Genomic DNA, 576,716 nt, shown 5'->3' on the forward strand with positions numbered 1-576,716 from the left:
ACATCTCACACAGGGACATTCAAATGAAAGATCTTACACTTGTTCTCCCATTGTGAAGTGAGCTGTGACTCAAGAAAGCTCATACCCTACCACATTTTTTTTAATCTTATAAGTGCTACTGGACTCTTGCACTCTCCCATTGTGGATACACATGCACTGCTAGGGAAACAGAATGTTCTTGAATATAAGATCAAATAAAGTCAGTAGAGCATCCCCATGTAAGATGTCTTATGTAGAGACTCTGAGTAGAGTCTATTTTCTGTGAAAGTTCTATAGTAATCTAAGTATTTTTCATGATTTATTTGTAAGAGGATATAAAAGTTGGCTTTTGCCCTGTGTTGCATTCATTCTCTCAGATTCATCTGCAGTGAGTCAGTTTATTTGACTTTTTACTCCAGTAACCTTTTTCTTATTTGCCAGTAACTTTTTATTTGCCTTGGTCTGTTGGAGGGCCCAGAGTCTTGACTGGGGTCTCCTTATATTGGGACACTGGAGAGTTCCCCTCACAGATTACAGGAAAGAGATGGCAGAGGTTAAAATCCTAGCATGTGGTCTGTAATATCCAGCAGTTATAGCAACAGAGTACATATACAGTGAGTACATATACAGTGTGAGTGCAACAATTACTATGCCCCTTTCTAGGTTTTAAGCATGGTGTATTCATGTTAGTCAACAAGCACTTGTGAAAATAAACACACATTACAAATTTGAGAGGGTTGCTCGATGCTGCGTGTTTCTCATATACGAATAGTTCATGTCATGGAGTTCCCCACTGTCTCCTGGTAAACATTCCAGAAATGTGTAAAAAAATTCAATGTCAAACTTCTCTCGTTATAAACCAAACGAACTGTTAGTAACTACGATTTTCTCACGACTGAGTCGTCAGCACTTTACAATTCCACTGATTTCAGGCGGGAAATTAAGAATGCGCTGTTCGTATTTGAGTTCAATGAAAGCTAAACGTAAGTATTTAACAATGTTGCCGTCCTATTAATATATTACTATCCTGTCTTTTTTTCTTCTTTTTCAGTTGGAGATCAAGGTAGCATCCGTGAGGTCGCTCAAGCGGTCTCCTATCCCAATACTGGCCAGACTCTCTTAGCTTCGGGAGATTACAATACTTTATGTCTTGACATCATGTCGTAGCAGCAAGTCCAGCGCTTGCTTTCATAGCATCGTTAACAGCAACGTACCTTGAAAAGTCTACTAATCCGTGCGCCAAACAAACCGCAGCTCACGCAGAGATGAAAACGAACTCGGCGGCCTCTGCATGCAAACCCATGCCTTCTTTTTTCTCTCTTTGTGACGTAAGCGGCCAGAGTCGCTATTCCTTAACTCTTGCCTGACGGAGTATTCGATTCCTTTTCCTCCATCTGCGTTTCCGTCTCCCGTGATGCACTGCGACCACAGCCCCAGCTCGGCCATGCTCCCTTCCACCATCCCGTCAGCCTTTGCGGCGTCGCGCGCGGGAAGGGAAGATGGCGGCATCTATGGTCCTGGCCGATCGGGGTTACCTCGAACTCAGCGCAGCGGAGCGGGCAGCGCGGCGCAGGGTTCGGGAGCTCGTGTTCAGCCTTCCAGGTGTTAACGGAGTTTGGGTGGGTGGGCCTGAGCGGCGATTATGATCGTGGTGGTAGCGCTTTCCTTCCGCGCGTGAATTGACTGACCGGCCTCCCTGGTCCATCTCCTTGCAGGTGGCGGTGTATCCCCCTCAGCTGTTCGACACGCAGACAGCGCAGGCGGGTATTGGTACCAGGGGAGCGGGCAACTAGGCTCGGTGACCAGAAACCGTTTCATCCACTGGTGAGTACTGGAGGACGTGGTCTCGTTTCCCGTCGCGTCATAGCCAGATAAGTTGTAAATCGATATCAAACGTGCAGGCCCGTACACTTTGCCAGAGAGGGTGACCCAGGCTTCGCAGAGCGCAAAGAGGAACTGCAATGCGTTTGTGATTTTAGACTTCTGCTGTCTGATCCCCTTGAGTCGTGTTTCACAGTGTGTTCAGCCATCCCCAAGCAGAAAACAATAAAAGAGCCCGTAGGTAAGAAATCATGTTTAAAGAGTAGCAGGTAATTGAACAACTATCAATAAATGTTTGTGACAGTGGAATGACTGCTGAAAATAAAAGGTAAGTGAATGTCAGAGTTGCATAGGAAAATTGCTTTAGATAGGGTGCAAGAGATTAATGATAAATGTGCTAAAAGAAAAGCAGAGCTATGGTGTGGGAACTGAGTGTCAACAAGCTGGATATATTTGTTGAATGTCAGTTATAGCATAAAGGGAGAGACAAACAGGCTTTGAAGTCTCTTAGAAATCAAAAGGGAGTTCATTTGTGCAACAGTAGAACAAGTAGAATGACAGTTGACTGGCAGACTGCAGAACTTACTGACATTCTTATTAGCATAGAATAGGCTAATAAGATTCCTGAGAACTGGTATGGCAGAGGGCTTGTGCCAGTGAATGGTCTTACTCATTGTAGGGGAAACATAATATTATTGGAAGTATAGAAAGAATTAAAAGTTGCTGTGGTATGAGCAGTGAAGAAGAGAAGAATATGGAGAGCATATTGCCATGTCAGTTGTGCCTTCAGTGGAACTTTATTAATAAATGGGAGAAATGGTATGAATAGAAATAAAGGCATGGGGCCACTGTAATTATATGTACATTGTCATTCTTCACAGGATTTTTTTTTTTTTGTAGCTCTGGATATTTTAGCATCAGTGTTCCATTCTGTACTTATTTCTTTCAAACCTGTTGATATGCATGAGAATCTCCATGATACTCAGTTTGGTTCTTAGGTCATCAAAAAAATTATTTGGACTGTGTAGAATTCTGCTGGCATTCTAAAGGCTTGCTGCAACTAAATTGTTCACCTCCCCTCTATTCTGCTGAACAATCCTGATAAGCATTTTTAAGAGTTCATTTGTGCCTGTGCCCATTGTTCTTAGTTTTGTATGATTATTTAAATACTACATATTCTGTTATTAATTTTGTTGTCCTTCCTTTGTTGTCTCTTATCTACCACAGATTTTAACATATATTTGGGGCTGAATGTTATGATACAAAATCTTATAGTAACTATTTTTGTTTTGATTCTGGTTACTGCTTCTTGTGGATAATGGATTGTGATAAATAATTGTTTTAAAAGTCTGCCAAGAAAACATCATGATGCGACATCCCCCCATGGGTCAGTAATGACTTGGTGCTTGCACAGGAGACTACCTTTACCTTTAAATAATTATTTAGTATAATAATTATTATGATTATGATAACTGCACTTATATACCGCTCTTCGAGACAGATTAGTGCCTCACCCAGAGCGGTGAACAAGTTAGTGTTACTATTATCCCCACAATACTGCTGGGGAGCTGGGGCTGAGAGGAGTGGCTTACCCAAGGCCGCCTACTGAGCTCATGACACTAGTGGGATTTGAACCAGTAGAGAGCTGATTTGTATGCTATGAGGGTGGATAGAAGGAAGATGTGATTCTTATGAGGAGTTGCTTGTAAATGACCCCATAGTCAGTAATTCCAGAAATCCCTATTTGAGGGTTATTAATTTATATGCTGCTGTGGAGTTGAACCTGTTGGCAGTTTGGGACATTGTTTGGCTTTTAAGTATTTCAAAGAATGAATGCCTGTGTCAGTGGATTAATCATATTGAACCCATATATAAGGCTGCAGTGGTGATGGCTGGCTTGACTAATATGTGTTCTGGCTGCCCCAGATCCAGGGCAGAAAGCTGAAGTGTACACAGCTCCATTTGGCTCACTTCATCCTTTCCTGTGCCCAGTCCGGCAAGTATAGGGAGAATGGTTGGGGTTGCACGGAGTTCCCTGTCCCAGCACACATTTTCCCCCATGTAATGGGGGTGAGCAAGCTGTGTAGCTGGCAGTTTGAATGATAATTGCTAGATTATACAAAACTTCTCCCCCATGCATTTGATGCTTTGTGGCATGTTAGGCAGTGCGACTTTTATAGTGGTCGTACTCACCCTGTGGTTCGTGGAGAGCCATATTCACAATTACTATCAATAATCCTAAATATGTAGCTTTATAATTATTTTAATTACTTTAATTAGCCCTTTTGTATCTGGAGTAAGGGAAAAGGCTTCTCTCTGACAGTATAAAGCGCAGCAGCTCAGATTGAAAGAGTGAGATTCCCAAGTATCCAGAGGAGAGCAGGTTGGTAATGGAGAAACAGGTGTAAAGCCATCACCACCATACCACTGTAGCCAGCTTGCTCTTTTCCCAGCTGGCTGCCACAGTGGTGATGGTGGTTTACTGTCTCTTCTACACTGCCAGTTTGCTGTCCTCCTAGGTTCTGGGATGGGAGTGCAGAGGCTGCAGAGAAGGGTGGGAAGTTGTTGGAGAAGAAGGGTGTGACCTGTTACTAACTGCCTCCTGACATAAACCTCTGTTCCCAGTGTTAAGGAGTCACAAAATTTGCCATCTGCTTCATCTCTGTTTAAAAGGTAGAGACCTATTTACAAACACTGGTCCTCTCTATTCTTATCCCCAGTGATGTCACCAGACCAGGGCAGCTCAATTCCCTTTATCAGCCACCCCTCGCCCAGCTACTTTGCAGTGCTATTGGAGTCAGAGAACCCAATACTACTTCCCCTTATACACTGCCTCCATGTTGTGAATTAAATTAATTGGCTGTGTCCAGAAAGGTTGGATGTGGCCAGAAAGGTGTATGTTTGCGCATGTTATTTTCCCTGTGATGCTAGATCTCTGGTTAACAGAGTTTAAACAATTAAAATTTATTTACTATTTCAGTGAAATTTGGATAACTGAAACACACACACATTGTTTCTAATATTTGAATGTTTGGACACAGATTATTCCAGCAATTCATAATTTACAAAGTATCAGTTCTCAAAAGTCAGCTCTAACTTAGGCTGCTTTACAAGCTCAGAATCCATCTCCTCAGGCTGACTGTTCACTCCCTTCTTACTGCTGTTTACCTTGTCCCCACTTTCCAGTAACTCCCATTGCCTGTCTCTGGGAGAGCCAGAACTGGACCTGTTAATCACAAACGGACCCTTCTATCCCTAGCATATGGCCCAGAAGTTAGGAAGGCACACATTTTACCCCATCCTCCAGTCCCCTGGTAGCAGCTTTTAAGGTGGGAAATACCTGCCAACTACAAGCTCATTGGGCATCAGCACTGCCCACTTTCCTAGGAAATAGGGCAAGAGCTACATTGAGGAACAGTGCTTAGAAGAAGACAGTTGCCATGTGACAGGTGGCTCTTGAGCCACAGAATGAGTATCTCTGATCTTTGTCCTCCATATGTACAAATTCTGCATTGGACTGTGGCCCATATTTTGTAATCTGTAAATTTATAACTGCTAAATGATTTGACTTCCCTTTTTTTAGGGCTACTTCAGGTGGTACATTAGAACTGGTTGAGGAGTCCCTGGATATAAACCTTCTGAACAATGCTGTTCAGCTCAAATTTCAGAACAGTAGCCTTTTACCTGGAGGAGTGCATATCTTTGAAACACAGAATCATATTATCATCTTGATCTCAACCAATCAGACAGTGCACAGATTGATGTTACCACATCCTGCTCGGATGTATAGGAGTGTAAGTAATCTGTTTAAACTCTTGAAAACTGTAACTAAATATATTTAGGCAAAATAATTCCTATATGTTCATTGAACATGGTCAGTTCTGATGATTCTTCAAAGCGTGATTTAAATGGAAATAATTAAGTTACTGGAAATTATGTAAATTTTCCAGTTGTTTGAAGGCATGGGAAAATAGAATTTTTCTCACAGGTGTTGGGAAAAAATTGAATATCTGAAACCTAAGCATTTTCTTGCTTTAATGACCTAAAATGCATAATTCATAGCAAATATGATTGTTTTATTTAGATTTGCTATATTTATGACATACTAAAGTATAAGTGCCTTACAGTGCAATCCTGAGACTTCAGTGGATTTAGAAGGGCGTAACTCTGTTTAGGATTATCTTGTTCGTTTAGCTCAGACATAATAGTCAATGTAGTGAGAGAATGCGCTACACACTTTTAGAGTGAGAGAATGTGCTACACACTTTTGCACCCTGTGGTACCCAAGCATATATACTTGAATGTTTGCTATCTGAAAGGTAAGAAATATTAAATGTGGGAAGTGGGAGCAATTTTTGTAGTAAAAAAAAATGTTTCTTACTTGGATCTAGAAATAATCTGTATTCATGCTGAAGGGCATCTAATTGCCTGCAGAGCACTTTCCTCTCTAATATTGGCTGCCCCACATGAAGAGTGTGAAAGCAATGGTTTAGGGAAACTTCTGCAAGCTCCCATAAGTTTTCAGCACAGAGGTGCAGTGGGCAAAGCTTTCCTTCCCTCTCTATTTAACTTCTGCTGGATGCATAGCTCTGAAAAGTTTTTTTTTTTTTTTTGCGGGGGTCTCAGCCTGACTAGGGCTGGTGCAGCCAGTAGTTCTGCTTGCCAGAGATACTGACCAGGCTGCGGGGGGGAGGGCAGCAATGTCCTTTGCCCCCGCAAAAGTGAGACTGATCCCTCCCCACCTGGCAACCTGGTTCCAGTTCTTCTGTTCCCTCTTGTAACCCATCAAAGGATTGGAAGGAGGGAGGCAGCAAGGTGGGTGGCATGCTACTTCAGTCTATGGTGGGCAGGCTCAGCCCAAAGCTCCAACTCCCTCCCAATGCAGAGAGGCTCCAGCTAGCTCTTGCAGCTCCAGGACTGGAGCAGAGTAGGAAAGTGACACCTGCCACATGGAAGACAGGTAGTCAGTGAAGAGGTAGGCAAGGCAAGCCGTGACAATTGCCAGTTGCTTCTTCAGGCTTGCCGAAGCCCATTTGAAGAACAAGAGGGGAGGGAAGTGTGGTGAGGTTTGTGATGGGGCCTGCCTGGTGGTGTGGCAGGTAAGAGGAGGAACCTATCCTAGCTTTAAGGCTGAGGATGATGCTGTCCTAAGGCCCATCTGTCAAGTGCCCTTGCAGTAACTGCAGCAACTCAGGTCTGGATCCCATAGGTTGGGAACCACTGATTATGTCATATAATCCTTTTAATTACTAGAGTATTTCTGAGCATCTTGGGTTGACTTTCTCCACTATGGGGAATAAAACAGTTCTTTCTTGGGCCCATAGCAATAATAAACTTATTTTAATTTCTAAGGAGCCCTCAGAAAAGCCACATATGTCATGTCAAAAGAGCCACATGTGGCTCCCAAGCCACTTGCGTATTACTGCATTAAAGAATTTGCTGGGAACAAATTTAGTATGGATAAAAATTAATAGTTCATCACAACCAAGAGTATTAAAAGGCAGAGATAGGTTTTAAGAATTTGGGGTTTTTTTGTTTTCTCCCATCATATTCAAATATTGCAGAAGAAATTAATTTTAAAATCGTTTGGCTTTTTTCTGGGTAATTACTAAACTTATTTTCATTTTTCTTCAAGGAGCTGATAACAGAAAGCCAAATGCAATCTATATTTACGGATATTGGAAAAGTTCATTTGAGGGATCCTTCAAACTTCTTTGTAATTCCCACTGTACCTGGACTAGCAACTGGTTCCACGGCTTCTGCCGCTTGGCTTAGTAGTGATGGCGGAGCACTCTTTGCTCTGCCATCTGCCTCTGGTGGGATTTTTGTTCTTAACCTGCCACCTCACGATGCTCATGGTAAGAATATAAGATGATCTAGCTCACTTGTTTCAGACTGCTGTTAAAAACCTCAGAAATCCTATATTAGTTATTTAGTACATTTTTATCCTGCTCTTCCTCCAAGGAGCTCCGGGCAGCATACATTTTGGGCTTCTTCCTTTTATCTTCACAGCTACTTCCTAAATGAAAAATGTTCTTTCTCTCATTCTGTTCTGTTTACAACTTGTCATGGGTGTGGATTTTTATTCTTTCCATGTAAAGCATTGATGACTAATCACAACAGGATTATTTGTCTGTATTAAAGCATAGTATTCTATTGCATGTCATTCTACAGAACTTTTTTTGTTAATCTCAGTGTGCACCAGCAGTATAACCTCCTGATGCAGCTTGGGTACCCTTCATCAACTTTTAAACATCTCATAACTAATTTTGTCTTGCATACTTCCTTCTGGAGCTCCCAAAAGATTATTATTGCGGTTTAATCTCTTCTTTATTACATTGTTTGCCAGACATTGATGAGATGCCAAGTCATCAATTCTGATCTTCTTTATAGGAATAGTTGCAACTGTGGAGCTGAAACAGAGTTCAGTCATGCAGCGTTTGCTCACAGGTTGGATGCCAACAGCTATCAGGTTTGTGTTTTATTAGCAAACAAGGCTAGACTTACTAGAACTATCTGCAGTTGTTGGCAGGGCTAGAATTGAAAGACAGTGCTGAATGAACACTTGGTCTCCCATTAATCTTACTGTGATACCGCTTGCATTATGTGCACATTTCAGCAACCACATTAAATATATCAATGAATTTGTCCTTAGCCATTTAAGACTGTCATTAAGATCTGATAAACACTGCAGGTTTAATGGTCTGTTTTTCCAGTTAGTCTGTCTTAAACATCTTTAAAAGTGCCATTTCTATTTTATTTTGAAGGGGATATTTCATATATAAATGTGTGTTGCCAGTTCCATGCTGTTAGGAATATGGGTTAGTTTCAATCCAACAATTTAGAAAAAGCTCATTATCTCAAATTGTTAAACTTCATTTGTGAAGAAGTTTAGACTACAGCTAAAGCTTGCTTCATTTCACTGACAATTTCTGGTCTTTTTTAGCTGGCTTGTCTTAGAAAATGTGCTTCCCATATGCTTCCTATGGGTAGGTTTGTATGAGTAATAGAGGAATGCACTTGAGAATTTCGTAGTCATTGAAAATTGTATGAGTATCTGAAGTTGAGGAGCATTCCAGGTACATATTATACTGTCCTTCCAATTATAACAAGTTATTGGTATTATCTTGTAGGAGTTTTAAAAGTTTGTTGCTTTGACATCTTTAAAAAAACTCTATGCTTACTGTATTTAATCAAAACTATTGAATTTTCAGAGGGGATCAAAGTCCTTCAGACCTTCCTGTTAGCTTGTCGGTTCACTGCCGTGAGCATGATGCCTTCCTCTTTGCACTGTATCAGGATCATAAACTTAGGATGTGGTCTTACAAAGTGAGTATGAAATATTTGTTTCGGCTTTATCCGATCTGTGGTGTTAGTGCTGCAATGACTGGTTATTCATACGACTAATGATACTTCCTAATTTACAGAAGGTGGTAACTTGACACTTCGAATAAATACACTGTGCAAGTTACATAAATGAGGGGAGTCCTGTATGTCAGTTGCAGCTCATCAATATAATGAAGTGCATGCTAGGCCATGGTGTGTGCTTCAACAGTAAATTCGTGCTAACTCTTGAACAAAACTTGAGTTGGTCCAGAATACTTTAACAGAACTTCAGCATCTTTGGATAACTTGGCAAAACAAGACCTTTTGAAGAATTCATAGGAGGAACAGTAGCCTCTTTGATCCAATCTATGGGTGACAGAAGGATGGAGGGCAACATCAGACTATTAAAGGGAATAATGTTGTAATAATGAGGACCTTCACCTATCCTCACACTGACTGGACAAAAGTCTGCTCAAACTGTGATAAAGGAAATTTCTAGGTATGATAAATGATACTGGCATAGAAAAGCTAACTAAAGAGAAGATGACCCTGAATTTCATCCCAGGTGGTACTTGGGATCTGGCGTGGGAGGTGGAAGTGGTTGAGCCTCTAAGGAACAGTGACTACGGGTCTATCAAACTCAACAGTGCAAAGTCTGTGTGAGGAGGGGATCTTTCATAAATAATTGAAAGGAGCAGCTTTAAGCTCCTTGGAAGCAAATGCAAAAGGTCTGAAAAAGTGTTCGTACAGCTGTAGGGGAAGATTCTTTGGAAAAAGAAAATCAACTTTTTGGCACTTGGCATTTTTGGACATACTAGTAAATTATACTATGCTTTGGAAGGGGTATTAGGTTCAGGAAGCTGAAACGTAGGAAGCCATCTGGAAGACATCCTTTAAAATTGATTTCTACAATAAGACCACTCTTCAAAGGTACTGCAGAGATAGCATCTCACTCCAGTGAAACGTAAATATAGTAAAACATCCTTTTCACAATGCTTGAGATGTTATATTAATTAATATAGGTTCATGGTTCCACATATGGTAGAGTTGCAAAAAAAAACCCCTTCTAACATGAGGGTGTTAACATATTTTTAATTTTTTAAAAAGATCTAAAACTGTCTTTATTAAATTTATGTAGAAAAATGTAAATTATAATGCAAAGGACAGCCAATGATGTATAGTGGTTAGAGTGTTGGACCAGGATCTGGGAAGCTGAGCTTTGAATCCCCACCCTGCCATGGATGCTTGCTGGGTAACCTTGGGCCAGCCATACACTTTCAGCCTAACCTACTTCACAGGATTGTTGTGAGGATAAAATAGAGAAGAGAATGGTGTAAGCAGTGTTGCACCCCCATTGGGGATAAAGTAAGGCAGGATATAAATGAAGTAAATAAATACATAGATAAGAACTGAGCACACCAACTTTAATAAAATTTATTTTCTAGCACCATAAAGCCATCATTTTTTAGCGCTGGAAATCTATGATAAAAATTCAAAACAACATATGATTGTACATTTTTTGGCAAGTTAATTGTTGATTATTTTGGATTCAATTTATATCTTAACAATTCACATTCAACAACTTTTTCATTCTGCAATTAAGAACCTTTATAAAGATACCATAACCAATACTCCTATTTTGATTAGAACTGTAATAACATTTTGTTAAACTGTAAAATAAATTGTATGATGTCTTATCTTCTTTGCCCTTATCTTTGTCCTACTCTGTTTTATTTTATTTATTTAATGTACAATTGTAATAATTTTTTAAAAAACAAAATATTGTGAGCTGTTCATAAATGATAACTGGAATCTCTTTAGGGTTTCTGGCTGGGTTTTTTTTTGGCAGTTGTGTTTAAATATTTGCTGTATGGACAGCTGTGCGTTACTCATTTGGCATCTTTCTTTGGCAGGATCAAATGTGTCTGATGGTGGCTGATATGTTAGACTTTGTGCCTGTAAGTAAGGACCTGAGACTTTCTGCTGGAATTGGACACAAGTTACAACTGGCATATTCTGAGACACTGGGGCTTTATATTGGTGTGTACTTGCATGCGCCCAAGCAAGGACAGGTACTAGAATGTTTTACATTTTGATAATAAAAGTTTCCTATTTTTTCCCCAAGGCAGAGAACTTACATGTGTGACAAATGGGTTTCTGAGTTTGCAGAAGGGAGATTTGTTTAAAAAACTTTCTGACTTTCATTGTACATTCCAGGCAGTTTACAAAACTTTGTACTTTTGCTATATACTTGTAGCTTTTAGCTTGTGATAGTAGATTATAAAGAATTTGGGTCAGTTTCAAATATGTTTTTGTTTTTGAAAAAGCAGGAAACTGCAACTTACTGGTCCCTTAGGGCTAAGCAAATTTAGAAGAATTTACAAATTCATCACTGAACTTTTCACTTAGTTTTTCTCTGACAAATGGGAATCTGTAATGTATAAACTTTAGAGAATCTTGTTTCAGGATGGGCAAAGATTTTTATTTTCTATCTGATACACCAATTTTCCTTCGACCAATTTTTTTGGAATCCCAGTTATGATAATAAGACATTAAGAGTAGGAAGGATTCCAGGGAAAATTGAAAACGTTCTGTCCCATGCTAAGAAAAATGACATCTCATGTACCTTGAAGCAAGACTGTTTGGGTAGTAAAGGATAATGCGCCCCCTTTCTCTTGGTTGAAAGTATGTTTACTGCCTTTCAATAAGGAGGCTATGGGTGGACATTCTGGGCAGGAAATGTTTTACTTGCTGTCCTGTTTTGTTTAAGTGCTATAATATCCTATGTCTTAAATAATCATCATCAGACATTAACATCTGAGTAAAGAACAGGATAAAATTGTTTCTTATTTATTTTCACTAATGTTTTTTTTTTACAGTTCTGTGTCTTCCAGTTGGTGAGCACAGAGAGTCATCGCTATAGTCTTGATCATATATCATCATTGTTCACCTCTCAGGTAGGAGTCATGTGGTCTTCTGGGGCAGTGAAGCTGAAAGAACACTACTCAGATAAAAATGAGATACATTTGTTGAGCATGTAACTTGGATAAAGAGGGGGCCTACATAGGAATATATGAAACACAGTTTTCCCATCACCCCCAACATCATACTGAGCCACTTTTACATGTCTTTAAATGGAGAGGACTTAGAATTACAGGGTTATTTTGAACACTGTTGGGTAGGGGCGAGCACTCCCCACCCCCCAAAATTCAGGAAATCCAGAACTTGGGAGTCTCAAAAAATTCGGAATTCTTAAAATTTGGAGCTGATTCTCTTATTCAGTTTAAGTAGATAAGAGCAATTTGGATTAATTTGGCCTTTATTCCCTATGAGGAAAGCAATCTGGGGGCTGGGGCTGGTATTTTTCAAGAAAACTTCACCAAATTTGCAGGGAATATATTCATGACTGTCCTCTAAAGACAATGCCATCACTGGGAACAATGAACAGTGCCTGGGCAGCTTGCTCTGGGGGAATTGGGTTGGGGAGAGTGTCAGTTTCATTCTTTTCAGCTTTCCCAGGGATGAATTTGCAATTAGGAAGCATGCCTTGGCCATGGCAGCCTTGCCCCTTGTGTGTTTGTGCTACGAAAACCAGCAGGAAACTTTCTTACCATAAGGAAGAATGAAGAGTTGCTGGGCAGCTTGCCCAGGGGGCATTTGGATTGGGGTGGGGTGTGTGTGGAATCAGTTTGCTTCTACTGGGCTTTCTGTGTGTGGAGCTTGCAATTGGGAGTGTGTCTTTGCCATGGCAGTCTTTCCCCAGTGTGTTTCTGCAGTGGGAGTCAGCTTTGACTGTTTTCACATAATAGGAACAAATGGAGTAGTTGATGGCATCTTCTTTAGGGGACCATAGAATTGGACCCTGCAATCCAATTTTTCTGAAACTTGGGTGTTCTTTAGAGGACAGTCAGGAGTTAGGTCCCCTGCAAATTCAGTGAAATTTGGTTGAAAAATGACTCCCCTCCCCTGCAAAAAAAGGTGGGAACTGATGTTTCTTTGCAGGGATACAGTAAAGAAAACAGCCCAGCAGTGATTTGCGAATTTACCCACATTTATTCAGGGTCAAAAATTCAGGATCTCAAATTGGATTCAGGATTCTCTAATTTGAGACAGGAAAGCTGAACTTTGCTTTCTCTGCAAAAATTCAACCATTTCCCTTGAATCCTAGAACTGAATTGCACACTTCTGCTGCTGGGGTATACATGCTGTGTGAGCAGTCATGTCCTTAGTGTTTGCTAACTGTAAATAGAGTTTTAAAAAAACTGTTTATAGATTTAACAGAATTCTGAATTTTGTGCTCAATGTAATTCCATTCCCTTTTTCTGACTTACTAGATCAAGCTACATTAGGACTGACATTTAAATTAATGGCTAATTTTCATTATATGTTCTTTACCTAGGAGACACTTGTTGACTTTGCCTTGACGACAGCTGAGATCTGGGCACTCTGGCATGATGATGAAAATCAGACTACTGTAAAATACATCAATTTTGAGCAGTAAGGTTTTTTTCCTTCCCATCTCATGTAAGGTGTTAATTATTAGCCTTTTTTAAAAAAGTGTTTCATATTTTCTTTAATTTCGCTACAATTCAGAAGGAAAAGTTTTAAATCAGATAGTAGAAATTCTTGAAAGATAGAATTCCTCATACTCTGTTTTGATGTCAAAAGATCAGAGTGGCTAAATAAAACTCAGAAAACCAGCCTGCATGATTATAAATGTAGCAGTATGTAGAGGAGCACAATCATATCAGAGTGAGATCATACCTGCCCCCCAATTCTATTGGGACTATATTTTCACTGATGGATCCTGGGAACTCTTGGATAACAGAGTCTCACCATGTACATATCTATCCATGTCCTTGGATTTGGATTGGCTGCTTCTTTGGAAAATGGTTGCTAGGGGTGTGTGCTTTGGGTTTCCAATTTGGGTTTCCAACCCGATTTGGAAAGATTCGGGGTTCCCAAATTGGCCCCAGCATTGCTGAGACAATTTGAGAATCCCAAAGCAAAGCTAACCTGAAGCAATTTGTATCGCTTCGGGAAGTTTTGGGCAAGAAAAGTGTTGCTTTAACGCCTGCCACTTTACAACTGATGGGAAGGGGATTCCCCATCAGCTAAAAAAAGGTACTTTCCCAGCAGCTTTTTTCAGCTGACAGGCATTTGAAAGCAGCAACACTTGCTGCTTTCAAAGCTGCAGCTATTTTCAGCTGACAGGAGGATGATTCCCCCATCATCTGAAAAATGGTGCTTTCCCAGCAGCTTTTTTCAGTTGACAGGAGGGGGATTTCTCCCACCAGCTGAAAAAAAGCTGCTTTCAAACCTCCCTCCCTCCTCTCCTCAGCTGAAAAAGGGGGGCATTTGAAAGCAGCGACACTTTTCTTGCACAGCAAGAAAAGTGTTGCAGCTATTTTCAGCTGACAGAAGGGGGATTCCCTTCCCATCAGCCAAAAAAAACCGCTTTCAAATGGGCAGCGTTTTTCTGCTTACAGGAGGGGATTTCTCTCCCATCAGCTGTAAAGCAGCCAGCATTTGAAACCAACAGTTTTATTGCCATTTGCAAACAGCAAGAAAAGTGCTGCTTTGAGCTTTGGTGTGCTCTGTAAAAATTCCTGAATCTTTACGGAACATACTGAAGCATTTAAACGCCTGAAACTTGAAGCAGCTTGCCACTTCAGAATTTGGATTATCCCAAATTGTCTTCCCACTTTAGGGAAACCCGAATATTTTTCAGGTGCACATCTCTAAGGGTTGCTAAGAATTCCCTGGGCGGGTATGTTTGCTAGTATGCAGAATAGAAAAATGTGGTCTTGCTATTCTGAGGTTTGATGGAAGCATAGCTGCGAAGGAATCCTTTGCAAGTGGAAGAAGATTTGCATGAACTTTTAATATTATATGCGGAGCATTAAAATGCAAAACCCCACTGTCCTCCGCCTGCAGATTTAAAGTGGTTCAGTCCATTCTTCTACCACATTCTGCTACATATGTAGAACTAGGCGCCTCTGCACAGAGGAGCAGGGACAATGGTAGCTGAGAGTTTGTAAGCATGTGGAAAGAAATGTGCAGACTTTCTCAGGTCTTTTCGTAATTGATGACATTCTGTGATATCTTGGGTCAGCAATGTGGGGGAAGAAGGATGGAAGTTGATGGATACCAATGTTAAATATATTAGAGTTAATTATTCTACTTGAAAATAATAATTCGTGACCTGTGTAATCCTCTTTCAGTAATATAGCAGGTCAGTGGAATCAAGTGTCAGTGCAGCCCCTGCCAGCTGAAGAATTAGATATCAGAGATGACCAGGACCCTAGGGTGAGCAGACAATAAACTAGTTAAAGTAACTGCAGTTTTCTGTTTCATATTTTATACTGAGCAATGCAAAGCTTGGTGGGTTAAATAAAATAATATTTTGTATATGTGTTCCTAGAAATTGTATTCTTTGAAGCAATTATGTATTTGAATGTTGCCATGTAAGTGGTTATATATTGTAGCTTACAGATCCATGCAAACAAAAATATTTCACGTTATGTGGAAAAAGGTGCAATAAATTGAGAGACAAAGTAAATGAAGTTATGCAGCAGTCTTTGGAAGATAAGATTCTTTACTGGTTCTAGATCAGGAATGAAACATGCAACTTAGATGGATGTGCAAAGTTTCACCTTTGGCTAATGGGTGTATAAACTGTGTGTCTGTAATAATTTTTAGCTGTCCTTGGTGCAACTTTTGGTGTTCCTAGTACCCTAAACTGTTCAGATGGAAGGGCTCAGAAACAGCATGTCAAAAAGAACTGTAATTGACGGAGGTTTTTGTCATTTTCTATAAGTGTACTGTTTCCCATTTCTCCTCATGAGCCTGTCTTGGTGCACTTCAAGTTTTAGAATTCTAATGTTGCTATTTGAGCAATGCATCAATTTTTATAGTTCAGTTTACTCTTCTTCCAGTGCATCAATGTTTATAGTTCAGTTTAATCTTTTTTTCTTCCAGGTGTATTTTGTTGTATGTTTTATCTGTGGCCTCTATAGAAAATCAAAAGTTCAGCTTTGGATGTAGTTAGAACATAATGTCTCATGACTGGCCCCCAGCTGTATTGGAAGGAGCTAAAAAAAACTAAGCACGATCTGTCTTTTTAAAAAATCCTGTAAACATCTTAAATATTATTTCCAATCATGCTGTCTCTTACAGGAAACATATACAGAGGCTATCTTCATGCCTGGCCAGTTTGCAAATGCTGCTTTGCTTAAAGCTTTACAGGTGAGCAAGACTGTCAAAAATATTTTTTTTTGTTCTATTGCAGAGCTTATGAAATAAATGGGAATTGGCATTAACAAGCCAGCTGAAAGTTCTGTAGTATGAAATGGCAAGATTGGCATTCTAAACTGAAATACTTCTCTGCTGCACCAGTTCAGAGTATTCTCTTGGGTAGCAGTTGGAAAACAAATTTAAAATTGGAAAATCCATTGCACAGTGAAATTAAATTGATCACTTCTCTGAATGGCATGATTTAGATAACTGATCAACAGAGCACAGGTATTTGGAGAGTTGTTGTAATATTTTGCTAGGTAAATTAGGCTTTCTCTTCAGCTGAGATATTAGTGGTGATGGTTAAAGATGTTTTCAGAAGTAGAATATTTTATCAGCTACTCTTTTATCTGCAGAAGTTTTTAATGCTATAATATAATGTACTGTATAATGCAGCTACATTTAAAGGGAAAATCAATGCCAAGAGGAGAAATAAAATATACTAGCAACAGTTGAAGAGGGAATGTATACCAAATGTTTTAGATTTTTGGACAATACATGCAGAATGAAAAGTACTTATATGAGGAGTAGTTTGAAATAACTTCTGATACAATGCTTCATAGCTTGCACTTTGCATGTGAAAGTTAGATGGGTAAAGCAAAATTCATGACGGAGCTTTAGGGCTTTGTGGGAATTGCCAAAGGTTGGATATATTGGGGTGGAGGTAAGATATGAAAAGTCCACAGGGATGGAGTGGTACTGAGTTATATTGAATATGGTATTTGCACACAAAAGTAGATGGATGCCTGTGTAGAAGGTTGCAGCTAAGTAGCCAGAGGTCTGGAATACTATTTAGAAATGTGAAGAAGAATCACTTATTGGAGGTAATTTCCCTCAGACCCATGTATGAAATTGTGACTAGCTGGTCTTCCTTCAACAATGAGAAACTTTCTTTAATTTTTTTTAAAGATCTTTTCTCAAGGAGCTGAAAGATTTTCAGACCTGTCCTGGGAGGAGCTGAAAAGAGAAATTACTATAGCTGTAGAGAATGAGGTAAGATTTTTTCCTTCTTGTCTCTATTCTGTGTTACTTCAAGTAACTGTTCACCAGAACTGCTCAGCATATCTAGGATTCTTGCATATATCAAAGTGTCCAGCTTGATCGTTAGCTCTTGAAATTCATGGCTCGGAGTGTTCTGAATCTGGAGATTTTTCCATACTCCTGGCGTTTTAGTTACATAATAGCCAGTGACCTAGTGTTCTGCAAATATAATTAGAAAATAGTTAATTCTTTGTACCAGTCAAGCTGAAACAATAGGCTTTGGGCTTAATTTACTTTATTTATACTTGCCTTTCTCCCCAGTGGAGACCCAAAGCAGCATACATTGTATTGTTCTCCTTTCCTCCATTTTATCCTTACAACAAAACAACCCTGTGAGATAGGTTAGACTGGCCCAAGATCAATCAGCAAGCTTCTGTGGCAGAGTGGGGATTGGAATCTAGGCTTTCCAAGTCCCAATTTGACGTTCTAACCACTAAACTACACTGGCTTGCCTACTGTACCCTGGAATTACAATAAATGCCTGCTAAATATTCCTGTCCCTTTATTTAACAGGTGATTGTGGCAATAATCTGTACTTAAGCCTTCTGATCCCATGTTTTGTTTCACAACAATTTATATGAATGCAGGCCTATAATCTAGCTGTGAGGCAAACAGAACCACTGTAGTAGACTGCCAGGCTTCTGTTGGAAGTCACAGGTTCCAATTCCTGCTTGTTCATGGCCCTGAGACTCAGTATGCGACCTTGCATCGTTTTCTGTTTTTCCATTAAATGTACTTCACGGGATTGTTGGTGAGGATAAAATGTGTATGGACAGGGGGAGTGTACACTGATCTGAGTTCCTTGGCAGAAGGGAGATAACACAAGTGTAATAAAGGGTAGCGTTTGTGGGTATGGAAGGGGGATAGATCTAGGCTTGCTCTTAGCAGCAGTATGTTCTTGTTGCCTGTCCTGTGGTTTTAGCAATTTTATTCTCAAAGTTCATCTCTTTCTGTTTAGTGCAAACAATAGACTTCAAGGTGCTCTATCTGCCAACATTTTTTGTAACTGGTGTCAATAAGTGCTGTTAAACTAATTCTATTCTGTAGCTTGATACTAATGTACAAAAATTTAATTTATATTTTATCCAATGAGTGTTCTAGTGATATTTTTGGCAAAACACAAAACATTTGGTATTGCATTACCTGGAGAATATTTTTTTCTTTCATTCGTGTGGGATACTTTGGTCCCTCATAACTTTTAATTCTGAGTCTTCATTTTTATCCTCACGCAGCTCTTTGGAAAACCTGAGGTTTGCATGAATTGAAACAAACTTCTCTATTTTCTATTTTTTCTAGATGCAGAACTGCATCTTGGATTTAAGAACTGTATATACCTATAGCATACCCACCTTGTCTTTAAAAGCATTTCACTCATTCTAAAAGATTTTTTTTAAAAATTCAGTATCCCCCCTCCCCCCACCGTTCCCAATTTTCCCATTGGAAAAAATTGAAAAAAGACCTTGGAAAAGGAGAAGAAAAGTGTTTTTCCTCCTGAATTTCCCCAGTTTTTTTCCAGGCCTCCGCATCCTTAGTTAAAATGCTTATTCTCGGGTAAACAGCTAGTGTTGATTCTTGATCTTTGTTCCAGTTTCAGGGCAATGTTACTGAATATGAATTCTCACAGGATGAGTTTAGACAGTTACAGATAGAATTCTGGTCAAAATTCTATGCCTACTGCCTTCAGTATCAAGAAGAACTCTCACGTCCACTTGCACTGCTTTTGAATCAATGTACTAATATGGTGTGTCTCTTGAAAAAGGTAAGAAACTGGCTAGTAGGAAGCAATATGTAAATGTTCATCTTATGCAACTAGATAAGCTTATTGCTAGCTAAACTTACCTCAATGTGGTGTTATTGATTTGCACAACATTTTTATGGGCTGGCTTACAAATAGACACAGTGTACTTATTTTTATGTATTTTTTCTCTTGAGCAGACTTTGAACTTAAGACTGTTAGTTCTGAGGAGGGCTTCAAAAATTATGAAAATTGTGACCGATAACTCATTTGAGTGTTTACCTTTTTTGCTTTCATCGCTATTTGCAGTTAAATTTTCAAATATATTTCTAACTATACGTGTGGTTTGCCCTGGTTATAGGAATTGTCCTCATGAATTGATTTGGCTTTCCACAGTCAAGAATATATTAAAGGCAACATCCACGCTCATAAAAATGCATTTTGAAATGTTTAAAACATCTTCCTTGAATGTTAGCAGACTAAATGATGGATACATTTTTCTTTCTCAGGGTTACCTGTCCTTTCTTGTGCCTTGCTCCCTAATGGATCACCTATATCTCTTACCCGATGAGCCACTGATGAATGAAGTTGAGAGCACTGGCCTAGATGGTAATGGAGAGTTGGAGAAAACTCTCAGGGTTGGGTACTATGCCCTGCCACTGGCAGAAGCAGCAGCGCAAATGATTTTTGCTACTTCCCCCTTCTCACTGCAGCCACTTGTGCTGCATTACTTAATGGGCCCTCCAATCTCTGAGATCATCTTTTGGGGCTCATGAAAAGTGTTGTCTGCTGGCAGTGCATTGGATTCAGTGTACTGTTTTAAATTTGTACATTTGAGTAACAGTCTGTATTGTCAAGGTGGACAGAAGTCTAATTCAAAGTGCACTCTATATTTTTCAAAATTCATTTATTTTTCTAGAAAATTCAGTTTTAATAGTTTACCATGCAGAGCTTCTTTTCACAAAGAACAAGCATAAAGCCCCCTTGGACTCACAGATCTAGTTTTTTAATTATTTGAACTGTGGCTGAGATTTTTTGTTTAGTCCCTGTCTGTTTAAATCTCCAGTCACTCATGCTTTGTTTTGCAAAACTGAAATCGGACTTTACATTGGCGGATCTGGAGGAGCAGGGGGGAAAACCTTTACAGTCATCTAGTTCCTGTCTGAAATCACATTTATTGACAGTATGACAGCAGAAAATAAAATGGACTGCAAGGTGATAACAAAGGATAAAGCTCCTTGATTAGGGTTGTGCACTAAAAAAACCAGATCCAGGAATCTGGAATACCATAGATATATATATTCAGTATTCCAGATATTAGGGTCCAAAAAGCCTACGTAGTGTTCAGAGCTGAGTTTTATTTGGGAATTCAAATATATTTGGCTCCTTTATTTCCTCTGGGGGACCCTGTCTAGGGGGTTGGGAGATGTTTTCTAAGCAAACGCCACCAAAATTGCAGGGAGTCAAGTCCTGATTGTCCACTACAGACCCCTCTCAAGTTGCAAGAAGATTGGACCAAGGGGTCCAATTCTATGGGTCCCAGAACAAGGTGCCCCACAGCCACTCTTCATTATCTCCTTTAGAGGGGAATTCCAAGGCTTTCCAGGGCAAAGAAACCTTAGCCAAACACACAGGGGCAACCACTGGCCAAAAACTAGTCCTATTGCAACCTGCGCTGAACCAACAAATCCCAACCAGAGAACCAGTGCCAAACCAGAGAATCCCAGCAGTGCCAAAGTGAAGCAAGGGGCACTGTTGCAAGCCCAGCAAAACTAGTGTCACTCACAGAAGCTAGGCAAAACCCAGGGCTAATGTGGTAACACAACGGATCAGAACCAAGTACAAAGAAAAAACTAAATTCAAATATCACCCTTCCTAAAAGTCAAAGATAAAACAATCAGAACCAAGAAAGCAGAAGCAACTGAAAAGCAGTGCATGTCCTCAACCAGAACAACAACAACAACAAAGTCCAAAGGAGTTTAAAAAGGAAAAAAAGCTTGCTGTTTTCTTTTACCACACAACACCAGGCCAGCCCCCCCCCCCCAGGAAAAAACAATGGCTTCTCAAACCAGGCAGCAGTTCCTCAGGTGGTCCTCCAGGTGAACATCAGTTCCTCATGTGATCCAGGCAGGCAATGCAAAAGGCACAGAATCCAAAAGGCAGGGGTAATTTAAAAAACAGTCTCCCGATTGCACACCTGTATCCTTGATATAAATGTATTTGGAGTGGAGAAAGGACTGGGCAGACTCTGTCCCTGAAAAATTATCCATTTATCCATCTATTCACAAGTAATGATTATCTATGAGTAGCAGTGCTCCTCCCCCATCATTCTTCTAAGTGCACTATAGAGAAACTGCTTCTCTGATGCTTGTCCTCCAGTTGTTTGAAAAGAACCCCAGATTTAGGGAAAGTCTACTTCATGGAGATCTCTTTGTGAGCAGTAAACCAGAATTATGCTTCCTAAATTGTCATGCTGTTTCACTAATATATGGGTGTAACCAGAAAAGCAACTGTTCTCTTCAGCCTACACAAAAGGGGATAGGTGGCCGCAAAGGACACTCATGACCACTTTGTTATTTACCTCTCTCAGGCAATTGAGACCTAATTTTATTTTCTGGGGCTGGTGTCAGCCCTTTGGCATTCTCCCAGGATCTGCTGTTAGGATAGTTTTTGCAGTTTTGTCCAGGTGAGCGATAAATATACAGGTATGCTGTCAGACTTTACCAGCTAGTTGTAGTTTCTTTAGTGGACCTTCCTCCTCAGGGGTTCATGCTATTGGCTGAGCACTTGCATGAGGAAACTGACAATTGCTTGTAAAAACTATGTGAAGATCACAGGCTTGCCCATATGAACCTAATGTACCTAATTAGGGAGGGGTAACCCACTGCTATTTTTTAGGCTTCCTGCTGACTGTAGTAGGTGCCAGTACAGGAAATTTTGGTATGTCTTTAGAGGGAATGTGCAGTGAAAGCCTGGTATATTTTTGTTGTAGCTTTCTTTCTACCACAGTTGGCTATTTTATTGTTGATGATGTCATCATTTTGAAATAAGTTCTGTGTGTTTTCCCCCCGCAGAGTCTGAGTTTTCACATGATCTTGTAAGTCTCATTCAGTGCCTGCGGTTAATTGGTGAATCAATTTCTGTTGAGATGGCACTCACAATGGAAATGGATTGCTGTCGCCTCCAGCCTCCAGAAAGAGCAGCAGAACAGATCCTGAGGGACTTGATTGCTAATGACACGTAAGAGTAGGAGTTGAACTAGTAAGCTTTTTAAGACTGAATTGTTAATTTATTCTACAGAATTGATTGGATTGGATAAGTTTGCTTCAAGAGAGGGAGCTCTTTATCTATGTAGTTGGAGTAGATTGTAGTTCTCTGTCAGTGTTAGGGTTACCTACTACATCCCCTCAGAAGGCAGGCCAGCAAAGTTGATACCCCCTCCCCCCCATGAAGTAATGTCCTTCCAATTTAGGTTCTGCCTTCTACAGAAAAGCATTATTTCAGGTCTGAGTCAGTTTTCTGTGATAGAGGAGGCTAAAAACTTCAGTTTTTAAAAAATGTCTTTCCAGTTTTTCTGAAACTCATTATTCCCTTATCTAGCTGAAAACAATGAATCACTAAGTCTGTATCAGTTTTGGCTTAGGCTTAACTTCAGACCAAAGCGTTCCTGTTTTTTAAAAGCTGGAACATAATTGTATTATCTCTTTGATATATAATGAGTTCTCTGTCATTTATTTATATTTTGTATCCCCACCTTTCTCTCAGATAGCTATCATTCCACATGTTCCATAGCCAAGACCATGCAAAGTAAAAAGAGTGTTTGTCTCTTTCAGTGGGCATATGCAGTAGCTAGCCTCAGATTGATTTGTATGGCAGTTTCATAACTTTCAACTAGGCATTGTAGTTTATGAGGGTCTGAATGAAAAAACGGCGAGTAGCCATAGGATGCCTTGCCTCATGTTTTGTTAGGGTAATCTTTCTTGTATATCATCTCTCTCTTTCAGTAGTTCTCAATATATTTCATGCAGCCTAATGCAAGTTGCTTCCGCTCTCCTCCCACAGAGAAAATCTGATGGAAGATATTCACAGCAAGTTACAAGAGATCAAAAATCCAATCAATGCCATTGGGGTGCTTATTCGGGAAATGGATTATGAAACAGACATGGAAATGGAGAGGAGATTCAATACTGGTGAGAGAACAACGGTTCTAATTCCACCCCCCCCTTGATTAAGTGAGAATTGCTTAGTGAGTCTGAAGATAACGTTTTTGCCCTAACCCTTCTTTAACAGCTCAACCCCTGAATGTGCGTATGCATCTTTCACAGCTCTATGGTAGTAGCACAGCAGTAAATGTGGTATGTCGAGGTGTGTACAAGGTCTCCATGACCCGTTTTTTGATTTGTCGGGACTTGCTGATTTTACAGCAGCTGCTACTGCGACTTGGAGATGCTGTAAGTATACTATTTGTTTAAAATACTTGTATGCTGCCACTCTAGAGATCTCGTTGAGATGGCTCATAAATAAAATGATACGTTAAATACCAAAAAAGCCATTAAAAACATAAAAACAGTATAAAACACTGAGCAGCCTAAAATGTTATTAATAAAACAGTACTCTGGCTAAAATGCAGATCATAAATCAAATATGTTTTTTTATTCAAATCCAAAATATGTTTTTTATGCACATTTATGACTGGCGACCCGTAAGGACTTGCAGTAGGCATCTCATTTTTCCTTCCCCCACAATGTCCTCTTTCCCTTCCCTGCCCTCCATAGCATCTCTCCCTTTTCCTGCTTCTTTCTCTCCTTCCCATCCACCTTTGTCTGCCCCCCCACCCCGTCTTTACTTTTCCCCCCTCTGTGGCCCAGTTCCATTGTGCCGGCTGAGTTGCATGGTGGGGAACCTGCAAGGACTTTTGTGGGGTACTTCACTTTTCCCTGTATCCCCTTCCCCACACCATTTCCTCTTTCCTTCCTCCTGGCAACCTCCATATGCTCACCTTTCCTTACGCCCTTCTGTCATTCAAACCCACTAAACAACTTACCTTTTATCTTCCCCCCATCTTCACCTATATTTCTTCATTTACTTTATTTATATATTACCTTTCTCCACAATGGGGACCCAAAGCAGCTTACATCATTCTCCTTGCCTCTGTATTATTCTCACAACATTATCCAGTCTCCAGATTTAAATATCCAAAGATCTGGGGCTCTTGGCTATTAGTTTATAAGATAAACAAAATATTCTTTATGACAGTGTGGTGTTTCTTCGAGCCTTCACTTCAGTCTAAGCTAGGGCACAGACCAGTTTGGTGCAGATGCCTTGCTACCTTTGTAACTTTCTTGAAGACTCGGCAGAACTGACTTGGGTAACGCCCGGTAAGGCCAGAGACTTGTTTTACCCAGTCTCTGAGCTAGGACAAAGTTGGGGAAAATGGCAGCAGTACTATCACTACTGTGGTCAGGGATATTCTTTCAGGATTGGGACTTTAATCCCTAATTCTCTTGCCTCTCCTCAACCAGCAGGCTGCTTTCTTTACAAGAGAAACTTCTGACTATTTTGACTGTGTAACCTCAAACAGGAGCCTCCTTAGAAATCCTAATACATGGTTTGTGCATGATTAGGGAAACATTGGACATTTTTGAATTAAAAAAGTATTAAAACAATAATGGAAAAGTTACATCAGCTATGAATAAATGCTGTTCTGCCAAGATTCGTCTGTTGCTGCTGGCATCATGGCATTACAGGTGCAGTCTGGGGGTCCGATATGTTCTTGTTTTTGCCTTCTAATATTGCCCCATGCCATGCTGACTTTTGTTATGTCATGTATCAGACCACATACTTATGACTCCTGGTTTCTGCATGAACTCTGGGTAATTGAGGCAGAGCTTGCTTTCTTTACCCCTTTCCTGATTTACCTTTTAACCTATTTGAAAAAACACTGCTATCTTTGATTGTCTTCCTTCATAGACTTCCTTCATTTTAGCTTATAGTACTGAAACAGATTCTTATATGGCAAACAGATATGGGATGAATCCCATAATGATTTGTAATGATGTATCTTGATCATCACTTTGACTGAAATTTAATGGCTGCTAATGTGATTTTTTTTTTCCAAAGGCAATTTTGGGAGGAGGCCAGGTATTCCACACTCAGCAGAACTTACTACATCGTACTTCTGTTCTTATATTATCTTATTATATGATCAGGTGGGCAAGTCAGCGTTTGGCATCAGATGTTCCAGTTGATGAATTGTAAGTTATGTTTAGTGTCTTGTAAATATGAATGATATATTAGGCATTGTCACTTTCTTTACTCTTAGTGAAATACTTAGCATGTTTCTATAATAATAAGCAACTGATTGGGACAGGCATCATTTAGCTCTGGTCAGGTTTATTTCAGAGTCTTACTACCCTTTTCCATGTGCTGTTCCTAACGAGGAACTTTCTAAGTTCATGTCTGTTTGAGTATAGCTTATCTCACACATGATTTTATTCTGTTGGTGCTTCTGTACATTGCTTGAGAAGCTTAATAGCAAGGACTGAGGGTCGAGTACTCTATAAGTTTCATTTGCCCTTATTGTGCCATTTTACCATGGTGAGATCTTTATATGAAAATAGCTAGTAGGAAAGAGAGCTAAATTTATTATGTCTGCGGAAATCCTTGAAAGTTACTTGAAAGAAGCAGCTACTTCAGGTTTTTTTTAAATCTATGGTACTGCTTGAAATGCACATCTCACTATTACTCAAATTGATGTAAAATCATATGAAAATATTAGCAAGTCATTTGCCCTGAAAATTTGCAAATTGCCCTATCCTTGCTTTACACTGGAAAGTAGTGTGTAGTCTTATTTCTCTTCCACACATCTTTCTGTAGCTCTTATCTATCAATCAGATTTTTATCCCACCTTTCCTCCAGAGAGCTCAGGGTGATGTACATGGTTCTCTCCTCCTCCTCCCTTTTATCCTTTCAACAACCCCATGAGATAGATGTGTATAACTCAGTGTGGCTAAGTGGGAATTTTAACCTGGTCTTTTCAGTAATATTGACTCCAGATTTCGTTTGGACTTTTTGAATATAAAATTGAAGAATTGTTAAGATGTGGCATATTAGACTATAAGAGATACTTTTCTTAGTCTGATAGACTGTTCTTTGTTTAGGGAATCCAACCTTCAGCATCTTTCTGTATTAAAGCTAACAGATTCCTCAGCTCTAACACCACTCAAACTAGGTAAGACGTTGTTGAAATTTTCTTACACCCATTTCTTAGCGTACAATTTTAAAGACTTTGCCAGGTGGCTGGTACTGTTTCATAGGCCTCAGATTTCCGAGGCTCAGTTTAAAATGCTCTAAAGCAAGATTGTGAAATATTTTAATTCTAAGAATCACATCAGCCAAGTCAAAAATCTTAGGGGCGTTTTAAACATTACTCTAGCTGCATGGGAACTGCTTTTTCATGAATGGCTCCCACAGCTAATTGCCTCAGTTGCATGAGACTTCCACATGGAATCATCTCCTACCTCCTCTCTTAGCAGGGTGTCAATTGCATATGTGGGATCTTTGTGGTCTCCTGTAACTGAGTCACTTAAACACTATTCCAACTTCATGGGAGCTTCTAAAGGAATTGGCCTGTTTGGTTAAAAAGGTTAGGCCTGCCCTGGCCAGAACCTGTATGAACTGTGGTTAGATGATATCATGTTCATCATTTCCCAGAAGCCCGCTTTGCAACACAGGTGCTGCTAACGAGGCCTCTTTAGGGTTGCAGTTCCCTGGAGCAGAGGGTATGTGCTCATCACAGTGCTATGTTGCTTGACTTGTCTGCAGAATGTTAAACTTGCATGTCATTGTGGAACACTAGTTACTAAGATGTTCCTTTGGTTGCTAGGCCTTTGGGCATAAAAAAAAAAGCAGTTCTGGATTTCGCTTTTAGCCATGCCTTACTCTGTGGGTTCTCTTTGAGGCCCTTTTGGATTACAACTTGTTTCATTGCTTTGGACTTTTAAACTTGTTGCTGACTAAAAGTGCAGTGTTACACCAGCAAGGTATCATCATGGCTTAGATTAGCAAAGATTCTGTCAGGTATGTATAAGTGTTAGGTCTGGTTAAATCCTTATGTATTCTTTTTGCACACCTTCCAAATATTATCTTTTTATTCACGCATTTTAATAGACAAAATATTTTTTCATATTTATGTGGTGATTCTTGGATTCTTGACTCCAATCTAAATCAGTGCCCAAGCTATGTTTGGTCCAGCTGCCTTTGTAACCTTTTTGTGGAGATTCAGCAACACTGATTTTCAAGCAAAGCCCGGTAAAGACAAGAGCTTCTTCGTCCCTTTCCTCCATATTCTGGAATTTCCCAGTTCTCTTCCCTACAATTCCCTGGGGCATTCCCCTTAAGTCCTCACAGCATCTGAGCAAGGTTTCACATCCTCAAGATAGAGTAATAGACTTTCGTTAGACCTTCACAGACTGGTACTGGACATCATGATGCTCCTTCACATTTATGGATTGATGATCTCATCAACTGGTTTAATCTTTTGGATGAAGTCCCGTTCCTGGTGTCTCCAGTGGTCTCTCCTCCTTTATCAGGAGGATACTGCTCTCTGGCATGGTCAGAAAGTCTTTGTCAGTCTGGAAGTTGAGAACTTTCTTTTTTATCCTTCTGATATGTCCAGGATAATGCTGTTCATTTTCTCCTTAAAACAGATGAAAGCCTGAAGGGCTGAGCTATCTTTGCAGTACTGGTTGTTCAGGGTTAGTGGAGGCTTTGTGCAGTGTTAACTGGCTAGAGCTTAGAGCTGTCCATTTACCTATGTATGCTTCCCCCAGTCATATGTGCTCTACATGTGGCTGCACTTGAAGGCTGTCTGGAAGCTACACTTGGGACAGAAAGATGTAGTTAAAATGTTGACTGGAGTAGGTTGTAGGGACCATATCACTGCAGTTTTGTTCCATCTATGCTGATTCCCACTTTGTTTCCGGGCTCAATTCAAAGTGCTGGTATTGACCTTTACAGACTTATATGGCTTGGAATTGGCTTAACTGATGAAGAACTGCCTCCTCTCATTTGAACCTCCCCATCCACTTTGATCATCTTCTGAAGCCTTGCTTCAGGTACCCCTGCCATTAGAGGCTAGATGGGTGGCAACCTGAGAAAGGAACTTCTTGGTCATGGCACCAAAACCTTGGAACTCCCTCTGCAAGGAGATTGATCTGTCTCCCTCTAGTGTTTGCTTCCACCAGTGGGTACAGACTTCTTTGTTTTGGTGTACCTCCAGTAACTCTTATTGGCCCTCCTCCCTGGTTGTGGTGTTATGTGTACTTGTGAGTTTGCCTTTATTGAATTATTTACATATTTTATATATATTTTAAATGCTGTTTTAATATCTTTGATGTTTGGCAATTTGGAGGGACCCTGTTTGGGTGGAAAGATGACATAGAAATGTGTTCAGTAAATAAAATATATTGGGGGCTGTTACGACCCTTTACTTCTCTAGGGTTGATTTTGCCGTTAATCTTTCCTTTAATGCCCTCTGGGTAGTTTGCTGCCACCTGGAATATTATATTCCAAGATATTTTATTTAAGTTTTCCCTTTTGTAACGTGCCTAAGCGTCAGGCTCCTTCGTGGTTCTATGTGGCCCTGAGGATAAGAATGGGATCATCAACCAATCATATCGCTCACTCATCCTTCTCTTTCACCCCCACTCTTCACCTATCTCACACCAAGCATTTAAAGACACATGCACCCATTTACTTGAAATCATTACAGGTGCTCATATTCTGTTGCAATAACTACATGGTGTTGAGGTTTCAATCTCTGTTCAAGACCTCTGTGAGTTTCCTCAGTTGGCCAGAAGACATCTCTGAAGATTTGGCACATTTAGCAATCAAAGCAGACTGGCAAAATTTCTGCAAATGAGCAGAAAAGAACCTCAACCCTTGGATGTTCAAAACAGTACAGAGAAGATTCAACACCCCCTCCTTGGTTCTCTGTGTCTCCAGCAACAAAGTTCAGAGATCCTGCTCCTGTTTTCCATCAAGGATTCAAAGGGGCCAATAATTTCACCTGTGACTGATTTCCAAGCTGATTATATGCAATTTCTACCAGTGTTGTCCTTTCTTGACAATATTCTCAGGAAGATCAGGCTCTGAATTACCCAAGTCATCCTAGTGGCCCCCATTGGCCATTTAGGCTTCAGTTGTCAGATTTTGTCCAACTGGCCATTCTATTGATACGGATAGTTCTTCTCCAAGATGAGCCTTCTCATTCAAAGACAGTTCCTGAATCCAGGCCCTGCCTGACCCAACCTCTCCACTGGAAGACTGAGCAGAGGTCACTAAAACAATGTGAATATCTTATTGAGGTCATCAGTGCTTGAACCTGATCTGAGATCTCCATCTAAGCCCCTTAGAATGCTACGTTTCAGTTATATTGAGTGTTACTTGTTTCAAGGGCATGAAATTTCTCTTCCCATCCTCATATAAAGCCGCTCTTCAGAGGCTTCTTGTCAACAGCAGTCACCTATATAAGGCTTCATTTGAGCCACTGCACACTGCTATTATCCATAACCTGTCATTTTAAAGCTACCTAGTGCCCATTGCATTGGCTAGGTGGGTCTTGGATTTATGCCATGTTTGATGAAAATAGCTTTGTTCCTTTCTTCAGGATGGAGTGTTTCTAAGGAAAAACTCATCTATTCCCCCCAAACTCAACACCACTTCCCACAGGCTTCAATGATTGGTCCTTCTGACTCCATCTGAAACATTCTAATGAGGAGGAGGGGGCATAAACTTGTAGGACTTCATGACTGCATCAGACACCACAGAATCCTGTATGACTTACTGACTGTATCTTTTTGTCCAGCTTCATTGTGCAAAAAGATCTCAAACACCTTACTATCCAGGGACATAAAAGGTATGCGTCACCTTGTCCTATGAGGTCCACCACTGACCCATTCCTTCCAGCCTGATGGTGCCCTCTGCAATATTCAACACTCAAGCACAACTGGAAGAGAATTGGGAGACTGACTGCAGTGTTGGCTCCCCTCACCTCTTTACACTATTTTAAGTTGGACAAGTTTACCCAGCAAATGCAGCAGTTCAAACTACCTGGGATGTGGATGCTGCTTTCCAATATTCTGTTCGTTTGTGGCACCCTCCCTTTGGAATGCACTGTCGGAAGGCACTCCTGCTAAGCAGGACCTGTTGACGTTTCAGAAACTCTATAAGGCAGAACTATTCTGCCGTGCTTTTACTATCTGTGCATTTTATCTACCCGCAATTTTTATGTTATTCACAGGGTTTTATAGGCTGGGGTAGGGACTAGAGTGGTTTTTAATTATTTGTATTAGGTTGCTGTTTTATTATGATTTTATTGAATATTATATTTTTATATTAGTTTTAGCTGTTGTGAATGTTGTGAACCGCTTTGAGATCTTAATTGAATAAATAAATAAATAAATAAAATACTGGATTCTTTCCTCCACTGACAGAGAATGGAACATTGAGACTTACACTGCCCCATCCAGGATACTGTTAAGAGCTATAAGATTGAGGTCTAGTCAGTTTTCTGTACTCACTCAATTACTTCTTCTGTTCAAGGCTGTGTTTCTAGCAATTTTCATGTTGCGTAAAAGGTATTACATTTTCCTGTTTTCTCTCTACTACGATACGCTTTTTTCAAAGCAGTCTGTTCTGTCACTGTTGCTACACTACATCCCATAGCAAGGAGGTCCCTCCTGCCACTGGCTGTCAGATAGCGGCTTGCTAAAAGTTGCAATCCAGACTACCTCTTGCAATGAGACAAAGATCCATTGATTTCAAAAGATTTACTGAATATAAACAACCATTATAGTCCACTATCCAAGATACTAAGATCTTGGCTGATAGAGTATTGTTACGAATGACAGGCAAAAGTTGAGGTACAGAATAGCAAACTCCTGCAGGCCCCATCCTCCCCCACAGTTCTCAAAACAAACGGCCCGAGGCTGAGAAAATGAAAGTTTCCCAAGACTGGAAAGGCTGTAGTCATAACTTTCCTCTTCTTTAAGATATCTTCTACTGAGCTACTTGTTACCTGCAAAAGAAGCACTTAAAACACTGACAGGATTAAAATGGAGTCTCTTTGGTTAGACCACACATGAAACATAGTCAGAACATGACACTGGCTACTTTGTATAGTCCTACCTTTGGAAAAATAGGAAGGGCTAACACAACCTGGATTCCCTCTATCCAATGACAAGAAAAAACTTCCTCAATAAGTATAAAGGTTCTCTTTTTCAATGTTATCATGATTTTCCAATCTTGAATATTCTCAGTATGTTCTTGTTTCAATTTTACTCTTTGTTTTTTTCAGATGAGGCAATTTTTTAATGTTTTTATTTCTTTTACTTCATTTATACCCTGCCTTTCTTCCCTATGGGGCCCAAAGCAGCTTATATCATTCTCCTCTGCTCCATTTCTTCCTTATGACAACCCTGTGAGGTAGATTTGGCTGAGAGTGTGTGACTGCCCCAGAGTCATAAGCAAATGAAAATCTGGTCTTTAGCTGCAGGAATGGATTTATGTCCTAAAATGCAAATGCTGTGCCTAGGAATCCTGAAATTGGTACCTAAGATAGATTTATGAGAACTAAGATTGGGAAAATCATTAAGATGGAATGATCATGTAAGCAATATGTTCACTCTGTTCACATGTTCAATATGTTAGTTACTTTTCTAATGAGTATGTGCTAAAAGCTTAAGCAGCAATGCTATATAATAGTGACAATTTTTCTTTTAATCTGTTCTAGTGACTAGCCCTCAAACTGTTGTGGAGCTGTTCTTTCAGGAGGTAGCCCGGAAACACACAATATCTCAACTGTTCCCATCTAATGCAGCATGGGATGAAACGGGATTGAATTGGCCACAGATGTTTTCTGAAATTTCCAGTTGTCTCTTGCAGGTTTTGTATCCTTCAGAGTGGCAGCTTCTACCCAGACAGAGGAAAGATGTTATGTTTTCTTCAAGCCTTTGGTGTAACATTGTGAAATTTTCACTTCAGTTTTAGAGAGTCTTCAAAACACATTCAGAGGGGAACAGAAGCAGCCTGTTCCTCCTTACTTGTTACTATCCATTTATGCAGAAAATCGTTCTCTGTAGAGGTAGGAGTGAAGTGAAAATAAGAGCCAGACAGAAATGATTAGGAACAGCTCTCAGGGCAGTATTTAGGAGGAAGTGTAGGATGCAACTGATCTCAAAACACTTAAGTATTGACTAGTTGTTATTACAAGCTCTTTCCATGATCTTTTATGTCCCCTCCCTTTCTAGTATTCTCCTAGTGTGTTTAATTCATTAGGTTTTTTTTAGTATGCAGCCTATGAACAGATTGCAGGCCCACAGGGAACACTCCCAGTTTTATTTGCATTAAATTGAAAGCTGCTTTCTTGTCAAAACTGAAGAGCCTACATTCCTTATACAGCACTCAGATGGCCAAGTAATCCTGGTTTCCTCTTTCCAGAATGTCTGATGGGGGCTTGTCAATATACTCAGCTGCAGGTGAGCCCTGTGTGTAGAATATCTTCAAAACATTTGTTTCTATAGGTATAGGAATAGCATCCCTTATTTTTAAATAAATTTGGAGCCCTAGTTTCTCTTTAAGCAGTAAATTGGCACTAACAATCATGGCTGAAGCTAGCCAGATTTTCCCTTGTTCCAGGATCTGAAACTACACTTTGGCTCAATTCCAAAGTCATTAACAAACCAGAATTTTTGTAACAGATATGAACCTAGGTCACATGTTCCCTCTCACTTGTTTAGCACACTGAACTGGAAGTTAACTCCAGTGAATTGTGATACTCAAATTCTTAACAAAGTTAATTTCTTTTCCATGAATCAGAGTTCTTTACTGGGATTACACTGTAGTTAGGATTCTTAGTTATTGGTAAGGAAATGAACCACAATTTAAGATTCCTGCATGCAGATCCATGATAAATTGGAGTGTTTCCATGACAATCATGTTATGTGCCAGGGATCTCCAGCCTTTTTGAGCCTGTGGGCACCTTTGGAATTCTGACATGGGGTGGTGAGCACAGCCACAAACTGTTGGGATCATTCATAACTAATGCTACTTCTTCCACATGTCAGGCTTACGAATTTGATGTAATACCTTTTATAATGAATATATTATTTTAAAATATTTTCCACATACACACAGCTTACCTTGAGGCATGCAGTGAAGATCCTTGTTTTTGTAGTGGCAGCTGCTGCCGAAGCAACTTTTAAAAAACTAACACAGCCAATCAGATCTCCAGTAACCAACTGGAAACCTTGCTGGGCAAAAGCCCTATCTGACCCAGCCAACTTTCTAAAAACACTTGGCAGGTGCCATATTGAGAACCCCTATTATATACACAGTCCTAGACCCCAAGTGGCATCTGCAGTAACAGGGAAAACATTACTAATGTGTTAAGAAAACTGTGCTTCAAAATTATGTCAGGAAACAGCTTATTAGCTGGCTAATACATTCAAATATGTATGTCTTCAGTTTTTAGACACTTGGCTTGCAACTGTGCCTAGATGAGAATCATCTATTTAATTCAGTGCTACACAATTACTTTGGTGTTTTGCAAAATTAATACATCAGCAGTTGTGAGATTTGGAACATTATACATTATACGGAGCACTGAAGTGCTCCGTATAATGACTCAGTAGTCCATAGAACCGACACAGACTAGGTGTCTTGATCAGGACTTAAGCTGTCTACATTCTAACTTAATTTCATTGAGAAAAGAGGGAATTTTTTTCTTAACACCAGTGGGAAGGAAGAATGTAGGTAAGAAACAGCATTATTCTAATTGGTGAGTGCAATGTTTATTTTAGGAATATATTCGTTTACTTGAACCTTGGTGTCATGTGAACGTGGGATCATGCTGCTTTATGATGGGACGATGCTACCTTGTTATGGGAGAAGGACACAAGGTAACCCTTTCTTTCCAAGTATGACACGTCTGTTGACTTGAAACAAAAGAATTTATTTAGGCAGTGGCTGTTCAAATGTGAGTATTATATGCTGATCCTGAGATGTGTTTTCAGTAGTTTTTGATTTAGTCTTCTTTCTTAATTCCAAAAGGCATTGGGTAGAATACAAAAGAGCGATAAAGCAAGAATGGCACTGAAACAGGGTTGAGAGAACTTTCCTAGGGAATTATTGTATGAGACTTCTGGTGCGATAGTGAACATCTTCCTGAGCATTTGGGTAGAAGAAATAGTTTTGCTTTTGAGGTTAAGCTGTTTTATGAATGAGACCACTCTATAAATCTCCCACTTAACAAGGTGCTTTACATATATGCAAGTTACTTCAGATGTACATCTTGACCACTGTTCTAGGCCAAGGGCACTGTACAGTTTGGCAGGGCCCTGTGGCACAGTGGGAGCAGAAGCCTTGGTGTAATCATCTGGGTTGTTAAGCTAACCTAAAATGGTGCTTGAAGTTTCATAAGAGTTCACATGCTATTTTGATTCCCTTTGCAACCTTAACAGTCAGCAATCTAAATTAGTCTGCATCAATCTCATGTGGGGAGGTGAGGGCGGCTTGCCCCAGTTAGAAGGTTATGAGAGAAGTTATTTTCCCTCCTCAAAAGCTGGATATCCTAATGCTACCCCCCAGTGTCTGGCCTTGTTGGATGGATTTTACTATCTGCACAGAGGCCAAGGCTTCCAAATTAGAAATAGTGATATCTTGCAGTTTCACAGTAATGCATCTGCATTTACTAGAGCACCTTTTCCTGTCAATTCAGATCATCTGACACCTAATTTGATTAACTACCTTCTTAAGCATAACGGTCTTGCTCCTACTTGTGTGACACCGTGGCAATAAGCCCCACTTGAATTAAAATTTAAAAGCTTAAGAAGTGTAATTGGTTGGAAGTAAACTTAGATGGCTTTACTATGCTATGCTACTGGGACCGGCATATCTGCGGGACCGCCTCTCCCTATATGAGCCCCAGAGGACGCTTTGATCCAGCTACAAACAGCTGTTAATGGTTCCTGGCCCCAGGGAGGCCCACCTAGCGTCGGCCAGGGCCTTTTCGGTCCTGGCTCCAACCTGGTGGAACGCTCTGTCTAAAGAGACTAGGGCCCGGCCGGATTTGTTATCCTTCTGCCAGGCCTGCAAGACGGAGCTGTTCCACCAGGTGTATGATTGACGCTGGTTAGGCCTCCCCACTGGCCAACTAGAGGAAAACCTGCCCCCCTACCCACCCAACCTGTTAAATACTTTGTAGATGGTTGGGTGGTGGTTATTGGAGAAGTCTGCTGCTGTGTGTTTTAAATATTTATGTGGTTTTATTGATTTTAAAGTTACATGTATTTTAAATTACTATACCGATTGTAATCTGCCCTGAGCCTGCTGATGCAGGAAGGGCAGAATATAAATTGAATTAAATAAATAAATAAATAAAATATAAGCTAGGTAATTAACGAAAGCTTGAATCCAATGAAGCTCATGTGCTCATTCAAATATATTCTGGCTGCACTGGGTGCGCCTCTCGCAGTGGTAGCCCCTTGTACACTATTGAATGCTCTTTCATTGGCCGCCCCAGGCTTCAGAGATTGGTTGTGGGGAGAGAGCTGTAGTGACAAAGGAGAGCTGAAAAGCCTTTGTTTATATGTAACTTTTGGATCCCAGCCAATAAAATTTTTATTTTTGGAAGGTATAGTAGTATATTGGGCAATATTCTGATATTAATGCGGTAACAGGGTAGTCTGAATAGGTCTGGTTTATTTTATTTTCAGGGCTTAATTTGTGTTACATCAGACATGATATCTTGATTTCTTCTTTGTTTCCAGGCTCTGGACTGTTTCTGTGAAGCAGCCTCAGAAGTTGAAAAAGAAGAATTTTTAGACAGGCTTATTAGATCAGAAGATGTAGAAATGGTGTCAACTCCACGGCTGCAGTACTATGATAAGGTATATTAACAAGCAGATGAAATTCTGTGTCTGATGGCATGCATATGCTCCCTATTATTTATGGGAGGTAACATAATATGTCATTAGTTTCAGTCTTCACAATAGTGTAGGTATCATTTCATTGGTTGAATAATCTCTTCTCTAGGTTTTGCGTTTGTTAGACACAATGGGTCTGCCTGAGTTGATAATTCAGTTGGCAACCTTAGCAATTACAGAAGCAGCTGATGACTGGAGAAGTCAGGTAAGGAGTGAATTTTCTCATGTTGAGTTGTCCTTCCTGTTGATACCACACTTTTCTCTTGCATCAAATACATTTTCTTGCAGATTATGGTTTGGTGAAACAAATGCACTTGTGTTGCAGGCTACCTTGAGGACGTGCATTTTCAAACATCACTTGGATTTAGGGCATAACAATCAAGCATACGAAGCCTTGACCCATAATCCAGACTCTAGCAGGTAGTATTACCTATCAACTAGCAATGCAGCATGATTGAATTGTGTGCTACTCACAATTACTGGTTTCGGGCTTTTTGCTATAGTATTAAATAGTGACAATAAAATAGTGACAGTATTAAAATAGTGACAAAGAAAAGGTATGTGTACATGTGAGAGAACTATGCCTGTAGGTGGATTTTTACTTCTTGTACAGGGTTCCCACTGCCAGAAGCATTGTCTCTTTTCTTGCACAAGACAAAGTAACAGAGAAAATGTATGTGGAGTTCTTGTTTAGGAGAAAAGTGGATGTTTTTTCCTGTTTGCATTCAGTGCTAGCAAGTAATTTTGCTTTCCAGAGTGAAGGCAGACTAGCAGGCAACTCTAGCTGACAATACCAAATTTCTATTAGAGGGCAGAAATAAAAGTTTGTTGAAAGGGCTGTTATGATGGATTAATGTGACTGCTTTATCTTTCCATTTGGTGTATTTTGCAGTCCTGTAATATGGCTCTGTATCTCCCTCTTGGACATGGGCTAATGCATGTTTGGCTCCCTTGCCATACAATACAACCTTCACCCATACTTGAATGTTGTTTGAATAATGACTGTGAAGAAACAAATCTGGGTTGACTGTGTCTTTAGACAGAGGGCAAGTTCATAGTGTGCATTGCAATGTATTTATGTATTTTATCTGAATTTAGTTGCCAGCTATTTCTTTAGTCTCCACTTACTCCACCCATCAGAGAACTCTATAAATGCAGAAAACTTAGGGGAAAGCACAGCCTTATCTCATTTTGTGAGGCCACATCAGGAATTGAGTAAAGTTTGAAGCATTCACACTGCTTCTGACTTTCATCAAAGTCTGAGTCAAGTGAGAGGTGAGAACAGAGGTGCAGATGCGGGAGATCAGTCTGTTGCATCCAGCATTAAGTGTGGGGGGTGGGGCTGTCAAATTTTCTTCACTGTCACAGAAGAGGGAAGCATTTGTCATCTTAACTAAGTTTATGGTTGCCTCTGGTGGCCTAATACCTGTGTTCCTGTGTTCCTCACTCTCGCTGGAGCATCAAATATTAGCTTTATTGCAGATGAAACACTATAGAATGTACTTTCATATAATCTGTTTTTATCCAAAGCATTTTATACATTCAGCTGCAAATTGTGTTGTGTGAGTAATGAGCATTCATGTAAATCTGCTCTATGTGTCATTATGGGTGGGTGGAGATGATCGAGATTGCAACATGCAACAAAAAAAAATTCGGGTTTCCCGCTTTGGAATTTCCGAAGCGGGGAAAACAGTTGGAAATAAGTGAATTCCGAAACGGCTTCAATATGCTCCATAAAGATTTAGAACACACCGACAAACTTACTGCCCCGCTGCTTATCTCACCCAATGGGACGAGGTTCCCTTGTCCCCCTCCCATCTGGTGAGAGGGGAGGAGGAGATTCCCTCCTCCCCCTGCCACAGGGTAAAATAAGTGCTGGGGCGGTAGGTTTACCCCGCTACTTGCTTCAGCTGACGGGCAGAGGAGGATGCTCCTCCTCCAACAGTCTGCTGAAGCCAGCCACGAGGTATGAAAGTGCCCTTTTTGGCTTCAGCAGACCAGCAGGGGAGCCCTGTCCTCCACCAGTGTTCTGAAACCAGCCTTCTCTGCCGGTCTTCTGAAACTGGTCTGGAGCCCTCTCCTCCCCAAGTCGTCTGAAGCCTTTCAGGGCACTTTAAATTCAAACCCTGCAGCTGGCTTCAGCTAACCGGCAGGGGGAGCCTCCTACTCTGCCAGTCAGCAGAAACAAGTTGTGTCAGGGTTGAAAGCGCCCCTTTCCGACCCAAAGCGCTCAGAATCACTTTGGAAAGCTTTGAATCAGTATTTTGGAATCGGGCCAGCAATGCTGGGAAACCCGAATCTTTCTTTCTGACTCGGGGTTTTTTCTGAATTGGAATCCCGAATTGCACTTTCCTATTTGTGAATTTTCCCTCTTCTTTGATAATACTAACTTTTGTCCCATTTTCTCCAGCCTCTTTCTTAGATTCAACAGCAAATCAGAGGCTTATATCCTGTATGCCAAATGATTTTTTAATATTAACAAAACATGCTAGGGTCATATTGCTTACAAAGTTTTAATTTTTAATACTATTTAGTAAAGTCCAGTGTTTCAGAGAGACACTTTTTCCCCCCTAGGCAACTGGATTGTTTACGACAGTTGGTAGTGGTTCTCTGTGAGCGTTCCCAGCTTCAGGATCTTGTAGAGTTCCCTTACGTGAATCTTCATAATGAAGTAAGTAGTCTGTGCTTGTTAAAGAAAAGGTAGAGCTATATATTTCAGTTATGTGTTTGATAATTATCTGTGTTACAGGTTGTGGGAATAATTGAATATCGTGCTCGTGCTGTAGATCTGATGACTCACAATTACTATGAGCTGCTCTATGCCTTCCACATTTATCGCCATAACTACCGGAAAGGTATGTCTGACTGTATTAAAAAGGAAATAGCCTTAATTTTTCAAATAGCAGTTCATGTTGCATTTAAGATATATGATAAGCTTACAATGTGGCATCTTGCTTTCCATTAATGAGTACATGGCACATGACATGATATTAAAGGTTTTTGTCTTTAATAGCTGATCTTTTCCCTCTTCTGGAGGGAGGGATCTTTTCCCTCTTTTGGAGACAATTCCAAAAGTGAAATTCCTCATATTGTATTTCTTTCATACTTCTGATGTATAGACTGCAGAGGTATTTCCAGGGGAGTGTAGATGGGTGAGAGTTTTGTCTATCTGTTTTCCCTCTGTGTTCCCTACTCTATTCTGAAAGAGCTTTTTAACCCAACCAGGCTTCAAAACTGTAAAACTTGCATATCCTCGTGCTCCATGATGTTCGGGCAGCCACCTGTTGGCAATCCCACTGACTGGTATTGATCAGAGAGCCTGGGCCTTTTCCATTGTGGTCACTGCTCTGGGGAATGGGCTCCTTGAGGAGGTGAGGGGAGGCTCCTCCTTGGAGATATTGAGGAGGTACCACAAGGCTTGCTTGTTTGAGGAGATGTGAATAGTAGGTGTCTTTTAAGGGGGGAGGGAGATTTTATTTTGGTTTTAATTTGGAATTTTTAAAATCTTTTTGAAAGCTGTCTTGAACTATGTGGAAATGCAGGATATAAATGCTTACATAAATAAATATAACAAAACAATCCAGCTTGAGGAAAAATGTCTTGGAGAAACACTTGCAGGAAATTCTCATCTGGTAATCTGCTATGCTCTTTCTCCCACACATACATTGATTCAGCAAACAGACTTGGGATGAGAGATGGGATCCAAGCTCTTTTGAACAGAATATATATTGTTTCCCACCTTCTCCTAGAAACTTCTGTGGCCACCCCGTAGCCGCTGTTAGACTCTCCAATATTAATATTGATTAATATTAAGTGAGAAAACACAAAAGAAGGGTTACAGTTGGAACGTCAAGATGACAAAAATAATTATTACTAAGGAATTACAAAATTTTAAGGTTGGCAATGAAGAAATTGTTAAAGATTTTTTTCCCCTGGCTCAATCATCAACCAAAAGGCAGACTGCAACCAAGAAATGAGAAGGAGACTGAGTCTTGGAAGGATAGCCATGAACAAACTAGAAAAGATCCCTGAGGACAAGAATATGCCATTGGGGACTAAGATCAAGATAATTCATACTGTGGTATTCTCCATTATTATGTATGGATGTGAAAGTTGGACAGTTAAGAAAGCTGATAGGAAGAAAATTGATACTTTTAAAATGTGGTACTGGAGGAGAGTTTTGTGAATACCATGGATGACACATAAGTGGGTTCTAGATCAAATCAAGCCTGAATTCTCCCTAAAACTAAAATGGCAAAATTGAGGCTACTGAACTTTGGTCACATCATGATAATGCAATGGATTATTTTATCTGTGCCTCATTTTAGTTTGTAAACCGTCCAGTTCTGAGATTTATATCCTAACTCTGAACAGCTCTGAAGCTTTTAGATAATGAGACCTAAAAAAAGAAATCTGTCTTTGAAGAACCTATTACTTAGTACAGATAATTTTTATGGGTTCTCCTTGTTTTAACTCTTCCCTTCAAGGCACACAGAGATGTCTTTTAGAGTTTAAAATTTATTCTTTATTGAAATACTCTAATCTTTTTAATAATGCGAGATACTAAAATATAAAGGATTATTGAAATAAAACCTATATGTAATGAACAAATACATGCAACAAAAATTAACTTTCCTAACTTCTCTCAATTAAATTTAAGATTGATTTAAAATCAGATCTATGAAATAAATTGAATGTTCTTTAAACACACATACAAATATGTTTCTCACTTAGATCTTAATGAGATTTCTTTAGTCAAAACCCTAATCTCCTCTTTGGGTTACATCCTTTATACTAATTAGCATGTGCCGTAAATAGAAACATCTAAAATCTTTCACATGTGACACTATAAAAATATGATTGGTTTTAGATTAAGCAGATTCTTTCAGTTGTGACATTTTAGGATCTCTAGGAGTTGACACAAAAGTTTGCACAAAAGTTAAGTGAGCAGCAATTCTAGCAATTAAAGAGTCATTTATCCACTACATTTAATTGGTTGTCAAAGGTAAAAGAAACGTGTGATTATTCAACCTGTTGACAAACTTCATTAAGTTCATACACCATTCACTTGAATACATATGTATAACTAGTGTATATTGTGATCTAATTCATATTCCCATTACAAGAAGACAAGACTCACTGGAAAAGACAATGCCAGGAAAGGTGGAAGGCAGTAGGAAAAGAGGAAGACCCCAACTGAGATGGCTTGACTCAATAAAGGAAATCACAGCCTCCAGCTTGCAAGATCTGAGCAAAACTGTTAATGATAGGATGTTTTGGAGATTGTTAATTCATAGGATTGCCATAAATTGGAAGTGTCTTGACAGCACATAACACATGCTCACATATGCTGTGTGAAAGGCTGCAGTAGTATACTCCTGCAGCTCACTGTGCCATATGCCTTTCTGTTGTGGAAGTCCCCCAATCTCTACAGCAGCTGAGGGAAGTGAAAGATGGGGAAGATCTACTTCCATGGACTTGTTCTATTTGTAAAAGCTTGGGTCCAACTGTTTTGTGTTTGTCAAAATAGCATCTAGTTCTACTCTGAAACTCCCTTCAATTAAACAAATTACTATAAAATCCAAATCAAAGCATCAGAGGCACTGCACATCCAAGATGAAGCCTTGTACAGTATAAAACTTGACCATTTTTCTTGGTGTGAGCTTTTTCACAACTCAGTGAACTTTTTCATAGCATATTGCTTCTTCGTGTTTTATGAAGACAGTTCTATGTGAAGGAGCATTCAAAAGTGGAAGCCATCACTTGTAGTCAGAAGCCCATTCTACCACCCCATTCTCTCGCCTCAAACCAAACTTTAGTGTCCAGCTTTGAAACTATACACTTTTTTGTGGCTGGTTTTGTTGTGAGACTAGATCATTCTCAAATTAGTTCTTAGCCTAGTCTAATTGGAAGGTAGCAAATTCCAAAAGTGTGTGATGTTGCTACTGCTAAATGTTATGCATTTTCTTTTTCAGCTGGAACAGTGATGTTTGAATATGGAATGCGGCTGGGTAGAGAAGTTCGCACACTTCGTGGACTGCAGAAGCAAGCAAACTGTTACCTTGCAGCTATTAATTGTTTGCGGCTGATTCGCCCGGAATACGCTTGGATAGTACAGCCAGCTTCTGGTGCAGTGGTATGACCAGTTGCTTTTTAAGAATTTGATTAGTAGCAGTCTCTTTCTCATAAATACCTAGTTACTGTGTAACTAGCATATTCATTAGCATGCTTGAAACTTTTTTCAGCATTTCATCATAGGCAGTCTAGGTAATTTATAATATATGAAACTTTCACAATAATAATTCCTCTAGGCTGTCTGACAGTTTCCTTTGAGATGAGAGTACTGGTTCCAAAGGCTCTAGTACTCACATTAAAAGAATATATATACACATACATATTAAAACATACTAAAAGATTATTCTAATGTATTCTCTCACAGTAAGAGCTCCCTCACTCCAAAACATACAGATATACCTCCTCTCTCCCCTCCTATGCCTACACAAGCCTTCAGAAAACCTTCTCATGATTGATAATTTTGATCACTCCGTGGTCTTTTTGGTTCTGTATTTTTTCCAACTTCTTCAGTTGCAAAGCCTCCCGCCATTAGCGGGAAGCCTCCCGCCATTAGCATTCCACACCCTGGGAAACTCTTACAGAATGACTCAGCTCAACCCCACCCCTCCTGAGTAGATACAAATGACCTACATCTTTTCCACACTGTGACACTGAGAGATCTCTGTCTTTTGGTGCTACACCTCTGAAGATGCCAGCCACAGCTGCTGGCGAAACGTCAGGAACTACAATGCCAAGACCACGGCAATACAGCCCGGAAAACCCCCAACAACCATCGTTCTCCGGCCGTGAAAGCCTTCGACAATACATTCTTCAGTTGCCTTTTTAAAATACGGCACCAGGACTGAACACAGCATTACAAATGAGGCCATACTATAGACAGACCCAGGAACATTACAGAATTAACAGTTCTATTCTCAAAACCTTTGCTGACGATCCTTGGCACAGAATTTGCCTCTCCCTCCTCCCCGTTTCTCTCTCTTGTGTTAATCAGGTCTGCTGGTTATTGTGGGAGAAATTTCCCTTACATATGTGAAGGTGTCTCCTCAGTTGGCATAACAGGCTTTAAAAGTGAAGAAGGGCAATTGATAAAAACACATGTGGCTTTGGTTGACTTTGAAGAACAGATTTATTCTGCCACATTTCTTTCTTTCTCACCTGTTCTTATTCTTCCCCCCCTCCCTCTCTCCCTCCCTCTCACTCACTCACTCACTCACAAGAGGAATGGAAAAAAAGCAGAATGAACTCAAAGCAGCTAAGCCTCTTCTGCAGAGCCTGCGTTGGGCCCCAGCTTGCACGCTCTCTCCCTCTCTCCCTCCCTCTCTCTCTCCCCCTCCCTCTCTCTTACTCACTCACTCACTGAGGAATAGAAAAAAGCAGAATAAACTCAAAGCAGCTAAGCATCTTCTGCAGAGCCCGCATTGGGCCCCAGCTTGTGCTCTCTCTTTCTCTCTCTCTCTCACTCACTCACACACACGCACACATATATTTACGTTGGACTTTGGAACTGTTCCTTTTCTACCTCACCCCAGCAGCAACAGCTACAATCAGAGAGATTGATTCTTTATTGGCCAATGCCGCTACTCCTTCTAGCCCCAAATCTCTTCCTTAACTCCGATTCTTCCTAAAGCTCCATTCTACTTCCATACCCTGTCATCAGGATTCTACTGCCATTGAAGGCACCTGCTGTGCTGGGGTACTGCTCTGGCGAGTTCTTCCAAGTCGGGGAGGGTGGGCTGCATTGGCCCCCATCCAGCTGCCCATCTTTGGAGTTCCTTAGCCCACCAGAGACAATAATGCAAAAACAAAAAACTTTCCACACTTGTTGGATGAAATCCCACAAACTTGTCTCAGCAGGGTAATTGTCATATTTCAGCCCAACAGAGTATGCCTACCAAATAGTTAAACAACTGCAGCATGACATTTGGCCAACAAGATCCTTTTCAGAGAGAGTTGTGGGTAGACCCCTTACTCCAAAAAAAGGTCTGTGAGTAGCCCTTATTGCTGGACAGGGTTTATTTGAGAGGAAGAGAGAGAAACTGCACTTAGTACTGCAGTTCTCCTTGGCTAACAACCTGCTTTGTGTCTGCAGTGGCTGCAGCTGAGCAGGCCAGGAGAAGAGAAGCATGTCACATGACACACATGCTGCTGCCTTCCCACAAAACTGCAGCCTGGTGGTGTGTCTCTTGTGCATGAAGCTGCCTGGCTTTTGCACACTCACAGCCCCATGGGACTTGTAGAGCAAGCAGGGAGGTGGGCAGCCAAGACAGCACTGCAAATAAGTCAGAGACCAGCCTTCCCCAGCCGCTGCTGTAATCTCTGGAGGGCAGCAGGTCATCATGGACTTTAACTGCACAAGCCCCCTCCCCCCATTCCTTTCCTCCTGCTGCCCAGCAGCTGCTGTGCTTGGCCCTGAAACTGTTAAAAAACTAAAAGGTTGTTTAAAAAGGTAATGGTATACTGTACCAGTGTGTTATCATCAGAAAAAAAGCTCTGGATAAAAGCATATTAAGTTTTTAAGGAGAAAATGTGCATGTGAGATTCTATTCTTTGTCTCTACTCCCCATTTAAAATACAACGAAGAGAAGTCTGCCACTGACAGCAGGAAAAATAGAAATTGTGCTGAATTGGTTTGTGACACTGTAACTGTGTAGCTGTATAAGAGGTTATATGCCTGATCACTGCTGCACTGTTCATCTCCCTCCTGCACACCATATTGCTTTGGGCAGCTTCATTATTGTTGGAGGAGAGAAGCATAAGTATTTTGAGGAGAGGTGGGGTGTGTCTGCCTGGAAGTAGGGCTGTGAGAAAAATGACGAGGGGCTATTCAGTTTAGTTTAATCTTTCCCACGTAGTGCTGTCTGGACCTTTCTGTGACTTCTGAGATGTTTATCAGTCTGAGCTTTCCTTTGTCAATAAGGACTAGAATGTATGAACTGGGAGATTGACAGAGTAAAGGTGCCACATTCCACACAGTTCTGATTATGGCTTAAGTAATGGTAAGGATGCTGTAGATCTTGAGACAAATAATAAACTTGAGCTTATTCTGTTTCATACTAGTATGAACGTCCAGGCGCATCCCCCAAGAGAAGTCATGATGGAGAATGTGCTGCTGTCCCAAGTGAGTGGCTTATTGTTCTTAGACTTCTGAGCTGGCTGCCATAAGTTCCATAATGAAAGAAAAGCTGGTTATAAATAAAATCAATATCCTTCCAAAGGTCTGCTGTTAAATTGTGATTGATTTAAGTTATATCTAGTTTTCTGGATTAATATTAATTAATATTTATCCTGATGTTGGAAATATTGATGAGATCTGTAAGGAGCGATCCGGCAATTAAAGGAGCATCGATTAAAGGTCATAAATATAAAATAGAAGCATTTGCGGATGACTTATTATTTATATTACAGGAGCCTTTGGACTCAATAGAGCAATTAATGCACTACCTTAAGGAATATGGCTCGATGGCCGGAATGAAGATTAATTACCAGAAAACAAAAGTGATAACTAAAAATATGTCAACACCCCAAAAAACTGAGTTAATCAGACTGACAGGATTTCAGTTAGAGAAGAAAGTAAAATATTTAGGGGTTTACTTAACATCAAAATGTAGCTTGTTAATGAAAAACAATTGTATGAAATTGCTTCAAGAGATCAAGAAAGATTTAGAGAAATGGAAAGGATTCCGTCTTTTGTTGCTAGGAAGGATTGCAACTATCAAAATGAATATACTACCATGGATTATATTTCTATATCAAACCAGCCCAATCTGTATTAATAAATCTTTCTTTGAAGAGCTAAATAAATCAGTGTCCAAATTTATCTGGCAAGGGAAAAAAACAAGAATTAAACTGAAAACACTCCCAAGATTTGAAAGAAAATGCTGGCTTTGCTTTACCAGACTGGAAAGTTTATTACAAAGTGTGTTGTCTAGTTTGGATGAGAGAATGGATTCTTTTAGAAAATCAAAGACTCTTGCTAGAAGGACATGATTTGCAGTTAGGATGGGACGCATTTGTATGGTATGGAAAAACAAATGGACATAAGTATTTTAAGAACCATTTGATTAGAAAATCCCTTATAACAACATGGGAAAGAATTGTGCCGCTAATATATTCTAAAACTCCACAATGGGTGTCATCATCAGAAGCGTTGTCATAGCCAAATGTATTCTCTCTAGATAGGATTATTAAATACAAAGATTATTAGATATAAAGATGATAAAGGAACATTAAAAACAAAAGAAGAATTACAGAGACAAGGCATTAACCTAGACGGGTGGTTAAGGGCCCAGACTGAGTCTAGATATAATAAAGATAAAAAAGTGGGAGGTTTTTACTTAGAACAAAATGCTTTTGAAAAACTTACATGATTCTGATGAAAATGATAAAAAATGTATGTATTCTTTATGCAAATGAAGACGAAAAATGAGGGGATGGAAGAATATAAGGCTAAATGGACACAAAATTTAGGATATAGTATTGATTCAACACAATGGAATAAGATAAGGAAAGTGAATGTTAAAATAACTAAGTCAGTTGCTTTTAAAGAGAACTTATATAAGATGTTTTATAGATGGTATTTAATTCCAGATAGACTTGCTAAAATGTATAAAAATATGTCAAATAACTGCTGGAAATGTGGGAAACATACAGGAACATTTTATCATATGTGGTGGACTTGTAAAGAGATACATAAATTCTGGATAATGGTACATACATTACTACAAACAATTTTACAGATTTCAGTTCCCTTTAAACCAGAGATATTTTTGTTAAACTGCATACCAGAAGAGCTGAACAAAGACCAGAAATATTTCATAATACATGTAGTAACAGCAGCAAGAATTTTATTAGTGTACTATTGGAAATGACCAACAACACCTCAGCAAGCGGAACTAATAGCGGAGATAATGGAAAACGTGGAAATGGACAAATTGTTGCAAAATCTTTCAATGCCAACTACTCAGTAAACAAGAATAAAACTGTGCCAAGAAGAAAATAAGCATGACTGTATCCTTATTCCTCTCTTTTATATAACATGCAATTCTTTGGTTGTTGGGGGTTTTCCGGGCTGTATTGCCGTGGTCTTGGCATTGTAGTTCCTGTGGTCCCGATGTAAACTTGTCCACAGCTGCAGGGTATACGGTATACTCCTGCAGAGGTGAGGGGGTCTCTGCTGTCTTTTGCTGATCGTAGCATCTGTTGTATTTTTCGGGTGGGTCTGAATACTGCTTGAAGGTTATGCTTTTCCATAAGCTTTCCCATCTGATCAGTAATTCCTTTGATATATGGCAAAAACACTTTTCCTGTAGGTGACTGTTTTTCCTTGGTTGTTTGATTCATCCTGGGTTTGATTGCTCTTCGGATTTCATTTCTGGAGTAGCCATTTGCCTGAAGTGCGTGGTTTAGATGATTAATTTCCTCATTGAGAAAGCGCGGCTCACATATCCGTCTTGCACGATCCACTAATGTTTTCATTATGCCTCTTTTCTGTCGGGGGTGATGATTGGAGTTTTTGTGTAAGTAACGATCAGTGTGAGTTGGTTTCCTGTAGACCTTGTGACCTAACTGAAAGTTTGCTTTGCGGATGACCAAGGTATCCAGGAATGAGAGTTTTCCCTCACTTTCTTTCTCCATTGTGAATTGTATGTTCAGGTGGATGTTGTTGAGATGATTCAAAAACTCCCTCAATTCTTCCTCCCCATGGCTCCAAATGATGAATGTATCATCCACAAACCGGAACCATACACTGGGTTTGTGGGGTGCTGATTCTAGAGCTGTTTTTTCAAAATGTTCCATGTAGAAGTTTGCTATAACTGGGCTGAGTGGGCTCCCCATGGCCACCCCATCCATCTGTTCATAGAATTCGTTGTCCCATTGGAAGTAACTGGTTGTCAGACAATGATGGAATAAGGCTGTTACATCCTCTGGGAAAATCTGATTAATCAGTGCAATAGTGTCTTTTACTGGAACCTTGGTAAACAGGGATACAACATCAAAACTGACAAGTATGTCTTGTGGATTGAGTTTCAGAGAACTGATTTTGTTGATGAAATCTGCTGAATCTTTGATGTAAGACGAGGTTTTCCCGATGTGGTCCTGCAGGAGATCTGCCAGATGTCTAGCTAATTCATATGTCGGTGAACCAATGGCACTCACAATGGGTCGGAGTGGGACTGAATCTTTATGTATTTTGGGGAGTCCATATAGTCTAGGTGGCTGTGCTTCAGTCTTGCATAGTTTTCTGTGCGTGTCGGGATGTAGTGAGGAATTCTTGATCAGCGCATTTGTTAGCCTGGTGATTTTGCAGGTGGGATCTCGTTTTCTCGAGATCCCACCTGCAAAATCACCAGGCTAACAAATGCGCTGATCAAGAATTCCTCACTACATCCCGACACGCACAGAAAACTATGCAAGACTGAAGCACAGCCACCTAGACTATATGGACTCCCCAAAATACATAAAGATTCAGTCCCACTCCGACCCATTGTGAGTGCCATTGGTTCACCGACATATGAATTAGCTAGACATCTGGCAGATCTCCTGCAGGACCACATCGGGAAAACCTCGTCTTACATCAAAGATTCAGCAGATTTCATCAACAAAATCAGTTCTCTGAAACTCAATCCACAAGACATACTTGTCAGTTTTGATGTTGTATCCCTGTTTACCAAGGTTCCAGTAAAAGACACTATTGCACTGATTAATCAGATTTTCCCAGAGGATGTAACAGCCTTATTCCATCATTGTCTGACAACCAGTTACTTCCAATGGGAAAACGAATTCTATGAACAGATGGATGGGGTGGCCATGGGGAGCCCACTCAGCCCAGTTATAGCAAACTTCTACATGGAACATTTTGAAAAAACAGCTCTAGAATCAGCACCCCACAAACCCAGTGTATGGTTCCGGTTTGTGGATGATACATTCATCATTTGGAGCCATGGGGAGGAAGAATTGAGGGAGTTTTTGAATCATCTCAACAACATCCACCTGAACATACAATTCACAATGGAGAAAGAAAGTGAGGGAAAACTCTCATTCCTGGATACCTTGGTCATCCGCAAAGCAAACTTTCAGTTAGGTCACAAGGTCTACAGGAAACCAACTCACACTGATCGTTACTTACACAAAAACTCCAATCATCACCCCCGACAGAAAAGAGGCATAATGAAAACATTAGTGGATCGTGCAAGACGGATATGTGAGCCGCGCTTTCTCAATGAGGAAATTAATCATCTAAACCACGCACTTCAGGCAAATGGCTACTCCAGAAATGAAATCCGAAGAGCAATCAAACCCAGGATGAATCAAACAACCAAGGAAAAACAGTCACCTACAGGAAAAGTGTTTTTGCCATATATCAAAGGAATTACTGATCAGATGGGAAAGCTTATGGAAAAGCATAACCTTCAAGCAGTATTCAGACCCACCCGAAAAATACAACAGATGCTACGATCAGCAAAAGACAGCAGAGACCCCCTCACCTCTGCAGGAGTATACCGTATACCCTGCAGCTGTGGACAAGTTTACATCGGGACCACAGGAACTACAATGCCAAGACCACGGCAATACAGCCCGGAAAACCCCCAACAACCATCGTTCTCCGGCCGTGAAAGCCTTCGACAATACATGCAATTCTTTATTTATAGCCTGCCTTTCTCACTGAGATCAAAGGCAGATAACAACAGCAGGAGTGAAAATACAATATAATTGATAGCTAGGGACAGTCACTGAACAAATTACAGTACAGTGGTTTGGTGAAGTTCAAATCATTGTTTGAAATTCATCTTCTTGCTTCTTCAGGGTTTTTAAATCTGGCCTTTAAAAATATGTTGTTTAACAGCTGCATTAATAAGAGTGTGAGAGCTGTTGTCAGGAAAGAAAATCAAGAACTGTGGAAACTGAAAAATTGACAGGAAGCCAAATGGGTGAAGAGTTCCAAGTCCTTATGTTAAGAGGACTTCTGTGTCACAGTTAGTTGAGGGGAAAGGTGATAAGAATTAACCAGACAGAAGAATGAGATCCTTTATTCTACTGCTGAAGAAAAATCAAGGTCCTTGTTATATTGGGAAATATAACAGGGTAAATATTACTTTCATTTGGTTTTGAATTATATTAATACAACTGCCAGAGCAGGTGCGGGTTGACTGAAATCTTCCAGCATCAGGAATCTTCCATTATGAAACTCAGGTTAAATTAGTGCAGTTTTGTTTTCATGTTGGCTGTTTATATTCTAAAGTCTAAATTATAGACACTTGAACTTGCTAATATAAAGAAATTATATTTTGAAACAGCGGGAAGTCAGATTGAAATCTTGGAACTAAAAGATTTGGAAAGAGAATGCACCCTGGCTCGCATACGGCTAACTTTGGCTCAGCATGATTCATCAGCCGCTGCTGTGGCAGGTATAATTAGAATTGTATTTGCACCACCTAAGTGTAATGCAGACATAAGTAAATTAGTCTGTGTGTGGGAACGTCCTGCTGTACATGCCTTATTCCCTGTATGTTGCAGTTGTGCAGAGTGGAATTGAGGTCTTAATTTGTGGCAGAACGTCAGTCCACATTTGTTATGATGTCACCAAATGTGCAAAGCTACTGGATTCTATTACAGCTGTCATGTCTAGTGATTAAAGATGAAGTGGGTGGTTTGCATCTGTAAGAACAAATGCTGTGAGTGCTGCATATGTAGAATTATGACCAGTACTGACTTTGGGGTTATTTTTTATTTTGATAGTATACCATGTTGATTAACCAGAAAATCTGGGTATATTTTTAAGGTTAACTAATCCAGTTTTATTATTTTCCCAGGAAGCTCATCCCCTGAGGAGCTGGTTGTCCTGCTGGTACAGGCTGGTCTCTTTGACACTGCCATTTCTCTCTGCCAGACCTTCAACCTTTCCTTAACACCTATATTTGAGGGACTTACTTTCAAGTATGTAACAAAATATTGGGCTTATACAGGTACTTAACATGAGTGCTGTAATATCAAGAAACATCTGTTGATCTGTCAAAATACGTTCTTTAAATTGTTTGAGTGTGTATGCTTTTTTGATTGACACATAGTGTGCCACAAAAACAAGTTCTGTGCCTCTGGATGCAATCCAACATCTCTGTAACATGTAACTGGTTGGTAAAGAAAGAGAATGTGATATGCAGGACGGAATGGGGGGTATGGCTGAAATGAGGCGACCACTTCTCAGTTTAACTACCTTTGCTTATAACTTACCAAGCCGTCTCTTGATTAGATGGGTTTGGGGAACTGTGTAATATTTTGCTCTAGCAAGCAGTTGCTGTAAGTTTTGGAAGCAAGATGAGATTCACTGAATGACTGAAAATATTATCAATAGTGTTAATTTTCACTACTACTACTCAATTTACTGTGGAGATCAGTGTTGTTGTTATTGTTACGTTTTTCCTTTCCTGTTGATGTGATTGTCATGTTCATGGTCATCAAGTTGATTTCAACGATCCCTATAGCCAGCTAGTCCAGTAACTGGTCCTTTTATTCTGGGTTTTAAAGTTTCAAGATATGAGGAGGCATAATATAAACATAGTCAAGTAATGGAGTCCGGGGGTTTCTATAGGCAGCAAAACTGCTCCACTTGCTCAAAGAATGCCCATCTAGTGAGGTCCCTATATAGGGCTCTCCATTGCAGCAATTTTTAGCATGGTATAAGGGGTAGACTTTGAGGATGAATGAAACCTAGCTGCATATCTCTTGTCAGGTTTGCATTGCGCAAATCTCTGTTCTGCAGCACAGTCAACCACACATGATTGTTAGAGTAAAACTGGATAACCTTCATGTTTATATACCTTCATGTCCTGCTTTTTTCTTTTTTGAAAAAGGCTTATAATGATGTTTTATATACATGTACTTGTTATATATATTCCAGATGCATTCAGCTCCAGTTTGGAGGAGAAGCAGCTTTGACAGAAGCATGGGACTGGCTAGCTGCAAATCAGTTCTCATCAGTTATTGCAACCAAAGAGACCAGGTAATGTGATGCTTGTAGGAAATTAAGCTGGTAATGTGTACAGAACAACTGTGTTAAATTTGCACAGAAATAACTGTTTCTTGTTATTAAAACAGCACCATTTCTGACTGTACCTTTTTGGGAAGCTCACGTACCCTCTCCCCCATGTCCTCTCTCTTACTCTATCCCATTAACCCCCACCCTTTGAAAACCAATGTTCAGTTACGATTTCAAGTTGCTGCAGCAACCCAAAGTATTTATTTATTTAATACATTTGCTAACTGACTTTCTACCTTACAGCATTTGAGGTGGCTTACATCTGACATAAAAATACTTTTTAAAACTTCCATTTAAAATCTCTAAATCAAACTATCAATAAATAGGAAAATTAATTGAGTGGAGTTCTAAATAAAACTTCTTCAGCTGCCTCCTAAAGATTGAGAGTGAGGGGGGCAGGTGTTCTTCGCTAGGGAGGTTGTTTTACAATCATGGGGCTGCCACTGAAAAGGCCCCCACTCATGTTCCCACCAACTGATCTTCTTTGGCTGATGGGGCAGTCAGGAGTGCCTCCCCATGGATCTTAATTCCCAAGCAGGAACAAATGGGAGAAGATGTTCCTTCAGATACCCCGGTCCTATGCCATGTAGGGCTTAAAAGGTGAGAACCAACACCTTGAATTGGGCTTAGGACCAGATTGGTAGGCAGTGCAGTAGCTGTAATATCAGGGTTACATGCTCCCTGTAGTTGATTCTAGCCAACAGTTTAGCCATATCATTCTGCACTAGCTGCAGCTTCCAAACACTCTTCAAGAGTAGCCCCAAGTCGAGCACATTGCAATAATTCAGTCAAGATTGACGAGCAGTGCAGTTGCTGTGATATCAGAGGCCACATACTCCCGATAGTTGGCTCCAACCAGCAGTCCAATCATAGCATTCTGCACTTGCTGCAGCTTCCAAAAAGGATAGTCCCAAGCAGAGCACATTGCAGGCATGGATCATTGTGGCTAGATCTGATTGAACCAGGTACAGGCACAGCTGATGCACCAGCCATAGTAGAGCAAAAGCAAGCCACAGCAGCCACCTGGTTTTCCAAGATGTCTGCTGTGTCAAGTAGTACTTCAAGCTGTGAACCTGACTTTTCAAGGGGAGTTTAACCCCATCCAAGACATAAGAGATATTATGTTGCCGATCAGCCTTCCTACTAACTCAGAAAACTTGTTTAATCTGAATTAAGCTTTAGCTTGTTCACCCTTATCCAAGAAATATCGCCAGAATGTCTTTTTTCCTTCCCATGATGTCTGCGTACGTTATGTTTTACTTGAAGAGGATTAATATCCCCCATTTTACTTTTCAGATCTACCATCCTCTTTTGTTTTTTTTTTAAATCTGTATGGTGGGATCGTCAAGGGAACTAGATGTGTGATGACAGGTGCATGACTATCTAAATCAGGTTTCTTAGGCTGGTGAATCTGTGGGTTGGGACCATCAGCTAGGTCACAGAGCTCTACCTGGTAGATCATGAGCCACTACAATAAAAGCCAAGCCATAATTTGGGTGCAAGAGCTTTCCACCGGTAGCTCAGAACATATGTGTATATGTAGATCTGATAACATAGTAAAGTGTATTCTAATTGATTTGTAGTGCAACAGATGAAGCGTGGCGACTCTTATCATCCTACTTGGATAGATTCACGTCTCAGAACAATTTATATCATCGCTGTGTAATCAGCAAGTTACTGTCTCATGGGGTGCCTTTGCCTAACTGGCTTATCAACAGTTACAAAGTAAATATTTTCTTTTGTAGAATTAAATTGTAGTTTGGGGGAGCATGGGTGTTACAAAGCAGTGTGTGTTAAATCTATTTCAGTGACTACTTAACTTCAGTAGTATTTTCTTTGTAGCTTGATGCAAACTTATATTAATAATTCTCAAGGAACTCGAAACAGCGTTGTTGTATATAATGTGTGTTTTCAACAGGGAAACTTTTCCCCCCCTTCTAGGATACCATTAAAGAGCCCCGTGGCGCAGAGTGGTAAGCTGCAGTACTGCAGCCCAAGCTCTGCTAACGACCTGGGTTCGATCCTGGCGGAAGCCGGGTTCAGGTAGCTGGCTCAAGGTTGACTCAGCCTTCCATCCTTCCGAGGTCGGTAAAATGAGTACCCAGTTTTCTGGGGGTAAAGTGTAGTTGACTGGGGAAGGCAATGGCAAACCACCCCATAAAAAGTCTGTCAAGAAAACGTGACATGATGTCCCCCATGGGTCAGTAATGACTCGGTGCTTGCACCTTTACCTTTAGCTAGGATACCATTAGGTTTCTTAGGCTGGTGAATCTGTGGGTTGGGATCCTCAGCTAGGTCACAGAGCTCTGCCTGGTGGGTCATGAGCCCCTACAGAGCTACCTTTTCTCCCCTGATTTTCCAGTCCATGCTGCTACTGCACATGCGTAGAAAGCAAGAGTACCACATCATCCACCTGTTTGCACACATATACTGAGAAGCAGCAGGATGGTGAGGCTAGATTACTCAGTGGTAGAGATGATTCTTCCATGGCTCTGATCCTCTGCTTGTTCCTCACTATGGCATACTTCTTGATGTTCAGTTTTCTTACTCCTATTTTCTGGGCCCGCCACTCATGATTCTGGCCTTGATCCCAATGGTATTGTATTGACTTACTGACATGTGCTTGGAGCTCAGTGAGTCCTGAATAATAATAATAATAATAATAACAACATTCGATTTATATACCGCCCTTCAGGACAACTTAATGCCCACTCAGAGCAGTTTACAACGTATGCCATTATTATCCCCACAACAAAACACCCTGTGAGGTGGGTGGGACTGAGAGAGCTCCAGAGAGCTGTGACTAGCCCAAGATCACCCAGCTGGCTTCAAGTGGAGGAGTGGGGAATCAAACCCAGCTCTCCAGATTAGAGTCCCGCGCTCTTAACCACTACACCAAACTGGCTCTCTGGAATCTGGAAGAGTTTGTTCTTGCTCTGAGGGGAAGGACATTTTGTCATGGGTGATTCCCATCTGTCCATCAAGGAGGCAGTTTGAGTTTTGATCTGGCCCCCTTAATGGCCAGGTGGGAGTCACTCATGACAATATGTCCTCCCTTCTTAAGAGCAGAAGGAATCTTCAAGGAAAGTGTGAGTGTCCTGTTTATATACCACCTTTCTCACTGAGACTCAAGGTGGATTACAGAATTTATAAATTCTGTAATCTTATAGAAATTCTGTAATTCTTATTAAAAATATAAGACAGCAATTTCTGATTTTCTTATATATAATCATTACAGACCGTTGCTACTTCTATATCCTTTTTTGCTGTTATCCAATAAACAATGCAATTGGACTAGGATATTGAAAACCACTGACTTAAAAACGTAATTTGGAACAATGGTCAATCATAGCAATTCCAAAGAGTTGGCAAGGATAAAATAAAAGAGGGTGGACAGGGTATCTCATGTTCAGGATTATATTAAGAGTTTTTCTTAAGGCAAGTGATTCATAGAAGGCAGAAATAGACTGGGGAGTATGGTAAATTTTTATTTCTTAATGCTGTTGGATAGAAAAGCACTTAGAATAGTCTCTTGAGTCCTTGGTTTGTTACTTGTAAAATTTGCCAAATAGTGGAAAGAGCTTACAAATGCTTAACAGCGCAATCCTGTGGAGCGTTACTCCAGTCTGAGCCCATGGGCTTAGACTGGAGTAACTCTCCATAGGATTGCACTGTAAGATGGTGAAGGTTGGAAGTGACACAGGGATCTGAGAGAATGGCAAGGAAGTGAAACTTGCCGTAGACTGAGCACAAGGAAAGAAGTTAGTCTTTTTCCTTGACTGACTTAAATTGATGCAGGATTTTGCAAGAGTCTGGGTAGCTTTGCCTTGGATACTCGGAAGCCTCTCAAGCAATGAATGAGGGCTACTTTTTGGTCATTGATCATACTGCTCAAATATAAGATACATATATTGTGGCTTAAAACCAACAATGCTTGCTATCTTCTCTGAGTTTTGCTTCTTTACAGAAGGTAGATGCTGCTGAACTTCTTCGCCTCTACTTGAACTATGACCTGCTAGAAGAAGCTGTGGATTTGGTACTAGAGTATGTGGATGCTTTACTTGGGAAAGGACACAGTTATTTTGGAATTGAGGTAGAATGAGCATTTCTTTAGTTCATAATATATTGAAAGGATGTATTAAAGAATTATTAATATTGGGGTATAAGTATAGCTTTTAGGCTTCCAACAACACAAAAACTTAAATACTTGGTTTTGATGAAACCTTTTTAAAACAACCTTCCTACTGCCTTTTAAAAATGGTATATTCTGGTAACATGATTAAGTACATTTGGTAGTAAAATAGTTCATCAACATTTCTTTCTTTAATACAAAATACAAGCCTTTTTACAATTTTGGGTCAACACAGTTTTGACTCTGGGGAACCATGTGTTCAAATAATGCTCGTAATTCCAGTCTTACTTGTGATGTTTCTTTCGTGATTAAGTTAACATTTAGAAATATTTCATGTAGTTAAATCACATCGAAATATAGGCTATTTTGTTGTTGTTTAGGTCCCACTATCAGCTACATCTCCAAGGGTTTGGCTTCCATATTCTGCAATTGATCAACTTCTTCAGGCACTAGGGGAAAACACAGCCAATCACCACAATACAGTGGTAAGTACATGTAGTGAAAAATAGAATTTGCCAATTTCAATCAAATGTTTTTTTACTCCTCCTTACTTTATTACAAATAACATCAGCTGTTAGTCTAACAGTGCTATAGAACTTAAATGTAGGAGATTAACAGTGCAATCCTAAAAAGAGTTACTCCAGTCTAAGCCCATTTAAATCAATGAGCTTAGATGGGAGTAACTTTGCTTAGGATTGCATTGTAAATTAAACTTGGGGTGGGTGACGTTTACCTAATTCCCTGTTCTTGCTGCAGCTCTCTGTGCTACATTACTCATTGTTTTACACTGTTCCCTGATTCTCAGCCTCTGGGGAGAGTGGGGAGAGCACAGAAGCTTCTAGGTGAAGCTTGTGGATGAAGGATGTAATTCACTTTTGCAAGCACACTCCATTAGCAAAAGCCTGGATCCAACCAATAGGAAATTATTAATGGGTTCAGGAATGTGTAGGCAGGACCTAGCAAACATCCCATACATTCTGGCACAGATTCTTGATTGGGAAGAAGCAAAATGATTCCATAAAAGCAGTTCTGTAACAGATAACTCATTCAGTCATGGTGCAAGAGAGATTAAAAAAGGCAGTCATCCATTCTGAATCCCTGCTATTATTGTTAAATTATACTACTTTTTCTTTCAGCTGTACCAGAAGGTGCATGACAAATTAGAGGACTACCAACAACAAGTTGCTGTGACAACTCATGATCTCCTATATCTTCGAAACTAGGAAATGGCCTGGACTATGTGGCCTCAGTTAATCACCTTGTGCCTGGTGGCTCCTGAGTTAAAGCTACAAAAACTGAGCTTGAGGCTGATGTGCATAACTGGCATGAAATAATGCGAGGTGTTAGCTTTGCATATGTTGACTGGGGCCATGGGGAACCCTGTGCACTGCTGGTGGTGCAATAACACAAATTCTATTTTTTCATAATGATCCTACACGTTTCCTTTGAGGGAATTGAACATGTTTTATAACTTATTGGAGATGCTCAAATGAAAATAAAAATTGACAGTCATTTCCAGTAATGTAAGTTTGTATATTGCATGTTCCCACCATCTTCCTACTGAAATATTTTGTATTATCTGCTTCCTTTCTTGTACTGTACAATACATGGGCTCTAAATAAGTTCTTATTTATTGTGACACTCTTGAATTGCCTTTAATAAAATGAAAACTTTGTTTAAAATCTCTGATTTTTCAAAAACTAGAAGTGTCTTAAGATTATTTATCCTTTCTAAAGTTGGCTGTTGTGACCGAAACTAAATGTGATCTTCATTTTCATGAAAATAGAAAATAAGAATGGAGAAACCATCAGTTTAGTAGTGTTCCTAGAAGTTTCTCTTTGCTGCTTGTAATATAATTCTCTGCTGGAAGAAAACCAGTTTAATTTAGGATACTTGTATCACACCTTTCCACTAACAAACAATGCCCAAGGTGGCTCACAAAAATATATGTTGATAAAAGGAAATTATAAAAAGTCTTATGATTTTTAAAAGCTGCAACAGCCGTTTTAAAAGTTTGGTGCAGCAATAAAGCCATAAGGTAGGAAAATAGCATAAACCAGTAGCTCACTCACTTCTGAATGCCTTCTTGGACAAGAATGTCTTAAGCAGACATCTGAAAGTGAGGAGACTGAGCAGATACCCTTAGAGAGGACATTCCATAATCTGGGGGAAACTGCTGAAAAGGCCTTGTCCAGCATATCCACTCTCCTTGCTTCCAATTCAATGAGTATACAGGGCAAAGCCCCAGTGAAGAATCTAAGTTCAAAGATACAGGTGAAAGAAGTCGGTCAAAAATGCTGGTACTGAGTTGCTTAAGCTTTAAAATTAATCACTGACTCTTTGAATTGTACCCAGAAACAAACTGACAACCAGTGATGATGTTGGGGTTATATGTTCCCCATAGTGGATTCCTATTAGGACTCTGTACTGTATTTTAACCAGTTTCAGATAACTCTTCAAAGGCAGCTTCACAGAGGATGTTGCACTAGTTCGGATTGGTTGTTAAGGCATGTGTAACTATGGCCAGATCCTTTCACTTCAGGAATAGCTATAGCTAGAAAACCAGCTTTGACAAAAGGCATTTCCTGGCCAACCTCAGCAGTCTGTTTCTCAAGAAAACAGAACCGGATTCAGAAGCACACCCAACCTGTGAACCTGATTCTTTGAGAGTACTTACCAAACCATCCACAATTCCAGAGGAGATTGTCTTAGCAGATTGGGCAGTTCCCACCACAACTGGATCATTTCAGATGAGTATCTGCTGCAGATTTTTTGTCGGGTTTCCCAGAGATCGACCTCTTTGCCACCCAAGACAATGCAAAAGCTTCCCACTTCTGTTCGAGGAGTAGACAGGAATTCCTAGAGGGATGCGTTCCAAATTCGGTGGATGGGGACATAGTTTTATGTGTCTTCCCCCCCCCCCTCATTCCAATGCTCCATAGGGTGGTGTGTAAAATCCAAGCAGATCTGACGGAATGCATTCTCATAGCCCCGTTCTGGTCATGACAACCCTAGTTCCATGCTCTCAAGCACCTGGCCAGGGGAAATTATATTCACTTACTGTTAGTGCCAACAAGATTTTCAAGATACAAGCTTTTGAAACTAAAAGATCCCTTTGTCAGATACCTCAGATAACATATTTGTGTGCACCATCATACATATTCCACCTCTGTATATGTTTTTGTAGTTGGCTCCTATGTAAAGATCTATTAAAATAGGTTGAATCCGTTAAAATTTTTGAGTACCCTCTTTTCTTTCTGGATTCATAGTCCATATCAGCCAAATATTCCCCACCCCCCCCTTTAGCAGTGCTTCTGGACAATCTCTACCAAGAGCTTCACATGGAAATTTGGAAAAGTGTGGCTGATAAAAGAATCCCTGTGGAACTCTGTAGGACATGACTGACAACTGATTGCTTCCTATCAATAAATGTTTTAAACCAATCCAATTCTCATTGTTTAATATCAACTTCTAGTGCAAAGTGTTTAAACACCGTGACATGGTATGCTGTACCAAAGGCTGCTGATTAATTCAGAAGCAGCAAACAAGATGCACAGTCCTTATCAACAGATTGGAAAGGGCAAATGATTCATCCAAGCTTAAATAATTAAAATTTAAAAATTTAAAGTGTAGTTAAAAGGCAGCGGGCTGACTACAAATTAGAGGGTTTAGGCTGGAGTAATTCTACATATGATTGCACTATGAAAGTATCAATTTACTATCTTCTATACAATCATGGTTTCATGCCTGGGCAGGGAGAACGTGAGGCACAATGTTAAGTGCTAGTAGCATTTTGCCTCTCCACTCACCCAACCCCAGAAAACCTGCGCGCACAAAAAAGTAAATTTCATAAATATTGCTCAAATTCCATAGGGTCTAAGCTTGTACTTGTAATGCACTGATGTTCAAATTTTCATAGTTGTGCTCTTACCAAGGAGGGATAGAACTATGTAATGTGTATGGTGTATTCACCCCTGCAACATCAGTGGGATTTCTTCACATAACTGCTGCATCAGAAGCCCTACATCTTTTCCCTTGTATATTCACTATAGAAGTTGAGAAGGTGAATTGGCAAGGCAACAGTGGCAAGGCAATAGATTGAAATATTAATGCAATCAATTCCCTGTCTGAAGTTGATTCACAACTGAAGTCTGCTTCAGGTACCTGCATTAGCAGCATGCTCAAAGGACAACTATGTCTGCCCTTGCAAGAATCTTATCTTATTCTAGGAACTCAAAGGAAAAAGATGCATTTTTAATCTGTTGTAGACTTGCACAAGATCCCTGCAGCCCAAGGACCCTGCCTCCAATTTAAGTGACTCTGGAGACAAAGCCAATTTCAAAGGAAGGCTGAAGGAATGCTTCAAATGTGGCACAAGGGAGGGGCAGGATACACGATACTGTCCACAGGCTTGATATCAAGAGTACATTTTTGTAGTTCTCGAATTGCAGTATGTTGCACGGGGAAACAAATATTCCTCTAACCTACTGTGCAGAATATGGTTGCACCTGATATGATCCTTGTAGCTATTGTGGTTATTATTTGCGATACAATTAGTGACGTTACACTCACAACCCTTTTATGAACGTTCCAGCTTCATTTTGTCTTCAGAAGTTGTGTTTTTGGGAACCCTAACATTATCGTTTTGCCGCAACTGGAAGTCGGAATCATTTGATAACACAGTTGTCCGATTATTGTCTATGAGCCAAATTCTGGATTGTATTACTGTGACTCTTCCGCATAATTTTTCTTTTTAAAAAACCCCAACTTTTGTATTTTTACCCTGAAGTCTGACTATTAAATAACAATCGCACTTCACATCGCAGCATATGAACACCAAACGGAACGCGGGGGGGCAGGCGGGCAGGCGCTGAGCGCCCGCGTCCCTCTCTCCGGCCCTTCCTCTCCGTCGCGCCCGCCAGGCCCCGGTCCGTGATGAACGCAGGCCCCGCCCCAGCATCCCGGCTCTCCCCGCGGCCCGTCCCGCCCTCCGCTGGCAGGCCCGAGCGGTGCGTGCCTCCCTTCCCCCTTCTCCGGCTGGCCTTCGCTGCGGGAGAGGACGGCTCGGGCGGCCTTCATGGGGAAGAAGTCGCGGGCGGCGCCGGCGGGTCGGCGGCCTATTCTACAGCTCTCGCCGCCGGGGCCTCGCGGGGGCCGGGAGGAGGCGGCGCCAGGCGATGGGGATTCGGCCTCGGAAGCGGGTGAGGCTGCAGGCAGGCCGCGCGGCCTAAGGCTGCTCCGGGTTTCGGAGAGGGTGGATCTCTTTGGCTCTGCCCGGTTTGGGGTCGTATCTCGCGCCGTCGCGTCTCCCGCCTAAATGGATGTTCGGCCCGACCACCGCGCTGTCGCCCCTTTCCCGTCCTCACAGGCGTTCCGGGGAGGCTCTTTTCTCCCCGCTTGCCAGGCCCTGCACGGTAGCAGTGGAGCTGATGCGAACGGGGTTGCCCAAGTGCGTTTGACTGTTGCCCATTTCCTTCCGTTCCACGCATCCAAGTGTCGCCGTATTGATCACAGTTAATCCAGCTGTTGTTGTGAAGCTTTTTGTTTTCTGGCGAAGGGTCTTGTTCTTTTTTTGTTCATCTTCACTGCGAAGAATGCTCTTGTCACAGTTTTCACAGATGAGAAAACTGAGTCCGGGGAACTATGACTCACAAGTGTATTTGGATTCACGGAAGTTTATGATGGAATATATTTTGTTAATCTTTAAAGTGCCCTACCTTATTTTTCAGAAACTCCTAGTAAATCTCTTCTGTTGTGGTTTCCAGTTTGTCAATCCAAGCAATTTCACAACTTTAACCTGCATTCTTGTTTATAACTAAGCATTATATTTACTTAGTGGGGGTGGGGGAGGTCTCACTAGCCATGTCCTTATTCACTCCCGAGGTAATTTTGTCTATGTGCAAAGATGCAAGTATGTGGGTGACATTTTTATCTCTTTTGGGTCAGTAGTTGTGGACAAGTTTACTGGTCCAGAGGCACACAGTGTCTGGATCAATCTAAATTTGAGTCCAGTGACATCTTAAAGACCAACAAAAATTTTTAGGGCTTCTGCTTTTGTGAGTCAAAGCTTACTTTAGCACATCTGACTTACAGAGCGCTACTTTGCCCTGTAGCAAAATAGAGTGCTAGTCTCTCACTTTGTAGGAAGGATAGTTATATGTTGGTGTTGACCTCAGGTTATTTTCTATCAATCCTGTGCACAGTAGTTGGAAGTAGTACTATGTACCTGATTCTTGGATGTCATCCTTCAAATGGCTGATACTGTTGTGTGGAAAAACTTCCTGTGTATAACTGGATCTGTAATTTCATATCTAGGATATTTCTGGCAAAGTGTCCGTTATAGGGAAGATGCAGTTATTTTGCTTATGATCTCTTGTAAAGCCATATGTGTTTTGATGTGACAAATTATACAGTTCTCAGCGGCTGGCTGCTATGCAAAAGATGCTGGGGGGAACTGATGGATGTTGTCTCCGAAGTATTGAAGAAGCATCTATGAGTGTAGTTTTTAATTCTGATACTTCATTTGTTCTATTTGGCACGTTTTGTGTTGTTTCATGTTGTCGTGAAGTGGGGTTCAGGAGGAGAGAACAGCTGCTAGTTCCTAGTGGTCAAGCTTTTAAAAAAATGTATTGAGGTATGCTTTCCATCTTTCCACATTGGCAAGAACGCTGTAAAAATCAAGCACATATTCTGAAGCGGTGAGCAGTTCAAAAGTGAATGTACTGTTTTTTTAAAAAAATGTTAGTAATTAGAATCCGATGAGCAATATAACATTATAGTAGCACATTTGGGGCTGCATGCAGTTAATGAAGACAGTACAAATTTTTCACAGAAAGATATGGAGCGAAACATAATTTTCATTAGTGGCATTATGAGCAATACTAGTAGATCTGCTGAGTACAGTATTGCAACCACACTCTACCTAGTGCTCAAAACAACAGAGAACTTGCTAACTGGAGAAATACTATTTTCCCAGCAACAAAATATCAAAGTTCTGCCTGGGAAAAAAATTGTGATTGCACAATAAAAAGATTTTCTGGAAAGGTCCTTCAGAATTATCAGAACACTTTGTCCAAAAGTAATGTGGCACCTCTTAATGAGATAAAAGCAGGTTAATTGGTATGGTATTTTTTTCTATTGATAATGCTTGTTGTACAGTGAGTGCTATTCAGTTGATTTTACTTGTCAGAAAACTAATCTGAGTAAATCAGTGAGAAAAGTGCATGCTTTCTTTTTTGGGGCTATCTTGGTTCAAGAATGTTACTGGAAAGACAGTTCTAAAGAGGGCTTTAACATCTGAAAATGGCAAGAACTTTGTTATTAAATTATAAATTTCTTCCATCACATATCTTGTTGATAATTTACACTGGGTTGAAAGAGTGGCAGAGAGGGAATGGAGATCATCCTGTCCTTTTCCACCTCTCTGTCTTCCCCTCAGCTCCAGGAGTACTCTGTAGTTTTCACTTGGGGTAACCCAGACTGAAAACTTATTTCTAAAACAGCTGTTATGTCCCCAAATACAAAGTTTTCCTCAAGTATAAAAGAACCTGCTCTTGTATTTTAAAGGTCACTGCTCTAAAATATGTTACTTTTGTTCTTTTAAGTAGAAAATAGTTGCAAAACATAACTAGTTCTCTGTGCACTGAGGGAAGTTCTGTGGTTCCTCTAAAATATACCTGCTGTTTTGCTGTTCTTCAGTAAAGTAGATAAGTATATGTATGCTCCAATGGTACTAGTATGTTTTGTTGAATTCTTCTAAAGTGTTGTTTGTATGTAACCTTTTTCAGATGAATTTGAGGTGACTGAAGAGGCTCAAAGAATTGCTCCAAACCCAGCCCAATGTAGCATGCCCGTTGGGCCTGTGGCTGTCAAACCAACAGGTACAGCCTTGCTCTATTTCCTTATGCCCAGTTTTTGATTTTCTTGAACACCAGGGTAGATGAACTCTGCATTCTTACTGTTAAAAATATCAACAATTTTCCAGGGTTTTCATCTATTAACAATAAAAAATCTCAGCATTTTGTTTTGTCAGTAACAAGACGTTTTGTAATACAGTGTGAGGCTCTTTGTTGGCTCATCAGATAACTTCATCTCTGGAATGAGGTAGAGATTTGTGTCAGCAACAGTAGTGGCAGTCTCCAGAACTTGAGTCTACTAATTCACTTTTTAGCATAGTCTAACAGCAGCACAAATGGTTGTTTGCTGTTACAGCTTGTTTCATGCAACTTGCATCGTCACTCTTACGGTACAAGCCCTATGAAGCCCCCATCTTACGTGGAACAATTTTCTGAGTACTGCCACAATTTGTGCTGGTCTTTTATTTGTATTAATAGACCTCTATAGTTTTTCTTGATCTTTTATGAATAAGAGAACTGGAGAGGGACAGAGTCTTTTAGGGTGAATGGAAGGAATGCAAGACATTTTTAGAGTGAAAACCGCTTTAAAATAAAATCCTTTGTGATCCAGTGCTGTGGGTGCCTTTGAGGCATTTCTCATAGATGTGAATATTATATAATATATAACATATTCTGCATGCATGGGGGGATTACTAAACTATTCCAATTCCAGAATCTTCCTATATATAACATTAAACTGCCGTGCATTGGTGGGGTTAGATCAGCTTTTCCACTGATGAAAAATGGGGGAAGGAGGTCTATCTGGAGATCATGGGAACTGAATGGACAAAGGAGAAGTGGGCAGAAATTGTAGTGAGAAGGAGAATTGAGTAAGAGTGAGTGAAAAAGCTGGCTGGATCCAACTCATATCTTGCTGACTTTTTTGTTCTAGGTGGCTTATGTTTGCTCGGAGCTTATGCAGACAGTGATGAAGAAGACAATGAGTTGTCTGTGAAACCACAGTCTACAAATGCAAATAGCAATAATTCAACAGACATTGACAGCACCCTGGCAAACTTCCTAGCGGTTAGTAGAGATTCTGTTTTGTTTCAGTGATTGACTAATTTTGTTTTCTAGATAATTCAGGACGAAAATCTCACAAGTAAATTATCGCTTGTAAGACAGATATGAAATGGATAAAATAAAGTTATGACCAGTGTGTTAAACGTGTCAGGCTGGAAGTGTTTAAATCTTTCACGAAGTGGCTGTTTCTACCTTGTCCTCAGTGTGGATTATTTAACCAAGTACTGCCTTCCCATTTGTCTTCTCATTGATTTCATTTCATTTTTATTTTTAAAGGAAATTGATGCAATTACAGCTCCTTCCCAGCCTTCTGATACTGTTGTTACCTCCAGTGCTCCACCTCCAACGCCTCCACGCCCAGAGCCCAAGGAATCTGTCACCAGTCAAATTTTATCTACTACAAATGGAACAGATCAGGCAACAGAGTGGCAGTACGACACACAGTGCTCACTGGTAGGAGGTAAGCTCCATAGAGAACCATTGTGGTGTAGTGGTTAGAGTGTCAGACTGTAGGACTACCAGCAAAAGACCTCTGAGCAGCAGCCCCCAAACCTTGCTGCTGCTTAGGATGGAGGGTGAAAAAGTGAGTGAAAATTCACTGTTGCATCAATTGCATAGCATCATATCTGGACCAAACCTGGAAATAGCATCACATTAACAGAGTTACATCACTTTTTGGTTTGTCCTGGAAATGGTTTCATACTGTAAACGTAACGATGCTTCCCTGATGTCCTTATCCCCCAGTCTCCTGTGACGTGCTAGCTGTGATAACCCTGTTGGACCAGAATCTCAGAGACCCTGGTCTCCCTCTGGAGTGGAAGCTTGCTCAGTGACTTTGGGCCAGTCACACAGTCTAATCAACCTCATAGGGTGGTTGTTAGGATAAAATGGAGAAGAGAATGATGTGAGCTACTTTGGGTCCATATTGGGAAGACAGGTATTTTTCATATGAATAGCAAGGATAGATAGTTCCTTTAATTTTCCTGTCTTTTCCTTCTATTTGGAGTCTGTGATGTGTGAAGATGAAAGCTAAGATCCTGCAATAGCTAATCTGCCAGGTTTGTGCTATTCAGTGAGTGGGTATAGTATGAGAGTGGTGGAAGAATACATTCTAGTGACATGTGGACGAGGATGCTCATTACTCTAATTTGTATTTATTTGCTTGCAAAACCTAATGAGAGACTCTACTCATTGAAGTCTTGGATTCTTTTTGCAGTGGGAGTTGAGATGGGAGACTGGCAGGAAGTTTGGGATGAAAACACAGGCTGCTATTATTACTGGAATACTCAGACTAATGAGGTTACTTGGGAACTCCCCCAGGACCTGGCAACACAAGTGCAGGGTCTCCAACATTACCAACACAGGTAAGAAGGGCACCATCATGCAAGTTGAATTTGGAGGTCCTTGAGTTTTCATTACTAAGTATGCTGTTCTGTTAGTTCTGTAATAGAGGCTGATGACAACTATCAGATGGTGACAGACCTAAGCTCCCAGGGAAAAAGTGGTGGTGCGGTTGCTGGCAGTTCTGGACGCAAGACAGCTTCTTTAAAGCGTGAGCTGAAGAAGGTAAGTATTGCTCCGGCAGGTTTAGAGCTCATATTTGTGTCTACTCTTGTAACCACCAGCAAATGTTGTTGTCCTTTTTGTATGGTTACAGATAAGGTTTGTTTTAGATGACACTATACTGAGAGTACACTGCAGGCACGCCAAGGCAGAAACTTCCTTTTGAAGTATCTTAGCAGCATAGCATACAATTAAATGTTACAAATAAGTCATAGACAGTTTTTGTCCTGTTGCATCTGGAGAGTTTAAAACAACCATCTAAGTGAAGGAGGGGTTGCATTGCTGAGTAGTAGAGCAAATACTTTTCATGCAGAAGGTCCTAAAACCCTGATGTATTCAAACATCCTATCCCCATATCAGTTCAAGCTGTGAGCATGTTCCCTCCAGTTTCTGAGCCCACTTTGAAGGGTCATAATGCAAACTAGAAACTTGTTTTTCTTAAAATGCAAGGTGAGGTTGATAAAGGATATAAGACAACAAATTCCATCCTTCTTGTTGTGAAAACTGGAAATAGCACATGCACAAACTTCAATATAGCCTGCATCTTTAAAAGTTTATACTGCTTTTTGTCATACACTCGGAGTTTCCACATATACAGACAATACCATAAGGATTAAAACCAGCAACAACAAATTATAGACAGTCAGCACAACATGTCAGTTTCAACAGGCCCTTTTAAACAGTTCAGCTTACAATATTTTCCCTAAAAATAGCCAGAAATATCATTTCCCACTCTTCTTTAAGGAGCTTCTTACAAAGAGCACTGGAGCTGCCATTGAAAAATCTTACATGTGAGCTGAAATCATCCTAACTTCTCTTGCTATTGGGATTGTAAGGAGCCTTTATTATGATGACTATAATACTCCTGCATCTCATCTCCAAATCAATCGAGGTCTTATACCAGGAGAGGTGGCCAGCTACAGAAAAGTTGTATTGTAATACAAATAAAGAGCAGCATCAGTTTTGCTGACTGTATGCTTTGAAGTGTTAAACTGTTTCTGCAAGGAATTGATTGTGTGGGTTTATACTGTGTAATCCAGTATACTGTATGTGACAGGAATATCAGCTGCTGCTCCCTGACACAGTTTGTGGAGTAACGTGCTAGGAAGGTGAGTTGTTTTAGCAGATAGAAACAAGTGGATAACATCTATGAATTCTTAGCATTGTTGCATGCTTGTGTCTGTGTTGGTGGGGTTTTTTTGTATGTTCTCCCTGGTGATGCAGAGTTCTGCTTAACTATTTCAACCCTATCAGCAGATCTGTGCATACATTTTCCACTCAGATCACTTTCATCATGTGTGTTGTGCATCTTGCTGCAGTACCAGTCTTCTTCAGATAGTGGACGTCTGACACGACTTTTAGAGGAACATTTTGAATTTAATTGCAAATGACATCTTTGCAAGAATCATTGACTTGAATAACCCTCTTCAGAAGAAGTATTGTAGAGATGACAGCAGAAACGTTATGGTAAAGGGAATCTCTGAATAGGGATAGCAGCTGCAGCACCTCAGTGTAGGAACTTATTGGTGGCAAAACAAAATAGCATTCAGCAAAAGGCATATAAGAAGGAAGGGGGAAAGTCCCCTGATACATCAAGGCAAAGGTTGGACCTTCTGCAGCTGAAATAGACATTATTCTTGTAACTTTCTGGCTTGTAGGAGCTAGCACTTGTCTCCATACATGGCATGTGACTTAAGTGGGAAATGGATTAATGACTAAAATGATCTCTCCAGTTGTTAGCCTAACAATCCTTGTATCTCTAAGATGGCTTTGATTGTTATGTCATTGTCTTTAGAAAGTTAATATGTGGAACAAAATCTCTTCAACAGGAAGTGAATGAAGGTATCCAAGCCCTTTCAAGCAACGAGGAAGAGAAAAAGGGGGTGGCTGCATCACTGCTGGCTCCGTTACTCCCTGAGGTGGTAAAGGAGGAAGAAGAGCGATGGAGGAGGAAGGTTATCTGCAAGGAAGAACTGGAGCCCTTGGTTGAAGAGGATGTGACAGCAAAGCAAGCAGCATCTGTTACTGAGCAACTAGAAGGCAACAGAGATATTGGGGAAGATCCTTCCCAGGAGGACTTGTGTAGTGTGGTACAATCAGAGGAAAGTGCAGAGGAGGAGGAAGAGCAGGATACTCTTGAGCTGGAGATGGTCTTGGAAAGGAAGAAGGTGAGTTAATTGATTTGGAGATGAGATGCAGGGTTTCTTTCCTAATGGGACTAAAATAGGTTCATCAGTTGGGAAACAAGGAATACATTTACAATAGAGGAAAGATGGGAGGTGATATTTGTTATTCCACTGAGGCAGAAAGTCCCCATGAGAGACCCTCTTTTATCTCTGATCATTCCTTCTGTTATAATTTGCTGTCCTGGAAATGTGGATTTTAAGGGCCATAGACGTTTGCTGGGAAGGAAATTGTTAGCCCTGACTTAAGATACAAGTGTACCCTATAGGAGCAATTCTAAAATTGGCCAGAAGCTACCTGTAGTAGGCTTGAAAACAGAATAATATCTTTCATGTAATGCTATCTATAATTTTAAGTTTAATCTACTATAGCCTTGTAGTTAAGTGGTTGGGCTGTGGATCAGCACTCTGTTCGAATTCCACTACTGCCATGAGCTCAGCAGGTGGCCTTGGGTAAACCTCTCCTCCTAGCTTCAGCTCACCAGCTGTACTGTGGGGATAATAACTTGTCTTTGTTAACTGCTCTCTGAGTGGGGCACAAATCTGCCTAGAAGAGCAGTATATAAGCACACTGCTATTATTTAAGTTATATTGTCTTTTGTATGTCAATACTTGCATCAGCATAATGCTGGAATGTCTGTGGCCTCTCTATAAGATTTTCCAAAGGTGGACAAACACCTTTAACCTGTGCATTGTGTTTCCACAATCCTTCTTTCAGTGCTAATGTCTTCATGTAGCATATGTGCATTCGTGTAGCATTTATCTTTGGGGGGGAAATACATGATGCAGTTGGATAAGTGTGCAGCCTTCAAATCATAGGCTGCTGGGCTTAAAGAGTGGTAGAAGAGGGGCATACCTCTGGTAGGATTCTTTTTGCCTTCTTCTTGGCTAAGTGCTCCACCGCTGTTGTTGTTCAATGAGGGATGTATAGCCTCCAAATAGCTTGCTTTTTTAAAAAAATCCACAAAATGATGTATGCTTTTGAAGAGAGGGTGAAGCAGGAAAAGTTGTTGTGTTCAATTAGGCATCATTTAGGTGCATAGAAACAGCAGTGTGTGCACTAATATGCAGCAAAAGTGGAGCCTTGAAGGGAGAATGGATTTGTATCTAACAAGTAAGAAACAAGTGTGCATTTTTTTGTCCAAGCAACTGAATGTGCACTATGGTGATGTTTCAGCCTACTTGTGCCTTCCTAATATATGCTGAGACTATTTTATGTTACACCCCAAACAAAGTTAAAACTTTTGAGTGTACTTTTTACAGCAATCAGCTTCTTTCTGTCTTAGAGAAAAACATTATTTGGCCTGCCAGTGGCATTTAGTTTGTGACCAATTTGAAGTGTATGAGTTAGCAACCCCTTATCTCATTTGTAGATTCTTTTAGCTAAAATACTGTGCTAATATCAAGTGGTGGAAAAATACCAGTAGTTCTTCCTCTATGTGTGGGAGTGGGGGGGTGGGGAGAGAGGTGGTTTATGGTATTTTTCCAGTGATCCTATATGTATAATGTTGGTTTGTTTCCATTGACAGCAGTTGTTACAAATGCACAGTTTACCCATACAGAGTTTATACCTGCCATAGTATATGATTATCAGAATTATGTTTAAAATGCAGGGCTTATTTTAGGCGGGGGAGGGGGAGTTTCTCTACCACAGAGAACCAGACCATTATTCCTAACTTTGTTTTTGGCAGATAAGAGTACAAGAAATAGATGTGGTGGTCTGGATCCAAAGTATCACAAACCAAGCAAAGCTAGAAGAACAGAACTTCCCCATTCTACTGATACTTCCCCTCTCAAATTCTGCTCCCCAGCAGGGTCAGAGGACCCCCCCCCATGAATGATATGAGGGGAGGGGTTAAGTAGGGATCTGAGTGGAAGGAAAGAATTGGCAGAAATACTGTCTCTTTCTGTCAACTTAGGGGCTGTTCTTCTGGCGCACTGTAGGAAGAGCATGTTTAGATCCAACATCCTGTTTTTTCTGCAACATTCAAACCCACTTGCCGTCATGGAGCAGGAGGCTGCCCTCCCCCTACACCATAATGCCATAGAATAAAAAACTATATTAGGACTTGTTTACTATTACTAATATTCATTTATATAATGTCAGAAACATGTTGTCACTATGCAGGACAAAATTAACACAGACTCTGCTCAGATGGCATAGATGGATAATTCAGGGAAGCGGGGGGTGATGATGGCTTTAAAGTGAGTAGTGAGTATTACAAGTGGAAGCAGCAAGTGGGGGGCACAGTAATTCAAGAAAGACGATTAGAAGAAGTGGGTGTTGAAGAAAGATTTGAAAGGAGGAAGGGAAATGCTTCATGTATAGAGGGAAGCTGTTCTAGAGAAAGATCAGAGTGAGTAAAGAGAGTTGCAAAAGGTGAAATAGATAAACTTGTTTCTGTGGCACTAAATTAATATTCTTTTTATAGGCAGAACTACGAGCTTTGGAAGAAGGTGATGGGAGCATTTCAGACTCTAGTCCCCTTTCTGAGGGGAGTCAGTCAGATCTAGCACGGCGGCTGCTGCCAAAGCAAGGGAAATGGAAGCTATTTGGGGCTGCCAGCCCAGAATCCACCAGCCGAGGGTCAAGCAAGACAGGACAGGAGAGCCCTGAACCTGGGGAAACAGGCAAGTCTTCTGCCGAAGGGCCGTTTAAGATCTCCAAGTTCTTGTCCAAGGAGGGCAGTTTAAGTTTTGTATTCAGTATTGTTCATAAAATTATATGAAGTTACCAGCGATTGGTCACTCTTCTGAAACTTCTTAGTCTGTAACCTTAATGCATCATCTGACAGGAATCATACATACTTTAAAAAGCTAGGCTGAAAAATCAGGATTATCTTGCCTCTTGGCAAGTTTTCTGTATCTTCTTTTTAATCTACATTAATCCATTGTAAGGATGTTGAGGACTGGCCAATGGAGAATGAAGCTTGAACATACTTTTTGTTTTCTTGCTTTCTGTTCAGCAGAGAAGGAAGAGACAGAAGTTGCCGATGAGAACTTGGGCAATGAGCTGGACACAGAAGAATTACAAGACAAAGTGAAAACACAAGGGCCTGTCAAGGTAGAAGATGAGGAGCAGGACTTAAAGGTACGTGGGCTGAAGCAGGCATAAAGCTCTCCTTATTAGGACAGTACTACTTGGGCCTAATTCACAAGTGAGTGAGTCTTCAGACAGACTTATTTTTTTCTTTTTCTCTCAATGACCAATTGTGTACATTTCCTCCATGCTCATCAACAACAAAAATTCTGCAAGATAGTGATACCTTTGCTCTTTTGTTAGTACACTCAGACCCGGGAGACCCAGGTTTGAATTCCCACTCTGCCATGGAAGATCACTAGCTGACTTCGGGCCAGTTGCTCTTTCTCAGCCTAACCTGCCTCATAGGGTTGTTGTTAGGATAAAATGATCGAGTGGAGACAGTGTTGTAAACCACTTTGGATCCCCTTTGGGGAAAAAAGTAAGGTATAAATAAATTACCTGGTACCTTGCCTTGCAGTGAATATTTGCATGCAACTAGTTGCCATGTGGGCATTCAGACCAAGTTAGCAGGAAAAAGTCAATTCCTTTTTTTTAAAGAAGTGTCACTCTCCTGTGTTCTTTGGATTGAAGTGGTCCTTGGATCCCTGTTTTCCTTAACCTGTTGTGGGGGACTTCAGAGCTCTGCAGCTTACTGCACAAAATGCTTTTGAAACTGTTCTAGGTTATGATTATTCCTTAGGGTGATTTATGGCATCGTTTTTTTACCGGTACTTCAGAGCCATCATCAGATGGGAGTGTCTTTTTAATTTTTGACATCTTGGAAAAGTGGCACTGAAATGTGGTACCTTAAGATGTGTGTTACTGAGATGTAAAGTGAGCAATATTGTTTGGTTTCATGAGTTTTGATGTTCCTCAGACCAATTATTTGTTGCTTTTAAAAAAATAGTTATTGTTAGGAAACAGCTTTCCCTGTATGAAAATAAACTACAGTGGAATAAATTACATTTTATATATGAGAGCCAGTTTGGTTTAATGGTTAAGAGTGGTAGGACTCTAATCTGGAGAATCGAGTTTGATCCCCCACTCCTGCACTTGAAACCAGCTGGGTGGGTCAGTCACAGCTCTCTCCAGTCTCTCTCAGCCCCACCCACCTCACGGGGTGATTGTCATGAGGATAATAATGACACCTTGTAAACCACTCTGAGAGGGCATTAAGTTGTCCTGAAGGGCAGTATATTAAATCGGTTGTTATTGTTGTTGTTATTATGTGTAACTCCTGTAGCTAAAGACAAAAATATATAATTTTATACTGACTGGAATATCAACGGGTTCCATGGGGAATGTACTCTAGCGTTTTCTAGAATTAAACTTGCTACCACAAAACTTATCCATCAAATTTCACCAGTTGCCATGTCCTGCTTAGATCATGCATCATGTTAAAACAGATATCTGTATACTTCAGAGCCAGTAGTGCAATAGCCTTGTGACTGACAAATTCTTGACTTCTTGCTTACCTTATTTCTGGCAGTTTCAAATTGGAGAGCTGGCCAACATGTTGATAAGCAAGCTTGAGTTCTTGGGCATCAGTAGACAATCCATCTCTAACTTCCACATGCTACTGTTACAGACTGAGGTAACTGAAGTTTTAGCTTTTGTTGCAAATAAATTATATAGTATAGGGAGCCAAACAGTTGACAGCACTGCTGTGTGATAGGACTAAATCTAGCAAGAATGGATATTGTGGCTGGGACAGCAGGATCTTTGTCTTCCCTGCCCCCTTTCCCACTAGCCCCCTCCCCCCCTCAGTTGAGTGCTTTAATTCCACGTTGAATTTAAGGCCTTGTTGGTCTGTACATCATTTCCTTGCCCTTGTTGTACGTCATTTATTTTGCCACCTGTTGTGATAAGCTGGCATTGTTTGGGATTGCAGGGTCCTTTGGAATGTGTAACGGCCTATTGTCTTCAGATGTTTCATTCTTTCTTGTTTCTCTGCCATAGACCCGTATTGCAGACTGGCGGGAAGGAGCTCTCCAAGGAAACTACCTCAAACGCAAATTGCAAGATGCAGCTGAACAGCTAAAACAGTATGAAATAAACGCCGCCCCTAAAGGCTGGTCCTGCCACTGGGACAGGTACGCACTCTTCTCCCCCTTTCACCTTTCACATCTCAGACATGATTTGTGACCATCACCACCTGCCGACGTGCCGTCATCTATCTGGAGACTGAGAGCAGCTGCACTTAGCGGTGCTGAGCGGGCAGAGAGCCTCTGGCACAAACAGAGTTCTGGCCAGCCACAAAAATTGGAGAGATATAAAGTCTGTGTTAAGTGTGTTGAAAAGGATTTGATTCCACGATTGGACAGAGCTGGTGTTACTCTGGAGTGTAAATGCGCTAAGGAGGGCGGGCTTGGGGGGTCGCGCATGCGAGAGCTCTGTGCACATTGCAGGATCTCAGGAACTCCGCTCCCAAGTAACATCTGTGTCCTTATGGAAAGCTCACTGCCTGAGGATCTCAACGAAGAACAAGATTACTATCTCCTGCCAGCAGGTCAGACCAAACTATTTCTTCTTATATTTGGATTTCTTGATTATTTTTGTTTATTTGAAATCTTTGCTCTTTTGTTTTTCAGCTCCCAGATCCTCTTCCCTCTCAGTAACTATTCACTATGTCTGACACCAAGAGTATCATAAATGTGACTGCAGCAGTCCATGGGGGAGCAGCCATCTTTCATAAATTGGGCTGTTTCTCTTTTGCTATTCTGGAAGAAATTGAACCCTGAGTCTGCCTAAAAAGTCCATTTCCTAGTGCATCCTTCAGCCCTGATAATATACCAATCACAAGCAAGCATTTTCACTAGCCCTCTACTCTTGGAGTGGAGGGTCAGGGCTGTGATCACAGAGCCAAGCAGCACAAACAGTTTGGAGTAAGCCCATATTGTCTATTCTTCCTCAAAGCTGTTTGTTGCCTTTGTGAGCAGCAGTTCTACTGCAAGAGGTTCTTCCTGTGAGAGCACTGCGCTGTCGCGGGAGAGGACCATATTATTGTGTCAGTGCAGGGGGAAGAGAGTAAAGCCTTGTTTTCTTTCTTGTGATTTAGGGATCATAGGCGCTATTTCTATGTTAACGAGCAAACAGGCGAATCCCAGTGGGAGTTCCCAGATGGGGAAGAGGAAGAGGAGGGGCAAAACCTAGAAAATAAAGCAGATGCTGTTCCTAAACAAGGACTGAAGGAGAAAATGGAGTCTGGTATGGAATCTACTGATCACACAACAGGTACTAGAAGTGGTGGGTTTGCTAACCTGATGGAAGATCATTTTTATGAGGCAATGGGTATATTTGTCAAAACTGAAGTGAAACTGGAATTACGTTCCCTTGCACTGGTCCCCCTCCCCACACTGTCTGTGCTCTTCCTCTTCCCTTGGCAGCTCCCACAACCTCTTCCCATTCCCTGCTTCCTTCCCAACTAGCCACCACCCCCAGTCTTCATCTTTGCCTGCCATTCCCCCTTCCCTCTCACAAGCAGCCTCTGTGGCCATTCCCCTTCCTTAGCTTCCATCTTTCCTTTCCTTCTCTCACACATAGTTGACTCTTGGCTGACACTAAATGAGGCCTAGATGCCATAGCCATATTTGGAGGTGTCAAACAACCCCCCCCCAAATGGCCCCAAAGATGGCATAGTCTTTAAAAGATGGCAAAGATGGCATAGTCTTTAAAGATCCCTGATGTAATTTTTTTAAGTTTTTAATTTTTTTTTTAATATCTCTGCTTGCACGCATGTTGCTTCTAAGATTTTGAAGTTTTTAAAACCCTCAATATACTTTTTTAGGTCTTAGAATTTTCAACAGATTTCTTTTGTGGGGAAGGAGTCCATCAAGTTTACAAAAACATCTCCCTTATCTATACATAGGCCTGTTGTGAAGGGGTTTTTTACATGGACTGTGGATCCAAGTTTGGAATCAGATATATGAAATCAAAGGGACAAAGGTTTTTTTCCCCTAATGCAGGAGAACATTTGTTTAGAATACATTCATATATTTAAACATTCAGCTGGATAATGGGGTTGAACTGAAGGGAGTATATTATACTCGGAGCATTTTTTTCCTGTGCCTGTGCTAGAAACTAGCTGCCCTTGTAGTTCACACAATATACTGTCTGCATCATTTGGGGACTGAGAGTGCAGTTTTTTGCTTGCTTACACTTAGGTATTGTGTTCAGTTGCAGTTAGGGAGTTTGAGGATCTGGTTTAGTGGGGTGCTTAATGACACAAACCAAAAGGATAGCTTTACAGGGAGTGTCTCCCTCTGAGGAAGGAAGAATCCTAAAGCACAGAGGGGGAAATGATGCACTGGATGGTTTGCCTCTGTGAGGTAAGCAAACATTTTATGTGTGCTTCCTTTTAGGTTCTCTTGGCAAAGAGCCTGGTCAAGCTTCAGCTGCCTCTCTTGTGCCTCTTAGTCCATTTTGGACTGTACTTCAGCCCTCTGTCCCGGTACTTCAACCCCCTTTACCCTTGGAAATGCCCCCACCCCCGCCCCCACCACCAGAGTCACCACCTCCACCACCACCTCCACCACCGGGAGAAGATGGGGAAATACAAGAAGTAGAAATGGAGGATGATGGAGATGAGGAGCCGCCAGCACCAGGGACTGAGGAAGATGCTGTTTTGAAGCCTCTTCTCCGGCCAACAGTTGCTAACAGTCAGGTGAGGTAATATGCAGACCCTGAGAAGATGGTATCGGATGCCATGGAGTTGCAGACTTCCTATTTTGTACAGTTTCATGTTCTGCATTATGAAATTGTCTTCCCTCTTTGCTAAGAATAAAATGCCTGTAAAACAAACCAAATTATATCGAATGAGCTAATGCAGCACAATCATAATTATATACCAGTTGTTGTACATAAACACACTGGGCTTCTTGGAATTGACCCACTTCACCTGAATGTTCTCATTACCATATGAATATGCAGAAATACTCAACTACTTTAAACAAATTTTAACACCAAAACGTAAGAGAGAAGAAATTTGATATACAGCCAATACTTTCAATATTAAGTAAAGGAATTCAAAAAATCAAGTGTCAAAGAGGCCAAGCTACTACTTATGGTCTGCAGTTATTCACTGAAGTGAAACTGATACATGTAAAGTTTGAAAGTCAGCCCACTATTAAAAACTTCTGTAGGTGTAGATAAATTGTTTATATCAGTTGACTGCTTGACGAAGTTCTTACAAAAGTGCACTCCTTTTCAAGAAGTGTTGATCAGATTTTGATTTGGCCCATATGCAGCATGGAAATATGTAAGATGTTATGATGATGATGATGATGATGACGATGGTGCAAATGGGGAAACTAACAGAACTCTGAAATAGAGGAAGTAAGAGTTCCACATGCACAAAGAATTACCTGTCAGATATCCATAAATATGCATGTTGGTAAGATCTGAGTATTGGTAGCATTCAAACTTCTGAAAGATGACTCTTTCCAAGAATAGAGTCAGTTTCAAAAACAACAACCTCCTTTCTAAAAAAGTATCTTTAATCGTGCAAACAAGTTAACATAGATATATATGTAATCAAGATTTCATAGATCCCTCTGGAGTATTTATTTATTTGATTTGATTTATACTCCGCCCTCCCCACAGATGGGCTCAGGGTGGCTAACAACATTAAAAAATTCATTAAAAGTCATAAAAACATAAAATCAATAATAATTTTTTAAAAGTCATTAAAATAGTCCAGGAGCAGGCTAGTTAAACAAATATTGGGAGTCCGTATACGGACATAGCAGATGGCCGAGGGCAGCCCCAGAAGAAGTGGCGGTCTTAGATGGAAGGAGGACACCCACTGGCACTCAGCCAAAGGCCCGGCAGAACATCTCTGTTTTACAGGCCCTACAAAACTGTAACAGGTCCCAGATCGCCAGCAGGAGAGCGTTCCACCAGGCCGGGGCCAGGGCAGAAAAAGCCCTGGCCCTGGTTGAGGCCAGATGGATGTCCTTCCGGCTGGAGACCACCAGGAGTTGCTTGTCTGCAGAGCACAACACACTGCAGGGGACCCAATGGAAGATACTTCCATATTGAATATTGAAACCTTTCCTTGGTGGGTAGCTTACCTAGAGGAGCCCTAATGTCCTAGACTCCTGGTAATTATATTGGGAGGTGTGCATCTGTATGCTGAAGAAGGTTCTGTTGTTTAATGCTTTGTGGGGGAAGGTCCTTTTTTTGTTAAAAAGATGGTTCAATGCTTAAATATCTTGGTAGTGCAAACATTTGTGATACTGAAAGTGAAGTGTGCAATACCTCTTTTTTGCCAGGTAGGGAACAGTTGAGCTTATTAAGATTGGCAGATCAAGTTATGCAAGCAAATCACCACCTTGGACTATTAATGAGTTTGTGTGGTGTTCCAAAAGACCCTTACTTGACAACCAAACTAACTGGTTTCTCTCTCTTTCCAGAGCAACTCTGAGACTAGTATAGCCACACCTGTGTTGGAGAAGTCTCTAAAAAGGAAAGCCTCTGAAGTGAGTGCAGGGTTGGTGCAACGAGCAGCAACCATTGGAAGCTGTCCAGTGCTCTATGGCCAGTCGGTCCTTGGTGCGAGTGAGTGTTCTCCCTCTGATTCTGCTTTGCTGTTTTGTATCTCTGGCAGAAAATTCTAGTGATGTTCTCGTCTTTCTCTTAATATTTACAGGTCCTCAAACCTCAGGGATGACCTTGCAGCAGAGTTATCTTGGAGTAACGCAGCCAGCTCTCATGAGCTATTCGGAATGTAGTGTTTCCATTGGACTTCCTGCAGGCACCACACAGCCAGTTCCTTCTCGAGGGATCCCACCTGCAACCAGCACTACAGAACAGCTGCCGCCGCCACCACCTCCTCCTCCACTATCGCCACCACCGCATGCTCCCCAAACAATTCCCTCAGAGAAGTCAAAAAAACTCAAGAGAGGTGGCAAAGTGAGAATACTTAGATTTTTTTTCTTGAAGGCAATACCAAAATTATGTGCATTGCTTTACTGTGACAGGCCTGAGAACTGGTACATCTTGCAGTGAGGGATATACAGTGAATATATCAAGAGCTTCAAAGCAGAGAGAGCTATGGGATTTTCAAAGCCCGTAGGCAAAGTAAACCAAAAATGTTACAATGTGTCAGCCAGTTCTCATCACCTGAGAGGTCACTAGTTTCAAGCTGTTTGTTTTCCACTTCTTGTGCCAAGAGTGGTCACTTCTGTGCTTGGAGATGTGCTGTATTAGCAAGAATGTAGGGAAAGCCTTTTTTCCTGAAATCTTGTTTGCTGTATAGAAATATAGGAGTTGGAATAATCCTTTACCTCAGATAGCTGAATTTCTTTAGAATACAAGGTAATTACTACTTGAAAGCTGTTGTTTGACCATCCTCATTTTTTTTATCTTGATGTGAACTGCCCCAATGTGAGAGTGGAGCCATTCTAAGCAGAGTTATACCCTTTAAAGTCCACTGAAGTCAAACAACAAAATGCTATTTTCCCTCCTTCCCTGCTCTCTTGTAAGAAAGAGAGCCTCCCTAGCAGTACATTATCCTAGTCAGCATCCGTTTCAGGATTGGGAGCAAAAGGTTGTCTGATATTGTAACTCTGATCCTCATTTTATAATGCTAAATATTTTGATGCAGAGAAAAAAGACCAAGACAAAAATGCCATCTTTAGTAAAGAAGTGGCAGAGCATCCAACGAGAATTAGATGAGGAGGAGAACTCTAGTTCTAGTGATGAGGATCGGGACGTGATGTCACAAAAGCGGATTGAGGAATGGAAGCAGCAACAGTTAATCAGGTATGTCGGGGATTACAAGATATAACAGATCTGGGAGTTGCTGTAGTGAATTGACTGAAGGACTGCTATATGAATCAGATGTCCCAACTATGAATCTCACCTCTGACACAAACTCACCTTAGGCAAGCTATTTTGCTTCTGTTCACCATGTGCAGTATATAAATAATAATACCAACCATAGGGAGATATTGTAAGAATTATCTAATGTATGCCCTTTGAATACTTGAAAGCACTTACATAAATTCTGAGAATTAAGTATTACAAGTCAGGGACCATCAGGAATTGTAGAAGGGAGAAAACATTAGAAAAATACACCATATCCCATAAATAGCCTCGGCAGGATTGTATATGCTGCTAGAACTAATCTCCCTCCTTCCACCCTTTAACTTACTGTCAATGTTTTCCTCCTGGAACATATTCTGTTCTCATCAGATTGGGCTGTGTGTATATCTTTTTCCTTTGATTAAGTCTTTTTTTGTGTGTACCATGAGAGGCTCCAGATTATGGCACGGCCTTCTACCTTGTCACTGAGTGGCCTAAATAGATACATTGATTATTTAACACCTACATGCTGCCTTTCCCCTAATGAAAAACAACAAATGTTTCCAAAATATCTGACCTGCAAGTACCAATCAATTTAGCATTAGGACAGGAAAACCATGTGCCTCTTCTTTCCCCTGAACAGTCTGACTTGTCAATTAACAGCACACCTATAAAGGACAGCCTTGCATTTTTTATGGAAAAAGCTAGCATGGGAACCTTATATACCTTCTCAGGGAGGACATTCCACAGTGCTGGAGTTACACTGAGAGAGTGAGCCTCAGAAGAAAGCCATGTGAAGATATGAGGTGGCAAACAGGTTTATACTTGAACAAATGTCCTTTAAGTAAGCTAGGTCAAGGTTATAGGGCTTTAAATGTCATAACCAGCGCTTAGAATTAGACTTGGAACCACATTGGTAGCCATTGTAGATGTTCTAAGATGGGAGCAATATTTGCATGTCCTAAGCACTAAACAAGTTGCTTATTTTGCACCAGTTGAGGCTTCAGAATAAAGGCAGCCCCACAACTGTTAGGCTAGATTGTTAGTCTAGCCTAACCTCATTGTTGCAGAAGCATAGATCAACATAGCTGGATCCACAGAACTCAGGAAGGGACAGAGTTTTGTACCAAATGTAACTGGTAAAAGATATTCTTTTACCTGATTTTACATTTGCCTGATCTTCTAAACATATGGGATCCAACAGTACCTCTTTGCTCTTTATTGAAGTGGTGAATTTCAGTCCAACATGATCCTATTTGATGTGAGCCTGTGCTTTACCAACTAGCACGCTTCCAGCTTGTTGACATTCAGCTTTTGCCCCATCAGTTATTTGACCACAGTCTCCAGGCTCTGGTCTAGCACTTTAACCATTGCTTCTGGCTTATTCAAAAGAATGCTGAGCAAAGTGTCACTGACATATTGATGATGAAGTTTCAGATGATCTCATGCAAAGGTCTCGAATATACGTTTAACAGAATTTGCAAAAGGCTTGAACTCTAGAACCTGACAGGACCAATACTATACCCCTGATTCCTCATCATTCACAATTTTTTTAGACAACCAGATGAGAGACTGAAACCCATTTAAAACCATGTGTTCAGCTCAGCTTTAAACGTTCCAATAGGACTGAGTGGTCCATGATCCAATATGATCAAGAGGAAAGTATTTCCTTTGTGCAGTGGTGTTCTGAGATCCATTAGTCCAAGAAAAGTGAGCTCTGTCCCAAAACTAGGCTGGAAGCCAGAATCAGATTGGTCAAGGATTGACGGCTCGTTCAAGAAACCCTAGAGCTGCTTCAAGTTGCTTCCTTATCCTGCTCCCCAACACACCTTGTTTTAGGCAAAAATGTCTAGGCAATTTGAACTATTTGCAAATGTGGTGCTAAGTATTGCCAGTCAACTATTAGTTGCAAATTTCAGTGTTTTGTGTTATTGACAAGTTTTATGTCAGTGTAATTGCAGTTAAAAGGGAACTCAGTGAAGTTTGTCACTCTTCCTACTATAGAATTTTTTAAAAGGGAGTTGAAAGAATGTAGCACTTACAAAGTAACAAAGTAGATGAAAGGCCCCATTGATATTACGATGCAGTCCGTTTCCAGCAGTCACACCATACAGTACCAGAAACCTTATATGTGTGTATGGAGACGGGACTTGACAAGCTTCTTACTTGAGAAGTGCAGTAAGTATGGTGGAATTGCTTAACTCAGAAAGGAAAATTTGACAGACCCCCAAAAAGTTCATCCAGTATTCCTTTTTATGGTAAGTGATTCCACAAATTCTACCACGCTTATTGTATACTGAAATCTGACATTAAAAATGGCAACATCCAGAAACCAGTGGGAGAAGACTTCAATCTACCAGGACATTCAATCAAGGGCTTAAAGGTCACCATAGTTCAACAAAAACCTTTCAAAAACAAAATCCAATGGGAAGCTGCTGAATTGGAATTCATATGTAAATTTGACTCAGTCAGACTTGAATAGAAACTATGAATGGTTATCTCATTATCAGAAGTAACTGCCTTTCAGGCATTCTATTTAGATTTAGCTATGGAGGGGAGGGGTCACACCCAGCCTGGATTGTGCATGCCACCTCTTTCATGACTTTTGCAACTGATTTTCATCTACTCCCCCCTCCCCTCCCCACCTATATATATCTGGCCAGTTTCTTCATACCCTCTATGCATCTGATGAAGAGAACTGTGGTTCTCGAAAGCTTATGCTACAACAAAGTTGGTTAGTTTTAAAACTGCTACTGGACTCTTTACTATTTTGTATACTGAAAGGTTGCTTACAGAACGGAATATGTTAAATCTCCATGTTAAATCTCTACCTCTATAAAAACAAGAATATTGCCTAAAGAAGTATACATGTGTACCTTACAAAATGATTTTACTTGTATGCAAGATCTCCTTGATTCCATGATCATGCCACCAGCTTAAAAGGGGAGCAGGATCATGGGATGCTTGAGGTGTTCTTACAAATAATCATGCAACAGCCTAGTTTGCATTTATGTACTCTAGAAAAGTGGTACTTTAGTGTCAGAATATATTTTTTCTGTGCTTCTCTCTCTCTCTCTCTCTCTCTCTCACACACACACACACACACACACTCACTCTCTCCCCCTCTCTCTGTGTAATTGCATAATGTATCAAAGGTAGCAGGTTCCTTGGTTGTTGCAAACTGACATGACTTTGGAAAAGCTTTTGACACCTGTAGTTTCTGCTAGTCTAATGGTTTTCTTGTTGCTTTTGACAGTGGCATGGCGGAGAGAAATGCTAATTTTGAGGCACTGCCTGAGGACTGGCGAGCTCGGCTCAAAAGGAGGAAAGCCACTTCAAGCACATGAGTCATCTCTCTCCATTTTTTTTAAGCCACACATGTACAGTTCATATTCGAACGTTTTACTGTTGTAAAAAACTATACCAGACACGCATTTCGGTGAATGACTTGACAAAGAGATCACATGGACTTGGAAATACTTTTGGAGGTATTTATAGCAAGTAGTCCTCTGAAATAATGTGCAGACTTGACCACTCCTGTCTTAAGAGGCTCCTGCAAATCCCACCTCAAACAAAGCTTGAATACTATTCTATACAGTTCCCTGGAGGAACTGGTACAAAGAACTGATTCATGCACTCAGTGGAGTTGCAACTGGATTCAGCTATTTCCACTCCGCCTTGCTAAACTAAAAAGTGTTTCATCTAACTCATGTCTGCAAAATGTCCAGCTGTAATTGCAGTTTGCAATGTCTGCAGGTTGTTAGAAAACTGGCAAATGAAGGATGCATATTCTTTTCAGACAGCTGTAGTGTATGTCCAATTCTTGATTTTTGCCAGCGCCTTGGTTTTGGGCAGTGTTGTTCTTTGTTACAGATTGACTCAGAAAACGTACTTTTGTTTCTGTCATTGTCTGTGTCATTTTCATGTGTAACATTGTAACAGAATGATTTTCACTTTATACTTTTGGTGCTGTAACATGCTAATAGTTCCATTGATGTGGCTGCAGTTGGTGTCCCATCACATAGGTAGGAAATCAGTATGAATCCTATCACTCCTGTGTGCAGACTGAACAGGAGAATGTCCTCATACCTTTTCTGGTCAGCATGGTGAGGCAGTGGCATAGGTGACTGGCTGTACACTGTGTATGGTTGCTGATTTGCCCATTGTGCCAGAAGTTGCTGTAATAAACATGCAGCCTGTACTGGGTGCTGACCAGTCCAGAAGCCATGCCATCTTCACAGTGCTTGCCCCAGCTGTCTTGCCTTGCCCAGTCCACAAGTCAAGGTGGTACCCTCTTCTTTCTGGTCACTATTCTGACATTCTGTCCAATCTCACAAACCATTCTTTAGAAGCTGCTGCTGCTGCTGAGGAGCGGGAGAATAAAATTGTCTAACTCCTATTTTTCCCCTCCCTCCACTCCCTACCAAGTTCCAACAAAAGTAGGATCTTTGTTTAAAGCCAGGCTGAGTATCCAAACTTGTGAATGTCTTCAGTTTTTACCCTTGTTTGTTTTTTAAAAATCTGAATCAGGTGGTAATGATTTCCTGTGAACTCAAAGAAAAGGCAGTTTATTGCTGAATGCTGTTTGTATTTCTCCAGTTTCTGGCTTTGTAAATTTGTACATAGACATTAATAAAATTCCTTTTTATACTTCTGAATCTTCTTATTCTTATTTGAGCTGCAGATAGTTGGCAATATGAAGATAACTGATACAGAAATATTTATTACATAAATATCAATCAGCAGTTAATGCAAAAGCATATTTTAATTGTTTCATATCAAGTAGAGTAGGATTTAAATCCGAATTGACAAATGAAATCAGATCTCACAAATTTTCAATCTTCAGTGGTGGTGTTATTTGCTGCACTATTATGTATCCAGAACTTGAAACTAGACTTGGAGTGGGGTGAGTGAGGAGAGAAGAGAGAGGTTTGTGTGGCCTTTTTCATTATTGGTTCATCTCACACACTGGTTATCCACAGCAAGATAGCCAAGTCCTTGTCCTATGTTATCTCTTCCTACTGTTCTATAATTCGATGTACAGGTGTGGAAGAGAGGCTTCTTGGTTGTAGAGATAAAAGTCTTGATTACGTAATGAGAGGAATGTAGTCTTCAATAACTAGAAATGAAGATGAATAGTGTGGAGCTGATTTACAGTTTTAACTTAAATGGAAACATAGTTTTAAATTTTTTCCCAGTAGAGCACACGAAAGCTTTTATTTAGAAAGCGGTGGTGCAACTTACAGGAAAATGTTGGCGGTGGGAAAGAGGTTCTTATCCCAAGGGGAAAGGTCCGTACCTTGTACTTTTTCAATAAGGGGTTTAATGCAAACGTCTGCAGAAGCTACTTCTCCCATTGGGAGGCAGGTCATAGGTCAATGCATGTTTCAGAAATCTTGAAAAACTGCTCACGTGTTTGTGTTGTACGGGGAGGGCACAAAATCTGGGCAAGCCTCCACTGCCGTTTTCCGTCTGTGCACGCTTCGGGCGTTTGTTTCTACACGCCAAAAGCGAAGACCGGAATCGGGACCCCAGCTGAGGCTCCGCTACTCTTGCCCTTTCCGGCTTGAGTGACTCCTGCCACTCTTCTCTGAGGGCCAATGAAAGCCACCGCCAGCCGCTCCGGCGGTCTCTAGGCTCTGGCGTGGCTGGTTGCTAGGATACCGCGCTCCTTCTGGGCGCGTAAAAGGAGGCGAGGAGGGGAGGCTTCGTAGGGCCAAGCGGCTCACGGGCAGTTGAGGGGCAGCGAGAGCTTCGCAGAGGAAGCCGGGCCTGTCGCTGCTCCTCGCGGCGGTCAGCTGCCCCCCCTACGAGACTACGCGGAAATTGTTCGCTCAGACTTGTTGCTGCGGGAGGACTCCATGAGCCACTGGCGCAGGCGGTCGGTTGTGAAAATGAAGCAAGCGCGAATCGCTTGCGCGCAGGAGGGTGTTTTGTTGTGAGTGACAAAAGCTGTCGCCATAGAGAAGGCTTTCCTGTTGGAAACGCCCAGACCAGAAGAAGAGTTTGCTTTAGGTAGAATACTGTTTTTAACTTAGAAAGCATTGCCTGTAAAGGATGGCTCACAAGTTTCTGTAACGTCTTTAACTCCTTTCTTTCCTTCCTCTCCTCGCTCCTTTTGCTTAATTTTAAGCAACACCCATCCCTCCTTTTGTCTCAGCTCCCCCGCTCTGCCCCGAGTCCTGATATTGTTTTGGAGGTTCTATAAGAAACAATAAGATCTTGGCCTTCCTGCTTCCGAAGGCAAAGGATACTGTTTATTACTTTCCTCTTTCTATGACTTTCTTCCCATTCTGGTTCTCTTTAGGAGGCAGCAGAAAGAGCCATCGGACTCAGCAACATGTGCCCAGCAGACCCAGCGGTTGAAGGTCAGGTCAGTATAAAATTCAAGACTCGCTGGGGAATCATTTGCCATCACTGAGGGTTATCTGTAGTTTATTGCTGGATTGATTAATAAACTCTAACGGGGTGTTTGAAGGGGGGGGTAAGACTTTTGGAGGTGAGAGATGGAATGTGAGGTTTTCAGTACAGGTGATACCAACAAGGAAACTTTGACTCATTGGCTGTATTTTGAGATCAAGATATCGGGGTTTGTCTTTAGATGTTTTATTACTTCATTTTGTGCTAGTACCAAGAGAAGTCTTTATTAAATGAGACCCTAAGTAGAACATGCTGCCTTTCTCACCTTTCCTTTTTCCTGTATAGCTTCTTAAAGATCCCTATGAAAGATTCATGTATCAGCATCTCCAGTATTATGGCTATTTCAGAGGTAAGAACATAGATTCCAGCGTGATTAGTCTTTTCCACCTGTTGAATTTTATAACAAGTTGTTCTTCCTTGTCATGTGGTTTTTCTGACCAGCAACAAAGGGAGGTACCTACTCAAAATCAACAGCTAGAAAGTGAAAACACACGAGTAGGAAGCAATTGCCAATTAACAAATTCAAGAAGTCAAAGGCATATATTAAATACAAATTATCTTCATATGTAGTCAAAATTTCTCACATAGTCAACATAATATTGCAAGGTAAATTTCAAACAATTACAGTATCATGATGGTGCAACACAAATACAGTCAGGAAGAACATCCCACAGGTAAGCTTCCATGAAAGATTACAAGGTAAATTGTAAAAAAGTCCTTTTTATAATCAAGTGTAGTGCTTATTTTTCATGTGGAACCGGTGAAAGCCAAAGGCACGTCAGATCACCCTACACACCGCACCAGCTTGACTCCGGTGTTTCATCAGATGACCTCATCAGGGTTGAAAGAACATCCACCGTACAAAAAGTAAGGACACCGACAGTAATTCACTTGACTTCTGCATGGGATAATTGACTGGTTGGTGCTTGAAACTGACATTACTTATTGGCTTTTTGTATGGTGGAGCACTGCAATTGATTATAAAAAGGACTTTTTTACAACTTACTTTGTAATCTTTCATGGAAGCGTACCTGTGGGATGTTCTTCCTGACTGTATTTGTGTTGCACCATCATGATACTGTAATTGTTTGAAATTTACCTTGCAATATTATGTTGACTATATGAGAAATTTTGACTATATATGAAGATAATTTGTATTTAATATATGCCTTTGACTCTTTGAATTTGTTAATTGGCAATTGCTTCCTACTCGTGTGGTTTTTCTGGGCTTGCAATAACAGTTCATTCATTTTTTTTTCTCTTGAGCAGTTCGGAGGAGCACTGCAGCCTAATTCAAGTGTGTGAAAGAAACATTACCAACCTTGTAATAATTTTTTTAAAAAATCTCTGCATTTGTTCATCAGGAAAAATATCAAAACTGTACTTATAATGTAGTGTTGGAGAAAATAAAGCACCACCTTTTCCATTACACCTCAGCCCTAATAATTTTTACTTTGAAACAAATCTCATTCATTTTAATAGTTTTCTTCTAAGTATGTTTAGGCTCACAGCACTGATGTCTTTATCTAATCTCATGTTGCATTATATATATATATATATATATATATATATATATATATATATATATATATATATATATATATATATATATATATATATATAACATAGTCTTTCTTGTGCAGCTTACATTTATATGATACTGATGTATGAACATTTGTTCCTGCCAACACAATTTTAGTTGTTTTGTTTATTGAATATTTGTTGTGTCAGTGTAGTGGCTCACAGCCAGAATTATGGATGAAGTAATGGACGTTCACTGGTATTTGTTTAGGTTAGATTCAGATGGTTCAAGAGAAGATTTCCACAGCAGTAATAGCAACAGTAGTGGTAATTTTCTTCTTAGGTGATGAACAGCCTCTTCAGAACTCCACTTTGCCTTTTGAAAACTGGAAGAAGAGCTCTCAATACATGTTGAACCCAGGCAACTTCCAAAAGAGGATTGACTCGGAACTTCATGAGGACAAGAAGCTACTCTGTAAGTAAGCTGAAAGCCCCACAGAGGATTACCCTACAGAGAGAGAAATGTGTGTGCTTTATTCCTCGTAGCAGCATGCTTCCTGAAAACCTGCTAAAAAGTGAATATCACTATGCTATTTTTCTTTTTCTTTCTTCCTTTTCTTTTTTTGCAGGCTCATTTATGGTGGAGAAAGCACTTCTTAAAAGCAAACAAATTACACTTGACCATCCAGAGGATCCTGGCGTTCTGCGCTTACGAGAACCTCGGAACCTTTTTTCTCTTTCCAACTATAGGGATTCGCTTTTGGCTCCGCTCTGGCCAGTAGAGTGTGAAGTAATCCAGAATCGGATCCACCACATTGGTAATCTGAGTTATGGGTTGAAATGTAATGATTAGCATAGATGATATTTTGTTATAAAAACTACTGGCTGTGCTGGAGCTGTGGCTGGAGAGCTCTTACTTTTCATTAATATAGATCCACTCTGAAAAGAGACTGCACATTTAAGTGCCTCTTGGATTGATACTGAAGTATGGAATATAATCTGTTTTTCAAAGTTCTTTCATAATCAAACAAAACCTTTTTCTACTTTATAGAAAAAAGCAAAGCAGAGATTCTTGCTTAAATCTGTTCTAGCACAATTTGGATTTCAAGAAGGCCATTTTACACCTTGCTTTTTCTGATGAGGAAATCAATATGTATGTTTTTAAAAGCAGGCAAAACATAAAACATGGATAGTGTTATGTTTGAGAACGCAGTACATGGGTGTTTGCTCTCCCCACATGTAAACTTAGTTACATTAATGTTGTTCAATATTTAACTTTCTAGTTTATGAAGTCATCTGATTCATCTTGTGAAACTTCTGTGTATTAATATCATAACTCTATCGCTGCACATTTTATCATACCCTATTTCTGTCACCCTGATATCTAAATAAAATTCTTGTAAAAACAGTTCCCAAGAGAATTGATCCCTGAGGAAGTCCGTTTATTTTTTTCTCATGAAAATTTGTCTTTTAATAAATATGTTGTCTCCTCTATTTAACCAGGGCCAAGCTATTTTACGGTATATAAACTGTTGCATAGGTTTCCAGTTTTAGTAATTTCTTAACAAATTCTGTCACTTATATGCCTTGTCATACCAAAATAAATGTATGTTATTGTGTTTTTTGCTAGAGTGGGTTCCTGCTGAACCAGAACCTTTCTATGAGCCAACAGGAAAAGAAATAACACCAGAAGTAATGGGAGATGATTGTGGAACTGTTGTCTACTACATAGATCCAGGTACTGGCACCCACAGTCTGAGATTAAACAATTAACAAAATATGTAGTATGTAATATCAATTGGATGGGGGATGGGGGTAAGTAAGGACAAAGTAGGCCTCTAGAATGTGAAAATAGCCTGATTTTCAGTCCTGTCTCTTGGATTAATGTTAATTGCAAATGAATGATTTAACCTGCAAATATCTGTAACATTTCCAGGAGTAATTCTCTTGATTCTACTACATTGCTTGTTAGAGATCTTATCTGCCACTGTTGATAAGTTAGAACTGCTACAAGAAAAATCTTCAAAGAACTTTCTGCCCCCTTGTTTCCACCTGAGTGTAGCCTTTTCATACGTGTTTATATGTTATTGTTAGATTCTAAATTATGTGCTAAGGAATAGTATTTTTGAGGATGAAGATGTATAATGTTGTGATTTTCAGTTTAAATTTATTGTTGTTGTTTTAAACAGAAAATCTAGATTTAATTTTCTGTGTATTTTTGATGTACAAATCCAGAATCAGTTGCTCTTCACTGCTAAATAGTAAAGAGTCCAGTAGCACCTTTAAGACTAACCAACTTTATTGAGGTATAAGCTTTCGAGAGCAACAGCTCTCTTCATCAGATGCATAGAGGGTATGAAGAAAGTAGCCAGAGATATATAGGTGATGAGGGGAGGTGGGAGAGGGTGCAGGGAGTAAGGGTAAATAAGTTAGAAGAAGTCATGAAAGAGGTGGAATGCACAATCCAGGCTGGGTGTGACCCCTCTTCACTGCTAGAACGTTTGATTCATATCAGCTCAAAGAACTGATATCTTCCACAGAACAGTGGTCATATCAACACTTTAATCCTCAGAATTTCTTCCTTTTAAAAAAATATGTGTTCTGTATTACATTGATAGCCATCCCCAAACATCCTAACTTTGGGCACTGATCACAGCCACTCCAGCATACAGGCAGGTGAGATGGACTATCTTATAGTTTGAGACTGAAAGCTTTACCTTCCCAAGACCTCAGCTTTCCAGTCTCTGTGTTTGTGCCCACTTGTTCCCATGTTCAAGTCATGACCTCCAGACTCAGCTTAATTAAAATATATTTTATTAGCTTTAAGGAGTGTTGCAAAGCATAAAGCACTCCTATCTAAAAACTTAAAGAGCTTACTACCTTCAAGCATCTGTGGTGAATCCATTAGTTGTTCATCTTACCCATCTGGTGGAGTGTGTGCCCTCTCCGTGCCTAGTTGGTCAGGCATGCCAAGGTGGAAAGAATAGAGAAGGGTTGTTGTTGTATGTACTGTGAAGCCATCTTTTCTTAGAACTCAGTGCATCACCAGGCAACTAAGGAACCAATCAGGGCCAAGCTGCTAATTAGCATTACTGCTGTGAGAACATCTAGGGAGGACAGTAAGACACTCTCTGAGATGGGCCTTCAAGTTCAAATCACTTGGGAGCCCAGAGACCACTTGCAGGTGTTGTTGATCAGCTTAGCCAGCGCATTTTAGGTTAGGCCAGAGCCTGCAACCACTCACAACTGAACCAAAGTTCAGCCATTCTTACTAAGACCCTGGCCTTAACTGGCAACTTCCATACACTGTGGTGAAAGACAAATGTACTGTTTAAATAGTGGTCACAGTACCCTTCACCCAGTGTGGCCCTGTCTTCACTTGCACATCTACATACCAGAAAATGAAATGCTGTAAAGTAGCACATGCCCATTTATATATACTTTCACTTTTATTTAAACCCTGCAACTTTACAAAACAGCTCTGGGCTTTGGGGAGAAATACCTTAGTGACATCTTAACCTGGATGGCCCAGGCTTACCTGATCTCATCATATCATAGCAGTTATGCAGGGTTGGCCTTGGTTAGTACTTAGATGGGAAACCATCCTGCTGACTTTTGCTGTGAATTTACATAAGTAGGTAGGAAAAGTTTATAATGTGTTGAATGCAAACCAGATTTGCTGTTCTAAAAATACTGTCTTCCCCCTACAGTGAAGAGAAAAGCCCAAAATGTATGGCAATATTTCTATATTTTTTTTTACCTAATTTAAATTATTTGTCACCAAGTGGTATTCTTTGAATCTTCAGTTGCTTGCATTAAACTATCTCTGTAAGTCTGTAGTCTTAACTACACATTATGTTGTTTATATGTCCACTCTGTGTCCCATCAGATTTGTGCTGGCAGTTCTACGTTGAAACAATTCAAAGGGGTACAGTGGTTTAATTTGCCGTGGGAGCTTAAACCGTCCACCTTGTGCCATTTTCTCAACCTGAAATGATCCCAAGGAGCTACTATTTGCTCTGTTGGTGAAGTTTACATGTACTAATGTGCTGCACATACATTCTGATAAGGTATCCATAAATTTCCTCATTGAGGCAAATAGTGGATTCCTAGGTTCATTTCTGGTCAAGAGAATGGCATGGGGGGAGTCTTAAGCCCCTTGTCTCCACACATTACAGTCTCAATCCAAATCAATCTTCTGTATGTCTTGGAATTAAGTTTGAACATAGAACTCTCAGCACATGTCTAACACGACCCTTTGCCTAATAACTCCATTATTAGGAATTTTTGTGAGAGCAGACAAATGTAAGTTACCTCAGATTGCCATCCTCCAGGTGGTAGCTGGAGATCTCCTGAAATTACAACTGATCTCCAGACAATAGAGATCAGATCCTCTGGAGAAAATGGCTGCTTTGGAGAGTAGACTGTATCGCATTATACCCCACTGAGGTCCCTCCTCTCCCCAAATTCACCCTCTCCAGGCTCATTCCCAATCCCCCAAGAATTTCTCAGCCTGGAGCTGGCAATCCTGAAATCCATCTGACGATTTTGTTTATTTCTAAAGAAAAGAAACTGTGAAAATTTTCAGATGGCAGAGATGTTACTCCATTTATTTTTGTACTCAAACTCCGTTTGTTTTAACCTGATTTCTTTTCCCCTGAATCTTTCACTATGCGGGTGAAGAAGTAGTCTGTGAAGCATGGATGTGATTGGGGGGGGGGGCGCTCACAGGAAAAGGTTTAAGCAAGTCCTTCTCCTTTTTTTCAGTCATATTTGCAGACTTTTCCAAATACTTTTCATTGTAAAACACATAGAGAGACAGCTACCCTCTCTGCCTTGTCCCAGCCAAGGAGAAAGCAACTTGGTGTACAGTGTTTCTAACTATACCTGCTTCTTAGAAAATAGCAAAACTAGCCCCTTTGATGTCATCTTATTAATCAACTGATATACAATGCCTTTAAGATATACAATGCCTTCATTGTTTCCCAACCAATATAGAGTGTAGAAGGGCCAAATCAGGGATTTTGCAGGATAGGGATACAAAATCTGCAATGCTTTTTAGACAGTTTTGCCTCTTCTTCTGCAGCCACCAAGGGTACCTTTTTCACCGGTTCCCGAGTTGGAGGGTCAGAAGAGCCCATGAAATCAGCTACAATGAGCTTAAGTGGTCCAGAAGATACTAAATTGTTGTTTGAATCACGCTTTGAGAGTGGGAACCTCCAGAAAGCTGTCAGGGTGTGAGTAAGGGAAGCTGGAAAACTGTATGTGGGTTGAAAATTTTACAGCAGTAATCTGGAGCCAAAAGAGGATGAAATTTTTTTAGACTAAGACCTAGGGCGGTCAGTTGACAATTCTCTTGATCTTTTATTTATCTTGTATATTGGCATGTTTACATGGAGATTGTCTTTAAGAGTTAGTGTGTCTATTATAAATGCCTTCAATCTTCAAGGGCATCTTTTCCACCTAGTGCAGTTTTTGACAAATAGCTTTCATTATTACAATCTTTTTGAGTATTTTAGCCCATTTATGTCTAAATGCAACACATTATTCCAAATATTCTTGCAGTTGTGAGCAACTTGACCAACTATGTCTATGCACCTCCTTTTATTAAATCCAAATTTTATTCCCAGCATCACTAAATTGTAAATGCTAGTTTGCTGATATCACTGAACATTTTGTCAATGTTTGTGCATTAGTACTTGTATTGAGTACTCATTAATAAAAAGAGTTTATAGATGGATAAGAAGGCTAGATAGAATATTTGGATGCTCTGAGGACAGAATTGCTTTAACCTTTGTTTTTACTAAACAGCATTAATTTATTATTAAACAGAAATTTGCTGACCAGTGGGTTTGTGAGAATGCGTAAAAGTAATATTTAATTAGAATGTATTTACCCAAAAGAATGATAACCCTGAATGTAAAATGACCTCCATGAAAAGGTTCTATATGAAGATTTGCTATTATTATTACCGAAGATAGTCACCTATTTTTTCTTGATGGCCTTCCCAGGGGTGGGGGACTTTCTATATAGGTGTGTGTGAACTATGAGTACATGTGCAGATTTTCCTGTGAATTTGCATTTCAGTTATTCTCATGCCTAACTCCCTAAACTGTTATTCTACAGAATTTAAAAATTGGTGTGGAAGATTTACTAGGAAGATTCTAAAAATAATATGTGCATTCCTTTGAATTAACCATTTGAATTGTGTCATTGTAAGTTGTATACTTGCTCCAGCTGCTTTGTATTATAGGAAATGCAAATCTTTCTGCAACCTAAGGCTATTTGATGGAATTTTAGTCTGAAGAATTTTGTAGCTTGTCATCTCTGTCTATGCCCACTCTATCCTAGCAAGTTAATTGGTGTGCAGAGCCATTGACTGATAACATAATTCTATTTACACACTATCCAAGCAAACCCTCTCCTAGTCAGAGTGTCCACCCACTGTCTAAGTTTTCTTAGTCTGGGAAGATAATGGGGAGTGGGAGACTGCATCATAGGTATGGACTGTGGAAGTTCAAAAGATAGATGCAAATATCTTCTTCCAGGAAATCTGTTAGGTCTATGTAGTAAACAAGTTGGAGCTGTAAAGGACAGAGAGGATAGTCTCCATTTTAGTGCTGTCTCTTCGTGAGCCTTACATCATATCCAATTCAATGTCTTCACAATGAGCACTTGTTGTTAAGATACATCTGTGAGCAAACATGGTTTTCAGGCTTAAGAACTTCTGGGTTAAAACAAAGTTTATTACCACACGTATTCTAGCAGGCTACAGTATTGGAAGAACTTCTTAGTTGTTAATGCAGGGAGCATTTCTAGTCAAGATAGTCAATGTCTCGTCAGTGTACTTGATGCTGTATGGAAATGCCTGCCCTTGTCCTTACTACCGATTGTACTAATCTCACACTATGTAATCCACCTTGAGTCTCAGTGAGAAAGGTGGCCCATAAATGTCATAAATAAATAAATAATAAATAGATAAATAAATAAAATTCTCTGAAGTGACTTCAAAATAGATGACCCAGTGTACTGCAGCTGCTCCCCCATTTGATGAAGTAAACCTGTCTAGAATGCATGTTTGATTGTATGTTGTGTGTTTCTTCTGAAGGGGAAAATTACTGTTGGCTTTCTAAGCATTTTTCCTTTCCCAATTGCTGCATTTCAGGGGCGAGTATGAATATGAGCTCACATTGCGAACAGATCTTTATACCAGCAAGCATACACAATGGTTCTACTTTCAAGTTCAAAATACCAGGAATGATGTCACCTATCGCTTCACTATTGTCAATCTGATGAAGTCTAAGAGTCTCTACAGCATGGGGATGAAGCCTCTCCTATACTCTCAGAAGGATGCTGAATGTAATGGTATTGGTTGGAGAAGAGAGGGTAGTGATATCAGATATTATAAATATAACACAAAGGATGGTCAGACATTGTATTGCCTCACCTGGACAGTATGTTTTCCATACAGCCGTGACACATGTTACTTTGCTCATTTCTATCCCTACACATATTCTGACTTGCAGCACTACCTCTTGACTTTAGTAAATGATCCACTCCGTTCTCAGTATTGCAAACTTCGTCCTCTGTGCAACAGTCTAGCTGGGAACACAGTATACCTCCTCACCATTACCAATCCATCCAAGAGTGCCGTTGCTGCTGCTGCAAAGAAAGCTGTTGTGTTAAGTGCCAGGGTCCATCCTGGGGAGACAAATAGTTCTTGGGTGATGAGAGGTTTCCTAGATTTCATCTTAAGTGATTCTCTTGATGCTCAGCTCCTCCGAGATCTCTTCATATTCAAGGTTGTGCCCATGCTAAACCCTGATGGGGTAATTGTTGGGAACTACCGTTGCTCACTGGCAGGAAGGGACTTGAACAGGAACTACAAGACAGTATTAAAAGAATCTTTTCCTTGCATTTGGCACACTCGGGCAATGATCAAGAGGTGAGTGATGAAGGATTGCATTAATTGCAACTTAGTGTTGTAGAGTAGTGTGTGTGAGATGCACACAAACAAAAGAAAACGCATGCCCTATTTGAAAAACACAGTAGTGAACAAATATGTTGGAGCTGTTTTCCAATAGAATAGCTGATGTACATATGTTTAATTTTCAATAATATGGATACAGAATTTAGATTACCTTTGGGAGGAAGGCTGGTAGGCCTTAGGAAGAAAAGGAAGTGGTTAATGAGGACAATACTATCCAGGGGTCATTTCGTAGAAAAAGAACTGCAGGAACTCATTAGCATATCTCATTAGCATATGCCACACCCCCTGCCATCACAGGAAGTGTGTCAGAAGGCAACACCCACCCCTCAAGCCCCTTTCCCCAAAAATCTCCAGGTATTTCCTGAAAATAAAGCAGAATGAACTCAAAGCAGCTTACCCTCCTCTGGAGGGCCAGCCCCAGTAGCCCGGCTTGCACACACACACACTCTCTCTCTCTCTCTCTCTCTCTCTCTCTCTCTCTCTCTCTCTCTCTCTCTCTCTCTCTCTCTCTCTCTCTCTCTCTCTCTCTCTCTCTCTCTCTTCATGAGTCACAAATGAAAATAAAGCAGCAGAATGAATTTAAAGTAGCTTACCCTCCTTGGGAGAGCCAGCCCCAGTAGCTGGCTCGCTCACTCATTCACTCACTCACTCACTCACAAGTCACGAATAAAAATACCCTCCTCTGCAGCTTACCCCCCTCTGCAGAGCCCTCAATGGGCCATGCGCCCCCCATGTAGCCACCCCCCCTGGGTTCCTACCAGGGAATCCAGGAGGTGGTGATGGGGTGGTGGTGGTGCAGCCTCTGCCTGCTGCTAAAGACACGGGCAGCGGAGAGGAAAAGGAATCATGTGGGCGGGGCCAAAACCCACATGACCTCTTTTCAGATCTACAGGAATGCCGTTCTGGCATGTTCCCCCTCCAAATGAGCCCTGATACTATCCCTCTGGGAGGCAACAACAGGAGTTGCCTGCTTCATCAGCTTTTGTTCTGCCACTGTTACTATGTCCTTTGGGTCATCTTTACCACTATGGCCTTGGATCCTGTACCTTTTGTTCCACTGTGGTTCTCTGCTGTGAGGCACTTAGATTAGGCACTTTGAGAGTAATTGAAAAACACTGAATTTTGTGCAATGAAGAAGTGCCTAGCATTAGAGGGAGCACACACCATAGCAGAGGACTGCCCCAGCAACAGATCAAAGGAGGCTTACTTGGAATGAATTCATAGGATCCAAACCATAGTGTGTGAATCTCACTGGTGTTTAAAAAAACAAGTATTACAGCTGCTTTAGGGGAACAGACCAAAAACTGATATTTGCATTGTAAGCTCAGGGTAAAGCCAAAAGTTATATAACTGCTGATTTACATGTTACTCTATGTCCATTTGGCTATCTGTAGATTAATTTCAGATCATCTATTTCCATAACTTTTAAGTATACAAAAGTATAAATATTGCTCAAGATCCCTTATTTCCCTGCAAAGTTGTTCATGGAATATTCTAAAGTGTCATTCTTCTGCTTTTCTTGGTGAATTACTGTTATCCGTCTCAATTTAGACATTATAGTAGATAAAGAAGAACCACAAATCATATGCACTTTTTTACTCCACTCTGTATTATTTAAAATCTCTCTTAGTAGGTATAAAAGACATGCAATAGGTGAGAGCTATCCACCAGTGAAACAGAATATGTGGTCAAGCCTTTATAGTTAAACTGATAAAGGGAGGACTTGTTAATTCTAGTTACGGAAAATATTGTATGAATAATTTTAGCTTGGATAAGCTAAATTTTTTCACAGGTTTCTACTAGCTGATCTTGAAAGTCTAGAAGTCCCCTCACTTTATATCATACTTTTAAAAGAGTTGAATGTTCTTTCTAGGGATGGTTGTGAAGTCTGATTAGACTGGATTTTGCAATTGTATTAGGTATCTTTGCCACCGTCGCCACTCATCAGATCAAATCCTGATAAGAAACTTATGATGTACATTCTAACCACGCTTGGGGCTCTTAAAACCATTTTTCCCCACTGAGGGAAAATGTCATACATTTCAACTGTGAAGCAATATACTTCCATGCTTTTTCTGATGTTTGGGGAACCTTGAAGAAGTAATTTGCCAAGCTCCTTAAATTTAAAGATTGCACAAGTGCTTTCTTGTTGTACTTCTCTAAGATCCAGAGACATTCCTTTGTTTCTGAATTCCTCAGAGTGGAGCAGGAACCATTTGTACGTTTTTTAAATGGGATGCAGCTGTGGGAATCTGCTCATCCCTAGCTATATCTAATAGCACAATGCTTTGTATGATATGTACTAGTCAAGATAGGATTGCTTTGAAAATTGCCTGTGACAAGGGGTCCCAGAATAAGGAATCAACTGTAGTGTAACAGTATCCTAGATACAGCAAGATACAGTGAATGCAAGTGAGAACAATGGGTGGAGCAAGAGTTGGGGCTAGGAATCTTTCCCCCGTCATTGTATAATGTATACCAACAAAATTGAAGGCTTGTATTAACTAACTACTATTGAAGCAAGATGACTGGCGTCCAGGGAGCATTGATCTTTATGCTACTCATTCTGGCTATCTCATTACAGTTTCTTAGATGTACATGTATCACTTTTGTAGCCTTTTCTCCTGCAAGACCATTGACAAGGATCACATTTGGGATCTCTTGTGTGCTAGGCTATTTTATGGAGCCATGACTGGAAAAAGGGACTAGGTTGCAGGGAGGATACAAGGACTCCATTGTGACTCTTCATGTGTTTGTACAGAGTGTATAGGTCTGATCCTGTTATATCTCCCATTTTCATCCACGCAGGACAAGCTTTCTCTTGTGGAAGTCACCTCATTATCTCCTGTTTTTCACTGTCTTGTTCATTCCCATGGGGTGATGAGGTTTCTCACAAAGCAGTCACCTGCTCCCCTACAAATGTGCCCAAGAATTAAGATCTTTCTCAGGGGACTTGTTTGGGTGTCTCTGCCGTCAGAAATAAAGTGGATGGCTTCCTCAAATAGGCTTCCTCCATGGTAATGATCTGTCTTTGGAATGCACTGTCTGCTTCTTGATCTTTTTAGTGGCAGGCTTTTTAGTGGCAGACCTTTTTAGTGTTTCCCCAAATGTTTGATTAGTTTAGGTTTATTGTCAAAGGCTTTCACGGCTGGAGAACGATGGTTGTTGTAGATTTTCTGGGCTGTATAGCCGTGGTCTTGGCATTGTAGTTCCTGACTTTTGCCAGTAGCTGTGGCTGGCATCTTCAGAGATGTAGCATCAAAAGACAAAGATCTCTCAGTGTCACAGTGTAGAGAAGATGTTGGCAGGTAATTTATATCTACTCAGGAAGGTGGGGTTGAGCTGAGTCATCCTGTAAGAGTTTCCCAGGGTGTGGAATGCTAATGGAGGAAGGCTTCACTGTATCCTGAGGAGGTTCTTTTGCATATGGATTGGTGCTTGATGTGCTAATCTTCTCTGCAGGGCTATTGTAGAATGTAGAGTATTTTGTTAGCCTGGTGTTTTTCAGGACTGGAAACCATGCTCTATTCATTCTTAAAGTCTCTTCTTTCCTGTTGAAATTGTGCTTATGCTTATGAATTTCAATGGCTTCCCTGTGCAATCTGACAAAGTAGTTGGAAGTGTTGTCCAGTATTTTAGTGTCCTGGAATAGGATACTGTGTCCTGTTTGAGTTAGGCTATGTTCAGCCACTGCTGATTTTTCCGGATGGCCAAGTCTGCAGTGTCTTTCATGTTCTTTTATTCTTGTCTGGATGCTACGCTGTGTGGTCCCGATGTAAACTTGTCCACAGCTGCAGGGTATGCAGTATACTCCTGCAGAGGTGAGGGGGTCTCTGCTGTCTTTGGTGCCACACCTCTGAAGATGCCGGTCACAGCTGCTGGCGAAACATCAGGAACTACAATGCCAAGACCATGGCTATACAGCCCAGAAAATCCACAACAACCATAGTTTAGGTTTGTTTGTGATTTGCTGTATTTTGCTATTTGCTTACTTTTAAATGATGTTAGAATGCTGCTGCTGATATCGTGTTGCAAAGTTTGGTTTTAACATTTTGGTGGATTATGTTTTTATTAGAAACCAGTGTTATAGGGTTGCCAACTTCATGCTGGGAAATTTCTGGAGTTTAGGTGGCAGAGCTTGGGAAGGGAGCTCAGCAGAGATGTTTTGCCATAGAGTACACACTCTAAAACTGCCATTTTCACCAAGGAAACTGTTCTCTGTATTCTGGAGATCAGTTGTAATTCTGGGAGTATTCCAGTTGTCAACTGGAGATTGGCAACTCTAGGCTACTGGCTAAGATGCAGGAGATAAATAAATATGAGTAAATAAATAAACGTTCAATATTTTGAATTTTGGGGATTTAGGTACAATGCTTCAGTGAATGCAATGAGTTCACAGAAGCTATTTTTATAATCTTCCCCTTCTCCCTGGAGTCCCCTCTACTTCCCTCCAAACACTGCTGAGGGTCAGGGGACCTTCCAGAACTGTATGCCGTGCTTCATCAAGGGCTGCAACAAGAGGGGGGAATCAGCCTCTTTATTCTTGCATGAATGGAGCTTGATCTTACGAGTTATGGCTGCTTCCTTTTTCTTGCTACAGACCCTTGTGCTGTCTGGAGGGATCCTTGGCAGTGATTTTCTGAGCTGCTGTAGGAAACGGAAGCCAATAAATACGGTTTGTGGTTGCATACATCAGTTTCTACCCTATGACAAGAGAGATACTGTGGCCTTTCTGGGAGTAGGGTTGTGTATGGAAGTTTCTAGTTAAGGCCAGGAGTTTAGTAAGAATGGCTGGACTTCGGTTAAATGCTTGCAGGCCCAGGTTCTGGCCTAGCTCAGAAATGTGCTGGCTTAGCTGATTTTAACACCTACATGCCAGTCTCTGTTCCATAGAGTTTCAACCTTGAGAGACTGGCTTTCAGAGTTTCAGTCTACACTCCCCAGTTTTCACACAGCTGGAAACAATTATTAGCAGCTAGACCCTGGATGGCTCTTGGTCAGTAGGGTGATGGTCGAAGACCTGAAAAGATGGCTTCCCAGCTCACCTGGGACCCTTCTTCACTATTCTTTTCTATATACTGTTCCTGTACTATCATGTAAGAGAGAAGCTGCAGGCTCCATGCTCCTCATCACCTCAGTATGCCTCGTGCAGTCTGGCATGAAAAAAGACTCCTATGCTAAACAACAAGCTAAGAAAGCTAACCAGAGATGCTTAGATTGCAAGCTTTATGTGTTTTAGAGAGACAAATTTTAGCTAGCAACCGAGAGGTGGTTTTTTGACTGTTGCCTGAATTTGAGTGTTTTATGCTTAGCAACGCTCTGTTAATCAATAAACTGAAGTTTTGTTTAAGCCTGTGTCTGGATTCATAAGTTGCACATGGGTACACCTCAGGTTGGATTTTTCATGGAACTTGGTCTGAGTGCTTGTCTCCTACACATAAGTGAGAAATAAGCAGAGCACAGCAGAGCATCCATTTATATATTAAATTGGTTTCTGGTTTCTTTGCTTGTGTCATCCTTTCCAAGAGTCTTTGAGGAAAGAGAAATTCTTCTGTATTGTGACTTCCATGGGCACAGCCGCAAGAATAATATCTTCATGTATGGCTGTAACAACAAATATGCATCAGACCAACTGCTCCATGAACAGGTCTTTCCTTTTATGCTGAGCAAGAATATTCCAGACAAGGTGAGGCCTATCGAGCTTTGTGCTAGATATTCTCCTTTCATCATTGTCTTTTTCCTTTTCAGTTCTGTACTCTATGTGAGACAAATTCGAGCTTTGTGCTAGATACTCTCATCTAAGTTAGCTGGGTTAGTGCTTTTGAAAAGAGTTGCTCCTTACTAGTCTAAACATTCTAACTTGCATCTTTTAAGTCCATACTTTCTTCATTAAAGTGGTATGTCAGTAGAAGTTTTATAGTGGATCCAGTCTTTTTGGTTGGAGCTAAATTTAATGTGTGTGTTGGGGAGGTGGCTCTCACGAGACTGGGGCAGGACCAGGAAACTGTAACTTTTCCCACCTACATGGCAGCCATCCAGGCTTTGCTGAGATATTTCCCAAAACCTCATAGCAAATTAGGTTTGGGAAAGATTGGAGAAAAGCCTAGGAAACCCCAGGAGGTGCATGAATGTACCACAATGCTGTGAAGAAGTAGGAAAAAGCAAGCTTCCCAACAGCATCAAACCCAGTACAAATAACCCATGTGGAAAAGGCCACTGAGAAGTGTATTGCACTGGATAGTAAGGGAAATAGAAGACAGTCTGACAAATACTTCAAGAGAGAGGACTAACTGGGTATAAGAATAAATTTGAAATTGACTAATCAAAATGTTGTTCAGTTTTCTTTCCACAGCTGTAAATTTAAGGTCCAAAAGAATAAAGAAGGTACAGGACGGATTGTGATGTGGAGAATGGGAATAATGAATAGTTACACCATGGAATCCACATTCAGTGGGTCAACACTAGGTAAGATTCTTAACCTATTAGTATCTCTGCCCACTACTGAACTAATTACCTCCTCTCAAAGATAAGGAAATGATGACCAGGGTACAGTAGTGTAAGAAGAAATTGTGGCAACAATCAAGATGGGATCGGGAAGGAGAAGAGAGATGAGGAAGATTTCTGAGGTAACTGCCTTCTGGAGTTATGGCTCTCCAAATCCCACACACTGGCTTTTCCTTTTATTTGTTTAAACCCCCTCAGCTTTACAGTCAGTAAAAAAGGGGGAGACACACTTTATTTAACTGGTTGGTAGTATGTAAGCTTTCTTTTTACAAAGGGTTATTTGTGACCCTACAAGAATAATGTTGTACTTAATTAGGAGGTAAGTATAACCTCTTTCACATAGCTGTTTTGACTTCACAGACAAAATGCAGATGAAACTGAATAATAAGCATTTATTTACAGAAAATAATTCTATTTATTTATTATTTTTATTTATATCATTTATAGTCCACTATTCTCATGTGGCGGATTACACAGTGTGAGATTAGTACAGTCAATATCAAGAACATTTCAATAAACAATGCCATAGGGTAAATAGATACAAGATCACAAAGACATAGCATTAGCAGGAATCCAGTACAACATAGTGGTGAAGTCAATGGTTCCTAACTCATTAGCGGAGCATCTGAGACCCCCTCTCTACAATACAGCCCTCCTATCTGAGTAAAAAGCGTTTTTGAATAATTCAGTTTTGCATCATTTGCAGAAAGCCATAGAGTGGGGGCTCTCCTGACCTCCTCAGGCAGGCTGTTCCACAGGGTAGGGGCCACCACAGAGAAGACCCGTGTACGGGCTGCTGTTGATTTCACCCATGTGCAGGGTGGCACCTTCAGGAGACCCTGTTCAGAAGAGCAAAGCTGCCTTGGAGAGCATAGGGAGGAAGGTGGTCCCATAGGTATGCTGGACCAAGGCTGTGAAGAGCTTGTAAGTGATAACCAATAGCTTGAACTGAGCATGGTAACTAATAGGTAGCCAGTGGAGTGACTGCAGGATGGGAGTGATGTTCATGCTCCTGCTCACTCCTGATAACATTTGAGCTGCAGCATTTTGCACCAATTGGAGTCTCCTAGTTAATTTAGATGGGAGACCTACATATTGGGCATTACAATAGTCAAGTCTTGATGGCCAAATTGGCCAGGTCGAGGTAAGAAGCCATTTTCCAGGTTAGGGAGAGGTTGAAGAAAGCATTTTTTGTGGCTGTCTTAACTTGTTTTTCTAGTAATAGTGCTGGATCTAGTATAACTCCTAGGCTCTTAACCGAGTCTGCAAGGGTCAGACGAACTCCATCGAAAGTGGGGTGTACAGTGTCCTTCAGGATCTCTGCCTTCCCAACAAGCATCACTTCAGTCTTGTCTGGGTTCAATTTCAATTTGTTATTTTTCAGCCATTTCACTATGGCTTGTCAGGCAGTGATCAAAGATTTCTACTGAATATTGTGAGGACCTGAATATAGAGTTGGGTGTCATCTGCATATTGATGACATCCAACTCCATAACTGCAAATGAGTTCTAAAGGCTTTACATAGAGGTTGTATAACATGGGAGATGCAATTGTTCCCTGTGAAACCTGTCTAGCAGAGCCCCTTTAAGTTCATTGCCTGTATTGGTTCAGGGTTCTAAGTTTCCACAGGCCCAGTTCTAGCTTAACATCCTGGGAGCCGAACGTCTGGCTCAGCTAATTAACTGCACCTGCAAGCTGTTACCGAGAGAGGGGGCCTTGAGAAACAAGGGAGTCTTATCTCTGCATGTACTCCTCTCAGTTCCCGCCTAGCAACGCTGATTGACGGCACCTCTGATTGGCTAGGAATCTGAGAGGGGGATGTTGGCTCCTCTCAGCCCTCAGATTGCTCCAGGCTACTTTTCCATCAGCATGACGGAGATTTTTGCTCTTATGCCAGGCCTGACGACCAGACCTGCCTGGTATAGTTTAAGGAGTATGTTAGTGAGTATAAGCCTCAAGTTTTCCTCAGAGAAATGCTAAGTTAGCCAGCTTTATGTTTTAGTTAGTCAGCTATAGTTACAATAGACAAGCTTTTATTGTTTTAAATGCCCTTTGCTTGTGCCTTAGTAGAGTGGTTCCTGCTACTTGCATACATTCTTCTGAAGTAATAAACACCTTTTATGTAAGCCTTGTGTCTGTGAGTGTCTGACCAAGTGTGTGCAGAGTCCCCCAGGTTGGAAAAGAACCCAGAGACCGGTGAGTCTCAACAGGAGGGGTAAGGGCTATCCTTCCAGGAGGCCTGCTAGGGGTTTGAGTGGCTGTAAGCAGCACTTGAAACGGCAGGCGGGAGGTAGCCCCTTGGACCCCTATCCCTGGATAAAACCCCACAAGATAGCTCCCATTCTGGAGATAGTTGATCTCTGACAGCAACCCTTTGAGTCCATTCCATGAAAAAACAGTCCAAGGCGCATCCTTTGATGCCCGCTTCTGTCTCTGAATGCCTCAACAGGATGGCATAGTCTACTCTGTCAAAGGCTGCAGATAGATCCAGGAGGAGCAATAAGGAGGCATGGCCTTTGTTATGTTCAGACGGAGATAATCTACTAATGCTACTAATACCATCACTGTCCCATGCCCTGGTCTGAATCTAGACTGGAAAGGCTTCAGAATGCAAAAGTTATCCAAGAAAGTCTGGAGTTGGTCAGCTACTACTCTCTCATTTTGCCCAGAAAGGCCAGATTAAAAACTGAGTGATAATTGGCCACATCATTGGCCAGTTTGGTGTAGTGGTTAAGAGTGATGGGACTCTAGAGAACTGGGTTTGATTCTCCACTCCTCCATTGAAGCCAGCTAGGTGACCTTGGGTCAGTCACAGCTCTCCAGAGCTCTCTCAGCCCCACCCATCTCACAGGGTGATTGTTGTGGGGATAATAACATACTTCGTAAACTGCTCTGAGTAGGTGTTAAGTTGTCCTGAAGCACGGTATATAAATCAAATGTGTGGTGGTTATTACCATTTTTTTCTAGGGATGATTTTTTTAATTAGTGGATGGATAACCACCTGTTTGAGCGGCTGGGGAAAAGAGCCCTGAACTAGGGTCTAGGGATTGATTTACAATAGACCTCAGTGGCTCACTTAAGTGGTCCTTACTTGATTTTAATGTGTAACACAGTAAAGGTTTAGTATGGAATAATCCATATGGAATGCACAATAGCTCTCAACTGCACTCCCCAGAGGTTATATGTTTTCCTCTCTGTGAGTTACCATGTTGCACTGAGCCTTAGTTAACCAAACACAAAAATTGACAGGAGATTTAATTCCTTTTTCTCCAGACAAGGTTCCTCAGCATTCCAATTTCAACTCTAACCTTTTTACCACAGCTAACAGGTTTATACTCAGGTTCCAGGCTGTTCCTTTTAGGGTTGGAGATTTGGAGGTGAAGCCCGGGAATGGTGGGGTGGGGTTCGAGGAGGGACTTCAGCAGGGTATAATGCCATAGAGTCCACCCTCCAAAGCAGCAATTTTCTCCATGGAAATTTATTTTGGTGGCCTGGAGATCAACTGTAATTCTGGGAGATCTCCAGCCAATACCTGGAATCTAATAACCCTATCTTTACCTCACAGACATCTTGCTCAGGGCCGGCGCGCCTATGGAGGCCAGGTAGGCGGTGGCCTCAGGCGCGAGGGCACTGGAGGGGCGCCGGAGGACATGTTGGGGGCGGAGGCGCGCGCAGCGAAGCTGGCATGACTGGGCTGCAGCTACTGCTGCAGCCAGCCAGCCCTGTGCTGCCGCTGCTGCCGCCGCCACCACACGCCCCAGCCGGGCGCAGCCTCCGTGCACCTCTGGCAGAGGTGGCGGCATGGGGCTGGCTTGCGCGCTCCTCCACTCCCACACGCCCCAGCTGGGCGCAGAAGCCGTGAGCCGCTGCTGGGGCAGCGTGCGGAGCAGCCTCCTTGCACCGCCCCAGCAGCGGCTTGGGGCTTCTGTGCCCAGCTGGGGCGTGTGGCAGCGGCATGGGGCTGGCTGGCTGCAGTTATTGCTGCAGCCAGCCACGCCAGCTCTGCTGTGCGCTCCTCCGCCCCCACACGCCCCAGCCGGGCGCAGAAGCTGCGAGCAGCTGCTGGGGCGGCATGCGGAGCACGGAGAAGCTTCCGCGCACCACCCCATCCATCTTGCGCTGCGTGATGACGTGATGTCATCACGCAGTCAGAGGTGTGCGTGCGCACAGCGCGTGTGCTCGTGGCTGCAGGCGCCAGAAACTCTGGCACTGGCCCTGATCTTGCTCATAGAACCTGTTAACAGAAAGTTAGTTTTGATGGGCCCTTCACAGTGAGCTTGTTTACTTACTTGAAATAAGTTTCCTTCCCTAACCTGACCCCAAATCCTAACTAAAAACCAAAATAAAGCACCTGACTAAGCTGATGCACTTATCCAGGGCTGCAATTTCCCTGTCTAGGGGAAAATTATTTCTTCTTCCTTAAGCTGAGGCTGCCTCAGCCTCTCCCATCCAGTGTTGTTCCAGGGACTTTGATTGGCTGGCAATCTCTTAGGTTTGCATAATGCTTAAACTACAAGGATTGGTTCAGAGCACTGGAGGATATGTGGGACTTTGGAGGTGATTGTAGGGTTGCTAGCCCCCCTTACCTCAAAAGTGGGGGACAGAGGGGTTGTTGGCAGCTATCTGTACCAAATGTTGAATATTTTAGCTGTCTGCGGCCTTGATGGAAAAAAAGACTAACAATAACAATAATAACCTTGTGCTTATATACTGCTCTTCTGGACAGATTAATGCCACACACGGAGCAATTAACAAGTCAGTGTTGTTATCATCCCCTTGCCAGACACCTTTGAGGTAGGTGGGCTGAGAGAGCAGTGACTGACCCAAGGTCACCCAGCTGGCTTCAAGTGGAGGAGTGGAAAATCAACCCCAGTTCTCCAAGTTATTTGTTGCTCTTAACCACTTCTGTCGCTCTTAACCACTACAGCAGTTATGTTCCCTAGACCTATCCACATAATAAATGGATTGTCAAAACAATTTACAAAGTTCCAATTTATGGGGAAAAAAATCATATCAAGAAATCTTAAATTTGGGTCATTTTCAAACCCATGATAATGTAACTTTGCACATATCTTTAGATACATACACATCTATGTATGAATCAAGCTTACAAGTTTGAATGTATTCAAGCAAACAAGTGCACACATTCTCCTATTATTTTCTGTGAACACATGTATGACTCCCCTCCAAATGACCATTTAAATTTTAATGACCATAGTGTCAAAGCAATTAAAATTAACAATACAATTACCAAACTGCTAAGATTGATTAATTGCTCTTATGCTTTCTTATCTGCTGAAAGAATTTGTACCATTCCAAGGGGAAGGACTTTGATTCTCACTGTGCCTGTGAAAATGTCATGTCAAGACTTGGTGTTTTTCCCACCTCTTTCTAGATAATCAGCCAATGTTACTTATGCATTTCTGCATTCATTAAAATCAAAATCTCCCTTCTTAGGTGAGATCGTTTCTTAAGACATAAAGGTAATTCTGTTAGAGCCCACAGAGAGTTTTGATTCTACAGCACAACGGCTACCAAAGTTTTTGTATGAGACTGCAAATACTGATCTTTGCCTCTTGAAATCTGTCCTACAGCACAGTAATTTTACCAGCATTGGAAAGATTTTGGGTGCTTTTTTATCAATTCCATCATAGTTGGCTTCAGAAATCAAGAATTTTGGTTCTGGACTTTTCAAACTTATATTGGAGGAGTGTTCCACCTCTTTTGGCAGTTTTTAATTATTGCTATTGTGCTGAGTTTGATCTGTTTGTGTAAAAAATGAACAACCTTTTGTGGAGAGTCTCATTTTCCCTGGGAAAAGGAAAACATTAGGGAAGCCCCTCTGCATCAGCTGGGAAATTAGATAAGAGTATGTTAGCAAAAGAGGAAGAAAAAGCATAATTGTTAAGTTTATTATCTCTGTTTAAGTAATAAATATATTGATGGGGGATTATTTCACACTGACTGCTGAGAGTGGGAGAGTTATTTGCTAAAACCCAAGCGCCATGTATCAACTTGTTTTTCTCAGGCAAGAAGTGTAACTCCCATTTTACTTATGAGGATCTCAAATCTCTGGGCTATCACATCTGTGATACTTTATTGGACTTTTGTGACCCTGATCGTTCCAAGGTGAGAGTCTATTTTCAAAAATCCTTCTGCTGTTGAGTAAGAGGATCAGGTGATAATGATAGACTATCTAGTATTCTGTTTTCCTGAGAACTGCCTCTGATGTTGCCTTCTTGTCACATTTTAGCTTTGGAGCCTAAAAATAACTATAGATGCATCTTTATATCTAATTCCATACTGTGCCATAGAGTATATCATTTTTTTTTTGAAAAATTTTTTATTGGGTTAGAATATTGTTATTTTTACATTACATTCAATTTTCCCCAAATTTTTCATTTCTAACCCCCTCCCTTTCCCCCCCTTTTGTAGACTTCCAACAGCTTTCCCACCCTTTGTCCCTTTTCCCTTACTTCTATTAAATTCCTCTGTCTAAAACAGATATACATTCTCCATTATATTAAGCAGTACCTCTTTAACTACTTTTCTTATTATACACCCAAACTGTACGTCTTTGGATAAACAATTTATCCCATTTTCCAGTTTTGAATATTTCTATATATCATAAACCTATATATCATAAACCATAAAAATTTCCCACATTTAAATTTGTTCTCTATATATTACTCATTTCAGCATTTTATGGCAATTCTATATAGCTCATCACATAATCAATCAATTTGACTCTTCTATACATTCAGTTTGGTGCATATAAATCTTATCAAAGAAAGAAAATATTGTTAGTTACTCAATCCTCATGTTTAAACCTTATCATTAATTATTCTCTATCAATGTTCTATCAATTAACCTATACATATCTATATATATATCAATCTGTTAATCTAACTGCTTATAAATTCACATTTCTCTTCCTCCCCCGGTAAAGTCACCCCTCTCTTTCATACTTTTATTATACTTCAGTAGTTCTCAAACTGCCACAGTTTTCCTCCCACCTCCCATTTCTTCTCCAGATATTGTTTCAGCTTCTCCCAGTCTGTGTTAAACTGCCCTGAGTCCAGATCCCTCAGTTTTCTTGTCATCTTATCCATTTCAGCCATAGAGTATATCATTAATAGATCCATAAAATGAAGCAAGAGACTGATAGGGGGATTTTTCTAAACACCTGAAACAAGTCCCAGATATGCAGAAAAATCTGGAATTCGAAAAAATACATTGGGGAATTTTAAAAAAACCTGAAATAATAGAAAGAACACCTTTAGTTCTTTCTAGAAAAGAATGCCCGTTAGGGTTGCCAGGTCCCCTGGGTGCCAAAGTAGGGGACAGAAGGGTAGTGGGGGGCAATTGGGAAGGCAACAGGAGGATTTACCTCTGGGACACTTCCGTATTGCACCTGACATAACATCATTTCCAGAGTGATGCAGAAGCAACAGGTCACACCAGGGGCCAATTTGGTAAAATTTGGCCCCCTATCTAGCAATAGGAGATGATTTTTACCAAATCAGTTCCTGGCACAACATGACCCAATGCTTCTGCATTGCTCTGTGAATGATGTAATTCCAAGCTCAATGTGGAAGTGTTCTGGAGCTCACAGGAGCACTCTCTGGGGGGTTCTTGACTTGTTCCTGCACCCCTCCCACCAGCCAGGTGAGAGGGGGCAGAGACCGGGAGCAAGGGACCCTCACTAGAGATGGGCACAAACAAAAAAAAAACACCCGAACATGATGTTCATTGTTCGTTGCCATCCACGAATAGGGACTCATGAACAACCATGAACATGGCCCTGTTCATGAACATGTTTGTGGTTGGTTGTTCGTGGGGGCCAGCAGGCTCTCCTCCAGCCATCATCCAAGTTTGGTCAAGATCCCTATGGCACCACTCCCAGAAACCTTACCGGAGCAGGCAGCAGGAAAGGTACCAATAATAAATAATAGCTTGGTCCAGAGCCTGGCAGCAGCCCTGGAACTTGAAGAGGTAGATCCCTATCCCACCACACACAAAGAAAATTCAAGCTCCAATACACTCTATCAAAATGCCAACAGCAACTGTCTCTCCCTCTCCACTGTCTGTAAAGTCAGAGCTGGGTGCCCCCTCCCCCCGGTCTTTGCTCCCTTGTAACACATTTGGAGCTCCACACTTGAAAGGAAGACATGCCTATCAAGCTAAATTGGGCTTAGATTGGGGTTTCCAGAGCAACAGCAGTTCAGAGTTCAGACAATCCCTGCCTAAGTTGCCAATAGAATTGATTGCAGGTACCAGACTGTCTGGCTTGACGAACAGCAATGAACGAGGCTTGCAATGACTACCTGTTCGTTTAGAATGGGGCCTCACAAACAGCTTGTTCGCGAACAACGTATTGGGCTGTTCGTGGCTTTTTTTGGTTTGTATTGCTGTTCGTGCCCATATCTATCCCCCACCTCCACCATGGGACTGGTAACCCTAATGCCCACTGAGCTGCCAGTGTCCATTTTGGAGGTTGCTAGACAACTGCAGCAATATCTTTTAATCCTTGGTTTCTGTAAAGCAAAGCCCTGGGATAGGGAAAGGTAGACTTGGAGGCTAAAACAGCTCTGGAAAGGGTCCAGTTCCTCTCCCCTGTCATGTCTCCTGATAGAGGAGGACTCGTTGGGAACAGGCACTGTGGTGACTACTGGAGACTCAGTCCATACAACTGGATCTATCCAGCCCAGTGGGTGGACCTAAGCAACAGGGCAGACTTTGCCTTCTAGAAGAGCGAAGGTGGAAAAGGTGAAGACGAGGTGGGGGGAGGGCAGATAAAGGTATGTTCACTGTCCGTCTTCTGTGCAGCCCCACATGGGGACTGCGCCTGTGCAGGCCTGCCGATCGGATTTTTCTTTTCTAGACTATGTCCACTAGGGGGCGCACGTATGCACCAATGCGCATGCGTGGCTTTTCCCGCCCGAGCGACATTGGGCGACGTCGCCCCCTTCCCCTCAGTTTCTTCTTTGCCGCCGACCGGTAAAGATCTAGCTGTCCGCTGTGAAAAAGATAACGCCATTTTGTGAGGAGATCGTTCGTTTTGGCGAGAGATGGCTGAGAAAGCCTTATTCAAACGCTGTTCGACTTGCGCTACCAAGATGACGAGGACGGATGGCCATTCCGTTTGCCTCGAGTGCTTGGGTGAAGGACACATCGTTGAGAAGTGTGAGCATTGCCAACGATTTACACCTAAGGCCAGGGCTGAGAGGACTAACAGGTTGAATGCCCTACTCTGGAGGAGGGCTATGAGGGCATCGGGAGTCACGGATACCCCTCAAAAAGGGCTGTCGCCAGTAAGCGGGTCAGTTGAAGCCCCATCAGTGACTGCACAGTCTGCCTGTAGCTCCATTTCCACCCCCCGCTCCTGCTCTTTGGATCGGTTCCGACAAACCCCGACTCCGATTTCGGATCTGAAAGACGCCTCGGGCTCAACTTCGGATCGTGTGAAGCCTTCAAAGTTGGATCTGACTCGGAAGCGACGATATCGATCCAGGTCTCCCTCAAGGTCGGAACCACTGTCTACGTTGACTCCGAAGGTGCAGAGGACTTCGTCGGATCTGAACATCCTGGCTGGATCGGCTCCTGAACCATCGGATCCGACGCCGGAACCAACATCATCGGTTCCGAAGCATACGGAGCCGACTCGCCTCAGGCTCGCTCCAAAGCCTAGTGCTTGGTCAGAACCGCAGGCTTCGGATCCGTTGACAACATCGGATCCGGTGACTCAGAGTCGAGACTGCGACCGTACCTTGCCCTCTCAGAGTGAGAAGAAAGCCAAGAAGAAGTCGAAGCACAGACAATCGACTTCGGTCCAAACTGATGAGGTGTTCTGGGAGAAGCCCAAGACTCCTTCCCCGCACCTGTCTCCTCCATCATACCATTCTTCTGGTGAGGACGGTGACCTGCCTGACGCTCCACCTCTTGCACCCCGTGCCGGGCCGGCTGGTGATTTTACTGGTAGAGAGAATCTACCCTATCATTCACTGTGGAGAGGTTTTGAGAGAGAAGGCTCCCTCTATGCCAGGTCTCACCGATCCTATTCCCCGTCCCTTGGCAGAGAGTATTGGGGTGACATACGGAGTGAGTTCTCCCGCTATGGGTACCCCGGACGGGGTTCTCCCTACCAGCAGTGCAGGCCTTACCAAGATCCGAGCTCTAGCCCTCCGTCTGACCCGTCACCCGAGGACATCATTATTGGGACTGGTCGTATTTCTCCAACGGAAGATTATAGGCTCTATACAGAACAGATGGTCCGTATGGCCCGTTCCCTGGACATCGAGATTTTGGCTGTAGATCCGAAACCAAAAGATAAAATTCTGCAGTATGTCCAATCTGGGAATCCGCAGACCATCTCATTCCCATTCACAGAAGGATTAGTGGAAATCATCAACACGATCTGTGAAAAGCCAGCATCAGTTTACCCGACATCTCGTAAACTGGAAGCTCTATATAAGACCAGAGATGACGTCTGTACGTATCTCTTTGCTCATCCACCACCTTCTTCCCTCATTACTGAGGAGATGCAGACCCGTCAGCGCCGGGGTTCCCATGTCATACCCATTGACAAGGAAAGCAGGAAGCTAGATTCATTGGGCAAGAAATTATACTCATCGGCGGCCCTTACACTGAAAATTTCCAATTACTCAGCAATCATGGGAGCCTATCAGATTTTCCTATGGAATCGCATGGCGGTCTTCATGGAAAAGCTCCTGCTGATCAAAAAGTATTGGCTAAAGTAATACTTGATGAGGCGCTATGGCTGTCGTGACAACAAATCAACGCTGGTCGCGACACGGTTGACACCTCTGCGAGAGCATTGGCATCCTCCATCGTGCTTCGCAGACACTCGTGGCTCCGCACAACTGCACTGCCTGTTGAGACACAAAACAAAGTAGAGAATCTACCTTTCGAGGGTCAATCGCTATTCTTATCCAGAACGGATGAGTACCTCTCGCAGAAGCGTAAAGACCGACTGACGGCTCGCTCCTATGGGATTCTCCCATCCAGGCAGTTCGCCGACAATTGGTATCAGTACCGCTCATCTCAAGGTTATCGTGGTCGGCAACATAGATATCAACCGTATCCACGTTATGGGTCCTACAGGCCGTTCCAACCCCCTGCGAATACCTTCCACCGCAGGAGACCTAGTTACCGCCCACGGCACACTCAACAGGGCCCCGATGCCAAAGAGTCAGCAATTTAACCCAAGCAGTTCTGACTAGAATTTGAATAGTCTGTCGTTTTTGGAAACAGATTGGCTCAGTTTGCCTCTGCGTGGGCAGAGATTACCCGTGATAGCTGGGTACTCAACGTTATTGCTGTTGGTTATAAAATTCAGTTTGATGTTTACCCTGTGTTGTCTCTTCCTGATTATGCAGTGCAATCCTCTTCTGATAAGTTACAGACGGAGGTTATAGCGCTTCTGCAAAAGGGAGTGGTGCAGGAAGTTCTCCCTCAAGACCCCTCCTGGGGTTTTTACTCTAGGATGTTCCTTGTAGACAAAAAGGATGTTGGAGTACGGCCTATTTTAGACCTGAGAGAATTGAACAAGTTCGTTCTTGTTAAACGGTTCAGAATGCTTATCTTAAATACAGTCCTCCAGTTAATGCCTGAGGACATGTGGTTTGCCGTTCTGGATCTCAAGGATGCATATTTCCATATTGCCATCCATCCTGACCATAGGAAGTACCTTAGATTCCTTTGTAATAATAGGACCTACCATTATCAGGTGCTCCCTTTTGGACTATCAACAGCCCCCTGAGTTTTTTCTAAATGTATGGCTGCTGTAGTGGCATACTTGAGAGAACAAGGTTGTACCATCTATCCCTACCTTGATGATTGGCTTTTGGCAGCACCCTCTGCTAATGCCCTTCGGGTCCAAATTGATACAGTGATGCTTACCTGCTCCCGGATAGGACTTTTGGTTAACCTCAAAAAGTCTTAACCTTACCCCGTCCAGGAGAATACTATTTATCAGTATGGAACTGGATGGCGATGTAAATAGAGGTTTTCTGCCCAGGGAACGCGCATTAAAGATTGGCAGGATGGTGAACCTCTTTTCGAGATGTAGGTTCCAGTCTGCGACTGCTATCCAGAGACTACTCGGCCTTATGGCCTCATCTACAGCAGTTACCCCGATGGCCCAGTTGCATATGCGACCTCTCCAGCTGTGGTTCCTTTCGGTTCATGATTTTGAACACGAATCTCAGAACAAGAGATATTCCACCCCTAGAGGGGTTCTTCGTTCCTTACGATGGTGGCTTAGTGAGGCTAATCTCTTAGGTGGCGTTGCCTTTGGGTCAGTCCAAACCGAGATCACTATCTCGACTGACGCCTCAACGATAGGATGGGGAGCCCAATGTGGGTCCCTTAGGGCACATGGGGTTTGGTCAGAGCAGGATAGGGAAGATCACATTAACCTGCTAGAATTGAAAGCGGTATGTTATGCCCTTATCGCATTCGCAGACATGCTACAACAGAAATCCGTTCAGGTGCTCACGGACAATTGCACCATGATGTTCTACCTGAACAAGCAAGGGGGCACTACCTCCAAGGCACTCTGCGATGAGGCCATTCGAATTTGGAACTGGGCTATGTAAAGGAACGTGTTTATTCATGCAGTCCACATTCCGGGCACCACAAATGTGATCGCAGACAAACTGAGTCGTATGTGGTCCGACAATTGCGAGTGGACCATAGCAGACTCCTACCTGAATACAATCTTTTTGGACTGGGGGTTCCCAGACATAGACCTCTTTGCATCAGAGGACAACAAGAGGGCTCCACAATTTTGCTCCAGAGGAGGTCTAGGTCGCCATTCCCTAGGGGACGCGTTTCAGATATGCTGGACAGGGCACCTGTTTTATGCCTTCCCTCCGTTCCCGCTGTTGTCTCGAATCGTCAGCAAGATTCAGGGAGATGGGCCTCACATAATTCTAGTAGCGCCCTTTTGGCCCAGACAAGCTTGGTTCCAACATGTCATGCAGCTGTCACAGGGGTCATATTATCGGTTCCCTCTGAGCCCGGACCTTCTGTCCGACAAAGGGGTTTGGTATCACGACCTACTCAAACTGAGCCTCACTGCTTGGCACATTCTGGGTCGGAAGGAATGTCTGCCAGAGTAGCTGAGATCTTGCTGAATGCACGTAGGGATACTACTCGCAGGTCATACTCTGCTAAATGGAAGCGTTTTGAAGCCTGGGCTAATGACAAAGGAGTGAATGTTTGGGATTGCCAGCTATCATCTGTGTTTGAGTTCCTCCTGTCTCTAAAGGACGGGGGACTCTCTAATTCCTCTATTAAAGTTTATTTGGCGGCCATTTCAGCCTTCCACCCTAAGATAGATGGGAAAAGTTTTCTCCCACAGCCTCTCGAAATCCTTCTTGAAAGGATTGTATAATATGTTTCCACAAGTTAAAGATATTGTTCCTCAATGGTCACTGCAAGTAGTATTGGTGGGGCTTATGAAATCGCCCTTTGAACCGCTGGCTACTTGTGAGTTAAAATGGTTGTTCTGTAAAGTGGCCTTCTTGGTCACCATTACATCTGCTCGCAGAGTTAGCGAGTTGGCAGCTTTAAGGTCGGATCCTCCCTTTTTCAAAGTCCATCAAAATAAAGTGGTTCTGAGACCTGACCTTCGCTTCAGACCTAAAGTCTCTACTCAATTCCATACCTCGCAAGATATTGTCCTGCCCATATTTTTTCCTGACCCTACTAATAACTCTGAAAGGGCCTTACATTCCTTGGTTGTGAGAAGGGCTATTTTATTTTACCTTCAACGTACTTCACAGTTTAGATGTGCAAAACAACTGTTTGTGTGCTATTATGGGCCCAGGAAGGGAAAACCTGCTACAGCTCAATCAATTTCTCGCTGGGTTACTCAGACTGTTAGGGCTTGCTACTCGCATGCTACGTTGCCTTGCCCTTTGGAAATAACAGCTCATTCCACCAGGGCGCAAGCTTCTTCTGCGGCCTTCCTTAGGGGAGTGCCTCTGTTAGACATCTGCAGAGCTGCAACGTGGTCGTCTTCCGACACGTTTGCTAAACATTATGCTCTGGATGTGTGGGAAAGGAAGGAGGCTGCTGTTGGTCAAGCAGTACTTCAATCCCTTTTTCAATGAGAACACATGCCCTCCTCCTGGGTAAGTGGCTTGTGAGTCTCCCATGTGGGGCTGCACAGAAGACGGACAGTGAAAACAGAGTTGCGCTTACCGTAACTACTGTTCATTGACGTCTTCTGTGCAGACACACAACCCTCCCTCCTACCCCGCTGTGTTCTTCCATCTAATGTGAATGCATTTGGCGGCAAAGGAGAAACTGAGGGGAAGGGGGCGACGTCACCCAATGTCGCTCGGGTGGGAAAAGCCGCGCATGCGCATTGGTGCGTACGTGCGCCCCCTAGTGGACATAGTCTAGAAAAGAAAAATCCGGTCAGCAGGCCTGCGCAGGCGCAGTCCTCATGTGTGTCTGCACAGAAGACGTCAATGAACAGTAGTTATGGTAAGCGCAACTCTGTTTTATCTGATGAGTGGGAAAGAGAAAAGAAGCAGGAAAAGGGGACAGGCTATGGGGAATTTCAGGAAAAGGAAAGAGGAAAAAGTAGGGGAGGGGAAAATGTGATGCCCCCAGAAATTCCTTGTGGCTCCGTGTTGTAGGGTTCTAATGGTCAGATACAAAACTAATATGCATCTTGCAAGGCTTTTGGACTCCTATTGGTTGCTCGTATGGTTGAGGTATGTAAGAAACTATTTTAAAAATTAAATCAGGTGGCAGTTATATACCTCAAATATGCAAATAAACTTTTTTGTGAAAAGGCAGCAGAGTTGGGAGGAAACAGGTTGAGTCAGCTTATTTATTTAAAATATATATAACTCGCCTTACCTCCTGAGACTCAAGGCAGAGCTGCAAGAGCTCCAAAATATCAAACATTAGCCTACACACATCAAGTATGGTGGCAGAATCTGGTGTTAATCTAACATTTGTGTGCTCGCTTTTGTAGTGGGAAAATTCTCCTCTCTTTAAACCCTATGATTTGAACTATTGCAACACACGTACACTGATTTCCCAAATATTTTCAAAGCACTTCCATTATTAATGCATCAGTATGGCACTGAGCTACAAAGAGACTTGGGCAGAGCACGTGACTGGGCAAATACTGGACATTTTATAAACAAGAGCAAGTGCTATTAGAATACAGAACACGAGGAGGAGTTGGGAGTACAGAACCCATTGAAGAATTCAGGCAATATGCATTAGTTTGTTCAATGCAGGCAATGAAACTTAAGATGGTCTTAGGGCTGCATGGCACTCTTCACTTTAGTATCTGCTCTGGGAAGGTTTGTATAATAAAGTAGATTACATGCTACCTATAGAACTGCATTCTTAATGCTTTTGCAAAAAGTTTTTCTCGCATCCCTTAAACACTGGAGGGGTAGTTCCATGGTTAGGGGATTGTCACCAGAAGTCCCATTCATTCTTATGGCTGCTTGCTTATCTGAATCCTGAAGTCCTTGTTCCTAATTCTGTGTTATGAAAGGCAGATGGTGTCTTAAGTTAGAATATGTATTGGGTGGCAGAATTATCTTAAATAACATGTCTGCTGCCTAAAGGGCAAGAACAACGCAGGATACATCTTCCATACATAATTCCCACATGCTCACTATTCTTTTCTCAGTTTCAGCAGTGTTTGACTGAACTACAGGAGCTATTGCAGCAAAAAATTCAGAGGAAGCTCTTAGAGTTGGGCCAAGAACAAAATACAGAAGGTACCTGGAGTGACATCTCCCTGTCAGATGTTGAATCCAGGTAATGGCAGCTGTGTGTGTAGGTCGTTCCTGACTGACATGTTGGAGAATTACAGGGAACTATTGGCCCTTCCATCTCAGCAGGCTGTAAGATAACTGAGCCAGGAGTAGAGATGAGCACAAAACGGGAAAAAAACGAACCCTGAATTTCATGGTTTGTCACGTTCCACGAACCATGAACTTTCATGAAATTGTCCCATTTCATGAAACGATTTGTTAGGTTCGTGATTTGTTAGATCCCGGGGCCCTACAATGGCCCCACTCATACCCAGAGATACCAAACTCTCCCAAATCCACTCTCATTTCAAATCCCAGCAACAGCTCCTCCCTCTCCTTCTTTCTCCTGGAACTGAAAGCAGGAGGCACAAAGTTGTGCCTTATATAAGAAACACTGTGCCTTATATAAGAAACGCTCACATAGAGCAGAACAAGAGTTCTCTGGTTGGCAGACAGACATCACAGACCTGCCTAACAGGGTTTGGAGAATGAGATTGGTGTTCCTATGGCTACAGAAGACCTGTCTACCCCCTGCTTGTTGCTCTCGTAGAACAGAATGGTAGATCTCAGGTTGGCAGGGAGAGCAGCCTATCAAGGTTATGTGGGCTAAAATTGGGGTTTCCACGGCAACGAAAGGTCTTCAGACATTTCGGGCCTATGTTGCCTAGGGAATCAATGGATCGGTGCCAGCCTGTCTGACATCATGAAGCATTCATGAATCGAATGAATTGGCCCCAAAAGTCGTGGATTTTGTGAAAAATGCGGCCCCACAAAATGCGTTTTTGCGATACACGAATTGGCCCAATTTGTCACAAAATGTGATTCGTATTTCGATTCTTGCCAGTGTCTAGCCAGGAGACATAATGCCATAATCTCCTTTAATAGCTTTATTCAGAAAAGATTCAAAAACAGACTACCAACATAGACAAACCTGGCAGCAATCTTATTTTCACTTCTTGCATCTGACAGAAGTGTACTGATTTACAGAAGCTGCCTACCCTACTCACTTACTGGCTCATGAGCCAAGTGACTCTTCAAGAAGGTTACTTATCACAGAGATTGAGGGTTAAGCTACACATTGTGATTTGTAATGTGTACTGTCTGGATTCCCCCAACCAGATTTGGTTGAGACTGTGAGGTGGGAGGAAAATTGTTTTCCAAGCATGCGGGTCACCAATTCAGATCAGGATCACACCTGAGCAGGGAGAAGTTGCTTCAGTCTCCCCCCCCCCCCCACTACTATTTTCTTGAAACAGCTAGGGGGGGAATTTATTTGCACAATTGGGGAGTGCTGCATGTATATGGATGAGCAACACATGCAGTCCTGCAACAGAGCAAACAGTGCCCCCCCCCCCCCCGTGAGGCTGTTTTGGGTATGGAAAATGCAGGAGGAGAAGGCTGACGGACCTCTTCCCCCTGCACTTTCATCTCAATCTGAATTGGGTTCTTAAGAGATTGAGGGGAAGTTCCCTTGCACCTAATGTATTGTCACAATCAGGTTGGGGGAACCCAGACATTATATAGTACAAATCGTAACATATAGTTTGACCCTAACAGCACAATCTTACACCCTTCCATACTCTTCTACAGCCATTGAGTTCCATTGACTTTAAAAGGTGTAACTTTGTTTAGGATTTCACTGCAACTCTTCCGTACACATCCGTAGCAGTATGGGAGCAGCTTCATTGCAATGTGTTTTCATGTTATAGGAATACGCATGCGGACAATGCACATGAGTGACATTGGTCTAGTGAGTCTTTCCAACCTCACTGGCATCACCCATATGCTAAACTTGTGGGCATCTGTCCTTTGTGCATATGGTCATGGTATTTACATGTATGTTTCTGTAGCATGGGATCTCACTATGCAGAAGTGGTTCCCACACTATTGGAAGAGGATGTGAAGAGGGCCTAAGCAATGGTAAGACCTCTTAGAGTTCTCTCTGAGGATTTATCCCTTCCAGGATCTTTTATGATAAACATAGGCAGAAGCTCTAGACATTTTTAATGGGTGCCAACTGTTCCCAAGCCTTTCAGAATAAAGTGCATCTAACCAAAAGAAACACAAAAGTTGGAAAGCTTTTGCTGGGATCAATAGAATCACAGAATTTGTTATCCCGCCTCACACCAATGGCTTGTCTCTTTCTCTTGATTAGCACAAGTGGCTCCAACAGCTCCCAATCAGATGGGCCCCCTGCACATTTGCTCAGCATGACAGAGAAGGTGAGAATTTTTGGGTAACAGAATTGCTTGGAAAAATGAAATGTGTTGCAATATACCACTTATATGGTTAAGGAATGGTTGCATTGCTACAAAGCAAACACAGTTTCTGTTAGTTGCATTAAAAAAAAGAGACAAGTATACATGTTGCACACTCCACCACTGCTAGATGGGGAAAAGGCAGATCCTTCAAAGGACTAGAGAGTCTGTTTGTGGTTTCGTTTTGAGTTTTCTTGATTTCTCTTCTTTTTATTATATTTGTATTTTTATTAAGTCACTAGAAGACATGCTGTTGGGATTACAAACTATGAGTGCAGGAATAAAAGGTTTGGTTGTTGTGGATTTTCTGGGCTGTATAGCCGTGGTCTTGGCGTTGTAGTTCCTGACGTTTCGCCAGCAGCTGTGACTGGCGTCTTCAGAGGTGTAGCACCAGTCACAGCTGCTGGAAGATGCCAGCCACAGCTGCTGGCGAAACGTCAGGAACTACAACGCCAAGACCACAGCTATACAGCCCAGAAAATTCACAACAACCATCGTTCTCCAGCCGTGAAAGCCTTCGACAATACAATAAAAGGTTTGTTTGGATAGTGGCAGCAGGGCCAAATCTAGGGTTCCCGGTGCCTGGGACAACCGAAGTCCGGCCACCCTCTCGCGCGTGCTGTGCACGCACACGCTCCCAGCACTGTGTGATGATGTCACTTTGTGATGTCATCATGCAGGGCAGGCGTGCCGTCAGTAGAGCGGTGGCAGTGCCGGCAGCTGGAAGGCCGCCTGCGCTCCTTGTCCTGCGGGGCAGGCGAATGGTGTGGGCGGCCTCCCAGCCCTCCATGCCACCCGCTTGCCCAGCAGGACAGGGAGCATGCGGCAAGCTGGCCGCCCCCTCAGCTAGGCAGGTGAATGGAACAGAGGGCTGAGAGGCCGCTCGCGTCATTCACCTGCCCTGCAGGACAGGGAGTGCACGGCAAGCCAGCTGCCCCCTCAGCGGGGCTGGCGAGTGGCGTGGGCAGCCTCCCAGCTCTCCGTGCCATTCACGTGCCCGGCTGAGGGACAGCCAGCTTGCCGCGCGTTCCCTGTCCTGCTGGGCTTGCAAATGGCGCAAGTGGCTGCTCAGCCACTCGCACTACCACTGGCACGCTCCCAGTGGCTGGCAGCTGCGCCTGGAGCTCTCTCTTTGGCGGTGCTGGAGGCAGACTACCCCCCCTGCTCCCCCTCGATCCGGCCCTGAGTGGCAGCTGTCACTTTGGAAAACCATTTCAATAAAGATATTGTTAAAAGCAAATCATAATAACGCCAAGCACTGACTGGGGGAAGAAGCGCTATCTTAAGGTGAAGGTATTGAAATTGCTTGCAACAAATATGTGAAATAATTATGCTACTGTGTCCCCCCCCCTTGCAAATTGTACAATTCCCAAGATAAGCATGCTATTAGTGGCAGAATAACAGACCTACTACAACCAAGAAACCAATATCTTGTGTTTATGGACTGTACAGTAAAAATATAACACTGAGTTAGCTCCAACAAGCTTTTCCACTGATTAAAAAGGAAGTATGGAGTCTTCCATAGAGGGGATGTTGCCTGGACAAAATCTGTGTGAGAGAGAGGCTGTAAGAAGGAAGGGAATTTAGCAAGATTGGACAAAAAAAAACCTGGTGGGATCCAGCCCATAGGGTAATTGTACCCCAGAGTAATTCCAATAGGAATTGGAATTATTATTCCAATAATAATTATTGGAATAATAATTATTATATCTCTGTAGAATCTACAGAGATTATATCTCAGTTATTATATCTCTGTAGAATCTAGGAATGCTTTGACAACTGAAGCAGGTAACAATTGAATCTGTAGATGGCTGTATTTATGTCTTAACTGGGAATATTTTTTATGAATTCTCTGGAGGACTATAATGAGAAGAAGAAAAAGAAGAAAAAGAAACACCTGCGAACAAGGAAGGAAAGAAATGTTTTGCATCAGAAATATACTCTGAGCCGTACATTGAAGCACCAGGAAGATGCAGTGGTAAGAGGCAAGTCAAATCAGGCCAAATAATTGCCTGGGATGGTGGTGGATGTCATCAGCCAGCTAGAAATTTTCCCAGTGGAATGTCTTTTGGTATATTCTGTTCATTTTCTACCTAGTGAATGTTCTATTTATGACCATATTAAGGATTTTTAGCATGTTCTGCAACAATAATTCTTGTTTCATTTCAGTTTATCCCTCGTTTTCATAGTACATATGCACATCCTCCTTTTCACCTTGTGGTTTTAAAAAAGTAACATTGAAGCTGCCTAATTTCTACTGTGTACTCAGTGTCAGTAACCTTGTAACGTGTAAATAAGTGTAATCAGGGCTTTGTGTGGTTAGAAACAACTTTCTTTTTCTATACCAAAAATTAGTAAGACATCTATGGTGGTTGGTACAAAACCGACTTTAAAACTGGTGTTTTAAAGATGGGTGGGGGCACAAGGAGCAGGGCTCATGAGGCTCATGAGGCAGATCTTAACTGCTGGACAATATGAGAGGAGGCAGTCTGTTTCAATTGGGAGTGGGGTAAGGTAATGGCTGGAATAAGGAATGCGCTGTCAGCCTATACAAATGACTCAAGGGAATGCTAATATCTCTTAATATAAGGTATTAACTTTCATATGAAGAAGACAGGAAGCAGAGCACACAAGGCCTTTATCAGCTGCAGTTGATATACCCTTCTCAAAAAGTGTCATCTGGCTGTGGTGGTCCAGATGGTGATTACTGTAATGTGCTTCACATGGGACTACCTTTGGAAACAGTCCAGAAACTTCTGCGCATCCAAAAAGCAGCAGCCAGGCTATTATCGGGGCGGGACACAGAGATCGTATCACCCCAGTTCTGACAAATCTGCACTAGCTGCCCATTTGTTTCTTGGCACAATTCAAAGTGCTGGTTCTTACTTTTAAAGCCCTAAGTGGGTTGGGGCTGGGGCTCTGGTCACAACCAACACACTTTTTTTCCTTCACGCATACAGAACTTTCAGCATTCTCTACTTTACCCAGGTTTGTATCTTGGCAACACCTTCCCTTTTTTATTTCTGTCACCTATATATTGCTGCCTCCCCAAAGGGTTTTGCTGCCACCAAAGGCTTTTGCCTAAGATTTCTTCTGTTTAACTGGCATTATAGGAAGGCTTGTTATAGTTTGACAGAACAATTAACATCTGAGGGTGGTTGTGAGGAACTTGACAGACTGCCTCCTCTCATATTGTCCAGCCCAGCAGTTAAGATCTGCCTCACGAGCCCTGCTCCTTGTGCCCCCACCCACCTTCAGAGGTGAGGTAGGTGGCAAATAGAGATAGGGCTTTCTCAGTCATGGCATCTTGCTTATGGAATGCCTTTCCCCTTGAGACTTGCCTGGTGCCTGTGTTGCTTTTAGGTGCCAAGCCAAAATGTTTCTGTTCACTTAGGCTTTTAATTAAGGGGGTTGATCTTTTAACACTATTTTAGTCTGAAAATGGTTGTTGTAAGCTGTCAATTTTCTATTTCTATTTTGTAAGCTACCTCAGGCAGGTTCCTGGAGAGATGGCACAATGTTTTTCAAAAAAAAAAAGTGATAGGATGAGGTCCAGACTACATTGGTTGCGTGTGCTTATTTCAGTGTGACAGATTAATTTAAAATGCACTGATGTAGACATCCCTTTAGTCTAGGCTAAGGAAAGGTTATTAAAATAAAGATTAATGGAATGAAGGGGTATTGTAGTGGGGTAAATTGTGGCCTTACTAGTGTCCGCCACTTTATTTTTAAAGAATTACATTAATGGTCCTGTGCTTATCTGGTGCAGCAGAAGAGCATTCAGCTTCAAAAGACAGAGAAATATAACAAATTATACATTTTAAAAGCTCACAAAATTAATTGGGAATGAGTGTTGTCACATCAACAGATCTTACTCTCAGTGTAGTGGTTAGGATGTTGAACAAGGATCTAGGAACCTGGGTTCAAATCCCCACTCTGCCATGGAGACTCACTGCGGGATCTTAGGCGAATGGTTGTTGTGAGGATAAAATGGATAAGAAGAAAACTATGTTGTTAGCTGCTTTGGGTCATCTCTAGGGAGAAAAACAGGATATAAATATCTAAATAAATAGGTACGTGATGGCACAGGCACTATCCAACAGGTCCTTGCACCATCACTGGCCCTTTCTTATCCAGTCCTCAGCATCAGCATTCATTTTAGCTGATCAATGGGTTTATAAGGCTAACCAAACTGTGTTTCTTTTGGAGGATATATTTTCCATATGTTGGTTATAGAGTGGTGGATTGCGGCCCTCTGTTAAGAGAGCTTACTAAACTTATTCTTCAGCTCTTTCTCTTATTTTGATTTAAGAGTGAACCAAGATACACTATCTTTATTCAATCTTTTTAGGCAAGTCCAGTTTCTCCAAATCCTGGAAAGCTTCATAGTCTTTCCAAGAGATCCCGGAGAGACAGCAGTTCAGAAAAGAAGAACAAGCAGATTAATCAGGTAATACGTCAGGTTAGTTTGTAGACTATTATTTTCTATTACTGTTCACTATAGCTTCTTTGTTTTCAGAGAAAGTCTAAAAGAGCGTGTGTACTTTACACTCAGTTCATCCAGAACAAATATACAAGGAGGCTTGATAAGATGAATCAAGCAATATTCCTAGAATATACATGTGAAAGATACTTGAGAGGTAATGATGGAGCTGCTATAGTAGTGAATCTTGAATTTACAGTGCAATCATAAGAACACTTTCCTGGAAGTAAGTCCCATTGAACAGACCTGAGTAAGCTTCTGAGTAGGCTTAGGATGTTTTCATACTAGTTACCGATCGTGCAAAACTCAGTGTGAAAATGGCCTTACTTAGGATTGCTCTTACTCCCTTTTGAACTTTTAGGTTGTAGAATGGAGTGTACAGGGTTCTGGCACAACAGAGCATAATGCTAAACCAAATATGTACTCAAAATTCTTTTTAGAATAATTTCATTTTGCCAGTGTATTTATTAGAAGAGATAAAAGTCCTTCAAAGATTAGATTATGATGAAACATGACTATGAAAGATATAACAAGTACAATTTTTCTAGATTATCACAAAGGAGATGAAGAAATTGTTTGAACCAAGGGCACTTTTAATGTTGCCAAGGAAAGCATCATTAGTCAAGAGAATAAATAATATAATATTTTGGAGAATCAAACAGAATTATTCAAACAGACTTTTTACTTAGATAGGAAGGCTGTATTGTAGGGAGTGGGGTCTCAGATATTTCGCTAATGAGTTAGGGACCATATCCTGTTGTCTTATGTATTGTCTGTTGCTTTAAGTATGGGCTGTGCTCCTATGTGCTACTTGTGCTTCTAGTATGATCCTACTGGGTAGTTAATATGTTTTCTAATGTCACTCCTTATGCTTATGCTGTGTTTCAGCATTTCTTCAACTCTATTGGATTCCTACTAACGCTGTGTCCTTGTAAACTTGTATTGATATACTTGACGGCATTGTTTTTTGAAATACCCTTGATATTGACTGTACTAATCTCGCACTGTGTAATCTGCCTTGAGTCTCAGTGAGAATGGCGAACTATAAATTATATATATATATATATATATATATATATATATATATATATATATATATATATATATATATATATATATATATATATATATATATATATATATAATTATAATTATAATTATAATTATATATAATTATATAATATAATAATTATATATATTCTATATATATAAAGACTGACTGACTCATCAATGCCCAGCCCAAACTCCTGGACCTAGAAACCTGAAATTTGGGCAGGATGTTCCTTTTGTGGTGTAGAGGCTCACTAAGAAGGGATTTTAAGAAATTTGCACCCTAAGGGGGTAAAAAGGGGTAAAATGTGTTTTCCCATAGGGATACAGCTTCCCTGTGTGGCTGGCAGGGTGCTCCCCCCGCCCCCCCCCCGCCAACTGCCATTCTTGACTGAGGTCATTTGCATATGCGACCTGATTGGCTATCTCCCCAACATTCTAAAGAGTATATAGTTGCTACTGGGAATCATTAAATGTGTCCTGAGGAAAAAATACACCTCCCAGCCTTCCCTTCTAGGGTTGCCAATCTCCCTGTGGGGTCAAGCTTTCCTGTGTGGCTTGCAGGCTCCTGCCTACTCATACCCTCCCCCTCCCTAATGGGTCAGCTGTGGAACTCTGTGTTCTGAGGTAAAAATCAGGTAAAGGAAACTACAGACAGTTGAAGAAAGACAGTACAAGGTTCCTGAAAAGAGATTTTATATAAAAGTCAGTATGACAACTGAGTTTTTAAATGTTCATGGGGAGATGGTACACAACCTTTCTAGGGGCCATTTCAATGCAAACATCTCACATGAACCTGCCGAAGTGCCCACCACACCACCCCTCCCTCAGTCCAACTCCAACTCACACCTCTTGTAGCCATCATCTCTTACTGCCCCCAAGAAGCCTCATGGCAGACATTGTGCAAGATATACCAATGCTCAGGGCTTTTTTTCTGGGAAAAGAGGTGGTGGAACTCAGTGGGTTGCCAACACAGGGGGCAACTTCTGGCAGGAGGTGGTGCCCCTGGCACCACATGCGTGTGCGCACACTCCCAATACCACACAATGATGTCACTTTGGATCAGCTGGAACAAGGGGGGACTTTTTAAAAGTTTAAATCGCCCTTGGCGAGAATGGTCACATGGCTGGTGGCCCTGTCCCCTGATCTCCAGATAGAGGGAAATTTAGATTGCCCTCTGCACCACTCCAGCGGTGCAGAGGGCAATCTAAACTCCCCTCTGTCTGGAGATCAGGGTGGGGCCACCAGCCATGTGACCATTTTCAAGAGGTGCCAGAACTCCCTTCCACTGCGTTCCAGCTGAAAAAAAGCCCTGCCGATGCTAAAAGGAGGAAGCAACTTAGAGATGCGGCAAAGAAATATGCACATCGTACTCCTGTGGTGCACTGAGCAGCAGTGGCCAAGTACCAGCAAATCCCGAGGAAAGGGAAAGGTGACCATCCCTGGAGGCCTGGGCACAGTAGTGACGACCCTAGTAGACCTAACAATCACAATATACCCTGATATTGTCACTATCATGGAGAAGTCTATGGACGGGCTATGCAAGCATGCCATTCTAACCCCCATGAACAACAAGGCTGCCATCATTAATGAAACATAACTCCCTCGATGGGATAGAAATGGAGTACAGATCTGTGGACTCAGTGGTGCAAATTGATGATGCTGTCCACTACCCTGTGGAGTTCCTCAACATGCTCAACCCTCCTGGCTTCCCAGCCCACAAGCTTCTACTCAAAGTGGGGGCTCCAGTGATGCTGCTCCAGAACCTCAGCCCACCCAAACTCTGCAATGGCACCAGACTATGAGTGAAAGCCCTCTTCAGGAACATCATCGAGGCCACGTTGTTCACCAGCAGTGCTGGGGAGGTGGGGGGAGTTGGTGTTCATATCACGCATACCATTCATACCATCAGATAACCTCTTCGAGTTCAAGAGACTGCAGTTCCCCCTCAAGGTCTGCTTTGCTATGACGATCAACAAGTCCTAGGGGCAGACACTGATGGTGGCAAAAATTGACTTGAGGGAGGACTGCTTCTCACATGGGAAGTTCTACTTGGCTTGCTTCAGAGTGAGCTCACCCAGCAGCCTGGTGATCCTAGCACCTGAGGGGAAAACCACCCATGAGATCTACAAAGAGGTCCTTCAGTAGAAAAATAAAGGTTGTACGTATTTTTCACTTTATTTATTGCACTACAATCTTTTCTTTTTAAAATCTCTTCAATAAATGTTACGTTTCAAAATTCACTTCATCAGTTTTCAGCATCAACACACTTCACTTTATACAAACACCTTTGTGATGCTCGGGTACTATGCCATTATACTACAAAACCAACTACCCCCCCCCAAACCGAAAAATGTTACATACTCAAGCAAGGTTTGCATTCACCAATCTTCTAGATCTGGATAAATGTCATGAGGCAAAAAAAAAAAACATTGTCAGAAAACAGCTTAGACTCACAAATATGGATATCAGGACAGGAAGTTCTGTGTATCTGAAGGGCTAGAAAATGAATTGTGGCATTTTGACCCATCTGAAACACATTTCCTCCCCCATAGTCAGAAGATTCATTTAGCCGCACACACAAATAATATTAGAGATAGTACCTGTTATCAGATATAGTCTGTATTTACTCAGATGTATGGTACAATTTCCTGACAAATGTATGAGCTATCCAGCAGGCCTTGCAGAGTGTGGGGTGTCCCTTGTGTAAAAAGATTTGAGCATCTTCAAGGCAACCCTCCTCCTCTAAGATAATTTGAAAAGCTCTGGAACAGGGCCACTGTTGAAAAAAGGAGAGATGCAGTTGTCTGGAGTCTGGGGCCCAGTCCCCAGACCTGCCAAAAGGAGGGGATGGGAGGCAGCTGGGGGACAGCTACCCAGACACACCAATGGACACCCAGGACCAGACCAGGCTGGCAACAGAAGGAGAAAGAGAGATGCCCCAGTCTCAGGAGGGCAGAGCAGCACCCAAGCCCCAGAGAGTCAGGCAGGGCAGGTGGAAGCCAGCTAGCCCCACCCTCTGGTGGAAGGCCCAGGGGACAGGCCAGGAGAGTGAGGACCACCAGGGAGGGAACAGTCCCAAGGTAGAAGGCTCAGAAAGCAAGGGCAGTCAGCCAGCAACCTTACCGGCAGGGGAGGAAAACCAGCAGCAAAGGCAGCTCAGGACCATGCCCCAGCCTCCAGGCAAGATAGAGGGGATTAGCCAGGACCAGGAAAAGCTGGGAGCAAAGCCATCCCAAGTGTGGCGACCTGAGGCATTCAGCAGGGAAAGCTTGCCAGCCAGCCAGGAAAGCACGACTGTGGTTGATCAAGGCAGCCAGCAGAGAAAACCCAGGTGTGGCTGTCTGAGACATTGAAGGCTGTGGCTAGAGTGCAGGGGAGGGCATGGCTGGCAGGTGGAGCTGGGAATAGGGGAAAGGATATAAGGAGAATCCACCCACAGGGCATGTGGGTTGTGTAGGAGGGTAGTGGAGTTGAGCGAGAGCAAGAGAAGCTGAGAGGAGGAAGAGGACGGAAGATGAAGGAGAGGGACAGGAGTCTGGGGGCTGCAGAAGGTGAGAAGGAAGGAAAGGCAGCCAGGACTCAGGTGCAGCAGGCCTGCGAAGGGAATGAGAGGGAGTGAGGGTGATGTGCCCCCCCCTCTGTCCACAGAGCGGGAACCTGCACATTCCCTGACAGCATCCCCGTATCAAGGTCAGGCGGCCCAGCACCTCACAAGGCATCACCCAAGACAGAACCTGACAGCAGTGATTTCACATAGATGGAAAAGGATGAAGAATATGTTTTGTTGTGGCCATTCTGAGCAGTTCTGTGCTATCTAAGGAGCTGTGCATCTCTATACAGCTACTGATGGTATCTTGATTTGCAAAGCCTTCAACTCTCTTAAGCATTATTACATCTGTTTGTTTTCTAACATTATTCTCCATTCTAGTTTTATCCCATCTGTACTCCAAGTTAATAAAATGACTATTCCCAGTATTCCTTCCAGCAATCATTTTCCTTTCCATGACCTCCAAAGGTATTTTGTTGTATATTGTTTTATTTAATATTGACATTTTTCCTTTCTTTTGTATATTTTTAATTTTTTGTCCTATCTAGGTTTCTTTCACTGGACCAGAAATACCCTAATTTATAAACTGCTTTAAATGCTTATATATTGCTTTTAATAGGAAGGTGCTCTAATCAACTGTTTCTGTGCGGAAGAGCACATTTAATTAAAATCTATAACTGACCATCCACATGGTAAATTTATCGTGGCTTTCATCAGGGCTCTGGGGACCAATGCAGTGCCCTGAAAGATTGAAATGTCACTATTGAAGCAGGGATTTCCAAAACTTGTCAAGGTGATGTTCTTTATAGAGTACAAAAAAAGGTAAATTTACCTCTTTAACAGGTCACAATTTACACCAGAAGAACAAATGATGTATACAGGTATATCTACAAAGAATGCAAAGAAAACTAATTTATTCATTTTTTTTAAATACAAGGAGAAGGAATTAGAAGATTCAGTGTCTTCAGTAATGCCAGGAGAAAACCCGGATACTGCTCAAGAGGAACATCCAGGTCTGAAATTTAACTGCACAGTTTATAAAAAATGGCTTTATTTTTCTGCGTATGTATTGCAGTGAAGGCCTAACAGAAGCTATTTAAATATTACATCAGCTGTATGGAGACAAACATTTAATATTCTCAACCCTCACCATTATCATGGCACCATTGACTGAATATCTGCTGACTGCTCAAGCATGACAGGGGAGAGAAGAGTCTGTCTCCTTTTTTCCTAATTTGCACCTGCACCCTTTAATCCCATATAGGCCAATGGAGTGATGAGCTTGTCACACTGCAATCACATTCACATTGCAACCCCCCCCCCCCTTTAAAGGGCTTAATGAAAGCATACATGCACACTGGAACATCTATTGCAGGTATTCTTCTGCTTGCAACTACCACACCAATATATAATACTTCTGCTTTAACAATCTGCTTTAGCTTTTCCAGGGCACAGCTCTACACTGTATGATAAACCCATGAAACCATTTTGACACAAACTATAGAGGAACATTGGCATGGTTTATATAGCCCCAGTTTTTGTTATAATGTGGAGAAATGTATTATTAATTAATCAGACAAGATGTTACAAAATTAAATATTGTTTATAATCATTTTCATAAGATCCATTTTTCCTAATGTCAACAAACTTGAATATCCACTTTAAAACATCACTCCTAATCTCTGACAAATCACAGTATCTCATTTTCTGTAGATAGTTAAGAGGAGACTGGGTAGCACTGTCCAGGATCATTTAAAGAACATTATTGCAGGGGTTTGATCTACTGACAATCTCTGCAAATATGTTTCGTTTGCAATATATCCAAGCAGCAGAATTTAGGTTTTCTGATTGCTGAACATTTTATATCCCTCTGCTCTTGTGGTTCCCACAAGATATTTCTGTTCTTCATTGTCTCTATGCAGTCCTACATATGGAGTTCTGTGCTGGCACAAAAACAATTCCAGAAAGTTTGTGTGCTCTAGTTCAAACACTGGCACTCATTTCTCCTCCTTCAAGGACAGTTTTGCCTCTTCTGTGTATGCCTCAAAAGAAGTGTTGAGCACCATTCAACTTAGTCCTCTTCTGACCACCTTCGTGCACTTCTTTAAGAGTGGTCCTTGGAGTCTTCCATGATGTACTTGGTACCATGCCTCTCGTACATCTCTCAGGAACTCATTCCTTGATTTTGTTACTATTTGGAGTGGGGGGGTCCTAACTAGAGATGGGCGCAATCGGAATCACGATGTGAAAAAAACCCCGATAATGATGTTTGCGCCATCGTGACTCAGCTAATCGGTTCCGTCCACGGTGACTGATCCAGCGTTCAGGGGGGGGGCTTGATCAGGGGGTTCATCATGATCTAATTGGAGAGCCAGACACTCAGGCGCCAATAATCTATTCCCCTAGCAACGGAGCCAGGGGAATGCCTGAGCTGTGTTTGCCCTCCTTCTGTTCTGTCACCCTGGAAAACCAAATGGAAGTCCAGCTTTCCTTGATTAGCAGGCTTCCTTCCAACCACGGAGCAGCAACCCAGGGGAGGGAGGGGGAAGGGGGTGTTCTGAAGCCATGGGCACAAAGGTTTTTTGCTTTTTAAAAAAACGGGGCTTTGTAGGAGGCATGGGTGTTTTTCTGTCTGTCACTCTCTGTTTTTAACCTGCTTTTAAAACACTATTTTGTGGGAAAACCTCATTCACTGTTCTGTGTGTGTGTTTAAAATATGCTTTTTGAAGACTGGCTGCTTGCTTTTAAAATCGGGTGGGGAGGAACGGAGGATTCAGTCCCTGCTTTTTTAAAAAAGCTGGCTGAAACATGTTGACGGGGTGTCTCTCTCTATTTGGAGAGGCAGGGATAGATCCCCCCCATCTGTTCTAAGTGTATGTGTGTGTGTGAATCAGGGCTGGATCGACGGGGGGGGAAGGGGGGTAGTATGCCCCCAGCGCCGCCAAAGAGGGGGCGCCGGGCGCAGTTGCCAGCCCCAGGAGCACGCCTGAGGAAAGTTGAACGGCGCAGGCAGCCTCCCAGCCACCCGCGCTGCCTTTTGCCTTTCCCGCAGGACAAGGGGCGGCTGGCTTGCGGGAAAAGCAAAAGGCAGTGCAGGTGGCTGGGAGGCCACCCGCGCTGTTCGTCTTTCCCCAGGACAAGGGGCGCCCGGGCAAGCCAGCCACCCCTTGTCCTGGGGAAAGGCAAAAGGCAGCGCGGGTTGCTGGGAGGCTGCCCGTGTCGTTTGTCTTTCCCCAGGACAAGGGGTGTGCGGGCAAGCCGGCTGCCCCTTGTCCTGGGGAAAGGCAAAAGGCAGCACGGGAGGCTGGGAGGCTGCCTGCACCGTTCACCTTTCCCCAGGACAAGGGGCATGTGAGCAAGCCAGCCGCCCCTTGTCTTGCGGGGCAGGTGAATGGCGCGGGCAGCCTCCGAGCCACTCGCGCTGCCGCCAGCTCCGCAGCGCACCAGGACAGCTGGCTTGCTGCGTGGGCGGGGCGACCCAGGAGCGTGCGCGCAAGAGCCTGACTACGGTTGCCCTGGGCACTGGCAACCGTAGATCCGGCCCTGGTGTGAATGTCCCCTCCCTCCCTGAGGGGAGGCGGCTCATTGCCGCCTCCCCATGCCCGCTGGGCCTGGCAGCCGCTGCCACCAACCACCGTTCCTATATCGCTGGAAACAGTGGGGCGCCTCCCGTTTTGGCCTCCCCGATTCCCGATTCCGTATTGGAAATGGGACTTGATCAGTTAGAATCAGTGACCTGGGTTCGGCGGTGCCCCAGATCCATGAACGGCTTGATCAGTATTTTGGGGGGGATCGTGCCCACCTCTAGTCCTAACATAGTAGCTGTTTCCCTATCTTCGGCTATAACTAAGTTGACTTAGAGACAACCTCTAAACAACCCAGTCAGATACTCAAAAACATAGTAAACCAGTGACTGACAAGAATGGGAAAGATAAGAGGAAGTAGGAGCAAAAGTGTTCTTTATAAGTGATTCTCTGAGATTGTGGAAGTGCCTCTGTCTTGTCCTGTCCTGCTGCTGATACTCCCCATACAACCATCAATATCAGATTTGGCTTTTATACCTTCCTGCCCCTTGTGGTTGAATCCCTGCTGGAACAGTTCAAGAATTGTTCTCTCATACTCCAGCATAGAAGGGCACCCACAGAACCTTTGTGCATGCTTCTTCTAGTCATAAGATAAAAATACTCCGTTCTTGGTACCTTTGCTTTATTCCCTAGAGATACCTCCTGAATCTCTATAAACGACCACCTCAAGATATCTGAAGTGTTTGCAGACATGACAGCACTTTTCCTAACTTGGGGAATGCATGCTACCTGGACTTCAGTTAGTGTGGTTTTAAATAGTTTCCAAGTATCCTCTAAGTTTATGACTCTCTTGTGTTTTCCTTTCAGTTTCCTTTTATCTATTTCCCTCATTTTTGTAAAGTTCCCTCTTCTGAAATCCTTGCCCTTCAACCTCGAAGCTCTCAATCTCCATGGCAGCAGAAAAGCTGTAAGCACAAGAGAGGGACTGTATGCCCTGAAGGTCTCATTTACAGGCCTTTTCCTCTCCCTCAGCTTCGGGTGTTTTAGGGTAGAAATAAGGTACTTACCTAAAACCGTGCAGATTTCCATAGGAGGAAGGATACTGGAGCACACCGCTCTCCTGCTGATGTGGAGCTTGTATGGCTTTTCTCAGGGAACTCTAGTCTTAGAGGGGTTCTCTCCTGCTTCCCCACAAACTCCCTTGCTCAAGTCCCCCATTTGGAGCAGTGGAAGCAAGCCCTGGGATACAAGCCTCCAGAAAACCTATGTGTCTCTTAGAGTCAGACCTCTAATGACGCTGCATTAATTACCAAATTGGCAATATGACAGAAGCAAAAGCATATCTCTTGGTGCTTGGCTTATGTTTCCTGTCTCTGGCATTCTTGGTCTGCTGCCCATGGTCCTAGCACTGAAAACCATTAGATTATAATGCTGGCTTCCTGTCATGGGACTGTGTTAACACGTGTCTTCTTGTCATATGCGCATGCCTTAGTAGGTCCCACACTGACGCCTGAGGGTTAAAGTTGGATCCTAGGTCTAGAAAGAATTTGGGAATTTGGGTAAGAACAAGCTCAAAGTCTGCGATTTTTTCAACTTTGGTCCTATTTTTGTAGACAATGATCTTGATCACTGTCCTTAACCCCTCCCCTCATCTGCAGACTCTAAGGATACAGTAACAAAGATCACTGGTTTTCATCTGTCTGTAGAGGCAAATTCCATATACACAGGCCTGATTCAGATCAGAGATGCAGGGGAAGGGGAAGAAGGGCCTGCTCACTTTTGCTAATTGATACCAGATTTCCTTTGCCAAACGGTGAAAAGCACCCCCTCCTTTTAAATGCTAATAACAGCACAGGAAAGTTGGGTTTGATTACTGAAACTGGGAGGAAGTGTTTGAAGAGTTAAATCCTCTTTCCATATGTCCTCAGTCAAAATATTCCCATACATCTAGTTGATGGTTGTGCATTCCAGTTATCAACTTAATTCTGATATACACTTCACTCTGGCTGTACTTAAATCCCTCAGTCTCTGTTCTGACAGAAGTCTGCTTTGGTTCTGAAATGTACACTCTAGTTCATTAGAGCAATCTGGGACCTACAGTCAAATCACCTTTCCTTCCACATTGACATAGAGCCCAAACTCTCTCTGCTGCGGTAGCTGTAGTTCTTCCCAAACTATTCCAACAAGCTATTCATGAGATGCATGGATTCCTCAAACTCATGGCAGGGTGGAATGCATTAGCATTGTTCCATCATCTGCTGTATGCAGATAAGCTATGATCAACATGGCAACGCAATCTACCTGAACAAACCAGGTAGCACAACATCTGGCATATTGTGGAGACTGGCAGTAGAAATATAGCACTAGTAAAATGGCACTCACAAAGCAGGAACAAAGAGGCACAATTGGAACAATTGAGAGCCAGCTCCTGGGTTAGAACAGTTGCATCTGCACCAGCGTGACTGCACAGCCACTCGAATAACATCAGTTAAAGGTAAGCAACATGTTTTCTTTCCTAGAGCCTTCCTTGCATAACCGGAGAATCCCTGTGACACCAACTGACTTCAAAATCCAGGATCCTCAGCCGCTCATCGTAACTATGATTCCACCACCACCAGCACAGCGAACAAGCCTCATAAATTCACCCATCAAACAGCATCCGCCTCCTTTCCATGGACAGCTCAAAGGAGAATTCCCTGAAAAACAAAATGAAGGTATGGGACAGCTATCTGGGCTAAGAAGGCTAGCAAAGCTTGCTATGGGATAAAATGGGAAGTGAACATTAGGAGTTAAGGAATTCTGCCAAATCAAGAAGATAAAATATGGTGTGAAGTAGGGCAGAATTCCTGATACTTGTTCTCCATCTTCAGAATGTCTGTCAAATACCAAGTTATGTCACACACATTATATAGCTGCAGAAGATAAACCATTAAATAACACATCTCCTTAACATTTTGTTCCTCACAAAAGCCACTTGGGAAATCTCTCATCTCTTAGTGACACTAATAGGGAAGCAAGGCATAAATGTATAGTTGACATTTGTTTTATTTTGCATTTACAGTTATTACTGATTGTTTCCCCCCTCTTCTCTACAGGTATCTTTATTACATCATTCTCTCCACCTGCTCATGGAGTCAGACGGTACAGGTACTGTTTCAGTCCTCCTCGGCCCCATGATAGCTAATGAAATAGTACTGGTTTCATCTTTAGACATAAGGCCCTTTTATGTCTTACGGTCTAGGAATATCTGGACTGAATAAAAAGCTATGAGAAAATACAAAGACAAAAAAATTCTTATATTTCTGAAAGAATCGTAATATTGAGTACAAGTTGTAGATATTCCCAGTCAGACTAAATCATATATTTAAAACATATTTTTAAAAGGCTGGAGGTGACAACTTGACTGAGGATTTTTGCCATTATAATGAAACTGCCCTTATGCTCAAAGAGTTAAATTGTTACTGTTGTTATGCAAATTACTGGGATTTGATTGACATTTGATCATTTAGTATTTATTCCAAAGTATTTTGATTAAGATTGTCAAGCAGTAATTAAATTACTGTCACAGTTACCAGAAAGACTATTTGGGCAGTTATTGGAATAAACATTACTCTATCAATATGAGATTTAGCGCAGTGTTGGATCTAACTGAATTGGACACTGTAGATGCTGTAAATATTATGGATAGGTAGTGTTCTTATCTGTTTTTGAATTCTGGGAATATAAACCATTTGAAAGGCACCTTTCTGATGCGTTTTAATTATTCATAACACTTTTTTTAAGATGTAAAATTTTTCACATAACAGTTTTTATACCAGGGTAGATAAATGTCCAAGCAGGAAAAAGTTGTTACTGCTATGTGTGAAGTGTAGTATGAATGCTCTGTGTATACTGAGGAAATTAATAGGGCACTTACTGTTCAAGTTGGTTGCTGGCTATTGTGTGTATTCTTGCACTTGGGCTGAAAGACTGACTCTCCTGCATGTTCCAACTTCCTTCCTTTTGGCTTTCAGGGTTGTTGCTCCCCCCGCTTTTTTTTTGTCCTCTTCTGCTTGTATGCCTGTGCTCTAGTTGTGCCTCTTCTAGCTCCTTCCAATGGTGTCTTCTTATAGGAGAATTCAATCAACAGCAATTTGGGTGCTTGCTCTGATGCTCTGGATTGGGCTGCCATTAGAGGCTGGCTTTCTTTGGTGGTTTTGAGAATGCAAGATAGTTTATCCAAGATGAGACTTTCTCTTAGACTTACCTGGGCTGCAGCAGGTGGCCACGACCCTGGCCCCAACCTTCAGGCTGCTAACTGCTCCTAAGGCTGCCCCAATGACAAGAAGGCCAGCATCCTTGGACCAAGGTAATGCATAGCTCCAGCACATCACCAAGTGGCCCTTTAAGAAACAGCCGGTAGCAGGTACAGTTGGGCCAGGCTATCAAGCAAACACACCTGGCTCATATAAGGGGCCAAATGACAGGCCAGGGAAGAGGCTCCAGATCGTCTCCAGGATCTGCAGTGGTTCCCAAACTTTTTCAGGCCACTATTCCCTTGGTTCCATAAACTCATCCCTCGTGTCCCCTACCTACCCTACCCTACCAAAAGCATTATTTGGAATCATAGTTTGCACAGCCCTCTAAGGAAGATAATAACAATAAAATTCAAAACAGTAACAATTAATTGCACGTTTATTCAAAATCCAATTAAAACTTTTTATAGTTTAATTAATTCCAAACTATATTACCTATATTTCATCATTAATTTTCTGCTTCTATCATTTCTGAAATCATTAAATACTATGTTAAGGACTTTCCAGCAAAAACTTGAAAAATGACGAACAGCCAAAACACACATGGTGATGACAGGTTCCTCAAAACATAGTATAGTGGTCTGATTAGAGGTCTGGTGGCCGGTTCCACACATGCTCCAGAATGCTCCTGTGTTGCTCTGAGAATGATGTCATTTCTGGTGCAATGCAGAAGTGATAGGTTGCTCTGTGGGGAAGGGGACTGGTCCCAAATTTAGTTTCCAGCCCTGTTCTTGCACCTTCAGCCCTCCCCCCACCATCCAGGTGAGAGGGGGCGGGGAGGAGGATGGGAGCTGGGGACATCCCACTGTGGGGCTGGAAATCTTAGGAGTTTCCCAGATCCTAGTCTCACGCTTTAAGCATTATGCCACAGGGACTCTGTTTACTGTATGAAGCAACTCCTTACATGAATTCTGCACCTGTGCAGAAGCCGCTTTGAAAAGTTTTAGTGCTGTAGCCAAGAAATTAGCGCTCAAACACCCTCCACTGAGGGAGGGCCTCTCTTCTATGTGCATGCCTTAATGGGAACAACAAGCTTGTTCCCACTTAGTTTTTTTTCCTGACCTCCACCATGTTCGCTTATCTATGTGTTTTCTTCAGGAAATTACTGCAGGAATTTTTTCCTTAGCTTTAGATTTTTCTTTCATTTTATTGCCCCGTAGTTAGATCATGTTAAGCCCCTAAATTCATGATTGCCAAAGAAACTTTGGAGGTCTTCCACTATGGCAGGAGGCCTTCTGGTGGCAGTCCTTGTTGCCCACTGCTGCTTGAGAATTTTTTTTTTTAAAGTAGGCAGTGTCTGCACTGCAACATCACTTTTGACAAAATGAGTAACAAATGATATTAAGCAGCTCTAGGAATTGCTGGGAACAAAAGAGGTTTTACCATAGAATTTCTGATGTTTCCTAGAGCTACCTGACATGGTGAAGACAACACAACCCCCCATGCCCCTGCGCCTAAAGCTCTTGCTAATTGTCAGGTATATACCAGCGGTAAGTTCGCTGTGGGAAATCAGTTCTAAAGCACTGCAGAAGCCTGATTCACTCATTTCCTCCTGTCCACTGGTCTCCTGACCTGTGTGGCTGTTACTCCATGGGGGTTCTGCAGCCCTGAGAATCAGTGTTTGTATGCCAGTGCGGTGTAGCAGTTACATTGTAGGCCTAGATATGGTAGACCCAGCTTTGAATCCCCACCCTAGCATGGAAACTTGCTTGGGTAATCATGGGCCACTCATACTCTTTCAGCCAAACCTACCCCACAGGGTTGTTGTGAGGATAAAACAGAGGCAAGGAGAATTATCTGAACTGTTCTGGGTCCCCTTTGGGGAGAAAGATAGAATGGTAAATGAAATAAATAAAATAAACTTTCCTGAGACTGGAGATGCCTGCTGGCATAGGGAAAGTCACGATGATCAGTGATATCATTGCCTTCTGCTGACAGACTGCAGATTCAAATCAGTATTTCTCCCAAACAAGATGTGAGCAGTTAAAGGCAGGACTTTCTTCCTGCCAGAATGAGCCTGAAATCCGTTCCAGCAGTTCTCCAAAGAGATCATATGATCATGTGTTCTCCTCCCCTCCCTCTCAACCAGCCGTCACCCTGTGTGTTCATGATGTTGTGTCTTCTGTTGCATATCCTCTCTTCAAACTCTCCCTGGTAGTTATGTTAAATCCCCTATAATTCTCCTTTTAATTTTGATACCTCTTTATTGACTTATTAAAAAGGACATATTGTTTTTAATCAGTCCCTGCAGGCCAGCTGAAGGGGGGAGGGTTAAAATTTAAAGAGCCCTTTCTGATCTGAATTGACTGCAGCTTTGTGGCACAAAGTAGCACATGGGCAGTAAAGCAGTTAACAATGTAGTTGGACCAATACAGTATGGGAGTTGTAGACAATAAGGATTCTGGGAGCTATACTGTGCAGCTTCCTGTAATGGCTGGTCCCAGAGATGTGAGGGGAGATAGTTCTTTCAGTACAGTCTGATTTTCTTCCTACTAAATCACCAAATGGCCCTGAATGAGGAGCTGCTTTTAAAATGTATTTTTAGTTTGTTAAAAAAAAATACACAGGTCAGTTGTGCCCTTCTCCCCCCCCCCACCCCCCGCTTTCCTATATTCACTTTCTTGACTTCTGGTACACTAGCAAATAGGCTATCCTGCTGGGTGGAGTTCTTGTATTCTTTATATTTTGCTGAAGTAATTGCATGTTTGTGACATTTTTAGTATACCTTCCTTTACTCTTTACCTGTGTTGGTAGATTTGTAATGACTCATTTGTCATATGTGCACCAACTGAAATTGCAAGTGCACACTTGAAAATTCATTGAGTTTTTATTTCTTGTTTAAATTTAGGCTTCATTGAGGGACATTGAATTTTATTTTGTGGATAGTTCCAGATGCATTACATTTGCCTTTTTAAAAAAACCAATCTGAGCATGGTGTTTATTTCATTTCCATGGTCAGTCATTTTGCATAAGTCTTGTTTTTGCACCATGAAAATGTTAACATAAATGTTTTTAAGGCAAGAGATGTGATTTGCCATTGCCTGCCTCTGCAAAACAACCCTGGAGGGATCACCTAATTAACTTCGGGGAGCTAAGATCAGGCTAGCCTGGGTTGTCCTGGTCTGGGCTCAGGTGGCATACTGCCCCAGAACTCTTATGGTCTCAAGCCTATGCTTGGTCTCACCTTGCTCAACCCTGATTTAGGTTGGGGTCTGCAGAGGAAAGAGTTCTGGCCCTTTGAGCCCAATTTGCTTTTGCTAATTGAAGTTGTGTTCCCTGTGCTGTGGGAGTATTTTAAAAGAAAAAAGATGTTTCATTTTCCCTTTAAAATGCTTAAAACAATACAAGAAGCCCAGTTACAAGAAGAGTGAATATACCTTTCATCCACACATTTCTTGAATTGTTTTTAAAGTCCCTAACACCCTCTAGCAGTTGCCACATCATGTGGCAGTGAATTCCAGATATTACAGATGCACTCTTTAATATCCAGAGTAGTTAGCCATGTTAGTCTGTAGTCGCAAAATAGTAAAAAGTCTAGTAGCACCTTTAAGACTAATCAACTTTATTGAGGCATAAGCTTTTGAGAACCACATACATAAGCAGGTGTCATCAAAATATTGATGGCACCCAATACCGATGCCTCAGATAATCTAATTCAAACGTCTTTTAATCAAATGGATTCTGGTTTTGGAAAAGGAGCGCTCAAAACTTGCAAGTTGCTGCTCACAAAGTAGATTTCTGGCTCAAAACACTGCACCACTTAGAGGGAAGATTGATGCCAGATAAGGGGTAGGGAGGAGAGCAGGCCCAAATCATGGGAGTGCTCCCAGGGGTGGCTCCACCCTGCACAATGATGTCACTTCCCAGAAGTGACGTCATCATGTCCTCTTCCCCCCCACCCAGGAGTGTGCATGTGCTTTGCGCACACGCATATGATCCCAGCGAGATCCACCACTTCTTTTCCTAGAAAAAAAGCCCTGGAGGAGGTTTTAGATTAGAACAGGAAAATGGAAGTAAAAAGTTATATACCTCCCAGTTCCCTTGTTGTGTGGAAACTGGCAGTCTTCTGCTGATGTATTTACTTTTTTAAACTTGAGAGATACAGGCCTGTATAATATGCAGTTTGAACCTTTGGGTAGCAAGAAAGCTAAGTGCTGAGTCAGATAAGTAGCCAACGTGCAGTAGAAGACTGAATGAAGCACACAAGGGGAAGTAGCAAATACAAAGACTCAGCAGGCAGACAGAGCCAGACTAGTGGGAAACAAAGTATATCAGAAACAAGATGGTCACTGTACTGAGGCCACAAACTTATTCTGCCAAATTATATTTAGATGGATCTGATCCTTCTTCTAAAGCCTGCAAATAAGGAAGCCATACACTTATTTTTCCCCAATTGATACTTTGCCCTTGCTAGTTTTTAATAGTCATATAAATATGATTTATATGACCTTTCCAACAGTAGTAATTGTATTCCCTTTCCTGCTGTACTAAAAGGCCATTTAATATTCAGTACAATCTGGACAATGAAGAGTTTTGTACTTCAACATTTTGATAATCTAAACAGTGTTACAAGTTCCTCACAATAATGCTTGTTTTGCAAGTCTCAGATTGTGCAACTCATGATTTCCTATCATATTTAGACTCAACTATCTTTGCAAAACAAGGATTTTTTTCCCTTACTTAGATCCCTGTGGTGGACTCCTGAAGTACCTTCTGTGACCTTAATGCTGCGCAGAGGGCTTTCTTTGAAATCTGAAATCACTCAGGACAAGAAACAGCTGTGGAATCTGAGTCAAAGCAGGTCACAAGTGCTTCCCAACCCAGAATTCAAATGGAAACCCCTCAAAATTGACCGGCTGCTTTTGAGGGTAGAGAATGAACACTATCGTGCCAAAGTCAGGGAAGCACCAAAGGAGAGAGGTCGAAAATGATCCTCACTAGAGCGGAGAGCGCCTGGTCCGAAGTCTGTTCCCTTTCCATGAAAGCACTGACTCTGAATAACTCACCGTGTTCTGCTGTTGCAGGAACTGCAGATATTACTTGAGAGAAAGTCTCTGCCTTGTTTGGCAAAAGAAAATCTGAAGCCTTGGTAAAGAGGATGGTTGATTTTAATTTTCTTCTCTCTATAGGTGTATATGTGAGATTAACTGTTAAGAAAGGGTAATATAATTGTTTAGTTTCTGTTGGTATGGAACTACAACATTACAAGGATAACGCAAAGGGTTCCCAACTCCATGTTTTCCTGATAAGGCAAATTTGGGGAGGAGGGCTTTCACAAGGGAGAACTGACAAATGGAAGGGTATGCTTAATATCACCTGCTCAGATTCTCCCCTGCTAATGACCCTTCTGCATATATTTTTGCATTGTTTTAAATTATGGGGTCTAAAACTAGAAAAGTGGTTGAAAAGAAAAAAGCTAGTGAAAAGGGTATTTGTAGGAGAGAATTGGAAGTACAGAAAGAGATCTTTTCCTTCTGCAGATTTCCTCCTACAAATGTCTTCACCCCCACACTTACTTTATTTTGGTAGATGTGGTGTTGAGGAACTTATGTTTAACATGTAGTTCCATCCTTATTTATTTCTTTAAAAAGTATCCTTAATCTCCAATTTGTGAAAATTTTATGTTAAAAAGTGAAATCTTAATAACTCTGTGTGGAAAATTTTATTTTTCATAGGTGGTTATACAGTAGTGAGCAGTTTTATAACAGAATACATCTTCCAGTATAATATTGCAGTTGGATCCAGGCAGAACTTTCTACTAACAGACATTTTTACTGATTCCCCCTATACCCCAGGAGAACATTTCAGTTGGTAGGGGAAAGAAGGAAAATTCCATTGTGCTGATGGAAAATTTTGTCTGGAACCAACCCTAGAACTGCACAGGGAAGAATTCAGACACAAATGTTGTTGCATTTTCATGATTGTAATGGTTTATCAGTTTCTCAGCTCTCAAGGAAGGTTTTGGCTACCTAACACCCTGTGTTGTCTCAGTCTGCCATCTGTAACTTTGTCTTCTTTGTCCCAGAGGGAAAACTATGCGTTGTATGAACAATAAAGGGTTTAATAAAAGGTGTTGATGGTGCAGCTTTGTGTTTCAGAATGCCTTCAACGGCCATAGAAAAATTCCTAGTGTCATATAAAGAAACAGAAAGTACACAGAAAATGTTTATATAGCCACTTGTAAAAAGGTATTTCATTAAGTATAACTAGATTGCAAACTATAACCTATTAATTATTTTAACAGAGTACCTAAAGAAACTGGGCATAGGATTTGGAATCTTTGTAAACCTTAGTACCCTTTTGTAAGCAAGCAAATTGTTTGGGTATAAAAACTAAGCGAGTTAAGTGCTTTATTTTGGTTGCTAAATTTTGGATATCAGCAACTGAGAAATCGCCTAATAATGTGCCTGAACTGTAAATGAGAAACAGACCAGTTAGCTATTGTATATGTCATTAAAGTGAGACTCAGTAATGGCAGTGGAAGGGCACCGAAGACATTTAGTCAAATTCCCACAAATAATCTGGACATTTTAAGTCTCCCAACCCCAATTCTTTCCTAGTTTTTTTTTTAATGGGTAAAACAACATTCTGGGAACATTTACATCTGTGAAAACCTAAAAGTTGAGTTCATAAAGTCCAAATACTAGTTAAGAATGTCTGATAACTTCCGTAATTCTTCATGAATATCACTAACATAACCACAAACAGCAACAATCTAATAAGCAAGAGGCCATCGAACTTGCATTGTCAGTGAAATAATTAATGAGGTTTTGCAAACCCAAATAAATAAGAACCCAGAGTTGTTGCTACTGAACTTGGGAATGGAAGAAGTTCCAAGGTAGCACAGAACACTGTTATTTTACATGACTACAGCAGCAAGACTTTTGTATGCGCAGAAATGGAAAGTGCAAGAAGTGCCAACTATAGAAGATTGGATTTACAAATTGCTGTACATGGCTGAGATGGACAAAATGACAAGAAAACTTAAAGACCTTGATCCAGGAGAATATATTGCAGACTGGGAGAAATTGAAATAATATCTAGAAAAAAAATGGGAAGTGAAAAGAGGATTGTGGCAGTTTGAGAATTATTAATATGTGACTTTATAAAGGGGAGAGAGAAGTAACTTTACCATTAATGGGGAAACTTAGCTATTAATTAATCTAAGCTAACATTAGTAATAAGGAGATTGTATTAAAAAATAGATAGTTTAAACAGTGAAATGTAGATTGATATATTAGAAAATTGGAGATACAGAAGAATTTGAACATGCTTAGAAAAAGTGATATAACATATATAGGATTTAGAAAAATTATGGTTAAGAGTAATTTGAGTAATAAGAGGGGTTTGGGGTTGGAAAGCTGTTGGAAGTCAGTAAGGGGGGAAGGGGGGGCTGATATAATTTAGACAAGACGGGGAATTTGTGTATTGAATAATACTGAATGTTCTCACCAATATATTTTTTTAAAAAGAACTTGCATTGTCAGTAAAAAATCAAATGTAAACAGCCTGTGTTTTATCATTTTCAAATAGACATTGCTGAATTAGTTTCAGGTGGGTTTGCCATGATGGTCTGCAGTAGAACAGCAAGTATCAAGTCCAGTGGCACCATAAAGACTGACTTGAGTTCATTCACAAATTCAGAATAATGGAACCCCCCCCCCACCTCAGGGGTGCTGAATAGAGACATAGAATTCTTATCTCATAGCAAACACTAATTTCTGCTCTAATCAAGCTGCATTGTACCTTTGCATCCAGACTCCCTTCTTTGTTACACCTCTTCTTCCTGGGGGGAGGGAGGATATAAAGGCTCAGGGATCTCTATTTTTTATGAGAAGTCAAACCATATATAATGTGTCCCCTTTGCATAATTAGTCAGTATACATTATTATTATTATAACAAATAATTGTAGGAAGTAGCCCCACGCTTTGTGGTGCACACATTTTCATGCCTTTTTGCTTTTTGGTATTGTATTTTAGGACAGCAAGCTAGTCCCTTCAAGACTTCTGACTGCACATGCACTTAATCAAGAACAGCTGTAATTTTGCATTTCAAAAACCATGCTTAGTGTTGCAAGAAAAATCTTTAAAATGAGATTTGTGTTCCACTAGTAGGAAATAAGCAGTTATGGCACTGCAATCATTTTCCAATCCACCCATCCTTCAAGTATACAACTACTTGTTTGCTGTTGTTCTGATTACCACTTCTGTAAATCTGTTAAAAAGATTCAAGTAATCACTTAAAGCTCTTTTGAGCCCTCTGTCCATTATAGGTATTTGTAAAAGCCAAAAATGAAATTTTACATGCCTTGAGAGGAAGATTTACAACTTTTCAACCTTCCTTTATTTTTGTCTCCTGGGAACAGATCCATTCTATCTGAAGTACATTTTAACCCTTTCTTCCTTTGTGGAAGTATGTGCACTAGTCGTCAGCTTCACTAATTCAAATTTTGTTCAATCACCTTCTTTTTCCCAGATTCCCTGAAAGAAAAAATGATCAGTTTGCTGGTCCTGTTCTGAAATGGGATGTTTATTTGGGGGGGGGGCTGTCAAAAGGCATGTACACACAGTAATGACAGGGCAACAGCAAACCAAAGGCTTTCCTCCTACTTGTAAATAGCACTGGAGAGCAAGAAGCCACGTGGAAAAGCACAATTTGTGAATGATGCAAGTGTGCATTTACTGAAGCAAGAAAACGTTGGTAACGGTAACAAACAATTTTTTTCGTTATTTCTGTCAGCCATAAAAAACTTCCTAGCAAACAGTGGAGACCGCGCCATAAATAGCGAGAAAAAAAATCACGTTTACTGTAAAATAACCTGGCAGACAACAGGCCAGGCTACCATTATCTTAGTAAAGATGTCCTAGTTCCTCCTCGCCCCGCCCGCTGTTCATCATCCAGCGCCGGTCAATGACTCCAGGGATGGGCCGCGGCACTCGCTACAAAACTCCTCTCGGCTCGTGGCTCCCCCGATATTACAGAGGCAGAAAAAGGCCAAAGCGGCACCACATCTGCCCGCCCACGCCGTGACGCAAAGAACCAAGCGTCATTTCTGGCTGCCAGGATCGTTCTAGGCGGACTTTGAAGTGCCGACGGGTAAATGATTTATAAACCGACTAGACTGAGAAGCCCAGAAGGTCAACAGAGAACGGTGGAACTACTCTATCGTTCTCACCATAGAGAAGCCAGGGGGATAGAGTGGTACCGCTTTCTGTCCATAGTTCATCTTGTTTATCTCTTAAGTTTTTAGCTAGTTATGATTTGACTATGCTATAAGTCGATCCAAAAACTTGACAAAGGCTTAAAGAGAAAGAATAATATTAACAGCCGTAATCATAAACAAACGCAGAGCCAATGGTGGCTTTCCATTTGTTCCGGAAGTCGAGGCAACTCTTTATTCTCTTTGGCTTGCGCAGCTCTAGAAGAGGAGCGATCAAGGAACTTCTTGAACCGGAAGTGGCTGAAGAGGGGGAGGGCGGGGCGTCATACGTCAATCCTATTGCAGGTCACGTGGGGTGGCGGGGGCAGCGACTCTCCTCCCCCCTGGCGGAGCCCGGCGCGGCTGCAGCATGTCGGACACGGCCTCTCAGGTGCTGCTGGGCTCCGGCCTCACCGTGCTCTCGCAGCCGCTCATGTACGTGAAGGTGCTCGTGCAGGTGAGGCCTTCGGACCCAGCTCTTCCCTTCCTCCTTGAGAGCGTGAGCGGGGAGGGGGAGAGTCATAGTGACCCCACGTGACCGCTCCCTCCTGGCCGTGGCTCCCCGCCCGCGAAAGCGTTGCTATGGTAATGCCGCCCCTTTCTTCCTCTCGCCTTCCTCGGTAGTCGTCGCCCCTTCGGGTTTTTTTTGCCGAGGGTGGGGAGGCCCCTTCTCATCCGCTTGTTCCTGCCCCGAGGTAGCCCACTTCTGAGAAGCCTTGCCACCACCCTCGCGGGGGCAAGAAAGCCACTTCTGTTGACTTTGATCGCTCTTCTTGTTTCTGCACGTCTCCCGTCTTCGTCCAGTCGGCGGCCACAGCCTGCCATGTAACGGATCTAGAAGCTCAATTCGTTGCCTCGTTCAGGAAGTAGGAGCAGGCGGCAGCAACTTCTGCTTGCTGCCACTTGTTCCTCTCCCCGGTTTCGTCTTTCCTGGAGTAGCAGCCTTAAAAGCCTCTCCTTGCAAGCGAAGAGGAGCAGCTCCCTCCTGAGCCATTTCAGTCCAGTTGCGGTGGACAACAGGGCAAGTGTCCTTTGGTCCTTTGCAGAGGTCCCCCCTGTTATAAAAGGAATGCTTCCTCATGGGCTTGGCTGCTATCAAGCACTCTGCCAGCTGCTTGTCACACTCACATGCCATCCTGCCACAGGTGCTTGTGGACCGGCACTCCGTCTCCGAACTCTTGCACAAGAGTTTGTAGCGCTGCCACTTGACTTTCCTGTGGCATTTCAAAGAGACTCTGGTGTGGCGGTAACAGCAGTCATGCAAGAAACAGCACTGGTCCACTGCATCTAGAGGTCTTCCAGAACCACCAGCCCCACAATAGCAGCCATACAGATTGATTGCTAGCAGTGGGGTTTGCAGCCGGTGCCGGTAACACCACAAAGTCAAAACCATGTCCAAAATACTGCGCTTCCCTCGCTGGCTGGTTTTGCCTTGTCCGCATTCCTGGGAGAACAAAACTGCCAATGTTAGCCACAGTGCAGTTTTCATTGCAGAAGACTTCGAAAACTTCACTCGGAGTTTGAAATTGCTTCCTCTGACATTTGTATCCTCACTCTCAGATGTTCTTTTAAATTCAGATTTGTTTTTGTGCTGGCTTTATATTCTCGTAGTCAAAGGAACCCTTTTCCTGTTTTTTACTGGTAGAGTATGAGACACTCCCAGTAGTTCCAAATCCCAGAGCTTCTTTATTTAGTGTTTGGTTTTGTGTTTTTGCCAGTTGTGGCTTTGTGCTTGCATTGTCATTGGCTGAAAACCATATAGCTACACAGAAGCAAAGACTTGTCTGTACAGGAATTTATGAGATGTTTTAATAAAAACGCAAGCTTGGAAAGTACATTTGCATCAATGTGAATGTATAAATTTCTGCAGTGTTTCAAATTTAGGAGCAGTTATGAGGCTATCTAATCTTAGCCTCACAGTTATTTCACTATTTTGATGTTAGCCAATACTGGAGCCATGTTGTAGTGTATGAATCTAAATACCACCTGTGCCTGGACTCAGTAGAAGTCCAGAGTCTGTAAAACTTTAACCTAAACTGCAGATCTTGATCCTAATTAAGATTATCAGATCATAGGAAGTGTGTTACCTAACATGACTTGCTGTGATAAATCAAGCAGTGGTCATATTATGCAAAGCAGTTCTATGGTAGAATAATCAACCCTCATTACTGTAGGATTTATTGTCCTAGTTGCAATGAACTTTTAACCCTGAAGGCTGGTAGTTCTCATCAAGGAAAAGACTTTGTTCTAAATTACTTTTACCTGATTGGAAACAGTCAGCAGAAAGGGGGAAACTTCTCTGGATACCAGAAAAGACAAGGCAGAAACTGGCAGCGTCATCCTAAGCAGATTTATCATTATAAGCTCATTGAGTTTCGTGGACTGAGAAGGGTAGAACCTTGTTTAGGACTGCACTGTTGATGCTGGTGAGAATTTGCATAGATGTTCTGTAGTCTTAAATGTCTGGGACTCTTTGTCCTTGTAAAACTTTGCTAACTGCATTCTGACTTGATACCAAGTTGCAAACTGTGGCCATCAAGTAATTGTTTTGGTTTTAATGCACTGGAACAGTAAGAGAACAGGGAATTAAGTATTTTAAGTTTTTTTCTGGTTTACCTTACAACCGCTGGCCAAGCAAGTGGTTACTGTAGCTAGGCAGTGCTGTAACACTTAGTGTCCTAGTGTACTATTTACTCCTTTGAGGTTGCTGCACACTGTCTTTTTGTTTTGAAGGTGGGATATGAACCCCTCCCTCCAACTTTGGGAAGAAATATTTTTGGGCGACAGGTCTATCAGCTGCCTGGTCTCTTTGCTTATGGTAAGTGTATAATGTGTGAGTGTTGTTTATGAGCCAGAAAGAGCCTAATAGGATTGGAATGCTGCGATTACTGATCTTTCATTTGTTACCTATTCAGTTTAACGTATACCTGGTTCTGCTAGAAGTTCTACAACTGTTGAAGGATAGCAGTGATAATTAAAAGGATGAAGTAGCAGTGATCTCAATTAAGGATTTAAAGAGATAGAACTGTAAGAATGGTTACTAGCTTTAGAATTCCCTTCGGTGAGGTAGAGGTGCATCATACTAGGTAGTGAGTAATATTTGGCAACTAGACATTTTCCTTCCAGGCACCATACACATAATTTAGCCAGTATATGCATGTGCATGTCCCAGCAATGTCATATCTCATCCTTCAACTTGTATAATAACATTACTGATGTTTATGTGATGGTACCATACACTTGCTAGACAGTTCTCAATCTAATAATTATCAGGGCTACCAAGAGAAGGGATTCTAATAGGTCAGGATTATGGGAACCCTCACTACCCTGGGTCCCATTGAATTGGGTCAGTCATTTCATAAGATGTTTGGGTTAGGCCGGGATAGTGTGAGGAGGTCATGGGGGATTTTTAGCTGGGAACCCATGGTGGCTTTTGGCAGTCCTGATTATTTACTGACTTTGGCTCTGTAGAGGATGATGCTGTCTGGTAAGGACAAGCACAGTGTAGGATGTATACTAACATTGTTATCCAGGGGCAGTCTAGCTATATTGAAATCAGTAAAATGTTAGCATACTTTACTGTGCTCTGGATTATACTTATAGTTCTTTATGATAACCTTGATGCTGAAGTTTTTTACTTGGTATCAAGCTTAAGCTTCCCTTTCATGGCATGGACTGAGTTCTGAATAGTTTCACATGTGTAGTAGTGCCAGCAGTCATCATACATTTTAATTGTTGGAATCTCCTCTTGATAGATGTGCTACATAAAAGGGGAGAACAACCAGTGTTGGGACAGATCGTTATGTTTATGTTGATTTTTTTCAGCTAAACACATTATGAAGATTGATGGCAGGGCAGGACTCTTCAAAGGTTTGGCTCCTAGACTCTGTTCAGGAGCAATAGGCACTATAGTGCACAGTAAAGTTTTACAGGTACCTTATTTCTTTAAATAGTAATTTCAGTATGCAAAATCCTTTGCAATCTTTATCGCTTTTTTGTCCACACCAGAAACATTGCAAGATAATCAACTATTGCTGAAGTGTGTTGATCAGATGTTAGTTTTTTATAGCATTGACTATAGAAATCTGAATCATCTGAACTTGGCAAAGACTGTTAGTGTGCTTGATACCTACTGTGCAGTCCTAAGAAGAGTTACACTCTTCTAAGCCAGTTAACTTCAGTGGCCTTAGAAGAGTGTAACTGTGTTTACGATTGGACTGTTACTGTGCAATTCTGTGCAGAGTTTCTCAAGTCTAATCCCACTGTGAGATTCATATTTTTAGGTAAAAATAAATGATAGATCCTTAATTTTTCTTACATATCGTGCAGGGCCTTAAGCTTCTATCTGATGTTGCTGTTTGAATCTTTTTGAGATGAGAAGTGATTTTAAATATTTATATTCTGCATCTCAATAAAACATACTGGAGATGACTTTTAAAAATTAGAACAATAAAAGTATCATATGTAAAATGTTGTCCTAGTTTAAGGCTGTAGACAAATATACGATTACTTGGAAATATCCAGGGGTCCAGAAATTTTGGTTGACCTTAGCTGCCAAAATTTGATATTGCCAGACCCTTCCGATTGGAGAATGTGTGCTCTTATTTCTGTTGTTATGCTAAATGCTGGAAGTGCTTAGAACACCTTTGAAATTTAACATGAGGTGAGGAACTGCAGCTTTCTTTCATGAAAGCTTGGCTTCAGACCCATATGTACAGGAGGAAGGAGGGGGCTATTGTATATCTTACTGTATTTCCCAGGTACTTTGAGTGCCTCCAAAATGGACTTGCCCCATCCTTCCTGTTGAGCTTGGGAGAGGGAAAGGAATCATGCATTCCGTATGGCCTCAGGAGAGCACTGTATGCATAAGTGCTAGCCCTCCTCTTGAATCTGAGGAAGAGTGTGGGGCTTGTTCTTCCAAGACACAAGGAACTCCAGAGCACAATGTCATTATAGGAATGGTTGCCCATCTCCCAAGCTCCAGGCTCAGCAAGAAAAATCACCATACTGATCAGAGCCTTGCTGAACTAGGGGCATTTGCTGTTGAGTGCAGTAATGTATTGGTGAGATCTGTAAGCAAGCTCTATGGAAGACAATGACACTTCTGATTAATCATGAGCATGCACTTTAATCATCAGATTTATTTGGGTTGTTGCCACCATTTATCACTGTTCATTCAGAGAGTAAATGGAAAGATACTTGGAAGGTTCATGTTTTTAATAGGTTGGAGCTCCTTATGCACAGGCTGCATAGCAGTGAACTAAAATTGGATCAGGCTTTTCTGTGGGCTCTGACTCTTTTGTTAAGCCAACCCATAAACAGCAGTTTTTCTGATTTTAATCACAGAGCTAGAAGAACAGCGGAATCCTTAAAGTTAGCTTTGAAACTCTTTCAGTAGATTACCACCACCTCACTTTTCAAAGCAGTGAAGAATCCAGTATAATCTACTGGGATATAAGACATAGTGTTAGGCTAGAATAGGTATTGCTCTAATAATTGCAGGAGAATGTGCAAGTATTTAAAATAATAAAAACATTTCAAAGCATGTAATTCCTTATTGGAACAATAACAACATATGCTTTCCTGTTGAAAGCAGCTTAACTGACACACTGAAGAGGTTTTTGAAAGATGACATGATTTTGAACAGCTATTGATTGTCTTTTGTACTTAATAAGCCAGTTCTTACTGACCTTGCTATGCTAGTATTTTTAAGGAAAGCAGCATTTCTAAATGAAGACATTTTTATAGCCATCCATATGCACAACTATGAATTATAGAACAGGGCCTCTCAGCCAGAACCATAACTATTTTTCATCAGTTTTGCTAAATCTTTCTGATACATGTACTAGATATTTAAGGTGAGGCTTGGCGTTGATTGGTTTGGTTGGTCTGCTTAGAAAGTGTGCTTTGATTTGGAAGGCAGTTCAGCAGCCTATATTTGTAAGGATGTTGTTCTTTATGCTAAGGGATATAAACAGATTCTGAAACTAGAGACACTTTTAAATGTAGTGAATAAGGTGCCTTTGAGGCATGCATATATGGGTCTGAAGCCAATCTTACATGAAAGAAAGTTGCAGTTCCCAAATATAGCAACCAGATTATGTGTGCGTATGAAGAAGATTCTATACAGTGTCTTTCCAAAAAAAGAAAAGAAAAAGAAGAACTGTTGTGAGGTTTAATTTTAAGCAGAATGTCTGTATAGGCTGTGTATATTTTTTGTAGCTTATACACTTCTGTTTTCCTCCTGTGTAGCAATGCCAAGAAGATGACCAAGCTGAGGTATGTTGATTCTAGCTTCTTTGTGTAAATTGCATCCCCCTTGCCCTGGGAAGTGATGGTTCCTTCTTTGCTATTCCTTGGGATTGTGGTATTATGAGATATCAGTGATCCATATTGGACAGTACCATATGTGAAATATGTGGCTATGCAAAATATTTTCTTCCCAGAATTAAGAAGAACCTGATCAAAAATTCAAAATGTCTTGCCAGAAACTAGAGCTGCTGGTAACCTAAGGCTTTTTAAGCTGCCTTTCTTTTGTCTTTGTTTTTTTCCTACAGGAAGTAAGGAGAAACACCAAGGAGTCCTCTTTAGAGAAAGTTATTAAGGAGGTAAAATATAGGGCTGTATTGCCATGGATAGGCTATCTGTGGCTGCTTTAGGACTTCACATGCTTTCATGACAGGGTGAAATTGCAGCCTTACGAATTCTGTCCTAAAGACACTAGAATGACTTTTCAGCAGAGTTGGGTGCCCATTATAGTAGAATTTGTCTGTTTGTGTTTGGAGGGATGCATGATTGTATTTATAACGTTATGCTTTGGTGTACTATTATCAGCTCAATGTCTGATGGTTGGAAACAGATGGAAGGGATCAGAAGTCTGAGATGTGAAAAGGAAGTGGGACAGAGCAGGACTTTCCTACTTCCCTTTCTGCTGCCGCCTGCTGAACTCTCTGAAATTTTGTTGTGGGAAGGAGCAGCAGACCCTTAGAAACAGCATAGGAGCTAAATGGAGATCGGCAGTAGGAGGGAAATATCAGAAATCACCTCTTCTCCCAAGTGGGTGCTTGTTTACTTCCTTAAAACAAGGGCCCTACCCTGCACTGCTCCCAGATCTTGAGTGATTCCGCAAACGTTGGATAATGCACTTCCAATCCTCTTTATAGATAATTTGGAACGGATTTTTTTATGTGTGGAACAAAAAATCCACCTCAAACGATTGATAAAGTGCATTATCCAACATGTACGGAATCAGCCCTTAACTAAAAAGTCTCCCTGAAATAGCCTAACTCAGCTTATGCTCTTACCCAGAGCTACCAAAAGCCCTATCCAAAGAAAATATCACTTCTCTCCTGTGATAGTTCACTGTCCCCTCCCAACCAGTGAGGTTCCAGGGATTCTGATTGGCTGGCCAGTCTTTGGGGCTTGCTTGAGGGCAATTCTCTGTGAATGATTCAGAATCCCGAAGACAGGCAAAACTTTAAGGTTGATTGCCACACATGCTTTTTTGCTGATACTTCTGGTTTTGTTTTATCTTAGACTTCTCAAGAAATGGTTGCACGCTCTGCTGCTACACTAGTCACTCACCCTTTTCATGGTATGTATGGACAGGTAGCTTTTTGGTCACAGCCAGCATTGATTTTAACATTAGGACGATGCACATTAATCCTATCTGTGCCACCATTTGTCTGTGCAGTTAAAAGAGTAAAGGTTATAAATAGGCTAACTCTTCCGTGCTATATTCTTGTGCCTTTAGGACCACTGTTTCATGAGCTTGGCTAACTCATCTTGTAAAATGTTGAAATTATTTTTACTTTATGATTGTGATTAGAGCTTGTTTTACCCATGCTACAGAATGTGGTGGTGGAGCTTTGTGTGGTAGAATGAAGTTAAAACTGTGTGTGGATCCCATTTTTTAATGTTCCCTTTCAAGTAGAAAAGACGCTATGAAGCACAAAGCTGGTTTAGAACTTTTCTTCCTGAGATGCTAGTCTTCTACCCATTGAAAGTTTTGCTGTTTAAAAAACATGGGGCTTTTCAGAAATTGTACCATGTATCTGCAGTCCGAAATGATACCTGCTGAAAATTCTGTCACCTCATTCTGCTGCTTGTGAAGGCCTGGATTTAGATTCATGGAGCAGAGTGTTCCTATATTATCCTGAACTGGAAACAGCAAGCAGATAAGACTTCCCTCATTGATATTTTCCCTATTGGCTTTCTCATTTTCCTCCAGTAATCACACTGAGGTGTATGGTGCAGTTCATTGGCAGAGAGACCAAGTACAGGTATGTGCATATGTGCGAGTTGACATCATTCAGGTTTTAACTCACAAAACTGATGCTTGAGAATTAAAAAGGCAGTGGGGAGAAATTAGTATGTGTCCATTGAGGTTTCCAGGTATCTTTGTTGGAAGAGTGAGATGAAGAGACAGTTGGGAGATGCCCTTACTCTGGGGTAACTTGATGGATTTCTCTTTTATTTTCCAGTGGAGTATTTAGCTCCTTTGTCACCATTTATCGAGAAGAGGGCATCCTTGGATTTTTTGCGTGAGTACTTGTTGTCCTGGGAGCATTTACCAGGGATAAGCCAGTTTTTTCAGAGGAGGCCTCTGAATATCATTTGTTAGAAAGACAAACTTCAGGGGAGGCTGTTGCCTTGCCTAGATTGTCACTTGGGCTTGACCTCATCTTCTCCACAGGAGACAGAAATAGGGATTTGTGTGGTGTGAAATTTTTCCAGGTGATAACTAGTTGTTCTCTTTCAGGGGCCTTATTCCCCGCCTGCTGGGGGACATTCTGTCTTTGTGGCTCTGTAACATGCTGGCCTACCTCATCAATACCTATGCACTGGAGAATGGGGTAAGTGTATTCCTTGCAGTGTATGGGGTATAGGTAATAGGGTGCTGAAAAACAAGCAGTGTCTTCCTCATCTTGATCAGCTTGGAACAGTTATATTCTGGCCCTGTTGCTACCTGCTTGTTAATCTCAGTCTTTGAATGTGATTCCACATTCCTCCCTGCTGCTATTACTTCCAGTGTGAGAGTATGTAAAGCATTCACAGCCAACTCCTGGGCCTTCTCCTTCCCGGCCAAGACCAGATGGGGTTAAGAACAAGTGCTGATAATGGAAGAACATGATTATATCAATTGATTTCTTTTCTTTCATAGGTCTCCACCATGACCGAGATGAAGAGTTATTCTCAGGCTGTCACTGGTGTGCGTGTATAATCTATTCCTCTCTCCTGAGGGGGGCAGGTCTTGCTTTCGTTGACCATAGAATTGAGTGCTTGTTTTCCAGCCTGAGGTTGGAGTTGGGTATAACTGGAATAATGCTTGTTCTCATGGAAGTAAGGGTGACTTTCTAGGCTTCATGACCCCTGTCTATAATTGGGAAGGCCACTTACAGGTGACTTTCATTCTAGACAGAATGCTTGAAGCTGAGCACTTAAGTGGAGATTGTTGCTAGGCTCAAATTATTTTTGAGGTTTTGAGATGCAGTTATCAGCTATTTAATTTTCTCCGTTTAATCAGAAATGGAAGCTCTCATCCCAGATTAGGATTCCTACTGGAATGAGTATATCGAAATAGTTGTAAAGCTCTTCCTCGCCAGTGTAATACATACTTCCTGTGACTTGGCTGGGTGTGGGGTTATATTTGTCTGGAGTTTTTAGGAGGCTCTGCCATGAACTGATTCACATCTGGGTGTGTGTGGAAAGCTGGGATTTCTTATCTATTGATACATCTTCCTGAATTACATTTGCAGTTCTTTGCCAGTATGCTGACTTATCCCTTTGTACTTGTCTCAAACCTGATGGCCATTAATAGTTGTGGGTGAGTGCAGAGTATCATGTTTTCTAACTGGGGTTTTGCTTGCATGTTTCAGTATGTATAGTATCCAATGTGCAGTCTTACTCTCAGCTTTTCAGGTACTTTTTCATCATAGCTTAATGAGAACTGTAGCAATGTGCTCCATCTTGCAGCCGTGTCCTCTAGTTTTCAGTCGCTGTTCAAAGTAGTTTTGATTTCATAGCCCATAAAGTTTAAAAAGAAACCTTTCAGTGTTTTTCCTCTAGATGATAGTTGGAACATTCCCCACAATAACTCTTAAGGTTTTAATTTAAAACACAGTGGTCAAAGATCTATCTTTTTCTGTGCCCTGCCTATATCCAAAATAGTAGTGGTTGGAGAAAAAAAACTGTGGTCGGAGGCATGCATGGGTTTCTGGTTGTGCACAGGCACTGAATTTTGTTGGTTTATGCAGACCCAGTAAATCTGTATATATTTGAATCTTGTTTTCTGCTTTTTTCCCCCCAGGCTTGCTGGTGGCCTCCCCCCTTATGCACCAGAATACAACTCCTGGTTAGATTGCTGGAGCCGGCTGCATAGCGAGGTACGGGAATTGAGGATGAACTAAGGGTGAACAAGCTGAAACTGAACCCTGACAAGACAGAGGTTCTCTGAGTTAGTAGAAAGGCAGACAAGGAAGTTGACATCTCTCCTGTATTGAATGGGGTCATACTTCCCTTGAAAAGCCAGGTTCACTGCTTGGGAGTGCTGCTCGACACAGCAGTCACTTTAGAAAATCAAGTGGCTGGGGTAGTTCAGAGTGTTTTTGCCCAGCTTTGGTTGATGCACCAACTGCACCCATTCCTGGTTCAGTCAGATATTGCTGCAGTGATCCATGCCTTAGTTACATCTTGACTGGACTAGTGCAATGAGCTCTGCTTGGGGCTAGTTCAGAAGCTGCAGCTATTACAGAATGCTGTGACTAGACTGCTGGTTATTACAGCAATCACACTGGCTACCAGTCCCCTCCGGAGCACAATTCACAAGTGTTGGTTTTGGCCTGTCAAGCCCTACATAGCTTGGGACCGGGGTATGTGAAGGATCATCTTCTGTATTTTCTTGCCTGGGAATTAAAGAGAGGCCCTCCTGACTGTCCCATCAGTCAAAGAAGCTCATCTGTTGGGTACACAAAAAAGGGTTTTCTCAGTGGCAGCCCCACGGTTATGAAACAGCATCCTCAGGGATGCCTGGCTCCCTCACTGCTGATCTTCAGGAGGCAGCTGAAGACTTTTTAAATTTAGGATTACTTTTAATTAACTTTGTTTTTATGTTTATTGGTGGTCCAAAACTGTTTTTAAACTTCATTTTATTATTTTATTTATATTGTAAGCTGCCTTGAGTTCCTGCACGTTTGAAAGGTGGCTGATAATTGTTTTAAATAAATTGCCCATCCTTTCCCTAGAGGACCATGGCATTTTGTCTTGCATGTGATGGGTGAGGAATAATTGACAGGGTCCCTCCTCCTCCCCATTATAAACTAACTCAGCAAGAGGCCTCCTAACCACCAAGTAAGGATGCCAGACAAATTCACTGAGGTTTGGACTACTTTCCACCCTAGGTGGACTCCACCTGTCCTGCCAGGGTGGGCTTGTCAGTCCAGTGGTTCCATTAAAGGACTAGTCTGTGTAAAAGCCTTTGGAGGGTGGATCCCTTTCACAAATGTGCTGAAACTGATGTGTGTAGCACTCATTCAAGTGGCCCACCTTGGAATTTGTGTGGAGGTTTCTTGTATGAAAGCTAGATCTTCAGACTGGCATGCCAGGTTTATGTGTGAGATATAACTTTGTTGAGAAGAGGTGCATTGATGCGTGTGAATTCTGAAGTAGTGCTGCCACCGTTCTGCAGACTTAGGTTATTCAATAAACACAGTCTGAGAGAAGTATGTCTACTTCCTTTGCACTTTGGGGAAGTGGTGGTCTGTCGGAGCTACTTCTGTAGCAGTTGCTTCTAAGTACAAAGTCAATTTTGCAAACTAAGTTTCTGATGTTAAGATGCTGAAACCTCTGGCTTCAGAATCTCTTTGAGCCCTTTCACTCACATCCTTTTCTTTACTTGTTTAGGGCAATATGAGCCGAGGGAACAGTCTGTTTTTCCGGAAGGTGCCTGCAGGGAAGCGGTACGTGTGGGAGGAGAAGAGATTTCACTGAAACCTGGGCCTCTTGTGGCTGCCCCAGATGCACAGAATGATGGCAGTGTGCTGATTTCTATACAGATTTTTTAAAAAAATAATCATTTAATCTTGGGAAATGGAGTTGGCTGTGAGCATGACTTAATGGACCAGGTGTGAAGGGAGATCTCTCAGATCAAAGGAGGGAACTTGGGGATATTGAGGATGAGGAAGATCCTCAGTTTTAAAACGTTGGCTTACTCTCTGAGGATAGTGGGAGTCATTTACCATCCCCCAGGAGAAAGGAGGTCTGTTCAATTGTGCTTCTCCGAAAGGGACTACACCATCCTACTGCTTCTGAGGGCTGGTGGGAAAGTAGTGTTGTCCCCTGAAAATAAAGGCTGCCGGTGTGCTTATCTTGGGGTGGGATTCTTTCTGCCCTTTGTATTTTAACTAATTTGGGAGAAGTAGCCCAATAGTTTTTACTTCTTCACCCAGGCAGGGCATATTTTATTTTTCATCCTTCAAAACCTGTAGAAGCAAATCACCTAGCCGACATACGAAATGTGAATCCTGCTTGGTTGAGCAGGGAGTTAAACATTACCAAGGCTGTTTGTGGGCAAATAAAGATTTTATTCTGTCACTAAGGAAGGCTGGAGGGTGCTTCCAAGCCTCCCTAGTAACACTCTCTGAGGCAGTTTGTGATGGCTACCATAGGGAGATGCTGCTTGAAATAGCTGCTTTTAGTTGTTGCACAGGAAAGCTGTTCATGTGCAGCCACATACCACGTGGATTGGGACACCCTTCTCCCTACAGCACTTCAAATTTAGAGAAAAAAAAAGTTTGGTATTGTGGAGAAAACTCCTCCATTATGAGAACTTACATGAAAATGGCTACAATATAAACTAATCTAGAGCAATATCCATGTAGCTACTCTAATATGTCATGAGTGGCTCTGGTGCTGGAATACCTCACAGAAAGCCTGCGTATCTCCCCTTGTGTTCATGTAGAAGTGCTAAATGAACCAAATAGCTGCAAGCATCCATCTTTTGAAACTGGTTATTCTATCAAAGGGTTAAAAGTTAACAAATATGATCCTTGGGAGCCAGGAAGTTTCAGAAGAGATTGTTATCCTTCCATCTTTGCCTGGCAAAGCTGCAACTCAGAAGCATGATAATGAAACCACTGATGGTGCAGAATGTGGTGAGCCAGCCCTGTATGCTATAAGGGAAATACTATTAACATTTTTTGTGTTAATAAAGTTGTAGATGGTACAATCAGAGGCAGTAATTTATTTAGACTTTCATTATGGTCCTGCAAGTAGGTCAATGTAGAAGAGCTTGAGACCCAGACTAAGTGCTACATCTGGCACAAGTCAAGTCGGAGTTTGTCTTACCCGACTGAGACATTTGCACAGCCAAGTGTGATGTTGGGGGCCTGAAGTTCTCAAGCATACCAAATCAGGCTCCGGCACACTTGGTAACATTGATTCCTTGATGTCAGATTTGGTTGTGTGAACATCAGAATGAGGTTGGGGTAATCCTGACCTAACTAGTGCCAGACGTAATGTCTTTTTGGACCTGAGCACAGCACTTTAAGAACATAGCCCCACAACTTTAATCACTTACTGGTTCTGTTGTCTATTCTGTTTCCTAATTTTTGTCACACTAATGTGACAGAAATGCTTATATATGAGAACTCATACATCCTGCTGTAATGCTGTGAGCACTCTGAACAGTGTTAGGGAAACAGCTACCTTTGTACTTCGTCTGTGAAACTACTACAGGGTGCAATGCTTATATTTCTAATTCTGCAGTCCTATGAATACTTTGGAATAAGCCCCATAACCTCAACAACATAAGAGCATGCAGGGCATAAGTTTGGGCTGCATGAAAGCAACAAAGGTTGAGAACAGGCAATGCAAAGAATTATTCAGGAGAGTTGTACAGACAAAAGTCTGGCTTGCTTTCCACTAAATTTTGAATGAGTGCCTTCAGAAGTAATGGTACGCCTTCCTGATCTTGGCACATATTGCCAAGTGCACTTTGTTTTTAAATGGCCCAAATAAAACTATAGTTGCTCTAGTATAGCTGCCAAACAGCTGTACTGGAAAAGTGAAATATTGAACCCCAAACACCAGTCCTTATGGCATGCTGTTTGCATTGACAATTGAAGGGCTTCAACCCAATCAAATTGCATTTTATAAATGTAGACAACTAATGTATCCTTTAATTAGATTGCAAACACCACAGAATCAAAGTATTGTAATAGTACGTATCTCAACAATCAGCTGCATTAACTTCACAAGCTATGGCCGTTGCCATTTACTTGGGAGACTTGCTTCTGAGTAAGTATGCATAAGATTGAGTTGTTACATGCCAAAATATAAATAGGTTTTCCTTAAAGCCCTATTCATAGACATTCATCGTCAATCTAGCATTTAACTGTTCCTCAAAGAATAGGGGGTAACGCGCTTCAGGGGAACTTGAGAGGGGGGCTGCATTCTTGGTTTGTTAAGCAGAGATTTCAGACTTGTCTGGCACACTTACTTTGATTTGATTAACCGTGATACTGTAAATCCTGGATGTTGACAGCTAGAAAGCTTAAGCAGACTGCTACAGAAATTTGAGATGGGCACTAATCAGTTTTACTAAGAGATACTAGATTATTTGCAAAGGCATAGAAATTAGGCTACTTCTCGTGGGTCTACCTCTGAACTTCCTCTTATTGCAGAACCAGGGGTGTGTGCAAGTCATAGAACAGAAAGCAAGAAGTAAAGTGGGCTCCAAGGCGTTGTAGGGCTTTCTTCATAGGTGTGTTGTTTTCCAGGATATCCCCATACACTGGGTAGTCCATCTTCTCTAGTTCTTGGGCTAGTGCTGCTATCACCAGCTGAATGTAGCCTTTGCCCCGGTGAGCTGGCATGGTGTAAGCATGGGTCAAACATCCAAATTGATCTAGCAGGACCCAAGAGATTGGACATCCTCTAGCATCCAGAAGGCAACTGCTGGGAAAGGAGCTGATTAGCTGAGTCAGGTACTGGAGGCTCTGCTCACTGCCACCTACGCTCCAAGTGTCATTCAGCAGGGTGATATGGGTCAGATTGAGGGATGAGAACTTCACCTCAGAGCCTAGCCTGAAGAAGGAATGGGAGGTTAAGACCCATCTGCAGAAGTAAAGGCAGTGTGCTGAAGGAGTAAGGACTAGCTAGCTCGAATACAGTGGATTGTATGTCAAACCCCCGTTTTGTGTGACTATCTGGAAGTTGCTAAATGAGATGGTGATAAGGAAGATTATAATCCTGTTTCAAGATAAAAATTACATAAAAGGCATATCCTAACCTTTGCAGCTGGGGATCTCTGAAGACAAGATGGCTCTTGCTCAATATTTGCTGATATAGAAGAGAGCCCTAAGTCTTGTACTAGGTATCTAAACAAAGTCTAAGAGCAGTGTTAACATCCTGCTGTGTTAATGTGCTGTAAAAGCAGTATTTATTTGGATTGCTGTTAGAGCCTCTATGCTTCTCTAAGATATTAAAATTTCCCTCTTCTAGATGCAACTTCTATACCACTTTCCCTTTTGCGATTTTTTTGGAGGGAGGTGTTGCATTTGGCTCTGCTTCCTGTGGCAGTCATTTGGGTTTGGCTGTACCTCCTGCAGCAGCCTTTTTGAGGTGGCACTTCCTATCCCCTGTCAAACTTCTAAAGATACCCACAGATTCCAAAAAGTTGGGGACCTCTGCTATAATCATTCCAGAAACCTGCTATATAGCAAGCTCACTTCTAGACTTGCCTTCATAGAAAGAGTTTTACCCATGCTTCAGCTCTCTGATCACTGGGGCCATACAGGAATAGTCTCCATCACTTTTAAGCAACTTGTCTATTCGTAACTCTTCCTAACTGGTACTGTTGCCTCATAACCCATGTAGTTATGAGTGCTACATACACAGACACGCTAGCAGACAGATTCAAGGGCTTCTGCAGAACAAAAACCTGGGTCTGAGTCACCAGCTTTGCAGAGAAATATTTGACAGCAGCTAGACTCCGAGACACCTGATGCACACCATCCTGCAACCCTGGGGAGCAGATAAGGGGAAGAAGTGAGTTTGAGCTCAGGTAGTTCAGAGGGAGAGTACGTGCATGCATGCATACATGAATTGTACACTGTACTTAACACTAGTAACACTGAGACTTAGGTCCTGAAGCTGAGTGTCTTACCCTGCAATAGGAATTCTTGGCTCCAGTCAATGGCATCTGTATCTTTAACCAATTGCTGGTAGGCACCCAGCTCCCTGTAGAAAACTGCACAGGATCGGGCAAAATAGCTGGTCTCTGATGGAGTTTTCTGCATAAGAACACAAAGGGGTGGGTGGGGGGAGATAATTCCATTGTACATGCTACCTCAGAGCTATTCTAGATTATTTTGTCATATAATTCATCTGGAGCAGGGAGCTGTTTCAAGAGCTCCCAATGGGTGCTGTAGGATTTGTCCTCTATTCAAACTGTAATATCTCATTCATGAGAAAATTATTTTGCTCCTGCTCGCACATCTATTATTATTTTTTTCTATTTTCCACAGTCTGCCAGATATTTGGGCTGGAATTTTTGGTCCCTCACTGACTTGGATTTTATCCAAGAACCTAGATGTCAGGTATTGTCTTAATATGTGCCATGTTCCAAGTAGTGTGGCAGTTTGCAACTGGCCAGTTCTTATCCAGTCGATTCTGATATTGCCTAGGTGTTTAGTTAGTCCTTTTGGAATCACACCTAACTCTCCTATCACTACTGGAACAACCATTGTATGCTTCTCCCAGAAACGCTGAACTTCAAATCTTAGTTCTTGATATTTTGTTGTCTTTTCAGTCTCTTTTCCATCAATTTTGCTGACATTTGGGATTGCCATATCAGTCAGTTTGACCTTCTTACTTTCGACCACAGTAATATCCAGAGTATTATGTTTTAGCTTAGTATTTGTTTGGGTTTTGAAATCCCACAAGATCATTATTAGTGGGTGCTGTGTGGTAAGCACATAAGTGAGTGACATGAGCATATATTTGATAATACCCATGGATTCAGTGGCAACAAATAACTTATGCCAAGAAGGCTACTTCCCTTAGGCCATCCCACCTGCAATTTCCAACTATTTGTGAATTTTTGTGTGTGGCTGTATAGTTCCTGTCTCCCCCTTTTCCATGCTATTATACTGGTACAAGGTATCATGCTGTTGGCACTGTAACAGAGCTAACTTACAGCAGTTATACGCATTTTTTATTATTTCTTAAAGAGCAGTTTTTCCCCTTGTGCACAATAGGTGGTAGTAGTTCTCATCAGAGGGTGCTGCTAGGTGGAAGAGTTTGAGATCTTCCTGCACTCTGGGACCATCTGGCTCTCTGTTCCTGTGCTGCATGCAGGGCCAAAGAGCAGAAACGGGCCTTGGCCTGATGAAGGGGATCTTACCTGGTAGAGTAGCATAATTTTGTATGAGCCAAGAAAACAGTTACAGCAACCTGAAAAACTTATTTGCCTCCTCCTTCTTGCTCTTCTCCTAAGTGTGTTAAGTGCCAGTAAAGCAGCAGCAGATGTAAATTGTACTAGTTTAGAAATTTTGTGAGTAGCATGTTACTGCAGGGTGAAATACTGTGTTCTGTCAAGGCTCTCCCCCCAGCATGATTGCACCACTAATGTAACATTTGTGATCTTTAGAGCAGCTGTTCCTCTTAAGCGTCAGGAGACAAGTGGGGACAGTCCATTAAAGATAGCTTCAAGACCAGAGTTTGGCTCAGTAGGCATCCATGGAAGTCCGATGGGATTTTTCTGTGTTCTAACATGAGGTAGGGGAATTATGGTTTTGCCTTCTACTGCATACCCTATCCTAACTTTTAGTATGTTAACCTGTGTTTGACTAGTCTCCTCCCATAGTAGCCAGTGCTAATAAACGTGCTACTTCAGAAACAAAAAGACATTCTTCCCCAGGTGCCCAGTAGCTCCCAGCCCCACAAGTACCTCTCTTTGGGGCCGTGCAATGACAACACGAAAACTGGGCCAGGAATCCACGAGTACCTCCTGATGAAAGGGATTTTCTTGACAGATGTTCAGTATAGCCCCATAGACCTGGTGAGGCAGAAGAAAGGTGTATGTTTCATCTGTCTTGAGAAACATAATGGGATTACGGGGGGGGGGGGGGGCAGTGGCAAAAGTTTCCTTGCTTTTAAAAGTTTCTCTTGGATTGTCAGTTGCAAGTGTCTGATCCAACAAGACAAGTGTGAAGAATGACACACTGTTTTGCTAGCCCATCTTTCTATGCCATTTTCTATAAAGCCCCAGTGACATAAATAAGTTCCTTAGTCTTCTAATGTTTCCAGTACTGTATGTTAATACAGGAGCTGCCCTGCTTCTTTTGCAAATTTTATTATTATTTTTATTAGTAGTAGTAGTAGTAGTAGTAGTAGTCTGCCTTTCTCACTGAAATCCAAGTTGGATTAAACAGTGCAAGTTAAAATACAATATAATCAACTGCTAGGACATTAACTGAGTGAAGTACAATAATAAGCAACAAGACATTCAGTGAAAGAGATACAACAGGGTATGGTAGCAGAAAATTTGAAAACAAGCATAAAGCTGGGCACAGAGATGAAATCTTTCTGAAACAAAGCATAACTAATTTATATGGCATGTTTAGCAACATGGAAACTCCCTAGCAGGTACATGTCTACATGAGTAGACAGTACCCAGCAGTGTAGTGTATATTGCCTGTTCCTTATAAGGTATCTCACTGAGCTACTACTTATGACACTACCCTGTAACCTGGATAGAAAACTCTCTCAAATAATTCAGTTTTACATAGTTTTTGGAAAGCTAGGAGAGTGGGAGCTTTCCTGACCTACTCAGGCAGGCCATTCCACAAGGTTGGGGCTACCACAGAAACCGTGTGTGTGGGCAGCTGTTGATTTTACCCAACTACAGGGCAGTATCTACTGCAGGTTTTTTCTAGATGAGCGAAGCTCATGGCGGAATGTAGGGAAAGAGGTGGTCTCACAGTATGAGGGCCAAGGCCGTGAAGGGCTTTGAATGTGATAGTCATGACCTTGAATTGAGCGCAGTAACTGATGGGAAGCCAACAGAGTTACTGTAGAATGGGAGTGAAATACATGCTCCGTCTAGCTCCTGAGAGTAAACAAGCTGCAACGTTCTGCACCAGCTGGAGTGTCTAAGTCAACTTTGAGGTGAGACCTATGTAGAGTGCATTACATCAGTCTTCTCTCAATGTTACTGTGGCATGAATCCCAGGGCCCAGGTCAACTGTGTCAAGGTAGGGGGCCATCTTCCAGGCTAGTCTGAGTTGGGAGAAGGCCTTTTTTGCAGCTGTATTTACTTGCTTCTCTAGCAGAACTGCTCGATCTAGTATAACCCTTGGGCTCTTAACTGAGTCAGCCAGGGTCAGCTGAACCCCGTCAGATTGGAAGCACAGTGGCCTTCAGGATCTCTGCTTTTCCAACCAGCATCATTTCCATCTTGTCTGGATTCAATTTGTTTGCTTTCAGTTAGTTGTCAACAGCTGTCAAGCAGCAACTTAGTACTTCTACTGCATCACCAGGAGATTTGGATAACAAGAGATAGACCTGGGTGTCAAAAGTCTTAACCTGAGGATGCCTGGAACTGGTGATGCTTAGAAAGCTGAGTCACTTCCACAACCCTCATTTCTCTAGGATGCAAGAGCTGATCTGAGAGAAAACTGTTGCGCACTTGGGCTTCTTACAGTGTTCAGAGGAACCCTTCAGTTAGATCTGTTGCTCTGACAGGAAGCGGCCCCTGTTGTCATTAATGTTCCTAGTGGTGGGGTTCTGAGGTGAGGACTATAGGAGGAATGCTATCTTACCTTCAGGGACTCAGGAAAGCAACATCGTAGCTCTTTCTTCAGCACTTGCAGTTCATCCCAGATGTCCAACACCAGCATCCTCAGAGTAACCTGAGCCTGCACAAGCTATGGAGATGGAGGAGTGATGGACTGGGGAGAGGGGCAAAAAAGTGACTACATGCTTCCCATATACTTCTCTTACCACACTCAAGTTTCCCATCACCAGGAAAGACAGCATATTTTTATAAATGATGTTTAGATTTGTAATCTTTCCTATACTGCAGGCTTAGCTCAGGGTCGTAATGAGAATACAGGAACAGCAGGTTAAAATGAATAAAAGAAAAAATCCAATTTTAATGGATGAAGAGATGTTATATTTGGAATTTACGTGGTGAATTTATCCTCATGGACGTTGCTTGCTAACAGGTTCTGCATTCAGTGACATAATCCCAGCAGGGGCTTCACTTTGGCTGTAACTCACTGAAGACTGGTATTTGTCCTTAGCTCAGTAAATACATTTATGACTCTTACTTCAGACTAAAGAGAAAGTGTTGCCATCTCCAGACAAACAATTGGGTTAACAAGCAAGGCCCTGAAAAAGGGCAACTTACCATTACAATGATAGTTCCAAAATGGAATAGAATATTTAATAATTAAGTAGCTTCATATGAGGGGAAACTGGGCTGTTGGTTGCTGGGCCAAATGGTAAGTACTGCATTTATTTAATTAGTTGCAAACCTGTCAAACTGGAGATAAAATACTTTGGAAAGAATTATGGAAGAAATGCAGCAAGCTACTAGCACTGAAAGAGCAATCGGTGATAGCTACCCTCCTATAAAAAAACAGTGGGCTACATAAAGTAGTATATTCCAACTTTAAAACCTGCAATTCTGAGGGTCCTCGAGCAGTTCTTCCATTTAGGCCTGTGCTGTGATACTCGGAATAACACCTCACTTGTATAATACAGTGACCCCCCGAGCTCTTCTTCCTCCTAACTCAGCCCTGTTTTAAAGACTCAAGACTTAATTTGATTGTGATGCTGAAAGAAGAACTTACCTGTGCAACACTAAAAATGCCCAGTGTCTTTAACCTGAGGCTCAGTGTGCAATGTTAGCATGGTAAACAGCCACAGCCCGGGGAGGCATTGCACTGGTGTGCTAACTTTGCATGAATAGTAGACTAGCTTAAACGGGACTTTGAGTGTGTACAAAGTTGCTTGCCAGCAATTTATTTAACTTGGGCATGACCTGGGCACATGAAAATTTATGAGATAGTCAATCCCCTACAAGGAGACCTGGAGCAGGGGCATTCAGGGACAATACTAGCAGCTTAGCCTGTAACACGATCTCTGGCCTCAGCTTCAAGTCAGGAATTCCTGATGAAACGAAAACCCTCTAGGCAAACGTACTTTTACTTGTATCCTAGGGGCATCATCTGGTAAGTGACTTTCCCCTATTTGCAGCGTGTAAGAGCCGTCAGGTAAATAGCATCTGCTTGTGTTGTAACATTTAGTGGCTAGAATCATGCAGTTGTGACTGAAGCAAGAGGTAGACAGATGTTCCTGATTTAAACAGGGTTAAATAAAAGGAAGGTTAAAGAACATCGTTCTCAACAGTCAACATGCTTTATGGATTAAGAGCAGTGGAAGAGGGCAATGTAGTAAATGGAGGAAAGGACAGGAAGACCATACCACACTGAAGAGAGCTGAGAGCTATATACTTGTGGAATCCTGTGTGAACATAATGAATCTCTGCTAATGGGTGGCAGAGAGAAAGGCATTCTATATTGTGCTGGTGGCAGGTTTCCTTTGTCCTCCTCCAATACTAACCAGCACACCATACCAGCTCTTGGTACACGGAAGAGATTTCAGCAGATGCTGGTTCTCTACCTGTGGCTGCATTTTCCCCTATATTATTAATTACTTTCCATTTTTATTCTGCCCTCCCTGCACAGGCCGGCTCAGGGCAGATTACATCAAGTAAAAACATTCCTATAAAACTTTACATCTTAGAACTATTTAAAAACAACAGTGCAACAGTACAGTGCAGGATTAAAATATACAAGGTAGCAGCACTCAGTGAAATGGAGGCAATCAAACTGCCACTTAAACTGTCATTTAAAAACTGGATGGCGGATGCCTCTGGGCGGGGGTGGGGGCAATCTTCCCTGCTACTAAAGCTACAGGGAGTACATCCTCCTTCGCATCTGGGCTATTCTAAATCAGTTTCTAGCTCTGAGACAGTCATGGCTCGAGTCATCTTTAAACTGGTTAAGCAAGACTTTATTTGATATGTTGGAAAGAGTAATGACAGTGTATAAATACTTAAGCACAACAGAAGAAGGAACAGGTGACACTGATAATGGGGAAAATGGGGATGCCCTACTCTCAAAGCTTGAGTCAAATGCTGTGAAGAGTTGTGGAGTGTCTCCACAGCCTTCCTAATCTTGCCATTCCAGTCTGCGTACACATAATGGATGCTTCTAGATCCCGTGCTAGGGACTGTTCAGTACAGAAATGGAATCTGCTCTTGACCCCAAAACAGAAGGCGTTTCCCAAGGGCCTCTTACCTGCCTGGTCTGATGGAAAGGGTGAGAATCTCCTTGGAGGCCTGTTGGGCTACCACTAGTGGTAGGATGGAAGCAAAAAAGGTGAAGAGCCCACTTGGGAGTTGTCTTCATTCAATATACCCACATGCTCATCTCTTCTTTCCCTATCCGGACAAGCAAGCCCACAGGGAAAGAGGCTTAGCCAATACAAACCTGGAAAGAGTCATACAGCATCCTCATATGTGTGTGTGGGTGACAGAGACCAATTTTAGTTAATTATTAAAAGCCATCCTAGTTAAGAGGGGAAGGGGAAAGTAAAAGAGAAAAAACTGGTAGAAAATCATAGGCATACCATACTAGCAATACCATTCACAGCAAACTACGACAGCTGGATAGTAATAAGTAACCAAACCAATTTTTATTAAGAATAAAACAAGTCTTTAAGAATGATGTATTCACTTTCTGCAGGTTCCACATTTTAGCAAGATCAGAAGCATGCTTCTCTCCAAAATTGAAAGTGTTTTTAACACACAAAACTATTAGTTCATGTATTGCCAAAATACAATCTGAACAAGTCAGTGTGCAGATTTTTAAAAGAACAGCTTTGTTAGTTATTAATCTTTTCATCACTTGTTAAATATTTTACTGACTTACTACTTCCCATCAGATGTATAATTATTCAAATGATTTTGTTAGCAATCTTCCAGTACTTTATGATCAACTGAACTAGACTAGTGAGGAAATGAATAATAAAGATGGGATCTAAACACATTTACTATCAAATAAGCCTCACTGAACACTGGGACATCCTTCAGAGTAAGCTTGAATAGGTTTGAGCTGCACCTCTCAATCCTTGTATAGTATAGTAAATTTAGTAGTTTCATATTTCCCAATGCAATCCAATTTAACAATTCCTAACAAATTTGGAAGCCCAGCAACATGCAAAACAAATTATCTTTGTCTTCACATCCACATATAAAAAGTGTCAGTAGCCAATAAAATGACATCTTCAAAAAGATAGATATTGTATAAAAAGCATTTGGGCTTCATACACACCGTTAGATGACAGGTGGGAAGGTAGCATGTTATAACCCAGTCCTGTCCGATATCGGTCAGCCCTGGTTAGTACTTGGCTGGGAGACCTCCAAGCAAGAGGGTTTGCTCTGCAGAGGATGGCAAAAGCAAGTTGACCCACCTCCGTTCTCCACTTGTTTTGAAATCTGATGGGGTAACCATAAATTGGTTGCGACTTGGTAGCACTCGCATACACCCTTAGTTTCTAGTGTTCACAAAAACATTGAATTCATTGATAAGAGGTAGGAGCTTCTCCATTATCCTCTTCCTTGTACACATGTTGCAAATGCTGGTCCTCATCCTCTGATTTTAACAATATGGACCATAATTTTTTAAATTAAAAAACAAAAAATTACAAAAGAACCAAACAATAACCTAAAACAATATCAATGTCCAAATGAGAAGCAAAATTTGCATTATCAAAAACAATTCAAACACACATGTATTACACATCACATTGTTTTTGCATTGGATATGCAAGATCCCATTTGTTTCATGTTTTAAAACCTATGTATTTTGTCTAATTCAGTAAAGGGCATGATGCAAAATTAAACAATTTAAGGTCCTATTAATTTAAATTGGAATTACGTTTGTACTTCCTTTCTCCCATTGAAATCAATAGGACTACAAGTACTTTGCTTTGGACAAATGCCCCAAGTTAATAAATGTAAATCACTGTATTTATAGCAGTAAGTTATTACTTGCTAAACTGCACATTCGGAGATGGAACTTATCTCTTGTTTTATGTGCTGGCTAATAACACTTTTGCACATTTATTTTAATTATTTACTTCATTTATAGCCCACCTTTTTCATTGAGACTCAAGGCACATCACAAAAATTAGAAACAATGCAGAAGGCAATCCAGTAAGAAAATGATACATACAATAAGCAGAGGAATAGACTACAGTCCTGTTTCCTGTACAACAGCTCTGTCCTGAACCATTCTATTTTATTACACCTCTGATCTCTATAAAGATGCCCTCCTGCAGAATTCTGTTTTAAGCAGTTTGCAGAATGGAAGTGTGGAATTCTTCCTGAGCTCCTCGGGCCTACCATTCCACAAAGTAGAAGCCGCAACACAGAATGCACATGTACAGGGAGCTGTTGTTTCCCATTTGCCTTCTGAAAACTTTGCTCAGATAAGCAAATCTGTCACAGTGCAGCACTGCGGGAGACACAGTCTGCAGATATGAGGGTCCAAGGCCATGAGGATGATAACCAGTACTGGTAACAGGTAGGATGGCAATTTGCAATCTGGTGCTCTCTTAGCTCTTAAAAAATTAGCTTGGGTGACCACCAAGCATTGGGTGGGGGGTGGGGGGGGCTAGCCAGATTGTTTTAATCTGTTAAAAAGCACACATGCACATACAAAAGAGAAAAAACATTCACAAACACATGCAAGTCAGAAATGCATGGCCTAAATCTGTCACATTTTATTTAAATAACTGAGTGCTGTAGCAAATTTAGAGACTACAGAATCGAGACTATAGCAAATGTGCATTTATCATTCAAATTACAGCCAGTTTTCTTAGACTCATAACTTCTGCAGAGTCTACCAGCAGAATACTGTAAAGCAACATTTTTTAAATTTACATAAAGTAAAATCTGTTTTGCTAGATCGGTGAAAATCAAGCGAAGTTGGATATTCAACACCGCCAGGTCCAATTGAATGTCTTTTCTCCATCCTCCATTACCTTCATTCACACATGACACAATGGCTGATTCCGCACACATTGGATAATGCACTTTATCAATCATTTGAGGTGGATTTTTTTGTTCTGCACATGAAAAAAATCCATTCCAAATGATCTATAAAAAGGATTGGAAGTGCATTATCCAACATGTGCGGAATCAGCAGTAGAAAGCCGGACAAAAGCTTCTATTTAGCTTCGCTTCTGAAAAGGACCCTACAGCTGTACAGCTGAGCTCTGCTGTAGGAGAGCCTGACCCAGACGATGCCTGTTTCCAACCACTCCTCAATTTTCCCACTGCTTCGTTCCTGCGTAGAGTTCCCTCCACCTCACTCCACACAGGATACTCAGCTAAATAGCTAAGATACTCCCCCTCGACTAGCCTTTATATAATTTATATACTTCAACGACTTTAGACGCTCAAGGCAGGTAGATTGGCCGGATCATGTCTGACTCCTCCCCCCACCCACCCACGCCCCGTTAGGACCAGCTCTGCAGTTTGCAGCCTCCGCAGTTTCTACACAACGGCTTTCTCCGCAAAACAATACAAAAAAACAATTTTTTTGACCAAAACAACACAAGTGTGCAAGCTTTCGTGTTCTCCAGAACTCTTCACCAGGCTGCATGTTACACCCACAAAGCACAACTGGAAAAAGAAGACGCTTCAGCAAAAGATGTAAAATCCTGGTATAATCTGCCCTGCGCTGATGTTAGACGCAGAGATAAGAGATACTTCTAGCGGACTCCGGCCAGATGTCCTAAGGAGAGGAGAAGAAACGGCCAGATATGAAATGACGGAGGCGCGGGGGAGATGAGGAAAAAAGCACAAGCCGCAATCTCTAAAGGTTTTATCACTTCTGGCGCAACGCCGCTCTGTTTGGACTACAGGAGCCTTCCAGGCAGGAAGCTACTTATTGGCCTCACGCCTGAACAACTACTTGCGAGTCTTTCCGAAATAGTCCGACTACTACCGGACATGTCTGTGGTCGAATACGGAAAACCCCGAGTGAACCCGAAACAAGCCGAAGATTGATCAGACGGTTACGGAAGTGCACGAAGATTACACTAGAACAGATCTCGGCCGAGGTACCATCATGGCGGAACTGATCGCGCAGCTCCGAGCAGATGGGATCCAGAAACGGGTTGTGCAAGAAGGTCGAGGAGAGCTTCCCGATTACCAAGATGGTACCAAGGTGAAAAAAAAATTGTGTATCCTTTTCTCAGCGTAGAGATAACGGAATTGGCCCGGAGTACAGCGCATGCGCAGACAGGAGCCGATGACACATTGGCCAGACTAAGATACGCATGCGCTACGAAGCTGGTGGGGATCTAAGACCGTGGATCGTATATAATGCTACTAGGCGTTGTGAGGGGGCCTTTAGTTTTTGCTCATTTGAATATGTCGTGGTTTTGTTTGATACTCAGAGACTGGGCAAAAATGGCCTTATTTTGTATTAAGGCTGGAGTCACCGTCGGGGCTCCTAAGCGTTTAGGGGCGCGGAGAATTCAAATCTGTTTCATACGAAGAGGTTTTTTTTTAATTTACCTTTTGGGGGACCACGTGCGAGGTTGTTAAAATGTGATAAACAGGTGTCCCCCTCCCGTGCATACTTCCGGATAAAGTTGGCCCAGGGAAAAATGTCCTGCCTTAGAGTGTGTAAATGGGAAGTTGAAACTTTTCATGGCTTAGAGGTAGGCAACGCCGCCTGATATTTACTGCAGATCAAACTGATATTAAAGGGACCAGAGGAACCATTGGCAATCCTGTAGTCTGTTTGTAACTTATGATGATGGTGGTAATTAAAAGCATTTGTATGCTGCCTTTCTACCCAAATAAAGCCCTCAGGTGGTAAATATGGAACCAGCATTCTAATTAAACGACTCCTAGCTAAAGCTTGGTTTAGGCATGACAGAAAATGAGTCCATAACACTTCAGAAAGCAAATAGGAAAATACATTTTGGAATGTTCCCTTATTTAAAAGCTGCCTGCAAATAGAAAACTAGTGCAAGCGCCTTTTCCCCTGCTCTGTTAGATTTCTGTGTGCAGGAGGTTTGTTTTAGGCAGTGGAACATCCTGAGCTAGAATTCACCTTCTGAAGTGACAGAGACCGTGCTTCTGCTCCTGCCTCAACATTCTGTTACCTCATTCTCCAACGTGTCAACCAGGCCTTGCACAGAGTGAGCGAAAACAACTCTCAGTGGAAACAGCATTAAATGAACGAGTTCCAAGATTTCAGCTGTTTCTGGTGTTCCAGTGCAGTTCCATATGGGATACAAGGGAGTGAACAGGAATAGTTTTGCAAGTTCTAGGGCAGGCTTATATGGTATGTATGCTCCCACAGCTACCTTTGGGCATCCTTATTTTTTTCTTCTTGTGCTTCATGTTCTGCTTCAAACAGTACCACAAGCAAAGCACAGCACCTCCCCCCAGAACATCAAAAGATAATCACATTCTCCAAGAATAAGCAATAGGAAGGGTTATAAAATCATGTAGTCAAAATCTGTGCATTAAACATGGATTAAATAGTTTCTATTAATAGTATACAGATTAATCCACATAATCTTGCAGTGGAAGCAGACAAAGCACATGATGCCTTTTCCTTCATAGTGCAGTAGCGATCAGGGAAGCCACAGTTTTTTCTTTTAAAACCCGTCTGTTGGTAATTCTGAATTTCTCCATAACGCAAGGCTACAGGAGTCCTGCCTTCTTTTGTTTCTGGTCACCTTAACTATTACAACTACTCTCCAGTTTTAATGTTTAGACATTTCCCCTGTTATTCTCTGTTGTACAGGGGTTCTAAGAAGCTTGAATGGAATTAGAAAGACCCACCACAAGCTCTATAATAAATATACAGGTGTAAAAACCTAATCAATCAATACAGGATGAAACCTTTTCCAAAAGCAATTGTCTTCAATAATTCAATAATATTACATACAGACAATAATTCATGAATGTTCTATACATTATAAACTTTTCAGAGTGTAATGACGAGTTCCCCTGTGGGGACCGGGAGGGTTGAGTCCAGATGAGAGCATCCTTAACAAACATTCAAATATGGACAATGCCTAAAGGTATTTCATTGGACAGTCTCTCACACGTTGTAAGCGAGCTTCCCAAGCTCGCTTCCCAAGATCGCTTACAACGTGTGAGAGACTGTCCAATGAAATACCTTTAGGCATTGTCCATATTTGAATGTTTTTTAAGGATGCTCTCATCTGGACTGAACCCTCCCGGTCCCCACAGGGGAACTCGTCATTACACTCTGCAAAGTTTATAATGTATAGAACAGTGTTTCATGAATTATTGTCTGTATGTAATATTATTGAATTATTGAAGACAATTGCTTTTGGAAAAGGTTTCATCTTGTATTGATTGATTAGGTTTTTACACCTGTATATTTATTATAGAGCTTGTGGTGGGTTTTTCAACCCCCCCTCCCTTTTTTTCAGACCGCTACACCACGGCTGCCCCCCCTTTTCTGAATGGAATTAGAGTCAGAGACTTAATAAAAATAAATTCTTTTCATTTGCTGTCTAGTCTTCACTTGCTTCAAGAGTACTGATTTCTTTGGAGCAAGTTGCTTGTGAAATTTGCTGCTCAAGCCACCCCACATACTGGTATGCGTGGATAGATAAGTTGGGGGTGTTTTTTTTGTTTTAAATAAATATTTGCAGCAAGGGTCATTTGATAGACTAGACTGATGAAGAGGAATGATTTTACATATCCACATATTTGTGCCTTTGCCATCACCGTACTCCATAGTGTCAGGGCTCTGTTCTGTTTGTATTCTCAGACATGAAGGGTCAGTATGGTGTAGTGGTTACTGTTAGATTAGGGTCTATATTCTGCCATGAAGCTCCCTTGGATTCCTTGGACTAGTCTTGCTTGACCTACCCTTCTTCACAGTGTTATCGTGACTATAAAATAGAGAATGGGACAATCGTGTACATCATCCTGAACTCTTTGGAAGAAGGGTGAGATATAAATAAAGTAGATTGACATTAGCGTAGTTGACTACCATATTGGATGTTGGGTTAACATCTGAGCTAATGGAACAGGAATTTCATGCTAGCCTTCCTCCTCCAGGCATTTATCCCCTTCATACTTAGTCTAGCTGATCACTTGGCTTTGCTGTTCCGGTGTGTCTGGAAGAGTGGCAGGCCGTGGGGGGGTTGCCTCATCCAACAGTTCTGCTTCCTGTTCTCTTCAGGCTACCTTCCATTACCGCACTCTGCTCTGTAGTCTGGACCAGCGGGTCTTAGATGATAGTCGTACCCGGGACAAACCCATGGAGCTCATAATTGGCAAGAAATTCAAGCTGCCTGTCTGGGAAACCATCTTGTGCACCATGAAGGAGGGAGAGCTGGCTGAGTTTTTGTGTGACACAAAGGTACTTTCCATTACTGTATGGGAAGTGGGTTGAATGTGTTATGGAAGGACTCATTCCAAATTCTTGCATTTTTCTGGATGGTCACTCAGTCTCAATTTCACAATATCAAATACCAGTGACCAATTTCACAGTATTCCTGTGAGGACTGATTATTTTTATTCAAATTAGAAGCGTTTTTTTGAGAACACTAATTTTAACCAGTCTGATGTTAACCAGTATTTGTTAGCAGCCTGGAACACAGAAAAGGTGGGATATAAATAAAGGTACAAAACTAGCTTTCCTTTTTTATATCAGATCCAGTACAAGAAAATTTAGGATGTTGCATCTTGGCTATTGCATACAAACCCCTTTAGGGCCTTGGTTCCTGATATCTGCAGGACTCTCCCTTAGGCTCCCCAACAACAGCTTCACTCATCTGAATAGTGCCTTCTGCAGGTGCCACTTTGGAAGTTGCACATGGGGAAAATCAGTGGGTGCCTGTATATGTGCATTCTCTGTTGTGGCCCTCACCTAATGGAATGGCCTGCATGAAGAAATCAGGAAGGCTCCTACCCTCTTGGCTTTCTGCAAACTATGCAAAACTGAATTGTTCAGGAGAGCTTTCATACACATGTAATAGGGCTGAGTTGTAAGGAAATAGTCCAAAGATGTGCTTCAGTAAAGGGATAGGGGCTGTAGACTATACCGATGTGTACTGTCTGTTGTAAGTATGCTCTCACTGTATAATTTCTGTATTGTTTAATGTGTCATGTTAATGCTATGCTTCATTTCAACTCTGTTCAGATTTCTGCTTGGTTCTAGATTCTTGCAGTCCAAATTCTGTTGCGTTGTTCATTGGATGTCCTGTCCTGTTGATTATATTGACCTTGAGTCTCAGTGAGAAAGGCAGACTATAAACAACACAAATAAATATTTGCAGGAACAAAGTAACTTAAATTAGGCACTAATAAAATGAAGTCTGACAGCTGTTTATGTTCTGCAAGTCAAAAATACTTTACAGTTTTGCTCAATTTATTCCACTTGTCCAAGTCCTGAAGGCAAGCAAATTCTTAGAAGTCCTGCACAGTCTCATTTTTTGCAACCCTTTTAAGAAACCTATGGAAATATATGGCAGGTTCATGCAGGAGAAGGTGGTTCTTTAAATACCCCGAATTCCCCATCTGGGACTTTAGAAGAAAGAACCAGTATCATGAATTGTTGTCTGGAAGCAAATTAGCAGCCAGGGTATGGAGAGTAGTCCTCCTCTCCAGCACAGTGTACCATTTCTAAAATGCTTCTCTGCTGACTTGAGCAAACAGTTTTCCCTGAGGGAGGTTCTTCTCCCCCAACAAGAAGGGCTTTGCCGGTGACTCCCCCCTTTTTTTGTTCCACCCAGCATGTAGTGCTGTACCCAACAGTGTCAAAGAGCTTGCGAAACATTGCAGCAGGGAAAGACCCATTGGAGGGACAGCGACATTGCTGTGGCATTGCCCAAATGCATGAGCATCACTCGCTGGGCTATCCGGACCTTGATGAGCTCCAGCAGAATCCTCAGCCTCTAATCTTTGCTATCGAGATGCTCAAGGTGAGGGGGAAGGACTGGTGAGGGCCCTTGGGACTGACAGAACCAGAACAGTGATGGAACTGGGTATACTTGGGAATCTCCTGTGCGTAAGTGTAGGGATGGTTCCTAAGGGAGGAGAAATAAGTGTCCATCAAATAACAAGGTGGATAACCACTCTTTCTCAGCCTCTGGGTTTCAGCTGAGAACCAGATATGTTTCTGCTATCTTTTAAAAGGGCTGCATTGCAAGTGGAGAGGAAATAGGTTTTCTGTGATAGTGTGGGGGTGGAGAAGAAACCTTTATGGGTTAGTGACAGCCCTCATCTTGGCATTCCTGGTCCACCTCTGCCCCCCACCTTTTGAACCTCACCCTGAGACTGTTCTTTCCACCTCTGTGCTGGGGCCTGAAGAGAACAGGGTAGATCGTCAGGGAAGTTTTTGCAACATTCTCACTTCTTTGGCCTCCATGATCCAACTTAATGTGTGATCATTGTGCCTTGGCAGGTGGAGGGCCCGGGCTCATATCGGCAGGATCCTTGGGCCATGTCAGATGAGGAGAAGATGAAGGCTGTGCCCCTGATACATCAGGAGGGCAATGAGCTCTACAAGCAAGGCAAGGTGCAGGAGGCTGCTGCCAAGTATTATGATGCCATCGCTTGCCTCAAAAACCTGCAGATGAAGGTGACTGAAGGCATGTCTTACAATGCACCTGTCCCAAGGAATAACCTTTTGGTCTGCTGTGCCCTCACCTTTGTTTGAAACTCATATGGATAAACATAGCGTGTGGGTTGTCAACTCTAGATGAAGTAGGACTCCCCTCTTGCTGTTATTCTGCTTCCAATGGATATAGATGTCGGGTGGCAACCTGCATTAATAAGCAGGAGCACTTAACACAGAGAAACAGACAAAGTGCTCCCAGAGTAATTCCTGTTAGAGCTCCGCCATCATCTAGCCAGCACTAGGCCAATGGCAGAGCTTCCAAGAGGCCTCCCTTTGCATCAGGTCAGCTCCAGATTGCAGGCCGTAGTCCATAATTGCCACCTAAGGCCACCCATACACAACCAGCAGGAAGGAAGCCTGCCAAGCTGGATGTGCCTTTGGGGCTCAGCATCTCTCGAGCACACTTGACTTGGCTTCATTCAGAGGCACCATTTCCCTTCAGGTCATCACATGCAAATGAGGACAAGGCTCCCATACTTTGGCATAGTTTTTAGCAGGTGCAGCTTTGCTCCCTCTTGCAGCACTATGGTATGAGGAGCCATCAAAATTCGTTTTTCGGCTTTACTCTTAAACAGATAGTATCCCAGTCCTACTCAGTATCTGGTTGCAGAAAGTCCTATCCAGCTTGGTATCTTCTTCCTTGCATAGCGTTTGCAAATACTGAGAGGGCCAGATTGGCCATGATGGCCATAGACCTGTGAGGTGAACAATCTGGTGATGGATCCCTATAAAGGGACTGGGTGGGGACTGTTTCAAGTTCAGCATGGACAGATGCGTGCAGAGAGCTGAACCCCTTGCTTGCTTGTACTTGCCTTCAGAAACTGCATTTTAATCTGTTTTTTCTCCTGGTCGGGCTTTGCTGTATTTCTTTCAGGCAGGGGTATCTCTGTGGTATCTAATGTAGCAGCATCACACATACCTGCCACTTCTAAAAGTAGATTTCTATATTTCACGTAGTTATACCACTACAATACAAACTCTACTTATCCCCCGAAAGGGGTGCCTGTGTGCTCTGCTACCTCTCTACAACTGCCCAGTTACCTTCAACCTCTCTTGTAGCAGCCTTATTTAGAGAACTGAGCAGCATCTTCCCTGATGGGGCACTGCAGCTTCCTCTGCCCACTTCCTCTCCTTGGTCCTCCTCCTTTTCAAAGTTCTTAGCTTAGCTCCTTCTGTCTGTCCCCAGCATCCTCTGATTGGGCTTCTGCCTCCAAACCCCACCAGGTCAGATAGCCTTTGCCTTACTTCTTGGTCAGCCCACATAGTCCTTGTGGGCAGTGTTGGCTATGACCCAGCTGTGAATTTTGCAGTGATGCCATCGGGGGGGGGGGGGTCTGCTGAACAGCTGGGCTAATGGTGGCCATGGGCTGCAAGACTGGATATTTTACCAGTGCAAGAGAAAAGTAGTTAACAAAAGCGAATGTAGGCATAGAGAGGGCTTTGTTTATCCTTTCCACCTGCACATGCCACACAACCATTATTTTATAGCAAGTCTACAGTCCCCCTCCTATCAGGCTGTGTCTGGAGCCAATCTACATATGTTCTTGTGTACAGGGAACACTTTGCAAATAGCTGGTTATGCCCCATGCTTCTTCTTGCTTCCTAGGAGCAGCCAGGGTCCCCAGATTGGATCCAGCTGGACCAACAGATCACCCCCTTACTGCTGAATTACTGCCAGTGTAAGCTGCTGAGTGAGGAGTACTATGAGGTGCTGGATCACTGCTCTTCCATTCTCAACAAATATGAAGGTAAGGCATCTCACTGACTAAATGCTGGTAGCAGGGAAACAGCTTTGGATAAAATGGAAAGAGAGTCACAAGGCTGGATTAATATATTTGATGATTGCAAGTCTGAAAGGACTATCTGTTTTGTGCGATGCTGGTTGTTGAGTCTCAAGCACAGAACTGGAGGTGGAAGAAGGGGAACATAAGAGGTTCTGGGTGAATGGGCCAGGCTGGGAGGTGTGTGGAACTGGCATTCATTGCTCAAAGGCTTGCTGTCTCTGCAGATAATGTCAAGGCCTACTTCAAGAGAGCCAAGGCACATGCAGCAGTTTGGAATGCAGCTGAAGCTCAGGCCGACTTTGCCAAAGTGCTGCAGCTGGATCCGTCATTGGGGCCTGTGGTTGCGCGGGAGCTGCGCAGCCTGGACAGCCGCTTGCGTCAGAAAGATGATGAGGACAAGGCCCGTTTCAAAGGCATCTTCTCCCAGTAGCCACATCACAGGCCCCTGTCCTCAGTTGGGGCAGCTCAGGCTTTGCCATCAGCACCCAAGTGCAAGACAGCAGAAATGGACTGTGTGGCTCTTTGACGGGGTCGGTGGGTACCTGCCCTCTATATAGATACTGGAGGAACTGGCCTTTCTTGTCAACAAATTGTGTCATCTTTGTGCAAATGGTCCTGTTTGCTGCTGCCAAAGTAAGTGGGAGAGGGGCAGGGAAACCTTTCTGATTACCCAAGTCAAAGGAGGTGGACAAAGCTTATGAGAGTGCGTCTGCCAGATATGATGTATGCCTCTGTTTTACCCACAGAAGAGATTACTTACCCTGTTGTGCCACAGTGGGTGCCTTCTGTTACTTGTGGAGAGGGAACTTCCTGAACTGGTGCAATATGTAAGGGCCAGAAAAGACTTGCTGGGGATTTCCTTATTAAGCTAAGGCTTCCCATTCTGCTGTTTTCAAGTGTGAAAGGCTAGCATTTCTCCATCTCCACAGCAATTTTTTCTTTGGCCACAAGACGGTCTGTCCAAGCTGAGGTGTTGGCAGGAAGCACTGGGTTGATCATTTGGGACGAGGGGTGTGCAGAAATGATCGGTGCTCCTTGTAGTATTCCCTCCCCCCTGCACACTCCTTCTGTGAGACTAGTAGGAGCTTTTCAGTTCGCTGTCCCACATGCATGCACCCACAGACATGCATCCACAAGTGTGTGCCAGATTTCAGCTGTTGTGCTGGTCTCTAGGTTATGTTTCTAGCCCTTTCTGGTATCTAGGTTGTTTCTAGGTTAAGCCATTTCTAGCTTATTCCTGTCTGGGAGCATGGCTTGGAATCCAGATAATTACTCTGTTGTGGAGAAAGCTCAGACAGTGTCTTTATGCTGAATAAAGGAAGAAAGCAAAAGGTACATGCTCTTGTCAAAGTCAGTGCAGCAGGTCTTGTTTAAGAAGAAGCATTACATCACCAATCTGCGTAGTTGTTTCTAAGCTCAAGCAGGGACAGCTGCATAGGCGACCCTTGGTTCAAAGGGTTAAAGAGTTCTGTTGCTGATATAGCTGATGATTTTAGTCAGTGGGAGAGAACACTGATTGATGGTTCCATGTATTATATAGGTCAAGTCCCTCTGTGTAATGCAGGCTCCTTACTACCAGGTATGATGAGAACTGTCCGGGTCCCTGTTTGTTGGAGATCCAGGGCTGGAAGGAGCTGCAGTAGTTGAGGTTCCCCTGCCAAAGACAAGTTGCTTCGTTTGGCCTCTCAACTGTAGATGGGGCCCTTGGTGGTCAGAGAGAGAAGTTCTGCATTTCCTGATCATTGCACTGCCTTCAGCAGCAAATGTGGCTGAGTGGTTAGGAACAGCAACTGGCCCCAGTTTCTTCCTGCCTTGTCTGAATACAGGGTTTGGAAGTGAACAGCAAGGGAAGATTCCTGTAAGCACCCAAAGCCTGTGTATCAAGTGATGTGTTCCACAGCACATTCCAACTGTCCCTCCAAGGTGGGTGGGGCTCCATGTGATTCTCTGCCACAGGATCTCTCTCCTCAGTGCTTCCTCTAAAATCTCAGCCACATGAAACATCTTGGAGGTCTTTTTTGCAGCAGTGGCTCATTGAAGGCCAGGAAGCATCAGGAGAGCAGTGCTCAATAGACATCCTCTTCTCTGTCATTATCAGCTGTCAGAAACCCAGGAAGTTTCAGTTGTAGAATCATTTTCTACATAGTAAAATGTGACGGGTATTGCACACACTTTTTTTTTATCTTGCAGAAACTGGGTCTAAAAGAAATGGGGTTGCTGACAAGGATAGGATGCAAAGAGCATTTGCCTAGTGCATTCCTCAACAGGGAGCCAAACTATAAGTGACGCCTGACACAGGTTGGACGCTTGTCAGCTTCCCTCAAGTTTTGATGGGAAATGTAGGCATCCTGGTCTTGCAGGTGTAATGGAGAGCCAAGCTGAAAGACCAGGACGCCTACATTTCCCATCAAAACTTGAGGTAAGCTGACAAGCGTCCAACCTGTGTAAGATGTCACTTATAGCTTGGCTCAGGGAAGGCCCATAGCTCAGTCCACTAAGGACTGTGTGCATGCTGAAATAGACTTCTGGCTGTGGATCAGCCTTTTGGATATGGCCCTTTGGGCAAACTATGGTGTATTGGTGTGTGTGGGGGGGGGAGATCCACATCAGGCAGTTGGGGGTGAAAAAAGTACTGAACTGACTGGAGACTGTTTACTGCATTGGGGAGAGGGGATGATTCTAGGCCCACTTTTCCCTGCCTAACACATGGCGAATGCTGTCAGAAATAATAGTAGTGACCAGGGTGGTGGTGGGGACCACTTCACCTGTAGCAACGGTGAGCTCTTGGGCACTTGATTCAGATGTTGTTTCCCTTGGAATGCACATGCATGCATCTGATGTACACACAAACCTTTCTTTTGCATAGTTTGCAGTCTCTGTGCCCCCTCCCCTGGGTTTGGTATAGTTTCTCAAGCAGTATTTCCCATTTCTTCCCATCTGTTCAGCCTCCATTACAAGTATTCCCTGGCAATTCTTCCAGCCCAGCTTTACACCTTGGTGTGCCTGCTCTCTGTTGCACCAAGGGACCTTCCTTGCTGAGGTGTGGGATCTTGAGGTAAAATGGGGAGAGTGAAGAATCGTGTGGCAAATCTGTCTCAGTGATAGGATATGGGGCAGAAGCGTAAAACCAGCTGTAAGTTCCAGAGTTGTACATTATTGGGACCAGGAGAGGGAGGGGGAGACAGCTGCTCCCACCCTCTTCATACACAGTCCTGCTCCCAACACTTCCATGTAGCCTCAGTGTCACCTTTAACCAATAGCACCAGGATTTTAAGGGCCCTATTTTTTCCATAATTGTTCAGTGACATAAATGGCAGGCTATTTTCATGTTGGGGGAGTAAACCAAACTCACTTTGACAAAGTGGCACAGTCCAACTGGTGTTAATCACTTTTTAAGTGCATTGGATTCAAAGGGAGATAGTTAAGTGGAAGACACACCCCCACACCCCCACACACACCCGCCTAACACTGTCATCAAACTCCGTGAGATTTAAAAGTGCTTAACGTACATTAGGACATCTTTGATACATGCAACATTCCCCTTAGTGTGGCAAAATGGGACCTTCTGCCCACCAGCTCACCCAGCTTTCCACTGATACTGTACAATATTGTCTATCACTTGGTCCACAGGTTGCAAGATGAGGCAGCTATTGCCCCTACATGTTACACAACTGTTGGCAAAAAACTAAAGTTCATTTGATGGTGTCAAAGCTTAGCTTAAACAGGCGGGCTACCATGTTAAGGGCCTGCAATGCTTTTTGCCATGAGCTTCTCAGTAGTGTGCTTCAGTAGCTTCTAGAACAGGGTTGCGCTTTTAACTGGGCTGGAAAATACAACATGTATGCGTGTCCCAACCCCCACCCCCATCTGTTTAATCCTTTCAAATGGAATGTATTGTCTTCTCAACTACATCTTGAAATGAAAGTATGCACATTGGGTTTTAAAAAATGTTTTCTAACCTCTGTATCCTTGTAGATTTGGTTTGGAGCTTTATTGAGCAGTGTGACTCCACTTTGCTAAAATGTGCACCATGTTTCAACCAGAATGGGGATCCCAGCAGACCACATGGCTAATGGGGACAATTTATGGGGCTAGAGTCAAGCTGCACATCTAGATTTCTCTTACCAGTGGCAGAGGTGTCCACTGCATCCATCACCTGCCTGCCCATGCACTCCAGTGCCGAATCTAGAAGGCAACCTGTTGCAATCAACTGCCCTGATGGAAGAAATGTAGGGGTGGGGGGACCACACCCACTTACCATAGGCAGTTAAAAATGAAACATGGTGAATTCAAAAGGTAGCAGTAAGCAGATGAGTCACTTGGCTTGGCCTTGTGTGGCCCTTGAATGTGCTACCCAAGGTGGTCTCTGATGCTGTACAGCAAATTGGGATGAGCAGAGGTTACAACAGAGCATGGACTGGCAGAATGAGAAGAACCCATTTCTGCACTTCAGTGGCTTCCATTAATTTTAGTGGGTCCTGTGAAGCATATCCTGTCTAAGTAACTATGTACACAAATCAAAGCCCTACTAACCATCGTCCTCTTAGGGAAGAATGATGGGAGATATCACAGCTGCATCTCAGATTGCAAACCTAAGCACTAAGAAAAGGCTTCTGCTACCTTTGTCATGATTAGATGTGTACACTTTAGAGGTAGAAAAGTGGGCCTGTTCTCGGGGGGGGGGCGGGGGGGACTGCATCTGACTGTGTGAGTGGGGAGGAGGGGCTGTGTACAGAGAGTCCCATCTGGCTAGGGCCTGGACATTCTACCTAATGCAAGTGCAGATTGAGAGCAGAACAGCACTTTGACTGACTGACAGCCTTTGGGAAACAAAAAGTAAAGCCAAACAAAGCTTCTCACTTGTGTTTCTGGTTCATATTTATAGCTGATTTTTTTTGTTAATGTAATGTAAAAATTAAAACATTTGAAAGACAGTAGCAATTTTGAAATTGGCGTGGTATCTTAGGAACAAATTAAGGCTGGAAAAAAGTGGCGATGCTTATCTGGGCCGTGTTGATACCACCATTGAGTCTTTATTGATAAGGAAATTCATAATATCCTTTCCTAAGACTGAAAAAAATGGGGGTGGGTGAGGAGAATCACTGAAACATTTATGCGCATATCCTGTATTCTGTTCAAAGCCTTGAAGAAGGCTGCAGTAATCAGGTCAGAAATACATATTGTGCCTATTACAGAGTAAGATTAATGTACTGTGTTAAATTGCTTTTCTTATAGGCCCTTGCTGTAAGAACAATAGCCCTTGCTTCAATCACTAATGGGGTAGAAACATTGCAAAACAAGCCACAGAGGAAGGGAGTCCTTTTTGAATTGTGAAGAAGTAAGACAAAGGCCCTCAAGCTAATAGGTGAAAACTGGCAACCTGTGTGCTAAAGCTGTCCCATGAAGCATTTTCTCTGCCAAATTTTAATCTGTCTCTGGTAAACATTTTGGCCATAATTTCATAATTTCATCAATTCTTAATTTGTTTTCAAAAGTTTTGAGAAGCAGGTGCCATTTCCTCCAGAGGGGGAAGGGATCCTGCAGGGCTCTCTAGTTTTAACCCCCTGGTCAGAGCCAGAGTTCCAGAGGTGGAGCATTCTTGAACACCATCAGCCTCCCCATCATCCCCACGTTTAATTCCACTGTCAAATCTCTCATGGTTAGGAAGTTTTTCCTGCTCTCCAACTGAAATCTGCCCACTTTGCCTTCTGGAGCAGCAGTGAAGACATTGATCCCTATCTCTGGCTCCAAGGTATTTTACACACGATTTATTTCTACCCACCTACCTCCACTTGTTCACATTTAAGCAGAGGGAAGGTGTATTGTTAATACAGTGCTGAAACAAGCCCAACAAGCTAGTGTTGTCACCCATGGCTGCAATTATTACACAGGAATGAGTCAGTGCAGCATAAACAAAGCATGAAGACCTGAAACCAAGGCAATTAATTATGCAATCCAATAATTTATTAAACCTTCATCTTGTAAAGCCAGTTACAAATTAAACAACAAAAAAGAGCAGAAGGACATCTGCAATAGTACTAATGGAAGTGATGTTCCCAGTTGGGTTTAAGCTGCCTGCAGCAACCCATGAGGCGAGGACACAGCAGTAGTGCAGGGCCAGGGAATGGGTGGAATGGAATAGAAAGGTTCTCATCAATGTCTCTGCTTTCATTAAAAACACACAAGTAATTTCTGGGGTACTTGAAAACATCTACACAATGAACTCTCAGAAACAAGGGGATCAGCTGAGCAGGATTTTCATACTTTGCATAGCCCTTTGTAAAATAAGTCCACTTATTTTACATATATAGAGGCTTCAGAATTTATCTTGGGAGAGAATCTGGATTATTTTGTTGCAGAATTTTGATTTTTTTTAAAAATGCATAAGCAGCCAATTGATTCTTAAGCAAACCAAAGAGAATAAAGAAACTTATTGGAGGAAAAATCCATTCATCCAGTCTCTGTGTTACCTGGGCTTGGATGTGACAAGCAGCACAAAAACAAGTCTATGTAAAAGAATAAGGAAAGCAGAACATGCCAGCCCAAACTCCTGCACAGAGGGAAGGTGCCACAGGTAGCACAGAAGTCACCAGAGCCCCTTCCTTGCAAATGGACACACACAAATCTGACCTCAAAGTTTACTCCTTGAACGGATACATGGATTTTTACAGTAAGCAGCACCTTTCTTCATCATGCACCATATGAAATCACTCCTTTACAATGACCATAAGAAGTCACTCCTCTGCAATGACCTTGGAAGAACAGATCTAGGGAAGTCCATTTCACATATAGCCTTAGGCTAGTGGGTAGTTCCTAAAGCTTGAATTTTAAGCCTTTGTGTGACTCCATTAACAAAGACGAACCAGACACTTAGCAGTAGTAGCTTGGTAAACTTTGTGATTTGGTTCCATTTGAACCTCCTGGGGATGGTCACTCTGACAACATCATGGCCCCACAGAAAGGATCCCAACAAGTTCATTCAGTCGTAGCAGCTCATCCCTGAGGGAACACCACCAAATATGAGAGAACTCAGTCTTTGCTCCTGGAGAGCTTGGCTGAAGAAGTAACAGGAGCCCATCTCACGTGGACCCGGGGGGTAGGCCAATGTAGCAATCTTGCTTGTTGCAGCACCTTTGCAACTCTCCCCACATTCTTTCCTGCTGCTTTTATTGCACAAAATGGTGCCTCGATCTCTCTGAGAAACGTGGTAACATTCACTCCCAAGTGTTCTCTCTGCCCCTGCAACAGGCTCTTTCTTACAAGAATGAAGCCAAAGGAAGCTCAGCCTCAAACTGCCTAGGAATTGCTAACTGTAGTATTCTTGGTTATGGTGTTGGCTGAGGAGCAAACCCTGTCCCAGGGGATGATCTGCACCAGCCCTTGCTTTTCCTCTCTCAGGCAACATGGCAGAGAAGGGTTTGGTTTGGTTTTGAAAAGGCTCTTTGCTACAAATCCAGCTGGGAGGTGGTGCAGGTCTCTCAGAAGTTCAGTTCAGCCTCATCACCTTGTCCAGATACTTGCACGGCTGTCCAGGCTGGTGGCCGATTTGCTGCTGCAGCATTTCTTCACAATCATGTTGATGTAGGCTTTCATGATTTTAATGATCTCCCCCACCTAATAAAACGAGAGGAAAAGTCACTCACTCACATTGTTGCGTTCTCTGATACTCCCCAAAACAAGATGGGAATTACCTCTGCAAATAATGAAGGTCTGAGTTGCAAATATTGGGCTGCAATGCCAGCCAGATTGATAGTTACCAGACCGCAGTGCACATGGAGAAGTGGCTCCAGTCCCTACCCACCACCCACCCCTGACATTTTTCCCAACCTGGAAATGTCTCATGGCAATGTTGTTTTGCTTCCCCAAATAGCACCCCCCCCCCCAAGTCTGCTTCGGGCTGGGAAAATTGCTTGAGGGGAAGTATGAAGCTCTTTCTCCACATACTGTGTTCCTAATCCTAATTGGATACTGCATGAGCAGAACAGAGGAGAATCCACAGCTCGTGTAATTGAGTTACATCTGATGCCTGGGAGTGGAGAATGAGAGAGACACAACTCAGGCCCAACCTGTGTACTCCATAATTTGTGAATGGTAGGGTTCTCATAGGTGTTGTCATATCCTCTGAAGCTAAGCAAGATTTGGGCCTAGCCACTGCTTGAATAAGATTCCTCCTGTGATGTCTTAATAGCATCTTTTCTGACTAAAGAATGGAACACATTCAGGGTCTCCCCTCATCCTTGCGCTAAGAAAACAGTTAGGTGGAGCAGACTCCGTTAAAAGCCTAAGAGTTACACTGGATTCAGTGTTATTACTAGAAAAACAAGTCAGCCGCAAAAAATGCTTTCTACAACCTCACTCTAGCCTGGAAGATGGCTTCTTATCTTGACAATGCTGACCTGGCCACTTGGATCCATGCTATGGTAACATCAAGGCTTGACTACTGTAATGCTCTATACATTGGCCTCCCATCTAAGTTAACTAGGAGGCTCCAATTAGTGCAAAATGCTGCAGCTCGATTGTTATCAGGAGCAAGCAGGAGCCTGGGATTCGGTTTCGTTTTCGCAGCCATGTCGGACGCTCCTCTCGGCAGGTCCGAGAGGAAGCGGCCGAGCCGCCTGGCCGGGCGGCTGATCTGCAAAGGTTAGCCCCCAGACTCTCAGGCAGGGAGTCTGAGTCCGGGACGCGGCGGGAAGAGCCCTCTGACAGATCGAGGGAGGGGGTAAATCGCCTGTTTGTCCCTATGGAGGCCGGCAGACGAGCGCGGCACCCAGTGTGCTGCCGGGCTATGGAAAACGGCAAGGAGCAGGATTAGGCGAAAGCCTGCAAGTAAGCGAATCCCTTCTGTTACTACAAGCGCATGCGAGGAGTGGTGGGGTCTGAAGGTTAGAAGACTTGGATTTTTCCCCCCTCATAGAGTCTCGGAAGATTGGCGGTCCCCCCCCCCCTAAAATGGCAGCGAAAAAGCAGAGCCCTGCTCTTGGCAAGTCAGGTTCGGCTGCCTTGCAGAGGGGCGAGACGCTTGAGGAACTGGTTAAAAGAGCGGTTATGGAAGCCATAAAACCCTTTGTTGACAAGCTGAATGAAACAGATCAAAGGGTGGGCTTAATTGAAAGCGATGTGAAAGCCATTAAAGAAGCAGCGGGGGGGGGGCAGAGAAGTCTGCCCGGGAAAGTGCGTCACTTACGAGAGCAACGAACAGGGAATTAAAGTTGGTGGAAAACCAGCTGATCGGACTGCAAGTGGAGCGAACACAAACCATTTTGCGTCTCCAGAATGTTAAAGAGGAGGAAAAAGAGGATTTATGGGATCTCGCCTCGGAACTTTTAGCGACACCCGCGAGGGCAACTAAAGAAGAAGTGAAAAGCGCCATTTTGGGAGTCCGTCGGGCATCTTCAAAATATGCAACGAAGCGGCAGCTGCCTCGCGAGATTGTTATCGAGTTTTCATCTAGGAGGGTCCGGGACAGTATCCTATATAATTCATACAATGCGGAATTGGACTTTCTGGGAAATGAAGTCAAGATATTGAAGGACGTTCCATTTTTAGTGCGGAAGAAAAGATTTAAGTACAAGATGTTGGCAGCTCTTTTGAGGGAACGGGATATAAAGTACAAATGGCTACTCCCGGAAGGAATCGGGTTTAGTTATAAAGATAAAGCTTACAAGATTAATTCGGAAGATCAGCTAAGGGATTTTGTGGATAAAAATCCAGAATTTGGACCAGACACCAAGCAAAAAGAAGAGGATCCGAAGCCTGAAGGGAGGGGGGAGGCAATGAGCGCTCCGGCGGTAGCTGCGCAGAGGGAATTGCGCCCGAGGCCCAGGGGAGGGAAAAAGATTTAATTTGAATTGTAATTTGTAATTTGTATGATCAACCACTCCGTCACTATTTTATTAAGCTATTTTTTACTATGGCAGTATGAAGGGAAAGCATTGAAATGTAGTGTTTAGTGTTTGTAGGTCACCTTCCCCTTTTTTCCACCCCTCCTTCCCCTTCTCTTTTTTTTTCCTTTCTTTCCCATCCCTTGTGCTATTGTAGTCTTTTGTAGTTACTGTCTTGTAGGTTATGTATGTATGTAGTAGTTTATAAAATATATATATAAAAAAAAAGGAGCAAGCAGGAGCCTGAACATCACTCCTATCCTACAGTCACTCCACTGGCTACCCATCGTTTACCGTGCTCAGTTCAAGGTATTAGTTATTACATACAAAGTTCTTCACGGCTTTGGTCCGGCATACCTACAGGACCGCCTCCCTCCCTATGTTCCTCCGTGGCAGCTTCGCTCATCTGAACAGGGTCTCCTGCAGGTGTCAGGCTGCAACACAGGTGAAGTCAGCAGCAGCCCGCACAAGGGCTTTCTCTCTGGTGGCCCCTATCCTGTGGAATGACCTGCCTGAGGAAGTCAGAAGAGCCCCCACTCTCCCCACTCTCCATAAACGATGCAAAACTGAACCATTCAAAAAGGCTTTTTACTCAAATGGGAGGGCTGTATTGTAGGGATGGGGTCTCAGATGCTTCACTAACAAGTTGGGGATCATAGACTTCATCACCATTTTTGCCTTATATATTATCTGCTGCTTTAAATATGTACTCCTATGTACAACCAAAGCTCCATGTTGTCTGATGTTAGTCCTAGAATTGATTATGTTTTGCTTCAGTATTTTCTACTATGTCTTGGATCCTTGCTAATGCTATGTCTTTAAATTTGTATATGTTTACCTTATGGTATTGTATTGAAATGTACTTACTTGATACTGATTGTATTAACCTCATACTGGGTAATCCACCTTGAGTCTCAGTGAGAAAGGCGGACTATAAATGACGTAAATAAATAAATAAAAAGTCCAAATGGTCATGAGGGACAATCTGTGTGCCAAGGAACTACCAGGTAATAATCTTAAAACCTAATACTGAATGGTGAAGCAGGGAAAAAAGGAATCTTGAATTGTGTTTTTTACATTTTTACATTTCTGTAACCTAGAGTTTCACGATACAAACCTGAGGGGTTTCAAAGAACATCTCCCTCTCATCCACTGTTAGTTTGAAGGTGTTGGGCTGGGGAGCCCCAAAGAAGATAATGTGTTCATACTGGAAAGTTTCCAGAGGCTTAGGCTCCCCACGTTTGTAGACAGACACATTCTCTGTGCTGACACTGAGCCAGAGGTCATTTGGGAAGCCACCTTCCTTACACTGCAAGAAAGAACCAAGAAGAGTTAGCAAAAGGAGAAAGCAAAGGTGGGGAAATACTGGGATGGAGGCAGATGCTGATAGCAACTAAACGGGATGTGTACAAGCAGCTCTTCCCCCCGCCCCCAATCCCCTCCCTTCTTTTCCATTCAATAGGATGAAACTGAATTAAATATTTTTTTTAAAAAAACCAATTAAGATATGCTATTAAATGAGGCTTAAATATCAGAATTTCCCAGTCTGGGGCTCTGCAAAGACCATTTTTTAAAAAAAACTTGACCTCTGCAGATAAGACCATACAGGATTTCTTAGGGGACATTTCATGGATCAAAACTCAAGTTTCCTCCCACCCAATTTGTGCTCATTCCAGCTGTTCCTCACTTTCTGCCAAGGATCTCCAGCCAATCCATTTCTGCATCTAAGAGGCATTTAGTGAGTGGGGTCAAATAAAAAAAAGAGCCTGAACCACAGGCAATAGGCTTGGGAGCAGTGGGACAAGGAGTATCTTTTCCAAGTGTAAGTGTGTGTCTTGTATCAAAAGGCAGGTCTATATTAAAGGAGCATCCTTCATACTCCTGCCATGGAGGCAAGCTCCTAAACAGAAAAAGGGGTAGATTTGTTCAGCATTCTTGCAGCACCTGGCCATGGAAACAGCACTCTGAGTGGAGAGTGACTCAGCTTCCTCCAGAAAGAACACAGATGCCCCTTGCTAGCTCAGAAGAGAGCTGCCTCCTCCAGACCAGAGTGTGGTGAGTCTCTGCTGATGGGTCAGTAAGTGGATCCTGGAGAATCTGCACCAAGAAGAACTAGTAGAACACCGTGACTGAGGGACTGAGTTGCAAGCCAGGGAGTTCCTTGGTTGAAAGGAATTTACATGATGGCCTTGGGAAAAATCATCATCTGCTTAACAACAATAGTAACAATGGTCTAGTGAGCTAATAAATGCAAAGTGTTTTGGACACTTGGGGAAATAACTGGTCCAATACAGAAAATGTTATTTGTACTGGGATTCCACTGAAGTCAATGGGAAAAATCAGTCACAGTCAAAGCCTATTAACTAACTAAGCATGACTTTTCTCTGGACGGAGGCCCAAATATTACCAGTGGTTCCTCTCTCACCTCAACATCAAATAGGGTAGAGCCATAGCCAGGCCATTCCTTCATAATGGCCATGTAAGCCACCATGGCCTGCTGCTGAGGCAGCCCTTGCAGTTTGCTCCACTTCTCCACTACGCTGGCCCGAGCTGCTGACAGCTCCTCTTTCACCCACATCTCCATCATCTGCTCCTCTTCCACCTTTTGTTTCTTCACTGAGCCTGCCTTGAAGCTGCGCTTCAGAGTGCCCTCCAGGAAACTGGTCCGCCTTCTTTCCAGCACATGGCTGCTGGGGCCACTGCTCTTCATGGACTGCAAGATTTTGGACTTCAGCCTGTTCACTGGGTAGACATTGTCAAGGGACCAGGAGATTTTGGAGGAGTCTCCATGTAGATATTGTAGTCTCAGCGCTGCCAGGTGTTGCAATGTCTCCTCCGGACCAGGGAAATGGCCGTCAATGAGACTTTCATGAGCCTGTAAACATCAAGAAGGAACTATTATTCATAGCTTTATAAAGATTCTGTACTGAGGGCACTTGTTGTCAAGACTGGTTTACCAGCAGAGGAAGGTATCCAAACATAGTATCTTCTCCATACCAGTTTGAAGGTATGTGTATAACATGAACTTGCGGCCAGATGCAACAGACATGGCATAGTGGTTAGAGTGTCAGACAAGGATCTAGAAAGTCCAGGTTTGAAGCCTACTTCTGCCATGGATGTTCACTGGGGGACTTTGGACCAGTCACACATTCTCACAGGGCTGTTGGAAGGATAAAATGGAGGAGAGGAGAATGATGTGAGCTGCTTTGGATCTCCGTTGGGAGAAAGGTGGGGTATAAATAAATACATAAATTGTGAACATATAACAACAGATATGATACTAAACCCTCAAGGCCAACACAACATCCTTACTCCAATGGCAGGCAAATTCCTTCAAGGAAAAGTTAACTATGCCAAAGGACAGAGCACTTGCTAGTCATTCCAGCTACTAAAAGCCTAGTGTTTATCTTAATCATTCCTTTGGGTAAAGGGAATGTTAATATTCCTGTCCTGGTCTTTCAAAGACAGTTATAAACTCCTCTATCACCACACCCTGTGACAAGAAATCAACTTCACCTACACGATCTAGAAATCAGCTTCTACAAAAAAGATGGCTTAAATCTGCTCGTCAAAACTCTTTGCCCTGCAATGATTGTTCTGCAGTCTCCTGTTCTTTGTTGTCTGAACTGATGGGTGGTGGGGCTGGCTGGGAATGCAGTCCTGCTTTGCAGCAGAGGGCTGAACTGGTTGACCTGCTGCCTCTTCCATCTAAATGATTCTGAACTCTGTTATCACCTTCCCTTTTAGACAGTGGTTCCAAAACCACTGCTATCCTCACATAACATTGTTCTAGATGCAGAATTCCATCTGCAGAACTGCCCTGTATGTTTCCCAGTTCTACAACTATCCTGTTAAGACATGGAGCATTATGATTAACCTGCTGTGTAATCCATTATAAAACAGTGGAATTCAACAAGCAGCTTTCCTTGACTTCACTGAAATCTATGATAGGCCTCTGCTTCAAGCTGCTTACAGTTACATTTCAACAGGAGGAGAAACAACAAAGTAGGGGAGGAAAGGCACCAGCAAGAGGAATCATCAGGAAGTCCAGGGGAACAATCCTAACACCACAGACATCTTTCTTATATTTACATTAATGTAGCAGCTGCAGAGGGGGCTGCATTTGTCAGCTCTGTATGCATGAGAGAGAGAGAAGGGAAGCCTGACAAATGTGAAATGGGGTCTTTGTTTTTCAATTTTCCAGTTTAAAATAAATGGCCAAAAATTTTATTTCTGGCTCATCATCATCATGATACCAAATAGAAAACCTGTTGGTCTTTGTGTGAATGTTGGAAGTAGCAAAATTGAGTCCATCCACAGACTCAGGGGAGGAATTCTACTTACTCAGGAAATTCTAGGAATGCAGAAAAAATACAACTACATAAATTAACCAAAAGAAAAAAGAAGCAAAAACCTGATAAGGACTGAAAATGCTCCAAAGACGACCTGCTGAGAGTCAAAGGGGAAAAGAGGGTGGAGGAGAGAGAAGAAATGAAGCCCTGAGAGCTTACGCAGTCCCAGAGAGGCAGATCTGGAGGGCTGGGTGGGATTTCCAAATTAGTTCCCACCCCCACCCCCACCTCCACACTTTGCAGTTTTCCTCATCCCTCCAGCAATTCATCCTGTACTATACTCAGTGTTTCCAACGGATCAAGGGACTTCCTTACTCACTAAGGAACGTTCCATGTTCCATGTTTACACTGCTGATTTTGCTATGACAATTCATTACCCATTTGTTGGGACTATAGTGGGTCATGCTCATGCTGACTGGATATTTTTCATTTGATTGAATTCTGCATTCACCTGTGCTCTGCATAATGCTATGCCACAACTACTACTCTCACTTGCATCGCTTGACCTGTTGCCTTTACTTTATAAAAAAAAGCAAATATACAATTTGTTCTTCTTAGTTTTGTACTTAATTTTGCTAAACAGGCTTCCATGGCTACCCTTTTGAGCTGACATCATAACATCTCCATGTTGTCCTCCATCTGTCAAGTGGAACGGACCGCTTGATTTCATGCTATTAATATGCCATTGTGGGTGAAGTCTTCTCATCAAGGCCTGGCCCTCCCATCCATGTACCACGAAGGGTTTACCTGCTCAAACATGAAGGCAAATTCCACTCCCTCTCTGGGAACATTTTCAACATCCAGAAAGCAATACAGCTTGAAATACAGCTGCCAGTGTCCTTCCTCCTCCTCTTCCATAGACCCAGCGAGCCTGTAAAGTAGGGAAGAATCTGATATTCATCTTGATCATGGATCTATTAAAAGCTGAGCTACATGTTGCACTGGCCATTTGAAAACAACATGTGCATGGAAAGCTCTCCTCTCTCTTCCACTCTGATGTCTAGGAGGATTCAGCACGTAACCCAGTATCATCACATTGGGTGTTTTCCTATGCCTGCAAGAATCAGCCAATTACATGGAAGGGGGCAGGGAAACTCTTAATGCAATGATGCTGTGCTACGTGCCAGTTAACTTTAACGTTTTCAGGCCCAGTGTAACATGAATTTGATTTAAATCATCGATAGTCATGCTAATCATGTGCATTTCTATGTATCTTGTTAACGGTCAGGATGAGCACAGCATCGCTTTTATCTTTGGCAGTCAGTTCAAGCAGCTGAAGAAATTGTGATTTATTGTTGTTTTAATAGGAAGTGTTGACATTGGCCTTTGTAACCTTGCTTCAGAAATCTGAGCACAATCTGATAAAGATCTGAACATCTGTTTTTTTATCATTTTGGGGACCAATAAATTTACCTAGAGAATAATCACTTTTTAAAATTATATAGATTTTTTTCATTTTATCCATCACTGTGTCTATAAAAAGCATCATGTATGAGGCTAATCAGGACTTCTGTAGATGGCTCTCAAAAGGAGATTTAGCTGAGCTGTTTCTGTGTGTACTGGGTTCCAGGACATTTCAAAGCATTATCAAAAACAGTCAACTGAAAAATCGATTTAGCTTTAAACTTTACATATTCAGTTAGGTTTGAGAAATATTAAGAGATTTAGTACAGGCGTTCTTTCAACAATCACAGGATTAATTAGTGTGTGTGTATCTTTTTAAGTTGTTGCCTAATTAAAAGGGTTATGCTTTATTCCAGTAAAGAGTAGAGTCACTGAAATTCTTTACTTGGGTTTCTGAGCAAAAGATCAATCACTCAGAACTCTCTCTTTTAATTATACTGTATAACATAATGCCCTCTTAAAGGACCTTATCTATATAGATCCAGATGAGGCCTCTGCTTGCCAGTTGGCTTAGAGAATAAAATCTTGCAATGTGAACTAGGTGCAGACCCTTCATGGGTTGTGAATTGTATAAATTCATCACATCAGAATCTGTTGAACTGCAAGCATGTGTCCTGAGAGTCATGTGACAGGAAGAGGGGAGCCAAAGTTACACCTTCACTGGTGTCCAGGCCAGAACTGTGAGCAGCACACCAGAAATGAAGAGAGGAAACAAAGCAGAGCGCTGAGGAATGAGCTGTATGGCAGAGCCATACAATAGTCCTCTCTTCCTCTGAATGCCCTTGCCTTGCACTGCTGCTGTTCTTTTCAGTGTGCACGCAAAGTAAAGCAGGAGCCACAAAACCGTTGCTGTCTTCCATATGTGCGTTAGCAGCAGGTCCTTCCAAAGTCAGCCAAAACATTATAGCTCTTTAGCGGACCTCCACAACCCACCTGAGGCTCTCAACCTATGGGTTGAAGGCCACTGTTCTAGAGTTTATAACAGGAAAGGTGAAAATTCACCACAAGGATTCTATCTTTGGAGACATCTCTTGGTGGGTATAATATATACCTCAGCTCAAAGAGCAGGAGACAGAATTAACTGAAAGATACCATTACTCCCAATTTTGAGGTCAGATTGGAAAGAAACTTGTAAAAAAAAAACTAAAGTGAAAAGAAGGTTCAAATGAGAAAAAGAACTCCTGGACTAAAGCTTGGAGAATTGCTCTGTGGAGTGGGAAGGAAATCAACTGATCAAGATCCTTCCTCCTGTGAGGGTCAACCAGCCAAAAACTGCAACAACATAACCTGCCTGCTGGAGCAGAAGAGAGGAATAATCCCCCATGCTGGACATCCTCCTCCACAGATGGAGAGAGGTCCTTCACAAAGGGATTTACTGAGTGGAACTCAGGGTTGAAAAGCAATACATGACAGCCCCTGGCCCTTCTGAAACACAGTGTTTTGTTGGCTGGTCAAGTGGACTAGCACATGCCACAGCCCTGGAAAATTGCATCACCTTGCTCATTACTTCAACGTCTAGTTTTCTGGCACCTCTAATCTTCAGGCTCCAAAAATGACTCTGGATTTTGAACAACAGACCCAGAAAATGAGAGCTGAGCCTGACCTAGATATCTGAATATGCTGTCAGTTGTAGGGGGAAATACCAGACAGCCAGTACTATGGCTGTGTCTGCACTACACTGCAGTTTGCAAACTGTGCCAACACCTGATTTAGGCTGGGCCAGATAATTCAGGGCTGAGAATTACTTCTGTAAAGCAACTACCTCTCAAACTTGGCCAAGATGTCTGCTACGATCACCCGACTCTCAATTGCCTTGTCCACATGCTTGTTGCGTTCAAAGAGGGCAAACATGTTCCGACTATCTTCCATGGCCAGTCCTCGGATCAGCTTCTCTACCACCTACAAGGATTAGAAAGGAGCACTAAAAACTATGTAGACTGACTGAAGAAAAATAGGACAAGGAGCTTACAAGCTGAGGTTGAACAGAGGAGGAGACAGAGAGGGACAGAGCTGCCCCTCCACTTCCTGTGCTTCTCCCAGCAGAAAAAAAGCAAAATCTTTTCGTTTATTCTTCCCTGGGTATGCAGGAAACAAATCAAGATGAGCCAAAAAGGCCTTAATTATCCTAAGGATACCAAGCAGCTATAGTCACATCACTCCCTGTGAACACCACCCCTATGTTCCAGGGCTACCTTGTCCTGCAAATACTGCCTTTTGTTTTTACCTCTCCTGCACTGGTATGGGAATTGATGGTGATCTGACAAGAGCCCCCTCCATGGCAATAAACTGTGGTCGTCATTTCCTCTCGTGTGATGAGGGCCTGTATCTCTTCCTGGGAGGGGACAAACTCCCTGCTCTTGGTTCTCTTCAGTGAATCACTGATGAACTGGGAGTACCGATCTATTTCTGTGCCTGGGAAGAGGTCTTTTACTCTGGTAGGGGAAAAGATAAAGACATTATTGCAAAATGAACTTTAAACCAGAACCATGTGTTGTATGTATAGCACTGGAGAAAGGCTCAGTCTAAGCCAAGCCTAGGGAGATGATACATTATACTAAATTTAGACACCAGAGATTTACAATTTTCCAGCCCCAGGCTGACATTTACACTCGGTTTCCTCTAAAGCCTCGGGGTCAACTAGCAGAAAATGAAAGGTGTAGCAGTTCAATGAAAGTACTAAAAAGTAAACAGGGTTCTTTGCAGCGCAAAGGGAGTAAAAAGGAGGGGAGGATCATTCCATGGATCTGTATAATGACTGGTGCTATCTAACTTCTTCATAAATGATCTGTAGTGATAAGGATGGATACTGAGGCAGTTATGCCTGCACGGTGTTCCTTCAGAACAGCTCTCACCTTCTGAGATGGAACTTAAGGTAACGAAGGATTCCCCGGCTGGGCAGGAAAGTACAGCTCATGCAGGTCATCAGCTGCCAGTGGTGAAGGTTACCAGGGCTGCTGGGCTGTGGCACATGGTTTGTCTGCTTGACCAGCTGACAATAGACCTCATCACGGAGGGGCCTGAGGTCATGGCAAGTCTGCAAGATGCCTTGGATGATGGGGATGGGGTCAGGCACAGTCTCAATCTCCTGCAGGGAGTTAAAGATCTTCATGGCTTCATCTTGGAGGCTGCTGTACCCCTTTTCTTGCTGCACTGTGAGGGGAGAGGAGGCACAAATACAAGACAGGGAGGACATCGGTCTTACGTTGGAAATCTCCTGACTGGCAAGCCAGTAGATAAACACTCCAAGAAGCAATGTGGAAGAATGAAAACCAGACCCACCAAGTATTCTGGACCTCAGCAATTCATGAGGGCATTGGCTGATCCAAACACTTGGGGACAGCCATCCTGATCATTACACGGGTGAATATTCATGAAAGAGGCAATACAATAAGCCCTTTGTAACTAAAGGTTTTTCTGGCAGTCAAGAAGAACAACCTCCAGTTTGTGTCATACATACCCTTGGTGCCAAGCAAGAAAATATAGTACCCAACATGTCATAGAGATCCAAAAGCAGAATTTCCATACTGAAAATATTATCTTCATCTTTCCAACACTTTGCCTCCATAACACAGAGTAGAAAGGAAACTTGCCCGACAACTTAGGATAACTATTCAAATACTTTCACAAGATTACTCCAGATAGAACTGAACAGAATATACAGGCCCATTTTGAAATGTGGCTGCTGAAAGTATGGATTGCCCTAACAATAAAGTAGCAAGCTAGCTAGAGTAGCTGAGCCAGTCATTTGGGAAGCCATAGCTTTGTGGGGAGGAGGAGGAAGATAAACAAAACGTCACCCTCCTCTTCCTCTCTTTAGCTGAGGCCCTGAGCTGTTCCAGGAACAAGAGCAAGGCAACTCCTGATAGCGCTTCCAAAGGTCATGGCACTTGGCAGTATCTGACACTTCTGACATGCCATCATTCAGTTTTATGAATGAACATGTCAGTGATAAAAGCAATTATTGATAAATGCAAAACTAAGCATAGCTGCTGACTACTTGTCAATTTCAAAGAGTTCCAAACTTAAGCATGCTAGTCTCAGGCAAGTCACATGACTGTCCCTTGCGACAGGCACATGGCACATCCTCCCTTAGAACTGTGCAGTCTAGAAATAAAAAAAAATAGATCTCTCTGAGTTTACAAAAGGATTCTCTTCCATTGATCTTCCTTTTGTTTTTGTGAAGGTACTTGATTAACTTGATTTTACCTTGCTGTGAAAGAGAGAAGGAGGACAAGCAGACCCAGGAAGAATGGCTACTTTAAAAAAAAAAGGAACGTGGATAAAGATGGTTACAGGTAGGTAATCGTGTAGGGCTGCAGCAGGATTTGAGTCCAGTGGCAACCTTGGCGACCAACAAGCTTTTCAGAAACCTGAAGAGGGGAGCTTGTACTCTAGAAAGCTTATACTTTGAATTGTTGGTCTTCAAGATGCCACTGGACTCAAATTCTGCTGAATAAAGATAGTATTTCTCTCCACCTGCCCTCCCCCCTGAATTCAAACATCTGCCACAGCACATACTCCCAAACTCCAAAACCACTTACAGGTGATCCCAATATCCCCGTAGGGCAGTGGTAACAATGGAGAGTGCAAGGGATGCTGAGTGTATCTTAGGATAGGATTCCTCCGGTAAGTCTGTTCCACCACTTCAGGATTCATGCTGTTTTCCTGAAGAGAAAGACAGATGATTTTTCAGGTAGACCCTGACTTTTTCTGCCACACATAATACTGTCAGTATTAATCCAACACCTTTTGGTTGACTTACAGAGAACTTCAGACAATTCAAGTATATTTGAAGGCTCGGGTACTTTATATCATATAAAGGTGATGCAGTCCAGCAAAAGAGAAGCTCTCAAAATAAGTCCACAGATGGCCACAGAAACAAATTTAACCAGCAACACCCTCTACAAATAAATTCTGCTGTAAGACTATAAATATACAGAATTCCTCAAAATAAGGTTACTGTTGGTTCAAAATATTTTTGAGTGAATAAATCTATTTCTGCACCTTTCCATGAACTTTCTTGTGTTGTAAAATAGTTTATTATTCAATTGAATGCCATACCTTTCTGCTACAATGGGAGTGTTCAAGGTGGCTCACAATGCATTCTCTCTCTCTCTCACACACACACACAATACACAAAATATAAGAACATCTCACTGACAGTGACATTGGAAACCTTCCTTCAGCCCCCAGGGTTACACACATAAACCGCTGAAGTAAGGATTTAACCCTGAGTGTATGCATAAATAAACTAAATAAACTAAAATCAGAAGATATACATGATGGAAAAAAGATGTTCAGGTACTTGCACAAGGGAAAACCCTAAACTGCTATATCCTAAAAGAGCAAGGAGGGCTCATTTTTCCTTAATAACTTACAGCTTGTGTGTTAAAGGGGATACTGGTATTTCTTCTCCCTTAGAAGTATTCTCACATCTCTGGTAGGGACAAGAACTGAGCAAGACCACAGAGATTTGCATAAAGAAAGATTTCCATATCCTGAAGAATACCATTTCCTTGAGCTTATGGAGAATTCTTGCAGGAGACTGGCCTGAACCTTTTGGCTCAGTTCATATGCCAAAGATGATTCAACATATGGCTTCATTTATATATATAAAACCCCTGGTCCCTTTTTTCTGTCCTTCTTAGACTCTGGCAGAGCTCATATTAAGTCTCAGAAAAATACTTACTCTAATGTCACGTATAAGTTGTTGTGTGGGTGTTTCAATAGGAACTTTGTTGTCAATGACTCCTTGGATGGCAGAGGCCCAGCGCATGGCTTCATTCAGTAGCTTGGTGTAGAGGCGGTACGAGTGCTTTCGGCCATGCACAGTGATGTTCCAATAACCTGCCAGCACAATCAGAAATAGGCAGTGAAATTGGATGTATACCTCGAATTTGGATGCTCCACACAATTACAGTTGTGCAAAAAACTATAAAGAATGCAATAAACTCTCCTGGAGTACTGTTTCACAGCTGCCGGAGGAAGACTTAGCAACACCTCTGCATCGCCACTCTTTGATGTTTCTTACCTGTTTCTTTGAAGACCCGTTCATCAGGCTGGGCCACTGAGCAAAGGCTGTTGAGCACAAGAGTTCCAAGCTTGGTGGCTGTGCGCTCTGACGATTTGTAGTAGTCGAGGGCAGTGCTGGTCAACACAAACCAGCGTTTTTTCACCTTCAATGAAGACGTTTTGCTGCTGTTCTGGACCTCCTTATGAAGCCAGCCTAGCAAGGAAGAGGGACAACAGGAGTCAGTGGGCTGGAGGAAAGAGTCTTGTTTTTCTCTGAATCCGCATGATTATGGCTACTGTTGGGGCTCAGTCAGAAGCAGGTAAGGGGGGAAATAATGGTAAAGACTCAGCTGCTCCTGATCTCTCACTAGGGCTAGCTGAAACCCTTGAGTGGAACTGCAGTGTTCCTTACTTGTTTATTAGCCGTATAGTCTGAGTACTCATTATAAATAATAACAACACTCAGATGTCTAACAGTGCAACCTTAAGCAGCTTATGGTCTTAGAAGGCTGTTAACTCTGATTAGGATTGCACTGTGTGTTACTTTTCAGTGTTGGTGCTTATACCTCAGTAATTTTCACACTCTCCCTATATTTTTGTGCAATACTGTAGATTTTGTGCTGAGAAAGTAACAGCTTGCTTGAGGCCATCCAGTGAGTTTGTGGCTGAGGAGAGATATGAACACTCTTAGCCACTGCACCACATCTGCTCTCATGGCAACTGTGCCTTGGGACATTATCGTGTGTTACAGTCACAGGTTTAATTATGTAGTCTTTTTCATCATTCTTTTCTCATGGCGAGGGGTACCATTTGGCTGCCTTTTTACCTCTCACAAGAAACTCCTGTCCATCGACCCTGGATTCGCCTCTAGGCTTCTGCAAGAGAGAGATCCAGTGGTGCATCTCCTCAGGGATATCGCTGTTGCAATGAATGACTCGGTTTGCAGTGATGATCACAAAGGAGTTTGGCCTGCAAAATATAACATAAGTAGGTTACCTACTAGACTCTACCTGAAGCCAAAGCCCAGAAGATCAGAAAATTGTTCAGTACAGGAAAACTGCAGTCCTCTCCTTCCCGCACACTAGACATGCTTTAGAGCCTCTTTTAGAGGGGGAGGGAGGGTGGGAAATGTGTATTTGAATTGATAAGTGTAAGACAATTAGTACTAGTTGAAAAAGAAATGGATGTAATATGTAATCTGTGAAAAGTATGTTAACCTACCCAATAAATTTCTTTAAAAAAGAGCCTCTTTCCAGTTATTGTGGAAGAACATCCTCTCCTCAAAGTATCTATGTAAACAAAGCCTCTTTTGGCTCCCTTCCAATAACCTCCATTTGTTAATAAATATTTTTAACTCTCATTTTTTTGTGTATGGCTGCATGGCACCATCATACATCTCTCAACTTGACCGCAGGATACGCATTTTAAAAATCTGCAGAATGGCGCCATGAAGGGATAGATGTTTCTACAAACCTGAGGGAATTCCAAAAATATCTCAAAACTGGAAAAAATGTTTTCCAAACTTCCCAAAAATAAAAAAATGATACATCTGAAGGAACAAAATGGCACCTAGTACTGCTTCAGTCCCGCCAGGAGGTCAGAGAGCCAGGATAAAGGGAGGGGAGGGGAAGATGATGCAGGGCCACATGGGCAAGGGGGAGGGGAGGGTATGAGAGAGAAAATGTCATGGTCGTGCAGGGAAAAGATGTGAGGGAGGAGAGGGAACAAACAACTGGAAGGAAAGTAGCAGCTTGGGAAGGAAACTGAAAAAATAGGTGTGAGGAAAGGAAGGAAGAAGGAAAATGGGAGAGAAAGTGGAAATAGTGTGGCCAGGAGGGTCACTTGTGGGGGGGTAATGAGATCTCCCCCAAAGGTCCCCCATTTTGTGTGTGTACATATATACATAGGTCTCATCTTTCCCATAGTCAGGTGCTGCCTCATGTCTGCCTATCGATAGTGTAGAGAACATTCCTATCACATGGCAAACAAGTGTGTCTTACTTCTCCAAAATATTCACTGTGTTTAGCAAGAATGAGATGTTGAAAAAAGTGGGTTGCCCTTCAGATCAGATAAAGAACAACTTCAGTGTCGTAAGTAATTTGGATAGACCCTTCCATCAGCTTTTATGTCTACACCACTTTATTTGTAATAAGTGTCCCTGAGATTGTGCCTTTAGCATTTAAATGTGTGTGTGTGTGTGGTGCCCTCAAGTCAGAGATGACTTATGGCGACCCCTGGTGGAATTTTTATGGCAATAAACTATCAGAAGTGGTTTGCCATTGCCTGCCTCTGCAGCCCTGGTCTTCGGTGGAGGTCTCCCACCCAAGTACTAATCAAGGCCAACCCTGCTTAGCTTCTGAGATCTGATGAGATTGGGCTTGCCTGGGTTATCCAGGTCAGGGCAGCATTAAAATAACCTTATTTTATTTAGATTTTTTTTAAAAAATCCAACATTAAACTGATATTCTCAGCCTTGATTAGTACTGAAGAAAACTCAATTTTCTGGTTAAAAGACACAAAGGAACACATTCTTAATTTTGCTTTCCTTTTACAAGGCTGTAAGATTATTCTATTATATTACATTTTATCCCAACCTTCTTCTAAGGAATTTAGAGCTATGGACACAGTTCTCTCCTCCTCCATCTTATCTTCACAACAAGCCTGTAAGTTTGGTTAAGCTGAATGAGAGAGCCTAACTAGACAGAGAGGGGATTTGAACTTGGGTCACCGCAGTTCTAGTATGATGCTGTAACAGCTACACTCTAAAGCTTCTCCAGTTGCAATGGGAGGGCTGTAAAATGGCTCAGCATGTGCTGTTGTCAGAAAATCCACCACTCTGGAGGTAGCAGACAAGAGTCACAAGGTGACAGAGACAAAAGCACAAGGTCCACGATCCCATCATTCTGTGCAATAGTCTACAGATGTTGAAAGATACATGGGGGAAAGCAAAGCACCCCAAGGGGCGGTACTGGGCTACACCACTCCCATGTAGCAGTCTCTTTTCACAGCATGCACTATATTAACATACTTGACAGAGGCTATAGGCCATTGCAAACACCTTCCCAAACTTGAAAACACTGTAGAAAATACTAGCTCCTGTATTCTAACTCACAGCTACTAGAATCTACTAAGACAGTTGCTCCAAGCAGCTTCTGGAACCAAAGCCAAACTACTAAAAATAAACAGCCATTTGGTGTGACAGTTAGGGAACGATTTTATTCTGGCAGAAGGCATTAAGCGGCTGCTTAGCTGTTTATATTTACCCAAGTAAACTCCAGGAAGATTTCATGTAATATTTTTTGTTATACAACTATCACTGTATTGAAAACATTTGGAAATTTTGAAATATTAGCCATATAAATAAATACATGTAGCTATAGCCTACCTGTCAGGATTGTCAGAAGCACAGACAGAGTCGATAAGTCCAACATCCAAAGTTCCCTTTAAAACAACATAAAAACAAGCACATATATTTAAGCCAGCCCCAAACATTCACTTTATCATCCCAAGATTCTGTCACATTTTAGCATAACCAACCAGAATCCAAAATGGATATATGCAGATGAAAGTGTAGGACTATACAGACAGGAGGAAGCTTGATGCTTAATGGCTGGGCTTGCCACAGGCCACAAGCAAATTAAGCCCCTGCTCTTACACAGTCCCCTTTGCTTTTTTCAGCAAAAATGAATAGATGCCGTTCTTTCTAATGGTGAAAAAGTAAAGCGCTGCTCTTGGAGATAACACTACAGTGTGGGCAAAAGCTGCCCTTAGCTCCTGACTCCAGGTGGCTTGGCATGAACTGACTTGGATCTAGTGCTACCAACCTCCAGGTGGGGGCTGGAGTTCTTCTGGAATTGCCACAGATCTCCTGGAGAAAATGGCTGCTTTGGAGGGCAGATTCTATCGTATACCATACAATCTTAGAGAAACAGAACTCCCTTCCCAGGTACTGCTGTCAAATTTCCAGGAATTTCTCAAGCCAGAGTTGGCAAACTTATTTAGATCCCATGGGATGAGATGTACTTTTCCCAGAGTTCCTCACAACACTATATCCTTCAGCAATCCTCTTGAAGGAGACACAGCCTTTTCCTGGTCTCGATCTTGGTAAAGAGTTTCCCACAAATAAATCTCCTAGTGCTCTGCACATTTATTATTTTTACTTATTTAAAACATTTCAATGCTGCCTTTCCACCTAATGCAGGGTCCTCAAGGCAGCAAACATTTCAAACAGCTTTTAAAAAGCCAAACAAACAAAAATCTTCACCTACTGACAGAAGACAATGTTCAAGGGACCAAGATGTATCTCCATGAGGAGGGAGGTCCAAAGTTTAGGTGCCAAAACTGAGAAGGCCCTTTCTGGGTTTGCCACCTGTCTAGCCTCAGATGTTGGAGGAAACTGAAGCAGAACTTCTGAAGAGAACTGGAGTGGTTGGGTAAGTTCACTTGGGAGTAAGCAGTTTTCAGGGCATGCTAGTCCAAAGCTGTACAGGGCTTAATGGTCCATATCAGCACCCTGAATTGGGCCCAGAAGCAAATTGGGAGCCAGTCACTACAACTCACTACAGTCAACATTCTGGCCAAAACATGTTGTACCAACAGTAGCTTCTGGGCAGTCTTCAAGGGCAGTCCCAGGTAGTTCAGATGGCAGGAGTCTGATCTAGATGATACTAGTGCATGCACCACAGTGGCAAGATCTTTTTTAATGATCCTGCTCAAGGACAGTGATAGCAGATAGGAGAAAACAAACTTTCCTTAGTTGTCAGATTGCCAGAACACTAAGAACCTAAAGTTTCTAAACTAAACTAAACAAGAATTACACCATTCTAAGTCCACTGACTTTAGTACAATTAGAAGAGTATAATTATCCTTAGGACTGTATTGTAAAATCTTCTCATTCCTGTCAGACCCCACCTGATAGACACTCACCACAGCATTCTTTGGGTTGGCTTGTTCATCCTGCATTTCCCTCAGCTGCTGCTCCGTTGCACTGTGCACACGACTCAGGATGTTAAACCAATCACTGATAAAAAGACCATAGCAAGATCCGCTTTCAGATGGGCAGTAAAAGACTTGATTTCAGAGAGTGATCAGGCGGGCAAAACATTTACCTCAGTGTTGTGGCATTATTCCCTTTGAATATTATACATACAATAAATCAGAACCTCAGTGAATTGTCCTCTTTGGAAACTTTTACAGGGAGCTGACTCATACTGAATTGGACCACTGAATCACAGCATGTTTTATCTAGACTTGAAGAGGTACTCCAAAATCTTGGGCAATCTTGTCTGGCTCTGCTACTGGAGATAGAGGGACTGAATACAGGGCTTTCAATATACAATGTGTAGTGACTATCACTCCCTGACCTGGATAGCCCAAGTGAGCCTGATCTCATCAGATCTCAGAAGCTAATCAGGGTCAGCCTTGGTTAGTAATTGGACTGGAAACCTCCAACGAAGACCAGGGTTGCAGAGGCAGGTGACGGCAAACCACCTCTGTTAGTCTCTTGCCATGAAAACCCCACCAGGGGTCACCGTGAGTCAGCTATGTCTTGAGGGCATTACACACACAGAGCGACTATCACTCAGCTGTGTCCCCTCCTCTGCTACAGAGATGAATGCCAATGGGTGCAAAAAGAGCTGTGGCTGCTGCTCAGCATCAGCAATGGAACAAAGTGCTGCTCTAGGAAACTGACTCCCTTTCCCCAAGCAGAGGCTGTACTTTCTTGCTGGCTGATCTTAATATTGCAATGTGAACTGCAATCAGATGCCACTACAGAGCTGGAAAAGACCAAAAGGCCATTTGCCCTATTAGCCTCTGGCAATTAATTAACTCACAGCAGACAATAGTGTCACAACCAGTGAGCAGATGGAACAGCGAAAGATGTCAATTGAGTAAATAACTCCAGAGAGAATAAGTGACAGGTGCTCAGATGCTTGCAAGACATTTGACCAATGGTGATGTAATCATAGCCATGAAAGTCTATGAAACATGTCAAGGAAGTTATCTACACTTTAGATGTTTATTTCAGCAATGGTAAAAGGCTTTCAACAGCAATACTAGTTCAGATGGGTGTGTGAATACATCCAACTGGAGTTACAGCATCAGGGGGCAAGAACGTTTTATTTGGGCTCAGAAGGTTTATAAGATATTGCAACATTTTAAATGGCAGAAGTTGGAAAAGCAACTTTTATTTCCAGGGCAGGGTTAGGACCAAAGATACTTAGAAACACCCACCCAGGGGCAGTGCAAGGGTTTGCCACGCTCGTGGCTGGCCGGCCGGGCGCCCCTGCACTCATAAGCACGCGCGCGCGCGCGCACCAGCCTGCATGATGACGTCACGCGTGATGTTATCATGGGAGCGCACACACCGCCACCGGCCTGATTGCTGCGGCGGGCGGCCTCCGAGCTCTCCCGCTTGGTTGCCTGCACCGCTGCAGATAACTGCCCGCGGTGGCTGTGCCTGGCCGGGGGCTTGTGCTGGCGGTGGCAGCGGCGCGGGGTGGGAGGGATAGGAGGCTGGTGCTTTGTGGCGCGCGCTCCCGCCCGCCGCGCCTCCTCCGGTGCTCCCTCCGGCACCCCACCCCTGCAGCCTCCGCCTACCTGGCCTCAATAGGCGCGCCGGCCCTGCACCCACCCCATTCTGGTATCCCATACCTGGCATCCTCTGGTGACTCAGCCACTATGTGGTAAACACGATCATTTGTCACAATATCGAGAGCATTTTCTTTCTCATGAATATCCACAATCTCTCTGGAAAAAAAACAAAAAAAGCAAATGGTGAGAACTAGAATACTGTGGCTACTTGACAAAGGTCATACCTCTGAGGTTTAGTGCTTCCTCTGATGTCTCAGGAATACTTCAGAGCATTCTATCTGGTGGCACCAAATAAGCAAGCAAAGGCAGGCATCCAAAGATGGAGAAAAGCTGAACATTGGAGTGGGGGTGGGTGGGTGGGTGAGGAGTAACCTCCGTTTGAAGACTGCCTCCTTTTTGCTCAAAAGAGATTAATTCTTTGAACTAGACCACCAAAATGCCATCAATAAAGACAAGAAAATAATGTTTAAATTAGGAGAAGCAGTTCAGGGGCCAGGGAGGCATCTTGTTGGATTTCAAAGAGACCAAAATATGGAGAAGCTGACTGGGAGAAAATGCCAAGAAAACTTTGAAGCACTATTGTTCTCCATGCAGAATGGATAAGTGGAGTGTGAAAGGGCTGTACCAAAGCACTAATTAGTAGCCTAAGACAGTACCATGAGGATTTTAAATAAGGCACCTTCACATTCAGGAAACAGGATCAAAGGTTCCTCTTAAAAGAGGTATCCATTGTCTCTCACATTTTCTGCTCTATGTTCAAAAAGCCTTTGTTCTAGGCTCTCCCCTCAGGACTAATTATATATTGTTGCTACCCTCCATTGATTCTGAGATGCTTGGGACTTCCGGTTTGGGATTCATGGAGGTCTAACGCAGCTCCATTTGCGGAGCTGACCGGATTGCCGTTTTAACCGGCCGGAGGGGTGAAAATAACCCGCGGCCGACTGCTCTCAGGTGGGGAGCAGGCAAAGAACGCTCAAGACCCTAGGGTGAGCTAGATCTCGGACGAGGGGGGGCTCTACACAAGGAGTCTCCCCCCCGATCCTTGAGGTCCCACCTTGCGACGGGTCGGCTATAATCTCTGCGGCAATTTTGGGGCCAATTCGGCTGGCATAAGACCTACATACCCAAGCTTCGATCGGGGAGGGAAGTCGAGAGGAGAATTTAAGATCGAAACAGCGATTACAACCCGAGAAAGTTGAAGAGAAGGTAAAGATCGCTATCTCTTGAAACGGGACAGATTGACAAAAACAGAGAGGAAAGAAAGTAGATTTTTAAACTGCAACAGACTAGTGAAAAGGAGGTGAAGACTCGGCAGGAGTTGTATTTTAAAAGAGACTAAGTTTAAAGAAGTTATTACAAAAATCGGACTATTGTTTTGAATACCTGTGGTTTTGGAGCTGTGGGAAAAAGACACCATCGCGAGACCTGCTGTGGGAAGACGGGAGACAGGAAGTGCGTAACAACAATAGAGTGGCTGGAGGGAAGCGGCCCTTGCCAAGGGACAGGAAGTGGGGAATCGCCATTTTTGAAAGTGGAAAGGTCGTGGCTTCAGCGGAAGAGGAAGTAGGCCATCTTGGATTATAATAACATAGAGAAACCATAGAGAAAAGACGCCCGACATTTTGGATATAAAAAATTAATTTTGGCAAAGATTGGGACATTTGAAAAAAAGGAAAACGTTTAATTATACGCCACGGAGCTGAGGAAGAGAGCAGATTCGTGGGAGCGAGCTAAAGCAAGCCCCACGATGTCGAAAAAAGAGTGGCAATCGGCAATAGAAAATTTGGACAAAAAACTTATAGACATGATGAAAGAACTTAAGGACACGAAATTGGAGCTTATTAAAGAGGTCAAAGAAGTTACACAGACAGTAAAGTCGGAGCTGTCAGAAGTGAAAAAAGGCGTGGAAACGATTAGCAGTGAATTACAAGGAACGAAACAGAGAGTCAAAACAGTAGGAGACGCGATGGAGAATTTAATAGAAACGCAACAAACAGAGATGAGATTGGTAAAGGGGAGGATGTCAGTTGCAGAAACTAAACACATGGAGAAGCAGCTTCGTTTTCGTGGTCTGCCAGAAGTTGAAGGGAAGTCAGCGCAAGAACAGATGACTGAGGTGTTGGCTGAATACCTGGGGAAGGAGGAGGAGGAAATTGTGGCTATCCTAGATGTGGCGTATCGTGTGAACTCGAGAATTGCAACCCAGAGGAAACTACCAAGGGATGTGATCGTGCAGTTTACAACTAGAAATATGAAAGAGAGGATTGTGACAAAACAATTTCAAGATCCATTGGAGATTGATGGCAAGACGATTATTATAATGAAGGAATTGCCCAGATCAGTGTTACTGGACAGGAAAAAATATAGAGTGTTAATTCAGACTTTGAAGGACATGAACATTAGGTACAGATGGGAGTTACCGGAAGGAGTGTCCTTTGAGTTTGGAGGGGCAAAAAAGCGTATCAGATCTGAGCGGGAGATGGAGAGATTTATTAAGGACAATGAAAAAGACTTACCAACAAAACCATGAATATGGAGTGTAAAGTATTATCTTGGAATGTAAATGGACTAAACTCACCGAATAAGAGAAAAAATATTTTTCATTGGCTACTAAAACAAAAATGTGATATTGTTTGTTTGCAGGAGACCCATATTAGAAAACAGGATGTAAAATATTTAAAATCTGGAAAATTGGGCAAAGAATTTGTAGCGGCTTCCAACAAGAAAAAAAGAGGAGTGGTGTTGTATATAAAAGAGGAGCTGCAGCCAAAATTTGTTATGAGAGATGTGGAAGCTAGATTTGTAGCAGTGGAATGTAATTGGAACTTAAAGAGAGTGTTGGTAGTCGGACTTTATGCACCTAACGGTGCAAAGGAAAGCTTCTTTGAGGACTTAAGGAAGCACTTAGACGATCTTGTATATGACCAGATAATTCTTGCTGGAGATTTCAATGGAGTGACAGATTTGGAATTAGACAAAAAGACTACAAAAGCACAAAAGAAAAGAGGACTATTGCCAAAGCTTTTTTTTGAGTTGATTCAACAAGAGACTCTCGAAGACGTATGGAGGAGAGAATATCCTAAAACCAGACAGTTTACTTTTTATTCTGCAAGGCATTTTACATTATCAAGAATTGATATGATCTGGGCCTCAAAGGACTTAGCGTTATGGACTAAGGAGGTAGAAATAATGCCGATGGTAGGCTCAGATCACAACCCAATTATGTGGAAATTTGGAAAAAGGAGAAAAAGGAAAGCCTGGAGAATAAATGAGGACTTGTTACAGGAAAGTGAGAATATGGAAACATTGAGAAGAGAGACTAAGTTTTTTATACAATACAACGTGAATAAAGAAGTACCAACCAGTAAAGTTTGGGACGCGTATAAGGCGGTGGTAAGGGGCATACTAATGGACTTAAATGGTAGAGCAAGGAAAAAGAAAGAGGAGAAAAGACAAGAGATTGAGGAGAAAATAAAGGCCAAAGAAGTACAGTTAAAAAAGAGACCAGGGAAAAAGAAAATACATCAGGAAATCAAAATTCTTCAAGAACAGTTAACAGCAATGAGTAATAAAGAATTGGAGTGGAACCTTAAAAGACTGAATCAAAAAGCTTTTGAGGGTGCTAATAAACCTGGGAAATATTTGGCATGGCAATTAAAGAAGAAAAGGGAAAAGAAAATAATAAATAAAATTTGTGAAGAAAATAAAACGTATTTGGAGCAGACAACCATTAGCAGAGCCTTTTATAAATTTTACGCTAAGCTGTATAATAAAAAAGAAGTAAACAAAGAATCAATAGCATCATATTTGGAGAAAACCAAACTTCCAGAGATCTCGGAAGCTTGGAGAAATAAGTTGAACAGTGAAGTAACTGACGAGGAAATAAGTATGGCAATACAATCCGCAAATCTAGGAAAGGCGCCAGGGCCAGATGGACTTACGGCTAAATTTTATAAGACAATGGCCAACGAACTGGCACCATTCCTAAAAGAGGTGATGAACGGAGTTTTTAGGGATCAAAGAATTCCAGACACTTGGAGCGAAGCGAATATATCATTGATCCCAAAAGAGGGCCAAGATCTGACTAGCGTGAAAAATTACAGGCCTATATCATTACTTAACAATGATTATAAAATTTTTGCAAAGATATTGGCGGAGAGACTGAAGGGGTGGCTCTCGGAAGTTATAGAGGAAGAACAAGCAGGTTTTTTGCCGGACAGACAAATAAGAGACAATTTAAGGACAGTGATCAATGCTATTGAATATTATGACAAGCGTTGTGACAAGGAGGTTGGTTTCTTCTTTGTTGATGCTGAAAAGGCGTTTGACAATTTAAACTGGGACTTTATGTTTGCCACTATGGAAAAGCTACAACTGGGAGAAAGATTCATCAGAGCAATTAAAGAAATATATAGGGACCAGACTGCAGCAATTGTAGTGAATGATGAACTGACCAAGAAATTGACGATTAGTAAAGGAACAAGACAAGGTTGCCCGTTATCTCCATTGTTGTTCATATTAGTATTGGAGATTCTGATGATACAAATACGACAAGACGAGGAAATACGAGGAATAAAAATAAAGGACTATTCATACAAGGTTAGAGCATTTGCAGATGACATAATGTTAATTGTAGAAGATCCATTGGAGAACATGCCAAAAGTGATAGATAAGATTAAGGAGTTTGGTGACCTGGCAGGTTTCTTCATTAATAAAAAGAAGTCAAAGATACTATGTAAAAACATGACTAAGCAGAAACAACAATTGTTAACGGAAACAACGGACTGTGAAGTAACTAGTAAGGTGAAATATTTGGGAGTTGAGCTGACTGCAAAAAATATAGATTTGTTCAAGAATAATTATGAAAAATTATGGATTCAGATAGAGAGAGACTTGATCAAATGGAATAGACTGAATTTGTCATGGTTGGGCAGGATTGCAGCAGTTAAGATGAATGTGTTACCAAGAGTAATGTTTTTGTTACAGACAATACCAATCATCAGAGACTCTAAACAATTTGAAAAATGGCAGAGGAAAATATCAGATTTTGTTTGGGCAGGCAAGAAGCCTCGAGTGAAAGTAAAAGTTCTACAAGATGCAAAGGAGAGAGGCGGAATGCAACTGCCCAATCTGAGACTTTACCATGATGCAATCTGCCTAGTTTGGCTAAAAGAGTGGATGACATTAAAGAATAAGAAACTATTAGCCCTAGAGGGATATAAAAAAATTTTTGGATGGCACGCATACCTATGGCATGACAAAGTAAAGGTCAACTCGATGTTCCTGCATCATTTTGTAAGGAGAAGTCTATATACAATCTGGAAGAAGTACAGAACTTACCTACAAGAAGGAACCCCCTTGTGGGTGGTTCCATATGAGGTGATAGATCCGAGAGCTGTGGATAATGAACAACAATGTTTAACGTACAAAGAAATAACTAAGATTGAAGTATCTAAACTTAGAATAAAGACGCAAGAGGAACTATCACCTAACTATGATTGGTTCCAGTATAGACAGATTAGAGATTTATACAACTCGGACTTTGCAAAAGGGGGCATACGAACAGAGAACTCGGAACTAGAGCAGACCCTTCTTAAAGAAGACAAGAAAAGAATATCCAAGGTATACCAAGTACTGTTGAAATGGTATACTGAGGATGAGATAGTTAAAACACAGATGGTGAAATGGGCTATAAATTTCAATAAAGAAATAACAATGGAGGCATGGGAATACTTGTGGAAAACTACAATGAAGACAACGACATGTATTAATATTAAAGAGAACATTTTCAAAATGATCTATCGTTGGTACATGACACCAAAGAAGATTGCGCTAGGGAACTTGAATACTTCTAATAAATGCTGGAAATGTAAGAAACATGAGGGCTCCCTCTATCATATGTGGTGGTCGTGTGAGGTAGCTAGGCAGTTCTGGGGGGAAATAATAAGAGAAATGAGTGAAATTTTACAGTTTCAAATAAATAAGAACCCAGAACTCCTGCTGCTAAACTTGGGAATGGAGGGAATTCCAGCCCATCATAGGACGTTGATTTTTTATATGACTGCAGCAGCTAGACTTTTGTACGCGCAGAAATGGAAAGTACAAGAAGTGCCAACTATTGAAGATTGGATCTACAAATTGCTGTATATGGCTGAAATGGACAAGATGACAAGAAAACTGAGAGATCTGGACTCAGGGCAGTTTAACACAGACTGGGAGAAGCTGAAACAATATCTGGAGAAGAAATGGGAGGTGGGAGGAAAACTGTGGCAGTTTGAGAACTACTGAAGTATAATAAAAGTATAAAAGAGAGGGGTGACTTTACCGGGGGAGGAAGAGAAATGTGAATTTATAAGCAGTTAGATTAATTGATTGAGATATATATAGATATGTATAGGTTAACTGATAGAACATTGATAGAGAATAATTAATGATAAGGTTTAAACATGAGGATTGAGTAAATAACAATATTTTCTTTCTTTGATAAGATTTATATGCACCAAACTGAATGTACAGAAGAGTTAAATTGATTGATTATGCGAGGAGTTATATAGAATTACCATAAAAAGTTGAAATGAGTAATATATAGAAAACAAATCAAATTGTTTGATTTAAATGTGGGAAATTTTTATGGTTTATGATATATAGGTTTATATAGAAATATTCAAAACTGGAAAATGGGATAAATTGTTTATCTAAAGACGTATAGTTTGGGTGTATAATAAGTAAAGGAGTTAAAGATGTACTGCTTAATATAATGGAGAATGTATATCTGTTTTAGACAGAGGAATTTAATAGAAGTAAGGGAAAAGGGACAGAGGGTGGGAAAGCTGTTGGAAGTCAACAAAAGGGGGGGAAAGGGAGGGGGTTAGAAACGAAAAATTAGGGGAAAATTGACTGTAATGTAAAAATAAAAATGTTCTAACCCAATAAAAAAATTTTCAAAAAAAAAAAAATTCTGAGATGCTTGGGAGAAAGGTAAGTATATGAATATTTTAAATAAATAAATAGTTGCTCTCTTCTGTCACAATAGGAGGATAATAATAACCTTGTGCTTATATACATCTCTTAAGGACAGATTAGTGCCACACTCAGAGTGGTTAACAAATCAGTGTCATTATTATCCCCACAATGGACACCCTGTGAGGTAGGTGGGGCTGAGAGCTGTGACTGACCCAACATGGGGATGCCAGTCCTCCGCCCTCCACCCCCTGCCCCAGCTTACCTTACCATTGGGGGGAAATGCACCTCCTGGGACATGCGCCTGAGCAGCATGGCATGCCCTTGGGTGGTGCAGCGCATTCCTGCATGCCGCAGCAGCTTGATTTGGCCAGATTCAGCCCAAATTGGGCCCAACTTGGCCTGAATCAGGCTGCTGCGCAGCATGGGAACACTCCTGCCCTCTACAGTGGCTGGAGTTAGGCCGATCTGGGCCTGATTCAGGCCCAATTTGGCCCACTGCATAGTGCAAGAGTGCTGCCACGCTCCACAGCAGTTGGATTTGGGCCTGATTCGGGAACATTCCCAGAGTGGCCCATGATCCGTGCGATGATGTCCTGTTTTGGAAGTGATATCATTGCACAAGCTGGGAGCGTGTGCGAAAGGGAATAATCCTAGGTAAGAGCTGGGCCCCAGATCTCCCACCAGGCGGTTGGGGGACCTGGCAACCCTATCCCAAGGTCACCCTGCTGGCTTCAAGTGGAAGGAGTAGGGAACCAAACCCAGTTCTTCAGATTAGAGTCCTGCTGCTTTTAACCGCTACAGCAAACTAGCTCTGGTGAACTGGTCAACTGATCAAATCTGGTGAACTGGTTGAGCCCCATTATAGGGGTAGGTATACAAAGACTTCCCATACTTGGCCTTTCTGATGTCAATTGTCCCTTTGAGCTTCTCTTCGCTGTCGTTCTCAAAGTACATCAGCTTGGCCTCTCTTAGCACAAACCAGCGGCGCTTCCAGTTCCGCCGAGACAATGTGGACATGCCCCCTCCCTTCTTATAAAGCCAGCCTGACTTCAAGGCCTCTTGCTTGGCTCGGAACCACATGAAGGCCTCATTTTTCAGGACACACCAGCGCCGTCTCCAGGGGTTCATCAGGCCTCCTGCATGGAGGTGGAGGAGAGAGCAGATTTTGTCAAACTGGCTGCAGCATCAAAATGTCTACCATCTATGCATTGCCAGTATTTGACCAGACACTGATACGATTAAATTCCTGCACTGATTGTAGCAGTTCCCTGAAAAATAAAATGGGCAGACTGCAATGTTGTATGCTACCAAAGGGGGGATGTAAACCACTTGTACAAAAATGAAAAGGTATCGGCTTCACCTCTGTAATGCAAAGGGCTCATACAGAGGATCATCTTTTCTGGAAACAGCAGCAGCTTTATCATTAGCGCTAGGGAGCTGTTAGCGCTAATACCGTTGTGGGATAACTGTTAAAATATAACAGAAGTTATGATGGCTTTGCTTTAGTAGGGACAGTGTTACCGAAGCAGTGTAGCAGGTGGATCTGGATCCAAACCCCCATTTAGTCATGAACTTCACTGGGTAGCTTTCGACAAATCTCTGGCTCTTCACCTAGCCTTACCCAGGGGTTTACTGTGAAGATAGCCAGCCCTTTGTGTATGCTGGCCCTGATTCTTCTTAGAGGAAGAAAGGGATATAAATACAGTAAAGCAGTAGCAACAATATTGCTTCAAAGTGGAATGGGGTGGAAACTTTCCAAAAGGTGCTTGCAGCAAATACCAAAAAAACTCACACATTTATCATAGCAGGTGCTGATCATAAGTGAGAAGGGAGAAGACGTTTGGATTTTAGCAAGCACCAGGCCCCACTGAAAAACTACTCTTCTGGTGACCAAAGTGCAAAAGAAAAATTGCATAAGACTCGTCCACATCTCTGAACACTGTTATCCTCTGTACGTGACGAATATGGCCCAGACTGATCTAGGACAAGCCACGGATTGAGTCGTCTGGTCCTCCAGCACTACATATCACTGCCCACTTACTATACCGCTGCCAATGCAAATCCACTTCAGGCAAGTTTTCTTTCTAAATCCCTTCTCTACAAGAAATATGGATTTTTGATCTAGGACTTAAGAAAGAGGAAAGTATTTCAGGAAATGTTTAGTGCTGTTTATTGTATAGTAATGTTTCTATAGAGTGACTCTAAACTGCCTTAAGGTCTTGCTTTGTGGAGAAAAGGAACGGTTAAAGCATTTTTTAAAATTTAAAAATAGAGGGGATTGGGAGATGAGGGAGAAGTTCCTCCTTCACCCTGTGAACCTGACAAAGCATCTTACCCTTCATGTAGAGATAGCTGTGAAAATAGGCTGGCCCTGACCCGTTGAGCACAGTTACCCGGCCACCGCAGAATTCTTCATCTGTGTCCATGTAAGCATCGCCTTCCTCCTCGCTATCTAGAACCTAATAGCAAAAGGAATTGTTATCAGCTGAAAACAAAGCAGCCGTAATCTAGCAGATACAAACTTAGACTAGCCTTTCCCAGACGGTCTGACCACACTTCCTCTACAGAGCGGGAGCCAGAAACAGAACTCTGAGCTGGCTAGATGGGACGAGGGCTACAAATTGCTTCTGTTTACAAGGCAGAAAGAGATGAGGGCAGATGATTACTTTGCTTACTTTACTGTTGACACTGTGTACCTTTTACTTGGTCTTAGAATAAGCTTATTTTAAGCATCTACTGCAACAATCCTCTGAATTTCAAAACCGCCTCGATTTCTGCTCCTTGCTTCACCCTGATAACTGAATGCATCAGCAGAGGACAGAGCTATGTTTGTACAGATACATGTAAACCAATAGTTGGCTAATTTCACATTTTATTTTATGGTCTTCATCCTTAGTTCCTTCCATGCTTTCTGTTCACATAAAGTTTCCCCATCTGGTCATTACATATGAACTTTAAAAAAAAATCATAAAACAGTGTATGAACACCAGCAGCAGATCATGCAAAAGGATTCTTGTGTGTGTACAACTTAATGTGCATACACATGGGTAGCACAAAGGGAGAAAAAAAAGGCATGCTTTGTTTCTGACCAATTATGGAGAAGTTATTCAGCAGAGGAGACTGCGTTTTCAGTAGGCCAAAAATGAACTACATCCTGCTTGGACAGCCTGTTTGTTAAAAGTGCAAGGAAACCATCTGTCTTCCCATGCACACGCTCAGGGCCAAACTACATGTTACATTGGCAAGCTTGGTCTAGATCCCCTGTAGCTGCGGAGAACAGCATTTTTAAAGTCTCCAGGAGTCCAATTGTGCAAAGGGGAGGGGCTCCTGCCTTTCCCTCTGTGCTGTTTCCCCAAGCTGAAATGGGTGTGTATGTGTATTTGCCCATCTTCGGAGTTCCAACGTAACATGTTGTTTGGCCCGCAAACACACACACTAGTACAGTGCAATTGCAATAAAATACTCCTTATTGTGACTGCATGATCCTTCCCTGTCAGTCCTCCCCCATCAGCCTCCACAGAAGAGGGGACTCCTGTCAATTCTGGTACTTCTGATTCTTCTGTTTAGCTATGCTCTGCCAATCTCGTCAATGATAGCTCTCGGAAGCAGCCAGCTGCACTTCCAGCATGCCCAAGTAGTCAGTGAAAGTGATCCTGACTGGTTCCTTGAGGGCTAAGAGCACAGACAGCCCCTCCTCCCCACAACCTCTCTTGCCCCACATTTCGGCAGCCACACAAGCTGCTATGTTTTGTAGACTATTTTACTATGCATAAACTTTGCTATGTGATCTCAGGCTGCCACACACAAACAATGGCACTGAAAAAGGTAAGCACAGGCTGTGGGACATATCTAAACAAACCATGCTGCTTCCAGGTCTCTTAATATCTGGAACACAAATCCTTAGAAATCATTATAAAGGGAATAAACATTGCGGCACCTCACATCAACAAAAATATCTTTTATGTCCCTGATAAATGGAAAAATTAATGGTGATGACAATAGTTAGGATCACGGATTGTGATACAGACAATTTGATGAAAAACTAATGACCTACCTAATCTATTTTTTCTTTAAGACATCACTCCGACCAGAAGGAGGAAATACTAGATGGAGTAAGTATACGTATGGGGCAGTGGGGGAAAGGCATTTGCAAGTACCTCAGAGCAAATGGCCATAATTCAGTTGAAAGGCTAGTCAGGACCAGAGCTACAATTATGGCATTTCATTTTTTTATTTTTAAGGACAAACTTTGTGAAATCATGAGAGCAATCCTAAGTGGAGTTACACTTGTTTAAGTCCGCTGAAGTCTTCTTAGGACTGTACTGTTAAGGTTACATAAAGTGAGTTAGGCAAAGGAGCTTTAGAATTAAAGGTCTCTGCACTTACACCTACACAATGCACATGGAAGAAAGCGAAAAAGCCCACAGCTGAACTTGGGGTGAGCTTCTGAGGAAAGATGCAGGAAGACTAGAACTGTAAAACTTCTGGCACTTTTTTTCTGTCCCGCCCCCTCAAAGAAATTTTGGGGAACATTGAAATATATGCAATACTCAGTTTTCCTAGCAAAACTAAACTTATTTTACTGAATTAACAACATAAAATTCACCATTTATAACTTAATTTAGCATAGACAACTGTACTATTTGACATATTTATGGGATGCATCATTATCTTCATTTTTGGTATGAAAAATTGCAAATATACCCAGTACTTCAGAAAGAGTTGCAAAGCGCCTGCACCTGAGACTACCATAGTTCATGTAGTTTTACTTTTTGCTATTTACTTTTTGCTATTGGAGAAGTAGAAAAACATAAAAATTGAAGGCAGAAAAATTCTGTAAACAAACGTGTATCATTTAGACCAAAAACCTCTCACAGTCACAACAGGTAGAACTACCAGCATATTTGGATATTAAGTTGTGTGTGTTATGCGCCGTCAAGTCGCCTCCGACCTATGGCAACCCTATGAATGAAAGACCTCCAAAACGTTCCATCTTTAACAGACTTGCTCAGATCCTGCAAACTGGAGGATGTGGCTTCTTTTATTGAGTCAAGCCATCTTGTTTTAGGTCTTCCTCTTTCCTGCTGCCTTCCACTTTTCCCAGCATTATTGACTTTTCCAGAGAATCTTGTCTTCTCTTGATGTGACCAAAGTACAATAGCTTTAGTCTTGTCATTTTAGCTTCTAAGGAGAATTCAGGCTTGATTTGATCTAGTACCCACTTATTTGTCTTTTTGGCTGTCCATGGTATCTGCAAAACTCTCCTCCAGCACCACATTTCAAATGAATCAATTTTCTTCCTGTCAGCTTTCTTTACCGTCCAACTTTCACATCCATACATGGCAATGGGGAATACCATAATTTGGATTATCTTGATCTAGGTTCTCAGAGAGACATCTTTATCTTTAAGGATCTTTTCTAGCTCCCTCACAGCTGCTCTTCCAAGTCTCAATCTTCTTCTGATTTCTTCATTGTAGTCTCCCTATTGGTTGATGATTGAGCCAAAGAATAGAAAATCTTGAACAACTTCAATTTCCTCATTGTCAACTTTAAAATTGTGTAATTCCTCGGTAGTCATTACTTTTGTCTTCTTGATATTCAGTTGTAATCCTGCTTTGGCACTTTCTCCTTTAACCTTCATCAGTAGTCGTTTCAAGTATTCACTATTTTCTAATAGTAATGTGGTGTCATCTACATATCTCAAATTGTTAATGTTCCTCCCACCAATTTTCACTCCACCTTCTTCTAGATCTAATCCAGCTTTCCTTATGATATACTCTGCACAGAGGTTGAACAGGCAGGGAGATAATATGCATCCTTGTCTGACACCCTTGCCAATTGGAAACCATTCTGTTTCCCCATATTCTGTCCTGACAGTAGCCTGAGTACAGGTTGCACATCAAAACTATCAGATGTTATGGAATTCCCATTTCTTTTAAGACTCTCCATAGCTTTTCATGATCCACACAGTCAAAAGCTTTGCTGTAATCTATAAAACACAGGCTGATTTTCTTCTGAAATTCCCTGTTATGTTCCATTAGCCATCGTAAATTTGCCATGTGATCTCTGGTGCCTCTTTCTTTTCTGAATCCAGCTTGAACATCTGGCATTTCTCATTCCATATATGGTAAGTCTTTGCTGTATAATTTTGAGCATCACTTTGCTTGCATGGGAAATTAATGTGATTGTCCGATAGTTGCTGCACTCCTTGGCATCCCCTTTTTGGGGGATTGGAATGTAGACTGTTTCCAGTCTGTGAGCCATTGTTTTGTTTTCCATATTTGTTGACATATTCTTGTTAAGATTCTGATGGAGTCCTTTTCTGTGGCTTGAAATAGCTCTATTGGTATTCCATCTACTCCAGGTGCTTTGTTTCTCTCAGTTGCTTTGATTGCAGCTTTTACTTCACTTTCTAGGATTTCTGGTTCTTCATCAAAAGATTCTTTGTCAAAAGTATCTGTCACCCTTCCATCTCTTTTGTATAATTCTTCAATGTATTGTTTCCATCTTTTCTTTATTTTGTCCTGATCAGATACTGTATTTCCATGTTGATCTTTCAGCATCCCAAGACGTGGCTTGAATTTCCCTTTGATTTTTCGGATCTTCTGGAACAAGTCTCTTGTTCTTCCTTTTTTTTCTCTTCCATTTCTTTGCACTGGTTATTATAATAGATTTCTTTGTCTCTGCGTGCAAGCCACTGAAAAGCTGCATTTAGAGTTTTGATCCCATTTCTGTTGCCTTTTGCTTTTGCTTCACATCTATCTTTAGCAATTTTAAGAGTTTCCTCAGTCATTCATTTAGGCTTTTCCTTTCTTTTGGCTACAGGAATAGTTTTTGCACATTCTTCCTTGATAATCTCTGATTTCAGCTCATAGTTCTTCTGGCTCATGATCAATTAAACTAGTATTGCAAATCTGTTCCTTACCTGGTCTTTACATTCTTCAGGAATATTATTTAGATTGTATTTTGGCACTATGATTCTTTTAGTGTTTCTCTTCAGCTTTGTTCTAATTTTTGATATTAGAAATTCATGATCTGTATCGCAATCAGCTCCTGGTCTTGTTTTAGCTGACAGAATAGAGCTTCTCCATCTTCTGCTTCCAATTATGTAATCTATTTGGTCACCCAGTGATTTCCACATATACAATCGTCTTTTTGGTTGCAGGAAGCATGTATTGGCATTAGCAATGAACAGGTTGTTGGCTGCACAAAATTCTATGAGCCGCTTTCCTGCTTTGTTTTGTGATCCTAATCCAAATCTTCCAACTATGTTTGATTCTGCTTTATCGCCTACTTTTACATTCCAGTCGTCTATGAATATCAGCATACCATGTTTAGGTGTATGGTCAATTTCTTCTTGGACACTTGCGTAAAAGTTTTCTATTTCTTCCTCCTCAGCAACTGTAGTTGGAGCATAAACTTGAATGATGGTTATGTTAACAGGCTTTCCCTGAAGTCTGATTGATATTACTCGGTCAGACTTTGCGTTGTAGCTCTTAACTGCTTGTGCTCTGTCTCACCTCACTATTAGAGCAACACCGCTTCTTTTGAGTTCATCATTTTCGCAGTAAAACACTGTGTGATTTTCTGACTGAAAATGTCCTGAGCTGGTCCACATTAGTTTACTCACACCCAGCAATGTTTAAACGTTCCATTTCTTGTTTTATGATTTTCAGCGTACCTGTTTTCACACTTCTCACATTCCATGTTCTTATTATGTGTGTCGCACAGCTTTGGACGTTCCTTTTGCATCTATTCACATCTGCAACTGGACGTCCTTTTGGCTTTAATCCAGTTTCATCGTTAAGAATAGTGCTATTCGAACTTGTCCTTGGCTCTTCCCCAGTAGCCAATTGAGTGCCATCCAACCTGGTGGTTCTGCTTCCATTACTATATCTTTTTTCATTTTGGATTGTCTCATCATAGGGTTTTCAAGGTAAGAGATTAGCAGAATTGGTTTACTATTGCCTTCTTCCACTTCACAGTACTAACCAGGGTTAGTTGAAGTGACACTGCCATTGTCTGTGAAAGATCCTCTGCCAGTGTCACCTTCCACTACTGCTGCTGCCCAGTAGCTAACCTTCAAGGATTCTTCCACTCCCATCACCATTGGAACATTCAATTCTCTTCTGCTGATGTGACTGTTGATTCCTAAAGGGGGTAGATACATCTTAGTCTGGTGTCTCAGCTTTGACCATTCCACCTTGATTGACTCTTCCAGAAGTTTAGACTCTTGACCAAGCCTGTGCTCCTGACGGTGTTGCTCTCAGCTCAGCTTCACTGACACACTCAAACCCCCTCACTGCATTAAGGTGTGTATCCAAGAAGATATTAAGTTAAACTATATAAAATTAAGAACACTGAACTCTTTAATACTATATTGTCATTAAACACATTATAGCATATTAATTGCCACCAAAATTATTTACATCTAAAAAAAAATCTTGAAAATTTTGTGTATGTCTACTAGTATAAGAGTTTTTTTCAGCACTCCCTAAAATGTCTCAATTTTTCTATATGAAAAACTGAGGAAATCCTCAGACTTTTTCATGTAGTACATTTAGAATGAGTGAGACACTTTATAAGACAAGATTTCCCTCACTCAAAAAGAGAAAATACTTCATAGGTGGGTTTTTTTTAAGTGTTCATCAATTTTTCAGTTGGAAAAATTGAAAAAAAGGCCTCAGAAAAATAGGTTTTTTCCAAAAAAAAATTTCAGGTTTTGCCTGAGTCTACATCTCTAGGCATGGCACAAGTGTGCTTGGCTAACATCCATCCCAAACCTATTACACAGACATGGCTTGGGCTCAGCCAACGTCACCAATCCTGTGCATCACATTTAGTGTTGCACAGCTAGCCATTAGCAACTCAATCTCTTAAAGAGACAAGCACACCTCTATTTTGCCCAAAAATGTTTTGTCAAGTCTCTTTTAAAGGTGAATTTCCTCCTTTAATCTTGAAACAAGAGCTTTACAAGTCTTTTTTTCTTAATCTGGCTTTTACTGTTCTTTTGAGTCTTAAGCGCTGATAGCCTTGTTCTGTGGGATAGCTTTTAAAAATAATCAAAGCCTTAAAAATCACTAAAAATTTCATAAAATGGAAAGGATGAACAGGACTGTGGAAAATTGGTGCTACAGGTACTGTCAGGTGGGTAAGGCAACCAATAGGTTAAAGGGACAGAGCAGACAAACATGTATGATGAAAGAAGTGGCATTCTGGAACATATTTCATTCACTACTTTTGCAAGTACTTTGGGTGAGTGAAATATTAGTGTATTGATTAAATGTGCCAGTGACACCAAACTGGGAGATTGCTACTACAGCACAAACATTGGAAAATTATGTAAGACAACCTGAATGATTCCATGGATGGGACTAATAGAAATAGGTTAATAGGTGTGGTGATGAAATAACACTTGCTGCTTGGGCTGACAGCTTCCCATGGTCTCAAGGTTGCAGGCAGAGATGTGTTAAGACACTTTATCCCCAAGGAGCACATTAACTAGTAACGGAAGAAAACATGGAGATACCAAAGTACTTATAAAAAATAAAGGCATATCTCCCGCCTTAAAACAGGGTCTACTTTCCACTTGAAGGTAAAAAAAAAATTCTCACCGAGTCCAGACTCCCATGATTGGAGTCCACACCATTGCTGTGAGACTTGCACAAGATCTTGTCCCCATTCAGGGGCTCGGCTGAAGTGCTGCCAACATCTCCACTGCCATCAAACTCTTCATGGTCATAGTCTGACTCCACATCTGGAGGCAAGCTGTAAATTGGATCTTCCACCTCCCCATTGTCACTTGGCAGATTTTCACAGACAGTGTGGTAAATGCTTTCCATGTGCTGATTCTCGGGACTTATAAGTCTCTCTGGAGAAAAAGCCAGAGAGTTGGTCTCCCCCTCTTCTCCCTTCCTAAGAAATGGCACATTTGGTGATGTGTCTTCCTCTGAATAGTAGTTATCACTGGTTCTGGTGCTGTCTTGGTTCAACAGGCTTGGGCTGGGGACAGGTGGCCCCTCTTCATCAGCAGGAAAACCTTCATCTTCCTCTTCTTCAGCCAAAGGAGCCACAAGGCTGCATTCAATGTTGAGGGTTCCTTCATTGGAAAGAGAACACTCCAGACCTTGAACACTCTCATCCAGGTTTCCGAAGTCCAACAGCTCCAAGAATTCTTGTGCCACCCTGGAAGCTTCCTTCTCCAGCCTCTGTATCTCTTCTTCTCTCTGGCGCTTTATCTCATTCTTGGTGTTTTCACAAGTGATGGAAATATGGTCTGTCTTCTGTTGCCACTGCAGCTTCTCAATCTCCCTTTCTAGTCGTAGGATCTCCTCCATCTGACGCCGCTCCTCCTCTTGCAACAGTTGGTCTTCTTGGGTCCTGAACACTTCCACCTGAAAGAAATGATGTTAAGTAGCAGACGTTCACAAATCAACTTCAGTGACGCAAGTCTAATACATCACAAGATGGCTCAGAGCCAAGCTACAAGTGACTTTTTTCACGTGGAGAACACTTGATCGTTTTCACAAGTTTTCCTGGGAACTGAAGTCCAAGTGTCCTTCCCCTCTCTGTTAGAATCGCTGCCTGAAGAGCCAGAGAAAGCTGGCGGCAGCAGCAGCTTTTGCAAGTTGTTCCTCCAGTCACAAGCCTGCTCTCAACGATCTTTGGGGGGTGGGCAGCTGCAACTTTCTCCCTGGGTGTCTTGCTCCTGGGGAGCTGCTCTGGAGAAAGTCAACATGTTGGTGAAGCTGAGCAGGACGCCCAGGGAGGAAGTTGCAGCTGCCCACCCTCAAAGATCGTTGAGAGCAGGCTTGTGACTGGAGGAATGATTTGCAAAAGCTGCTGCTGCTGCCAGCTTTCTCTGGCTCTTCAGGCAGCGATTCTAACAGAGAGGGGAAGGACACTAGGACTTCAGTTCCCAGGAAAACTTGGAAAAATGATCAAGTGTTCTCCGCGAGAAAAAAGTCACCTGTAGCTTGGCTCTCAGTGATGAATGTCTGCTTCATTCTACTTTCTTAAATTTCAACATTTCTTCTAACTACTCCAAGTGCATGATCATATTTTTCCCCCAAAAGTTGAAGATGGCGTGAAAGAGGATTGCTGCTTGTAGTATATGCATTTGTCCCTTCCACCACAGGGAGGATTTTTGCAAGTTTCTGTACTGTTTTAAAAACCTGTGTGAACAGAGGTGATATTAGGGAAAAGGAAATGACACAGCAGTCTTTCAGACCACTTCAAATTCTTTTAAAAACTATTATTATTTTGTTTTATTAAGAATCTTTGCTCTTTGACCAAATAGTTTTATCATATTTTAGACTCTGCTCACTGACTGAATAGTCTGTCTCATATTTGTAATCTTTCCAGGCCGACTGCACTATTCTGTTTTACTAGGGAAATGTTTTTATCATATTTTGTAAGTCACTTCCTGATTGACTGAATAGTTCTTATATTTGCAACCTGCCTTGAGCCCAGGCTATAGGCAGACTATAAGTGAAGCTAATAGCAACAACAACAGCAACCTAAACAACAATGTGTGGTAATAGAGTCTTGAAGACTGGAAAGCTTGAGTGAAAGTATAAGGCACTCCCATAAAGGAACCATGTGCAAAGGAATCCACTGAAACAAAGAAACATGCAATGTGTATACCCTATTAATTATGTGCTTCTTTTGCTCAGGCCTGGCATCTGTGGATGGAAGTAAGCAAGTGTGATGGGGTAGCCTATCTAGACTGATGGTATCATCACAGTGATATAACCTGGGAATGCACAAAACATGCCCTGAGGGCCTAACTACATGTCACATTTTCCCTGATCCTCCTCAGGTCCATATGATTGGATGTGTGTTCCAAATTCTGTGCTGGAAATTCAATTCTCAGGCATGTATGGAGAGGGGGATGTGAGGGATGTGAGGAGAGGGGGCTTATGACTTCCTTTCCTGCACTGTTCTCTCAACTGAAATTACCCCACTGAGAAAACCTACATGTACCCCACTGGTATATATGGAGATCCCAATGGAGCAAATAGTGGCACCCATGAGGGAGCTATTTCAGGTCGGAAAAACCATGTGGGAGAGAACACAGAAGCATTCTCACCCTGTGCACTGTGGTCCCAGTCCAAATCAGGTCCCACATGCCCAGGAAACTGAGTACCCAGCAAGGAATTTACAGCACAAATCTGATCATATGGACCTCTAGGAAAAACACAGTGTTTAGTTAAGTCTTAGGTTTATTATTAGGAGAAGCAACACCGCCATGTGTCCTGGTCTTCTCTTACTGAGCCCTAAAGAAAAGACAGAATGAATGAGATACTACAACAACATACCTGAGCCATCTGCAGCGCGGCTTCCAGCTGCTCTTTTCCTCTGCTCAAAACAGAACAAAAACCCATCAATAACTTACACAGCCCAGCATGCCAGCGGCTGCATGAGGGATTATGGGACACTTGCACAGAGCACGCTCACTCTGCCCTCCCACCCCAGCCGCAGTTCCTTTGCTCTGCCTTTCTGCAGTAGATTTGCTGTGATGGGGATGCCAATGTGGCACTGACCTCTTCCCCAGTCAGTCTGTCGCTTCTGTCATAATCAAGCATGACAAAGAGCCGCAACTAAAAAAGAACACACTTCTAGGATTTTGCATTTGTTACTGCTGAAATCAGTGTTTTTAATTGTAATGTTATCTCAGTTGCCCATATACTAGCAACAACAAAACCTGTCAACCCAGAGGATTTTACACCAAATTAAAGGACTGTTCAGAAAACTGAATTTTATTTCAAAGACTTCAGAAGAACAACAAAAATGTGCCTTCTCACATGGCATGCAAAATCTCTCTGACTGTGATTCTTCCAAAGCGGCTGCACCAAACCAGGTTTGGGAACTCTCATACCAAAGCAGGGGGAAATGCAGACCTTCCTGCATCCAATCAGTTGGCTCTCAGACCCCTCACAGACTTAAGCTATGCCCACAAAGGTATAGTTTAAGAGACTGGGTTACATGATTTTGGTGCTTCCAAAGTGAACTTCAGAGATGTTTCTGACTCACAGGAAGCACTGTGGGAACATAACATGCTGTGCAGCTGGCATAGCTATACTTCTGGGCTGACAGCAGGAGTATTTCAAGCAAAAAGATCCTGAATTAGGGGTACCACTCCAACCCAGAAGCATAGGCAGCTGTCCCCAGTGCAGTGTGTATTCCACAATTATGGAATTTGATACTGGCTTGGGAAGTGAAGCTGGACTAAAAAGTGTATGGGGAAAGTCTGGAGGAGGGGGAAGGTCACTAAGGATGGTTTCTAGGGCATCTGGGCTCTTTGCCCCTTCTCCTGACTTAGCGGAATCATGATTATGCAGAACTGTCTTGCAAAATGTATGGATATAGACTCCCTTTGAACACCATTTGGTGAATAGTTTTTTTAAGTGCAGAGAATTCACAGCGTATCATGAGCAGACTGTTAAAGGCCTAGGTTTCACCAACAGCAGATGGTAAAGACATGTCTGAACTGTACCACTTCAGACTGTGAGTGCAGCTCAAACAATTAAATACACCTCTATGGGAAAAATCATCCACATGTCAAAAAGAAGGATAAACTACTGACTTTCTTCCTGCCACACTGTTTCCTATATGCCTGGAATTGTTTTTATTTGAAACAGCATTCAGTCATGCAAACTGCCACCCGCAGACTGAAGTGGTGCAAACTCAGGCTCAGATTTAGCACCACAGCTGTTTTTTTTAAAGAACTATGCCACAGAAATAGAGCTGCCTTGCACCTTTTCTTCTCCTCCTCTTCCTCCTCCTGCTTCCTCTTACGCTCCCTCTCTTCTTGCCATTGTCTTTCCTCTTCCTCCCTTTTAATCCTCTCTTCCTCTTGCTGCCTCTGCTCCTCAGCTTCCTGTTTCCGCCTCCGTTCTTCCTGTAGCAGGTGTTGATAGAGGCTGCGAGCCAGCTGTCCACGCCAATGTTTCTGCAGGACAATAGCCGAGGCCTTCAGGCGCAAGAGGGACTTTTTCCAGAAATGAGCACGATAATTCTTCTGGATGGTTACAGCACTGGCAAGGACCCTTCGATACTTCTTCCTGAGTCAAAATGAGAAAGATGGAGGTTACACTCAATCAGTAGTCACCCTTCGCAAGCGCCTCCCCAGCCGCACAACCACAGCCACTCACATAAAAGGATCCCCCCCCCATCCTTTTCCCTGCATTTGACATCCACCTAGGGTTTTTTTAAATTTTGAGAGCATTCTAGGCATCTTTCTCTTGGGGTCACTCATTTCCTATTCTAACAAGAAAGCGTAAGAGCTCTGGGGTAGCATAAGACATGCTTGTCACCCCATGTACAGGGAGCTTCATGGCAGAAATGGCATATTCTTCCATCCAACCATTGAAAGATATTTCATTTTTTGGTCCTCTTTTAACATGTCTAATCTTGACAGACCCCTATACAGACATTTCTGCGCACACTGCTCGCTAGCCTAAAAAGATTATGCTCATCTGCCTGGAAGAGATGCTGAAACTCATCTGCCTAGAAGCCATGTTCCCTTAACATAGATACGGCCATGTCTGACTGTTATTTATGAATGAGATATGCTCAGAGCCACTGGCCAACCTGCAGGGACAGTGAAGTACAGGAAATAACAGGGTTCTGGATTCCAAAATCAACATTCCTGGCAATCCAGAGCTAGTTCTTTTTTGCCACAGAATTTTGGTTACCAGTGCAATTTTTTAAAAACTTGCAGAATACATCCTCCCATGGTAACAGTATTTGTGATGATGGTAGCAGCACCAACAGCAATAGTATATGCATCAGGGGCTGAGCCCTGGTTCATAACTGCACCCTCAAAAAACAGCCAGAACCTAGCAGTTTTGGAATAAAGGGTTTTTTCACAACCATGTCTGCAATCAGAGTCTAGCTGTATCTCAAACAGCAGCATAATGTATTCTGCTTTTGATTGCCCTTTACCAGGACTATGCAGTGTGTGGAAACTCCACCTGCTGGAAATTCTTCTGACACCCACCCCCCTTTTCCAGCCAATGATTTCTTACCAGGGTAGTACCTACACACTTTCAAGTCTCTTCTATTAAAGAAGGCTAGAAGAGTTTTTTTTTTTAAATTAAAGATGAGATCCTCAGTATATTGCATGCTGTTCCCAATAATAGCTTCTGCGCTGATGTGATGCAATTGTGGAATGTGCACAGCCTGAGCTACTCCTCTGTAGCAACCCTACAGACTCTATGGAAGGCAGGTGATTGTCCTAATGGGCATGCATAGCAGTTTGCCAGAACAAGCCAAGACAAAGGCCTGTGCTGTGGAATATACAAAGATAACAGCAGACAAGCACTGACGGGAGAGCCAAGCAGTAGGTGCAACAGCAATGATGAACCAGTTTCTTTTCTTCCTCTGTTGCCAGGAGAGCCCCTGAGGGGAGCAGGAACTAGAGAAGGACTTATCAAAGAGGAAGACCACTCTGGGTCTTTGTGATATTGTCAGTGATAGCTGTGAGGACAATGAACGCAGAGCATGCTAGGGAGAGCCGCAGGTCTGCATAGAACAGCTTCAGGGGGGATGAGAAATGCAACAGGAGAGAGAGGCAGGGGAGAGGCAGGGCAGGCTAATTACTTTGCAGGCAGTGGCCTGTGAGGAAGGCTCCAGAGGGGGCGGGGAGGAAAGAGCAAGGGAAGCCCAGTTAAGAGCAGAGCAGCTGAATGGAGAGAGACCTGGCAGGCAGAGAGCATTTCTGCAAGGCACGGGAGGCACTGACCTTGCCATGTAGCCCAGGACGTGGGCTCGGATGATGGTTGCCGCCTTCCTCAGCTCCTCTTCCCGGGCCTTCTCCAGTTTCTGCTCCAGAGCCTCCTTCAGGAAAACCTGGTACCCCGGGGAGGAGTTTCACCAAACACAAAGAGAGGAAAGAGCAAGTCCCAGGCAGCACCAGCAGGTCCCATGTCTGCCTGCCTGCCTGCCTGCCTGCCTGCCTGCCGTAACAAGACACAGAGGGCTCCTTTTATGCTCCTGTGCTAGAGCCGTCCCTCTCTGCCAGCCCTTCCCTTTGGGTGCTTTTGCTGATGTTCAAGGGGAAAGTTGTGCAGGGAGACAAGCCAAACGCAGCCCAGCCCCCGCACTCTCTTCCACACAGTGCTCAAGGATTAAGGGGGGTGGAGGAAGAGGAGGAGGAGGCTGCATTGCTTTCAACTTTTTATTAACCCTTCCTGCAGCGCAGCTATGCTTTCCAAGGCTCTCAGGGCCTGCAATTCCAGAGTCTGAAAGAGGGACAGGAGGTCATCATCCCAGCTGAAAAAAACCCACAATGAGGAAAACACACCAGATGACGGGCATAACTATGCCATGGGGCCCATTCCAAGAAAGGGAAATGAGAATTTTTCCAGAGACCAATTCCTGCACTGCAGCTAATTCCCACATATTTCCCCAGGCTTTTTTGCATCCACTGCCTCGGTGCCAACCTTCAGTGTCAGTGAGAAGATTCCTTCTCACTGCCACTGTCTCCTCTTCTGTCAAATCTCTCCAACAGCTCTTCTAACATGCACAAGATCAGGTAGTTGTTCTGCCATTTCAGTCACACCTGGATGGTGTACCACCTTTGGACCTAGTTGCCTGGCAGAAAGGTGAGCTTATAGGTGTTTTAAATATGTAAATAGCATACTGAAGCCAGGCTCTTCAAGGCTTTCATTCCAGTTTATGCCACCAAGTCTACACTTATGGCTTGGATGGATAGCTAGTAACAGGACACCCGAAGGGTAAAATCCACACCATATCCATTTTGTTGGATCTTTCAGTGCCTTGTTGGTGATAGACTTCATATTCTAACAGTGGTGTTTCATTAAATCCCATTTCTACCTTGCAGTGACAGAAACGCTGTGACACACCAGCAACCAAATGGATAATGCATGAGGTGCATTTCTATGAAACTCATGCCACTCAATGCCCTTCAATCAGATGCATTACCACTGTACATCCAGCCTTGAACAGGCCTCTTTACGGCCATAAGCTCAGCCCCGGGCTAATCCTCTGACCTCCCACATGGCAGGAAAGCATGGCCAGTATGAGGGTCACTAACCCTTGTGTAGGATGTGTTTTCCTGGGATACAATGCTGATTTAGTCCTAGATTAAACTTGCTCTGGCAAAGTCTTCTTTCTGTACTTCCTATTTAGCTCTGAAGTTTTGAACTAGGAACATGGGAAGCTTCTGATCACATGGATATTTGCCAAGAAAGCTATAAAGGGACTTCTGAAAAGATCAGTATGGATGTCATGCGATTTATGGAACTAGGATATGCTGAATTAGCACATTAGAGCTGTGGGAGGAACCATCTGAATGCAACCTGTGTGTACATACATATATTTAAAGCTCAAACAGGTGCTGAACACATAGATATGCTCATACACTGGTGGGGAGTGCTTCTGGATTTTTTTTAATCATACGTGCATTTCAGGACTCCCAAGCCTGAGGCATAAAGCCAGATACTAAAAATTCCCCCCATTCTCTTCTAAACTTGCATGATTACCTAGAAAAAACTCCAAATCTCCACAGTGGACAACTGGCAGCGGCTGTTCTTATTGAGAAATAGAAAGACAATCCTGCCTTTCCCTTCCTTTCCTGTGCTCCACAATTCCTTATACTAATCCTTTTCCTTCCGCTACTGAACAATTGGTTGGTATAGAAATCCCCCTTGAATATGTTTCACAGGAAGCATTTCCCACTCTTTCCCTGCCCAGCCACTCCCCTGCCCAGCACATATGCAAGCCTTCAGCAATGCTCACGTGTGTGCGCATGCCTCGGGACGCGCTCTCCCCAGAGATCGCTCACAAAGCTATCAACAACACTCCTGAGACTTCCAGAGTATAGGAACAGAACAGGCCAGGAAGGATCTAGTTGGCTTGCCCCCAGAAGCAAAGAGGGGTCACAATAGTTTCCAGTAGCTTCATGAAGGGGAAAAATTAATTTCCAGGAAGTCAGGGATCCAATGTAGATCAAAACTGCAGGAGAAAGGGGCTAAGCCTTTCCCTAAACCATTTCCCAAACTGAAAGTCACTCTTTGCCCCTATGGAGAACTTTGGTGTAACCCTTCAGTACCTCTAAGTTTCTACAACAGGGCCGTTTCCACACGGCTTACCTTCCCTCAGAACAACCTGGAACACTGCACAAAAAACACAGAAGATTGCATTTTCTCGTGCGAGATTTGCAGAACGTCACACAAATCTCGCACAAGAAAACACGATCTTCCGCGTTTTTTGCGTGATGTTCCAGGTCGTTCCAAGGGAAGGTAAGCCATGTGGAAACGGCCCAGGACAAATAGTAGCTTCCTGGGGTCATTTCAAGACAGGAAAACAGCACTGGGGAGAAGGCTTAAGGCCCTTCTATCTGTGCACCATGTTCCGTGTCTGAATTGGGCTTCTGTGCACCCAGCAACTAAATTCTGAGCATGGAACTCCTATGACAAAAATATGTAGGACATGAGGATTTTGTAAGGTGTGAACTGGCCCTGTCAAGGTGTTTGGGATCATTCTACAGATACTCTCATCAGATGGTCTAGATTGGCTCAGGTGGCCTTTCGGGGCTGAGGAATATTTCTGTCACAGTCCCAAGCCTGAATCACCTAAACTGGGTGCCTTACTCATAAATCAGCACATCCCTACAAAGAATTGCTGTCCAAGGCGCTGGCCAAATCCAACCGTGACCCCTCTGCTGACCTTGTTTCTGGCTCTGTGCAGTGTGTACCTCTTGTCCAAGCCCTGCAACTGCCTGCAACACAAACAGGCACAAGACCAGCAAAAATGGACAGCTGGGACACGGTGGAGCTCCAGAAGCTGGACGGGTCACTTTAGTCCCCTAATCAGATGTACATGCAGCCTTGCCAAGGCGGAATTCCCTAGACAGACTGTGGCATGCACACTCTCTGCCCTTTTCAGCTCGCAGTTTTCATAACTGGAGATCGGCAAAGCTGTTTCTAAAACGGTGCTGTAACCCATTCTGGGTTAGAAGAATTAGGAAGACGATTTTCTTTTCCATTACCAGAGGCACTAGTTTATGGGCATCTTATCCTAACTGTGCGTGTTTATATTTATTTAGAATACTGTCTCCCAATAACCATCCCAAAGGAAGAACAGAAAAAAATTCTGTGCTTTCACCCACACTTGCCCATTAGCATTTCCTCTCTCACAAAGCAGCGAGGAGAGGTCATTCACCTTCATTTCCTTCTCAAGGCCAGTTTCATCCAGCCATCATATTTATATTTAGCACCACCAAATTTTAAGTCTAGCAGATAAATGGGAACAATTACAATTCCAAGGCTCGACTATCCCAGGCCAAGTACCAAGATCCTGGAGCTTCCTTGGCCGTTAGAAGAATGCAAAACCCTCTACTCCGACCCAAGCATGAATTAACGCTACCTTTTAAGTGTTGCTTAGCATCCAGCATTTGTAGAGGGCTCTACTTTGACCAAGAGCAAATGTCCCTAAAGATGGTGAAATCATAAATCCCATACACTCCTCTCGTGAGACCCAAATGGCCTCAAATTGCCGCTTGTAGTAACTGAGGTTGCTGGAAAATGGATTCTAAAGCTTCAGTTTCACCTACCTGATATTTTCAACAGTTTTGCTCCTTCCCTGCCATATCCATTTTGTCAGTTAGATTTTAAAGAGATGAAGAAAATAAAAAAGCAGTCTGCACCCCAATTATTCTCCTCTGTGTTCTCAACATGGGCATGGCTCTCTTCCTTTCCCCCTCCAGTAATCTTTGTTGAAGTTGAGTTCTCATACCATTTCTGACCTGCCTCTGAAATTAACCTACTACACCAATGGACTTCAGAGCTTCTTCAAGCCACCCATTGGCCCTCCTCTTGCTCATTCTGCAAAGGGAACTCTTTGAAGTAGGGCTCTGGTGCTGCCAAATTACCAGACCTCCCTCAGCACCAACAGGAGGACAGCAAGACAGCCAGTTGTGTCTCAGATGGACAAGCAGCTTGCTGAGAGAAAGTCCTATTGTTCTTAGTGGGATCAAAGGTTAGCTGTCTGCACACTAGCCACGGAGAGCCTGTTCTATCTAATGGCTCCAAGGTTGATTTATTAACTTCAAGTGCTTGGTATGCAGAAAGCAGTTTCCTTTCTATCCTCTCTCACTAGCGGCAGGCTCCTTTGGCTTTCCTTGCTGTAGGAATGAAGCCTTCCTTGCCCCTCCTGCTGTTTCAGGGTAGCTCAATATACAAAACATAATATGACTCAGAGCCTGCCCAAACCCAGGGAACTCAATGCCATGTGGAAAAAACAGAACACAGAGGCCCCAGAAAATAATCTCAGCAGTTCACAATGCCCTTTCAAACACATCTGCCTGGGTTCAATTATTTCAGATCTACTTTCCCCTGATTTGGGCATGCTCACAGCACTGGGGGTCCTGGTGCAATGCCACACCCTTGCCAAGTCAATAAGAGTCTGCTGAGCCCTGGATTCTACCCCATGTGCCCTTGAAAGAAGGGGTGTTGTTTACCCAATGGGATGCATATTATTGCTTAAATTGCTGCCCCAAATGCTCCCTAATGGCCTTACTAACTAAGAACATCTAATGCATTCCTCAGGAAGATACTGAGGAAATCGAGGCTATTCTTCCCCTAAGCCTCTTGCATTCCACACTATGGAACACAGGCACTGATTCTGAGGTGACTGAAGTTCGTAATGGCATACAATGTTCTCTTGCATTATGCCTATGGGAGATTATACAGGAAATTTCTATGCAGCTGCCTTGGCAAAGTTTGCAAATGACATACATTTGTTTACATTAAGATCCCAATTTATTGTTGTAGATGACAGGAAACATTTCACCATACATGGCTTGCTTGTTTTCAAGCCATTTTTCATGCCTTAAGAGTTAGAAACTTGCTTTTTTAAAATAACGCTTGAAATTCTGAACTAGGTTCTGAACATGATGTTACCAAGACCAAATTCTGACCCACAGATCCTTGCAGTTGGAGATGCTGGGAATAACACTGCCCCCACTAGGAACTGCACAATTCCCAGTAAAGATTGAGGGGGGATGTTTTGAACTCATTGCACCTGTGGTCAACCAATCTTATTTACAAGGGAGGAGGGGACAAAGTATGCATACTTTGTCATGCATATATACATACAGAGACTTTCAGGCCCTTGATCCTTCATAACTGCAGGTCGACCTCTTTCCCTACGCTCCACCATGGCAGCTTCACTCATCTGGACAGGGCCTTCTGCAGATACCACCCTGAAGTTGGGCAAAATCAACAACTGTCCATACATGTGCATGCTCTGTGGTGGCCCCCACCTTAAGGAATGGCCTGTCCAAGAGGTCAAAAAAGCTCCCAATTGCCTGGCTTTCTGCAAATTATGCAAAACTGAATTATTCAGGAGGAATGTTTTACACAGGTTACAGGGCTGTGCTGTGAGGAAATGTTTTAGAGAGATGTGTTGGTACAGGGATAGGGACTGTAGACTATACTGCTGTGAACTGTCTATTGCTATAAGTATGTCGCTATTGGATAGTTCCATGCTGTTTAATATGTTGTATCAATCTGCCTATGTTTTGTTTCAGCCTTGTTTTTTCAGCTCTGTATAAAATTTCTGCTTGTTTTCAAATTTCTATTATCCTCCTTTATTGTATTGTTTATTAAGTGTTCTGGCCAATGTTTGCATTGATCTACACTATACTATGTAATCTGCCTTGAAGCAGACTATAAATAATGTATATAAATAATAAAAAGACTGATAACACAGGGCCTTCCTCATTCCCCAAACGAACATTTCCACTGCATTTTCTGAGACACTTTCTTGTGCTACTCCTTAAGTGCTAAAACACTTAAGCAGCTGCATGCAAGAAGCTCCCACGCTGATCACTCTTATGCCAAGTTATGAGATATATACTGTACTTATGCACTGGCTTGCTATTGAGAAGGATGTTTGTGCATTTCTACCACAAAATTTCTCTGGCAGAGATCAACAACACAAGGCAGATCAACAACACAAGGCAGTCAGTAAGCTACAGCAGGGGCAGAAACGAAAGCACCTAGCAACAACAGCATTCATGTACATAGATTGCCTCGGGAAAGATTCCTTAGTACAGAACATTGCCTCACAAGCTTTTTCACTTCCAAAAGGCATACCTTGGTTTTTCCCAGCTTCCATTCTCTCTGGGCACTGTCATACATCTGCAGGAAGGCTGAGCAAGTTGATTTTGCACTGTCTGCATGGCTCGTGTTTTTCAACAGCATCTTATACCTGAGAACCAAAATAAAAGCTCTTGACAAGAAACGGGCCCAAGGCAGTTCCTTCAGCACCACATGCAAAGCTTCCCTTGCAGGGTCAGTTCTGTCTCCATATTTTGCTTTTCAATGGCAACAGGCTTGGAGTTCTCCTGAGTTGGCAAGCTGGTTACTCTTCATATCTTTGCCAATGGTTTGTAACACGTCAATTGAAGCATCTGATGCCCAACCACAGCAGCGCTTATTTACTCTTACAGCAACCAAATACCCAAAACATTAAACCTATAAAAATTTAACTCAAGTCTAGATCAGCGGTCCCAAGCATGGTGCACATGAGCACCACTGTGCCTGCTGACACCTTTCCTGTGACCACCAAGTGTTTTTAGAAAGTGGGTGGGGCCAAGTGGGGCTTTTGCAAAGCATGGCTTCTGATAGGTCATTGGAGATTTTTAAAATATTGCTCTGGCAGAAGCTGCTTCCACAAAGATCTTCACTGTGTGACTGAAGGCAAGTTGTAGCAGCCATTTTGTGGCTAGCTCTGCCTCCTGCAGAAGCCATCCTGTGGCAGCCATTTTGTTGCTTTTTGCCCACCACACTGTGTCAAAATGTCAAATGTGCTCACAGGCTCAAAAAGTTTGTGGACCTCTGGTCTAGGTTATAATTTAACAAATTAAACTGACTTGGCGTGAGCACGTTTATTCATTCTTCCCCCTCCAGCCAGCCATCTCAAATGGTTAAAGGCAGGCAAGAGGATAATGGGGTGACCAGCGAGCAACACCTAATTTTAGAGGACATAGAAATGCTTGAGACTCACCCTATACTTTTGCCCAAAAGCAGAACTCCTAATTTTCTTGTTCTTACAAGCAATATGTGCCCACAAGCATATTTTGAATTCCAATAGTCTCCAGTCACCCCACACCCACCCCTCCAAATCACCAAACACTGAAAACCACATTTGAATGTTCAACAAAACTGCATCCTGGTAGTTATACCATAACTTTTTACCTGCAAAGGAAATCTTGAAAGAGCCGGCGAACAGGGAAACCAGCTCTTCGAACCTTCACCGTCTCCAGCATGCCTGAGTATCGTAGCTGTTTCAGCACCACATCTGGAGTGAAGAGGTTGGAAGCCTAGGCAGAGGCCAAGAGTAGAGACACGTCAAGGAGGAGAGATAATAAAAGAAGTGATTTGCTTTGCAAATGACACTCTTAGCATCTCATATAACTAGTCCCATACACAAATACAGGAATGGGCAAAAAAAGCAGGTAGCCACCTGAGCATGAGAGGGAATTGTTGCTCTACAGGACACTTCTTCAAATGTTTTAAAGAAAAGGCAGACAAACGGACGAGTATGCTATATATAGACCTCTTCTTTAAAATCTGGTTCTGCTGAGAGACCAAGAGGCAAGCATTCAATGTTCCGTTTCTTTTTGTGCATGCCCTAGACAAAGGAAGAGGGAGCCCTGCAGGAATCCAGGGCAGACTCACAGTATGATCCCATCTGTAATGCTGCTGCTCCTGCCTGACACCCACAGCTCACATTCCGCATATGCTGCCTTGGCTGGCTGCACGCTCACTATGCCACTACTTGATCTTCTTGAGAAAAGGGCAGAAAGTCACACATATACCTCCTCCCCAATCTACAAAGCAATAGCTTAGCTGCAAAGATCCTGGTGAACTTCCCTCTCTCCTCTAACTGGGATCCCCACCAACATTTGTGAAATTCACCTTCTCCAGGTTGGGTTTGATGCAGCGAATGAACAGTGGGTTGCAAGTGCTGAGTGTGGCCATCAAGGAGTGCAAGGAGTCCTAGGGAAGAAAAACAGTATTCATTCCCCAGGAGACATGGATCCTGAGGTATCTTTGTCCATATCATCCTCCCTCTCACATGCAAAGATAAACCAGTCAAGCTTGTCAGATATTATAAAGATACAGAGATTCACAAATATCGACTTCCATGTGGCATGTCAATTTCTTTGGGGTGCATACAGATGTATATAATTTAAAACATTCTTCTCTAGAAGCACACTCTCTGCATTCTTGTTTTACAAACAACTTTGGCAACCAGCTTGATTCTGTCAGTTTGCCACAGAAACAGTAATGCACAGAGCTGATTGGCTCACATCCTAACCCCGCCCCCATTAAAGTTTCAATTTTTTGAAAAGCTGATGGGGCATTTAAAAAACTAACAGATGTACGTAGAGTTAACGGAATAGATGCACATACAACACTTTAAAAATAAAGGCTAGGCAGCCCGCCTGATGCATGAAAGTGGGGCAAGCCTAGGGATTGAATCAGAGTTTAAATCAGCATCACTTACACTTGTGGGTAGAAGCCAAGCTTGCAGGGTGGGGGTGGGGGTGGGAGGTCTTATTTGTAAGGTGCGTAAGTGGGCATGCTGCTCCTACCCTGAACTGAGAACTGACGGTTGGCCTGCGCCTCTGAGTTCCCATCTTCATTGTGTCCTCGCTGCTGCATCCTGAGACTCTTTCAAAGAGGTCATAGATGAAATCCAGCCTACAGGACCAAGAGGAGTGGTAAGGCTGAGGAGGCCTGCAGCGACAACTGGCAAACACAGCAGTGCCCTGGCTGGTGGTGGTTGGCCCACTGACTTCCTAAATTGGATAATGCACTAATTCCTCCCTTTGGTGCATGGGTGGGTCACACAGATGCCTACAGCAACTCTGCAAATGCTGCATTCTGCTAGGTCTCAAGGGGAACAGGCTGAGTACCAGACCCAGAAACAGACAGTTCAAGAACTGCAGTATTCCCAACTTTTAGTTCACAATTATGAATACTGAAGAAACAATTTCCCCAATTCAAACAACACGAGTATGTTATGTACATGTTGTTGACCCACCTCTCACCTACCCTCCTGACCTCTGTGGCTCTGACTGACTCAGGCTTCTTTCTAAATGGCTCCAGGTTACATACCTGCTGTCTTTCAGCACGTTTAAAATATCATCCCGGAAAGTGTCCCTGTTTTTCTCCAGAAAGCCCCTCACATCATAGAGAACCTGCAAATGCCAAGTTGTAACACAAACACACAAATGTGCCATGACATATCACAGAACAGATGTGCTCAATAAGGAGGAAAAACCTCCTTGTATGCACAGTTTAAAGTTCCAGACATGATCCATCTTTCCAGCTTCTCATCACTTAAGAAAAAATAAACAGACACTCACCCAGATGAGTGATACAAATATACTCTGCTCGGAAACCATGCTAAATTGCAAAGCTCTCCACCTGAACAGAAGTCAGTTTCACACAGGTTCCTTCCACTGACCACAACTCAGCAGCCAGCCACTGTCCCAATTGTTTGGTCATCCTGTTGTGAGTCTCTATTCTGCCTTCTTCTAGAAATATGGTGCCGGAGCACAGATACTCAGGACATGAGGACTAAGCAGAGTGTGCACGTTCAATATTATGCACCAGGCAGAACTTCATCCTGGAGGTTCTTCCCCACACGAGCCTTTGCCCCTAAACCCCACATGTGAAACTTTGTCCCTAAACAAAGGCTCTGATGAGGTTGAACAAGATGACCCTTTATGGGCCTGAAACCAAAACTCTAAGTTTGAGATCTATAAGTTGGTGGAGGCTACTTCTAAACCCCAGGCCCATTCTAGACAAACAATTCTCCACTTTAGCCCTCTTTGACAGGCTACAGGTGGAGGCCTGATTGTGCACTAGCTTCTAGGCCCTGGACATGACTAGCTGCCCTGTCACGTATTTAGCTAACATGCACCTACCTCTCCAGCATAGTGCTGGATCCCAAACTGGAAATCTGACACACGTGGTTTCATGTAATACTGGTTGTTCTGAAAGAAAGTGAGAGAAGACTGTTTCTAGTACAGTATACTGAAAGCAACACTACAGTCACCTTATTTTTTTATCAGAGTATTAGAAATTCTTGGTCCTTAAACAACCAGTGCATGACAGAAATGAGAAAGGCCCTGCCCACATGCTCAGGTACAGAGGTAATGTGTTTCATAAACTGTTTGGTCCAAAGTGATGATAACAGGTAACTAGCCTAGTGACCAAAACATCCAAACTCGGAGAGGATTGGTCAAGCCAATGGGGAGGAAATGGCCTTCAAAAAGCTCTGTTAGTACTAAATCTCGAACACCCTGATGCAACGGAGTCAGTTTTTCTGAGAGATTCTCTTCCTCTGATTTAAACATTCCAGCTATGTCACAAGCCACAGGAATACTCCGCTTAGTGAATTCCCAGAACAGTTAAAATGTACATTCTTTACAAAGTACAGTTCTTGTCTGCTAGCTTTTTCAGTCATTATCCAGTAAACTGAACAAGGAAGTCTATTCTAGCCTGAATTATTAATCTAATTTTAACTTCCACCCACTGAATCTTAGCAACTATTCATCTGTTAGAGACTGAGGGTCCTTTGCTTAAGAGAGAAGAGCATTATGCAATTCTATCTGATTGCGATCGAAGAGGGCTAGTTTAGCTTCACAGCACAATAGTCTTGTTATAAGATAACTCTAAAAGAGCCTCCCATGGTTGGAATAAGGTCCCAACCAAAGTGATGTGATAAAGTGTAAATAAGTGGCTTTGTGGGGAAATGGCATACGCCTGTCTTGCTCCCTGTGCCAGGCTCCTTAAAAACGCCCACACAGCTCCAAGCAGCGAAAAAGTTTTCTTTATTGTATGACAGAAGCCATGTTGTTCTTAGCTGTGAGGAAATCTAAAATGATGAGATGAGATATAGTGTCGCTTGTAAGAGGGCTCCCTCTGTGTGAATGCAGAGGGGGAAACACAACATGGTACAAGGTAATGTGGGGGCATCCTTCTATGGGTCAGCACAGGTAATTTTTTCTCTTTTATCTACAGCTTTATCTTTCTTTCCTCTTGAAGCACTCATCTTGTTTCCAAAGACCTAGGAACTGAAACTGCTATAGAAACACGCATATCTGTACAGATCTGGTCACTGTAGTACATGCTTTGATTACTGAAATGAGCTCTTTGTGGGCTTATCCTTGAAGAGTATCTGCTGGCCCAGAACTCTACTGTGACATTGTTAGTTGATTGAAGAGATCATAGTACTGTATCCAAGTTGCTGGGCCCACTGATAATCACAAAAACAGCTAAACCAAGTCAACCCACAAACACATTATGAATTTCTATATATTTGAGAGACTCACTTGGTAAGCAGAAAAACGTGACTTTGTAAATTAACCAGAAGACCAACCCCCCATCCTCAATCCTCAGTCAGATGGAAACTAAACGTGCTCCAAAAGAGACTGACTTTTGACAGGTTTACAATATGTATTTTTCAAGAACTGCATTGGTTAACTACATTTTCAAGAATTGCATTCTAGAATTAGAAACAATTCAAAGTTTGATTTTTAAATCTCTAAATGGATTGTGTCAAAGGTAATTCAAGAATGCCTCTCCTTATGTTCATGTTTTAAGGTTACGAGGCCATGCCTTGCTTTGAGTACTGTCACTGTTGGAGGTTTGGGAGATGGCTATGAAATCCACGGACATTTCCATAGTGGCACCTTACCTTTCAAACCCCTTGAGAGCCAGTTTGGTGTAGTGGTTAAGAATGTGGGACTCTAATCTGGAGAATGGGGTTTGATTCCCCACTCCTCCACTTGTAGCCAGCTGGGTGACTTTGGGTCAGTCACAGCTTCCAGGAGCTCTCTCAGCCCCACCCACCTCACAGGGTGTTTGTTGTTAAGGGGATAATGATAACATACTTTGTAAACCACTCTGAGTGGGTGTTAAGTCATCCTGAAGGGTGGTATATAAATCAAATATTGTTGTTGTTATTATTATTTGAATTACACGCAACTCAATCAATAATAAATAAAGATCGCATGTTATCATTGATTGGCCTTGCTGAGCTCATACAAGTTTCCACCAGAGACCTAAGTATCAGCCAGGTATTGGTGTAGTATGTACGCTTGGAACATTATCATCATCATCATCATCATTATCCAAAACACAATCAACAATAAGCAGAGTCACATGTTATGGGGACTACTGTTGCATTCTTCTTCCATAGTTGGGTGGTTTCTATTGCCAGTTCTCTATATTTAATCATTTTTCTTGTTCTTTTTCTTCAACTCTGGCATCCCCAGGAATTGCAATGTCGATTATCCAGACTTTTTGATTTTCCCCAACTATTATGTCTGGTGTATTATGTTCAAGGTACTGATCAGTTTGAATTCTGAAATCCCACAAGATCTTATTATTATTTCCTAAGGAAGCCTGCCTGGCCAGTTCACTCCTAGATTTCAGAAGGACAGTTTAAACCTTTTTCTTCAGGAAGGCTATTGATGTTGGCTGTATTTTGTTTTGATTCTGCTTCTAATTTCTTTTGGTTGTATACTGCTAATATAATATTTTACTGACATTTTTATTTTATTTTTCAAACTGTGAACCACTCAAGAATCTGCAAGGTGAATCATGTAGCATACAAATTTTAAAAATATCTAAATGAATCTGTACAACTCTGCAAATGTACAAACTTACCCCATGCTGGCTATGGAGCTTTTCCAGAAGGGTGCCATCTGTGCCTTTGGGAAATCTACTTTCTTCATTAACCAATGCCAGTAAACCAAGTTTCTGCAGCCAAACAAGAGAGGGACTCACAACCAGTCGCAATAAAAAATAGCACAGCGAGATGCAAGGCATATGGCAAAATTAGACTGTTACTTTCTAGGCAAAAAAAGCATCTAAACGGACAACTCCAACTAGATTCATCCTAATCCTTAGAGCAGTTTTAAAAATAAGTAATATTTAAATTCAATTTTAAGAAGAAAACTAGAGCCTTGAAGAGGCAGAAGTTGTGCCTAGTTCTACTATCACGTTAACTATATTCAATTGCATTTGCAGTTTAGCTTATTATAGCCAACCTCCTCATCCTCGTTGTGGGGAGTGAGAAGAGCCGTGTGGTGAGGGGGTCGCCCTACCAGACAGGAAAACTCAACAACCACTTGGGGGACCAACATTTCAAGGGCACTTGCTTACAATGTGATCCTAAACAGAGTTACAATGGGCTAAACTAGGAAGGCCTAACCCTGACTGGCATTGCAATCTCTGATCTGCACTTTTGGAAAGGGAGCAACTCATGAGCTCAGAGACATGGCCTGTATTCCTGGAGACCCGATCAAGAGCCTTCTGATCTCCATTGGCCAGGCAGTGCACTGACAATTTCCCAGAGGCAGGAATAAAGAAGCAACAGGCATTAAAAATGAAACTGAGAACATTACATCCCTGCCAATGCCTCATCATGTAACATGATATTGTAATGATGCTAAGAGGAGTATATGCTACTAAGCTAGATGAATCTATGGTCCAACTTGGTAGAAGGCAGCTGGGTACATTCAAATATACTCAACATACAATAAGACTAGATGGGAGAGGAACGGCATGAGGAAATGTTTATTCACTTATAACAGCAAAAAAAACCCCAAAAACCTGGGCTGACCAATGTGCAGCAGCTCTCACCTCCATCCAATCACAGAATAGAATCACAGAATTGGAAAGGACCTCCAGGGTCATCTAGTCCGCAATGCAGGGCATTCACAACTACCTCCCCCGACCCCACATACACCCAGTGACCCCTGCTCCATGCCCAGCAGATGGCAAAAAAACTCCAGGATCCTTGACCAAACTGGCCAGGAGAAAATTGCTTCCTGACCCCAAAGTGATGATCGGCATTATCCTGAGCACGTAAGAAAGGGCCATGAGAACTAAGCACTGATGTAACCCTTCCTGCCCTCCCTCTCGTGATGTGCCTAGGTTCCCAGAAACAGCATTGCTGTCAGACGGCCATCTAGCCTCTGCTTAAAAACCTCCAGAGAAGGAGAGCTCGTCACCACCTCCCATTTATGTCCTTCCTCCTTTTTCCGAGACTCCTCTCTTAACCACTATGCCCCACTCATTGTCACTTTTGAAGCCCCTTCATTACCTGCAGCAATGGCAGAAGTGTGTGTATCTTAAACCTATACCTGGAAATGGTTTTTGCTTTCTAAAGGGAAAGGAGGGGATAATGAAGTAGAGGCCATGGAAAAAGTCTAATTAGAGAGGAAGAAGAGTCTTGTCTGGGTACTCCCTGGCTCTTCAACTGGAAGGACCTACCTTCTCAATAAGATCCAGGCACTCTGCGTTATCCATCCAATCAATGGCTTCCCAGCATATCCCCTCTCTGCCAAAGAAGTGGGGGAAACCAGTCAAGTATTTATTGGTGGTGAACAGGAATGAAGCAGCAGCAAAAGCATTTGCATTTGCGATCAGGGGAGCCACAGAAAAGGAAGAAGGGTTTACTATTCCCTAAGCAACAAGAAAAGGGCAGCAAGGTAGGGGGAAACTGTGCATGGAGAAATAAGCAACATCTCCTCCAGCCACCCTGGCACTTGCATTTGGAATTCAAACAATTAAATCCAATAGAAAAGAGCAAGAGTCCAGCAGCACCTATAAGACTAACAAAATTTGTTAGTCACTTCTTCAGAAAGCTCATACCCTACCACAAATTTTGTTAGTCTTATAGATGCTACTGGACTCTTGCTCTTTTCTGCTGCTACAGACAGACTAACACGGCTGCCCATCTTGATCTAATTAAATCCAAGATAGCTTTGCTTCCCGCAGCTTTCCATCAGAGAGCCAAAGATTCTCCTTATTGCTTGGTGACACTATGCAATAACTGCCACTTCCTGAGAGGCCAATTTTACTACCTGTTGTATTCAAGCTGCTCCAGGGAGAATATGTGCTTGTTGAAGTACTCCTGAAGCTTCTCATTTGCATAGTTAATGTTAAACTGCTCAAAACGATTCACCTGAGAGTGTGAAAAGAGAAACCAATATTAATATCTACTTTGGGAAAAGAGCTTTCCCTTGTGAGATACACAGAAGAAGAAACAGGAAACAGAAGGGGTAACAGGTAAACAGGGATAACAGATAAACAGATAACAGGTGCAGCACCAGGCTCCTCCCCTCCCCCACTGGCCGTTCCCTTTGCTCTAGAATACTTAGTCATTGCACCGGTGAATATAGAACGAGATCGCCAGACAACAATACACAGAAACACCCCGTGTGCCTCTATGAGGGAATGCAAGCACATCCACACATGCCAAAGAAGAGAGAACTTCTATACATCTGTTATTACAGTGAACATAAATGCCTTCCCCTAAATCGCTACTGTAAGACATCCCACACATCAAATACTGGAATTGCCCATGACGATATTTGCCTTCCTGCTCCCCCAACCCGCCCCCCCCCCCCACACACACCGGCACCAGTCCTGCTTGTTTTCTGCAAGCATTAAAGCAATCTTGGCATCTCCAAAAATTTAAGTTCTAACCTGGAAGTTCTCAAATCCAAAAATATCCAAGATTCCCACAGACTTAAAGTTTTCCTTCCCCTTTATTTTTGTATTAATTTTTCCGATGATCCATGAGAAACATTGTGAATAAAGGGCCATGGCAAGAGAGTCCCTGGAGTCAGCAGCCTAGGAGCAAACACAGGGGAAGAAGCTTTATTAGACACAACAGCCACCAGTAACTGGTAGGCCTTTTTTGAGAGCATTCCATCACGGAGGCCCCCCCAGCAGAAGCCTGAACCATACAGTCAAAAGATAAAATTTACCACTTCATCTTCTCTTTGTAGCCATGCCTTAGTCAGCCAAACTTCCCATCGCTCTATGGGGTGTGTGAGTCCTAAATAAATTCCTTTCCTGTCCTCCTTTAGCAATCTCTCAACTTTAAAGAACCTCAGTTTCTCCAATGGAAACCATAAAACAGGCGAGCCACGTCTCTTTTGGTTCAACAATCCCCCAGTGTCTTGGGAAATCTGAGACCCAAACTACAAGTTATTGGCTGCTGTCACCTTATATCTCTTCAATAATAAATAACATGACCTAATCATGGTCAGAACTGCCTTGTCTGCCCTTCACTCCACTGGCTGCTGCTTGCATGTGCAGGGAAATGGTGTACATGATGATGCCATCTCATGTCTCCTTAACATTACCAGAGAGAGAGAGAGAGACAGAGAGAGAGACAGACAGGGAGAAATGGATCAGCAGCTGCTACATGTTCTGCATAACACACAGTTTGAGCCTGAGCCAATCACATATAGTAAAGCACAGACGAAGGGGAAGAGGAATCTAAGTGGCCGGACTGCAGCATCAGTCTTTGTCCCTGCCGCAACTTCCAGGAACAGGCTCTTGAATCACCACACCCAGCACAGGAACCAAAGCAGAGGTGGGGTGGGGCGTGATGGACATGTGCCTTCTATCAAAGGGCCCATTCACTGTCCTGAGTGCTTTCTGCTCAACCCACTGAAAATGTCAAGGCTTGGAATGGTAATGAGCTTTTCATACAATGGAAGTTGACTGAGATTTCTGCATTGCTCCCATGCCCAGAACAGCATCTGACAACAGCTGGCTGCCATCCCCAGAGGGACAGGGGAAACAGCATTTGAAAGCAGAATGCCTGACTAGCAAGGAAGGGCTCCCCTTACAATTATAGATAGCTACTTGATGTCTTTTGTCAAATTCAGGAATGGGTGAGCTGCTTTTAACACTCATCTCCATGTATGGAAGCTGGCACTTGGCATCTTTAGAAACTTAGCTGTCTTTTAAGTAGAGCAAGTGTTAAGTCCCTACTGTTGCAGAAATAAGAACGCAAGAATTGCCCTGTGAACCAGATCAAAGGGCTATCTAGTCTAGTGTTCAATTTCCAACACTGGCCAACCATATTTTATTTATATAGTTATACTCCACCCATCCTCCAAGGACCCCAAATGATGTACATGGTTCTTACCAGTCTCTTTATCTTTATACAATAACCTTTTAGATTGAGAGAGAGTGATTAGCCCAAGATCATTCAGTGAGCTTCATGCCAGAGTGGGAATATTAACTTGAGTCACTTTGGTCCTAATCCACAACTCTCATTGGCCATTACACTGCACTGGTCAGATGCCCATGGAAAGCTACACACAGTATTCATGAGACTGTATTGAGAGGCTCGTTTGAGTCCCAAAACAATACTCTCATGAACAAACACAAGTTGCCCATTTTCGTTGTTCTGCTTCTTGGGAATTCAGAGGATTCTATACAAATCACTTGATGCAAACAAGTGCAAATCACACTTCTCCTTCTACTTGTCAGGGCCTGGAATCTCACAAGCACTGTAGAAGCAGTGTGCTTCTCCGTGTCAAATGCTGCCTTGCTGTGCTCACTTGAGAGCAGCTGCAGCTCAACTGACTGAAAACAAGCAACAGAGTCAAGCTTATGCTGCTGGGGGGGAGGGGGGGAGGGTTGTCGAAAGGAAATGCTATGCCAAGCTGTATTGTTCTGTGGATCTTGGCTCTCTGGCTTAAAATGCCACATCCTTAGGAGACTTTGCATTTATTTATTAAGTACATTTTTTGCACCTTTCAACGGTAATTGGTCCCCAAGGCCACTCACAATACCATTTAAAAACAAAATAACGTAAAATCAAAAACCTTAAAGCTATTCAGTATCTAAAAGAGAAGCCACTTTCCATCAGTGAAAGCCCCCTCTCCCCAAACCAGTCCAGAAGGCCCTCGGATAAGCGGTCCCTCTTAAATCCTGGGGGAGGGCATTCTATAGTTGGGGACAGTACCAGAAAAAGCCTTCCTCCGGGTACCATCCAACTGGCAGGTTTCTTAAAGAAGGTACCTTGTGCAGATCTCAAGTTCTAGGTAAGACAATACAAGTGGAGGCAGTCTCTTAGGTACTCAAGGCCACAGTCATTTAGGATAGCATTGGCATATCATTTGCAGAGCAGAACTTCCTTGGCCTCATTGCTTCTTACTTCTCCAGAACTACATTACAGACCATATCAGGCCCATTAACAAGGCTAGTCTACCTACTATCTCTTCTAGGCCAATAGTTTCTCTTTGCTTCTCAAGGTTATGCAAACTCTTGACCGTCCTGTGCACACATTGAGAAACCCTCCTAATCTGAACAGCTGAGTAGTCAAATCAGAGGTGTCCCCCTGGAGTGCAGTTTCTCTCTGACACCATGTAAGTGCTGCCACCTAGGGGCAAATTCTCTTCATAGCTTGATTCTGCTGCTAAAGTGCAGAACAGCGGGCTAATCACTCACCTGCTCCACAGTGAGGGGAGAGCTGATTTCCTCACCCCGTAGAAACATGGATCTCTGGGTGAGCACCTCAGACAATTGGAACGCATCCAAGCCAAGCAGTTCACTGGCATTATTAAGCACTAGGAGAGAAGGCAACAGAGAAATAACAAAAATGCCTGCAACAGAGGATTCTGTTTTATCTTCTGAAGATGAGAGTGACTGGCAAGGGGTGCATATTTCCACACACAGAGGTTTTCCACTCTGGAGAAACCAGTACTAGTCAGCATCCAATATGGGATATTAGACTGAAGAGATTTTACTGCTATGGGATGACAGCATTGATGTTTTCAGTCCACCACAGGCTCCATGAAGGGTGATAACAAAAGCCACATCAAACCACTTTTGACAAGCCAGACACTTGAAGACGTAAACCCTTCCTCATCTCTGTGCCAAACACCTCATAAGTCAGCATGAGAGACTTGTAAAGAATACGCCTGTGCCCCCAAAGGTGCAGATCCATTTAGGCCATGCCATCGTGTATGCCAATATAGCAACTAAACTAGAATATTCTATGCCAGATCACCCAAAAAGCTGTAGAGCTTCACATGACTGTGGAATCACATGCACACACACAGATCACAGTGGAAATAACTGACTGGGACTTGTTCCCTGTCTTTCAAGAAAATAATTCCTCAGCATCAACATTGCCCTGTGAACAGTGAGAAGAAGGCTGCAAAAGGCCCCATAGAGCCCTACAGACCAAAGGCTTAGAGGGTCCCAGCTTGTAGTCTACCTTTTGTTTCCAATGATGGAGAGTTTCCATTGTTGGAGGAAGGATGATTTCCACCAGTCCCCCTCCTTCCACTCCAAACTCTCATTTTGCTCCCTATGCTGTTTTTGAGAATCCATTGACCAGAACAAAATTTCAGAAGCTCAGTGGACCTCAGCAGGAGAGGAAATAGGAAAGTCCCACTCTGGGAGCTCTGCTCCATGATTGGATCTCACAGGGTACATGCTATCAGTGTTATGAAGGAGAATCAGGTTCCAGGTGATAACTCCATTCACAGGAAGGAATCACATACCAGTTTTTGTTGTAATCTGAGCTCCCCCAGCTGTCATGAACTCAATGTTTCCAAGCTGCAGAATGCCAGACAGAAGTTTGGAAATGTCCCGGATCTCTTCACAACTGAATCCCATCACTTCAAGAGCAATCTGATAAAAACATGTTTAAAACACATTATCCATCCACTTCATAAGAGGCCCATATTCTTATATTGGACCACAGGAAAACTAATAGCCAGTATTAATTATTCCCCTTTCGCTAAACACAGACACTGTTCTCTACAGGATCTTGCTGTTTCAAGAGACAACCCTGAACTCATAAACTAGGAAGTATATTCCTATTGCATTCTGTGAAATTTAATACTGCAGAAACATGATTTGGATTGAGTTCCTGTTCAGGTACTTGGAGTGGATTCTCAGATTTCATACATGCAAAAGAGCTACTTATGCCATGTAGAAACACCATGAAAGCCACCCATTCCCTCCCCCAGTTCCTAATTCACATGTCATGAATAAACCACTGTTTGTTTCTCTCTGTTTATTCATGATGGACATAAACATGTTCACATGTTTCTTCCACTCACTGAAAGACTGAAAACATAAGTCTTCAATTAATACTGAATGTCATTGACAGGTAGAATCCCCAAGTTCTCCACAGCAACACGCAGTTGTATTGGTTGAAGTACCTTTATTAGAGATCCAGCAAGTTCAAGGCGCTCAGACAAGTGCATTGGCAGAAGTGACATAACTGGGGCTGGTGATGTTAGTTATAGGGAACGTTCCCACCATCAGGATAAGGGCCGTTAAAGTTTTTGGGCGTGAAAAGAGCCAGGGGGGTTGTAAGGGAGAAGCTAGGCTTAGGCTAGACAGAACAAAGAATGAAATCATCTGAGAGCGGGACCACAAGTGACGCCTGACACAGGTTGGTCACTTGCCAGCTTCCCTCAAGTTTTGATGGGAAATGTAGGCAGCTTGGCGGAATGCTGGACAAGTGACAGTTGAAAAGTCCATTGGACAGCAGTCAGAGAGCCAAGCTGCAAGACTAGGATGCCTACATTTCCCATCAAAACTTGAGAGAAGCTGACTAGTGTCCAACCTGTGTCAGGTGTCACTTGTGGTCCCGCTCTCAGTTCCCAAGAAAGATACATTTCAAGCTGGCCGCAGCCAGCCTTCAAGGCCACTTCTGGAGGCGGTGGGGAAAGAGAAAGTAAATACTTGTGAGATAACATACTGCCTTAACATCAGTAAGAAACTTCTCATGCCCTCAGAGGACTAGTACATAACACAGCATACATTGATGGCAGATATGAACACAGAATACATTCATGGCAGATATGCAGATAGGCATATATGACACTGAATCTGTCACAATGTCTGAATGCGGGTGCCTAGATCACCTGGGATTAGTTTCCTTCTCAATGAGACAGGATTCAACCACAGTTAAGAATCAGTTAGTGGGAAGGAAAAAGTCCATGTAATCCAAGAGTGTGCACTCAGACATCACAAATATTTGAAGTTACTCTTTAATTCCAGTTAAAGACATCTGCCCTGTGAAAGGGTAAGTGGGAAGTGGCGTGTGAGCATAATTATGGTGGTTTCCACACAGGGACAGGCTTATGTGGTTCTCCCCATTGCTGGTGTGGCTGCTGATAAAACATAGAGTCAATAGTGCTTCCACGTGGCAAGTTTCCCCGCAGTTTCCCTTCTACAGTACAGTTTCTGTGCAACCCTACCCTAAGTCACCGGGGCTTTTGCAATATTTTTTTTTAAATTGGCACTAGAGTATTGGTATATCAATATTCCATGATGACAATAAGTATATCAGGTTCTTTGAATTCCCAGCCTTTGTTTTTTTAAATCTCTAGTCCAGATTTCCCCCCTGCCTTTTACTGACAGAAACCAAGCCTGGAGTTCTGACCTAATGGTTACTTGGTTGCCTAACAACAGTCACTGAGGGAATCTGGTTAAAGCTACATGAGCTCCTTTAATCATTTTGTTTTTTTAAAACCCCCAGTGTATATATTTTTTTTAGATTTCAGATTTTTCTGCAAATCTGGGGCATTTTTCAGGTGTTTAGGAAGATCCCTCTTGTCTGTTTATGGCTCCTGTCTCGAGATTTAAGTACCTACAGATCAGGGCCACTTTGATATTAGTATGTAAGATGTTCAAGTTGGGCAGAGAATATGACATAGGAGAATCTTCCATCTGGCAAGAATCCTCTGTAGTTTCCCCACTGCCACTAGAGCTGACAATTCAGTGCAGTGACAACGGGGCTTCAGGATGGTAGATTTCCCTGCACTCTTCCTGCCATGGTTCCTTTTGCATGGTTCCTTTGCTCACCCCGTACCACTGAGGTCTTTTCCAGGTATTTTTTAAAAATCAGCAATAACTAGATTGCTACAGTGTTATTATCATCTGTTAGGTCATCTAAACTAGCTTTCATTACGAAAAAGGAAGATTCGAGACCCTTCTGTTTGCAAAGATAGAAGGAAAAAGGTGCATCTTTGCAACAAAAAGGGCTGGGAATTCAGAGGACCTAAGAGACAGGTCAATATAATGTGATAGCGATCTAATTTCTATTTTATTTTATTTACTTTATTTATACCCTGCCTTTTTCCTCAGTGAAAAGCCAAAGCAGCACACATTGTTTTCCTCTGCCTTTTATCCTCACTACAACCCTGTGAGGTAGGTTAGGCTGAATGTGTGACTGGCCCAAGGTCACCCAGAAAGCTTCCATGGCAGAAGGGGGATTTGAACCAAGGATTCCCAGATCCTAATCTGACACTCTAATCACTATACCACACTAGCTCTCAGTGTGTTATTGCCCCTAGTGATGTGAAGGAGGAAATGGCAGTTATGTGGGAATTCAGCAGAGAACATGACACCAAAGCAATTAGCATCTTTCAAAGAGCAGCATATCTTCCACAAAGAAGGCAAATGTGCTTTGTACACTGGCAAGAAACATCGGGTCAAAGGTAACTTGAGAAACCAGGGAAGGACAATGGGCAATAATACTGTGTGGAAGCTTAGAAATAATCTGCTGCAGTTGGAAGCCCAAACTGGACCATGTGGAAGTCACTTGAAGGTGCCACAGAAACTTCAGAAATAGATGCTAGCTAATATTTGGTAGAATATTTGGTAGAAACAAGAGAATATTTGGTAGAAACAAGAGATGGTCAGCATTGCTCTCAGATGTGCATTCTGATTCTCTTTCCAACCAAGGCCAGGAGGTCACATGTCATTCTAGCCATACTACACAAAGGGATAACGTCTATGTATCATGGGCTATGGTCTCTCATGCTGTCTCCTTCCTAACTGTCCCTTTCGCCAGTCCAGTCCAGTCACCAAAGACAGCAGACCCCTTGAAAAGCCATAGCCAGAAGTGACTCTACAGCTCTGACTATTTCTGGATCTGCAAGGGCAGCTAGAAAAAGACACACTTATATTCCCAGGCTTTAACTTGTAAGTTAATACTCTCCCATTCGTTCCTTTCCTTTTCCTGATTATATTGTCTGATCACCTGTCTTTGAATGCATCTACTCTACAGCACGTTGCTTTGAAAGTGCTTCGTAAATAATAAATGCTGTTATTATATTTTCTCCCCTTCCCCCTTCCACACATGCCAATTCTCTACCTCTTCTGCCTTGCAAATTGGTGCCCTTAGGCTGCAAAAGCGTGTCCTTCAGCCTATGCTTTTTGACCGAAGGAGCAAGCGTGGCAGTGCAAAACTGCAGGAAAGTGGAGAACTGAAAGAACATCACCAGTAGGTAGACACTGTGGAGGGGCTGCTAATGGCCCAGTTACCCACAACTAAAGCACAACTTTAACAAGCAGTATCACGTGCAGGTAGCCAAGAATTAAAAATGCACATCTTTCTTGCAAGCACTTTGCTCCAGTGTTACTATGTAGTACATTTTTATCCTGCCCTTCCTTCTAAGGAACTCATGGAAATGTACATCACTCTCCCCTCCTCCAGTTTATCCTCACAACAACCCTGTGAGGAAGGGTTGGCTTAAAGAGTGAGTGACTTGGTCCAAGGTCACCCACCAAGCTTCATGGAAGAATAGGGAACTGAACACCCTAACTACTACACTTCGCATCTTCCCTTTTTTAAAAAATTGCCTTGAGTCCTGAGGTGCTTTGGAGAAAGGGGGGCATATATATATGTTAAATAAATAAGTAAAACCAGATGCTTAACGATCAAACTCACCATGACTTTGCTGAACATCTCGTTGTCATCCAGGTTCTCATTAGTTACACAGCCGGACTGATTTAGGTAACGATAGCTTTTGGGCTCCAGCAAGCCTAGGGCTTCTGTAGGGAGGCAGTCCCCAGAAATAGAAAGGGACAAATTGGATGAAGAGGAACAGAAGCAGAGTAACAGAGACAGAGAGAAAGGAGAAATATGAGTCACACACAGTCAGGAAGGAGCTAACTCCTATCCTGGCTGCTCTCATCTCAGGATGTAGTCCACACAGCACTCTCAGTTCAGCTCCTGAGTGCCAAACCTGAATCAATGAAAATTTCCCCCAAACAGGGAAATTATGCTGTGGGAGCAGGGGCAGGGGTCTACAAGTGCAAGCTGACGATTAAGAAGAAATGGCAAGCAGCTCTTATGGAGCACTGGGAATCTCAGAAAAATGCTGCCAACTGGTGGGAGAAGCCACATGGTACACTCATATGCATAAAATGAAGCAGTAGTCCTTGGGAAGGGAGTGGCTTTAACAGGGGAAATCACTTCCTTCCCTAGTGCTGCCACTCCTGCCCAAATTCTTCTCCCCTTCAGCTGCTTTTTAAGGCTAAACTACATATGAGGGGGGGGGCAATAATGGATCACTAAGATAACATGTAGTTTGGCCCAGAGTCCCTTTGAATTCTGGGAAATAGGACCATTGGACATTTACCGTGAAGGGTCCTTCTCCTCTGAGGAATGGAGGACATCTTAGGACATCTTGGGTGATTCCCACCATCCAATCAGGGAGGCCAGAACTCAATTATTTCTTCCTCTTCCTGTTGGTGCGTGGGTCACCCCTCCTCTCAGTTCTGATGACTCCACAAAGCAGTAACTCAACATGAAGAACTTAACTTTAACTTTTTCATTCTGAAATGCAAGAGAAAGAAAGATATCAAAAGGAAGCCTAGAACTTGAGGAAGAAGCAAGGAGAGACCAGCAGACGAAGACCCTGGAAGAGCAAGATGTCCTCCGTTCCTCAGAGGAGAAGGACCTTTCACAGTAAGTGTCCAATGGTCTCTTCTCCCTCTGAGGCTGAGGACATCTTGGGTGCTCCCAAAGCAGTCAGTTTCCCTTGGGTGGGGAGTGGTCTTTGTTCTGGATCACATGCTGAAGCACTCTTCTCCCAAAGGCAGCATCTGCCGAGTCGTATATATTTAGCCTTTAGTGCTTTACAAATGTTGAGACTGATGACCATGTTGTGGCCCTGCACGCTTCTTTTACCGATGCTTGGTTGCTGAACACTGCATTTGTAGCTACACTTCTTATAGAGTGAGCTGTAATGCCTTCTAGAATCTCTCAGTTTGATACTCTGTATGCCTCTGCGATGCATGACCTATATACACCGTCCTATGGCCACCGAAGACATTTTTCTGCTGACATTAGGAGGGCTGATGTTAATGAAGATGGAATCTGACCTTCTGATGTCATCTGTCCTATTAAAGTAAGTTTTGAGGGCCCTCCTTACATCCAGACAGTGCCCATTCCTTCTCCTTGGGGTGTCTTGGCGATGGGCAGAAGGAAGGTAGATTAATATCTTGACTTCTGTGAAAGATGGAACTTGTCTTTGGGATAAAAGTAGAGTCCATGTGCAGGATCACCTTGTCTTTGGGGAACATGCACAAGTGAGGTTTCAATGAAAGAGTGCTGAGTTCTGATATTCTCCTAGCATAAGCGATAGTGACTAGAAAAATAGTCTTTACTTTCAGCCATTTCAGTGGGATTTTCTTCAGTGGCTCAAACGGTGGTTTGGTCAGAGCTTGGAGAACGATGTTGAGTCTCCAAGCCGGAAATCGATGGACCGTCGGCGGGTTTAGCAAGGTTGCCCCTTTAATGACACGCTGAACATGAGGTTGGTTAGACAGCTTTAGTCCCTCCGAAAGTGGCAAGATCGAGTCCAGGGCTATGATCTGCCTCTTGATAGTGGCCGGCTTTAAGCCTGAGTCCAGGCCATCTTGCAAGAACATTAGCACCTCACTGAGTGATGGGTGTAGAGGGTCTACCTTCTTCCTCCTAGCCCACCTGTTGAAGGCCTTCCAAGTGGTGTTATATATTCTTATTGTCGAACCCTTTCTTGAGGCCAGTATCATACTGACTACTTTTGGTTGGAAGCCTAGGCTAGTTAGGCTAGTTAGGGAGCCCCTCTCAATTTCCAGGCGGTCAGACACAGTCGATCTGGATGGGGGTGCCTGATGGGACCCTGATGCAACAGGTCCAGGGTCGTCTGAAGTGATAGAGGAGGTAGAGAGGCGCCTTTGCCATTTCCTGTAGTGACGAGAACAATGGGCATCTTGGCCACCAAGGAGCTATAACTATGACTTGAGCTCCCTGTTCCTGTATCTTCCACAGGAGCTTTGGAAGGACGGGTATTTGGAAGGATGGATATTGGCAGGAAGAGGTGAGTGCGTCTATGTTCTCTGCGTGCAGGTGCTGAAATCTGGACATGAATCACGGCACCTGGTGGTTCAGATGGGATGCGAACAAGTCCATTATGGGCGTTCCGAAATGAGTTGTTATTGCCTGAAAGATTTCTCTCTTGAGGGTCCACTCCCCTGGCTGAATAGATTGTCTGCTCAACCAATCCACTTGGATGTTGTCCAGCCCCCTTATGTGCTCTGCTTGAATCAATTTCAGGTGGGATTCTGCCCAAAACAGGATCTTGGTCACCTCCTTGAGGATTGCTAAGGAGCAGGTTCCCCCCTTGTCGACTGATGTAAGATTTCACTGACATATTGTCGGTACAGCTCAGGATATCTCGGCCTGCAGTCATGTCAGAAAATCTGATTAGGGCTAGCCTGATGGCTCTCAATTCTAGTATGCTGATTGGGAGCCACGACTCCTCTGGAGATCATTGCCCCTGGGTTGGGATTCCTTCCTAGGATGCTCCCCATCCTGTGAGACTTGCATCCGTGCATAACTGGGTTACTTGGGGAGTCAGGAAGCTCTTTCCTTGTCTCAGGTTTTGATCTTTGGTCCACCACAGGAGGCTTTCTTTGACATTCCAAGGTATGCTTACTGCCATATGTGACTTTGTCATGATGAGAAATTGATAAGGACATAGTAGCAACATCAGAGCCCGAGAGTGCAGTCGTCCCCAATGAATGGCCTCACAGTTCGCTGTTAATGTGCCCATGAGTTTGGATAGTGTCATCAGGGGTACCAACCTGCTCTGGAGGACCGAGCTGATTAGATTCTTGGTCTTCTAGGGACTTCCTGTTTGGGATCCATGGAGGTCTAACGCAGCTCCACTTGCGGAGCTGACCGGACTGCCGTTTTAACCGGCCGGCGGGGTGAAAATAGCCCGCGGCCGACTGCTCTCAGGCGGGGAGCAGGCAAAGAACGCTCAAGACCCTAGGGTGAGCTAGATCTCGGACGAGGGGGAGCTCTATACAACGAGTCTCCCCCCGATCCTTGAGGTCCCACCTTGCGACGGGTCGGCTATAATCTCTGCGGCAGTTTTGGGGCCAATTCGGCTGGCATAAGACCTACATACCCAAGCATCGATTGGGGGAAGAAGCTGAGAGGAGAACTTAAAATCGAAACAGCGATTACAACCCGAGAAAAGTGAAGAGAAGGTAAAGATCATTATCTTCTGAGACGGGACAGATTGATAAAAACAGAGAGGAAAAAAAGTAGATTTTTAAGCTGCAACAGACTAGTGAAAAGGAGGGGAAGACTCGGCAGGAATTGAATTTAAAAAGAGACTAAGTTTAAAGAAGTTATTAAAGAAATGGGACTATTGTTTTGAATACCTGTGGCTTTGGAGCTGTGAGAAAAAGACACCATCGCGAGATCTGCTGTGGGAAGACGGGAGACAGGAAGTGCGTAATAACAATAGAGTGGCTGGAGAGAAGCGGCCCTTGCTGGACGGCAGGAAGTAGGGAATCGCCATTTTTGAAAGGGGAAGGGTCGCGGCTTCAGCGGAAGAGGAAGTAGGCCATCTTGGATTACAAAATCATAGAGAAACCATAGAGAAAAGACGCCCGACATTTTGGACTCTTTAAAATTTAATTTCTATAAGAAGACCGGGACATTTAAAATAGAAAAACGTTAAATTTTACGCCACGGAGTTAAGGAAGAGAGCGGATTCGTGGGAGCGAGCTAAAGCAAGCCCCACGATGTCAAAAAAAGAGTGGCAATCGGCAATAGAAAACCTGGATAAAAACCTGGACAAAAAACTTTTAGATATGATTAAAGAACTTAAGGACACGAAATTGGAGCTGATAAAAGAGGTTAAAGAGGTTACACAGACAGTAAAATCGGAGCTGTCAGAAGTGAAAAAAGGTATGGAAACAATACGAAGTGAATTACAAGGAACGCAGCAGAGAGTTAAAACAGTAGAAGACGCGATGGAGAATTTAGCAGACACGCAACAAACAGAGATGAGATTGGTGAAGGGGAGAATGTCAGTTGCAGAAACTAAACATATGGAGAAGCAGCTACGTTTTCGTGGCTTGCCAGAAGTGGAAGGAAAGTCAGCGCAAGAACAGATGACTGAGGTGTTGGCTGAGTACCTGGGGAAGGAGGAGGAGGAAGTTGTGGCTATCCTAGATGTGGCATACCGTGTGAATTCGAGAATAGCAACTCAGAGGAAACTACCAAGAGATGTGATTGTGCAGTTTACAACACGAAATATGAAAGAGAGGATTGTGACAAAACAGTTTCAAGATCCATTGGAGATTGATGGCAAGACGATTATTATAATGAAGGAACTGCCCAGATCAGTGTTACTGGACCGGAAAAAATACAAAGTGCTAATTCAGATTTTGAAGGACATGAAAATCAGGTACAGATGGGAGTTACCGGAAGGAGTGTCCTTTGAGTTTGGAGGGGCCAAAAAACGCATCAGATCTGAGCGAGAGATGGAGCGATTTATTAAGGACAATGAAAAAGACTTACCAACAAGATCATGAGTATGGAGTGTAAAGTATTATCTTGGAATGTAAATGGACTAAACTCACCGAATAAGAGGAAAAATACTTTTCACTGGCTACTAAAACAAAAATGTGACATTGTTTGTTTGCAAGAGACCCATATCAGAAAGCAGGATGTAAAATATTTAAAATCTGGAAAATTGGGCAAAGAATATGTAGCGGCCTCCAACAAGAAAAAAAGAGGAGTGGTGTTGTACATAAAAGAGGAGCTACAGCCAAAATTTGTTATGAGAGATGTGGAAGCCAGATTTGTAGCAGTGGAATGTATTTGGAATTTAAAGAGAGTGTTGGTAGTCGGACTTTATGCACCTAACGGTGCAAAAGAAAGCTTCTTTGAGGATTTAAGGAAGCATTTAGACGATCTTGCATACGACCAGATAATTCTTGCTGGAGACTTCAATGGAGTGACAGACTTGGAACTAGACAAAAAGACTACAACGGCACAAAAGAAAAGAGGACTATTACCAAAGCTTTTTTTTGAGTTGATTCAACAAGAGACTCTTGAAGATGTATGGAGGAGAGAATATCCTAAAAGCAGACAGTTTACTTTTTATTCTGCAAGGCATTCTACATTATCAAGAATTGATATGATCTGGGCCTCAAAAGACTTAGCATTATGGACTAAGGAGGTAGAAATAATGCCTATGGTAGGCTCAGATCACAACCCAATTATGTGGAAATTTGGAAAAAAGAGAAAAAGGAAAGCATGGAGAATAAATGAGGACTTGTTACAGGAAAGAGAGAATATGGAAATACTGAGAAGAGAGACAAAGTTTTTTATACAATACAACGTGAATAAAGAAGTACCAACCAATAAAGTTTGGGATGCTTACAAGGCGGTTGTAAGGGGCATACTAATGGACTTAAATGGTAGAGCAAGAAAGAAGAAAGAGGAGAAAAGACAAGAGATTGAGGAGAAAATAAAAGCCAAAGAAATACAGCTAAAAAAGAGACCAGGGAAAAAGAAGGTATACCAGGAAATTAAAATACTTCAAGAACAGCTAACAGCAATGAGCAATAAAGAATTGGAGTGGAATCTCAAAAGACTGAATCAAAAAGCGTTTGAGGGTGCTAATAAACCTGGGAAGTACCTGGCATGGCAATTGAAGAAGAAAAGGGAAAAGAAGATAATAAATAAAATTTGCGAAGATAACAAAACGTATTTGGAGCAGGCTACCATTAGTAGAGCCTTTTATAAATTTTACGCTAAGCTGTATAATAAAAAAGAAGTAAACAAAGAATCAATAGCGTCATATTTGGAGAAAACCAAACTTCCAGAAATCTCGGAAGCTTGGAGAAATAAGTTGAATAGTGAAGTAACTGACGAGGAAATAAGTAAGGCAATACAATCTGCAAATCTAGGAAAGGCGCCAGGGCCAGATGGACTTACGGCTAAATTCTATAAGACAATGGCTAATGAACTGGCACCATTCCTAAAAGAGGTGATGAATGGGGTTTTAAGGGATCAAAGGATTCCAGAAACTTGGAGTGAAGCGAATATATCATTGATCCCAAAAGAGGGCCAAGACCTGACTAATGTGAAAAATTATAGACCTATATCGCTACTCAACAATGACTATAAAATTTTTGCGAAGATATTGGCGGAGAGATTGAAGGGGTGGCTCTCGGAAGTCATAGAGGAGGAACAAGCAGGCTTTTTGCCAGACAGACAAATAAGAGACAACTTAAGGACAGTGATCAATGCTATTGAATATTATGACAAGCGTTGTGACAAAGAGGTTGGTTTCTTCTTTGTTGACGCTGAAAAAGCGTTTGACAATTTAAACTGGGACTTTATGTTTGCCACTATGGAAAAGCTACAATTGGGAGAAAGATTCATCAGAGCAATTAAGGAAATTTATAGAGACCAGACTGCAGCAATTGTGGTGAATGATGAATTGACCAAGAAATTGACGATAAGTAAAGGAACAAGACAAGGTTGCCCGTTATCTCCATTGTTGTTCATTTTAGTATTGGAGATTCTGATGATACAAATACGTCAAGATGATGAAATTCGTGGAATAAAAATAAAGGACTATTCATACAAGGTCAGAGCATTTGCGGATGACATAATGTTAATTGTAGAGGACCCATTGGAGAACATGCCAAGAGTGATAGATAAGATCAAGGAGTTTGGAGACTTGGCAGGTTTCTTCATTAACAAAAAGAAGTCAAAGATATTATGCAAAAATATGACTAAGCAGAAACAACAATTGTTAATGGAAACAACGGATTGTGAAGTAACAAGTAAAGTGAAATATTTGGGAGTCGAATTAACTGCAAAGAACATAGATCTATTCAAAAACAATTATGAAAAACTATGGACTCAGATAGAGAGAGACTTGATTAAATGGAATAGATTGAATTTGTCATGGTTGGGCAGGATTGCAGCAGTTAAGATGAATGTGTTACCAAGAGTAATGTTTTTGCTACAGACAATACCAATCATCAGAGACTCCAAACAATTTGAAAAATGGCAGAGGAAAATATCAGATTTTGTTTGGGCAGGCAAGAAGCCTCGAGTGAAAGTGAAAGTTTTACAAGATGCAAAGGAAAGAGGCGGAATGCAACTGCCCAATCTGAGACTTTATCATGATGCAATCTGCCTAGTTTGGTTGAAAGAATGGATGACATTAAAGAACAAGAAACTATTAGCCCTAGAGGGATATAAAAAAATATTTGGATGGCACGCATATTTATGGCATGACAAAGTAAAGGTCAACTCGATGTTCCTGCATCACTTTGTTCGGAGAAGTCTATACATAATCTGGAAGAAGTACAGAATTTATCTACAAGAAGGAACCCCTTTGTGGGTGGTTCCATATGAGGTGATAGACCCGAGAGCTGTTGATAATGAACAACAATGTTTAACGTATAAAGAAATAACTAAAACTGAAGCATCCAAACTTAGAATAAAGACACAAGAGGAACTATCACCTAACTACGATTGGTTCCAGTATAGACAGATCAGAGACTTATATAATTCGGACTCTGTAAAGGGAGGTATACGAATAGAGAATTCGGAACTAGAGCAGACCCTTCTTAAAGAAGATAAGGAAAGAATATCCAAGGTATACCAAGTACTGTTGAAGTGGTATACCGAGGATGAGATAGTTAAAACACAAATGGTGAAATGGGCTATAAACTTTAATAAAGAAATAACAATGGAGGCATGGGAATACTTGTGGAAAACTACAATGAAGACAACGACATGTATTAATATCAAAGAGAACATTTATAAAATGATCTATCGTTGGTACATGACACCAAAGAAGATTGCGCTAGGGAATTTGAATACTTCTAATAAATGCTGGAAATGTAAGAAGCATGAGGGCTCCCTCTATCATATGTGGTGGTCGTGTGAGGTAGCCAGGCAGTACTGGGGGGAAATAATAAGAGAAATGAGTGAAATTTTACAATTTCAAATTAATAAGAACCCAGAACTCCTGCTACTGAACTTGGGAATGGAGGGAATTTCAGCCCAACACAGGACGTTGATATTTTATATGACAGCAGCAGCTAGACTTTTGTATGCGCAAAAATGGAAAGTACAAGAAGTGCCAACTATTGAAGATTGGACTTACAAATTGCTGTATATGGCTGAAATGGACAAGATGACAAGAAAATTGAGAGATCTGGACTCAGGGCAGTTCAACACAGACTGGGAGAAGCTGAAACAATACCTGGAGAAGAAATGGGAGATGGGAGGAAAACTGTGGCAGTTTGAGAACTACTGAAGTATTGGGGGGAGACTTTACCGGGGGGAGAAGAGATAAATGTGAATTAATAAGCAGTCAGATTAATAGATTGACATATATATAGATATATATAGGTTAACAAACAGAACATAGAGAAAATAATTAATTATAAGGACTAAATATAAGGAGCGATTAACTAACAATATTTTCTTTTTTTTCTGACAAGTTTTGTACCAAACTGAATGTCTGAAGATATAGATGGGTCAAATTGATTGACTACGTGAGGAGAGATATATAGAACTATTATAAAAAGATAGAATGAGTAATATATATAGAGAATAAGTCAAATTGTTTGATATAAACGAACGTATGATCTATATGGTTTATGATATATAGAAATACCTGAAATTGAAAAATTGGGATAAATTGTTTATCTAAGATGGAAACAAAGGCTTACAGTTTGGGCATATAATGTTAAAAATAGTTAAGGATGTACTGCTTAGAATAATGGAGAATATATATTTGTTTTAGATAGAGGAAGCTAATAAAAGTAAGGGAAAGGGGACAAAGGGTTGGAAAGCTGTTGGAGGTCAACAAAAAGGGGGGGAAAGGGAGGGGGTTAGAGATGAAAAAATTGGGGAAAATTGAATGTAAATGTGGAAATAATGGATTCTAACCCAATAAAAATTTTTCAAAAAAAAAAAAAAGATTCTTGGTCTTCTGTATTTTCTCCTGAGGAAGAAAGAAACCGCACCTTTTCAAGTCGATTATCAAACCCAGGTGTTGGATAGCTTGAGTGGGCTGAAGGGAGCATTTTTTCAGGTTTATCAGGAAACCATGATGCTGCAAGAAATGTACTGCTGTCCAGGTGTCCTGTAGCGCTTTTTCTCGGGAGTTGGCTCAGATGAGGATGTTGTCCAGATATGGATGAACATGGACGCCTTTCTCCCTGAGTTGGCCTACTGGGTTGATGAGTACCTTCATGAAGACCCTTGGTGCTGTGGCCAGACCGAATGGCAAGGCATGAAATTGGTAGTGGTTGCAGTTGACGTGGAATCGCAGGTAATGGTGATGAGATGCATTGATTGGGATATGAAGGTAAGCTTCCGTCAAGTCTATTGACGTCATAAACTCTCCCGGTTGGAGGGCCTCTGATATTGTCTCCATCCAGAATTTTCTTACCCTTAGGAATTTGTTCACGAATTTTAGATTTAATGTCGCTCTCCAATCTCCGTTCCTCTTTGGAACTGTGAAAAAGATGGAGTAAACTCCTTTGCCTCATTCCTGGGGAGGGACAGTTTCTATTGCTTGAATTCTCAGTAGATGGTCAATTGCCTGATGAGTAATATGATTTCTCTGTGTGTTTTTCCGTAGGGAGGATGAGACAAATCTGTCTGGAGGATGGGTTTCGAACTCTATCAAGTAGCCTCTGGAGACAACTTCTAGGGTCCATTTGTCTGCTCTGGAGTCAATCCATGCTTGGTGAAATTGAAGCAGTCTCCCCCCTATCGGTTACTGACACGAGTCAGGATTTAGATGTCTTGTTCTCAAAGTCCTGTCTGTCCCCTCTGGGTTGGTAATGCCTGTTGGATTTGGTCCCAAAGGGCCCACGCTTGAAGCTCTGTTTGGGATTGTTCCAGGATGGACATTTTCAATCCTGTCTTGGCCTAGCCAGGGGATGGTAGTTTCGAAAGGACTGTGTGCCGAACGGGCATCTGTCAGTTCTGTGCAGGGACCTGGGAAGCGCTTTTTTCTTGTCCTTTGTTTCCACAAGAATCTTGTCTAGGCAGTCCCTGAAGAGTTTGTTGCCTTGAAGGGGGTATGCTACAAGGAGGAACTTTGAGCGAACGTCAGCTTGCCAGGCCCGAAGCCAGAGGAGCCTTCTGGCCACCACGGCCGATGCCAGGGATCCTGAGGAACAAGATATGGCGTCCAAAGTCACATCTGCTGCGAAGGTGCTTGCCTTAAGAATTCTGTTTGCTCCCTCCAGTAAGCGACTATTACCGCTAGGAATTAGTTGCATCAATTTGCACACCCAAACGGCTGATGCCCTTGACACAATGGATGCTGTGGTTGAAGCCTTGATGGCCATTGCCGCCTCCTCGTGTGCCCTTCTGAGAGAAATTTCTGCTTTTCTATCTAGGCTGTCCTTGCCAGAACCTTGACCATCTTTGGAGAGAAGGCCTGATGACTGTAGAGCTGCAACTAGTGTGTCTATCCTCGGAACCTGCAATAACTCATTTGCATAAGAGGGTAAGGCATATAACTTTTTGGCTGCATTAGAGCACTGTTTGTTGGCAGAAGGCATTTCCCATTCAGCTTTCATTTGCCTTTCAAAATATTCAGGAAATGGGAATACTTTCTCGGCTGTGTTAGCCCTGGGAAAGAACTCACTACACCCTTTGGGCCTAATCTTGTCTGCCTTAGGGTTCTCATCTTCCTCTCCCCCCACCACCACTCTTTTCCTGCAAGTCCAAAGCTGCTAGAGACTTGGAAAGGAGGTACTGGTAATTCTCCATCTTAAATAGCCTGTCAGGCTGTTCTGGAGTGGCAATAGCCTCCTCTGACAGGAATTCGCCCTCCTCCCAGTTATCGCTGTCGGAGGAAGACCCGTCTCCCCATTGAGACCCCATGATGGCCTGATTACTCAGGGTGGCCTTCTGGACAGCCTTAGTGGGCCAGGAGGTGGGCTTTCTAGGCTTTTCCCTTGAGCTGCCCTGGACAGGGGGGGGGGGGAGACAGTTCACTGCCGGCCCTGGAAGGTAGCTGGCAAAGTCTTGCAAACTCGTCCCTCATAGTCTGCTGGATGAGGGTGAGGAGCTCAGCAGAGGGGGAGTGGGAAGTCCCAACATTGCTCTGTATGTTACCCCTCTCTGTTGTGGCACTCTGCGGGTGCTGGGTTGCGCTTGTGGACTCTGAAGTGCCTTCTCCTGGCAGGAGGTTGGCCAGCGCGTCTTCCTTGTCCGTTCGTGTTTTGGCGCACTTTCTGACGCTCTGTCCCTCCGTTTGAGTTGAGTGTCGTGAAGCACTGTGCTCAGCCTGGGCGCAGAGCTGCACTGACAATTGTGCCTCCATTGCCTCTCATCTGGGCTCCTTGGCTGGACTGCACGGCTCCAGAGCCGTATTGGTGTTGGGAGCAGGCTCCAGCCACAAAGGCAGGACTGCACCGACCGCAGCTGCAGCGTTTGTAGGGAGGTCAGTTTCCTCTCCGTCTTCCTCCATGAAGCTCACACTGGAATCCATCTCTGATTGGTGGCCAAGCTTGATCTCAAAGATAGAGTAAGGCAGATAAAAGAGGGGAGAGAGATAAGGTAGAAGTAGAAGCAGAAATAGTGTTGAAGAGAAAATGAAAGTGAAAGAAGGATCAGCGAGCACGCTGCAGGCTTCTGCTCTCCCTGGAGGCAGGAAAGAACTGAGAGGAGGGGTGACCCACACACCAACAGGAAGAGGAACAAATAATTGAGTTCCTGCCTCCTGATTGGATGGTGGGAATCACCCAAGATGTCCTAAGATGTCCTCCACCTCAGAGGGAGAATGCCTTGTTCTCTTAGCTACTTCTATGCGAGTCATTCTCACTAGAGTAGACAAGGAGGGAACTACTTCAGGAAATGCCATTACCTTTCTGTTCCCCAGAGACACCTGCTAGTAAGGCATAGAAGATATGATAATTACGTTCTCCTGGGTTTTGATGAACAACTCTGTTCTGAAACAAAAAAAGAATGAAGAACAACTGGCAACCAAGCCCACACCCACACATGAGAGTCACAAATATTTAGGCTGGGTCAAGTAGACTGCTCTGAAGGAGAAAGAGCACATGCACCCAGCACTTTATTCACTGTCCAGGCAATACAATACAAGTAGTTTTCCAAGCTCTGCTGCTCATATTCATGGAAAGGAAAGTGCAGACAAGACACCCTGTGATCTGTCAGTGTTTACATTTGTCTTCCTGGTTTTCTTGTACCAAATCATGCCATAATACAAGTGCAACTACTTTACATATAGATTGAGCTCTTGCATTTGATGGCAATTTTCTCACCACTGCTCTTCCCCACTGCAGTTGCTCCCTTTTTAGTGAATTTAGCACCATTTCACCCCACCCCACACTCATTCACCTGGATACTGTGTTAACCTGTCCTGTTAGCAGAAGCTAAAATTCTAACTGCTTTGCAGACTCAGAACCTGGACACTCCATGTTCGCAGGAAAAAAAAATTAAACTCTGCATAAAATGTATGGAAGGTGTAGAAGCACATCAGTGCACTGGCACCGAGTGCTAAAAATCAGCATTTATTGATGAAATAAAAACAGTGAACATGCCATCTAGGAAAGCACTTGCGATCTGTCAAACACATGAAAATTACAACACCCCCCCCCCCCAATAATTCCCAGTTTGTTTAATTTCTCTTGAGACCATTGCAATCCTCCAAATAAAAGTCAACAGTGAAATGGAACAAACCGAGGCAAAAGCGCTGGTGTGGATGCAGCCCAGACTCTACTGACCAGAATGCTCATCCATGCTGAGATCATGCATTACTAAGGAGAGGGCAGCTCCATCCAATTGCTGCCATTACAAAAGTGAATGATAGAGAGAGCTGTCAACATGGAGAAGGAGAGGAAGGACACAAGTGAACTTTACTCACCTTCTCCAATAAATCTGAGCAACACGTTAAGGAGGAAGTGACATGGAAGAGACCCACACACATTGAAAGGAATCCAGCTGCAGAAAGCTCTTAAATGCTGCCATCTCCAAATTCTACAGGCTAGAGATGTTTCATTCCTGGATTCTAATGGCCTAAAGAACTACAATTTCCTGGAACAGAAACCTAAGGGATGAGATGGAGGGTAGAATGAACGTCCCCTTGTGGCAGCATGACCACTGCTGAATGAGTCGTGTGCACACATACAGCTCACCTATCTTGCCTCTGCCTCAGCAGTTCTTGGTGTGTACTGTGGGAATCAGGGCTGAAGCTACCAATGAGAAGGATACAGTCGGTGACTCTTCCTCCCTGGATGTGCCCATGCTGGGAAAAGTGTAGCTGAATGAATTTGCCAAAGCGACTGGAGTTGTTGTTATACACAGTCTTGGCATTTCCAAAAGCCTCCAGGACTGGGCTAGGGAGGGAAAACATTAAGGGAATTTAGTTATGACACTTTAGAGGCATATTCGGACAAGTCTGCACATATTCTAGAATTATGCACAAGGAAGATATAATATAGGTCTTGAGAATGTGGGCTTTTCAAGATTTATAAACAAGAATCTAGCCCCTAAGGCTACAATGATAGGGCTGAAAGTATGTAGGCAATGCCAGATGCCTCAGAAGTCTGTGAAGCCCGCCCCCCCCCCCGCCACCAACATCAGGACCAGCAGCAGTAGGATCAAAGAAATACGTCCTAATTGTCTTAATTATCAACATTGATACAGGTGGTGCAATAAAGCTTTCAAGTTCACAGAATTTTGCATCAAGCAGCCCTGCTTACAGTAGAATTCTCAGGCAAATGGATGAGGAAGCAGCCAAGATGAATGGATGAGGTAGGCATTAGCAGCATACAGTGCAATCCTAAACAGAGTTACATACTTCTAAGCCCATTCATTTCAATGGATTTAAAAGGTTTTATGGCCTTGGAAACCCAACAAACTACTGCTGTGGTTTCTATTTCAGAACCTCTAATGCCTACAATCTATTCAGCTGGAAAAGGTCCTGAGAGAAGCCACTGTCTGTACAGTCCAGAGAGTTGGAATTTCCCATGCTGAATGTATCAGAGTCCCTAAGAAAGGTACTTGCCCTTCCTACTTCATGTACAATATAAATCATGGTTAAGGGAAACTACTTGATATGTTTAATGAAGAGGCTATCGTGGCAATCCGGCCATCAGCACATAATGTGCTGAGGAGCAACATCTCCAGGCCACACACATGACAGTCTCCTATTACAGGATGGACTTGTACCTGCTCTCCATGATGGCCTCCTCCACATGTGTGCTCTTCTCTGACATAGGGCCACTCAGTGAAGTTTGGCTCATGGCTGACAGGAACTTCAGCAGCAACTTGGTGCTCTCTGTCTTTCCAGCTCCACTTTCTCCACTGTTAATAGACACACAATCCTCAGGAAAGGGTCATCCAAAGGGTAATGACCCTTTGGAAGGTCATTGGAAGGTCTGAGAGAATGGTTATGTACAGTATAGATGGCTCCTAATAGATGGGAATGTGGCTGCTGGGATGTTGAAAGCCTTGGCCATACTTCTCCCCTCTTACCTGATGAGGATACACTGGCTGTCATGGCGCCTCCACAGGCAGCTGTAGCACTCACTGGCTGTGGCAAAGATATGGGGTGGCAGCTCTCCCAAGCAGTACTGTCGGTACAAGTCAATGGTAGCTGCATCATACAGGCCGCTGATGAGCTTGTAAGGATTCACAGAGATCAAGATAGAACCAATGTTTGTCTAGTAGGAAATAGAGGAACAATGAGGAAAGCGAGCAGCTTTTGCCCACTCCGTAGCCTGGTTCTCCAGAAGGAAAGGGTGAGCACAAAATCAGCAGCCAAGCTTAAACTAAAGAACCTAGATCTATGGCAGTGTGGGCTAAAAGCCAGAGGCATGCAGAGACTGGGAATGAAAATTTAAGCAGATACCAGCAAAGAAAGGAGGTTTCTTGATATACCATGAGTGAGGGCCAATTTACACATCAAAGCACCACATGTAGGCCATCAAGAACTCTACTTTTTATGGAGGAAGAAGATTTCACAGCATTTTACTTCATCTGTTGGCTTAAGCACACCAGAACTGCATATTCCTGATGACTGCTGGTGCTGACATGGAAATGTCTCTCGCTGTAGATTCCAAAGGCTCTCTCTTACATACTACTTAGGATCTTTCTGACACAGGTTGTGATTGTGCAGAAATTAAGTAATAATTATTGGTGATCTTCACAAACCACTAGTAAGTACATGCATATACTTGCACTGGTCATAACAAGAGGGAAATAAAGATCACCTTGAAAAAGCACTGGGGGAAAAATATAATACTATTTAAAGTGAAAACCAGCTCTTAAATCAGTATAACTAAAACAGATGAATAAAAACATACTCATCATAATTCATAGGACATTTACACAAAGAACCATGGGCATCTCAATAAGGATGCCATCTATCTATACCACATTGGTTTCAGTTGGTTACACATTTGTTCAGATCTGTACCCTTATCTATATGCTGATATATAATGATATGGAAATAAAATCAGAGCGGGACCACTAACTAAATTAACAATTAATGTCCACCTCATATATCTAGTAGCCTTTAATCTGATTTTAGCAGCAGCCAGGGCAAAGTTCACAACTTTTTTGGCATCCAGTGATACCTTGACTTACCATAAGAGAAGTAGTCCATTCTCTAGTACTGAAAGTAGCTGTTTAGATGTAACATCCATTTATTGTGGGAAGTTCAGCAATTAAAGATGTTAGTAGTCAAAACCTCCCTCACACTAAAGGGCAGTTTATGAATATAGCGGTTTCCAACCTAGTTGGAATGGAAAATTACTGGAACATGAGTCATGAGGTGAGACTGACTAGCAGCCCCACACCCTGGAGATGTGCAAAGACTTAAAACAAAAGAGGTCTTTCAGGAGTTCCTGAGTTAATCTCATCCATACTCTTCCCCCTTTCTCCTTCCTAATCAAAGCTATTCAGGGAACTGATAGTCCTTCCTATCCAACAATTGCAGGTCATCAATTATTTTTCTTATCTTTAGTGACATCCAGGAAGGTATAATCAAAGCTTTTCTAATTAATTGTCTCACCTCCGGAGACAGCCATTAAGCTATTGTTTTGGGGCAGAAGACGTGATCCTGCCCCAGGGTACATTCTATAGTATAATTGGACTGCCCTGCCATGTGCTCAGCGTGTGTTCTGGACCCTTCCATGCACCCTCAGATTACATCTGAGCCCCCTTCTCTCCCTTCCATGAGACGCTGGCTATCCCTGCTGCTGCTTCCATGGATCATCTTCTCTCACAGGATTAGTAAATATCAGCCCCCCGGAATCTCTTTCACTCTTTCTCACTGGTTTCCTAGTTAGCCTTGTTTATGTGTTATATGTATTTTGTGTGCAATTGTTTTATACTGTTCCTGTAACCAGAAGCTAGTGTTGGTACAGAATATTGTGGTCAGAATGCTGACTGAAGTGGGTCGACTGACCATATCACTCCAGTCTTATCCCATCTATACTGACTCCCAATATGCTTCTGGGCCCAACTCAAGGTGCTCATTGGCCTTTAAAGACCTATATGGATTGGGATCAGCATACCTGAAGGACCACCTTCTCCCATATGGACATACCTGTCTACTCTAGGCATCTTTGGAGGTCCTGTTTTGGGCACTCCCATCATCTAAGATTAGATAGGTGGCAGGTTGAGAAAAGGCGTTCTTAGTTGAGGCACTGACACTTTGGAATTCCCTCCCCAGGGAGATTCGTCAGTCTTCCTCTGTCATTGTCTTCTGCCAGCAGAAGTGAAGACTTTTTTCTTTTATTTGGTGTACAGCCAGTAAACTCTTATTGGCCTCCTCCTTGGTTTGTGTGTTTTGACATTTGTATTGTGTTTATATCCACATTTTAAATGTTATTTTAATGTTTAAAAATGTGAGGACCCTGTTTTGGGTGGAAAGGCAGCATATAAATGCCATGAATGAATGAATGAATGAATGAATGAATGAATGAATGAATGAATGAATGAATGAATGAATGAATGAATGAATGTGTCCGGGGTCTGAGGCTCTGCCCCCAGACTTAACAAGAAAGGGGGAGGGGGGACAGCCAGATGACCACCACTCAGCTGCAGCTGCCCAGACAGACACCAAGACCCTGCCACACCCAGCAACAGAGGAAAGAAAAGAAACACCCAAGCCCCAGAGAGTCAAATGGGGCAGGGGAAGCCAGCCAGCCCCACCCTCTGGTGGGAGAATAGGAGCCCAAGCCAGGAAGGAGAGGGCACAGGCATCAGAGATGACCAGAGAGCAAGATCACCAGAGGCTGGGAACAGAGCAACCTCAGGTGGGGCTGCCTGAGGCAATCAGCAAAGGAAGCCCGGCAACCAGTGAAGAAGGCACAGGTGTAACTGCCCAGAGCAGCCAGCAGAGTAACCCCAGGTGCTGCTGCCTAAGACGGCCAGGGCCGAAGCTAGAGTGCTGGAGGGCGTGGCTGGCAGGTGGAGCTGGGAATGGGTGAAGAGTTAAAAGGGAAGTCCACCCACAGGAGAGGGTGGGTTGTTTAGGAATGGAAGAGGAGAGAGAGAGGGAGAGTGGAGGGGCTGAAGAAGGGAAGGACCAATGAGTGGAAGCAGGAGGAGGCAGCCAGGAGTCAGGCAGGTCGAGCAGGCCTGCGAGTGGGTTGAGAGGGAGCTCCCCTCCTGCCATGGAGCAAGGCACTGCAATATCCCTGGTGGCTGCCTGGAGTCGAAGTCAGGTGCACTGGCGTACAGCACCGCAGCGCCCGCACTTGAATCTGACAGAATGAATTAATAATGTAACATGTTGAAGAAATTTTCTGTTCTTACTGAGATCACACAAACCCTCCCTCTTAATGGACTACATACACTGAAAATCAGCCTTTATCCGGGACCCGGCCAGTCTGGTGCCCCGGATGAACGGCCACCCCCACACCAGCCATAACACGTCACCTGGAGGCCCCCAGCCAGCGACAGAAGACGGCGGGGCACGCAGCAGCAGAACCTGGTGGTGGCCCGCACAAGGAAGGCATGGGGGAGGCATGGAGGTGGGAGCTGCAGAGCCTGCACTGGGCCGGGAAGCCAACAGGGCAGGCGGGCAGCCGATTTAAGGGCCTGGTGCCAGCCTCAGAGAGGCGCCCACCAGCTGCGAGACTGGCACGATGGTCAGTATGCCCATTCAGGCACCCAGGGCAGGCTCCAAGGAAGGGCAGGCAGGGGGGAAGCAGGGTGCCTCCCCCCAGTTGAGACGCTCATCATCCTTTGCCTAGAGTGGCAAGCCTAGTGACCCTAGCTCAGGCCACCAGCCAGTGAGAGGGCATGGCCGCCATTTCTGGGGGAAAGGGCGGACAGGCCGGTGGGGGTGAGGCAGGGGCAGGGGCAAGGCCCTGTTAGGCAGCAGCAGCAGCCAAGGGCAAGAGCCTGGGCACACCTGGCTAAGGTGTTGGGCTGGGCACTGGGGGCGGGAGCAGAGGGAGGAGGGCAGGCACTCACTTAGATGAGGGGGGGATAAAAGAGGGCAGAACCCCCTGGCCAGGGAGGAGGATGGAAGCTCGCCCCTGACACTAAGGGACAGCTTCCTAGGGAGAGAAGTAAGGGCATCAAGCTGCTTGCCGGGCCCTTTCGCTCCTATTCTGATACCACAGGGGGGCACCCTTGGGGGACTGCCAGACACAAGGGCAGTCCGAAGGGGCTGAACAAGCGGCCCAAGGGGGAGATCTGGGTCCACCCAGATGGAGGGTCGCGACCAGTATCATGGCGACACCGCATCCACTGGCCCCCGTCAAGGACTCTTATTGTAGCCTGCTAGCTTTACCCTGTTTTCTTTTATTTATTTTGATTTCCCAATTCACTCAACTATTAGGACAGGCCTGTGAAATTTGTTTCATTGTTTGTTGCCAGTATTATCCTATTTTACTCTATATGGTATTTAAAAAGGCTTTATTGCCCGAGGCCTTCAGTAACAGTTCTACTCATCGTTAAGTTAGATATATAGCTCAAAAGGTCCGATTGAACACATTAGTCAGACCATTGGTCTGTCAAGGTCAATACTGTCCATCCCCTTGCCCTCCTTCTGCCCCCTCATCCCTCAGTCTGACCTCCCTGATACATCTGCCTCACTCCTTGCTGCTTCACCCGCCCACCCACCTCGTCTCCACTCAGTCAGGGCTAAGGATGCCATTCCCTCATTGAGGGTGGGGGATCCCCGCTCTCACTATCTGACCCCTACCTATACTCACCTGACCAGCAGCGGAGGAAAGGTGGGGGAACACTGCCCATGGTGTGCTCCTGGGGAGATGTGACAATGTCACATCCAGGAGTGATGTCATTGTGCCACATCTGAAAATGCTCCTGCACTTCTCAGTGGGCCGATTTTAGTTCCAAACAGGGGCCCAAATCGGACTGCTGAGAAGCACACACACTCCTGTGCCTGCACGATGACATCACTTCCTAGAAGTAACGTCATCACACAGGCATGGGAGCACACGTGCAGCACCCAAGAACATCAAAAAGATAAGGGCATGGCCCCTGCCTTCTTGCTGCAAGGACAGGAGGACCTGGCATCCTTAGTCAGGGCACTGGCCTGTCACCATCCAGCAGGCTCGATGGAAGCACCACCACCTGTCTGCAACAGGGGCTCCCTTTCCTCTACCTGCCCACCCACCTCAAGCTGTAGGGCAGAGGCCACAGCACCAACTCTTCTGCCTGCCTGGTTCACTTGCAGGGTTCCCAGGTGCCCACCAGTGGTGGGAAAACTCCTGGAGATTTGCCCCCTCATCCCTGATTGCCCAGCGATCGGTGGGAGGGGACATGTTCCTGGAGGTTGCCTGCCACCGGCAGGCACCTCAGGAGCGTGCGCTGTGTGCACACTCCCAACAAGCACGGAAATGTCACTTCCAGTAGTGACGTCGTCGCATGCTTTGTTTTAAGCTGATTTGGGCCCCAAATGGGCTGAATTGACCCCATGCGGAGTGCAGAAGCACTTGCACGGCTGGCATGGTGATGTCCCTATAAGAAGGCTCCAGGGCGCATGCACACTTTGCATGTGCACATAATACGACCTTATGCAAGGCACGAGTTAAGTCCCAGGTACTCCACCCTCCCGACAGGAAGTGAGGGGTACCTGGCAACCCTACTTACTTGGGGGGCAGCAGTTCCTCCTCCCACCTTATTCCCGACCACTCAGCCCTCCCATCACCTGCCCCCACCACCACTCTGCTTGCCCTCCAGTCTTTTACTTACCCACCTGTAGTGTTGCTGCCTCTGCCATCAGGCAATGGCGCCAACAGAAATGCATTGTCTGCATACGCACAGATGATGCTCCTCTGTTTTGGGGGTTTAACCCTCTCCTCCGTTTCCCCCTCATTTTCAGATTTTTCTTCAACCCTGGGGGTCCCCCAAGTTTTCAACCAAAACTTCCTACTCTGTACATTGTCCCAATTGATAGATTTAAATATCTACAAACAGGGTCATACTGACAATCAGACATATTGATAATGATAAGAACCACTGTTTGCCACCAGAGGGCATCATTCTACCTCAGTCCTAAGGAACTGGTTGGCCTGAGACCATTAAATCTAACCATTCTATCACCTCAGGAGCCCACCATATTCTGCTGCATATGCAAACCAGGCCTGGGTCAATTAACCATATGAATTTTAGTTGGTTAGCTGATTAAATCCGTATATGAGTAAAAACAATACTTCTGAAACAAAAAAGTAGTGTCCCACCCAATGAGACAAATTTCTTTTAAGGGTGGTACACCCAGGTGTCATAAGAGGCATTCCATTCTGTGTGCAAGAAGAAGAGGATTGCCTCTTCTAAGATAGCATTTTTTACAAGGTGGTTGTTGTGGGTTTTCCGGGCTGTATTGCCGTGGTCTTGGCATTGTAGTTCCTGACGTTTCGCCAGCGGCTGTGGCTGGCATCTTCAGAGGTGTAGCACCAAAAGACAGAGATCTCTCAGTGTCACAGTGTGGAAAAGATGTAGGTCATTTGTATCTACTCCGGAGGGGTGGGGTTGAGCTGAGTCATCCTGTAAGAGTTTCCCAGGGTGTGGAATGCTAATGGCGGGAGGCTTCACTGTATCCTGAGGAGGTTCTTTTGCATATGGATTGGTACTTGATGTGCTAATCTTCTCTGCAGGGCTATTGTCAGGGATAGAATGTTTTGTTAGCCTGGTGTTTTTCAGAACTGGCAACCATGCTCGGTTCATTCTTAAGGTTTCTTCTTTCCTGTTGAAGTTTTGCTTATGCTTGTGAATTTCAATGGCTTCCCTGTGCAGTCTGACAAAGTAGTTGGAAGTGTTGTCCAGTATTTTGGTGTCCTGGAATAAGATACTGTGCCCTGTTTGAGTTAGGCTATGTTCAGCCACTGCTGATTTTTCAGGTTGTCCAAGTCTGCAGTGTCTTTCATGTTCTTTTATTCTTGTCTGGATGCTACACTTTGTGGTCCCGATGTAAACTTGTCCACAGCTGCAGGGTATACGGTATACTCCTGCAGAGGTGAGGGGGTCTCTACTGTCTTTTGCTGATCGTAGCATCTGTTGTATTTTTCGGGTGGGTCTGAATACTGCTTGAAGGTTATGTTTTTTCATAAGCTTTCCCATCTGATCAGTAATTCCTTTGATATATGGCAAAAACACTTTTCCTGTGGGAGACTGTTTTTCTTTGGTTGTTTGATTCATCCTGGGTTTGATTGCTCTTCGGATTTCATTTCTGGAGTAGCCATTTGCCTGAAGTGCGTGGTTTAGATGATTAATTTCCTCATTGAGAAAGTGCGGCTCACATATCCGTCTTGCACGATCCACTAATGTTTTCATTATGCCTTATTTCATTATGCATTATTTCATTATTTCATTATTTTCATTAATAAACATTAGTGGATCGTGCAAGACGGATATGTGAGCCGCACTTTCTCAATGAGGAAATTAATCATCCTCCATTTTATCACGATGATGTCAGGTCACACAGTGTTTGCACCAAATGTTACAAGCAAGAGAGAAATCAACATGGAGAGCAAGCTGCTCCATGTATCTCATCACATCTAGTATGACCAGGGGTTTTTTTCTGGGAAAAGAGGTGGTGGAACTCTCAAGAGGAAAATGAGGAAGAAATACATGGGATTCTTTGAAATCATATTATTTTCAAGCACTATTGCCGAGTATTTTCAAGAGGTGCCAGAACTCCGTTCCCCCGCGTTCCCCCTGAAAAAAAGCCCTGAGTACGACACAGACACAATATATGCCAAGAGCTCTCAAAAATGCAAATAAGTATTATGTAAATACAAAGTATTATTTGCTCTCCCCTACAAAAGAAAAGGCAGAGAAAAGAAAGCAAGCAGAGGAAATGAGGATAGATCGTTGACAATGAAATAGGCAAGAGTGAAACAGATTGTAAGGTCTCAGCAGTGAAGGACATTTTGTCTGGGGAAGATTGAGGAGTTCGGGGAAGGAGACAGAAGAGGGTGGACAAGGAAGCATGTTGTAACTAGACAGCAGGATTCATTACTATGCAACACAGACTTTGTAACTTCCTTGCCTGCCCAAAATGGAGAAGATGCTTCCCAGAAATCGGGTCACTTAATTGATCATTTACTGGAATACAAGATGCATACAGTCCTGTTGCCTTAGTAACTGTTGCTATGCAACACAGTCTGAGATCTACATTTCAACACTAGAATTTGAAGATATTTGAGTGCAGGTGAGGAACCATATCTCACGAATCTTCTCGCATGCCAAGTTAATCTTGCAAAAGGATTAATAATACTGAATCCCCTGATTACCCTCATATAAGCAACCCACTAAGTAATTATAAAATGGAAAACTAGATTATTTACTAGCTCCTTTCAGTGGGGAAAATGCTTTCAAGAACACCTGGAGTGCTGTCAATTCCAGCTGTTAAACATCATCCTGCAGGAAAGTCAAGGCCCTGGCAATCTGTGACTCAGTGACACAGCATCTGCTTTTCATACAAAAGACTGCTGGTTCTATCCCTTGTATATCCTGTTAAAGGGAGCAAGTATTAGGTCTCTACTTGAAAGGCCCTACCTCAGACCCTGGAAAGCACCTGTCCATCAGCACAGAATATATTGCCCTGACAGATCACTGGTCTGACTCACTCACAGACAGCTTCATGTGGTTTATGTGTAGCAGACACTACTAGTTTCTTATCTGTGGAAGACATCCCCAGATATACAGCCAACTGGATACAGCATTGTGTCTATCACTGAAATCCCTGGGGGACCTCCATCTCTTTTCTGGACTGGTGATCTAAATATGATTATGGCAATTCAAGAACTACAGGGAAGATTGGGTAAGGTCACATGGGGCTCCTATCAATTCCATAGGTAAAAAATCTACGTATCCACAGACTAGACTGTCCACTTCTGAAGACAAGGAGGAGCTGTGGGCAATAACAGGGTTGTGCAGGTAAGCCCAGAGGTGAGATGCATTATTTCCAGGCACAGGGGTTGCTGTGGGAGGCCTGGCAAAGGGCAGATCCACTCACATAGATTTGGTCCTGCTGGTAGCGCTGGTGCAGATTGAGCAAGATGGCAGCCTCATGCAAGTCCCCCAGCATGGCCATGTCCTCCACTCCCGCCACACTGGACTGGTGCATTGGCAGGATCTTCTCCCTGGGCAGAGAGGCCCACGGGTAGCAGAATGTCTGCAAAGAAGGAAAATATGGTAGAGAGAGATCCTGCAAGACTGAATGGGCGAAAGGTCCTGGGAGCTCTAGCTGACTCTTTTCTGCTCTTGGGAAGCAAGATACATTTTACAATAAACAAGATGTGGAAATATTGGAATACTCTGAGCCATTTCACCAATTCAGAGGCAATCTCAAAGTTGGCTACTCTGTGAATATTCAGCAGGGACCTCCAGCCAGATATGGCTGTCTGACATATCTACGTGTTTGCATATATGTGCACAATGTCACATTCACTCTTTATACTTGTAAGTGAAAGCCACACAGGGGTATTGGGATACTAAGTTCCGTAGTATGCACTTTTGACTCTATGCTCATTGTTGCTAATACATACTAAAAACAGTCATTAATTCTGCAGAATGTGTTAAATGGACTTTTTCAGGATAGCATTTTTATAATAGGAAATAAGGTTGTAGTCAATGCCTGAGAAATTTTAAGCTGTTTTCATTGCTTTGTTCTCCAGTTTTGAAATCCAGCTCTGTTGCATTGTTTGTATGCATTATACTGTTTTTAGTGCATCACCCTCCCATTTTTGTAGTTAAGTTTTATTCAGTGTGGGTTGTATGTTTTATGTGTGCATTATTTTAAATTTTGTAATATCTCTTGAGTGTCAGCAAGTAAGGTGAGATCAGCAAGTAAGGTGAAATCAAAGGGCATAGACTGGAGTAATGCTGCTTAGGATTTCATTGTAAGTATATGTTGCAGTCTAACTTTCTATTACTCTTTAGAAAAAAAAAAGATAGAGTCCATAATGGAGTTTAATTCCTGTGTGAAAGATCACTGATTGGTACGATATTATCTTGTGTATGTGCTAAAAGATGGCCAGGTGTCTGTCTAAGGAGGATGCACACCTCCTTCCTTCATAAAAAGAGGAAGGATTTGCCTAGAAGAGGTGAAAAAGAACAGATTCTCTACATCACTATAGGGATTATCACCAATTACAGACCTTGCTAGTTTCAGAAATATTACAGTGAGAATTGCTTGTATGCTTCTGTTTCAAATATCCTATTTGTGCTCACAGCTGTTTTCCCCTAGCATTTACTTTATTGTTTTTTTCAGTGTCAGAATGCTCAGTGACAATATAGGGAAACAACCTGCAACACTTACAGAGGACGAAGTCTTAAGAAAAAATATAACCAGCTAAGCCAAGCACAAGGGAATAAAAGAGGCTATAATGTTTAACACTTGGCAATCTTTGGCAGTACTGCACATTATGGCCACAGAACAGCCTCCAGAGTTGGCAGTTTTTATTTAGCTCAAACACAAAGGGGAATTATTCAGGTGTACTATCTTCAGTGGCTCATAAAAATCTCTATCTTCCATTTTACTTACCTCACCATAGTCTGAAATGAAGAGCACGGACCCATCAGCGCAGGATTCAATAGTGCAGGGCTGCTGCTGATCTTTCTCCTTTAGCCACACACGAGTTCCCTGCAACCATTCACAGAAGGAGTCTAAGTATATCTTCTATACCTCTCCATTAAGTGAACATCTTCACCATGTGGTTGCTTCCTGTAGTCACCCACCAGCAGCAAAAGCACCCTGTCTTCCTTTCAAGAAATGTACCCAAAGAGCTAATTTACACATGTATACTCATCTTTTAATGTCTGCAGCATCAAGTCACAACTTGCAGGTGTATGGCTGAGACATCACATACAAAAGGTACAGAGAAAACGTCCACAGCTTCTCAAGAACAATGGTTTTCTATGGAGCTAATTCACGCAATTCAACTTTAACTTATCAAGTATGGAATAATGACACAGTGAGAAATCAGATAACATTTGTGCCTATATGAGTTGATCCACTGATTCTCAGCATGAAACATCAGGAACATATCATCTTCTATTTTTTTGTGCTGAGCTGTTGTGGGAATGTAGACAGTGTGAATTTATTCACTCCCCCTTCCATAAACACACAAATCACAGAAACAGATGGCTGTAGGGTATGGTCACCCCAGCTCCCACCAAACACATACACATTTGACTGTTCTTTTGAAAGAAGTTAATTGAGCAGAAACACTTCTGAAATGCATTCGGGCAAGCAGGCCAAATTTGGAAAGAAAGACCAAATTGAGATCTTTCCTTGACCCCTGAGAAGATACCAGCTGGTATGTACTTTCAGGAATGTGGATCCAAGTTTGTTGCTGAAAAAAGAATATCAAGTGTCTCACACCATGCATGAGGGCCTACGCTTTTGTTTTTCCCTCAGTAGGTATGACCCAGCTAATAGGAGGGAATACAAAGTAAATACTGATTTAAACACAACATGGTAAACTGGATCAAGTTATAAGAAAATTAATCCAATAGTTAAGCAGTAAGAAGATGCCCATGAGAGGGAAACAGCCTGGTTGGGGGGGGGGAGCAATTTGGTGTATAGACAGGGCTGGCAGGGAAAAGATTCAGTGTTCCTCTCTAAACTACTTTTCAACTCCAGATCACTACCTTATAAAACAGATCTTGCTTCAGAACAGCAGCTACTGAAACATCATTATTACATATGTTTTTGAGTAATGTATAAACAGGCCCTCTACATGCCAATTACTTGCAAAATGCTACGGTTATGCCCGGAAATATCTCTTTTGCATAGCCCTTAATGCCCAGACTGCAGTATTCCATCTTTCAGGATGGGCAGCACTACATCTATGGCCACATTCAATTGACATATACCCAGATTTGGGGTTAAGGGACATAGTACTCTGTTGGAACTTTCTACAGCATCCCTGAAAAAAATGCAGTTCTAGTTTCCTGGGAACATTCTGCATCATACCGGGAAACCAGCCATACAAGTAGGAGGACCTACTCTGGTTCCCAAGCACAGTCAGTGTGCAAATCAACACAGACTAATATTGTTGGCACACGAGGATTGTGAGGATCAACTACACTTCCTGAATCATCCAATAAGTCAAATATTGACACATCACATGATGTTACAGGGGCCTCAGAATTTTATTTTATTTTTTAAACACAGGCATATCCTACATGGTAGAAGCAAGTCAATATGGACCATTCTATTTCCAGGAACACTAAGTAATGCTTTTAATGTAAGATCATTATCCTGAGCACCAACCAATCTAAGAATGCAGAGATCCATCAGCAAGAACAAAACTACCCTTCTAATTCCCTTACACTAGACAAATGGGGTTTCAGGCTTCCACCACAATTAGATTGCAGCATTCATATTATCAGAAGTTTTGTGCAATAACATGTGCTTTCAAAAATATAAGAAACAAAAAAACAAAACAAAACAGTGCTAGGAGAGTGCCCTTCAGATCTCCTCTGCATCTATGACCCTTCAGATCTGTTCACATATTCAATTGTTTTGCTTTATTGCTCCCACTGAGAATGCCTGATCAGTCTCTATCTCCCTTCTCCATTCATGTGACAACTGTTGCAAGAGGCCAATGAAAAACTGTCATCACCCTCCAGCGTTATCATTTTAATAAAACACAGAACTACAGGTAAGGAAGAACCTTGATAATCATAATCCCGTGGAAATGCTACAAGAATTCTGCATTTCTACATCATAAAATTGCAGCGGAATGTGAATATATACCTTACATTAGTGATGTTCACTGTAAGGCCTGGAATCCAATAGCACCTCCCAAGTACAGCTCCAAACTAATTATGAGGCAATGGGCAGCAGCCCCACAGCTCCAATGGCCCAACTGCAAGTGAACCCTGTGGCAAGATTACTCAAAGAATGTCTCAATGGTCTCATTCCAGTAAATAGTTTCACATTCTTTTGCCCATTTTTACAAATAGTAAAACATGTCCCACACTTAAGTTTGGCCATTTTGACCAAAAAAGTTCTAAATCATTGTCTTCCAGACCAGGTTTTGCAGATTTGGAATCTGATTATATCCTGATCCTCCCCCACAGTTTTCAGCAACTCTGGTGACAAAAGCTTCCCCATCTTCCTTCTGACTGTTGGTGGGGGCAGATGCATACGGTGGTGTAGAAATTCTATAAAAAGAGGGGCAGTGAGAGATAGTCTGCTGCATTTTGATACAAGAACTGTGTTCCTTCACTGGGGGCTTAGATAGTTCTGGTGCTATGCTGTGACTGGCTCCTGGGCTAACCAGAATCCTGTCTTCTGAGATGGAGAGAGAAGAAGGTAAGGGTGGAACCTGAGATTCATCATTGATTCCACTGAGACTGTTCATGTGTGTGCGGTCCGTTCTGTTTCTGTAACATTATACTATTGCAGGCAATGGGAGTAACCCCTGAAGGAGCACAGTGTACATACTAAGAGCGGAACCACAAGTGATGCCTCACACAGGTTGGACACTTGTCAGCTTCCCTCAAGTTTTGATGGGAAATGTAGGCATCCTAGTCTTGCAGCTTGGCTCTCTGACTGCTGTCCAATGGACTTTTCAACTGTCACTTGTCCAACATTCCACCAAGCTGCCTACATTCCCCATCAGGTTCCGCTCTAAGTTTGGGTTCTACTCCCCCTCCCCACTCACATTTCCATTCCATTCCACTAGCAATGCCTTACAAATATTAAGGGCTTCATCAGGGTTGCCTACCCCCATTACAATGGTACCACTATGCTGGAGCAGATTCACTTAATGAGTATGACATTGTGATGGGCCAGCACTAAGGGATTTTGCAGCAATCTTATCCTGGCCAGTAGAAAATACTCCAAGACAGGATCAACAGAGAGATGCTACAGTAACTAGGAAAACCTTTGAGAAGGAAGACAATTACTTACCCCAACAGGGCCTAAGGTGGGATAACAAGTGTTTCCATGGCTTTCTCCTAATGCAGTCCCTTCCTCTTGCTCTAGTCACTTAGGATACCACATACTTAGAGAGGCCACCACAGGTATGATAATACAAAACACTAGGATTGCACATCCCCCCCATGGATAAACAATGGTTCACAAACAAAAACTTAACTGTGGTTATAAATATAATTTATCATAAAGTGCAAAGTGCTCAAGTGCCAAAATTATTAATAACCACTGTTCAATTATGTTCTATAAATACAATAAACACTATACACATAAATAGACCATATCCAGATATTCCCTATCCCAAAATTTCCTAACTATACATAACAGTAAATTAATACATGAATATAATATTATGTGAGTCCATAAATACATCAGCATCGGTTTCTTACGAAGAAAACTGGTGATCGTTAGATTCAGTATTGATACATATCGTTGCATCTCTCCACGATAGAAAAAGGATAAGTATTTATCTTGACCCCTATTATAGCTACCAATGTCCACTCTTCCTATGCTTCTTCTTTTACCGGTACTCAAGGGTCTCACTAGAGTAGCCAGAAATGTCCCCTGGGTACGACAGCCTTTCCAACTGTTGTGGCTTCTGCTGTTCCAAAGATAAGTAATCTAATTTAACTTGAATCTGAACTGGTGAAGACTGTTCTCTCTTTTATAGGTTCTCAAAGACCTTGGTGGAGCAGCTACGTGCACCCGACAATATGCTAGCTATAATCCCGTCTCATGTCCTTTCTCACTGTCACAGTGAGTAGCTGTGGAAATCATTCCTGAGTGCGCTGAAAAATGAGAATGATTGGTGGGGTTCATGGCACCTAATAATGTCCTTGAGAATGGGCACGAAATGGGATTATAGTTAGCATCTCATCGGGCACATCTAGCTGCTCCACCAAGGTCCTAGCGTTTCATATTATTCACTTAGGAAGCAGGAAAACACTTGAGTCATACCATAGATCTGACTCAGTATTGTTGTCTCCTGGCAGCAGCAGTCAGGTATCTCAGGTATCTTTCACATCACCTATGACCTGGATGGTCCAGACTAGCCTCATCCCATCAGATTTCAGAAGCTAAGAGTGTCGGCCCTGATTTGTTCTTGGATGAGAAACCACCAAGGAAGTCCAGGGTTACTCCACAGGGGCAGGCAATGGCAAACCAGCTCTATTCGTCTCTTGTCTTAAAAACCCTATGGGGTTGCCATAAATTGGATGAAACTTGATGCCACTTTCCTCCACCACCACTACCTGATCCTTTTAAGTGGATCTGCCAGGAATTTAACTCAGACTTGTGCATGAGAAGCAGATGCTCTACTGCACCAAGCTACAGAGCTTCTACCACTGAACCACAGACACTTTAGCACTAAGCCACAGCCTCTGCCCTAAGAAGATGCTTGCAACTTGGCAAGTCATAGAGGAGCTGGTAAGATAACACAACTGCCATTATCCGCCTCAACATTCTCAAATAGAACTACATGCAGCAAGGGAGAAACAAAAATAAGGAGTCTTCCAGACAATCTTAATGTGCAGGTTTCATTTCCCTTTGTTACTTTGCTTCCCCCATTCCCCACATCTTTGTCAACCCTTGTTGCCCAAGCTTTTCTCTGTCTACCCCCCCTCCAAACTTTTTTTCAAACCACTTTGCTCCCAATCTTTTTTTCTAGAAATAGCTTGATTTCATTTTTTCTCTGTCTATAATGGCTATGCTGTTTCTCTTTGCTTTGCTCACCTCACAATTTTGTGTGGTTAACCATAAAAAAATGTATGCTAGCAATATATTGATATAACATACACTAAACAACAGCAGTGGCCAATCAGAACTTCAGAAACAAGCAGTCAACCCACTCCCTGTATCCAGAAGGAACATTCATTTTCACAGAAATACCCAAACACTATGCCTGGGAGCCATTTTTAAGCTCCATATTCTCTGCATGCTAGGTTCCTTTTTGACAAGCAATCTAAAGAGAAAGGCAAGTATGTGGAGTATCATGGAGAGAAAGGGAAACCGTTGCCTTGTTATCAGTCAGTCTGCAGTGAGGAGAAGCTTCTGGATGCTTCTCATCATCTGTGTCCCCCATCCTGCCCAGTATATACTCTACAGAAACAGCAGAGACCAATCTAAAGGACACCTGCCAGCAATGCCCCAGCACACTAATTGGTCTATTCAGGGCTTTTTCTGTCAGCCATATTGAGTACCAGCACTTTTTGGGATGATCTCTGATGATGTGAGGGAAGAATTGGTGGAAATTGCAGCCATCTTTTTAAACACAAAAAAGCACTGGGTTTGTTCAAAAGGTCACAGTTAATGATTCATGTATCAGAATGCAACTATGAAAGCATTTCTTGGCATTAATAACAATTCAAAACTAATCAAACACAGGAAAGCAGCTGATCTCTCAAAGCTCACAACTTATGAAAGGTATGATTCACTCGTGAGCTTTGGAGCAATACCTGCATATGTAAGTAGGACTGGAACTGCATACGCAAATGAATTGGGTTCAACAGAACATCCTATTTCTCCATCCAAACAGTACAATCACACACACAGGCCCTCCCCCCAAAAAACCATGCCAAAACCTGAACAGTCTGTAAAGGAAGACAGGACACACAGATGGGGAAATTCCACATAAAGACCTATAGGATGGGACAACTGCCCCAATTGCTCTATGACTGGAGAAGCCCCACAGGTGAAGAAAAACCAAATCAAGGCTACCATTTTGAAGATGCCCAGTTTTCATTAAGGTGGCAGAATATCTTGAGCTATCTCTGGCTGTAACAATCCTCAAGACCCCATTTGAAAACAGAAACTCCCAATGACCTAGTTCAGTTCTGCCTTGCTAGGACTGGCTTTCACAGAAAATAAAGCATGACTTGGGCTGATGCAAGGAGAGAACACCCACATGAGCTTCTCTTATAAGCTCCCCCCCACCCCCACCGCCAGGTCTAAAAAGGGTATTTGTTATTCAATATGAGGAATAATCAAAATTAAAACCATCTCTGGCTCTGCAAAGATTCTGCCAAGAGGCAAGAGCCTGCCTTTATGGAAGTCTACCAAGCAAGGACTGATTGCAAAAATAATAGCCCTTACCAGCAGAAGAAGTTCCGGTAGACAGCCAGTATTCTGCTTTGTAAACTGTGTCTGCAAATGTAGTGTGCCTTTCTGCTCTGTGCTTCCTCATGGTGACTGAACTGATATTTGCTCTTTGTCACAGATGAGCTGTTTGACAAGACGCTCCTTCAGGCAACTCTCCTTAAGTTACCTCAAGGTCTTGCAATATTCTGAAGTTTCTTGGAATCCTGACTCAGAGCTAAAATTTGTATTTAGTTACTGGCTGCTGAGAAGCCACTACTATGATGCATTATGTCGAAAGCTCAAAACCAGAAGGAAGGGAGAGAATGTTGGATTTTACCATCAAAACACTGGTCTTTAATTTGGAGTAAATGATTTAGAATGCTATTATTTTTTCTGTTTTGTGGAAATTTTAATTGTGAATTTTATATTATCTCTCTTCTTATGTCAAGTCTTGACAATAAATTGACTAACTGGTTGTAGCATCCTCAGACAAACATAGCGCAAGATGTACTGTGCAAAGATTCAAGTGAGATAGGCTATCTGAAGCAAGTGTCAGATCTCTTTCTTTGTGCTGCTGCCATGTTTTTGGCCTGCTGCCTTACAGACCACCTGAACCAACTGGTGAATCCTAGGAACAGAGGGTTTGTTGCACCAATACACTTGCCATGCATCCACAGGAAGATAAGTATCAGGATGCTGTCAGAACACCCTACGTTCAGGATGGCCATCTTGAGAGTATCAGACCACTTCACTTGGGGAAAACCTACAACCTTCAGATAAGGCTCGAATCATGTTTCAAGAAATGCATTTTCTGATTGATCCAAAGGGTCATGAATAAGTGATGCATACATATAAAGAGAAATTAGCTAATGGAAGCAAGATCACTGCAGGGGGAAGAGCATCCAGTAGACCCACAAGAAAAAAAGAGGTGATCTGATCAGTCCCCGAGGAAAAGCGCAAAGGAGGGAATCAATAATGGCTTTCAGAAATGGAGGCCATATGGAATTTGGGTGGGGAGTTTCATTGATACTACTAAAAAAGCAGTAGTTACCCAAATAGGAGGTCTCCTTAATTAGCTGGGGGAATTAGCAATAAGGAGGCAGTGAGAGGGGATAGCTGGGATTCTCTACCTACGCCTATGGGGATTGTTCCTAAGAGGACTCTCACATAAACAGGCAGATGTTCAACAGGAAGTGTTTTTTTATTAAAGAGAAATAAAAGGCAAACATACACAAACATACACAAAATCACACACAGCACGCATGCAAGGCTAACTAGGAAGAACAGTGAGGAAACAGGAAAGCAGTTTTGGAGGAAGAGTACTTATTACCAGTCTTGAAGAGAAGGAGGTCCACAGAGGAGCAGCAAAACAACCAGCGTTTCATGGAAGAGAAGATGAGAGGCCCAGTCAAGTTTGGGGGCATGTGTTCAGATCCCAAAAGCACACACACACAGAAAGCACATGCCTGGGAAGCCCAGTGATCCAAGAAGGCTATTAGGCTTGCTGAATAGTTTTGATTAGGATAAGTGGGTGAGGAGAGGTAAAGGAGGGCGTTGACAAGATTATACTGGGAGTTTTCTCAGGAAGCCTTGTTACCTCTGCATCTCTCTCTGCGACATGGAGGGGTAGTCAGTCAGACATCTATCTCTGACTCATGTCCTGGTAACTTTTCATTCTCCAGGCCGGCTGGCGTCTGCTCTGCCTTGGGTCAGGCAGTGTGTTGGACTTATGCATGGAAAGGGGTTATGATATTTCATCCATTAACTGCACTCTCAAGGGTGCAGAGGGGTCAGACAACTAACAGTTAGCAGGTTAATTGCAATAGTGAACGCTGTGTGAGATGTGGTTGTGTAAGTGTTGCAGGTTCCTACCACACACTGCGTGTGACATCATTTTTATGCCAAAAGTTCTGGTCTGTGTACCCAGAAATTGTTGGAGTTTTCCACTGTATCAAAGATACTTATGATTAATTGGGCACCTGAGCTCTTTGTAATGTTTTGCCAAAGGTATTATTTGTAACTGTGATTTTTCTATGCATGAGTTTGTTGCTGTTAAGTCGCAATCGACTTATGGTGAACCCAGCAAGGGGCTTTTAAGGCACGTGAGAAGCAGAAGTGGTTTGCCAGTACCTTCCTCTGCAGTGTCTTCCTTGGTGGTCACCCATCCAAGAACCAACCCTGCTTATCTTCCAAGATCTGATGGGATTGGGCTATATCATGCCATTACCCCTTCCTATAATTGATTAGAGTTTCATAAATAAGGCAAATTCTGAAAAGGGTTATCTATAGGTTTCCCACTGTATCTCAAAAGGCTTTTTATCCCAATAGGCTTGTAATATATGGTCATGGTACAGCAAAACTAAATTTTTGTGATTTTGTTCATAATTGTTATCAGTCTCATCTTTATTATATTTTGTAAATATATTTTTATATTCAGCTTCATAAGACTACTGTATATTTCTTGATCATTTCTCAATAATGCTAATCCTTTCCCACATTTTAAATTGAACCCGAGTCAAGAAAACGTGGCTGCAGTTCTTCTTGAAATGTAAAAGACAAATCGTAATTATATGTCTGTCACCACCAGCACAGAACTAGGTTTATATGACATTAGGGATACTAGCTACAAGATTAACTCAGTGATGGACGTACATCCATTTGGGCATGGCAGGGGGTGGGGGACGGCAGCATTTTGAGAAGTGGATTTCCCAGTCCGCAAGTGACATGTAATCAGATGACACACTTGCTTCAGAATGAAGAGACAATGTACCCACATAAAGAATAAATGATATGAAACGAGGAGGCTGCACTGTCAGCAAATCGTAAGGAAATAACAAGCAAGATGGAAAAGTCAGGCAGAGCCTGTCAGTTGTAGCAAACGGCTGCAGGTCAGGGCAAACCAGCTGACACCTCCTTTCCTTTCTTGGAGGTCTCTTCTGCTGCACAGCAAGACCATTCCCCTCAGCTGTGCTTAGCCTGCAGATTCTGACAAGGTCACAGCCAGAGAGATCTGATGGCAGGTTTGCCATCTTAGGGAACAAGAATAAAACAATAACTTTTAGATTAATCTGATTTCTAGTTCCCTGATCCTCTGATTCAAATGCCTTCTCAGCCTCATCTCCACTTCTCACAAGCAGCAAGGCAGAGGACTGTTCAAAACTCCCTTGGCAGGATCCTGTTACTAAAACTCAGAGGAAGGCTTTGTGTCACACATCTGCTCAAATCCACCAGTGTCTGAAGCTGCTTGAACCCCAGAGCGCGCTCACTGGCTAACAGGCTACAAAAAACAGACTTTGGACTACTAGTTTCCAGAGGGGTAAACTGTGCTAGTTAGTCTCTCACAGCAAAAATACACAGGAGCCTAGTGGCACTTCAAAAACTAACAAGATTTTACTCCAGCATAAGTGTTCTTGAACTACAGCCCACTTTGATGGATGTATTTGTTTATTATTATGTTCTTATCTCATACATAAATATATGTCTTATGAGGACCCATTACATTACTTCTGATGAAAGTGTATGCAGGAATAAAATATTGTTAGCTTCCTAGGTGCCAGTAGACTCCTGCTACCTACCTGAAACTGCATATTCTTGGAATACTGGGTGGCCTTCCCTGAAATTGCCAGGGGACCACTGAGCTCTCTTGCCTAGAATGTGCCCTCTCTTTAGTCTGCAAGTTTTTTGGTGTATGATTATACAAAGCAATTACTCTAGAACAGTGGTTCTCAACCTGGGGCTATATGCCCCCCCAGGGGGCCCTAGGATATTTCAAGGGGGCCACAGGTAAAAATTGCATAAATGGGGGGCCACAGCACGAGACTAGGGGGCCACAGAGGGAAGTGAGAAGTGAAGAAAACAGAGAAGTGACCAAGAAAAGAAAACAGAAAAGACAGTGTGTGGGGTGCTGTTTCTTCATGCAAGTGTAACCCCTGGCTATTTACAAACAAGACACTGAAATAGCTACCTTCAAGTACAACACCTTTATTGGCATATAAAATAGCTACCTTTATACCGGTAGGACAGGGGGGCCACAAGAAGGAAACAAGGTCGGAAGGGGGCCACGGTCGGAAAAAGGTTGAGAAGACCTATCAACAGAGGGCTTGATTAACTTGTGTAAGGCTTCTATTTAAGAAAACACATGGAGTGACCCAAATAGTTATCCATTTCTTGTTATTCTGGAGAAAAGCCTCTGCTTCTGTGAACAAGCAGCATAACACAACTTTCTCTCTGTGTACACACACACACACACACACATATATACACACATATACACATACAAAACTGTGCAATATAAGCAGACCGATCAGTAATATGAATGGCTGCAGCCTTGAGGGGGTTCCTGTTGTAGGCTAGGCACCTGGTGCCACTGGACAGAAAGCAGTTGCTCTACCTGGGGAATCTTGTCATGTCAGTCTTGTGAGTGGCTCATGGGCTGACACAGTCTACAAACTACTGTATGTGCTCAGGGCTCTTTTTAGGTGCAGAAAGGAGCAGGGGTGTGCATTATCAGTCCTTGCAACTGACAAGCAGTCTGAAGACTATGGACTAACCATCTCTGAAGAGAAATCAGCATTGTGTAAGTGGTTAGAGTGAGGGATTAGGATCCGCTAGGACCCCCCCCCTTCAAATCCCTACTCTATCATGGAAGCTCACTGGGTAACCTTGGACCAGCCACGTCTCAACCTAATCTACTTCCCAGGTTTGCTATTGTAAGGACAAAATGGAGGAGGGAAGAATATTGTAAACCACTCCAGATCTCCACTGGGGAGAAAAGTAGAATATAAATGAGGCAAGCAAATAAATCAACCTGATGTTGTGCCCTTGCATTGTCCCCAGTCCTAGCTTTAGCAGTTGATCTCAATGACTCTAACTTGGAGAGAACACACACTTCAGGTCTCAATCCATGGTCCAACAGGTTGGAGGTAGAGCAAAGAAGGCATGTTGCTTGGTTTTTTCTTGCAATCTGGCATTCAGGACTCCTTTCAACACTAATGCCCACTCTGACTAGCCCCCCATTCTTGTGACGGCAAACTGCAGGACTACCTAATTGCTTACATTCCCTCCCCCTCCCCCAACACAAAACACCCATTCAATAACGTCACGACTGTTAATGTGAAAGAGCATTGCTCCCTGTTATCTGGAGCGACAGCACATCCCATGAGGTCAGCCTCAACAAAATCAAATTAAAACCACTGCCATCTTTTTACATACAAACCCATTCTCTGATGAGAGGATTGTAAGAGAGGAAGCTTATTTGGAGGTACTGATGATTCTTCTTAATTCCTCCTTTTTTGCTTCCTTTTCACAATCCAGAAGAGGTGAGAATTCAGCTTTTGTGTACAGGAAGGAAGACAGGGTTGCAAGATCTAGGCCCTTCTGATAACCATCTTTAGAAGCACAGTATATCAGACCAGGTCTGGTGCTTGCTTCATGGCACTTCAAAAGCTCTTCCCTTCCTTCACCATGAGATATTCTCTTTCAAAGAGCAGCAGGATTTGATTCCAGTGGCACCTTAGAGACCAACAAGATTTTTAAGGTGTAGCTCAGAGTCAAGGCTACAAACAGCCTTCCTAGTTATTCTTTCCTGTCCTCTACCTGAGACACAAATCAGCACGGCAAATTAAGTCTGCATCTAATGTGACATGAACAAAACACATTAGAACAGGCTCCGACTCACATGGGAATGTGATGTTATTTATCCACTTTCCCAAGGTAAACTTTTCATAAAAGCAATTGTCTCTCGATTATTGAACTCTTCTGCTTAATGTTCTTACTGATAGCTATAGTTTCTTAGAAACCCAGCCTGTGCCCATATGTAGAAATGAATGAAATAGTCTTGGAAACAATAAACCCAGGACTTTGTACAGTGCAATCCTAAACAGAGTTATACCCTTTGAAATCCACTGAAATGAGTGGCTTAGAAAGCTGCAACTCTGCTTGGGATTGCAATGTTAGTTCTGATGTCCTCTAGAATCTTAGCTACTGAAATTATTAAACATGCTGTTTTGTGTTTTATTTTATATGTCAGGTTTATGTTTGTTCCGATTTATTTTTTAAAAACTTGTTTAGGAATGCTAATTGGATTGCCAGCGGTTATTTAAGAAGCTCTACCTAAGCTAACAAAAGCTTATTGGAAAGGGTGTACAGAACCTGTACCTGTTTCAGACACTTCTGCTTATAAATGTTTTTTGATGATCTACTGAATACACTGCCAACATCTGGGATTTGCAACATAGCCCATTTGCAACATAGCCCATCTGGCTGCATCTCAAGCACAATGCTTTTAAAGAGTAAGGTTTATGAACATGTGAAACACTCAAAATGATTTTTCTTCTTCCTATTGCTATACAACGGGAATACTCTTCTTACATACAAACCTATGGTTTCCTGGCTTTACATTTTTGAAGTGTCTATTTAATAGCTGCTTTGATCTTTCCATTGTTAATAAGCATGCACAGATAAGCAGGCAGTTTTACCTATGCAGTGCTATTCTCTTCTTTTAATGAATGTTTGTCAGATTTGAGTCAGATAACTTTGCAGGTGTTTACTTTGTCCAATTCTGATCTATGCCAGTTTTGTTCACCTTTAGCTTTTTTTCCCCTATGCTTGTTAATTTTTAAAAAATCCATGACCTTTTCAGACATACAAACAGTGAACAGGTATACAGTATATTGTTCTACATGCATAACTGTGCTTTACTGGTCTTCTTGAATCCATAAAAGTGCAACAATATATCTAGCTATTTGCATGGACATGTGCTAAGGGTTCAGAATTCATCTCACTCAACTGGGCTGTTTGCTTTCCATCATTAAAAGTGATTTTGCAACCCTTGCTTTTGTTTAGCAGACTGGTGTTCACTTGCAACTTTGTTGCCTCCTGTTACTGCCCAAACTTCTCCTCCTCCCTCACACCCTGAAATCCTGCTCCTGGAGGACAGTGGCCCCACAGAGTTTTAAGGGGCATTTTAAGGGGTTGGTCAAGGAAAGTTTGGTGCCCCCACCTTTTAGTTATAAGCAGGGCTTTTTTTCTGGGGAAAAAGGTGGTGGAACTCAGTGGGTTGCCCTTGGAGAAAATGGTCACATAGCTGGTGGCCCTGCCCCCTGATCTCCAGACAGAGGGGAGTTTAGATTGCCCTTCTGAAAAAACATATGCGAAATGCATAGAGACAGTATTACTGAATAAAATTATTTTTATTTCCCCTACACTGTTGTTCTTTTGGGGGGGGGGGGTTGCTCTGCACACACAACAATCAGTCCTCAATAAATGTAGTACAATGGACTAATATTTAAGAAAGTGGTGGAAAGATGAAGAAGTGGTAATTGGAACCTAAACTAGGTGACAACATACGGTTCACAAGGATCCAAGACTTAAAAAGGGATGAGATTTACTGGCAGTTACAGCAATATATGGTTTCATACACACACATTTAATATTATTAGAAGCCCAATGAAAGTGCAGCAATCAATGCTTGATGAAAAGTACAGCAATCAAATCTAAGAAAGCAATCCAGAAGAATTTTTTTCTTGATGTTCCTTAAGTCCTTCTCAGGTCTTCTTAAGAGTGAGTCAGATATTAATGAAATGCTTTTCTGCATCTGTTAAAATCAAAGGCTGGCAAATTCCCTTTGATCCTATGGGGCATTCCTCATTTCAAAGGTTGTCTGTCTACTTTATCATACCAAGAGAGATTTGGATAAAGAGGCATTTGCTCTTGGGTACTTGAGCAGAGCACCATCACAGCCTTGGATACTCTGAGCGTAACAAAATAAGATTCATGTTGAGCTGCAGTCAATGCTTGATTTTTTTTTTTACAGCAGGCCATTAATAAATATTAGCAGGATGCTGCTCTGTAGTTCGGCATGGCCTGATGGAGCCGCAGCCAGGCAGCCACACGCTTCTGAGCTTCTGTATGAGCACATCATATGGAGTCGTGCCAAAGTCTCTTAGTGAAGTCCAGGTACGTTTATATCAATGGCACCTCCCCTGTCCGCCTGCAGAGACCAGACCAGTCACATTTTCAAATGAGGAAGGGCATGTTTGGCTGCGAGAACTGTTCTTGTCAAATCCATGTTGGCTGCTTTTTAAGACTGTACTATCCTTCAGGGTTCTTTCCTCTCCACTGATGGCTTTACGATTCGTTCCAGCAAACGGCTGGGGCTAAAGTCAAGCTAACAGGTCCATGATTTGTTGGATTTCCCTTTTTCTCATGCCTAAGAATAGAAGCTAGGTTCACTTGTCTAGATGCCCAGGGAATTCCTAATGCTTGAAGAGGACAAAATTCAGCAGTGACCTTGATAAAATCCGAGCATTGAGCTCTAAATAATCACATGGAAAGGGGAAGGTAGGAACTGGCAAAGCTGTAACACTGATATCTTAGGCCACTGGTCGCCCCTTTTAAAGCTAAAAGCTTAAAAGGACAGCAAGATTTCTGTCTGCTGCTGGTTTCCTTAACCCTGTCCTCGCCAGTGTGAGTAACAGAAGCTTTGACAGAGCTCTCCTTCAGCTGCTAAGCAAAAGGGCTCTTTAAAACTGCCTACCCTTGGCTCTGTCAAAGTTATCCATCTCAATTCTGTGTGACTGAGGTTCACAGGGAGAGAGCGACTGTTGCTATTCACACTGTGGAGGTGAGGACAAAGAAACTGGAAGGTGTCTTGGACTGGCTCACCTTGGAGAAAGCAGCAGGAGTTCATCATAATGAGGAGCATCCCTGCGATCAAGGACTAGTTGGGAAGACCATGGGTCAAACTGAGCTCTGTGCTGCCAGCTGCCCATCCCTAATTTAGGCTGCGGCCCACTCTAATGTGTGGCAACAATGGGAGGCTGTTGCACAGACACTGTAACTATCTTTCTCCCCTTGGCAACAGGCACAGTTTAGGGCCAATAAGTATAACAGTGTTGCTCACACACACACAGCTGCATACCTGCAAAACCAGGAATAAGATGGTTTTTCCAGAGTTTTTCTATCTATTTTGGAAGTGACTGTTTCTTAGATTAGATTTCCACTCTTTCTGAATGGTTGCCTATGTTCACATTGACTAGTCACATCAAGCATTTTTTAAAAAAGAAAAATACATTTTCACTTAAGGGTTGGTTGAAATGCATATACAACTGAAGTCTCGCCAGTCAAATATCCAATACTCAGTAGCTTGCAGGCGAGTGTGAAAATTGTCTCAATGTTTATATCTGAGCTGATGTCAAATAAAATATCTTTCTCTGGTGTTTGATTCATGCTTTATCAATTATGCTTTTATATTGCCTTTTCTGCAAGGAGCATCAAAGCTGCCCCCTACTTCATTCTCACAACAACCCAATGAAGTAGGCCAGGTAGTATGTCTTGGCCAAGGTCATGAGGTGAGTTTTAAAGCTGGGTGGGAATCCGAACATGGGTTTATCCCAGCCTCATCCAATATTTTTACCATTATATCATATCAGTGCTCACGATGGACATTTTAATCAGGCCAGCCCACCCCTTGATGCTGACGGCAAATAATAAACTCATCTCACTGCTGCGAAAAAGTACACAAACTTCTGAAGAGCACTTGCTTGGTAAATCATGGAGTTTGCACCCCCCAATATCCTCAGGGCCTGCTAAGAGCCTCTTCAATCCTTATCCATTGTACATTAATGTTAAGCAGAGAAGGGGGATGTCAGACCATTCATGATCAAGGACCCTTGTTGTACTTAAAGGCCTCTTCCTACATAGACCTGCTCATTCAGATCTTCAGGGAAGTGTGTTCGCCATGCTTTCTGCTCAGCAGATCTGGACCTCCTCATCATATTATATGCTCTTTTACCTGCAGCCTCAGTATTCTGGAATGACCTGCCCAAGAAAGGTTCAAACAGCCTTTGCCACACTATCCTTCTGAAGGCAATGCTTGTTAGCCGGGGTTTGGGGATGTATGTTGTTGGGACAAGTTGTTTCTCTGCAGTGTGTGTGCATGCATGCATGTGTGTGTATCAGGTGTTTTTAATTATTTACATTTTATGCATTTTGTGAAGATTACACTGTATCATTAAGAAGATAAATCGTTTTTAATGTGTTGATTGCCAGGTGGCTCTAATGTAGGAAAGGTGGGATAGAAATCGCTTAATACACACACACACACAAACACAATACATTGCCTCACCATCAATGCATCAGATATCCTTTGCCGTAATTCCTCAAAGCAGCCATCAGGCATCACACAGCTCAAGGGGCCGGAAAACCAACTAAACAATGTGCAGATTTTATTCAGTAAGGTTCTAATGAACTTTGGAGTCAGAAAACATTCAAGGATGCTGCTTGCCAGCCAGCCAGCCATCAGTCCCAGAGATGCCAAAAAGAGAGGAAAGTGTCTGCCTGCCAACAGCTGCTCAGTACTGACTGATCCGGAATCAAGAAGCCAAACCACGCATGGACGGCAACTTCTCGGTCCCTGACCCAGACACTCCTGCCCATCCCGAAGAGCCACGGCACAGAAAGAGAGTCACATCCTTTGTGTCACTCACTTCCTGCCCACAGACATGCAGGGAAAGCTCCATCACTGCTCACTTTGGATTTTCCCCGTCCCCCCTCTCTCTTTCACACAGACACACATGCAGCTGCGATTGTAACAAATGCCAGCCACATTCTACCATCCTTAGAATGGAACTCTCTGCCTCTTCTTCTCCAGCTCTCCCCTGCTGAGCAGCTTCTGGCTAAGACCAAGGGAGGGAGGGGCAGGGAAGCCAGACCTCATTATAGTCCCCCACCTCCTGTGAACAATTTGGCTCCTCAGAAAGCAAAGCAAAGAAAGTCAGTCTTCCAAAATTTGCTCTGGTTTTTGACTTGCAATGAGAAGCGCCTGTGGCTGCTGGCAAAAGTCCTCAGAGAGCAGGGCAGTCTGCCCACTATACGTACTGAAGCACGAAAGAACTAGCACAATGGGCTCTGTGCCACTCAGGAGTCCCACAGCACCAGAGGGATGCCCTATCAAACAACTCAGCTCATACTCTCTGGGTTTTTTAAAAAATCCGAGACACAGCATTCAGCTGCCACTTGGAGTCAAGTACCCAGCATAGAACAATGTCAGGGTAATAAGGGGAAACGAGCTAAACAACAAGCCCCATCACGTAGTGGTTAGAGTTTGGACCAGCATGGCTGGGAGACCCAGGTTCAAATCCCTATTATGCCATGGAATTTTGCTGGGTGATCTTGGACCAGCCAAGCTCTCTCGGCCAAACCTACCTTACAATATTGTTATGTGGATAAAATGTAGAAGAGGAGAATGTTGCAAACCACTGTGAGTCTCCATTGGGGAGAAAAGTGGAGTATAAATGAAGTAAATAAATAGATAAATAAGAAATGAAGCAAGCCAGAATAGCCCAGGATCCACTGTCCCCCTGAGTTTGTGCTCTCACACCTCAGTTTCCTCATGCACGCCATTGCTTTTCTTAGCCCTACAGTCTACAGGGTATGTTGCTTGGGGCAAAGGCTAGTATCTTCTAGGCCTTCATGCAGCTCTGCATGACCCAGAACAGCTGGACCTCTTACATACCGCAAGCCAGAAATAGAGGAACAAGCTCTCTCTGCAGCCAGGCCACTGGGTATGTAGTTCTCCTTCCTTCCACAGATGCTAGTCAGTGTACAGCACACAGGCACATGTGCACTTGCACCAACCCTGTCCCAACCACAATCTGCAATTATTATTTTAGGATAAGTATTCTCATGTCTAACCTAGCATGCTATTTTCCCAGGTCTTAATCCACGCTAGAAGTTAGACCCTGAATCGTGTGTCAGTAAGAAGGTTAAGTCTTGGAATATGTGAAGTAACCATAATAAAGGGCCTCTGACCATACCCCAGGTGCCTTTCCCCACAGAACAAGTAACCACAGTATGTCACATAAATTTCAAACTGAGGGCTTCCAAGGCAGATGGTACATTGTCCAGGCCACACCTGACCCTGTAAGCCGCTAGATACAGAGCTGCTGATATCCATTCCTACAGGATGTGTCTCATTATGGGAGGGGGAAAGACACAGCAAAGTGATGTGGTGCTTAAGACATCCTTAGGTACTCCAGGGACCATAATGGGATAATGGGGGCGAGGCGTGGATCAGAGGGCAGGAACAGAAACTAACGCTATTCTGGTGTTTGGAGTGGCACAATCCATCCTGTTAAACATGCACCAGTTTGTCTGATATACACTATAAAATGCTGAACAGATGTCCTGCAAATTGCCCTTGATTTCTGGCCTTTTTCTGCAGTGCTGCACAATTCCTTTAGGTCTGTTACTTGCACCCTAAGGGGAACAGATTCACTGGAGGAAAAAGCAACTGAGATAAGGCTCAGGGACTATTAAGGAAACCCTGGCTCCAGCACGGCCTGTCCAGAAGAGGCAGGGCTCCTACAGGGCAGAGATGGTGTAAACCATTTATCACAGGGCAATGTCTTCTCCCGAGGCTGGGAGCCACAGAAACATCTTGCCACCCCAGTCAGCCTTTCAAGCTTCATCCTTCCTGGCTGTTGTCTACTAAGAGGGTGAGTAAAGATGCTTGCCTTGTGAGTAAATGTGCTCCCTACAATTACAGCCAGGCACCAGACGCTCTGCGGAGCATTAGGTTAATCAGTTAAAGGGTACAGAAGCCCCTGGCCACATTCTGTACAAGGGGAATTGGGGGGAGGGAGCAGCAGACACAGCCTGCTGTGTGAGGGTTGGGGGGGGAGAAGGCTGGAATCCATAAAAACATCTGTTCAAATAAAGAAAACAAAGAGAGGATGGGGGCAAGATGTAGCCCCTTAAACCCATTATCTGCTCCTGTTATCCACCACCACCCCCGCCCCATGTGTGGACAGCTCAGACATTACACTTAATGGCCCAGAAGCTAATGCAGGGTGGGAAACCTCCAGCATCAATCAAGGGGAACCAAAGGCCAAAGCGGCCCACAGACCCCATCAGCCCTTACCACATGGCTGTCTGGGCTCAAACAGCTCTATTCCGCGCCCCCCCCTCCCCAGCTATGATCCCGGAAGAAAAGATCAACTATCCCTATCTCTGCCCAGTCATCTAGCAACACTTGCAGAGAATGGGATCTTCTGACAAGAAGAAATAAACTGGAGACTTGTGGTACCTCAAAGACTTACAAGGTAATTTACACATGACTAAAGCCCCCTTCCTCAAATGCAATCGGCCCTACAACTACACTGTCTTTCTGACAAAACCAACTGTGCAACATTTTGCACTAAAATCATAACAAGGCAGAGCTAGGCCTTGATTCACTTTACAGATTCTGGGACAGCAGTGTGGAGAAAAGTCGCAAGGGACCCCTTCATGCACAAGAGGCCATCTGTACAGTACGGAGGCATCCACATGTCTTTAACTTCTGGAATGAGGAGAAGCACAAGGCAATGGTCAAGGCAAGCTAAGGAGGCAAGCTCACAAAGAAAGCTATGAAAGATTCCTAACATGTCAGAACACCCCCCCCACCTGCTAGCATGAAGGAAACTGATGAGCAGCTTAGCCTAGGAAGCTTTTGCTGCGCCCAAGGGCACTAGAAGAAAGTAGTGTTAGGGAGGGGAAGCTATAGGCGTATAAGCAGAAGGCCCGAGGCCCAAGCATTCTTCCATGTATCTGGAACGAACAGTCACACATAGAGCAGCCCTCCACTGCTGTAACGGCAGTAAGGCTTTGGGCACTGAGCCCAAACTTCCTCATGGTGCAGAAACGCGCATCACCGGGTGTGAGCCATTCACGGTTGAGGAAATCCCTCTCAGCACAGATTCAGGTTCTTTTTTGCCCCAGGCATAGGAGCAAATACTACTCCATTACGCGAATGTGTAGTCAAGACGTGGGGCCTTCCAGCAGGCTCCTACATTTCAGAGCAAGTTTCATGGGTCTGTGGATTTCATGTGCCTGTGGGGGGATTTATTCGGCCACAAAGATACATTCACTCACATACACATACATACAGGTATGAATCACATGATCTCAAGAAACATCCAAGATGAGCCCCTAAATCAAGACTGAAACCCTCCCCAGCCCCTTTTCTTCACCAGCACGGCCTGCGCATTGCCAAAAGCAAATGGAGCATTCCTGAAACAAAAGTGGAAGATCCTTCTGCCAGGACAGTTACTGTGGCACAAATTCTCCCCCACACCTTCCTGCCCATCCCAAAATCCTCTCCCTCAAGCTCCAAATGACTAATGATGCACACAGGATAAGTAATGTCCTCAGTCATGACTCTGCCAAGTTACACACGGCTCCTGTTCCACCAAACCAGACTGTATCTTTGCTAACCAGACACAGCCTTTTGTGCCATGGTCTCTATGTGGACACCCCCCGTTTAAAACAGCATTTGGAATATTTAATTGTAGAGCGGGCAAGCATGGCCCCTGTCTTGCAAAAGTTTCACTCCTGGCCCCTAACATCGACAGGAAAATCAACACAGAAAACATTCTGCTCTCTAGTTTCAGATGTGTCTTTTGCTCTTTAGCAGCTTTTCCCTCCCTCTTCTTCTCAAACCTTGTCTAATGCCCTTTCCTCCAGGGTTAATTGTAACGGGTCACCCTGGCAGAGATTGGGTGCAGAGAAGAGATGCATCGCCCGCCTCTTTCATGGGCAGAGACGATATGAAGAGGGGGTCCAGACATCAGCAACTTCGAGGCTCCCCTGGAATCCCCTTGGCTGCCAGCTCACTCCACCGTCTGGTGGTGCCAAAGTCCAGTAGCGACGCCTGAAGCCCAGGAAGCGGCCCCTCCGCTTTGATCATGTAGCCCACTTACTAGGCACAAGGATAGCCTATTGCCTTTTCGCACGACCCCATCTCTGGAAAAAAGGGGCCAAGAGAAAACGCCAAGCGCCAAGGGACTGTAGGCTAGGAGGGGGCGGGACAGTCCGGTCAAGATCACCCCCGCCGCGCTCTCACCTCTTGCACACGGGAGTCCATCTGCTTCGGAAGCTCCCACCCTCGCGCAGAAGACGATGCCTGTCCGCCGAATCCGGGTGGGATCGCCCGCCTCTCTCATAGGCGTCCCCCTGCACGGACTGGCCCTCGCCCCAGAGCCTCAGCACCTTCCCAGCGCGATCGGTGGCAAGAGCCGCAGCACGAGCATCCCGCAGGCAAAGCGAACCAAGCGGCCGGCTCCGGAGCCGACTCCGCCCCGACGCCTGATTGGAGCCCGAGAGAGCCTTGGGTGGTGCCTTCCTTGCAGCAGCGCAGGCGGCCCTCTTGCCCCTGCAGCGGCCGCCTTCTCCTGCCGCGAGGGGTGGAGGTCGTGCGGAGAGCCTGCAATATGCTTACTTTCTGACGCGCTGGAGATCGGGGCTCTGAGGGTAGCTTCCCTGAAAGGCAAGCCCCCTGGTATGGGGAAGCCTTTCCCCAGGCGTGTGGGGACTGGTTGTGCTGCGAAAGCACTCTGCACATGTTCAGGAGTGCTGTCTTTGTTCTGTGTTACCCATGTACATGTTCCGGGATTTAAATCATGGCGGTTTGTAGACGGTAGATAAAGCAATATGAGCTCTGGGTCATGCTATCAGTTAAAATAACTGTTAGAATAGCATGAAGGGTAGCAATCGGTACGGAGTTTTTGAAAGTAGCAGCCTGAAACTTGGTGAGTGGGGGAGCCTGGAAGTGACCCGCTATGGCCTCAAGCCACGTGATAAGCCGTTTAGCATTTCCCCCTCCCCCACTGCTGCTTGGAAATACAGGGAAGGGCGAGTTGTGTGCCACAAGACGAGGAGTGAGTCCCTTTGCACAGTGTTGCAGTGACTGTAGCAGTATTGTTAAAGGATGTATGCAGGATTTCATATGGATGCTTGGGGAATGGGTTCTGAGTTTCACATGACAACTGCCGCAAACTTAACAGAGAAAAGGGGCTGACATATATATTATGGTTTTGGCTGTTTAATCTGGATTGCCCATTTCTTGTGAACCTGCCCAAATGTTTTGCTCTGGTAAAAAGGTCTAGTTTGTATGCCCCTCCTTCCAAGGTGAGGTGGGACATCTTTGTTATGAGACCTCATTTTTTCAACAGCTTCTCTGCATATGTAAAACTGGCATCAATTTCTTAGTTTTAGGCACCAAGTGAAAATATTTTTATTATCATTTTTGTTGTGTATGATTAATTGTAGTTGTAGCTATTGATTTTAATTTTTGCTATGCAGCTGCTGCCTTTTACAATATGAGTTTAACACAGCATTGTTGGTGTATGTGAGTTTTACCACAGATTAATAATTGATTGTAGTTTTAACATTTTATTCTGCTTTTAAGTATTATTTTCTATAAACTGCCTCAAGAACTATGAGAGAGCAAAGAAATATGTTTTAGGGTCAATATGAGAATACTCTGTAAACTTAACCTGTCCGTGCTTTCTCACAGGCGAGTCTTACTGAGTGCAATCTGTACTTCATTGTTTGCAATGGTTCTAAAACTGCAAATTTTGCTCTATGTTGAAAAAGAAAACAATTTTTTAAAAAACTGTACACTTTTTTGCTCACATGGCTCTTTTGGTTGTTTTTAGCTTCACGTGTCTACCTGCTTCTCACATACCAAATCACTGCACTAATTAATCCACTTCCTTAATCAGGTGCTGAGATGCTTAGGAGAAAGGCATGCATAGAAATATTTTAAATAAGTAGATTAGTCTGCCAGTTCTTGCCTAACTTATCCCCCACCCCACCCCGCATCCTTGCTTCTAATTCTACATGTCTGCTGAGTAATCTCTTGGAAAGGCCTATAAACCCCCATGAGCTGTAGCCAGATCTGGCATGTACCTCATGATGTGGCTTGCCCCCATTGTCCTCATGAAGAACCAACGAGAAGCTTCCATAGCAAAAACCAGACTAAGGAGCATCTGGAAACACCTTGAAATTAAATTGCTCTGGCAGTGTGAGCCTGGCCAGACAAGTGGGTCACAAATATAAACTGGTCAATCAAAGAACTAATCTGCCTACTCCTATCTCAAGCTCTATCATCAGCTTTCGCATTTTTTTGGTCTGTTTTGTCTTGTGTGTCTGCTATGTTGTGTAGAATATCTGTGGTTGTCCTAAGTGGTAATAGTGCTTAGGCCCAGGTACTGTAATACCCCTAATTGAGTCAAAGACAAGGAGATAAAAGCTCCTCCTGCTACACTCAGAAGTTTAGGTTATGTGGAAAGAAATGTAGGGTAATGCTTAAAATACTACCTGTAGGGAAACATTGGCCAATGACAGGAGCTAATCAGCTCTTCTGACTTCCACAAGATACAGAAGGATTAGGACAATCTGTACTGGTCCAGCAGAGGCAGGTGAGAAGGTGTTTATTTATTTCGTATATTTCATCCCATTTTTCCAAGGACCCCGGGCAGTGTCTATTGCTTCCCAGTCCTTCCCCATTTTATCCTTGCAACAATCCTGTGCAGTATATTAGGCTGAATGGGTGTGAGACTGGCCCGAGGTCACCCAGTGAACTTCTGTGGCATAACAGGGATTTGAACCTGAGTCTTCCTTATTCTAGCTCCACACTCCAACTCCTTACTCTGTGAAGTAGCTCTTCTTTTAAGGTACTTTGTGTTCAGGTTTTGGTGTTGCTTCTGTAGTAACTGCTGTCTCTGAAAGGCATCCTAAGGAGCCCTAGAAATCTGGACTGTAAATGTGGGGGTTGCTGGAAGAGCATTCCCCTTGCCAGCAGTGATGGAGTACAATACTGCAACCTGGTGTGCCTGCAGGTATAGAGAGGTTTGCATGCCAAAGGAAGGCACTTTTACTTCTCTTGCCAGCTCTGCAAAAGTGCACAGGGATTCTCTTCCCTACTTCCTACATCTTTTAGGACCCATTTTTGCATCTGCTAGGTACAGGGGCTAATAAGTTATGGTGTAGATTCATTTAGTAATCTTGACATTTGCTTCTAAAATCTAAAAAAGGAAATAGGATTTTCCTTTCCCCAGTCTGTGGTGAGTCCACAGCCAGGAACAGCAGAGGGTAATACACGCAGTTTCCATTTTCTGTAAGCTGCAACAGCCAATAAATGAAGAGAATACACTGCTGCAGAATTGGCCTTGTACTGTAGATGAGGCAATTCCCATTTCCTCAGTGAAGGGCTGCCACAAAGCCACAAACCCAAGTAGCCAAGAGTACGTCAGTCTGGGTGACTTAATGTCGGCAACAAAATGGCTTCCATCCAGGACTGTTCCCACTGTAATCGGATCTCCTCAGTTTTAATTTACTTTTCCTCTGTTCCTTGGACAGTACCAGAAATACTGTCACTGCTGCAACCAAGCTCTACACAGTTTTGACAGTTGACAGGACTAATGGTAGCCAATGATGAGAGTGGACAGGGATGGAGTACCAGAATAATATTTCACCTATAAAATTCACACAATGTTGTGAGTGTTAATTGTTTTAAAATTTACTTTAATCACTGGGGTAAGCACTGAAAGATAAAGATGGTGGAAGATCAAGGCTAGCATAGCAGGAGTTGTAAGCTTTGTTGTGTAATGGTCAAACAAAGATCTGAGATCCCAGGTTCAAATCCCCACTCTTGGCATGAACCATGTTCAGTGACCTTGGGCTAAGCATCTCTTTCAGGACTGCCAGTGAGGAAGGGAGAACATGTATGTTGCTCTGAGCTCCTTAGAGGAAGGGTGGGATAAAAACATAAAATTTCCCACTCCCAGCCATGCTGTTCTAAGTCTGTAAGAGTGGCAAGGGATGGGTTCATGGCTTAGTAGTAGGGCATCTGCTTGGCATACAGAAGGTCACAGAGTCTATCCCTGGCACTTCCATTTTAAAGGATCAGGTCAGAGGTGATGTGAAAGACCTCTGCTCGAGCCCCTGGAAAGCTGCTGCCAGTTTGAGTAGACAGTACTGTCACTGATAGACTGATGGCCTGACTTAGTATAAGACAACTTCATGGGGTCATGTGGCAATTGGGTTTTTTGACTGGAGAATTGGCAGAGCTGGAAGATCAGAGTGAACTTGGAGAAGAGAATGGGGATCTGGGGTTGTGTTGGGGCCCTGTCATTCCTCCCTGATTCCTGCCTAGACTAGTACTTTCTTCACAAAGTCCTTATCAAGGATTCTGAATGATACCATCCAGGTGATCTATATCTGATCCTCTCCTGTGGCAGGAAGGGAGCCATCCTGTCTGCTTTCAAGACAGCAGCCTGGAGAAGCCTGGCCACTGACAAACCTGTCAAGACATCAAAGGCTGTGGTGAGCACCCATTTCCTGCCTTCCTGCTGCAGCTTCTCAGATGAGGTCACCAAAAAGCAGGGAGGGGAGGCAAGGGGAAGGAGAGTGGGTGAGTTACCCTAGGGCAATGGGAGATAGTAATCAGCCTCCAAGCTCGGCCAAATCTGTATTCTGACCATAAGACTGCACCTTTCTGCAGGACAAAGCAGGGACTATTCTGGGAGATTCAGGAAACAGAGGAATTGTGTGTTACATGTTTGCACATATACCAAAGTGTGTCACATGCCTGGAATTAACAATCTCTGTTCAGTGACATCACCAACCATGTGAGTCAGACCGGATTTGTCAAAAGGGATAGAAACTTCTGTCTGTGTGGGTAATACCCATGATTTATATTCCATTTGTGGGATTGGATCTCCTTAGATCCATTGCCTCTAAATTCATTGTTTATTCCATTGATCTGGTGTCATCCACCATACAACTAGCTCTGATTTCTGCTAGTTTCTCCTTACCACTTTTTGATAAGGAATAGCTCTCCAGATCAGTCTTGGAATTCTTCATCCTGGGGCTTTCTCCTTATGACAGTCACAAGGACAGTCACAGTTGATTATAGCTCTGGTAAGTGTCATAATAATAATAATAACATTTTATTTATATACCACCCTTCAGGATGACTTAACACCCACTCAGAGCGGTTTACAAAGTATGTTGTTATTATCCCCACAACAACAATCACCCTGTGAGGTGGGGCTGAGAGCTCCAGAGAGCTGTGACTGACCCCTGGTCACCCAACTGGCTTCTAGTGGAGGAGTGGGGAATCAAACCTGGTTCTCCAGATTAGAGTCCCATGCTCTTAACCACTATACCAAACTGGCTGTCATGAAAAGCTAGCAACAAGGCTTGTGGCAGCTTTTGTGGACTTGTTTCTGATACATCAGGTATTGACTCCAGCTCATGAAATCTACCGCTGTAAGGCTCCAATCTTACATACTGAGAAAACATGCATAGGATTGCACTACATATTTCTAACTACATGTTATATTTTTCCTGGGTGTATCCCTGGGTCGGGCCACACGTGTTTTCTGGGAACTCTATGCTTCCCAAGCATGCAGGGATCCAATTTGAATTAGAACCACAGTGGGCAAGGAAAATGGTCCCCCCCCCCCCGGCGTGCGCACCATTTTCCCAAACTGAAACAACCCTGCAGAGCTGCTATTTGTGTCTTTGGGGGCTGCCCCTGTACTGGTAGGGTCATATGTCAGTTTCCCCAACAGAGCAATAGCAGTTCTCTAAGCTACTTCAGGGTAGGAAAATGGCATAGTCAGGGAAAGGTCTAAGCCCCTCTCCTTACATTCCACAGTCCTGATCCAGACCGGGCCCTCACGTGCTTGGGAAGCACAAAGCTCACAGAACGTGTCTGTGACACAGTCCAAGGATATATCCTGGACATATGTAACATGTAGTTAGGTTGTAGGGTCTGTCTGTCTGTCTGTCTGTCTATTTATTTATTTATTTATTTATAAAAATCAGTAATGAACAATAGTTAAAATATTCAGTGAGTCGATATAATAGGGAATGACAGGAGAAAATTTGAAATAAACATAAAACCAAGATGAAATCTTTCTGAAATAAAATGTAACTATGGACTCCGTGTTGTTTTTTCTGCAACAGATCAAGATGTCTACCTTAGCTTGAGTCTACCTTAGTTTGGCACATTTCACAGTGGTGGGGAACTCTGCTCATGTTGTTGGTTTGCTTTTCCTTGGTTATGGTTTCTTTTCTCATCCCTAATCAGGAGGGTTTCTAGCCTACAAAGGAATGATACATAGGAGTGGATTGCATTTCCTGTGGGTTTAGGTTTTGATCTTATAGTGCTTAGCACTGATTGGAACTGCGGTTTCCTTAACTGAGGTGACTCCTCAAACTGAAAGCTTTCCTCCATTACGCTTAACATCTGTGACATATACCTCAGTTCTGCTTTGCAGCTGTTGTCTATAGACCCTGGGCAAATGAGGAATCTCTGCTTGCAGAGCTATAAGCAAACAGACACAACTTTATTAGAGTCACACCACAATCTTAAACATATTACACATCAGCCACTCTGATAATTTTAATAAAAAATGGCTTCAGCATTAGCATGCTTGGGATCATGGCCCCACTACAGTCAGTTGTTGGCCCATTCATCACCACACTTATTTCTTGTAAAGTAAAATGGCTTTGTCAATGCACAGTAATGCCAATTCCCCTCCAAATTTTTAGTCTGAATGTTCTTGTCGCCAACCAGGATGGATTATGCTGCATCTCACCAAGCTTTTGGCTGGGAATCCAGGGGAGGGGTTAACTCGGGGAGGAAAAAGCCTCCTGGAGGTTGATGTCATGTCACTTGCATGGGAATTTTAAAAATGGCTGCTAGCTGAAACATCCCTCATTTGTAATTATGGATTTAAACACACCTGATTTTTTTAAAAAATAAAGATTATTTAGGAGAGTCATCATAATAGGCAATTGTAGTATGAACTGAATTGCTGGAATTCATTACCAGTCTGATCAAGTAGGCTGTTGCCACAATAAATAAGTCAGTGCAATTGGGGTGAGTTGTTCTGTGTTATTTTATGTGCTCTATTGGAATTTTGTCTCAGGCAATATGTATTTCTGTTTTTTCTATATTAATGTTCTAGATGGGCAACTGGTTTTTTTACTTGGGGTCAAATTGAGCCTCAGCCGTGAGGCTTGTCTCAATCCAGTAAGAGACATGCATGCACACAAAGAACCTCCTGAATACACCGTTGATAGGGATGCAGAAGTGCTCAGGACCCACTGAAATGGCTGGGTGTATCTTTTGATGCACATCCCCATCCAGGACCCCCTGTTAAATGCATTTTTAAAAAATTGCCATCAAGTTGCAGCTGACTTAAGGCAATCCCAAAGGGTTCAAGGGAAGAGATGTTCAGAGGTGGTTTGCAATTACTTGGCTCTGTGTAGGGACCCTAGACTTACTTGATCACATCCCATCCAAATACTAACCAGGGCTGAGCGTGCTTACCTTTTGAGATTTAAAAAGATCAGGCTAGTTGGGCTATTCAGGTCAGGGCCACTCATGATTAATGATCACTATTTGCTTAGCAGAGCTGGGTTGGAACCTTCAAGTACCTTTAGGCAAACTGCAACCTCCAGGCCACAGTAGACATAACGGGAGATCAACATGTTCATCCATTTCACAAGGTTGAGAGCTATGTGTTTTTTAAAAAACAGCAAGTGGGTGAAGAAAGTTAAAACAGTGTCCCTTCTCAAACAGAAAGTTCTGTTTGTCTAAGGATTTTCTTCCAGCTCAGTTCTGATGTTAGAAGTGAACCTGTCTGAAGAAAAGGTACTGAACGCAATGAAGCTCTTGGCAAGATGAGGCATTGCCAGGAACAAGATTTGGTTTCCCTGAACATCTGTACATACTGGCTTACCCCACAAGGTTCTAAGACTGAGAGTGCTAGGAATTGTTAAGATCATTGTACATGTACAGCCCAAGTGGTACATATGTTTATTCAGAATTAAGCTTATCACAGGCGTGCACAGGATCGCATCCTTAGTGTCACACAAGTGATAATAATAATTGAGTAAATAAAAGTCCAAATTTGAATACCAGCAACTGATAACCCAACACATTTTGAGATTTAAAAGGCTCTTGTTTAGATTCAAAATGTGTTGGATTGTGCATCTCTTAACAAATCTCAGTATAATTAATACATCTACAGCTGGACTTAATCTTTTCTGACCTGTACTCCTCTTATGTTGCCTGAAAATAATAAAACAATCCCTATAATACAATTGGCTGCTGCAAATGTGTCCTGGTACTCAGTGATCTGGACTTTTTAGTCAGTGACCTTTTCTGGGACAGTTCCCAAAGCCTTCCTCCACCCCCTCCCATGCCTTCATTTGCTGTTGCTTTTGTAGGAATTAGCCTAGCTCCTCTGGGATGGGATCGCCTTCACACCAGCTGTGCCCCTTTCTCCGGAGGAATGAGATTAGGGGATGTAAGAGGCTTTCACGGAATCACACTAGGGACCTGTAACACCTGCTCCCTCTATGGAGGTGGGGGCTGCCGAATGTTGCTGCCTCTGTTCAAAGCCTCCTGTTAGCCTTCCCAGCTTAAAGAATCTCAGACTGCTCATTCTCCATTTAACAACACAGGACCTTCCTCTTCCAAAACGATTGCTTTGGTAGGTGCTGCTGACCTTGTAGTGGACACATTCTTTCTTCGGTAGATATCATTTGGCCCCAGGTGCCTCTTTTAATTCTTAATGAGGCATAACTAGGGATCAAATTAATACGTGTTATTTATTTAGAACAGTGATAACTTACTGGCAAAACGTGTGTTACCAGAAGATAAGGCCACTACTACCTCCTCAGTCTTGTCATTTTTAAAATTACATCGATACCCCTCCTTTCTATGGCTAACTTTTAGGCAGCAAACATTGGGTTTCTAGGAGGTCTCCTGCCCAGGTACTCACCTGATACAGGCCAATTCAAGTGTTATCATGTCCTCCTGCCCACCCTGTGTGGCTGCACCAAAAATTTCAATCAGACATGGTGGGAGTTCTGAGCTCAGAATGTAATTCCCAGGTGCACAATGGCCCAATTAGAAAGAGGACTATGGTGTTCAGGGAAAGGAGGCTTGAGCCTCACCCCCCATGCTGTTTTCCCAGCTTCAGATGGTATCAGGGAGTTGCCATTTGTTGCAGTGGGGAAAATATGTGTAGCCCATTGGTATATGTATAGTCCCATGAGCTGCATGTATGTAAGTTTCCCCAAAAGGGAAAATAGCAGCTCCCTGCGGGGGCTTCAAGTTGGGAAAGAGGCATAGAGGGAGGCTTAAGCCCCCTCTCACTGAACAGCATGGTCCCAGTCTGAAATGGTCCCATGCAAGCCTGGGAATTAAATTCCAACCACTGAACTCTTTGATAATTTCTGATTGAAAGGAATGGGGTGGGGGATTCACAAGGACTTTATAAGGTATGAACTGGCCACCAGACTTGCTTAGCTTCAGCAGACTGACTGCATCAGGCACCTTCCAACCACATGGGCTTGCCCTATCCCAAACCACTTTGTCCACCATCCAATCCAACCCATGCTCAGATAAATCCCAATCTTTCCACAATATGATACAATGTCTAATATCTCTTCACTCTCCTACAATTTAAGGACTTTCTCCACACCACCTTTTTATGGGAAGTCTTGCTCAATATACGATAATTTACGGAAGCATCTTTCACATACTTCCTCATAGGTAGAGTGCTGTGGAAGAAAGCATGGTTCGGCTCTCTTGTGCTGAATGCTTGGTTTCTCCTCGCTGAGTGGGGGAGTGATTTTTGTGCCGCACCACTTCCATTTGTGGTTTGTGGTTGCTGATGAACTTTTGGTTGTGTACATTTCATTGTGAAATGATAATCCATAATGCAATAGGCATTTGTAGGCACTGGCATAGCCTAGTTTGGAATTAATGTTGCTACTTAAGGGCCAAATAACAAGATATGTGATTGAACGGCAGAGCAGTTAAAGGTGCCCTTGATATGGATCCAGATTGCAGTGCTGGGGAAAGGGAATTTTAATTCTTCCCCTTGAGCTATTTCCTTCTGCTCTTATAGGGAAAAAATCAGCAGGTCCCCCTACTGTGCATGCCTTTTGTTTTTCTTCTAGGGACTTACAGCAGCCTGAGATGAACAATTTCTATCAGGCAAACAGCATGGGGGCGGGGGTTTTTTTTTGCCCCAGTGCACAGAAGGGACTCCCCAGCTGCTTTTTGCAGCTGTATTACACATCTGAATATGAATCCACAGGGCATATGTGATTGGCCCTAAAACACATCTTACCTGTGTTGCCATTAAATGCCTACATCCTTATTTTGCTTTACAGGACTGAAATATCTTGGAACCCCCCTCCCCCCACAGGCCTAGAGTACAGAAGACCTGTTGAAAGAGACTTTCAGATATAGTACATTCTGGCTGTTGATTTGAGGTATATAAAGAGGAAGCTGTATTCCCAATAGTTGAAAATGTTTACTTTGCTAAAATTGAGTTACGTACAAAACAGATAATTTGCATTGTCTGCATGCCTATGCATGGCATAGATGAAATGTATCTTTCTGCCCCTAACACAGTTAGAACTAAGCTTTGATCATTTGTCTCCTTGGCCTGGTACTGCTTTCTGCTGTAGCTCAGATCCAAAAAAAAGGCCAGTAGTAGTTCTATGGTGATGCAATGGCTCAGCTGATTTTTGTCATGTATCCTATGCGTGACTGCAGTAGACTCAACCTTCAGATCAGAGTTCCAATAATGTAAGTATGCAGAGTGAGTGAAGTGAAGCATGAGGACAGTTTGCAATGATTGAAGAGCCATTAAGATACAGCTTTTGTTTTTTTGCTGTCTAGCCTGATGAAATGCATGTATTTTCCAGAAGTGTCATATTCCCAACCACTATTAGACACAGGGTGGGCTTCAAGTGATTACTGGGAAAAAAAAGTGAGATGTCATAATATAAGCAGGAACTGAGCAGAAACAAGGATGAAGCTCGCTTGACTCTGAGCCTGCAGTAATTTTTGCCCTGCATCTGGGGCTAGCACTACATCCTTGAGAATTTCTAAGTATGGGGAATTGCAGAAAGGCTACTTTTAAATCTCCCATGCTGTCTCCTCCAGAGGATATTGACCCCTTGAACAGGCTGCCCTGAACTTTCTATTGTTTTGGGAAGGGGAAGTAAGATGCTACTGAGCCATCTCCAGTGTGAGGCTGACAGCACAAAAGCAAGACCCCAGAACACGCTTCATGCTTCCTGTTCTTCTTGGTTATTCTTCTTCCTTATTGGGACATTCAGCTCCTTAGAGTTTTGTGTTAGATGCCCAGGCACAGTGTTGCTGGACTTTCCATTTTTTCCTCATCAGACCACAAACATTTACGTGTAGTGCCTAGAGTTGCCAACTGCCAGGAGAAAAAAAATGTCCCTTTAACAGAAGTTTAATGAGATGTTAGCTATCAGAAGGTGTTGTTTATCTCCATGACATGAAAAGCTTCAGCTGTCCATTTTGACATATTAAGCCTCTATTAAAAAACCAGGTCATTGTTTTCCAGGCAGCTGGTAACCTAGCGGTGCCTTTAGCCTCTCCATCCAGTGCATGCGGCAGAGTACTAGAATTAGCGGGATGTATCCAAAGACTGTCTCCCATAAACTTGTATTATTCCTATAATAGCATGGTAGAAACAAGGTGCTGGACCAAAGAGATTTTTTCTTAGACCCCTGATTACAAAAGAATCCCACACACAATTTCGTTCACTCTCAATATCAAGAGGCCTTAATTTCTGCAACAACCATCACCCCTCAGTCATTTTATTTCCCTTCCTGCTCTAGGCTATATCTTTGTAGCACCATTATTTCTTAGCTCTTCTGTTCTGATTTTAGTTGCCTGATCATCTCTTTGGACCAATATGATTAGAGCCCAGAGGTGTTCATGAAGAGTTTGGAAGTCTTATTTCCTTCCCAAGTAGCACATCAGCCCAGCATTATCAGGAGAAACTCTTAACGGTTTGGAGGTTCAAGCCATGTAATGTTGGTTTCGAAATGCTGGAGAAAGGACTAAATGTGCAGCTGTGAGTGTCCAGGCCACTCATTGTGATAATCCTAACGACAACTCTAGTCACGGTGCTGTAATAGCTCTTTCTTGCAGCCTAGGGGAAAACACATGAACTACAGCTATCACATCAAAACGAGCTGAGAAGCTAATGCTACAGGACATGGCGGGTTCTTTCTAAGAGCCTTGCTACAAGTGACATTTTACACGTGAAGGATAAAGGATCATTTTTGCGAGTCTTTCTGGGAACTGAAGTTCCTCTCCCCCACCGCTTTTCCTTTTGTTCCTTCCCCTCGCTGCCTGAAGAGACAGAGAAAGCCTGCGGCAACAGCAACTTTTGCAAATTGTTTCTCCAGTCACAAGCCTGCTCTCAATGATCTTTGGGGCAGGCAGCTGCAACTTGCTCAGCTTTCTCCGGAGCATTCGCCCCCCCCCCAGCAAGACGATTTGCAAAAGCTGATGTAGCAAGGCTCTAATAGGCTGTTCCACTAAGTAGAGATGGGGGCGGAGGGGATGCCTGTTTGAACTGGGCCCTACAGATGGAGAATGGAAAAAAACTTTGGGCACTTTGGGAGGGATCAATTTTCTGACTCCTTCCTCAGGTTGGTGAATATATCCAATCAGTTGCAAAAATATAGCCATACAAAGGAGTCCAGTGGTGTGTTAAAGGCATAGTAAAGGTTTACTGTGGCATAACAGGAAAGGAGAAAGCAGCAGAATGGTTCTTTTGGAGCAAAAAACCTAATATCTCAGGCAGTTTCACTGTTCACCCCCGAGAAAGGAAGCAATCCTGATCATGAATTTTCCAGTACTGACCAAACAGAAACCTTTCACTGACCCTGGAAAGAGTTTGTCTCATGCTCCACACTGGATGAGAATTTCAGATTTCAGCTGACCAATACTGCACAATAATAACATTAGATTTATATATTACCCTTCAGGACAACTTAACATCCACTCAGAGTGGTTTACAAAGTGTGTTGTTATTATCCTCATGACAATCAGGTCCACCCACCTCTCAGGGTGATTGTAACCTCGAGTAAGTATAACAGTCCGCAATAGGCATATGCTGAAGAACCATGGAATATAAGAGTGTTACGCGTAACAATACAGGTATCGGTCTATATAGATATACACCATCGTAAAAAGAAAAATAAATAAGAAGAGATTTAAAAACTAAAAGGATCAGTTGGGTAAGGGGTACAAGGTGATATTTCACGAGCGATCATATAATCAAGTAGATGTATTTAAAAATATAAAATATATAAGGCAGCTTCATAGGTCTTCTACACCAAGCTCCAAAAAGAGCAAGCCTGGGAGCAACAAATCTACCCATTCTCCATTGGAACACCAATCAATAGAATCTACAGACAACCCTCACACCTGCAGTTACTGTACTCTTCCTGCTCACTCCAACATAAGCTTCTCTTCAGTTTGGATCAGTGAGCATCAAGTTAAAAACTAGTCACTAGCACCCTCTTCCTAATCAAGAAGTTATTATGGGCCACTTTAATTGTGGATGACTTCTGTTGCTCCTTCATAAATATATAGTGGCTGTTTAACTAGGTACCTGTATTTTCCCCCTATGATGGCTGAATGTAACGGGTATGTGCGCATGCACACTATCAATCAGAGAAATGGCATTGATGAAAGAACTACCCCCCTTACCCAGTTCTATGGACCTAATCAATACTTTCCCCTAGCTATAACTACTTTTGCAGCTTGATCACACTTCAGAGGACCCAGTTATAGACCCTCAGTATCAGATACAGTTTGGCTGCTGGTGAATTGTGACAGATTTGCAAGTATTCTGGGCCCCTTGTCTTGTAAGTTATTCTAGACCCTTCCAGCCCTCCTTACTAGTGGGGCTCCATGTCACCTGAAGTGCTTGACTCATTGACTGTAGCTACTGACTGTAGCTTACAATAAGAGGACTGCATTTCTTGCCTGACTGTTACAGCTGAGAGCAAGTCCTAACATGCTGTGTCCATGGTAAAGTATGTTTATCTACTCCGCTGTTCAATGCAATGTAACCTAGTTCTCTTTATTGTAGACGGCCACTGTTCCTGGATGCGGTAAGTTCCCAACTGCTAAGGATAATGGAGAGAAATAGGGGAAAATGTTATTTTCATGCACGAGGACAAGAAAAATGCAAGCTTGTTGGACCACAAATGTTTGTTTAAAATATCGGAATACCTGCTGTGGTCACTCTAGTGTGAGGGTTACAGACATGTTTGCTTTTTTCCTATAGGGATCTTGTGCTTTTAACAGCTTTGTGAAAAGCACCAATTCAGCTGGTGATATTTTTCTCAGAATTAAAGTATAGTGATAAGACCTTCTCAGTTTCTGCTCTACCTTTTCAGGCTGCCTGCAGCATTCATGGAAGCCCAGTATACAGCACTGCAAAGTGAGATCCAGTTCTTTAAGGAGCACATGAGAAGTTGCCGGCAGGCCTTTGATATTCATACTCTTTACAATGTGCTGCTGCTGCTTTCTAAAGATGATAGCAGAAGAGACATTCAGAGCCTTGAGCAGCTGGAAAAGCTTGTTGAGTCCAGGGAATGGGATGGACAGGAGGTAGTGAAAATTACAGCGGGCAACAAAAAGTGTGACATTCCAAGCTACATCTCCTGGTTTGTCTCTTATGTGCACTACCTAGGCTCTTTAAAAGAGGCATTTGACACCAAGGTTGTGTTTCCTTTATGTGAGGAACTGTATGTTAATGATGACCCACTTCCACTTGGCATGTTACCGTCTGGAGGTAGGAAAGGACATGCCACTGCCTCCGTTGCACATACAGCCAAGCAGCTGTTTGCTATGAGGAGGAAATGGGCCTTGCTTCTGAAAGGGGGCATGATTGATGGCCAAGTCTTCAGCTCTCAAAGCTTGCTTGATCTGCAGGGCTTTGCCAACTTCCATTCCTTCGTAAAGATTATAAGGCTAGTCCCTGACCTCTTTCACAAGAGCTTGGCTTCAGCAGACCTTGCCCAGCAGTGGGTGGAACTCCATGCAAGCAAACACAGCTCCCAACAAGCAAGCTCAGATCCAAACTCAATCCAGACACGCTCTGACACAGGAATGGATGTAGGCAGCTTGGAACATCCGCCTGGATTATCCCAGTACCCACAGGACTATGAGGGAGGTTGGCCACAATCCAAAGCTAGCAACTCCCATTATAGGGACACCTGTACCAGAGCCGCCATTCAGGAAAGGAATAAGCTGAATGAAGTCCATGGAGATCTCATGTTCCTACTCCAGAGGGAGGAACGTTCTTGGACACTGGAGGCAGAGGTCAGGAAGGTAAACCAGAGAATTTCCAGCCTGCAGATTCAAGGGGAGGATAAGGAAAGGGAGCTGGAAGCCCTTGAGCATCAGTTGGAGAAAGACAACAGGAGAACACCAGTCATACAGCATCAGACAGTCCTCCATGAGCTGGATGCAATAGAGAGGCAGCTCAGGCTGGAGGAATACCGCAAGAATATCCTGCAGGGTGATTGGCTGCTAGAGTTGGAGGTCAGGCCAGCCCTCCTTCGTCAGATTTATACAGTAAGAGGCTGGGGTAACAAACTGTTAAACTCAATAGCGGGCATTATGCTGCCAGCCCAGGTAAAGTTCCCTTGCTGTAAGAAGTTGGTGGGCCTGTGGCAGTGTTCAAGTAGGCTCTGCTGGGTAGAACTGAGGGAGCATGATCCAAGTGATACAAGAGGGAAGAGAACGGGTAATTCCACACATATGGCATCAGTGATATAGGGACAAACAGTGGGGAAATTGGGCTTTCCATGGTAGCTGGAGATGGCACATACTAGAGGAGGGGAGGGAACTGATCTGCTGCCTGTGCAGGAATCACTGCCTGAATATCATTAGTTTTTTTTGTCTGTCATGCAGTTGCAGAGAAGCTGCCAGGAGCTTGCAAGCCTAATGAAGAGAAGGGAAGAAGCTCCCAAGGATCTGCCTCAGAGAGCAAATGGACTAGACCCCGACTCCTCACACAGTTCGGGGAGTCTGGACACATTGAGTTCTGGTCCTTGAGAATAAAGAGAATTAACATAAAATACGATGGTCTTGGCATCACAGGCTTTGTTGGAAGTGGTGATGGGAATCAGGCTGTCTGACTGCTTCTTCTAGATGAAGGTAGACTTGCTTCTGTGTATATCACCTCATGCCACTTCACTAGTGACTTCATTAGCTAGACTACTGTAATATGTTCTACTGAGAGCTGTCATTTGATAACTGTATGGAAGATTCAGTTGATGCACTTTTTAACAATACTTTCTGTGTGTGGACTTCGAAATTGGACCAGTTTTTGGAAACAGGGATTGTACTGGTCGAGTCAGACCTTTTGAATGTGTTGTGTGTTTTAGCTATTCGCTTGTTTTAATAGAATATGGAAATATATTTTTTGCGTCTTGAGATTGGGAAGGCCTAGTCCACAGCCTGGAAAAGAACCCCTGCCAAACCCAAGTAGCCTCAGACCTAGGCCGTTTCCAGACGGCCCCCCGCCTCGCGAAACGTCACGCGTCGTCGCGCGTCGTCGCGCAGAAAACGCGAAATATCGCATTTTCTCGCGCGAGTTTTGCGCGACGTCGCGCAAAACTCACGCGAGAAAACGCGATATTTCGCGTTTTCTGCGCGACGACGCGCGACGACGCGCGACGTTTCGCGAGGCGGGGGGCCGTCTGGAAACGGCCCTATTTTCAGGAGTCCACAGTGTTTGGAAGTAGGAGGTTGTTAAGGTTTGCTAGTGTTACTATTTATAATTACTACCAGAATAATTATGTGTGCGAAAGGAATGTTTGTCTATTACAATGACCTCAGATGTGTCTGTGTACAAACAGATGTACATTGTACTTCCCTTCAGAATCCCTGTCAGTGAAGGACACCTGTTATCACAGGTGGAGGGCCTTGGGGCCAAACTAGCTATGAAGGTGGAAAATCTGAGATCAAATATCCTGCAGTGATTAAAAATGCTAATAGCAATTGGCAGGGATGGGGTGGGAATCAAACCAGGGCAACAGTGCAGGGGGAGGGCACCTTTTCTGCCTGTGCCATTTTCTTAATTTAAATGCCTTTCCCTCATGCAATTATTTGTACTGTGGAGGAAACATACAGGTAACATATACATACTTATTGGGGATCCACACGATCCCTGCAGAAGTGTTTGTATGTGTATGACTTAAATGTAATTATGATTATTAGATCTATGGTGTTCTCAGAGTAGCAGTGGGAAGTTCCACACAAATGGAAAAGCTGTTGCTGAAATTCAGAGCTTTGTGATTCAGGAGCAGGAGCTGGACATGGAAAGTAAAACAATAGTTGAGGGAATGTGACAAGGTAAGAGGTTGCTAGGCAGAGACATAGGCCTACAGCAAAATCTATTCAACTGTCTAGAATGAAGGGGAAACGGGACTAGATGGTCCCTGGCAGCTCAACCCTAACAGTCTGCTTTCTGTCCTAGACTTTCCTCTTCCTCTGATGGGTTCACGCACTTACTGCCTACAAGAGGGCCCTGCTGGGTCTCATTCAAACCAGTGGTCCATCTAGTCTAGCAATCTGGAGGGCTAACAAACGGGGCATAGAAGCCAAGGTCTCTCCTTACGTTGCCTCCTAGTACTAATATTCAGAGGTTTGCTGCTAGATGGAGCTTCCTTTCAAAGAGGTCTCATCATTACCCAGGGGAAGATAGGGATAGACATTGTTAAGGGAGCTCAGTCACTACTGACCGTGCAATTTGTAGCCTTGGAGCACTCCTGGATATATTCCTTCATGTCCACAGGTATGATGGTAGCCAGAAGTATCTTATATCAGCCATTTACTGCCATGTTTAGGGTTCTGCCATCATAATTCATGAAAATGGGTGTAAGGTAGTCAGGGGTCACTGAAGGTTGTACATTTACTGTAGGATCTATGGTTTGTTGCCAAGTTTACTGCAACAATCTGTGTGACATGGGCCGTCGTCACACGGGCTTAAAATTAGCGCGAAAATTGCGCAATCTACCGCAAAATTCCCACCTTATTCTGGCACTGTTGCGAGTCTGAGATTTCTCCTCTGGTCTCAATTTTTGCGCTATAATCTGCTTCCGTGTGACCATCCGGCATCAATTTCTATCCCATAATGACGGAATTTTCCCTTTCTTATCTTGACCCGTTATCCCAGACGCCCTTTCGCGCTCTCCTGCAGCGAGCTCCTTTTTTTTTAAAAAAAAACGTCCTTATATCGCTATAACGTCATAATATTATAAAAATACAAAGCAATGAAAGAGTGTTCTTTCTATGCTGCTCGAGCAGCATAGACCGAAAAAGTCTTTCCGCTGCCCTTCGCCTCCGACGGAGGGATCGCAGGTGTGCATGGCACAGAGTGAACGTGCTCTGAACCATCAAAACAACCAGTTGGGCCACCAGAACTACAAGTTCACTCGGTGGAGCCATGATTGAGTCTTCGGCGATGGGGATCACGTCAGACAGGGGTTTTTCTCAGAACAAGAGTATATTTATGGATGTTCAAATTAGGAAGAAAAACAATCTTAGCCAATGTTCAAGCTGCTTCCAGGGCGGGAAAACTTGGCCAACCTATCCTGCTCTTTTGGGGTTGGGCTAACGTTTGGTTATAACGATGTAATGTCGTTATAACGCAATAAAGCGGAAAAAAAATTTTTAAAAAGGGGGGAGGAGTTGTTTCTGTGCCCGTTCAAAATGACGGCACAGAGCGCTACGGTGTGAACAACTCGAAGCGGGAGGAGACAGTATTTGACAAAAGATTGCGTCATGGCGCCGATAGGAACAATAGTGCCACATAATGGAAATTTGACGGAATAAACGCCCGTGTGACGACGGCCATGGTTTGAATATTTCAAAGGTGCTGGGAAAGAGGGATTAACCATCCCCTGGGGTGAATTTTCCTGGAATAAATCCTTTCCCTGACTTCCAAATGGTTATTTAGTCCAGGACTGGGGGTGGGGTGGGGGTGACACAATGAGACAGAAGGGGGAGGTTAACCCCCCCACACACACACACACTCTAGCCCTATCTCATTTAGAGGCTTTGTAGTTGCTGTTAATTTAAATCAAAGTAAGAAGATCAGGTCATGGATTCTGCTGTGTCCCTTTGACCACTGGTTTGTGGGACCTCTTGGAGCTTTCTTAAGCAATACTCCAGTGGTGCAGATTCCAAGTTTAAGGTCAGATTCAGACCAATCCAATCTGAAGCAATTCTACTCAGAAATGCTCTACTGGGTTCTGTGAGATTTATTTCCAACTAAGTGTACATAGGATTGCATCCAGGAATACCTTATTCTTTCCTGGGGTCACCACTGTCAAACCTGTTCCCATTGAACTCAGCAAGAGTTATTTTAACGTGCATATAGCAGTCTATACGCCTGGAGAAGTATAGTCTGCACCTTTTGGATTGGAGCTGCAGCCCATTACAGCATTTAGTCCCATAGTTTCCAAATATGTACAAAGGGAAAATTGGAGCTGCTGATAAAAAAGTGTCATGTGCAGAAATATATGTTCACGTGAGTAAAACATAAGTGGGGCAGAGCTGTCATTACATTATGAGACCAGAAAGTCCAGCAATCCAAGACATTATATTGCCATTTTAAAATGTCCTGCAGCATAAATTCTTCCTCCATTATTTGTAAACAGCATGGGATGGCAAAGAAATGAGATCAGAAAATGTTTAATTAAAGAGCTGATTATGCTAACATTTATTTAAAGATGAACTTGTGTTTGCAAGTGTGGATTTTTCAATTGTTATTTTCAGTTCTGTTGGTGCATAACAGTGAAATAGCATGACCTCAGATCAATTGTTTTATAAAAAAGCAAATGATGGAATGCAAAGAGGAAATAAGGCTAGAAAATGATTTATTAAAGGGCCAATTCCACTGTCAGTGACTTGGGGGGGGGAGCGTGACCTGTTAAATTTGGAAGGGACACTTGCAAGTGTGGATTTTCATCAGAATGAGTAAAGCTGTCAGAAACTGCTTAGAATGCTGCTGTTTCTACATCTGAAGAATTAAAAAAGCAAGGAATTTTGACAGCTTTCCACAAGGCGTTATATATTTATAAAATGTGGGGGGGGGGGTAAGTCCTCATGTACTAATCCACTACTGAGAGCAGGGAATGAACACTGCAGAGAGAGGGGTGGGCAGACAGGCGGGCCTCCTTGGTTGGCTTTCTAGGGACAAATCTGAGAGGAAGTCATTAATGTGCCATCCATGTGCCAATACAATGCATGTTAAGAAAGAGCTATATGGAACCATAGTTATAATTCTCCTACTATAAGAGCTTCATTCAGCAGAGTGCTGCAAGATCTTGCTGTAGAAAGGATCTATGGAGTCTGAGAGGACCCACTGACCTTTATTCTTTATTCCCAAATGAGAAGCAAAGGGGTGTGGAGGCACATATTAGTTACAACTCTCTAGGAAATAATAATGTGTGCTTATATTCTGCTCTTCTAGCCAAATTAGGACCTATTCAGATCAGTGAACAAAATCAGTGTTATTATTATAATCTGCACAATACAGCTGGGGAGCTGGGGCTGAGAGGAATGGCTTGCCCAAGGCCACCTGCTGAGCTCATGGCAGTAGCTGGTTTCAAACTAGCAGTGCTGACTTGCAACCCAGTTGCTTAACCACTATGGTACAGCAGCTCATGCAGAATACATACAATGCATACATTCATACTAGGAAGGCCCTCAACCTTTTTCTTTTGTTGGGTTAGGGTATTCTTTTGTTGTGTTGTCCATTTCTGGAGCTCAGAGCAGAACCAAGGCACGACGTTTCAATGCAGGGTTTATTGGTGCAGCCATATTTATTCCTGTTACATTCAGAGGAATGGTTATGCACAGCTAGAGTACCACAGTCTCTGTCCCAACACCTCAGGTTTCCTGTCCTGGTTACACAGGGCATGTGGCAGTCACCGTCTGTAGGTGGGGCAGGTTGACAGCCAGCTGGGAATAATTAGGGAAAATACTTAGTCTCCTAACTATCCAGCTATCGGCAGGCCATCCTTGAGGTAGGTGGGGAGGGACAGTCTCCATTTTGTAGACAGTGCCATGAGCCAGACTCTTTAGCCATTTGGTTCCACACTTGGTTGTAGCAGAAGTCACAGTATTCATTGTTATGCATCCCATTGTTCTGTACCTATAAATTACAGAACAGGACTTGGCAGTGCAGCCCTCTGAGCAATCTACTCAAGTCCTTATGTGATGGACTGGCATCAGAACTTGAATCCTTGCAAGGGGACTGGCAGCCTCCCTTTAGAACCTTACACTGAATTCCCATACGATGTTTGTGCATGATCTCAGCTCCATGGACCACACACCACCCATGAGAAGAAGGGAGAGGAGTTTTCTATTCCCAACAATTAAATTCAGTGACAAACTAATGCTTATTTTGTGCAATTTAGTCTCACAATAGTTGGATTTTCTTTATATGGAAATAGAAGGAACAGGAAAGTCACAGGGTTTCAGAGTACAAAAGAAGCAGCTATTGGTAGGAGTGATGGAGGTTCCAGGAGGTGTGAGGACTCTAGGTGAGGCAATGGGTTTTTGAACTAGATAAAATACAGGAAATGGGAGCCTCCGTTAGGAAGAGTCAAGGCCAAACAGAAAACTTACCCCTGCCGCAAAGAGCTCCTGCAGTACAACGGCTCACAGCCTCAGATGCAGAATCCTTAGGCCCTGCCTAGAAGCACCCCTCCCCCATACCAGTCGTTAAAACTAGGCCTTGGATGGCATCTCTTGAGGCTGGACCAAGACAGTAGCTTTTGCCCTACTTGGACCCACTACAAAGAAAGAAGGTAGGAAATACAAAAGCCACAGATGGAAAATGGACCAGTGGCTGGGAGGAGGAGGCAGCTGGAAAAAATTGAAGCCGGAGATACTGAAATAGGGAGATGTAGACTGAAGCAGGGAACTTGCTGCAACAGGTGGAGTGTTCCTGTTCTGTAGACCAGGCAAAGGCCAAGATCACATTATTTATATGTCTTGTGAGACATTCAGTGTTTTTCCTCCTCTCTGGGCCTGAGGAGGGCTGTGAGCTGTGGTTGCATATAGTCTCTGATGGCTCACCTGATGAGGTCTCAGCTTTAGCTGCTGTGAGCCCTGCTTTGACCACTGCATCCCCTGACATCTTGGAGCAAGCCTGGGGAGAAACACCAACTGAGAAAGCAACATGGACTATACAATCTTCACTTGGTTATTAGAGCAGCTTGTTCCTGGTTTCTAGGCTATGTTGCAGAGTTTCACCAGAGTGGAGGTATGCTTCACAAATTGCTCACTATCCTTTGGGCAATCTTTGCAGCTGCCCTGAGAAATGGTGAGAACAGGCACAGTGCTGTGAGCAAACAGAGGCCGGTGTGCATGAATACTGCAAGAATACCTTCATCATGACTGCAGAGTGTGTCAGGGTACAGCAGGCCCTGCTCATGTGTGTTACTGCTGCTGCTGCCTTCCAGCAATTAACACTGCTATTCCTTAAACAGATCAATCTCCTATGGACTGGAAATTCCAGCTGAGGGCAACATGTGGAACAGCAGATGGAATAAAGACCATTGGATGTTCACTGGCACAGTCCTGGGATTCAGTGGCAAAGGCTTAACCTACCTGCAAGAGTATGTTAATTCCTCCTACCCCAGACACCTGCTAACTCTACTTAAATGGCATCAGTCTTGGCACTGCTTCTAGTTGCCTTTTTCTATGCTGGCCTGTTGCCGTATATGCCCTTAGCAAAGCAGTGGGGACTGCTCATGTTCTGAGGAAGGTGGCTGGCTAGTGAGAGCTGGCTAAGGCACATGCTCTGGCCTACAGAGCACACACCAGTAGAGGTCTGGGTAGGAGAAATTTGGGAGCTGGCCCCATAGACTGTGTCTATTCAGAAGAAGATAGCTTCATCTCTTGCTCTGCTTGGCCCAAGCTTCCCTTGTGGCATGGAATTTCCTGAAGGACTGGGATGCAGTTGCTGGTTGGTCCAGACCCTGATCAGTCCAAAGCCACTTCTGATTGGTGCATGTTATTGTTCAGGGACAGCATGAAGGAGGAGGGCCTATCCCATGGATGCAGGGGAGAACCAAGGCCAGTGGATATATACCAGCTTGTTCACACAGGCATGTGGAGTTCATTGTACTCATCTCGACCATCTTCATCAAAGTTTGGTTCTGCATCCTCCGAGTCCAGCTGCAAGTTGGTGGGGGGTGGGGTTGAGGGGAGGGAGATAGAGAAAAAAGCAGCTATCAGACACAGAAGAGGTGTTTCACATAGTGAAGGTGTGGGTATTCCTGGGAAAACTCACAGAGTGTGCTCAAAAGCCTGTCAACTGCTACGGTCCAGCAGGTTACAAGTCCCTTGCAAGCTCCCATCAAGATTTCACAAAAAGTTGGAAGATTGTACCGGTGCTCGTTCAACCAAATCCAACATACACATCTATCAGCCCCATACACCAATGTTTTAGGGCAGCTAAGTCAAGACTGGGGCTCCCAGCATGACTATAGCTATTGGGGCAATGAGACCTGCTTACCGCTTTGAGTTCTTTTTCATGGAAGAAGCGTGGCAGCAGGAATCGCCGCAGAGGCACTGTCATGATCAGGATAAATGGGAAAGCTAGTGATGCCACAGTAGATTTCACTACCCAGAGAAGTACTATGCAGGCTAACTGGATGCACGTGAAGAGGTTCATTCGCCACGTCTTCACCTAGGAGACAAGCCAGCCAAGTGATACACACTCTTTTTGACAGACTATCTTGAGAACACTGTGCCAGGCCCTGAAGACAATATCCTTCTCCCTTCCAAGGAAGCACAGTCTCTCATAAAACAGAGTGGTATAGCCACCACTAAGTGATCTCTTATGCAGTATGCCAGCTCAGCTAGTCATTAAGTGGTCTTTCATTCCTTCAGCCACTTCTCTCCTTGCCACCAAGTGGACTTGTCCCTCCATCTCCATCACTGCCCCTACCTTGACAACATAGACATGATCAGGGTGGTGCTTGGATGGCATGAAGATGAGAAGGAGCCGCTCATAGAGCTGGATGCCAGTCAATGACGTCACGCCCATATAAAGGAAAATCCCAAACAGCACAGCCAGTGGGATCTTGCGCAACACATTCCCCATGACTATGGACATACCTGTAAGAGCAGAACACAGTCTTGCATTATCTTTCTCCCATTCAAATACTTAATGATGATAAGAACCTGGAACTATGCCCACCAATGTCATATATATGTACCTTTGTGCATACATTGGCCTGCTGTTTGTACCTAATCATGTTTTTTCCTGCATAGTGTTGTTTTAGGGTTGCCAGGTCTCCTTACCCTCCAGAGGGGGGACCCGGCCCTCATCCTCAGAATTTCCTTGCACATGCGTGCACTTCTCACACATCATGATGTCATTTCCAGGAATGACATCATTGCACAGTCCCTGGGAGTGCCCCCACACTTTGCTGAAATGGTGGGGGGGGGCTGAAATTGGCCTGGCATGAAGCGTGAGAGCATTCCCAGGGCCTGTGCTATGATGTTATTCCTGGGAGCGATGTCACTGAGCTGGGAGCGCACCCCGAGAGGCCCATTCCCTCACCTTTTCCCCCCGCTGGCCACCTCAGTGGTGACAGGGGAGCAGTAGCTGTGAGTGGGGGATCCCCTGCCCCTACCAGGGGACTGGCAACCCTATGCTTTTTCATCAGTTCTGGCACCATACAGCTTCAGTTTATCTTCTGATTCTGCACACTTTTTTGCCTTCAATTTTCACTCCCCCTCCCCATCCCCACACACACCTTTCCTGGTTCTTTTTAGACCATTTTCCTCTGATCTTTTTTTGAAGCTGATTCTGAGTCACCTTTGTTCCTTGTGTGCAATGTTTCTTTTGAATTTCTTTCTATTGCCCACTCCGACCCACTTCCAACCCACCTTTCAACGACTGGACATTCATCATCATCAAACCACTCCTCCCCACCCTTCACCTTCCTTTGTCCCCCTCTCCTGTCTTAATTTTTGATCTTTTTTGTAATTTTCATATTGCTATATTGATATACCATTGTAATAATAAAGACAGCAAGTTATCTTAATTCCTGGCTTTCAGTTAAAAAAAAGTTTCTATCCCCTTCTCTGGTGGCGATACAAGAAAAAAGCCATATCTCTGGAAGGGAAGGGGCTAGAGACTCACTTTTTTTGAAACGGAAAGCTGGGAATTCAGAGAATATAATAACTGTGTTTATATACTGCTCTTCTGACAGATTAGTGCCCCACTCAGAGCAGTGAAAAGTCAATGTTATTATCCTCACAATATAGCTGGGGAGCTGGGGCTGAGAGGAGTGGCTTACCCAAGGCCACCTACTAAACTCATGGCAGTAGTGGGATTTGAACCAGCAGAGTGGCTTAACCACTGTGCTACAGCATAGTTATTGTAATGGTGTATCGGTATAGAGATATGGAAGTGATGATTTTTTTTAAATTTCAAAAACGGTGGTGGCCCCAGGGAAAAGGGGTGGCACTTCCAGCACCAGAAAACGTGGCATGGTTTGAAAAGGACACTGCTGCTGCTGCTCTAGGCCTCATCCCCACAGAGGTCAGTTTGACCCACTGGTGCTGGCTTCTGCCTCCTTGCCATGGGTTGGCCCAGGTGGGGCACTCCAGTTCAGATTGTGTCGGGGACGGGGCTTAGGGATGTGTGTGGGGCTGCTCCCCTGTTTCCACCCTCATGCAAAGACAGGCAGTGCTTCATGTTTTATCTTTTTTTAAAAATTCAGCCCTGATAACAATATAAACATCCACAAAAAATAAAGGGATGTGTGTGTGCTGGGATGCCACTGATGAATACAGCACCCTTGCTTGAAAATCCTGATTATTTGGCATATGAGGAAGAAAATAAGCCAACTCCACAATTGTAAGAATACAGAGGGAGGGCAGTTATGTGGAAGAACCATGTCCAAACCGATTCCAATGCTTGCAGACCAAGTACTAAGAATAAGTCAGACTTGCAGAAGGGATAAAAAGATCTGCTAGTTCAATCCATTATTTCATGAGTCCACTGCCCTTTGTAGTCTCATCTGCCCATGAGCCCTAATTCTTAACATTGTTCAAACCACAGTAGCCCACAAACAGAGGGAGCTGGTACACCAAACAAAGAGTAAATGCCTAAAGAGTAAATGGAACTGGATAACTAAAGCAAAAGTAGCTAAGACATGCTCATCCACCTCAAGAAACACACTTCTCTGTATGAACCTCACCAACAAGGCTAGCGATGAGCACTCCTGTTACACGCTGCTCCTTCACTTCCTCAATCTTTGGCTTCTCACCGGGTGCAATTGCCTTGCTCATGACAGTGAGAGCATTGACATGGGTGATGGAACGGACAGTGGCAGCTGTGAGCCAAGGCAGCCCAAAAAGGGCACAGAGCCCTCCCATTGTACCAATGAGCAGCAGGTCCAGGTGGAAACCTGACCCCTTCAGCAGCTTCCGTTCCTTCTTGCTGACAATCAGGCTGTAAAAGAAATAGTGGGCAGCGTTTATAAGGGCAAGCCTAACCTTCTATTTACTTACTTCATTTACATCCTTCTTCCCCACTAAGTGGGGACTCAGAGTGGCTTACAACATTCTCCTTGTCTGTATTTTATCCTCACAACAAGAACGTTGTGAGGTAGGTTAGGCTGAGAGTGTGTGGCTGGCCTGAGATCACTCAGTGAGCTTCCTGACAGCTACCATGGCAGAGTAGGGATTCGAACCTAGGCCTCCCAGATCCTAGCTGGACACACTAGTCACTACACTACCCTGACTCTATTGAGGCAATGGTACACAGTAGGCATGTTTTGAATTTGTTTGCATAAGCTCTTCTTCGGGGCAAAAGGAACAGAGAGAGCAAACACTGCACATCATACTGTAGCCATAGGGAACAGCTAGGAACTCTCATTTGCATTATGAAGGTACAAGGTACAAAAGCAATTATTGTGTAGCCAAAGGCCATTACAAACAGCCACAGAGAATTAAAAGAAAAAGAGGAAACATAAATCAAGAACATCACCACTAAAATAATCGAGTAAAAAAACCCTCTTATATTAACACCCTTCAGATGTGACTGTTGCTCATATTTTCGTAGCTGCCAAAGCAAACAATGGCAATCTGTGTGATATGAATGGCCTAGAAGATTACACACATTTGGTTGTTGGTTTTTGTCTTGCAGTCCTATCCACCATTCCCAAAGACATACAGCAATTCTTTCACATTTGCACTGTGACAGATGCAGAATTAGCTGCTCCACAGAATGGAGGTCTGATACTTACGTGGTAATCTGGGTCTCCATGAAAATAAGAATGAAGACCAGCAGTGCAGGGATGGCAGAGGCCAACATCATCCACATAGGGAAAGTCTGCTTGCTGCCTAAGGGATGGATGAACCAACCTCGCTTGTCCGGGGTTGTAACTGACAGCACTGAAGGAACATTCAGTTTCTGTGGTGAAGGCAAAAAATTTACAGGGAAGGCAACGGAATCTTTGTTTTGTTCAGGCAATAGATATACTGTATGCACACACCCTCATTTCCAAGCTTTATACTGTTTACATGCTGCCTTTGGAAGGCTGGAATGTACCTATAATGTATTCAAGGTTAGCCACTAGGCTTCACATGGAGCTATTTGTGCGCATGCGCATGTGTGTGTGTGTAGAGTTCTAGTATTTTAAGAACCACTAGTAGCAATGAAGTTTGCAACAATGTTCTAGTATTTTAAGAACCTCATATCATGTTAAATGATACATCTTCCATTTTAACATGGCACAATTTGCCATATGGATTTTGGAATTAATTGGTATCTCTTGTGATATAGGAATGTCTGCAAATATCTAACCCAAACTGTCAATTCCTAAACAACTTTGTGCAAAGTTTTTTGGCCTGAGTATATGCAAATCCTTGTGGCTGAATACAATGTACCAAAGAAATTGTCAGAATAAGGAAATAATCACAACTTTGAAGCATTTTTAAAGGGGGTCTGATTTGGATGGTTGGGAGTGCAGGCAGGAGAGCAGGTTTCATCTCTTCTCCTCACAGTAGTGTAGCAGTCTGGTAGGTTCATAGGGGAGTAGGTGATCCTTCAGGTATGCTTGTCTCAATTTATATTGGGCTTCAAAGGTCACACCAGCACCCTGAATTGTGCTCGGAAACAAACTGGAAGGCAGTGTTGATGGATCGAGACTGGAGTGCTATAGCCCCTACAAGCCACTCCTAGTCAGCATCCTGGCTGCAGCATTTTGCATCAATTGAACACTTTCCAGGGCAGCCCCACATAGAGCGTACTGCAGAAATCTAATCTAGATGTAACCAGACATGCACTATAATGGCCATATCTTTTCTGCTCAGGAAAGGCTGCAGCTGGCTTACCAGTTGAAGCTAGTAAAAGGTACCCCTGACCACAGCTGCCACCTGCTTATCCAGCAGTAGGCACAGGTCCAAGAGCACCCCCAAACTCAAGGAGAATGAACCCCATCCAGAATGGGTGACACCTTAAGTTTTTGGACAGAACTTCCACCCATCACCAGTAGCACTTGTGTCTTGTAGGGTTTACACTTCAGTTTATTAGCCTGCATCTATTCCAAAATTGCCTTCAGGCACCAGTTCAAGGTCTCAACAGCTTCCCTGGGATCAGCTGAAGGTGTGATATACAGCTGTGTCATCAACACACTGATGACAACCCTCAGCCCAAATCTTCAGATGATCTCTCTCAGTAGTTTTAAGTAGATGTTAAAAAGCTTAGGGAACAAGATGGAGCCTTATGGGACCCCATAGGCCAGAGGCCAAGCAGCAGAACAGCAGTCTCTGAGTACCAGCTTCTGAAACCCAGCCTCCAGGTAGGACCAGAACCACTGCAAAATGATGCAACTCAGTTCCATCCCAGAAAGGTGGACCAGAAGAATACTCTGATAGATGGTATCGAATGCCACTGAGACGTCTAGGAGAATTAACAGGATAGCACGTCCTCTGTCTATCTCCCAGTACCAGGGCTGCTGTCTTCCTGCAAGGGCTGCCCCCAGCTCTTGTTTCAAGCAGTGATGGGATTGTTTTAAAAAAAAAAAACTGGCTGACTTACAGTGTGATGTTATTTCCATAGAGTTTCCAGCAATTCCTAGAGAAGTGACATCACTTCCAGATTTTCTCAGGTATGCAGGTCATCCACCAGAGTGACCAAGGCTGTTTCAGGTGGAGCCTGGAGACCTTCTGAAATTATAACTGATCTCCAGACTGCAAAAATCAGATCTGCTGGAGCAAATGGCTGCTTTGGAGGGTGGACTCTATGGTTTTATACTCCAGCAAAGTCCCTCCCAGGCTCCCCCACCCCCAAATCTCCAGCAATTTCCCAATTCTGAGTTGGCAACCCTACTTCAGCCGCATAACCAGGCCTGAAACCAGATTGGAAAGGATCCATGGGCTTTATTTTGTTCAAAAGCAGGACCCTGTCCACATCCTCATACTGAATAAACTGAGTATTCCAAACAGCTGGACAGGTAGGCATGCTGGCACCATCTGACCCTGTCACTGCTAATGCAGAGTCCAAGTTGGTATGGATGTGAGATATGCTATTATATACAAATAAAAAACCCTCTTGAAATCTACCATTTTATCTAATTTTGCCCTAAAATAATATTAAGTGGACATATTTGTACCAGAATCTATTTGTGATTAATTAGTTTCAGGTACACTCATTTGGTTAGCACCATTTTTATTTATTTACTTGATTTATACTCTACTTTTCTCCCCAATGGGGACCTAAAGTAGTTTACATCATTCTCTTCTCCTCCATTTTATCCTCATAACAGCTCTGTGAGGTAGATTAGAATAAAATATGTGTAAATAGCCTAAAGTTGACCAGCAAGCTTTCTTGGCAGTGTGGGAATTTAAACCTGAGTGTCCCAGATCCTAGTCTGAAACTCTTAACCACAACACCACACTGACCCTCTCTTCATGCAGACAGATACCCCTGACAGACTGCTCATTCCAAAGAGAAAGGTAACAGGGACCAATACAGCAACATGCCTCACAGTAGGGCCTGGACCTACAGTGCTTTCCTCTTGGATGCCTTTCTGCATTATGAATTTTTCACTAACTGAGAAGGTAGGAATGCTAGTGCATACATGTGTGTGTGCGTGTGCACACACACAAACTTACAGACTTAAAGTTCAAATACCCTGAAAAACTCTGTGTCTGTCTCCCATGACACACTCACACAGTACAGGTTTGGGACATGCAGTACCTACCTGAGTATATGTATCAGTAATGGTATAATCTACCAGAACCATAACAAGGATGGAAATAGGGATCCCAAAATCACCAATGATTCGCCGTGCCTGCAAGATGAGCATGGGAGAGGAAAGTAGGTCATGAACTGACTGGAGATGCCACTGCAGAGCTTAGCCTCAAATATAACCCCACTTGGGCTATACCCTAGCTTCCTTCCATCCCTTGAAGAACGGCTTGTCATGGTAAAGAAAAGATGACTTTGCCATAACACCCTTAACAGAGGGATAGTGTAGCAATTTAAGTTATTTTAAATGATGGAAAGGTTCCTGACTCATTTTTCCACCTCTGTTCTGCTTTCCTGCTTACCTTATAGGTTATGTCATATGGTGATGACTGGCCAGATTTAAAAAGATCTGAGGATTCTGGAAAATTTGGGGGCAGAACTTAGACTATAGTGGCACTTGAGCCTCAAGATATTTACAAAGACAGATTGAACTTGAACATCCCAAAGATAGGATATCATTTGTCTCCAGTTATTTCTTTAAGCTACCTGTTCAACAAGCTATAGAGGAAGGGGTGCATCAGAACAGTAACTTCATTTCATACCTACATATAGTGCAGAGGGCTATACAACATAAGAAGAACCCACCATTTCACTGGATACTTAGAATGAAGAGGGAACACCCCAAAGGGTTATTAGGTCCAGACCCCAGTCTCACCTTTCCTCCTAGGAAGCGGCTGTTCTTAAACTTGCGCATGAAGAAGGCAATGAAGAAGGTTCCCAGCATGAGGATGAGGGACAGGAGGGCAGTATTTGGTTGCATCTGGGTGTCGCGGGACATGGAATCAGCAGATAATGTGCTGGCATTCAGGCTACTCTGATTTGGTGGATAGAACCTAAGCAGGGGGTGTTCTGTAAATATCTGGGGAAATAGTGCAAGAAAAGACATACTTGTCCAGGTGAAGCAAAGGGAATTTTGATCAACCCTATTAAGATGTAGCAAGTGAGAAGTATGAGGCCATAGCTGGCCAAGAGGCACAAACTCACAGTTTACCTCATATAGCTGAGACAGAACTGATAGCAGAAGCAGGGGAACAGCTCACCTTGTAGAGTTTGTAGAATGTTTCATAGATGAAGATAAGGGAGATAAGGAAGGCAAAGATCTCCTGGGTGAAGGGGGAAATGTAGCGCACTAGGAAACTCCCCTCTGCAGCCACAATGATGACAATGAAGACGATGAGCCACAGGCCAATCCACACCCGTCCAGTCAGGTATTCAATGCCCTGGCTATTGCAGAACTGAGGGTAATAAAGGTAAGAGGACTGTATTGAGCAGCCTTTCTTCTCTTTCATAGCCACTTCTTAGTCCATTTGCAGTGCAACCCTAAGCAGAGTTATACCCTTCTAAGACTCTTCAATGGACTTAGAAGAATGTAAATATTCAGGATTGCAATGTTAGTAAACCTGCAAAACCCAACAAGAGGAATATAGCCCATTAAACCTGTATTTTGACCTGCCAAGTATTTGATCAGCCTTCTATTTTGGCAGCTCCAAATATACAACAAAAACAGAAGTTTTATAAATATTTTAATAGGCTGTCATAAATGGCTGGTAAAGTGCGTTTGGATTGGTGGCTCAGAGCCATTATCAACTCAATGGCTTGTGGGTATGAGAGGTACCATACAGCCTACCAAGAGAGGAGTTTCATCAGGCTACGTCTCCTGTGCAGCGAAATACTTGTCTATATCCATTGTCATATGCTGTCTGAGCCTACCCAAGATGTTTTGGTGTATTGGTATATTGTGCTCCCACCCAACTACCCTATATATTGTTTTCCAATGCAGCATGCATACACTTCAGTAGATCATGCATTCCCCACTTCAGCTATCCAATTCCAGACTCCTTTGAGGGCCCTAAGTGACACACTGTGGGCAAGGGCCCATGCCAGCAGAGATAGTAAGAGCCCAAAGCAGTAGAAACAGCAGCAGGGTTGCCCAAGGATAACTTCTTCTGTCCACCACTGAATGAGGCCTCCTTGGTCAAAGTCATGCATGCAGCAGCCATCATTAAAGAGACAGCAATGTTCCCAATGTATTCAATGGCCCTTTCTGGTCTGGGAATATAACACAAGATCATCACACTGACCAATAAACCAAAATGTCTTATCCTTGCATGTTGCAGAAGAGAACTAGCTTATCTGGGGTTAGTGATGATATGACAAAGGAGCAGGGAGCCTCACCACAATCTGAAGCAAATTAAGCCTCAAGTGCAGTGATTTTACTTGTGAGCCACATTTCAATTGAACAATGGCATATAAATATTCTAAATACAATAAATAAAGATGCTCATTTCGATGTTACTTGAGCAGTTTGTTATCCAGCAAGATCAGCATAGGTGTAGAGAAGAATGGCAAACCATTTGTATAAAGTGCTCCCGTGTGGCTTGGGGCATGAACTTCTCATTTGCCACCAACACAGTTAAAATCACTTCAATAACGGTGAGAGCCACTTCACACAAACAGTTTCTCACATTGTCCTACTTCTGTGCTGTGACAGCAACCACTTTTCTCAAGTAATGTGTGAATTAGGCTAGCCTCAATCTAGACAAATATATAGGGGCAGCACCATAGGGACACCTCAGTAACAATGTGGAGGAATAGGTGGGACATATGCACAATGAAGGGATAATGCAGAACAAAGCAGGATATTAGTTTACAGGTACCTTGTAAAAAGCCTCCTCAAAGACCAGCAGGGGCCCTGAGAAGCCAATGACAAGGAGAGGCTGAGCGCTCAGCAGAGAAAAGAGCATGCCCAGCACTGAAGTAGAGATGATCAACTCCGAGACGCCCATGAGACCCTCTGTCTTCTCACCTGCAGAGAAACAGCAATCTCTGGGACACTCTGCAGAGTGACAGACAGAAACACACACACACCACTATCCCTGATGAATGAGGCTCACTAGGGGGAACGGATCATAATCTTTTCTCTTTATTGCTTCTGAGAAGGAATCTCTCCTTGCATCAGCAACCTAATACAAATAATTTTCTGGTACAGAAATACAGACTATTGACCATCTTTGAGGAGAGAGATACTGTAATATCAAAGAATCTCTAGAATGCATTTCTGCACATACTCCATGCGCTCTATTATTATCAAGTCAAGCAAGTGATGGGAGACATCTCCTAGCTGCAGAGGATTCACTTCTTATTTAAGGACCTTCTTCCCAAGCAGAAGAATAAGGGCCCTTCTGGTCTTCTCTAACTGTAGGGATTAGAAGCACCCATGCCTGTAGTATGGATTTGGGAGTTGCTTCAGTCTGTACCCTGTCTCTGCCCTGAAAGAGGGAAGCATTGCTGAACTTGCTTCAGGAAGCATGCAAGAGCCCAGCCACTTGGCCAACATGAGCACAGGCACAGATGAACACATGGCACCTGCCTTTCACATAACACTTGGTTCAGGGAGATGCTTAAGAAGTACTAAATACATTGAAATCCTACAAAAATCACAGGGGAATTATAGGGGGAACTGTACCTAAAGGAAGCATGTTCTCCAAGGTGAATTCCACCCCCTCTTTTCATCAGTTCCCTTTGCCACCAAAACAGTCCTTTGGGAGAAGGTGATCAAGTTCAGAGGACATAAGGCATGGTATTCATGATTTCCAAGCCCAAGTTCCCCATACCTGATCCATGCTCCCCAACGCTTCTCCCAGCTTCTATTGGCCATGGAAGAACTAGCACTAAGCACTAATCTCCACTACCAAGGCTATTCCCTGCCAGCATGTGAATAGTGCTCATGTACAACCCTCAGCCCCAAACAACTTGAAGGGAGGAGTAAAGAGATCCTCTTCTTCTCTGTAATTCTACCACCATTAAGGCTCTTGGGTTGTCTGCTTGGGGATATTCCGTTTAGCAATATAAGGAGAGGTTGTTGACAACAACAACAATAATGAAGTGCTTCTATTGGGGTGGATCCAATCATCTTCCAATGAGCCTTCCTTCAACTTAAATGAATCTTCCATTGGAAGGTTTCACACTTTTCTCAGTGGAGTGGGAAGATACAGGTAGGATTCACCTAAGGATGCCAACTCCAGATTAGAAAATTGCTGAAGATTTGGAGGTGAAGCCTGTGGAAAGCAGGGTTGGGGGAAGGGAGGGATCTCACTGGGGTATAATGCCATACAGTCCGCTATTTTCTTCAGGGAAACTGATTTACAAAGACCAGTTATAATTCCAGGACATTTATGGGCCCCACCTGGAGGTTTGCAACCCTAGGTCCACCCTATTCTTGCTATAGGAAACAGGCATGACATAGTCACTCTTCCCACATGCACAGAATGGAAAGCCCCAGTGCCAGGCAAAAGTGAAACTCATCTGGACAGAGCAAGCAGCCAAACTCATCTGGACAGAGCAAGAGCCAAACTCAACCCAGCCAACTTGGCCAGAATGGGCACAGGCACAGTTGAACTCATCCCAGCTATTTAGCTAGCACAGGCAGAACAGAAATTAAACTAACTCCACCCACCCACCTGGCCAGCACAGGCAGATAGGAACCAGCTCAAGCAAAAAATGGGAAGGAGGAAAAGTTACCTAGCAGTCCTCCAAAAGTGATGGCAGGAGAGAGAGCAGCGAAGTAGATGAATAGCACAGCTGCGAGGCACTGGCTGTGCAGGGCATCTCTGATGTCACTCAGGTACTTGGGGTACCTGCGCTTTATGTCCCGCACCAAACCGCCAAAGAAAATGCCAGTGCGCTTCAGAGGGTCATCCTCCTCCTCACCCTCCTCTTCCTCCTCAGCCTTCACCTCACACAACTCTGGAAAGACATGAATAGCATGACAGCGGAGTGGGAAAGGGAGAAGAAAGTAGAAATCAGACCCCTTTGCACAGAGAAGCAGTTCTACTAGACAGGTATGCATGTCTCAGTTCCTCTGATTTTCCTCCACTACCCTTCAGAAAGTCCTCCCTCATCCTGCACAGTATCTTTTTTGAGCCGAGGCTGGGGCACCACACAGGCTTCATAAACCCTTCCCCCACCACCACCCAGGGTATGAAGTAGAACCATTGAGTACAAAAAGCAGGGAGAGAAGAGACCTTTAGCTTCCTGAACTTGACCTTCTTTGGTAGCCTTCTTCTGGTCTCGCTCTTTCCTCTTTCGCAAGAGCTCCTTCTGGAACGTGGCGACTGACTTGAGCAAACCCTTTCCCTCCATCTCTGAGGGGGGGATGACGATGCTAGAGTCAAGGAACTCATTAATGGCATTTAGCAGGTCCTGGCGGTCATCTGCCATGTAAGCAGCTTCATGGAAATGCTGTCAGCCAATGAGGGAATATGGTCAGTAAGCAGGAATAGTTCCAGGTTTTGGAGGACCCTGGTCAAAAACTGACCATGCCTCCCTCCTCTGCCTGCCTGTTATCACATTCCCCCCTCACACCCCTTTCCTATCTATCTGCCCATGTGCTCCTTCCCCACCTCCCACCAGTGCATCCTTCCCCACCAACTTACTCACAAGTCCTTCCATCGTCTGAGCTCCCAGTTAAACATACTCTTTCCCTGAGGTTCTGGGTAGAACACATGGCCAGGAGTAGGGGTGGTGAGAGGGTTTGCAAGTGAGTGGGCAGGGGAGGGAGACAGCAGCAGTGGGCCTGCCAGAAGTCCTGGGCCCCAGCAGCTGTCCCACCTTAGAGTATGTTGATGCCAGCCTTGTCCATGAGGCAGAGATCAGCCCTTCATTTATCCCATCTGTCCTCCTAGCTATCACTGTTTGGTTGCTGCAGACATAAGCTGGGCCCTCCCTCATGTTCAAACACACTATCTGTCTAATATCAACTCAAGTCCTTGTAGTTATCATTTGAGTTTCAAATTATAACTTAATTTGGTCCAGTGTCATGGCAACAGCATACACTCCATTTGTTTCATTGTACTGTCCCTGGTAAATCACCGTCCCAGTTATACCTTTCTGGGAAATTTTAAGGATGGCCACTTAAAAAGTTTATTACTGTGTGCATGTGTCTACTAGAGTTACCATTCTTTCAGTTCTCAAGAGTCTCTGTAAATTAAATCTGATAGTTTTAAAACTCTGTTTCAAATGCATGTAAGTGTACACAGGTGATCTTTGGCACCATCTAGTGTACAGTGTACAGCCTGCAATTTTACAAACCACAGCCAGTGAGATTCCTTTTTGAAGTGAGAAGTATGATCTAATACATTTTTCTGCTATACTTGTAGCAAATAGAACAACATAACCATGTGATTTTCCTCTCCTTCAGTTATCTAAATACAAAATGCTAGTGCATTCCTTCCTTTCTGCTCCACTAATAACTGCTTAAATGTTGCTGAATGTCTTCTATGAGATTAAACATTCTAATAGACATTTTAAAAAAGAAAATGGCTATGGTCAGGTTTCTAGGCACACCTGCTTCAGATGTAAATAAACACGTTTAGCAGGCAGAGTCATCAGGAATGCTTAGCACTGCAGAGAACATACTCAGACAGTGATCCTTGTTACGAAAGCCAGGGTGTAACAAGCACACTCCTGGGCCCTACATAGCCTAGGACCAAGATATCTCAAGAACAGGTTTGTTCCATGGAAAAACCTACCAGGGCACTCAGGTCATCATCATCATTTGCCCTTCTGTATTCACTCATACTGTTTGAAGCAGGATAAATAACACAAGAAAGGGCCCTTTCCATTCCGGTTCCACATTTATGGAATGTCCCAATAATGGAATGTCCCATCGTCTCCTCAGTACTGCCATTCCACAAGAAAGGTAAAAAGAGTGATCTTTTGGATGAACTTTGGAGCTTGAGCTTGAACTTGACTATGTGTGATGTCATTTTCATTGCATTCTGTTCTTTTGTGCTTCATACTTTTGATGGAGGTGGATGTTTTCTGCCTTTTATTTCTTTTAAACTTTGATTTTATTTCTTTTAAACTTTGATTTTAAGCAACTCTGGAGAGCCTATTGAATGAAAAGGCAGGATGAAAATATTTTCTATAAATAAATATCTCCCTGCTTCTGCTGGAGGAGGGAAAGTGTAGACCAAGGATAAATCATTACCAGAGGATTAATTCACAGGAGGAAAATGGCTGGAGGCAGAGGGAAGAGAGTTCACAATGAGGGAGCACTGAGTCAAGAGCCTGACCGCAGCTGGCCCTGGGCTCAGCTTATGCAACTGACCAGTCATGGCTCTTCAGACAAAGTGGTCCCCATTGCAACTTCTTCCGTCACTGAGGTTCTGAAGTGGCACCTAGTATCTCTGTTGCTGAGAGCCGTGCATGGCTTATTGGGCTAATAAAAGCCTCAGGTTGGAGATCTGGCTTTCCTAACAAATATTATGTTTCATAGGGGATCCATGGAAACCTGATAATTCATTTAGTTTGATGAAAATTGTTATGATACCTATATGGAAATTAGCATATTTCTGTAGTTATGTGATTCTATCCTACTGTAGCATAGTGGTTAAGTGGCTGTGTTGCAAATCAGCAGTCTGCTGGTTCAAATCCTACTACGGCCATGAGTTTAATAGGTGGATGTGGGTAAGCCACTCTTCTCACTCCAACTACCCAGCTGAATTGTGGGGATAATAATACACTGACTTTGTTCATCGCTCTCAGTGGAGCACTAATTTGTCTAGAAGAGGAGTATATAAGCACAGTTGTTGTTGTTATTCTGCATCCTTCCAAAAAAGTCATGAAAGTTAATCTACAGTTATCTACATAAAGTTTCTGTTGTGCAGATGAGTCAATGATTGAGCTAACTGAAAATTTGTGTGAAGCTGAGAATACCACCCCCACCCAGTTGCCTATAACAGTACTTGGGTCCTCAGTTGTGAGATGAAGAGCAGAATAGCCAAAAATGGATGTCTAGAGAAATGTGGGAAGGATGCAGACTAGGGTAATGAATTAAGCCAGAAGGAATCCCATAGAAAAGCTAAACAATTTTCTAGGTTACCTCCAGCCAACCACCATCTGAATGTTACTTAATAGTTCAGTATTAAATATTTCACAGTTTGCCACTATGCTATTTGAAATTAATAGCTACTGCTTCAAGCAATAAACTGCCCTAGGCTGTAGGTATCATCAGACTAGTGTGTGTATATTTAAAATCATACTATCCCAGTTGCTTATTTGGGGCTGGATCCACATGGAAAGGATTCTCTGTTTCCCTAACACAGCTGCTGCAAAATGGAGAGGCAATTGCACTAGCTATGGAGCATCATGAAAGTTTTGTACTCATCCTCCTTCATTAGCTTCCATTTTCTACCCACAGCCCCAAAGGAGGTCTTATTTAAAAATCAGTATTTTTAATTGAATGATAGCATTATAATGTTACAATGATCTATTGCCACAATTGATTAGGTCTTCTGAATTTTTATCTTTCTTTTTTTCTAACCCTTTCCCCTGTAGTGATAAGAAGGGGAAGATTTATTTCAACAATAAAAAGGGCAACAGGCTTGGTTGTTGTGGGTTTTCCGGGCTGTATTGACGTGGTCTTGGCATTGTAGTTCCTGATGTTTTGCCAGCAGCTGTGGCTGGCATCTTCAGAGGTGTAGCACCAAAAGACAGAGATCTCTCAGTGTCACAGTGTGGAAAAGGTGTTGGCAGGTCATTTGTATCTACTCAGGAGGGGTGGGGTTGAGCTGAGTCATCCTGTAAGAGTTTCCCAGGGTGTGGAATGCTAATGGCGGGAGGCTTCACGGTATCCTGAGGAGGTTCTTTTGCATATGGATTGGTGCTTGATGTGCTAATCTTCTCTGCAGGGCTATTGTCAGGGATAGAATGTTTTGTTAGCCTGGTGTTTTTCAGAACTGGCAACCATGCTCGGTTCATTCTTAAGGTTTCTTCTTTCCTGTTGAAGTTTTGCTTATGCTTGTGAATTTCAATGGCTTCCCTGTGCAGTCTGACAAAGTAGTTGGAAGTGTTGTCCAGTATTTTGGTGTCCTGGAATAAGATACTGTGCCCTGTTTGTGTTAGGCTATGTTCAGCCACTGCTGATTTTTCAGGTTGTCCAAGTCTGCAGTGTCTTTCATGTTCTTTTATTCTTGTCTGGATGCTACACTTTGTGGTCCCGATGTACACTTGTCCACAGCTGCAGGGTATACGGTATACTCCTGCAGAGGTGAGGGGGTCTCTACTGTCTTTTGCTGATCGTAGCATCTGTTGTATTTTTCGGGTGGGTCTGAAAACTGCTTGAAGGTTATGCTTTTTCAAAAGCTCTGTCTTTTGGTGCTACACCTCTGAAGATGCCAGCCACAGCTGCTGGCGAAACGTCAGGAACTACAATGCCAAGACCACGGCAATACAGCCCGGAAAACCCACAACAACCATCGTTCTCCGGCCGTGAAAGCCTTCGACAATACATCGCAACAGGCTTGCTTTAAAAAAAAGGTAAAATACAGGAATTCTAGCAGATTGTGGGACTAGATCATTAGATATAGTGATGCAGCAATGATTTTTCTTGAAGTCCAAAAAAAAAGCCTACCATGGAGGAAAATGCTGGCCGCATGGATAAGACAAGAAAGATGGCATTGATGTGGGTGGAATTTGCAAAAATGTGTACCATCCCTTTCACTGTAATCTGTTCAAAACAATTGTAGCAAACCAGGTTTGGGAAAGATCTGCTCAAAGCAGGGGGGAACCCAGAAGGTGGATAATTATGAAATGATGTTGTGTGGATGCCAAATTAAAGCAAAACTGCAGTGTGGAAGCAATGTCTTATGCAACTGATAAGCTCCCTAAAGACACGTCCATTGCAACTCAATTTATTCTAAATGGTATCTAAAGCTTGCCTCTTCCCCCTTATAAGCCCTATCACCAAAAGTATACACATTCATTCACCTTGCTCCTTTTGTTAGTACTAAGATTTTTAGTTTTTTTTAGTCTTTTATTTTTGTTAGTCTTTTATTTACTTTATTTTGCCATATTTCCCTGCAGTTCTTGTCTCCCATGCTTCTCTCAGTATTAGGAGGAGTTTGGGAGGACAAAAGGGCCCTTCTCCTGCCACACCTCTCTCCCACCATGCCCCCTTGAAGGAGGGAGGCCCAGCCATGGCAAATTGTGTACGGTGAATGGCTGGTTTGTGGCATTCCCATTGGGCTGGCTGGCTAGCAGGGCTGGTCCCAGGTTTTGGGGGTGGGCAGGTGGCCAGGGAGACAATGCCCAGAGCCTGTCTCCTGTATCCACCATCCTACCCCCACTTGCACCTCTCTTCCCACCAGCTTACAAGCCCTTTCTCCCTCTGTAATTACAGCTGCCTGCATGTTCTTTCCTGATGGTAGTGGGCAGGGTGTGCAGCTGCATGTGTGCAGTACCTCACCTGCATGTGAGGTACTGAGCTCGTGCTCAGCTGAGCCAGTCTACCACCCACCAGCCTGCTGTGTTGAGGCAGGGGGGATCAGGAGAGGCATTCCCTTCAGGCCATGGGCCCACTGGGACTTGTTCCACTGGCCATAATGGCCAATCTATCCTTGCTCAGCATTCATTTTGCTATCATTATCCAGGCTCTGTCTGGAACTAGCTCCAAGTACTCACCTTGTCTGACATGAGTGTGGAGATGGAGCGCCCAATCTCATGATAATCCATGTTGGACTGGCTTGGCCCCAACAAGACAAAGATGAAACGTACAGGAATTGGAACCTCAAGGACTGACTCCAGAAAAACAGCCTCGTTTAAACGGACAAAAGCCATTGTTGGCTGTTCAAGGAACTGAACACAACCTACCAAGAAGGTAAGAATGATACAAATCAGTGTGGATGCTACAAACTTATGATAACAGAAAGCAGTTCTAGGGGACTGCTGCTCAGCCTCATGGCATTTATAATGTAGGGTCCTGCAGGGATCCATCTTGTCTTGTGTGCTGTGGAATATCTACATGGAATCACTAGGAGAGATAATCAGGGGATTTGAAGTGCCACATGGATGACACCCTGCTCTAGGTCTCCCTAACAGCAGAGTTAGGTAAGTCTGCAAAAGTCCTGAACAGATGCTTGGAGAAATTAATGGGATGTATGAAAGCCTACAAAGAGATGCTCAATCCAGACAGTTACAAAGCTGTTCAATGATTGAGGAGCCTGCTTGTCCTGAAGAGGGCTGCATCCCCTGTCCCCAAAGGAACCGGTATGAAGCTTGGGCGTTCAACAGGATCCTGGCCTATGGTGGGAGGCTCAAGTCTTCTCTCTGGCATGTAGTACTTTTTGTTAGTTTGGGCTGATATACCAGCTACAGCCATTTCTCAAAAAGCATACCTGGCCACAGTGATTTATGTGCTGATCGCATCCAGATTAGATTACTGAAATGAGATCTAGATGGGGGCTGCCTTTGAAAACCGTCCAAAAACTTCAGCAGGTTCAAAATGCATATAGAGGGCTGGATACAGGGACTGAATCACTCCCATGCTGAAAGATCTGACTGCTGATCTGTTTCTGGACTCAGTTCAAAGTGCTGATTCTTACCTTGGGCCCTAAACAGTTTGGGACTGGAGAACCTCCTTCCCATATTATCCAGCCCACCAGCTGAGATCCTTCTCCAAAGTCCTGTTCTTTGTGCCCCCATCTGCAGAGGTGAGGTGAATGGGCATCAGAGACAAGGCTTTTAGTGGTGGCACTTTGCCTGTGGAATGCCCTCTTCTTTAAGGCCAATCTGCTGCTTACCTTACTCTCTTTTATGCATAAGGCAAAAACATTTCATTTTCCACAGGGTTTTTTATCTTTTAATTATTTTTACAACCTCCTTCTAGCTTGAGGCTCAAAAGACAAAACAGGAAGGCTTGGTAAGGAAACAAGTATAAGGGACATACCTGATCTTCCCATGACACAAAAACTGCAAAAGAAGGGGGCAACTGAGAAGGTTGCATACTGTTCCATAATATTTTTTTCCTGATGCCTTTTTTTTTCTTTTATAGGGGGCCGCAATTTCAATATGAGGAGATTGAAGGGTACTTAAACCTTTCCCCTTTTCGTGCCCAAAATCACTACCCAAGCTGCTTTTATTCCTATTGGGGCAAACTCAAGGATAATTCTCTGCAATTTGTAAGGAAAAAAACCTCAATAAAAAAGAATAATGGCCCTCAGAATATCAGATAGATTCTCCTACTCTGGGCCTTGCCCATTGCTTCTCTGCAAAAAATTAGGTTAGGAAAGCATTTTCTTACCAACAAGCACAACAGTAGCTTCTGCATCACCAGGAATTTTCTCCATCAGCTTCAGGTATTTGCCACGGTGTCCCTCAGAGTTGTGAATGTGCATGTTTTTCTGTCTCAGCAACAAAGATTCACATTAGACAACACTTCCTCTCTATACCACTTACAACCCATACTGCTGGAGAGACACTTGGCTTTTGCAGGATGAATGGACCATAAAAAAATAGAGGCTGCATTCTGGTCACTGAAATCCAGCAGAGCAGTCTTTAATCCTCCTGTGGTTCCTTTTATCCCCACAAACTCATTTCATATCAAGACAAGTTTGGATTGGTTGTTTCAGAAAATGACATCACTACAATTTTCCCTGAAATATTCAGAGCCAGAAAAGATGCCACCAAGGAGATCTGTAATCAGAGTCTCCTATGGTTTTTAAAAAGGTTAAAAGTATCTTTGGAGAGGAGGAGATTTAGACTGGAGCAATGGCACTGGAGAAAAAGCCTATTCTTCAAGCCAATTTACAATGCCTGTACCCTTTCCCCAAGCTGCTGTTTATCCCACAGGAATAAACATGCAAAAAACATATGGGTACATAATAATATAATAATAACATTTGATTTATATACCGCGCTTCAGGACAACTTAATGCCCACTCAGAGTGGTTTACAAAGTATGTTATTATTATCCCCACAACAAAACACCCTGTGAGGTGGGTGGGGCTGAGAGAGCTCCAGAGAACTGTGACTAGCCCAAGGTCACCCAGCTGGCTTCAAGTGGAGGGGTGGGGAATCAAACCCAGCTCTCCAGATTAGAGTACCCTTTCTTAACCACTACACCCAACTGGCTCTCATGTATGTATTTTCCTGTGGTGCAAACAACAATTTCAAGCAGGAAATTTGTATCAGGAAAATTATGCAAAGGAAAGGGTTAAGTCCACATGTTTCCAGCTGCTTTTATTTTTTCCAGAAATTATGGAAAATTCTCATTGCAGATCTTCTGGGTCATGTCTTGTTTAGCTCTCATTCATTTGTTCTCAGAGTTTCAGAAATATTTTTATATGGATGACGCCTATCTTTTTGCCCCACTTCCTGTTCAATGCCATCTCTCTGATTTCTCTGTTCTAAATAGTAGAAGAAAAACTAATACACAAAACTTAGAAATATGTACAGTTTTGCTTCATAATTTACATGTCATAGATAGCTTTGGGGAGAGGGCATTGACATCCTTTTTTCCTTTAGCAGATACAGCCTTGGTAATAGTGAAGGTACTTACAATTTTATTTTGTTCACACATCTTTACATCTGCTTATTTAAAAACAAAACTCAGCCCCTCTCTCTGTTTTTCACTTACCTCTCTGTAGTCAGGATCATGGATTCTGGGCTCTGTCATCTCAATGCACTCTTCGCCCATCAGTGGCATGCAAGTGTCAATAGTGTGGTTGTGGTTGTGATGGTGGTTTCCTATCACAGAGTTCATGCTAGAGGCAGACTGGTTCCGAGGAAAGAATCCCTCCTTCTCATCATTGGGGTGGCTGAGGAAGAAACGTGACTTAAACAGGCTGCATGATCTCAGCAAATTTTTCCAAGGATGGTTTCAGCTATGCAGTTGCTCATTGCAGGACCAAGGCAAAAACATACGTTTACTACAGAATTTATCCTTATCATACCCACAGCATTAAATCCTTCCTTATCTATCTGCTTCACTCTCCTAATCTCCTAATGCCTTGGCTGACTTGCATGCACATGCTCCACCCATCTCACCTCTCAACTTTCTCCTTGCCACACCTCTTTTAAGCACCCACCTGTGCTTAAGTAGCAGGGCCCGCAGGACATTGGCTCTGTCTTCGGCCTTGATCTGATCTGAGATTATCATGGTTTCTACCACCAGATGAGCAATCCCAGGTAGTGTTGTTTGCTCCAAGTCCAGCAGAACAGCTCCTGGAATCAGGAATGCCAATAGGTTTAAGATGAAGGTGTGAACTTAGTTCTAAGAAGATATATTTCTTAGTAAATCAGATCTGTTCTTATCTGCTGCCCTTTCTCTTGTTCAAAAGAATCTTTTTCTCATGCTTTGTCAGCTTTAGAAATATCTCCTTGCTAGGAAGATATCAGGTTATATATGAGTTTGGAGAATGCTGCACTCTCTCTCTCTTTCTCTCTCTCACACACACACATACATACCTTAGAACATAGGATGTCAGACATTTATGGTGAGATTAAAAGCAAAGTTACACCACCCTAAGTCTAATTAAGTCAATTAGCATCGATGAGTATAATACGATTTAGGACTGCATTGTTCAGTTTCTGAGGGAACTCTGCATCTTAGCTTGGGCTCAGGTTTTTTACAAGGATAAGAAACAGAAAAGCAAATTTTAATCTAATCTCAACAACCTTTTGGACTCTTTTTGACCCAAGACCTCAGTGTTGCATGTTCAGCTGCAGGACCTGCAGGCTTCACTCTCACTGAAGAAAAAGGAATCTGGCAGTTAGATCATGTTGGTCCTAACTCAGTCTTTTCTTTTCCCTGAACATTTTGAGCCTTGAAAAATCTTGCTGGTTTGTACATGGGTCATAATATTGGCCAAGTACAGAACTCAGGTCAAGATGTGGTCCAATCTTGATGACTCACCATGGGCAATAGTCTTCCTAAGCTCCAAAAGACTACGAAAAGAGAGTGAGGCCACATGAGGCTTCCCCCATCGTGCTGTGTCCTCCTCCACATCCTCCTCAAATTTGATCCATCGGGCTGTCTCCTTCCAGTGCATGTCCTGGTTCTTATCCACCACCAGTTCATTCAGTTCCACAAATATCTGCCAGGGCAGGGAAAGGGACAAGTATGGCACGTGAATTACAAGCATGTTCCCCTGTCCTTTGCTGCTTCCCTGAGTATGTTCCTCCTTAAGATGTTCACCCCCAAACCCTTTTACCATTACAAGGATGCTGCAGGGATGTGGTGCCAGTAGCTTAGCCTAGCCTGCCTAGCCTTAGAGATCCTGCCAAAGACAGAATATTCAGGAGCTGCTACCTCCAAAGAAATGAGAGGCCACCTTTCTTCTACACCTGAACCAGTGTGCAGTCTGCGAGTTTGATGTATGAAGAGCACACTCATGCTCCAGAAAATAAGTACAGGCTAGTAGTTCTTTCCCCTGAAAAATAGGACTCTTTGCATCAAGAGCCAGGGAGCACAAATTATGCTCACAAATGACATCTATGCCTCAGTGCTTTAAACTTGGCTACTAGCCTGCACTCTGCTTGTTAGACATTCAGTACTTCTACCAGTAACTACTGCCACTGTCTCTGAGAGAAGCAATTTGGTAATATGAAACATGACCAACACATGCTTACAGTTGCCCACATGGCTCATACATTGTGGGGTCTTGAGAAGGCAGAGTCATTATGGTACCTCATGAGGTTTCCTGTCAAGCTTTTTCTTTTTCTTCTTTCTCTTGACTGATTGCGAGGACAAAGACTTTTTGCTGGCTCTGGTAGTCTGGTTCCGGGATGGTTTTTTAACCAGATGTCTCCTTACTCCTGGGTTGTCTTCAAAACGATGGCCTGGAATAAAGACAGGGCAGGAAATGAAGAGATTAATGAAAAGGTACTGTTAGAACAGATAGCATGCCCTTCTTTGGCTAAAGCCATACATTTCTGATGATTCCAACATACTTGTTCAAGTTTTGATAATGGCCACAAAATTTAGCATGCTGAGAATCTCATCTCATATTTTAAAATTCCCAGATTTCTAGCTCTCATGAATGTTAGATTTTTAAATATGTGAGAATGCATGATGAAATTTCAGGAGGCAGAAGAGGGCTGAGTAGTATTTCCAGTAGCTTCAGAATCTTGTACAGATTCCTACTTTTCTGTATGACTAGCAGAAGTAGAATACACTTTTTAAAAATTGTAGATTTGTTACAGTAACTTCATTTGGGATCTTCCACACAGGTCATCTGCCCCAAGTTCAATGCTTTGGGAATTCCACCCCCCCCCCTTACTTCCCTACAGAATCGTATTGAAAGTGCATTCATGAACTTCTGGTCATTTTCACAGCTTTTCTCTGATCTTTCCCAAATCTGTTTTGTTCTGAAGTTTTAAGAAAGATTGCTGGCTGTCAGGGGGACCTGGCAACCCTCCTCCACCATCGGACAGCACTAAAATATTGTTATATTGAAATAGGGTTGCCAGCCATGCATTCTCACACATTTTTAAACTTGTTTTTCATTCATGAGGGCTAGAAAACTGGGGCTTTTAAAATGAAAGCTGAAATTCTCAGAATGCTATGATTCAGTGGCTTGCAAACTTGTGGGAAAAGGGCTGTATCCAAAATCCTTGGAGAAGCCAATATTCATATAAATGGAAGTTCTTTTTGCATATTGTAGCTTAGACTGATGACATACCTGGTGACATGAGAATTCATATCCACATAACTAAAATGTTTTGATATACAGTTTTCAGGGACCCTTCTCGAGTAAACATTGTGTTTTTTTGTCCTCTACATAAGGAAATAAATCACTAAAGGGACTATTCTAACAAAGATTTTAATTTGTTTGAAAGCAGGCAGGTATCACCATCTAAATTCCATCCTCTGCTACTAATTCACCTGCAGTACCTTCAAATGTTAAGCCCAAGGTGAGGGCTTGTCTGGGCTACATTGGGAACAGTGTTATCTCCTCAGAGAGAAAACAGGTCAGAGATTCTGTTCAAGTGAGTGATTCAAACCAAAGGTGACCATTGAGGAATGTTTTTATTTCCTCTGGGCCATTCCTCATCTTCTTTTATCACATTATGTGCAGAGTGATATGTGATAATAAATGTTTTAAATATCAAGCTGGGAGTCTCTCTCCTGTTCCACTACCTGGTCCCTTGGAAGGATCATTTTAGATCTTATGCTTTGGGGATCTGAGTTACTAAATTAAAAATAAATCAAATCTCTACTGAGCCAGTGGGGTTCCCCCCACTCCACTGGCTGCATCTCTGATGTGAGGCCTGCTGACAACTGAATCACGCCCCATCCCACTTTCTGTTGCACAAAGCAAACAAAATCCAATATTTGCTTATCGATACTCAAGCTCTTGGAACTGCTATTCAGAGAAATGCTCACAGAAGGAGTTGGGAGAGTGAATCTTTCCCTGCCTTCCCCTTCCTCGAACAGCATACTGTTCATTCTGAAAATCCTCTCCGCTAGTTGGGAAAGGTTCACAATATATAACACATCAAAGACACAATACTCATTTGTTACTCTTCTGAGGCAATTTTATTCTGCCTATGCAATTATGATGGATGTTGATATGGGAGACTGAAGGAACCAAAAGAGAAAACCTTTGGACAAGCAAACACTGCTATCCCCCAACATCAGCATCTCAGCCTTCGGATGACACCACCCATCCAAGCCTTGTTACTGCCCCTTATGAGTCTGCCCAACACCAGTAATAGCAAAATCCAGAGGACGCACTGAAACCAGATTTTCCAGTGTTTTGGCATGCTTTCAACTACACGTGACACTTTCAACCCCCAAATGCATATTTGATCAAAAGTGTGCCTTTCATAAAATGAGCATATGACTTGTTACATTTTATTTGGGGGGGCATGTATACATGTATAACGCTAGGGTATACTGTAGCTAAAAGCTCCAGTCCCACTGTAGATTATTACAAATAGGTGTCACAGTGAGAAATCACAAGATCAATAGTTTGCATGCAGATGTGTGTGTGCGTGTGTGTGTATGCATGATTGAGACAGCTTAAATTTCACCTAAGTATAACTCTTGATATATTGTCGAAGGCTTTCACGGCCGGACAACATCTCTCAGTGTCAAACTGAGAGAGCTCTGTCTTTCAGTGCTACACCTCTGAAGACGCCAGTCACAGCTGCTGGCGAAACGTCAGGAACTACAATGCCAAGACCACGACGATACAGCCCGGAAAATCCACAACAACCATATAACTCTTGAAATGTCCCTTTTGGCGCAGCTATTAAACATACAGGAGTCCTATGTTCCTTTGCATTGAGTCACATAATGAGAAAAAATCTATTCTAGACAAATCTGAGAATAGGAGTGTGTGAGAATGTGTATATGTACACATTTGAGTCCCAGCACACCAGCAGGTACTTACAGGTTGTGTCCAAGCTGGGGTAACCCAAATGGTTCTGGATAGCCTCCCAAAGATCACAGTCTTCAAAGTTGAGGGCAAACTCCTCAAAGTCCTCATAGCCAAATGAATTAGGGACACAGAAGGCTATCCCCACTTCCGAGATATCTTTTACCCCCATCTCCTTCACTGCCTCCTCTTTGTCTGGAACAGCCATTATTATGTCCTTAGAAAAGTCAGTGGTCAAGGGACATGTGATCATCAGAACATCAGCAGGAACTTAGGGAATGGATCCCTCCAGGTAGCATAAAATCCAAGAAGCTGCCAGGTCCAGTACCTGGATATCTTTTTGAAAGGACTTGAGAGAATGCACTAGCACCCATCATCTAGGGAAAAGGCAATTGCAGAGACTGGCCCTCCGGAGGAGCATCTGCTTATTCCTGCCACAGACACAACTCAGCAGCGAGTTTTCTGGAGTGCATCCAATACATGTACTGCTGAAAAGTGTCATCTGCTTATGGCACAATCTGCTGGTACCCCCTTATACGCCTTTGTTGTCTCCACCCACCAAAGCCTGGAAAGCAGTCTATTGACTTCTCTCTATGACCTGAGGCTCAGAGCTGGCATTTCCATGACGTCTCTTCTGTGCTCTCAAAAGACAGAAAGGGGTGGGTTGGTGCAAAACTCTGTACCTAGGCATATACGTAAACTGAGCTCCAGGTGCCTTATAAAACTTTTCAGCAACAACAATTACAACAGGCCCTCTGATTAAGACCCTGAATCTTACTTTGCTATTCCCTAGCGAAGACAACAACCGAAAGAGGAGCTGATAACCTTGAACCAGAAGGTCACATGGATAAGGGAAAGCCCCGGAGTCACATCAGGGAAGAACAAGGGCCTGCTGCACAACTCAGAATTGAATTCCATTAAATTGGGAATGCATAAAAGAGGCTCAAACAGAATTGAGATGTGTGGCAAAATACTTGGATTGCCCCTTGATAAAGCTGGAAAGTGAGGTAAGTATCTGATAACTTGCTCTCTGAAAAGACCTGGGTAGTCAATACTCAACAGTGGAGTGGGTTTTCACTATGCTACTACAATATGAAAATTAGGGGTGTAGATGTGAACATAACTGAATAACAAGGCACAAAGCCCTATCTAATTGTTCATCTTGCACTCTCAATATCTAGGCACAAATTATTTTGGTGGTGCTTCCTTAAGAAAGAGAGAACTAACTCAGGAGTTACTTGCCAAAATTAGAGGACATAGCACATGTTACAGAATTAGTTCCACATGCCATCAGCCACTTCATCCTGTTATGGACAGTATATTCTGCAGGAATCAAAGTCTGAAAGATGATTTCCTCTTATGGGTTTTTGGTGGATTTTCCAGGGAAATGGCTGGAAATTGTTAGCTAGCACTGGCTGGGTACAGATGTCCCACTGGCTCCCTGCTAACCATGGTCTACCAATCATGAGCCAAACTCAAGAATACATGCTTTCTCTCTGTCCAGAGCAATCTGTCTCCCCCTTTTAACCTTGATTTTGCATTACGTGAGCATAGGTGCATTAATGCAAATCATGCATCCTGCATAAACTACACAAACACAGTTTGAAGCAAATTTGAAAATCATGGTTACAAAGGAACTTGGTTTGCACTAGAAATTATTTACATCACTGCAACATGAAAACCATGGGTAATGAAAGGTGGGAGACCTTAAAAGACAAGGGGGATCAAAGATTAGGATGTCGGCACTAGGCATTTCCTGTGTAAAAACAAGATTCATCCCACTGGTAACCCCAGACTGAGATTTGATAAAGTCAAGTGGATCACGTTACCCAAGTCTTCTTACACAATATTCAAGGAGAAAGAAGACATTATATCAGTAGAAGTGAAATCCCAACTTGCATTTGCAAAGATAACAGGAATGTGGAGCGGGGAGGGCACTTACAGGGAAGAATCAGCTGGTGGGAAGCAAGGGTAGCCCCTCTACTAATTCTCCTTTGAAAGTGTTCTCTGGGCCATTTTCCCCCAGGCTTGTTCCAATTTTGAAAAAAACTTGGGGGGAAAGTTAAAATCTGGCCAGAGGATGGGTATTTCTAGAAGAGAACTGATGGGTAGAGTAATAGTTAAACACTTCTATCGTGCTTTCCCATTTTCTCAAGCAAATCCCGCCCCCCCAAACCTTTGTTAGGTGGAAACTCTGTTTTCTGTCATCCCTCAATATCAGAGCAACCTGTCAAGTGCATATTCCAGACCTGATCCTCATACTTTCCTGCCTTAGTCCTTTATTCAGCTGTTTATGTCACATTTACATGAATTCTTAATATGATACAGATCATAGAAGAAAACGCATTGTAGACCAATAACAGCATATGTGGAATCTGCATTTTATACTTTTATTTCTAAACAGCTCTTTTTTCTTATCTCTGTCTTATTCTGTCTAATGCCCATCCACCACCAATACGCACATGTGTATGCACAGCCTCCTCTTATGCTTCTCTCAGTATTAACCTTTAATTAGGATATTATTTAAGAGATATTGAATGGAGCTTATGTGACTTACAGTAACAAATCAGGAATATTTCTGACATTTGGAGGCCCTGGGGCTCAAACTGTGCTTGTTGCTTACATGGAGGCAGAGGAGATAGCTTAGGAGAAACTGCTTACTGTAGCTGGGGTCAAATCAAAAAGAGTCCAGTAGCACCTTTAAGACTAACCAATTTTATTGTAGCATAAGCTTTCGAGAATCAAGTTCTCTTCGTCAGATGCCTGATACATCTGACGAAGAGAACTTGATTCTCGAAAGCTTATGCTACAATAAAATTGGTTAGTCTTAAAGGTGCTACTGGACTCTTTTTGATTTTGCTACCACAGACTAACACGGCTAACTCCTCTGTAGCTGGGGTCAGTATTCTGTCACCAAAATAACTGCAAGTGGGACTTGTCTGAGCTAATTTCAGCAAGCAGAGGGACCAGTTTGGAGGAAAGAAGGTCCAAGGCACTTACTAGTTGTGGCTTGAGGAAGCTTATGCGGACATTTATGGAACAATGACTAGTATGGACAGAAAATATAATAATAAATAATAAATAATAAATGAATGCACAACTTTAGGAAGGGCTAGTCAATTATTTGTCAATTTCTCTTTTCATTTGTTGATGACAGCAAGGGGCCAGCCCCTGGCAACAACCGGCATAATAAAAGAGAATCGTCTGCCTTTTAGACAGAGGGGACAGGATCCTTGGTGGCTTTGCAAATAGTTAAAGGTACTGCATTAGTCCTATTCAGTGTTACTCATGCTCATTTAAAAAAAAACCAGAAGAGAATCACCCACAACTCAGCCTAACTTTTGGGGAGGGGGGGAAGGGATCATCAGAAGCATCTGTGGAGGTTTTTTTGAAAAAAATTAAAAGATATTTTGTTATTTCTGTGTAGCACTGCATTTCCCAGGCTACTCAAATTTTTTTAAAAAATTCAAAACAAGGTGGGAGGAAAATTCTGAGGGTCATGTGATCACACTGCAGGGCAGGGCTTCAATGTACATCAGGTACTAAAGGTTGAGAGAAAAAAGGATTACCCTGGGCTGTCTGGAATATCCATTGCAACAGAGATTTCACACAGAATCACATCAGCAACCAGACTACCATGGAAAATCACCTTGGTGTGAAAGCAGCCCTTATCAGGGTTATTGACCAAAACAAACAGACACAGGTTTGAAACAAATAACAGAACTAGCTCTTTGTAAAGTGTGTAATGGACTTAGGGAAGCTATTGACACAACATGTGGCAATAGCCAGTAACAAACTAGTTTGATATCTACATGGAAAATAATTCTACCAATAGCTACACACTCTGATAGCCCCTTTCAAAAGTTCTGTTTTCAAAGGCAGAAGATCTCCAATTAAAAAAAATCATGGGGTGGGGGGGAGGCTAACAACGGGCATTTTATGTCGTTCTTATGAAAGCTATAGCTACCCACTTTAAATACAAACTACTGTTGTTTTTGAGAAGCATAGCCATTGTTATGTTTTTTAAAATTAACTTCTCATATTAACTAAACATGCTGTATTGTGGAAGCCTCCCAATAGAAAGACCCAGCTCTCCCTTCCCCTTCTGATTAGATCTCTACACCATCTGAGTCTTACTTTTCATGTCATCCAGGTCAGCAGACGCCAGCATTTGAGCCTCAGCTTCATCTGTGGGGATTCGCTGGTATGTGGCACTTTCCAAGGCGGTCATGCTGCCAATGCACACCCTCTCCTTCAGGTCGTAGTTTGCCCGCTGCCCACTTGGCACCTGACTCCAAAGTTTGCGCTTCTCCCATCCTTGAGGTGTATGATCCCTGCACCCAGAGCAGCTGTGGAAATAAGTGACAAAGAGTGCAGTGACAGCATAGGAGTGGCAATGAGGAGAAAAGAGTTTACCCCAGCATGTAGGTGTGCAGTGCCATAGTTAGGAGATTGTAACATGACTGGCTATAGATGCATTGACCTCTCCTTTAGACCCAAAAGTTCCTGCAACCAAGAGTTGAATGACCTTAGAAGAAGTAGGCCACTTCTTTGCTGAAAGGATGAAATCAGTTGCCTATCACTCACCCTGCTACGAGTGCAACATCCTGTTGGTTTGAAGCTGGCAGCTGTAATGTCCCTGCATATGTACTTCTTTCAGAGTTTTACATCTAAACTCATAGGGCTTAAGGTTGCCTAGAAAACAAGCCTTCTGTTGTGGAAATCTGATCTCTTATCCCAGGTACGTGGTGGCTGCAGGTGGCTATCATTTATCATGCTGGTACTCCATCCTTCAAAGATCTCAGGGTGGTGTTCATAGTATGATTGGTAGTGTTATCTCATTGTATTCCCACAACAACCCTGTAAGCTCAGTCAGGTTGAAGGTCACCCAATGTGCTTCTCTGCTGAGTAAAGATTTGAACCTAGGTCTTCCCAGGCCATGTCCAACACTCTACCACTCTGAACATATCACACTGATTTCTCAGTGGTAAGTGAAAGATGCGCTCTTCTTAAATATTCAGGGACCAAACTCTGATAATGAAAATAAATTCTAGCACTAAGCCTGGATGAGCTTGAGCTGTGGCTCAGATTATCTGCCCACTCCCAGTTTGTGCTTGGGTCTCTCAAAGAATCTCTTGTTCTTCAAAAGGGAACATACAGGCATCTTGTATTTTCTAACAGGGCAATGGAGGAGGCAAGGATTCACACTTCTCAGCTAAGAGCCAAGCTACAAGTGACGAATTACGCTTGCCTGACAAGTGAACAGACTCACGTGTATTCCTCCCTGTTCACTTGCCATTCACTTGCTCTCCACTTGATCAAGTGGAGGGCAAGTGGAGGGCAAGTGAACAGGGAGGAATACACGTGAGTCTGTTCACTTGTCAGGCAAGCGTAATTCGTCACTTGTAGCTTGGCTCTAAGGCATGGGCCATAAAAAGTGCTGAATGTCAGTGCAAAGAGGCAACATCAGGGGAAGTCTTTGGCTTCTATGCCCTGTTTGTTGGCCCTCCAGCACAGCTGGTTGGCAATTCTTTGAGACAGTATGTAGACGAACCACTGGCCTCATCCAGCACGACACCTCTTACGTTCTATGTTACCTTCTGGGAGATGTCAGTCCTTTCTCTGGCAGCAGATCAGAAAGACATGGAAGTGAGGAGAGGTGACTGCATTCCTCTGCCACATGAAATGACAAAGTGCATGGGCTGCTACAGGCCTCCTCCTCCTCCTCCTCTTCTCTCTCCTCCTCATCACTTCCAATAGTGAACTGTGGAGAATCAAAGCAAAGAGTCAAACAGGCATTGTGAGGTACTGGGAATTACCACTTCAGTTACACTGGCTAAGACTGACAGGAACGATAAACAGCATAAGCCTGGGTTGTTAGGAAAACTGGCATGCAGTTTCCTACTCTTTTATATTACAGAAAGATATAGGAGCCCTTTCATCTTCCTTGGCTCTTTGGCAGGCAGAACACAAATACAATGTTTACATTGCCTCCAGAAACATGGAATAACGAGAGTCCTCTCCACCCTGTTCCTGATTCATGTGCATGCCCCCCATGGCCCCTGCTGACTAGGGGGCTGGAAAGTCTCCCACCTCAATGTTTCCTTCAGCCAGCCCTGTCTTTGGTATGCCTTCAGACCTCCCTTTGGGAGAGGCTTCAAGGTCAGACTCTGCAGAGGCCTCCTTCTGTAGAACTTCCTCTCCTTCAGATTCTGCTTCTTCATCCTCCTCCTCTTCTTCTTCCACCTCCTCTATGGTGGGGGTGACATTGGAGGGAGGTACAGAGGTCTTCTTTGGCTTTCTCTTTTTCTTCTTCTTCCTCTCAGAGTGGGGAAGCCTCTTCTGGCACTTGTGAGGTGGAGGCAGGTGGGTGGAAAGGGGGTGATGGATGTGGTGGGATGTCTGGCGATGGACTGTGGAACAAAAAGACAGACAGAAAAGAATTATGTCACAGAGCAGTGAAGTAATCTGCAGAGCATGAGAAACAGAGACAAGGGAGAAGGAAGGGACAGGAGAATCCCTCTCTCCAACTGAGCAGCAATGCTCCCTCCAGCAGCATACTAGTCATCTTCTCAGCCATGGTACTGAAGAAGCTGCATTATCTTCATGTGGATTTAACAAGGGCCGTCGTCACACGGGCCCTTATTTCATCAGTTTTGCACTAGAAATCATTTCTTCTGTTATCGTTATTAGAATGGATTCTCCCATCTTTTGACAACTGCTTGCACTTCCAGTCAGTCACATTAAAAGGGAAAAGCGCAATTTGATGGTCAGTCAAAGTGCCTCTGGAAACGGGGCCCTAAAAATCCCGCCCCCTTTTTTAAACATTTTTTTCACATATTTGCGTTATATCACTCTTCTATTATAATGTTGTGCTGGGCCAACCCAGAAGCCAACCGTGATAGGTAGCAGAGGTTTCCCACCCGTGGCAGAATAGCGCTACAGTGCTATAGCATTATAGCGCTATAAGGCTGACGTTTTTTTAAAAAAAAAATTACTTTGAGGCTTAATTGCGGGTCGCACTGGGTCTTGTGAGAGAGTAGGGCAGGAGAATCAGTGTTAGGTGAGACAGATGATTGGGGAGAGTGAGCATTTTGGTGTTGCAAAGCATTCATAGTCGATCCAGGGCATTCACATGGAAGTGGATAAAGACGACATAAAGAGTCACAAAGCGTGAATTGGGGAGAATGGCGAAATCGCAAGAGAGCCGGAATAAGGTAAGAATTCAGCGGGAGATGGTGCTAGTTTGGCGCTAAATTTATGGCCGTGTGACGACGGCCAAGGTGGGTGGGGTTTCTTATGATAAGTTTTTCTTTTTCAATCCTTTGCATTATTAGTCCTCATTACCACCATCACCACCCCTATTCTACAATATAGAAAGTGATTTGAAAACGGAACCGGGATGCTTCTCTGCCTACTTGAATTCAATATTTCCCTGCAAAGTGAGCTAAAAAACTAACTGAATGTTAGCCTGGTAAACTCTAAAGCTCTTTTTCAGCCATTAATCACCCTCCAGATCTGTTAGGTCAATCCTAGAAGAGTTGCCTAACCATGATATTCTGGGACAGGAATAATGAAAAGAAGTTGCATGTCAGGGTCAGCCATACCATTAAATTACTATAGGTGGCAACCTAGTTCAAGCATTTTGCAAAGGATATCAGAAAAAACAGTAATCTACTAGGAGTGGGAGGGGACAGGAAAAGAGGCAACAGCAGGCCTGGGGACTCTGGTTTACCAGTGATGCACCAACAGAGGCATAAGGAATCCAGCTGATCTCACAATGAGAAATGGCCACCAGGAGTACTAGGGATGACTTTAGGAAGGGAGGAAAGGCAGATTTAATGCTGTGTGTGCGTGTGCGCGCGCGCGTGTGCGTGTGCATGCTGTCAAGTTGCAACCAACTCATGAAGTTCCACTTCATGGGTTTTCAAAGCAAGAGACAAGCAGAGGTGGTTTGCCATTGCCTTATTCTGCATAGCAACTCTGGTCTTCTGTGGTGGGAGACCAGTACTGACTGTGACCAACTCTACTTAGCTTCTAAGCTCAAACAAGAACAGGCTAGTCTGGGCTATTGGGGCTGTTACAATACTTTGCCTAGGATGTTAAAATTCCTGAAGCACAAACTACATTCTACATGTAAATGTATATAATGAAAAAAAAATTAAAAAATGAAAAGCAGCCTTGTGGCCTGTAAACCTGACAAAAGAAGTAGTGGAGAAGGTAGAAAGTGCTTAACCCTTTTCTTGCCAGTTGTTTTTAACTAAAGGAAACAGTCCTCCCTAAATTGCTTCACTTCTATATTAAAGGAATCCCCTCCTCTCTTCTGCATCAAGAAGCTATTGTGTCTGGGTCTTCACTTAGCCTATGAAATTTACAGTGCAAGCCTAAACAGAGTTACTCCAGTCTAAGCTCATTGATTTCAATGGATTTAGACTGGAGTAACTCTGTTTAGGATTGCACTGTTAGACAAGTAGAAAGCCAGAGCACTGCTAGAGGTTCTTATTACACCCTCTGACCACTGTGTGAAAATGAAAAGTAATTGCCTTCATTGTAATCTACAAATGTATATTATCATATAATTATATATGAATTGTGTAGAGCTAAAACAGCTATCAGAAATGACAATAAAGCACATGAAGGGTTCAGCATGTATAAAAATCCTAAAGTACAATACAAACACATTACATGTCAAAGGAGGTGCCATGGCATTTATAATTGCCTAAACACTTCCAAATATAAACAAATTAATTTGTTCAGATCTTCTTGAATGATTCTGGTCAGAATTCTGACTTCAACAATATAGTTTCAACTTCATTCAACCCTCTTCAATAAATTGACTGAGATGGAGTAAGTTGGTAAACTGACTACAGGAACTACAGTGCCAAGACCACGGCTATACAGACCGGAAAATCCACAACAACCATCAGCTGGTAAACACTGTAGTCCTGTTCCTGTTTGAATTTTCTTTATTTAAACTATAAACTATACTCCATAACATAATAAACAATAAACATAGAGAATAAGAAAAAAAACACAATTCTAAACATGACACACTAACAATACATATATCTATAAAATTAAGAGGAAACGGAAAAAACCCTAAATTACACTACAAGTTGAGTTCCGATTTTCTCCGCAACAAGTATATATCATTTCTAGAGTCCCACTTATTCTTAGTCACAAACCCCCTCTTTTTTCTATTATTCCTGTTTCTTAATCCATAAATCCAGATGTCAACAAATCCTTGTTATCCATTTCATGCAGAAAGTCTATTAACGGTTTCTATTCAGTAAAGAAGTTAACTAATGTCCTTTCTCTAATCAATGTAGTAAGTTTTGCCATTAACGCAAACTCCAAAACTTTTGTCAACCATTCTTCTACTGTAGGCAATGTTGTAGTTTTCCACTTTTGTGCATAAAGTACTCTTGCTGCTGTAATAAAGTATAAAAACAGTGTTCTAAAACTTTTTTCCAACTGGCTGTCCATTATTCCCAGCAGAAAAGTCTCTAGTTTCAGCTGAAGTTTAATCTTCAACACTGTATTCTGTACATACAAACTTAAAAAACACCATTTTTATGAGAGTCATTCTGGTCCTGCTTAGTAAAGAGATTCTTGGAGACCAAGTAGTTGCATATCATTCCTGAAAGCAAAAGCCACATGCTACAGAGAAAGGCAGACATACACCAGGACTCTAAGCTGTTTTGTATGCCACAGGAAGAATCCCCTTCCTGAAAGCACTGGAACAACTCATAACCTACCTCCAATCTTCCCTTTACAACAATAAGTAAAGAAATGTGGTCTGCCTTAGGATGCTTTTAGTGCAGTATTTATATGATTGTGACCAGTGTTTTATTATATGTTTTTATTATATGTTTTTATACGTTGTTAATCTACTCTGAGCCCACCTGAGGGGAGAGCAGACTATAAATAAAATAAAATAAATAAATAAATTTAAAAATTACATTTGTAAACCTCTTTGTTCCTCTAATTGCATATTTCCATTATTTCCTGCATTTTGAATGTCAGAAGAGCACTGAACTAAAAGCTCATAAAATGGGACAACACTCAACTAGATATCTTACATATTTAGAAAATTAGTAGTAGGGTTGCCTAATACAGGGGGATCCCTATGACAAATGTATTCAATTGCAAAATCAGGGGTCTTGTGGTAGTAGAAAATGAATAGTAGATAATGTTTTCTGAATTTACTCTAGAAAAAAAATACAGTTAGTACCATGGCCAAATTCTATTTGTTTCAATAGTAGAGTACTTGCTAAATTATCCTACTTTAAATTAATGGGGTAAAAGCACTTGCTGACTCATGCCTATTAAGTATTATTGGTTTTTATATTTGCTTATATTTATTCAAACTAAATCCTTGCCATGGCTGGCATGAAGGCTGTAATATCACTATGTTGCTATAGATATGCGGCTGCTTCCACAAATTAATTTATTTTCATTGTAATCAAGATATCTGTTCAATATTTTAAATGTTTGTTCTTTTTCAGAGTTTCCTTTTGTTCCTGTCAGACTGCCTTACAACGTTTATTAAATAAGTTTTAACTTCCATGATGGGTCTGTTGAAGAGTTATTTACTGGCTTCTTATTGGTCACTTCTTATGGGCGTAATGATACACCAAATCTCTCTAGAGGAGAGGTTTGTTACAGTCTTAAATGTTTTATTCTTTGCCAGTGTTGAGTAATGGCTTTTGAAACAAGTTGGAATAAAGTGCTGGCGCTCTCTCTTTTGTATATGAATACAGCAGTGAGACTACTATATGATCAAAATTGGAAGAATTCGACCCTGTCCACAATGGAAGAATGGCTGACAAAGATTATGGAACTGGCTAAGATGGCAAAACTTGATTAGAAAAAAAGTCCCTAAGTTTGTTTGTTGATGAATGGAAGCCCTTCATAGACTATTTGTGTGAAATAGGTAACAATGATTTGATGATTTGTAGATTTATGGATTAATGGATTTTTTTGATATTATTAGAAAAAAAGAGAGCTTTTTAATCATTACCTAGACAAAGTATAGATTTGACATGATACAAATATTTGTTTGGGAGAAAATGGGAAATCTTTTAGTTTAGATTGTTTTTTCTTGTTTTTTCTGTATTATGTATGCTTTTGTAAATAGATTTTTTTTGTTTGTTTTATTAGTATGTGTGTAATTGTAGTTTTTTAGGTTTGTTTTTAATTATATAAAACTCTTAATAAAAAAACTAATTTACCTCAAAGGATAGATGTGAGGAAAAAAGAAAGAACAGACAATAGTACACACTGGCCTGAGTTCTTTGGAGGAAGCACAGGATTGTAAAATGTACTTAATAAATTTTTTTAAAAACCATACGTACATTCAAAGTCCCTCTCATTGTAGCAGCGGCCTTGCTTCTCCTGGTCTCTTAGCACAGATTTGCAGATCAGGTCTCCAAACCGTTCAACAGAAAAGGTCTTGTCCAAATCCTCCTCATCCTCTGTGCCAGGAAAGGCTATCTCAGCATCCTCATCACCCTGCACACCAACCTGCAGATAATCAGCAGAACAGATAATTACATAGTGCTTCAACAGAGCTCTATACTACATTATTGAGTACGGTGTGGCCAATTATCACCCAGTCTTTAATCTGCCCTTTCTGGGCAAGATGGGAGAGATAGTGGTTGTAGAACAATTCCAGGTCTTCCCAGATGACTCATCTGCCTTGGACTTTTTCGGTCTGGTTTCAGGCCAAGATATGGAACAGAACAGAGTGCACTGGCAGCTTTGATGATCTCGTCTGAATGTAGATAAGAGCCATTCCTCTTTTTTGCACCTACCGGATTTATCAGCAGCATTTGATACTTTGATCTTATCAAGATATTTGGAGGTAGAAGTACATATCAGGGAATCGGCTTTGGATTGGTTTAAATCATTCCTTATAGATTGGTCTCTTCCAGTTGCTGCTGGATTTTCCTTCACATATCTATCTGATAAAGTGAGCTGTGTCTCACAAAAAACTTATATTAAATATTTGAAATAAATGTTGCTAGTTTTCAAAGTGCCACTGGACTTTTGTTTTCTTTCTCTATGACAGACTAAGAGCAGAACCACAAGTGACAAAAGGCACAGATTGGACACTTGTCTGCTTCCCTCAAGTTTTGATGGGAAATGTAGGCATCCTGGTCTCGCAGCTTCGCTCTCTGACTGCTGTCCAATGGACTTTTCAACTGTCACTTGTCCAACATTCCGCCAAGCTGCCTACATTTCCCATCAAAACTTGAGGGAAGCTGACAAGTGTCCAATCTGTGCCTTTTGTCACTTGTGGTTCTGCTCTAAGACGGCTACCCCTTTACTGTTGGACACCAGTGTGGGATTTGTCCTGTGGGGTTCCATGAAGCTAGGTCCTGTCCCCTGAGGTATTCAATCTCTATGTAAAGGAAAAATCAGTCATGGTTTTGGAGTTGGCGATGATCAAGATTTTTATGACATCAAGCTCTATATTCTTTTATCCAAATTACCTGGTGATGCAGTAGAAGTCTTAAGCTAAGAGTAAACTTGAAACTGAATTATGACTAGACAGAAGTAATGCTGTTTGGGAAGAACAAGGTCTTGTAGGACATTGTGCTTCCCATACTTGATGGAGTTCAGCTTACCATTGCTAATTTGGTTAAGATAGCTCCCTACCTTGACTTGGTTTATCTAGCACATGGATCCATGCAACAGTGACCTGAATTAGACTATTGAAATGTATTCTACATGAGTCTGCCCTTAATATCAACTTGGAAACTCCTGTTGGTATAGGATGCTATTGGTTACTATTGGGAGCTATTTCAAACATTCTGCAGCCGCTCCATTGGTTACTTATTGGTTATGGGTTCAATTCAAGGCACTAGTTACACAAGACCTTCATGGCCTTGGACTGTCCTGTCTGCAAGATCCCCTCTTTTGCTATGTTTTGCCTATATAGCATCACTCATGTGAGCACAGCCACCCTACAGATGGGTAAGATTGATGGCTGTCTGTACATGAGTATTCTCTGTTGTGGCATTAGGGTTGCCAACCTCCAGGAAGTGAAGATCTCCCCAAATTACAACTGATCTCCAGGCTACAATCAGATCCCCTGGAGAAAATGGCAGCTTTGGATGGCGGGCTTGAGGACATTATGCCCTAGTAAGGTCAGGAAGGCTGTCAGAAGCATATTTTATAAAGGGAATTAAGCTGTACTATAATGGAATGGTTCAGAAAAGTGCTTTTCTAAAGGGGTCGAGTCTAGTCTATTCCACTGTTTACTGTATGTATCATCTTGCTCTTACAGCATTGCTTTCTACCTTTGTAACTTTTTCTGCATTGTTTCTAATCCTAGTCTCATTACATTGTTTAGTGGATGTCTCAAGTTATTTAACTGCATTGTTTCACAATGTGTGATCTGCCTTGAGTTTCAATGAGAAAGGCAGGCTAGTAAACAAATAGTTAGGACTCATGGGGGAGGATTACAATTTATGTCAGTGGATACACTTCTACATTGGAATGCTTTCCCTTGAGTCTTATCTGGTCTCTTACTTACTTTGGCAGAAGGCCACTACTTTTCTTTCAATTGAAGAATTCTATCTTTTAAAGCTATTTTTATACTTTGCTTTTAGTTTGAGGGTTGTTTTTATAGATACCCTTTTAAAATGCTGAATATTGTTTTATGCTGTTTTTATGCCCCAATGGATGCTTGGCTTGTTTTATGTCTGGTTTTAATATTGATAATTTTAATGATTTTGTTGTTGTATTATTTTTACTTTGTCAGTCATCTTTAACAGTTTCCTGGAGAGGTAGCACCTACATTTCTAAATAACTAAATAAATAAGAACCAAACTGTTGAGACCAATTGTAAGTGGTCAGCCCTGGCCTTCACCATATTTGTTGTACCTTTAATACAGGCCTGTGATATAAAATCACAGGACTCTTGGATTAATGCAGCTTGATCTGCATCAGGGGAAATTCCAAGCCAGCTGGGCAGAACACTGTGGAGACCCGCCCAGGAGACTGAATCACTTGTAGATTGACTCAGATACAATGCAAAAAACTGAGGTGATTGATTTACTGTCCTCTCAACAACTGGCATGAGATCATTACAATAGTGTGCTTTGCTGAGTCCCCCCATTCGGATATCCTGTCCCCATGAGTACATCCCCACCCTAAGATTGAGGATCAACCAACCTGCACCAATAAGTTTATTTTTCTCTGGGAACCTATATTTCTCATACCTAAATTCATCAACTTAGCTCCAGTGGCCTTCATTAGCAAACTGCCCCTTTTGTGAGGCAGCAGGAGAGACTTTGTATTTTCTTTCACACTCCTCAGCAGCAAGCAGCAAGGTATTCAACCTTTGTAATTCCCAGAGACTGACCTTTACGGTCTTTGTTTTGCTGGCTGAGGGGTGGGGGGCTCCTCTGCCTCAGGACATGTTTTGCCCTACTGGATCCAAGTGCTGCTCCCTTGGGGCCATTTCCCTAAGTCTCCCTCTGGCTGAAAATGCTGAACGTTTGAAGCTCTCTTCCTCCACGGACTTCTCTGCTCTCCGAGATTGGTAAATATACTTCTCCCCTCCCTCACACTATTCCAATTTCTGGCTAGCTTCTTAGAACTCTCTGTGTGTGTGTGTGTGTGTGTACCATTTTTAACTGCCTCTTGTGTGTATGTTGGTTTTTCCTGTTTAAATAAAAATACTCTTTGACCTTAAGAGCACCAAGTCTCCTCTGCTACCTGGGTGAAAGGACCCCGTAAATACTGGTGTAAATATCTTGTTGTTACCCCTCTTGCATAGCCTTCCTCCTTACCACTTTCCCCCACTTACTCACAAGGAGGCCTATTCAAGGTAACACTTTTAGCATGAGGAGGCCTAGGACAAATTTCTTCTTTGTCTCCTTCCCAGCCATGGCCCTGATTGAGACAGCAATAAGGTTTGTTGTTGCACAACTCTATATGACTTTGGATAGGGAATAGATTCTATCCAGATCTATCATTTAACTGTCATCATCCCACCACTCCCTTCCAAGATGAATGTCTCATAATCTGATATTTGAACTGTTAAAAACTTCCCTCCACTCTTCTCATCTCCCAGTGTCCAGAAGGTGCTATGACCTGCAATGTATTGAGGAAAAGAGGCAGAAGGGTACAGGCAATATAGGCTGCTTCATACAACATTTACATCTTATTTATTGCCTGAGCACCTCTGACAATTTATTGCCTGATAACACCTCTCTTTGTCTCTGAGCTGAGCAACCCCCCCCCCCCAAATTTGGTGTAGTGGTTAAGAGTGGTAGGACTCTAATCTGGAGAACCGGTTTTCATTCCTCCGCTTGAAGCCAGCTAGGTGGGTCAGTCACAGCTCTCTCAGAGCTCTCACAGCCCCACCCATCTCACAGGGTGATTGCTGTGTGGATAAAAATAACACACTTTGTAAACCGCTCTGAGTGGCATTAAGTTGTCCTAAAGGGAAGTATATAAATTGTTATTATTATTATGCCACATCTTGCCTTATTGTATCTTAAATATCCATGCAAATCCCTGACTCCTGCCTCAGCCCCCCTACTTAAGGATGTTCATCATAGCCTCTTTAGAGTCTTTGTGATATGACCCCTTTCTTTCAGGGTCTAGTCCAATCCCTTTCTTTCCATGCCATTTCCAAGCATCAAGGCATAATTCTCCAGCTGTAAGCTCTTTCTTTTTTACCCCTTTCAAATCTTCAGCTGCAGCCACCGGTAAAAAAATTTCCTGTCAATTTAGCTTGAAATGCTGGTGCCAAGCTGTTGTGGACTCTTTGGTTACCATGGCAACACAGTAGGCCCAGCAGTGACAGGTCTGTCTGAGCTGAACCAGAATGAGAAGGAAAATGGGCCTCAGCTAAACATTGGCCCTTCACCCTCAGCTATAAATAACAGCTCGGAGCAACAAGGGTCTACCTTCTGTGCCCCAGGCAGACACCTGTTTGTTCAGAAGGACAAGTGTGTTTATGCATCTATTGGCACTCCTCACAGAAGCCTCTTCAACAGAGCTTAACATAAGATAGGAATCTGTTTTCAGTGACAGGGCTCATATATAAAGTAATTGTAAGAGTGCCTCTGTGCAAGTGAAGAATGCATTTCATTCACCATTGAGCAATGATAGTCTAGTCCACATTGCACATACTGGGAAAGTGTTTTTAAGGTTAAAGACAGGCAAGTTTGAGACCTCTACATGTGTCAGTTTAGAAATTAAATACTGCTTTGTATCATGCTTAATTTCAATAGATCATGCAAGAGCCTATACTATATGGCCAGCCATCTAAAGACATAGAGAGGCCATCTGTCCTCTGGAACATCACTAGGAAAACATAGGCCGAATCCACACTTCCCTACCTTCCAGTTTAACTGCATATTTATTGCGCTGGATTCTATCCCGCAATGTCCCAGGCTGTGTTCACATTCCCTTTCTTACTGAGTCAGCGTCGCGCTATGCTTCGTTCACATCCCTGGGAGAAAAGCGGGATAAGGGGCGAGTCTAGATCTGCCATCGCCGATGACGACGTGACATTTTTAAAAAATTTAATGAGCGATTTCCAAGAGATCAATTTTCCACTGTATTGCAAATATGTTTGATTCATAGAAAACACCACGCTGCATCACACGCTCAGGCCATGCGAGACCAAGGTAGCATTTTCTGTTGGTCAGAGAGCCCCAGGAGAGCACAATGGGTCACTGAAAAAGACTGTGGACCTTGGTGGGACACAGGTGTTCGCATGGCCAATTACCACAGACGACTGTGTTACCACTCGACTATATTTATAGGATAGCGATTTTTCGCTATACCAATAATTTAATTTTTTAAAAAACCTCGAAAGAGTCAACTTTTGCAGCCACAGTCCGCTTATCAGAAATTACCTAGGCTGTCCTTTGGCAGTAAAACATTATTCACTGTAATAAAAATGCCCCCCCCCCGCCCTGATGCCTCCACGGGCTTTTTACAATGCCACTTCCCAAACCGCTTGGGAATTGAAACGGGATTGTGCAATAGCGCTAGGAAAGCACCCTTAAAAGAAAAAATAATAAACTGGACAAGGGTGCGGGCATGCCTTGGACAGAGTTGGGACCATAAGAATTGCTTGGCAAAGAGGGATGGTATTCCAGAAAAGCAAGAAACAAGGAAGTGGGGGTGGTTAAGGGGGGGGTGGTCTCTTCTATTTGTTCATATCCATGGAAAGAACCGTGCAAGAGAAGTGTTGGAAAGCATAACAAACTCGTCTGAGGCACAGCTCAACAGATGCGAAAGAATGGCGGGATTGAGGTGAGAGTATGTGAACAGCCCTCTAAGAAGCGCATAAATGGCAGGAAAATAGCAGCAAACTTGAGCCGTGTGGATTTGACTCTAGCCTGGCTTATACAGGGTTATAGCCAGCCTTCCTTAGTTTGGGGCTGCCACATTTCTCAGCGGGACTTTATATTACTGAATGGAAAAATCAGGTTACCTAATAACTGACAGAAGCTTCTACAGTCATATTGTCAAGCCATATGCATCTGTGTGAATTCAGTGTCTATGAATACAAACAGTATTTTTAATATTCCAAACCATTTTTCTACTTACAATAAACACTTTCTTAAACAAATAAGAACTTCCTTAAGTTACTTTTTAACTCCTTTAAGCATCTTGCCACATTTACAATGTTATTCACAACAGGTAACTTTTCTCAGGATAAAGTCTATCGACAAGTACATTTTTACCCCACCTTTCCTCCAAGGAGCTCACAGTGGTGTACAGTGTCCCCGTTTCTTCATTTAAGAGCCTAGCGATTATATTACATTACCCTTATGTTCCCCCTACTCATATCTGCACCAGTCCTATCGACCACACGTGCATGTGGAGTTCTGTGCTCAGAACTTAATTCCCAAGTGCACAGGGGTCTGATTTTGATTGGGCCCAAGGAGTGCAGAGATAGGAGGAATTAATCCTGCCCCCTCTCCATGCCATTTTCACAACCTGAAATGCCCCAGAAAAGCTATTTGCCCTAGTGGCAATTGGCAAACTTACCTGTACTGATGTGCTATTTCCCTGTTTACCCAACAGGGAAAATAACAGCTCCTAGGGCTATTTCAGGTCAGGACAATAGAAATAGGGGAGGCTTAAGTCCTTTCTCACTGTGTGCCTTAATTCTGATGTGTCCCCCACAAACCTGGGTATTAACTTCCAAACACAGAACTTTGAGAGCAGATTTGGTCAATATGCCCGGGGTGTACATGGGGGAAAAAGGACATACAAGGATAATGTAACATATACCTAGGCCCTTACAGAGCAATCTGGGGGTGGGGAGTGGGAAACGCGCAGGAGCTGATATGGCACTACATCTGGCAAATATACTGACATATCTCCAAGATGTGCTGGCAGAGCATCCTGATGGTGCTGGGGGAGGGGGGGATGGCAGAAACTACACCGGTCATGTCTCAAGGTCTCCTTGTTGACTCATCACTTGCAGAGATGCGACACAGAAATATGTGCTGTGATGGCCAACAACATGAATGTAATGCCTACTACAGCCATGTCTGTGGAGCCCCAACAGAGTATGTGGGTATGCTCTTCAGAGGGAACCCTGGCAACTTGAGCCCCTCCCCATGGGCATGAACCCACATACTCATGCCCCATGGGCATGAACCCACATACTCTGTTACTACAGACATGACTGTAGCAGGCATTACATTCATGTTGTTGGCCATCACAGCACATATTTCTGTGTTGCATCTCTGCATGTGATGAGTCAACAAGGAGACTTTGGGACACGACTGGTGTAGTTTCTGCCACTCTGCTCAGAGCCAAGCTACAAGTGACGCCTGACACAGGTTGGACACTTGTCAGCTTCCCTCAAGTTTTGATGGGAAATGTAGGCATCCTGGTCTTGCAGCTGTAATAGAGAGCCAAGCTGTAAAACCAGGACACCTACATTTCCCATCAAAACTTGAGGTAAGCTGACAAGTGTCCAACCTGTGTCAGGCATCACTTGTAGCTTGGCTCTCAGTCACTGGTTCCAGCCTTCTGTTTGTTTTTGAGTGGATGAGACTTGCTCCATACACCTGCCCAACTTCCTCCTCTCCCTCCCATCTTTGACATCAGCTTAGGGATTCCTAAGTGTGATCTCCACACTTCTGAGAGGGTGGGCTCTGTTCCAGGGATGCTCATGCTGGCATGGCTGTTGTTGGTCTCCATGGTGCCACTGGACATCTGTTTTGTTCATGATATAACATGATATAATAGTGATCCAGTGGCACATTGAAGACTGACTACGTATGTTGGTCCCCACTCCCTTCCCACATGCACACCATGTTGACTGCTGTGTGAGGCTTCCACGGGGAACAAGCTGGTGGAGAATCCAAGGGTGTGTGGCTGCTCTGGCACTGGTGCGTGAGGCAGTCTCTGGGTCCCACACTCTCCCACAGCACTGTTGGCATCTGATAAGCCATGCAGCTTGGGGTTGCAGGCATGCAAGGGGGCCATGGTAGACCAAGCTGCTGCCATGCATGCAGTATGGAAGGGGTTGTGAAAGAGGGTATCCCTTCCAAAATTATTGATCTGCAGGGAAGCCCTTCAGCTGGGCACAAAACAGCTCCAAGTTTTTAGTCTGGCACGAGCCTCTCCCTGTCTGCCACATGACTGCCCTTCTCCTGTGGGCCAGGGAGGGGGACACTCTCTCTGGGGGCTGTGCTGTTGCTGGGTCTTTCCTCCTTGTATGCTGGCTCTCTTTTGGGGGAGAAGTGGTATCAAATGTCAGTGGTTAGATCAGCTTGCTATATTGTCTGTGGCTTATGGTTAGTGTGTGTTGTTATTGCCCCTTGCAGAATGTTCATAGGGCATGGACCAGAGCACTTCTGTTGCACTGGCGGAGACTGCCCTCACTGCAGTGGTCCCCAGAATTGGGCTGCCCATTTTACAACAGCCTTGTGAGATATGTTAGATCAAAACTGCCTAGCTAAACAAGACAGGTAAGTGGGGTTTTAAATTCCTATTATTTTGGGAGGGCAGCAGCTTCTACTCTTCTATTTTGATGAGTGAAAGGAGAAAGATGATACCCTGGTTTCTCTTTGGATCATATAAATTTTTTACCTTTTATATTATCCTATTACAAAATCATTCCCATTCTTTAAATGTATGTTGTAATGTTTCAAATTAAAGATCCTAGTTTTTAAAACATTCTTAGGTGATGGGAATTGGTGCTCTAGGTAACGTGGCATGGGGTACACATTGCTTCCAGCTACGGCCCTGCACCCAAGCATTTTGAACAGACAGGAGGTCTTTAAACTCACTTCAGATTGTGAAAGGGGAAAAATGTTTTGACCTGCTAGGCATTTCTTGAGCATGAAGTATCACAGAATGAACACTGATAGGGAAAATTCCGGATGCTTTTTTCCTCTCATAAAGCCATAAGCTGATTTTTTCACACACAGCCTGAAAGCATGAGGGGTGGGGTATAAGTTGGATTGTCAACCATCAGGTGGGGCCTGGAGATTTCTCAGAATTATGATGGATCTCCAGGCTATAGAGATCAGTTCCCTGAAGAAAATGGGTGCTTTGAGGGTAGACTCTACGGCATTATACCCAGGGCTGGCGCATCCATGGATGCGGGTCCAGCAGCCGCCTCGAGCACTGAGGCGCTGGAGGGGGTGCAGGGGGTGAGGGTGCATACCGGAGAGCTGGTGGTGGCAGCACTGGTGGCTGAGTGGGAGGGCTGGGAAGCTGCCCATGCACTGCCCCGGCTGCCTGCCACACCTGGTCCACAGCTGCTGCGCCCGGCCAGGAGTGCGTGCTTGCAGAAGCAGCGCAGGGTAGTCTAAGCAGGCAGCCTCCAAGCCCTCCTGCTCAGTTGCCCCATGTTGCTGCCGCCACCTGCACACAACTATGGGACAGGTGCGGCAGGCGGCCAGGGCAGCGTGGGGCAACTGAGCGAGAGGGCTGGAAGACTACCTGCGCACTGTCCCAGCTGCCTGCCATGCCCATGAGGCCAGCTCGCAGCGGCATGCTGCGTGATGACATCACATGCAGTGATGTCATCATGCAGTCTGGGTGTGCACGCATGTGGGGGCGGCAACAGCCCTGAAGCTGCCCCCGGACTCAGGTGCCAGAAACTCTGTTACCAGCCCTAATTATACCCCACTGAGGTCCCTCTTCTGTGCCTTTAGTAAGGTGTATATAATTCACACTTTCCACATTCTCCCATTTTCCCTGCGCTTGCAAATCAGATCAAAACTAAGACTCACCTGCTGCGATGTATTGAAGATGCCTCCTGAGGGAGCAGTATTTCCAGCTGCCATCTTGGTCTATGACCTATGGTCCGTCATGCAATGTTTGGGGAAATATCAACCCTTTTCTTTCATTAGCAGGCACCCAGTAAGTCTGAGGCGTGGCATAACCTGTGAAGAGAGAATAAGATACGTTGACATTGAGAATAAGAATGTGTAGCTTCAGATGTGATGAATGAGAGCTAAAGGAAAGCAATAGCCACTGTTCAGAATCATGCGACACCCTTATGTAAGACACTGAGCAATAAATTAATTATAAGCACTCAGAAAAGTGACCTGGATATTGCAGTGGACAGTTCAACAACTTGCTTGGCTCCAGTTGCATCCAGCAAAGTATCAAGATGAAAAAGAAAGGGGTGAAGTGTAATAAGAATGACTGAACATCTGATAATGTCCTCTGCTGAGAGGCATATGCCTCCCTAATCACTATTCTCTTCAAGAAATGGGGGAAGGGGGAAACAGGAGTGAACACCTATTGGATAAGCTGCTAAAGAGAAGGCGTTGTGCGGGGTGGGGGGGAGTGGTTGGCTAGAGGGATGCATTTGGGAGTGAAGCAAAGTGAGAAGACACAACAGATGTTTGCAAATAATAAACAGGAAATGGAAGGGAAAGAAACAAAAGAGTTAAAAGGCAATCATTTATAGCTAATCAAGGAAGTGTGCCTGAGCAATCCCTCTTTCTGCATAATCCTACATAGCCACTGGGTCTCACTGAGAAGCAACATGCCTCCTAATGGCCTTCTTGAGATTTTCTATCTTCTCTTCAACATAGCTGGCCAAAGTAGATTGAGGATAGTATTGCTTCCTTACTGGATGCAAATCATGAGAGTTATTTTGAGTGCCACCTGGCTAGTTTTTTTGGTTTGGGTTTTTTTTTTTACCTCAGCTTCAAGAGTTAGTTTTCGGAATGTATTTGTGTTAGAATAGGGTATGCAAATTAAAGGAGGAAAGCTATTTTTTCTGGGAGAGATAAGAACTGAATATGAGAAGTGACAAAGTCTCCCATAGCAGTAAGGTTGTCAGTAACAAATGGAATATAGAACCAACTGTAGTTTCATGAGCAAAATGAAGAAATAATAGCATTAAATAACAACAAGATTTGAGTGCAGTAGCACATAAGAGACCAACAATATTTTCAGGCTTTCAAGAGTCAAAGCTCCCTTCTTCTTTAGTATCTGAAGAAGGGAGCTTTGACTCTTGAAAGCTTATACCCTGAAAATTTTGTTGGTTTATAAGGAGCCAATGGACTCAAATCCTGCCCTTCTGCTGCAGAATGACCACCTACCTGAACCATTAAATAAATAATCCCAATCCCAAATAACTGATCCAACTCCGAAAAGCAATGGCAGTTTCTAAAATACCTTGTGAAAAGCTCCCATGAAAACTTCAGTATACTGCAGCTACCAAAACACATTACAGACCCTAGTTGTAATGGTTTCTGGGTCCATTGATAAAGACTACCAGAATGCAGAATGGCTTAAAACAACTTTAAAGTAAAGAATAATGAAAACTGATTTAATTTAGGCCTTAGTTCAATTCCCAGCATTGCCAGTTTAAAGAATCATATAGTAGGCAATAAGAAATACCTTTACTTATGAGACATTGGAGAACAGTTGCCAGTCACAGGAGATAATACTGACCTTGACAGATGAAGAGTCTGATTCAGTTTAAGGCAAATTCATGTGGCTCCTTGCAGTGATAGTGAATCTGTCACTGCATTAAAAGGCAACTGCAATGGATAATAGCAATAAAAAACATACATCTTATTTCCAATTTTAATTTGCCTAGAAATTTAGTGGATTTTGTGATGCTTTGGTTGCTCTTAACGAACTATTTCCTCCAGACTAGTTCCAAGAGTAGTCCCATAAACTTTAATTGTGGTGCTTCAGAGGGAGCAGTTTATATACTGATAAATAACATAACTTGTTCATAACAAGAGCCCTGATGGATTAGACCAGTGGTCCATCTAGTCTTACATCTTGTTTCTCATAGTGACACCCCCCCCCCAAAAAAATTCCTTCTGAAGGCCTACAAATAGTGCTTAGAGGCTAAAGCTTCCCCGTTATTGCACTACAGGTGGTATTCAGAGATATAGTGCTACTGAACATGGAGGCTCCATTTAGATTTTGTGGCTAATAGTAATTGGACCTATCTTCCATGAATTTGTCTAACCACCTTTCAAAGCCATCTAAATTAGCAGCAATTATGACATCCCGTAGCAATGATTTTATAAGCTATTCATGCAATTGAGTAAATAAATACTCAAGTTCTGTCCTAAAGCTATTGTCCATCAATTTATTTTGGTGATCCTGAATGGTAGTATTAAGTGATAAAAGCTTTTAATTTTTTTTTTTTGCTTTCTCCACTCCAGACATAATTTTATAAACATCTATCATGTCCCTCCTTAATCAGTTTATTCAACCTTAATCAAAGGCCCCATCCTCTAAGCTTTCTTCATATGTAAAACTGAGCATTTTGGCTCAAATTTTCAGCACTTTTTCCAGCTCCACAGTATTTTTTTCAAGATGTGGTGGCCAAAACAGTATGCACTATTCCAAATGCATTTGTACTATGTATCTATTCAAGGACATTTACAATACAGGCCATTTTGTTTATGTATTTATTTGTCCTGATGTAGATCACTTTACACTTACTTAAGGGAATCTCGCTTGTCATTATTGCTGTCCACCCTCCAAGTTTGGAGAGCAGGTTAAACCTGTGGATTTTTTTCAGCTTTCTGAACAACCTGGTGTCATCTGCAGTCTTACCACTTTGGTCCTAATTCCTGATCATTCATAAACAAATTAAATGGTTAAGTGGCTGGTCGTAGTAACAAGCTGCATATTAGGTAAAAAGGTAAAGGTAGTCCCCTGTGCAAGCACCGAGTCATTACTGACCCTTGGGGGGACATCATATCACGACATTTTCTTGGCAGACTTTTTATGGGGTGGTTTGCCATTGTCTTCCCCAGTCATCTACACTTCACCTCCAGGAAACTGGGTACTAATTTTACCGACCTCAGAAGGATAGAAGGCTGAGTGAACCTTGAGCCGACTACTTGAACCCAGCTTCCACTGGGATTGAACTCAGATCGTGAGAAGAGCTTGGACTGCAGTACTGCAGCTTACCACTTTGTGCCACAGGGCTGGTGCATATTAGGTAACCACACAATTAATGAAATAAATGTCACTGTTAAGAAATCACATTGAAACAAAGGCAAAGGCGGAATTAACAAAATGTATATGGAATAACTTATTCCAGATAAAACAACACTATATAATATATGAAGACAATTGGTCTTCTTAGGAAATCAACATTTTCACACTCAAGTTTTTAAAGAATCCTCAGATGTCTGTAAACTAAACTGTCTACTTGTTAATTTTTCATTAATCAATAAGCCCTAGAACTCCATCTGTCACCTCTGTCTGATTCGATTCTTCAGATACCCTTTCCAAAATTAGCACTTCCAGTGTTAATTGCTCAGCATCTTTCACATAAAGACCAACACAAAGCATTCATTCAGCTTCTCTGCAGCCTTCCTTCAGCAAACCTTTTACTTCTCTGTCATCTAAAAGCACAACTGCCTCCCAGGCAGGCTTCCTGTTTCTGATGTATTTAAAGAAATTCTTATTGTTTGTGCTAATGTTTTCAGCAGTATGCTCCTCACATTTTCACTTGCCCTGTTGTCAAATTGCAGTTGTTTTGCCAGAGCCTATATGCCTTCTTATTCTCCTTATTTGGGTAAGACTTTCACTTTTGTAAAGGCAGTACATTCTATCATCTCATTCTTCTGTATGTGTGAACCAAACGTGATTTGTGGTACATAACTGAGTTTCATTTTACATGGATTTAAATAACACCCAAGCTTCCATGAAGAGATTTGACCCATTTTGCTCTCCCTTTCAGCTTCCTTTTGATTAATCTTCTAATTTTTTTTTTAGAAGATTCCTCTTCTGAAGTTGTGTGGCACTGGATTTTTTGAACTGAAGTGTAGTCTCCATAGACAGACATTTTTCCTGTGATGCTGTTATGGCCTATTCCATATGCTGAGGCAGCAAGCTTTGAGATTTAAATCTTACGCTCAAGCAGGTTTGTCAGACTCTAGAGATTTTCATCTGCCCTTGAACTTAATACCAACAAACCTAGTGGGATAAAGGAAAGTCAGGGATTCTGTAGGCAATAGGAAGCTCGTATATGAATACATGAAGCCACCTTATAACAAGTCAAATCATTGGTCCACCTAACACAGCACTGTCTGGGAGCAAGGCATCTGTGGCATCAATGTCAAATTATGTGTGATGCTGAGAGATCTGTGAATATGGATTTGCCCACCATTTTAAAGGGAAAGAGGCTCTCTGCAGAAGTCCAATTTGAATCAAGGCTACAGTATGAAAAGGGGTCTGACCCCACCCCTTCACTGACAACACACACACATTATTTTTGCCCTGGAAGGGGGTGAAACAGGCAAAGAGAGGATACTTGTATGCTTTCCTCTCCCAAAACTAATAGTCTGGGGCCAGTGAAACCACAAGGGGAAAGCCTCGGTCTGAATCAAGGCCACTGACTATTGCCCCTTTAAAAGGCTTAGTTGAACAGTTCATAAATTGCAACGTTTCTAGTACTGACTATAGGTACAGGTCTATCGCAGTCCAGCTTGATGGTACTTGAGAACCATTAACTGAAAATGCTGGGGATTGAACTTGGGAAGTTCTACATGTAAAGTATGAATGCTACCACTGAAGTATGGCCTCTCCTATCTTTGTATAAGGCTTAATTTGAGTCAAAACTGGATCCTGAAATTTAGTTTCAATGCCAGGGTTCATAATGGCTCTCAGTGTGTACTAATACTTGTACCTTACCACTAAGAGTCACACCAGACATGACAAGGAATCCATTATTATTTATTGAAAACATTTTAATCCTGCCTTTCCATCCACTTAGGGTCCTCAGACAGCAGTTAAAATATTTTTTAAAACTTAAGACAATCTGAACGAAAAAATAGAGGATCAGTAAGGGAACGCCAAATAAAACATGTGTTTATTCAGGCACCCAAATATTCCTATGTAAAGTGGAAGGTGAGAGCTGCTTTTTTTGTGCACAGGTGAGGGAAATTAACAACCTCCCCACCTTATTTCACTTTTCCTTTATGTGCTTCCCCACTAGCCCAGCTTGAATACCAAAGGTAAACCAAATTGGGAGGAAAAATAATTCAAGTGATGCAGAACAGGTACTACAGGGGAGTGGGCAGAGTATAGCCCCCATTATCTGCTCACTCTGTTTTGTGTACAAAAATACAGTCCCCACTCACTGTTTTCCATAGGAATGACTGGGCATGAAGAAATAAATACACATGTATGTCCAGATGATATCTAATTTGGCACTCTGAATCTCCTTTCCAATAAACTTTTGTATATTTCAGGCACCCTGATTCTAAACATTTATCCTGATTTGTCTACAGTACTACACACTTAATAATAATAATAATAATAATAATAATAATAATAATAATAATAATAATAATAGCACTTATAAACCACTATTCTAGATAGATTAGTGCCCCACTCAGAGTGGTAAGCTAATAGTGCAATCCTAAACAGTTACTCCAGTGTAAGTTCATTGGCTTCAATGGACTTAAATTAGAGCAACTCTACTTAAGATTGCACTGAGGGAGCTGGGGTTGAGAGGACTAGCTTACCAAAGGCCAACTACTGAGCTCATAGCAGTAATGGGATTTGAACCAGCAGAGTGCTGATACACAACCCAACTACTTCGCTCCTATGCTGCAGCAGCTCTGTTGCGGGATTTTGAGTCAGAGAACATGACTTGCAGGCATGATTGAGTCCCAGCATCTATCTTTTTAAGAAACTAATGGTTGTCCATGGGGGTCAATCATTCAAATTAGATAGCTTCTTTTTCAATGTGTATAGACTCTGAATGTATGTACTCTGACAGGGTATATGAAAATTAGACAAGATGAATCACTGACCTATTCCAGAATAGAATATGGATGGCTGACTGGCTAATTTCAGCTGCTGCTGTTTCAGAGGGTTAGCGTATTACACATCTTACCAAGGTTCTTCTGAATCCTTAGTCTAGTACTGGGCCAAATATGGAGGATGAGTTAGCTATATGTAGATTTTGTATATAATGTTCATCTTAGGCTTGCAAACTTTAGCCATCCCCTGCCTTCTCTATACTGGAAACAAGGTCTTTTCAGGCAGGACTTTTATATTTTTATCAGCTCTTTAATATGCACAAATTGTGCAGGTGAAGCATCTTCTATCACAGCTTCACCTGCTGAATGCCTGTTTCTCATGCAGCTGTTAAAGAGTCAGTGGGAATGATTGATAAGGACAGTAACCTCTTACAGTCCTGTGCTGTTAATGCTTTCTGTTAAACCTAGAGCAACTGGCTGCTGTTAATAGGTCAGATGGACCACCGGCCTAACATGTAATGCATTTCTTTTGACTATTTATAGTCATGAAGATCTTTCTCTCTAGCTGGTCTTTTAATGTTCATTTGTGCTGTTTACCATGTTTTATATTCAGAGAGTGGGTGCTTTGGGGCCCCATATTGTTTTTTTTGTTCTATATTTATACACTGCTCAGAGTCATACAGATATGGCTCATATCTGAAGCTTGTTGGCCATGTTGCAATAAACAAGGAAAAGCAAGAGGAAGAAGAGGAGGACAGATTTGATTAGAGACAAATGTCGCTCCCAAATGATAGGCTTTTGGCGCCAAAGAAAGACCAGGAGACAGAGACTGAATGCTGTGTCCTGAGTGGGCAGGATTCAAAATTCTACACAGTTCTTTCCCAAAGTGCATGCCCAAAGGCCAGATCCTTGCAGAGGTAGTTACCCTGGGGTAAAATGTAGCACCAAGAATAATGCAGGAAAGGTGAGACTGAACTAGAGGCATGATTTGTATATAAAAGCACATACAAGAGCTTCTATGCCAGGGGCACTGCAGCATATGCACATTGACTGGCATTTATGGTTAACTTCTATCAGCAGAACTGGAGCTCGCGCCCACTTGAAAACCACACTCTCTGACCTGAAAATGGTGGTTTCTAATCCCATATGCACAGCTTGTACTCAGTGGTGGGGGAAAGGTACTCTACATGTGTTCAGAGAAACTCTCTTCTGTATCCCTTCCTGGGTTCTGCAACTGCCACTGAGAACAGGGTTCAGAGCTGAAATAAAACCTTTAAGAGCACCAAAAGGGTGCTGCCGATTCCCTGTACAGGGATTTGCACAGGCGAGATTGACTGGTACCTGACATGCTCAAGAGCTTGCATATTTTATATTTGAGACACTTCTGGCATTTCTTGGGGGTATGCCAAGTCTACAGTAGCTGATGTGTTGGGGGTGGGTGAGGAATGCATACCTCACACACACTCACACATATTTACACACAGTGGCCTGTCCTGAAATGGTCATTTTGTTCTCTCTCATGCTTATAAAATGACTCACAAAGCATGCAGATATCCTGCAGTCTCCTCCGTTGCCCTGACAGATGCCTGGGGTGCCCTTTCTTTCAGGAAAGGTTTAACACTGTGCTGACTGAAAGCTCTAAAACTCATGACACACAATAGAGGAGAAGGAAATCCCATCAACAGAGGTCCTGCCATGAGATTCACGGCTCTGCTCCCTTGGGAGTGTCTCCAGATTGCACCTGGCAATGTCAGGGATGTGGAGATGCTGGACCTGGATAGGATGAAAGCAGGAGTGGGGGTGGGGAAGAAGCTATACCGTACCTCGCAGCTGCTGAGAGGGACAGCTGCTTGCCTTCAGCCAGGGGTCCCCGGGATACACAGTGCTGCCACTTGCTTCTTGCCTTCTTGCCTGCGGCTGGAGATCACTCAACATGTGTCCATTTCTCTGCTAGCAGCTCAGGTAGGGCGACTGTATCAGACACCTCCTCCTCCTCTTCTCCTCCTCCTCCTCTTCAGTGCAGCAGCTTCCTGCTCCTCCTGCAGGCAGCCATCCGCCGCTACTGGCTCTGCTCAGAGAGGAGCTGCACATTGGCTGCTCTTGCCCCCTTATTTAAAATTCTATGTGGCGAGCAGTGAGGCTGAGTCACATACTGCCTTTTGCTGGAACAGGCAGCGACTGCAAGTGGCTATTCTGGGACTTAGGCTGTAAAGAAGCAAGTAGCCTCTCTTAGTACACCTCCCCTAGCACCTTCACACCCATTGCAGGGGAACTAACCCTGCTGGCACCTCAGGGTCAGGCAATACACTGGTAACAGGCACAAGCACATTTAACACTTGAGCACAGCTGCCCATTGCCTCATCACACACTACCTTATGCTGCATCCTTTGTACAAATAATGTAGTGGTTTTATTGTGGCAAGCATTAATTCTGAAGAAAGGCTGCAGAGAAGGAGCAGAAATGTTTTGGGTTATTAATATTGGAACCAGTATTTGCAGTTGTACATTACGATTTGGATGTTTTTATTATTTAAAATCTATGTTTGCTGAAAGCATGACATGGACAAGGTACTCATTTTAAAAAATCTTTGTCCCCTAATGGATACAGATAAGAGTCCTGCTCTAACCTCCCAAATTAGACCTGTTTATGTGACCTTCAGCCATTTGTTTCAAAAGTGTTTTAATATGAACGACAGGAGCATCTGTTGATGTCCTATAATAACTCCTAAAGAAAAACTTGGACATGGAGACTGAGAATTTGTATTCTAGAGAGAACAGACTAGCTTGAGGAAGAGATCAATATTTCAAATGATGAAAAGAAATTTTTTCTCAACTCTGTTTAATATCACTTTCTCTTCTTGGCCTTTCCTTTTTTTTTTTTTTTTTTTTTATAAATTTTTTTATTTTTCATAACTACAAAACACTACACCAGACTATCACAAGGAAAGGGAAGAGGGAAGGGACAAAGGGGAGTGGAAAAAGAAAAAGGGGGGGGAATGAACTACAAACACTAAACACTACACTTCAATGTTTCCCTTCATACTGTCATAATACAAAAATAGCTCCATAGAATAATGATGGAGTGGTTAATCATACAGAGAATAAACATTTCAAATTCTGATTAAACTTTCCTCCCCCTTCTGGGTCCCGGACGCAATTCTCTCTGTGCAACTGCTGTTGCAATGCTCTCCTCCTCCCCCCCCCCCCTCCGGCTCCTCCTTTTCTTCGTTCTTGGTGCAGCAGAGTTCTGGGTTTTTATTCTCAAAATCCTTTAGTTGATCTTCTGATAATATCTTATAGGCCTGATCTTTATATCTGAACCATATTCCTTCCGGGAATAACCATTTGTACTTTATTCCATGGTCCCTCAGAAGAGCTGCAAACTTTTTATATTTAAAACGCCGTTTCCGGACTAGAAATGGAACGTCCTTCAAAATCTTGACTTTCAAACCCATAAAGTCCAAATCCGCATTGTATGAGTTATATAGGATGGTGTCCCGAATCTTTTTAGTTGAAAAGTCAATAATGATCTCACGAGGCAACTGTCGCTTTGTTGCATATTTTGAAGAAGCCCGACGGACCTCCAAAATGGCGCTTTTAACCTCTTCTTTAGTCGTCCTCGCGGGTGTCGCCAGTAATTCCGAGACCAAATCCCACAGATCCTCATTTTCCTCCTCTTTTACGTTTTGGAGACGCAAAATTGTCTGCGTTCGTTCCACTTGTAGCCCGATCAGTTGGTTCTCTACCAACTTCAGCTCCTTTTTTGTAGCCTTCACAAGTGACGCACTTTCCAGAGCAGACTTTTCTGCCCCCCCCGCTGCTGCCTTAATGGTTTTCACCTCGCTTTCAATTAAGCCCACCCTTTGATCAGTTTCGTTCAGCTTGTCAACAAAGGGTTTTATGGCTTCCACCACCGCCCTGCGCACCAATTCTTCGAGCGACTCCCCTTTCTGCAAGGTGGCCGAGATTGACTTACCGAGAGCGGGACTTTGCTTCTTTGCTGCCATTTTGGGGGGGGGGGGCGCCAACAAAATTCTGGAACTCCACGAAGGGGAAGAACGAGTCTTCTTCAGATCAACCTCTCCTTCACAAACGCTTGTAAAACAGAAGGGATTCGCTTGTTTACAGGCTTCCGCCTGTTTCTTTTACTTGCCGTTTCTCGTTGCCCGGCGGCACTCGAGGCGCCGCGCACATCTGCCGGCCTCCATAGGGACAAACGGGCAATTCCCTCCCCGCATTGGTTTCGGGGAGTTCTTCCCGCCGCGTCCCGGACCCTGGCTCCCTCCCTGGGAGTCCTGGGGGCTAATCCTTGCAGATCAGCCGCCCGGTCAGGGTGCCCGGTCGTTTCCTCCCGGACCAGCCGAGAGGAGCGTCCGGCATGGCTGAGAAAACGAAACCGAATCCGCTTCTTGGCCTTTCCTTTATAGCTTGAATTACGGCTTAGTTGTTTCAGCCACCTAAAAAGTTTCCATTCCTCTGATATTAGGAACCATGGTTCTTATTGATCTCTGCCTGTTGTGTATCATAATATGGATGATATAGGTTAATGGGTGCAATGTAGCACTTTCATTTAGGGAGCAGGGCTACTTAGAAGTCTCTTGTTAATCAATGGGGCTTGCTTCTAGGAAAGTGTCTTTAGGATTGCAGCGGAAAATACCATTGACTTACAATTTATGTCACTTTTATACCATAAAAAGTGGAAAAGAGCAGGAGTCCAGGAGCACCTATAAGACTCACAAAATTAGTGGTAGGATATGAGCTTTCGCGAGCCACAGCTCACTTCTTCAGATACCCTACCACTAATTTTGTAGGTCTTATAGGTACTACTGGACGCTTGCTCTTTTCCATTGCTACAGACAAACATGGCTACCCATCTTGATCTATACCATAAAAAGGCATTCATTGTGCTTGATCAGAAACAGAACAAAATTAAAAATGTAAAAAGTTATAATACACATATAATGTGTATAAAACAACAACCAGGTTAAACATCACGTCGAAATAGCAGCAGCCAAAGACAACAGCAGCAAGAATGCGTGGTTCTGTACTGATTTTTTTTCTACTAAGGTCAGGCTGCAGTTTGTGCAGATTTGGGCTGTGTTACTTTAAGAAAGGTTTACACAGAAGATACTGGATGTAGCGAAGAGTTCAAGCAGAGATTCATGAAGAAAAGATAACAGATAGATGCATGTGTGGATATTAGATGGTTGAATTATGATTGCCTATAAATAGGTATCAAAAGAGTCTTTAAATAGTAACAGTAATAAAAGCTAAAACTGACAAGCAGTAACAGGGCTTTGACTAGCTAGTAATCCTAACTTGAGATCATTGTAAGGCATTCACAGCCTATGAAGGGGCTTCTTGTACAAGTTGAAGAAGGGCCAGTCCTTAGCTTGGTTCTGTGCAAAACAATGTCACATTTGATAACTTCTCACCTCTGCCAGCCTTGAATTACCTAATAGCACTGTGAACAAAGAAGTCAATGGGAATATTATATACATTCTTAACCAAGATTTGTACATCAAGCAGAACATTCATATGGCTGGAAGATAACAATCCTGTCCACAACAGGTCTTAGTTTGTTAAAAGATCTAACAAAAAACAAATTTCAAGACAGAGCCAGTCTTCTGCAAATGCACACCAATGGGAACTCCCTGACTGTTCAATTTATTTTATCAGAAACAGAATAAAACCACCATAAAAAGGGTTTTCTGGCAATTGGCCAAAAGATCCAAGAAATCTGGCAACTCAGGGTTTTCCTATTTAATTTTCTGTCCCAATAGAAAAGGCATTTCCAAACACAATCTCCACCTGAAAACAGGATAGAGTTCAGGCAGGCCCTGATGCAAATCAAATCATGGTGCACACTGCTGCACAGTGATATAGAACCTCTGGCTGAAGGACAAAAAGAATGTGTGTGTGTCGGGGGGGGGGGGGTGCGGGGCTTAACCCTCCCAAAATTAAGAACCAGGAAGGTTAAAGAAATCCCAATCAAAGGGCTAAGTGTTAAAATTACTAAATATATAACATAAATATATATCAGTATACCAAAATACATGTATTTATTACAGGATCTTATACAAAAACTATTACAGGCCCAAATATAGCCTAAATACAGATTAGAATCATATAAAAAACCAGAGTCACGTAAGGTTCTTGTTTCATTTTTTTTAATGGTTTTAATACTTGGCCCTTTGATTGCCAAGTATTAAAGGTTTTAGGATGTCATCTTAAGTGCTGCTCATCCCCCGAGCACCACCCATTTCTGGACACTACACCAGTGTTTTATGTCCACGTGGGGCTTAGCCATTTTAAGCAGTTTTCAGACTGGTGTTAAGAATGCCACATTTAGTCACTAGACAGTGAGGTAGGGAACTCCTGGCATGTATGCCAATCGGTGGCATGCCAGATGATTGCATCCATCATTGCAGGGCTAGTTCTTCACCAAAGCAACAGAAGAAATTGTTGCCATAACCATGAGGCTGGCAGCATGGGAGAAGACAACAGGCATGACTTATGACCCTCACTGCCACCTGAATCCATACAACCTCTAGCCAGGCCCAAGGCAAATCCCTATTATGACAGTGGTGCCCCTAGGCCTTGGTTTTCTGTGTCTGGCCAAGTACTACCCATACCTCACTTTCTTTGTTTGCTGGCATACCAAAATCTTCATGCGTAGGGTTATAGTTACCAATCTCAAGGTGCGGTTTAGAGTCCTCCCAGAATTACAAGAGGCAGGCTACTTTAGGTGGGTTGTCATGTTGGTCTGCAATAGAACAGCAGGATATGAGACACCTTAGAGACCAACAAGATTGGGTCTCTAAGATTTGGTCTTTAACAGCAGGATATGAGAGAGACTAGCAAGATTTTCAGATTGTAAGCTTTTGAGAGTCAGAGCTTCTTTCTTCAGACACAGGTAGGAATGGAGATCCCTGAGCCTTTATATGCCAGCCAAAGGTGAGTGGAGTGTTACAAGGGAGGGCATCAGGATGTAAAGGTACAATACAATTTGATTAGAGCATAAATTGGTATCTCTAGTGAGATAAGAATCCTAAGTCTCTGTTCAGCCCCAGGAGATGGGGGTCCATTGTTTTGAATTTATGAATAAACTCCATTTCAGCAGTGTCACATTGTGATCTCCCCTTGAAGTTTCTGTTTGAGGACAGAGCCATTTTTAAATTAGCAGTGGAATGCCACGGATTAAAATATTCTCCCACTGGTTTTTGAGTGTTGTGATTTCTCATGTCAGATCTATGTCCATTTAGTTTTTTGTGTAGGCACTGACCTGTTTGTCCAATTTAGAGAGCAGAAGGGCATTGCTGACACTTGATAGCATATATAACATTGGAAGATGAACAAGTGAATCAACCTGAGATGGTATAATCAAACCAGGTTTGATTCCCCACTCCTCAACTTGAAGCCAGCTGGGTGACCTTCAGTCAGTCACAGAGCTCTTTCAGCACCACACGCCACACAGGGTGATTGTTGTGAGGATAATCATAAAACACTTTGTAAACTGCTCTGAGTGGGTGTTAAGTTGTCCTGAAGGGCAGTATATAAATCAAATGTTGTTATAACTGGTGTTGTTAGGTCCAGTGATCGTGCTGTCAAAGTAAATATGGGGACAGAGTTGGCATCTGGGTTTATTGCAGTCTCTGGTCCCAGAGGCTGTGTTAGTGTTGGGAAGTACATTCTTATGAGTGAGATGTTGTTTAAGGTTAGGGGGCTGTCTGTGAGCAAGAAAAGATTTGCCCCCAATGCTTGTGAGAAAAGAGTATCATTGTCCAGCATAGGTTGCAAATCATTGATGATGCATTGAACTAGTTTGAGCTGAGAGCTGTATGTGACCACCGGTGGTGTCCTATTGTAGTTTCATTTGGAACTGTCTGGTACCAGATTATCCATTGTTAGGCAAGGCTACAGAAATCAGTTCTCCTGCAGGAAACGGCAGCTTCTCTGTGGCATCACACTCCTGTCGAGCTTTCCCCACATCTGCCCCAGGCATCGCCTCCAAATCTCCAGGAATGTTCATAGTCAGTGACATCTGGGGAAAGGGGGCACTTAGGGTGGAAAGGTTGTCTACTCTGGATGATGACATGACATCATGTAAGAAACATAGTCTTGCATCTTCGCTATGTGTAAATGTGGACGGGGTGTTTACAATTGATGAAAAGGCCTCAGTTGAAGCCTATTTTAGAATTCGGGGTCTGTGATCTAGCATCTCTTCTGCCTTGGTAAACTAGTGGTGAGGGAAAGGTACTTTGCACATGCTCAGGATATTTCACATATACCTCTGATGATCCACTGAAAACTGGATTGAAGACCAAGATCTAGTTCAAATTTAGATCTTATTTAACACGGTGTCAGGGCTGTCCGTGGGACACACGTTTCATTATTCTTTCGGTCTCTGGGTCTCTTATTGGAGGACTCAAAATTATTAGGGCATTGTGTTGGAACGTGGATTTGTGCAGACCAGAACGGATACTGATGGCACTTCACGTGAACTTTGTAGCGCGTGAATCGGCCTTCAAGTATGTAATACAACATTTCTACTTCATTTATCTGTGGTAGTTTCAGTGTGTGTTCCTATGCAAACATTGCAAGGGAGGAGCAAAGGCTACCTACTTTGGGTGGGCGTCAGCCGGTTCTTTAAAAAAAAAAAATCTAATAGAGAAGGGGGCGGAGCTATGGAATGCGGAGGCTGGGTCGGTGAGCCGCCCGGGCGCTTTTAAGCCCACCGAGGACCGTCCGTCCTGTTTTTGCGGAACTCTATGGTAACACGGAAGTAAGTAGAGGAGTCGGGAGATCTTGCCTGTGTCTATGGTTGGAATTTCGTTCTTTCCAGGTAGCGGGTTTGTCCGGTTGGGCCTCAGAGGCTGCGCGAGCGTAATCATGGCTTCTTCCTCCCGGGTGGCCCTCCCCGTATCATGTGCCTGCCGCCCTCTTCCTTGCTCCAGTCTCTTTCCTGTCGGACGACAGGGGGGTCTGTGGCGCTCGGGGGGGGGGGTGAGTAAGCACCCCTTTCTCCTCTGGCAGGGTTCCGTGCCTGATCCGCGGAGCGCAAAGGGAGCGTGAGCTTCCCGCTCTAAAAGAAGGGACGTCAGACCCGCCTGGTCACAGTCACGTGCTGTCTGTGGGTATTGCAACAGGTTTGTCTTGTGAGGTGCCTTGCTTGGTGTTTGCTTCAGCCTGACTCCAGAGTATAGCTTGTGGTTGGGAGTGGTGGTCTTTTCTTTGGTGAAATTGGTACGAAGTCTCTGTGCTCTGAGGCCTTGCTTTTTCTCAGTCAGGTGGTTGACTAGCCGTTGCTCTGCTATGTGACATGATGAGAAAAATTGCAATTATGGCAACTCATCTTTAGATATTCAAATGCAACTTGGACTTTCTGGTTCTGCGGTTATTTATGCTTGCTGCCTTTGCCTTTATCTTTACAGATGGCACCTGCTACCCCAAAGGAAATGATGCTCCAGAGTTTAGCACAATTACTACACGATTCTGGTGAGTTTTTGATGTCATCTTTCCAGTGAAATGTGCTGGTGGGTTGCTGTAGTTCAAGCTCTGCTCTGGTTGGTAGTAAGTGTGGCTTTATGTGGGCTCTACGACCAGAGGGGGGTAATAAAGCAAAACACTAAAGCTGGGTGAGGCAAGCTGCAACAACAATGGTGCTTTTATGAAAAGAAAACTGTAACTAGTTTTATACAACAAAGTGTAAAGAAAACATGTATCTTATGTGATTGCCAGAACGTGTTCTCACTGTGCATACTTGTTTTGGGTAACAGAAACAAATCCAAACTCTGTGCTGTATTAACTGTCATATGACAGGCTTTGGCAAATTTTCTTTGTCTCGAAGAGCTAGCCCAAAAATTTAAGAGCCAGACTCAGTCTTCAGGGTTTTGTCTCATTTTTCAGTCTTCAGGGTTTTGTATTGTAGTGACTATATTTTCTAACTTGCTACTACAAAACCTAATTATAACCTTTTTGTAGTTTCTTATAGTTTTATTAAAGTTATGATAAATGTTGTAGCATATAAATGTAACCCTGGTTGTCCTCACTCCAACAAAAAGCTAACCTCTTCCCCTAGGCTAACTTACCAACAATGTCTCAAATTCCATTATTGCTTTAATAAGCTCAGCTTAATTGAATATTGGTGCTAGTACTAAAGACAACTGTTTAAGAAAATAATTTGCCACCATTGGATGGAGTGAAATTTAAATTCAAGCAAGCAATGATGAGAGCTTAATGCAGTTTGTCATACAGCTAAACATTCTGATGGGAAAATGAGTACGCTTTGGGTTGAACCCTGTCAGCTCTTCTGCTCAGTCTCTACAAATTTTCTACCTTATTACAGATGCTGTACTGCATGGCTTTTGTTCATGCGGGTTCCATGATCCCTCACATAGCTTTTTAGTGATCAGAGGGGCCTGTTGTTCTTTCATCAATGGAAAATTGGTTGGCTGTAGCCACTTTTACTTCCACTAAGTATTAGGTGGCCACATTGAAATTTCTAGGCACTATGGCAACTTGTTGCCTGGGATTTGTCAAATTTTATTATAGGAGAGATGTCTTATGGTCTTTTAGAAATGCACAAATGTATATATGAAATGTCCTCTGGTGTTGCAACATTGTAGGCACACTTTGACAAACAATTGCCTCTACTGAACAAACCCTCGATATGCTTCAACTCATATTGTCTCTTTTGAGAAGGGGTCCAAAGAGTAACCAAAGAGTAACAAGCTACTTTCGTCCCTGTTAGTAGGATTATTACTGAAAGCGAATATGACTCCAGCCTTTCCTAGGTTCTATGTTCAAGAGGAAGGAGACCTTCATTGGTAATGCATCTGGTTCATGGGTGCGATTTGTTTGTGGGTTTCTAAGTTACTGAAATGAGGGGAAAACCTAGCAAGTGACTCTCTCAGTAGAACTTCCCTGAACGTTGTCATCTTATGTGTGCAAGAAGGTGGTGGTAATCATAGGAAAGTAAGGAGCATGCATGTGAGAGAGAGGGGTATAAAGTCAAGGCACATGATTTACATACACATCAGCAGAAGTACCTCTAGCTTGTACTCTATTTGAATGAAGCATATGATAAGGTATTGCCCTGACCTGGATAGCCCAGGTGAGCATGATCTCGTCAGATCTCAGAAGCTAAGCAGGGTTGGCCTTGGTTAGTAATTGGATGGGAGACCTCCAACGAAGACCAGGGTTGCAGAGGCAGGCAATGGCAAACCACCTCTGTTAGTCTCTTGCAATGAAGACCCTTCCAGGGGTTGCCATTAGTCAGCTATGACTTGAGGGCAGTCTCCACCACCACCATGATAAGGTATTGTACTGATGGGCTTACAAAATAGTATTGCTGAGTCTTTCTTTGGGAGTATGAATGAGCAGTGAGTACATAACAGGTTTGTTAATAATTGTCTTCCTTCTTCTTTAGGAGACTTGATTCTTGATGGTACTAGTACATTGACCCTATTCACATCCACACTGCAGTATCTCACACAAATCTTTGAGCAGCACCTAATATCACGAAACCAGAACCACGGCTTTATTGCACTCTCATCACATCCTGCTGAAACTTCTGCCATCCTTCAAGCCCAATTCCTCTTTGATGTCTTGCAGAAGACATTATCTCTGAAGGTATATACCGAAGCTGGAAGTTGAAAGTACTGAGTCAGTGCTTTGGGGGTAATAATCATGTCTCTGATTACTGGGCTCATGGTGGTACAGGTGTAGCATACTAGTGACATGAATGGCAAGTAGTTGCATCAGTCTGCTGATAAATATTATCAGTCAAGATACCACAAAACATTGTGCAAGTGTTTGGATTCTTTAGGACTCTTCATCAGGCTGAATGCTCTGTACAAAAAACAGAGAAGGGAAGGGAGAAGAGAAAGTTGTTTCAAGGCATAGTGCAGAATTGGATCTTTGCTCCCCCAATTTTGTTCTGATCATTCAACCTAACGAAACACTGATTTTTATTAAGATCAACCAAAGTACCATGAAAGGAATTGTATAAATCTTGGTTTTGGGTTTATATTGGTGATCATCCTTAGAATCCTCCATAGTTGAGATGCCAGGTTGTAATCTCATCCTAGAAGGGTTAGGCTTGTTCAGTTAGCTTTTTTTTAGTATCTTGGCAATGTGTGTATAATTTGTCTAACTTCTAGTGTCAAGCATATCTATTTGAAAAGCCTACGCAAAAGATAACACTTTGCAGATACTTTCCTGGATCTTGTGATTTGGCACCAAGAGGTACTGGCAGCTGTGAATGTTTCCTCACATCTCCTTGCCACCCAATAGTCCTTTCGGATCCTTGGAAAGATCTCAGTGTTGTGGGATCTGCATGTGGGTCAGGAGGCTACAGTTAGAAGGATGAAATATCCCTTGCAACTGCACTGCTGGAAGAGGGAGCATAGAACAATTTTACCTTCTTCTCTCCCCACGTCAGTGTTCTAGCCTACATGGCTATTGGTTTATACTGATCCTGCAACACTAGGAATAAACTTTCTTGGGGTCAGAAAGGACCTCTCTGGGGAGGGGCACATAGGAAGGATCTGTGCTTCTTCTGTCTGTAGGTTGACCAACTTTCTCCCTTGGAAATGAGGTATGAAACAATATTCTGTGAATGTATGAAGCTGCTCTTCTAGTAAATCAGACCATCATCCCATTATTGGAAGGCCCATCCCAGCCATTGTCTACTCTGAATGGCACCAAAGCTGTAAGAGCCCTACAATTGAATTTTTTAAAAATGGAAATGCTGAAATTGCACTTCCTGCTAATGTGCAAGAACTCTGGAAACTGTTCATAATTTGTATGATTGCAAAGCAACTAACAAAAGCAAAACATTATAAAATATATCATACAGTTAAAAACCAAAAATAAAACACATATAAAAAACCAGCAATTATAATATAAGACAGGAATTTCTTTTGTCTGCTATCAAGTCCTAGTTGAGGAATTGCAGATATGGTCCCAGGCTGCCTTTAGTGCTATACATTTAGAAAGCTCTGTGGTTTTAGTGTACTAACAGCAGGTACTTCTAGTATTATTCTGCATTCTTTATGATGACTTGCCTAAAGAACTTCACAGCTGTCTGATACTTTTAAGTATGAAAGATGCTGGTGTTAAATCATAAAATAGCTCAGTGTTCTTTAGCTCATGTCTGTATTTTAGGGTGTGGGCAATAGCAGATTCAGACAGGGCTGACTAGCATAAGGCTAGGGGGTGGTAGAAGGTTGGCAAAGGAACTAGCTTCCTCTTAGCTATAAATGTATATTTCTGCCATCTGTTCAAGCAGACAGAAACAGATTGGGGGACCTGGAATGTGCTGGAGTTGCTGTTCATGAATGCTCAGTAATTCAGTCTTAAAATAACTTAACTGAAATTTAAGTGACGGAGATGAGAAAAGGTAAAGCATAATATAGCTAATTCTTGGAAATGAAGCAAGAGGGTAGAAGTCAAGTTGAGAGTCTAAAATTTTGCAGTACAAATTTCAGTTCTATCAGCAAGAATTCTATGTGCTGGGCAGTTTACATACATACCTAATGTTCTTAATATTACAACAATATACCTAATATGCATGCTATTATGACAATCGATGACTGTCTTTTTTCTCCAGTCTCTTTTGAATGGAGACTGTTCAGGGACAAAGGACTACTGGGGAATCAGGGAACAAAATCGTATTGGTTAAGTACTAATGTAGTGGCGGGGCTTCAGTCTTATTTCTAAACCTTCATGAGTGGTACCTCAGTGTTTCTGGGGCTTTCTTCACAATCATGTTGGCTGGAAAGTATTATTTTTGGTATGGAAGGAGAAATCTAAACTGTCTACTGGTCTGCATTTTTTGGAATCTGTAATTGTATTATGGTTTTTGGATTGCTGCTAAGCAAGAAGCTGAGACCCTCCCATGAGAGGCTACAACTTATTGGAAGCATCCAAGTCATCATATTCAGAACTTACTGAGGAACTGATAGAAAAATCTATCAAGATTGGAGCAGGGCTGACAGCACCATTTAAACCTGTAATACTCAAAAGAACCAAGACTTGGCATAGAGGCACTATATTCATAATAGCCTACCCAATAGTACTTGTCCTCGTTCCTTGAAATTTAATTGTGTTGCGTTACTAATTTTGCTGCAAGTTGCTAAACAGGCATAGTGGCACAGTGAACACACAGTTGTTCACTCTCTGTCCAAACAAGGAATTGGACAAAGGGCATTGACAAATAGTGTGAATCTCAGAAGCAGGTAGAATGTTGAGGTTTTTTTACTATCCTTTCAAGGTTATGTAGAATCTTCTTTTGCATTTGAAATAAGCTTTGTTCTTGTCAAGAGCTAATTGCCATACAACTCACTCGGGAGGCAGGTTGCCATTTTTGTGTTCTTTATTTTAGGCATATGGCTGCTGCTTTAGAGAGGTTTGCTGTGTTGCACATGAAATGTTTACCCTCAGCAGGAACAGGTAACACAGAGACTTTTTAGCTAATCATGCCATGATTGCTCTGTAGGACTCTTTTAGTATTTACTAGCATTGGTGCAAGTTATCTTGAGAGGGATATTTGCATGTTGAAGATGGAAATGAAGTCCTGGGTTAGCTTCTACCTGAAAACAGTTCCTTGGCAGCCTTTGTGAGAAGGCTTTGGTACAGCCACATCCTCTCTAGGCAGAGTATACAGATTGAACACTGTCTCAGATCTATAACTTGGTGAGCTGAGGCTATGTTAACCAGAAATGCTGTCTGCAGTTGGAGAGAAGCCAAAACATACTTAATTGGCATCAGATGTGCCCTCTTGCAGATATTAACCTCAGAACCTGGCTGTGATAAATTTCATGTCAATGGCAGTATCCATCTCCTGATGTGATGGTATAGGAGCCTCCACTGCATTCCAATGCTAGTATAACCTCTCCACTTGTAACCAAGTAACAGCCTGTGCTGCAGGTATCATAGTCACTCTGATTACTTTCATTTTACATAGCTATCAGTGTTAATACTTTAGAGTAACAAGGTCCATTACCTGAAGATGTTACATACTTCCTTTTCTCTGTATTTAGAAGAGCATCTGTTTCACTCTTCTTCACACTTCTAGTTACGTCATTTTTCTTTGACTTCCATGTGAATCTGTGCCCTCTCTTTTCTGCCTTATGGCTGCACTTATTACTTGGAGAATCTTATCTTTGAGGCTATTGTTATTGGATCGTAATAAGAGTCTGGGACTTGTGTTAGACCAGGCTCTGCTTTTGGAGAAGCAGGTGGAAGTGTTAGCCAAGAATTCTTTTTTCTATCTGCATCAGTTTGTAAACTGTTACATTTCCTGTGGCTGCCCTTTGTGCTTTGAGTCACATTTCTGAAACTTCTGGGTTGGACTAATGTAACATGTGTTTTGTGCTGTCCTTGAAGCATCAGTTAGTGCCAGTGATGTGGGGTGGAAAATTTTCCTAAATGGAAAATCTTGTTACTGTATTTTTCCATAGAATACTTTTTTGTTCCCCATATGTAAATAGTTTGTATCTATAGTTTTCAGGGCTGTCGTGCTGCAAATCAAACATGTTAGATGGGCTAAAGGTGAAATGTAAAGCATGGACAAACCCCAGTACACAGTCCTGGCTCATGCATCATGCATTTTCTTTCTTTCGCTAACATTATTTACATTTAAATCAGAAAAATTTCCTTTTCAAAATACCCCCAACTTGCTTCGCTGGCTAGAGTAAAATGTGGCTGCTTGGCTTCTGCTAGGTCAGATCATAACTCCTGTTCCGAGGTAGTTGCATTGGCTCCCAGCAATTTAGGTGCAGGTTCTTAATGATACAGGGTCTGCATATGTGGAGGACTTCTACTCTGATACACTGAGGTTAAGCAGTTACTGACATTTCTGTTATGATGGATTTAATAATGTTTCATAGTTATGATGAGAGCTGCCTTGGGCTTTTAAGGAAAGATTTTTTTTTAAAAAAAATCTTTTATACCTACCACAGTATTATAGTACTCTGCTAATGCAATAGCAATCTTTGGGAATTCTTTGTTCTCCATTGTAGTTTTTTAAGTGGGCTTTGGCTAATCTGGAGCAGAAAACCCAACATTAATAATTAACTGTTAAATTCAAGATTTGCTGCTGTGTAAAACTAGGTAGTTGCATTTTGTTTAATTTTAACGTTTTAGCAGTGGTGCGGTGCTATGTAGAGAGTGAGGAAGCTGAGGGGTAGCTGCTTGGTGAGCTTTTTGTGTTATTTTGACCAGGGCTAATTCTGTTTTTATGATATTGTTATCCCACCCTTCTTCCAAGGAGCTTGCAGTATATATGTAGTCCTTTCTTCTTTCTTATCCTTGCAACAGTCCTGTGAAGCAAGTTCGGTTGGGGGCAGGGGGAAGCAACAAGCCACAGTCACTTCATGGCTCAGAGGGATCTTAAAGTGGGATCTCTCTAGTCCAAGTTGGGCACTTTATCTACAATACTACTTCAGTGCAAAGATGACTCTGAATTTGGCTCTGTTTGCAGTTAATTGACAAGACTATGTATCTATCAAGACTCTGGGACAGCAGTCAGAGAACCTTATTTCTGTCTTTGCTGCAGGAAAAGACAGGTAGAGCGATCAGGTCTTTGTTCTGATTTATGGTAAGAAGTGGCAGCTGTGCATGTGTGTTAGAAATGCAAGAGAAAGCGTAGACAAGTGTTAATTGATGGTATTCATACATCTTGTGAGTCTGAAATACATCTTTCTAGCATAGAAAGCCAAGAAGTGGAATGCTTTACCGCACACGTACGATGCCCTCTCTGTGCCGTTGTTTCTGAGCTTCATTAGGTCATATAAAAAGAGCTTGGGTAAGAATTGGTGACCCTTAATGCTACTTAAAGGCAAATGAGCTGTATGGATCTAGTGGTGTTAGTACAGCAGAGGCCCAATTACCTTCTATTGTTTACTCACTGCTCCAAATAGCATCATTTCATAGCTTAATTTCTATGCTACATGCATACGGTACTCTGCATGTCCAGTGTCACTTGATATCAGAACTTCAAAAGTTGTATTTTGGATGCAAAACTATAATTGAACATGATTTACCTCCAGCATTAGACAGTTCTGTACTGCACTTAAAACTTTTGTAAAGTAGACCATTCAATTTTAGGAGTGTGATATATTGAAGAACAAGACTTATGACTAGAAAGGTATATTGGAGGTTTGATGATTTTTTTGCACTGAACCTTGTTGCTCATGAGCAATGTTCTTCTCTGGTTTCTTTTAGCTTACTCATGTTCCAGATTGTCCTCTGCCAGCTGTTGTAAACATCTTCCCCTTCAAATCTTTGCGGCGTTTAGAGGTAAGTCCTCTGAAGTACATGGTGGCCTGCCCATTCTTAGTAGTGGTTGTGGGGTGAAAAGCTGTTTCCTTTCTAGTACACACAGAATGTTGGATGAGGTTGTAGTAGAAATCCTGTAGTGAAGGATTTCTCATGATAATTAACTCATTTTTTTTGCACTGTAGTCTAAAATGAGACTCTTTATTCTAGCATAAACTAGGGGAGGGGAAGTCTTTACTAGTGAAAGGTGACAAGAGGAAAATGAGGGGAAATAATGTAGGACAGCTTCTAGCATTGGTTGGAGTGTGATCCTAGAATGTGCATCCTTGTCTATAGAAGAGCTCCAGAACTCCTATTGAATATTCTTCTTGTAAGTTGTCCTTTCTATCTTCTCCTTTTCCTTTCTTGGCTTAGCTGAAGTGTGTCCCTCTGCACTGTTTAAGAGGCCTTCGACTTATCTATTCCCAGTTGGAGGCTTTGACCTGTTCCAAGTGTGTGAACTCCCTGGAGGTGAGTAGGGACAGGCATTATTACATCTTGCTGCCTTGGAGAAGGAGTGGTGGGTTCTTGAACTGTGTCCTGGAGAAACTGTCATTGCCTAAGTCCTACTAGGGCTGAGAAAGAGGGCCTTTATATTCAATGAAATATAGTCTGCTGTTGAACAATCTTGTAGTCCAAGCTGAAGGGTTGTCATTTGATCTAAGGTTTCCTTTTTTCCTACAGAATTTCTTGGATGCTATAGAATCTTGAGAAAAGAAGTTGGCAGAAGGTGGTTTATAATCAGTACAGTATGTCATCACCAGGCATTAAAGACAGTGGCCAGATTGCACAGCTGTGATGTCATAGAAATGAGGCTGTATTGTGTTATAATCTACTCCTGCAAGTAAATCACAGTGCCCACAGGGTTCTTTTAGGACCCAGTTAGATAAAGGCAAAACCACACTTAATAATCACCTTACTGTGTAAAACTTATCAAGTACAATAGCACAACATATTAGTTACAAAAAACAATTAAGTAAACTGCATACAAATACATTGTATTACTTCACCCACCTTCATAGGTAGCACTAATTGATGGGTATTAGATGGCCAGCTATTTGCTGGTGTGACAGAGAAGAGTTTGTTTTGGATTCTTCGTAGATTGCAAAAGTATCCACAATCATGCATTGCTCTGTTTTTCCAGCACTGGAGAGCATAGCTTCTGGTACTCCTGGTACCAAAGGAGTTTTAATTATGGTTCTTCTTTCTGAGCTTTCCTGTTTCTTGACATCTCAGTGAGCTGAATAGTTTGGTTTTTAAAAAAATGACTCTACTGCTCTCTATAAGTGTCAAAAGAAGAGTTGCAGTGTCAAAAGAAGAGTTGCATTGGCTTTTGGAGAAAAGCTCTTTTGCATACAGACAAGTTAAACAGGGTTTTGCTGTTCTAACATTTCACTTATCTTGCATGTTGCTTCCGAGAAAGCAGCCTTTCTTACACATTTTTATAATCAGTAATTATATTTTATCCTCTGGCAGACTCTTCCTATAGGTGCTTTAGCCAGTTTAACCATATATTTAAACTGTTCTTGACATGGAAAAATTTTCCTTCTAGAACGTAGCCCCCTTTAATACAGAAACTCTTCCATCTTGGCTCTCATTTTCAGCAGCAGTCTCTGAGCCTTTGGTTTCTAAGCTTAATGCGATTTGGCTGATCAGTAGCATCTTGAGGTTCATGCGTTGCAGTTGAATATAGAATGTGAATGTATTGCTCTGTTTAAAGTAAATTAAAGTAAAGCAAGGAAGGTCTTCTGTATTCACTGGGGGGTGTTTGGTTCTTCAAGTGGTCCAAAAATAATTTTATTCCTCAGCCTGATCCTTTTTTGGATGGTTGAGCCACTGAACAGTAAGGGTCTCATGTGGTGCATTTTATGTGCTTATGCATGGCCAGGACGTTCCATGAAAAATTAAAAACTGTTAATTACTGACAAGTAACTTATTTTTTCCTGCAATGCGTCTGTGTCCAGTACACAGTGTGAGTTTACATTATATTGCCTGTGAGGAAAGGGGAACTTGTTCTTTAGAATCAGTCCAGGAGGCTGATATGGTAGATTCTAATTTGAGGTAGTTTCAAGTGGGTAGCCATGTTGGTCTGTACCTAGAATACCAAGATTTGGGTCCAGTAGCACCTTAGAGACACCCTGGAAATCTAGTTGGTCTCTAATAGACATGGGCATGGAACAGGAAAAAAACGAACCACGTGTTTCGTTCATTTTCACAGAACATGAACCACAAATTAGACAAACTTGAGCCAGTTCCGAAACGGTTCGAGGTTTCAGAGAGACTGAACCCCAGGAAAGGCATGATCCATGGGTCCCCCCCTTCCTGTCATTTTCTCTTCACAGTGGCAAAAACTGGAGTGTCTGCTGGCAGCTACTTTGAGGGGCTGGTCATTTTCCTGGCTGGATGGGCCAGGGTGGGAGCTCTCTAGTTTGCAGGGACAGCTGCCAATCAAGCATGGAGGCCTCAGATTGGGGGCAACCAAAAGACTTCCACCATTGCCTGGGCGATGGATTGAATGGCGCAAAGTGTGTGGCTTCCCGAACCAGCAACGGAACGGAACAGTAGGAAAGTCGTTTGTTCCGTAAAAACGCGGACCCACGGAATGCGTTTCTTTGAAAATGGACCAGCCGTTCCATTTGGAATTTTGTTCCATGGTTCATTTTGTGCCCATCTCTAGTCTCTAATCTTGTTCTTAATTTGAGGTATGTAACTGATATTACAGGTTAGAGGCTACCCAAAGACAAGGTCCTGTAAAGAGGAAAGCTTGAGAGGCTGTCTGCTTTAAAAGTTTGTCTGCCCTGAGGCATAAAACTAGAGTTGAACCATCCGGTCTCTCTTTTTCTTCACAGAATGCCTGTGATCAAGTGCAAGTTGTTTACAATCTCAGGCGAGGAGTGGTTTCCTCAACATGCTTACAGGTTTCCTGAAATATTTTGTTGATAGGATTTTTAACTTGCACAATGTGCAAGAAATATACTCTTTGGAGCATGGAGATCAAGACAGCACACGAATTGCTCCAGATTAAATGGAAAGGCCAGGTACCTAGGCTGGTTGAAAAGGTGGCAGCCCTCAAACCAGGATGCTGAGAGACTAAGGAGGTGCATCTAGATAACAGTTCTTCTCTCTCTGTTCCCCCACCATTCACTTTGCTCTTCCTCCTGCAGGAGATAATTTCAGCATGTGGAGGGGACCTTAGTTCTGCCCTGCCGTGGTTGGAACTGCAGACAGTCAACTTCAGCCACAACTCCATTGCTAACTTGGATGGCTCACTGGTGTGTTTGGGGCAGCTGGGGTGAAGGGGGTATATAGAATGGTGAGAACGAAACCTTTCTTGATGGGCAACTGGCACAGGTTAACTGTGACCCTGTTTTCTTGCAACACTGGTATTTGACAGCTCTCTTGTTGCATCTGTGGTTTTGAGCAGGTGGGCTTTGGATGACTGTGCCATAATATTTTAACCTTGGGAGCACTTTTTCCATGGGTTGGTTCCAATGGTAATCAGCAACTTATTTCTTTTTCCCAACCAAGCAATTATTGAACGTCCTGAAGGCTTTGGATCTTAGTCACAATCTCCTCCAGGACTGTGAGTGCCACTTGACTGTAAGTATCTGACAGGGATCTCAGACATTTTATTTTTTTTAGTTGTCATTTACATGGTCTGCAGAAATAGTGGCCTTCCTCCTCTGTTTCTATTGCTGACCTAGTTCCTTGTATCAGCCTTGTATTTCCCACCTTTCATGGTGTGCTCAGTTCAGTGGAATCAGTACAGTCAGAGGATGGTAGAGAAGGGGCTCAATGAAGGCTGTTCCTGACTTGAGTGGTGGGGATTCTGCTTCTGGGAGGGGCCTGTCATGCAGCGGTGATCTGCATTTTGCATCCTAGCCAAGTAATAAAATTCAGCTCATCTCCTACTATTATATCCAAGCAGTTGTTATCAAAGTTGAAAGTTATTCCTTCTCAATCATAGGCATTTTGTACCCACTTAATACTTTATTCCTTATTTGTTCTGCTCTGTATTCTTCCCTCTATAGAGATGTGTGTCTGTTTGTTTGTCTGCTCCTTCCACTGTCAACTTCAGTAAAAATGTGCTTGCATGAAAAATGAGTATAGGTAATTTGCTGAAGGCAAATCTTTGCTGGAAAGTTGGGAACAAGGTTAGTGTCACTCCACTCAGGAGGTACCCAAATAATGTGTATGACTTGAGTGTTTTGCCCTTTAGACTTGCTTCAGACTTGGCCCTTTTTCTTTAAAGTGCAAAACAGACTGTTCAAGCACCATTCCTGGAATTTTTTTTTAAAAGATGTCATTATAAAAGCTTCAGGTCAGTATAAAGAATTCAAATAAACAACAAAATTAGCAGGTGTATTAAATGTTTCTCAAGTGGAAAGCTGTTCTTTTGGCAAAATTGTCAATCCTTCTTGAATGAGAGCGCTTTCTCTGTAGCAATGACGTTACAGTACTCTTACTCTGAGTTGTGTACTTGCTTGGACCAAAGCAGAGTTTAGATCATATGTAACACTAGCAGACTTTTGAACACTTTTAAGGTAAATGCTCTGATAAGAATTATTTGACAGTGTAGATTCTTCTGTTTTGCTTGGCCACCTACAGCTTGTCTGGCAGCTCATGAGACTTCTTTTGGTGAAAACCATTTATGGCAGTAGAGATGTATGTGAATAAATATAAGAAAGGGCCATATGAATTAGCTGTGCTGAGATCTGCCTACTTCTCAATACAGGTACTGACAGACCTGGAATATTTAAATGTTGCCTACAACTTCCTGCCCAAAATTCCTGACCTCGGGCTGCACAGCAGGGCTAAATTGGTGACCCTGATCCTGCGGTACAACCAGCTCGACAGTATTAATGGTGAGATACTAATGGGGTTGTAGGCTATGAGAGTGGCTGGGAACTAGGCTGTGTGGCATCACAACTGGGCAAGGATTGCAAACTGATGCCACAGTAAGGCAGTTTTGTGCACAAGGTTCCTTTTGCTCTTCTGACCTTAGTTTGCTTACTTTTCCACAGGTGTGGAACAACTATCTAGTCTGCAGCACCTGGATGTTGCTTATAACTTGCTCTTGGAACATGCTTTGTTGACACCACTGTCTCTGCTGCACAACATGAAAAGAGTGAGCAATTGATTGGATTAGAGCTTTAGGGGTGGGCTGCTTGGTAAAATGGGGTCTCTTTTCACCTCAATATTCTATGGAGTGAAGGGAAGGGCATCTTTGTAGTGGTGATGGGCACAAAATAGCATTACATATGGTATTAGAAATAAGAATTTGCATTTTCCCAGCAACATGATCTGTAGTCAGTGCTATGAAAATGTAGCAAAGTAGGCAAAATTCTCATAGTTTATATTGCTGTTTTGTTGTTCAAATACAATAGTATTTTTTTCCTTTCCTCCAGCTGCACTTGGAAGGGAATCCATTATGGTTTGATCAGAATCACCGGCCTGCTACCATGTTGCACTTATCTCCTAGGGTCATTTCCTGTGATGTGAGTATATGTGGTCTATGCTGCAGTTTTACAGGTTGGACAGTAGGTAACATACAATCTTCCCACAGCTTTGTTCAATTCCATTTAAATATAAGCAAAATGGAATGCTCTTTCTCCCCCACTCCAGCACCTGGTGTTCAGAGCTACGTTGCCTTGGAATATAAAGCCATCATAGCTAGTAACCATTGACAGGACCTGTACTCAGTTGGTCTAGTTCCCTTCTACGCTTGAAGCAGGGAAGTCCATAAATTGTGTTGCAAGTAACAGATTTATTTTCTGTCTGTCCTGTATCTACTGAGTAGCAATTTCATTGGCTGGCTTCAAATTCTAACGTTATTGAAGCAAGTGCTTTTCACTTCTTCAGTGCAATGTATCCTTCCCTACCCTCCTTGCCTTCATTCATACTTTTCACCTTTTTCTTGTAGAGCAAGTGCTTCAATTCCTTTTATCACTTTAACTGCCCTCTTTTCCTTTGTAAACACCCTTTTTTTCCGATGAGTGACCACGATTGTATCTAGCATTACAAATGCAGCTGCACCATAGATACTACTGTCAGTTTCCTCCCTTACTTTCATTTCCTTTCTTAATCATAGGATAAAATCTGCCTTCATTACTGCAATTTGGGTTGATGTTTCATTGAGCTACCTGTGATGAGCCTGAGGTCTATTTTCCGGGTTCAGGTGCCACTCATGTATATGAGGTTAGGATTTTTTGTCCAACTGTGCATCGTTTTGCACTTACTTTGAACGTTATTTGTCATATTGTCCGTTCACCCAGTTGAGAGAAATCCCTTTAGAGCTCTTCATGGTATGCTTTGGCCGTCACTATCTTGAATACCTCGCTATCTGCAAATCTGAGCATTTATTGCTTATTTCCAGTTACAGACATTTGGAAACAAGGTACCAGTCCTGGTAATCCATATCTACTAAGTTTACCCAGGAGCCACTAGTGAGAGACTTTATAGAAAATAACTTCAAGGTTTTAGTATATAATGTTTACTCATATCCCCATGCCAGCTAAATTTCTAAAGGAGCTCCAAAAGTTGATGTAAAAGAACTTCACAGAAACCAAGCTAAATCTTCTTCCGTAGAGCTCTTCTTTATATGCTTAATTCTGCCTTCTAATGGTTTTTTGTCAGTTTACCTGTAACACACATTAGGACAGGCTAACAGCCCTATAATTTCCCAGCTCCCTCCCTTCTCCCTCTTCCATCCTTTTTTTTAAAGCTTGCCATTAGATTTCCTGCTTTCTAGTCATCTAGTAAGGATGCAAATGTTTGTGACTTTGCATATTACTTATAAAAGATGAGCAATTTCATATCTTGAGTTATTTTAAAACCATTGGTGTATGCTGTTTGGACTTAACAACTTCCATTTTTAACTTGTTAATTAGCACTAGACTTTCATTCTTGCAACTTCTATTGATTCAGTTCTTCCTCCTCCCTCCCTAAAAATTACAATTCTGTGGGCATTTGCCCAGTGTACTTTGCTGTGAAAACAAGCACAGTTCACTCATCTTGTATCTAATTTCCAAGTGCTTTCACTTCATTTTGTTGAACAGTTGCCTGCTTGCCTGGCTTCCTGATTCTGATGTATTGCTTTTCTTAAATGGTTTTAATAATATGCGCCTCATTTTTTTGCTTGCCTTTTATGTACTTCTGTTGTTCTCCTCATTTAGGCAGGTCTTTGACTTTTTAAAGGAAGCCTTCTGTCTTGTAAGGCCGCCTTAACCATGTTTGTTAATCATGCTAAGAGCTTCTTGACCTAATCTGTGATTATATATTCTGTCTGAGCTTCACTTAAGTGCATACCAAGCATCATGCTTGAACAATCCCCCCCCCTCTTTTTTTTGGCTAGTTTCCCCTTTTGAAATGTATTGTGCTTGGACATATGGGGCAACTTTCCTTTCACACGCAGGCTAAATTAAATAGCCCCATCATCTGTTTTCAGTCAGTCAAACAGGACTCTTCTTGCCCTAATCCCTGGGTGCCATTCGGCATTAGATCTAGCTTCCCCTACAGCTGTTATATTCCATGATAGTGTCCAGTAATACTGTCAACTGCCATAGAGTACACTTTCTTGTTATGGTCTCAGAATGCAGGGCTATCACACTGAAACAGCATAATTCTCAGAAGAGCAACATAAGGAACAACAGTCTTCTCCCCAAACCATTTTCTCTGTATATGCTCTGCCCTTTCTGTCAAGCTAATTGGTCAAGAGTGCCTACTTGCTTTGTCATTGCTTCTGACAGAATTCAGGAGTTTTATGTTCACATAAAATGGGGATTAAGAAAAAACCCTTTGAAACGTAATTCTACATGCCTAGGGATGCTTAGGCATAAGGGTTCTCCAGGCGCAGGCTGTTGTGGCTACCTACACTTGTAACAGTTTCAAAAAGCAGTTTGATATATTTGGGTTTCCTGTTCAAACAACAATAAAGTAGTAAGGCAAGGTAGAAGCAAGGAAGCTTTGGGGCATGTTTAGGGAAGCTCTCTGAATGTTGGGGGTCTGTCTTTATAGTCCTTGGTTTCTTCTTATCCTTGTATTGGAGGTGTAGTCTGAGGCCCAAACACCCTGTTTCCCATTCACCTATTGCCAGAGTGCTGGAAAACTGAGAGTTGTCTTACCTCAGAAAACAGCCTTCTGATGAGAGGTGAAAAGAGCTGAAGTGCTGGTGTCCTGAGTGCATTTGGTTCTCTCATTCCAGTTCCTCCTTGATGGAGAGTTGCTGTCTGCCTCTGACCTGCAGGTGAGTGGGGGAACATTCCAGGGAATGGGCAGGGAGATAAGAAGGTGCAGAGTGTGGTGGCTCTGGCTTCCCCAGAACAATGGCTGGCCAGGGATTACTCATGAAAATGCTTGATGCTTCACTCTTGAGGGGATGGCTGTGTGTACAGCAATACACAGAATTGCCTTAATGGTCTCTTTAAAGGAGATTTGAGGGAGTAACGAGGTGGCCTTGAATAGACAATCTTACCTTTCCTGGGCTCCTTTGTCTTTCAGCATCTCTCCAAACTGGATCAGATGGTTGTTCGGCCACTCTACACTCCTGCATCAGAGAAGGTCTTGACAGACCGCAGTGCCCTGGAAAGTTCTTGTGCTGCAGACCAAAGTGATAGCCAGTCTGGAGAAAGCAGAACTGCCAGGATACCACCTCAGAAGAAAACAAAGGTGATCCTGCTGTCCAGGATTCTGATGGGGAGGAGGTTGGGGTAGAGAGGCAGAGAGGGGGTGGGGCAGAGGGGGTGGCTTCTGTGATGTGTGTTCTTGTGCTAAACAAGTAGGGCGAGACTTTCACAGTACTGTGTCAGAAAAAGTTTCCATGAATATATAGGGTGTGGAGTCTAATAGTAATGTAGCTTGTGCAGTCACCTGAAAATTACTAGCACTTTTTCAAAGGAAAAACAGTAGTTTACAGACCTCATTGTAGGGAGAACCTTTACATGTTATAGTAGTTTCTGCTGGGGAAAAGTTAATTTGGAGTAAAGTACCAAATGCTTCTAAAAGACTTTTCCTTGAAAAGCATGAAGAAAGTTGATGGTGTTATGATAACTCAACCCTGTCATGGTGGAAGCCACCTGTCGCTTTTGCTTACAGCCTATGCTCTTCTTCAGGGGAAGGTTAAAGTGCGCAGGGCCAGCATCTCGGAGCCTAGTGATACAGACCGTGAACACACAACGCTACCCCTCTCAGCAGGTGAGAGCTGAATCACTGTGGGACAGTTACGTGGGTTTGGAATGTGTGTGGAGCTTTTGGGCTCTGGAAGCGGTTTACAATTTTCTGGGTCTGTCTTTCCCCACAGGTGTAGTTCGGCAGCACCAGGAAGAGATGGAGCGCATGGACAGTTTCAGAGATCGTTTTGGTACCCACTGGCTCCAGTATAGACGGCACCTAGAAGCGCAAGGACAGGCAGGACCCAGCACACCCTCTGGTAGCCCCACAACAGACTCTCTAGGCAGTTCTGCTGAGGTTTCTGAACAAAACAAGAGCCCACTGCAGGAGCAGAAGACAGCTGAAGCGGAGGAAGGAAAGGAACCAGAGCTGCCACATGCTGAAGTCGTGGTGGAAAGTGTGAAAGCAGTGGTGGAAACAGATTGTTTGGCATCTACAGAAGAGAGAGATGAGGAAGAAAAACCAGAAGGTAAACTATGCAACTCCTGGGTCTGTGTAATTTCTATGAGATGCGAGGCTAGGATATTTATGGCCTGCATCAAGTTGCACTGCATGCTTAAATATGGCTCCACCTTGGGTGGAATGGAAGGGCTTTAGTGCCATCCCTCTGCGGCTTTCTGCTTCATGTACCTTGTAACGCTTGCTGGTGTTCTTGTGGAATCCCACCTATAGCTAAACATTTCAGTCATCACAGTTCTTAAGCGGTGACTTTGCCAAAGAAATTGTTTTCTGACAGAATGGGAAGCTCAGTAATCCTCTAAAACCAATGCTTTATAGTGCAGGCAGCTCACTAATGCATTATGCAGCAAGCCTAGGGGTTCTGCATGGCTGCGGCTGGAGCACTAAGTCAGACATTCATGCTGACCCTGCAGGCATCAATGAAGCTATACTCAACATTTTCATATAAAAACTAGTGAATGTCAGGGCCTTATGACAGGAAGAAAAAATCTGAACTTGTAGGCTGTTCTGTTATAGGCTTAAACTACAGCCATAGACAGACCCTAAGAAGTTTGCAATTGCTAACTTTGGTATAGTTCGGCAGCACAAGCAGAGATAAAACGTGGCACAGATTTCAGCACATTTACTCCTATTGAAAGAACTGGCTTTTAAGCACTCCTCAATTGAAACTTACTAGTGCTTACATGGTAGTCTTGATGGGGCTTCCTGTCTTGGGCTCTTTCATGCAGTGCAGTCCAGTTCCCCTGCCTCATATACACTTCATAAGCACTTCCTTAGTGGACGCTGACAAAACAAACGTTGCAAAACTACACAACCAGACAACATGGAACTTAAATCAAATCATACAAATCATGTTTTGCATGAAAATGTGGCTTTTGTGGTACAGAACTCAATGGTGATCTTTGAAGGTCAGACATGCACATTGTTTAAAGATTGCATAAATCAGAACATTTCTTGATAGAAAAGTGAATGCCATTCTAAGCAAAAAAGGGTCCTTCACAGACAGCAGTGTCTTATTCTTGCCTACACAGTACTTTTAGAAAAGATCTCAGATTGTTTGTCTGATCTTATTTGTCTCTTGAATAACTCCTACAGTACAAACAACTTGGCTTGGTTCAGATGTCCACAAAGCAGTAAAACATGGCTTGCTCTGTGTGTGTGTGTGTGTGTGTGTGCACGCGCACGCGCACACACCATACCTTTTTGTCTCTGTGGATGCATCCTCTTATGGTTGGTCCTATTCTACTAAATAAGTCACTAGAAATTCACTTGTTTGACTGTTTCCAGCTCTGTTCCTCTTCCACAGAATGCAGCCTTGAGTATATAATGGCTGTCAAGGCCCATAGATCATGCTCCGTGTTTACTCCCCTTACTAGACAGTGACTTGGAGTCGAGGCTTCCTCCTTGCATCCTCCTTTTATCCTCAGTTGCATGTGTCTTCATATCCATCCTGAGAGTTAAACTGAGAATGAAGATCTCATGCAGATCCACTCACCTGGATTCAGATCTGAACTGAGCTTTCAGTTGAAATATGCAATGTCCTAATCTCAACATTAGCTTCATATTCTAGCAAGATGTTCCTCCTGCCTTGCAATTTTTTGCATCTTTCATATGGTGATCTCCATACGTCGTATGCTATTGTTAACTACTCCTGCCACTCCATGGGCTTTCACCCTTGAAGGCTAGATAACATCCCCCACCCCCCCAGCCTTTTAGAGTTAACAGGATTCTGAAAGTTGCAACAAATAACTAATTATCTTCATCCATACAGCGGACCTCTGCCAGCCAGTGTTGGTAAGCCAGATAGAAGGTGATTGTGACCCAGAACCAGACTGGATCTTCCTACGGGTTACTGCTCGGCATGTGATTGAGGTGGAATTGAAAGCAGCCAAAGTAGTACGCCGGCTAGAACTTCAAAATCTGCAGAAAATAGAGACATCGGAGATGCTGTGGAGAAGACTGGTGAGCTGAAGTGGCTTTTGAGGAGGAGAAAAAAATCTAGTTATCTGACCACCATAGAGCCTGGTGTGTCATGAGCATGATCTTTGCTCAGCTGGTTAAGGCTCGTCCTCTTGAAAGGGATTTGGGGCATCTAGTTATACATGTATGCTTAATTCTGTATAGTGATGTACAGTTCAGAGCACTAGATGGCAGGGCGGCATTGCTGTAAAGGAAACTGTTAACCTCCCCTTGCTGTAATACATCTGCATACTCCTACCATATTCATAGGCTCTGCCAGGCAAGAGCTGCCAAGTAAACCAAACTTCTTGTTCGTCTGCTGCCTGATTAACTGCTCTTGTTCCTGCTCTTCCCTTCTTCACAGATGTCAGTATAATCAAAGGACACACAGCAGTTTTTTGTTTCGAGCAGAGTTGTTGAAGCAGCTGCTCTCATTGGCTCTCCCAAACTACTGCTGCTCCACAGATAATTGAGCAGAAGCCTGCATTTTTACAATTGGTGTATTCAGAGATAAAGCTGGAGTTGACATTATTGTCACTCTCCTTCTGAAAATCTGGCTCCAGGAAGGATCAGCCAAAGTCGCTGAGATTCTAGACCTTCTCTCATTGTATAATTCTCTTGAGAAAAAGGTTCTACCATGTACTGCTGCCACACAGCACAATTATTTCCCCAGGAAAGTATGACCCTTGGCATCAGTGGTTGTTTTTTTTTTTTTAAAGATTTTGTGTTTTGGGAGTGACTTTGCTGGTCTCATTATGTAATCCTTTATTGTGCACACCATTATTTGAAACATGCTGTCCTGGAAGTAGTGAGGTTTTGGATGAGGGGGGGGGGGTCTAACTGAGATGCAGCTTTCTGGGCAGCAAAGAAAGCTGCACCCCCTCCTCTCCCCTTTCTCACCCATCTCTTCCACATGCCTGTTAACCCTCGGCACTTGCTGCCACCCAAGTTTTGGGATTTTTCTACAAATTGAAGAGGGCCCAGGTTCACCCCTTCCTATTAATTCCTTGTACAAGAGGGAGGCAACTAGCCTGAGACACAAAAACCCGGGCAGAGTTTTTAAAAGATTTATCAAAGGAGTGTATTTAACGGAATAGAGCAGCAAATAGTTTCCACAACAATGAACAGTTGAGCTAAACTTTTGTTCCAGATAATATCCCCCTTGGTTAACAGAATAAAGGAAAAGCAGACCAAAAAACAGTCCTTACCATGGCTGCCTTGAACTAGTCCCCAATTCAGCTATATTCCCTTGGTCCAAACTGAATCTAATCAACAAATCTTGCGTGAGGAAACACTTTCCTATACATAACAACTACCTAGTTGAGCAAGTCCATAAAATACACACTTAGCTCTTGGCTTTATGAGCGTTTCCTGGTTCCTGCCCCCTTCCTCAAGGTGGATTCCAGTTTTCCCTCCAGGTTGGCAAGGGCCAATCCTGAATTTTCCCTGGAAATCCAAGTCAGGAAGAGAAGGGCTAGTCCTTCAAGAGGGACAATCTAAGCAAAATTCAAATGATGAGGTCTCTCATGAAATTGTTTGGGACGCAATGAAAGCAGTAGTTGGGGGCAAATGTATTGCCATTGCCTCAGCCTATAAGAAAAGAAAAGAGAGGTCAAAAATGGAATTATTGGAAAAAATAGCCCATTTAGAACAGGCACATAAAAAAAATGCGGTAAGAAAATCTATAAAAAAAACACTCTGTTGAAAGGAAAAAATTAGAAACACTGGAAACTACAGGCATCCAGAAAATCCTTATTTTTATAAAACAAAAATATTGGCAAAACAGCTCCAGAAGTCTGAAAATTCTTTCATGGAAGGTGGGGAAAAAAGAAGGCTACAAGGCTAATAAACCACGTACGTGATGAGACCAGGCAACTTCAAGTAAAATCGAAACCCATAATCAAAGTTTTCCACAATTTTTATAAAAAGTTGTATACATCAGAAACCCCAAATTTGAAAACAATCCATGACGATTTAGGAAAGAGTGGGACATACAAAATTATATCTGAAGCACATAAACAATTAATAGACCAACAAATCTCGATTAAAGAAACCCAGGAAACAATTAAAAATTTAAAAAATAATAAATCCCCAGGCAATGATGGGTTTCCTGCAGAATACTATAAAAAATTTTCTTTTCAGTTAGCCCCCTATCTTACTAATATTTGCAACAAAATTCTAGAGCAAGAGAAAATGCCACCCTCCTGGACAGAATCAAATATGGTGATCCTTTTAAAACCAGGCAAAGATGCCACCAATCCTTCTTCGTATAGACCCATAACATTACTAAATCAAGATATGAAAATATTTACAGCCATTCTAACAGCTAGGCTAAACAAAATTATTTCTAAATACATAGAGGTAGACCAATCAGGATTCATACCAAGTAGGCAGTTAACGGATAATATTAGAAAGACCTTGAATATCATCAATTTCGGAAAACAGAATAAACTAAATTCTCTCATACTGGCACTCGATGTCGAAAAAGCCTTTGATCGCGTGGAAATCCCTTACCTCAAGGAGATATTAAGGAACGTGAATTTTGGAGACAAATTTTTAAGGGTAATCCATACTCTATATGCTAGCCCCTTCACTCAAATCAAAATTAATGGATACAAATCAGAGAAAATCAAATTGCTCAGAGGCACTAGGCAGGGGTGTCCGCTCTCCCTGCTCCTTTTTGCATTGGCAATTGAACCACTTGCAAATCACATTAGACAATCCCCCAAAATAAAAGGCATCAGTATCAGCAGCAAGGAGTACAAGCTGTCTTTGTTTGCCGATGACATGACACTCTACCTATCCGATCCTGTATCTTCAATTAATGAATTAGAAAAAATCACGGGAGAATTTGCAAACGCCCTCAGGCCTTACTATTAATGGAAACAAAAGTGAAATCTACCCAATTTCCCTAAAACCGGACTTAATTAATTTTCTAGAAAGAAATTATAATTATAAATGGGTCAAAAACAGCTGGAAACATTTGGGAATTCAGATACCTGTCCAATTAAACGATTTGCTGACCATCAATTACTCTGAAATCAATCAGTCCATTAATTCTTTATTAGGGAATTTTGGGCTCTCTCTAATTGAAAGGGTAAACCTCATCAAATCTTTTATCTTCCCAAAATTTCTTTTTGTGTTCAGAGCACTTCCCATTACAATCCCAGGGAAAATCTTCGACCAATGGCAATCCAAAATTAGTAAATTCATATGGAATAACAAAAAGGCTAGAATACCCATGGAGACACTAAAAAGGACTAGTAACAGGGGAGGATTAAATTTACCAGACCTTAAAACCTACTATGAAGCATCCCACCTTAAAAATTTGGTAGTGATAGCTAATACTAAGCTAGAGCCTGATTGAAAGGCCATAGAACAAAGCTACTTGCTAGGAAGACATATAAATGAGTGTATATGGAACAGAAACTCTGTGAACGTCCATCTAACATAAGAAACAGCCCTTTCTTGCTAAGCGTTATAAAAATCTGGGACACTCTTAGAAATAAGTTAACACAAACATGCTCCTTGGTATCGCCCTTTGTGGGACAACACTGGTTCTTACCTGCTTTTAATTTACACTCATACAAATGGTGGAGGCTTAACAACAAATCACGAATAATTAATACCCTGGACAAAGGCAAGCTTTTAAATAAGGTACAGCTAGAAAGTAATACAACAACACGCGTCCCATGGTTCGAATATATGCAGGTCAAGCATCTCATTGAATCTCCAAAAATTAAAGAATCACGGGCTAAACCCCTAACACATTTTGAAATGATTCTAAAAGATAGTACAGAGAGTCAGAGGGGCATATTATCTAAAATCTATGCAATTCTGTTAGAAAACAAACAGAAGCATAAAATCTTGTCCTATCAAAAAATGTGGGCCAAGGAATGCAATTTTGATCCCTCAAATAACAGATGGAATATGATTTGGAAATCACACAATTTTCAAACAAACATTGTAAATATAAAAATGCTAACTCTGAAAATGATTTCCCACTGGCATATGACCCCTGTCAAGCTACACCACATCAATCAGACTCAGTCGGCCAACTGCTGGAAGCAATATGGAGAGCTTGGCACATACATGCATTGCTGGTGGGGCTGCAAGTATGTTAGCTCATTCTGGGACAAAATAATTAAAGAACTCAAAGCTATAACAGGGCATTCGATTCCAAAGGCTCCTGAAATAATATTATTAAACTATTGGGAAGACCCAGGGATCCCACCTAATAGCCTGAATCTTATTTATTCACTCTTGGCACTGGCCAAACTATCAATAGCTTCACAATGGAAACAAAAATCTGCCCTTTCAGTTGAGAGCTGGAAATCTCGAATCTGGGACCATTTCATCATGCAGAAGATCACTGAACAATTGGCACAGAGGGAAAATCCAAATTATAAATCCTGTTTTCTAGAACAGTGGCTTCCACTTTTGGAATACTTGACAAAAGAGGACAGATGGACAAACAACGTGAAACAAGACCTCTACTTTTCTATGGCCTATCTCTAAGTTAAAGAGCAATTCACCATACAATTATGCATCTGGATTCTGTTACTTATTTAACTCTTACCATAATGAGACCTAGATACCGGAATTGTGACAATTTTCTTCCCCTTTTAGTTTTTTCTTATATAGTCAGATTGCGGTACCGGCAACTGTTGGACCGGTACTGATTGGTTGCCACTTGTTGGCTGAGACTATATGATATGTAATGTGGCTACTTTCAATTCGAAAAAGTTTACAAGTTTATTGATTGTATGTTGTTGTACTTTATACCCTGTTTATTATGAAAAAAAATTATAAATACAATAAAATATATTTTTTTAAAAAAAAAGAGGGACTATCAAGAGGAAAATTTTCCATTAAGCACATGGTTCCTATTTCAGGAGTCCAAATACAAAAGAAGCTCTGAGGTGGTCACGGGGCTTGAAACCCTGGCAAAACAGGGGACGCTATAATGAACCCATGGCTTCTAAGCCCCGTGGTTCACGACACATGCTAAAAGCACTACATAGAAAATAAAATGCTTAGTTCTGGCTAGTATTTTCTATTAATCTAGAGGGGAATATTTTGCTGCAGCATTGTACCACAATGAAAGTGATTTCTCTTCCTCTGTGTGCTAATTTTGCTGATGTTCTGTGTAGTAGGAGGCTGTTCTGTCCACATCTTTACACCATGGTTGTACTTTAGACCTAGTGAGTTGTCTGTGGTCGCCATGTCCTTGCAGAAGAACTGTTTGCATTCAGCGATTAGGCTCTGCCACAAAAGTATCATGTCTTCCAGTGGGCACACAGAATTCCAAATTTTGAGAGGTTTTTGGCAGTTGGAAGAAATTGCTAGCTGTTATATAATGTGAGGATGGGCTTGAAATTGTGTTTGCAGGGCTTGGTGAGTTCTCCAAAGGGGAAGCTGATAAGCAGGACTTCCAGTAGTTGGGGCAGAGATTAAGTACTCCCTTTAGCTACTTATTTGTGTGACTGACAGGAAAAGAATTATGCTAACTCCTGAATCTGCATAAAGTATGTAAGTCACATAATTTAAGAATTTTTGCAGGAAGGATTGAAGAGACCATTTAAGGGAAAAGAAGTTTCATGTTCAACTTGTAGGTTGCTCTCATCAGAATCCCATCTATTTTTGACAGGACCTGGAGCGTGTGTTTCCTGTTCTCACACTGCATTTCAACTACATCTGCAAGGACCGTCAGAAGCGTCGATATATAGTGTTGGATGATCACCCTGAGCGTTGTGTACAGGTGAGGGGGATGCTCAGCACTTGGTTACACTGTAATACAGGGTGTTCATACAGGGCCTTATCATTCCAAAATGAAGTGCTGTACTGTTACTTGGGCAGTCTGAGCCCTGCAAATCTGGGTCCATTGCATTCTCTCCCCCCACCATCCCCTTCTTCATGTTCTTTGCTGACCTTCACAGGAATTGATGCAAGTGTTGAAACCCCCCATGGAAGGAAATGGGAAGAAAGATGAAGGCCAGGCAGAGGGCGGTCCAAAGCTCCAGTGCCTGAAATGCACACGGGAGTTTGCTGCATGCTTGCTCTCACTGCAGAATCCAGGTCCTGCTGAAGAGACTCCAGCATTCTCTGAACAAGGTATGTGTGGTGTTAGTAAACATCTTGGCCTGATGTGGCTTCATTTTTTGTGATACAGAAATGGGGTTTGGGATCTGGGTAATTTACTGGTTAAGTTTGCTGAAGACTGGTTAGTAAACTTGCTTTCTAACCCTTGCCAGCTTTGGATCATCTTTCCACTTTTTACTCTCTGCTCCCTGACTGTAAAGTGAGAATCCTGACCTAGTTAGTAGGGCTACTGCAATTCTTTAAGGCTTTAGAAAGGAAGGTAAGATTGTGGACAAGAGCCCAGTTAATTATTTCAGTTTCTGACCATTTGAATTCCCTTTTCGAGTGAATAACAGATATCCAAAATGTGTTGTTAGACTTGTTGCCTGTTGGGTCTTCCTTATCACAGCTTTTTCTGAATCTCCAGAGACTTTAGAACCTTTAAAAGTCAGGTTAATTGAATGTTCCACTTGCCTTTCCTTCCTGGGGTGCATTAAAGATTCATTTGCATGTTTTTGGAATTAAGAACATGAAGGAGACAGCCAGTCCCGGAGGGGTTGTGCTCCCTTTTAAGGAACAGGTTCATAGCTTTGGGGTTCTGCTGGATCCTAACCTATAGTGGGAAGGTCAGAACTTCTCTGTGGCACGTAGCACCTTTTATCATCTTTTCCTAGTATGCCTGCTACAGCCATTCCTCTAAAAGCGTGATCTAGCCACAATGATCTAGGTTATGATTACATCTTGGTTGGATTACTGTAATGGACTTTGCATAGGACAACTTTGAAAACAATCTGGAAACTTCAACTCATTCAAAATGCAGCAGCCAGGCTATTGTCATGAAGCAAGATACAGGGATCTTATAATACCAGTACAGTAAGGTCTGCATTGGTTGCTCACTTGTTTCTGGGCACAATTCAGAGTGCAGGTTCTTGCCTTCAAAGCTCTAAATGGCTTGGGGCCAAAGTACTCGAAGGACCACCTCTTTCCATATCCAGCCTGTCCGTTGAGATCTGTCTCACAAGCCCTGATGGTCTGCCCCCACCTTTAAAGGTGTGGTGGGTGGCAACCAGAGATGAGTCTCTTTCAGTCGTGACCCTTGTTTATGGAATGCTCTCCCCCTTGAGGCTCCTATGTTGCTCTTTTAGATGCCTGGGCTTTTAGTTAAGGGGTTAATTTTTTAAAACTATCTTAATCTATCAACTCTTAAGCTGTCTATGGCCTGTTTTTATGCTATGCTTAGTTTTTTCCTAATGCCAGATTTTAATTGGTAACTTTTAATGCTTTTGTGTTTTTGTTTTTATTTCATAAGATGTTTTTGGCAAGTTCCTGCACAAGCACCCTAATTTTTTTCTAAATAAATGTGTTAATGCACCAATTATCAAAGTTAATGTTACACATGCCTTGGATAACTTATTGCCTTGTGTTTATACTCTGTGTATCCTACCCTGTCTAATGTTTGAATTACTTTATATCTTATTCTGAAAAAGTTTGTCCAGATTTATTGTCGAAGGCTTTCACGGCCGGAGAACGATGGTTGTTGGGGGTTTTCCGGGCTGTCTTGCCGTGGTCTTGGCATTGTAGTTCCTGACGTTTCGCCAGCAGCTGTGGCTGGCATCTTCAGAGGTGTAGCACCAAAAGTCTTTTGGTGCTACACCTCTGAAGATGCCAGCCACAGCTGCTGGCGAAACGTCAGGAACTACAATGCCAAGACCACGGCAAGACAGCCCGGAAAACCCCCAACAACCATTTGTCCAGATTGTTCAGTATAATATAATCCCTAGAGATGCAATGAAAAGGTCACAACAACCCCAGAGATAATTGTTTGATATGGCTTTCTCCCTACCTGTCTTTTGTGGTGGCCATTGTAGTCTTCCCATAGGATGGAACTTAAATCCTCATTAATGACAGTATGCTGGGGGATATTTATATGATGGGAGATGTATTGTCTGAAATGATCAGGTTAAAGGTTAAAACAAGAATCTTGAATTGGGCCCAGAAGCAAACTAGTAGCCAGTACCAGCGTCTCAAAATAAGTGTAATATGGGTATGCTGATTCTCACCTGTGCAGCTAGTGCAGAATGCTGTGATGATTTTTTAAGTTTCCCTCATGTCTAAAGGGAAGTCCTGCATAGAGTGCATTACAGTAATCTAATCCAGAAGTCACTGAAGCCTGAATAAGTGTTTAGGTCTCAGTCTTCCAGTAGAGGGCACAGCTGGTGTATTGCTGAATCTGATGAAAGCACTCCAAGCCACAGTAACAGTGTAAGAATACCCCCAAGCCTCAACCCAAGACTTAATGCCACAAAATGCAAGAGGCATTTCCCTTACTGTTCTACTGAAGCCCCCACTGTCTTGAGCATTTGCATTTGGACTGAGTTGGGGTTAAATCATCCTCATCCATTCCATCTCTAATCTCAGATTTTCATGCAAAGATGCCATCACCTTGCTTGGATATGGTGAAAACAGAAATGGAGATTTGTCACCAGTATGCTGATGACACAGCGTCTATTCACCATTAGTCATTGTCTCTGATTTATGCGGCTTCCTCTTTCTTTTTGGATACCTTGACATTGAGCTGACTTTCTGTTGGTAAGGGTTTTCGTAAGACACTTGGATGTCACCCATTCATGAGAATGCTTGAGACTAGGGACTGCACATGAGCATGGAAATCCTCTTAAGGAAGAAGTGACTCACTGAACTTGATTACTCCATTAGACTTAGGGTCCTGGCAGGACATCTAGTGCTTGAGTTTCTTTGGGTTGTGCTTATTATCTTTTCCTCCTCTGTTGTCAGGTACTACTGCTTTCAGTGAGCCCATAATCTGCCCCAGTTGCTCTAGCGACCATGTGGTCATCCTACCATCCGAGAGGCGCTCTAGCACACCACTGCCCCCTCCAGAATGTCTTGGTGAAAGCCAGCAGGAGGCAACTTCAGGGAAGTTCTATATTGGTGAAGAGAACTCTGAGATCGGAACCAGCTCAAGCACCCATACTCAAGAGCTGAGTGGTGACCATGGCAGTGCTGTGCATTCCAGTTCCCGCAGCTCTGATGGCAGCAAGAGAGATTTGGGCCACTGCTCTTCTCTTAGCCAAACGGACACCAATGGTGGGAGCCTGATGGGGAGCTATCGCTATGGGGCCTCTCAGAGGACTACCCCTTCTCAGCTTTCCTTGAGCTCGGAGTATGAGGAGCACTGGAACATCAGCCCCCGTGAGTAGCTTTTTGCAATTACAGCTGAAGTGGTCTGTGAGGCAGTGGGGAGAGCTAAAATGGAATCATGTATATAATATACACCAGGGAAACATTAGAGAAATAGCATACTCTGCCCAGGGACACACAACGCACTTCTGTAATCCTGCTTCTGACTACCAAGCCTACTTTTTCTGTAAAGGGAACATTGTTTTGTGAGAGCTGTAAAGCAAGAGTACCACCAGCTGATGATTAAGGGAATTGTATAATTATTACTTTTAAGCACCTGTTTATATATTTCATTTGTATCTCGCCATTCTCCCCAAAGGTGATCTAGGGTGGTTTATATTATATTATTCTCCTGTCTTCCATTTTATTCTCATCATAACCCTGTGAGGAACGTTAGGCTGCATGAGTGTGACTGGCTCAAGGTCACCCAGCAAGCTTCCATATCAGAGCGGGGATTTGAACCTGGTTCTCCCAAATCCTAGTCGGATGCTCTTAAGTGTAAAAGCCTATTAAAGGAGTTAATATAGTGGCTGCATGTGCATTGATGGTGCCAAAAGGAGGTAACAGCAACTGAAAGAATCCTGCTTTAGCTCAGTCCTGTGTAAAAAGGAGACATACTTGAGTATTTGCAGCCTCTTGGAAGAATTCTTCAACCTGTGTTTGTTGCATATTCCTCACATTACTACTACTATGTAGAAATAACTGTGGCCTGCACAGGCCCATCAACAGTGGCCGTGAAAATTCTGGTATTATGTTCGGTGTCCATCTTCTGCTTAGATTGTAAACTGGAAATATTAAACACTGTTTCAGATCTCAGCCCTTCGATGAGTTGAGACTGGCCTACATGGTTCTTCATATTCACAACTATTCTGAGGCAGGTTGGGCTGAGATGTAACCAACCCGAACTCAACCAGTAAACTTGACATGGAGATTTTGGAACTGGGTCTTGCTCTGAGATGCAAACCGTTGCACCACTGCAGCCTAGATGCTGCTGTACTGAGACCTCTCTAAGACGGCCACCTCCTAGTTACCTTTTGTCTACCAGCTAGGTGTGCTGCACAGGGAGTTCCAGATTCCCTCAGGAACAGCTGATACATTATTTTTCTACACACACCAAAAAAATACATAATGGCACAAATCTATCATATTGACAACCAGAGCCAGGTCTAGCTACCATTCTGTTTATCACTGTGAGAAACTGAGTTTTCTGTCACACGTGTGGAAAAGCTGGAACTATTAGAAGAATAAATTGATTACATTTTTGTCTCCTGCTGATCTGTAGCCTAGGAGGACAAGGGAAAAGAAAGTGAGAGGGAAAAAATGAAGCATGGGGGATGAAGGAAGAAAAAAGGGGCAACAGATGGCGTGGCAAAGACACCAGTGAAATGAGAGTGATACAAAGAAAAGTGTCCACTAATAAGGAGTAAAAGCACATTGAGTAGAAAAATTGGGTGGCGTGTACTAGAGCAATGGTCTGCATCCTTTCCAGACCCAGGGGCCCACTTTGCTGCAAGCACCATGACATCAGAATCATGTGAAGGAAGAAGGGGGCAGCCCGGGGGGCGTGACTTCGCTGGTGTCGAGGCCCCAGGGCTGTGGGCAGCAGACCAACAGACAGGATCAGGAAACACAAGCACCAAGAAGTAAATCGTAGTGAGGAACAAGCCAAGGGGCAGAGCCACACGGGATCCTCTCTACTATTGAATGACCTTGTCATGCCATCTGCTGTTCCTCTCATTGTGAAGCAGGATGTGAAGCAGGAACTGTGCTTCTTCCAAATGGAGTGGAGTAGTTGAGACCCCACATCCCATGCGAGAGCCCTGACACCTAAGTTTGAAGACTCTTGCCATAGAATGCAAGAAGACAAGGGTTAAAAATGTAACAGATGCTTTCCACGGCTTATATAGCAGTGCAGTCCCCTTGAGTGAATGTATAGAAGTGATCCTCAGAGTGACTTGAGTTCTGTACTTAAATCACTTCTACAAAAGGGAGAATGTTGTGTTAATCTATGAACTTTTGAAAGTAAGATTTTTTTGTCCTTTTTCTTAGTCCAGATGTAGAAGAGTTAACTTGTCGTGAGGCTCTTTATTTTAGCCATAAAAATGGGGAGACCTACAAGACTTGTGTGGTAGTATCTTGTTTTTCCTGCCCCACGATTTCCTCTTTCCCTTCTCTGAAAGACCCCATAGCCTCTCCCCCTTTCCTGTTTCCTTCTCTCAACCCTACCCACCAGCCAACCTATCTCTATCCCTCCCACAATTGCCCAGTTACATGGTTATAGCTATCGAATGAAGCCCAGTCACATGGCAGGGCATGGGCAAAGACTTGCAGGGAGGCACCTCACATTCCCCTGTATCCCCTTCCCCAAATTATTTCTCCTTTCCCTTGTCCTGGCAACCTCCATATCCTCACCTTTCACTGCTTCTCCTTCGCACCTATCAACCAACTTACCTTTTATTTGTCCACCCCATTTTAAACTATATTTATTATTGATTTACTTTATTATATCCTGCCTTACTCCCCAGTGGAGGCCCGAAGCATCTTACATTGTTCTCCATTTTATCCTCAAACCTGGGTCTCCTAGTCCAAAATTCTAACCACTACACCATACTGGCTTTTGTGAGGTAGCTGCTGTTGAAGAGTAGCAAGCAGGTGCGCCTGAGTGAGTTGTGCAAGTCAGGTGATAGCAAGTCATCTGGTGGTGTTATCAGGCCTGACCTCTTGAGTCCTCACTCAAAGGTCAAAACAGTCCTGGAAAAAGCCCCTCCCCCCCACCTTTTGACAAAAACCAAGGCTTGTCAATACTGTTCATGATTGTCTAGCAATGGCTCCTGAGGGCATCTGTTTCTTAAAGCTACAGGCATCCTCTTATAATTTAGAGTTTTTAAAACCGCCCCCCATGTGTATTTTTGTAGGTTGCAGATTTTTCTGCAAACCTAAGGCAGAATGATCTCTCATCTGTTCACAGCTCTAAACTCCAGATTTAAGGATCCTCAGATTTAGCCAAGATAAATGGTTTCAAATAGTATTTTGAGGTATCTCTGGCAGTCTCCGTTACTGAACTGCATGATATGTGATTGGATGAGCATATGAACATCCTGAGGCATTGCTTGGAAGGAAGAGTTCTGTTTGAGCTGTTCGGGCAGCAGCACTTTGACATCCTTCTGAATAATAGAGGCTCATGGTGACATTATTCCTTCTGGCCTTGTACAGCATTAGAAGGCAGGCACACTCCAGGGAGAATTCTGGTGTTAAAGCTGAAAGGGTCTTGGTCTAAATCTAACTTTGTATTAGTTCAAAGGATTTGTATTGGGAGGGATTCTAAGCCCTGCTTTAAGTTTCAGGTGTGACTGCAAGAGACTCTGGGCAGCTGGATTGACACCGATATATAGATGGTCAAGTTGCAGGCTGATGTCTGCTCCTCTTACTGCTCTAGCCATTCAGTGACTGTTACTTATCACCTTGTAGCCTCAAACAGTATGACCATGCGGGACTTCTGTTATGTGGACCATCGTCTCAAGCTGTATTTGGACATGGAAATCTTTGATAAGTCAGAAGAGTTCAAGTGTTACCTAAAGGTATGAAAAAAATCTCTCAGCATGATTCATATTGGATGAGACTATCTTATATACTAATAACCAAATGGCCCTGATCTGAGAGTCCTTAAATCTGAAGATTGGAGCCATGAACAGACAAGACAAAATTTCTTATACATCTAAAAAATGACCCAGGTTTGCAGAAAAATCTGAAATCTAAAAAATACATGGGTACAAACAAAAACCCCAAATGGAAAAGGATCACTGATAACTTTAACCAGATACTCAGGGGCTGTTGCCAGGCGGTTGTAACAATTTAGCTAGTTTTCCAGGCTTGATTTCTGTCAGTAAACAGCAGGGGGAGGGGGCAAGACCCTTTCCAGGACTAGGGCCAGAAGCAACCACTGGGTGACTTAATACTGCACGAATCACCCAGATCTGGCTGTTGCTACTGCTCAGCAGCAGCCTCCTCCCCACAAAAACTCCAGTGGAGTTAGTTTCGGAATAGGATTTGGGAGATGCAGGTTCAAATCACTGCTCTGCTTTGGAAGTTCACTGGGTGACTTTGATCCAGTCACACATTCACAGCCTAACTACCTCTCAAGGTTGTTGTAAGGATAATGTGGAAGCAAGGAGAATTATGTAAGTGGGTCCCTATTGTGGAGAAAAGCCGTATTTAAATGAAATAATTATACATTAAGATGGGAAGCAGATGAAGATGGAGGGCAGATGAAAGTTAAGTTGTGTAGTGTGTTTGAAAGAGAGAATGATGTAGGGAAGGATGAGGAGGGGAAGGGCATCAAGAAGAAAGTGAGATACCCCCCCCCCCCCCGCAAGTCCTTGCAGGTTCCCCACTGTGCTCAGCTGGCACCATGCAACTGGGTCATAACTGCCCACTTACAGTTATAAATTTTATTGAGATTAATTCGAAGCCTTGGAGAATTATAGTATTGTGTTAAGCAAGCCTACTGGAACTGTACTGAAAACTTTATTGCTCCTTTTATATGTTTTCTCTCTTATCTGAAAAAATAATAATAATATATTTTTTTTAAGAGAGAGAGGCTGCCCAGGGAGGGGAAAAGGAGAAAATGGGGGCAGACAAAGGTGGGTGGAAAGGAGAAAAGGAAGCAGGAAAAAAGGGAGAGGCTATAGAGAGCCAAGGAAGGGAAAGAGGACATGGTGGAGGGATGGGAAAATGAGATGCCCTCTGCAAGTCTTTGCAGGTCCCCCACCTGTATTGTTGACTTCTCATGGTGTGACGTAGGTGATGCTCTTAAAGTTTCAGTACTGGATAATTGCTTATGCTTTCCTCTGCTCTACCTAGGTGGCTGTAGTGAAGGATGGCCATCCTGGGGAGTTCCTTGCACTCCTAGTGGCTTCAGATGTCCAGCTCCATTTGTTGGAGGTCAAGGGAGAGATCAGGTGAAAAGTGTCCTTCTAGTGTGGCATTATTTGTGTTCAGTTTCTTGAGTTGACATTCCCTTGATCTGCTTAAAGCTTAAACTTAGGAAGCTACTTTAGTCACACCATTTGTCCACCTTGCCTGCTGTTTACTAGCAGTGGCTTTCCATGGGTTTGAGCAAAGATCTTTCCTAGCACCTATTACTTGGGACCTTGTGTTTGCAAAGAATGTGTTCCCCATTTGAGCTGTGGCCTCTCCCAACCTCTGCTCTTGATTCAAGAATGCTCTTGCCCTGTCTCAGTGCTAGTCTTTGCCAGACATAGTATCTTGTGTTCTCATCTCCCCTTGTATCCTGTTGAGTTATGCGGGTGTTTCTCTTATATGCACTGACTCGCATTTGGCTTGTCTGTGCTAGGGGGCAGCCATCCGATTGGCTGAAGAAGAGTGACTGCCACAGCCTCTCTGATATCTCTGCCTTGGAGGTAGGGCTGTGCCACCAGAGCTTGCATATTGAGTTTGTGAATCCATGTGCCTCCTACACTTTGCTGCTTCGCAATGAGAACCGCTGTAGAAGATTCCTGCAGTGCTTGACATGTAAGGAGGGGCATTGGGGCATCTAAATGTGTGAATGCTTCTGCAGGGGCGGTGTTGATGGGGATGCATGTGTTAGCAGATGTAAGGGGGAGCAGAGGGTTTGAGCTTTTATTCTGGTTCCCATGAAGTGGGAAGCAAAAAAAAAATAACTGATCAAGAATCTAGTGGGTGGCCCTGCTGTTAGTTTAGCCTTGAATCTATTTACCAAAAGGTAAGTATCACAGCATCATCCTACTTAGGCATGGAACTTTTCCTATTTTGATTTGCTTTACTGGCTTTCAGCCTTTGCTGAGATAAACTCTAGAAATGCCAATCTACTCTATACCTGATTTTATCCCTTGTGTCTTGGCTGCTGTGGGACTTTTGTAAGGAAGATCCTTCTCATTTGCACTGTACAGTGCAGTTCTTAGTAGCGTCTGCTTGCTAACAGTCCCTACACTGACAATATTACCTGGAAGCAGATGTGTATCAGTTACATAGTATTATCCCTCAATGCCCCATCCAGATCTCATGCAGGAATTGCCATCCAAGAACCGGAGAGAAATCCCAGAGGTTACTGTCGTAGAAATGAATCCGCATCATCCACTATGGTAAGAACTGAAACCGGTTGCTCTTTATACTGAGTATGATAGGTGCCCAGGAGGATAAAAGTTACAGTAGCTATGGGCACAATTAAGATATGAAGTTGCAAGTTCTAGCTATGCAGGAGAAAGGAACTGGATGGGAGCAGCAGCTGAAGATGAAATTGTCTTGCATTCTCACCCCAGTTATTTGTGTTTGTGTCTTAGGGTACTGCTTGACAAAGATCTAGCAAAAGAAGCTGGAGGTGGCTCAGCCAAGCCCTTTTTCTACCTCTTGGCATATCTCATCCAAGGTATGGGGCCTGTGGGTCTGCTTCTCATGCAGCTGCCTGTCTGTCCAGGTGCAACAAGAAATGGGGGTCTTGGTCTAAGTTCACCAATAGTCTCCACAATTCTCTCTCTTTTTAGGAGCATCTGCCTTTCCTGTGACATTGCTCAGCACCCATAGCAATCTCTTCTTGGTGGAAGAAGATCACCAGAGGCACCAAGTCCCAATCTCCTCTGGTGCAGAGGATGGTGATGAGAAGCTGCCGAAGAATAGCTTCCAGCTGAAAGAGAGTCAGCCAATCAGCAGCATCAGTGGTGTTATACTTTATCGCTTCTCCCCTTGTGACATGAAGCTGCAGCTTTATGATGAAGTAATTAATGGTGTAAAAAAAAAAATCCACTTAGGTTTTTGAACCCTTATGTGAGAGGGTGCTGGGAAAGTGCTTCTGGGGACAGCTTCAGAGCCTTTAGCTAAATCTTACGTTCTTGGACACCGCCAAGACCTGTCCCTGAATGAAACCACAATTCCAGATGGGCAGGGAGCATATCTAGGGAATCTTCAAGAGTATGGTGTCTAATGATCCCACAACTCCAATGCTGAGAACTGCAGTATGAGTAGAGTACAGAGTCTCACATTGTGCGCTCTGCTGTCTTCCTTTGCAGGTCCTAAAGGTGGAGAGTACTGGGAAAGGGTGCTGGGAAAGTGCTTCTGGGGACAGCTTCAGAGCCTTTAGCTAAATCTTACGTTCTTGGACACCGCCAAGACCTGTCCCTGAATGAAACCACAATTCCAGATGGGCAGGGAGCATATCTAGGGAATCTTCAAGAGTATGGTGTCTAATGATCCCACAACTCCAATGCTGAGAACTGCAGTATGAGTAGAGTACAGAGTCTCACATTGTGCGCTCTGCTGTCTTCCTTTGCAGGTCCTAAAGGTGGAGAGTACTTGGCACTTGCGCACAGAATGTCCAGATCTACTGGCTGAGCTGGTGGAGTGGCTGCGTGTTCCCTGGGAAGAAATGTTTTCAATTGCTCTCAACAAGACAGTGTTTGAGGTGCTGGAGTGAACGAGGGAGAATATAGAGGACTGTTATATTTCTCTCTGTTGAATTGGAAGGACACTTCTTGAGCTGCATCCTGAATTCTACTGTGATCTACTGTTTTAAACTTTGCCAGATTCCAGACAGCAGCAATGTTGCATAACTATGGGTGGCCAGCTTGCCTCCAATCTCATTGTTTTGGCAGCAGAGACTTGGCAAGTTTAATATTTGTGCTGTAAGGCCTTTCAGTGGCTTTGTAGGTGACTTCCTATTTGGCAGGAGGTGAGCTAACCAGTCTGCCCACAAACTATTTCTTGTTGCACTAAAAGACCAAAATGCCACCCTTGGGTCACTTCCTAAGCGACTTTCTGTGCACTTGTCACTTTCTGTTCAGTAGCAGTTGCTGGGGATCTTAGAACAGGTTGTGCCAACTAGCTAGACCAGTTCTGGATTGTGCATAGCACTGAATGTGCTGGCTTGGCTAAAGGGGGACTTGTGAATGCTTGGTGTTTTCAGGGCGGATCCACAAAACTGTTTCTGAACGTCCCTTTGTAATATGGAGAACTCACTGGCTAGACTGGTCAGGGACTGCATATATTGGCAAACCCATTGAAAGGGTTGCCTTTAACTATTGGAGCAAGGTGATCAAGAGTCTCTGGGTGCAGAGGTACTTCGGTATGGGTCACTGGAAGCCATAATCTGCCTGAGTTGGAAAAGTTTTAACTATGAGACTTTTAATTTTCAATAAAAGCGGTCATATTTATTAATTTCCTTAGTCTTGAGTGTGAAATTTTGTGGTTTCAACATGGTTGAAATTTTGTATTCAATTGCTGCTTCTCTTGTCTAACACTAAACATTTTCTACACAAGTCTTAATGTTTACATGGTGGTCTTAAAGTTGCAGTTGTCTGAGTTAGAGGTCAGAGGTAGGTGGACTGAGGCAAGGTTGCGGTTTTGTAGGTAGTGTTGAACCCAATGAAGCAGTAGTTTTCAGTAGTTGAGGCTCCTGTACTGATCCTCATGTCCCTCTCAGATTACCTAATCCAGACCCCTCTCTTCTGATTCCCTAGATTGCATCCAGGACACCTGATACAATGAGAGTTCTCTATTTCCAAAGGAAGTACACTTTCTTCAGTTTCTCTTCTCCAGTTTTGCAACTGGAAGCATCTTCCTGAAGTATAATTCTGCTGTAACTCTTTGCTTCATGTCTTTTCATACAGAAACACTGGTTAACTTTTCTTGTACTTAACTGCAAAGCTCCTAGCTTGTGCACACCTTTATTTAATATGGCCCTCGTATGTTTCTTCTTACTCTTGCAGGACTATTCCAGAAACCTATACCTTGAGTTTCTTTCTTATTCCTTTAAAAATATAGTTTAGAAGGCTTCCTAATCTTCCAAGGAGGCCTGTTCTAGTGAATTTTTCAGTAATTTAAACTCCCTTGACTCAATTTTAAATAGGAATATATTTCTGGTTAATTTTCTTTGTTGCAAAGTGATACTTAATGCCTTGTAAGTTCAAAGTAAGTTGCATTGATTTTAATGGGATTTACTCCCTATTAAGTGTTGAGATTTAGAGGTTTGGTCAAGCAACTTTGGGGTACTTTTTTGCTTAGAAAAGAACATAAAGAGCGGAACCAGATGAGAACCAGAGAGGGTCCCTCTGGTCCTGTCTGGTTTCCCATGATGGCCAGGCAGATGCTTCTAGTCAACCCACATGCATGGAATCAAGAAGCAGTATTCACATGCCACTTTTCCCCCAGCAGCTAGCAATCAGAAATATACTGTGTCTGGATGTTCTGTTTAGCTAAATGCCATCAAGTTGTAGCTGACTTATGGTGACCCTTGCTGAGAATTTCAAGGTAAGAGGCTAACAAAGTTGGTTTGCCATTGCCTGCCTTTACGTAGCAACCCTGGTCTTTGAAGACCTCCCATCCAATTACTAACAAAAACTGACCTTGCCTTTCTTCCAAGTCTTGCCCGGGCTATCCCAGTCAGGGCATTAATGGAGGGTAGGCTTATTATCTAATCCCCTTGTAGAAAAAAACACTTCACTTTGTGCTACACCACACTGTTGATAGTTTTGGGGCTATAAAACCTCCACATTTATTCCAAGCAGTTTCTCTGTCAATACAAGGACAGCAACTGGAGATAAGTTAATTGCTCTCAAGCATTCTCCATCCTGTTGATGGCTCTCATAACCCGCCCCCCAGTACTTAAGGCTTGATTTATCCTTCTAGCCAGCAGAGAACAAAGGGCCATCTCACACCCTACTGGGATTCTGACACCTAAAAAGTGGCAGACAACTAGGGATGCCAAATGCTAGATTATATCTGTTCCTGGGAATGAAAGAAAAGAACTATCCCACAGTAGGGAATGAAATAAAAGGACTATTCCACAGTAGGCAAACAGACGAAATGTCCTTATTTTAGAGTGGGGTAGGATGGTAACTTGGAGGAAGGAAGTCTACACACCTGGGCTCCAGCTTGATGGCTGCTCTCACCCTGTGGAGCTAACAAAGGGCAGATAGCCCAGACAAAGACTCAGGGTAATGATTGACTGATACAACACTAATTTTAAGAGTAAATAGCCTATCCTAGAATAACAACAGTCAAAATACATCTATGCATCTTTGTGACATTGGTCTGCAGAGTATGGGTGGACACTTCCTTTTTAATTTCTTTGAATGCCAGAAGTTCGTTATCTCTAACCACAAAAATGTCTGCTAAAACACTTTACTAAAAGGGCATTGGGGAAGGGAGATGAGTGGTCAACAGATCACCCTGGAAGTGCACAAGTGTGGAAGGTCCCTGTGCAGGCTAGTTGGGTTGAAAGCAGGAGATGCAGGCACCAGGTGGAGCCCATAAACAACAATGCAGACTGTGATGAACACAATTTAAAGAGAGGTTTCCACCTTGCAGCACTCAGAAGGCTGGAGGGGTTGGAGCTGACAGAGGCCTGAAATAAGAACTGGAATGGCAGGCTTCCCCCTTCCCTTTAATTGGCTGGTCAGAACCCACTTCAGGATGAGAGGGTTGCTGACAGGATTTAGCAGTTCAATTGGTGGTGGAGAGAGCCCTCAAGTCATAGCTGTTTTCATGGCCAGAGACTAACACAGGTGGTTTGCTGTTGCCTGCTTCTGCAACCCTGCGCTTTGTTGGAGGTGTCCCATCAGTTAGGAGTTGGAATTTGAAGTGTGTGTGTAAGTGTCTGATCGGGAAAATCTGACCCATACCCCTCAGAAGTGAGGTAAGGGCTGTCATTGCCCTACTGTAACAACCTCGTTTGAAGGAGAAGAATTTCCAGTATAAAACCTACTTAAACAGCCACAACAGAACTAGGTGTATGTTTTTGTCTCAAAAGTAATTAGGTAGTAGTGGAGACTCCCAGCCAAAGGAAAGGGTTAATTCTTAGCATCTAGAGGAAGGGGTTTGGCTCTGTGGAGGACCCCAGCACTGGTGTAAAAGGAAAAGTGTGTTGAACTACCGTCTGGCAACCTAAGTTTAAAAGGAGAACTCTGTGGAAAAACTTTGTTACTGTAACCCAAGAACTGATAAGAACTAAGAACACTGAAACTAAGTTGCAAGCAAACTGTTTTGCCTTTTACTTTTAAAAATTTCTGTTCTATATCAACACATTTTACCTCAGCCCTTTCATTCCCTGACTGCCTATATTCCATCCCTGCCTGTTCAATAAAGTTTGTTTCTTTTGAACATTATTCAACTTCTATTACTATTTCAGAAGAGGGCTGTTTTACCCCCTATGAAGCCCTGGGTTGATCTAAAAAGCCTAAAATATAACCACTTATCAGAGTTGGGACAAAAAAAAATTTAAACTATAAACAGCGACACACTACTTGAGGCTGCTCAGCTGCAGCGAGCAAATTTTGATTTTGCTGGGAAAATCTGCCTCACAGTGGGGGGAGTGAAGAGAGGGTCTATCATACAGAGAGTTTGCTGGCCTTCTTAGCAGGGAATACTCTTAATTGATCATCTGATGTAGTGTAGATATCCAGAGAGAAGCATGGAACCCCTTTGGGAGTCAAGTGGGCTTGGGAGAGAGGAGTGCCACCACATGAAGACCCAGTACAGCTGCTAAGTCTTGACCTCTTAGGGGTCCAAAAGCTGACACCTCTTTTAAAACCATCTATGGTAGTTGATATCTCCACATTTTGGGGGGCAGCAAATTCCATGTTTTCATTGAGTGAAGTACTTTTTTTTGTATGTCCACGGTCTATTGCTTACCAATTCATGAGGTAAATCAGAATTCTAATATTATAAGGGAAAAGTTCCCCCCCCAACACACAAATTAATCTTTTCCCTAGTAATTGAGCCCCTTGAAATGTTCTTGTGTTCGGAAATATCAGCCTTCTCCAATGGTAGCTGATTACCTGTATAGGGAGCCTACCCTTTATCTTCAGTTTTAACTGTATGACCTACTGGGAAATGCTATATTGTATCCATTGCCTCTTCCATTCTTGCTAATTGGACACTTCCAGTTGCTCTTTATCCACTTCAGCACAGCCCTTAATAGTACCCAAATGAAGACCCTAAGGAAGTGGGCAGTCTGCAAACCTGCAAGTGTGATTTAGTCATAACAGCTGATCTGGGAATCTTGAAATATATTTCCATCAAATGATTCCAGCTACAGACGATCTTTGCTGTACTTCAGTCTGCTCTTCTAGGTCAGGTTCCTGTTTTACACCAGATAGAACTTTAAAATGATTACTTGACTGAAATGATGTCTAATAGATTGTGGCTCATGTTCTTCTGCTAACCACTTTGAATAGAAGTCAGATTTGTGGTAGATTCTTATTCTTGATGAGATTAACTCTTCCTAGAGTAGATCCTAGTTTTTACATGGGAGAAATCTTACTTGCCTTCTAAAAGAAGCTAACACAGTCTGTTCCTACATATTGGCAAGATGATTATCTCCTTTAATCCCTCTTCTCCCTCCTCCTACAGAAAGGAGGGCAAGGAAACGGGAAAATGGTTTCATTCCCCATGCTATTAAGTCTGTGTAAAGCACTTAGGAAAAATCATTCATGATCTGGGAGTAAAGTGTCTTCAGTATGAAGACACTCGGCTCTATCTCTTTATCCAAATTTCCTGGTGATGTAGTTAAGAGGTCCTGAACCAGTGTCTGACTGCTGTGGTTGAATGACTAAAGGTAAACAAGCTGAAATTGCTGACAAGGCAGAGATAATGTTGGTTGGAAAGGCTGAGGCCTTGAAGGATGTTGTGCTTCCCCTTTCCAGTAGGGTTCAACTGACTCTTAAGAGCCTCGGTGTTCTGGAGCTAACTTTATTGCTGGAGAAGCAAGTTCATATAGCTGCAAAAAAGGGCATTATTTCAGCTTTATCTAGCTCAGAAGATGGCCCCTTACCTTGATTCAAATGCTCTTGTTACATAGATCCATGCTTTGGTTACCTCAATAGTTAAAACTATTGTGATGTACTTGATACCGGTCTGCCCTTGACAACTTGGAAACTGTAGTTGGTACAGAATGACTTCTCTCCTGATAGTAATTCGATTATCAGGTGCAAGGTGGAATGTGCACACTGCAACCCGTTCTGCAGACATTCCATTGGTTATCACTTATCAGGTTCAATTCAAGGTTCTGCCCTGCCTGTCACCTACAAAGTCCTTAATGGCCTTGGACCCACATATCTGCAGGACTGCCTCTCCTACTGTGCCCTGCAGCAACAGCTATGCTCACCTGAGCAAAGACTTGATGGTGCCACCATGCAAAACGGGTCTGTTCAGTAACTACCCATTACAATACATTCTTTGTGTTGGCTTCCGCCTTGTGGAACAGCCTGCCTCATGTGGTCAGGAAGGCACCTATACTTCTATCATTTTGCAAAATATGCAGGATGTTCAGGAGGGCATTTTTATAAAGGCATTAGAACCATAATATAATGGAACAGCTCAGGAGGTGCTTCTGTGAGGGATAATATTGCAGTCTACTGTGATACTTTAACATATCTCCATTTTTACTGTAATATCTATTACCTTTGTGACCTTCATTATGGCATTTCATACCTTAGATAGTTCTTGTTCATTTCAGTTTTTTACATAGGTTTGCATTGTTTTCTAATTCTGTAATCCTAATCCTGTTTTGTTCGTTGGAGAACAATGAAAACTGCTTTGTCTCCACTGGAGAGAAAGGTAGGATGTAAGTAAAGTAAATGGATGCACAGGTTTAACCAAGGGGCAAAGAGGGGTCCTCAGATTCCTTTGGGGTGGGAAAAATGGTACAGGAAGAAGACTTAAGCCTCATCATAGTCCTAATGTGAACAAAACATTTCTGCCTGGAAAGTTTTATGGTCTTAATAGCATGTGAATCAGTTTTATTTTTTTCCCCTTTCTGTCAAATATTTTTCTGGGGTTTTTTCTCCCTAAATACCTCAAGGCATGTGAGATGAGCTTGGTCACTGTTGAGTTCCTCAGTACCTCAAATTAGGAAGTGCACACATAGTAACTTAACGTACATTCCATGAGGTAAATTCAGTCTCTGTGTTCCACTGCTTTTCCCAGCAGCAAACCTCCAACAGCAAAAACCTACAAGACATAGTTACAATCCAGCCCACATTAAAAAGATGTCCAAAATAAACCGTCTTCAGCTGTCTCCTGGAGCTTAGGGAGTGATGGGGCTAGGTGCACCTCCTTGGGGCGATTGTTCCACGATCATAGGACTGCCACCCAAAAGCCCTTTTCCCATGTCCCCACCAACCAAGCATCTTTGGTTGATGGGACAATCAGGAGGGCCATTCCCTTTGATCTGGGCATGGACATATGGAAGAAGATAGTCCTTCAAGTACCCTAGTTCTAAGCCATGTAGGGCTTTAAAGGATAGAACTAGCATCTTGAGTTGGGCTTTGGAGCAGATCAGTAGCCTGTGTAGTTGCTGTACTATTAGGGTCACATGCTCCCAATAACTAACCCTAACTTGCAGCCTAGCTGCAGCATTCTGCTCTAGATGCAGCTTCTGAACTGCCTTCAAGGATAGCCTCAAGTAGAGTGCGTTGCAGTAGTCCAATTGAGATGTAACTCTCATGGATCCCTGTAGCTAGATCTGACTGAACCAGGAAAGGAGGCAGCTGATGCACCAGCCAAAGCTGGGCAAATGCACTCCAAGCTACCGCAGCCAGCTGGCTTTCTAAGACAACCACTACATCAAGAAGTATTCCTACTGCGAACCTGACAGGGAAAGTGTAATCCCAGCCAAGACATGGGCAATCTCGCATTGCTGGTCGGCCTTTCTACTAACCTAGAGAACCTCTGTCTTGTCAGGATTAAGTTTCAGCTTGTTCACCTTTATCCACCCCATTACTCACTCCAAATACCAATTCAGAACATCAACCACATCCTGCAAATTAGAAAGAAAAGAAAGATAGAGCCTGGGTATCATCTGCAGCCCAAACCGCCTGATAACCTCTCCCAGTAGTTTAAATATTAAATAACATGGGGGATAGGACTCCATAGATAAATGGGGTGGAGCAGGAGTCCTCCAGTACCACCTTCTAAGACTGATTGCCTAGATAAGGTTTGAGCCACCATAACAAGGGTCAAGAAGCAACTTGGAAGGATTACCAAGGTTGATGGTATCAAAGGCTACTGAGAGATTGAGCAGGACTAGCATGGTCATAATCCCCCTGACTAGTTATTGGTAGAGAACTTTAACAAATGCGCCCTGAAGCTAAGTGGAAATGGATCCAGAAAATCAGCATCTTCCAAGAGCCCTTGGAGCTGAGAAGCAACCACCTGCTCCTATACATCACTCAAAAATGGAAGCTTGGAGACTGGCTGAAAGTTTCTCCAGCATAGTAGTGCCCAGGGAGGGTTTTTTCAACACAGGTTGAATTACTGCCTCCTTAAAAATGGGTGGTGCAATTCTCATTTTCAAGGAAGCATTTATCACTTCCATTACCAGTAGAAAATAGCAAGAATCCAGTGGCGCCAATAAGACTAACAAAATTTCTGATAGGGTATGAGCTTTCATGAGCCACAGCTCACTTCTTCAGATACAGCTAGAATGTTGAGTCCATTATATCTTGGAGAGTGGAGTGATTGCAGAAGCCGAACGATAACAGCTGGTTAATGACAATTGAGAAGGGGAGGGATGGCAAACTCCATAACAAACTTGGAATAGACGGCCGCCCTATCCGGTTGTTGTAATATGAGAATCTTCACCCACATGGAACCAGAGGCAGTGCTCCCGTAGAAGAGGACACGAAACCTGTGGTTTCTAAGCCGGCCCCAGATTGGGCCTGAGGAGGATTTTTACATCTCTCCCACCTCTGCATTTGCTCTGTGTAAGGAAAGGACACCAGAAAGAAGGAAAGAGTCTAATGCAAGGATTTATATTCATACAAACTCTATTACACCTGGACATGTTGCAATAACCTTGAATGCACTTTCTGTATATTAACCTTGAATGTACTTTTTGTATATGGGATTTACTCTTGTTCCTGTAAGAACAGCACAAATATGTATGAATGTTTAAATCATACAGCACTGGCACGTTAAAAATTGAGTAATTTGTGAAGCATTGTTCTATTGTATTCCCCGTGGGCTTGCCCTTCTTCCACACCGGTTAATGACAATGGCAGGAGTGATGGAATAGGGTGGGGTATGCAGAAGGGTAGTGGGTGTGGAGAAATTAGCATTGGTAATGAGATAGGAAGCCAGTGTCTCGATTCAGTCCCGGTGGATACATTGTCTTGAGCTTTGTTATCAGTTGCAATTCAGCAGTCTCTCATTACCAGTCAGCCAGTCCCCCTCTGCAAGCCTTTATCAGGCAGGAAGGGGAAGGGTTGAGAATGCAGGTAGTCTGTCTCACCTCTGCAAGGATCTTGTCCACATTCTCAGGCTCCAAAAGCAGCTGAGTATGCATATAAATTGGACACGCAGATGTGAGTGGTACGTCATCTGATCATCTATCCATACCAGCATCTAATTCAGAATGGGTCTTGGTGATTTTACCTGCAAAGTAAGTAGCAAATTGATCACAGCAAGCCATTGTGTGGTCAGAGACCCTTGAACCACATGAAACAACTCAGCTGGGTGATAATGTGCAGATACAATGGTGGCAGAAAATACTGCCTTTTTTGCCACCATCGCCACAAAATAGACTCTAATCTGGGCTCTATGCTGTGTTTGATCAGTCTCTCTGAGTTGTCCGAGTGGTGCTCTACCTGCCATCCCTCCTGTTTCTTTGCCTGCAGGTCCCCTGTGAACTGTGGAAACTGCTTGGCTCTGGGGCAAGAGGGCACTTAGGGGCGATTGTGACAATAGCCCAGGCTATTTCCTAATTCCAGAGAGTGGCCAGGGTATCGAGAGAATTGTCAGCCGCTGAGGTGAGGAAATCCCCAAGTGCAGACAGGAAACCATCAGGGTCCATCAGGTGCCTGAGGAGGACCATCTTAATGGGTCCACCACCCCTGCAGAGGGAAGAGGAAGTAGTAAGTCCAAACTCTATCAGATCATGATCTGTCCATGACAAGGAAGAAAGTTTTAACTCCCCCATCTCCAGATTACCCTCCCCATCAGTATACTAGACCAAATTGTGTGAGTGCCTTGCTAAGTGTGTAGGGGGAGTAATTATTTGGGATAAACCATGGTCATCATGAAGGTCATGAAATCCTGAGCTGCTACTGACAACTTGATCTCAGCCTGGATGTTGCAATCACCCAAGGCCACCGACATGTTTGGTGAGCTCAGGAAGAGAAATGGCTGGATAGTGAGGTGGATAGCACACCAGCAGAATCTGCTCTGCCCCAGTCACTCACCTTCAGGAACACCTTATCAAACCTGGCAGACTGTTGGATAAGAGATCTTAACAGATGGATAGAATTACAATAGACCACTGTGACCTTGCCCCCTGCCCTCCAGCCTAGCCTGCTGATGTACAGAGTAAACCTGGAGGGCAGACCTATATGAAATGTATCTATCTCCCTTGCATCCTCCAGCCAGGTCTCTGCAATACATGATTTATTAAGAACTGCTGTGGCATAGTGGTTGAATGGCTGGATTGTGAATTAGCACTCTGCTGGTTTGAATCCCACAACTGCCATGAGCTTGGTAGATGACCTTGGATAAGCCACCTCTTAGTCCCAGCTCCCCTGCTGTATTCTGGGGATGATCATAACACTGATTTTGTTCACAGCTCTGAGTGGGGCACTAATCTATCTAGAAGTTAAGCAGAGTAATTATGCCATTTCCACTTGCCTGTCCAAGATTAAAGTCTGGACAGCCGTAGTTTTTCCATTTACTGATGGGCATTCAGCAGCAAGATTTTAAGGCCAAGGGGCCTAGCCTTGCTGCAACCAGGTCTCTGTTGGTTGGGAGGCGGGCTTGAAGGAAGAGTGGCCAGACTGGCCAGACCAAACATACAGGAGGACTGCTAAATTCCAGGGAAGGATAGGATCTTGGGGGCAGGTAATGCTTTTCTGCTCCCTCAAAAAAGATCTAGGCAAACTGAAAGGCCCTTGGTGATAGCTTCTTAATGACCCCCATTAGATTTGTGTGGCTATTTTTATTGTTGTGCTTGGCTTATCCTATTCCCCTCTTCTAATGTCACCAGTGATGTTAGTGGCAGAATAAAAAGTTAAATTTAATAAAACTTGAAGAGTTAAAGATTTTAGCAGTATTGTATAAAGTATGATTTCTAGAAGGAAGGCAGTAGCTAGCATAGTTTAGGGATTATAGTGTTGTTCAGATGTAGAAAATAGCTTCAAATCTCTATTAAACTACATAGTTCAGCTGTGTAGCCTAAGGGAAACCATTCCCTTAGGCTGATGAGATCCAAAAAGTATTGAGACCCTTCAGGGGAGATGGCAAAGGCATTTCTTTGCTCATCCAGAAGTTGATCTTCAGTTGTTGAATGTCCTTTGCCCATTTTGAAGCGCCAGCAGATCATGATCGGATTGACAGGACTCAACATGTAAGTATTCTTTATAGGACTAAATGTTTCACAACCCGGTCCCTTTTTTAACAGTGGGAGGAAATCTAGAGTATTTGTCATGGAACTGCATGGGGGATCAGTCTTGTCCTCTGTCCCCCTTGCTGTTTCTATAGCAGACCTACTGGTTATATTGCAAAGGCCTAGCAGCTGGCCTGCAGCACCTTCACAGAAGTCACAAATTCTATCCGTGCTGTATAACTACATGTGCGTCAATGCCTGGTTAGTTTGCAGATCAAGGCATGCTTTGTTCTGTAGCATGCAGTCAGGTCAGCTAACTGGTCATGCCACATACTACAGAGATCTCTGCTCCAGGGCACTGTAGAGGAACAAATCACACTTGACACAGACCTTACCCCCAACTGAAGCAGGAAAGAAGCTACCTTTTTGTTCTGGAAGGACTGAAATGTGTGAGAAAGGGGAACAAGAGGACAGGAAATTTTGGATGGAGGTTGCATCATTCCATACAGTTCTTTTAAGTCTGAGCAATACAAGACCCACCCTCTAACTCTTGCCTCACCTAATGTGTGATATTGTATGTGGATTAAAGTCCCTCTTTAGCCTTCAATGAGCTGGCAGGGTTAATAGTGCATGACTGCTCCTCCCCAACCTGTGTGACCTCTTCTGCCGTGTCTGCCACTAGCCATTAAGAGTTTGGGACTGGAGAAAAATAAGCAGTAGCTGTGGCTGGGGAAAGAATTGGTAATTTTCCACAGACTTGCTCAATCAAGACACAGCTTCTGTAGATCAGTAGAGCATACACGCTATAACCAAGTCCATTTGTGAGCTTGTCACACAGTGCTGCGAGTTAAACCATAGCGGACTGGACAGATGAGCAGTGGGGATAGGGAGATAGCTGCTTAGCTTCCAGATAAGTGTTGGGTGCTGAGGAACGAGCATAAGAAACTAGTTTTGCCACTTTAAAAAAGTCTAGATGAATGCTCTTCCTCTGCATGAGGACAATGTCCTCTAAAATATAAAAATGATACAATCTTTGGGTGAAGGTGGAGAGAAAGCTGTAGTGCCAGATGTCACTCATGTCGTATGTAATATTCAGTGCATAACAGGGAAGAGATGAATTTTGTGAAGTTTATTGTTCTGGGTAAAACATGTCATTGCAGGGAGCCACTGAGACTTAGCAGACCCAGGCTACTTACTTCAATGAGCAACATAAAAACCAGCAGTCATACAATAGGGCCTTTTGTAATCTCCCAGGTGCTCATGACATACACCTCCCTCCACATCAGCATCACAGTACAGTACAGTTCCAGAGACAGAAGAGAAATATGGGTTTGAGAGTTATATAAAGATAGAACTATATTTTACCAGACACTTAAGAGATTGTTTCCTTCAGCTTTCTATATATTCCAAAAAAGGAAACAATCTATACAGGAAATAAGCACATTGAACTGTATCCTGCTCTTAGCTGGTGAGATTCTTATTATTTCCCCATGCTATTGTTTGATATCCCCCCCCCCCGCAAACTTACCTGCAACTAAAAGAATGTAAAGCAATTCTTACATTTTGATACGTATGTATGAAGCTGAATCAGACCCCTGGTCCGTCAAGGTCAGTATTGTCTACTTAGACTGGCAGCTGCTCCCCAGGGTCTCAGAGAGAGAGGTCTTTCTTATCACCTGCTACATGATTCTTTTAACTGAAGATGCCAAGGATTGAACCTGGGACTTTTGCATGCTAAGCGGATGCTGTGCCTCTGAGCTATGGGACACTCCCCCTTGCAGTTCAGCATCAAGATTCTCAAACAGTACTGTAAATGGTTCCCTTGGAATTCTATACCCAGTAATTTTGCTTGTAAAATAATTTTGGTTCAGAACTAATGGACCATAGTACAGTTCCATCAACTGTGAAAAAAATTACCAGTTTCTCCACATAACTTAGAATGGTGCTGCTATATATGATATAATTTTAAAAGATGTTATCAATTTCATAAGTTATTTCTTTAATGTTAGTTGAGGCAAGTTTGAATGAATACATTTCCCAGATATGTGAACAATCTCTATTAAGTCCGTGATCCTTTCCTTTTCCGTTTGAGGGATATTTTTGCCGTATTTCACCAACGGTTTAGTATAACAGTAGTGTGATCACTAGCATCATGGTTATGTGGTTGGGTTGCAAGTCAGCCCTCAGCTGGTTTGACTCCCACTACTGCCATGAGCTCAGTGGGTGACCTTAGGTAAGCCACTCCTCTCAGCCCCAGCTGTATTGTGGAGGTAATAATGTTAACTTTATTCACTGCTCTGAGTGGGAAACGAATCTGTCAAATTATGCTAAGGACATTTCCACATTTTGAGTCGGTTTTGGAGGAGATACTGGAATTGTAGATACTGACACTATTTGTTACTCTCTGAAATAGTTTTAGTTCAGTCCTTTAAGAGGCCATCCTCTGACATGTCATTTACAGTGTAATCCCTAAATAGAGTAACTCCCATCTAAGCGTAGACTGAAGTAACTCTGTTTAAGATTGCACTGTTAGTCTATTTGATATTTGTTTCTTTCCAGATATTAAAGGCACCATGGACCTGACTTAGTAGAAAGAAATTTTGTCTTATAAAAGATTGAAGCTGGTGAAATATCTGAAGCTATGATTTTTCTCCAGGAGTCCCATATTATGAATTTTGTTTGCATAAGTGCAAGCTGCGGAGAAAGGGGCTCTTTAAATTTTAACTCTGCTGCTTCAGCTGGTGGCCAGGTTGGAGAAATCAGGTGGGCAGGTTCACCAGCCATGTGATTGTTTTGGAAAGGTGCTGGAACGCCATTCCACTGCATTCTGGCTGAAAAGAAGCCCTGATTACAGGGATATGCCTTGCAAGCTGTGGTGCTGCCCTGCAAGCAGTGTCAAATTGTGCACTCAAATCATGAAGTTTTTGCATGTTCACTGTGACACAGCATTAACTTTATCCTAGAAATGTATCCCTCTGACTTGTTTCTTTGACAGCCACTTTTGCTGAATAATTCGGAGGGGCCAATTTGCTGGAGGGTTTAGCTTTCAATTATGCAATCCTTTTTCAATTACTTCAGCATTTGCATATAAGATGACAAAATGATATTAATCCTTGACCACGGACTACAATACTACCCTTGTAGACTTCTACACTAGGCTTTTTCTCCAGAATTAATATCTCAATTTGTTTGGTTTTCTAGAGAACCTAGACAACATCTTTGCCAAACCACTGTGTTCCCTTTTACTTTTAAAATATGGTTTAGAATTACTCTTCTGATGTCGAGAGCAATTCCTCAGTAGCATTAATGAGCATTGGTGTTGAAGGGGACCCAGTCCAGCTAGTTTAATTGTACGGGAGGATTACACTGCCTTAGTATCAGACACTGAAATAATCTTTAGAGATACTACTCAAGTCCAGTTCCGTTGTTAAGATTTTTGCATTCTGACCTTGTGTAATGGGACAGCGTAATGGGATAGATGTTCCTAAAAGTTACATAAAAGCAGCAGGAAATAGCCTCTGTTGAAGTGTTTAAAATGGGTTTCATGAAGTGTTTTTATAGAAAATGAAATATAAATATGCATCGATTCCTGCTTTACAGAGAATGTTGGAAATTTTGTTGGTGTTTTGGCTTCATAAAGAAAAAGTTAAAATGTACATGTTTTGTGTTCAAAAGTAATGGGACTCTTCAGACAAACTCACTCTCTCTCTGCCTTTTTCATAGCATTGGCCTCATTAAGAGATGGACGAGCTCCTTGTTATAGCACTCTGCGTACTGCTGTGTACTGGCTGTCTCCCTATCTTATTATATAGAAGAGTAAGCGTGTTCTAGACAACTCACTTCCTACCCTAGTGCACCACCCAGGTGAGGCAACCTGACCCTCCAGAGAGCGTGCAGTGGCGGGAAGCCCAGGCTGGGATCAGAAGTGGAGCAGGTGCCAATGCCCCCCCCCCCCACCATCACCCAGTTGGGATCAGAAGCAGAGCCAGGTAGCAATGCCTGCTCCTCATCTTCACCCGACTGGGATGAGGCAAGGAGCAGGTGGCAATGCCTGCTCCCCACCTTCACCCAGCTGGGAAAAGGAGCGGAGCAGGTGGCAATGACCACTGCCCCCTTCAACCCGCCGCAATCAGGCTGAGCAGGTGGCAATGCCACACTCCCTTCACCTAGCTGGCATCAGGCACAGAGTAGGTGGCAATGCTCTCCTCCACCTTCATCCGGCTGGGATCAGGAACAGATTAGGTGGCAATGCCCACCTCTGCCTTCACCCAGCTGGAATAAGGCACAGATCAGGTGGCAATGCCCACCCCCCTTCACTTGGCTAGGATCAGGAGTGGAGCAGGTAGCAGTGTCCACCCCCCCTTCACTTGGCTAGGATCAGGAGTGGTGCAGGTGACAATGCCCGCCCCCCTTCACCTGGCAGGGATCAGGAGCAGAGCAGGTGGCAATGAACACCCCCCCCCCACCTAGCCAGGATCAGTAACAGAGGAGAAGGCAATGTCCGCCTGCCAACTCTCCCCTTTCTAGAACCTGTTGTATTTTTCCTACAACGAGCTTTGTTGCTAGTCATTAATATGCTGTGTTGGAGGATACAAAGGTTCAGCAGCAATTGCAGCATCCCTGCATTTTGCCCCCTTTAACTTCTAGAAAAATAGGAGGATTTTCTTGCGGTGCTTCAGCTGTACATACTTTTGTATACACAAAACTGAAGATGAGGAAAGGTCATTCTACAAAACAGGGCGGTCTCCCTAGTTTTGTAATTAAAAAAAAAAGTAAACTTGACTTCACCTTCTTTAATTATGTGCAGGGTTTTTTTTCTTGGAAAAGAGGTGGTGGAACTCAGTGGGTTGCCCTCAGAGAAAATGGTCACATGGCTGGTGACCCCACCCCCTGATCTCCAGACAGAGGGGAGTTTAAATTGCCCTCCGTGCCACTCAGCTCCTCTGTCTGGAGATCAGGGGGCGGGGCCACCAGCCATGTGACCATTTTCAAGAGGTTCTGGAACTCCATTCCACCACGTTCCAGCTGAAAAAAAAGTCCTGATTATGTGGGTAACTAAAGTCATGGTGGTGGTTCTGAGACTGAGGTATTTCCACTCTGCTGGCAAAAGGGAAAAAACCCTGTTTTCTGTTGACACATTCCTATAAATAAGCACCCTTTATAACAAGCCTACACAGTGGCATGAAGTACAGGTTATGGGGGTGAGTAATGTACTGCTGTCTATCATTTTTCTGCCGTGCAGTATCTCTCATAGTACAGGCACATTGCACAAACTACTTTCCACTCACTCTAGAGTGAGCATCTGAACTATGTGATATATTCAAACGAACAACTAAAAACTTTCTCACCCCCTTCAGACCTTATTTCCAGATGTTATTTTAATGTTTTAAATGTTTTAATATTTGTTGTTCACCACTTTGGAGACCCTATTTTGAGTAGAAATGTGGTATATAAATGTTTTAAATAAATAAAATGTCTTTACAAGCGTGAAGAAAGCCTGAGGTTTGCAGAAATATCTGAAATCGAAGTAAAATAAAATTGTAGTGTTAAAACTCCACATGCACGCACACACGCATGTGTGCACACGTGCCCAACGGTGTCCCCTGGAGATTCACTACGGCACAACTGAAAGCCAAACTACAAGTGATGTCTGAAACTAGTTGGACACTTGTCAGCTTCCCTCAAGTTTTGATGGGAAATTTAGGCAGCTTGGAGAAATGCTGGACAAGTGACAGTTGAAAAGTCCATTGGACAGCAGTCGGAGAGCCAAGCTGCAAGACCAGGACACCTACATTTCCCATCAAAACTTGAGGGAAGCTGACAAGTGTCCAACTAGTGTCAGGCGTCACTTGTAGTTTGGCTCTCAGCTGAGCCCGATGTAGGGGCCACTGTGCACCACTCAGCCAGTGTTTTCCTGGGAAGAGGAGAAACTTGGCTGGGGGAGATCTGAGGGAGGCCAGAGGGTTCAATGATCACCCCTTCCTCCATCAATCCCTTTCTGCTTTAAATCCACACCTTATATAGCTGTGTAACAATATATTGTGAGTCACACCAAGTCTGCCATTAAGACAGAGCCTGAGTATGAGTGTGAGGAAGCAAACCCTTTTGGTATTGTCCTCTTGAACTGTAGGCAGTAAGGAAGCTGCTCTCTCTTCCTGCTTAAGGATTCCCCTCATGTTTCTTTATTGCACAAACTCCTGTCAGGACAGGCCCATCATTCTTTCCATTTCTGTTTTTCCATCACCAACAGAAAAGGCCCCAAAAGCTAGCCAGCACTTCTTCTCCCCCGACTTCTTCCATGGGGTTGGGAATGTTGCCTTCCTCAAAATTTGCCTACACAGCTGTCCTCAGCCCTAACTTGACTGGTGATATTGAGTCATAGTGTTGCATGGTCTTTGTATATGACCACAGCTGTTGCTAAATTGATCGTGGAGCTAGGGGACTTGCCCCATACTGAAAAGACAGTCCCCAAGTTGTAGATACTTGCTCTTCTTTTCCATGCACAGCACTGCCTCCAGTAATCGGAAGACACATTCTCTCTTCTCCAGGTGCACTGTAGGGTGAGAGAGGAAAGGCTTCCTTGTGGCTTATGAGGGGCTGACGTCTACTCTAGACATTTTGTGTCTATCTTGTGTTTTGCTGCTAAAGAAGGCAGGAATTGCCTGAGTTGAGAGCCCAGAGAACTTGTGAGAATGCAATACAAGGATCCTTGTTTTGAATCTTCAAGTCCCAATTGCTGAAATTGCCAAGACTCAGTCCTTTTTTTTTTTATTAAGTGCTGGTACTAGGGTTGCCAGCTCCAGGCTCAAAAAGTCCTGGAGAGTTGAGGGTGGTGCTTGGGGAGGACGGGGTTTGGGGATGGGAGGGACTTCAGTGGGGAATAATGCCATAGAGTCCATCCTCCAAAACTGCCATTTTCTCCAGGGGAACTGATCTGTTATCTGGAGATCAGTTGTAATTCCAGATCATCTCGAGCCCCACCTGGGGTTTGGCATTTGGCAATCCTAGTTGGTACTTATATATCAGGTTGCACCAATGTACACGAATCCCCCCTCGGTATAGCCCCCCCTCAAAGGTGCTGGTACTCAGTACTGGTGAGTACCACTACACACACAAAAAAGCCCTGGATGAGCTCATGATTTAAACTTGTGCAAAAACTCTTCAAGCTTGAGTTGGGGCAAAGTTTGCCATAAATAAGACTGCAACTATGGCAGGCCATGGCTGGGGCCTACCTTCCTGTGTTCATTAGCTGGAAACCGACAGCTGAAAATTCCCACAGCTTAGTAGATCAATCCACCTTACATTGCGCTAGTGGTTGTTCCTTGCAACCATCCCTTAAAACATAAAATGCATACATCCCTTGATCACGGGCTAAGTTCCTAAAATGCTAGCATGGAAGACTTTTTACAGCTTTATCTTTATTTAAATAGACAGACTGACTGAATTAGACATGTTCTCTTCAGCCTAGTAATCTGGTTTTGATTGCTATCAGCTCAATACCCTTACTAGTGTTGTCTCCTGTATTGTTTGAATACAGTGCCTAGAGCAGTATCACATTTATATCTTGTCTTCTTGCCAAGGCAGTATACATTGGAAGTATCTCCCACCACTATTACACTGCATCCTTACAGCAATCCTGTGAGATATGTTAAGCTTACTGCAGTAGAAGGCTCCAAGCTTACTCAGTATCTCAGGTCTTATGCTACTGTGGTTTCATGGTTACCATTGCTATAGATAAAGGTAATTGATTTTTTGAACTTTTGTTTCCTAATAATCCCTGTCATGTTAACAATGAAACCAAGATCAGGAGCTACTTGGAGTTATTCTGATACCTGTTTTGAATGATAACTAGCTAATTCCAAGCACATACAGACTGCAAATAAAGTTGGTGCTATATTTTCCAGCAAAGTGACTTTGTCCATTAACTGGAATGAATTACAAAGAGGTAGCCATTTGTCGTAGTCAAAGGCTTAATTCAGATTCCATAAATAAACCAAAGTTTGTTCACAATGGGCACAAAATGTTTTAATTGCTCAGTTTATGTTGCTTCTCCTCTTGTGTAGTACACTGAGACTGGAGGTTTCAATTTGGTCAAATTAGTCATTATATCCATATGCAAAACTGATGTCAGGTTCTTTCCCAGTAACATTAATCAATTTAAAGCTCAATGAGTATCTTAGTTTCTACAAAAGAATCTAACCTCAGTTTGTTAAAACACCCACATATAAATGTTATGGGTAAGTGGAGTTATTTGAAGACCCAACAGATAACAAAAGAATGAAAGATTTCATCAGAATGAGTGTGAAACACACCTAATTGGTGATGGATTGGGCAAAGTAATGTACTTAACAAAATTCTTCTGTTCTCTGCCATCTGATTAGTGCTGGGGATGGATCTGATTAACTGCTGCTTATATAGTCTCATAGGAAGAGGATTTTTTTTGTTAGTTTCTCTGTCCCAACAGTATTTGCTGCATCTTGACATTTGTTTTGCACCCATCACTACCTTAATGCCATTAAGTATGGAATAAATCCTGTATTCCATTTTAAGACTCTAGAAACTGCATGATAGGAGCTTCTCCAACATGCCCTGAAACATTTTTTTCTGCCTTCACCTTTGTACTGAAAATCCTGCCTAATTAGAGTTCTGGAGAACCTGAAACCTTGCTCACTTTTTAATATTTTGATTTTTCCTAATTAAAGGGATTATGCCATTAGACCTACACTGTAGTCTCGAGAAGTACAATTACTGTATGTGGGGAGCTAGTAATAGGATGTTAAGACTAACATATCAAGGTATTGAATGATTCAGAAATAGAAGATTTCCACTTACCTATTTTACTTACACCAACCAAGGTGAAAATGTCATTAGACTGGGCTGTTATCTATGAAACCTCGTTTAAGTGAATTAAGAGTCAGTCTATAATAGTATACATGCTGGGTTTGTTACTCCTCCTGTGAACATTACTGCTCTGCTGGCATAGTTTGTCTGTAACATCAAACAAGATGTAAAGTGCTGTGGCACAACAGCTCTTTGGAAGATTTTGTTATCAGTGTTTTCTTGGGCTATCTGAATGCACATGAAACATGTAAATAGGGCACAGAAGGCCAACAGAGCCATTTTAATGTGTGTTGCACATTCTAGCCACTGATATATTTTCATTTGCATTACAGTGCACAAAATGCAGCAAGATCTTTTAGGGATATCTGAGAAAACACCCCTCCTATTCACTGTGACAAACCAAATGTAAAATGGTTCTAGATGGGTAATGAGATTCTACAAGTGTGCTAAGGACAATGGGTTTGTTTCACCTACCTACAAAATAGGTGGTGAGTGTCTCCCAGAGTATGGACAATCAAGATTTAAAGCTCCAAATCTGGCAGGCCCATGACAAACTCCAGTAAATATTAAGAGACCAAAATGTAGTTTCCTGCAAGTTTCTCTGGGTAGAAAAAAAAAACATGATCCCAAATCGTGAACCGTTACTGGCAGGAAAAATGAGCTTCCAGTAGTTTATCATCACTTGCTAAGCATCTATGAGAAAAAGAAGTCTTACAAAATAAAAGCTCCTTCATACATTTAAAAAAATGGGAAGGCGAGGGAAAGTGAGAGAAGATTCCTGCAATTATCAAGCCAAAGTCAAAGAAAGGACCAAACATTTCTATGGCAGGAATATATTTGAAGTTGTACTAGGAAGCCCTCCCCAAAGAAAAAATAAAAACCCCAGACCAGCTTCAAGAAACTCCCATTGAAATGTAGTTGGAGCTGACAAGCACAAATTCTATTATTGGAAAAGATCTGATATGAAGAATTAAAGCACAGAAATAAATGTCCTTGTCTACACAGGCAACCTGTGCCTTGTGCTATTTCTGTTTTTAAAGTGTTAGCCTAAGCAGGTTTATATAAAGTCCCATAAATTCTATGGGATGTAAGCAAACCTATGATTCTTGCAGGCACAGTATTGCTTCTGCCCCTGTGTATTAATCCAGGCATCCAGAAAATCAGGAGCTATCTTTTCCTTTACAGCTCCATTGAACAAGCATGCACTTTTACTGTTGTAATCCAACCAATAGCAGCCTAAGCAGTTACTATGTTAAAGCCTAGATTTAGGAAAGGGTTCTTCTTCACGTGCCAAAATGTAGTTTTCCAATTTGGTTTTTTAAAAGAAAAGAAAAAAAATTGTATTTTTCCAGGCCATTGTGAAATAATAGACTCTCTTTTGTACACATTTACCCTAGTGGCCAAAATTGTGGAAACCTTTTGGAAAAAGTGTCTTTTTGAGGTTTGATGGTTCATAACACCACTTTTTTTGGAGTAATACTATAAAATTATATATCAATGGAAAGGTAATTTAATCAAGAATGTAATGCAACAAAGTTTGTTCAATTATCTGTATTCTTTCAAATGTTATAGCCAAATAACCAGGAAAAGGAAGCACAACTTGCTTAGGTTGATAAGGTTTGTGTTCTTTCATTTAGTGAGCTTGTAAAACGTAATAAAATTAAAGAAATGGCACAGAGAGTTGACTGGTCACCCAGAAAGCGATGTAAAATAGTACTATTAAGTGAACAAGGCTACAGTTATGAAGAAATTAGAAGAAAAATTGGTGGAAACTTAACCAAAGGTGGCATTTCTAAATTTTTGAAGAAGTATAAGGCAACTCATCAGTCACTACAAAACCAGACTGGTAAAGGCAGGAAAAGAAGCACACAAGCAAGGGATGATAAAAGAATTGAGCGACTGAGCCTAGGTGACAGAAGAAAATTATCGGGGTGTATACAGAACGAAATGGTGCAATTCAATGTGAAGTTGAACCTCAAAGTGCATTTCTGAGGTACATTTCTGAGCACTCGTGGACCAAGCGAAATGAGTGCTGTCCCAACACCCTGCCTGGCTTCGTGGTCAAAAAACCTCAAAAATGCACTTTTCCCAAAAGGTTTCCACAATTTTGGCCACTAGTGTATGCAGAAATGCATGCATTTTACAAACTTCCAGATAGTGCACAGGAAGGTTTGAACTTGAAACATGACTTTCATGACCAAGGAAAAACACTTCAGAATGAGAGGAGTAATGTAATGAAAATAAATGTACAATTTAGCTTTCCAGGTTGCAAAGAACACTATTTCATACAGGTCTGCTGAAGAGGGGGGCGGGAAATAACCCAAGAGTTACTCTAAGGCAAACACTTGGAAGTAAACCTCACAGAACTCATGGGGCTTGCTTCCGAGTTCCTATGTTTAGGATCGTGCTGCACTTGAAATGCAATGCAAGCATGTCTTTTCAGCTGCTACGTTATCTGTATGATGTTCCTCATTTGCAAGAATATTGCAGAACAGAACCTACAGCAGTCCCAAAGAATAGTAGATTTCGCAGATTAGGCTGCCCAATGAGACTGAGCTACTGAACCTGAGAGGAGCACCCTAGCATTCTTTGCAACTCTTGGGTTATCAGCTACACCTCAAGAGATCATGGGGCGCGTCTCTGTCATCTTGAGCTTTCTTTGAAACCCTAATATTGAGACTTCCCAACTTTTGGGGGGTGATTGCCCAGATGTCTCACTGCTGCTTGTGGATCAAAGGCCATTCCTAGGAGACCACCATTTTTGTACCATTTGCCAGCTCAGCCCCTCTGAGTCCCCTTCTTTTCTCACAATATTTGAGGCATTTGAAAAAGCAGAGATAAAGCACACTTTTCTGGATGAGCCTGGGAGAGGATTTGCAAAATAGCCATTTGTTACTTTCTTAAGTGAGAGACCTGCTGGCGCTTCGAGTCATCGTTCCCTACTATGTAGAATTACTGCAATTATTCGGTGTTTTACAGAAATGTATTCTGCACATGCTCACAGGCACTTTTCTTTTGGAACCAACTCCACACAATACTCTAACCACTTTAATCTGCGAAATAGGCTCCGCGTCAATTTAGTCCCTTTTCTGTGTGTAACTAGATCGCGTCTTTTGCTCAGATCTTAGTATTTTGCATTCCCATTGGCTGCTGAAGCCGCAAGGAGAGAGGGCCAGGGCCCATCCGGACCATGAAGCCAGGCAGGGTGTTGGGACAGCGCTCATTTCGCTCAGTTGTATGAGCGCTAAGCCAATGGCTGTTGTGCAAAGTGCAACTCAAGAGACTCCCTTGCACCCTGCGGTCAGAGGCTTGGTCGCTGGGGCTCAACTTTCTGCTACGCGCATTTGGCCCCCTATTTAGTGGAACCCACCCAGGCTGAAGGCGCGCCCCTCTCTCCTCGCGCACCGCTTGAGGCTTTAGCCAGGCTTGCGCAGCAGCTTCCCCTTGCGCACGCTGGGAGTGTCTGCATATAGAAAGGGGCTGTGGAGATGAAAACTCCGCCGATGTGTACGGAAAAGTACAATTCATGGCACGCAAGCATTCCAGAAGTGCTGAGACATTTGGGCTCTGTTTAATCTGGTTGTTAACGATCACTAATTGCAGCGTAATGTCCCCAGTTTACGACGCTAGCCAACACATGCATCATTTATTCCATTGACTCACATCCGATTTCCCTTTCTTAATTTTGCAATCCAAACGACGCTTCAGGCGGGAAGCTTTGCACTTTCTAGCAGCGGCGGAGACGATTTAACTTTCTCCCTATGCCTTTTCTCTGTTTTCTGGCACCGCCCCATGGCCTGCCCCCGAAAACCCTTTTCCCTGTAGGGTTAACAGGAGCTTCGAGAAAGGAATGGTTAGACCTCTCCCCGCACAGATCTCCGGTCGGCGACAGTAAAAAAAAAAAAAAAATCGAACTCTGTATGTGTGTGTGTGAGATGTGACATCTCTCTCTCTCACACACACATACAGATATTTACATATATATATATATATATATATCTGTGTGTGTGTCAGCCGATCCAATAGCGAGTCCGCTGGGTAAGAATACAATTGGCTCCTATGCAAGCCGCTTGGAAAATGTTAAGTCCCACCGAAGGAAGGAACTACTCCAGAGGAAACTCGCAGGATCGAGCTGCCGTCTCTCTCGTCTCCTGGAAGTAACTTTCTATACACGCACCCTTTCTCTCCAATGGGGATCCAAGGTTCAATACCACTGCCTCACTGGCTCGCTTTGGATACCTTAGGAGGGAAACGTTTGTCCGCCACAACGTGGCTGGAAGGCAACGAAGGCGGCTCCTCTTTGCGCCTCAGCCCGGCCGGGGGTGGGCATGCAGCAACGCGTCGCGCACCCGCCTCCGGCTCGCGGGCTCTTTGCCCGCCGGCCTCAGAGCCTCTCTGTCAGGGAGGAGGAGGGAAGGGGCGGGGGTCCCTGGCGAGGCGTGGCCAGGGCGGGGGCGGCGACCGTCTGGGGCCCCTTTGTTCGGGAGGGCGGGAGGCCGGCAAGGGATTGCTGCTGGGCTGGCGTCTTTGTGAAGTTCCTTCGACGGCCACGCTGTGAGTGAGAGGTCTGGGAGCGGCGGGAGGCCCTTCGGGTTGGGTTCGGGGGTTTCTGCCTTTTCCTTGTTTTCTTTCGCGGAGAAGCTTGCGTGGCGTGTTCGGGGGACGCTCTGCTGCTAACGCGGCAAGCGGAGAGGATCTTACGGTTCTGGGGGCTCCTTTCCAGAAGCAGCTTGTTCCCGCAGGGTTGTTCACAGTCTGCTTTCCCATCCTAGATTGCGGTGTCCGCTTGGGCTGACTTTCCACAAGGTGCATTTTGAGGAATTCGGTCTCTTTGTGTTGCAACGCTAACTAACCCTGTATCCATCTGTGCCTGAGAGCGCATTGCTTTTACTTCGGATTAATTAACCTATCTGTAATTTTCCGCCACAGACCACTCAAGATTGTTCTGAATCCCTGCACATGAAAAGAAGAGGGGAGGTGCTGCTATGGTTAAACTCTCCTTTGAAGCACGTTGGTGGTGCATGTGGCGAGGAAATCAGAGAATAGTAAGGCGTTGCTGGTCTTAAGCGATCTTGAGAATGCTTCGGGTCGGCTTGAGAGTAGGTTTTTCCAAATGTTTCCCGCCTCCCACCCTGCCATTGTGTGAGGCTTTGTCTGGAGCAAGATGCAAATCAGAGACCCGGGGCTCCTGAGCTGCCTGTAGTACACTGACAGTGAATCTTCCTGCCCATTACTTAGGGAGCTGAGTGGAGGTTATTGGGGTACAATTCTTTTTCCCCAAATGTAAATAAGTAAAGAAAAAGGCTGGATTAGAATACGCCTCCCCAATTTATGATCCTCCAACGCAGAGGCCACCTACTATGGACACAGTGTAATCTGCTCTGTGCTTTGACTGCATCCCTCGTTCTGCAGCCACCTATCAGCAAAAGAAGAAAAAAAGACATTTTTGAAACCTTGGTAGGCCACCATTTATGACTCAAGGGCTACATTTCCAGTGGTGGGTAATAAACTCAGACCTTATTTTTTAATATTTACTTTGATATTTATGCCCCACTTCTGTCACCAGTGGGAACTGAAAGAGCTGGCATGGAGTGATGGTTAGGGTGTTGAATTAGGGCCTGGAAAGACTGGGTTCAAATCCCTCACTCAACTATGGAGGCCTGCCAGGTGAGCTTGGGTTTGTCACACACTCAGCCTAACCTACCCTCACAAGGTTGTTTTTGTAGGGATTAAGTGTGTGTGTGTGGGGGGGGGACTATGTGAAAAGCCCTTTGAGTCCCTGATCAGGGAGAACAGCAGGATATAAAAATCCACTTCTCTCCGCCCCCCCCCCCTGCAAAGCAGCTCACTGTATTGTTCTTCCCACTTCCATTTTATCTTAACAATTCTATGGGGTAGGTTAGGCTGAGAGAGTGACTGGCCCACGACCACTCAGCAGGCCTCTGCATGCAAACCTAGGTATCCCAGTTTCTAATCTGAAACCACACTAGCTCTCAAACCTTGACTTTTGAAGGTATAAGACTTGGCCAAGCCCCAGATAGACATGAAAGAAAGTCAAGTTATGCATTTTGAAGATTTGATTCAGAGTTCGCACCTTGCATTTTAAGGTACCTCTGTGCAATGTATTGGGTTTACACGGGCTTGTATTGGGCAAGTACACCCAGAAGGGAGTTGGGATTGGCACCTGGTTCCCAGGAAATGTTGGCAAACAAGAGTTTGTGCCATGTAATTGACTTGCCATATAATTGACATGGCCCTCAGACAAGACAGCCTGTCCTACTGCTTCCTGGAGAGGCCAGTCTCATGTCAGATGTACAGGCAAAGGTGCTGCTCTGCACCTTTGCCTGTACAATAAATAGCCTGCTGCCCTGGTGAGTTTCACATTCCCCTCAGCTCCATAGATCGAGACATCAAACCCCCAACATGATTTGAAGTGGCCCGGCTGGGTTATGGTGACTAGGAAGGCATTCCCTTTTCATTCTTCAGCCAACCTGGCCCTGGGAACAGTTCCCCTCTCCACGCTGAGCTTTTTTGCTCCTTTCTCTGGGGCAGCACTCAGGCTAACCACTGAACTCTAGCATACAGCCTAATGTTGATTTGATCCTCAGCTCCGTGTGGATATGCTGACTTGAACCACATCTGGTACTCACAGAAGTTGGGGGGAAACAAGTAATTTTCCTAAGCTTCTTGTTATGATTTCAGGTTGCTCCTGCTACTTTGTTTGAATACAGACTTGTAAGTAGCTTTTTACCTGGTAACCTTCCCTAAAAATCACCTTCAGGCAGTCAGGCAAAGGAAATTTATAAACTGGAAGAGTTGGTTCTTTTTCTTTTCGGGCTGTCATTATGCTCAGGTATGAAGGGAATTTGTAGAAAATGTTGTGGGCTAGTCTTTCTTTCTTTCTTTCTTTGGTTTTTGTGGATCCCCACCACCACTACCTGTGAGACAGCTGTACAGGGATCCAACTGCCCTGGGATGGGAAGCTTCAGATCATGCATAGTTCTCATTCCTCTCAAGCCACAAAAGAGCGGGCTTGATTGCAAAACTTCCTGAGATCAGGTCTCCCGTTTGGTAGGCTTGAGTATGTGTGCATGTTTTGGAATAAGGAAAGCAGTATTCGCACAAACTGAAGTCTTTAACTGCTGTGCTGTTCACACTGAGGGCTTCTCATGTTACAGTCTTTTATTTGAACTAAGATAACGGAATACAACATATGCATTATAGAGTTTCAGGTATTGTAGTGGGAGTTTTAATGTAGGAACCTGAAAACAGAGATCTTTTATTTGAGAACAGGAGCAAGCTCAGAATAAACAAAGATCCACAGAGACAAGGGACACAGCTGTGGCCCTCACACTGGCAAGAGGGTGCTGAGGTACCTGTAGGCTGTACCAGTACACATTATATATTTTTTTGCAGGAAAACTGATGCAAGAGTAGTGATAAATGACATGGTTGCAGATCAAAACTGCAAGTTCACTGTTCCTGTTTTATCTAACCACAGTCAGTTTAATTAGAAAATCTGTGTCTCTTGTTAGGACAGATCATGTTGTAAAAGCATTTTACAGGACCAAGAACAGGTTACAAAGAAAGAGAAATGAATTATAATAAACTGGCCGCACCAGCGTATGCATGTAGAAATGCATTTCTCTTTAAAAAACATGGGGACAGCAAGCTTGAAAGGATGGGGCTCTTGCTCACATGTATTTTAAACGGGGATGAACATTTCTGCATGCATGTGCCTTTGATAGCTGGTGTGTGTGCTTCATATTTGGCTACCTGACCTTGGATACAAAATGTAATGTGAGGGAATTAAAAGCAGCTGTACGGGCATCTTTAATGGGCGGTAAGACAGTTCGCAGATATCCTTCGTCTTGATCATGGGAATGGTACCGGTGCAGCTGCTGTTCTTCCCTTTCTTAGGATGCCTCTGCCCATTGCTGAGAATGTGACTTGTGATGTAGGAAGCATAATTCAAAAAAAAAAAAACTTTGGTGTATTATAATGACTTTTCTGAACATAATCTTCTAGGAAAGATGGAGACAATATTGCACTGTTATTAAGATGTGTGTGAATAATACAGAAGTAAAGCTTGTGCTGGTGTGGATGCAACCTCACCCCTTTGTATGCAAGTGTGTGATGCACAGAGGGTCTGGGTTTTGCATCTTAACTGCTTCTCCAGCTACCTAAGCCCTCTTCATACCAGGAAGCAGAGCACTTGGGCATCCTCCAACCTTTCACTTAGCACATGCTGAGCATAAGCATAGTATCAACTTCTCCTTTAGGGCTGTTACTGTGTGTGGTATCCACTCCACTGGCACCTCCTTTACTTCAGGATACTATATTGTATGCAGTCACTGGAGCATCACGCCCGTCCCAGCACACCAGGATGTGGCAGCCATCCAACAGTTGAGACAAACCTTCAATGGAGGCAGCAGTGCCAAACCCCTGTATTCAGCCTCTGGGCTGTTGACACTGAAGGGGCTCTCTGAGGAGGCCCGGCAGGAAGCACCACCCATGAGCGGCATGCCCAGATACTTGGTTTCATATCTCTGTCACCCTTCCCCCAGCTCTTTTCAGCTCTGTCAAGCACCACTTGTAAATTTGTGTGTGTCTTGTGGTTATGTGCGTTTTGTGTATAAATGGGGTGCGGCAAGCTGAGTTGTGGACTTTTGAGGAGAGGGCCTTCATGAATTGGCTTCCCAGGACTTGGCCTATAAGCTTTGAGAAGAGGTGGGAGGGGAATGTCCAGTGTCTTCAGAAATTTATGGCTGTGAGACTAGTGTTGGAATGGGAAGATCTGCGCTGTGAGTCATCACTACTTGTCTGATATTACATGGCAATGACTGTGTTTACCATGGCATGTATCTGTGGCAGGAAGCCATGCTCATTGGTAAGTCTCTTGCACATTTATTTGTATAATGCATATCTTTGTAAATGAAGGCCGCTTCCTACATGGACGTTAAGCCCAGCCTTGCCTCTCAAATTGCTGCTTATTGCTGGAGGGGGGAGGACTTCCCCATGACATTGTCATGCAATCATCCTCCTTTTGGATTTTCTCCTGCCTCACTCTTTCCCCCCCAGATTTGCTTTGATATGATTGTACTCAAAGTGGCTTTAGTCATTGTGTAGATGGGAAGCCACCTCTGGCATTGTTGCTATTTTTCTTTGCGCCCACCATTCCCTCTCCCCCTAGCCATCTATCTCCCTATATTGTTAAAACACTGTAGTGATGTAGCTTGTACCAATTTTTTAAAAAGAGTGGGAAAAAACCCTTAGGTAATATGAGCGGGTGAGGTGGGGTGCTCATAGGGCCAGGAGGATACCAACAAAAAGTGGAGTGTTCCCTCCCATAGGTCGGCTCCATGGCCTCTGAATGCCTCTGCTTTTGCACCAGAATTGAGTACACAATAGGGAATCATCATATGAAATCAATTATATTCACAGAGGTGTTTTGTGGTTGAGGGGGAATCTTAAAATGTTTAAAGAATAGTTTGTGAAGCAGCCCTTTTTCCCTGGTCCCTGAGGAATTCAACTTGGTAGACCCATGAAAGTGGTTGTGTTTAACTGAGGTTCAGTTTTGTTGAAGGTGTGTGGGATTATGCTGTAAAGTACTGTTGCCCATGGGTTTTGTGGAGCTGTGAGTTGTTCCACCAAACCGAGTTGGTGGAACTGTGAGTTGTTCTGGGGCCCTGTGAGTTCACAGAAAGGCCCTGTGGAGTTCATAGAAACGCTTATGAAACTTCTGCTTAACTTTTCTGCCCACTGTATTTCTGTGTGTTGGCTGCAGGCCTGAGCTGAGCCAAGATGAGCTGGAGTTTCCTGACGCGCCTTCTTGAGGAGATCAACCAGCATTCAACCTTTGTGGGGAAAGTGTGGCTCACTGTGCTGATTGTCTTCCGCATTGTGCTGACTGCTGTGGGGGGTGAGTCCATCTACTATGATGAGCAGAGCAAGTTTGTGTGCAACACGCAGCAGCCAGGCTGTGAGAACGTCTGCTACGATTCCTTTGCTCCCCTCTCGCATGTCCGTTTCTGGATCTTCCAGATTATCATGATAGCCACACCTTCCGTAATGTACCTGGGCTTTGCACTGCACCGACTCTCACGCCGGCCCCCTCAAAGAAATAGAGCCCCTGTGGTTCGACGCAGTGCAGTCCGTGACTATGAGGAGAAAGAGGACAATGGTGAGGAGGACCCCATGATTTTTGAGGAGGTGGAACCTGAGAAAGAGGTGAAGGCAGCCGGGGGCCAGAGACACGATGGCCGTCGGCGCATCAAGGATGATGGGCTGATGACTGCCTATGTGCTACAACTGTTGTGTCGTTCTGCATTTGAGGTGGGCTTTCTGCTAGGGCAGTACGTGCTCTACCACTTTGAAGTGAACCCATCGTACGTGTGCAGCCGGAGCCCTTGCCCCCACACCGTTGATTGTTTTGTCTCCCGTCCCACTGAAAAAACAATCTTCCTCCTCATTATGTATGCTGTGAGTGGCCTATGTTTGTTTCTCAATATCTGTGAGCTGTGCCACCTGGGTGTGGGTGGGATCCGGGATGCATTCCGGGGCACTGACAAAGATGCCAGTGTTGCTCACAGGCACCACTATGCCCAGAAAGATCCAAGTGCACCCCCTACTTACCATTCCCTCAAGAAGGAGTCATCAAAGAGCCAGTTAACCAAGGACAAACTGGCCTATGGTAGAGAGACTTTGGGTGGCATGGCTACTGAACGCTATGCTGTTCCGCCGGGCCTCCCGAGCCATGAACTGGAACGGCTGCGCAAGCACCTTAGGATGGCACAGGAGCACCTGGAAATGGCCTTCCACCTCCAGCCACTGGACACTGCCAGCCCCTCGCGTAGCAGCAGCCCTGAGTCAAACGGACTGGCCGCAGAACAGAACCGTCTCAATTTAGCACACGAGAAGGAAGGAGCAGCGTGCGAGCGAACGACTGGTGAGTTAGGATGGGAATGGGCTTTCCTTTGGCCTCTGGTACTGGCATCCTGGCAGAGATTCCAGCCTTGAAGGGTTCTGAGGCACTGGGTGGGTCAAATTGAATGAATCAGCCTTGGCAAGGAGTACATCTTTGACCTAGTGTGATTTGATTAGAAAATGGCTTGAATTATCTGGCCACACTAAAATGGTGGTGGCTGTCAAGCAGGTATAAGAGAACATCAAGGAAGGCAGATAGGGGGTGGTGAGGAGGAATTCCTAAAATGTGTGAGTAGTGTGCACTCTTCTCTCTGCATTGTTGGCCTAATTGTGGCTCTGTGTGGTAGCCCAAGTACATTGGTGTCCAAATGATTTGTGTGTGCTGTGGTAGATAAGTAGTCTCTGATAAGCAGTAGAGATGCATGTCACACTGGAGCTGCCACATAATATGTGAAGCATTTCTTATGGATGGCAGGGTAGGAGAGCCAGCTGACCAAAAGGGTGGAAGAGAAACCAGCAGGCAGTTATACAGCCGTGGGCGGACAAGGGCTGCTCCCGAGGTCAAAATGAGAATTGTGATCTGCTTTCCCTCCCTTTTCCAGGTCTCTGAATCAGTGGGCCTCACTGGGCAGCTGCACAGATGACAACAGGAAGCGTCTGTGAGGAATTGGCAGTGTGAACGTCTGCTCAGAGCCTGAAGTTTGAAAACACCCTGATGGTGTGGGTGGAGAGACAAGGACGGACTCTTGATCCTTGCACAGTTGAGGACAAGAGAAGGGGAAAGATAGGAGCCTTAGCATCTGCCCTTCTGGGATTTGGGAGGTTGTTGAGGAACTCCTTCAGAAGCTGAGCTTTGTGTATGTATTTGAATGTGTGCCTTTCTTTAAGGATCTAAATGGGAACCTTATTTTTTTACTTTGTAGAGTAATACTTTGTAGAGGTGCTATTTTGCCCCCTTTTCTGCTGGCTGTCTTCCTTTAGGTGGATTGGTAGGCACATTGCAGCTTCCCCCCTGCTCCTCTTCGAGGTCTATTGGATACAAGGGTGCAGGAGAAAACAAGAGATGCCCACAACTTCCAGGATTTATCCACATTGCCAAGTACATACATGGCACCCTCTTTCTTGTCTTCCTCTCCCCATGCCAGATTATGGAAGATGTTGGTGGTTGGGCCAGTGATAACTCGGTTACATTCCAAGATGGCAGCTTTCAGGCAGCATCTGCCTTTTTGCCCTCTATGTGGTGCTGTGCTGAGTCCCCCACCCCCACGTTGCAATGGGACTACAGTAATGTTTTGATCATCTCAGCAATTGACATACAATGTATTTGAATTTTTGTCTTTTGTTAATTTTACTGGACTAGTTATGAAGTTGTTTTGGTTTTTTATACACACACATATATATATATTTGGTAAAAATCAGGAGATTGTTTTTTAGGAATTCTGAGTATCCTTTTTTTGCAACAAAAACTAAAAGGGATGGAGAGGAAAGTTTGTATATGAATGTGGCAACGGGACGCTGGGCTGGACTCCCACTGATGGGTGGACAGGAGTAGGAAAGTGAAATCGTCCCACCAACTCTAACAATCTAGGGAGCTGTCTTAATATGAGTCAGGCTGGTGGGCAATCAAACACAGCATTGGCTGATTAGGGAAAAGCAATGGTGGAATGATGAAGCAGGTAATGATTGCCCTAGCAACATGACACCTGTCCCAGAGGAGGACTTCAGAGAAGCGCCCCAGCCCTGTTGCTATGGGAGAGAGACATATTGTGAACTCAAGCCTTGTGAGGTATGGGAGTCATGATGAGGGATCTGGGAAGGAGCAGGAATTGGGTGTTGGCCAAAAGGGAGCACTTAAAAACCATGGTGCTTATTCTTTTTGAAACAGGACCCTCTTGACACTCATTGCACATTTCAGGACATACTTCTAAAGGTACTGTTTTTCTTAGGGCCCACTTGCAAAGTAACTCCACTCTACTTTCCTCTTCCCAGATGTAAACAGCAGGAATCTCACATCAGTTAACAGTAAACACATTTAGCATTTATAAGTACCTCAATCATTTGTGGCACATCGGCACTTAAAAGAACACAAAAAAACCAGGCTATTTTGAACATTATGGAGAGGCAAACCTAAGCTTGCCCTTGAGCCTCCCAGAGTCTCCCCAGTTTACACTGTTCCTTTTCCTCTGTCCTGAGCGCATGGCCCACCTGCGAGAGAGTCAAGACCCACATTTTGAGAAAAATGGGCTATGTCAGGGAGGATTCCTCTGGATGCCTGGAAGCTGAGCCCAGGAAGAAGGAGAAAGAATTCTGGATGCTGTTCAGTCCCCTTGCTTGGGTCTACGGCCTGAGCAGGAGACCCAAACCAAGAATGATGCTCTTCTGCTGGGTTCTTCCGCAATGCCCTTTAAGCAGCAAATTCACAAGATGTCCAGTGGAGGTCTTTTGGGGCCTCTTCCAATCCTGAGCCATGTGGTTTGTCGGCAGAGATTGTAGGTGGAGGATCCAGTGTTTGAACGTTCCTCTACATAAAAATGCTTCCTGCACACTAAACCCAGCTTACCTGTGAAAAGGCTGGCCTGTAATCTGCTCCCTGGCATACCACGTTTGTGTGGCAAGGCGGGACAGTCATTCATTTGTTCCTTTACCGGAAGTCTGAACAATATGACCTGGATTTTCTGTTCCTCCCTTTTAGCTTTGAAGCCTTGTTCAGGAGATAGCTAGATTAAACCGTGTGCTGCATCACAGTGCCATGTCACTGAACCTGGCGGCAGCTCTGCCTCCTCCTCCTCCATTTTGGATGTTCAGACTCTGTGGGGAGTGTTGTCCTGAGCTCCCAATATAGCTCATTTTGTTCATAAAGCATTATTTGAACCAGGTGCTTTTGTGGTGGATTGGGCTGTGTGCAAGTAAGACGAGAAGGGAGAACTGTGGCTTGTTCAGCTCACTCAATTGAGTTAGAGTGGAGCACGTGGAAGGGAAAGTCCCTCCCCCAGCCTCCCTTCGTGCCTTGGATTTCAGTGCAGAGACTTTGGGGATATTTTTACCTGCCTTACAGCCTTCAATCCTGACACCTGGTCTGCTGCTAGCACTGGGGTGCACACATAGAGGTGGGACCCAATAGGAAAGGATCGGATCCATGCATTGTTCTTTTCTCAGTGAATCACAGCTCTGGGTTAGCAAGCAGCTTTGCCTCCCTCTCCTCCCTTAATGTTCTTCAGAGAGTGATGAGATAACTGAAGCAAGAAAGAGTACTAATAATTCTGATTCTGAAAGGTGGTGGTGAAAAGTAATGTCAAGTCGTAGGCAACTTATGGTGACCCTCCTGTGGGTTTTTAGGATTTTACTTAGTAGAAAGTGGATGGAAAGAATCTTTAGATGGTCTGTCATTCAAAGAGTTACTCTTACCTATTTTAGGACTAGTGTGTATAATTGCATCAAAGGATACAGATTTCTTATTAGGGAAATCGTGTCTTTGTACTGATCATTCAGAGACTTTTCCTAGTAAGAAATCTGTGTCCTTTGATACAACTACAGACACTAATTATTCATCAACTTGAAAAGTAGGCAATGATTTTTTTTAGGGAAACCACACGATGCACACATCTCAGGAGCCCAACATGGGCTACAAGAGAAAAATCCTTAAAAAACCCACAGGTGCTTAACCTTTCTAATGTTAACCACTCAGAATTAAAATGATCAGTACTGAAGCAAGAAAGAGTACAAGCTGGAAGTAAGCACTAGTTCTAGTCAGACCCGTTCACTGCTTACCTGGAGTACTTTGGTGCCCTCTACTGACTAAAGCTTTGTATTTTAACATGGGAAATCAGCCCCAAACCCAGGCAGACGTTATTTCAAGCTTTCTCTAGAGTGGGTGTGATGCCAGCCACACAGCTCTTGGCTCTCACCCTGCTGGTGTTTCCCCTGGGGTATGAGAGTGAGTTGGGCCTCGGTGCCTGTCTGCTGCCCACCAAGAACTTGACTATTTCACACGTGTACGCTTATGTGCGAATGTATATGCTGTTAAGTCACAAGCAATTTATGTCAGTCCCAGCTTATGGCACATGAGAAACAGAAGTGGGTTTTCATTGGCTTCCTCTGCAGAGCCTTCCTTGGTGGTCCCCCATTTAAGTACAGACCATGCTTAGCTTCTGAGATCTGGCAAGATCAGGCTATACCGTGCTGCTTTCCCTCTCATGCATACCTACAGACTCCCATTTATGAAACCAAGAGTGAATTGTGTTGATTCACTCACCTACCAAGCTGTCTCCAGCCTCTGTGTAACACCGTGACTAAGAGGATATTTCCAGGAACAGTGTCTTTTCTAGTGTGTGATGTGATACTGAATTTCCAGACCAATTGTTTTGTTATATTTTAAAAAGTTTTTGTAACTTAACAGTGTGAAACAACTTATTGTAATACCAAGTAAGGGGACTCCCATGCTCTGGCTAGCACGCTGTGTTCTGACTGCAGGCATTGGATGGCTGCAGGCCGCAGGACTGAGAGCCTTGGGGAGGAGTCCTGCCCCCACTGGCCTCCCTCCATCCTATTATGGGTGCTGTGACCCGCAAAAGAAGTTGAATCACTGCCCCCTGTTTCTAGTTGTCTAGCTGTAACTTTTTCCATAGATTGAATGTTTACCCAGTAAGTATGCCTACTCGGGATGCCTCTGGCAGGCCAAGAGACAATTCCAGTCCTGAGACAGGCCTATTCTCAGCTTATTGCTTCATTTGCACGTGTGCCTGATAAATGTGTGTTTTCTTACAGGTTCAGCTCTCTGCTTCCTTCAGTTTTTCTCTGACAGGAACCATGTTGATTTCAGGAGATGGGCAGAAACCCTCCTGGTGCTGTGGTACAGCCTTCCCCCCTCCACACACACTTTGGTACATCTCAGTCCATAAAGCAAATGGTCAGAATTACAATTGGAGAGGGATTATATGATGGATTTTCTTTTTTCTTTTTTCTTACTGCAGAAGGCCAGTCTAGAGGGATACTGAGAGGCAGACAGAACATCTGAAATAGCAGAAGAGGCTGTATATATCAGCAATGAGGGCCATCAATGAACTGGAAGTGCTTTGGATTGTCCCGCCCAGATGAGTTTGTTTCACAGGAGTGTTAGGGGGGAGGTTGAGCTGTTTTGTCAGGCCAAAAAGCTTGCTGGGTCAGTTGGCCCCAGAAGTTTGTGTATGAGGGGAGAGCAAGCCTGGCAGGTTGAACAGCCTCTCCTTTTCACTCGGCCTATTGCCAGTTCCAGAAGCTTCCCTAGCCTTATCTCCCTTAGGCATTTGTGGTTACTCCCATGGCTAGCTAGAAAAAGAGTTAGGTCAGCTCTTGAGTTTTATGGTCATTTACCCCCTCCTCAGCAAAAGCCTGACAGGACATTGGGAACTGAGAGAGCCGGTATGGTGTTGGTTCCCTCTGCCATGGAAGCATGTTTAGTGACCTTGGGCCAGTCACATACTCTCAGTTTAACCTACCTCACAGGGCTGTTGTGAGGATAAAATAGAGGAGAGGAGAATGATGTAAGCTGCTTTGGGGCACCATTGGGGAAGAAAGGTGGGGTATAAATGAAGTAAAATAAAAGTGAAGCTCAACCTCTGATTCTGCTCAAAGGAATCAACCCAGAACGAACTCGCAGCCATAATTGGTAGTTACCCGATTCTTTTCACTGAAAAGCAGCCTTTGAAGCAGCCTTTCAAGAGTGGAAGAACAGCAGGGGAAGGAACTTAGCCTTTTCCATTCCTGCCATTTGTTCCTCTGTTCTACCCACAGAGGGAAAAGCAGCTTGGAGGGTCTGAAACTGCTGACGTGAAGGGCAAGGGTTAAGCAGATCCTCTTCCCCACTCTCTACTGCAGCCCTTCAAGGCTGCTGTTCAGTTAACAAAGCACCAAATCTTTGAGAAGAAAAGAAACATGCCACAGTGTACCATGCTATTCCCATCCCCCCGCCCCACGCCTGGACTGGATATTGAATAACTAAATGTATCCCAGATGAGGAAGTCTTTGCAGTGGCTAGATGAGTCACAGGCATCTCTAGGCAATCCTTGGTAGGAAACTGACCGGGTTTGGCAACGCCCGAGTTTGCAAGCTTGTAGCTTTAATTAGGTTCAGTTTGTGCATCTTAGGCAGAAGAAGAGATCATGGGCCAACTGGAGAGGAAACTTTATTTGCTGCAAAGTTAGCACAGCCTGGTCAGCAAAGAAACTGGTTTGCTACAGACAGACACAATCCTGGGTAAGCAGAGGCAAAGAGTCATACTGGAAGGAGTAGCCCCCATCTGTGGTGGTGCGGACACGCAGTGATTTTATGGTGCTCACCAGCGCTGCACAGCACAGCTGGGTCCTGGACTTGATTGTGTAGGTGTCCAAGCAGCTCCCATAGCAGTAGTGAAACTCAAAGCTACTGGGGTGCACAATCCAGTGGCTCCAGTTCAGTTCCTCAAAGGTGATGTTGATGGAAGCCCGGTGACAGTTGGAATGGGCTGTGGCATCATCTGAGGGACTCTGTAGCAGGCTGAAGGCAGCTGACGGCCTCAGCACCAAAGAGCGTGGGGCTCTTTCACGGTGCTTGGGTTTGGTGGCTGCCACAAGGAAGGGCATCTTTTCAGCATCTGCCAGGCAAGGGCAGCCAGGGCAGTGAATTAAAAGCACAAATATCTTCTGGGCAAAGTAAGGCAAGAAGGAGTTGCTGAAGTGAAAGATGGTCCAGCCCTCAGAGGCTGGCATGGCCATGGTGGCCACTGGGACACGGCCTTGCTTGGAGAGTTTCAGGATCTCTGCCCCTGGTGCAGAGCTGTTAGATGCTTCATCTGAGAGGCTGCTGCTCTGCACTGTCACAGGGCCTGTGTAGAACCACAGCTGGGCTGAGGTCACCTCACGGCTCAGGGCATGAGGAGAGGGCTGGAAGAAGTAGCTGAAAACTCCCGAGTCCTCTGGGAGCTCATGGGGCTGAGGAGGCTCACAGGGTACATCTGTGAAGGAGGTGAAAGAGGTTAGAGGTGGCTCAGCTCATAGAAATTAGCTTTTTAAAGTGCTGAAATCAGCCTGCTTAGAGAACAGACAGCTTTTCTTTTGTCTTTTATTCCCCAGTTCTAGCTTCCAGCTTACGCTAATTCTGACAGAGGCAACAATGTTATCAAACTGGACATCAGTCACACTGCTCGGTGCTAGGTGGATCTCAGTATCATTTTAACCACCAAAAGCATTTGAATCAAGTGTTTGGCCACAAGGCAAACAAAATTATGGGCATGTAAAACAACGAATTGCATATAGAATATATAAACAAAATACTTACCTTGTGCGTCTTTAGCAATCTGTCTTCTGGCTGGGTTAGATTTTCCTTTACCTATCCAAGACCTTTTCCACACAGACTACATGCCCTGGGAAGTGAGCTTTTTTCTCCTGCTCCCCTGTAGCATCATGGCGCATTCATGCACCTCCTAGGGTTCCTCAGGCTTTTCTCCTATCTTTCCCAAATCTGCTTTGCTGAGAAATTTTGAGAAAGATCAAAGCAAAGCCTGGATGGCTCCCATGTGGGTGGGAAAGTTTAGATTTTCCAGTCCTGCCCACATGGAAGCCATCCCCCAACTGAGGACCTTTTTGTTTTATTAATTGGAAATTGAATATTGTTATATGTTATAACTATGCGTCTTTCAGGTTCTCTGAATTCCTAGCTTTCATTTTTTAAAAAAGTAAGTGTTCCACTCCTTTTGTTATAGAGATATGCATTTTCTCTTATATCTCCGCAATGAAGGGACTAAAAAAAATGAAAACTGGGAAATCAAAGAACCAGATACACATATGTTCTAATGGCATAACAATATTCAATTGCTGATGAAAAAACAGCATTACTGAAAAGAGCCATGGCTACTGCCAGGGGACTGGGACAGGGAAAATGTGGGGAAGCCTGCCTTGCAGAAGTCCCATTGCCTCTGTGCTGTATCAGCACCTAAAGCAGCAATGGGGAAACCACAGCAACCTGTCCCTGTGTAAAAATTACCATACAGATTATCAAACAGATTATCTTGCTTCTGCAACTGGCTTTAAAAGCTAGTTGGCTTTCACATCTTTGGGGATGCACACAGTCCTGTGTTCTGCCTGCTTAGCTACATTCTGGTAAATGTCAGAGATGCATACATTTATGTAAGCATAGACAAGTGGTTCAAAATTGAGTCCGGTGTTTTCTTTTTATTAGGTCCATTAACTTTTGACTAGTGCAAGGGCAAGCCAACACTTGACTGAGGTGTCACATGAGAGTCTGCATGTTTTTACCCCAGCGGAAGTTGTTGGGTCCAATAAAAGATACTGCCTGATTTATTTTTGTTTCTCTTAACATCTCTGCATATTTACACAACAGTGCTGTAGAGGAAGGAGCCAAGCCATTTTTAAAGAAAGATTATTTTAAAAATCCCTTCCCCAGTTAAGTCTCCTCTCCCTTTCACAGAATATATCCTCTTGATCTTGCATAATTTTTACCACACCACAATCTCAGGAACTCTGTTTCCCCAGCCTGGTCATTGTAATAGGTTTGGATTTTACACAGTCTCAAAAACACTTTGAAACAATACAATCCTAAACAGTTATACCTCTCTGAGCCCATTGACTTCAATGGACTTAGATGGGTATAGCTCTGCTTAGGGTTCCACTGTTAGGCTGCAACCCGATGCACATTTATCTCCAAGCATGCTATATAGAACATAGTGGGACTTCTGAGTAAGCTTGCACAATGTCTGGCTGCATCAAAAGACTGGCCCATCAAAATCACCTGGACCTCTGAATAAACAAAGAAATGGGCCAAGCATCTACAGGAAGAAGAGAATCTAAGGGGAGTCCCAGCTTGCATGAGAAAGGCAGCAATGAACACCTAAGATTCAGAGACATCAGCAGCGGGAATCTTTGGAGAGAGAAGGCCTGTTATCAGTGGGGTATCATCAGCTATGGGACACTGGTAAAGCAGCCTTTGGCATCTGCCCTTTGCCTCCCATAGGAACCCTCCTCTCCCCAATAACATGTTGTCTTACCTGTAGAGGGGAAGATGATCACTTGAGATGTATCCTTGTCCTCCCAGCTGTGGGCAGTTGAAGCATGTCTTCTGTGGAGCCCCCTTTGCCCCACCTGGACCTTGTTGGCTTGGGGTGCAGGACCAAGGAACTCCAGGAAATGTGCCTTGACTTTGGCCAGGATGAGTTGCCTGTCAACCTCACCTTCACTGCAGCCAGCCACAGCAGCAGGAGACAGCAGGGCCAGCAGTAGGGCCAGCATGGAGCTGATGAGGGGCAGGATGTATGAAGAGCACTGGCCCAGCATGTGCAAGGAATGATGTGCTGAGTGTGCTGAATTCCTACAGGCGTGAGTGTGTGTGTGTTGTATAAGGATTTAGCAGGCTGAGTTTCAGTGCAACAGGGCCGGCTCAGGTGTGTGCAGAGGTCCTGCCTTGAGTGCCAAGTGATCTGGTTCTCCCCCTGCAAGCATAACCCACCCAGCTCCTTCAGCTTCCCGACCTCCTTGCTGAGCCAGGCTAGGGCATGATGGCATTGAAACGTATCTGACACTGACGCAAATGTCTGCCAGCCATGAATATTATCTCCTGGGCAGAAAAACACAGGAGACGTCTGGAATGCAAGGACGGTGCTGCCTAAGGGACAGGGCCCCTGGGCAGGGTGCCCTGAGGGAGAGAGGGAGGCAGTCAAGGCCTAAGGTTGCACTGCTGGGTCAGGGGGGCATGATACTTCCTGGCTTTGCCCCCTCCCCAAAACTCTTCCTTGAAATCATCTCACAGCTATTATAAACAGGAGCCTAATCGGCTTCACTCACTCCAGGCATTTAAGTAAAAAGGCATTTACATCCTTAAATTGTCAGTCTAAGGTCCTTAAAGGGATTAAAGGCCCTCTTGCTGTTTCCTACACAAAGCCTGTGTGTAGCATGTCAACATACACACAAGCATGCATGCACAAGATCCTGCCTTTGTATTCCATAAATTACCTCCGTCTGGTTTTATTATCATCACTTATTTGGCTTAAAACAACAAAACTCTTGTTGTGCTTTAATGACTAACATATTTATTGTGACTTTCATGGACTAGGGCCCCCCTTCATCTGAAATAATGGGCTGTGGTAACTGAAGCTTATACCACAATAAATGTGTCAGTCTTCTAGGATTGCCAGCTTTTAAATGGGTCCCTCTGTCTGTCCCTTTAACATCAATTTGATCTGCAAGCAATTATCAAGGGATGCTATTTAGTTCCATTGCATGAAAAGCTTCATTTGCTCATTTCCTCTCATTAAACCTCTATTAAAGGGACAGGCCATTTTTCTCCAGGCTGGTTGAAAACTGTAGGAGTCACAACACTTTCACTGCAACAAATACACTCAGGAGCTTGTTAGAGTGGATTTGGATATTCATAAGCAAGTGTTAGAATTACTAAAGTAGGTTATATGTACCTTTAAGTGTGCATTGAAAGGGTAGAAAACGTCCATCCTTTTCAGATTTTGAACATAATACTGAAACTGTTTTGATCTGTTTATGTTCAGTGGGAAAGATAAAGAGTCAGACATGGGCTGGGGAGGACTCTAGCCGACTTTGTTTCAGGTGGATAGGATCATTCCCCCTAATCTAAATGTTCTGAGGGAAGAGGGATGTCCAGCTAGAGCTGGTTCTCCAGCGTATGAAGCTGCCTATACGGAATCAGATCCCATGTTGTCTATTTTGACTGTCACTAGCATTCCCAGCAGAAAAAAGCCTTTCCCAACACCTTCTACCTGGCATCTTTTTAGCTACAGAAAGGACTGAACCTGACCTTCTACATGCCAAGCATACCTTCCACCACTGAGCCTCAGTCCAGGATTAACTAACTTCCCTGTGGGGTCTACAGTTCTCCCAAAATTACAACTGCTCCCCAGGGTATAGAGATCAGTTTCCATGGAGGAAATGACAGCTTTATGGGTGGTCTTTATTGTATCACATCCCCACTTGTGATCCCAGACTCTGTCTTCCCCAACCACTGTGCCCCAGTCTTCAGGAATTTCCAAAGCTAGAGCTGGCAGCCCTACTTCAGTCACTTCCATTGTTACATCCTGGCCTGCCTACCAGGCTTTTAATCTTAACAGAAAAGAAATCTGTGACTCCCATAGTCTCCTGTCTGGCATAAATGCCTGCTGTAACCTCTTTAAACTGGCTAGTAGAGTCTAGCACTGTAAGCTTTCCTAAGATACTGAAGAGCCAACCTTTTTCTTCATTCCATGACGGTTTGCACACATGTCATATGACATGGCTTAAATCAGGTCCTTCAGAAACTGTTGGACACCGTTATTACCACCCAGGCAGTTATTTTTTTCTCCTCCTCTTCCATATGCTTGACTTAGTGCTAGAAACTGCCTTGTCATTTACTTGACTTCATTTAGAGACAAGAAGAAAACACATCACAGCTGCTGTGTATTACACCTGAACTCATTTTAAACTAGACTGTCAAAGGCACTACAAAAGCTGCAATTTCATTAGGTTGCTGAGACTTCTCTTTTAGAGATGCCTTGATTCAGCACAGATACAGAACTACAAATCCCAGCATTCCTTAAGGAGACAGTTAAAGCAGTTTAGGTTGCCACTGTGCACACCCAGGCACTCAGAGCTGCTTCACACATTGTATTTTCCCTCACACAAAGCAGGGCAAAGTATGGTATAGATAGTCATTTGTGATGATCAGATGCACATGTATTGATACACAGGAAAATGGTCGCACTTAATGCCCAAATTGCTTCATGTAATTATCTTTATATTCCTTACAATAGGTAGGCCAATATCATCATCATATGGCTGATGATGGGGCTGTGGCTGAGAGAATAACTTTCCAGTGTAATATAATAGTTAGGGTGATGGAGTCCAATTGCTGACCTAGGATCTGAGAGGATCAAATACCCCACTCAGCCCTTAAAGCTGAACAGATGACCTTGGGCCACTCACTCATTCTCAGCCTAAGCTTCCTTACAGGATAAAACTGAGGGTGGAGAATACTGTATATTGCCCTGAGCTCCTTGGAAGAAGTGCAGGATAAAAACAAACTAGCTTCCTAAATTTGCCTGAGACTACATAGTGGATATATGACTGAGATGAGCTTTGAAATGGGAATGTTCCAAATCATAACTGGAACGTATGCTGGGATTTACATGCAATAGTATACACATGTATGATTGGCATAAAAAAGAGTTGCCAACTCTGGATTAGAAAATTTCTAGAGATTTAGGGGTAGAGCCTGGAGAAGGCAAAGTCTGGGGAGAGAAGGACCTTGGCAGGGTATAATGCCATAGAGGCAACTTGCCAAAGCATCCCTTTGATGATATCTGGAATTTGGAGATCAGGTATAATCCTGGGAGATCTCCAGGCCCTACCTGGAGGTTGGCAACCCTAGCACACAATGATCAACATGGCTTTCATATTTTTCCCTACAACAGTATGTGAAATGCAATTTGGAATTCAAATGTAGTAAATAAAAGGACTTTTAAAAAACTGCTTAGCAGTGTGTGGTGCTGCCTGCCTTTCTTCAAAAGGCTTTGGGACCGAGGGAGAGACTCCAAAGAGTGTAATTTTTCAAGCATGTAACAAAGAATTTAGAATGTACAGCTGCTTGGCATCTGTCAGCTGAGGTTATATTTCAGTCTACTCTAAACTATGCAGTGATCTAAACAAGATCTATCATATGGCTCATGTAGGTGGGGCCAGAGTGGGGCTATGGGGTAGATGATCCCTAGGCCCTGAAGCAAGCATGGATTGGGATTCTTAGGGGATGGTGTGGAGCGAGGGTGGCCAGCCTCCGGGTGGTAGCTGGAGATCTCCTGGAATTACAACTGATCTCCAGACAACAGGGTTGCCAGGTCCAGGTTGGGAAATTCCTTCAGATTTTGGGAGTAGAGCCTGGAGAAGGCAGGGGATGGGGAGGGAAGGGACTTCAGCAAGGTATACAGTCCACCCTCCAAATAGCCATTTTCTGAACTCTATGGCCTGGAGATCAGTTATAATTCCAGGGGATCTCCAACTACCGCGTGGAGGCTGGCAACCCCAATTGCCCTGGAGCAAATGGCTGCTTTGAAGGGTGAACTCTATGGCATTATACCCACGGAGGCCCCTCCCCCTCCAAACCCTGCCCTTTCGAGGCTCTGTCCCTCAAATCTCCAGGAACTTCCCAACCTGGACCTGGCAACCCTAACCCAACAGGCTGTGTTTTACTTAGGGTTGCCAGCTCCCAGTTGGGAAATTCCTGGAGATCTGGGGGGGGGGGTGAAACCTGAAGAAAGTGGGGTTTGGGGAGGGAAAGGACCTTGGCATGGCATAATTCCATAGAGTTCACCCCCAAAGTAGCCATTTTCTCCTGGTGAACTGATCTTTGTGGCCTGGAGACCAGTTGTAATTCTGGGAGATCTCCAGCCACTACCTGGAGGCTGGCAACCCTAGTTTTACTCAAATATGAGGGACTTCCATCCTCCCCATCTGAGAGATGAGAATGACTGGGATGGAGGCCTGCCTGGTCTAGAGTATTTCCTATCCTCTATGCTGGCCAACAATATTTCTATTCAAACAGCCCAGAGGTCAATGTGGATTTGTCTCTCGCAGTCCTCTTGCTTTGTCTAGGAATCTGAGAAAGGTCCTTGCTATCCTGTAACAAGCTTCAGTTCTTGCCTCAATGCTTGGCGCTTCACAATCTTCTTGTAGGCATGGCCAATTTATAAATTCAGCAGAATAAATGATAAAGCTTTTCCTAGACTGTACCACATCAAAAAACAGGTGAGGATTGTATGTTTGAATTCTCTCTCAGTTCCTTGCATTAAAAAACCTAGTGTGTCAGGAAGAAGGGTACTAGTGTGCCAAACAGCTATTTTTAAGAGATTTTTTTCTTCCACAGGGAGAGCATTCAAACAAAGTCCTGAACTGTAGTCCGCAGGCTCTTTGATTCTGCTGAATGTGTAAAATGCCCCCTACCAATTCCTCCTCACTGTGTAAGCTCCATTCAGCCCCCTCCCCCCATTCCATTAATAGGGAGCTGGCTGGCAATTGCTGACTTCTCCCTGGGAAAATCTGTGGAATGGCTAATGGGGGGAAATTGAAAATAATCTTGAATGTTTTTAAGGCTGCCAGAATTTTTTTGCTGATAATTTTTGTAACAAAACAAAGTAAATAAAAATGCAGGTTGCTGCCAAAACAAAAGAAAACCAAACCAAACCGAAAACCTTGTCCTAACAGCAGAGTACTCATTAAGTGGAGTGGTGAGAGAATATTTAGTTTTCTTGAGCTTTCCATTTCTTTTCTGACTGGGGTTGACTTATCCTTTGTAACACATCACCCCCACCCCCACTCCAATTCCAATCTGTAGTGATAAGATACTTTCTGATGCTCCACTGGCTGCCTAGTGCCTGATTGATCCTTGGCATCCAGTGTTTTGACCTCTGCAATGGTGTGATGGGGAAACCAGCATTTCAGACAATCTGGGGGTGCCAATGGGATGCTCCCACCTGCTTTGCCTCTCCCTCTTTTGAGGTGGGCTATGCCTCAGGCAGCTCGGGCCCTGAGGGATGCCTTTGTACTCCTCCCTGCTGGGCTCTATACTTAGCCAAGCCCCAGCCCCCGCTTATCAGCCCAGCCATGTCATCAGAGGGTATTTTTGGGGACAGCAGCTGCAGGCATTTGTAATGCTTAGTCCCTGCTTGCAGACGCCTGGTGAGCAGGGCAGAGGGAGGCCAGCAACCCACGGCTTGTGAGGGGCAGGGAGTATGTGTGTTGGGGCTACTGCAGGGCTTGAAGCAGGGATGCCCAGTTCAGGCGCAGTGCAGAAAGAGAGAGGACAACTGAACTGAGGACGGCAACGGACCAGGCAGCTGGATAGAAGGAAGGATGGACTGATGGAAATTGTCAGAAAGAGGAGGAGAAGCAGGAACTAATTGTCGGAGAGGCGTGATTCTAGGGTGGATGCAGGAGGTGGCTTGAGATTAGTGAGTGCTGAGAGGAAGGCAAGCCGCTCCCCCCACAGCCTGCCTCTCGCACTCCTCACTAGGTAAGTGTTATGGGTCGGGTCATGGGAGGAGCTGGAGGGGAGACAAAGGTATCAAGATGGTACTCTAGGGCTCCTGGATTAATGGTGACTCTCGAATAGACAACCTGTTAATTGAGGAATGAAAAGTTTGGGGCTGGACATGGGACAAGTAAGAGCAGGAATAAAAACCTTCTAGAACTGAAAGCCTTGGAGGCTGAAGAGGGCAGAAGTACACCTGTATCCCAATACTGGATCTTAATCTTAAATAGAAGCAAGATGTTTCCCTCCATGATGTCCCCATAACGGAATCCAGTACACCACACTGCTCTCTTTATTATCTATATATAAGGAATTTCATGTGGAAAACTGTAGCCTATTAAGTAAGAGCTAGAGGGAAAGGGAAGGATTTCTAAGCCGTTCTGGAATTCCTCCCCAGGGGGTCAGTATGGAAGTAACAGCATGTAATCATAGAGCCTGATAGGGCAGGAATGCCTGATAAGAAAGACATGCCACTGAAATAGGGCTGATATGGGGGTTGGGGTCCTCAGAGCTGTTGTAGACTATGGGTAAAGAATGTGAGCTGGCAGCTCTCCTCCTTCCACTATGCAAAGCATTTTGAATGCTTGAAAAGGAATCAGTAGCATCATTACCAACACCACCATCTCTGTGAACTGGTGGACTTCTGCCCCTCAGGCTGAAAATCTAGCTGTAGTGGAAGATGCTGTGCATGTCTTGCAGAATAATAAAGTTGTGTGAATACACAATATTTCTCTCCACACTTCTGTGGCTTCCTTTATAAAGGAAGAGTCAATCCTACCTCTTGCATAACTCTTTTCCCCATTGATTTGTTTGGAGTGAGCTGTCTTGGGATGGCCAGTAAGAGAAAGGAATAAAAGTGAGCAAGATCACCTTGGGTGATCTCTTCTGGGTGAGAAAGCACTGCATAGCTGATGAAGACCATTTTTCTGCCCATGACCTTAGCGTGGTGTCCATGCAACAGTGGCTATGCTTAGGATAGGCAGAGATTTTGATGGGCTTTGCATGCCTGAAGAGCTGTTATTGATATCTCAGCTTCATCACAGGACTTGGGAGGTTGTTAAGAACCTGGAGATAGTCTAACTCCCTGTCCCACAGCAGCATCTTCTGCTCATTAGCTCCTTTATAGATTAACATGCAGCATCCAGGTCAGGGAGGGATTGGCCCTTTAAGCTACTGGGAAAGTTTCTAGAGGGCCACTGCACTGGAACACCACTGATAGTCATAAGCAAACCAAGCTTAGTGGTGCTGCTGACACTGCATGGATCTCTCAGTATGGACCCAGCCAGCAACAATGACAGAGTAGAAGGGTTGCCCCCCTTCAGTAGGTTCTAGAGATCCACCAAGATTATAACCCATCTCCAGATTACAGGTATCAGTTCCCCTGGAGAAAATGGTTCTTTTGGAGGGAAGACTTTATGGAATCAGATTCCTGCTGCACTATCTCCCCTCCCAAACCCCCACTTTCCCTGGGCTTCATCACCACACACACAACACACAACACACAACACACCCGATCCAGGTATAACGTGGTGCTTATCTTGGACAGGTGATGCAGATTTATAGCAATTGGTGAGATTGTTCACACAACCAAATTGAAAGCATTGTGGATTTAGTGTTAATTTACCATGTGGTGCAATGACAGTGTAACTATGTATTGTCGAAGGCTTTCACGGCCGGACAGTGTAACTCATAGATGAGTATAAATGAAGTGTAAAAAAAAAAAAAAGCAAGCAAACAAACCCAGATTTTACCATACCACTGCAAAGATGCCAAAAGGAGGTTTGGCAACTTGGAAAAAAATGGTTGTGAGATGGTGCACAAAGTGCTCACAGGTCACCACACCACTTTCCTATGTGCCAAATTAAGTACTCAGTCTCTTCACTCCCATACCATTCCAATGTGGTTGTGTGAACTAGTTCCTAAAGAAAGGTTCAGTTCCTAAATATCAACTATTTGTTGTCCAGTTCTAACTATAATCCTTTCTCAATCTGACTTTCTGTAGGACCTTAGCCTGTTATATGGTCACTGATCCAGTAATGGATGCCTTTGGAGGAGCCCCTCGATTTCTCACCTACCCTCGCACGTTCACAGTGCAAAGTGGCACCAATGCAGTACTGAAGTGGCAGGTGGCTGGAGAGCCGCGCCCTAGCGTTGCCTGGGAAAAAGATGGCTCTGTGCTGGAGTTGCCATCAGGTCGGATGTTTGTGAAGGCTGATGGAGATGCATACAGCCTGCTGGTGTCTCAGGCTGGCCCAGCAGACAGTGGGCGCTATGTGTGCAAAGCCAAGAACACTGTGGGTGAAACCTATGCAGCTGCTACCCTCAAGGTGGAGGCAGCAGAACTGAAATCCAAAGGCGATCTTGACACCCAACCTCCAATCTTCCTGAACAGGCCAGTCTCAGCACGAGTAACGTGGGGAGAGGATGTGACATTTGCTTGCAGGGTCTCAGGACAGCTTGAGTGGGAAAAGGATGGCCATAAACTGACAGATATCTTTGAAAGCAGCCATTACAAAGTGAGTGTGGAGGCTGGTGACTGGCACTCCCTACACATCTACAACACCCGTCTCCCGGATGCAGGGGTCTATGTATGCCGGGCACAGAACAGTTTTGGAGAGGCCATGGCTGCAGCCGTGCTTCTGGTAGACTCTTTGCCAAGTGTGCCCCATGATGGTCCTTTTCAGAATGCACCCCAAAATTGTCATTTCAAGAAGCAACCAGAGGCACAGGGTGATAAGCAGCAGAGACATTGTCCTGGGCAGAATGTGGTGCCAGAAACCAGGCAGAATGGAGAAGTGTTTCAAAGCCTACCCACTACAAAGGCCTTTACTGTGAATGAAGGGAAGCATGCAAAGTTTCGGTGTTATGTAACTGGCAAGCCCAAGCCAGAGATAGTCTGGCAGAAGGATGGGAAGGTGCTGTCCCCTGGAAGAAGGCACCTGCTCTACGAAGACAGGGAGGGCTACTTCATCCTCAAGGTGCTTTACTGCACAGCACGGGACCGTGGGCTCTATGTGTGCACTGCTTGCAATACAGCTGGCCATACACTAAGCGCAGTGCGCCTCCATGTCAAAGGTACCCCCCCATGGGGAGGAAAGACAGTGTTGTGTGTGCATGTGTGAGAGAAACTGGGTATTAGACATTAATTGATGGGAATAACATGAGGGGAGGGTTATTTTTTGATAGCAGAATGAAGACACATAGTAATGTTGGAGGATAAAGCCTGAAGTACCGTCAGTCACTCCTAAGGGACAACAAGAACACTTTATTTGTTAGAGTACACATTATCCTCAAGTATGAAAGTACAGAAGCTTGGCCAATTAACTGTGAACAGAAAGGTGAAAAAAGCAGCCAAAGATTTAAGTTGTTACCAAAATGCAGCCTGAATTCTAAGTCTGGAATGAACCTTCATCACAGGTTTATTGATCAGAGAATGCTCACGTGGCTTTTGACTTATTGTGAATTCATCATGGCTTAGTTAGGATTAAGGATGCTAACCTCCAGGTGAGATCTGGAAGTCTCCCAGATTTACAACTGATCTCCAGACTATAGAGATTCAATTCCTCTGGGGGAAATGGCTGCTTTGGAGGATGGCCTTTATAACATTATACCTTGTCAAGGTCCCTCCCCTCCCTTATATTGAACTAGCTAATGGAGTCTTTGAGTCTTGAGAGCCAGCCGCCAGCCTGTGTAAGGATGGTAAAGCTAGCAACCAGTGTTTAGCTTTCTGAACATTTTCTGTTTGCTGTAGTGCCTGGGTGACACTTCTGGTACATTTCTGAGGGTTTGGCCAAGAATGGAAAGTACATGTCACTTGCCAGTGACAGTACCCATGAAGTGCTGAGTGGTTTGGGCATTCAGCCAGGGGCCAGGCCAGGCCAGCTCAGGTGCCATGTATAAGGGTAGACAGGAAATGTTTCCTGTCTCAAGGGGCCTTAAAAGATGGTTTGGTAGGCAGCTTTTCCACCTTGGACTGGAAAGAACCATGGCTCAGGAAACAGAAGGAAGAGGAGTTTGTTTGCTAGCTAATAGAGGCCTGGTTCATACAGATGATAAATGAGGTGGTAAATATTCTTTCTGGATTGTACCACTAGACTGTGGAGATAACACATGTCTGTGTTCCTCAGTATAAACTATTCCTTATTCACACTGTTCGGGCAAGAATGGGGAGAGATTTCAGTCATGTGCTGCCCTCCAGTCAAACAGACTGAAATGCTAGATACACTCTAGACACAGTTTTGCCACTTTTTCTGCTCTTTGGTTAAATTGGGCTTTGGTCTCTGACGCAAGAGTGTGTTAATATTGGGTTTTAGTTAAGGCACGTTAACTAAACAAACTACATGCAGAAAGCTCTCATCCAAGTTAGAGAACCAACAACTGTTTATTTATCTAAGGAAATACATATACTTAAGATTAGTGGAGAGAGAGAACGAATAACTGAACTAACTAGCTAAGGATGGTTTTAGATTGAAAGTAGGCCATCTCTCTCAGGAGGAGACACCATGCTGCCTCTTCTGGTGCATGTAGGGAAGAAGAAAGAGAGAGAACAGGGGGAGAGAAGGGAAGTAAGTAAGTTCCCCTGGCAGGAAGGAGACTGATAGCAGCCTATCTAAGTGACTCTATGGTTGTTGTCTTCCTTCTGTGCTGGCAGTCCTAAAGGCCTAGGCAAGAGGTATCGCCAGTCCCTTCTTCTAACAGTTAAGGGTAACAGGCTATGTCAGAGTCAACAATAGACAGTTCTGCCAGTGCTAGAGTTTGGGGTATTCAAGAACCTGCTTTCTCCCTGGGTATTGCTTTTAGTACTGCCGTGGTGGAAGCCCACATTCTTTGTTATGCTCCATAACATATAGTAGGGTTGCCAACGTATAGGTGTCTGGTTTTTTATAGAGAGACACCTATACGCAGGCAACCCTATAGGTGGTGGCTGGAGATCCGGAATTACAACTGATCTCCAGGCCACAGAAATCAGTTTCCCTGGAGAAAACGGCTACGTTGGAGAATGAACTCTATGGCATTATATCCCGCTGAGGTTGCTTCCCGAACTCCGACCTCTCCCATCTTCACTCCCAAAATCTCCAGGAATTTCCCAACCTGGACCTGGCAACCCTATGTCATGCATCTTTCAAAGGGAACAAGAAAGAGAATAAAGATACTGGTTAAAATGAGGCAAAGGACAACACAGGGGAACATATGGCATATAGTATGACATATTTTGGGGATGGACCCAAAGTCCTTTCCTAGTAAGGGATAAAGTGTTAGGCTGAGATTTGAAGCCATGGATTTGGGTGAGGGTTCAGAAGAACAACAGTGCTGATAAAGGGTATGGAATACTGCTGGGCTAAGGAGAGAGACAAGAGGAAGGCTTGTTTAGCCTGGAGAGGAGAAACTAGGAGGTGGGTACGTGATAACAGGCATCAGTTATATGTCATAGGCTGCTGTGAATAGGAAAGAAACTAACTGTTCCCTGAATAGGCGAGGGGAAAATGGGCTTTATCCAAAAGGAGAGAGATTAAATACCAGGAAGATTTTTCTGTTCATAAGAATAGCCATGTAATGGAACATGTTACCCAGAGAGTTTGGAGTGCCTGCATTCACTGGAACTTTTTAAAAATAGGCAAAACATTTGTCATTATGAGAGCCTGAGTGGATGAAGGCGGAAAGGAAAAATTCCCCTTGGAAGGAGCAGGGAACTAGAGGGATAGTAACCGTGATGAAACTACAAGGGCCAAGGAAATAATTGGGCATAAAGTGGTCCATTAACATTTTGAATAAGGCACACTCTTCAATTTCTAACCAACAGAGGAAGATATAGTAAGGAGGGTTGCTTCGTACCTGGATCACACAGGAAACATACGAGGTGGAAAAGCTGTACTTGTATCACTTTAGATTGTAGGAAAGCGTGATTGAATCCTTTCCCATATAAAACATTCCCTGCATACAGAGGAAAGAGTTCTAGCATAACTTTCTCCTTGAAATGCTTAGTGAGTAGGAGTGTTCAAACATGACCTCCGTCATTACTACCAGCAGTCCGAAGTGGGTATAGTAATAATAGTTTTACTGCCGCATCTGAACCAGACCCCCCAAACTATTTCTATGGTGTTATCTCTTTAAAAGATGATTTCTTTGAAACATTCCTTAATGTTATCCTATCTTAATTATATGAAAAGAGGCTCACTCAGGGTTTAATTTATGTCAGGCCTGTTCCCTGTTCCAGCTCTCAACTTTGTAGCTATACAAAGAAGATAAAATTATTCCTCATCTGGTACAGAATGCATTTCTCTTACCAACAACTAACTTAAGAGAGTCCCCATAACATTGAGATTAAAAGGGAGGGCTTTTAGGTCATGGTCTATTATTTTCAGACTGACTTGAAACTGGATTTTTTTTCCAGAACTTAAATAATTGAACTGAACTGTACTATCCAAGGCGACCTTTGCTTATTTCCAGGAATGTTCGATATTGCTGATTCCTGTTCCATTATGGTGGCAGGGGTTCCTTGCACTGGGCTAAAGATCCCACATGCAGCCCCTTAGTACTACCTCTCAGAATAACCCTTAGGAGAAGGATTATTGGCTCCTTTGGAGGGTGGACACTATGGCATTATACCCCGTTGAGGTCCCTCCCCTCCTAAACCCTGCCTTCCCAGGCTCCACCTCAAAATCTCCAGGAATTTCACATCCCAAAGAGGGAGCAGGCACCCATTGGACATTCCTTGCTGAATTTCCTCAGGACCCAAACAACTTTGAAAACAGTTGTGTTAAATCCTCTGCATTCATAATCTCTTTTTTAATTTGATGATGGTGACAAAGTATTCTACAAAGATGGTGGGTGAGATTGCTAATATTTGTTAAAATTGGCATGATAAATGATGAGATTCATTGTTCATTAAGCTCTATGCTTCATTATTGATCGCTCCTTAGGGCAAGGGATCATGGAGCTCAAGTTCTTTGTACTTTCTCATAATGGATGAATGGGTGAGTGGTTTGTGTGTGTGTGTGAATAGTATGTGAAGCAGAAAAAAACTTGATGGGGTTCTCAGCTCAGTTTTTCTGCATTATATTAAAAGAACCATGTTGAAGCTAACAAGTTTGCTTGAAGGGACAGGAGGAAGTGCACTTGGTTGTGAAAGAAAACATGAAGAAGGCTGAGGCTGGAGAGAAGAATAATGACGACAAAGGAGTGGAAGTTGTGAGAGGGTTGACATTTTGCTGGATCCCAGCGCTCTGGCTTTCTTTCTCAGTAGTCCCTTGGGCATTTGGCTTCTTCAGTGATGATGGGCCCTTGCCCTATCCTCAAATCCACCTGCAGCTAGGCCGTTTTCTTTTCTTGCTCACAGAACCTCGGCTGCGATTCCAGGTACCCTTGGTGGATGTGGAAGTTCTAGAACGCCAGGATGCAGTGTTAGAGTGCCGAGTTCCTCTAGAGACCATCCCTACAGTGTGGTATCTTGAAGACAAGCGCCTGCAGCCCAGTCCTAAGTACCTGATGGAAGAGCAGGGCCTGCTGCGGCGGCTAACTGTGCGGGATGCCCGGGCTGATGATGATGGCATTTACTTATGTGAAATGGAGGGTAAAGGCCGCAGCGTTGGGGAACTCTCAGTTCAAGGTGAGGAGAATTTGGAATCATTTGGCAGCCATATGAGAGTTATTTGATTGGCAATTGTGTTGGGGACTCCTGCTGCTGTCATAATTTCTCTAACTTATTCTCTCAGGCCTGATTGTGAAGCGGCTGCCACGGAAGCTAGATGTGATGGAAGGGGAGAATGCTGCCTTCTGTGTGGAAACACGGGAACCTGTGGAGGCATCAAGTTGGGACCGTAACGGGCAGGAACTTGTGGAGGCACCACATATCCTGATTAGGAGCTTTGGTAAAACGCACCTGCTGGTCTTGGTACATGTGACGCGACATGATGCAGGGGTCATCACTTTCACAGCGGGCGAGTCACAGACTTCAGCACAACTCCGTGTCAAATGTGAGTGGGAGGCGAAGATGGGCCTTATTGAGAGCAAATCATCTAATCTCAGAACTCCTTACCTCTAAATGACCTCCAGTCCCAAAAAATTATATTTGCTCTTGTACCCATCCCATTCATTTTAATTAATTGCAGTAGACACATCTTGATGGATGCTGCCCCCAGGTAATAAAGTGAGAGATGACAAAAGTTGTCTATATTCTCCAGGTGCCAAGAGGATTCCACCAAGTGCCCCAGTGGCAGCTAGGATGTGCATGACCCGGAACAATGCTGCCCTTCTGACTTGGTGTCCACCCCCTGATGTGCATCGCAGCCCCCCAAGCAGCTACCTCCTGGAGCGGCAAGCAGTTGGAGAGGCTGAGTGGGTGCCTTGCCTCACCACTGATGTTGCCAGCATGGTTGAAGTTCCAGGTGATGGTGTGCCACAGGAGGCTGACTACCGCTTCCGCGTGTGTTCTGCCAATCAGTATGGGTGTAGCGAGCATGTGGAATTCCCTGGCTCTGTGCATCTTGGTAAGCCTCTTTACTTCCTTATGGTCCTTATGGAGAGTGGCAAAGGTATCCATCACAAGTATCTCCATTTTCTCATCTCCTTATTGCACTCTACCATGTAACCACTGGCCACTCCTTGGTCTTCTGCTCCACCTTCCCAGTGATCTCTACAGTCAAAAAGACTGCTTACACTATAAAGCAGTTCCATGGACATCTTGATTTCCTCTACCTTACCAAGCCACCTATCTGTTAGAGGATTCCCACCATTTGATGGGACCACCATCCAAGTATCTCCTACAAAAGTGTACTCAGGCAAGGCACCTGAATCTGGAAGGTCATATCTCATTAGTTAACCAGTGCTGGCACTCTGTGCTTCCTGCAAGGATAATCAAAATGTGTCTTGGAAGTTGTTTTCAATACTGGGGCTTAAGTATAGCACACAAAATTAATAGCAAAGATGAGAGTGCCTCAGAGCATATTAAGAAAGCATTTCATCGCACCGCTAATTAATCAGCCCCCACATACTTAGAGTTAGGAGGCAGAACATTGGAAAGAAAGCATATCTTCTAGACATGCTGGAAACCCTTCCTTATGTCAAAATATAAACTTTGGTTATCTGCAGCTGTGAGTCTAAATGAGTACGACCCATGCAAGGTGCCACCTATCCCAGTCTGCTTTAACACAGTTAATTTTCAATATCTGTGCATGTGGGAAGAATCTGATCCTATTTTGATAGATCAACAGGACAGAAACATCCACCAGGCAAGGGAGTGCAACATGACTAAGCCAGCTAGGGAGAACAGGGTCATTTTCACATGTCTCAGCATAGCGCTAAGCTCATGGAACGAGGGCCTCTTCATGGCACAATTTCCCTTTTTTTTGTATTTATAAAATTTTTATTGGATGTGATAATATACAATCATTACTTAATACAATATATTTATCCAATTTAACTCTTCTACATGTCTATATACCCCACCCCTCCTCTCCCCCTTTTCTTTGTTGACTTCCAACAACACTCTTGATTAGAGCTGGGAGATATGCATAGAGGTGGGAAATGCAGACAATTAGCATCTGTAATAAGATAAGAATCTCATGTTCAGTACTCAGGGCCCATTGTCCTGAACTTGTTGATGAATTCAAGTTCAGTAATCTCCCTCCAACACTTTTTTGTAGAAAAACTGCCACTCTTAGGTTAATGAAGGAATATTATGAAAGATAAAATTGTTCTCCTGCTGGTTTCTAAGTGTGGTGATTTTTAATGTTTGATTTATGTTACTCTTTTGCATAAGGCTTGGCAGTGGTCTGCTGTCCCAGGCCAACTGTCTCCCATGTCTTTTCTACCACAACTGAACTCCTCCCTTTATCTTGTGTATGTGTGTGTACTACTTTCAAGCCTACCTCCTCTACTTCTGCCTTTTCTTTCAGTGCCCAGGGTTCGTGTACAGAGAGGAGTGCAAGATGTTTGGGTTCACATTGGCGAGGATGCTGTTTTCTCAGTGCAGCTCTCAGCTGCTGTATGTGGCAGATGGTTCTTGAATGGGAAAAGGTTGGAAGAAGACGGCGAGCAGTGCCAGATCACACGAAGTGGGGTGGACCATACCATGGTGATCAAAAATGTACAGTTAGCAGCCACAGAGTCTGAGGTGCAATTTGAGGCCAATGGGATCAAGGAATGCGCTGTACTGCATGTACGAGGTGAGCCTTCTAATGAGCCTCACCAGCAGGGCAAGAATTAACTTATCTGGTATGGAGATACCATCACCCAAAACAAAAAAGGATGTGGTGGCAGATTCTTAGCAGGCATGAAGTGGATTCTAGCCCATGAATGCTTATGTGTCAGGAAAACCACCAAGGGGCCACCAAGACTCTTTTTTGTTTTTGCTGCAACAGATTCAGATGGCTCCCTCCCATGAAAAAGGATGTGCACTGGACAGGATGGAGAAAAAGTAATGACTCTTGTCTCAGAGCTGTCAGCTGTTACCCATTTCCCCTGATTGGTCTGCAGCTGGAACCTTTCTAGCTGCAAACAATGTTGGAAAATGTGAATTCTTCAATACATTTATATTCACTCTTTTTGAAATTTAAACCCCCTTTCATAATAATTTCATTTGAATAGCCTTTGTTTATTTTGTGATTTGCGCTTACAAAAGCAAAAGTGGCTCAAACCAATTTGGTGGAACCTAGGAAGCCTTTCTATAGATACTCTGTTCATATGACATATGATATATTCATGGACATGAATGCATGGGCAAGGGGTTGTGCCCCTGCCCGCTCTGCACTGACAGTGTGAGTTGGGCCAATAATAATAATAATAACATTCGATTTATATACCGCCCTTCAGGACAACTTAATGCCCACTCAGAGCGGTTTACAAAGCATGTTATCGTTATCCCCACAACAAAACACCCTGTGGGGTGGGCGGGGCTGAGAGAGCTCCAGAGAGCCATGACTAGCCCAAGGTCACCCAGCTGGCTTCAAGTGGAGGAGTGGGGAATCAAACCCAGCTCTCCAGATTAGAGTCCCGCACTCTTAACCACTACACCAAAAAGGCAGTGTTCAGAGACCATAACCTGAATGGATTTATGCATGAAGATTGGGGCCAGCAGGTGGTGCAGCCAGGTGTGATCCCATTCCTTTCCCTTCATGCATTTATAGCCAGTCAGGTGTACCGTAGCATATGACAACATTACAACCAATCCCATGCCTTAGCATCTTCCAATCACATATGATCACTGCCTGACATGTGTGGTATTTATACGTGGCATGATAGACATTTTAAATATGGTTTTTGTTGGCAGGAAGAGAATAAAAACATTTTTGTTGGCAGGAAGAGAATAAAAACAGAGGCTAAAAGTCCGTATGGATTTCCATCATGTTATGTAACATGGACTCGGAATGGTCATTCCAAAAATTGGTGGCATGTCCTGTGAACTTCTGCTTTCATTTTCCAAAGGAATAGGTTTTATCCAAAGAACTTGAAACAGAGCTGGAGATTGTTTCCAAAGGCATGGAGTTTGCATCCAAAAGTGCTATTTACATTTCATAATCCTTTCCCTAGCTCTGCATGATAGATATGTTGTTGTCTCCCCCCACCCCATATCCATGCGTCCCTTCCTTACCATCACTCTGGCTGTTGACTCAACCCTCAATTTACAAAAATCCTAAAATATGTAATTAGGAAGTAAAAGTGTCCAAATGCATTCAATTTGCATATTTTATTCAGATCACAAATTTGTCTTTGGAATTGCAGAGGATCCCCCCACCCCCACCCCCCACCCCCACCCCCAATATCTAGATTTCCTAGAAGGATAGAAACAAGAACTTTTTGCTGAAAGAAAACTGAGCTACTCTAGGTACTATTTGCCACTTGATTTTGGGCTGCAGGACTGAATTCCATATTGTATCGGATGATCACAGCCCATTGTGAATAACAATTGCAGTCATGGTGACCTTAAATTTAGAACGGTGGCATAAGCTACTTGGCTAGCTGATCTCAGTTGATGTTACCATTGCTATATTCACAGGAGTATCAGGTGGATTGTCAAAACCTGGCATGCTATGAAGTTAATACTTTGTAGCTGCATAGGTTTCATGCATTGTGTCTCTCCAGCTCCCCAAGTACACATTACCCCAGTGCCAGAGGCCAGACGACTTCAAACACTTCTGGCTGGGATGCCACTGGTCCTGGAATGTGAGGTCTCTGTACCTGATGTTTCCATTTGCTGGCTCAAAGATGGGAATCCTGTGGCCTTGGATGACGGTACACTTGTCCAATCAGAAAGCAACATTCGCAGACTTCAGATTCCTTCAGTCTGCTCTTTGGACTCTGGGATTTATACATGTGATGCGGGAGATGATTCTATCAGCTTCACCGTGACTGTGGATGGTGAGTGGAGGGGAAAGAAGTTGGTGTGTGCAAGGACAGTGCATTTGAGCCACACAAATGGGGCCCTGGAGACTTACAGTTCAATCCTGGGCAGCGTTACACCCTTTTAAGCCCACTGAAGTCAGTGGATTTTCAAGGGTGTAATTCTACTGTCAAACCCTAGAGACTATACCATAAGGACAGTAAGGGCAAACCCATTGAAGTAAAGGTGCCTCTTAAAATAGGGAGCATCTGGCAGCTCTAACTTGATGATGCCAAAACAAGTGCTGGGATCTCTGCCATCCAGTGCTAGTGGGGGTTTGACCTAGGAAGATTAATAACTTCCCACTGCCCCCTCGCTCTGTTCTATGGATAATGGCTTCTTTTCTGCTATCATGATATTTCTTTGTCACTGCAGAACCTCCTGTGAGAGCTTTGAGTTCTAATGCCAAGGAGGTCCATGCCTACCAGTTCACAGAACGTATAGTGTTGGCCTGTGAATTGTCCCGCCCAGATGCTCCTGTGCACTGGTACAAGGATGGGAAAGTAGTGGAAGAAAGTGAGGCCCTCCTGCTGGAAAGTGAAGGGCCTCATCGCCGTCTCGTTATTCCCTCAGCACAAGTGGATGATGCAGGACAGTTTGTGTGTGACATAGGTGGAAATTCTGTCTTCTTCAACGTCACTGTCACAGGTCAGTAACTTCCCCCAAAGGAGCCCACCCAGTCCCATAGCTACACAGTTCTTTATAATCCAGTACTAATGAGTTATATGTGCGGGATTTCTACTCTTTACAGATGCTGTATCCCTGGGGGAGGGGTTGGGGGGGGTCAGCAACCTTTTATGATTAAAGAGCCCACCTCTGTTAACATTCAGAGCAAGAGAGCAACCAAGAGCCAGTATAAGAAATCCCATTTGCTTAACAGAGGGTGTCCAAGGGTCTCCTCCCCTCCTCTGCCTACCATCAAGCCTTCTGCTTGCACTTCCCTTCCTGCCCACCCACTTGTTCTGCATGTGCCTCCAGGACTGTGCTCCCCCCCGCACTTGCTCACAAGCCCTCCTGCTACCACTGCTCACAGCCACCTGCATTGCCTGCAGCACTTTTCCTGACAGTATGTGTAGCTGCCTCCCTGGCCACCAGAAGTGCTGCCAACACTGTGACCACCTTTAGACCTTCCCTTGGTAGCACTGGGCAGCATATTTAGCCAGGAGCACAGGTGGAACTGGAGGAGTGTTTGTGCATGGAGGGGGAAGGGCACATGGGTGGCTGGCAGAGGAGGAACGTGGGCAGGAGGGTCACTGGCCAGGGGCCTTGCCAGAAATCTTGTACCCTGGCAGCTGCCGCACCTCAGGGTATGCTAACTCTATCCCTGATTGTGAGTTCTTTTTTAGGAAGTGCCACACACAAGATCTCATAATGAGTGATAAATATACCCAGCAGCACCCTGCACAACTGTTTTAGTGCACTGGTATAAACCTATGTATGGTTCAGAATTGGATTACTGGCATTTGTTCATCTCTATCATTTTGGTTATGTAAAGCATCTCTAAGAAGCTCTTTAGTTCCATAGAACTTTTGCCTGCCATTCCCTCCACATATTAGTTGTGCTAGCATCCCCTTCCATACAGTTTAACTTAGATTTCATTTTTAAAAAGGGATCCATATTTAGTAGTTCCATACCAACACATTAAGCTCTTGAGTTGTATGTTGCAGACCCTTGCTATATCCCCCACAGCCCTTTTCTGACTCAGTTCAGTAAAACAAAGACACTGACAGATTTCAATATAAGATTTTGTAGGGTGGCACCTATTTCTCCAGATTCATAGACATGTCCCTGGTAAAATAGGTTCTTGTTTACAAAGTCTATGCTGAAAGTAATTAGTTTGCCACCAACAGACTCACTTGGCAACTGTTCTGGAATCTGAGGGGAAGGGTGACCTTGGGACTGGATTGTGGTGTCTAAGATGTCGTAAACCTAAGATGTAGAGATTTTAACAAGTTGCCTACTGGTATTTCATTCTTGCAAACGTGCAATTAGTTTTTCTGGATTTTCTTAGTAGATTTTGTTTATTTGTTTTATTTTTAAAAATTTGTTCAGCAAGTTATTTTAGTATATTTGAGTCAAGAAGGAAAGATGAAAAGAAAAGCAACCTGCTCAACTGCACCACTTTGTATCTCTAATCAAAATGCTTAGGAATCAGACTTTTGTGCCTTGGCTGCCATTCATCCCCTAAAGGTTTCATTTTAAAGGGGCTTTTCCCCTGTTCCCTTTAGGAGGAAGAAGGCAAAGTTTCTTATTCAAAGATAAAGAAAAGAACAGAGTGTAAACAAACTGCTGGGTGGCCTGACAGCGTACTACCTGAACAGCGTTTAAACTTGTTTACCCCCTATCTTTCCATAAGGAGATAGGGAAGATGTCATGTATGTACAGGATAAGTTTCCCTGTCCATCTTTTAGAATGGAAGTGTGAATTGCTGTACAGAACCACTGTGTAGTGAACAGGGTTGCCAACAGGCCTGAAGAAAAATGTCTTGTCCCTTTAATGTGTAAAAATGGGCACCCGAAGCTTTTCATGACATTAAGGTAAATAACAGCTCATCAAGCCTTTTTTAAAGGGGCAGAACTTTTTTTCCCTCCAGGTAGCTGGTAACCCTTAGGATGTTGGATTTGGAGGCATGGATTTGAATCAAACCAGAAGCTCTTTAGCTAGGCTTGGAAAAGTTTTTCTTTCCTTATCCTCAATTTGTCATCTGTAAAATAGATCTATTAATCACCTTCTCCATTTCCTGTGAGAATGAATGAATCAATCACTCTAAATATGCTACAAGGATAACACACAATAATGCTATCTGTTATGATCATGTCCCACTGATGGAGGAGGACTCACTGGGGACAGGCCAAGTGGCAAGAACCAGAGAATCATATCCACACCACTTGTGGCTTGGCCTGGTGGTGGCAGTTACTGAACAACTGGGACTGGCCCAGTGCTGTTGGTGGACACTGCACAACTGGGCCCAGCCTGGCACTGGTATCCATTATGCACTGGGGCAGACATTTCCCAGAGAAAGGTTGCCAGGAGGAGGGAAGGAGGGTAAGCTGAAAACAGGGGGGGGGGAGATAAAGGAAAGCTGGCTGGTGGGTGGAGAGAAGGAAGCAGGAAAAGAGGAGAGAATATGGGGGCTGTCAGAGATAGAAAACCAGAAGTACTGGGGGAAGAGATACAGGGGGAAATGAGGTGCCCTCCACAAGTACTTGCTGGCCTCCTGCATGTTATTTATAATTTCTTTAGCAATTTTTTTGTATTTTACATCTTAGTCTCACATAAGGTTGCCAGTACTGGGTAGAGAAATTCCTGAAGATTTGGGGGTAAAACCATGGAAGGGAGGGGTTTGGGAAGAGAAGTGACCTCAGCAGAGTTTAATGAAATAGAGTCCACCCTCCAAAGCAGCCATTTTTTGTGAGGGCAACTCATGTCTGGAGATCAGTTGTAATTCTAGGAGATATCCAGATCTCACCTGGAGGTTGGCAACTCTAGCTTTTCAGAATCTCTAAGCTTCATGGTGAGGTAAGGATTTATGGGTGAGCCTTCCTGATTAGACTTGTGAGCTTGATCACTGCTATCTCTGTTATTTTCATGGGGTAACTGAGGCTGAGAAACAGTGACTTTGCTCAAAGCCAAACAAGCCATTGGTGTCAGAGGCAGGATTTGAAATCCCAGTCTTCCTGAACCAAGTCAAGATTCCTGTCTGCAGATAATAAAAAGAATAAAAAATCTTAAAAAAAAAAAAGATTCCTGTCTGCAGAGTCACCTTATCCTTTAGTAATGTAAGATGTGCTGGCATGAGACTTAGTTACAGAAGGGAGTTTATCGTTTCTTCTAAGTGCATCATTTTTAGCTGTTTTCTAAATCTGGAGATGCAACAAACACTACTGCAGCAAAAGAATCTTCACGGTGTACATCTTTCTATCACAGAACCTCCTGTGAGGGTTGTGCATTCCAGCGCTGAGGAGGCCCATGCCTATCAGGTTTCAGACCGTGTGGTGCTGGCCTGTGAACTGTCCCGCCCTGATGCTCCTGTGCACTGGTACAAGGATGGGGAAGAGGTGGAAGAAAGTGAGGCCCTCTTGCTAGAGAGTGAAGGCCCCCACCGCCGGCTGATCATTCCTTCTGTGCAGCTCCGTGATACAGGAGAGTTTGTATGTGATGCAGGTGGCGATTCTGCCTTCTTCAACATCACTGTCACAGGTCAGAGATGCCTCCTACTAATCTTTTACTTTGACCTCTGAGAAAGAGTGGAGAATTCCCTTCCTTTGTCTTATTCTCTGCCCATCCTACTCTATCCAAACTCTCCCTGGTGCTTGGGTTGGACATACCTTTTCACTCCGTCTTTGCTTTCTTCATGGCAGACTCCTTTACAGTTGACTGTGAAATATCTGTGAGATGTCATGCTGATCCTAGTGATTTCTAAAGGGCACATCCTATTAGTGCAGGGCAGTGGTCACAATTAAACAAGATTCCCTACAACAGTGTTTTTCAAACTTATTATAGCTGAATTACATTTTGCACTTAAAAATATTTTTTTTTAGAGCTTGTAAGAATAAGACTGACATAACTTCAGTGGAGCCGTCCTTGTATTCCTGCATGAGCCACGGTTTGGGGCATGCCTTTTGACTGGGAGAAACATTAAGCAGTGACTCTTGTAGAGACAAAGTGGGAAACCTCTTGTGAAAGTGGGTGATTGCTGCAGCTTTTCATCACGAGTGGCTGAATGATCCTAACACACCTGGTAGAAAGACATGGAAGAATTGCCTACCCCCAATAGAAACTGATTAGAAGGAGAGAATGAGAAAGCAGGGAATCAGGGAGAGATGTAATGGGCCATTTCCTCTGTAGGTGAGCACTGTGGACTCAAAAGTGTTGCCAACTATTTAATTAATGTCTCACTACAGGGTAGTGTGGCCCAGCACACAGTTCTGGAATGGTTGCCATACAATGATAGTTTGGTCCTGCTTACTGCTTCTGATTTTCTATTTCTCTTTTTTCCCACAGAGCCACCTGTGCAGGTTGTGTGCTCCAATGCAGATAAAGCTCATAGCTACCAGACCTCAGACCGTGTGGTGCTGGCCTGTGAGCTGTCCCGCCCTGACGCTCCTGTACACTGGTTCAAGGATGGGGAAGAGGTGGAAGAAAGTGAGGCCCTCTTGCTAGAGAGTGAAGGCTCCCACCGCCGGCTGATCATTCCTTTTGCGCAGCTTCGTGATACAGGAGAGTTTGTATGTGATGCAGGTGGCGATTCTGCCTTCTTCACCATCACTGTCGCAGGTCAGTGTTCCTATGCACTGGTACAAAGATAGGGAAGAGGTGGAAGGGAGTGAGGGTTTTTTGCTGAAAATGAAGGGTCCTACCACCAACTGGTGGTCTGTTGCCAGAGGTGACTTTGTCTTCTTCAATATTACTGTTACAGATCAGTTAACCTGACTCTTTCCCCCAGTTGTGAATTTTAAGGTCAGAATCAGAAATAGTGAATGACAAGAGGGGAACACACAAGGACTTGTGTGGGGGCTGGGAAGCATCTCATTTTCTCTTGTATCCCGACAATTTTCTTTTCCCCTTCCCTGAAAGCCCTCAGATCTTCTCCTCTTTCCCTGTTTCCCACTCACCAGGCAACCTACCTTTTCTGCCCTTTTGTCCCCAGCTTTCCCCCTTCCCTCCCCCTGGCAGCCTCTGCCCAAGAAAATACTGCATAGTTTCAGCCTTCAGGCGGGGCTGGGTCCAGTTGCTCAGTGGGGAAACCGCAAGGACTTGTGGAGGGCACCTCACTTCCCCCTGTCTCCTCCTCCCCACACTATTTCATTTTTTCTCCTCCCGATAGCCCCCATAACCTCACTTTTCCCTGCTTCCTTTTCTCCTTCCCACCCACCTGCCTACCCAGCAACTTTTTATCTACCCCCCCCCCCATATTTGGCTATATTTATTTACTTCATTTTATGCTACCTTTCTCCACAACAGGGGCCAAAAGCCGCTTACATAATTTTTTCCTCTATTTTATCCTCACAACTACCGTGTGAGGTAGTTTAGGCTGAGAATGGCCGAAGGTCATCCAGTGAGCATCATGGCAAAGTGGGAATTCAAACCTGGGTCTCCCCAGGCCTACATTTCTTAAAGATACAGGCAGTGCTTCTGTCATTTTTGGAGGGTCTTAGTCCCCCTAGTGTTTTTTTTTTTAAATTTCAGATTTTTCTGCAAACTTAGGGGTTTTCTTATTAGAAGCAGTCATAATTTTTTTGGAAGCAGTTGCCCAGTCAGAAGCATTTTGCCCAATGTACAGTAATTAATCCACAGGCAATTAAATCATTGAAAAGATAAACTTACAGTTTATTTAGGTAGATTCCATTCACAACATTTACTTGTACAAGAAAGAAATCACGCTTGAAAGACGCTATACTTCTGGGTGTTTCGCGGACATTTAGCGCAACACCGGGACACGCGGAGGTAATGTGGATTCGGCCAAAGACTCCTAACCGAAAGCACTACTTTCCCTGTACCACAGCTGACTCGTTCAGCATTGGGGCTGCTTGGGTGTAAGAGGGAAATTCCCTATTGCAAGGGAAAGAGATAAAGATTTAACCTTTTTCTTTGGACACCACAAGGCTATGTCAGCCCTAGAATTACTTACATTCTGCTTCAGCATTTCTTCAACTCTGTATTGGATCCTTGATAATGTAATGTAAATAATGATGTCAGCTGATAATGTAATGTAAATCTTTGTAAACTTGTATTTATTTACCCTATGGCATTGTTTATGGAAATGTCCTTGATATTGACTGTACTAATTTCACTCTGTGTAATCTGCCTTGAGACTCAGTGAGAAAGGTGGACTATAAAGAACATAAATAAATAAAAATAAAATAGAGAGAATCTTTAAATGGAGACAGGAAAGTAGGAGGGGATGTTCCAACCTTAGACAAAGAGAGGGATCTTTCTAATCAGGAAAAGAACACATACACACAGAGAGACATGCACCCCACCCCAACCCATGTACAGGGCATGCTGCGTCAACTATTCCAGCATTTTTCAAGTTCATAGAAAGATCTATCTTGTTTGTTAATGACTCCAGTCTCTGGATTTAAATGTCCACAGATGGGGCCATGTTGAGAATTAGATATATTAACAAGGAGGGGGTACCTCATTTCCCCGCCTCTGCTAGCTCTCAGAAACTCCCATATCCTCTTTTTTTCCCTGCTTCTTTCTCTCCTCACTCATCAGCCAACATATTTTTACATGCCCTCCATAATCAGCTCTATTTATTATTTATCTATTTCATTTGTACCACAACTTTCACCATAATGAGGTCCCAAATAGGGTTGCCAACTCTGTGTTGTGAAATTTCTGGAGATTTGTGAGTAGAGCCTAGGGAGAGCATGGTTAAGGGGTGGGACCTCATCAGGGTATAATGCCATAGAGTCCACCCTCCAAAACAGCCATTTTCTCCAGGGGAAATTATCTCCATAGTCTGTAGATCAGTTGTAATTTTAGGAGATCTCCAGAACCCACCTGAAGGTTGCCAAACCTTACAGCCAAATCAGCTGACATCATTCTCCTCTCCTCCATTTTATCCTCACAACCCTGGCCGTTTTCACATGTCTTACCTGCTGCTGGAACATCGCGCAAAACACCCGGAAGACAGCGTCTTCTTGCGCGAAATCGCGCCAGGAAGACGCTGTCATCTGGGAGTTTTGCCCGAAATCGTGTCTTCCTGGAGCAACTTTGCCTGGGTGTTTTGCACGATGTTCCGGCTCAGGTAAGACACATGAAAACAGCCCCTGTGAGATCAGTTAGGCTGAGAATGTTTAACTGATCCAAGTTCTCTCAGCTTCCATGGCATATTGCTGATTCAAACCTTTTAATGTGTGGGTTCCAGTTCCCCCACAGCCACCCAGTTGCTGTGGGGAATGTCATTTAAAAAGTCTATGGGGGAGCCTGATGCAACTTGGGACTGCAACATGAGGGATCGAAGAACTCTTTACCTTTTCCCCGTCCCCATTCAGAGTAAGTTTCTTTCTGCCATAGAACCTCCTGTGAGGGTTGTACATTCCAGTGCCGAGGAGAAGCATGCCTACCAGGTTGCAGATCGTGTGGAGCTGGCCTGTGAACTGTCCCGCCCTGATGCTCCTGTGCGCTGGTACAAGGATGGGGAGGAGGTAGAAGAAAGTGAGGTGCTCTTGCTGGAGAATGAAGGTCCACACCACCGGCTTATTATTCCTGCAGTACAAGTGCATGATGCAGGGGAGTTTGTGTGTGATGCAGGTGGCGATTCTGTCTTCTTCAACATCTCTGTCACAGGCAAGAGAATAAATTAATTTACCTTGGAAGAGGCTAAAGATGTCTGTAGAATCTTTTCAGTTCGTTTTTATTTGTTTTAGTTATGTATTTTAGAAAGTATTATCATACGATCATTAGTACATCTGATCAAAGTCTTTGTTATATTTATTTCTTAATTAATTTCCATCCAAATTTATACTTTGCCAGATAACTAGAAAAGCTCTTGACCTCTGATCTGCTCTCTTTTCATTTCTATAAATAGTAACCATTTGGATGTGCAATTTGAATCTGGACCACCATGCTACGTAAACCCTTTTCCTAATGTAGATTGGAGTCCAGAGATGCCAGTACTGACTTACACTATAAGAAGAGCGGACTGTAACATTTGGATTTTAATCCTTGCCTTGGACCGTTACATTAAACTTTACCTCAGGAGGGCCCTGGTCACAGTTAACACTCCTATAATGTTTTCCTGTTTGTTTTTAAACCTTTTAAAACCTTTGCCTTTGGATCTTTAATCCAGTTCTTCTAATGCAGGCTCACACACAGTTTGCCTGATTTAGTCAGAATAACCTCTCTCTGAGACAACCAAGGGTGACTCCAGGCTCATATACACTTTGCCTGACTCAGACAGAATTAGGGTCTCAGGTTTCCACACAGTTTGCCTAACTTAGAGTGATTCTGCACACGTTGGATAATGCACTTCCAATACTCTTTATAGATCATTTGGAATGGATTTTTTTGTGTGCGGAACAAATAATCCACCTCAAACGATTGATAAAGTGCATTGAAAGTGCATTATCCAACGAGTGCGGAATCAGCCATAGTCAGAATCCTTTTTCTGAGACACCCAAAGACATTTTCTAGCTGGTGAACTTTCTTTTAGAAACACACAGACTCCCTTGCAGGTTCCACACAGTTTGCCTGATGCAACTGGAATGAATACTTTCTTTCAGCATACTGATTAAAAATTGTAGTTCACTGTGCCCCCTAGGGTACAGCTACATCCAATCAGAGCAGACTCCATTCACCCATTCAGCCCCCTTCCTTCTTTCCTGAGAGGCCTGCATTTAAACCTTGAGTAACAAATATTTAGGAACCCCACATTAACAAGCAGAAACAAAATCCAAATTTAAATACGTTATACGCAAAATATTACAACCTTCCCCCCCCCCACACACACACTGAGCTTCAGGTGTTCTGTACTTTACCCAGGCTTTTATCTCAAGAACACCTCCCTTTGGGTTTTAACTCCAAAGTTATTGCCATCTGTGGCATTTTGCCCTTAGGGTTACCAGCTCCAAGCTGGGGAATTCCTGGAGATTTGGGGATGGAGCCTGGTGAGGGTGGAGCTTGGGGAGGGGAGGAATTTCAGCAGGGTATAATGCCATACAGTTCACCCTCCTAAGCAGCCATTTTTTCCAGGGGAACTGATCTCTGTGTCCTAGAGATCAGTTGTAATTCCGGGAGATCTCCAGCCAACACATGGATGTTGACAACCCTATTTGCCCTGTTTGTGTGACCTATATATTGCTGCCTCCCTGACTCCCTCGAAAGGTTTTTGCTGCCACCAAAGGGTTTTTTTTTGGCCTTAGATCTCTTCATTTAAACTGGTCTTTTAAGAAGGCATTATTAGAGGTGGCAGTATGACAGAACAGGCAGCGAGTAGGGGTGGATGTGAAATTTAAAAAAGAATTCTTTTTTGCTTAGCTAAAAATACAATTTATATGTAAGTTCATAAGCATGATGGTTGCAGAGTACTAATGAGCATATCTGTTTCAGAATAGGTTCATAAGCCTGGTGGTTTCAAAAACAGTTATATATTCTTGAAGGTATATTTACAAATCTAGTCACAAAGACTAATTTTCCACACAGATCTTCACTAACAGAATAAATACTCCTTTCATGCACACAGACATAGATTCGCACAGGCTTTTCCACACAGCTTACCTGACCTAGCTAGAATAACCTGACTCTGAGATACACAGGCAGGTCCAGGCTTATACACAGTTTGACTGACTTTGATATAATTTCTCAGAACTCCATGCAGATTCACTGAACTTGACAGAAAGAGACCCCTTTCAGGCTTCCACAGAGTTCTCCACACTTTTTCTCAGCAGTGTGCTGAGAAAAAGTGTGGAAAACTCTGTGGAAGCCTGAAAGGGGTCTCTTCCTGTAATCCTAAACAGAGTTACTCCAGTTTAAGCCTAGACTGGAGTAACTCTTCTTAGGATTACACTATAAGAACTGCAGTTCACTCAGCTCTTAGGGAACAGCTACCATCCAATCACAGCACACTCCATTCACCCATCCAGCCCCCCTGCTTCTTTCTTCAGAGGCTTGCATTTATACCCAAAGTAACAAATATTAAAAACCCCACATTAACCAGAATAAATAAAACACAGAAGCTTATTTACATGCAAAACACTACATGGACTATAAATAATGTAAATACAATAAAATAGTTTCCCTGATTAGAAAAAAGAGTGGTGGTAGAGAAAGTTAAAATACTCACCTCCAGTACTGATGTCCTGAGCCAAACTGAAATGTAAAAATCATATCACAGATCTCCAGATTTGGTGGATATGTCTACATATATAAATTTGCTGGAAACAAACTGTAGAAAGTATTAAAACACGAACAGGAGTTATTATCCCCTTGGGTCCAATAGTAATTATTCTTGGATGCTTAAAAATTTTGTATCAGGTCTGCAAAGGAAGAATTCTTGTAGCACAGTACTGGAACTTTCATCAGTGAGGCAGTGAGAACTAAAAGTTAGTTTTTGTTGAAACTGTTGAAAGTGACATATATTAAAGTTTTGCAAGCTTAAAACAAAATACATAAAGGGATTCATCATGTCTGACAACTTTTTACAATATTGGGACTAGCAGAAGATAAAAATTCTTCAGACACTGAATTATAGGATTCTAAATCTGAACAATCTCAAGCAGATAGACCCTTTACTTTCATATATGTTTTACATTTTATATATCTGATATTTTGAGTGTGTTAGTTATGGCTGGTGAAAATAAGAATATAAATAATCAAATAAAGAAGAAATGATTCATGAAAGGATCGATTGCAGTAGTGCATTGGGCTGAGAAAAACAGTTCAGTCCCAATGTACAAAATGAATTTTATTCCTGAATATATGTACTGAAGTTAAGAGTATAATTCTATGCAAAGCTACTCTACTCTAAGATAATTGATTTCAATGGTCTTAGAATGGAGTAAACTTGCATAGTATTAAGCTGTCAGGATCTGTTATGGGGGTGAGACAGTGTGGGGTTTTAATGATATACTTCTGTAGGAAGTACAATGTGGAACTGCAGCTATAATTTCACTTCCAATATATTGCAGAAGGATAATACTTTAGCATTGCAAAGTGACCTTTGTGTTGAAGCAACAAGTGTAGCAACTAGTAGAACATTCTCCCTTCTGTTCCAGTGTGCGTTTCCACTGAACCTCCCCCCTTATGCTTTATCTCATTATGCTGCAGAGACACCTGTGCAAATTATGCATTCCAACGCAGATATGGCCCATACTTATCAAGCCTCAGAACGTGTGGTGTTGGCTTGTGTGCTATCTCGCCCCAATGTCCTGGTCCACTGGTACAAAGATGGGGAAGAGGTGGAAGAGGGAGAACATTTGCTGATAGAGAGTGAAGGACCCCACCAACGGCTCATCATTAGCTCGGCACAGGTGCAAGATACGGGTGAATATGTATGTGATGCCGGCGGGGACTCTGCCTTCTTCAATGTTACTATTGCAGGTTAGTAATATATGAAGATTCCTTCCTTCAGGACTACTTCTCTGACTGTTAGGAATACGTTATATTCCCTCAGATTCCCACTTGAAACTCAGTCAGTTTCAAGGGCCTGTCTTCATGAACTCAAATATTGGGAATCAGATTTCTATTCCTTCCCTGTGATCTGCACTGTGTCCTGTTGGACTATCTTATCAATTAATTTTATCTAATTTGTTAATCTAGTCTAATCAGTTTTTGCCCTGAAGGCAGCAAACATTACATTCTTCTCCTTTGTTTTACTGTCACAATAGCGTTGTGAGATAGGTTAGGCTGCAGACTGAATCCCCCAATTCGCTCCCACAATGATTGTGTTTCTTCTCTTCTTTCTCCTACTCTCAGCAGCCTTGGACAGTTGATTCCTTGGGTCAGTGAGGAGGGGGAAGGGGGCAAAATCATTTGCTTCTTCTTTTTCCATTAGTGGAGCTCTGCCCACAGAAGGGACAGGAGAAAGCAAATTTATCTTTTCTCCTCCTCGCCACATCCTGCTGACCCCTATGCGGGTTCTGAGACTTCTGGAATCAACTTTGTCGCTGTAGGAAAAGAGAGAAGATCTACGATGGTCAGCTCTTTCCACTGACAGGTCATGGGATCAAATTCTGAGTGTGTGTGCCTGGTCCAAGGCTGCACAGTGAACTTCAAGTGTGCTTCCTACCTATCTTCTGTGCTGACTGTGGTGCCTGTGGAATGGGTGTCGTTTCTTTAGTGGTAGGAACAATATCCAGTGGGGTTTTGTTATTGCATATAATTTTTGCTTTTCCCACTATCCCCATTCAGTTGGCTAGTGATGTAACTGGCTGATCTTGGATTTCAATTAACTGACATATTTTGAAAGGGGAGAGAGGGGCAGAGGTTAACTGTAGTCATCCAGGAGTCTGAGAGGCAACTGGAGAAATATACATTTTCCTTACTGTGAAGTTTAATTGGAAGTACTATATGTAATTGAATATGTATTGAATGCCGAATAGATGTTTATATGAAAATGAAATTAAGAACCATTGGAAATAAATAACAGCAGTACAGTTTGTATATGTTTTCTTTCTCGCCCTATCCCAAGGGCTCAAGGCAAATTGCAAGACATCCTGATAATCTTTTATCCTAATGAAAATGTGTGAAGCAGCTTTGAATTAAAATGTGATGAGTTGCCCAACAACTACCAAGTAAACTTTATGACAGAGCAGGGACTAATTTTCCCATATCCCTTGTTTTATTGCAGCACATTGGCAATGGGCTACAAGATATATTTATATCATACACAAGTGCCCAGCAGCTGGATCTCTCCCCAGAGCCAGTTCTAGGGAGTCAAACCTGGAGAGAGCTTCTGTAGCGTCTGGGTGCTTGTGCACAGGGCTGCAGTAACTGCCCATCCCCTGTGATGACTTTGGAGGTCCAAAGGTGTATGAGTGGCTGAGTTTGCTGTTCACCCATCAGTTCCAAAGCCATCACAGGGAGAGGGTCTGCATTAAGCCATGTTCATCACCTGTGCTCAAGGTACTCAAGTCCCTGCAATGGTGTTGCTGAATATTGTGCTCCTGTGAAGAATCAAGGGGACTAAACAGGGGGGGGGGAGGGAAGGGAGCAAAATGGTCTTGAAGGATGCATGCCCAACGATGAATATCCTCCAACACTTGCCCTTCCCCAGTTCTTCAAGATGCTGGGAGGGGTGGCAAGGTTTCCAGGTGCATGCAAAGTGAAGGATGCTTAAATATCCTCCCTAAGCCAATGTCCTCATCAGAAACAGGCCCTGGGAGCCATGGTTTGCCCTGCTGGGAAACTTACATGTTGCCCATCAGGACATGTAATTTTTGTCAATGGGGCAAATAGGTGATCTGCACAGCTGGTTCAGGTGAGGAAAACAGCACAGGGAAAGGATTAAGCCTCCTCTCCCTCCATGCCATAGTCTCACTCCTAATTGGGCCCACATAAACCTGGGAATTAAGTTTCAAGCACAAAACTCCCAGAACATGTCTCGTGGACAGGACCAGAGTGGACATGGGGGTGAGACAAGGACTTCATAACACCCCCAGAATGTTGCTTACAATACAGCTGGCCTCTAGCAGAGCTATACTGAAAAGAAAATTCTGGAGGAAATGCCTAGCCAGTCAGCTGATCATTAGGACCTTCCTCTTTTACCCATGAATAGCTCGGGATGACCCAGGAGCAGAGACTTGAATACAGCATTATGCTTAATGGGCAACTTCAGGGATCCCCATGGGAGCCTGTAATGTTCTAAAAGTATTGGAAACAGCTAGGCACGCTGTGGAAACATTAATAGAGCCACAGTGGCCTGATGGTTAATGATACTTGTTTTTCCACTCCCCCCCCCCTCCAGCCATACCCTCTGCAATGTTTCTTAGCATTGAACATTATTACATACACGTATACACCCACATATATTATATAATGAATGTGTGACAAACAATAAATAGCTATAATAAACAATAAAAGCAAAATCTAAAATAATGACAAAAGCAAATCCTTTCCCAACTGGCGATCAAGTCAGAGAAGAGAATTACAACTCACCAAAGTTACTATAGTGGATTCTAAATTGAATTATCTTCTGCAGACTCCTCTGAATATCAATTCTTCATTCAATACCTATTCAATTACATTTTGCGCTTTCATTTTAACTTCTCAGTAAAGTTAATTTAAACTTCTTTGTTTTGTTTTGTTTGTTGTTGTTGTTGTTGGATTCATGGGTTCTCCAATAAGTGCCTCATGAAGGAAGCAGAGTTCAGCTCTGGCTGCTTTCCAAATCACAGTTCACAGAGAACTTTTTGTCCAATGCTACAAGTTGTGTAACTTGAGACACATCCCATTCAACATAACAGGATCCTGGAGAGAGAGAGAGAGAGAGAGAGAGCTTTCGTCTCCTGCACTAATTTAAAAGTCACCATTTGGAAAGCAGAACCATAACCCAGAGGATGGAGATAAGTTGCTCTATCTGTACAACTCTATGGTGCAATGGTGCAGCAGTCTCTGCCTGGCGTTGTTTGCCACTTGTATAGTCACATTCAGAAAGAGTTAAGTGCATGGAAACTGGGGACCCTCTGAGGATTCAACAATGAACCTGAGTTTATTGACATGGTTCAGGTCTAACCATGTAACACAGTTTATACTTGTGGCCTCATTAAATTCTCCAGCCGGGCCAACAGAGGCTCCTTGGGAAGCCATTTTAGGTTAAGAAAATATGGCCAAGGGAAGGCTTACGTCCCTTCTGCCCATGCACCAATCCAAATCAGGCTTCCCCACACCTCAGCATTAAGTTTACAAAATTGCTGGGTGCTCCAAACATGTTCATTTTGTCTCTCTTCAGCTCCAAAGGTGCACATCACTCCTTTGTCGGAGGCTCAGTGCCTTCATACAGTCCTAGCTGAGAGGCCTCTCCTCCTGGAGTGTGAGGTCTCTGCCTCTGATGCCCCTGTCCGGTGGTTCAAGGATGGAGATCCTGTGCCCTTGAATGATGACAACCTCACTGTCCAATCAGAAGGCTGCATTCGCCGGCTGTTGCTCCATTCTGCTTGCCCATCGGACTCGGGGACATACACATGCGACACAGCTGACGACACCGTAGCCTTCACTGTGACAGTGGATGGTGAGTTGAGGCAAAGGCTTGGGGAGGGGAGGGAAGTGTGCCTCGCCCTTATGTGCTGCTTCTGGCTGATCTGAGATGGACAGGATACCTACTTGGTCTTTCTTTCCACCATAATCCTTGGACCTGGACCAAATCTCAGTGCTTGAGACCAGCCTTATTTCTGCCTGTCATTTGCTTTTTATCTTTTGTCATCTTTTTTGTTAGTGAGTCCTAGTGACCACTCCTCAGTGGTCCTGCTAGTACCAGAAACAGATAGATTTGTAAATCCTTTTCCATCCAGAAATAATAAATGGCACAGCACTGAACCCCTTTCACCTCTTCTTCTCCCTCTCCCACCATTACCTTTGAAATAATGATCTTTTTCTGTGTTCCATGCTATTATGGCATTTCTGATTGCAGAACTGCCTGTTCGAGTTGTGAACTCCAATGCAGATGAAGCTCATGTGTATCACGTCTCACAGCGCGTGGTGCTGGCCTGTGAACTGTCTAGCACTGATGCTCTTGTTCACTGGTACAAGGATGGTGAAGAGGTGGAGGGGAAGGAGGGCTTCCTGTTGGAGAGTGAAGGGCCCCATCGCCGTCTGGTCATAGTTGTGGCTAAGGCTCAGGACACAGGAGAGTTTGTGTGTGACGCTGGTGGTGATTCTGTCTTCTTCATTGTTACTGTTGCAGGTAAGCGACTCTCTTATGTATGGTATCAGTGGGTAATCAGAATGATGGTCTGTCTAAACCAGCATCCTGTTTCCACAATTGCAGAACAGATGACCCATAAGGCTCATAGAAGGAGCATAGCAGCCAAAGTCTTCCCCGCTGCTGCACCCCACAGCAAGTGACAGTCAGAGGCTGCCTTTGAAAATGGAGGTCCCATTCAGCCATCTTGGCTAATAATGGTTGCTAAACCTTGCCTACATTCATTTAAAGCCATTTGAACTAGTGGCTGTGACTACCTCCCATGGCAGTGAGTTCCACAAGCAGTGTGTGAAAAAAGTACTTCCTTTTGTCTGTCTTGAATCTACTGCCCTTCAACTTAATTGGGCTCTCCTGAGTCCTAATATTTTGTGAGAAGGAAGTAGCCAGACGTGAGGACTACGATACCTAGAACTTGTTGTTCTTTCCATTCTGAGTTCTCCAAAGCAATATAAATTCAAGTCCATGGGTCAGATAGAGTTCAACAGCAGGGGAATAGGGAGCAGGCAGGTTTGAGGTAGTCTGTGTGTCAATTGGGCTCCGAGTTACTTACATCTCATTATGCACTAGATATTGCACAAGGTGAAGAAGCCATCTCTCTAGCATGGCTTGGGAGGCAGTAGAAGGGGGCATTTAAAGGACCAAATTTGTTACATTCTTCGAGGAAAAAAATTTCTTTAGAGAAGCAACATTATGTGCATGTAACCATGACCGTTCCTTTTCTCTGCTGTAGTTATTCACCCTGTGCCATTTCATACACACCCTTTGCAAATATGGGCATGGAACCTCTGCCTGGGACAAAGTAGCTTGGGGTGGGATTACAGTGGAAGAGGGTGGATGGGTTAAATATTCTCTTTTCTGTTGCCACTAAACATTGACCTTCTAGAATCTGCTCTTCCTTAGAAGCAACAGCTGTTGGGGTTTAAATGCTTATCATCCGTGTAACATATAGTTTGATGTAAGGCTGGGCGTGGGAGTGGATGAGGCCTCTTACACTCCTGCCCGGTGTCTGTTTGGCAGAGCCCCCTGTGCAGATTTTGCAGCCAGCTGAGCGTTCAGTGGAGAAACAAGTGTGGGCACTTGAGCGCCTGGAGCTGAGCTGTGAGGTGTCTGTGCCCGATGCTCCTGTGCGCTGGTTCAAGGATGGGCTGGAGGTGGATGAAACACACAACCTCTTGCTGCAGACAAAGGGTGCTGAGCGCCACCTTGTCATCCTGCAGGCAAGTGCTGAAGATGCTGGAGAATACATCTGTGAAACCAAGGATGAGTCTGTCTCCTTCAATGTCAGAATTTCAGGTAAGTAGTTGGGTCCAGATCTGCACCCCTGAAATTAAGCCCCAGAGCTAACCCAGAACTGGATATTAAATTCTTAAAACATCAGTCCCCAGGAGAACAAACTTTGTTCTAACTTGGCAGATCTGTGAACACTTCTGTTTATGTTCTAGACTAAGTTTTAACTTTGGGTTTATATATATGCAGGTAGAATTTTAATACGGGTAGAATTTTTATCAGATGTAGGATATAGTTCCACAAGCCATTCTGATTAAAATACTCATTTCATAGGAAAATATCCATTAAACATTAGTAGTAATAGGCCCAAACTAAGGCCTATTATAAGGGACATAGAAGTACAACCATTCTCCCCACCTGTTGTATTATTTAATATGGACACTGTGTGGTAAGATATCATGTCTCCATCCCTTTTGCTCATTGGTCAGTGATGGGAGATGAGGCTGTGAACATGCAAAGCATGATGACATCCCATTATGCATTATTTGTTAGACAATATAGGAAAGAGTAAAAAGGCCTAGAGTGGTGGCAGTTCCATGTCTCTTATAACATTTAGTTTGACCCATGCATTAACTGAGATATACAATCACTTTTCATGCAGAAAAGGGCCAATCAACAATATGAAAAGGTGTGTGGAACTACACTTGCTCCTTTTAAACTTTTTTGTATAAACAAACCTTGATAGGGCTCAACACTTAAATGCAAAGAATGTGTGCATGTATGTGTTCATGATGGGGTTCCATAGCTTGAGGATTGGCCTCCATATTGCTTGCAGTGATTTGGAAATCCTTGTTGACTTACATCCACACGGCCAGTAAAATAATATCCTTAATTAGGACCAACCAATGTTCTCATTGCAGTATGCAAGCTTTTGCTGGCCAAAGCCTTGGCTTTGCATAGTGTTGAAAATGCCAGAGCTGCTCTAAGTATGCATCTAAGGAAATGTAGAACATCCAAAGTTATTTGGAGAACAAGCCATACTCTGTGACTTGGTGCTTCCTTCCATCGCTGCACCTGGGAGAGCTGAAACTCTCAGTGATCAAATATATGGATCTGGCCAAATTGATACAATAAGTAGCTTGTCCTCATGAGTCAGGACAAATGTTTGGACATAAGGGCTGTTTCCAGATGGCTTACCTGCCTCCGGAACGTCGCGCCATGTTGCGGGGAAAACGCAAAATATCACGTTTTCTCGCGCGAGTTTTGCACGACATCGTGCGACGTCGCGCAAAACTCGTGCGAGAAAACACGATATTTCGCGTTTTCCCTGCAACATGGCGCGACATTCCGGAGGCAGGTAAGCCATCTGGAAACGGCCAAGGTGATAAAGCTGTGATGCTGCAGCATAAAGAGCTAATTCGATCCTTAGATGGTGTATGAATAGAGGTGTAGTGAAGAGATATTTATTTTGGATTTATTAGTCGACAGTTACCCTTCAATATTGCTTCACTTCCTAGGCCTATACAAACAGAACTGTCAATACTTACTGGAAATGTTAATGGGAGACAAGGACTAATGGGAGACATTGAACTGTTAGAGAACCAAAATATATCCAACATTTGGTCACATATAGTTTTTTTCCTTTTAAAAACAAAATACAGCTAAGGACAGTGGAGAGGTTTTAATTCTTTCTTGGGAGGTATTTATAACAGAAATCCTCCCAGCAGCTTTTCCCCTTGTGAGGATTTAAAAACATACAGCTAGAGAGTGCTTCAATCACTATAATTTCTTCAGGGTCTGCAAGAAATATGAGAGACGATTGCCCGAGCATTTTCCTGGGGCTAAAGAGGGGGTGGTGTACAGAGGGTGGGGAGAGCACTAGTGGCTGGTGGTGAAAGCACATTATCTCAAAAAAATTTCAGTCTCAGTATTTAGCTGGATTAACAAGGAATCTGGGGAGAAGACAGTTTGCCTATATAGCTGAGCCCTTCCACCACAGAATAAGGGCAGCTATCATACAGAGATGCTCCCTTCTGTCAAAAGATTGTGATATGGCCCAGCAACAACGTTGTCTGTCGCTGCCTCAAACTTGGGCTGCCTGCCCTCTCCTTGCAGAGCCCCCTGTGAAGATCGTGTGGCCCCGCAGGGCTCCCTCTGTCCTGAAGGTCTCAACGGGGGAGACAGTGACTCTGGCCTGTGTGCTCTCTCATGGGAAAGCGCCTGTCCGTTGGGTTAAGGACGGTGTCACGCTAGAGGCCAACAGCGGCCTTGTCCTGGAGGAAAAGGGTGCCCAGCGGTGTCTGGTCATCCCTGCAGCTGGCCCAGAGCATTCTGGGAAATACATCTGCAACGCTGTTGATGACACCATGACCTTCACCGTCCAGGTGTCTGGTGAGTGCAGTGCTCAAGGACCTGGTGACATCAGGGAAGGAAGCTGAGATTAGAATCTTGGTGGGTGGTAGTCGGGAAAAATGGGAATCTCAGCTTGTGATCCAGGGATAGATTTAATATGCTGATCCATTCCCAACCCCTTCATCTGAAGGCCAAGCTCCTTTCACTGCCTGTTGGAAAGAGCTTGAGCAAAGTTGCCCAAGCTCTTGAACAAGAAGCGGCTACGGACTCACTAAAGCCAGTGCATCAGTATGCCTGGAATCACTTCCTAAGTCCTATTATAATTTGATAATGCAAGCAAAGGCTTAAAAAGTGCTATTCCCTAATGGAATGGGTATATTATCTAGACTCTTGTATAACTTGTATAACATTTAATGCCTGAAAAACCTCTTTCCCCAGGCCCATCATAGGAGGAGTTTGAGTTGGTTCATTCTAAATTTTCTGCCAATTTGGATATGACTGCACTAGATTGCTGACTCCTTTGCTTGCCTAGAAGTGTGCCTTGGCTTTTCTTTACTCTTTCTGCATTTTCCTATTGCTTAGGGTTTCCATGTTCCCACTACTTTCTCTGTGGACACATTATTTATTGTCTACCAATAGCCTGTGCATGTTGCTGCAACCTTGGGTTGTGTTTGCCAGTGTGTCAGCCCCTAAACAGACTATGAACATACTGAGGTTTCTCAGAGACAGCCTTATTATTAGATAGGTTTTAGGGTACTGCTAAGGAGAAGACGATTATCATTTATTTACTTCTTGTGCTGTCTGTTTTACTCATTTCCTGATGTTCCACAGATTACCATTGCTGGAAATGGGCAACAAAGTGGTAGTGGTGGTGGGGAGATTTGTGTTACAAAGCTGAACATATGCTCCATAGGTGAAGCTCAGGGAAGAGGTTTCCTTCACACTCAGGGTCCAAGAACATGCACATGAATTCCCACAGAGTATGAACATCTACATACATGTATCCTATTGTCCATAGAGACATGCACACACATAGTACTTCTTTCTCTTCATTGTCAGCATTCATGTGTAGAACTTGCGCAGATCTGTGGCAAGACAGAAGATACTTTGATGAATGGGAGAAAATGGTTGCTCATCTTTGCACTCCTTGCAAGGTTTATCTGCTTCCCCCCCAACCCCCCCCCCCCGAGAGATCTCTAGAACAGATGGGGCCTGGAGATCTCCCAGAATTACATCTGATCTCCAGAAAACAGAGATCAGTTCCACTGAATATAATGACTGCTTTGGAGGGTGTACACTATGGCATTATATCCTGCTGAGGTCCCATCCTTCCTCAAATCCCACTTTCCCAGGCTCCACCCCCTAAATCTCCAAGAATTTCCTATCTCAGAGTTGACATTCCTAAAAAATTGGTGTTTTGAAACTCGTAGTCTTTAAGATGCACAGGAGACACAGGAGAGTGGCCAGGGGAGTGGCCGGCCAGCCTGGTGGGCTGGCCTCCTGTGTGGCACCACCAGGAGTGGCCAGCCCACTCAGGCACCAGGCCTCCTATGGTGCCAGCGAGTGTGTCAGCAAGTGTGGCTAGCCTGCCAGCCCGGCTTCCTATGGCTGCGCTACACTGCCCAGGAGTTCTTCTGAAGAACCTCCTGCTCCAATGAGATAGAGCAGAGTAAGAGTAAGAGAGGCTTTGGGGAAGAAGCAAATGGGCACCAGGAGATTCCCTGAGAGGCACCATGGTGCCTATGGGTGCTTCACTAGGGATTACTGACAGTTTGGTGCTTTCCCTGGTGATATTTTTTTGAGCTTTTCTGTACTGCCTCAACAATTTGCTACTTCTGCTGAGGAATCATTGGTTCAAGGCTCATATGAACCTTCTTTTTGGTACAGCAACTGGAATGGCTGAGGAGACAATGTATATGATTGTTTTTCAGGAGATTTCATTCCTTGTACTTAGATCCTTCTTTTTGGATAGAAAATCGGATATAAATACATTTCTCCTCAAGCATTTATTTACCTGCAACCCCTTTGGGGTCAAGAATCTATCCAGATTCATGATAAGAAACAACAGGAAGAGGAATAGAAAGGATCTCATTAAAAAGGTACATCTCATTGCAAGGATTTAGAACTACCACTGCTCTTTCCACACAATGTTTCTAATTCTGACCATGTGTAAAAGTCCTTTCCCTCACTGTCAGCTCACAAGTACCTGGGATGTATAGCTAAGGGCCACAAAGATAGAGGATGCAGGAAATTAAGAACTGGGAATAATTTTGATGTATTTTTCAGCATTTTGAGAGCTGCTGTAGCATAGTGGTTAAGCGATCGGCCTGCGATTCAGTACTCTGTTGGTTTGACTCCCACTACTGCCATGAGCTCAATAGGTGGTTTTGGGCAAGTCGCTCCTCTCAGACTCAGCTCCCCAGCTATATTGTGCGTATAATAATAACATTTTGTTCACTGTTGTTGTTGTTGTTGTTAGCAATAAATATATTTGGTGGCAGAAACCTGTGTGTGTGGTGCCCTCAAGTCATAGCTGACTTATGGCAACCCCTGGTAGGGTTTTCATGGCAAGAGACCATCAGAAGTGGTTTGTCCATTGCCTGCCTCTGCAGCCCTGGTCTTTGCTGGAGGTCTCCCATCCAGTTATTAACCAAGGCCGACCCTGCTTAGCTTCTGAGATCTGGCTCACCTGAGCTATCCAGGTCAGGTCAGGGGAAGAAACCTAAATAAAGAAAAAATTCTTAATTCTCTGAGGAACTAACTGAGCATCCACTTCAGAAAGTGCAATAATTAATACTGAATTCCCTATGGGAGTACACAGTCAAACTAATGTGGGTTGGTGGGCTAAACTAGGAATCTTGCAGAAAAACCTGCACTGTGTTGTACTCATTTGGCCCCTAGGTGGAGCTGCCTTTGAAGTAATGCGGTTTTATCTTGGCAGTAGTTTTCATTTTCAGTTTTAGTGGTGAAGTGATTATCAGACAATTCTTCGAGACATGTCCAGATGAGAAACAGGCCAGGAGACAGGATGTTCTTTCATTTTGTTTTTTGGGGAGTAGGTAGGAAATAAGTAGCCACAGCAATCCCAAAGGACATATGTTAAAAGATTGCAGGGCCCACAAGAAGTATGTTGGCCACAGCTGGGGAAAACATGTGGTCGGATGCACACTTGATATGGATATTTGACTCATAGCCTTAAAAGAAGTTAGCTTAAAGCAGTCAGGTTTGTAACGTGAGTGTAAAGGCCACGTGGCTGAAATAGTCATTCATGTTAACAAATGCTTGTGCTCCTTTTAGCTTTATGATACATCATATCTATACAAAAAGAGTCCAGTAGCACCTTTAAGATTAACCAATTTTATTGTAGCATAAGCTTTCGAGAATCAAGTTCTCTTCGTCAGATGCATGGTACAGAAACTGGTCAAATATAGAAGAGGAGGGGGGAGGAGGGGAGGAGAGAGAAGATGCAATTATGGGGGGAGAGGGAGGATGCAACCAAAACATTCCTTTGCTAGTAAATGTAAACATCTCCTTTTGGTGTGGGGATTAATTGGCTTGTGTGAGGCTTCAAAGGAGTTTGCCGTGTTGGTTTATAGCAGCAAAACAACCAGACCATCCAATTCCAATGTAGTATAAGCCTTCGATAACCACAGCTCTCCCTGTCAGATGCATCTGACAAAGAGAACATATCTATACATTACATTTCCCCACAGTTCCTCCCTTCCACAAGGGTTGCCAAGATTGGGTTGGGAAATTCCTGGATATTTGGTGGTGTAGCCCAGGCATGGCCGGGTTTGGAGAGGGGAGGGAGTTCAGTGGGATATGATACCATACACTCCACTTCCAAAGCAGCCATTTTCTCCAGGGGAACTGTTCTCTGTAGTCTGGAGATCAGTTAAGGTTGCCAGCTCCAAGTTGGAAAATTCCTGGAGATCTGGGGAGTGAAACCTGGAGAAACCTGGAGAAAGTGGGGTTTAGGGAGGGAAAAGACCTTGGCATGGCATAATTCCATAGAGTCCATCCCCCAGAGTAGCCATTTTCTCCAGGTGAACTGATCTCTCTGGCCTGGAGACCAGTTGTCATTCCGGGAGATCTCCAGCCACTACCTGGAGGCTGGCAACCCTAAGATCAGTTGTAATTCTGAAAGATCTCCATATCCCTACCTTCCAAGGACACTTTCAGGTTCCCCAATAGGAAATCAATTCACAGAAGTGCAATTTGAGACGAAGGTGCTCAAAGAGAATTGGCCCCAGCCTGCCCCTCCCGGCACCATTTTCCCAATCTGAACCACCTGAACTATTTGTCCCACTGGGGACTCCACATGTACTGATGGGATACATTAAAGTTTCCCCACAGGCAAATAGTGCTCCCTGATGGATGTTTTTAAGTTGAGAAAATGGTGCAGGGGAAAGACATAAGCATTCTCTATGCACCACAGTCCCAATCTGAACCAGGCTTCGCATGCCAGCAAACTGAGCTCTCAGCAGGTGATTCTCAAGTGTATGTCTGACTGCCAGTCCTCCTGGTTGGCCCCAGATCTAACCCAAAGAGTGTATATTGTGTACTTAGGTAGTGGCAGCACTTCTCCAGGGCCTCAGGGCCTAATCTCTGCTGTGTGATTTAAATGAAGATGACAGGGATGGGACTGTCTGCATGCAAAGCATGGACTCTACTACCAAGCTATGTCCCCTGAGTGCCTGTGATATGTTTTACATAACAGTGATTAGTGCTGACATTAATAGTGGGAGAGAAGCTCAAAGATGGTTTAAGCTTTATGTGTGAGAATGCCCTATGTCTCACATGCAATGAAGTTTCTAATTAATTTCAGTAGTTCTTATAACCTTCTTAAACATGCTGTGTGTCTGTTGACTTAAAACACCAAACTGATGGCAGTGTAAAACAGTATGTTGATGCAAATAAAAAGTCATTGTGATATTCCTTGCTTTGCCCAGAATTCTGAATGGTCCTTTTGTTTTGTGATACTGTTGTAAGTGAGCCTTATGTATGCCTGCCTGGAGGCTTCAGGATTAGTCCTAGATTTTCCAATCAGCAAGTTATCCACAAGTTATGTGTCATGTGTACTCTGAGCCCTCTGGGAATTTTCCAAATTGTATAGGAAAGATTAACTCCATGGAGCCCAAGTTGGCCAGAATGAGCTCATTCATTTCCTGCTCAAAAAACCACATGGCAATTACATTATGTAACACAAGAAAGTAGGTGGTGGTGTTACGATGACAATAAGGATCATGCATTTAAAATGTTATGAAAATTATTACTGGAGTAGAAGCTGAAGAAGATTAACTGCACTTCCTGTTTGTTCTGGCAGACCCCCCAGTGCGGATAGTGGGGCGCGATGAGTTGCAAACTCAACACAGCTTCCTAGCTTCAGAGGACCTGGTATTATCAGTGACATTGTCTTGCCCTAAAGGGGAGGTGAAGTGGTACAAAGATGGTGAGAAACTGCAGGACACGGACCGTGTGCGATTGGAGCAGGATGGGGCACGCCATTCGCTGGTGATTCTAGGAGGAGAACGCTGTGATGCAGGGGAGTATCTGTGTGACAGTGGTGACGACAGCCTCATTTTCTACGTCAAAGTAGAGGGTAAGGCCTGAACCTGGTGAGAGAGAGAGGAGGAAAGGCCAGCTGTGAGCTATTTCCTCTTTTTAAAAGTACCAATTTTTACTATACAAAAACACAGTTCCTAAAATAGAAAAAGCATAATGTTCCACCTTACAGATTTGTTCAATGCTATTCTAGTAATCTAAATTCTATGGTGAGGAGGATTTGATATGAATATGTCCTCCTACATACAGTTGTAAAAAGTCAACTTGTTCACAATCCTTACATTCCATAGTTTATAAAACCAGTTTCAGACAAAAGGATTTTCTTTGTTTCCCTCTTCTGGCAACTACAGTTCTGGCTGCTATTATCATATCATATCATGTCTTGTTTTAACAGAATCTTGGAGGGATCCTAAAAACATTTTTAAAGAAGATGAAACATTCATATCCTATAATTTTGTTTCTTTTCATGGTTACTTTATGCCAGTGGGGTTTAATTTATTCTCAATCCTCCCACCAATGTGTGTGCAATTGAACTTTATAGTGTTTATTCTTAAAAGCAGTACTTCGGTTGGGCCTTTGAAGCAAATAACCTTTCATCATCCATAGTGACAGGCTGAGCTAGATCTTGTTCCTGTTAGTGTTTATAGCAAGGATTGTGTGTATTTTGTGCTAGAAAAAATTATATTCAAAATTCTGCACCAACAAAAAATGAATTCTACCTCTAGTACTTATTGTGGAAATCAAGAAAATGCACATTTCTTTGTTTATTTTGAATAATTTATTGTGCTTTTTTTGGTCATGGGACCATTTTCAACTACTGTTGAGAGAACTGGATGCTACTGCCTGGTCCATGTGGAAACTTAGGGGTAGTCTGAGTAGACAGTAGTTGTGGCAGAAAAGTAAAAGTTTGTGTGGGGTGGAAGGAAGCCCCTGCTAGGTTGTGTGCAGTGGTGCGGCCTGAAATAGCTGCCCACCTAGAAAAGACACACTGTTCACTCAGTGGACAGCTTGATCCAGACCAAGGAGAGCTGGTTCAAATCATCCTTTCTGCCACAAAATTCACCATTTCTCAGCCTAACTTAGCTCATGGGTAATTGTGAAGACAAAGGGGAGAGGGAGCAGAAAAACCATGTTGCCACCCTGAGTAGCTTGGAAGGAGAACAAGATAAAAATAAAATAAATAAATGTGCTTTCCAATTTGCTTCAATTTGACTTCTCTTGAAGCTCAAGGCTTTCGGTGTGCAAGAACCTGGATTCAAGCCTGCCTTTGATCTGGCCATGGCAACCCCAAAACCTTGGAAAATGCTCAATAGTAGAGCATCACCCCATCTTTGTACACAGAAGGTCTCAGGTGTTCAGTCTTTGGCATATCCAGTTAAAAAGATCTCAGGTACAGGTGCTGGAGAAAGTCTTAGAGAGCAAACTTCAGCTAATGCTAAGCTAGATGGCTCAGTGATAAGGCAGCTTCATATGACAGATCCCACAAGTAAGAGAAGAACTGGCAGTGAGAGCACTCAGGTGTACCAGTCCATCTCTAAGCAAGCTGATGCTCACTGCTCCAGAGTAAATTGCCCTTTGCTTTGTAGAGCAGCTTATGTTTCTTCTGAAGCAAGGTCCATACAAATGTGTTGCTGCTGAGCTTTATAGGACATGCTATTAAAGTGTCCCCCTCCCACAGAACCTGGACATGCTTCATCAAGCAAAATGAGTCTGGCTTTTTGTTTGCTGGGGCAAAAAAGCAACATTCTCCAGATGAAACCCACTCTTGTAGAGTGCTCCTTGGCACTGTCTATCCCATCTGTATGCCTGGCTCATATCTATGCTCAGACGTTGGGGCTTTGTGAGTATCTGACAATGGTAGCAGGTGCCTTTCATTATGACATCTCTCTCCTTTTCTGTGTGTTTCCTAAGAGCCCCCCATCTCCATTGTGGGAAACACAGGGGTGCCAGAATACCACTCCTTGGCAGCTGGAGATGCCCTGGTATTAGCCTGCCAGGTGTCCCTCCCTAGTGCTGCTGTGCGCTGGATGTGGAATGGAGAGGAGATAGTACCCAGCAGACGTCTTCGTATTGAAGCCCATGGAACACACCGGCAACTCACCATATTTGAAACCAAACCAGAAGACTCAGGTTCCTATGTCTGTGATGCAGGCGCTGATCGGATGGTGGCCACACTGGAAGTTGCAGGTGAGACCTACTCAGAGAGCAGACTGGCAGGCTAAGGTTAACATTAAGTGGAAAGTGGGGCTTGCCAGAAATGTTGCTTAACTCACTCTCTGTAGAGCTGAAAAACTATTGTCACATGAATGGCCAAGAATGTGAGACAAGACAGGAAGTTCCTGATTCAATCATCTCCTCAGCCAGGAACTCACGAGTAGAGATGGGCATGAATCGAATTATGACGCCAAAAACGCACAAACCATGCGGGTTCGTGGTTTGTGGAAGCTCGTTTCCACGAACTTCCACGAACTGGTCTACTGGTTCATTTGAGTCGTAAAGGGGCTGTCTAAATGGCCATTTCCCCAGGGAAATGGCCATATAAACTTTTCCTGCAGCTTGCAAGCGGCAGATCCCTTTAAACTATCAGCTGGCAGGCGGAAGGGGGGGGATCCCCCCTTGTCGAATGCCAGCTGATAGTTTAAAGGGACCTGCCGCTTGCAAGCCACAGGACCCTTTAAACTGCCCAAACCCCAACCTCCACCCCCACTGCCCCAGCCCCAGCCCCACACGTACCTTGCCCTGCGGGCCCGTGGCATCCTCCCCCTCCTCCTGTGAGGGGTGGGAAGGCCATTTTTGGCCTCTTCAGCTGCTGTCTGGGCCCACAGGGCGGCAGAGGAGGCCGAAAACGGCCTTCCCACCCCTCAAATGGCCACCGCGGCCATTTGATCTCCCCCGCTGCCTGCTGCCTGCCAACTGATAGTTTAAAGGGACCTGCCGCTTGCGAGGTAGGAAAGGGCCCTTTAAACTGTCAAATACCCCTTTCCCTACTGCTGCTAAGTGGCTGGAAAGGGGCATTTAAACCCCATGAACCACGGACCATGAACTGGTTCGTAAACTGGCCCCAATTTGTGCCAGTTTGTGGTTCCTGGTTTGTGAAAACCCACAAACCACGAACCTCATGGTTCGTTTTTTTTGTGGTTCGTGCCCATCTGTACTCATGAAGTGGCCTAAGGCAAGCCCTTCTATCTCATCCTCAGCCCCCTGTCTGCATTATGGAAATAAATAAAGCCCATTTAGTAAGGGTTGCTGAGATAAAGGGTGTAAAATACTCTGAACACTTTAAAGTGCTATATAAATGCTAAGTACATTTTAATCTAGTAAGAGTAACAGGAGTAAATCAAAGCTGCAGGTAAAGGGCCCTTCTTCAGTGAATGTTAGTTCCAATGTTTGTGGGCCACATTTGGGGGTTTATTATGGAAGAGTGAGCTTTGTTCCTGTCTGCAGGGCCAGAACAACTAGGTCCCAGGCAGGATCAGACAGCAAGTGAAGTGATCAGGCTGTGTCTCTGGTTCCCATTCTGCCAGTCCAATGGTTAAGTTTAACATTGGCTGAGTCCCAGGCGCCACTGCTCCGGCACTTTCTGCCAACAAGTGCTGCCCTCACTGAAAGGAAGAGGGAGACCTTATGGACTGGAGATAGTGCGAGGGGAGCTGGCAAGGCCTGCCCCTAGCAGGACAGGTGTCTCAAAGAGAGGCAAGGAAAGATCCTAAAGGCTTCTGCCAACAAGCTGTGGTGCCAGTAGGCTGCAGCAGTATCCTTTCCAGCGTCTGGGACTGGGCATGATGCCATTTTGGGAAGGAGAGGAAGAAACCAAAGGGCGAATGCAAGATGCCGAGAGAGCTGTACATACTTCTAACATGGCTGGGAATCCCTTCTTGGGCCAAACATTTGGCTTCATTCCTTATCTCACCTCCCTGCTGCGCCTGCAGCAGTTGTGCAATGCCACTAGTGCCCTTACCCTGAAGTATGCTAACCTGTAAAGTGTCATGACTCCTTTACAGCATAAATCCCTACATTGCTTTAAAAACAAATAAATAAAAAACCAGAATTGTTTATCAAGGTGATGCAGATTTTCACCAACACAGCAGTATTTTGTGGCCTGTGTTTATTGAGCAAATTAAAGGAATCTGCTTACGTTTTCTTGTTTTGCATAATTTATTTTGTTCCTGCAAGCTAGGATGAGAGGCAAGGTGCAACTGTGTACCACTAAGAAGTCCTCCCCACTGGCCACTGACCCTCACTTAACCCTTGCTCTGGATTACATTTTACCTGGGACTGTCCACGCACTTTGGAGCCCATCTTTCCTGCCATAACTAAAAGTAAACCCTGCAAACAAATCAATTGTTTTAAAATAAAGCTGCAATTCTTTGTCTATTGAATGCTGCACCACCACAGCATCTTGTGCTTATGTGAGGAGATGGGCCCAGATATTTCAGTGCTGGAAGCTGAAAATCCATGTGGTACCTCTCCCTCCCTTCCCTTTGATTATAAAAGTACAATGATAATGATAATAATTTGCAGTCGAAGGGCTTGGCTCTGCGACTAGGATCTCCTCTTACTGCAATGAACAGCTGTTTATAAAATGTTAATAATTAATTGCAGGAAATTACATACAGAGGTACTAAATTTGTACTAGGCAGTGTTGAGTCTGTCTCTAAATGACACCACCAAATAATTGTTCGAGGAGGAAATCTCTTGGTTGTGGTTGTAATTTAAATAAAGCTTTTTTAAAAATAGCTCCCCCCCCCCCGCCACCAAACTGCATCCGTTTAATGGTACTCCATAATCTGCTGCCTTCTGCTCCCTGCCATATGCTAGTGTTGGTCCTGGTTGCAGAGACTGTCCAAAACACCCTGCCATGCTTACAGGGCTCTCTTTCCTTTCAGCACCCCCTGTGCGCATTGTGAATAAAAATGATGCCCAGGCGCCTTTTGAAGTCCAGGAAGGAGAGAATGTGACATTGGTTGCCCGGCTCTCTCAAGAGAAGGCTTTAGTCCATTGGCTGAAGAACATGCGGCCACTTTATCCTGGGCCACGAGTGACTATTAGCAGTGAGGGGTTGTTGCGCAGCCTCACCATCAGGCAAGCTGAGCCAGGTGACAGCGGCATCTTCAGTTGTGATACGGGAGATGATGAAGTGCATTTCACAATATGTGTGCAAGGTAAGATGGGGCCCTCATCCTCCACACTCAGCCTCCAAGCAGCCTTGTCATTTCAGGACACACACTCTGGCTGGCAAAATACAATGCCAGAATTCTAAACTGGTAGAATGAATTGTACCACTTCAGAATGCAGGTGGGGAAATACTACTTATGTGTTCCTACACATAAAACGCTCCCTCAAGTAGAACATCAGCACATCAGAGACCATGTTTCTAGCCCAACCTGCTCTCATAAGAACATAAATACAGCCTGCTGGATCAGACCTGAGGGCTATCTAGTCTAGCATCCTCTCTCTCACACTGACCAACCAGTTGCACTAGAAGGCCAGCAAACAGATGTTGCCTCCTGGCTCTGAAATGCAGAGGTTTTAGTCATCATGGCTAGTAGCCACTGATAGAGCTATCCTCCATAGATCTGTCTAATCCCCTTTTCAAGCTTGTGGCTATCAGTACCTCCACTGGCACTGAATTCCACAATTTAATTATTCATTGAATAAAGAAGTATTTCCTTTTGTTTGTCCTATACTTATTACCCATCAACTTCATTGGGTGCCCCCTAATTCTAGTATTATGGGGCAGGGAGAAAAAGCTTACTCTATCCATTTTCTCCACCCTATCTTATAAGCTTGTCATGCCCGCCCACCCACCCCCAGTCATCTCTTTTTAAAACTGAACAGTCCAAGAATCTTTGGCCTTTCCTTATAGGAAAGGTGTTCCAACCTCTTAATCTTCTTGGTTGTTCTCTTCTTTTTTCCAACTCTGAAATGTCCTTTTTGAGATACTGTGACCAAAACTGCACACAGTATTCCAAATGAGGCTGCACCATGGCTCTATACAAGTCCATTACAATAACTGCCATTTTATTCTCAACCCCTTTCATAACAATCCCCAGCATGGAGTTGGCCATTTTCACCACTGCTACACTCCTAGTCAGCATTTTCATTGAGCTATCCACTATAACCCCAAGTTTATTTTCAGTCTTTTGTGCAGTCCCACATGGGATTGTGCACGCACTGGCCTCCTGATCAATAGGTTTCTGTAGCTTTAAATCTGTAAAGGGGACACCCTCCCTTACCAGAACACCTGCAGGGCTGTTTCCCACCCAAACAGCCCACACTCTGGGAGGAGCAGAGCCTATTCCCTCAGTTGCTTTTTTATCACTGGTCAGAGAGGAACAGTCATAGTGTGCTTGCCATTTCAGGTCTCTCTGCGTCTTCTTAAGAGAGGGAGAGAAAATCCATGCCATCATGGCTGATAAAGCCTTATTTAAGAAGTGTATGCAATGTGGAACCAAAATGACAGACAGACAAGCATTCTCCCTGTTTCATTTGCCTTGGAGAAGGACATAACGTTAGGGCATGTAGGCATTGTCAGGTCTTTATGCCCAGGGCCCGTGCAGAAATGGCTACATGTCTCAAAGCAGTCTTATGGGAGAGGGTCCTCTCCAGCTCCAGCAGCCCAGTAGCAATGCCATCTACCTTGATGGCACTTACAGACCACTCAGATCTGATGCAGTAGGGAATATAGAATGCAAGTGCCCTTGATCTTCACAATCCGACTTGGTTTTCACCATTCTGAATAATTTGGTATAATCTACAAAGTTGGCTACTACACTGCTCATCCCCAATTCCAAATCATTTATGAACAAATTAAACAGCAATGATCCTTGTGGTGCACTGCTGCTCACTTGCCTCCATGGTGAGGACTGTCCTGTTGTTTAACAAATACTTAATCCATGAAAGGACTTGACCCATGACTCTCAGCTTACTCAGGAGTCTTTGATGAGGCACCTTGCAAAATGCTTTTGGTAGTCTAAGTATATAATGTCTTTGGGAATCACCTTTATCCACATGTATGTTAAACAGCTCAAATAACTAGAAAAAGGTTGGCAAGGCAGAACTTTAGTTAGTTTTCTGTTGGCCAGGATAATTTTTGTTTTCCATAGGAGAGCATTAAAAAAAATGCACACCCCCCCCCCCGCAGTCTGTTGTGGTGACCACCTTATCCTGTTGCATGAATCAATAGTGCCTCAGATAGGGAAATGGGAGAAGTTCTTGGCAATAAATATTTCTGCATCTCCATCTCCATTGTTTTTCTGAGAGACTGCAGCCAGGGCAACACTCTTGATTCTGTGACATAAATTTGTGCAGGTGGCTCTGGGACCTATGGGAAGGAGTGCAAGCAAAGGATGAGGAATCCAGAGAGGTGGGTGGAGCATATGAGGCACCATGAGAGGAGCAGCATCTATTTAGTCCTCAGAATGGCCTTGTGTGTCCCAAAGTGCTATTTGTGAACTATGTGGCCCCAAAGCTGGGACTTCTCTGTAGTGGAGCAGAAAGGAAACTCACAGGAAACAACTTCAACAGTAATGGTGTAGGGTGGGGATAACTTGAAAGTCCCCTTCCTTCTTTCCTCACATATCATTTTCCGTATTTCTTTTGCTTCTTTCTTTCTGCCAGAGGCCCCAGTGCTGTTTGTGCCGAAGCATCCAGAGCATCCAGAGAAGGTGCTGGTACTGGAGGGGGGCAGTGCAGTGCTCTCAGCCATTGTCTCCAAAGAGCTGGCTGTGGTGAACTGGGAGGGCCCTCAAGGGGTCTTGGTGGCAGGGGAACACTGCCAGCTACGCAGAGAGGGCCGGGTGCACAGCCTCCTGCTTAGCAATGTGAGCAAGGCCGATGCCGGCGAGTATCTATGCTGCTCCCATCATGACAAGATGCATTTCGAGCTTAGCGTCAAAGGTGAGCGGTCTGTGGTGGGGAACATGGGAGGCAATGGATATACATCAGGGGTCTATAGTGGGTGTAGAAGGCATTGATGGGGAAGGAATATTAGACTCTGTATGGCTGGGATCCTCAACCTTTTTGAGCCTGTGGGCAAATTTGGAAGTGTGTTGGGCACAGCAACAAAATGGCTGCCATGAAATGGCTGCTAAAGAAGGTGGAGCCAGCCACAAAATAGCTGCTACAGTTTACCTTCAGTCACACAGTGAATTTTCTTGTACTGTGGAAGCAGTTTCTGCCAAAGCAATGTTTTTAAAAATCTGCACAGCCTATCAATACCCCAATGGCCAATCTGAAGCAATACTTTGCAAAAGCTTCACCTGGTCATGCTTATTTTCTAAACAAATCTTGGCAGGCACCACAAAAGGTGTTAGTGGGCTCAGTTGTGCCCACAAGCACCATGTTGGGGACCCCTATGGTATGGAATAAGGCTGCTTTGCTTTTAGCGGATATTTTGAAGAGAGAATTTTGCAGTTGTGGCTTCTGCCTTAAGTGACAGCCAAGAGTTGAGCCTTTGCCATCAGCGAGGTCGTTTTGGTGGGAAACTCACGGCTGTTCTAGGGCCTGTCTGAGATGGAATCCATCTGTCCTTGAAAGATCAAGTTCATAGTTTGGAGTTGATCCTGAGCCCCATTTAGCTCTTGGGTTTTCTTGAGTTGGTAGTGACCTAGAGACAGTGCTTCAGTAGATTTGCTAATTGGGGCTTCTATTAGCGGAGATTTTGCTACTGATATCTGTACTGAAGTATCCTGTAGATTAGACGACTGTAATGTACTTTACATGAAGCTGCCCAATAATTAGGATTTCAGTTGCTGTAAAATGTTGCAGCCAAATTTTGTCTAGGTGTTAGATGGTAAAACCATATTATACAGTTATTAAAACAACTGCACAGGCTGCCTATACTTTTTCAGGCCAAATTCAAGGTGCCAGCTTTAGCCTATAAAGTCCTAACATCTACTTCATACAAACCTTGCTGATATTTAAGATCAGGTAGAGAGGCCTTGCTTTAAATTCCAGCCTATGGGAAGAATAGAATGCTCTCCATAAATAGCAGGGCTTTTTTAGTGATAGCCTCAATGATCTAGAAAACCTTCCCTTGAGAAATTAATTTAGCTACATCTGTACAGAAGTCTGCAGAAATATTTTTAAAATTTTATATTGGCCTTTAATAGCTTCATTTCCTGTTTCATTATTTTATTGCTGCTATTTTTGTGTTATTAATCTAAATGTACTTTTATCTTTTTATTGCTGTTTTTATTGTTACTTTATTTTCTCGGCTGCATGCCATTTTTGAACTCTGTGAAAAGCAGCTTGGAAACTTTGTAAAATTAATAAAAATGAATCTAGAAGCAGTGATGAGCAGGGAGGAGTCAGGAGAGAAGTGCATGTGTAGCTAGAACATGGCTTGTTATTGTTCTCTTGTTTGGCAATTTCCCTGATCAGGTTAAGGAGTAGCCTGAATTTTCAGCAGTGGGAGCTGCCAAGAGCTATTAGCTATGAAAGCCAAATGGATCATCCATGTGTAAACGGAATAGAGCCCTAATTTCCAAATGCTAGAGACATACAAGGAATTGCCATCACCTTCATGCCTTGCTGGTAAAGTTCCAGAGACATCTGCCTCTGAAGTAGAATCTAGGACTAGATAGGCCTTTGGTCTGATCCGGCATGATAATTCATGTTTTTATTACAATAACAGTAAGTTCTGGCAGTGTACAGGGTTGTTTTTCTTGGGTGCATGTCCTTTTGGATCTCTGCCTTTTTGTTCTCTAGATTGGAATTTGAGCTGTAGAGATGCTGAAATTGATTTTCAAGCCATTGACTTTTACCCCCTTTGGAAGCAGTCTGTATCTTTTGCAAGAAAGTTAAAATCTCTTCTCACAACATTTTCTGTTCCCTAATGCAGCGACTGATACTTTGGCTTGTTGTGTAGCTTGGGACAATCAATTGTACAGTTGCCAAGATGTATGACAGGGAGACTAGTTCCCTGTTCTCAGATGGTGTAATTGGCATACGCAAGGCACAACTGTAGGTTTACTCAATTTTGTTATTTGTTCAGCAGTTTGGAGAACGAATATTAATATATTTGTAAGGACAGGCAACCCTGAAGAAGGAGTGCAAAAGCATCTCCTTCTCATTATAGGGAATGGTTTCCCAGCTCTTTCTAGTTTCTGAGGTTTTAGCAAATCCTGCCATATCTGCAAATGTTTCTTTATTGCAACAGGGCTAGAAATTTAGAAAGAAATGGAATTGTGGTTCTAGGGATTCTTAAGAGGCTTTGAGTTGCAGCATGACCAGGACTTCATTCAGGTTTCCAGACAACTTCCCCCAGACAATGCTAGCGTGGCATTTGTTCTGCTTGTTCTCTGCAGCTGCTCTCTTCTTTGCTCTCCTCAGAGCTGCCGGTGAAGTTTGTCCGGGGTCTCTCAGATGTGTCAGCTCTGCAGGGGGACATGGTGCTGTTCTGGTGTGAACTGTGCAAAACCAAGGGTGATGTATTGTGGCTGAAGGATGGTCAGGAGCTGGCACCAAATGAGCGCCTGGAAATCCGGGTAGAGGGAAGAGAGCGTTCTTTGACCCTGAGCCATGTGAGGCCTGAGGATGCTGGCGAGTATTCATGTGAGAGCAAGGATGATCGCACCCTGGCCGTCCTCACAGTACAGAGTGAGTCCTAGTATCATTCGTGTTACAGTCCTCTGATTCCAGTAGCCTATGTCAATAACCCTCTAGGCATCATTGGAGCGGGTGGGAGGACTGAGGATGCAACATGGGGCAGGTACCATGTGTGCCCTTTCCTTCATAAAGCTGAACAATGCTGGCAGAGGGAGGCAGGCATATGGGGTCCTACCTGGATAATATCTGTAAATGTTCTGTGTGGGGCTACCGGTCACTTAGGCTGGCGGGGAATTGTGCAAACACGCATCTGAGGTAAACAGGAAGAGCCCAATACAGACCAAACCCTTTCCCCCCAGTCCCCAGGTTAGTGGAGATCATTTCCGAGCTGCACAACTTAACAGTGTTGGAGGGGGACGATGCTACCTTCAAAGTCGTGATATCTCCAGACAACGTGACCCTGAAGTGGCAGCTGAATGGCCAGGAGGTGGTTCCCAGTGAACGATTTGTCACAACGAGAAATGGGCTGTGCCATACCCTCACCATACGACAGTGTCGGCTGAGCGACAGTGGCACCGTAACCGTCAGTGCAGAAGGCCTGGTGAGCACAGCCAGGTTGAGTGTACAAGGCAAGTAAGAGGCTAGGCAACACCAGACACATGGCTTGAGGATGGTCATGGGGAGCTCTGCTAATGGGGGCTGTCCATGAAGTACTCAGTGGAGGCACATGGGCATCCACAAGTCTTCACCATGTACAATGTCATACTCTCAGACCAAACACAGAATGTGGCTACCAAGTTTAGAGTCAGCCAAAAGCAGGGTGGTGTCTACTCTGTGCCCTCCCAACCTCAGTTCTGAATTCTGCACACAAAAAAATCAGATTATGTGATCTGGTGGTGGAAAGTGCCATAAGGTCATAGCTGATGTCTGGCAACCCCTGCTGGGGGTTTCAACGCAAGAGACTAACAGAGCTGGTTTGCCATTGCCTGCCTCTGTAACCCTGGACTTCTTTGGAGGTCTCCCATCCAATTACTAACCAAGGCTGACCCTGCTTAGCTTCCAAAATTTGATGAGATCAGACTTGCCTGGGTTATCCAGGTCAGGGCTATGTGATCTGATGAAATTAAAATGAATTAAAAATTAAATTAAAAATAATTTCCTATATTTGCCTATTTGACATGATTCAACCTTCTGCTTTAGTCATGAAAGACAAATTACTAGAATGTACTGGAAATCCTCCTTTTATTCTACTTTTGTCCAGTGCTGCACATACATCCTTTGTCTCCACACCCGTATTGGTGTTGAACTTATGAAAAATGAAAGCTAAGCTTCTTGAGTTGCTGAATTCTGAAGGCAGAACCAAATTCTGTGCTTGAAAAAATATGAAATATGCCTAGCCTTGTGTATAATGATTATCATACAGGAGTTAACAAATCCAGTGTTCCCTCTATACAGAGAGCCAGAGGTCAAGGACGGGGTGGTGTTTGGGAAAGGAAAGGTGGCCTACAGAAGACCAATCCCTTGGTGTTTCTTCCTGCAGAGGCTCAGGTGCTGTTTGTGCAGACACTGCGTGACTTGATGGTGGAGGAGGGTCAGGACGTGCACTTGGAAGTGAAGCTAAGCTTGGAGAATGCTGAAGTGCAGTGGATGAAGCAGGGCATCCTGCTCCAGCCATCCATCAAATACTCTATGGAGGCACATGGACATCAGCGAGCCCTCACCATTCACAATGCTGAACTCTCCGACCGAGGCACCTACCGTTGTGAGAGCCTGCATGACCGCACCCAAGCCAGGCTGAATGTGGAACGTATGTGTCAACCTCTGGTTTCTTTCCTATCCTATCTGTTGTATGTTGGAAGTCCCTTTGGCAGCAACAGTGACCCTTCTTTGTTCTTTACAGCAGATGGCTCTTTCTTGGTGTTAAATGTTAAGCACTAGTAATACTTCCCCAAAGGTTGTATGGCTCCAGCCAGAATGGAATGCCCATTTCTAGGCTAGGTAGGGAAGGATCCTCCATGGGAGTGAGAGGTGTATGTTGGGGCATTCCTAGGGCACTGCATCCTTTGGGAAGGGAATGTAGACCTTATACTATTCCTGTCCACCTGCCATTCTTCCTGGAGAGCAGATCACTTTCCCTTTGAAAATGGATCCTGTGCTGAACTCTTGCTCTTCCATTCCCCCCATTATAGCCCGAAAAGTGATGGTGAGGAAACCACTATCGGATGTGGAGACTGTCGAAAAGGAAACTGTGACATTTGAGCTTGAACTGTCACACGCCAATGTGCCTGGGGTATGGACACGTGATGGAATCCGTATGAAGCCCAGCTCCACCTGCCGAGTGAGCGCCATAGGCTGTGTGCATAGTCTGACACTGATGGGGCTCACTCTAGATGATTCGGGTAGTGTGGCCTTCACTGCTGACACTGTGCGGAGCAGCGCCCGTCTTGTGGTCCAAGGTACTGGGGCGGGGTAGGGCAGTACCTGCCTAAAGGACTAATTGATTCTGTTGGATGAGAACTACTTGCTTGTACATATAGTGAGTCAGGAATGGGTGGAAGGGGAGAAACTATGGAAAAGAGAGATGGCTGCTGCTGATTTCTGGCATGAGTCTGCCTTCATTTATGCATTTGTTTGGGGTTGGAGCCCTTGTATTGTGGGCCATCTGCCCTGAACTGCAGTGCTGATACTACCTGCTGCTCGGTTGCACCCTTGCATCTGGGGTTTTCAACAGCTGAGCAAAACAATAATGCACTGCCTCAAATTCCACTACCCCCCCCCCCACCCAGCGCTGAAGTGCTAGTGTTCCCTGAATGGGCACCTGCCTCTGTCTCTGTCCATGTCCCTGCAGAGCCGCCAGTCACTATGCTGCGCTTTCCCCAGGATATGGGCATTCCTGAGACAGGCTCAGCCACCTTTGAGTGTGAGCTGTCCAGGCCTCTGGCCGAGGTGAAGTGGTACAAGGTGAGAGTGCTACCCCCTGCACTTCCCTCCCTTATCTTCCCTGAATCTCCCCCATTCTTTTGAGAACAACGGTTCTCATTCTTCCTTTCATTTTGAAAGAGTGAACCAACATGATTGGTTTGCATGTCTCAGTCAACGCCACCCGCCCCATTTGTGCCCTAGGCAAACCTGACAGTGGCACTCAACCCAGTGCTTTCCTGCTTTCCCTTTCCTCCTGCCCTGATCATCTGTTAATCAATCTTTGTGTTCCTGGCTATCATAGGATGGGGAGGCGATCCAGATAGGACCCAACTGTCGCATGTACTCAGTGGGTCGCCGGCGCCTCTTGCAGATTAACCATTGTAGTCTTGAGGATGCAGGCGAATACATGTGTGATGCTGGTGACTGTTGTGCCTCTGCCAGCCTGCGTGTTTTTGGTAGGTATGGCTTGTTTGATACAGGAGCAGAGCTAGGGAAGGGCGGGGTTTAGCTGGGACTGGGCCATATAAATTGCCCTTCAGCCTTTTATTCCCGGGTGTCTGCTGGCCTCTTCCATATGTTGTAGTGTCTTCTCCTGCTTCTCTGACAGCTGCTTCTCTTGCTATGGAGGTGGGCTGTTGATCACTGGCACTGCTATGAGTCACAGTTTTGTTCTTGAAGCTTGTACAACTTGTACAGGAAGCTAGGTTTAGCATAAACATTCTTTTAAAAAACTTTAAGAACATTTCAGCGAGGGAAGAACATGCCCAGGAACGGAAGGCTGTGGAATCTCTGCCCTTAAAAGCTTTCAAGAAAATATTTGACAGTCCACTGTAAAGACTGTTTTTTAAAAAAAGCACAGGATTGCCAAAGACTATAAACTCGATGATTATGATCCCTTCCAATTCTGTGGCGGGAGGGGTTAGAAAGCAGGCTGCCCAGGAAATGATGAGGAGAAATCATCATGTCTAACTTCTCAGGGCTTAATATAAGACAAGAAATAATCTGTTTTTATGTCGTGCCCTGGGACATGAGGGGCCAGAAAGCCTCTAAGCATTTGCAGAGGATGTTTCTTTCTTACAACTGAGAAAAGGCAGTCAGCCCTCCCCTCATCCTCCATCTGGAATGAGGGGGAATGACTTCCAAACCAGTGTAATGTTGCAGCATGTTACTCTCCAAACAACTCTGATTTTAGAATTAAGCATTGCACATCTTGTCTGAAAAGGTTAGACGTGTGTCTGCTCCCAACACTTACACTCCACAAACATACACTGGCATTCTATGGGAACCCTGGGAGCTGTATTCTGTGATGGGGGCAAGGAATCTCTTCTAGCTGTCTTACAAACCCATAATTTTCAATATTATCTGGGTTAAGTCATGATGGTTAAAGTAGTAAAAAACCACCAAAAGTTTGTAGTATAGACACTGTGTGGCTTGATGATTGAGAAGCTCCATTGAGCTTGACAGAGATGGGAGTGATTAGCTGTTCAGGAAGTGCTTAAATAGCTTTTTTAAAGGGTTAGGCAAATAGAAGCTAAATCTCTAAGTGGCTATTAGCCACGATAGCCAAAAGGAACTTCCATGCTCAGGCACAGTATACCTGTGAATAACAGATGCTGGGAGCAAACCACAGAGGAGGGCTGTTGCCTTGATTTTTTACTTATGGACTTCTGGGAAGCATTTGGCTGTCCACTGTTGGCAGCAAGATGCTGAACTTCACTTCATCCAGTAGCGCTCTTCTTAGAGGCTATCTTTACTTGTTTTTATTCATGAGCTCCAAACCATGGCTGGAAATTATTGGGAAAGACATGTTGGTAAGAGGGATGTATCTGTTAGGTCCAGTGATGACTGGAGATTGTTCCTTGATTAGCACTAGAGACTGATCAGATTTAATGTCCTAAACTGGATCTTTGTGAGTCCCTATGTTGCCCGTAGGAAATCCTGAGTCCCAACTCCATGACTGTTTCCCTCTCTGTAGAACGTCAAGTTCAGATTGTGCGAGAACTGGAAGATGTGCGTGTTCGGGAGAACGAAAATGCTGTCTTCATGTGTGAGGTGTCACTTGAGGAAGTGAAAGGTGAATGGTTCCTGAATGGAGAAAGAATCAAAGTAACCAGCACAGTGAAAATAAGGCAGGAAGGTAAGTGATGGTAGTGGGTACTACGTCTTTATCTAATTTGTCTAGGATTCTCCCATGTTATGATAAGCAGGAACTGCAGCTGCTCAAAACAGATGGAAAGTCCAGTGAGAGATGACTTACAGTGCAATCCTGAGAAGAGTTATTCCAGTCTAAATCCACTGATTTCAATGAGATTAGACTGGAGTAACTTTTCTTAGGATTGCACTGCCAGGATCCAGAAAGGGTGACCTAAAGTGCAATTTTGATTTAAGGGTCTTCTCTTCCTCATCATATTCTGTGTCTTCTTCTGAGGGGTCTTCTTCCTGCGTTCCCAGTTGTTTCTGCTTAGAGTATAGATAGATATAACCTATATGGAGCAGTGGTGACACTTAGCAAATGGCTTCACCACATTCAACACAAATATACCTTTTTCTTTTCTGGGATGAACTTAAGAAAACTGGTTCTACAAGATAGTTTCAGGCAGGTAGCAGTGTTGGTCTGCAACAGAACAGCAGGAATTGAGTCCGGTGACACCTTAGAGACTAACAAGATTTCCAGGAGTATAAGCTTTTGAGAGTCAAAGTTCTCTTCTTCAGATAAGAGGAGAAAGGCACCACATTCAGCCTCATGGAGTGGAAATCTATCAAACTCATGAAAAAAATTGCACAGGTACAAGCTGATATTATCTTTCTCAACCAAATGCAGAAGACAGGATTTTAGACCTAAGGGACTGAAAATAAAAACTCCACTACAAACCTCTTATCCTACACACTATGGGGAAAATTTGTGCCATGCTTTCTCCAAGCAACTACTTAAACATCTAAACAGTGCCTTGTGCTGCAAGCAGGAACAGATCAATGAGAACCTCTCTGAACTGAAGATCTCCGTAAGGAGTCAACTAGTTACCAGGATTTTTGCAAAAGAAAGCAAGCCGTCTACAACTCACAATTCCTCTCTATGAAGAAACAGAAAGTCAAGAAATTGTCTAGCCTCATGACAGCTGCAGTTAACAGAAACAACTCCTCCAGCAATATTGTCAACCTTTTGCTGCACTCTCAGCCCAGCAGAGGAATCTGTTCTTTCACAAGGACTATCTTTCTGCCCCACTAAACCTACACAGACGATACAGTTCTGTGGGACTTGGAGGCCTTTTTTCACTATCTGCAGCTGAAGGAGTACTTTCATCAAGCCTCGAAACAGAACAGGGATGGATGGGCATCATCTTTACAACACAATTCACAATCTATTGATGACCAACTGCCATCTCTCCAATCCTCTGATGAACGACACATTGACCACCAATTGCCACCCACCCAATGCTACAGGAACAAAGACTCTACATGGACTCCCCCAGTGGTTGCACTACTACATTAGATCCCTACATAGAATGCGTTTGCCATTAAGCCCCAATTGATTTGATCGAGAAAAATCATCTCCCACAACACAACTTCACCCTTGCTGAAAGAAATGCTATAAACAGCCTCAGGAACAATCCAGACATCATCATTAAATAAGCTGACAAAGGGGAGGCAGATGTCATGATGGACAAATCTGACTACATTCAGGAGGCTGAAAGACAACTACTACTTTCTACAAACGATTAACCTCAGACCCCGTTCTGGAATACTAAAGAGAACTAAAGAGGATTTTAATGGAATTACCCACAAACATACAGGAGCAAATCTATATGGACACACCACAGGAACCTCGGCCAGGCACTTCCTATCTTCTGCCTAAAATATGCACGCCTGGCAGTGCAGGATGTCTTATTGTCTTGTGCGTAGGCACCATCACTGTTGGGGTGTTCGGATACACGTATTCTCAGACCCTATGTCATTAATGCCCCCAGTTACATGCAAGACACCACAGATTTCCTGAGAAAAATACAACCTGTTAGCAACACTATTTTGGCCACCATAGATATTGAGCCTCTATACACAAACGTCCTGACAAAGGTACACCATTTCTGACAATACCACAGATGACCTCACTATCAAGCTCTGCCAGTTTGTCCTCACCCACAACTGCTTCAGACTTGATGAAGATTTATTCCTTCAGATCGATGATACAACCTTGGGCACTTGCAAGGCACCATAGTATGCCAACATTTTGGCATATTTGGAGCAGTGCATTCTCAGCTCCCACCTGCTAACACCTCTCCTGTAATTTAGATTTATTGATGACATTTTATCATATGGGCACATGGGGAAAAAACACTGGAGGAATTTCCTCAGGACTTCAGCAACTTCCACCCCACCATCAGTTTGACCATGAATCAATCTATACAGGAAGCACATTTTCTAGGCACCACTGTACAAATATATGACAGAAGCTTAAGAACCTCCTTATACAGGAAACCTGCTGTTCAGCAAACATATCTACCCACCTTCCATCATCATCTTAAACACACCAAATAATCTATTATCTGCAGCTAGGCTCTACCTTACAGCCGCATCAGTTCCAATCCCTCTTACATAGATTCTCATCTGCAAGATCTGCAGCAGTCATTTTTGGAATTACAAAACCATCTTCAAGTAGTAAGGAAACAGATCAGCAAAGCTAGAAGGATACCAAGGGATAACCTGCTATAAGATAGGCCCAAACAAAACAGCAATAGAATGCCACTGATGGTCACATACAGCTCTCAGCTCAAACAATTCCGTGCATTGTTACTGGCATGCAACCTATGTTGGACCATTATACTTTTCTCTCACAAGTGTTGAGAGGCAAACCCTTTTTTGCCCACAGACAGCCCCCTAATCACAAACAACTTCTCACCCACAATAATGTACTTCCTAACACAGACACAGACTCTGGGACCAGGGCCTGTACTAAACCTAGCTGCCAACTCTGTCCCCATATTTACTCCAACAACAGAATCAGTGGACCTAACAGCACCGGTTATACCATTTCAGGTTCATTCACATTCATCTCCCAATGTTATATATGCTATCAAGTGTCCCAACAATGTCCTTACACTCTTTACATTGGACAACAGGCCAGTCCCTACGCAAAAGAATAAATGGACATAAATCTACCACTAAAAATCACAACACTCAAAAACCAGTGGGAGAACATGTTAATCTTCCAGGACATTCCATTGCTGATCTAAAAGCGGGCTGTCCTCAAACAAAGAAGCTTCAGGGGCAGATTGCAATGTGAGATGGATGAAGCTGCATTAACTCACAACTTCATAACAATGGACACCTCCCCCCACCCCTGGGCTGAATAGAGACATATAGTGAGTCAGGAGCAGGTGATAATTTCTGCTCTAATCTAGCTGCGCTGTCTTTATATCCTGACTCTCTGCTTTGCTTCACCCCTCCCGCCTCCTGACTTGGATATAAAAGCTAGGGATCTCCACTCCTCCCCATATCTGAAGAAGAGAGCTTTGACTTTTGAAAGCTTATAACATGAAAATCTTGTTGGTCTCTGAAGTGCCACTGGACTCAAAACCTGGTTCAATAAAGTTTTAGCACAGTCAGGTTAAACAGGGGCATGGTAAGCTGTGGAGGGCACCTGCTGATTTACCAGCTTGACATTACTGATACAACTCCTCTTGGCAGCTCATAGTTTTGCAAGGTTTAAAAATGTTTATGATTTAGGGGATAGGTAGGTTAGGGGGAAGGACGGACTGATATGTAAGCGAACCCGCTGAAGGGAAAAAAAAGATGAAGCAGGACTTACGGCTGATCCCACATTCCAGTTGCAGGAACTTCTGCCTGCAAACAAAGGTGCAAAGTAGCGCTAACACTGTGGGTGGAGAACCTGCTGTGATGGCTCTAAAAATATGAAGTGTGTCTTCACACTGAGCGCCTGGACTTCCCTTAGAAGAGAACAAAAGAAATGCTTTTTTTGTTCTGTGTCAGAATAACGCTGGCCCAAGTCCAGCATCAGCGGCTTGATATCTCACCCTCTGTAAATGCCTGGAGATGGGATACCCTTACTAATCATGTGAGATAGCTTTGCTGTAGCTTGCAGTGGGATGTTTTATTCACAGTTCAAGGGAAAGATATATTCAGCACTAGAAAAGGAATTCACAGGAATTATGTAAGAAGGTATGCACAATGGTAGACTCTTCAAAGCATTTTAAAAATTGTGAGGGGAGGAATGAAAGTAAACTTAATGACTCATTACAGTTTAAGCATTTTTCTGTTCCACTGATTTCATAAAACTATTTCATTGGAATAGATGGCCAGATCATTCCACAATGCATGTTTGTACTTGCTTTGGTTTTTAAAGGTCACACAGTGGCAGGAGTTGGGAACTTGGGTCAGTTGTCACAGGCACCGTCCAATTACCTGAATAACTGCAGATCACAAATGTGTTTTCTGAGCAAATGAACAGTGTGGTTTAAATTACTGGGAAACTGCAGCAGAAGCTCTGTTTTGTGAAAAGATGTCTGGAGCATATGCAATAATTCTATTTCTGATGCTGAAAAGATTGTGGGAAAAGGCAATCTTTAGTTTTCTTAATGAGCAGCATAGCAGATACACACAGTGCTTTCGCCCACCATCCCAGCCACTGCCTTATGTTTCCTGGATTAAATTCTGCTCCCTATCCTCCTAGGATTTGTAGTGAAACCTCACAAGTCCCTCATAAGCATATCGATCATCTCTCATTGCTTTCTTCACCAGGGGCCCGACACTTCTTGCTTCTATGCTGCGTCCGTCCTGAGGATGCAGGGCAAATCCGCTTTATAGCCAAGGCTGCTACTTCGGAAGCCCATCTGGAAGTGGAGGGTAAGAGCTTTACAGATGACCTTCAGCCTCAGCTAGTGCAATTGAGCCAGGGTAAGAGAAAAGAGAGGGAAAGAGGTTGACCCTGGGTATTAGTAGGTAGGTATCAATTTAAAGGAACACTTTATGAACAAAAGATATTTGTGGGGATGGAAATTATGGCAAGGTTGCATTTTTGGTTGGCAGCTGACATGACGTATGTTACATACATATGCTGGCATTAAAAGTTTCAGCAGGATGATTTAAGATGTGCAAGTGTGGGGTGTTGGGCTCACTCTCTAGCCAGCTGGGATTCTCTTTTTCCTTGACTCGCACTGCTCTGAAGGAAATGGATGCTGCTCAGGACTTGCTGCCTACAGCCCAGCCTCGTTGTCAAGTGGGAGGGCTAGGGGTCTGGGGAATCAATTTATCAGAAGCTTAGGATCTGCTCCTCCCACAGCACTGCCCATCCGCATTGTAAAGCCACTGCGAGACAAGACTGTGTTAGCCCGGCATAAAGCCACACTGGAATGTACAGTGTCTCAATCTCGTGGGCGAGTGCGCTGGTTTCGTGGTGACACAGAGATCTTTGCTGGCCGAAAGTATGAGATCTGCAACTTGGATTGTTACCGAACTCTTGTCATCCATTGTGTTGAGCCTGCAGATGAGGGCCTGTATACTTGTGATGCGCTGGATGATCGCTCTACAGCACGTCTCCTAGTGGAGGGTAAGCAGGAATACGTGCAAGCAATGACCAAACAGGAAAAAGAGATGGGCTGGTTATAAGGGAGCTGGCAGTCAAAGCAGTAGAGAATTGACTAAGCATGAAATTGTGTGCCTGCACTGGGTGGGAAGACAAAGGGAAGATGGCACACTCTGTATACATGTGTAGAGAAAAGGTGGCTGTGTATCATATGGGAAAACTGATGCTGTTGTACACTTTCCCTGCAGCTGAAGGGATCCAGGTGGTGAGGGCCCTGCGCAGCGTGGAAGTGATGGCTCCTTCAGAGGCCCAGTTTGAGTGTGAAATATCAGCTCCTCTGTCATGTACCCCCCAGTGGAGCCTCAATGGGGAAGCGTTACAGCCCAGTTCGCAAGTACAAATGGAAAGTATGGGACACATCCATAGACTAAGGCTGTGCCAAACAACACCTGGCATGAATGGGATGGTGAAAGTTACTGTTGGCAGTGCCCGCTCCAAGGCTCGGCTCACAGTTCGAGGTAAATGTGCTCTACAGCCCAGTTGGCTGGCATGAAAGGAGTTTCAGAGCATGAAAATGCAAACAAATTCTTATTCTGTCGTACCCTATCCTATGATGTAGAAGAAATGGTCCAAAACCATAGCATGTGCATGGCATTGGACTCTGCTGTAAACAACAACTGAGGCCTCTTCTGCATGGTGAACTTTACATTGGGATTTCTGTGTATTCAGTCCATGAGGATTGGATCTGCTTTATTTATTGGTTCTGGCCCTATACTGCTTTAATTCTTTTAATTCTGCACTTTGAGGGAGTCAAACCAAAATGGTGTCTGGTTTTGATTTCTGCACTAGAAAAATGCCGTTTCTGCTGCAGGTTTTCTGGGGAACATGTTAGTTTCATTAGCTGATCAGCTGAGGACAGATCAGTTTCTTTAGCTGATGTTGTATGTGTGTTTTTAATGGCACCAACTTTGCAACTTGCTGCTTACATTTAAAAAAAAAACCTGCCAAAAGAATGGACTAAAAATACAGGAAGCATAGATATCACGTGGGATTCAGGGCTCTCTGCATAGTTTTACCCGTGGCAGTTGCAAGGGTTTTTTTTTCTTTTTGATGCAAAGTTGCTGTTTAATTTTTTTTTTAAATCTGGAAAAAAACCTGGATTGCTGTTCAACCAATCAGGATGCAGGGAAATAAAGGGGAGGATGAAAGCCAGGTCCAGGTCCAGGCCTCATACCAAAGAAAGTATTCTGCACTTCAAAAAAGCCCTGGTTTGACTTTGTTGGGGGAAAATGGGGTATGTGTGCAGGGGAAAAAGCTGCAGAAAACCCCGGGAAAGATCGATTTTATGGCAGATGCAGCCTTTTCTCCATGCGAAACACAAAAATGTCTTAGAAGCAGTTTGGAGACTGAATCCGAGTATTCTGACCATGCATGCAGAACTCTGAAGAGAAATGAATGCAGTCTGGGGCCAGAACCTATGAAAAAGCCCTGTGCAGAAAAGGCCCGAGTCAAGGGGTGGTAATGACAGATGTGACTGAGGAAGGGGGATCTGGGCTATGTCCTTGTTCTTTTGCAGGAGGGTGGTTCAACTATACCTCTGTTTCATTCCTGCTGTACTGTGATGCCCTCCAGCAAGAGGGAAACACATAGGGGTAGCCATCCCTGGCTGGCCCAGACCCCCAATTAAAAGACACTTAGTTGGGGAAATGCTTCAGTTGTTTTAATGTCCAACACAACTGTTTTAACCAAAATCAGTAGTCAAGAGTTAGCCATGGGTTCAACCCCCAGCTGGCTGAAGCTGAAGGCATTTAAGGATTCAGTGATACAGTGTGTGACTGTGAATCCTCTGGGTAATTTCTTCATCCCCAGCTATTTTCTTCTCTGTCTCCTCTTTTTGGTTTGGCATTCCATGGGCCTTTCCCTGCCTTTACATCTTCCTCATCTTCCACTGTCACGCCCTGAAGGGCTGTCGGATGCCTTCTCCTACACCTGATCTGCCTGCCTTTTTTCTTCTCTAGCAGTCCCCATTGATTCTGGACCAACTCTTAAGGAGTTTCCCTCCCCTGGGGTTGGCCCCACCCTCCAGACTGAATGGGGAGAAACTGCCCTATGGCCACCTCCCCTTGAAAGCAGACTGCTGGCTTAGGATTTCTTAGGTCTCCCTGCCCTATTGCCCACTATTGTCTGGTCCCTCATCAAGCGGTGAGGGGGGGGGGTCTTCACCCCCACAGTGGAAAGTCAGTATTGGGCCTGGGCTCAGACCAGCATCTCAGGTTTTCTAATTTTTTCTTCTCTCCACAGATTGCTAGTGTTGGGAAGGTCCTGATTACAGGACAGCTGTATGTTGGTGTAGAAAGGCCATGGCTGCCAGCAGAATGCGGAGATGGCAAATTTAATGGTTGCATGGACAGACAAGTGGACACACAGACAATTCCTCTCCCTTTCTCTCTGTTCTGCATGCCAAGGGAAGCAGGTTCTGCTTTATTAAATGTTCAATTCTTGATTTCTTTTCCTAGCGCTCTTTGGTAGGTGGGACTGCTGTGCTGGGCAAGGTATACCCTTTCCCATCAACTGGGTGGACCCATGGGAGAAGTGAAACATCTGAGCATGTTTTCTGTACCTCTGCATCCTAGAATAAACCCTAGCTTAAGGTCTGTCATGGTGTGTTTCACTGCACCGTCCACAACTGGGGCATGTACAGAATAAATGCATACGTGTGAGTGCCTTTTTAAGCTTCACCCCCTTGTGGAATTACGGTCAGGAAAGGAGGAATGGCTTGTATCCAAACAGACACCCTCCCACAAACACACCACACCCTGAGTAGGACTTTCCCACTACTCCCTCCTGCTGCAAACAACTGAGCCCACAAAATTTTGTTCCTGGAGTCTGTGAACCTTCAGGAATGGCATACAGAACAAAGTGGTGGGGCTACAGCGGGAAACAGCAGAAATTTCTGCCTCCTCTTCCAAACACAGATGGGTGCTTAAGTCTATGGAATTGCATTAGATGCAAGCCACAATTTGTGGACTCTGGAAAGAAAGAAGCCGCAGACAGCTATCATGATGGTGCTGTCTGGTCATGGAAAGTGACATCAAGTCACAGGTGACTTACAGTAACCCTTTAGGGTTTTCAAGGCAAGAGACACATTCAGAGGTGGTTTTCCATTGCCTGCCTCTGCATAACAACCCTGGACTTCTGAGATCTTATGAAATTGGGCTAGCCTGGGCCATCCAGGTCAGGGCTGGAGTTGTCTGGGCACAATAAAAATCATGGCTTGCTGATTTACTTGGCACATGGTTGGAAACTCACTGTGACTCCCCCTTGCTTCATGGAGTTCACCAAAAACAGTGCAACAGCCAACTCAGAAATGAGTCCTAGCACAGTTCTCCCTCCAGTGCGCACGCACACACAGTGCCCTGGCATAACACTTGCCCTCCAAAACAAGCTCCTGCCCTTAAGCACCTCAGAATTGAACATCCACATCCTTGACCTATGAGACACAATGACATGGCCTTGCCATTGCCAAGCAGGCAAAAGTGATGCTTCAAAATGTTTTTGTGGGGAGCTTGTTGTATGTGAAGACTCACATTGTGGCTCAGAGCACCCCCACCTGCAGTAGTATACGCCACTCTACTGTGCCCCCCTTTCTCTCCCCCGTTCTCTAGTCAAGCATGTTTCACCCCCACTTCCAGTATACATGCATATGCATGCAGTAGTGTTCTCGCCCGCAACCCATTTCTTGTGGTACATTAATTCATGGAGGCAATGCTCTGAAAGGCTTTTTTTAAACTTGCACTGCCGCAGCCCGGCAGCATTTGGCACATATACAAAAAAGAGACAAAACAAGAAAAAAACAACAACCCAAGAGTGCAAGGTTTTCTGTGGTGACAACAGTGGCAATTGGTGATAGAAACATGCAGTTTCCCCATGGAAGAAAGGCTTTGCTGAGCTGTGCTGGATCCTCTCCCACTCCCCATCCTGTCACAGGTTGATTAGATTCTCCCCTCCGTCCCTTTAAAGATGGAGATGACATCCCTCAGAGGGATGACAAGTAAACAAAACCGTAAGCTTTAATAGATGGCTGTGCAGAGGAACACCGCTTACTCCCTGCACATGTTCATACTTTAGCTCTGTGAGAACAGGTGGAAGAAAAGGCGAGCACAAGTATAGGCCTTCGGGGAGAGAAGAAATCTATTCCTCTCTCTGCGTCCCCACTTCTGACGGTCCCTCTGGGTCCAGCAGAGCTCCTCAGGCCCAGCTTTGTCAATAATAAATTAATACAAATAACGGCAAGAAGAATATGTACATGGGTATTCCCCACCTGCACCCCTTTCTCCCCCCAGGCCCCCCCATTCCAGGATGAGAAGCCGGGCAGCAGGTAATGGGAGGGGAAAGGGGACATCAAAAGGCTTGCTGCCTGGATACCAGCCAGAATGTCCATACATACTCCAGCTCTGCCACACACACTCACACTTGCACACTTTTGACATTTTTGCAGCCCAGCCCCGGTGGCCCAGGTGCCAGTGCCCACCCTCTTCCCCTCCCTCCTTAAGATGCCCATTTAAACAGAATGCCAGGCACTGGTGCGGGCTAGGGGCCCAGGGCCAAAGGACCCCATTTCCCTGAGCTGGCTAGCTCCAGCCAGACTGGAGTAAACTGAATCCAATCCTGCCACCATCAGTTCATAATGGCTCTCGTGCCCCTAAGATGGTCCTTGAAGTCAGTTCACAAAAAGACAAGCTCCAGGACAAGGACTGGGTCCGTTGTGTGGCAGGTCACCACAAGAACATCCAGTAGACGTGGGTGGGGAATGTTGGCAGTTTCTTGTCGTTTTCGTGAGGGTGGGTGCAGATGATCTAGTCTTTCCTTTCTGGCCTCCTGAGGCAGTATTTACCCTCCACCTTGAGTCCTGCATTCCACAGGCTCTGCCTGGGTGGGTTGCAACCAGGTCTCTCTTCAGCCCTTTACCCCATGCACATGCTCAAACTCCTCCTTTGCTTCTATTTTCACAGTAGCTTGGTTAGAGCCAATGTAGCAATGGGGAAGATTTCCACATATACTTGCAGGTTGAGAGATGCTGGACTGCATCTGTATGTCCAGGCCAAACCCACGAATGCCAGGGGAGAGAATATCTGCAAGTCCTGATGGCAGCACAGGTGCTGAGATATCCACACAGCCAGATCCGTGTGACCATGGGGGACAGCATCCTTGTAGGAGATGCTGGACTATACCCGCATGGCAGGGCCGGATCCCGTTGTCAGGGGCACAGTAGAACCACAGTCATAGTCCATGTCGATGGCCGCATGGGCGCTGGCGAGGAGGCTGTTGAGAGAAGAGCCTGTCTGCCGCTCCCGAAAGCTCTGTATATAGCTCTACAAGATGGAGAAAAACAGAACATGAAGCTGCTGTCTCGTATCCTCCTCCCATTTCTGGTTGTAGCTTCACAACACAGAAGGGCTCCCCTTGACTTGTTGCAGAAGCCTCTCAAGCAAAAAGTATGTGGCTTTGCTATCTGCTAAGAAAGTATCAAGCTGGCCTAATACTTCAGCCATATTGCTCCTTCCCAGTAAGAAGGCAAGATCAAGCTGTTCCTCCACATGCAATCTTGAGTTGTTAATGGGACTTCTTCTTTGTCCTATGGCTTGCACACCCACTGAGAAACGCTGATAGCACTTTCTAATGAGGCTTTTAGCAATCCCAGAAAAGATTGTCAGAGAGGTGATGGCACATGCTCATGCTCAAACTTGGCAGTACAGGAAAATAAAGTGCTTTACGCTTTATGAGGTAGTAACATTTTTCGCAACTACACCAGGATTTGCTGCAGTAGAGACATACCAGCAGATGTACATTATTAAACCTGCAGACGTGCTGGGGAGCAGTGACCAATCAGCGCTCCCCAGCACTTGTCAGTCAGTATTTAGAAATGAACGTCTGCTGTTCACACTTTACAAATTTACCAAGAAGACGCATGGGTAGAGCACTGAGTCATTGCAATTATGACCATGCCACAGTGTTACACTTCTCTGTGCACCTGGGCATCTCAGGAAGTGTGTGTCTTAAATCACAATGTTCTAATCTAGGCTGTGTTCCTGAGTGTTCTAAGGAAACTAATCATCACAGGCTTACTAGGTGTAAAGGTATATTGGCCAGTGGTTAACATGTTTAAGAATATTCCCCCACCTCATATGAGAGATGCCAGTTCTGCTGTTATTCCATGAAAAGGCCGCTTTACTTTCCCTATACCCATCAGCAACTCCCACAATTCCATAAGGCAACATTATTGGTCACACAAAAAGATTCCTCTTTGGCCAAAGAGCACTTTCATGCAGATTGCAAAAGAAGTTGGAGACACTCCTTTGCACTTCTGGCTTGCAAGTGAAATCACCCCACACAAGGCAGAAACACAACTTGGAAACAGGAGATAGGCACTGTATGCATTTCTCTCCCATATCTGCAGTAATTTCCCATATTTGCCTAGCTCTAGTTACTCTGCACATAGTTACCCTGCACAATTCATTCACTTGGTCTACAGTGCTGGAGTCATGCTCATCCCTGATTTATTCTGCTATCTTAATGGGAACTTGATACAAGTAGTTTGTCCACACACAATGGACACAGAGTAAAGAAGCCTTTCCACTGTAGACAGAAGAGCTTCTGAAGTGGGGAAGCATTACAACAACAAAAATTTCCTTCATATACTGCCCTTCAGGACACACTCAGAGCAGTTTACAAAGTGTGTTATTATTATCCTCATGACAATCATCCTGTGAGACAGGCGGGGCTGAGAGAACTCTGAGAGAGCTGTGACTGACCCAAGGTCATCCAGCTGGCTTCAAGTGGAGAAGTGGGGAATCAAACCCAGTTCTCCAGATTAGAGTCCTGCTGCTCTTAACCACTACACCAAACTGGCATGTTAGCTGTATAACTTCCAGGAAGTTGATGCCCCATTTATCTCTAGAGGCAAAGAGTGAATTAGATGACAGCAATAAACAGGAAAGCCAAGTGGGAAAAAAATGGAGGACAACTGCCTCCCTCCATAAATCTGTCACTAGATAGAAGAGTTTTTTTTACAATGTAGTGTGTCTCCCAAATCCTCACCACCCTGCCCAGGCACTGAGGGGCACTGGCATTCACTCACCGGGGAGAGCACATCTCCATCGAAACGGCGCACAGGGTTAGGCTTTCGACGGTAGGCTGGCTCTGGTGGATGGGCCTTATGTTGCAGGTGGGGGTGAGGATGTGGTCGTCGCTTCTTCTTCTTCTCCTTGCGCTCTTCCCGTTGCTTGATACGCATTAGTTGGACACGGCGCTGCTGCCGGCTTATAATCACTGCAAAGGGAAGAAAGAGAGAGATGAGACCAGAAACCTAGCATGACAAACCAATGACCTATACTGCCTAGCAAATACTGCTACCGGAATACTTCACTGTGAGATTAAAGTACAGCTGAGAAAACTTAAGATATATTCATAGCTGGCCGAACTATCACAAGGAATTAACAAGGTAGTTGGGGAATCCTGAACATAGTTCAGTCTGAACTATGTCTTCAGGATTCCCAAGAAGCTGTCATTAAGATAGGTAAGGTGCTAGATCCTTGACCCAATGATCTCCTCCTCCTTCATGTGCCCATGAATACTCCGCAGCATTCACTGCCGGAGGAGAGAGCTTCTTCTCTCCATGGCAAGAGGCTAAACATGGCTGAGTGGAAACAGCCTCCATTTTCTCCACTACCTACTTACCAGCCCCCTGCTGTTATAGGGGAAATTTATGCTGCTTTTTAAAAAGACCTACATTTGTTGCAAACACATACTTTAAGCACTGTGGGAGGAAAAACAACAGAAGGGAAAATGGCAGGCAGGGAAGAGTGCATGTACACACATACATACATACTACATACATACATACATACACACACTTGAACACACACTGGTCACCCTATCAATTATGCCCTCCCAAAATGAAATGGGTTTTAATGTTTTTTTTTAAAAAAGCTTGTGAGTTACAATTATTCCCACTTACCTGCTGTAACAGGTAGTTTACCTTTAGGAGACATAATACTCTATGTCTGAATTAGGGCACAAATCTGTACTCTTCACTGCATTTATCGATTAAAGTTTTATCACACGTTAAAATATGTTCCCAATTAATCAATGGGGAATCATGTGCCTTTCCTCCCTTTCATTAGCCAAATTTGCTGGCTAAGCCAAAGGCAGTTTTTCCTTTCAGTCTGAAAGTAAAGTCAGCACATTGTTTGTCTTTTAGAGTGAAGTTCTATGGCTTTACATTTAATGATAAGAACAAAGGCAATTGAAACTGACAGTGTTCAGTGGAGATCAGTGTCAGTATGACTTTTGAACCTACCATTTTCACCATAGAGATAATCCTAAACTTGTTTATGATTGGTGTTTATGACTTTAATATTTTGAAAACAATATGTGTTAACAATAACAAAGTATACCACTTTTCCAAAGCCGATTAAAATATTAAAGAGAGCCTTCCTTCTAAAAAGACTGTTAGCATCTGTTTATTAAATCTTATGTTTTCCACATTTGCAAGGAAGTATTCATTTTGTACAGATTCATTTCCACCAAATGGATTCTACAATATGTAAATGTATCCAAATATGACTGATTAAAAGTCAAAAAACTAAACAATTATCAGCCAAAGAAAGAAACCGATTAAAATATTTTACTATGAACCAACATAGCCAATCTTTATGGTTTTTTTGTCCTGGACAAAAGCCACACACTTTGGAATCATATTTACTATAGGCAGTATCTGTAAAATCAGTATAGAGCAGTGTTTGTAAAAATAGGCAATTTGACTGAGAAAAAACTGCCCCTAGGTACCTGCAAAGGGTCAGCATATTGAGCTGTGGTTATGTGCGCTGCTACAAAGGCTGACAGAAAATATGGAAACCCTACAGTCACCAGAATGCAAGCATGACAATATGAACAAAGAAAGGGCTGGCCACTTCCAGAGGAAAGTCCTGCTTACACCACAGATTGCGAAGATAAACCCACTGTAGAACCTGGTACCCATTACAGTCAGGCCTGTGTTGACCAACACAGCCCTGACCACAGTTGGTAAAGAGCTCCTGCTTGCTATCCATGCTGCCTTTCTGGGGTGCTAAGACCATGTGGAGTGCTTGTCCAGGTGCACATCCCAAGCACCACTTGCCACAACTGACGAATAGCTAAACAATGGTACAATCTATTAAAAAAAGAAATAGCACTCCAGCCCTGAAGATTTTGACATCTATGATGGAATTCTCCTTAATTAGATGGAGGAGGACATGCAGTTGGAATTTAACATAATGGACTGATAATTGGACTGGATACAATGACAGGGTAACTCTCCAAGTGGGAGTGATCCAATCTGGCTGCTCTTTTGTTCACTTCCAGCCCTCTCCCCGTCCATCCAGCAAGTGCCCCACTCACCCTCTGTGTGCGAGTATCCCTCAGCGGTGACTTTCCACTGCACCAGGATGCCCAACAATGCCAAGACAGGCCAAGTACCTAGGATGACCCAGCTGTACCAGCAGATGGGCCGAGCAGGTGCCACCTTGACGCGTTCATAGACATACTGCAGCAGCAGGAAGAGCTCGACGAAGTAGTCGGCAGTGGCTGTCATGACAGCACTGCCAAAAACAGCAGTGGAGAGTGTGGTGAAGAGGCGCTGCCACTGCAAAGTAAGCACAGCGCACAGCATACCCACACCTAGCAGCAAGCCAATAGGGATCCAGACAGTGGGTGGGTGGTAGAACTGCTCCATCACCACCAATGTGGCCACAGCCAGCAGCAAACCCAGTAGCAGCCCCACCATGAAAAGCCCGACACTGCGCACCAGCATGGTGACCAGCCCACAGAGCACCCCAATGCCCAGACCGATGCCCACGGAGGCCTCCACGCTCAGCTGTGTATCCAGCACTCGCTCTTTGTAGCACAGCATGAAGATGATAACTGAGCCGAACATCAGCCCTGTCAGGAACATCACTGCCTTGAAGCAACGGTATCCTGAGGAAGAGAGGAAGCAAACGTTAACACCTTAAGGGTAGTCTGAAAGTCACAGGACAGATCCAACTGTCTGTTCATTCTAGCAGGGTAGGACCATCCCCATTCTACTGGGACAAACTCTATAGAATGCTGGGTATGTACAGGGGATCTACCTGATCCATAACCCTCCTCACCCAAAAGGTTCTGCTCTCATATCACAAAGGGGTAACTAATGGGGGGTGAGGTGTACTTATATCCAAGGCATGTTCCACTAACTGGGCAGCTTCTGGCACTCCTGTCTGAGCTCTGTGACAACTAGCTGGAAGCTCAGGAAAGCTGGCTAAACTTTCTACTGAGGCACTGCTTGGTTTATCCAGGAACCACGCCATAATAGTCTGTAAAGTCCTTTCTGGTCCCTTTGCAGAGACCTTTGCAGAACTTCAGGCTGGAACTGCAGAATCAGAAGCACTGAAACAGCTCTTTGATGCAGCTCTTCAATGCCCTGCTGTTATACTGCTGACTTGAAATGTGTAAGGACTAACATGGGCAAGGCTGATGGAGCAAGCTAGCAAGAGGCTGCAAAAAGCTGGTAGCCATCCGCTTCCTTCTCCTATGTAGCCCAACCTTATATTTGCTAAAAAATACCCCCTCCCCTATTTTTAAATATATGCCTAGGGTTGCAGCCTGAAGAGCATTTTGTGGACTTGAGCTCCACTTCATTGGAGTGACAAACAATGTGACACATAGCTGACAAAACACGGAATGGGCTCTGTGGAGCTGGTAATGGCATTCAGATAATTAATCACCTCCAGTCCACATCCCTTGTGACATATCCGTTATACCCCTAGCAGGGCCCCAAATTCTTCACCCTTTCTCACCAAAGAAGCAATAGATGATCCCAAAGAGGCAGCACATGGCACACACTACTGAGGGCACCACCTGGTAGCGCCGCTCAATCTCCACATCACAGCTGTGCGTCCGGTCTAGGTCTGGTGCGTGCGGCAGCAGTGAAAAACGCAGGGTCTGTACAGTAGACGTCATGGCTCTGCAGGGTCTTCAAGATGACATCAGGCTCCCCATTCCCTCCCCGTCACCAGCAGGGGGTGCTGCTTCATGGTGTTGCTCCTGTTGAGAGAGTACAGGACAAAAAAGGTGAGACCTTTGGTTAGGCTTCTTGGATGACCAGCCAGGGACTAACCAGCATGTGAACTACCCATGTGACCCCCACAGCCACCCTTGGGGTCAAAACCACACAATCTTAGCGGAAAGAATGCAGATGTATTAGCAGGATCTTAAGAAAGAACCTTCTCCTTACTCAGCAGGGCTGCTCCACCGAAGCACAGCAAATGTCTCCCCCTTTTCTGGAGGGGAACTATGAAAGGAAAACAATGAGGAAATTTAAATATGTGGCAAGGTCAGAACTGGGAACACCCACCAACTCCTTAGACCTTGGCCAAGTCCAACCAGAGATTGCTTGCGGGCAGAAGTAGCCTTTTTTTAAGTTCTGAAGCTGTATCAAATGGATAGAGGAGCCCAGGCATTTAGTAGGCTCACCCTGTGAGATTTCTTGGACGGTATTGGAGATTCTTGGGGATCTTTCTCCATCTCTGTCTTTTCACGAGGAATCTTGCTATATCAGCCAAGCCTAACAGACAGCTTTACAGCCTATTCCATAATGGAAGGGACTCAGAACAATTCTGAGAGAGAAAGGTGCTGAGCAGGGATAGGACTACAACTTTCCAAAATGGAAAAAAGTGGCTATAAAGAGAATCACCATCCTATGGTCTCCATGGCAACTGAGGGAAGAACAGATGATACTTTTAACAGCACGCACACACACCCTCTTCCCCCACCCCCCAGGTTCTAGCTGCAAGAGCCAGTGAAGTAGGGGAGTGAGTCACCAAAGGGGGGTGTAGCAGTTTGGAAAAGCATCTGCCAGAGATCCAGTTTCATTAACCCTGCCTGTGTCTATGTCTGGCTGCCTCGAAGTCCAACCATCAGGGGAGGGGGACTGGCTGGTTACAGCAACCTCCCTCCCACTGACTTCTTTACCACGGGCTGTTATTAAAAGCAGTAAAAATAAAAGGAGGCATCTGGATTTTGCTGTGGAGTAGGGCATGTGACATTCTTTCCTCCTCCCCTCCCTCTTTTCTCAGCACTGGTGGACTACAGCAAAGAGGCTCAACAGAAAAGCCTTTGTGTTAACTCTTCCCTGCTTATGCAGGCAAAGATAAAAACCAAGCAGCAGAAAAGCTTCCCCCTCCTCAGCCAAAGGAGACAACTCCAAGCCTATCCATCTGTGGTCTTAGGAACATCTGTGAAACCCACATCCATGAACAAATTGCAGTCCATGCCTCCTCTAACAAGGAGAAAGCCCCTTTTGCAGTATTAGGCTCACTACCATACAGGGAGGTGGTGGTAGTGAAGAAGGAAAGCGCCTAGAAAGGCTTCTGAACGAGGCATGGCTAAAGCAAGGCTGCCTCTCTCCCACTGCTGCTCAGGAACAGGCCAGCAGCCTGGAAATCTTTCATATCTTCCATGTGTCTCTCATTCACCCCCCCCCCCCGCGCCTGCCCTCCCATCTTCCAATGAGCAGCAGTACTGAAAGCATGCTATCCACTGATTGGTGTACTCTCTGTTGCTAAGGGAGGAATGACATTTTCTAATTGGCTACTGAGAAATTACCAAATGAGTGCCTTTTTCCCAAGCTGTATCTTTTTGCTTTGTTTCAACAACTCTGTTTTTTCCTTATGCACCCCTCTCCCCCCACTGCCATTTCTTGGAATGTGGCTTCACAGAAACCCACCATCAATGACTTCTCTGCCCCAACATGGGTTTGATTCCTCTCTGTCTTGATCCTACCCGTACGCTCCTTAAATAGCTTCACAATGCCCCTTGTTCCAAAGCTGCACCCTCCAGTTAGATTCCCACAACTCATGCCACCTCAATCTCAAGCTTTCCTCTTTATTATTGTAGATCAGGGTGAAATGGCTATAACATATTTTCATCGTGATCAAAGAAACAAATCTTGGGCAGTTTACCCTGCAGTTGACAGTCCTCACATCCTAATGCTTCATGTCATGCCAGGCTCCTTGGCACAAATTCAAAAGGGCCTGTTAGCCTGTCTGAAATCTAAATTGCAGCAACTGATGTGGAGATAGGCTCCCGCTGAGAACAACAGCATTGTGCTAACCCAGGTTTTTTATATATATTAGGGGTCCATTAAAAATGATTTTGGATAAAAAAGCTATACAATTCCTCCACTTACAAGTTTGCAATGAAACCTTTCATGTATGCAAGGACTAAAATATGCAGAAGAACTTTGGACCCTTTTCCTCTGCTGTTTAACATAGAGAAAAGCAGCTTTTGATATCACATTAAGTCGAAGCAGCCCACTCTGTTGCACAATGCCAAAATGTCCAAAGTTACTGAAAGTACTAACCTAACCACAATACAATGTGGTAATACAATGTCTGGACAAACAATCATCTACCAAATGGTAACTTCCCATGGTAAGCATGTAACACTTGGGTTAGCCGTGTTAGTCTGCTACCTCCAAAACAAAGAGTTCATATAGTACTGTAAATGACTAATAGACGTATAGGTTTCCATGGGTTACAGTCTACTTCCTCATAGGCTCCAGCGTGTGCAGGCTTATGATTCAATAAATCTGTGGTCTTTGAGGTGTCACATGACTCCTCTGTTTCCACTGTCATTTAAAACATCCCGCTACATGGTCAAGAAAATTTTGTCTTGTATTCCCTCCTACTCAGAAATCCAAGGAAAGAGGATATAGTAGTAAAACCAACTTCACAATGTGGAATGATATTGTAGACAGCTGGTTTAGAATATGATATGTGGTTACCCGCAAGGACTTGCATGAGAGATCTCATTTCCCCTTCCCCCACCGTGCCCTCTTACTGTTCCCTGCCCTCCATAGCCTCTCCCCCTTTACCTACTTCCTTCTCTCCTTCCCTCCCACCTTTGTCTGCCCCATGTTCACCTTTCTCCTATAGTTCAGTTACATGGTGCCAGCTGAGCTGGTCCCAGTTGTACGGTGGGGAACCTGCAAGGACTTGAGGGGGTTCTTCACTTTCCCCTGCACCCCCTTCCCCACACTATTTCCTCTTTCACTCCTCCTGGCAGTCCTCCATATGCTCGCTTTTCTGTATGTCCTTCTCTCTTTCAAACACACCAAACAACTTATCTTTTATCTACTCCCCACCTTCACATATATTTTTTAATTTACTTCATTTATACTGCTTTTCTTCACAATGGAGACCCAAACCAGCTTTTCCTTGCCTCCATATTAGCCTCACAACAACCCTTAGAAGTAGGTTAGGCTGAAACTATGTGACTGGATCAAAGTCACTTGGTAAGTTTTCACAGAAGAGTGATGATTTGAACCTGAGTCTCCCAGAGCCTACTCTGAAACTCTAACCACTACACTTCACTGTCTTGAGCGGGGTTATGTTGAACAGTAGCAAGCAGCCAGGCCTGAGTGAGTCATACAAGTCTTGTGATATCAAGCCACTCAGTGGTTGTTGCTGGGCCTGACTCAAAGAGCCCTCCCTTAAGGGCCAAAACAGGCCTGTAAAGGGCCCTGCCTCCAACCTTTTACTGACAGAAACCAAGCCTGGAATTCCAACTAAACTGTTATGGTTGCATAGCAACAGTCACTGAGGGCAGCTGGTTAAAGCTACAGGCACTCCCTTTATCATTTTGGGGTTTTTTAATGCCCAATTTTTAAATTTATATATTTTTTTAGATTTCAGAGTTTTCTGCAAACTTGGGGCATTTTTCAGGAGTGTAGGAAGATCTGTCTTGTCCAATCACGGCTCCGGTCTCCAGATTTAAGTATCCTCAGATCAGGGCCACTTAGCTATTAGTATATAATATGATACTGTCATCTTTCTATATCATTACCAGGGCTTTTTTTCAGAAGGAACGCGGTTGAATGGAGTTCTGGCACCTCTTGAAAATTGTCACGTGGCTGGTGGCCCCGCCCCCTGCTCTCCAGACAGAGGGGAGTTTAGATTGCCCTCCGCTCCAGCGGCATGGAGGGCAATCTAAACTCCCCTCTGTCTGGAGAGCCAGGGGCGGGGCCACCAGCCATGTGACCATTTTCGCCAAGGGTGCTTTAAACTTTAAAAAACTTCCCCCTTGTTCCAGCTGACCCAAAGTGACATCATTGTGCAGTCCTGGGAGCATGCGCGCACTTTGCACACATGCATGTGGTACCAGGGGTACTACCTCCCACCAAGAGTTGCCCCCTGTACTGGCAACCCACTGAGTTCCACCACCTCTTTTCCCAGAAAAAAAGCCCTGATCATTACTATCTGAGTTAGATGCCCTCACAACAAGGGAATCATACCATTGTTCCAAAACAGGGTTCATACAGTTGGGTGGACAGCAACAGCAGTATACTATTCATGGGGAAAATGATGTCAAGGACAGCCAAAAGTTTGTTTCCTACATATTATTAGAGGACAGCCTGACAACATTAAAATGGGCAAAATTACAGCAGCTTCTGAACAAACACAAAAATAGTGGCCATGAATTGGAGGTCAAACTTGAGGAGCACAAAGCTGAGTCCAAACACTAACATTGTGCAGCCACTATGACTGAAGATAGATGGAGACAGATGTAGTTTTGCTGCAGTGTTCCACACGTGGAGAATTATGTGAAAGGTGCTTTTTTCAGATTGCCATGAATCATGATTTGCCACCAAGAAGTGATAATCCTGGAGGACAAGACAGAGATGTTCAAATTTGCATCCATGTGTATAGCTACCTACCACCGAATTAGGAATGAGCCAAGATAAACAGTGGATCTCAGCCCCGCTATCTGAGCCTGTCCTAGGTGGAATGACACACTAATTAGGCCCTGATTCCATGGCTATTACCATACAAACTTGTCTCTCTCACAAAACCCTTTATACTATATAATGTGAAAAAGTACAGCCTTCTATCAGATATGAGAACAGCTTTCCTGGATTAGACCAAAGTCCAGCATCCTGTTTCATACGGTGGCTGGCTAGATGCCTCTGGAAAAGCTAAACATGGGGCTTAAGCAAAACAGCATTCTCCTGTCTGTTCTTTTTAGCTGGTTTATGATCTGCTCTGAGCTGAGGATTGTTCTATCAATGGTCCCTTTCACAGTTCTGTTTTAATTCAGTTGTTACCTGTTGTTACCCTGACTTCCTGTAAAGCAATGTGGTGCAGGGGGCAGTTTCAAACAGAATTTATATCCATCTATGAACTGTATGTGAATCATTGTGGCCATTTCAAACAACAATACTTTCTGGAGCTGGAAGTGGCTACCCCACCTTCCCTAGGCCACCAGGACATTTGCAATTTTTTAAAAAATCAGCTCAAAAATATTGATACGCTTTGTAATGATTGATGTAGCGGGTTCTTTGAATTCCCAGCTTTCATTTTAAAAATAGTAAATCTCTAGCCCCTTCCTTTGTGGAGATATAAAGGAAAAGGCATATCTCTATAACAGGAGGGGCTAAAGACTTACTTTAAAAAAAATGTAAGCTGGGAATTCGGAGAACCTGCTACACCTATCATTACAACTCTATACTGCTATAGCACTAATTATTATCCATTAAAAAAACAGAACCCACTGGAAATGGGCAGGGAAATAAAAAGGCGGTGCTGGCTAAAGTGCTGACAACATTTCAAACAGTGAACTGCAGTGGGTCAGAAGAACACAGAACAGTTGAGAATGGGATAAAACAGTTTTGAAAAAAATGGCTCAACTGCATGTTGCAAAGAGGATATGATTGGCTTTGTCTGAAAAGATTTTTTAAAACCCCAAAAATGTTAGCAACCAGCAGCCAAGCCAGTTGTGTCTGAAATAGCACAAAAATCCACTAGCAACCAGTAGCGAAAATGGTTTATAAAGGCTGTGTGAAATGTGCCAATATCATTTTAGACGGCTCTGTTGTTTTATTCTGCTTTCATGCCCTGGCCTGCTTTTACTGACCTGTTTTAGTTGTGGGCCCCCTCAAGCAGGAGCTGAAGCAGTGGAATACAAATTTTATAAACAAATGAATACAAACATAAGAAGGCAGTGCTTGGTAATGGTGTAGTTGTTAGTGTCAGGCTAAGCGCTGGGAGACCCATGTTCATATCCACACTCTGCATGGAAGCTTGTACAGGTTGTTGAGAAGATTAAATGGAGAAGCAAATGATGTAAACTACTTTGAGTCCTCATTGGGAAGAAAGGCAGGTATGGCAGCAATGCTGGCCATCTGATAGCATTGCTGATTCTGTGAACAGAGGCAGATCATGAGATGGAGGGCATGAATGGTTACATCAGTGCTTATTTCTCATGGCCCTTTCTTACACGCCCAGGGTAATGTGGATTGCTGCTTTGGGGTCAGGAAGCAGTTTTCCCCAAGTCAACTTGGCTGGAGGTTTTTTGACAATTCTGGGCATGGAGCAGGGGTCACTGGGTGTGGGGGGGGGAAAGGTAGTTGTGAATTTCCTGCACTGTGTGGGGGGGAGCAGGATGGACTAGATGACTCTGGAGGTCCCTTCCAACTCTATGATTCTATGAAGGAAGTAAATAAAACAATAAATACATCATAAATATTTATAGTTAATTTCAGGATCTCCTATTTAACACTCTCTCCCAGGAATCCAGCTTGGAGTCTGCTTCTATGAATGTTTATTCAGAAGTAACTCTCATTGAGTTCAAAACAATTTACTTCCAATTAAGTGAATACAGGTTTTCAACCTTAAAAAGCAATTAATAACTGCTCTGGAACAGGCCTCCAATAAAAAGTGCTACTAAAATACAAGGACATATTAAAGCAACCTTTTGTTGGTGTAAAAATATGTCTGATTGAGCTACATGGAACTCGTCACATTAACTTGAAACCTCACATGACCAGAGCTCAGTGCAACTTAAAGGGGAAAAAATCTATTACCAAGATGCTGGCTGAATAAAAACAAATACCTTTGCCTACTTTATATTTCTGAAAAACCACACAAATCTATTGATATACTATAATATAAGCAAAATGATAAGCGCTTGTTCAGTAACAGCAATATTTGGCATTGTGTCAGAACCTATCTGCCCAAATCTCTCCAAATCTAAATGTATAAAGTTTAGCTCCAACAGGACACTTTTCCAATTTGATTTTCTCTGTGACAAATCTTCTAGCTTCCCCCACCTTTATAATCTCTGGTTTTGCACGTGGTCCTGTTGCCTAGGGAGGAAAAAGGATAATATATTTCACAGCTAGCTGCTTGCTGTGGGCCCAGTATTGGTTCTTCTACAACCCTGGGTACCTACTTTATAGGATGGGGCTCTTGAGCACCTCTCCTGTAAGTGGACATCCAAACAAAGGAGGCTCTGCTCTAGTCAATACCAGATAGAAATGCCCGTGTCCTGTCCCTGGGAAATACTGCACTTTGATGTTTGCTAGTGTTAAATCGTATTTGAGCCTTCTCTAAAGGAAGCTGGAGGGTGTGTGTGTGTGTGTGACTGATGAGCCCTGCAGTGGGTTCCAGGCCAGCCAGCTCGGCTACATTCCAGGAATTGGCTGAGCCCTGGTTAATCCCCTTCCACGGTGATTGCAGGCTAGAGTTCCACTTTCCCACAGGCTCCCTTCATGTGCTATGTTCACCCAGGAAAACTTTGTTTCTCAAACACAGCAGTGAGAATGACCTTTTGATACAGAAGGAGTAGATGATTCCACAAAGAGGGGAGAGGAGGGAGTGCTTTCATTACTCCAGTTGCTGTATAGCCTATGAGAATATGATTAGGACAGTCTGAAAACCAGGTCACCCCACCCTCCAGAGTTGTACCCAACTACCACTGTCAGAGGTTTCCTCAACAAGGTGGAAACAGGAGAACTATATTGCCAGAGTTCAATATATGTGCTGAAGGTGAGATTTTTAAAAAGGTAGGAAGGACTACACCAACAGAAGGCTTTATAAAGAAGAAGGGAGGGCAAGCATGCTGTGGAATCTCACATGGTAGGCGTGAGATAAGAAAAGCTGTCAGAGCATAAGGTACAGTCAGCCTCTCCTGACAAAGGGTGCTAATACAGAATGCACAAGTGTGGGGCCAACCTGTGCACTTCTAAGGGAACAGTGCCAGGGTGCTCTGCCATCCCAGCAAACTTTTCCCGAGGGTTGGGCTTAGGCATACCTGCTGAAAGGATCACTTTATGTGGAAGTGAATCCTCGGTGCCCTGTCCTCTTCTTGCCTGTGGGATTACTCTTGACAGCTTGCAGAAAAGCTCCTAATGAAAGAATCCTATTAATCTGGAAGCAACCCAGGGGAGTGGTACTGTGAGGAGCAGCTGCAGCATGGAGCCCTGGCTGCCAGATGCTCTGCAAGCAAGGAGAAGACCCTGGGGCTGCTACCATACTGGAAAGAAACACTGTGCAGCTTCCAATGGAGCAGCAAGAATTGATATGCAGTTTGTCTGGAGATGGAAGGGTTGAGCATTTTAATTGATATTCCAGCTACTTATTTATTTTAAGTTATTTATATCCTGCCCCTGCAATGGAAAAAGTACCTGCATCAGCTCTGCTTGGCACAAAACATATGTTGTGAGTTTTATACACATGTGCCTGCACACGCGTGCACATACATACACTCACAAACACCCCCGCCGCCTAAGCCTGCGGCCCCCATCTCTGTCATTTAAGAGATTTTAGACCGGACAATGGCTGGTATTCAGGAACCTCCTCTCAATGTTCCCGTGAGGGGGTGATTGCAGGGCCTTGATATGAAAGGGGTATTTTGGCTTTGTATGTATTCAATGGATCTCAAACATGAAGGCAGGGTCACAAGAGGAAGACACTTTACTGGGCCTGCAAGATTTTAATACTCAGAAGTCTCTAACATCTGGGGGCATGACTGGGTTACTGGGGAAAAGGTCTCTTAATCTTCACTTGATCCTGCCCCATACCATTAAAACCTTTCCCTGAGACTCGCTGCACCACATCTACTCCCTACAATGTTGTGTCCCATGTAGCACCAAATCTCAGCTGCCATCTGGGTAACTGATAGGCACAGTACTCCTTTCCACCCAAAACATAAAACTTAACCACCCAATCCCCAGTCTGCTGAGACTTCTAGCAAGAAGTGCTTGCAAAATGCTGGGTGTGCTGAACCAGTCTGCCTGACACCCAGAAGTCACACTCAGAACTGGTTGCTATAAATCAAAATGGACTGGCAGTTTTAGCACAAGTGAGGATGCAATAGTAGTGTCACATCAGCTATCCCTGAGCCCCCAAACTCCTGGAAGTTCCACTTCTCTGAGGCATAGGAAGTGCTGACAGTCAGGGGCTGGAATCCACTAGCTTGGCCAGTTATCTTTTGTACTATGGCTACCTAGACAGAGGCCTGATTTACCAAGCCTGTGATATCTCCATTCTGTCAGCAGTGCTTTCTCCCCCATCCACTGGTCATACTGGCCTGGTCCAATATCCCCCATTTCCCCTCAGCCAAGCCCCCTGCTTGCACTCTTTCCCTTTGCTTGCCATATCTCTGGCTCTGTCCATCCGTTATGCCTCATCCTTCTCCCTCCACTTTATTAGTTTCTTCCTGGCATTCTACAAGCCAGATCAGGTGGCATCCTTGTTTGGGACTGGCAGAAGCTGCGGGGTTGCTAGGAAACGGAGCTGCAAAGTCTTCCCGGGGAACCCACCCGACTCCCTTTGTTTGGGCTGAGGTGCCCCCAGAGGATTCCGGGTTTGTGGACCAGCGACATGCTGGGACAAAGCTACACTGGCCAACAGCACTTTTGCTTTTCCTTCTGGGGGAGGGCACTGCTACTGTCCACCCAGTCAAGGGGGCGGAGGAGGGGTTTGTTTGGCTCCGCTTTTGTTTACATAGATCTGTGCGAATTAATGAGGCGATGGCAGGATTTGGGTTTTCCCTCCTCGAAAAGTGTCAGCGCTAAACAATGGAAACCCAAGGGAGAGGGCCTTTAGGCAGGCAGATTTTCGGGTCCCTGAAGGGGCCAGCCCTGCCACCGACACTGGAAACGTAAGGTCGGCACTGCTGCAGCCCCTGAGACTGGAGGAAGGGGGCTTTGTGGCCCGCAGCGCTCCTTCGAGAGGCCTTTGTTTGTGTGCGTGAGGAGGGGTGTTCCTCAGGACAAGGCAATCTGGAGCCTGGGCCGCTCCTCTTCTCGACGCCGCCACCCGTCCAGGGCTAGGCCTGGCTCCTAGGGGTGCAGCCGTGCCGGGGGAATCCGACGGCGAGGCGATGGCGTCCCTCCGTTCTCTCTCCGCTCCTCTCCAACTTCTCCGCATTGCCGGAGCAATAGGCAAAAGAAGAGAGGGGCGCATGGCCACCGTTGCCTCCTCTCCCCTCGTGTAGGGATCCAGTGCTCTTGAGGGGGCCAGCGAGCAAATGCCGCTTTGTGCTTCCAGATCGGCGGCGGCGCCCCCCCCCCCCGGTAGCTTCGTGTCGCCTCCATGATCGACTGTTCGCTACCAGCCCGGTGCCGGACGACTCCCTCCCCTCCGATAAGAGGCGCTGCAACGAAGGCGTCGAGTGCTCGGAGCAAACCAACCAGCGAACTCCCCCGCCCGGCCCTTTTCTTCCTGCAGCAGTTCCTTACCTGCGCGCCCCGGTCTCGAACCCGACCCGCCAGAGCCCGACCGGCTCGGCCCGGTGCTGAGGGACAGCTCCGCGTGACGTCACCGCGCAGCTTTTCTCCCTCTTCTCCCCCCCCCCCCCGGCGCTCTGGCACTCGCGAGACGCTGGGTTGGCTGGAGCGGATTGAGCCGCTGGCGCGCCACGGCCCGCAAATAAGCTGCCTGCTTCCCGTGCCTTCGCCTCCTCGCGCCGCCTCCTCCTCCTCCTCCTCCTGCTGTCGCTGGCCGCCCCCAACTCTTCCCGCCCCCCGCGCAATTATGGCCTGTAGCGCGTGGCGGGGGATGTGCCCGGGAAAGCGTCTGCTGTGCACACTCAGCCTCGGCCGACGCGTGAGCCTCCCACACAGGCTCCCTTCCGCGCCCCTAGGCAGGAGGACGCGCGGGCTGGCCCTGCTTGAACCAGCTCCGGCTGATTTTTCCATTGTTTTCATTGACTTTTTACACTATCTGCCTCCAGCGCAGCGCATTGGTTAGCTCTTGGCGCTGCTCTGCTGTAATTGCGCGGCGTTTATAGTCGCCCGATTGGTTCTCCCCCACCCACCTTTTTCCTCCCTCCCTCGTTTCCAGCTACTGGGTAGCCTCTGCTTTGCTCCACATCCACTGTTATTGTGCTTTCCACCCTTCGGACAGCCTCACTCGCTTCCATTGTAACGTTTGCTTACAACATCTTTCTCCCCTTCTGCATTTTGTCCTCACAACAACCATCCTGTGCGGCAGGCTACACTGAAGGAGACTGATTTGCCCAAGGCCACCCAGTGAACTTCCGTGGCAGAGTGGGGCATCGAATCTGGACCTCCTTTATCCTAAGTCTCCACTGCACCGCATCAACTCATAAATTATGTCCACAGCATTTAGAGAATTGCAGGAAAAATTGCCCATTGATTTGAAATCAAGTTTGTACTAACTTGTAGGATTTTTTTTTAAGTGTAAGCATAGTACACTTTAAAAATAAGGTGACAGGGATGTTTCAGGACATCAGTTTAAATATGCTTAGCTGAATTCACACAAGATAGGTGATGCTGATAGAGAAGTACATGGAGTATGTGGAATACTCTCTTCAGAATATGAAGCTCTTCTTACAAGCAATGGAGTACACATGACCCATGTTAACAAGAGAACTACTGAGTAGTGCAATTCTAGAACACCTTCCTATAGAATATGTATGTATGCTACCTTTAAATAGGATGCATACATATAAAACATTACCAGTTATTCCAATAGGTTGCCAGATGTGTGTGCATGGGGGGAATGTATGTAATAGAAAATTAATCCATTAGAAATTTTAGAAATTGAATTCGTACACAACAGCAAGTTTTTAAAAAGAATATTTATTCCTAGGCCACATAAATTCCTGAATTTCTGAATGATTGAACTCCACTGAACAGGTTATATTGGCTCAACCTTTCTCCAGCAGAAGAGCAGGAAATTGCTTAATTAGGGTTTAAAATCAGCCTTGGGTTACTGACCTATATTCCTCAACTTCATAGTTCTCAGAAATGTGAAATTTAAATGCATAAATTGGGCCATGCATATATGAGCGCTCTATAGAAATAGGAGAGGGTAACCCTATAGCCAGCACCAAGCTCAGTCAGTTGCCTTAGTTAGCCTTAAATCAAAAGTCCCACCTGCCTGTTATTTACTTAAGTATGTATGTATCAGCTTCCCAATTGTATATGGTGTGGAAATTTATGCCTTTGGCTATCAAATATGAGGATAAAAAAATCACTAACAGCTACACATTCTTAGAATCATTTGTGAATTCTTGACCTGATCACTCTTTCCATTCTGAAAGATCTTTGGGATGGTGAACATGATGTGTTAGTTGTTATTAGCATGTCTGTGATGTTGTGATGTAATAAGAATGTGATGTAGTGGTAGCATGTTAGTCTAGGACTGGGAAGACCCAGGTTCGTCTCTAAACTTGCTCACCTAGGAGCAGTCACACCTCACAGGATTGTTGTGAGGATAAAAAAGAGGAGAGGAACCTGAGTTCTTGATGGAACGGCAGCAAAAAAAAAGATAGCTTGAGGACTGATGACAAACTGGGAAAACTCCATATGTTTGATTTACAGCCATTCGACTAGGCCCTTAGGCACTGTCTTGTACACTACAGAATAGCCAGGCACACATGGAATCTCAGTGATGTTTGGATTACAAGAGGATTTGGGGCATGTGGCAGGGAAGCCTTGAATCCCTGGCCCCCCAGGGGTCACTTACTCCTCTAGTTCAGGCACGTCATCAAATGTGCTCAAGTCTGAATCCCACTTAACATCTGCTGTGCTCTCTGTGTCATGAGGAGGAGGAAGGGGATGTGTGGAAATGATGACGAGGCACTGCTGCTCCTGCTGCTATCTACGCTCTCTCCCACTCTCAGTCTTTATCAGCTCAGATAGTTCAGACTCCTCTACTGTGCCAAGGGATTAACTCTGCCAAAGACATACGCTAGTGAAACCTTTCTTTGTCTTGGTGATGGAGTGGTCAAGTGGAAATACCTATACATGTATGTCCCTCTCTAAAGACAGTTGTGTGTTTGTATAAGACACACTGTAATCCCTATGTAGACACTCAAGCTTTGTATGTTGCCCTGATGTTTCCTATGCCTCTCCAGAATGCCAAACTATTTTATTCTTATCTAGATGGTTACTGTAAATTGGCTGTGATTTGATGGCATTTCACACACACACGGTCCTAGCATGCCCTAACTGTATCTCCTTAATTTATCACCAGCCTACAGTCATATGGATGAGAATAAGTAGCTGATGCACCCCACTTTTCTTAATTGTATTCCTGTGCAGATCATAATACATATACTGTTTCAGCTCAAACCTACATACTCTTGAAAGGTATGGCTTTGTATGTGTGTGAAAGTCCTCGAGAATCCAGGATGAGCTGAGATAAGAGATAGTAACTGTAGAATTCTAAATAGAGTTACACCCCTTTAAGCCCGTTTACTTCAGTGGCTTTAGAAGGGTGTAAAAGAAGAAATGCGTAATGAAATCTAGTCTCCTACTGCACGAAAAAACACTGTAGAAAACAAAATAGAATACCTCAGTATTTATTGGCTTTGCAGGACTGGGAACAGTAGCAGTGGGAACATGCTGGTCTCAGAATTTTCTACAGTTCAATTAAACTTTTAACATATTTGATAATAGGGTTTGAGAGAGATTCTGGAGGATGCTTATGCTTCAGGAACAGACAATGTCTACTATTGTATGTTGAAGGTGAACCAGTAAGTTCCCTTTTGTAAATGGTTTTAGTTTTGTCTACTTAACTTTTGACAGTTAGTGGTATAAAACTGTGCTTCTGAGTGAATGTATTCCTGGAATCCCAAGTGATGCCAAAAGTTTTTTTTTAAAAAAAAACCTAAAATACCATAACTAAAAATCTGCCTACAGCTCAGTCTCCCATGTTATAATGAGCACTGTTCATTGAGATTCATAATGGAGATACGTTCCATGGATTTACAGTATGGAACAGTATGTCAGTTGTGCATAAAAGCTCAAGCAGTCTGACACTTCTAGAGGTGCCACTGCAGAAGAGGGGCACAATACAGAAGGTTCTTGGATCACACAGTAGGGTTCTCAATCAAAAATTCACAAAGAATACTATAGTTATTGTGTGTGCGCGCACGTGTAAGCATGCATGTATTACATGAACTAAAATGATTTGTAATGGTCTCCTGTGAAGATTAATTTCTTTCAAATCGGGGGCAAAATACAACAATTAATAAATCAAGATCAAAATGGAGATGATCATGGTGTGTTCTACATGTTGCAACACTGAATTTTCTTTGGATAAAAATGCTGTTAATTTGGGTCACAATCTAAAAGTCAGTAAGACAAACATTTTGGTTTGTACTGATAGACTCATTGTGTGCATGAAACCAGGGCCGTTTCCAGATGGCTTACCTGAAGCCGCTCCATGCCGCAATGTTGTGGATCGTGCCGGGGAAAACGCGAAATATTGCGTTTTCCCCGGCACGATCCACAACATTGCGGCATGGAGCGGCTTCAGGGAAGCCATCTGGAAATGGCCCAGATTCACTTGTCTCACTGTAACAGAATGCTGAAATAAAATGCTAGTAATAGTTACTTGTGTACTAGCTGTGTAATCTGGAAAAGACATCATTTGTTCACTCAGTTTTTATAGATAATCCAGATTACTTCACTGGCAACCAGTTGTTTGTGCTGTTTTTCTGTCTTTTAAAAAAAAAATCTGAGTTGTGTGATTTTTTTTAACCAGTTAAAACAAGATTTCTGCACCTGTGGACTGACAAATAAACAACTACCCCGAGGTTTTTCTCCCAGGGCTGTTGTTCATTTGAATTTTACTCCTCAGTATTGTTAAATCTGTTTCCACCTCTCAGTCAAATTAATAACTTCCTGCTTACCTCAGAACATTCCTCAGTGGTTCCTGAATTAGTTCTTGTTTGGGGTAGGAAAAGTACTTTAATTACTACTTTTCTCTTTGCAGCAAAAGCAATTATTAATTAATTTTTTTATTACTTCAATCACATAATTGCAAAATTACAACCATGAATAAAGAGAATTAATGAACAATCAAAACTTAGAAGGATTCCAAGGAGATCAAGAAATCTGATAATAAAATCACCATCATCATCATCCATTTCGGGGATAATTGTCTCCCAAGGCAGCTCACGTTAATCAAGAGACACAGGCCTCTGCTTTAAAAGGCTCTCAGCTGATGTGAGCTGCTTTCATAGATTTCCTAAAAAGCAAGCTGTTATTTTTAATCACTGTTATTATTTCAAAATAAGAAAACACATAAGGAAAGGGTGTGGAGGGGAAAATAGATGGTGGAGATCAGTCTAATAACGTCAGTATTTATATCCCATTGAGGCTAGGCTGGTCTTTTGAAATGGTGTCCCTGCAGTGAGGGAGGAGATTTAGTATGTGAAAGGCAGAAGGAACTGGACATGCTTTGTTCTGAGAAGATTAAGATTGTAATCCTATGCACATTTATTTTGGATTAGTCACATTTAACTCAGTGGGCTTCTCAGCAAATATGTATTGTACAGGTGCAGGGAAAATATTTGCAGCAGCACTCTGATTATGCCTGATAAAAGACTTCTGTGGTACTCAAACACTTGGACCGTTCTAAATTCCCATTCTTTGTTCCTGCAGTGATATTCCTTGGAGGGTCACTGAAGTAAAGAATAAACTATAGTAGATTTAAATCCAGGTTTGGGTTACATGTGACTGGAATGAAAAAATGTCCAGAACAGGAGACCCCTAACAAAATAAGGGTATAGTTGGACAACTGAAGATGCAGCTAATCCCCTTTTTTAGGATTTTTAATAAAATGATTGTTACATTGTTCGTCAAATATCTTCCAGAACACTATCTTGATTTAAGCCAGGACTACACATTAGGCATTAAACGAGGCGTGTGTGAGGACTATACCACTTTAGATTGCAGATATTAATGCATTCATTTATTAAATCCCATTTTTCTTTCCAATTGGAACTCACTGAGAACAGTTTAGAGCATGATTCTCCCCTCCTCCATTTTCTCCACAGCAACCTTGTGGTTACGCTGAAAGTATGTGACTTGTAAGGTCACCCAGCAAGCTTCCATAGTAGAAGTGAGAATTGGCTCTAGTTCAACACTGTATGCCATACATGCAAAAAAAGAGAAAAAAAAAGACTCCCTGCAGCTTAAATAGAAAACTAACAATAGGGGGAGAGGTTCTAGCTGAGGCTTCTGACGGCTATGCTAGCATTTTCCTCACAGTATCTTTATTTTTTTACTTACAAGAACATTAAAAAATGTGGTTCTTCCCCTGTATTCCGAAGTCGTACAGTCCGCAATACTGCTGAATACCAAGAGCTCAGGGTGCCACGTATGGTGTGTGTCAGTCATTTATCGCCACAACCACCCTGTGAGGTAGGTCAAATAGCACTTCATTTCAGCAGCATATGTAAATTCAGCTGTATACCGTGACATTTTACAACCGTTTCCAACTCCTTTAAAATTGAACTGCACTCTCAGTACAGCGGTCTTGATGCGCTCGCCTTTACTACTACAACAACAGGCGAGAGACAATTTGCGCGGCCAGTCGAGAACCCCCGCCTTCCACTGACATTTTCGTCTGAAATCCAAAGCGGCTTCTGACGAAAGCACATTTTCGGAGCGGGATTGGCCGGGGCTGCTTAGGGGGCGCGGTTGGGCGGGCGACGGTTGACTGAGGGGCGGAGCCACGAGAGGTGACACGTCGGACGGCGCCGGCGGTGGCTCCTCGAGAGAAGCGAGAGTGACGCCGTGCTCCCCCCCCCCGCTCCCGCGAGAGCAGGACCGAGCCCCCTCCCCTGGGCTGGCCTCAGCGGGTCCTTCAATAGGCTCCGCAACGATCCTGGGATTCGGCTGGGCTCGCCTCTGCTGTTGCTCGGCAGCAGCTGCTACCCCTCCCCCTTTTCAGGACCCGAAGCCGGTTGCAGGTTCGCTCCTCTCCCCCGCACCGCTGAGGTCGTCTTGAGAGGCTCTCTTCGGGCTCCTCGGCTTCCCTCTTCCGGTGGCCTTGGTCTCCTTTACGTAGGATCCCTCGTGGGCTTCCAGAGTCCCTGACTCCCCTCCCCAGAATCCGCCACAGGTGTCCCCCCCATCCCGTACCCGGTGGTTCTCCTTCGGTGACCCTCTGCGGCTTGTCTTCTTCCCCCTTTGCTCGGCGGTGCCCCCCCTCCCCCGTGTTAACAAAAAGGGCCCCCTTTGCGTCCCGGGCTCCCCCTCTCCGTCGCGGGTCAGGGCCTACCAGTGCCATGCGATTCTCCTTGGTCGTGTCACTTCTGCGCCCAGTGGGGCCTGTGGTGATTGGGGTGTCTCTGGGTTTCACGCTCAGCCTGCTTAGTGTCACCTGGGTCGAGGAGCCATGTGGGCCCCGCCAGGGCAGCCTACGAGATGGGGGCATGGAGCCGCAGCAGCAAGGTCAGGGCAATGCTGCCCGCAAGCCCAATTCTGTGCCTGGGGGATTGGGCACGGAGCCTGAACAGAGCTGGGAGCCCCGTGTCCTGCCCTACAAGCCTCCGAACCCAGGCAAGGCTGCCAAGAAAACTATCAGGTATCTACGGGGGTGGGGTTGCTGGAGAGGGTGGATAGCTACTGGTGGGGGCACAGCGTACAAGCAGTAGTAAGCCCTGCAAGGTGACTTTCCATTCATTTCTGGTACCTCATTATAATTTAGCCTTTGGACTTGATGTGATTTTACATGGCTCTGAATGTACTTTTGTACAGCAGCATTCACTTCAGCCTGCTGAATTGATACTACTGCTATGTACCATTTTTATTGAGTTAACTCTCCCAACAACCTTGTGAGGTATGTTACTAGAGAGCTAAGGCTGGTGGTGGTAGAAACGTGACCAAGACCAACTAGTGAACCTAGTTGGTGGGTCTGATGTAGGAGGGACTTGGAGCTATGTGTCTCCCAGATCTGAAGTTAAACATCTCCCTGACTGTGCATGATCAACATCCTGCCAGCGTAACCCAAGCTTAGCACAGAAGTACACAGTCCATAATTCTCTGGCTGTAGATTTTCCAGTGATGGATTTATTTATTTCATTTATACCCTGCCTTTCTCCCCAGTGGAGACCTAAAGCAGCATACATTGTTCTCTATTTTATCCTCACTACAACCCTGTGAGGTAGATTCAGCTGAGAGTGTTTGATTTGCCCAACTTCTGTCACCGAGTGGGGATTTGAATCTGAGTTTCCTAGACTAACCACTACACAATCCTGGTAGTTGTGGTCTTAAGAGAATTTTGAATCCTTATGAAGGCTGGTTGATCATACCACTTTTCAAGAGTCAGAATGTTTTTTGTTATACCCGATTAATTTTGACTGAAAAAGCTATGTGTTACTAAGGCGGAGATGGGCTGTGAGGCACAGATTAAATTTTATGCATGGTTCTCTGGCAGGGGGAGTAGTGAGCGTTATGGAATCTCTGAGTCCCCCTTCCCTCATGGCCCACACATTTCTTCTTTTATGAAGTCCCTCAGGAAAGACTGAGGCTTTTGCTGTAGCTTCTCAGGAAGTCCTTCTGTACAAATAGTTTCCTTTTCAAGGAGGTGGGCTGGATTGGGGAGGTGTGGTGATGGCTGCCAGTACCATGCGCTAAGCAGGATGTCTGTGATAGTTCCTCTAGTGTGGTCTGGTTGGCTAGCCTGTCTTCTAAGGGCTGACTCACACAAGTGCTTCTTGGGCTCTTTAGAGCTTCTCCAGACAACTTTTGAGCAATGATTATATAGGTATGGAAGGGGAGTGGAGTTTAGGTGTTGCCGGGGAGCTCTTCTGTGGCAAGGATGCAATATGTTTTTTTCCTGCAGGGAGAAGTTTTTTCCCCCTCCACCCAACACTTTCATTCACTCCATTTTGTGGAGTGTTTTATGTTTAAGATAGATAACATTTCTTTAGGGGCTGGGCATTACTGTCCTGCTGTAACATTAAAATAAAGGAGTGCTCATGTAACTTGTAGGGGGGGGGAAATCTTGAACAACAACATAACTGTTCTCTTCCTACCAACCCTAGCAATGCCTTCAATTAGGGAATGTTTTTATTTTTATAACTTTGCAGGCTTCCCTTAGAATCATAGAGTTGGAAGGGATCTCTAGGGTCATCTAGTTCAGCCCCCTGCACAATGCAGAAAATTCACAACTAACCCCCCCCCAACTGCCCCAGAGACCCCTGCCCCATGCTTAGAAGATGGCAAAGCACCTCCAGGATCCCTAGCTAAACTGGCCTGTGGAAAATTGCTACCTGACCCCAAGGTGGTGATTGGCATTACCCTGGGCTTGCAAGAAGGGCCAAGAGAACTAAGCACTGGAAGGAGGGGAAAACTAAGTCCTTCTCCAGGACTAAAATGTGTATCTCCTCCTGTGTTAAAAAACACAGTTTCTTTCACTGAACAATGCCTCCCTCATCTGTTATGTGTAGATTGTTCATTGTGGTAATCCCCTATAAAGGTTAAAATACGTTTGAGGCATACTTTTACTTTTTGCTGTGTTGCCTTTTTGTCAGTTGAAATATTTATATATCTGGTATTCCTGCTTTAAAAGTCCACAATGCTGCTGAGCTAAAAATGCTTTAAAAATTATTCTGCAATAATAACACACTGAAATCAGCAAGCAGATTTTTTTAAAAGCCACAGATAAAGCAGCAGCATGTTATCAGCATCAGGAAAACTAACATTTTCTTTTCTTTTTTTTGTAAATTTTTTAAATTAGATTTTCAAAAAATACAACAACCTTCAACAGTTCACAGAGTGCAATATTACTATTACTATTAAAATTTCACAACAAAACAGGTAATATTAATATATATTAGACATTATTATGTATTTCTAAATTCAAAACAGTTCTGACTGTTGATAATACCTTAACTATAAAATACTTAAATAGCATTTCAATATATTATAAACAGTTCTAATTTAAAAAATGGAACAGTCAAGTTAAACTTTCTAAACAGCAGGAAAAAAATTGGAGGAGCATTAAAAGGCACAGGGCAGAAATGATCAACACTGGTTAGAAAGGGGAAACCCCTACTCTGCCTGCCTGTGAACAAAAGAAAAGTTTTTGCCTGGTGTTTGATGCTCAGATGGTCAGGTGCCAGGGAAATCACAATGGGAAAGTGGGGCATCGTGACAGAAAAGGTCTTGTCATTAGTGGTCACTCACCTCATCTCAGAAATGGGGTGGGGGCACATGCATCAGGACCGGAATGCCAGATCTTAACTGACTGGCATACCTTTTAAATATGTTGCTCTTAGGCAGTGTAGGGTTTTATAGTTACTAAACTGTACTCTAGATTGAGCCCAGAAGCAATTTGGCAACCTCTGTAAATCCTTTAAAATTGGTATGATGTATTCTGTGTACAATGCTGTAATGATCAACATCAGCAAAGCGTTTCACAATAACTGAAGCTTCAGAACAATTTTCAAAGGCAGCCCTATGCCTAGTTCTCTGAAGTAACCTAGCTTGGATGTAGGTGATGAATACATATGACCAAGTCCTTCTCTATGAAGTGCTGCAGCGGGCAGACCAACTGATATTGGTCTGACCTGGACCTCCCTCCATCTGTAAAGTTATATCTAAAAGCACTATCAGACTGAAAACCTACTCCTGCAGGAATCCCATCCAAAATAGCATATCACATTTCTAGTGAAATAGGATGAATGCATGGTGATGGAGTTATCTGTGCTGTACCATATTCTTATGTCCTGATTTATCACTTCATTTAAACTGGTACAGAAAGGGTGGATGTACATGAGTGACTAGGGCTTGTTGAGTGGGTGGTCCTTTCCATCATGCACATAATATAAAGTGATATTTGATTTTCCTTTTGAGCAGTATACAAAGGAAAGTTGCACTGCTGAATAGTAGCTCCATGGCTCTTTTTTGCATGTGCGTCTGCAGCTATGAGGGTAGACACACACAAATCCATAATGCATGAGGATCCTGGTGGTGCAGAACATTTGCATCAGTATAAATCAGTTCAACCTAAACTAACAAATACAGTCAGTGTGCAAACGTAGCTGTGTGAGCTGACCTTTTAAGTCAAGATCAAAAATGATTTTTCAGATGTCTGGCATGCTGATTCGTCAACGAAAAACTGCAAACCATGAGAAGCCTGCTGCTGGTTTCTCTATGTCCAAATTGCAGGTAGAGAATTAGTGACTAAGTGCATTTGGCAGTGGTGAAATGGAGAATTATACAGCTTTGTACCTCTTCTGTGAATATGGATTCCTGTGTTTCCAGTTTAGCACCAAAATATGCAATCAGAAGTGGAGGTAGCTGGAACCTGGACAAACCCTGGCTGCAGTCTTAAATTCACTGGTATAAGCTTTGGAATTTGCCTCTTCTTGGGTGAGTTGTTGTTTTCCCTAGCTGACCATTTTAGTGGCAGATAACATGGGAGTCACGGTGTTTCTTCTTGTAAGGAAAAGGCAGACCATGTATGCAGTCAGTGGTTCATACTGAACTGTCTGCACCTATGAATGTAGAGAATGGGGAAAGTGAGCTGGAACTTGATCACACCGTATTAGTTTATCTTGGCTATGGAAGGTAGCACAAACAGCTGCATGCACAGTCTGGGCTCCAAGGTCTAAGGGAGGTGTGCATATCCCCCCCCCCCCACACACACACCCTACCTCCCAGCCCCAAAGAGGATGTGATAGCAGGACGGGGTGAAGTAAATTGTGAGTGATCAAAGTCCAGGCAGCTAACTTCCCAAGCAAGTGTGTTTAGTACAAGGGTAGAAGTCTCTAAAGTACCATTGCACTTTTTTGGTCTTCTCTACATTGTTACATTTGGCCTTACTGAATCTTATCTCTAGGCCCAGCTTGTTCACAGCACTGGAGAGTTTGCTGCTTATCTTATCTGTGCTTAAATGCTGAGGTCATTCTACTTGGTCTGTGATTAAGCATGTCCAGGAACATCCTTGCTGTTGTTTTCCATGACCCTAGTAGCATAACAGTGTAATTTACAAATCAGAATATGGAAAGTAGTCTAGGAAAAGGAGGTGATCCTACCCACCCCTGGATACTCCTATGTTTACTGTGGAAAGTTGGGCAGGAAACCTTTTATTTTTTTGTTATAGTGTTGGCTCCAAAGGCCCAGGCTAGCCCTTTGCTTTGACAGGAGCATGGAATGTGTTAGGAAGAGCTGTGTCTTCTTTAGAGATAGGAATGAGTATGTGAGAGACAGACCCAGCTTAGGAGACTCGCTGCTCTTATTTGCACACATTCCTTTTAATAGCTGCCCAGTCCCTTGCTTCTTTGCATTAAGAATGTCTAACTGTTCATGGGAGCATCTGTTCCCCCAACCTACCAATACATGAACAAGTCCTGTGGCTGCTTGCATCTAACCCTGTTCTCTGGCAATCCAAAAATTATTTGGGCCTTACATTTACCACTACTTACGTTTCATTCTGAAGAACTGTCATGCCTCCTACAAGACTTTGCTATGACAGGCTCCTATTTTCAACAACTTTGTTCCAAATCTTATTCTCAGTGTTTACCCTCCCCCCCCCCCCTTTTTTTTTTTTTGGTCTTTCGTTTTTCACCTTCCTAGAAGTGTTGCTAATTCTGAGATTTCCATTCTGGTCTCTGCTCCTCAAGCTCTTCACAGTTCTCATGTGTGGAGGAAAGGCCAGTTTAATTTTCCATCTGTCTTACGAACCTATCTCCAGGCTTCTCAGCATCTCCATATTTTTACCCTCTGCCCTGAAGTCAACATCTGCCGGCTGGCTGAAACTAATAGTAAGGATTTGGGGCCCAGGGATGAGGGACTGAATGAGTGGTGTTGTCCTACGCAGGGAGAGGGGGGTGGGCGGGTGAGATGGACAGGAAGTAGAGAGGTTGAATGAGCCTAGTGTGTGAGCAGTTAGAAATGGGGCCGGGAGGAGTGGTTTCCTGCAGCATTTGAATAATTAAAACCTGAAACTGATTGCAAGTGACAGGCCAGCTGTCTCCCAATCCCCACTGTAATATCATTATAAGCCACATAACCCCCCCCCTTCCAATTTGGTTGGTGCGGCTCCTATCTTCTTCCTAAGACTATGACTGTTACAATACCTAATAGTGGGCTATCACTGCCTTTCCACCTCATTCTCCTTGGCACCTATTTAGGCATCCTGATCTAATTCCTCCCTAGCTCTGGAATTCTGGTCTTAATTCCTCCTCCTCCTGTGAACCACACACGATTGCTGCTTGCTCTTGCTACTCAGTGAGAGATTATGATTAGTTCTTTAGGGGTGTGTGTAGAGAGGCTTCACAGCTGGCCTGGAAAGATTCAGTCCAGGGCAGATTAATCTGTCTAATGTGACTGTCTTCTGATATCTTTTGATTTTTAGCTGAGTTTTAGTGTAATTATAACATAACATTATTGGCACAGTCTTTTAAAATACAAAATGAATCCTCGACAAACTATTCTGTCTGTTTTACAAATCATGCTGGCGATTATAAGGGAATGGACATCATAGGTGGTAATTTTGGCCTTCATGAGAACTGCTCCTGGAGCTTGGGGATATGTTCAGATCTTCTGGTTGGAAAGCAAGAAATTTAGCAGCTGTGTAGTTGCTCCCTGATTCACTGTCTACCTCTATAATATATCTGTAGGGGGGCCTTTCCAGTGGTTGGGGTGTAGAATAATTGCACAGTCCTTACTCATTTGTTCCGCTGAGTCCAGATGTTCTCCTTCAAGCTAGTGCTTTTGTTATTTTCCCCTGTACTCTCTTTGCACACCTTTGGTCTTGACTATGAGTGTTCCCTTAGTAATGTGGTGAGTGACTCTTCTGGCTGTTAAAAGAATAGGTGGATCCTCTATTTAGGCCTGCCTGGCTCAGACTGCATATGAGATTCTGGACTTTAAATAACTGAGCACGTGGCAGTCTTTTGGTAACTGCCAGATTGTTCTGGTGTTGATGAGGGATGAAGGCTTTTATCTTGATTCATAACTTGATTACTAGTTAAGTGGTCTTCAAGCTATAGCTAGCCATGCTCAGACATTGTGGGCTGAAGAGCTGGTGTGCCCCCGGTCCCTTTTGGTGGTGTCTTCCCCTGCCCCATGTTGGATATCCACAGGATTCCCAAATGTGTTTTTCAGAAAGAGAGAACACGCACCCACTTTCATTTACTAACTGACTTTAAACCATTCCACTGTTGAATCCTCTAGGAGGTTAAATTTGAAGGGTATTTATATGGGGTTTTTTCCGACTTGGCTCCACTGATGTATATATTTCTTCTGAGAGAGGACAGCCTTTTAATCATTCCTTGGCACAGCACTGTAATTCATAATTACAAATATGGTAAAGTATTTCCTGTACAGTTATGTGCTGCTCATTGAAATAAGTAGGGTGTGAGCATTTTATAAATGCCCAATATGCCACAGCACCTCTAGTATACTTGAATATATGCAGAGCAGATGTTATTTATGCTGTACCCCAAATGGTGGTAGTACTGCTTTAGGGTAGCATAAGGGGGGAAAGCCAGATCCTTACCCTCAGGAGCCTACAGTCTGAAGTGTGACAGTGAGGAGAAACAGAAGAGAAGAGCGAGACAAAGTGAAGAACATGTACATATATATGTCCAAGAAGTAGTTGTGGCTCAATTTTTTCTTTCACACATGCACACAACTACTTTCATAGGATTATGAATATCAGAACTGCCTGAATCTGTCTTATCCAGTTGTCCCCATGCCATCTGCAGGTATGTGTGAATGGGCCCAAAGTTTCTCTGTCAGCAGATATTATTCAGATATTCCACAAAGTGTTGTTGGGGACTAGCACACATGGAAATTATCCTTTCTCAGTAGGTAGGGGATGTGGATGTTGGAAGAGAAGGAATCTCTTTCCTCTGCTTCACTATGTCACCTTCTCTCTCTCTTTTTTTGTGTCTGCTCTTCCCATTCCCAAAGGACTCGTTATATCAGCACAGAGCTGGGCATGCGACAGCGCCTCTTTGTGGGCGTGTTGACCTCAAAGAACACATTGAATTCTCTGGCAGTGGCAGTGAATCGCACTTTGGGCCACCGGTTGGAGCGTCTAGTCTATTTCACAGGCACCCGGGGGCGCAAGGTACCACATGGCATGATGGTAGTGACGCATGGTGACGAGAGACCTATCTGGAACATGTACCAAACAGTCAAGTACGTGTTGGACCATTACATGGCTGACTTCGACTGGGTTTTCCTGGTTCAGGATGACACCTACACAGAGGCACATCGTGTCAACCGTTTGGCCTCTCATCTCAGCATTGACACCCTGCTCTACATGGGTCGGCCCGAGGAGTTCATTGGTGGGGACACTCAAGGGCGATACTGCTATGGCGGCTTTGGTTACCTGCTCTCCCGGGCCCTGCTGCTGCGCTTGCAGCCTCACTTGGAAAGCTGCCGAAATGACATCCTGAGTGCCCGGCCTGATGAGTGGTTAGGGCGCTGCATCATTGACTACACAGGAGTTGACTGTGTGGCAGAGCATGAGGTGAGGCCTTGCTCCTCTACCCCTGCTGAGGGATGCTTCACATGTGATATTTTTTCTTTGTGGGGATTATATAAGCGGGGGAATGAGCATGCTCATATAGAGCTTCATAAGGAAACGGTACACGTGTCTATTTTGCAGTGATTAAATTTGTTATTCCATTAGTAATTGAATGGGAGACCTCCAGCAAAGACCAGAGTGGCAGAGGCAGGCAATGCCAAACCATCTCTGTTATTTTTTTGCCATGAAAACCCCAGCAGAGGTTGCCATAAGTCAGCTATGACTTGAGGGCGCTCTCCACCACACCACATAGGAGAAAATATCATGTGTGTCACAAGTGGCTTCACTGACCACATGAAAATCAGTCTCTCCTCTTTGATATCTCAAGTGCTGACAACCTTGATTTTTTTCCTGAGCCAACTGGACATAGAGCACTTAACAAAGCCTTCTGAGTGATGGGGATGATAGTGCTACCTTTCCAAAGTCTATCAGCTGGTTTCAGCAGCGTTAATCATTTATAACATGGTATCTTTTTAAAATGATAGGCTTTTGTTGCTGTCCTGACGGTGTTTAACACTTCTGGATCAAGTTGGGGGACCAGTGGTTTGAATCTTGTGCTGTCATTCCCATCATGCTTCTTTCCAGCCACTATGAAGGCTGCAGTGCTTGCTTCCTCTGCTGCTAGCACTTCTGTGTGCATAAGGATTCCTTGAAAAATACTGATCTTGCACAAGTGGAAATGCTTGCGGCAGAGGAAGCGAGCACCCCGGCAGAGGAAAGCCTCCACAGCAGCTGGAGAGAAGTGTGAGAGGAATGATGTCATAGGAGCCAAGCCAATATGGCCTAGGTGGCAGCAAGCAGGGACCTGAATGATGATGTGCCTTCATGTTTTTTCCTCCTCCTCACTGCTCCTGACAAACTTAAACTGTAACAACTGCTCAGGCAAAGCAAGTGAGTTCTGTTTAGGTATAAAGAGAGGAGGTATAAAGAGAAGAACTTTTAACCATGAATGATTTGGAGAAGGAGTAGAGGAATTTGGCATGAGGATATGTAAGGGATCCTGATTTCACCTAGACTGTTTGTTAATATATTTATAGACCTCTTTTGAGGCAGAACTGCCTCCTAAGTAACATACAGCCAGCAGACAAGGAGCCCAACCAAACAGCAGCATCAGCAGGATAAGCATCGGAACAGGCAAAACAAATCGCCTCTCCCCCTAAACTTGCTTCAGTTTAGCCTTGGGAGGCACAGTTTTCATTCACTTCTTCAAAGAGAGGAGAGACTGTTCCTGCCCAGCCCCTAAGAGGAGGGAATTTCAGGGGTCTCATAAGACCACACAAAACAGGATGTTGCAAAATGAATTCTTGATTATTATTGTTTTTCTGGTGAAAACTAAGGCTGAATCCACATTACCTTGGCGCGTCCCAGTGTTGCACTAAATGTTCGCTAAACACCCGGAAGTATAGCGTCTTTCAAGCGCGATTTCTGAATCGTGCTTGAAAGACGCTATACTTCTGGGAGTTTAGCGAACATTTAGTGCAACACCAGGACGCGCCGAGGTAATGTGGATTCAGCCTGCCTCCATTCAGAACTGTTTTATCTTAGTACGCTTTATTTTAGTGATGACTAGAAGAGGATACCAAGCAGTACATCAGTGTATATGCCAGCATAAACGGCCTTAATTGGCCTGATTTCCTTGTCTTCCTTCTCCTCCCAGGGCCTTCATTACCACTATTTTGAGCTTGGAAAGAATACTGATCCTGAGAAGGAGAGCGATCCACAATTCGATGCTGCATTCACAGTGCACCCAGTGTTGGACCCTGTACAGATATACCGGCTACACAGACATTTTGCACATGTGGAGTTGGAACGCACTTACCAGGAGATACAGCAGCTTCAGGTAAGACACGTGGCATGGGGACTGAATAACGTTTGGACAAGTCAGTGGCTGAATTGAGAGGATTATTCTAGTGCTTCTAATACATCTCATCATCCTGGAACTACATTCATGACAAAACTGGACAAGACTTTGCAAGTTCTGTCACGAATACTCCCAATGTCTTTTTAAATAATGCAGTTAAACCCTTCCTCCCCTTATGGTCTGTTCAAAATTGGTCCCCCCACATGTTTGTTAAGTGTATTGAAAAGCAGCAATGGCACTGGGAGCTCTGATCCTCATTTACCAGTTGCATGGAAGGCAGTCAGGTCAAACCACTAAAGCCCACTGTCACTTCCAGGGTAATTGAGGCACTTCTTGTCCAGAGATGACAAGGTCTGTCTTTCTAAAGAGCCAGTGTGATGTGGTTAGACTAGGGCCAGGGAGACTTAAATCCCAACTCAGTCATAGGATTTACGCCAACCTGTGTGTGTCTTTGTGTATCTCGGGTTTCCCAGAGTTGGGTGACCTTTTTATCCCAAGCATTCCCCCAGATGCAACATCTACCTGTAACGGTGTTGGTATGCTGGCAAACAGAAGTGGGGGTGGGGAGAGAAGAAACTTGTACTTGGCCAGACACACTGGGAGCCAGCTGAACTGCAGCAGTGCTGCTAGCACCTCAGAGACTCACCTCAAACCCAAATGGCAGCTTTGTAGTTCTGGGAGATTAAGACTGGCCTCAGCCATGCCCTTCTTCCATGCTGCCAGCACCTTGGTGGTGCCTTGGTTGCTTGGGCAGAGAACCCCCTTGAGCATCAACCAAAATAGTCTTCAGCATGCAAGCTGCACACACACCTGCCTACACCTGACTTAACCTTACTTCTCAGAATAGCAAGGATGAACTGTGAGAACTGAGAGCAATAGATGCAACCCTGAACTACTTCAGGGAAGGGCGAGATAAAGATGTAATAGATAACAGAGCATCCACTCACTTTCCCTCCCTCTGCATTCCCTGCTCATTGAGTGGGAAAAGGGAGGGAGGACTTAGACTTGATTGTGATAGTCCTTGTGTTGTCAGTGTCTGTAGGCTGATCAACACACCAAAAAATGCTGAACTGGCTGCTACTTTGCTACTGCAGATTGGCTGGAGGGGGGAAATGATGGATTTGAAAGAGAAAACTAGCAAGAAGAGGATGGGGTGCTGCTGAACCTTTCCATTGCTTACTGCTTCTTTGTGAAAACTTTCCCCCTTCCTATCTGGAGTTCTAGCCACATATTTCTTGCATGTGGAATGGGATTTATAGCTACAGGGGGAGTAAATGTGAGTTTATAGAAGTGATTTTAATGCCTTTTCCTTCATATAGCAATGCATCCTGCCCCCCCAATTCTGCTGAGGGTTAGGGGACCTTAATGCTATGTAGCACTAAGAGCTGCAACAAAAAGAGAGAATTGGCAGGAATTTCCCTTCCTCACTCTTGCATCCTAAAGGCAAACAAAAATGTAGAAAAATAATATAATCGTTTGCTCAGTCCACTTGGGCACAGCCCAGAGCCTTAATTTTTCAAGAACATTTACCAAGAAATGGATGACTGCAAGCACACATACAATACAATAAAAATCAAGTCAAAAAAGTGTATTTGATAAAGTATGAAGAGCAAAAATAATGTGCATCGTAAAGTATAGGAAGGTTGGAATGTGGCTGTAAATTAACCTTCCTACATGGCCATCAATTGATTCAGAAACTTGGTACTACAAGCTGGAGACCTGCCAGGACTTGCGGGAGGCATCTCATTTCCCCTCCTCTACTATTACCTCTCTTTTCCCTGAAAGCCCCCATAACCTCTCCTCTTTTCCTGTGTCCTTCAGTTCTTCCTACCCACTTGCCAGCCTGCCTTTATCTGCCCTCCATCTTTTGTTTTCCCTCCTTCCCTCCCCTGGCAGCCTCTACCTGGGAAAGCTATGGCTGAGTTGCACACTATCAGCCACTGCTGATAGCTTGGCCCACTTGCATGGTGGGGAACCTGCAAGGGCTTGCCGGGGGCGGGGGTTTACTTTCCCTTCTATCCCCTCCCTGTACTATTTCCTTGTTCTCTCTTGGCAGTCCTCATAGCCTCATTTTTTCCGAGATTCCTTTTCTCCTACCCACCCACCAACCACAACTTTATCTTCCCCTAATTTTCAGCCATTTATTATTTATTTACTTCATTTACATCCTGCTTTTCTCCACAATGGGGACCCAGAGCTGGTCACATTATTCTCCTGACCTCCGTTTTATTCTCCAAACTGGCCTAAAATCACCCAGTGAGCTTCTACAGCAGGGTGGTGATTCAACCTGGATCACACAGATCCTTGTCTACCGCTCTGACCACTACACATCACTGGCTTCTGTGGGGTGGTTGCTGTTGAATAGTAGCAAGCAGCTGGGGCTGAGTGAGTCATGCAGGTCACATGGTATAAAGTCACTTGGTTGTTAATGGTGAGCCTAGCCCTGCTCTGTCCTCCCTGAAAGCCCAAAACACCCCTGGAAAAGATCCTGATACCTCTCCCTGCCTTTTCCTGACACAAACTAAGGCTTGAAGGCTGACAGTACTGTTGTGATTGCCTAATAACAGCCACTGAGGGCATCTCTTTCCAAAAGGTGCAAGTGCTTCTTTTATCATTGGAGTTTTTTTAAAAACTCCCCAATGCATTTTAAAAGAAATCAGATTTTTCTGCAAAGCTGGGGTTTTACTGAAGTTTGTAGAAAGATCTGTCTTGTCTGTCCATAGCCCCAATCTCAGGGTTTAAGAGAATCAACAGATGGGGCTGTTGAGATTTTGACATATTCTCATTTCTAACTGCCTTTTTTGTTCCTTATGTCACATGCATGATACTTCTTCATTTAGAACTACTTTGCTGTTTTTCAGATGTGCAGGGCAGTTGGAAGAGAGGGTCTGAAATAAACTTTAAATGGGACATTTGAATTTGGCCTTGGTTGTGGTGGAAATTGCAGGACCATCTTGTGAGGCTGCAGTTAGTTTTGCATGCTCAGGAATTGGAGGCAAATCCTCACTCCAGTTTGACTATCAGGCAGAAAGATAAAGAAGTAGTTCCTGAATCTTATATTTCTTTTTCTTAACGGGCAATAAATGCTCTGTGTGTGTGTGTGTGTGTGTGTGTGTGTGTGTGTGTGGGCTGTGACCTCCTAAGGAACAAGTAATACATGACAAGTCTGCGTACATAATGAACCCAGGTCGATGGGAAAGTATTTGATGCTGCAATAATAAGTTAGTCTTTAATGTGCCACAAGGTGCTCCCTTTGTTCTTGCTGCTACGGCTACCTTGCTGGTGTTTAATTTCCTTTAATATAACTCTCTACTGTGTGAAACATGGAATATACATTTGTTCTTGAGGGTATTGGCTGTCAGAATTTGACATATGAATAAGGTAATTGGGGCTTAATGATTGCATTGCCCAAGAACCTGGAGCCAGGAAGCTCTTGATGGGGTTTGATGAAAGGAGAGGCCTATTTAATTTTCATGACTGGAGCCTTCAGTCCTAGAAAAGGTAGCGATAGCATTTGCAGCAGGCAAGTGGCTCCGTCTCCTGCTCGCTCTGAGGGACTAGGGTTATAGGAAAACGGCTGCGTGCAGTGATGCATCGTTTTGGATATTATTATAAAACCTTTTCATTTCACTGATCGCACCGATATCTGCTCTGTTGCTCATTTATAGGTTCAGTGTTTTGTTTTTGCGGTGTGTTTGTGTGTGGGGGGTGTCATTAGAGTGCTGTGCTGTTTGCTGCCAACCCTTCCTTGTCTTGCAGTCCTTGCCACTTCAACTCGGTGCAAGGCTGTAGTTGTCATGCACAAATTTCTGTCCCAAAAATAAAATATGCTCAGTTAACAGAGAGGCAACATTGCTTAATCTATTGGTTGCTCTTTGAAGTAGGTTTCTAAGAATTTAGAATGTTTTTGAGAAGGACTGGATAATGGAAGGGGGATATGGGCAAATGGCAGCTTTGTCTTCATTGACATACAGAGCTAGAAACTGAACCTAGAATAAAAAAGCTGAGGATGTTGGAATGCTGAATTGTGTACCCAATAACTGGTTTTGTGGTTGCTCTTCGAAATCACTTCCATGAAGAATAAACAACCATAGCTTGGAGATAACTTTGGTACAAGTTTGAGGTGCCTGGATTTGCTAAGAACTGAACAGCAGCCTCTAGAAGCACTTTCTAGGCCTGTTTCCTGCCATGATTTGGTAGAGTTGCTCTTTAGAGTTGTCAGCTTCTAAATGGCTAGAGAAATGATCTCCATATATGCAGGTACATTCCTGTTCGAAAATCTGGGCACAGATTTTTAGACGGATACGTGGCCCCTCTCTTAGTATGAGAATGTCTGTTTCATGGTGTAAATCAGTGCCTGGGCACAAAATCCAGAGCTGGAATCATACTGTGGGACCACACCGCCACCAGATGGTAAGACAGTGTAACCCCACGTATATTGTTGCCCTCTAACTTTCCTGTCCATCCTTCTGCTGGTTCTTATGTATGTAGTGATGGCCACAGGCATAGACAGCTTAAAAGGGGGAATAGACTCAGATTAATGGAAGGTAGCTCTGTCACTGGCTAATAGCCATGGCGACTAAAGGGGAGCTCTGCATTCAGTGGCAAAAGACTGAATCAGGGAAAAGGCCTCGGCCTCTATGCCCTGTTGCTGGCCCTCCAGAGTAACTGGCTGGCCATTGTGTGAGACAGGAGGCTGGACTGGATGGGCCACTGGTCTAACACAGTGAGCTCTTCTTACATTGATTGATAATGCTGCAGTGGGGTCGGGTTTGTATAGACTTGTAGTAGTGCTAATCATGAATATAATGGGCACTTGGTCTGTTTAGGGAGTATTGGTGGGATGCCTGTGTTTTAACTTTGGCACCCATGCTTGTTGGAAAACGTGAGGGACAGGATTAAAGATGAATAATTTCTGGAAAATTTAAGGCCATAGGGAAAAATTCCCTGCCGGGAGTGGGGGAATATTTAGGGGAAAGTGAAGTAGTATAAATGCCTTGATTTTTTTACAAGCAAAATTGTCAATATATGGAAACACAAACTGCTGCATAGTTTTGTAGTAAACATAAGGGAACATGTTATTTGGACAGAAGTAGTCTCATACTGTCATATGAAGGCTAGCAGCATATTTGGATAGCGAGTTAAACTTTATTACATTGAAATATTTAGTAGAGTGTTATCATATAGAGCACATTGATTGAGGACAACGTTAAAATGTGACATACGGCTACCGCATATACAAGAATTATCATTTTCTGATGCTGTTGAATGTCTTACATTAAAAATCTTTATACCACACATTTTGAAAGAGAAAACCCTTGAGCATTTCACTCATTCCAAAAGAAATATTTCATAAGTTTTTCTCATTTCTCCTCCAAACTTCCAGTTTTTATGTTAGAAAAATGGAGGGAACAAACCAACCCTGGGGTTTCACATCTTTAGACTGACGAGGAGCCAGTGTGGTGTAGTTGATGATGAACAGCTTTGGACTGGGACATCTGCACTCAAGACTTGGCTTTGCTATGGAATCAGCATTTGTGTGGGTGGGAGCTGGATCCTTATCTCTAACCTTTCTCTCCCATATTTGTGAAAAGCAACCTCACCAACAGAACAACATTAAATTGCGTCAGGTCCTGGGTCATCCTTGCTTCTCTTCAGATATTAAGGAGGAAGGGGGTGGAACATGCGCCAGACAAGTCACCGCCATTCTGAACTCCCCATCAGAGAGGAATATAATAGGAATGACGAGGAGAGAAGTTAATTTTGTAAATTTAAAACATTAGCTGCCTCGAGGACTTGTTATGGCCTAAGTGGGATAGAAATCAACAAATAAATAGCAACAATAATATATTTTTTTGCAGTACTGCTGCATCGAGTTCAAGCACTTTTTGCAAATTGAAAGTGCTGCGTAATAATTATCAGGGGTAGTGGATAAACAGTGAATAGTGAAGAGCTCATATAGGATCTGAATGTCTGAATATGGAAGCGTGTGTGTGGATATGTATGCATGTGCACATGAATTTGGAGGCTCTCTTCAGACATAATATGAAACTATGGTTTATGTCAGCTATGGGTAGTGTTTGAAACAAGGATTCGGCTCACTAACAGTTACTCAAACCCTGATTCATTCAACAATTACTGTTTTATTTCCTTCTCTATTAATTTGGAGAGTGTTGCCAGAAAACAAGTATGACATCTGCATTCAGACATGCTAAACCAAGGCTAACTGTAGTTAATAAGTTCAGATCTTGGTTTGATGGCACAGGCTAGCCCAATCTTGTCAGATCTCAGAAGCTAAACGGGGTTGGCCCTGGTTAGTACTTGGATGAGAGACTGCCAAGGAAGTCCAGGGTCGCTATGCAGAGGCAGGCCATGGCAAATCACCTCTGCTTGACTTTTGCCTTAAACTCTCTGGGGTTGTCATAAGTCAGCTGCTATTTGATGACACTTTAAACACATGCAAATAAACATTCAGACAGTTACTTTAAATAAACCATGGGTGGGTTTTTTTTTTTTTGCTATATCTAAACTTAGCTGGTTAGTAGGAATTGCTCTTTACCATATGGAGAATATGAGGTCTCAGTGTCTCTGCTCTTAGTTCGTATACATCCTTTTGAGTTCTGCTAAAAAGTTTTGATGAACCTACTTTGACCCTTTTATGCTTTCTGTCCCTATAGCTGGAGATTCAAAATACCAGCAGTCTGTCTGCAGATGGTGAGTTGAGTGCCATGTGGCCCATTGGCATTGCACCCCCTTTTCAACCAAAGACTCGTTTTGAAGTGCTGCGCTGGGATTACTTTACTGAAGAGGCAGCCTTTGCCTGTGTGGATGGTGCTCCCAAGTGTGAACTCCAAGGAGCAGATGCAGCTGATGTGGCAGACGTGGTTGCTGCAGCAGTAGAAGAACTGAACCACCGATACCAGCCAGTGCTACATGTGCGTAAGCAGCAGTTGCTGAATGGGTACCGCCGCTTTGACCCTACACGAGGCATGGAGTACACTCTAGACCTACAGCTTGAGATGGTAACTCAAAAGGGGTATAGCCGTTCACTGGCCAAAAGGGTATATCTGCTGCGCCCACTTAGTGAGGTTGAAATCATCCCTATGCCCTATGTCACTGAAGCTAGCAGGGTTAATGTCATCCTTCCACTAACTGCCCCAGAGCGGGACTATGCTGCACGTTTTCTAGAGGTCTATGCTGCAGCAGCCTTTGAGAATGCTGAGAATGCTGTTCTCACATTCCTTTTCATCTACGATCCCTTTGAGGCTCAGCAGGTGTCTCAGAATGATGTTTTTGGGGCAGTGAAAGCACGTATTGCAGAATATGAACGACGGTATACTCAAGTGAAGATCCCTTGGATCAGTGTCAAGACAGATGCACCTTCCCAGATCAAGGTTATGGACATCATCTCCAAGAAGCACCCTGTGGATACGCTCTTCTTTGTAGCAGGTGTGAGCACAGAGGTCACAACGGAGTTCCTCAACCGCTGTCGCATGAACACCATCAATAGTTGGCAGGTCTTCTTCCCCATCCATTTTCAGGGCTACAATCCTACCATTGCTTTCCACAACCAAGCCTCACCTCTTTCTAGCTTGGATCTGGTGCGTGATGCTGGCCATTTTGACCGTGATGCTTTTAACGAAGCTTGCTTCTACAATGCAGATTACATGGCAGCCCGCACACGCATGGCATCTGATGCACAGGACAATGAGGATATCTTGGAGACCATGGACATCTATGATCTCTTTGTCAAGTATTCTAACCTGCATGTCTTCCGTGCTGTAGAACCTGCCCTCCTTCAGCAGTACAGGCCACACAGTTGCAACCCCCGACTGAGTGAGGAACAGTATCACCGCTGTGTGCAGAGTAGCTTGGAGGGCCTGGGTTCCCGTGCCCAGCTGGCCATGGTTCTCTTTGAGCAGGAGCAAGGCAATAGCACGTGAGCTCTGGAGACTGAGGCCAGGGCCAGCCTACTTCAACCTCTCCCCTGCATTTGCTTCTTATAGTAGCAGAAGGGAGCTGAAAATGACTCTTCAAGCTTGAAATCCAGGGTGTAGTTCTGACTGGCCTTATGGGCTACATTGTGGACAGTAGATGTAAGTGGGAATCAAGGCATTGGTTCTAGTTCCATTTTATGTCTTGCTCTGTTCCCTTAGCCTGGGCCCAGGTCCTTCCTTCCCCAGTGCAGCAGGATTGGCATGTGGAAGCCCCAAATAAGGGCAGGCAGGACCTGCCCTAAGATCCGCTTCCTTGAACTGCTCGTTGCTGCAGGCTCTGCCTTTTGGGGTTCCTGGGCTCTTAGGGCAGCCTTCTGTATAAACAATGGGAAGTATTGTTGGGGTGGGCCAGAAGTAAAGGAGGCTCTACATATCTGGATCCTGGGACAGGAAGGGGAATGAGAGAATGTCTTGCCCGTAAGGACCATTGCTCATTCCTATGGCTGCAGTTTTGGTGCTAACTTAATGAACAGGTATGAGTATGAAGTAGCTCATTTTGTGGATGGAAGGATAGAAGGTTTACTGTTGTGTTTGGTTTGCTCTGTGACCCTCCTTCTGGAAACCATGACCCAGGCTGTTTTGGCCTCAGATTAATAGTATGGGGTAAGAGGGTGGCACAGAACAGGCAGGAGCATTCTGTAGGAGAGTCAAGCTGCCCATGTTGCCAGGCTGGACCTGGCATTGTGGGACAAACCATATTTCTGGTGCTGCCTCCCGCTTCTCATGCTGCCTGTCGGGCTGGAGGTATGTGGATAGACTACCTTGCTGCCACGTGCAGTCTCCTAGAAGACTCCAGTAGAATGTATGGTGTTGGTCAGCCTGGTGCTTTGACCAGGGAGCAAGCAAAACCCAGAACTGGGCGGGGGGGGGGGGGTGAAGCATGGCTCTCCAGTGGGTTTATATTTAACATGGGGTTGCAACTAAATTTTGTTTTTCACTTGAATAAACTGAAATAAAGCACAAAGTGTGTGGCTACTATGATTTTTTCTATGTGCAGACATGTGGGAAAAGATGATGGGAATTATTTATATATTAGAACACAGGGAAAGCTTTTAAGAGAGAAAAATAAGCAGCTGGATAATAAACTTCTTAGTTGTGCAGCCATATGCTAGGAAAATGTTAGAACAAATCTTTTTATCTATAATGGATTATAAACTGATCACTGCCTGCAATTCCCAGATTTGCTACTTTCGTGTTATAAAATGTTCACAGACATTTTAACTCCTAATGAGATAAAAAATTGATAATGCAGCTACTATAAGGGAAGTTAAAGATCAGTTGGGTGGTGGGGATAGGGATCCTTATAAAGGATCTGTGTTAGCTGTCTAGAAAAGAAATAAGCAAGAGTATTGGTGTGCTGAGATCTAGGGTGAATGTCTTGAACAGACGTTCGATCCCATGAGAAATTTCCACTGATGAAATGGAGTGTTTCTCAGATTCCTCTTTTCCACTACAGACCTCCAACTCCCCCTCCTGCTGTTCCTGACTGAGCAGCAGCATTCTCAATTATGAGTGGATGAGGGCCAGAGCAGTCGTCCTGCTTCTCCTCTTTGTGTCCATTGGCCTTGCATAAACGTGCCCCATGTTTACAGGGCTATAGTAACCACTCCTTATTGCTCAGCTGGGAACTTGTGGCCTGCTTTTCAAAGGCTGAAGGTAGGGAACTGTGTGATAAGGTTTATATTAAAAAAAGCAGAATAGCCAGACAGTAACACTTCCATATATGCTTATCCAGCCCAGATAAAGAAGATGATCATACTCTGGTTTCAGCAAAGTAAGCCTCTATGCGAACGGAATCAAAGTTATATTTTAGTACCTTCCGTTTTTTTATCTTCCTTTGTCTCCGCTACCCACACTATGATCTGTACAATGGGAATTTAATTACTGTGGCCCTGACTTTTCCCCAAGTCATTCTAAGTTATTGTGCGCACACATTAGCAAGTCTGTCAGCTGCTTACTGAAGTACCTGCACCGGTGATTTCATCAAGCACTGCTATTCCAGTGTTGCTCATCAAGTGCTCATAAATGCTGAACAATGAGCAAGATGAGTTGTGCTTACTATCAAGGCAGCAATAGTGGCTCTGCCATGTGACCTTACTTTCTTAAGAAAAGTCAACTATCTCCCTCTGCAACTCTGTCTGCATCTGCAGTGCCAAATGCAAACTTGTGTGCCTACTGCATGCCCCTCTGCGTGTCACCTGGCCACATGTCGGACCAGAACCAACTGCTAAACATTAGGAAGAATTTCCTGACAGTGTGGTCTCTCAGTGGAACAGGCTTCCTTGGGAGGTGATGGGTTCTCCCTCTTTGGAGGTTTTTAAGCAGAGGCTAGATGGCCATCTGACAGCAATGCTTATTCTGTGAACCTAGGCAGATCATGAGAGGGAAGGCAGGAAGGGTGCTTAGTTCTCACGGCCCCTACTTACATGCCCAGGGTAAGGCCAATCACAACCTTGGAGTCAGGTAGCAATTTTCCCCAGGCCAGTTTGGTTAAGGATCCTGATGGTGTTTTGCCATCTTCTGGGTATGCTGTAAGGGTCACTGGGTGTGTGTGTGGGGGGAGGGGACTGAATTTCCTGCATTGTGCAGGGGGTTGGACTAGATGACCCTAGGGGTACCTTCCAATCCTATAATTCTATGTATGCTGCAGACAAAAATCTTAATTTTCTATATATATGGAAGCTTTATTTTACCTAACTGAATTTTGACAGGGTCCTTCAGTCGAGTGGTACAATTCCTGAAAATTTCATCCCAGTTGGAAAACAAGATACAATCGGGGATCTGTTTCTCATTGAAATAATGGGAAATGA

At 43.3% G+C, this 576,716-nt stretch overlaps 15 protein-coding genes across 30 annotated transcripts; 10 read left to right on the forward strand and 5 right to left on the reverse strand.

Moving 5' to 3' along the window:
- Positions 1-1,476: 1,476 nt before the first annotated feature.
- On the forward strand, positions 1,477-58,081 carry NUP160 (nucleoporin 160). Its single transcript, XM_054972546.1, has 36 exons — positions 1,477-1,581; positions 1,695-1,803; positions 5,384-5,594; positions 7,436-7,658; positions 8,194-8,272; positions 9,015-9,129; positions 11,040-11,198; positions 12,006-12,083; positions 13,526-13,623; positions 15,351-15,435; positions 16,306-16,374; positions 17,332-17,415; positions 19,052-19,222; positions 19,708-19,807; positions 22,273-22,438; positions 23,261-23,388; positions 23,489-23,649; positions 25,319-25,452; positions 26,359-26,429; positions 31,992-32,148; positions 32,667-32,736; positions 34,060-34,158; positions 36,028-36,147; positions 36,293-36,388; positions 36,509-36,603; positions 38,758-38,854; positions 38,933-39,038; positions 42,159-42,319; positions 45,316-45,376; positions 50,553-50,663; positions 51,069-51,192; positions 52,154-52,255; positions 53,875-54,016; positions 56,259-56,384; positions 56,804-56,908; positions 57,560-58,081. Exons 1-36 carry the CDS (start codon positions 1,479-1,481, stop codon positions 57,644-57,646), a joined length of 4,203 nt encoding a protein of 1,400 aa, XP_054828521.1. The 5' UTR covers positions 1,477-1,478; the 3' UTR covers positions 57,647-58,081.
- A 3,328-nt stretch (positions 58,082-61,409) lies between these two features.
- On the forward strand, positions 61,410-84,565 carry FNBP4 (formin binding protein 4). Its single transcript, XM_054970984.1, has 17 exons — positions 61,410-61,624; positions 64,211-64,303; positions 65,211-65,344; positions 65,618-65,801; positions 66,558-66,705; positions 66,781-66,907; positions 68,734-69,072; positions 71,520-71,718; positions 72,054-72,178; positions 73,599-73,703; positions 74,069-74,202; positions 75,168-75,343; positions 76,471-76,772; positions 78,523-78,667; positions 78,759-79,021; positions 79,716-79,873; positions 83,172-84,565. The coding sequence occupies exons 1-17, from the start codon at positions 61,501-61,503 to the stop codon at positions 83,260-83,262; spliced, it is 2,847 nt and encodes a 948-aa protein (XP_054826959.1). The 5' UTR covers positions 61,410-61,500; the 3' UTR covers positions 83,263-84,565.
- A 1,156-nt stretch (positions 84,566-85,721) lies between these two features.
- On the forward strand, positions 85,722-143,404 carry AGBL2 (AGBL carboxypeptidase 2). Of its 2 annotated transcripts, XM_054972826.1 has the most exons (19): positions 85,722-85,930; positions 86,223-86,288; positions 86,621-86,684; positions 88,200-88,331; positions 88,486-88,674; positions 89,487-89,594; positions 92,943-93,093; positions 95,022-95,801; positions 101,373-101,532; positions 102,185-102,311; positions 108,379-108,479; positions 118,045-118,175; positions 120,327-120,393; positions 122,288-122,407; positions 124,781-124,891; positions 130,450-130,525; positions 135,556-135,750; positions 136,132-136,183; positions 142,016-143,404. In XM_054972826.1, the coding sequence occupies exons 2-19, from the start codon at positions 86,256-86,258 to the stop codon at positions 142,260-142,262; spliced, it is 2,844 nt and encodes a 947-aa protein (XP_054828801.1). In that variant the 5' UTR covers positions 85,722-85,930; positions 86,223-86,255; the 3' UTR covers positions 142,263-143,404. The 2 variants fall into 2 exon arrangements, with proteins under 2 accessions (XP_054828801.1, XP_054828802.1); XM_054972827.1 differs by lacking the exon at positions 85,722-85,930 and having other exon boundaries at positions 85,979-86,288; positions 124,781-124,879.
- Positions 143,405-146,848: 3,444 nt separating this feature from the next.
- MTCH2 (mitochondrial carrier 2) lies at positions 146,849-158,623 on the forward strand. Of its 3 annotated transcripts, none has more exons than XM_054970489.1 (13): positions 146,849-146,988; positions 149,265-149,349; positions 150,357-150,463; positions 152,784-152,810; positions 153,089-153,139; positions 154,068-154,125; positions 154,762-154,813; positions 155,015-155,074; positions 155,293-155,386; positions 155,695-155,742; positions 156,290-156,357; positions 156,841-156,916; positions 158,433-158,623. In XM_054970489.1, exons 1-13 carry the CDS (start codon positions 146,902-146,904, stop codon positions 158,517-158,519), a joined length of 900 nt encoding a protein of 299 aa, XP_054826464.1. In that variant the 5' UTR covers positions 146,849-146,901; the 3' UTR covers positions 158,520-158,623. The 3 variants fall into 3 exon arrangements, with proteins under 3 accessions (XP_054826464.1, XP_054826467.1, XP_054826465.1); XM_054970492.1 differs by having other exon boundaries at positions 146,891-146,966; XM_054970490.1 differs by lacking the exon at positions 146,849-146,988 and adding an exon at positions 147,022-147,116.
- A 2,580-nt stretch (positions 158,624-161,203) lies between these two features.
- Positions 161,204-171,178, reverse strand: LOC129323786 (glycine N-acyltransferase-like protein 3). Of its 6 annotated transcripts, none has more exons than XM_054970486.1 (6): positions 170,840-171,178; positions 166,355-166,483; positions 164,482-164,589; positions 162,697-162,823; positions 162,425-162,554; positions 161,204-161,615 (listed from the first exon to the last, which is right to left on the reverse strand). In XM_054970486.1, exons 2-6 carry the CDS (start codon positions 166,430-166,432, stop codon positions 161,204-161,206), a joined length of 855 nt encoding a protein of 284 aa, XP_054826461.1. In that variant the 5' UTR covers positions 166,433-166,483; positions 170,840-171,178. The 6 variants fall into 6 exon arrangements, with proteins under 6 accessions (XP_054826461.1, XP_054826455.1, XP_054826459.1 ...); XM_054970480.1 differs by lacking the exon at positions 170,840-171,178 and adding an exon at positions 168,902-169,171 and having other exon boundaries at positions 166,355-166,459; XM_054970484.1 differs by lacking the exon at positions 170,840-171,178 and adding an exon at positions 168,906-168,995.
- AIP (aryl hydrocarbon receptor interacting protein) lies at positions 167,408-182,482 on the forward strand. Of its 2 annotated transcripts, none has more exons than XM_054970488.1 (6): positions 167,408-167,770; positions 175,859-176,038; positions 177,414-177,602; positions 178,085-178,261; positions 179,907-180,048; positions 180,309-182,482. In XM_054970488.1, exons 2-6 carry the CDS (start codon positions 175,937-175,939, stop codon positions 180,512-180,514), a joined length of 816 nt encoding a protein of 271 aa, XP_054826463.1. In that variant the 5' UTR covers positions 167,408-167,770; positions 175,859-175,936; the 3' UTR covers positions 180,515-182,482. The 2 variants fall into 2 exon arrangements, with proteins under 2 accessions (XP_054826463.1, XP_054826462.1); XM_054970487.1 differs by lacking the exon at positions 167,408-167,770 and adding an exon at positions 172,150-172,840.
- A 3,801-nt stretch (positions 182,483-186,283) lies between these two features.
- On the reverse strand, positions 186,284-302,165 carry LOC129323547 (unconventional myosin-X-like). The gene is made up of 43 exons (XM_054970082.1): positions 302,156-302,165; positions 301,627-301,954; positions 301,484-301,526; positions 280,266-280,400; positions 278,736-278,894; positions 269,768-269,955; positions 269,462-269,596; positions 268,502-268,626; positions 268,155-268,168; positions 267,135-267,219; positions 254,864-254,967; positions 250,674-250,803; positions 249,613-249,731; positions 246,844-246,990; positions 246,219-246,319; positions 245,626-245,692; positions 244,015-244,107; positions 241,266-241,334; positions 240,451-240,533; positions 239,925-240,033; positions 239,245-239,325; positions 238,522-238,646; positions 237,418-237,532; positions 231,039-231,145; positions 229,051-229,356; positions 227,611-227,650; positions 224,905-225,684; positions 217,626-217,749; positions 216,183-216,426; positions 208,388-208,483; positions 206,660-206,753; positions 205,119-205,174; positions 202,560-202,702; positions 201,753-201,947; positions 201,411-201,568; positions 200,263-200,386; positions 198,574-198,871; positions 197,946-198,153; positions 197,484-197,620; positions 195,065-195,188; positions 192,391-192,840; positions 191,083-191,274; positions 186,284-187,698 (listed from the first exon to the last, which is right to left on the reverse strand). Exons 1-43 carry the CDS (start codon positions 302,163-302,165, stop codon positions 187,585-187,587), a joined length of 6,555 nt encoding a protein of 2,184 aa, XP_054826057.1. The 3' UTR covers positions 186,284-187,584.
- A 13,362-nt stretch (positions 302,166-315,527) lies between these two features.
- Positions 315,528-324,049, forward strand: LOC129324101 (uncharacterized). Of its 2 annotated transcripts, XR_008596514.1 has the most exons (4): positions 315,528-315,557; positions 315,846-316,782; positions 317,368-317,613; positions 323,964-324,049. XR_008596514.1 is itself a non-coding variant. In XM_054971102.1 (3 exons), the coding sequence occupies exons 1-3, from the start codon at positions 315,553-315,555 to the stop codon at positions 317,509-317,511; spliced, it is 1,086 nt and encodes a 361-aa protein (XP_054827077.1). In that variant the 5' UTR covers positions 315,528-315,552; the 3' UTR covers positions 317,512-317,774. The 2 variants fall into 2 exon arrangements, 1 of the variants encoding a protein (XP_054827077.1); XM_054971102.1 differs by lacking the exon at positions 323,964-324,049 and having other exon boundaries at positions 317,368-317,774.
- Positions 322,284-379,022, reverse strand: SLC4A3 (solute carrier family 4 member 3). The gene is made up of 23 exons (XM_054971101.1): positions 378,959-379,022; positions 371,160-371,312; positions 361,275-361,431; positions 356,011-356,330; positions 355,515-355,681; positions 354,055-354,266; positions 347,223-347,374; positions 346,449-346,629; positions 345,622-345,757; positions 345,171-345,351; positions 343,836-343,935; positions 342,218-342,402; positions 336,778-336,994; positions 336,275-336,499; positions 334,411-334,559; positions 332,794-332,988; positions 332,409-332,612; positions 331,707-331,796; positions 328,746-328,912; positions 327,696-327,949; positions 325,430-325,599; positions 324,995-325,168; positions 322,284-324,654 (listed from the first exon to the last, which is right to left on the reverse strand). Exons 2-23 carry the CDS (start codon positions 371,211-371,213, stop codon positions 324,577-324,579), a joined length of 3,768 nt encoding a protein of 1,255 aa, XP_054827076.1. The 5' UTR covers positions 371,214-371,312; positions 378,959-379,022; the 3' UTR covers positions 322,284-324,576.
- A 6,798-nt stretch (positions 379,023-385,820) lies between these two features.
- Positions 385,821-423,515, forward strand: STK11IP (serine/threonine kinase 11 interacting protein). 5 transcript variants are annotated; one of them, XM_054971809.1, is made up of 25 exons: positions 385,821-385,919; positions 386,569-386,632; positions 388,566-388,768; positions 394,367-394,441; positions 394,835-394,930; positions 397,624-397,731; positions 397,988-398,059; positions 399,195-399,324; positions 399,484-399,587; positions 399,868-399,957; positions 402,663-402,704; positions 402,959-403,126; positions 403,570-403,651; positions 403,758-404,096; positions 405,858-406,048; positions 411,696-411,806; positions 411,985-412,159; positions 414,920-415,336; positions 418,793-418,902; positions 420,185-420,282; positions 420,678-420,856; positions 421,362-421,446; positions 421,645-421,730; positions 421,846-422,075; positions 422,631-423,515. In XM_054971809.1, exons 2-25 carry the CDS (start codon positions 386,569-386,571, stop codon positions 422,769-422,771), a joined length of 3,396 nt encoding a protein of 1,131 aa, XP_054827784.1. In that variant the 5' UTR covers positions 385,821-385,919; the 3' UTR covers positions 422,772-423,515. The 5 variants fall into 5 exon arrangements, with proteins under 5 accessions (XP_054827784.1, XP_054827787.1, XP_054827783.1 ...); XM_054971812.1 differs by lacking the exon at positions 385,821-385,919 and adding an exon at positions 385,941-385,979; XM_054971808.1 differs by lacking the exon at positions 385,821-385,919 and adding an exon at positions 386,148-386,283.
- A 23,506-nt stretch (positions 423,516-447,021) lies between these two features.
- On the forward strand, positions 447,022-454,861 carry LOC129323331 (gap junction gamma-1 protein-like). 2 transcript variants are annotated; one of them, XM_054969852.1, is made up of 3 exons: positions 447,022-447,062; positions 452,295-453,455; positions 454,036-454,861. In XM_054969852.1, the coding sequence occupies exons 2-3, from the start codon at positions 452,312-452,314 to the stop codon at positions 454,041-454,043; spliced, it is 1,152 nt and encodes a 383-aa protein (XP_054825827.1). In that variant the 5' UTR covers positions 447,022-447,062; positions 452,295-452,311; the 3' UTR covers positions 454,044-454,861. The 2 variants fall into 2 exon arrangements, with proteins under 2 accessions (XP_054825827.1, XP_054825826.1); XM_054969851.1 differs by lacking the exon at positions 447,022-447,062 and adding an exon at positions 449,385-451,397.
- A 4,781-nt stretch (positions 454,862-459,642) lies between these two features.
- INHA (inhibin subunit alpha) lies at positions 459,643-462,702 on the reverse strand. The gene is made up of 2 exons (XM_054972602.1): positions 462,450-462,702; positions 459,643-460,400 (listed from the first exon to the last, which is right to left on the reverse strand). The coding sequence occupies exons 1-2, from the start codon at positions 462,688-462,690 to the stop codon at positions 459,643-459,645; spliced, it is 999 nt and encodes a 332-aa protein (XP_054828577.1). The 5' UTR covers positions 462,691-462,702.
- A 7,963-nt stretch (positions 462,703-470,665) lies between these two features.
- Positions 470,666-529,880, forward strand: OBSL1 (obscurin like cytoskeletal adaptor 1). The gene is made up of 28 exons (XM_054970083.1): positions 470,666-471,181; positions 471,278-471,556; positions 475,818-476,087; positions 476,194-476,454; positions 476,662-476,967; positions 478,375-478,644; positions 480,560-480,835; positions 481,233-481,505; positions 484,785-485,057; positions 485,862-486,134; positions 488,883-489,155; positions 498,241-498,516; positions 500,566-500,841; positions 506,129-506,404; positions 508,279-508,554; positions 511,254-511,529; positions 513,988-514,266; positions 516,703-516,969; positions 517,278-517,547; positions 518,459-518,725; positions 519,108-519,374; positions 519,767-519,879; positions 520,142-520,295; positions 521,816-521,977; positions 526,594-526,698; positions 527,135-527,401; positions 527,626-527,895; positions 529,679-529,880. Exons 1-28 carry the CDS (start codon positions 470,680-470,682, stop codon positions 529,684-529,686), a joined length of 7,065 nt encoding a protein of 2,354 aa, XP_054826058.1. The 5' UTR covers positions 470,666-470,679; the 3' UTR covers positions 529,687-529,880.
- A 1,268-nt stretch (positions 529,881-531,148) lies between these two features.
- Positions 531,149-549,055, reverse strand: TMEM198 (transmembrane protein 198). Its single transcript, XM_054972003.1, has 5 exons — positions 548,973-549,055; positions 538,249-538,495; positions 536,816-537,391; positions 534,516-534,706; positions 531,149-532,749 (listed from the first exon to the last, which is right to left on the reverse strand). Exons 2-5 carry the CDS (start codon positions 538,409-538,411, stop codon positions 532,603-532,605), a joined length of 1,077 nt encoding a protein of 358 aa, XP_054827978.1. The 5' UTR covers positions 538,412-538,495; positions 548,973-549,055; the 3' UTR covers positions 531,149-532,602.
- A 6,254-nt stretch (positions 549,056-555,309) lies between these two features.
- On the forward strand, positions 555,310-574,785 carry CHPF (chondroitin polymerizing factor). Its single transcript, XM_054969979.1, has 4 exons — positions 555,310-556,083; positions 563,427-563,991; positions 565,706-565,888; positions 572,587-574,785. The coding sequence occupies exons 1-4, from the start codon at positions 555,785-555,787 to the stop codon at positions 573,850-573,852; spliced, it is 2,313 nt and encodes a 770-aa protein (XP_054825954.1). The 5' UTR covers positions 555,310-555,784; the 3' UTR covers positions 573,853-574,785.
- The last annotated feature ends 1,931 nt before the right edge of the window (positions 574,786-576,716 follow it).

Source organism: Eublepharis macularius, chromosome 2 (genome assembly GCF_028583425.1).
Source record: "Eublepharis macularius isolate TG4126 chromosome 2, MPM_Emac_v1.0, whole genome shotgun sequence".
Taxonomy (NCBI): Eukaryota; Metazoa; Chordata; class Lepidosauria; order Squamata; family Eublepharidae; genus Eublepharis; species Eublepharis macularius.

Coding starts and splice junctions, on each gene's coding strand:
- TMEM198 (XM_054972003.1), bottom strand. CDS start 538,411: ATGACGTCTACTGTACAGACCCTGCGTTTTTCACTGCTGCCGCACGCA. Junction 534,707..536,815: donor GGGATACTCGCACACAGAGG/GTGAGTGGGGCA, acceptor TTCCCTTTGCAG/TGATTATAAGCCGGCAGCAG. Junction 532,750..534,515: donor ATGGAGATGTGCTCTCCCCG/GTGAGTGAATGC, acceptor TCCATCTTGTAG/AGCTATATACAGAGCTTTCG.
- LOC129324101 (XM_054971102.1), top strand. Junction 316,783..317,367: donor TGGAGGCAGAGGTCAGGAAG/GTAAACCAGAGA, acceptor TCTGTCATGCAG/TTGCAGAGAAGCTGCCAGGA.
- MTCH2 (XM_054970489.1), top strand. CDS start 146,902: ATGTCGGACACGGCCTCTCAGGTGCTGCTGGGCTCCGGCCTCACCGTG. Junction 150,464..152,783: donor TGCACAGTAAAGTTTTACAG/GTACCTTATTTC, acceptor CCTCCTGTGTAG/CAATGCCAAGAAGATGACCA. Junction 152,811..153,088: donor AAGAAGATGACCAAGCTGAG/GTATGTTGATTC, acceptor TTTTTCCTACAG/GAAGTAAGGAGAAACACCAA.
- FNBP4 (XM_054970984.1), top strand. CDS start 61,501: ATGGGGAAGAAGTCGCGGGCGGCGCCGGCGGGTCGGCGGCCTATTCTA. Junction 69,073..71,519: donor TGGTCTTGGAAAGGAAGAAG/GTGAGTTAATTG, acceptor TTCTTTTTATAG/GCAGAACTACGAGCTTTGGA. Junction 75,344..76,470: donor ATCTACTGATCACACAACAG/GTACTAGAAGTG, acceptor GCTTCCTTTTAG/GTTCTCTTGGCAAAGAGCCT.
- SLC4A3 (XM_054971101.1), bottom strand. CDS start 371,213: ATGGCAGCTGGAAATACTGCTCCCTCAGGAGGCATCTTCAATACATCG. Junction 355,682..356,010: donor TGGCTGAAGGAAACATTGAG/GTGGGAGACTTT, acceptor GATTCTCCACAG/TTCACTATTGGAAGTGATGA. Junction 334,560..336,274: donor CACTTTTGGAGGACTGCTAG/GTAACTTTTCCT, acceptor GTTTCTCTGCAG/GTGAGAAGACAGAGGGTCTC.
- INHA (XM_054972602.1), bottom strand. CDS start 462,690: ATGCTGGCCCTACTGCTGGCCCTGCTGTCTCCTGCTGCTGTGGCTGGC. Junction 460,401..462,449: donor GATCATCTTCCCCTCTACAG/GTAAGACAACAT, acceptor CCTCCTTCACAG/ATGTACCCTGTGAGCCTCCT.
- LOC129323547 (XM_054970082.1), bottom strand. Junction 269,597..269,767: donor AGCCAGTGTATCCTCATCAG/GTAAGAGGGGAG, acceptor GTCTATTAACAG/TGGAGAAAGTGGAGCTGGAA. Junction 201,569..201,752: donor ACGGGTCTTCAAAGAAACAG/GTAAGAAACATC, acceptor TTGTGCTGGCAG/GTTATTGGAACATCACTGTG.
- AIP (XM_054970487.1), top strand. CDS start 172,742: ATGGCGGAACTGATCGCGCAGCTCCGAGCAGATGGGATCCAGAAACGG. Junction 172,841..175,858: donor ATTACCAAGATGGTACCAAG/GTGAAAAAAAAA, acceptor TGTTCTCTTCAG/GCTACCTTCCATTACCGCAC. Junction 180,049..180,308: donor CATTCTCAACAAATATGAAG/GTAAGGCATCTC, acceptor CTGTCTCTGCAG/ATAATGTCAAGGCCTACTTC.
- OBSL1 (XM_054970083.1), top strand. CDS start 470,680: ATGTTTGTGAAGGCTGATGGAGATGCATACAGCCTGCTGGTGTCTCAG. Junction 498,517..500,565: donor CTTCAATGTCAGAATTTCAG/GTAAGTAGTTGG, acceptor CTCTCCTTGCAG/AGCCCCCTGTGAAGATCGTG. Junction 518,726..519,107: donor AGCCAGGCTGAATGTGGAAC/GTATGTGTCAAC, acceptor CCCCCATTATAG/CCCGAAAAGTGATGGTGAGG.
- AGBL2 (XM_054972826.1), top strand. CDS start 86,256: ATGTGCCCAGCAGACCCAGCGGTTGAAGGTCAG. Junction 118,176..120,326: donor CTGTCAGATGTTGAATCCAG/GTAATGGCAGCT, acceptor TCTCTTGATTAG/CACAAGTGGCTCCAACAGCT. Junction 130,526..135,555: donor TGCTCAAGAGGAACATCCAG/GTCTGAAATTTA, acceptor TTTCTTTCCTAG/AGCCTTCCTTGCATAACCGG.
- LOC129323331 (XM_054969852.1), top strand. CDS start 452,312: ATGAGCTGGAGTTTCCTGACGCGCCTTCTTGAGGAGATCAACCAGCAT.
- CHPF (XM_054969979.1), top strand. CDS start 555,785: ATGCGATTCTCCTTGGTCGTGTCACTTCTGCGCCCAGTGGGGCCTGTG. Junction 563,992..565,705: donor ACTGTGTGGCAGAGCATGAG/GTGAGGCCTTGC, acceptor TTCTCCTCCCAG/GGCCTTCATTACCACTATTT. Junction 565,889..572,586: donor AGGAGATACAGCAGCTTCAG/GTAAGACACGTG, acceptor CTGTCCCTATAG/CTGGAGATTCAAAATACCAG.
- STK11IP (XM_054971809.1), top strand. CDS start 386,569: ATGGCACCTGCTACCCCAAAGGAAATGATGCTCCAGAGTTTAGCACAA. Junction 388,769..394,366: donor AGAAGACATTATCTCTGAAG/GTATATACCGAA, acceptor GGTTTCTTTTAG/CTTACTCATGTTCCAGATTG. Junction 394,442..394,834: donor AATCTTTGCGGCGTTTAGAG/GTAAGTCCTCTG, acceptor TTCTTGGCTTAG/CTGAAGTGTGTCCCTCTGCA.
- LOC129323786 (XM_054970480.1), bottom strand. CDS start 169,012: ATGAAGACAACTCCCAAGTGGGCTCTTCACCTTTTTTGCTTCCATCCT. Junction 166,460..168,901: donor CTTTCCATCAGACCAGGCAG/GTAAGAGGCCCT, acceptor CCATCTCCATAG/CTTGTGCAGGCTCAGGTTAC. Junction 162,555..162,696: donor CCAAGAATTCCTATTGCAGG/GTAAGACACTCA, acceptor TCTGCTCCCCAG/GGTTGCAGGATGGTGTGCAT.
- NUP160 (XM_054972546.1), top strand. CDS start 1,479: ATGGCGGCATCTATGGTCCTGGCCGATCGGGGTTACCTCGAACTCAGC. Junction 25,453..26,358: donor GATGTTCCAGTTGATGAATT/GTAAGTTATGTT, acceptor TTCTTTGTTTAG/GGAATCCAACCTTCAGCATC. Junction 32,737..34,059: donor GTCAATATACTCAGCTGCAG/GTGAGCCCTGTG, acceptor TGTTTATTTTAG/GAATATATTCGTTTACTTGA.